We start from the raw sequence: 474,688 nt of genomic DNA, 5'->3' as shown, positions 1-474,688 counted from the left end.
TAGTTATATCTTCCGATGGCAATCACTGGGCGGCTGTGGCTCAGGAGGTAGAGCGGGTCGTCCACTAACTGTGGTTCGATTCCAGGCGCCTCCAGTCAACATGTCGAAGTGTCCTTGGGCAAGACACTGAACCCACACTTGCCCCCCGATGTGTCCATGGGGGTATGAATGTGTGTGAATGCTTAGTTCCCTGCTCTATGCCCAGTGCTGTATGAATGTGTGTGAAAGGGTGAATGTGACCATTACATTGTAAAGCGCTTTGAGTGGTCCAAGAGACTAGAAAAGCGCTATATAAGTGCAAGTCCATTTACCATTTACCATTTACTTACATTGAGTGTTTGGTCCGAAACACGGGTCTGTCAGTCACTCTGCTCTGCTGCTTACTTCTGCTTTAAAGGTTAATATGTAGGAATTCCCCCCATCTAGCGGTGCGGTTGCATTTCGGAACGTATTCTGGATGTTGCATTCACATGAAATCGGGCAGACGTCAGACAGACAACAGACGCTGCATGTAACAGGTAAACAAGCCTCTATGTAAACGAGTGGTCTGCCAGCATGAGGCAAAACAATACAGGCGTGACAATATGTTGTCATGGTGATGTCGTATTGTTTACCTGACCCACGTTTTACTGTCTTTCTCTGTTGAGTAAAATGACATCCAGTTGGTTTGCCGACGGCCGTCTGCCTGACTGCACCTGAATGCAACACCAGTGCCTCCGTCCTTCCTCACACTACACAGTGGTGACAGTTTTAACAGGCGCTACCTGGAAAACTTTCTCCCCGAGCCGTTCGGTGCGTCACCCACTTATGTATTTGTAAAGTTACACACTGGGGCTTTAATTTAATTGATGGTCATCACCACTTCATAATTAGTGCCATCATTTATTCATACTCTCATTGTTGCCGTAGATATTTATCTTTACTGGTACAACATCTGTTAGGCTGCAAATTATTCATATTCGTGTTGCAAATGATCAGATATTATATGAAGATGTTTATGTAGTAACCTATAGTCACATTGTGAAAGGATTGTTAGCCTGATGTGAATAATATGGAAGGCTGCAATTTGCACACCATGACACTATGAGATAGCAAAGTGTTTTCCAAATATGATAACTATTATTAGGTCCTCATCTGTTATCATGCACTGCGTTGTAAATACAATAGTGCCCATCATTAGAAAAGCCATGAAAATTATATTTAAATGTCAATGCGGCTATGCTCTGATGATCTAATGGCTACACATACATTTGCAGCTCCATGCCATGACAGTAGATTACCATTAACAGCTATTACAGTGTGTGAAGTAGCAGAAGATGACTCTCCTGCTCAAGCAATTGAACGTCACAACGGGAGATTAAATTGAGACATGATATTGAAGCAAGCTCTAGTCTATATTACACCCACCAAATCAATATTATAGTATGTGTAATTATTATCCTCATAAATTCACATAGACAGATCAGATGTGAGTGTTCTAGGGAAAGAGCATTATAAAGACGACACAATACTTTACTAAAACAAGTCCTTTAGGTAAAGTTAAAAACAAACTAATATGTGTTATTTCAAACACATCTGTGACAATGGAACATATTCGTTAAACTTTGTTAAAATTTGTAGTCACACATGAAATTGGCTTAACAAGGAAAATAGAAAACTGCTCTCTCCATCCTCTTGTCAAGGTAATACAGCAGCTCAGTTGTGTTACTGTAAACAACATCACCCTACCTACATAATCATGAATCTGCTGCTATATTGTTGAAGCTGTTTGTGCCAAATGTTACACAACCATTGTTTCTCTCTTTGCCTCTTGATTCAACAGGCAGAATAGAGGTTTACAGTTTTGTTTGCGGTCCTCAGAACAGGGTCAGAGTGAGAGCTCCTACTTTTTCCCTCTCCCGGCTCCTCCCGCCTTGCTGCACTGGGAGAGCAGAGTCCTCCCCCTCCTCCCCTCCCTCCCTCCCTCCCTTCCTCCCTCCCTCCACTCTCTCTGCTACTGTAGAGCAGGTCACTGTGTGGAGGAAAGTAGGCCAGTGTTTCTCTGTGTGCTGCTGCAGTTATATAATGTCTACAGAACCCCTCTTGTTTTTGTAGGTGTTTGATAGGTTTACTCTCAGGAAAGGACTCCTCAGCTTAGTGTGTGTCAGCACCACAATACTAACTTCTGTCTCCTATAAGCAGCCGTGGAGCAGCTTATGAAATCTGCCCAGCACACCAACTAGTACATCCTGTTCTTTTGGATTTTTTTGGATTTTTTTGGATTTTTTTTTTTTAATTTGAAGGAAATATTAATATTCCTCACAGTGTAACATGACATATGCAGCAAAAGGTCCCATACTGGACTCTACAGTCCAGTAGCAAGGAAATGTAGGCTACTGAAGAGATGGAAATGTCTTTTCTGTCACATGTTGTTTTTTTTCCTTCTGGATAATGAAAGTCAGTCTTCAGAGAAGTTGCCGCTCTTTCCATACAAACAGTTTCACATTACAAGAAAACAGAACATATAGAAATATATACCTGCAGCTTCTTTGTTTGTTGTAATGGACCAAGCCTCAGTAAAAAGGGTGTGTGTGTGTCAGTCACCAGGGCTATAATGTTCCTGAACTTTAAACTCTTTCACTCATAGACAAATACAACTTTTTGTAGGTTACAAAGTCCTGTACACATTGTTCTTTTATTTTCTTTTAATTTATTTATTTATTTTTACAAAATTTCAACCCAAATGATGAATTCTCTGCTGGTTTATACAAAGCTTACAAAACAATTGGTGTCATTTACAAGGTAGAAATGTGTACCGTAACCTGTTTTTTGTTTTTTTACTGATTTTGTATTTGACATTTAGCCTACATACATACAAACACAAACTCAAGAAACACAGATGAGATACACAGTTATACTTGCTTGAAGTTCTTTAAAAGTCTTTTTTTCCTCCCTTGTTGACTACAGTAGATCTTTGTGTTCTTGTACTTGTACGTCATATTTCCTCTAGTCCAATCCTCATCTTTGTTTCATTAGCCTTGACCAGCTTTCCACGTTAGTACGAGTACTTTACAAGTGAGAAGAACAACAATACCAAAGAAAAAGGAAAGAAAGTACACTGCTATGATAAAAGTAAAGGAAAAAAAGGTGGGAGGTGACTAGATTTCTGGCATTGCCTGCATGTGTGACCTGCTTTAAGTCTAAATAATAGATAGGAAAGGCAGGCATCCGTCAAGGTATTGTATGCTGAGTTTCCAGTTTATTAGGCACACCTAGTAAACACTCTGCCCTTGTGAAAGTTTTATTGCTCAGTGTGCGCTTGTTATGGAGATGGAGCCAACAAGGGTTGAATCAAGGACAGCTCCACTTCTTGTAAATTGTCAGATAGATTCACTGTGGACGCAGGTCTGATGATCTAAAGCTGCTTGAAGGTTCAGCTACTTGCATTTATGACCTGGATGGACCAGGAAGGTGTTGATTATGATGCAGGAGACCCAGCAGGGTCCATAGGGATGTCCATGCTGTGACAAGTTTATTCATTATGATCTTTAAAGGGACAACGAGGAGTTTTGGAAAAGCGAAGCGTTTTCACACTACATTTATGAGCCTCCGCGCGCACCGTAGAATTATTTGACCGGCGCAAGACAGACTCGTGTTTTCATTGATCAAGAATTAAAGTCAGAGGTTCGATGAGGTTCAGTTACCGTCGTAGTTGTGACCATAAACGGCGATTTGGCTGCGTTATTCTCATGACTCGCCACGAAGGAAACGCTGGTCGGCTGGTCGCCCAGCATTTCCGCCACCACTAATAATAACAAAATAACGATAGAGACAAAACGATATATTTATCGAAAATGGGCCCATTAACAAGTGTGGGTAGCGGAGATTCATCCACATTAACGTGAGACTTTTTTTTATAACCGAATAGAAACTCCTCATTGTCTCTTTAACACTGACGTTTTCACCGGCTCCTAACGAACGTCCTGCTGTGTAATGAAGTGTAGATCCATAGCTACAACGGTGTGTATGTGTAATGCTGCAGTGACCCTGCTCTCTTTCAGAACAATGTTAACAACACCTACTTGATCTCTAACGTGGGACATCACAGCTACCATAGCAACAAGACAGCCCCCCTCTCTCCTACATCCATACATTATGGAGCAGGGGCCTTTGAAGGGAGTCGATGGTACTTTGACGAACGCTGCAGCTCCATCTCTTCACACCGTCTTATGTTCTCATGTTCCTACAGGTCACACGTAGATGTTTTTACACATGTTGGTGGTAGGACTCCTTCAGTGTGAGCTTTGTTAGAGGTGGTGCAGACCTGCTCCCACCTCCCTGACACTACTCAGTCAGTGGATTACATTACAGCAACATGCTCCTCCATTACGCCAACAAACTGCTTTTATTAAAAGCTTTAAGCTAGACCAAATTTGACAAAAGCCTGTCACAAAGTAGGACATACTGTAGTTCTGTGAGTTTTCTCTCCGTTTGCTTATTTAAAACTCTCCTAATGCTCCTGGTGGTCGGTGCTGGACCACAACCAGCGACTGCATAAAAAGAGAAAAGGGAGTTAGAGATGACCTACAGCCGCTGCTGCTGCTGCCAAATGTTTGTCCTCCTCTTCCAGTTTAAATGGCATTACTGCTGGGTGAAACACAACCCTGCCATTGACGTCATGTTACACGAGTTTTGGGTGTTGAAGTTAATTTTTTTTTCTGTTGCTGCCGCGTGTGGAGAAGCCTGTGTGCTGTGCTCTTCACTTTGTCACACATGCAGTAGGGATGGGAACCATCCACACCATATAATGAGAAAATCTTGACTACTATGGCAGCTAAGTAGTCCAGCTTTGTTCATCAGTTGTCATCTTGTATGTCAGGTAACTAGCTACAGGCCAGGGTTATGCCCTTCCTGATACTGTCCTGCAGATGTAATCATCGGTGTCCATTAGGGGTGTGACAAGATCAAACTCGACGATATGTCTCGTCGCGTTAAAAATCTCTCTCACAAGATTTTTTTTTTTTATGTTAAAAAAATGTAAAGCAGGGTTTCCACTACCAGTTACCATTACTTTGCACCCCCTTTCCACTACACAGTGCTGCCACTACTTAAAAAAAAATCCCTGAGGAAACACTGCACATAATATTGTTTGCACTTGAAAAAAACTTGAAAAAAAGAGGGAAATATTCTCCCTCCTCCCGTCTCGTTGTCAGGTAAAACCGAGTAAAACACGTAGTTTCGGTCGTTTCCTGTCCGCCAGCGCGGGAAAGTCGCTCCAAGACAGTAAATACAAAAAGAACAAATACTGAAAAATACCGTGAGGCGTTTGAGGAGCTGAACGGCTTAATCAGCGTTGTATCATCTCCTCTTGTAGTGGCGTGGGTGAAACGGATATTTACAGACACGTAGAAGTTACGCACTATAGCTTTAAAGCTCGTGCTTACATCATGCATGTTAATAGTTATAATAAAACATTTCAAAATGCATGTGCAACTCGGTTAAATAAAAGTCTGTTGGTCCAGTCAGATATTTTGTCATTGTAGTTTTCTTAAAATCTCGTCTCATCTCGATCTCGTGAACCCTGTCTCGTCTCGTCACACCCCTAGTGTCCATGCATCTGTCTAGTATCTGGAGTGTGTCGGTCCAGTGAGGTGTGTGTGTGTGTGTGTGTGTGTGTCGTGCTAACCAACCTGTGGTCTCTGTCCCACAGAGGATGAACTGAAGGAGAAGCTGCGTCTGGAGCAGCCGAGGCTCCTGGACCTCAACTACAACTCCATTCACATCAACAATGTTTGTAAAGCAGAGGAGCCTCGCGCCCAGTGCCACCCCACCCCCACCCCGGCCCCCCCCTCTCTGCCTCCCTCCTCCGTGCCCATCACCGTCATCCCCATCCCCGTGGTCACCCCCAACCCCGCCGGATCACCCCCCACTCTGTCCGTCGCCACGCTCTCCCCTCCGGCCGCCCGCCCGCTGATCTCATCATGCAAGAGAGACCCTCACTCCCCCCAGGAGCAGAGCAGGAGCGCCACCCCCCTGGCGCGCTCTCCGCAGCCCAAACCCGACCCCCCGACCTCGGTGCTGACCGCCAGCCACAACAAGCAGCAGATACAGAGCCACCTCCACCCGCAGCTCATCGCCCATCAGACCAACAACAACAACGCCACCAGCCCCCAGCAGCAGCAGCAAGCGCACCATCAGCTGCTGCAGCGCTACCCCGGCTCCATCGTGTCCCCCCCCCCCCAGCAGCAGCAGCAGCACGCCTTACTCCCACAGCAGTCGGGGCCGGTGCTCCAGCAGTCTCCTCTCCAGAACGGCCCCAACAGCCGGGGGAGTCCTCCCGACGACGGCCGCCAGCTGGACAGCAAGAAGAGGCCCGGAGGGTGAGTCTGAACCTGTTCGTTTTACCGTTGACTCTTGGTTTTTAATTGATCTGTTGTGTTTTCTCAATCAATACCAACCTTTAAAACGTCCCGTAGAGCAGTGGTTCTCAAACTTATTTACATTAGAGGGATAGTTCACCCAAAATTGAAATTTCACTCATTATCTACTACTCACCCTCATGTGGACTAATAAGGGCTGGGAGAAGTTTCAGAGTCCTCCGTGGCTTCTCTGAGTTACAGGGGGTCTCGGCGTAGCAGTGCATGTCCATATAACGGTTGCAAATGGATACCAACTGTCTTCGTAACAAAAAGACACACCAAAAAACATCCAAATACCTCCATGCTGCTCGTATGTAATGTCCGTCTTGTATTGAAGCCCCGAAATGCGAAATTGTCCCGAAAAAAAGAAAAAGTCTATATTTCAAGCTTGTTTTGTAGCGGAAGCTTCTCAAAGCTCCTCTTCCTGGTTCGTCAAATTTGGACGAACCAGGGCCTGTCCAGCATGGAGGTATTTGGATGTTTTTTGGTGTGTCTTTTTGTTACGAAGAAAAGTGGTATCCATTTGTAACCGTTATATGGACATGCACTGCTACGCCGAGACCCCCTGTAACTCAGAGAAGCCACGGAGGACTCTGAAACTTCTCCCAGCCCTTATTAGTCCACATGAGGGGGAGTAGATAATGAGTGCAATTTCAATTTTTGGTGAACTATCCCTTTACGGACCCCCATTGGACAACATTTTGAAGCAAACACCAGGAATACACCAGATATTTGTTCTGAGACAAAAAAAATGTTACTTTTTTAGTCGATGTACAGTCAAATTAGGGCCACTGGCGTGAATTTTAGTAAATATTGTTGAGAAATTTCTGGAGAAAGTGGTACAATTTCTCCAAAAATGTTTAAACATTTCTAGAAAAAAGTGGTAAGATTTCTTTAAAAAAAAGTTGGTGTCCCTCTTGAACCCTCTCAAGGACCCCTGGGGGTCCCCGGACCCCAGTTTGAGAACCACTGCCTTAGAGCACCTTTAAACCACCAGAACACATGTCATCTGTCTAGCTGCCGACTAAGAGTTGTTTTTTTAGCTGCAGAACTGAGACGGTCCACTTTACAGAGTAATTAACAACCATGTCAAAGACTAGATTCTGAGTTCTACCATGTCTTGGATATCTCTGACCAAATATTGTCACCAGACTTTCTGCTCGACAGACAGTGAGACAACTCTGTTTTGGTTGATTTTTGATTATTTTTTGTCATGCTGCCCTTTTGGACACCAAATTCTTACTGTGCTCTCGTCTGTGCTGTTACAGGGCAGGCACAAGAGAAGTACATAACAAGCTTGAGAAAAACAGGTAGGATTAACTATCTGTCTATCACAGGGCCTCTTTAAAAAAGCGAGAGAACTGAGTTTTTTTTATTTTTTTTTATTGTTTTATTTGAATGATAGTTCCCCCCCCCCCCCCCAGTGGCTTTTGTTTGATAGATCAGTCTGAGTCTTTGAAGTCCACAGCCTCTGTTTGTTTGTAAAAGTCTGATTTAAATGCTATCCTTGATCTTTTTTCGAGCATCATCACCTGGAGGTTTTGTGGTGTAATGATCTGATCTGTACGTAGAATAAAGTGTAGGGCGGCTCTGACACCGTTTCTGTTGTTTCAAGTCCCCCCCTCTGTCTTGTGTTCCTCAGACGAGCACACTTGAAGGAGTGCTTTGAGACTCTGAAAAAGAACATCCCCAACATCGACGAGAAGAAAACCTCCAACCTGAGTGTGCTGAGAAGTGCTCTGAGATACATCCAGGTAAGCCACTGGTGTCTCTGACCGCGATTGTGATTTTAGTTGTCACGGTGAGCTGACTGTTGTATGGGGGGGGGGCCCTTATTCTTATATGAATGGCTCTGACCCTTGGAGGAGAGGTGGCTCAGTCTTTAGGCGACCTGGCCATCTGTTCTTGTTGTCATATGTGTGGCGGCCTGGGAAAACCCGTCGGATGTCGCGGACGTTCTATTGTGGCAAATAGCCAAAATAGGTGGAAAAGTAGGCCTACTATTTCCACGATTTTGATATTTTGTGTGATTCTGGTACTTTGAACTCCCTACTACATCGTGGTGAATAAATATTTTAAGAAAACAAAACGGAGACTTACTTATTTTTATGTTTTTGTGGCGAGTAAAGCGTTTCTTTTTCAGCTGAGCCGCAGCAGCAGCGCTAGAGGAGACAGGTCCGTTGTTATTGTAGAGGTAACATTCAAGGACCCTCGGAAAGCAGAGAATCCCGCAATTCAGATGCTTTTTTACAGCTGATCTGTATCATAAACGGTTGTTGATGTTTTGTAAAACTTGTGCAAGTGCCGATGATGAGTTCGGTTTAGCGCCGATGCTACGTTCTGTTTAGCATTGATGCTACGTTCGGATTAGCATCGATGCTACGCTGGGTTAGCGTCTGTTCCCGTACTATGTGATTACATGCACCCTATACGGCCCCTTCTTGTCATAGAGGCACCATTCAAGGACCCTCGGAAAGCAGAAAATCACACGATTCAGATACAGTTTACAGCTCGTCTCTATCATAAACGGTTCAGAAGTTGTTTAATGTTTTGTAAAACACTCGTCTTTAGAGGGTTAAAACAGCAACGTTCTAGTTAAAGCCATTTTTCTCACTTTTCAGTTTTTTGGTCATAATAGATTAAAATGCCCATAACTTTTGATCTGAAAGGGCTATCTCAGTTATTCAAACAGTTATGAATGACTGAAAACGTCTAGTTTATGGAAATATCAAAAAATGAAAATGTCAAAATCCCACCATGTGAAGGGTTTTCCCAGGCCACCACACATATGTGGCGGGACAGATGTGGCTCAATGAACTTGGACAGAAGAAGTCCAACATGCATGTGGTGCTTATTTTATCATGGGCAAAAGATCTGTGGCTAAACATTTACACCAGATATGAAACTGTTGTCAGTTATGTATTGTATCTTTGTATAAACAGAATATTGTTGAGCCTATAAGCTTCAGCCTGTCAAGTGTATTTGTCAGATGTTTGTGAATCTCACAAAGGCTTGTTTGTACTTGGTTCTTGGCACAATGCAACTTCCTGCTTTAGAAGGCCCAGCAAGGTTTTATTTATGTTCCGCAAATAACACAAATCACAAATCAAAAAGCCTCCTTTTCTATGACAAATATGAAATAGGTGTCATGAACACACAGTGGATTTAAAGTGTGGACAGTCTGGACAACAGTATTGATTATAGACCCAATCACCTTGTTGTTTACATTCTACTTCCGGGTAGAAAACCAGCACGTAATTTGAATGAGATCAATAGTAACGAACGAGAGTTTAGCTATATATCATATTTTTCACGCCCTATCACCGTTTAGACAAATCTGAAATGATTGAAGAAACATTACTATTTCTGTGTGTGTGTTTTGTGTTGCTATGTGTTGTATTTATTCAGTTTGGGGGAATCACGGTGTCTAGAAAGCATCAGTGATTCAGCTGACAGGGACAGCTAACGGTAGCTAAGCTAACGGCGGTAGCTAAGCTAACAGCGGTAGCTAAGCTAACAGCGGTAGCTAAGCTAACAGCAGGACGTCAGCTGTTAAAACCCTCCCGTTGTGGGACACGACATGAAACTACTCCAGTTAGCTCAGTCATGTTGGAACTCAGATATCCGCTGGAGAAAATATTTTTTCATGGACCGTTTATTGAGTCACTGAGTTATTAAAGTTAAACAGGTAGCTAACCGTTAGCCCGGCTAATCTATGATAACCATGACTAACTACAAAAATGTGCACACGTAAATAGTAATGTTTGTCCAATCATTGGTTTTATAAACTTTACAAACATCAGATTAGTCTAAACGGTGATATAGTAACATGAAAAATTAGATATATATATATATAGCGAAACTCTCGTCCGTCATTATTGTTCGAATGCTGGTTTTCTACCCGGAAGTAGTTGTAAACAACAAGGAGATTCGTCCTATAACCACCAATATAGAACTTGATTGGAGGTCAGCTTCCAGGTGCTGCCAACAAATAGAAACGATGCTTCACAACCATCTCTTGACCACGAAGGCCGATACCATGAGGAAACAAATACAAAAAGGAGATGGACTGAGGCACTGACGGCCATGAGAGAGGTGGAGCCAGGGTGGCTGGTGGTGTAGTGACAAGGGAAGAGACTAGAGAGACACTCAGGTCCCTTAGGAAGTGAACACAGAGTGTTAGAGACGCAGTGGGAAGCTCCTCTGGACCACATGGACTTTACTAGCGGTAATAAACTGAACAGATTGACTGGGACTGACACCGGCCCACAGGAGGGAGAGCACTGGCTCCGTCAGTTAAGAATGAGCCACTAAATGAAAGTCAAGGTGCAAATACCGAGGATTTAAAGGCCTCGGTGTTGTCAGTCTGTTGTCTGTCAGTAGGAAGGCCCTGCAGCCTGCTGACTGGTGTCTAACTCTGGGGACAGATAAGAGCTCTGTCTGCAGTCTGAGGGTGGGAAGCTCAGGATGGTGGAGTCTAAAGAGAGGGAATCAAATGATACACGGTAAACTGTTAAAAAAGACTAATAAGCAGAGGAGTTAGGCATTCGTTCTTTCAAATATTACCGTTAATTAATAATCATATAAGTTTGTTGAGTAATGAACTACTTTATCATCTCTCAGAAACATCTCCTGTGTCTTTCTGCTCAGCCGTCATATTGATTTTAGCCCCATTCTGCTTTTTCTAGCACTTTTTTTTTTTGTTTTTGCCTTTTGTCAGCGTCTGTGTGTGTTTTATGATCCTGTACTGAAGAATGGCAGAAACATTTCCTGCTCTGTGTCGTTTAAAGAGAGTCTTCCTAGCTCTGTCCACTCCACCATGTGCACTCATACATGACTCACCAAGTCTTTTAAAGCACTTTAGTGTGTGTGAGCATCCTGGCTGTAAACAGCTGGTGCAAAGGTCCAGCGCTGCACCACTGGCCTACTTAACGTCTGTCAGACTGTGACTGTGCTGCTGCTGAGCACTGCTGACCGTGGATCAGTGTTGGTGTCCTCCTATAGATAGATCCTGGCTCCAACATGGCATCAGGTGCTGTGGTTTAAGAGCCACCGCCATATGTTTGTGTGTATTAGTGCTGCTGTACCAGAACCTCTACGGTCGGTCTAGACAGTTGTTATTGTTGTTATTTGTCTGGTTATGGTGGGATTTGATGTTACAACGATGTAGTAATTAAAAAAGGTTATGTGGTTATATAGAATAATAATATGTGGTGTTCCTATGAGAGCCCAGCCTGCTTTAGAGACACAACCTGTGGTTGTTCACATCCTTTATTGTTATATAACTGGTGCATATTTACATATGTAAACTGTGCAGAGGACAGAGCCATGCTTATTTGATGCTGTGTGAAGAAGCAGCAGTCTGCTTATTCCTTCCTGCATGTGGATACAGAGGGAAACTAGGACAGCGTGGGTGCAGAGCTCGTCACCCAATCCCCCTCCACCCGCCCCCCTCCCCCCTCCCTCCTCCCTCCTCCCTGTGTGATTAAGCAACACGGTGTTAAGGGTGTTGTGTTCGACTGGCAGACTGACCTGCCTTCTTTTTCTCCTATCACAGCATCTGAGCTGGACCAAGGATATGTAAATAGAAACAAATCTGCTACAACTGGTACCTTTTTTTTATTTTCTCCAGAAATGTCCAAACAGCTGGACAACGTGGACTGAGTGTTGTTGATAAACGCTCCTGAAGCGGAGACAACTTTCCATCAATATGAGGGTAAATCCCTGTCCGAGACAGGTGCTGCCTCTTTATCTGTTGTAGGTCACAACAGTTGAGCTGCTCTTGAAAGATTACTCGTGTGTAGCGCTTCCTCACAAGATGGCTTTTCACTGATGTGGAGCTGGGAGGGTGGAGCAGGGCCGGAGGGGGGGGGGGGAGAAAAAAAAAACAACAAAACACGTGCACACTCATCTTGACATGGGTGGTACAGACGCGTGTCCTGCCTGCACGCACCCCCACACCCCCCCCCCCTCCCTCCCCAGCCTGCACTTTAACACTGAGGTCCTAATAAGCTCGGCATCACAACTCATTTGTTTAGTTTTGCCTGTTATCTCTGGTGTGAGCCTGGCAGCGAGTACGGTGGCGGTTGTCGGCCCTTTTGTGGTCGAATGCTGATCAGTTTCCTACATTCTCGGCCAATCGCTGCGCGGCTCAGGTTACACTTCCTCATTTCATTTCAGGCAGGAATGACTCAGCAGCTGAAGCCTCCGCATGTTTGTGCACAGATTGTGCTGCTGCTGCTTCTCGGCGGAGTGAGTCTCAGCTTCTACCCGGAGCAGAGCTAAATGTGGAGACGGCTTTTTACTTTTCAATGTATCACATTTGTTCCCTAGAGTCTGTGGTGACGGCGCTGCCAAACCCAAAGCTGTAAAATAAGTCCTGATGCATTAAAGCTCCTCCTGTCCACTCCCCCTCCTCCTCCTCCCTCCTCTCTCCCCTCCCCTCCCTCCTGCCTCTCTGAGCTTTTAAGGCCACATGAGCAGCAAAGCACATGGCTAGCCTGAGCCGCGTGACGTCACCCCCCCCGTGCTGGGCCCCCGCCCAGCGCCGCAACAGGCAGGACTGAGCGTACCAGCGGGCTTAGCCGCCAGCAGCAGGGGAGGGAGGGAACACGGAGCGGTAAACACAAGGCTCGGTTTACTCCAGCTCGCGCCTCGTTCTCCACCCCTCCCCTCCCTCCCCTGAAAGCTGACTGAACGTCTTCCTCCGCCGCTCGTCCCCACACAGTTCAGTCTGATGCGCGTTGTGCCATCTGGCGGGGGGAGAATGACGACAGATAAGATAAAATAAGGAGGTGTACATGTTGATATTCCCCCAGCTCTGTTGGTTAATGACATTCACCAAGAAGCTTCGCCTTAAAACACAGTCACACTTATTGCTTCGACATTTTTTATTCTCAGCCTGGAACAATGAAGTCATCAGTTTTTCCTGAGCAGCCGAGGTCACTTTTGTGAAATATCTCAAGGTTTCTCTTAAGGTCTCAGCTTAGTTTGGTGGATTTGAGTCGAAAAACAATTCACCATTACATTTACTGCAGTTCATAAACATGTACACTATCTTTTTTCTAGTCTTTCTCCTAAAATACTCCTCAGTTGTTTTTCACAACAGGACAGCACTATCCACAACACAGCTATTTATTTTAATAACAATATTTTTTAGTCTTGACCATCAATCAATCTTCAGCCAATATGAGGTAACTGGGGCAGTTGTGAGCGACACAAAGCTTGCACACACAAAGGTGTGATTTTAGTATTTTCTTCCCCAAAGACAAGCCTTTTATTGTGTCAGTCAGAGACCACGTGCAGCTCTGTGTTCAGCTCCAGGGCGCAGCGAGACAAGGGGTTATGGTTAGCAGCACGCTGTCACAAGACCTGTGAGCAGAGAGAGGCCTGATCAGTCAGCCAGGTTCTCCAGCATGTCGGCAACGTGGCTGCTGCTGCTGCCGCCGCTGGCCCTTTAAGAAAACCCAGTCTGTCCCCGACTGCTGCATAAGTGAGTCAGTGAGTACAGCTTGTATTGCTCTCGTTCAATCCCCCGCTATCTGCCCCCCTCCTCCCTCCCCTCTCCTCTCCTCTCCCTCCCTCCCTCTCCCGTTCTCTGTGGGGCCATGTGCTCCACACTCGCATTGCTTGTGACAGCGCTGGAGCGGTGTTTACCTTATGCGCACGCACACTCTCACACTTAACATGCACACGTGCACATAATGCAGCCCCGTCCCCGCGCTGATCTAGATTCGCTCACACAGCGGCGTGTGTGTGTGTGTGTGTGTGTGTGTAGGGGTGTGGCCGTGTGCAGAGAAACAAAGTCCTTGGCACATGATGAGCAGGCTGGTGGAGTCATGTGGGACCATCTGCTGCAGACGGGGCGTCCAGGTGGATCTGGGTCTCGGTCCAGCAGCAGCAGCAGCAGCAGCAGCTCTGGACCAGGCAGAGTTCAGTGGGTCTGGGTGTTTGTGGAGCGGTTCTCCCCCTCCTCCGTTTTCTCTCTCCATGACTCATAGTGTGTGGCATGCACAGTTGTGGCTGGCTGCTAACACATGAGAGTAACAGGGAGGCAGCCGGCAGTTCCGTCCCGTCCATTTCATTTCATTTCATTTCATTTCATTTCATTTATTTATTTATTGAACTGGGACAGTGCACATTCATCAACACTGACGCATTAAAGGGGCAACGAGGAGTTTTGGAAAAGCGAACCGTTTCCACACTACATTTATGAGCCTCCGAGCACCGTGAAATTCTTTGACCGGCGCAAGACAGACTCATGTTTTCATTGATCAAGAATTAAAGTCAGAGGTTGGAAGACGATCACATACCGTCGTAGTTCCCACCATAAACGGAGATTCGGCGGCGTTATTCTCATGACTCGCCACGAAACCGAAAGTAAGGAAACGCTGGTCGGCTCGACCAGCATTTCTGCCACCACTAATAATAACAAAATAACGATAGAGACAAAACAATATACTGTATTTATCGAAAATGGGCCCATTAACAAGTGTGGGTAGTGGAGATTCATCCACATTAACGTGAGACTTATTTTTATAACCAAATAGAAACTCCTCGTTGTCCCTTTAAGCATCAGTGTAAATGTGCCGGACTCAGGTTTCTAAAAGACATAAACACAGAAGACTTTAAAACGACTCCATCCAGACCGGGCGCTAAAACCTAGTCTTCACATGTCGACAGGGAACGCTGCAGAACACCTCTGTGCCCGTGGTCTTTTAGGTTTCCGAGGAAACCTTGAGTGGTTTTCAGCAGTTTCCATGACAACCAGAGATGGGGGCATTTCAGTACATCATGTTTTGAGACCAAGGACGCCGTCGGTCGGTGTGTTCAGGCTGCGGTACAGTGCGGTCAGGAACACACTGTTCTTGATTCGTTGCGTTCACAAAGCTCCGAACGTGACAAAAATATCAGGAAATTGTGAAGATGAATGAATTCTAACTCTCTTCTCTGCTGCCACATTAACGTCAACAGGCCTTCCTCTGTGTTTGTATTTGTGTGAACAGCCCCACACAGGGACCCGGCCTGAGCAGACTGCTTGGCCCAGGCCTTTCTAATCCTGGATCAGGACTCCAGACAGGTGCCGAGTCCCACAGCGCCCGCCTTTGTCCCCTTCCGCTATTTATGTACAAGTGTGTGTGTGCGGTGTATTTTACTGTAGATGCAGGCAGCTCAGGCAGAAATGTCGCTCACACAGTCACGGTCGGGTGACATGAGCTTGAACAGGAAGTCCAGGCTGTGGCCCTTCATGATCCTGAGTCATCAGGTTGTTGGTCAAACATTTCACATGCTGTCGTGAACACCACACAAGCTGCTGGACGGCTCTGATTGGCTGATCTGGAGTTGATGATTAATACATTATACAAAGTCACTGACTTCAAAGCTCCATGTCCTAACAACACCCATTTTTAGTATATTAGGGGCCCAGTGTTGGTCTGTGTACACAATTCTTGTGTTACTTCTTTTGTTGAACATTCAACTTTTCCTCCAGTTGCCTCGTAACAGGGAAGTCCAGCTCAGTTTGTTTGCTTTTGCCCGTGTCAGCTGACGAGTTAAGGGAAATTAGGTCACACAGAGCCACTGCCTGGAAGCACCTCTTACTTTCCAGACTTGTCTCCTCCCTCCTCCCTCCTCCCTCCTCCCTCCTCCCTCCTCCTGTCCCTCCATCCCTCCCTCGTTCCCTCGTGCTTCTGTAGCTGTGTTATTTTGCAGGCGTTGGTCTGGGGTTTATTTTTAAATCGCTACTTGTTGGACATGTTCCTGATTAATCAGCAGTAAAGACATCATGGGTGTCACGAAGGTTTGTTTCTGAGGTTTGTTGGAGGAGTTTGTTGGTGTAGAGCAGTAAACACCAGACCTACAATGAATTAACCTGATTTAGTGAAGCTTAATGTCTGATTGTGTGTGAGGATGATGAGGCTGTTCTGTGTTATTGTTGAAATAATCAGACTGACCATCAGAATACAACGAAATGGATTTATTGCTTTACAATAACAGGACCTGGGTCACAGAGCTGGTTTGCTCCTGTCAGGGTGGTAGTGACAGTACAGTCAGTACTCAGAGTGTTTACTTCAGCAGCACTACCTACTGGAGAAACACTAACAATGAAAACTCAGGAAAGTACTGACAGACAGGACGGTCCACTTCAGAGCATTGTGTTCTGGGTTTGCAGATCTATACAACTCTATGAATCCATGTCATCAGCTTCACCTTTACCAGCCGCAACTTTTGTGATGTGTACAGTAATTCATCACAAATTACAATTCAGCACCAAAATAAACTTTCAGATGGATTGTAGTTTGATGTGATGTTTAACATTACTCACTAAACTCACTGACTACACAGTAGTGTACTGTATTTGTATTGCTTATGTTTGAAGTCTGACAGAAGTATTCTTTGTGTCGATTGAGTTTTACGTATGTGCTATATTGTTTTTTTGTTTGTTTTGCCAAATGACTGCAGATGAGCTCTAAGCTAACTCTGGTACAACGCATTAAATGGCAACAGTTACGCTCAATATTGTACTTGGTCCCTGTACAAAAAGAAAATAAATCTATTGTTTTATACCCTCACTGATAAAGAATTAGGTTGATGAGATGGTAGAAACATCTGAACATTTCACAGGTTGCGTTGAGTCCAGTCATCACCTGTGTTGTTCGGTCACTCAGTCCGTTGTATTCAACAGTGCCTCCAGTAATTAGTCAAATTACATTTACATAACCAGTCCAGAACATAAACCAGTCTAGTGCAGTGTAACAAACTAACTAAGGCCTTAAACATTACATTACGGCTAAACAAAGACATGGTTTATTATGGAGCTGTATTGGATTATTGCATTACACTGCACATGTGAACCTATTAAACCTTTAGCTGGGTGTACATTTACCAGCCGCGGCAGCTCACAGTTTAATGTTTTTACAAACCGGTGACTGAAATATTTTGATGTCTTCTCCTTTCAGACGCTGAAGCGGAAAGAGAAGGAGTACGAGCACGACATGGAGCGTCTGGCCAGAGAGAAGATCGCCACGCAGCAGCGGTTAGCGGAGCTGAAGAACGACCTGAGCCAGTGGATGGACGTGATCGAGATCGACCGCGTCCTCAGACAGACGGTGCAGCCGGAGGAGGACCAGGCCTCCACCTCCACCGCCTCTGGTAGGACGCTCCCCTGTCCTCCTATTAGGACCAGTGTTGGGTACTTTACCTTTAAAAAGTAATTGGGGCCACGGGGCAGTCGCCACGAGCGCTGGCTGTAGGGGCTGAGGGGTTTCCTCCAAAAGTAACTGAGCCAGTAACTTAAAGCAGAAGGAAGTGATCTGGTCGTTTTGGCTACAGCTTCAAGTCACAACTTACGACTTTGTAGCGATCCAGGTAACCCGCAACTCGTGTTTCTCCGACCTGTTTTACCTGTGAAAGTCACTATAACGGCCACTCGTAACTTCCGACCCGTGAACTCGTACCAGATCGAACTGGTACGACTTCACAGGTCGGAAAAACACGAGTTACGGGCTGCCTTGAACGCACCTTAACTTCTTGTCAGCCGACGGAGTTAGCAGCCCCCGCCCTCGTCATGGATCTATTGGTCCTCGTCCCTACGTCACCACATTCACGTGCATCCCTTGGCTGCACACACAGAGAGGACTGCCCCTTTATGCCGTTCTCTCTCCTCATTGGATAAAGGTTGTAGGATACAAGGAAAGTTTTCTCCTCGGCTCAGAGCAGAGCAGAGTGACTGACAGACCCGTGTTTCAGACCAAACACTCTATGTAAGTGATTGCTGTCGGAAGATATAATTATTTAAGACTTATATTAACACAAATATATCACTTACTTCTGCTTTAATTACTACATTATAAAAGTAACTAATTACCAGGAAAGGTAACTGTAGTGCTATTCCGTAACACAAGTCCACAAGTTTCCGAACGTCCAAAACAGAAGCCGGTTTTGCTCTTCCGGTGGAATTGTATGTCTACGCTACCATGGTTTCACTAGTTGTCATAGTTGCGGTAAATGTATGGAACGCTGGATGTCCATTTGTGTGATATCCATTGTTAAAGGTAGAGTCTGGAGTTTTGTTCGTTGCAGTTTGTAAACAAAACATTCAAATTGGGCCCCTCCTCTTCTGGAGCTCAACTGTGTAGCCTCCTGAATCTGTCCTACTGAGGCTGGAAGTGGCACAAAGGCCGTCTTTACACTGCATGTTTCAAGTGGCCCAATTCCGATTTTTTTTCCTCTAAAGTGCCTCAGATCGGATCTGTAACATGAACATGTAAACTGACTGTGGACTACCTTGGCCAGTTGTCACAGGGAATATAGTGTTTCATTTTCATGGTGTCCGCGCGTCTGTTTTTGTCCAGTCTAGGCAGATCGATACGAGGGCAAGCAAGGGAGTGGTAAAACAGAGAGCGCCAGATTTCGTTTGTGAAAGGCCCAAAATTGTTAATGTGAGACTCTCTAACAAGGACAAAACCTTTGATACCTATGCCATCTTAGATGATGGATCGGAGTGCACAATGTTGTTACCTAGCAGAATATCTGGGCTTGGAGGGAGAGCCTGAGCAACTTGAGCTTCGTACAGTGAGGCAACAGACCAAGAAACTTGAAGGAGGAACCTTAGTATTTTTTTCTCAGGGCTTGAGGCAGTGGATAATCTAAGATGATTTCCAGGGAAGGCACTTTTTTCATTTTTGAACAGCAACAGTCTATTACTTTAAGAGGTGATAAATACTATAAAGCTGCCAGTCAGCAAGGTCTATCATATCAAAACTTAATCTAGGGGTGTATAGGAATAAAACAATCACAACTAGAATTTGCCCTCACAGGTGATACCGATATGTGAAATTTGGGGTCTCAGATACAAGGAAAGTTTGTGACTGACAGACCCGTGTTTCAGACCAAACACTCTATAGAAGTGATTGCTGTCGGAAGATACAACTATTTAAGACTTAGATTAACACAAACATTCTGCTTACTTCTGCTTTAAAGTGATGCTAATCATGTACAAACATGTTGTAGTTTTAGCTGCTGTGGATCAAACTGAGTGAGTTCCTCTGTTGTTGTTGTTGCAGAGGGTGAAGACGTCATGGACGACCTGGACGAGGACACGGCCCCCGGAGCACAGACCGCCTTACCCACCGTGCCTCAAACCGTCAAACCGGAGCTACTCAAGACTTCTTCTACGGCTGCTCAGAGTCAGACCCCCACCCTGACCCTGACCCCCACCCTGACCCCCGCCTCCACCACCACCACTACCTCCTTCATCACCCAGCACATCTCCATCCAGCACAAAGCTCGTCTCCACCCGCCGCTGTCCAAGCCCGCCGCGGCCCCCCCCACGCTCACGGCGGCCCCCCCCCCCCACCTGCAGCACTCCCACCCAGCCCCTCATCCCCACCCACACGCACATGGTGACGGCGGCCAACCTCCACCCCACGGTCATAGCTCACGCCTCCGTGTCCCACCCCTCGGTCATCCAGGCGGTCAACCACGTCATCCAGGGAGGGGGTCCCAAACACATCGCCCACCTGGCCCCCTCCCCCTCCTCCTCCTCCGCCGCCGGTGGCTCGGTGCACCTGGCCCCCGCCCACCACCAGCCCATCGGCCACATCACGGTGCACCCGGTGGCCCACCTGAGCCCCCACCTGCCCGGCCTGTACCAGCAGCCCGTGGCCGTCACGCAGCCGGCCGTGGTGGGCCACATCGCCCACGCCTTGAGCCACGCCCACACGCAGGTAGGGATCATGTCATTACTTGTTTTCACAATTAATCGTGCTATTAAACGCCACAATTATTTAATCGTAAAGATTCCTAAATACCGTTACTTTCACAAAAATGTGATGTCGGAACCATATCGGCAGCTGTGCGCAAAAATAAAGGTAAATACACAGATACTGGTTCATTTATCTAACGTAACATTGAATTGGTAGGAATTTAAATGTTAGCGTGTCATTTGTATTTTAAAAAAACAGCAAAATAAAACAAAAAATTATTAAAATAAACGTAAATTTGGTATAGATGACAATTTATATATATATATTTTTTGGGCTTTTTTGCCTTTATTTGATAGCTCATAGTGAGATAGACAGGAAAGGGGGAGGCAGAGAGAAGGGAGTGACATGCAGGAAAGGTCTGCCTGACGCAGGATTTGAACCGGGGACGCCTGCGTTGAGGACTGTAGCCTCTACATGGGGCGGCCGCTTTAACCACTGCGCCACGCACCACCCCTTGATGACAATTTATGACCTGAATATTTCAAACACTTCCCCTGGGGGGTTAATAATTGGTCATATATTAAAGCAGAAGTAAGCGATCCGGTCGTTTTGGCTAATGCTGCGTTCCAGGCAGGCTTTTGAAACCGTAAATTACAGCTTCAAGTCACAACTTACGACTTTGTAGCGTTCCAGGTAACCCGCAACTCGTGTTTCTCCGACCTGTTTTACCTGTGAAAGTCACTATAACGGCCACTCGTAACTTCTGACCCGTGAACTCGTACCAGATCGAACTAGTACGACTTCACAGGTCGGAAAAACACGAGTTACGAGTTTCCTTGAACGCACCATAACAGTCCTCGTCCCTACGTCGCCACATTCAGGCGCATCCCTTGGCTGCACACACAGCCCTGCATGCCGTTCTCTCTCCTCATTGGATAAAAACTGTAGGATACGAGAAATGTTTTCTCCTCGGCTCAGAGCAGAGCAGAGTGACTGACAGACCCGTGTTTCAGACCAAACACTCTATGTAAGTGATTGCTGTCGGAAGATACAACTATTTAAGACTTATATTAACACAAATATATCACTTACTTCTGCTTTAATAGATACTTGAAATATTTTGTGTAAACAGTGAGTAATGTAATTATATTTTGACTATATTTGATTTGACACATTCATAGTGTTGTGAAATTAATTAATGCATAATAATCGTGATAATCGTAACACCGTGATTATTTCTCTGACAATAATCGTACCAAGAAAATTTATAATCGTGACATCTCTACCCGCAGGTCAACGGCGCCGCCCCCGGCCAGCCCGGCGCCGCCACCACCGCCATCATCGGCAAGCAGACGGCGGTGAGCGCCCAGATGGTGGCGCACCACCCGCAGCTGGTGGGGCAGACGGTGCTCAACCCCGTGACCATGGTGACCATGCCCTCCTTCCCCATCAGCACCCTGAAGCTGGCCTGAGCGCCGCCGGCCAGACCGCCAGGCCTCACCTCCCCGAGGCGGACCGCCAGGCCTCGGCCCAGAGAGCTGCCGACACCTCGCCGCCGCCGCCGCCGCTCCGCACACAGAACATCACGCCGAGCATCGCCGCTGTCGAAGAGTAACCGGGAACATTCCTAAAACAAACCGCAAACCTCCGTCGGCACCGCGCCGGCGCCCTGACAGCTGGACCCCAACGCCGGGACGCTCCAGGCTGCGTGTGGTCGTCGGGGCGGTCGTCATGTGGGTGTGTAGCAGGGGACAGATGTGTTTCTAAGAGCCTCACTCTGTGTTATCTCAGACTGAAGGAGTCGACTCATTTTCATATTAGCTTTACAAACACGTCTTCATGTAGGGAAACGTCACGCTGCCAGCTCAGCGTCCACGACCGCCACTTGTGACGGCGTTTGTGTTTGTGTGGGTTTGCTCGGCTCGGCTCGGCTCGGCTCGGCTCGGCTCGCCGGCCGTGGATCGGCCACCGGGGAGAGGCTGCGTTGGGGTTGTGGAGCTGTGACTGTGGCGGTCGGAGTCGGAGCGCTGCCATCAGCAGCAGCAGCAGCAACACTGGGAATGTGATTCACAGCAGCTCCTCCTCCCCGGCACAGGCCACATGCTGCAGCGCCGCAGAGAAACCCCGGCCCGGACCCGACGCCCGCTCCGGATCAGGAGCTGCAGTCCTCGGTGACGACACCCTGCAGCGACAGCTCCACCTGCTGGTCGTCTGGGGTTGTTGTAATAAAACGTCTGCTGCTACAGGCGTCCCACAGACCGCAGCACTAGAGGGTTTTGGTTTTTAGTGTTGGAACCAGAGGACAATCAGAACGTCTCTTATCTCCTGTTTGTCCTTCAGACGTGCTGGCGACCGTACACTGAGCACAAGTCAACGTTTTAGAGTAAAGTTAGGTTTTTTTGTCACAGCTGCTAATATTTTAAAGATATTTTTGCCAAACAGAATCACGGTTTCTTCACCTCCATGACCCCCTTAATGTAAATCATGACAGACAAGTGGCGTGCGTACAAATGAAAGCTCAGCCCGAGGGATTCTGAATGCGAGAACCTGACAAAGGCCCGTGAGTTTATTAGTCCAGTGTGTTTCTCTGCCGTCTCGTAGGGCAAATGGTAGTAGGACGTGTGTCTGCATGCCGTGAATGCATGCCATGGCTGTGTTAATATAGTGATTATTTTGAAAGTGAGGACTCGTAGCGGTGCTGTCTGTTGTGCTCTGCGGACTTTGACAAGTTGCAGTTGAATGTAAGATTTATTTTTTTGTCACAGAGTTGAAACTATCATCCATCACTGTGGGTTTGGATCGGTACAGCAGCTGACATAATCCAATCAATGTGTGTTCTTTTTCTTTTCTTTTCTTTTCTTTTCCAAGACCATCCTTTTCCAAAGCTAGCACTGTGAACGTTTGATTCTGTTAGTCTGGACAAGCAGCAGGCCTCCAGTTCATCAGTTCTGAATGTACTGATCTGTGAAACAACACAGTAGCACACTCACCAGAAGTTTAGCCCTTTTTTTAAAAATGAAAAAACTGGGATTACTTTATTAAAGTATCATGTATGTGTAAAGCGTAACATTTAAAACTGATTTTGTATTTTAAAAGATTTAACTGTTGCTCGTTTCATCAGGAGAATAATGTCCTCTGTTCAGTGTAAATTTTATGATATACCTTTTTTTCCTGGGACCATGTACAGCGCTGTACATCAGGGGTAACGACTACACAGACCTCTTCCCATGTTGATATCACATTCGGCCACTTTGGAAAGTATTCACCCTGTTATCCTGTTTGTGTTTTGTTCTGATTCAATATGATTCAATCGACAGCCCTTGTTTCACCTTCAGACTTTATGCAAATGATTCTGAACAAACTCATTTTGAGATCATATTGTAGCAAAACAAAATGTTAAAGTTAGCAGGGATTCAGATACTTGAAGAAGCAACAATATACTTGTGTATTTTCCCTATGGAGAAAGTTTAAGTTGTAAATAGCCTGTAAATGTTGGGCTGCATTAAGATCTAACTGTATTATGTAAAAAGCTGGGGAAAATGTCAAATTAAAAATTTATTAAAAAAAAGATACTTAATAAATTGTATTATGTTTACAAATGTCTCTCTACATTTTTATTTTGTACTATATAACAATAATGGAAAGAGGTGTTGTCGCACTAAAGTGTTTCAAATATGTTGTCCATTTAATTTACATCAACAAGGCCACATGAAACACTACACACTGCATTACTGCCCGAGTGTTGGTCCCTGTTCACCTCACTGAAACAAAGCTCAGTTCTTCCTCAGATGTGGTGAAATTAAGAAGATATTTTAACCATAGAAAAAATAAAATAGCATGGCTTTAGCTTTTTCTACACTTCTAGAAGTTAATTCAAGCACAGTGACGCTTCAACAGTCTCCTCAATCTTATTCAGCTCATTTTAAATGAGAGGAATCCTCTTGGCCCTGATAGTAGGGAGCTTAAGCGACTTTTGACTTCAAGTCATGATGCAAAGGTCCCCTTTGGCATGGAAGTACCTCAGGGTCATACAAATAAATCTATCCAAAGACACAAGTGAGATCACACTTTGTATCCGAAATAAACACATTTTTAAAATGCCTTTTTTAATTGAGAAAACGCATGTTAAAAGCACATTACGTTTAGAATGTCCATAGAAACTACAATGTTTTCAGCTCCTGGACTCACTTTAAGTGAGAGCTGCGAACCTAAACTTCCCTATATAGTCCATGAGCCAAGACCCCAAAATTGGCCTCCCGCAATCGAACGGGTGGGCAATTTCTAGTTTGTTTTTTTGACTTGGTAGACATCTCTAGTGAACAGTTTGGCATGATAACCATTGCAAACAGGTAGCTTAGTGGTGGTTATCATGTGTTGAATAGGTGGACCGGTAGAGTGGAAACTTGAAAACTGTGTATAGCGCTTGTTCGGTATTATGCTGTTTGTTGACCACTCAGGGTGCCTAAATCACTTCAAGGATGTTTTTCCCTTTTATCAAGACCCTACTATTAATAATAATAGACTCACCTCAGGAATATGTGAATCAAAATGTGATAAAAATTAGAACATACACATGAAATAGCCAACGTTTTTAGAGTGTTTTACTTTTCATGCAATAACAAGAACAAACAAATATTTTTTTTACATAATTAAAATCAACTAAAGAGCTTGCTCCTCCTGTCACAAATAATGTGGAGCATACTGCCAGTACAGTATTTCAAGAGTCCCTCTGTCAACGACCTACGCCTGGCCAACAGCCTGAACGAGTTCTACTGCCGCTTAGAAAGACAATGGGACAGACCTGATATCCCCCACACCTCCGACCACCAGCTATCGATCAGCAACAGCTCCTCCACACCTGGATCACCTACACAGCCCCACACCCCAGAGCCACCCTCCCCCACACCTCTCACACCTCTCTCCATCATACAAATCAAATCAAATCAAAGAAGGAGAGGTGAGGAGACTGTTTAAACGGCTGAACCCCTGCAAAGCTGCAGGCCCAAACTCTAGCCATGTTCCTACTAAAATCAGCGGGTCAACGCAGGTTTTTTAAATGTGGGTCGACCCGCTAACAATCGGCATTTGGCTCCTTTCCCATTGACCAAAATGAGCCGGGTCTGTCTGTCTAACCCCAGCATAAACTAGTCGCCCCACTTTCATTCGCAGTGTGAGAAACACCGTGTCATGCCCCAGCCGCCCACCACGGAGGACAGCGAGTCTGCCGCGGCCGCCTTATGATGGGCGTCCGCGGCACAACATGTCAGTTAAACAGACTGTCGCTTCTTTTTTTTCAATCTTTTTTGGTCAGTGTTCTTTGATCTTTTGATCAAATCCCAGTCTTGAATGCAAGCAGAGTTTTGTTTTGGTAGCCTACGTGAGACGCGACTGGTGCGATGATGTGGCGTTACGTAACGCCCAATGTCATATAAATTAGCAGGTTGAGCCGGGTCTGGTGTTCCCACTGCAAGCCGATCAGAGCCGGGCCGATTTAAGGCGATTTTAACCCGCGTCTCTTGCCGAGTCATTTGACGCGGGTCGACGGGGGAGCATACATCAGTCCGACTGCCCAGAAGTGCTACAGTGTTAAGGTTAGGTTTAGGGTAAGGTTGAGGGTTAGGGCTACTTAAGTCGGAGAAATGGGAGGTCGGACTAATGGACGCAAAAATAAAGAAATGTATGGTCGGAGAAATGGGTGGTCAGACAGATGTCCCGGGTTGACGCGGGTCGGTGCGCCTTTCTCTCTGCCACTAAAAGCCGATTGTTTCTGGGTTTAAATGGGTTTTTTGGCCAGTGGGAAAGGAGTATAAGTCTCCCCCTCCTCCCTGAAGCACTGAGCCAATCAGCTGTCTCCGGTGTTCACACACATTTTTAACACCTCACTGGAGACCTGTCATGTGCCAGCTTGCTTCAAGGCCTCAGCCATTGCTCCAGTTCCCAAAAAGACAAGGCTCACAGGCCTTAATGACTACAGACCCGTTGCTCTGACTTCTGTGGTCATGAAGACTTTTGAGTGCCTCGTCTTGACCCACCTTACATTACAGTTCACCTACAGAGCCAACAGATCTGTAGATGATGCTGTAAACATGGCCCACTTCATCCTCCAGCACCTGGACTCCCCAGGATCCTACGCCAGGATACTGTTTGTGGACTTCAGCTCTGCCTTCAATACGATCATCCCAGCTCTGCTCCGTGACAAGCTCTCCCAGCTGAATGTGCCTAATTCCATGTGCAGGTGGATTACTGACTTCCTGACAGACAGACGGCAGTTGGTGAGGCTGGGGAAGCATGTCTCTGACACCCAGACCATCAGCACTGGATCCCCTCAAGGGATTTCTCCTCTGCTGTTCTCCCTGTACACCAACAGCTGCACATCTGGACACCAGTCTGTCAAGCTCCTGAAATTTGCTGACACCACCCTCATCGGCCTCATCTCTGATGGGGACGAGTCGGCCTACAGGAGCAAGATGGACCGTCTGGTGTCCTGGTGCAGCATGAACAACCTGGAGCTGAACGCTCTGAAGACAGTGGAGATGATAGTGGACTTCAGAAAGGACCAAGCTGCCATCCCCCCTGTCATCCTCTGTGACTCTACAGCGACCCTGGTTGAGTCCTTCTGCTTCCTGGGCACCACCATCTCCCAGGAGCTCAAATGGGAGCAGAACATCAGCTCCCTCACCAAGAAGGCTCAGCAGAGGATAGGCTATACTTCCTGCTGCAGCTGAAGAAGTTTCACCTTCCTGTGAAGATGCTGGTGAACTTCTACACTGCCACCATTGAATCCATCTTCACATCCTCCATGACAGTCTGGTGTGCTGCAGCTCCGGCCAGAGACAAGGCCAAACTGCAGCGTGTCATTCACTCTGCCCAGAGGACGATCGACTGCAGCCTCCCATCTCTTCAAGAGCTGTACATCTCCAGGACCCGGAGACCAGAGCCAGAATTGCTGCTGACCCCTCTCACCCTGGACACAAACTCTTCCAGTCCCACCCCTCTGGCAAAAGGCTCTGGTCCATCCGGACCAGGACCTCACACCACAAGAACAGTTTCTTCGTCTCTGCAGTCAGCCTAATGAACAATGCCCCAGTTCCCCCTAAATAACCCTAAACCTATGGATGTAACATGCTATAATGTTAATGTCATCTTTACTCACTACATCTTAGCCTTCTTAACCTTGGATGTATATATAAACCATTAAAAATGTTCCCTGTATAATATGATTTCACAAAAGTCCTCTGCTACTTTCTGCTAACAGCAGTATTAAAGCTGATTTTCCCCCTCGCTCCCTCATGCACCCAGTGGAATTAGCGCCAACTAGTGGTGCAAACAAATATTATCTGCAGGGCCTTTCTGCAACTGCAAAGGTGCTCTAAATCATCAGTAGTGGCACACAAATTATGAAATGTGCAACATCGGAGAATGGCCATAATTGGTGTATATGGCATTTTTATGGTCAAAATAGTGAATGCATGATAAATATTGTTAAGCTACTCTTGTGCAAAGGTTATCATACCAATTAATAATATGGACATATATAGGAATAATAAAATAGCAACAAAAATTTGCCCACCCTTTCGATTGCGATTGGTGGTCTGGCTCATGGACTAATATGTATATAAAAGCTGAACATGGCTTATTAAGGGCGCTCTACACTAAAATTTGGTAGTTTACTTTAGGAGCACAATGTAAAATGTTTTCAGTAGCAGGTTATATAAGCCTTAAATAATGTACAGGGTCCAATGTGACCAATTTTTACATTTGAGAACAGTAAAAACATTTTTCCTTTGACTTTAAGTTGACTTCTAATATGACCCAGAATGGGTCATACATGTAAATTCAACTTTTTTAAATCAACATACACAAGCAGTAACTAGTTCTAGGTAGGCCTATATTTTGACTAACACAATATTTGGCTAATTGGTCTTTCCTGACACCACTGTGATATGAATTACATCTTATTATTTAACTACTTGTAGGCTATATTTGTTGCACTCCGTCTGATGTTCAACAAATCAGTATCAGTATAGTTTTATTCATGTTTTTACATTAATAAAGCCCAATATCCTGTCACACAAGCAGCTGCATGTTGTCTCAGAAGCTGTAGATCTCATCCAGGAGCTGAAGGCATCAGGGGATCTGCCTGAGTTTATATGGACATTATAAATGGAATGTGCTTTTAGCATGCGTTTTCTCAATTAAAAAAAGGCATTTTAAAAACGCGTTTATTTCGGATACAAAGTGTGATCTCACTTGTGTCTTTGGATAGATTTATTTGTATGACCCTAAAGTACTTCCATGCCAAAGGGGACCTTTGCATCATGACTTGAAGTCAAAGGCCTATTTTTTGGGCTTAACCTCCCTACTATGATCATCATCACTGTTCATCACACTGAGCACCGGCAAGTGGGGAAAAAAAAGAGAGACAAGGCTACAAGCAGTTTTGATCGTGATAAAATACATTGACATGCTTCAACGCTTCTGAGGGTGTCCTGAGGACCGATGAAGCTAAATTACAGCTCTTTTGGTAAATTATGTTAGCTCAATGTTCACTGAAGAAAACACTTCGGCTCTCAAATAAGAGAAAACCGTTCCCACTGTGAAATGGGTCTGTCACTTAGGCACAAAGACATCATGAGACGATCAAGTTGCTCTGCAGGGAAACCTACAGCTCTGTCTCACAGTCCTACTATGAGTCATGATCTAAACACAAGTGAACATCTGTTGGAAACCCCTGAAATTCACCTCTGGGTGAAGGCACACACTAAACTGGACTTATACGGACTCACCAGGTGTTACATATCAAAGTCATACTGTATTTATTTTATTTGGTTCATTTTCTCTTCATTAGGGTTAGGCTGACCCTCTAAAATAAAGTGGGTTTGTTTTTTCTCATCTTTATGACTAAATGCATAAGGGGCCTGGCCAGAATAAATCATAATAATCATCATAATAAGTAGTTTTGACCTGTCTGTAGCCTATGTAAGTAGAGAAAACTCATATTTTAAGAATCTTTATTTTGTCAGGTGGGATATGACAGATCTGACTGTAACGTTTTGGGATTTAGACCAGTGTGATCAGGACGAGGGGAATAAAAACAGACTGAATTGAGTAATTACAATATTTTAAAATGGGCATCAAACGCAAAACTGTCGTGAATTTAACGAACATCATTTCACAATAGTGAGAAGGACTGAGTCTGACCTGGTCTTACTATGTCCTTCCTTATATCTAAATCCTAGAAATGACACTGACGTTTTCTAAAATAAGTTCAAAGAGGCGTTTCATTACAGGTAAAAGGTGAAGAATTGATTGATACTAAAAGTTAAAGGTAAGATTGACTTCAGACTTACAGTTTGTCATGTGTCACTGTCATCTCCTCCACCTGCTCCTCTTCAAGATGGCCGCCCCTTTGTTCACCATGAAGCTGGTGAACTCTTCAACAGGTCGACAGAGAGGCGGCAAAACACAAATAAGATACAATACAGGCCTGTTTAACATCCTAGAAGAGTTTATGTCTGAGACTAATGTTTAATGGGCCACATGAGCTAATTAACAAGCAATTAACTACAGCTGTTAGTTAGAGGCCTGAGGGGGCGGGGCCACATTAATTAACTGTTGACAAGTCAGAAATCTGCTCTTGCTGCTTATTGCATTACATTTAGTTGAGTTATTAAAGGTGATAATAGTAATATTAATAATAATAATAATAATAATAATAATAATGCTGCCTTCATGTGCTATGGTACAGATGGTATTTTCCACTTGTGACCTGGTATTTACCAGTGCGTTGTGTTCATGAGCTTTTGTTGTTGTACAGAGAAAATAAAGATGGTGGACACACAGATTCAGACTTGTTACTTGGGTAAAACCATAGATATACATGAGACATCTACGTGTATATATCTATGAATAATAAAATATTAAATAATAACAAATAAAAAATAAATATTAATATTCCTGGAGATTTAGCGCTGGCTATTTGTCTAGCTTTTTTAAAGTAGCTTTTTTACTGTACATGCACACATACATAAAGTGAATAGCTGCTAACAGTTTTCTAAAGGCTTGTCTTGCTTTAACCATTAACCAATCTTGCGTTGCTCTCCGCCATGTTGAAAAGGTCAGAGGTTATTTTCATCTCGGCAGCTCGGGCATCAAAAAAATCTAGGAGTTGCCCAGTGGAAAATACCACATGAGAGGGTGTTCATGTGCACTTTTCACGTCGTCTTTTGGTATTTACCATAATTACCATAGCACATGAAGGCACCATAATACCCTTTTTTTTGTTACTTTTCAAAACATAAGGAAAAACTAAACAGGAAATGTGCAAATGTTTGGGCTAGCAACGTCTTTCACTAACTCTTCAGCCTGTGTTAAACTTCATGGACAGAGGAGAGAAATGTCTCCTCTAATTATGAGTCTATTCTGAATGCGAATGTCCTGCAGCCAGTGAAGAGAGTCAAAGTGAAATGACGACGGAGGCAGACGTCAAAATCCACAGGAAACAAAACCGGCCCTCAGCGTACAAACTCAAGCAGCAACGAAAATCTGTTTGGCCATATAACTATTTCCAAAATTAAGTAATCTAAAAGAAAAACCATGCAAACTTGCCATATGAATCATTTCTCTGCTTTTCTTGAAGTTCATCAAAAAAGAAATAACAGAACATCAACATTTTGAAGATTGCATTATACTTAGAAAAATACCCAATTGCCCAGTGGTGTCCAAATGTCAGTATAAGTTGATAAAAAAAGATGTGTGACATCTTAAAAACCCATTAGTTAAAATCCAGTCATGACATTTAAATTCTGCTTCTGTTTTCACAAAATAAAGCCAAACCCAATGTGTGATGGAGACATGAAATTATAGTCATATTTTATTACAATATTAGAATTTGTACATGTTGTCCTCTCCATCTGCTTTTCATTTACAAATTTATTACATAAATATACTCCAAAAAGTAGAATAACATGAGACAAAATTAATATAAAACAAACAAATTAAGAAAAGAGGAAGAAAACGCCATACCTGACTCTGGTACAGAAGCTAAAGGAATGTCTTTTTTCTTTTTTTTTAAACAAAGGTCACTCACATACATGGCAGAGTCCAAAAAAATAAGGTTTGTACTCAAACTAATTCTTTGAAAAAAGTTATTCCACAACAATATTCTTCATGTAAATAAAAACAAAAAACAAAGCTCACACTCTGAAAAGGGTAATTTAGGAAAATTAAGTTCATCATTGTTGGCTTTGATTATAAGATAAAGGTAAAGGTTAGCGCACAACCAACATATGAGTTCCCTCGAAGTGAGGACATCATTGTAACCGACCAAAATAAAAATTATTTTCCCGCTGTCCATAAATAACCTCATCATCATCACTCATTAATCTGAGATCTGGGTTGACCTTCACAAAACACATGCACAACTCAACAGACTGCACGGTCTGTGGTGCGACCCCTTTCCCTTGGACACTTGGTCACTTCATGCCGAACAAGATGGAGTCATCAGCTCTCACCTGTTGTTCACCTATGGCAAGCGGATTTAACATTTAAAAGCTAAGTTTGCTATCCAGAATTAACATTGTAGATATCAACAACGTCTTTCTGACTGGTCGTAATTACATTTTGAATAGTTGGATTTTTTATTCAAGATATCTGTAATTCAGTTTTGCCTCTAGTCAAAAAGAACATTTCAGATATCCACAACTACGTTCTTCCTATAGGACAAATGACGTCTCTTTTACCATTCATGTGTATGGGGTTTGTCATTACAGATATCTACAATTCAGTTGCGGATATCCGCTATGTGAATTACGGATATCTGTAACTGAATTACGACTAGTACTAATTCCAGTTTGAGATATCTAAAACGTCATTTCGCCTAGTCAAAACTTAATTTAAGATATCCAAAAAGGGACATGTAGATATCTTTAATTGAGGTGAATTAAAGATATCTTGAACTGGAATTATGACTAGTCAGAATCAAATTGTAGATATCTCAAACTGGAATTAGTACTACTGTAGTCGTAATTCAGTTACAGATATCTGTAATTCGCATAGCGGATATCTGCAACTGAATTGTAGATATCTGTAATGACAAACCCCATACACATGAATTGTCCTAGGAAGAACGTAGTTGCAGATATCTGAAATGTTCTTTTCGACTCGGCAAAACTGAATTACAGATATCTACAACACATATCCAGTCTGGCTTTTAAATGTTAAAATGGCTTGTTGCCATAGTTCACCTGATGGATTTGTGGCGTGAACTGCTTCTGAAACAGTTCTGCTTTGGGGAATCCTCCAAAAAAAATAAAAAAAATAAAGACCTTTTCTGTCGTTTAAAAAGTACGATTATTTTCCATGTTTATATGGCGATCAGTAAGCAGCGGTTTTCTAGTGTGAGCTGCTAACATCCATGCTGTCAGACAGGCAGCAGAGGTGGCAACTAATGACAAACATGCAACGCTAATAAAACAAAAATTTCCAAAAGAAAGATTAGACCAAATTAACCAGCAGGAGGCGCTACACAAAACAAACATCCATACATAACGTTGAACAGTGTTAAATAAAACCAGAAACACGTTCCGTTAAAGATGAAAAAAAAAACAGTAGAAAAAATGTTTATGAGCATACTGTAATATAGAAAATTAAATTATGACAGTATATATGCATTTGGCCTATAAGGATAATAAAAATAAACACCTGCACCAGTAATGCGTGCTTATAAATCTCTGAGCGGGTCACCAGTACTTGGATGTAAACCTCATAAACACCTCATGTAAAAACAAACAAACAAACAAACAAATAAAACAACAACCCTGTGATCATGTGGCTTAAAGGGATAGCATCATTTTTTTTTAAGTGGGGTTGTATGATCTCCAAATAGCCCCTAAGTACTTTAAAGCAGAAGTAAGTGATATATTTGTGTTAATCTAAGTCTTAAATAGTTATATCTTCCAACAGCAATCACTTCTATAGAGTGTTTGGTCTGAAACACGGGTCTGTCAGTCCCTCTGCTCTGCTCTGAGCCCAGGAGAAAACATTTATCGTATCCTACAGTTTTTATCCAATGAGGAGAGAGAACGGCATGCAGGGCTGTGTGCGCAGCCAAGGAACGCCGTGAATGTGGCGACGTAGGGACGAGGACTGTTATGGTGCGTTCAAGGAAACTCGTATTTTTCCGACCGTGAAGTGGTACCAGTTCGATCTGGTACGAGTTCACCGGTCGGAAGTTACGAGTGGCCGTTATAGTGACTTTCACCGGTAAAACAGGTCGGAGAAACACGAGTGGGTTGCCTGAAACGCTACAAAGTCGTAAGTTGTGACTTGAAGCTGTAATTTACGATTTCAAAAGCCTGCCTGGAACGCAGCATTAGCGAAAACGACTGGACCACTTACTTCTGCTTTAATTGCAGTAGAAGACTCTCTGCACTCCTCCCGTTAGCAACGCCAGCCCATAATAGCCCTGCCCAGAGATTTACAACATACAGTGTTGTGAACAGACCCAAAGAAACGGCCTATTTTCACGGTCTAAAAGAGGTTTTACCTGAAAAAAAAAACACAGTTCCATTGTTCACTATAATATAATTTTTTCCAGCCCTTCAAAGTGCAGGAAAAACACAGTTTTTATTTGGACCTAACCAACTGCTGATCGGCGGGCGCTAACCCTGGGCGGAGGGATACGTGAGTTGGTTAGGTCCAAATAAAAACTGTGTTTTTCCTGCACTTTGAAAGGCTGGAAAAAATTATATTATAGCGAACAATGGAACTGTGTATTTTTTTTTTTAGGTAAAACCTCTTTTAGGCCGTGAAAATAGGCCGTTTCTTTGGGTCTGTTCACAACACTGTACGTTGTAAATCTCTGGGCAGGGCTATTATGGGCTGGCGTTGCTAACGGGAGGAGTGCAGAGAGTCTTCTACTGCAATTAAAGACTTGCAGTCGCCGCTCGGGCCCTAATAATAATAATAATAATACCCCTTTTTTTTTTGTTACTTTTCAAAACAAGAGGAAAAACTAAACAGGAAATGTGCAAATGTTTGGGCTAGCAACCTCCTTCACTAACTCTTCAGCCTGTGTTAAACTTCATTTATTTTATTTTATTTAACCTTTATTTAATTTCATGGACAGAAGAGAGAAATGTCTCCACTAATTATGAGTCTATTCTGAATGCAAATGTCCTGCAGCCAGTGAAGAGAGTCAAAGTGAAATGACGATGGAGGCAGACGTCAAAATCCACAGGAAACAAAACCGGCCCTCAGCGTACGAACTCAAGCAGCAATGAAAATCTGTTTGGCCTTATAGCTATTTCCAAAATTAAGTAATCTAAAAGAAAAACCATGCAAACTTGCCATATGAATCATATGGCTGTTTTATGTTGTAAATCTCTGGGCAGGGCTATTATGGGCTGGCGTTGCTAACGGGAGGAGTGCAGAGAGTCTTCTACTGCAATTAAAGTACTTAGGGGCTATTTGTAGATCATACAACCCCACTTTACAAAACAATGTTACTATCCCTTTAATCAAAGTTCAGATATGTGAGCTGACCCTCAAACTGGAGACCGGTTTATTATTCACGCAAACATCAAACCTGTCCATTTTTTTTCTTTTTAAATACATATTTGACAGAACAGAAACAGAACCAGTGGCGTGGAGGAGGGTGGAGTGTTTCTGCAGCAGCGTTTCAGCCTTTAATGTCAGAGATTAGAGTCGTTGAACCGCTGCAGATGTCAGATCAGCTTACCACGGCTGCTGCTGCTGATGGAGTCGAGTGGTGGGTGGGTGGGTGGGTGAACACGTAGGGATGTCAATGTCCATTTTTTCTTAAATCCCAGTGAAGGAGAGACACACATACACCTCTGACTGGCGTACTGTTCTTTAATAGGCATCTTTCTGAGTGTGCATTTGATCCTGGATCCTCTGGAGCATCTCCTGCATCCGCCGCAGCTGTGAGGAGAGAGGAGACCAGCGTCAGTCACCACGGCAACAACAACCTTACATTTACATTTACTGTTTATTTGTTTGAGGACAGTGCACGTTAATGAACAGTTAACGCCGTGGCATCCTGTAGCTAAGCGTGCCGGATTTAGCTCAGAGCTAGTTTCCATTAGTCTACTTGCCAGCCCATAGGGCCCCATTGTGAACCCGGAAATGTTGAGTACCCCAAAGTTTTATGTTAGAAATAGATAGTATGGGTCCCCAGTATTCAGAAACTGCCGGATGCTAACTTATATATATTGAGCAATTAGCATAATTAGCATAAATTAGCATAATTGCCTATATGGGCAATATTTCAACAAAATTGACTTGGCTGATCTGGGCAATATTGGAGTGGTTTTAGGGGTTATTGATGATGCTGAATCCATTTCTGACATTTTCAAAATTCAAAATGGCTGTCTAAACCGGAAGTGACCAGCTTTTAACCGCCAGTGGGCCGATTTTGATGGATTTCAAAATCTGGTCATCGGTTTAGACAGCCATTTTGAATTTTGAAAATGTCAGAAATGGATTCAGCATCATCAATAACCCCTAAAACCACTCCAATATTGCCCAGATCAGCCAAGTCAATTTGGTTGAAATATTGCCCATATAGGCAATTATGCTCATTTATGCTAATTATGCTAATTGCCCAATATATATATGTTAGCATCCCTCAGTTTCTGAATACTAGGGACCCATACTATCTATTTCTAACATAAAACTTTGGGGTACTCAACATTTCCAGGTACTCATTGTTGGCAAGTAGACTACATCCGCAGTCCTCACATTAAAAAAACAGACAGACATATCACAGAGCACAGGTAATAATAACAATAATAGGTAACACTTTACTTGAATAGGTATTCATAAGATTGACATAAAACTGTCATAATCATGACATAACAGCTGTCATAAACATCAATGAATACTTCTGACAGCTGTGGTTAAGTGTCATTCGGTAAGTTATGTCACTTTTGATGCAAAGTTGACATTGTTTGAGATGTTCCTTGTTATGAGAACTTGACATAATTTTTAAAGTTTGGTAATTAGGTCTGCTATGACAGTTTAAATTGTCTTTATGTCAAGTTGTCAGAACAAAAACATCTCAAACAATGTCAACTTTGCATCAAAAGTGACATAACTTACCGAATGACACTTAACCACAGCTGTCAGAAGTATTCATTGATGTTTATGACAGCTGTTATGTCATGGTTATGACAGTTTTATGTCAATCTTATGAATACCTATTCAAGTAAAGTGTTACCGCAGAATGCTAGCAGCACTTGTATAGAAAAATAGATAACAATCTGCATAGACAGACAGTTAGAGAGCAGGTAACAATGCTGGGCAGCGAAAGTAAAGTAAAGTACATAAAGTATTAGCAGCAATTATCACTATGAAGAAAAAAAAGAAAAAAAAACAGATGATAGTATCTGCATAAACATCCTCGGTTACATTTACGGCGGTGCTGGTGCGCGGTCTGAACGCGGCTGCACAGCCTCGTGTACAAGCCGGTTATTTACACACAGACAAAAATCAATAACACTCAGGAGATGAGTCTGTTCTTTCCAGGTCACGTGACGGCAAGGAACCATTTCAGGAAATTAAAATATAGTATAGCTGCTATAGAGCTGATCTTCTGTTATGTTCTGTTCTGTGAAAAACCAACTCGTATAATCTTTTATTTTAGATTCATCATGACAATTATAAGGATTTGGGGATTTTTTGGAAACTGGAAAAAGGTTGAGCAATGCAATTTACTTGTCAGTTTTAGTTGTTTGCAGTGTGCATTGTACTTTGTGCAGTACAATACATGCCCTGATTATAACATCCCAAAAGACTGAAACAGTATAAAGTTACAGTAATAATCAAGAGAGATTGGTTAAAAAAGAAAAAAAGAAAAAAAAAGTTGGACAAATGATGTGTTTATTTGACAAAATAAATGGTTTTAATGGGGAAGAGGAAAAGAGGTTGAATGACAATGATGTATTCCTGCTCAGCTCATCTTCAGTTACCTTGACTGGAAAATAATCACACTGACTGTGTAGAATTAAAATATGAGGAACATAAAGGGAATCATTACTTAACTAATAATAAATAATAATTATATAATATATAATTAGAATAATATAGAATAAAATAATTCAATCTAACCAAAGCCTACTCTGTTGATTTTATATATTATTTTTTATTATATTATATTATATTTCATACTTTTTTTATTTTTTGCCAATGCATAAAAATTCATATGGTACTGAAATTAGTTGAATTCTTTCCTTAGGTGTTAACACTGCACTGTCGGTGTTGAACCAACCACGGAACAAGTTTATTAACCCAGCGCTCAGCTCAAGGTTGAGCTATAGAAACAGCCACACGCTGAAAAACCTGGCAACAATCCCTGTGTGACGACATATAGCAACACATGCAACATATTATATTGTTGTGCAAAATAGTTCCCAGGATGCCACCTGACATGGAAATGATTACACCTGAAGTGACAAACTGTTTCCCACCACAGCTCAGACCAGGAGATCTGAATGTATAAAAACACCCGTTCATGTTTTCGAGGCTACTCATCGTCAGCTTCTGAAACATGACCTGAGTGTGCGTCACAGAAAGATTCAACTGAATGTAAACACTCAGAGAGCTTCGTCTTGTAACTGATCTGAGTGCAGCTCTGGGTCAGGACGAGCGTCTGAGCGCTCATGCTGCTCTGAACTGAGGTCAGACTTGTGGTCGTGACCGTGTTGGCGCCGATGTGCCTCCGGTTGGTGGTCGGCGGGCCGTACCTCCTCGTCTTTCTCTCGGATGAGCTTTTCTGTCTCGCTGTCCGTCACGCCGGGCACCACGGGGATGGGGAAGTCTGTACCACTCTCCCTGGTTAGTTTACTGCAGAGAGGGAGGGATGCATCCAACACTTACACTCAGTTTTTCATTCAAGTTCATTTTGAGCCAAATCCCAGTTACATCCACACTGTTAAAGCAGAAGTAAGCGATATTTTTGTGTTACTGTAATATAAGTCTTAAATAGTTGTATCTTCCGACAGCAATCACTTCTATAGAGTGTTTGGACCGAAACACGGGTCTGTCAGTCACTCTGCTCTGCTCTGAGCCCAGGAGAAAACTTTCCTTGTATCCTACAAGTTTTATCCAATGAGGAGAGAGAACGGCATAAAGGGGCAATCCTCTCTGTGTGTGCAGCCAAGGGATGCGCCTGAATGTGGTGACGTAGGGACGAGGACCAATAGATCCATGACGAGGGCGGGGGCTGCTAACTCCGTAGGCTGACAAGACGTTATGGTGCGTTCAAGGCAACTCGTAACTCGTGTTTTTCCGACCTGTGAAGTGGTACCAGTTCGATCTGGTACGAGTTCACGGGTCGGAAGTTACGAGTGGCCGTTATAGTGACTTTCACAGGTAAAACAGGTCGGAGAAACACGAGTGGGTTGCCTGGAACGCTACAAAGTCGTAAGTTGTGACTTGAAGCTGTAATTTACGGTTTCAAAAGCCTGCCTGGAACGCAGCATTAGCCAAAATGACCGGATCGCTTACTTCTGCTTTAAATGCAGCTGTCGCAGCAGTGCCACAGAAGGTCAAGCAAGGCCAAGGATTTTCCAGGCTACCAGGCCCCCTTCCTGTGACTCTCTGATTCACTGGAGCCCCAGAACTTTAGAAGATGGTTGTGTAACACTTTCCAGACTGATAGATGTGATTTTCATCTTTTCTTTCATTTCTTGAGATTGTGGCGTAATGTGTTGCTTTTTGACATCTCTTAGCCTACTTTACAGTACTTTGTCAGACTTTGATTCAACAGGTCTGACAGTGATCAGGCTTGGGTGGACAGTGAAATTGAACTCAACTTTTAAAAAAATTTGGTTTATGATTTCACAATTACTTTTTCACATAGGACCAGGTAGGTTTGCATAGCTTTTTTCCCTTAAAAAAAATGAAATCATCATTTAAAAACTGCATTTAGTGTTTACTTGGGTCTAGGGATGTCACAATTACTTGTTTTCACAATTAATCGTGGTATGAAACGCCACAATTAATTGATCGTGAAGATTCCTAAATACCGTTACTTTCACAAAAATTTGATGTTGGAAGCTTATCGGCAGATGTGCGCAAAAATAAAGGTAAATGCACAGATACTGGTCCATTTAACTAACGTAACATTGAATTGGTAGGAATTTAAATGTTAGCGTGTCATTTTTAATAAAAACATGAAGCAAAACAAAACAAAAAACGATTAAAATAAACGCAAACATTTGGTATAGATGACAATTTATGACCTGAATATTTCAAATGTTTCCCCTGGGGATTAAGAATTGGTCATATATTAATAGATACTTGAAATATTTTGTGTAAACAGTGAGTAATGTAATTATATTTTGACTATATTTGATTTTACACATTCATAGTGTTGTGAAATTAATTAGTGCATAATAATCGTGATAATCGTAGTACCGTGATTATTTCTCTGACAATAATCGTACCAAGAAAATTTATAATCGTGACATCCCTACTTGGGTCATCTTTGTCTAATATCAAAATTTGTTTGATTTGAGTGTGACAAATATGCATAAGAGCAAGAAATCAAAAAGGGCCAAACACTTTTTCCACGGCTTTAAGGATATAAAACATACATTGTTTAACTACAATAACTATATCCTCTACACACAAATATCATTATTTTACCATCTCCATCTGTAAATCGTTGTGTGAAAGCCATCTAAATACAAGACAGTGTAGTTGTGTGTTTCTTGTGTGCATCGGTGTGAGCGTACTTGCGGTTTCGTTCCTTCACCACCATGCGGGTCATGCTCTGGATGCACTGGGCTCTGTAGTTCTCGTAGTGGGTCTCCCGGGTCACGTCCTTCAGGTCTTGCATGTGCGTGCGAACCAGCATGTTCCTCAGCTTCACAAAGTCACAGTGCGCCGAGTTCTCCACTGAAAACCACCAAGCACCAAGGTCCGTTACAATGATACGTATGTCCAGCGTTCTTCCAAAACCGTTAATGCTGAATCCGAAAAACCAGCACCGTCACTGTCACTAGTAGCTGTACAAGACATAACATCTGACAAGACTTAAAGGTATAGTTCAACATTCTAGCAAACAGGCCCATTGCCATAATCCCTATAGTCATAGCAGTAGGTTCGTTACCTTTAATTGTTGGTGCAAGATATTTTTAGAACAGCGGAGCAGAGCCGTGAGCCGCTTTCTTGGTTTCTTGGATTTCTTGGTTTCCCCTCATAAATTGTGAAAATATACGCACATCCCTCGCTTGGGGTGCTGGGCCAAAGGGACAATAGAAAAGAGAAGAAATAGCCCGCACAACCTCGTTTTGCTCCAGAATCAGTTTCCCCTCATCAAATACACAATCCAACAACTCCACAACGCTCTGGTGGACAAGTTGTGAGCTGCACATTCACCATGCTATGAGATAATAACACAACGTTACCACACAGAGTTGTTTTAGAGGGAAATTCATGCAAAACTGCTGATGCGCGTTCCCGTCGGGGGAAGTTTTTCGGCAACCAGTCTCTGTATTTCCCTCTAAAACAACTCTGTGTGGTAACGTTGTGTTATTATCTCATAGCATGGTGAATGTGCAGCTCACAACTTGTCCACCAGAGCGTTTTGGAGTTATTGGATTGTGTATTTGATGAGTTTGATGAGGGAAACCAAGAAATACCATTAGCCTCCGTAGCGTAGCTCTGAGCAGCTCACGGCTCTGCTCCGCCGTTCTAAAAACAGCTTGCACCGACAAATAAAGGTAACGAACCTACTGCTATGACTATAGGGATTATGGCAATGGGCCAATTTGCCAAAATGTTGAACTATCCCTTTAAGATGCTAAAAATGATCTTGATTTCTCTTCCCACAAATCAAACTTTAACTTGTGATGGAGGATTGAACCAACCTTCTACGATGCCCCAGGGGTACAGACGGCCCCTCACCCTCTTCCCTTTGGCCTCCACCACCGTGTTGCTGCCGATCACGGCAAAGGGAATGCTTTCCTGTTGGGGGGGGGGGGCACAGAGGATCGCAAGAAATCAAAAAGGTGTTTCCAAAGATGTCTGGCAGCAGAGAGTGTGCAGACGAGTGGACTGGTGCAGCACTGAGTGGTGCAGTGCAGATGTGTTAACCACTGTTTTGTTTTTTTGATGCCTTTGTCCAGCTCTCTTCCACATCTTCCCTTCCTCCTTTACTCATCTCTGGTTAATGTCATTCGGAGGGATAATCCCCTCACCTCCAATTCTTAAACATTAAACACTGATGACTATTTTTTTTTATCACAATGTTTTTTTTTTTTTTTTTAACATAGGCTACTCATGGTCACAAGCACTGATAGATGAACTGCCCCTCTGTGTCTGTGCTGTGGCCACCAAGGACATGAATGTTCTGTGAATTCACTCTGGCATCACTGCACTTCATAAACGGATCGTCCTCTCTGATGTGACTGGGACAACAGCATGCTTTGTGTTGTTTGTTTATTTTCACATATCAAGGTTAAAAAAGATATGACATATAAAATCCAAAACAATGTGAAGGGGAGATGCCAAAAAACCCTCCAGGGGCTTGTAGGGGGCATTCTCCGACTACAGTTCTAAGCTAATGAGCATAGCTACATTTGTGAGGTACAAAAGTCGTTCATACATAATAAATACAAACATGGTTTACATGATTTAACATTGTACAATGCAATACAAAAAGCTTGATAAACATATGATAAGAAATATAAAATAATCCCAGTTTAGATAGGCAGACCATGTGGAAAGTATTGGCTGGTTAGCAGGAGAGACTTTAGTGCTCTCCTAAATTGTTGTAAAGATAAATCAAAAAAATGTACAGGTAATAAATTCCATATTCTTGGCCCACGATAAAGTAACAGAACTGTGATTGAGAGGTACAACAATATTGGGTTCTAAGGTGACAAGAGTTATGTGTGGAATAGGTGTGAAATTGATAGTTGTATGCAAATATATAATGAAAAGATGATGGAAGGAACCATAAACAAATAAACCAATCTGAAGATGATTCACTTGACTTGTTGCTTTTTGATTTTGTGTCTGATCTATGTTGTCAGTCAACAACATGCTGCTTCACTGAGAGAGTATAAACATCAGAGTCTCACCTTCAGCTCCAGGTCCTGCTGCTTGAACTCCTCGTCCTCGTCCGAGTCACAGTCGGGGAACTGGTAGATCTTGATGCCGTACTGCTCGATCTCCTCTCTGATCTGCGGTGGGGACGCAGCAGCACAGAGTGAGAATAACGTTTCTACTGGAGAAAACAAATGCTTCCCCGCTGCGTAATTTCAGTTTCATTCAAACATGTGGACAGTAAAACTATTTAACTACTGACTCAGATCTTTCTGACCTTGATTTTCTTTTTCTTCACCTCACTCGGGGTGAGTGTGTCGGCTTTAGCCAGGATGGGGACGATGTTCACCTTCTCGTGGAGAGCCTTCATGAACTCCACATCCAAAGGCCGAAGGCTGGAGGAGATACAACACACACATAATGAAGAACAGTACTCTACACACAGGAAATCAACACTTACTCAAGACCAGGTGAAGAAAATAATAAAATTCAACAAAAGCTTCATCCCATCTGCCATAGCTGAACTAAATAAGACAATGAAAAGAACATAACCAGGGGGAATGCACATGTAAATGTGGGGTGCAGGGTCTTATGTCTTATGTTTTACCTTCTTATGTCTCTATGTAATTGTGGTGTATGAAATGTGGGAATGTATGTTAATGTGTGTAAGTTGCACTTCTCGAGGCCGCTCTGTACGAAATGGTGAAAACAATTTTCCTTGGAAATGACAAATACACTCATCTATCTATCTATCTATCTATCTATCTATCTATCTATCTATCTATCTATCTATCTATCTATCTATCTATCTATCTATCTATCTATCTATCTATCTATCTATTTTTCTATCTATCTATCTATCTATCTATCTTTTTCAACCATTTACATCCTACATAAACATTTCCAATTTCCATACATGCTGGACAAGGGGGCAACTGTTTTATCACAGTGGAAATAAGTTCAGTAATGATTTCTATTTGTATGAAGCTAATGTGAATGTAGATGCCACTGTGTGCTGTCTGGGTGACCCCACACTGTACTAGTAACTAGTGAGTAATGACTGCAGCTCATCAACAGAGGGAGCAGTCTCTCCATCACTGAGACTCTGACAACAGCACTGCTATGCAGCATTACTTGAGGTTTATGGTATATTTACTTCCTAAATGAGCTCAGTAATGTGGAACGGTGCACGACTGCACGTGCACCCATGTGCTGAAAAGCACCACATCAGCACTTGGCACAAACATTTGATTAGAGCAAAAGCGCTGCACCAGATGTAAATCCACCTGAAGGCAGCGGGGGACTGCTTTAACTCTGGGGGCAAGAGCCCGCTGCTTTAACTATTAATGGGGCTGAGCGCACTGCAAATGAACGCTAGATATTTACGATAAATCTCAATTACTCAGGTAGCTGTGTGTGTGTGTGTGTGTGTGTGTGTGTGTGTGTGTAGGATAAAGGCTGTGAAGGAACCTGCAAGCTGCTGGGATGTGTACTGTATTTTTTTGGTAATGGAAACACTGGCTTCCTCCTCATTCCTCCGGCTGGTTGTGATATGTGAAACGCCAACACAGGACATTCTACACTGCGGTAAAGGAGTTAATTTTCCCCGTTAAAAAGAGAGGCAGGGGCCGGGCTATAACTAATCCCCCAGAGGAGCTGCAGCCTCGTCATACCCGTGACCGAAGGGTGAGATGAAATAGAGGCAGCAGTGTACGCGGTTGTCCTGGATGTTCTTGCGGTTGAGGCCGCTCTCGTCCCTGAAGTACTGCTCGAACTGCTGGTCGATGTAGTCGGCCACCGACTTCCAGCTACAGTGGGAACATACACACACACACACACACACACACACACACACACACACACACACAGGGACGTTCAGTCTCTGAGGCAACTGCTGCACTGTTGCACATGACTTTGTTAAAGGGATAGATCAACATTTTGGCAAATTGGCCCATTGTCATAACCCCATAATGCACCCAGTAACCCCTAATATCTTGTTTATGACAGATAAAACTACACAGATATACAAATCATACAGATAAATGATAAATAATGTTGTGTGCCGCTCTATTAATTGATTTCTTGCCGGAGTTGGAAACAAATGCACATGGCTGGGAGGAGGGTTAGCAAACAGAAAACAGAAAAGCAACTGGATTTGCATAGTTCCCCTTAAAGGGATAGTTCAACATTTGGCTAATTGGCCCAATGCCATAATCCCTATAGTCATAGCAGTAGGGTCATTACCTTTACTTGTCAGTGCAAGCTATTTTTAGAACGGCGGAGCAGAGCCGCGAGCTGCTCAGAGCTACGCTACGGAGGCTCATGGGATTTCTTGGTTTCCCTCATCAAACTCTTCAAATACACAATCCAACAACTCCAAAACGCTCTGGTGGACAAGTTGTGACCTGCACATTCACCACGCTATGAGATAATAACGTTATTACGGTAGACAGAGTTGTTTTCGTGGTAAATTCATGCAAAACCGCTGATGGGCGTTCCCATCGGGACCAGTTTTTCGCCAAAATGTTGAACTATCCCTTTAACCACAGCAGAGTGCAGAGAGGAGGTTAGACAGCTGTACTCGTGGCTTCATCTGATGCAGTGTTAGATGTTCGTACCATTCAGTGTTGTTCACAGCGTCCCCGAACCCAGGGGTGTCCACGATGGTGAGCTTTAGTTTGACGCCTTTCTCTTCTATATCCACTGTGTGTTTGGTGATTTCTACTGTTTGTGTGATTCGCTCTGGAGGACGGACACAAACAAAACCACCGTTGTTTTAATATCAGAAATCATAAAGCGTAGAACAAATATTTTCTCACAAAGCAAAGAGAAAAAACAAAGCCATGAAGAAGCCGGAGCTCCCCTCACCTTCAGCGTTGAGCAGCTTCCTATCTTTGTAAAGGTCTGTAAGAAACAGGCTGTTGACCAGAGTGGACTTCCCCAGGCCAGACTCCCCTTCAAACAAACAACAACACAGACAAAAAGAGTCGGATTAAGAGAGCGCGTGTTCAGCGATCTTGAAAGTTGAAGTCTGGGCTTAAGATCAAATTTCTCTGCTAATATTGCGAGGACGAGGATTTACCTGCCACCATGAGTGTGAAGTCAAATCCCTTCTTGACTGACTTACGATGCACCTGGTTTGGCAACGTCGCAAAACCCACATATTCCTTGTCCTGGTCCTAAAAAATACAGACAAAGATAAACACACACATGAGCTTGTAGACATGACTGTGTGGAGAAAAAAAGAGGATTTCAATGCGATGAGCAAACATTTGTTTAAAACTTCCCACAAGTAAACACCTAAACAAAGTCAGCAGCTCCCATCACTTGATTCACTTCACCATAAACGCACAATAACAAGAGCACATCAAATAATCTCTGATCCAACACACCCAGTTTCAACTGTTGCCCTCTGGCAGACGCTTTAGGTCCATTTCAACAAAAACAATCCGGTTCAAAAACAGCTTTTTCCCCACTGCCATCAGACTACTGAACTCCACTCAGCTCCATACTCCATCTGTGTTAAATGTATATGTTATGTTTAATGTTTAATGTATAGTCTGTATGTATGTAAATGTCTGGTCTGATGTTGATGTCTGCTCATGTATGTTACAGTAAATGTATAACTGATGTCTGTTGCCACACAGTAGCTACTATGTGCTGCTACTACGCTGTGCCGAAAGCAAATTCTGCCGACTTGTTGTGCAGTCCTTAAAGGGACAACGAGGAGTTTTGTTAAAGTGAAGTGTTTCCACACTACATTTATGAGCCTCCGCACCGTGAAATTCTTTGACCGGTGCAAGACAGACTCATGTTTTCATTCATCAAGAATTAAAGTCAGAGGTTGGAAGACGATCACATACCGTCGTAGTCCCGACCATAAATGGCAATTCGGCGGCGTTATTCTCATGAGCATCCGCGAAACCGAAAGTAAAGAAACGCTGGTCGGCTCGCCCAGCATTTCCACCATTAATTAAAATAACAAAATAACCATAGAGACAAAACGATATATTTATCGAAAATGGGCCCATTAACAAGTGTAGGTAGCGTAGATTCATCCACATTAACGTGAGACTTTTTTATAACCAAATAGAAACTCCTCGTTGTCCTTTTAATAAAAGTGTACCGAGACCATGTTGCACCATGGTGATTTTACACTTTAAATAAACTAAACTAATAAATGAATTGAATTGAATTGAACTGAGCTCAGCAGGAGCTTCGGTCCTCTCAGAGCATCGAACACAAACTGCTCCACCTGAACAACACCAGAGGCAGACAGTCAAACTCTGTCACACACCGAATCAATCAGTCTGTAAATGAACTGCTCAACACATCACAGCACAAAGCCAGCGAAGTGAAGTCGCCTTGAAGGCTGAACTATTATAGGCTGCACAGGTCCAGTTCATCCTCCAGGCTATAGACCCCTCGGTGTTACCTCGTTATTGCCGTAAGGGTCAAATCGGCCCCAGGGGCTCTTGGGCCTGGAGGGGCTGACGGGGGACGACAGGTCAAACTCCACACTCCTGCTGTGTGTCAGCCCGGGCTCAGCCCCCGGGTCGGACTGGGCCCTACCGGCCACCGGGGGCTGCAGGTAAGAGGGAGTGTGGGGGCGGTCTTCGCCATCAGCTGCCCTGTCTGCATCATGAGGCTCAGGGCCGTCATGGGGATGCTGCTGCTGGTGGTCATGGTGATGGTGGTCATGGTGATGGTGGTGCCCTCCTTGGTGGGGAGGGTCTTGCATAATGTTCTCCACCTCTGAGTCGTCAGAATGGCTCGAATGCTGGAGAGACGTCCGGGTTAAAGGTGGTGGATGAGTTGGTGCAAGAAAAAAGCAGAGGATGATGGATGCAAAGAGGTGGAGGGAGGAGGAAAGGTAGAGTGCAGATGAAGAAAGGAATGGATGGAGGTCCAGGGAGTAAAAAAAAAAAAAAAAAAGCAAACTTTTAGAAAAGATCATAAAATTTTATGGTTATGGAAAATGTTATGCAGACAGAGCAATGAAATGTTATGGCCGTCTTCCTGAGGCGAATGAATTACAGAGTTAAAGTCTGATACAAGACAATACAATACAGCATTCACTGACTGTCAGAGAAGGTGCTGTTATAATGAAGCCTCTTGTCTCTCTTTGTCTGACAGACAAGATACAGATAAAAGTTAAAAAAGAGACATATTAGAATATGTTGATGGACACCCTTCTTTAAATATGCTGCTAAAAGACTCACAAATATTGTTTTAAAGGGAATGGTCGACTGCAGCCCTGACAATTGGTCGTGTGGCTAGATTTCTACTTACTTGGTGATCGATTGTTATTTATTTATTACTCATATTTTGTCTTGTAAAATTTTGTTAAGGTTTCAAATATTTAGATTTATGAAAATTTGTATCCTTTTTCCACTTATTTCACTCTAGATCGTTAGTTGTTGCATCACTGTAACTCTAACAGACTGAGCGCTCCTATGTACGTACTATATCAGGGATTTCTACAAGATGTGTTCAGTTTGTATGTTTATGGAAAAACCATGATAAAAATATTATTAAAAGAAAAAAAAATGTTGATGATTCTTCCGAATGCAGGTGACAATAAACATTATGAAATAAGACATAAACATAAATGATAGGTGCAAGTCAGCTGCTCATCTCTTCCTATAATAACTAATGAGGACGGGTCCTGCAGTGGCACATTAATAAATGGCATCTATCTCAGTGGATTTGCATGTTGTTGCTTTTCTTCAAACCTAACATTCAATGAGGCTGAACCTCTGGCACCAGTTTAATTGTACCTCTCTAGAAGCACTAAGTTGTGCCATCACTTTTTCCAACATCTCCTGACCGCTTCATAAATTTTGCAGGGCTAACGCCAGGCTGAAGGTCCGTCTTTATGGTTGTTATTTGACGACAGCATCAGTCATTAGCTACATAGTTTATTCTTCATTCCCAGATTTCCAGCTGTAACGCACACCGACGAGATGTCGAGATGTCGAGATGAAAAATAACAAAGTGAAGCTTTTCCTCCTTGTAAGTGGATACTGCAGCTGAAGTGGAAGCTAACTGTGCATATACTCTGGACTCCAGTTACCACAGGCTCGTCAAGCGCACGGATAAATAATGCAGTGACCCTCAGAAAGAAATGATGCCATTTAAATTCAGCTGTAGGGCCTCAGTGTGACTCTGCACTCTGCACGTTATGTTTATGCACAATAATACGAGAGCTGAGGGGTAAAAATAGCATGGTTTTATAAATGGGGGAGTAGGAGGGAGAGTTAAAGGCCCCATGGCATGAAAAATGTGATTTAGGTTATTTTTTGGTGCTTGGGGAGGTCTCTGGGCCACGTATATATATACTGCCCCCATGCATCAAACTGGTCATAAACGGAGAAACACACACCGCCCATTTGTAGGAACTGTCTCTTTAAGACGAGCGGATAGCACTTCCTCCTTTCTGTGATGTCACACACAAGGTAACTCCGCCCACCGTGACCAGTTGTTTTTTTTTTTTTCAATTTTTATGAATGCAGCTTAGGCTTCAGTTACTTGCCTGTGATTGGCCCGACCACATGCCACTCAAAAACAGTCAGCCAATCAGAGGAGAGGTTCTCATTCTCTCTTCTGATTGGCCAAATGACCTGTGGCTGCTAGAGCTCCAGAAAGAGGCAACAGAAAGGGGCAGTAGAAACGATATTAAAGGGATAGTAGCATTTTTTTTTAAGTGGGGTTGTATGATCTACAAATAGCCCCTAAGTACTTTAATTGCAGTAGAAGACTCTCTGCACTCCTCCCGTTAGCAACGCCAGCCCATAATAGCCCTGCCCAGAGATTTACAACATACATTGTTGTGAATGGACCCAAAGAAACGGCCTATTTTCGCGGCCTAAAAGAGGTTTTACCTAAAAAAAAAATACACAGTTCCATTGTTCGCTATAATATAATTTTTTCCAGCCCTTCAAAGTGCAGGAAAAACACAGTTTTTATTTGGACCTAACCAACTCACGTATCCCTCCGCCCAGGGTTAGCGCCTGCCGATCAGCAGTTGGTTAGGTCCAAATAAAAACTGTGTTTTTCCTGCACTTTGAAGGGCTGGAAAAAAATTATATTATAGCGAACAATGAAACTGTGTATTTTTTTCAGGTAAAACCTCTTTTAGGCCGTGAAAATAGGCCGTTTCTTTGGGTCTGTTCACAACACTGTATGTTGTAAATCTCTGGGCAGGGCTATTATGGGCTGGCGTTGCTAACGGGAGGAGTGCAGAGAGTCTTCTACTGCAATTAAAGTACTTAGGGGCTATTTGTAGATCATACAACCCCACTTTAAAAAAATGCTACTATCCCTTTAAGCAGATCACAGGTACTCAAAACCAGTGATACATCTTGTTATGGATATCAGCAGGTAAATAATAAACCCAGAGAAAAGTGCACAGCATGGGGCCTTTAAGTTAAGTTTTTTTGTTTTTTTTTTTTTTTCTTGGGGGGAGGAGGGGGTGGGTGGGGGGTCACCAGTACCTGTTCAGCATCATGGTCCCCGCTGTGATTAGGGGAGGCAGGGTGGGAATCCTGCTCGTCTGATGAAGAGTGAGCCTCATGGTCACTGTCCTCCATTGCAACTGGGGCAACAGAGCACTCTGCAATCTCCAACCAGAAGGGAGGACGCATGAGGAGAGTTTTATGAAGGGGGGGGGGGGGGCACGAGTATCCGACGTGAGTGAGGAAAATAGGTCCACAAAGTTTGGGGGAGGTGGAAGCATGGTGGACAGGAGGAGGGAATGTGTTACGGTGACGCACGACGGAGACAAGAAGGGAGATGGGACAAATATTAAATGATTAAAACAAAGGCAAAGCAAGGACATGATGAAACAACATACCATGTGCACGCGGGACCAGGGCCGTTGTCTAGGGGAGAAAGGTGATGATAACTCTAGGGGCCCAGCGCCCAGTGGGGCCCATAAAAAACCCCAGTAGTCTAATCTTTGTATGACTGATTTATTCTGCGTAAGACCCTGACTAATACTCATAGTACACTGTAAAAACTCTACATCTTTCCAAGAATATTTGTCTTATTTCTTGTCCAAATGTCTCATTTCTTGTCCAAATGTCTCATTTCTAGTCAAAACTAATCTCTTTCCACTTAAAATAAGACTCATCACCTAAAAAATTAACTTGTTTTTAGATAATTTTCACTTAAAGGGACAACGAGGAGTTTCTAATCGGTTATAAAAAAGTCTCACGTTAATGTGGATGAATCTCCGCTACCAACACTTGTTAATGGGCCCATTTTCGATAAATATATCATTCTGTCTCTATCGTTATTTTGTTATTATTAGTGGCAGCGGAGATGCTGGTCGAGCCGACCAGCGTTTCTTTACTTTCAGTTTCGCAACGAGTCATGAGAATAACGTAGCTGAATCGCCGTTTATGGTCGGAACTACGACGGTATGTGAACCTCTTTGAACCTCTGACTTTAATTATTGATGAATGAAAACATGAGTCCGTCTTGCGCCGGTCAAAAGAATTTTACGGTGTGCGCGGAGGCTCATAAATGTAGTGAAAACACTTCGCTTTTCCAAAACTCCTCGTTGTCCCTTTAAATTCACAATAAATAGAAAAATCTGCCAGTGAAAGTAAGTTTTTTGTGCTTGTAATAAGGAAGAAAAACTTGCTCCACTATCAGATTTTTTCTAGTTATTCCAAGTGAAAATCTGCTTGAAAGAAGTAAAAAGTGTCTAAAAACAAGCTACTTTTAATATGATGAGTCTTATTTTAAGTATAATGAGATTTGTTTTGACAAAAAATTACATTTTGACTAGAAATAAGACAAATATTCTTGGTAAGATACTTGAGTTTTTGCAGTGTAATGCTGCATTAGCATCAAAACAAAGAAGGCTAAAAAAGAAAAAAAGTGGAAAAGCCAGGGGCCCACTTTAGTATTCTTTAAGGGGGCCCAGAATTCCTAGCAACGGCCCTGCGCAGGACATGGTATGACCGCAGAGCAGACGAGACGAGCGCTTGGTTGAGTGACCAATGAGAGGGCTGGCTGAGCGATGCGTGATGGCGCGAGCTGCTCAGAGCTACACTACGGAGGCTCATGGGATTTCTTGGTTTCTCTCATCAAAGTCCTGTTTGTCGTCTGCTGCTCGTTGTTATGCCATGGTTGTTGTTTGTGCCAGAACTGCTTGAACTGAATTGCCCCCCGGGGACTAATAAAGTTGTCTGAACTGAACTGAACTGAACTCATCAAATACACAATCCAATAACTCCAAAACGCTCCCGTGGAGAGTTGGAGTGGTTGGATTGTGTATTTGATGAGTTTGATGAGGGAAACCAAGAAATCCCATTAGCCTCTGTAGTGTAGCAGCTCACAGCTCTGCTCCGCCGTTCTAAAAACAGCTTGCACCGACAACTAAAGGTAACAAACCTACTCCTAAAACTATAGGGATTATGGCAAAATGGCCAATTTGCCAAAATGTTGAATAACCCTTTAAAGAGAATCCATTTAGCTCTAACTCCCTCACATGTTATCTCTACTAGAGAAACCACTAGACGCCTGATGCAAGTTTGATATCCTTCTGTTATGGTTAAAAAGCTTGTCATGAAATCCTTAAAACATATTTTCTAACCCTCCTTAACGGTCAGCTGTAGCTCCACAGTTTTAATTACGCTGCATTTAGAGCTTCCGGGCGGAGAGAGAACTAATTGATAGTTTCACCGTTTGGGAAAACAGTGACCTGCTTTCGTGTGCTACGTACAACCAAAGCACAGAGATCAATGTAGCACATGACCTACATACTGTAGAGGAGATGGTCGATGGCAAAGCACTGACTGGCAGCTTCGGAGCAAAATGCACAAAACATTCATCATTCATTCATTCAGTGTCAAACTTCTCCGCATCTCAGTAGATTTTAAATGTTCTTTTAAAAAATCACAACTCACTGGGGACAACTTACAGGAACTAAATTAAAAGCACGAGCCAATTCTCTCTTCAAAAAGCCGATTCTAAAAGCTGCGACACCTCCACACGATCGTCCTCGCTCCTCCTCGTCGAGGCCTCACCTGTGGTGCTGCTGCCTCACCTGTGGTGCCTTCTACCAGAGCGTAGAGCCTCTTCTCCTTCCTCTTCCTGCCTCTGTGTGAACTGCTCTTCATGCCGCGGCAGGAAGCAGAGACCAGAGGCTCCCGTATTTATACCTACGCCTCCATCACAAAGGGCGACGCGTCCTTCAGCCCCATCGAACCGATCGGTGCCCCCCCCCCGGGGAACTGATCAGCAGCATTGATGAGCTACACGTCACCGCTCACACACCAAACCTACACCCACAGTCACAATCTGCCTGATTCCTGTCAAACAATTCACTTCCATGAAGCACAACATCTGGCCTGTTCTTTTAAAGGTGTACAGAAAAGAAAATTGAATTTAAGCCCACTCTGGGTCATAAAATTTGTGTAATAACTCATCAATCAGACGTTGTAGGCCAAACTTTGTGCAAAATTCTATTTTTGAGTAAATCTGGGATGAAAGTGTGGTATTTTTTTTCCGCATTGGATAATGCAGACGCACGGATTATACGTCAGCCTGTACACGATTCATCAGCCACTGATATTGGATCTGTTAGCTCGGGCTCGCCCCAAGCTTTGAATATCCCGCCCGCTCGATAACAACCAATCAAATTTGTTTTCCTTACTCGGGTAAACTCGTGTTGCAGCTTGTGACAACTCGGCGCGACAAACAGGACAAATGGCCGTTTCTGTACACCTTTAAAAGTTGTTGTAAGGTCTTTTTTTTGTTTTACTCATGAGCTAAACGACTGATTATCAGACAGTTGAAGTTAAACTCAGCTACGACATTCTGATCTTTTTTTTTTAGAAACATCATATTCAATCAGACACCTGCATATGTTTTTAACCAATTATTGAAGACTAGAGAGACAGACATAACCACTACACCAGAAACACCAGCTCTGGTTGATACTGAATCTACTCAAACACTCTGCGATCTATCGTTCAATAACGTCCTGGAACTCTTTACCTCCTCCTCACATATCTCACTCACAAAACAAATTAACTTTTAAAAAACTACTCAAGGCTCAACTACTGTAATGCAGCTGACCATATGACTGGGAATTCATTATTGGTATTACAACTAGGATTATTATGATAGTAGTGAAAGAAAAGATATTACAAATGTAGGGCATTCATATATGATATGTATGAATTATGATGTTTTTGATATATTGTGGTAGTATGCATGTATAAAAGTGTTAATTATATGTGAAGTGTAGTTATGATTGGAATGTATGACTGTATGTATTGATGTCAGGGTATATCATTGATGTTACACTGTACTACTGTATGTATCCTATGGACCCCAGGAAGACTAGTGGTTGCCAAGGCGGCAGATAATGGGGATCCATCTAATAAACAAACAAACAAACATACTGAAAAACTGATGCTCGCTCCAACACAACAACAACACAACACAACACCACAGGTACAGTCACAATGTATAATGTGACAGAGAAAAGACTGAGGAACCAGTGTACCGACCAGACTGTAAGATGAACCTAACACCCCATCCTAATTACCAATTATATATTAAACATAACCTTCTATGCTAATGAGTTTTCTAATTAAGATAATAAATGAATTAATTATAAACTATTTATATGCCAGCGTATTTGTCTTCACACACCACATTAAGCATTAAGGAGATCTCTTCATTCGTATGCAAATACATGCAGCAAGCTGCTCCACAATGTTAACTAACTTTCTACAGGATGTCTGTCTACACACACACACACACACACACACACACACACCACCTCAATATGATACCACGTATGGCAAGCCATTTTAACATTTAAAAGCAAAGTTTGACTATTGACTTGTAGATATCAACAACGTCTTTCTGACTAGTCGTAATTACATTTTGAATAGTTGGATTTTTTATTCAAGATATCTGTAATTCAGTTTTGCCGAGTCACAAAGAACATTTCAGATCCACAACTACGTTCTTCCTAGGACAAATGACGTCACTTTTGCCATTCATGTGTATGGGGTTTGTCATTACAAATATCTACAATTCAGTTGCAGATATCCGCTATGTGAATTACGGATATCTGTAACTTAATTACGACTAGCAGTAATTCCAGTTTGAGATATCTACAACGTCATTTCGCCTCGTCAAAACTTAATTTCAGATATCTGAACAGGGACATGTAGATATCTTTAATTGAGGTGAATTAAAGATATCTTGAACTGGAATTGTGACTAGTCAGAATCAAATTGTAGATATCTCAAACTGGAATTAGTACTAGTCGTAATTCAGTTACAGATATCTGTAATTCACATTGCGGATATGTGCAACTGAATTGTAGATATCTGTAATGACAAACCCCATACACATGAACGGCAAAAGTGACGTCATTTGTCCTATAGGAAGAATGTAGTTGCAGACATCTGAAATGTTCTTTTTGACTAGAGGCAAAACTGAATTACAGATATCTACAACACATATCCAGTCTGGCTTTTAAATGTTAAAATGGCTTGTTGCCATAACCACGCCTCCCTCCATCTCACATCCACCTTCAGTTTTCTTCCATGCAGAGAGCAGCAGAGCAGCAGAGCAGCATGTGCTTTTCATCAGAAGTCTGAAGTCCACTCACTCCCCGAAGCATTCCTGAACATGACCCAAGCTTCAGAGCAGGTCACAGTCGTCTTCTCCTCCTCCTCTAAGCCACACACACTATCTGGTTACACTGTCTTTAAGTCTAAGTGATGATGCAGGTATTACTCTGTGCAGGTAATGGTTTTCACTTTCCACTCAGAAACTCTGCAGCGACTTTGAATGTCAAAACAGGAACACGGTGAAACTTTTTCCTTTACAGCTGAACCAGGCCAGTTTGTTCTTTCTTTCTTTCTGGCTGGCCATAAAAGCATACATTCTCTTAATTAAGACGGCAACTAATGATTATTTTCATTATTTCATGAATAGTCAATCTGATATTATTGTTCTGTCTGTAAAATGCTACATTAGCAAAGCAGACACAGAGAGGAGGCCTCAAATATTCACATTAGAGCAGAGGTGTCAAACTCATTTTAGTTCAGGGGCCAAATTAAGTGCAATGTGATCTCAAGTGGGCCGGACTGGTAAAAAAATAGCATAATATCCTATAAATAATAAGAACTCTAACTTTTCTCTTTGTTTTAGTGCAAAGAAGCGCATTATTAAGATGTTTACATTAAAGAACTATCCTATTACAAAACATATTATGACCAACCTGAAATTTCTTGAGAAAAATACATGCAATTTCAACAACATAATGCCTCTTCTGTCTTCTATGGAATTTTTAAATCTGGTAAATTCATCCTGCGGGCCGGATTGGACCCTCTGGCGGGCCGGTTTTTGCCCACGGGCCACATGTTTGACACCCCTGCATTAGAGGGACCGGGAACAGTGATTGATTCTTATTTTTGCTCTAAAATGTTCTTTAAAAAAAAAAAGTTAAAATAATTGCCAGTAAATTTCCCATTGTTTATCAAAGTGATGAATTAACTCTTGCATCAGGTGGAAGAAAAAACAAAGAGGCAGAGCAGATGCACGAGATGAACACAGCTCCAGAACAAAAGGTGTTTGTTATGAGGAGGATGATCCATCCATCCAGTCCGAGCTGCTTGTTGTTGCTGGAACACAACAGTGTGAAGTATGAAACGCTCAGCGCTTGACATTTGTCCTCCTATTTCCCTCCTTCAGGAAAAGCGATACGGGAGAATTATTAGAACAACTTAAATAATCTTAGAGGTTCAACAAAGAAGAGAAATGTGAACTCATTTTTACTGTGTGCGCTTTTTCCACAAGCAACTACTTTCCATTACTCCAGATCCTGACTTTATTAAACCGTTTGAATTTCTGCTGTCACACTGAGGCGGTAATACTTGATCCTTGGTGTGGATTTAATCCCACTCAATTGCTCTTTTTGCGTCACTCCCTTTGCTTAACTCCAGTTTTCCAATGAACCACTGCAATCCAGGTGGAAGTCTGACTCTTCAAAATAAAGGAACTAGAAAAAATATAATCAGAGTTCAGGATGGGCTTAGAAAGTGCTGCATATGTATTTATATACACTACTCCACAAAAGGTTAGGGATATTCAACTTTCAGATGAAATGTGCACCTTAAATGCACTCTAACCTTTACAGGTGAACTTAATTTGACCTTCTCTAAGCTTTTGAATGCACATGTTCAGTGTTTCAGTCCTTATAACATAACATGCTGTTCCTGTTCTGCCATAATCCCTATAGTTTTAGGAGTAGGCTCGTTACCTCATTCACCACATTATGAGATACAGTAATAACGAACATTATGAGACAGAGTTGTTTTAGAGGCAAATGCATAGACCGCTTGCCGAAAAGCGCATCAGTGGTTTTGCATGAATTTCCCTCTAAAACAACTCTGTCTGGTAACGTTGTGTTATTATCTCATAGCGTGGTGAATGTGCAGGACACAACTTGTCCACCAGAGCGTTGTGGAGTTGTTGGATTGTGTATTTGATGAGTTTGATGAGGGAAACCAAGAAATCCCATGAGCCTCCGTAGCGTAGCTCTGAGCAGCTTGCGGCTCTGCTCCGCCGTTGTAACAAACCTACTCCTAAAACTATAGGGATTATTATGGCAATGGGCCAATTTGCCAAAATGTTGAACTATCCCTTTAAATGTCCCAGTTTCATCATATTATATCACTGTAGCATGAACTTTTTATATTTTCCATAAATTTCACCTGAAAGTCGAATAACTTTTTGTGAGTAGTGTTTATATTCATATATGATATTTGAATATCAGCAAATGTTTCTGTCTGTCCCCAGATTAAATAACACACTAGATCAGTAAGAATTCCCTCTGCCCATCATTGGCAGCATGTTCAAGCTGGAAAACATGATCACTGTCAACAGACAACCGCAGCCAGGATACTGTGTGTGTGTGTGTGTGTGTGTGTGTGTGAAAGACAAATCAATAGACTCATGAAACAGATGATCGACTGGGGCAGAACAGCTGGAGCATGCACAGAAACAGATACCAACATGTATCCATGTTGAAAACAACACCACACAACTGCAGTAGTCTACTTGCCAACAATGAGTACCCGGAAATGTTGAGTACCCCAAAGTTTTATGTTAGAAATATATAGTATGGGTCCCCAGTATTCAGAAACTGCCGGATGCTAACTTATATATATTGGGCAATTAGCACAATTGACATAATTAGCATAAATTAGCATAATTGCCTATATGGGCAATATTTCAACAAAATTGACTTGGCTGATCTGGGCAATATTGGAGTGGTTTTAGGGGTTATTGATGATGCTGAATCCATTTCTGACATTTTCAAAATTCAAAATGGCTGTCTAAACCAGAAGTGACCAGATTTTGAAATCCATCAAAATCGGCCCACTGGTGGTTAAAATCTGGTCACTTCCGGTTTAGACAGCCATTTTGAATTTTGAAAATGTCAGAAATGGATTCAGCATAATCAATAACCCCTAAAACCACTCCAATATTGCCCAGATCAGCCAAGTCAAGTGTGTTGAAATATTGCCCATATAGGCAATTATGCTAATTTATGCTAATAATTTATGCTAATTATGCCAGTTATGCTAATTGCCCAATATATATATAAGTTAGCATCCGGCAGTTTCTGAATACTGGGGACCCATACTATCTATTTCTAACATAAAACTTTGGGGTACTCAACATTTCCGGGTTCACAATGGGGCCCTATGGGCTGGCAAGTAGACTACAGGCAGGTTGAACGGTTTTTGGAAAAGAGCAGCCAAACACTCTGACCTCCTTTTACAACACCACAGTGACCGATTTACAGAGTCGTCCCTCCCATTATGCAACATTAATTAGATGACGTGACAACAATCTTCTATAACTAGAATAAAACCTAATGGGCTCTGACATCAATTTCACACATTTCTCATCAGGCCACCACTTCAGCGTCTCTCCCACTGGAACGGGTCTCAGCTGAGATCTGATCCAATTAGAGTTTCCATAATTGGCCCAAAGTGACATTTCCAATTCGTCTCGAGGGTCAGTTCATCATCATGAGCAAACACACTGAATCAATCGGTTCACTCAATCATCATCAGCGATAGTGAAAACTGAACCAGTGAGCGAGCCTGGCTGTGTGCAGGTGAAAGTGCAGCGCAGCGGGTCTGGTTCTGGTCCAAAGAGGCTCGACGACGCTGCCGAGGTTTCCCTGAATGAGACACAACGAGACGGGAAATGCCTGAAAAACACAAGAGGGCTCAGGAACTGCTTGAGGACAAATAAGCCGTGATATACAATAGAACAACTCGAGCCCACTTGGCTTAAAAGACTTCCTCACATTACATAAAAAAGAAAATCGCTGAGAGTTTCTCCACAGCCACATAACGGAGAGAGAGGGGAAACTGGACAGGAACATTAAGCCTTCAGTAATAATGACGACATATCTCACTTTGTCAGCAGCTGCGTCTTTGGCATTTCCTGCAGTCCTGATAAAAAATGCTCTGAACACAGCTAGAGTCATTCTGACCTCCAGCTTGTGCCCAATCTCAGATCTCCTCTCTTGAGGAGAGACGTTGGCCTGGAATGTCCTGTTTATGATGTCGAGTAAGTAAAGTGGGACTGAAGCAATAATTTGACCACTAATTGCATAGACAATGTGTTTATTGCGTAGTTACACAGTCCAGACCAGTGCTTCCAATCTTCTTTTTTTTCTTTTTTAATGAAATCTAATAAGCAGCCTGCGAGGCAAATGGCAGGTTGCTGCACTATAACAAACACACATAATAATAATCCTTTGTAGTCTTTCAGTCAAGGAGTCGACCAAGACCAGAGCTACTGTAGCCCCGGTCTTTAAAGGGATAGTTCACCCAAAATTCAAATTTCACTCATTGTCTACTCACCCTCATGTCGACTAGTCCTCCGTTCCCTCTCTGAGTTATCTATCTATCTATCTATCTATCTATCTATCTATCTATCTATCTATCTATCTATCTATCTATCTATCTATCTATCTATCTATCTATCTGTCCATATAATGGTTGTCAATGGATACCAACTTTCTTCGTAACAAAAAGACACACCAAAAAACCTTCCAAATACCTCCATGCTGCTCGTCTGTAATGTCCCTCTTGTATTGAAGCCCCGACATGAGAAATTGTTTTCCGGAAAAAATTAAATAAGTCTATATTTTAAGCTTGTTTGTAGCGGAAGCTCCCAGTGTCTCGGTTCACTGCTCTTCCTGTGTCAGTGCAAATCACCGGCGGAACAATTTCTCCTGTCGGGGCTTCAATACCAGAGGGACATTACAGACGAGCAGTATGGAGGTATTTGGATGTTTTTTGGTGTGTCTTTTTGGACGAAGAGAGTTGGTATCCATTGACAACCATTATATGGACAATGGATAATGAGTGAAATTTGAATTTTGGGTGAACTATCCCTTTAAGGCCGTCCCGGTCAGTCCCTGAGAAACAATGGGAGCAGGTTGTGTGGCTGACTGTGCTGCTTTGTTACTGTTGGAGCGTGGTGGCGCTGATGGACGGTGATTTGTTGCATGAAAACACGGCTCTCGGGGGAAAATCCCACTCGAAATGCTTGAATGTATGACATGGGAAATGCAATCGCACAAAGCCAAAAAGTCATAAAGAAAGCATACAGCGTGTTGTTGCTGAGCGTCTGCGATGAAAAGAGATTTCAGCTCCAGAGGAAACGCTTTGGACAGAGTCGTTTATAATCCAGCTACAATAATTACCAAGCCATTATTCAATGAATGCTAAATTATTTTTTTCTTGGCAGGCTTCACCCCTTGTTGGCAGGAATGCTTGTTTAACCGTGTGTTCATCAAACATGGACGATGGCGCAAAAAACATGGGGTTTGCTTTCATACTACTTCATATACCCACAGCGATCTGGAGCTCCCTGTGTATTTTAAGACGGTTTTTCAAGAAAAAGCAGAAAAATATAAACGTGTGCGTTCACTCCAGAAACAACGCTCCATGTTTATTCCTCCTTAAAAAAAAACTAGTGAACGTTATGGAACTGCACAGTCTGAATAGCAGTGAGGTTTCCCCTTGTGGCGAGGCCAGTAGCAGGTGGTGGACTGAGCCATGTGCGCTCTGTGTGAATGCTGTGGTTGTTTGGATAGTTATAGCAGGGCTCTGTGTGATGCTGGCTCAGTGCAGAGAGAGAGAGAGACAGAGAGAGACAGAAATAGACGCCCCCTCCTCAGCACACACTGCTAGAGCTATACAGCTCCTCAGCTAAATACAAGTGAATTCCAAGCAAAATATAACACAATTAATATCTAAGTTTCTGACTGTTCTGCTTTGCTTTACCAGTGGTTTTACATCAAAGAAGGAAGAAAGTCGATCTGAAACAAAAATATGACATCCAACCAAACCATCTTTTCAAATACCTGCAGATAAGAAGCTATATAGTATTTAAGTTACAGAAGTCTTTATCTCTCCCTACACTTAGCCCTATAGAAGAAATAGCAACAAATCAACATCCTAAGAAGGGATTGACTTCAAGCTTCTATGCATCAATCATGGAAGGTTCAAAGGTTTCCTCAGATAGGAAAAGATTGGCATGGTGTGAGGATTTAAATTCAGTAATTTCCACCGAGGACTGGCAAAAGATTTGCTTAAAATCTCAAACACAAACAATAAATACCCATTTTAAACTACTTCAGTACAAGTGGATAATGAGAATATATGTAACACCAACTCTACTAAATAAATTCAACCCCAATAACCCTGACATGTGTTACAAGTGTGGTAGAGAGGGCACACTATACCATTGCCTATGGGACTGCCCACTGATTCAGGCCTTTTGGAGTGAGGTGATGGATATGATTTTGCAGCTTACAGGTATAAAACTAATATTAGACCCCAAACTTTGTATTCTTTTGGTATTTTTCCGATTAACCTTAAAGGGATAGTTCAACATTTTGGCAAATTGGCCCATTGCCATAATTGCTATAGTCATAGCAGTAGGTTCATTACCTTTAATTGTAGGTGTAAGCTATTTTCAGTACGGCGGAGCGCAGCAGCTGGCTGCTCAGAGCTACGCTATGGAGGCTAAGGGAATTTCTTGGTTTCCCTCATTAAACTCATCAAATTCAACATCCCAAAACTCCACAGCGCTTTTGTAGACAAGTTGTGACCTGCACAACCACCACGCTATGAGATAATGACGGAACGATACGAAACGGAGCCGTTTTCAAGGTAAATACAGGGTAAATACGGAGACTGCTTGCTGAAAAACTGTCCCTGAACGCAACGCACATCAGCGGTTTTGTATGAATTTACCTCGAAAACGGCTCCGTTTCGTATCGTTCCGTCATTATCTCATAGCGTGGTGGTTGTGCAGGTCACAACTTGTCTACAAAAGCGCTGTGGAGTTTTGGGATGTTGAATTTGATGAGTTTAATGAGGGAAACCAAGAAATTCCCTTAGCCTCCATAGCGTAGCTCTGAGCAGCCAGCTGCTGTGCTCTGCTGTACTAAAAATAGCTTACACCTACAATTAAAGGTAACGAACCTACTGCTATGACTATAGCAATTATGGCAATGGGCCAATTTGCCAAAATGTTGAACTATCCCTTTAACCTTAACAAGGCAAATAAATCTATGATTATTTTTTGCATGTTACAAGCCAAATACACTGTAGCAAAGTCATGGAAATCCACTACTAAACCAAATATTAGTGTCTGGCTTGCAGGATTATCAAACTCACCTTTACGTTAAAGGGTAAATATTTAATCTTTGACAGTATGTGGAGATCTTTTATGGTGTTCTTAGAGGGGTGGAAAGCATCGGAGGCATGTTCCCCCTGTATGTAAGCCATCAACAAACGAAATTATCATGTATTTATTATACGTCTGTTTGTTTATTTGTTTTCCGCTCCTTTTATTTTTTATTTGAAATGCTTTTCTCCAAGAGAGATAATGGATTATTTATATTTTGTCATGTGTAAATAACACATGCTACTGCCCTGTGATATATGTATCATATAAGATTAGCCTTATTGTGACAGTTTTGTTCTGCACCTGTGTTTTACTTGTTGTGTGTGAATATTTATTCTGGAAAAAATTAATAAACACACTTGTTTAAAAAAAAAGAAGGAAGAAAGTAAATAAAAAAAGACTTTCAGGCCAAACTGGATGTATTTACGTGTCACACCTGATCAACACGTGTGTTTTCATTCACATCTTCCACACTGACAGCAGGGGAAAGCTGAGCTCGGCCCTGTGCTCTCTCTGTGCTCGTGTGGAAAACAGACATTCAAAATTCTTTCAGCAGATTAGCAGAAAATTGTCGTTACTTGTGCAAAATCATATTTGAGCACACACACCGCAACACAGCCCCGGCGGTCACATGCACTCATGTGAACGGTCCAGCGTCTGTGTGGCTCCACCAGGAGAGATATAAACTTACTGCACATGCAAAAACGTGCAGCCACAGATGATGACTGAACTGGAAGTTTAGGCAAAACACACACACACACACACACAGACACAATCTTAATCATAGAGTCAGCCAGAAGATAAACAACAAGCCTCGTACCTCTGCATCACTGGACACTAGTTCTGTAATTGTCGCCATGGTTTCCCTTCAAAACCCGTGGTGTTCCTTCAGTCTGAGCAGATTGAAGCAGCAGAGACAGAAAAGCAGTGAAAAGGCCCTTTGAAAGTCCTCAGTCTGAGTGTCACTTCTTTAGTTTCACAGCAGCCCGCCTTACATAAGGGCACCTATTTCCTTGCCTCACCAATCAGATGGCATCCAGGCTGTTTCTACACACATGCCCCCTCCTCCTCCCCCCCGACCCCCACTCTCACTCCGTCTGTAGAGATCTTGTTTTTAAAACAGGTAGCAGCTGCACCTTCGATCCCTGTCACTCTGCATCCGGAGCTTCTCAGTAGCTCCGCCCAGCGCTGGACTGTCAGGCCGGTCTGCAGCTGCTATTCAAATGAGTGGCGCAGGCGTCCTGACCTGAGAAGAGGTGGTGCCCTGTAAACCACGGCCTGACACCTCGACACACAGATGTGATCTCACATGTGCACAGAAAATTATATTGTTACCGCTAACACACATCATGTGCATGAGTGAAGAAGGTCGATGTACCCGATCTGGGATGATTCAGAAATATATGACTGCAATAATTAAGATGAAGAAACTTAAAGGAGACATATGATGCCCACTTTCCACAAATTAAAATAGTTCCCAGGTGTCTTAAAGACATATCTGTGACATGCTTTGGTCAAAATACCCCAAGCATCAAACATCACAGATCTTTTCATCCTCTCAAAACAGCCCTGTTCAGAACGGCTGGTTTCAGTGCTACTGTCCCTTTAAATGCAAATGAACCACTGGTTGTGCAAATTTAAAAGCTAGTTACATCACTGGATTTTTTTTTGTCAATTCTCACATTTTGGGGTCTGGAAGGCAAGACAAACACCCAGATATATGTTAAAGAGCCTTCAAAAAGTGATATTTCCATAATAATCCCCTTTAAAAGTTAGTGATGGGTGATGAATCAATATCAAATCCACCCGATGTGGCTTGTTCCATGCAGGCTGTAGCAAATGACAATATTGCAAATAATTTAATTTTAAAGGGGAACTATGTAGGTCCAGTCGCTTTTCCCTTTAAAATTAACCACTGCTTTCCCCGCCCCTTTTACTGGTCCCAGGTAGGGGTAGATTTCAACCTAGGGATCCTGCACATTACAGATGTATTTGTCAGTTCTCACATTTTGGGGGAACGGAAGGCAAGACAAAAACCCAAATTTAAAGCGCCTTCAAAAAGTCTGGAGTTTCCATCATATGTCCCCTTTAAATTCACCAGTTAAAAGTTAAAAATACAAAGATAAGGAGTCTGAGCATCAGAGGATGACAACAGCAGTGTGCACACATTTTCTCACAATGGCTTTCCACACATCCACAGAGCTCCCAGCTGGCAGCACCAGGGCCAGAGTGGCACGAGAAGAACGTGTGTGTGTGTCTGTGTGTGTGTGTGTGTGTGTCTGTTCATGGTGGTGAGTAGACGTGACTTCTGCCCTACATGCTACAAATAATCTTTTCATCTAATACACACTCTCTCTCCCTCTCTCTCACACACACACACACACACACAAGTGGGCCACAGCACAAAGCTTTCCCACTAATCTCGATGGATCTCTGTGCTTTGCGAGTCTCATAATACTCACTCATTCTTAAGGAATTGGGGATTTTGTGATTAAGTCATTGCTTTGAGTTTTATACAGTGGTTACCAGTCTCAGAGAGTGTGTGACTTCTCCAAGGCCCCAGTGGGAGAAACATAAAGCTCAGTCAGGCCGCCATAGTCCCAGTGACTTATCATAGCCCGACACTGTCTCTGGCACAAAGACGGATCGAGTTCTGAAAAGCTCAGCTTGTGTCTGGGCTCAGTGGGCTGGCATCTCATCTTCAGCCTTTTGAGAGCGGCAGAGAAAAAAAAAAAACAGAGGCAGAATTCAGATGAGAGTTCTGGAGGAAGAACCAAAACGCAACACGATCCCAATCTTAATAGCTCTCACTGCAAGGGTGCCAACTTATACAACAGTAATAACTACCATAAGTAGTAGACAGAGAGGAACACAAATAGTATCAGGTCAGCAGACATGCCAGTCTAACAAACCACACACACTCAAAATCCCCATTTAGTGCGACACATGCACTGGGCCGGTCGGAGCGAGAGGGGGCAGCGACACAGACACCAGACGCTGCTTCCTGTTAGGAAAGACGGTGTTTGGGAGTTCGGCTTTAATCCTCTCTGGCTGCTCCTCATCACCATGATGGGTGATTATCATACAGTCTGAAAGGGCTGACGGTGCCCAAGGGAACGGCAGCTTACAGGATGTACAAGCTCAGACTGCACACACACACACACACACACACACACATGAAGTTACGTCCAGGCCTGCACACAAGGAAATGAAGACATCATCACACAGTAGCACAACACACACTACAGCAAAGCGCCGTCTGTGTTGCTCGCTGGTACTAATTAAAATGTCTCTTTGTCCCTGTTTACATTGTAAGGTCATCTGGCTGCAGGCCAGTGCTGCTGGAATGAGCTTCCTGATAAAAGCCACAGCACACAGACCAGCGGCCAACACACACACACACACACACACACACACACACACACTGCTATTCAAAAATGGACCGAGACCAAGCCAACAAATCAGCCAGGACATCTAATGACTGCATCTGCACAAAACATGACTTTGTGTGACATGTGTATGCGGCTGTATGAGAGCAGAGCTTCATTTACTAATAGCAGAGGATGAGACGGTGCCACTGTCCCCCATGGGACAGATAACGGAGAGAGGGCAGTGCCACCTGCTGCTGGCGACTGGAAACAGATTGGCTTCGCTGTAGATGTGCATACACAAGCCCTCCTATGACACGCACGGCCCTAAATGGCCCTACGGCCTTTTAAAGGGGACATATTATTGAAATGTCACTTTTTTAAGGCTCTCTAACATACAGTATATTTGGATGTTTGTCTTGCCTTCCGGCCCCCAAAATGTTAGATTTGACAAAAAAATATGTAATTTGCAGGTTCTAGGATTTGCATAACTCCACCCCTACCTGGGAGGAGTAGAAGGGGCGGGGCAAGCAGTGGTTCATTTGTATTTAAAGGGACAGGCACGGAAACCAGCCGTTCTGAACTGGGCTGTTTTGAGAGGATGAAAAGAGCTGTGATGTTTGATCCTTGAGGTATTTTGACCAAAGCATGTCTCAGACATGTCTTTAAGACACCTGGGAACTATTTCAATTTGTGGAAAGGAGGCGTAATATGTATCTCCTTTAAAGAGTTGACTTTTTGACTTTTAGTAGCAGGACAACCACATTCGTCCCAGTCGACCAGAACAGTAAAACAACAAGCAGAACACCAGAGCCCCGGCTCTGACGCAGCCAAATGTAAGCCAGCTAATGTTATTATTTACACCTCAGGTCGTCCTACCGTGACCTGTGGAATCTGCTGCCGGGGCCGAGTGTTTACAACCAAACATCTAGGTGCTCACAACCATGTGATGTTTTCATCCAAAACAGGACTGGTCTGATACGGCTGAAATGATAAACTACGTGTTGATATGTAGTAGATCAAAAATCAACACTGACCGTTTGTGCAAAGCAAAGACTTTCAGAATTCATTTAGTAAAATTTGTATTTTACTTTGCCTCAAGTAATCATAATAAAAAAATCCTGGACTCATGTTCCATGTGCTGCACATCTGGTAAGTTGTTATCTCTAAAGAGAACATCATTATAAAGGTTGACTGTGCTTTAATTTTCACTTGGAAGAGATTTATCGATAAAGTTTTGAGAAGATATACACTTTATCTATCAGGAATAAATCACATTGTCACAATCATTTCATGAGAAGAGGTAAAAAAAATATTATATTCCAACTTTATGGGAAACAGTGTATAGCTATTGGTTTTGTGCTGCAGGTAGATGATGAGTGCTGTACGACCTCAGCTGTGAACATGAGGAGAACTCTGTGTAAAGAGCGAAGCATAATCAGTCCTGTGACTTTGTCTACAGTGGGACGATTGTGTACATGCAAACACTTGGTGGGAAAACCCAGGAAAGTGAATGAAAAACCTGTGTCGTATAAGCTGACAGGAAATATGCAGAAAATATTAATTGGATATACTGCGCACTTTCTCTGGAGCTGTCTGACAGACCGGCCGAAACCTCTAAGCCAGTACAGTAACATGCGGCGGACCCGGTAGACGCCCTCCTGAAGCAGATATCCACCACCTCTGCAGGAACATAAATATTGTTCCACAATAGCAAGGAACGAGGAGACGCTGGATCTGCTGAACTTACACTTCCTACACTTCCCCCTCCATTCAATTAAGGCTTTTTATCTGACACAGAGCGATTCCTGTTGGAAAGCAGCTAAAGCATTTTCTCACTTTGTTTTTTCCTCTTCATAGGTGGCATGGTGCAACAATGGCTTTAGAGGAGGGGAGGAAAGGGGGGGTTTTCCAAACGAGGAATTCCTTTGTCCATTTGAATTCATTTGACTCATTCTGTCTGTATATTGCTTTAGTCACCTAAAGGTTCAGAGAGTTTAAGAGGGAGATCACAACGAGTCTCTACAACGACGACCGACTGCCAGGTTTATGTATTCCACGAGGACACGTGCCGTCACCTGTGGCTTTCCCACGCTGTGTGCCCACCGACCCGCGTGGATTCACACCAGCTTGGGACTGCGGAGAGTGCGATTTTCCAACCGGGTCCAAAATTTGCCTAATTTTAGGTACAGCTTTTTTTTATTTTTGTGAAAGATCTATCTACAAAACACATGCATAAAGAATCAGAGGGAAAAAAGGAGAAAATAGGAGCAATTACAGCCACATGAACTGTGCTCTCAGCTCTGGGGGTGTTTGCACTGTTGCGTTTGTAATCTTTTCCAACAGTTTGAGATGTCTGAAATGCATCATTAGCAGAGGCATGGATGCTGTAACGCAACCTGGATAAAATACGCAAGAGTCGTTTATAATATCAAGCAGATTTAGGACTTATCAGAATCAGCTCACACAAGGAGCCGTAATTACACTTCAGAAGCCACAACAAAGGAATCTGGTTTCCCCCTGATCTCAGTAAGTGCCTGTTATTATTCCACCACCTTTAGCGGAGACCGGGGCACTTTAATGACTTCTTGTACTGTTTATTCTCAGCTGTTATTCAAAACGAGAACCAGGAGTTCTTGTGTCTGCTGCTGCTGCTGGCTTCCACCGACTCCCAGCTGAGCTCCCCGAAGAAAAAACCACGAGGGAACTGCAGAATAAACTGGGCTCCTATGTTTAAAGGGTACTATTATTAATATTATTTAGACTGCTGCGCTGCAACCGAACGTAACCGAGGAAAAACACAACACCTGCGAGACAAAACACAGCCAACATCTGCAGGCAGGGTGGTGAACTCTCTTTGCCCCGGTGAAAAGGAAGTCAGTGGGTTGTTGTGTGGCCTCAGCGCTGAATTCCAGCCCGTCTAACTCCCACAGTACACGAACACAGAACCACCTTGTGTGAGTTTTGGCTCCTGCCGGACCTTTATCACAATGCTGTTACAGGGGGGGTGATGTCTGAAGTCAGAGCCGCCATGGATCTGCTCAGACACTGTCGGCCATTGTGTCTTTGACAGATTCAATGAGAGAAATGACGACATCAGAGTCTGGACTGGGTTTCCTTTTCACACTGATAAAAATAAAGTGCTTGATCTACTTAAAAAAAAGTAAGGCAACTTTTTTTGCATCATTTTATCCTGTAGATCAAACAAGAGTCGTCTTTGTATGTGCAACATTCATTTTGCAAGTACAGTCAACTTACTTTCGCAGGTGATGTCAATTTACTTTTGCAAATAAAGTCAACTCAATGATCTTAAAGCAGAAGTAAGCGATCCGGTCGTTTTGGCTAATGCTGCGTTCCAGGCAGGCTTTTGAAACCGTAAATTACAGCTTCAAGTCACAACTTTCGACTTTGTAGCGTTCCAGGCAACCCACTCGTGTTTTTCCGACCTGTTTTACCTGTGAAAGTCACTGTAACGGCCACTCGTAACTTCTGATCTTCTACCAGATCGAACTGGTATGACTTCACAGGTCGGAAAAACATGAGTTACAAGTTGCCTTGAACGCACCATAACAGTCCTCGTCCCTACGTTGCCACATTCACGGCGTCCCTTGGCTGCACACACAGCCCTGCATGCCGTTCTCTCTCCTCATTGGATAAAAATTGTAGGATACGAGAAAAGTTTTCTCCTCGGCTCAGAGCAGAGCAGAGTGACTGACAGACCCGTGTTTCAGACCAAACACTCTATGTAAGTGATTGCTGTCGGAAGATATAACTATTTAAGACTTATATTAACACAAATATATCACTTACTTCTGCTTTAAGTTGCCTTCACTTGCAAAAGTAAGTTGATGTTACTAGAAAAAGTAAGTTAATTTTACTAACAAAAGTAAGTTGACTGTACTTGCAAAATGAATGTGGTACATACAAAGACGACTTTTGTTTGATCTATGTGATAAAATGATGCAAAAAGTTGCCTTACTTTTTCTCTGTAGATAAAACATGAGATATTTTTGTTATGGGGATCTACTTAAATTAAGCATGAAGCATCAAGCATCTATGTGTTGGTCAATCTGCCCAAACCAAAAAGTGGCACTCAAGTGGAGACAAGCACGGAGCTGAACTACTCTCAGATTCATCTCTTTCGCAAAAACACTTTAGTTGGCAGTCTCCACGGCAGACACAGTTGGAGATTTACTATTCATTACATCATGTGCTATATGCCTAAAAATAGAACTGGACACATGCCTGTGAGATCATCTGTGAAGTTGAACTTGCACTTTTACCTCCACATTAAAATCGTCCACCTTTTTTATTTTTATTTTTTTTAAATCTCAAATTAAAGCTTCATATTGTTGCATGTCTTCATTTATAGCTCAAACTGATCTCAGAGCCTTGCAACAATGAGCAGAATTAGGACAACGGCACTTTATAGATACAGCCTGTGTTTACCATTTAAGAGCTACCTCATGAAAAAGACTCATAAGGTTTTACAGCGTTTCACACTTTGTCCTTCCAAACCACAGGTGTCCTGAGGGCGTTTCTGCTAACGACAGTCCATAACCACTCCGAACGTCTCTTGGGACAAGATTTTAAAGAAGAGAGAAAGGATTTATGGTGTGTGCAATGTACCAGAAAGTAGTTCAGTGTTGCAGTGACTAACAGTGAATCTTTACTTTATTGGTCGTCATAAAATAAGCAGAAATAACAATTCCTACACTAGTTGTCGAAACACCAGCACCGCTACTTGAAACAAAGGCCTTACATGCTACACATGATGTTACTGTGGGACTTTCCAGTACAACGTTTTGAGAAACAATTTGCTGATGTTTTGTGAACAGCTAACACTATTTACACTACTTATCAGGGATCATTTCATCTTTGCTGCTCTAAAACATTAGTTTACACAGAAATCTGTGCTGTGCAGGCACTGTTTTACTGTAGCAAGAACTGATTAGCAGGAAAGGGTTGGTGTCAAACTACTGAGTTTATCAATAAACTATGCTGTATTGGGTCGAGGCGTAGACTTGCAGACTTGCCTTTACCTGATTCATCATTTCAAATACTGGAATCGGTTTTAAAGCAACTCTGGTGAGAACAAATCAATTGAAAGTGTGCAATTCTTGAATGTGTGAGGCGGTAATCCTCTGTACCAGCTCCTTTCCAAACAAAGCACCATTTTTGGAACCTGCCACCCTCATATCCTTTGGTCTGTATACTTTCACTAATGAAACTCAAAGAGAATAAGAAGATAAATAAACGGTAGGCAAATACTTTTCTCCAAAGTTAACAAGATTCTACCGTTTTATCCAGACCCAGTATTTGTCGGTGTGCAGAGCTCGGTCTGCCCCGTTGGTTCCCTGGGTCGTCTGGGGTCATCTCCCTGGAGGCTGAGCTGTTTATCTTGTACTTCAAAGATTGTTACTCTCCTGACAACATCACTGATTGACAAGTAGCCGCCGCCAAATTGACCTCACAAGAACCTTTGATTGACACTCCAGACACCACATGAGATATCCCCGGGTGCCCAGGATTATGGAGCTGTTAGCATAATAAGCAGGAGGGCTCTCTGGTCTCAGACTGACTTGTGACGGTTGGAAAAAGAAGAAAAAAAAACTCCCTTCACACTGCTGCTGCAAGGCCCCGAGGTTGTTTAGCTGCAGAGCCGTTCTCCGGGAACGAGGCTCTTACATCTGGGCATCACCTGTGAATAAAACAACCAGAGCTGGTCTCCCACCACGAGGCCTCATCACGGCTCTGCTCTCACAAGTCATGGGTCTGGTCTTCAGCCACATCTCCGTAAAATGGCATTTAAAGTCCCACTCCCGCGACCCTTTTTGGTCATTTTAAAACCAGCTCATTAGCCATGCACCTCTGGAGGGTGGAGCCACCTCCTCGCACCCCACCCCCCGCTCGCTGACAGCTGGACATTGTACAATTACAGATTCAGCGCGTTTAGTGTAAAACTGCACACTGGAATTCGATCCCAGACTGGAACATAGTCCTTGCTCATGGTGCAAGCTGCTCTACCAGGTGAGCTATACCTATTATACCTTAACAGCTACACCGAGCTGCCAAGGCTTTCACCTCTGAGCCAGATGCAGAGCGGGGCGGGAGCTTGTAGCACTAGTATAGTATAGTAGTAGTAGTAGTAGTAGTAGTATAGTATAGTGCCCTCCCCTGGAGCTGTGACACATCAGCTCCAGTCTCCCTGAAACTGCCAGTTTGCGTCTGCCATTGGTTCACATCAGTTTGAAGGCAGAAAAACTCAGAAATGCAATTTTGCACTTCCTTTTCTGCTGATATGTGCTCTAACACAAGAAAAATGCTACAGGAACATGTGAAAAGCACGAAAAACACGATTTTCATGGGAGTGGGTCTTTAAAAAGTTCATGTTTACATTTGGACAAAGCCATAATAGTGGCAAAAGTCAACGCTTTTGTGCTCTTTCTCCGGACGTGTGCCAATCTGCTCCTGACGTATCCCCTCGACAGATGGTGGTGGCGACTTCTGGGCTCCAACACGAACTGCACATAATTGTCCTCTTCCTCCTTCTCTTTCCATCTGTTCTCCTCCTCCTCCCGGACGTAATCCGCTTCTCTAATCTTGATGCCCAAACACACCAAGAGCCACACACAAAAAAAAAAAAAAGCTCGGAAACCTCAACACAAGTGCCCCCACACGCATGGGCTGCCTGGCCAAAGCCAAATGACTCATCTGAGATGCCAGTGACTTTAGCACATGCAGCTCAAACATACGTTGTGCTAACTAATGTGCAACCTTCAAGTGTCACTTTAACCTCATTGGTTGACAGCTGCCTGTTTGAACCTATAGGAGGAGTGTTTACCAGGCAGCAGAAGTCACACGCAGATGAAAAAAGCCTCAGCAGCCACTACTGTTGATGCTTTTGACCTCAGTAACACTGTCTGCTACCGAGGAAAATATCAATCCCACGACGCGCAGAGCAGACAGGGTGAGCCCAGACAGTCATTAGCACATTATCAAAAGCACAGTTTTCTTATTAAAGAGCTCTGCACTGGGAAAAAACCACAGATAGATACGTAGATACCTGCTCAGAGTATCAGACTGTCAACATCAGCTTGATGAAAACATGACTTGCGTGTCTGCATCTTCACATTACAAACCAGGAGAGGTTTTTCTGTGACAGGATGATGCTTATTCCATGCAGCCGATCTTATCCCACTCCCCATCATAACGCAGAGGACACGGTACACTTACCATTGTGCAGATGGCCACGACACATAGGCTACAGACACACACACACACACAGGGGACCCGGCGGAGGACAGAGAGCGACCGCGAGCTGCTCCCAGGTCTGCACGGACAAACCTTTAGCGCCTGCAGCTGCGGCAGAGCCACACAGTCTCAGAGCCGGGCGTTAATAACGCAGTGCTGAACACAGACACACGCTGCATCCCGGCCAGGACGGCTGCTTGCTGCCGCAGTAAAGAGCAGCGGTGGTGGTGGTGGTGGAGGGGAAGGAGGAGAGCAGGGAGACAATCTGCTGGAGCGTGAGGGTCAGACAAAAAGGGGGAAGGATGAGCTTTCTGTCGTCAGACTTATTTAAAAAACAACAAACAAAAAAATAGCTGGGAGCTCAGAAATTTAAAGCAGAAGTAAGCGGAATATTTGTGTTAATATAAGTCTTAAATAGTTATATCTTCCGACAGCAATCACTTACATAGAGTGTTTGGTCTGAAACACGGGTCTGTCAGTCACTCTGCTCTGCTGTAAGCCGAGGAGAAAACTTCTTTTTTTATTTATTTTTTTATTATTGAAGTATCTTCAAAATACAAACATTAAAGGCACATTTGTAATATATAAATGCACAGTGCTCAATCAGCTATCTTAATCAATCAAGAACAAAAAGAAAAAGAAAAGAGAACGTGAGGGTCTCAGTCCACAATAGTAAATAAGTCCAACAAAGAAAATAACCTTAGGGCATTTTTGCTTTTCATGTAATGCAAAGATTTTTTATACATTCTGAGTTTGTTTATCCATCCATTGAAGTGGGGTTTCGGAAGAAAACGTCTTGTATACTTCCTTGTATCCTACAAGCTTTATCCAATGAGGAGAGAGAACGGCATGAAGGGCTGTGTGTGCAGTGTGGTGGAATGTGGTGACGTAGGGACGAGGGAAGAAAAAAGCAGTCGCTCAACTCATAGCCTTGATGTAGAAAAAAAATATATAATTTATTAAAAAAGGACCAACGTTTCGACCTCACACAGGTCTTCCTCAGGGCGTAGGGACGAGGACCAATAGATCCATGACGAGGGCGGGGGCTGCTAACTCCTCTAACTCTATCGGCTGACAAGAAGTTAGCCAAAACAACCGGATCGCTTACTTCTGCTTTAAGACCAGACAGCATTTTTTTTTGTTTTTTTAATCAAACTTTATGACTTTTCCTACTTTCATGACAATTTCTTTGACACCTGCTTTTGCAATGATGACATGTTTCAGAAGTAGAGCAGCATTCCCTCTGTCAAAGAGACCACAGCTCATTGAATACAATGGATGTTCATGTGAACGGTGCTGACCGCTCTTTTCCCTCCCAACTAATTAATCTCAGAATCACTGTATACATTTTTCATGGTGTATTAAAAGCCATAGTGCAAATGTCAAAACCCCAAGGTTGGAATCAACACAACCGGCTTTTTTTTGCGGACAGGTTGGGCTTCACCACTGTGTTTAAAAGCTGTGGAGAGGGATGTCACCTCTGCTTTGTTTGGATAACTGGCTGGAGTGTGTTTGGGTACATTTAGTGGGGCATGATAATATTTATATAGGATGTGCATAGCCATGTACAGATGAACAGGAATGAGGTTTGAGCCTTTGATGGAACTAGTGTAGTAAGAAGATCAGTGTGGAGCAGGTTACAGCTTCTTTCTTTTGCTAATTGTATTTATTTTTGTAACTTCAGTATTGCTCATATATTCACCGTCTCTAGTCCCACTTGGCTGCACTGTTCAATTATCAATGAAGTGAAAAAGCAGAACAAGTGCAGAGTGAGCTGAGAGAAGAGAGCTGCTGCACGATTCTTCTATTATATCAAAGACCATGAAATGATGTATAGCACATGGTGTGTGTGCGTCACCAGCACTTGCACCTTAAGAAATGAGGTGTCAAAAGAGCTTCACGACAGAAACGGCACCGTCTGAGTGAGGCATCTGGCATCACGCAGGGTCTCACACAGTGTGATGTTAAACCCAGAACCCAGGCCTGAACTGTAGTCAAGTCCTGCTGTAAATTGTGACAATTATTTTACAGTTAATTTATGTTGATGTTTGTGCACACACTGCTGTTTTTCAAGAGCGACCCGATACAAAAACAAAAATTAAAGTTTAAGTGGTTGCTCAACTGGCAACCCATTAAAGTTGCCAGCTTTTCATTTGGAAATTCTGTCTTTCGACATCAACATTTTGATTTGACCAGCAGTAAATGTACTGAGAGACTGAGGCTTATATTGGGATTTCTGCAGATGTGAAAACACTTGGGCAATAAATGTCAGACAGAAAACTGGCCTTATATTCCACGCTGCTCCTCGCCTGCCAGTGGTAAGTTAATAACTGTTGTTGCCATGTTTCTATGGAAAAGACTGTCACAAGCAAAAAATTAACAAAGTTACATTTGAATGGTGCAGTGCACTGCTGATGAGCAGATTTCATATAATGAAAAGTAGGAAATATTGAGTGTTGAGATTTGTACCTGCTCTGAAAAAAAAAAAAAAAATTCTTTAAAGGGATAGTTCAACATTTTGGCAAATTGGCCCATTGCCATAATCTCTATTGTTTTAGGAGTAGGTTTGTTACCTTTAATTGTCGGTGCAAGCTATTTTTAGAACGGTGGAGCAGAGCCGTGAGCTGCTCAGAGCTACGCTACGCTTTCTTGGTTTCCCTCATCAAACTCATCAAATACACAATCCAACAACTCCAAAACGCTCTGGTGGACAAGTTGTGACCTGCACATTCACCACGCTATGAGATAATAACATATCGTTACGAGACAGAGTTGTTTTAGAGGGAAATTCATGCAAAACGTTCCCATCAGAGGCAGCTTTTCAGCACGCAGTCTCTGTTTTTCCCTCTAAAACAACTCTGTGTGGTAACGTTGTGTTATTATCTCATAGCGTGGTGAATGTGCAGGTCACAACTTGTCCACCAGAGCGTTGTGGAGTTGTTGGATTGTGTATTTGATGAGTTTGATGAGGGAAACCAAGAAATCCCATTAGCCTCCGTAGCGTAGCTCTGAGCAGCTCGCGGCTCTGCTCCGCCGTTCTAAAAACAGCTTGCACTGACAATTAAAGCAGATAACAGCGGCACGGCCGTTTCGGCTAATGCTGTGTTCAAGGCAGGCTTTTGAAACCGTAAGTTACAGCTTCAAGTCACAACTACGACTTGGTAGCGTTCCAGGTAACCCGTAGCTCGTGTTTTTACCGTCCTGTTGTCTGTGAAAGTTCCCTATAACGGCCACTCGTAACTTCCGACCCGTGAACTCGTACCAGATCGAACTGGTATGACTTCACAGGAAGGAAAAACACAAAGTACGAGTTTCCTTGAACGCACCATGAGTTAGCAGCCCCCGCCCTTGTCAGGCATCAATTGGTCCTCGTGCTACGTCACCACATTCACGCGCATCCCTTGGCTGCACACACAGCCCTTCATGCCGTTCTCTCCCCTCATTGGATAACACTTGTATCCCACAAGGAAAATTTTCTCCTCGGGTTACAGCAGAGCAGAGTGACGGAGAGACTCGTGTTTAGGCTGAAATACTTCATGTAAGTGATTGCTGACGGAAAATAGGACTATTTAGGACTTATATTAACAAAAACATTCCACTGATATCTGCTTTAAAGGTAACAAACCTACTGCTATGACTATAGGGATTATGGCAATGGGGCAATTTGCCAAAAATGTTGAACTATCCCATGCAGCAAAGATGCAGTCAGGATTTGTTTTTAACAATGTTTCCCTCAGTTTAAAGAAAACGTTTTCAACTCTTTTAGCAGCCGAGAACAAACCACAAACCTGGCATCAGGTGCAGAGTTTGGAGTGAATTTAACCTGGCTGATGATTAACCATCTTTCACTTCTCCTCCTCCTTTCAAGCTGGCATAGGGACAATGCTAAATGGCACCGAGACTGTCATCTGGGACTGTAAAAAGCCTGTTCAAGGGAGCAGCAGTCAGAAACAGTCTGCTCTGTGAGTTGAGCTGAATGGAGGGATGAACTCGGCTGTGTCACAGCCTCGGACGTTGGTGGCTGCTGGGGAACGGTAGGGACCGGGCTGCTGTGGTGCAATGTGACAGTGATGTGGAGAGAAGGAAGTGGGTGAAGGGCAAGTTACTGTAGGAGAAATTAACGACAGTAACAGGAAGACAGCGAGAGGAGAGAGAAAAGGCTTTGAGCGATGCAGAGAGGACCAAAATCAAATACCATCTCATAATAACCATCCACAAGCGCTGTTTCGCTGTTTGGTTTTTTTGTGTTGTTGGGTTTTTTTTTCCTGGCTCTCCCTCTCTGTCCTCTGCAGGCATGACCCCAAAAGGACAAAAATGATCAGCCTGCCTATGAAGAACAGTCATAAAGGTCACATTCCTGCGTTTCATTCAGCTCTGCTCAATTAGAAACGCTAAAAACGGCCATACTAACCACAAAAATAGGTTTATCTGTACATAGCTCAGACAGTTTTCTGTTACAGTGGCGTTCAGTGTGGCGCTCAAAAAGTCATCCCACCAGATGTTCATAGTATAATCTCCATAAACCAAAAATAGGACATTTACGTACATCACACAGTTGTCTATTCTGTTCATTCTCAATTTAAATGCGTGTTTCAGTCACTCTGTCACTGTGAATACACAATCACACACTGGACTATTCTACCGACAACAAACACACAGATAATGATGTCAACCACTGCAAACTCTTATTGTATTTAACCCTTCAGCTGTGTGTTTATTCTGAGTGGACTGTAATCTGTTTGGGTGGTGATGTACTGACGGGGTGGAGAGTCAGTGACATTAATCTGCCGGGGTCACACTGGGTTCACTCAGGCCATCTGCGACTGGGGAATAAGCAGCACCAGTGTTGATGTTTGATGTTTCAATGGCTGTATTAGATTTCTTTGGTACTTATTACTCTTACTTGAATACATTTCCAAGACAAATATTTTTACTTTTACTCGAGTTAATTTCTAGGAAGGCTGAAAAGTACTCGTTACTTTCAGGTCTGCTCTTTTTTTCTTCTTTTTTTTCTAAAATCCTATTGGACACAAGCTGTGTTTGTCAAAGAAGGAAACCCTCAGTGCAGTCCTCACATCAGTGCAGCTGCTTTCAAAGAGTTCATTCTCAGAAACAAGAGTTAAAAGCTCCTTAAATTCATTTAGTAATTCATTGATGTGAAGAATAAGAAATTTACTCTTTACTCTTACTTTTACTTAAAAGTAAATTAGAAAAAGAAGAGTTCCCGCACACATGGCCAACTTGCAGAATTTATTATGCAACGTTTTGGTACAAGACCTTTTTCAAGCAAATGTAAATCCACATTTGCTTGAAAAAGGACTAGTACTAGTAATTCTGCAAGTTGGCCATGTGTGCGGGAACTCTTCTTTTTCTAAACTGGACTCGATTGTCGCCCTCCGACGCACCTGCCTGAGAAATAGATGTGCGAAGATTTCTGCTTTTTCTGAACTTAAATTAAATTTAAAAGCATGTACTTTTGGATACTTAAGTACCTTTAAAAGCAAGTACTTTTATACTCTTACTCGAGTAACATGTCAACTGAGCTAAGTCAATTTTGACCAGTAGTATTTGTACTCTTACTCAAGTACTGAGGTCGAGTACTCCAAACCTGTGCCACTGTGTTTATGTTCTCCGGCGCTTGTGTGTGTGTGTGTATTATTCTACGTGTGTGTGTGTGTGTGAGTGGACAGATTGCTGACTAAGCTGCCACCGTCTAGTCAGCAGCTGTGGCGCGCTAATAACAATAATCCAGTCGGCCGCATCTGCGATGTATGGAAACCACAACTATGTCAGAGGAGAAATGAATGAGATGCCATCTGACCACTAATGTCACACACGGCCAGAGGAGTTGAAGGCTCGAAGGAGAGGTTTCATATCCAGTCCTGAAAGACGTGGAACAGAATTGGGATAAATGTTCACAGTGTTTTTACACAGCTACATGTAAAAACATGCTGCTCATATAACATGCCGACTTTCCAGCATGTTTACCTGCCACTGTATTGATCTGGCTAAGAACTAGCTCATGGACACAGTGGACAGTACCTGCCGCTGGCATAAACCCTCTATGTGGTTGTTTAGGGCCACAGCCGTTAGGTGGGGGGCCACATGATCAGAAAGGTACCGGGGTTCATCAAGTCATTTAAACATCCTGAGGTCTGCACGTGCAGCTATGAGCTTTATATGTAATGTGAAGTCAATATTCAGCTTCTTTTATCTCACATTTGAGACATTTGGTGAAAATAGAACGGCAGAATGACAACATTTGTGCTCAAAAAGCAATCTTACAAAATTTCATTTTAGACTTGTTTTCTACACTTATCTATTACTGTATTCATATCCTATTTCAAGCACCAAAACAGTTCATTCAAACAGTGTGTTTTCACAAGAGATTTTAAATTTTTCAAAAAGCAGACCTCAAATTTCCAGCATTTGTCCTAAATTATTTCTTTCTACAGTGTTCTAGGACAAACTGGCCTCAGTGTGCTTACAGCGGAGGTTCTAATATTTAGACATAAAACACTTGAGTATTGTTACATCTGCAAGTATCTTAAAAAGATCAATTTAAGAAAATATGTAAAAGTCAAAAATGGCCTCAAACCTCAGAGGGCATAAACACGTCTGTATTCAGTTTTAACCAGTGATTTGGTGTTTGCGCTTAGAGTGCAGGGCCACAAACAAAAATCTTGTTTAGGGGGCCACCAACATCCTAGGGCCGGCCCTGCACAGTGGACAGTACCTGCCCTTCCTCTCGTCTCCATCACCTTCTCTCCTGTTCCTGTCTCGACATCGTGTCCTTTATCTCCTCCCTTCCTCCTCTCTCACTTTCTCCGGCGTGCCCACAACATTAACTCAAGATCTACTGCTCGAATGACACACAGGACAAATTAATGTCAGGGGATGAAGGGCACCGAACAACAAACAGACCACTACTGACAAAATCTGTTGGTATTATCATCTTCAGCTTCAGTGAATCCAGCTTCCATGTTTGGTTTGTTGTTGACATCATCAATATATGCAATGAGCTAGGTTAGTATTGGACTGCTCTACCCGATCAAACGTTAACCGCATGCATGATTCCCTCTAATGTGCACGACTATAGCAGCTGGAAGTGCCTCATCCCAGAAGTAATGCCTCATCATGATCTTTTATCTATAGAGCAATAAATCTGTGGAGTAATCTGCCTCTGTTGTACTGAAAGTAAACAGGTATTTAAAGAGAAACTTAAATTTTAGATTATAAATGTTGACTTGGCTGTATAGGAGCGGTTACGTTTTGTTTTCTTTGAGGAAATTCATTTTTAGATTTATGGAAATTATTCAATGTTTGCTTTTACTTTTTTAACATCAAGTAAATCATAATTAATTGTATTTGTCAATGTATTAGTGAAGATGATGTGATTTCCTGTGTGTACTTTGTGTCGTTCCTTGTGGACCCCAGGAAGACTAGCGGGTTACTACGGTACCAGCTAACGGGCATCCTTAATAAACAATTAAACAATATACAATATTTCAGATTTATTTATTTATTTTTTTAAATGGGAACAGTACATATTAATGGACATTGACATGTAAATATGTGGGATTATAGCCAAGTGGCTAATTTCCTGCAGCACCAAAATTAGAGTTATCTTGTTCCACAACTTTTTTTTTTTATATATACACATCTAAAAACCTGAGATAAATACCAAGGTCTAAATCTCAGCAACCTCAATAATGTGCATGTCCATGGTCTTACATTTTCATGAACAGATGAACGACATACGCACAAACTGCGCTACATCATAGACCTGTGCCACACAAGTTAATCACTAAGAGCTAAACTCCACTTTGCCATGATGGAAACATAACACAGTGACAATAAGTGAAGCAGACACTTGAAGATATTGGATTGTTTCGCTGGGTGTCTTCGCCAAATAATAACCCGAACGCTCCCTTTAAGGCGGACATCTCGGTGGCAGGTCTCTCCCTTTCTGAAATAGCAGCTACACGGCAGCACAGCCCCACTGCACAGAATGTTTCACCTCATGAATTAAAAAGACATAATGCAGCTGAGATGCCGAGGACACGTCCCACGGGACAGCACTTTCCACTGTGTGAATCACATTTAAGAGCTTAAAGCGCTAAGCTAATGCAGGGAACGGGGCACAGCGGTTGGCACATGGCCCCCCCCACACCCCCCCCCCCCACACACACACACACTGAACAGACACCCTGCATGAGTGGAAGTTTACATACATGAATAGAAATGTGAAAAATGCATAATTTCAGGGAGGGACTTCACTTTTCCTTCTTGTTCCCTTCCACTAGTTGGGAGCAGGAATCTGATTGCTGACCTTAGTCTGAATTCTCAGGCTAGCTCTATTAATAGCCCAGACACCAGCGAGCACAAGACTCCCTAAGTCAGCAGCCGGAGCTCGCTCACCAGGCCCGGCTTCGGTCTGGCTCTGGATGGACCGGGCTGTTGATTAGAAAGAAAAACAAAGCTCTTGAATTGTCTTCTCACTCAGCCCACTGACTGAAGTTAGTCATCCCCCAGTGTTCACAAGAAACCCCCCCCAATGCTGCTAATATGGTAAGGGGATCCTAAAGTCTTCGTCATGTCTGCCACACATGAACTGTGTTGATGTTGATGCAACCGGTGTCTTTTTAAGGTGAATGATGTGTTTGCATCTACATCAACGCACAACACACAGCACTTCTTTCCTTGTAATGACAGAGCAGAGGGCACCCCACGACTCCCTGGGAAACTGGGAAGCAATGTGAGACAGGAACTGCTACAACAGATGCTCATTCTGAGAGCAAACTGGTCTTTTGTCCATAGACACAGATATTAAAGAGGAACTACTGTATGCCAGATTTTTACCTTAAAGCAGAAGTAAGCGATCCGGTCGTTTTGGCTAATGCTGCGTTCCAGGCAGGCTTTTGAAACCGTAAATTACAGCTTCAAGTCACGACTTACGACTTTGTAGCGTTCCAGGCAACCCACTCGTGTTTCTCCGACCTGTTTTACCGGTGAAAGTCACTATAACGGGCACTCGTAACTTCTGACCCGTGAACTCGTACCAGATCAAACTGGTACGACTTCACAGGTTGGAAAAACACGAGTTACGGGCTGCCTTGAACGCACCATAACAGTCCTCGTCCCTACGTCACCACATTCAGGCGCATCCCTTGGCTGCACACACAGAGAGGACCGCCCCTTTATGCCGTTCTCTCTCCTCATTGGATAAAACTTGTAGGATACGAGAAAAGTTTTCTCCTCGGCTCAGAGCAGAGCAGAGTGACTGACAGACCCGTGTTTCGGTCCAAACACTCTATAGAAGTGATTGCTGTCGGAAGATATAACTATTTAAGACTTATATTAACACAAAAATATCGCTTACTTCTGCTTTAATTAAACAGTTTGGGATTAATTCTGATGGTTAAATGATTTGTTACAGGGAGAATGGAGGCTCTCTGTCTTCCTCCTGGAGTCTGTTGGCCGAAAACCAACCTTGCAAGATCAGAGCCTCCGACCCGGTGTCCCAGATCTCGTCTGGCGGGAAACATGGACGGCACTACTGTACGTCACAGACACGCCTCCGTAATCCGTAATCTTTTGTCTATGACAGATAAAACTACACAAACATATACATCATTAAACGTACATGATAGGCTATATATAACGTTATCCACCGCTCCACGGGTTGCCTTCTCATCGGCTTTGTTGAAAAAAAAAAGCACATGGCCAGTGAGGGGTTAGCAAAACAGCGAAAAAGCGACCATACTTGCGCACTCTCCCTTTAAAAGAGTTTTGGGGTACGGTGGCTCCGACACACAAGAGTCAGTTGTAAATTTGCAACAATACCTATTGGGAGGTTATTGGGAAAATATCATGGAAAAACAAACAGGGCAGAACTATTGGACTGAATATATGAGCAAATTGGAAACATAAAATGGATAATGAACGGATATTACTCAGAGAAATGGCAGATGATCCAGATTTTATTCCAAATAGATCTGATCAAATTCTGGGCTGTTGGGATAAAAAGGGACTGTGTAAATAAATGGACAAACATTATGATGTGGGTCAAAAATGAGCTTCCCCTCTTTGAAGCAGCCGCTACTGATTGATACCATCGAGTAGGGAGTTAAAAAAAACAACAACTCTCAAGTACATATTTGATTTACGAATCTTTGCAACCAAAAATTGGTTAGGGATGTGTGTAGAGGGAAAGACAAAATCAAAAGTATTTCTTTAACACACTAAGGGCTGGGAAGTAGTTGACAAAACCATGGAAACAACCAAACAAACCAAAATTAAAAGCATGGGTATTAAGAACATAATAAATTCTGGATATAGGATTCATTTTTATAAATAGGGATCATACAAATAAATGGAGCAAGTTATATTGTAAAGATAAACTTACTTGGAGTAAATCACCGCACTCATGACCAGCGTATGCCAAGGTACCAGAAAACCACAAATAGACTTACTTGGACTCTTTAAACCAAATTAAACACATCATGAATGAGTTTATTTTGCTTTTGGGTTTCTTTTTTAAATCATACTCTATTACCTTTTCTGTCTTAAGCTATTTAACTATGTTGTTTGAACATAAACTTTTATGTTGATACTTGGAAAAAAATGTATGAAGATGCAAAGAGATGAGGAATAATGTTTGTTTGCGTGGAGAATGAAAGAAACTTTGCAATGAAGTGTTATAAATCAGTCAAAAGCTTGCCTAAGTCTAAGCTCTTGCAGGCTTTAGAGATGTGCTGCTAGACATGCCAGACCATCACGCTATAAACTGTGACTCTGTGACACTGTGTTTTATGGCGACAGAAATTTACTATTGAGGCTTCTTTGTGTCACACAGGAATGTCCGCTGCTCCGCTGTTGTGAGGTTTGTTCTCTTTAAAGCACCGGGAATATTGTCTTTGGATGTTACGCAACGCCGAGATCTCTTTTTTTCCCGGCCCACTCATGCTGTAGTTTTCCCAGTGAAAACAATGTCATAACCAAAGTGGCAGAGAGGAAAAAGGCCACAACTGTCATTTTATATAAACGTGGTCTCAGAGCTACATCTTTACTGTCTGCCTCCAAAGTTTCACACTATTGTCTGAGAGCAAAATGACAAGAAACGATTCCCCGTCTGTCTGTATTTATGATCCACGCTGAGTTTGCGACTGTGTTTGCTGTTGAAGGGGTCACAACAATGTCGCTGAAGAAAGTTGCATTTCACAAAATAAAAAAACTCATGGTGATGCAAACAAACCGTGGCATCGTCTGTCAAGTCAGAACATCGACTTCTCAACTCCAGTAGTTCCTTGTCTACTCCCAAGACAGATCAGCTTTTCCATCAGTGTGGGCATCATGTGACGGTTGGCTGCCTGCTCTAAGGTTTTCTTTCCAATAGAGCAGGACTCACGGATCTCACATCACACTGCTGCTTGGTGAGGAAATGAAGCACGATTGCACTTTCTTAAATATAGTTTATGTGGTGGAGCGACATAGCAAGCTTTTCTCACTATCTTTTTTTCTCACTTAACTCACTCATATATATGTGTATGTATGTGTATACATATGTGTATGTGTATGTTATGCCCTTGCCCACATCGGTAGACTTTGCTCCACAGATTGAATGAATGAATGAATGAATGTTTATTTCGATCACAGCATCAAAATTTCAACAAAACAAATTCAAGGTAGTAACAAGTACTATATAGCTGGTCAAAAAGGGTTGCGGGTGGCTGAAGCAAAGCTTATAGCTGCCGCACCCTCGTTTCTCATTTCATTATAAAAACCATAAGCAGTCTGATCAGAATGGCGCATATGCATACACACATACACACATACACACATACACACATATACCTACACAGTACGTCCCCCACCGACCATCCTATATCCACAAACCTACACAACTCAAAAACAAAACAGGTCGAAACTGTGGGGGGAAGCTCCGTGGAGAAAAAAGCTACCAAAACAGCAAAAAAAAAAAAAAAGAAAAGTTCCCCTTCAAGATATACGACCATATACAATTTTGTATAATAATCTAGAAAGAAATCTGAAATAATCTCAAATACACAACATCAGCTGGTGAGTTGACAATGGACCGTTGAATGTCGTCAGTGTAATGTGATCCGATACATCACGACAGGTTAAAAACTCTTTAAACACGTCCCAATCCTCACAAACATAAATATCACAGACAGGCGTCAGTCTGCTGTGGTGGTTAACAGGTGGAGTGGAAGGGCAAGGACACTGAGGGCGTTATTTTACTACCCAGTTGTCTGCTCTGTGGTCAGGGACCACAGGGGCCCAGGGGGGGTCTTACTGTGGATTCCTAAGAAACAGGAACATCCACTTCACCTCAGCTTTAAAGGGTTAGGCTGATGTCGTGCTGTATTTTTCCCTTTTAACTATAAAAATCTCCTGAAAAGCTCAAAATCAACATTGTGTGCGACTGTGAGTCCAACCATATTCCCTGTTGCAGCTGGCTACTGCAGTGCTACACAAACATTAGTCAAATAGGAGTAAATAAATTTGTTGAGGACTATTTTTAGTGGTGCGTTAATAAATATTTGGTGCTTTGCTGAGTATTCCTGGTAAATCGGGCCATCTTACAGAAAACTGTAACCTCTTAGTGAATATAAACTGCTCGGTAACCACTGTAGGGTTGGGACCTGATTTAGGAAAAAGGCCAGTCCACGTGAATAGTTCAATAAGTCAGTGTTGTCCACTAACTGCCTAACTTCAGACTCACAATATCAATATCTTAAATAAACTCCAACTACACTCACTTCTACTGCAATGCACTTTACATGGGTATAAACCAGGCCGGCACGCTTACAGTTGGTCCAAAATGCCGCTGCCCGTCTCTAAACAGGTAGAAAAAAACATGATCCTCCCAGTCCAGTTTAGGATTCATTTTAAAATGTTGTTGTTTGTTTTAGTAGATTAAGGTGGTCAAGTGTTTTCTGTGGTGGCTCCTAAATTGTGGAATGAACTAGAAACAAAAATGTCCCCCACCCTACAGTACCGACTTCTAAATCACATCATAAAACCTATTTTTATTCTCTGGCTTTTAACTCAGCATGAGAGTTGTGTGACCTCTGTTCTTTTATGTCTTTTTGTTTTCATTTTATTGTATTTTTTAATGCGTGTCCTTTTATTGCTCTTACTTCTTTATTTTTTGAATTTTTATGTGTTTTCTCAACCATTTTGTGCTTTGGAAGACTTTTATGTTTTGAAAATGTAATATACATAAATGTAAGTGGATGGGATTGGACGGGATAACTTATCCAAATGGCGGCTCTTTTATTATTGTTACTTACAACCCATGAAATGTCAGCAGGCTAAACTTATGTGAATATGTCGTTGATGCCAAACCCTTTGTAGACATACAGACTTCTTACATGAGAAAAGTATCACTGATTCCCAGGTAACAGACATGAAAAATGAAAACCAATGTTGGATTTAGGATTTCCTAACCTAACATTAGATAGGTTAGGATAGATAGGTTTGCTTTTTGTTATATTAAATTGGGAACATCCTCATTGTTATTGTTGAAATATTAAGTTACTTTCTGAAATATGGCTTCTAGACAGTGGATTTGGGAATGCGTCAAAAATAAACTATAGGATGTGTTCATCACACTGTATTAAAGGAACAAGTCACTCAGTGTGGCTCACTGATGTGTTTCAACATACTGCACTGTGAGAAATAATGTTCCAGCCAGTTATAAATGCTTTATCAAATTACTGTAGTATAATAGGCCTTTGCAGGTGCTAACACTGCATCGGTAAAGCAAGAAAGACTCCTCTCTGTGATCAATGAGCTTTTTTGGCCAACAAAAAGTGGTTCACTTCCCTCTTCTCCCCCGACGCAGCAGGAAACAGACAGTTCCAGGTCAACCAATCTTCTCCTTGCACAAACTCTTTTGAAGAAAGAGCTCAAACACAGTTTTCATTCAACTCTTGGCACACAAGAGTTGAATGAAAATGAAGTTGAGGAGACTGAGAGCTTAATAGTTTGAGTGTACAACATTTGTGTCAGTATTTCCTTATAATACAACAAGGCAAGTCTTGGTCAAGTCTGACAGGTCCACATACACAGTAGTTAACAGTATGTCAGCTATTTGGGTTCTTGTCTTGGGTTGAAAATATAGTTCACTCCCACGGCTAAACATTATTTTAACCTCAGAAGGTCTAGATTTTATGGGAAATGAATGTGATTAATTCAGCTGGAAATAATGCCTGTCACCTTCAGCTGCTCAAATATTCTTATGTCATCGTTATTTCAAGATAAATATAATGTTTTTGGCCCTAAGAGTCGCTTCAGTTTCTGTTCTTAAATAAACAATTCTTAAAAAAATAATATCCTCAGAGGTGAGCATGACCTCATTCTTTTGTGCAAACATTTTATGGAGAACGAGGAGAGCACTGATCCACCTGCTGCAGGAACCTAGTTTCCTGTGTCTTTGTCGAAATGTTTCATTTAAAAAACAAAAAAAACCCAATAAAAATAAATGCTAGGGAAACTGAGAGGAAGGTCTGAATAAGCACAGCAAGTGTGTACCACCCCATAAAGAGTTGCCCATGGCAACCTCTTAATCTGCTGAAACTACCGGATGTTTTTCTCGTTTCCTCTCACTGACCAGGAGCCTAAAAAGAGACTGCAGCAGGTTTCCAACAGTTAAAATAAGGAAGTCATTAGCTGCTTATGTTACTTAAATACTAAGGTCAGCTCCATAAAGCAGCAGTAATGGGCATCCATGTTGTGTGTCCTCTTAACCTTTGAAGATACTATGCACACACATGCACACAAATGATAAAGCACACACCTGTAATTACAGATACCTCCCACAGAGGAACAGTAAATGAATACGTAGTTCCTGCCTGAGGTTTTCTAAACACTCTGTATTTTAGTCATTTGGGTTAAATTAAAGTTATATCACTGTAAGTTAACAGTGGGTACCCTTAAATTAGCAAATATAGTACTGTGCAAAAGTTACAGGCAGGTGTGAAAAAAAAAAGATTCATCTGCTTCGTCTTTAAGGACGATCTTAAGTCAGTGCAATAATAAGTCAGGGTGCGCTTGTGCAATACCTGCAGTGCTTGAGTGAGACCGGCAATAGAAACGTGAATATGGATAGAATGTTTAGTTGCTATAATATGTGGATAACATACCATGTCGTACTTTAATTTTACTTTAATCCGATGCGCTATTCAATGCAATACACCTGGCACTTTAAACTGAGTGCACTTTAGGGCACCGTGTAATACAACTTGGTACCCATGTACTCCTGCACTTTAGCACCTGTCACTTTTTGCACCTTGCACTTTATCTCTCAAACTGTCCAGGTTCCACTACTGGCCTGATTATCTGACCTGTTTTTATTTTGTTGTCTGCTTTGTCATGTCGCGTATATAACTGTGTTCTCCTGTCACTGTACTGTTTTTATGTTTTGGGACTCCAGATGGAAATTAGCATTGCTGCTATAATCCGGCACATTTACATGTTTTTATATGTACATTGATGTGCACTGTCCCATCCAAATAAACAAATAAATAAAGAAAGAATCTCAACATCATGGAGTCTGTCTGGGATCACATGAGGAGACAGAAGGATGGGAGGAGGCAAGACGTCTGAAACGACCTCCCAGCCCCGTTCCTTCAAAACACAGTGAGAGTGAACCTAGAGGAAGTGATGCTGTTTTGAAGGCAAAGGCTGGTCACACCAAATACTGATTAGATTTAGACTTCTCTTCTGTTCAGTCAGTGAAAATAAGATCTGACGTTAAAGCAGAAACACACACCAGATGTTTACGTTTCCATCAAATAATACTCTGAGGTATGCTAGCAAAGACATGGAAGATTTTCCTGCCACAATCAGGCAGACATCTTTATTTGACTGTCTAATCTGTAAAGTGTTTAAATACTGTATGAGTTGTAACAATCTAAAAAAACTTCAAGCAACTGATCTGTTTCTGTTTCTGACACATGGAACGAGCTGGGCATGGGGAGGGTGAGTCCTGTAAATGAGACAAACTATTTTGAGATTTTGAGACAGACGAGGGAACTCCTTTGTACAGCGGAAGACAAAGAGGGAAAAAAAAGAGGTTTGGAAAGAAGGGAGCGCTTAAAAGTGGAGAGAGGTGACATGGGAGGGGGGGGGGGGGGGGGGGGGGCTTGAGGGATTGAGGGAAACAGGAGCCACGTGTCTCCTCTTTGATCCTTCAATGAGACGCACATGTTGTATGTATGATCCCAGTCCTCACAGAAACACACTTCAGACGCTTCCGTCCCCAAATCCCAGCACTTGCAGCAGCAGCAGCAGCTACTGTTTCCAATCGGCCGGTTCGGAAACACTTCATATTTCCAACTCACCTCAGGAGAGTCGTTCAGAACTACAGTACCTGGCAGTCTCTCTTGACTCAGAGCAACGCTTCATGGTTGTGGTTGTAACGTCTCTGAAACAAAACACCAAACTGATCGATAACTAGGAGAACCCAGACAGAGCATGAGGTCATGCTGCTGCAGGGAGATGGTCAGGGTCAGCAGGCGGTCACACTCACAGACCAACAAACAAGTAACAAAACCCACACTCAGACCGAAGCAACAAGGATGTTTGCTGTTCTCAACAAGCTATTACAAAAGTGTAAGTGCAAGTGTGTGTGTGTTAAAGCAGAAGTAAGCGATCCGGTCATTTTGGCTAATGCTGCGTTCCAGGCAGGCTTTTGAAACCGTAAGTTACAGCTTCAAGTCACAACTTACGACTTTGTAGCGTTCCAGGCAACCCGTAACTCGCATTTTTCCGACCTGTTTTACCTGTGAAAGTCACTATAACGGCCACTCGTAACTTCCGACCCGTGAACTCGTACCAGATCGAACTGGTACGACTTCACAGGTCGGAAAAACACGAGTTACGGGCTGCCTTGAACGCACCATAACAGTCCTCGTCCCTACGTCGCCACATTCAGGCGCATCCCTTGGCTGCACACACAGAGAGGACTGCCCCTTTATGCCGTTCTCTCTCCTCATTGGATAAAACTTGTAGGATACAAGGAAAGTTTTCTCCTGGGCTCAGAGCAGAGCAGAGTGACTGACAGACCCGTGTTTCGGTCCAAACACTCTATAGAAGTGATTGCTGTTGGAAGATATAACTATTTAACACTTATATTAACACAAAAATATCGCTTACTTCTGCTCTAAGGCCTTGTTCACATTGCAGCCCAAATCTGATTTCTTTTTTTTTTTCCAAGTCTGATCAGAGTCCGACCTTACTGACCGACAGTCCACATTACATATCGCAAGTGACCAGATCCCATCTGCGTGTGTCCATATTGTGTGTCATGTGTGTTATCCGCATTGGCTTCTATGGGAAAAGGCTGCACCCACAAACAAACAAACAAACAAAACAGACGACAGTGAACTGTTGAAGCTGCAGCACAAATGTTCTGCTTATAAACCAAAAAAATAGTCTGCTAACCGCAAGGAAGCCACAGCAACCAATGCGACTGCTGAGTCGCTATATCACGATTATATATTTGTTTAGATAATAATGGATTTGTATTGATGATTTGATTTTGATTACTGTGGAAATAAAGGAAAAAAAAGGCGATTCCTGAGTTGTGCTGCCATCGCCGCTGGGGTGCAGACCAGCCATTCCCAGTGGAATCGTATGCTGGAGAAGTTGGACAATCCAAACTTCTCCAGCACTGGTCGTTTAACGCGCCATCGTCAGTGTTGTATTTGTTTCGTGTTGCGCTGCGAGTGACACAGATGAAACTTCGAAATCCTACTGGAGCAACAGAGCCGTTCACATTGAATCTGTACAAACCAGAATCGCATTTGAAGTCACCTCCGTGTGTGGTTTGAATCAGATTCGTAAAAAGAGGATCTTGTGGTTTTTTGGCTGTTCAGACTGTCAAGAAATCAAACTAGATACAATCTGGAAGGGATATGCTAAAAATCCTGATTTGGATTAACAGTGTGAACAAGGCCTAACAGAGGGAGAGAGGGACAAATAGAGTGTGATAAGACTTGGCCTTTTTATCAAAATGAAAGCAAATTAAGTTGATTTGCTTCTTGGTAGAGCCATCGTTGCAGTTGACAATTAGCCCACTAAGCTGCTGGACGCAAAAAAGTGAGGGAGCACGTCTGTGTGGTGACAATTCACTAGGCTAAAGCAACGTGAACACAAGTGCAGCTCAGACATATACAGTTACGTTAAGAGGAAGCATAGTGATCTACCTTTTGATGTACATTGTACATACACAACATTTTGGCAAATTGGCCCATTATCATAATCCCTATAGTCATAGCAGTAGGTTCATTACCTTTATTGTCTGTGCAAGCTATTTTGAGATCGGCGGAGCAGAGCCGTGAGCTGCTCAGAGCTACGCTACGGAGGCTCATGGGATTTCTTGGTTTCCTTCATCAAACTCATCAAATATTCTACTCTTATTTTGTTTGTATTTTATAATACTGTACACTTTGTGTAAATGAAATGAGAATGCCAAAAATAGCACGCAGCTTTCAAAAGACGAGGGGAAAAAGTCTCAGTAGAAAAGTTTCATGCAAATCTCATACATGTTTGTGCAGAACTTTAAAGGATTAGAGCCTGGCTTGTTATGAAAGATGAAAGAGATTTTAATCACGTAGCCTACACTAACATCTCCGTGCGGAAGCTGACCAGATTACAACTGATTCTGAGTTGCACTTGGTTGGATATCATGTGCTGCTGATGTCTGTCCTGTCCAGTGTCCACACGGCCAGTTCACAGATGAACCACTACACTGCTGAGTCATCATCTGCACCTTCATCACCAGTGGATACCAAATACACTCAGTCGGTTTCCAGATGGAAAGAAGAAGGAGCAGAGAGAAAGAAATCACAGTGATCTCTCTCAGAGGTGGTGCGGTGCCAGCGCTGTGGTCACGGCGGCTTCGGGGTCTGGTTTCTCCACACACACGTTCACGTACAGTACTATACGCACTCACACACACACATATACGTTGTGATACGTGTAGGAATGTCCCACACTGGGCTGCTGGTCAGTTTGAGTGCACTTGGTCTCTCTCTCTCTCTCATTTCTGACTTGTTTACGTTGGTGATATGGTCCCCGTGGATTCAGAAATCCACCCAAAAGCTGATCCACTGTCTGACTGGCTGATTCACTAACACTGATGTCATCGTTCTCTCTCTCTCTCTCTCTCTCTATCTCTCTCTCTCAGGAAACCACTTCCTAAATCCAAATTACAGCAGCAGCATTCCCTAAATATTGCGGTTGTGTCTTAAACTCCCGGCCTCTTTTTCGCTCTTCCATCTATCATCGTGTCGCAGCATGCAACCACATTCCACGCTTCCCTTGCACCCAAGTGCTTGAATCTGATATACCACCACCATCTGTACAAGTATCTGTTTTGTCTGAGTCCCTGCAGGTTGTGTGGATGATGCTGATGGTGCGAGTGACAGAATACACAGCCGGCTGAGCTTTCTTTACTGGCGTTCAGCTGGATGATGTTTTTCCTTCTTAGTCACAATATCCCACATTACCGTTTTTTCTTTCCTCTCATCACCATGTAATCTCTCCCTTTCTCCACATTATATCTCATTATCCAATATCCATTCCTTTTCAGATTTAACTTCCACATCCTGAAGACGCAGGCCGGGCTCATTTACTTTCTGAATTTCTCAACTGGCAGACCACATCTAGATAGAGGACATTAACCGTCCTTTTACTGCGTCCTCAATCATGTCCTCAAAAGGATCTCCACCATCTCTCCAGCTCTTCCTTTTTGGCCTCCCTGGCATTTCCTCTCACTGTCCTGCAGCTTGGTGGGAGCATCTGGAAGTGTTTTCTTAGAGGGAGTGGAGGCTGCTGCAGCTGAGGACCATGCTGGTTCTGGACACGCACAACTGTCATCTCATCCCTATGCATTCAGCACACACACACACACACATGGTCTCTACTGCTACGATACGATCGGACCTCAGCACCCGTGGCTATACCATCAGAGGATGTCACAATGCAAAATTCAATTACAAGTACCAGAAATAAGGAAACGGCTGAAGGGAACGTCAGCAATCAGCTGCTGCTGCTGCTGCTGGGTTGACAAGTGTTGGATGAGATGGTGAATAATGAGATCAGTTTGAAGAGCTTGAGTGCTCACAAATGTGACCTGGCTGCATCATAAATTGTTTATTTATCAGACACATTTAGATGCTTTCCCTGTGGAAGTATGCAGCTGGTAGGAGACCAAAATTTTTACCGACTTCATTTGTTATCAGCCTGACGTAGCCGTGTCTTCAAAGTGGCTGCATTTAGAGTAAACTCCCTGACTTTGCTCCCAGCAGAACAGAGATTAGATCGAGGCTTCCTGGCTCTCGGCCCGGGTTTCTGTCAATCCTAACAAACATGGGCCTGGTTGATGCATCGTCTTCACTTCACTTCACTGTATGCAGCATCGTCCATCTGTAACACAATCTGCAATGAGAGAAAACTCCTGGTTGAAGACATTTCACAGAGGGTTTCTAGCACATCCCTTTATCCGCCTCACGTCTGTGGCCTTTATTCATGCTGCTGATGAATAAATTGATATCTTTGGGTCTTGTGCTATGAATTACTCAGGCCATGTATAGTTAAATGTTAATAATCAGTTCCTTCACTGCTGGCGTTTTATAAAAGCTTTCCTCTCCACAGTAGCTGCAACAGAACGTCTCATTTATTTAACATCTCTGAATAAATTCAACAAAGAGACGAATCCAAAAAATTCTGAATGCTAATATTTGTCCTAATGCTTCAGCTGTGTTACAGTGCGTTTTGTTTCATATGTTTTCCATATATGGTGTGCATTTTACTCACCAAATACAGAAATGTGGCTTTATGACAGCATGAACTTGATGCACATGAGCTAAACTACATGCTTGTCCCCTCGTGTACATACCGTATATTCTCAACAGGCTGACTGCATAAGGATTAGACGTAGCTGTGCTCAAAACCACAGATTAAAAAAAAACGGAAGGAATTTGAGCGTTGTCCCACGGGGGTTAGGGGTTAGCAGTCCATGATGCAAATACTAACTAGCCTATAATTGTGCAATGCGAACACAGAAACCAAGTATGCCAAAAAAAAAAAAAAAGCCATACAAGAGATAAATAAATTGAAATGTGATGACAAACGATGCGGTCAGCTGAGCTCCGCAGCTACATCACTGTGCACCGTGGAAAAAAAAACTGTGAATGACATTCAGTATTTTATCAGGACAATCCTTAGATGGACAAGTCTCACAGAGCAGGGAGAGCTGGAGCAAAGACCAACAATGATCTTTATATAGAAACGTTCCCTCACTCTCCGTGGTCTCGGTTGTGGGTCAACCCAGTCTGATCACAACCCTGATGGACCTCAACACCTGCGCCCCCCCATCTCCCCCCCAAAAAAACTTCCCCTCAGAGAGCTGATCAGTTGTGAGCCGGTGCCAACAGATTGCTGCTGCTGGGTTGGCGTATAGCTGTAGGATACGGGTGCATTGCTAAGTGACGGCTGGACCCTCGGTGGGGGCCATGGGAACTGGGCTGGGATTATTTATAGCGGGTGAGGGGGGGGGGGGCACTTCTATGAGGGTTTTAGAGGAATGTCTGAGGTCGCCCCTTTGACCAAAACTACTTCTGCAGAGTTGCTGAGGCCGGAGGTTGGGAGTTCTAGCTCGGGCTGACGTGGGACATCTGCGAGAGAGAGATGAAGACACGAGTCAATTAGCTTGAGGGGGTCTGGCAAAGTCGGCCCAGCGGGGGCAGGAAGGAAGTGGTGAGCATAGGAAGCCGGGATGTCAGAGGAGGAGGACCAAATAAAGCAATTCACTGAGCCGTTTTAGACCGTCACGTTCAGCAGCAGTCGTCTTCAAGAAGATATTCCACAGAGGTTTTGTTAGGGGAATTCATAAAAGGAGAAGGGGCATATTTCTGTACTCACTCTAAAATTATAAAAAGCACATACTTGCAATTCTGTATTCTGCCTATTGTGGCTTTAAGTTTAAGTATTTTCAGTCCATGTGCCACCATGACAGTGACACAGTGAGACACTAAAGCAGCTAAATGGACCTGTGCCTCAACACAGCCCACTGAACTGGATTACACTGGTTATAATGTGTTTCTAATCATTCTGCCTCCTCATATGGTAAATGAGGTCAACTAAATATTATTATAAACCATGCCACCATGCCCAAAGACACAGCATGTCCCTCTGTAATACATGGAAATACTTAACATATTTCTAACTGGTTTAGATAATTATACCCCACATTAAAGGGGAACTATGCAAGTCCAGTTGCTTTTCCGTTATTTTGCTAACCCTCCTCCCAGCCATGTGCATTTGTTTACAACTCCGGCGAAAAATTAATCAATAGAGCGGCACATAACATTATTTATCATGTACGTGTTATGATTTGGATATGTGTGTAGTTTTTTCTGTCATAAACAAGATATTACGGGTTATGGGGCGCGTTTGTGTCGCGATCTGGGACACCGGGTCGGCGCCACTGATCTTGTAAGGTTGGTTTTCAGCCAAGAGACACTAGGTGGAAATCAGAGAGTCTCCATTCTCCCCTTATACAAGTTACAAATCATTTATTTAACCATCACTATTACTCCAAAGATGGTTTCACTCATTATCTACTCACCCTCATGTCGACTAAGAGCTGGGAGAAGTTTCACAGTCCTCCGTTCCTTCTCTGAGTTACGGGGGGGTCCGCGCAGCAATATTTGTCCATATAATGGTTGTCAATGTATACCAACTTTCTTCGTCCAAAAAGACACACCAAAAAACATCCAAATACCTCCATACTGCTCGTCTGTAATGTCCCTCTTGTATTGAAGCCCCGACATGAGAAATTGTTGTGAAAAAAATTAAATAAGTCTATATTTTAAGCTTGTTTGTAGCGGAAGCTCCCAGTGTCTCAGTTCACTGCTCTTCCGGGCGGAACAATTTCTCATGTCGGGGCTTCAATAGTATGGAGATATTTGGATGTTTTTTGGTGTGTCTTTTTGGACGAAGAAAGTTGGTATCCATTGACAACCATTATATGGACAAATACTGCTGCGCGGACCCCCCCGTAACTCAGAGAAGGAACGGAGGACTCTGAAAATTCTCACAGCTCTTAGTCGACATGAGGGTGAGTAGATAATCACAATTATCACAATAATCACAATTACTCCGAAGCTGTTTAATTAAGGTTAAAATGTAGCATAGTTAAGGTAAAACTCCTGCATAGTTCCTCTTTAACCAACATAATGAAGAAAGACATGAAAGGTGCATCTGCCTCCCTTCCTGTGGAAAACACTGGCGGACTGACAGAGGACTGAACACATGATGGCGTCTACTGCTCAGAGCAAATCCCTCTCTGAGCACACACATCCTTCCTTCATCATCTCTTTGTTGTTGCCTCGTATTCAGTCAAGTGTTGCGTGCCGTGCATGCTGCTCCCTAACCCGATTGTTTGCCCTCGTGTCAAACCCAGAGGGCCGCCTGTCATAGCCCAAAACCCACAGGGCAAAACCCCACCACCACCACCACCACCGAGGCCTCAGCGGCTACATCACCACTGTATCGTCATCTCCACGCTCAGGGAATAAAGCCCGCGCGCGCTTCACCCGGCGGAGGGTTATACAAAATGATGGGTCATGTTTCAGCGATGAGTGTCTCTCTGAAGAGTCCACAGAGTAGAGTGGCACTATTGTTGGCGGTGTAGATTCAGCTAGATAACGTAATGTAATGGATGATAGAGATACTGCACCGGCTAGAGTATGATGTAAACCACTGACACAAAGAATCACATGATAACAAACGGCAACTATGGCCGTGTGAGGCTTGGGCCTGGGGATAGTTCACCCAAAATTCAAATTTCACTCATTATCTACTCACCCTCATGTCGACTAAGAGCTGTGAGAATTTTCAGAGTCCTCCGTGGCTTCTCTGAGTTACGGGGGGGGGTCAGCGCAGCAGTATTTGTCCACATAATGGTTGTTAATGGATACCAACTGTCTTCGTAACAAAAAGACACACCAAAAACATCCAAATACCTCCATACTGCTCGTCCGTAATGTCCCTCTTGTATTGAAGCCCCGACATGAGAAATTGTTCCTGTGTCAAGTGCTAATCACGCGAGATTTGCACTTGACACAGGAAGAGCAGTGAACCGAGACACTGGGAGCTTCCGCTACAAACAAGCTTAAAATATAGACTTTTTCCAACTTTTTTTCGGAACAATTTCTCATGTCGGGGCTTCAATACAAGAGGGACATTACAGACGAGCAGCATGGAGGTATTTGGATGTTTTTTGGTGTGTCTTTTTGTTACGAAGACAGTTGGTATCCATTAACAACCATTATATGGACAAATACTAAAATAGCCACGGAGGACTCTGAAAATTCTCACAGCTCTTAGTCGACATGAGGGTGAGTAGATAATGAGTGAAATTTGAATTTTGGGTGAACTTGAACTATCCCTTTAACAAGAACGTTAACAACCCGAGTACCGACAGAAAGAGTCATCTGATCATGTCTCACCGTTCCACACCCTCACACACACACACACCCTTGGGTTAATTACAGCTGATGATAATATGTACTGTATATATTTCTTCAGTAATCAAATGAGCTGACCCGTGGGTGTGGCGCACATTCTGCCATTCCAGTTTGCAAGTGAGTGCACTGCGCTCACGACTGACAGCGAATGAGACAGCGAATGAGAAAAACAGACCCAGCTACAGCGGGTGAGAAGGAGGAGAGGGCAAACCCAGCATCCGTCCGCTGCACTGCACTGCACTGCACTGGCCTGGCTGGATGGCTAGTTAGCTGGCTAGCTGATGGGCTAATAAAGTCCAAGTTTAGACTTTTCTGCACGTTGGCTGCAGAGGCGAGCGGCGGCCGAAGGCACGGGGGGGAGGTAATGGCTGGTTGAGTAAAAGCCACAGAGGAATGCACCGTGGCGAAGACGGCCATCCCCCCCCTCCTCCTCCTCCTCCTCCTCCTCCACGGCTGGTACTGCCCATGGACGCCACGGTGACGTCATTCTGTGTGTATGTGTGTGAGGTTATGGGGCATTTTTAAGGCTAACAAAAGGAAGCCGCAGCCACCCTCTTCACTTCACCACACCCCAGAGCGGTACCGTACTGCATTGGGTTTTGCAGCCTCGGGGTGTGGACGAAAGTGGAAAAGGGGAAAGGCACTTCAGTTATGTCAACCTGGACCCGGAGTGACAGCTTTCAGAAGAAAGAAAGATGCATTGTGTTCAATCGCAATCGCACAATGGGTTTACTTTGTTTTGAAGAGCAGGAGACTTGATCATCAGCTTTTTCTATTTTTGTTTCGTCACATAGGCTACTCCGTGAGAGAGATGTGTCAAACCCTGATGAGTAACCAGTATATGCTGTCACCCGGCCAACAGCAGCAGCAGCAGCAGCAGCAGCAGCAGCAGCAGCAGCAGCAGACGCCTCAGGGCCTTGGGACAGATGTTCAGTGTTTCTCCTCAAGGTGTTCCCTCTGGCGGAGCACAACGCTGCTGTTAAAGGGATAGTTCACCCTAGAATGATATTTCGCTCATTATCTACTCACCCTCATGTTGACTAAGGGCTGGAAGAAGTCTCAGAGTCCTCCGTCCCTTCTCTGAGTTACAGGGGGTCTTAGCGTAGCAGTGCATTTCAAGGCAACGGTTGTAAAGGGACACCAGAGCTCTTCGTAAAAAAACACACACAAAAAAACATCCAAATACCTCCATGATGCTCGTATGTAATGTCCGTCTTGTGCTGAAGCCCCAAATTGCGTAATTGTCCCGAAAAAAATTAAATAAGTCCACATTCCAAGCATGTTTGTAGCATTAGCTCTGTGTCTGTTGTCCGGTCTTCCGCTGCCAGCGCGCATGCGCAAGGTTCGCACTGAGACCGACTCGAGTCTCAGTCTGGTTGCGCATGCGCGCTGGCAGCGGAAGACCGGACAACAGACACAGAGCTAATGCTACAAACATGCTTGGAATGTGGACTTATTTAATTTTTTTTCGGGACAATTACGCAATTTGGGGCTTCAGCACAAGACGGACATTACATACGAGCATCATGGAGGTATTTGGATGTTTTTTTTGTGTGTGTTTTTTTACGAAGAGCTCTGGTGTCCCTTTACAACCGTTGCCTTGAAATGCACTGCTACGCTAAGACCCCCTGTAACTCAGAGAAGGGACGGAGGACTCTGAGACTTCTTCCAGCCCTTAGTCAACATGAGGGTGAGTAGATAATGAGCGAAATATCATTCTAGGGTGAACTATCCCTTTAATGCTGCTGCTGCTGCTGCTGCTGCTGCTGCTGCTGCTGCTGCTGCTGCTGCTGCTGCTGCTACTGCTGTTAATGTTGCTGCTGCTGCTGCTGCTTTTGTCACATAAGCTTGGAATGCTGCTGAGGAAGTAACCGGGCTTCGTCACACCCATCCAGATCCACTCCTCTCCACCCGTCTGTGAACTGCTCTGGCTGGAAAACAAACACGCCCCCCCCTCCCCTCCCCTCCCCTCCCCTCCCCTCCTTTCATCCCCACTTGGTCAGGCTAAACACAGCTGCAGGGCTATGGGATGCACATGCTGACATTGAGAAGAGGAGAGGAGAGGAGAGGGGGGGCAGTTTTGACACTGAGGTGACAGGCTGCTGGCTACTGTAAAGGTGATAACAGATGAGCAGGGATGACTGTGAAGCTACGGCGCGCTCCCACAGAGCTGCTGACTCTGCTGCAGGAGGCAATTATATAGCAGCTAAAAGGTAAAGAGTGAAACTTAGACAAAAGCTGCAGGCACACAAACACAGCTGACGCACACAGGCTGATACTCAGCTGTCGCTTGGCCGATTATGAGGAACAAGAAAATCTGGGCTTTGCGAACACACCTATTTTCACACACATTTTTCTCTCCGGTGTCAAACGGAAAAACCTCATAAGACAAGAGACACTAAATCACAGAGGAATAATCACCAGCTCAGTTGGAACACTTGAAACACTAATCACATGCATAGCTATTGAATCGTTCACATTCAGGCAGAGAAAGTAGACCTAAATATCTCAAGGCTCAATGGACTTTTCCACTTCTTCAAAACACTAAAGCACAAACACAGAGATCGTCCCTGAGTAGCAGGCTATCGCGGTCCAAATGAGCTGACATCAACAAACCACAGTGTCCTCATTTTGGCAAAATAATTGAGGGCAAATCTCCCTTCACCAATGACCTAGTTTGTCTCCTCCAGCAGCAGGACTGAGGAAAAGCTCTGGTTTCTTCTTACCTCATCGTCTGGTCAGAGGGAAGATGATTGATCAGCGGGAGAAACGATCCGCATCCCACAGAGGTCCGACACATAGAGTAGAGGGAGGAAGAGAAACATGTGATCAACATCGAGCTGACAAGTTTTGAATGAATATGCAACTCAAATAAATGGCTGATAATAATCTGAGAAACAACTGATTGGTGAGCTAACATGTAAAAGGCATCTGATGTTGTAATGGTCATCACATCTTATTATCTGACCTGAATCAGGACCGGCCTGACATCATGTACTTTCTGGTTAATTTATGACTTTTCTCCAAGGGCTTTATTAACGTTTCTAAAAATATGTTCCAAAAAACAAACCTTCAATGCCTTAAAAAAATAAAATAAACCCAAGACAGCCGAGGAACTTATCCTCCAAGGGAGTGGCAAAGCAAATAAACTCACACTTTTGACTTTCTTGAGACCAACCCGTCAACTAATCTTTCTCACATCCCACCAAACACTCTGATCAAGATTAAATGTATGTACATTTCTAGGTCTAATGAAGATGTTTGGACCAGGCTTGATAACAGGTTTCCACACATACAGTTTTTATGGCATCATGTCATCTTTTGAGAAGCTGTCTAAACAAAAATATCTCAATTTAAACGTGTGAAATATCACTGACACATGTTGAACTCATTTTTGATTACAGAGTGCCCAGATTTTTTGGAAACGATAGCATCCGTGTGTGTGTGTGTGTGTGTGTGCATATGTATGTGATAAAGCTCTAGTGATGATGTTGCAAAAGACTGTATTCATGGTTCACAGATTGCATGAAATTTAGTCATCAAAGGCTCAGCGTGATTGCGGTCTCCACATACTAAATGAATACAGGGGCTCTGGGGGTGAGTTTTCAGATTTACAGTGGGTGATTACAACATTACTAATCTGATTTTATGGAAAACAACAAGAACAGGCTGCATTCATTAATATAAGGACAACACAATTGGAAAAGTCCCTGCTGCTGTCTTGCTTCTCGGAAATAATTCAGCAGTGTGGCACCGGCACGTTCAGTAATAAAACTGCCATTTAGCTCAAAGTCTGGTGTTTTCAGATCATGCAGCCTCTCCAGTAATTAGCCAGGAGCAGACGCTGGTCCAAATTATTCATGATGTTTGCCAGTTACTGATTCTTTCAGTTCTTAAGAGGCAAAACATTTTTTTTTTTTTTTTACTCCAGGTTGCCCGTCCTGGGAAACTTACTGGCAGTTTTACAAATATTGATTCACAACTTTAAACTGGGGACCATCCCAGGCAGACTGTGCTGAGACGCAGGTCAGGGGACGGAAATGTCATTATGGCCTCTGCCAACATTTACAACACCTCAGTAGCAGCAGCAGCAGTGCTACAGCTGACAGTGGTCGCTGCATATGGACTATATATAATGTATGAGCTGTGTGTTACTGCTGCTGCTCTGTAGAACAGCCTGGCATCGCCGTGCAGCATCGCTCCACGTGCACTTTGGGGGGATGAAATGACTGTGGCAGTGGCAGGACGACATGCAAATACAGACTCCTGTGCACTGTTGACAGAGCAAACACACAACCAACAGATAATTTAAACGTCAACAACTGCAGCTCTCCCCCACCAAAAAAGAAAAAGAAAAAGAAAAAGCAAAAGAAAAGTCTGGCAAATTTAGACCTGAAAACATCTTATTACCCGGACGCTGCAGAACATGTGACCACCGTTGAATTCCTGCGCTGCGCTGTAACTGCTTCTCGCTCGACTTGTTCATTGGGCTTGTGGTTGATTTCTTGACCTACATGCAGAGGTCCTCCACCAGCGATGCTGTCAGCGCAGCCACAGACAGCGGCCGGGATGCTAGTATCTCTCCACAAGGCTTTCCCTGAGGAATGTGAGCCGCTGCTGACTGTGCCACCCATCCAACACCCCCCCCTCTCCCACTCGCTTTCCTTCTGGGTGCCTTTCACAGTTAGTCTGGGTTTTTTTTCTAACTCAGTCTGGCCTGATGTCAGGGGCTGGGGTTGCTTTATTTGTTAAAGGGGTCATGAGCTCCTAATAAAACAAGTCTAGCTCCGCCTCCGAGCTCACGTGTCAGTTTAGTTTAAAAACACAAGTTAACTGAGAGATTAAATGATAAATAATGATGAATTTAAAAACCACTGATGTGTGTCAGCGGCTCTGCAGGGAAATATCACTTGAGATGTGTAAAATAAAGACTTTCCAGTGAGCTGGCAGAGTGGTAAGTAGCACACACAGATCTCAGACTTGGAAAAACTAACATTTGAACTTGTCACAGAGATGTAAAATCTGAACCGGCAGAGGTGAATCTCTGGGCACGCAGTTTCATTTTTAGCTGTGAGAAGATAATACAGGACATCGACTCTGAAGCAGGCAGTGGTGATTTAAAACAGGCCTGGTTCTCATTGTCTCCTAAGAGGTGTGCCCACGGTGTGTGGTTAAACCATGCAGTGCAGGTTACATTTACATCTATTCATATACTATTTTCTTTTTTAAATGGATAGTTCAACATTTTGGCAAACTGGCCCATTGCCATAATCCCTATAGTCATAGCAGTAACTTTAATCGTTGGTGCAAGCTATTTTTAGAACGGTGGAGCAGAGCCGCTAGCTGCTCAGAGCTACGCTACGGAGGCTAATGGGATTTCTTGGTTTCCCTCATTCAACTCATCAAATACACAATCCAACAACTCCAAAATGCTCTGGTGGACAAGTTGTAACCTGCACATTCACCACGCTATGAGATAATAACACAACGTTACCAGACAGAGTTGTTTTAGAGGGAAATTCATGTAAAACCACTGATGCGTGTCTCCTTCGGGAGCAATTTTCCAGCATGCAGTCTCTGAATTTGCCTCGAAAACAACTCCGTCTCGTACCGTTCTGTTATTATCTCATAGCGTGGTGAATGTGCAGGTCACAACTTGTCTACGAGAGCGTTTTGGAGTTGTTGGATTGTGTAACCTACTCTTAAAACTATAGGGATTATGGCAATGGGCCAATTTGCTGACATGTTGAACTATCCCTTTAAAGATTTTTGGGGGCGTTTTTGTAGTACACATCTGCACAGTCAGGAATCAATCCCCGGCGATCACTGCATTGGGCATTGCCAACACAGGACGTGTTTGCTCTTAACCACTCAAGCACCCCAGAACTTAAGTGACTAAGAGTGTGCAAACAATGCAACACAGAAATGTACAAATGATGAGCTTGTACCACAGAATGAAGAGCATTTGACTTCTTTATCAACATTGGTTTATATATATATAAACAAATGTAATCATCATATCAAAGCCATAATCAATAGATGCAAACCCGTAGAACCGCAGCGCTATCTCTGTCCACTATCTGCACAAACGCACTCATCACCTCCCACTTCCTCCTCTCCACTTTCATCTCTCTCTCTCAGCGTGTAGAGCAGCACTGAGAACGAGTCCGTTGTGTCGGTCGGTGTGACTGTTGCCTCCAGCGTACAGTACAGCACATCATGAGACTCACTGGAGACCCTGAGAATACGTACGTGACTTACTTAACCAAGATTAAAAGCTCAAAGGACGAGGACAGACTGACCGAGAGCTAACACAGTTTTCACTCAGACAGGATCAGATACAGGTGATTTGTGTTTGATGCAACTGGAAACCAAAAGAAAAAAGCCTTTGATGTCACCACACATGGACGTAGCTACTATGGGCTGTGTAGAAGTTTGGAGTACAGCAGGCTTAGTTAATGGGCTAAGCCAATGTATCAGCCAGGAGGAAGCAGACTGGCAACATTTTATCCAATGCAGGATGGAAAGAAAATTAGCTGGCAACTACTTTCAGGATGTAGCTATTTATAAACAGAAACGCCAACATTTTGATTCTAAAATGTTCTCCCTATTACTATGTTTTTTGTGTTCATCTTTCTTTCTTTTTTGTGTCATTGTTGTGTGAGCTACTGGACTAATTTGAATTTCCCTGCTAGGGATGAATAAAGTATTCTCTACTCTATTCTATTCTATTACTCAATATGGAATTTAATATTTTAGTGATTTGGACTGATGACCAGAGAAAACAGGATATCTATTTCATTCTGGGAAACTGTGGTAATGGTCTTTATTTTCTGCTTTCTGACTAAATATAAGGTTGACAGATGAATGATGTCAGCACTCCTCAGTTTGAGCCCAGCAGCAAAGTGTCAAACCTACGACTGTTTATTATGTTAACCACTTAACAGGGAGGACATTTCAAATGTCACCCCCCCCCCCCCCCCCCCCCTTACATGTGACCTTACAGAGCCTGGAAGTGTAAAAAAAAAAAGCCTCTTGACACAAGAAACTGAGCCAGAACTGCTTGTTTTACGACTGCTGTGGAGTAAATAAGCAAACACTAGTGCGATGGGGCGAGTCTTGGAGGGATTTACTGCAGAGGGCTCCAATCCGGCTGCAGCCCTCGGTCTGTCGGTGCAGCCCAGCTTCTATCTGCGTGGTCCAGAAATAGTTTAGTGTGGCCAGTCCTGGTACCATTCTTGCATAACTGCAGAATTACAGTGTGGTGCCGCCTCTGCTGCTGCTGCTGCCGCTGTGTCCCGTGTGGAGCTCAGGCTGCCAGGCTGCCAGGCTTTACGTTCAAGTGTAGCCATGTGTGTCCCGTGAGAGTAAATGTATCTGTAGCTACATTAAATTAAATATGCAGTCTTGTCTTTACTCTTTAGCGTAAACATCTGGATAAAAAAGGGACTTGGTGTCACACAGGCCCGATATCAAAGCAGCGATGCGTTTTAACGGTGCATATAGTATACACTAACACTAACACTAACACTACACCCCCGCTGTGCCTTTAAATGAACACAAATAACCCGAGTTAAATGATGGAAGCAGCAGCCGGAGAGACGGTGTAGTGTAGCAGCATCACCTGAGTAACACTACACAACATCCCACAGACAGAAGCCTATAGCCTATAGCCTATAGACTCACTCACCGTGGTTGAACATTGCGGACCGAAACCGGTTGTTGCTGGACGAATTCTCCATCGCTCAAAGTTTCAGTGCGTCCTCCTCCTTTATTCTCCTTCTTTCCTCTTCTTTCTCCTTCTTCGTCGTTCGTCGTCCTCGGTATGTCCCTTTATGTCCCCTCTGAGTCTCAACTCAGCTGCGGTGAAATGAAATGACAGTCTGTCTGTGTGTGTGTGTTGTGTTGTGTTTGACCGGACAAACCCGTCCCCCCTGTGCGTGTGTGTGTGCGCTCGTATGAGTGTGAGTGAAAGTGTTTGGAAGCAGCAGCAGCAGCAGCAGCAACTGAACTGTGTTGCCAGATTTGACTGTAGCCTATGTGTCCTACCCGTCTTTTCAGACTAGAGATGTTAATATAGGCTATTTGGAAAAACAAGTTAACTACGACAAATACTCCATTACCGTGTTCCATTCTTTGTGTAGTACAATTGGATGTACTTATGATTTTAATAGCCTACACAAGAAATGAAACATCAATTCCATGGGTGATAAGGAGGTCCCAAACTAAAGGGATATGCGGCCAATAGCTTATACAGTAGGCTATAGTGTGTAGGCCCTATATGATAGATATAGGCTATGTATATGTGTGCGTGCTCAGATTTGATTGCGTAATTAGGGAGGGCGGGTATATGTTTTAATGTAGCCATCCTTAATTGCCTCTGGAGCAAGCAGCTGTTCATTAAGTAGCCTAAGTAAATAATATAGCCTATACCTAACCTGGTACTTCCTTTCATTTAACTCGGCATTTTAACTGCCTCTTTAACTAACCTCTTTCCGTCCATATATAGCCTATGATCACATATTTTAAAAAGCATATAATAGACAAAATCGAATTACTGGCAGTCTGGCACATATTTGTATGCCAATTATGCGTGAAACGTGTGAAACTGGCAACACGCAGCCTGCCGGGCCCGTGACGTCGACAGACACCCGCCACTGCAGCAGCGGCGAAATGAAAACAATCGCACGTGGATGCGATGGGAGAAGGGTCACGTGCATCTGCGTGAATTAAAAAAAACAACAAAGAAAAACATATATATTTTATTTTACTATTACTTTTTAAAACCGTGTTATATACCTTTTGGTAACATTTCTCTGTGTTGAATACTTTTACCACTCTGCCACTTATACTTCACGAGACTGTTTTTACTGTTAACTCGACACCTACAGTATGTTGGTTTATTTTTACAGCAAGAGTTGTAGTAATATACAGTATAGGAAAGGTACAGGTCTGTTTCAGAGTATTTGAGTCCAGGATTATAGGCCTACTACGATCTTGAGGAACTAATCCTTCACTTGTTCATCTTCATTTTAGGTCACAGGGGTCAGTGTGACATGTGGGGTAGGTAGGTGGCAACAGGGGTGACAGCACAGTGTATTGAGGTTTGGGAAATCACAAAAGCTGCATTTAGCTAAAGAGATTCGCACCCTGTTTCACCATGTAACATAGTGCAGACTGCAGAGACGGATAGTGACATCTTGTGGTTGATGAGTAAACACATTTCTGATGAATTCTTCCATATATTTTTGAGCAGATGCAAGCACTATTTTTACCACATAAATGTAGCCCACACATTTTCTCTGCCTGGGTAATGCAGCGCTCCTCTGGTGTGAATTCACATAATTACAGACAGTGCTCTGTGCTTCAGTAGTTGCAAGAGACCAATGATGGAGTGAATTTTGGCTTCTGCAGCTCTTTTGTCACTGAGATGTTGTGAATTAACAGTGGCTGAATTACACATCATTGTTACAGGAAACACATTTTGAGTCTGGTTTGTTTAAGGAGCAACAGTTTTATTTTTAGCTGTGACAAAAGGGGGAAAAAAAAACAGTCGCCTCCTCAGAGTCTAAATGTTCACGTTCAGGATTAAAGTGCAGAATTGTTTTCACAGCTTGTGTATAAAATTAAATAACACACACAAAAAATATAATATTAAAATATCAAAACTGACAATGGAGATCTGGAAAATATAAATACGATACAGAATAAAATGAAATCTCATACAACAAAGTATCAGCAATGATATTCAATCCACTTGAATCAGGCTTGCACTTATGAAACAAAAAAAAGGAAATCAGTTCACGTTTTTCGAGTCGTTGGCAAGGCTAGCTTACAACAAAGGCACAGCATTGTTCAGAGGTAACGATCCTTTGCAAAGAAGTGCTGCTGAAACATTCTCATTGATCATCAACACGTCCTCGCAGACACACCTAACATGCTTTGACATGGCTCAAGACAGGAAATGGAGACAGAAACATGGCTAAAGCCACTCATGTACAGTAACATGCCCACGGACGAACGCATCAGCCACGAGGTTGGCTTGTCTTACAGAAGCGTAGTTTGTGTTATCAGCCTGTACATTGACGGGGGTAGGTTACATGCTATTTGAGTCTCGCTGTTGCCGTTGAGTTCTACTTTTCCTATAAAGCTGCTGAATTAACTGAATTGTGAAGTAAAAGCTCCAGAAAGTTACGGCCCTGAGCCAAAAAGAGTGTGAGGAGGAGGAGGAGGTGAAGAGGTGAGACAGGCCTCTATCTGCTCTATCTATCATCAGAAGGACCAGCAGCGGCGGCGGTCGCAGCCTCTGTGGGCATCACTTATGAAACCAAGCAGTCAGAAACAACACAGAACATCATTCACAAAGGACCAGTCTGTAGGCAGCAGGCGGAGCTGGGACATGTATCCTCCTGGTAGCAAAGCCTGGAAAAACCGTGTCTCTTAGAAGCTTTTCAACTGGACATGACAGTATGTTAAAAATTTGGATGCTTTACTTACAGTAAGGTTAAAGGTTTAAAGGTTTAAAATTGAACCATGTACAAAAAATGCATATGAATAATCAGAAACTTCAGTTTGCTGTCAAGAGGATGAATTCCCCAGCTCCCATTTTTTACAGTTGAAAGGCTCTATCAGTGTCTTGCATTCATTTATCAACCTGAACCGACATTTATTTCCTTATCACAAGTAGCCCAAGAGAGGAAATTAATAAACATGGCTTTTAACCAGCCATTTGGTAAGATAGTGCAAATTAAAGTACTCAAATCTATACAAAAAGATTTCAGTGGTTATACGTAGTATATAAAAAAAAATGCTGTGTTTTTTTTTCTCATTTCCATTTAAGCCTCGCTTTCTCTGATGACTTTTTTTTCCATTCTTTGTTTTCTTATTTAAAATCACAATATTCAGAGACAAAAATAGCTGGGTTTAGAAGCTGAACAGACCTACGTAGTGCATCATGCAGCTCGTGAAAACAACAGCAGGAAATTATAAGAAGAAGAAAAAAAACCTTTTTAGATTAGAGACAGAAATCTTAATGTTAGAAGGTGCAAAGAGAGAAATCTGACCAGAGGAAGAGATAACTTTTCTGAAGAGTGCGCGTATTTATGCAATGCACACAGACAGATGTTAGGACAGACACGTTACGTATGTACAGTGGTATTTACAGCTAGCATTTACATGTAAACAAACGGTGGGTATTCCACAGGAGGAGAGACAGATATGTGGACAGACAGCCGACATGCTGAGACAGTACCTGCTGATATCATCCCCACACCTGAACTACTGTACAGTACATGAGACGAGGGTGAACAATTAATAATAATAACACATTGATTGCCCTCAAAAATCATCATAATTTGAGTTGACGACGAGATGCAGATTCAGTTCAGCAAGTTTAAAATGACAATAAACCTCTTTGTTATCAGATATCCTCCAGCAAACATCCATATCTAAATGAAAACTCCAGGAAGGCCGATCAAATGTTGGAAAATACTTTTTTTTTGATGGAGGGAAATGATAGGATGTGACATTTACTGAGCTTGAGATTCCTCATATTTCAAAACGCCATAAGCCTCTAACCTGCCGCAATATGTAGGAAAATAAATGAAAAAAACAAAACAAAAAACAATAAAACCTTCGGCTGTGCCCTTATAACTGCAGTCAAACTTTTACTCTCCTTAATTTCAACTGGTCGGCCAATAAAAATATGGCAATGTAGCATACGTATATAAAATATGTCTGTACATTTTCACTATTTAAAACATTTACAATGTGCCAGCTATCTACAGTGGTGAGAATGCATGAGCAGAGATGCCACGTGGACATGGCTGAGATACGCTAACAGCTCTTCAACCTGGGGAGACAACGTACCGAAACTATGCCAAAGACGTGTACCTCAGTGTTAAGTCGGTGCTACACAATAAATGAAGGAGAGGGGGGGCGGCCCGAGGTGAGGGGGGGAGGGGGGGCACAATGAACCAGGGTCTGACCTGACAGCATTATTTACAGTCATGCACTCTTCAGTGAGCTATTTAAAGCTTGAAAGGTTGTGTTTGACTTGTACAAGTGGACAGCGGGTTGATCTCACTCCTTTCGCGTTGTGAGCAGCGGATGCCCCCCCCCTCCCTCTGCGTGTTTCAGAAATCCAGTTTTTTGAGATCCAAACCAAAAAGCAAAATCAAACCAAACTCACACAGAAACACCTGCAAACACACGGTGCACAATGTACTCTGCAGAGGCCCAGAGTGAGGCGGCTGAAGGTTTTGCTTTGTGCCTTGTTTTTTTTGTTTTTTTTGGGACTGCCTAATCCACATGAATATACACACTACAGTAACTACAGCAAGTATTCTTAAACGGTGTAACCGCCTAATGTTAAACCTACGTGATTCAGGAGCTGAGTCATGATTAGTGAGTGGGGTCTGATTGCATATTATGACAAGCTTCAGGTGCAGCAGAATCAAACTATTTGTAGTTGACGTCTCTTGATTTTTTACTACGAATGTGTGTGTTTGACGTGTGTGAGTGCTTCTCGCACCGGTGGTTGTTCACATCCACATTTTTCCCCCTGAGTCTGTTTAGTTAAGCCTGAGCCAGCCTGAGTCTCCTCCAGCTGAAGCAGACAAGTCACTGTCCTGGTGGTGGGAGGGGGTGGGGGGTTTAATTCTTAACCTCCCATCCCCCCCCTCCTCCCTCTTCTGTGGTCAGTCCTACTCCGGCTGCTCAGGGTGGGTGTGCAGGCCGTTTTCAGGGCGCGTGATGCTGTGGTTCTCCCAGAAGGCCTTGTGCAGCTGGTCCACTTCAGACACCAGGGGCAAACCAATGTCCAAGTGCATCTTCAGGTTCTCCAACCACTCTTCCAGTTTGGAGAAAGCAGGTCTGTGGATTAAAAAAAAAAGCAGGTCATTATTTACAGTGTTAACCTTCCTCTTGTGTGACCTGTTTTCAGGTTTTAAAGCATAAAAGTACCACATAACTGACTTTGACTTAGACAGGAACCTCAATTTAAACAAAATAAAACAAAAAACTTTTTCCACAAAATTCTCAAATGCTCTGGTTAAAATCATGACATTTACTGTATGGTGTTATGGTTGTATGTTGGTTGTATGGCTGTATGGTTATAACGATGAGAACAAAACTGAAATTATAAGTGCAAAACCAACCTTTTTATGGATAAGAAAGCCTAACAATGTAACCAAGAGATGACAAACAAATAGCATGATAAATAATTGTTTTTAGTGTGTTTTACAGCTGATTTAAGACTCGGGTCAAAGCCGACCCCAAAGACAAGAGATGGTAGCAGAAAGCTACAAGAGGAAGGTTAAATTGAAGTCAGTGGGTGTACTGACAAAAAAGGGCCCAGGGGCCCACACCAAAAAATATTAAAACCAACATTTTAATGGATAAGGAAGCCTAACAACGTAACCAAGAGAAGAAAAACAAGTTGGATGAAAAAAAAAAATGTTTTTAGTGTATTTTACAGCTGATTTAAAACATGGGTCAAAACTGACGCTAACACCATAGATGGAAGCAGAAAGCTAACACAGGACGAAGGTAAGTATATTTTCTAGTTCTTTTGACAAAACCAGAAGGACAAAAATAATAAAACTTTGCTATAAAGTTTAATAAATGTTGACAACTTTGAGAATGACAAACCAAAGTCACTACAACACAAATCTGGGGTGAGCTACAGGCACCAAATACAAAACTCAACAAATTACCCTGAAAGTAAAAATATGAAAGGTTTATATTGGGTGAACTGTCCCGTTAGGCTCTGTGAGATCTCAGTGTGTATCTATTGTAGATGTCTGACCGTTTGTCTGCATCAAGGTCACAGCACACAGCAGCCATGGGGAAGAAGGCCGGGGGACAATCTGGAGGACAGAAGTGCTCCAAGAAACCAGACACGTTCAGCCCAAAGTCCATGGCCCTGGGGAGGTAGTCTGGGTCCGCGTTCACCCTGCCGATGATCTGGAGGGAGCGAGAGAGAGACAGAGAGCAGGAAAGAGTGAGTGATGGATGTGTAACAGGGGGATTGTCTTGAAGGGGAACCTCCAGTGCTGATCTGATGAAAACAACTAAACCCTTCAAACTGAAGCTGATGGTTCCCAGCAGACCACAGCCACCGCGCGCCTGCCCGCCTGCCTGCCGGAAACCACATCAAAAACAACTTTGTTCTTCTGCTCCCTCTAATCCCCCATACTACACACCGGCTAATGGTGTCCATCTGGGGAGGTCATAATCTGGGACTGAACCAAACTCAATGGTGCGATGCCAGCTTCAAATCCACCCTGGAGTTTCTTTCACTAAGCTTCCTTACGTTTCTACAGTGAGGCCCTGGAAAAGCTCCTCCAGAAATATGGAAAGTCATAGTCATCAAAGGAACTGAAAGCTGTATTTCAGAAAGAGAGTGGATGGATGGATGGTCACTTACCTCACAGAGCATGATACCAAAGGAAAAGATGTCTACTCTCTCGTCGTAGCTCTTCCCTGAGAGGGAAAAATAATATCAGTATTTAGAAGGATTGTCAAAAAACAGCTGGAGAAATACAGGGACAGTATCTTACTTAAAGGGATAGTTCAACATTTTGGCAAACTGGCCCAATGCCATAATCCCTATAGTTTTGAGAGTAGGTTCGTTACCTTTATTTGTCGGTGCAAGCTGTTTTTAGAACGGCGGAGCAGAGCTGTGAGCTGCTCAGAGCTACGCTACGGAGGCTAATGGGATTTCTTGGTTTCCCTCATCAAACTCATCAAATACACAATCCAACAACTCCAAAACACTCTTGTGGACAAGTTGTGACCTGCACATTCACCACACTATGAGATAATAACACAACGTTATGAGACGGAGTTGTTTCGAGGTAAATTTATGCAAAACCACTGATGCGCGTTCCTGTCGGGGGAAGTTTGCCTCGAAAACAGCACCGTTCCGTTATTATCTCATAGCGTGGTGAATGTGCAGGTCACAACTTGTCCACCAGAGCGTTTTGGAGTTGTTGGTTCTAAACATAGCTTGCACTGACAATTAATGATAACAAACCTACTCTTATGGCAATGGGCCAGTTTACCAAAATGTTGAACTATCCCTTTAAGGTATCAAAGGAAAAAGAGAATGGAGCAGGACATACCATGGATCATCTCAGGAGCCATCCAGTAAGGGTTTCCCACCACCGTGTACCTCTTCCTGCGGTCGGGCTTCGTCTTCAGACCTGGCAGTTTACCCTGCGACAGCTTCTCCTCGTGCTTGTCATCTATCATGAGCCGAGCCAGCCCGAAGTCCGCCACAACCACAGTGTTGTTCTACACAAACAACATCATCATATAAACTTAATGTTATACTGCAAGTAAGTACACATACTGCAACAGAAGCTTAAAAGCAGTGTTTAAAACACTGGTTTAGAGAGCTTGAAATTCAGCCCCAACTGTAGGAAAACCTCCGATGTGAGCTCTACAGTACAAACCCTTTGTTTTCATGTGATACAAGAACAATGACCTGTCTGTTTGAATGGGGTAAGATGGAAGTTTCCACTTGTGTGTTTGAAGAAGGCTTAGCCCCTTTATTTTTGTACTTGAGCAGTAAATGACAGGTGCACTGTGTTAAATCCTCAGGAAAGGCATACTGTATGTGCACAGGTATGTCCACAAACACACATACTTAAACTGTACAGGACCGTACAAGTTCTTACCTCTCGGACCAGACAGTTGTGTGAGTTGAGGTCCCGGTGGATTATGTTCATGGAATGCAGATACGTCTGAATGACAGATAGATAGACAGACAGATAGGCGAGGAGAGGAAGACGGGGAGAATAAAAACAAACAGAAAAAACAGAAGCCTTTAGTGATAATCTCAAACCCGTGCCAAGACGAACAATCCTGCCTTGTTTCATCTCGAATGGTTGATTTTGTAAATACAATAATCCGGTCATGCATGACATTCATCATTGTGCTCGTATCATGGGAAAACAAGGACAGGAACCCATGGTCTAATCCTGCAGGAATTCATGCTGTCATTCCCATAGAGGGGAATGGAAAAGATTGTACACATAATCAGAAGTGTTGTAGCTCACTAACATGACCACTAGAGGGAGATAGCAGTAAAGATAACAGGAAGCAATGTAGGCTACCCTACCCAAACACTGCATACATAAAAAATCTGTCTTCCTCCAGTAGATTTACAAAAGAAACGCCAAAAAACAGTCACTAACCTACATACGATTACTACTTAATTGTGATAATTACATGAACGTTTCTGTCTTTGAACTCACCATCCCAGCAGCTATGTCCTTGGCAAAACTGACCCGCTGGTTCCAGGGATAGCTGCTGTCCTGTGATGGAGAAGAAAAGAGAAGCACAATCAAATATCATGGTCTTCGATGCTGTTCATGAATCATGTGGTCTAACAACACCTCGCATTCTTGTAGGATCACACACACACACACACACACACACACACACACACACGCTCTCCTCTCACCATTTTCTTGATGATCTCCCTCAAGGTGCCTCCTTTGATGTACTCGGCGATGAAGTTGAGCCTCTTGTCCTTATAGAGGACTCCAATGAACTTGAGCACATTGGGGTGATCCAGGCAACGCATGACCTTCACCTGATGAAACAGCAACAAGCAACAGGTTGTTGTTGTTTTTTCTTCACAAATTGTCTTCACATCAGAGATATCAATGCAGTTCACCATGTAAATGAGGTTCTAGGCTGATTTTAGCATCTTGGCTGCTTTGTTCAGTGGTTATGAGGGTTTAGTTTATTCGCACCAGTACAGAATAACAAAAATAGGACACATTAAAATACATTGACAAAAAAATAATAGGTGCAAGCTGAGACAAGAGACCCAAAGGGCCTATACAAGGACTCAGCTCAGGAAAAAAACAAAAACAATTACCAAAACAAAAACAATATGTATTGTATACCCATGTATACACATACATACACAGACACACACATGCATACATACCTACTAGACAGTGAGAGTAGAAACAATACTCATCTTAATAATAACAATATAATATAAATCACAATGCTAACAATAATATTAATTAACGAGACTACTCAAATCACTCCAGTATTAACATACAGTCACTTAGTAGAACATTTTTAAGTCTACATTTGAGCACTGAAATAGACCTACACTTAGTAATTATGAGGTTTAGAATTCCAGATTAAAGGACCTCTGAATTTAATACTGAACTGCCCTAATGTTGTACGAGAAGATTTACGATAAATGTGATTAGCTTGTCTGGTTGGGTATGAGTGAATAGTGGAATTTGCAACAGAAAGTTGACACACCACACCACGACAGTTATTAAAGGATTAATGCTGAAATTAGTATGTTCTTCTCACTGTTTGGAAATCCCAGAATTAAAGCTTTACTTAGTATCAGCTTCTGTGCTCTGTCTTTTTGCCTTCTACAGTACCTTGGAAACAACAACCACACCACTGGCCTCCCCTTCTAAATGTAAAAGTCGGTCAACAGTCTGAAACTAAACAGCAAATCTGCCTGCTTACACCTCAAAATATCCCAAATTAGATGTTATATCTTGTGTTATTTTCTTGAATGGGAAGTCCCATGCTAGGCTTATTAGCTGCTAGCTCCTGCTTGGATTTACTGTACGAGCACCAATCCTGCCAGCTGTTTTGTCAAGACAGCTAATGGGTGTTATTTCTTTCTGATTAACACTCATGAGTCAAATTAAAGTGAAGAGAATCACAGTGTGTTACAGGAAGAGCTTCAGGGGACTCGCCTTTGTTTGTCTAGTAGGAATTAGCTTCAACTACAGTAATTTTGCTTAAATCACTGATAGGGCCTACCAGTAAAACTAAATCTTTGTCTCTTCCCTGAGAGTCCTCTTGAAGCTGTGACCTCACAACACACTCTGATCACCCTCTTAGTGATTTATTACTGTTACTATTTCAATTCCTCCTCATTTGCGAGGCAACTGAGACGTTTCTTAGCTACTCGCTACAGCTCAGAGCGCTACTCTGACACCTCATAAAACTTTTCCCCTCCTGAAGGTTTGGCTGTGAAGGAGGAGGCGAGTCTTTTTTTTTTACTCACTCACTCACTCACTCACTCGCACATAAACCAGAAATATTACTACTCAAGCCAAGTCTTTGTCTGAAATGTTTGGTACATTCCAGTCTCAGCTTCGCCTCAGAGACTCAGTAATGTGAGACGTCGGCCACCTACACACAAACAGCCAGAGAGGAGTAATGCTCATGTTGGGTTGTGGTGGAGGTTTGTTTTACAGGCACTTCTTGTACTCTGTCGTCATCCACGGCAATAACAAAGCAAAGACTCTGTGTTATTGCAACCTAACAATAAAACGAAAGCCCCACACATACAATACAATACATACACTAGCCTGCTGACAACCAAACATCTTAATTAGAAGGCTATAAAATGGATGAACGAGTCTGTGATGCTAAACATCAAACAGGAATGTTAGACATGATTTAGTCCCACTTAAAAGGCAACAATAACTCAGAAACTCTTACAGAAGTCTAAACGAGTCACTTTGTTATCTTTTCAAATTAATGGAAGGATCATGGGAGAGACACGGAGCTTTGTGTGGGAGGTAAAATATGTTCTGTTCATCCCTCATTCATGGGAGTGAGGGTTATGTTAACACTCCCTTTCTTCCCATTTCAGAGGTAGTTGCATGTGTTTTTCTTTCATTTATTCAGGCAAGATAACTATGAAGTGTAGCAGCTCGTCTGTGTGAACGTTCAGCATTCACACAGACGAGCTGCTACACTACCTGCGGCTTCAGCTCTTTAACTTGCACAGATTTTACCAGCTGGTCCAGGAATTCAATTCTGCAACTTTCGAATAACAAAACCTGCCTCATTAAAGGTCCAGTGTGTCATATTTGTCAAGGTTTATTGGCAAAATCTGAATATGCTACCAATGGATATATCTGTATAAGTGTTTAATCGCTATAAACTAAAATCTGTTTGGTCTTCATAGCTTTATAATTCTTCTTTTATATAGGCTACACATATAGCAAGGGTCTTGCTTAGAGAGTGTCGCCATCTTGCGCCGCCATGTTTGTACAGAATGGAAAATCCAGCCAACCAGAGAGCACGTTTCAAGAGTTTCACGTTCATAAAACACAATAGAATTATTTAAGAGATAAATAATAGAATGTTTTCCCCTCATTTTACACACTGGACCTTTAACTTTTGGATACTGGCTTGTTGTCTTTTCATGACGTAACGATGCAACGTCTGGGAGCGTCCTCCTTCACCCACCTCTTTCAGGAATGTTCTCTGTGTCTCATCATCAAAGCGAATCAGCTCCTTCATCACCATCACCTCCCCTGTCTCCCTGTGGGTCACCTGTAGCAACACACAACAATGCACCGGGTTTAGTTGAGCAACCAGCTGGGAAACATTATTCTGACGCAATATTATTAAAGGGGAACTATGTAAGTCCGGTCGCTTTTCCTCTGCGTTGCTAACCCTCCGCCTGGCCATGTGCATTTGTTTTCAACAAAGCCGGCGAGAAATCAATAAATAGAGCGATGGATAACGTTATATATCATATACAATGTTACGATGTGTATATTTGTGTAGTCTTATTTGTCATTAATGCTAGGTGGAAGGCAGAGGGCCTCCATTCTCCCTGTTACAAGTCATGTTTTTAACCATCACAATTACTCCAAAGCTGTTTAATTAAGGTACAAATGTAGCATAGTTAAGGTGAAAATCCTGCATAGTTCCCCTTTAACCATAAACATCTGATTCTGAAACCGTCACTCCTCCTACTGTATGTCAAACAGCAAATATTTACCCTCCTGCCTCTTTCCACCTTCTGATTCACTTCAATGCTGCCATCTTCTGGACGTCTCAGGTATGACAGTGTTTTGTGCTACGTATGAAAATATAATGGCAGTATATCTCCTAATAAATGCCACAAATGTACCTTGATGGCCTGTCCGAAGCAGCCCTTCCCCAACACCTCGCCATGGATGAGGTCAGATGGGCGGAAGATGCGGTGCGTCCGGTTTGAAACCACACGGAGCGACTCGGATCGATTGATATCCTTCCTCTGGGAGATGGGGGATGCTGCGTTGCTGGAGCCCGGTGACTTATCGATGCTGCAGCTTCGTCTGGAGGGGGAGAGAGGGGAGACCAACGGGGTGAGGGGAAGAGAGAAGTGTTTAGAATTGTTTATTAAGGATCCCCACTAGCTGGTACCTTAGTAGCCAGCTAGTCTTCCTGGGGTCCACACAAAATATACATATACACAACATATCATACATTTACATTTACAGTCAATCATTCATTCATTCATTCATTCATTCATTCATTTTCTATACCGCTTATCCTGCACTTTTAAATATTATCCTACTCTTTTTAAATACCTGTTTCCTTTCAATACAACAGAGGTAGTGAGGTAGATTATTAAAGATTGTGACAAGGCCTTAGTTCTTCCAACTGACCACTGCTGGACCCTCTAGTGCTATAGTTGTGCACAGTGTTTCTAAAAAAAATTTGAGTAAATAAAAAGTCAGGTGCTTTACTGATGAAGACTGACTGAAACATTACTGCAGTGCTCGATGCCTGTTACCTGTTATCTACCATCAGCCATGAGAGGGAATCATGCATGCGGCAAGGAGAGAAGGACGGGGGAACTGTGCTAAAGCGATGAAATCTCTCTATGTGATGTATTCTTACGTGATGATGCGAGATCTCAAGTGGCTGATGTTGGGGGGCTGGGTGATGGGCAGAGTGGGGCTGGGCCCCTCAGACAGGGGGGTGGACAGGGGGCCGTCGACCTGCTCCTCGGCCCCTGAGGAGCCTCCCTCCGGCCCCTGACCGTGAGGGTCGTGTTCGATGGTGAGCTGCAGCAGCCGGCTCGTCTCCTGGATCAGCAGGTCGATCTGAGGAGGAGGAGAGGGAGGGAGGGGGGGGGGTCGGAACGAAGGAAGGAAGGGAGGGAGGGAAAAGGATTGTGGAAAGAAGGAAGGGAAAAAGGAAGGAAAGAAAGATGGAGGGAGAGAACAGATTTATTCAAGGAAGGAAGAAGGGAAGGAATGAAGGAAGGAAGGGAACAAGGATTGTGGAAAGAAGGAAGGGGAAAAAAAATGGATGGAGGGAACAGATTCATTCAAGTTAGGAAGAAGAAGGAAGGAAGAAGGGAGGAAAGAAGGAACGGAAAAGGGAAAGAAAGAAAGAAAGATGGAGGTTTAGGGAACAGATCAGGTCAATTGGTTCAAAAGAGGAAGGAAGAAGAAGTAAGAAGGAATGGAAAAAGGATTGTGGAACGAAAGAAGGAAGAAAGGAAGGAAGGAAAGAAGGAAAGGAGGAAGGGAACGGATTTGAGCCAGAAGGACAACAGGAGGGTTAGAAGACCGGACTAAAACTTTACATAAACCACTAGAAACACAGGTACACGACCATCCAAACGTTTGAACACCTCCTCATTCAATGTTTTTTCTTTCTATTTCTTTTTATTACTTTCTACATTGTAGATTCATACCGAAGACATCAAAACTATGAAGGGACACATTATGGAGTTATGTAGTAATGTATTTTATGTCATAAGTATGAATCTACAATGTAGAAAGTAATAAAAATAAAGAAAGGAGAAGGTGTGTCCAAACTTTTGACTAGTAGTGTACATTGAGTCACCTTCTGTTCTATTACTACTGGGATGTATCATTACATTTCCCTCCTCAGTGACCTCATACCTCATCCAGAGCAACATTGTGAATGGGCGTCCCATTAATCTCCAGGATCCTATCTCCAACATGAATGGAGTTTTTCACCTCTGGACTGATGCAGTCTGGATCCACCCTGAGAGATAAATGAGAGCAACGGGCAGAAAAAAAATGAGCAAAAAAAAAAAATCAACACCTCTTTCAGCTCCTTTGAATAATAGTGACTTAAATTTAGACTCATTTCCCTTTTCCTTCTACTCGATTATTTATTAAAATGAGAATCATCTCTCATCACCCTGTCCTCCATCTTCAACCCACACTGACCTCTCTTGTTTCTTTTTTTTATCTCCCTTTTCACTTCATTTTCCAAATTGTTATATTGTTCACACTCTTTGTTACTCCCATACAAACACAAAATGTCAAAACATCTCATCGACAAAATATGCAAACAGACAGAAAGACTCACTGGGAGACTCTGACAGTGTGTCCCTGATCGGGGCTGTAGCCGTTGGTGGGGCTGAGCGGCTGGTCGATGGCCACGGAGAAACCCCGCCCCCTGCGGCCGTTGTTGCCCTCGGCAGTGGCCGGGATGGACACCAGCGTGACCGTGTGAGGGATCCGTGAGCATGGCGAGTCCGGCAGGGACACGGGGGTGACGATGGTCTGGTAGTAGCAGTGACCGCTGCAGCCGGAGAGGAAGAGGAGAAAACAATGAGGGAAAGAAGCCAAGTTATAAAAAAAAAAAAAAGTTGCACTACAGAGTAGGGTTGTTCGGTATACCGGTACTAGAGTGGTACCGGGGTACTGAGGCATTTACAACGGTACCATACTGCACTTAGATGGGACCGGTACTTTCATTTTGCACCGTGAGTGAGTGAGTCACAAACGAAGCAAGGTGCTTTTTTTTATTACCGTTACAGCGCAAAGATGCAGTGTGTTCAGACCTCAAATAATGCAAAGAAAACAAGTCGATATTCATTTTTAAACAGACCACTAATGTTTTAATTTAGGAAGAGTTCAGATTAATATAGATGGAAATTTAATCCTGCAGCAGCAGTGACTGTTTACTGATTTACTAATTATTTACTGATGCATATGTTATAGTTCTAAGATTTTCTATTAAAATAAAGCCAATAATGACATTTTTTGTGTTCTCTTTTTATTTGGAAAAGTACCGAAAAGTATCAAAAAACATGTTGGTACCGATACCGGTACCAAAATGTTGGTATCGTGACAACACTACTACAGAGAAATGGTCCTCATGAGATCTCTGGCTCTACAACCATCCGTGCAATCATAAGAGAAACGTCCAGTTCTCATTGCAACAGTTTTCACAGCATCACATCACATGTTGTTGACACGATGCTGCTTCGGCTCCGTTTGGGAACACACTGTGCAGTCATTGTTGGATACGAGGGTCAGCGTGACCTCTGATCAACTCGCTTTACAAACAACTATTTTTCCCTAAATTCTGGGAAGTTTAACAATGACTCGGGACAGGAACTATGAGGTGAACTGAAACTTTTGCAAACCAGCGGTGAAACTTAATCTGAATGACAGAGCAAATGTTGCTCTCTTGTTTATGCTTCAAGCACTTTCCAGTGTGTAACTGCTGATGTTCTCCGACTGCTGTTGCCTGGATTCACCCGGTGTGGAAAGTTAACATGCAAATCTCTCAGTAAATGTAACGATCAGACTCAATTGCATAGTCATCACCCACTTCCACTCGGAGAGGAAGACAAAGGCTGCTCTGTCTCTGTGTTGTGCTGCTTGATTCACATTAAACCCTGTTTTTAAAGCCTGATGCTTGTTAGAGTCACACTTATACAACTCAAGAGCCGTACAAGTCAAGAATTACCTGAACCTGAAACAGACACATGTTAAAGGGATAGTTCAACATTTTGGCAAATTGGCCCATTGCCATTATCCCTGTAGTCATAGCAGTAAATTCGTTACCTTTAATTGTTGGTGCAAGCTGTTTTTAGAACGGTGGAGCAGAGCCGTGAGCTGTTCAGAGCTACGCTACGGAGGCTCATGGGATTTCTTGGTTTCCCTCATCAAACTCATCAAACACACAATCCAACAACTCCAAAACGCTCTGGTGGACAAGTTGTGACCTGCACATTCACCACGCTATGAGATAATAACACAACGTTACGAGATGGAGTTGTTTCCGAGGCAAATGCAGAGAGCGCTTGTCGGAGAACTGCCCCCGACGGGGACACGCATCAGCTGTTTTGCATGAATTTACTTCGTAAACACTCATAGCGTGGTGAATGTGCAGGTCACAACTTGTCCACGAGAGTGTTTTGGAGTTGTTGGATTGTATATTTGATGAATTTGATGAGTTTGATGAGGGAAACCAAGAAATCCCATTAGCCTCGTAGCGTAGCAGCTTGCTGCTCTGCTCCACCGTTCTAAAAACAGCTTGCACCGACAACTAAAGGTAACGAACCCACTCCTAAAACTATAGGGATTATGGCATGGGCCAATTTGCCAAAATGTTGAACTATCCCTTTAACACCCATGATAGACTAATGATGTTCATCATGTTCCTGATTTGAATTGACAGGTTTACTGATACATTAATACGGTAACACTTTATAATAAGTACACACTATTAAGCATTAGTTAAGCTTTAAAGCTGAATTCATCATTTGTAACACATGAATACTCATTAGTATGTAAACTATATAAACTACATACTAATGAGTATTCATGCGTTATAAATGAAAAATTCAGTATGCTTAACTAATGTTTAATAGTGTGTACTTATTATAAAGTGTTACCCAATAATACTGATACAGCGTCTGTAATGTGAGTACCACTGTCGCAAGCTGGAAACATTGAGATTTTCTCTGGCTGGAGAAACACTAAAATACAAAATGCACCAAAAGTTAAACCATAAATTAAAATATGTTTTAAGATTGGTCTCTGCAATTTTCCGCTCTGCATTGTGTCAGCTGTCACCACATTTTGTCATAATGTCGACATCAAGTCCTTTGAAGCCCTAAAATAAGCTGCATAAATTTAAGATTTTGTCAGTCAAAGGCAGTTTTGGCATCTTGCACGTTCTTTTTCTTTTTGTGGTTTTGGTTACACTTCAAAGGGTTTTCAAGTGGATTAGCTTGTGGCGAAGGATGGAATTAGAAAAACTATATAAAACAAGTAATAGTTAGATAAGTTAGAATGAAATAAAGCGACGCACCTCAAAGTAAATCCTCTAATAGCTGCCAGTGTTAAAACTTTAACAAGGTTGACGGCTCATGGGGATTTCTTTTTTTTTAATTTCATAGTGTCTGAGACTCACCAGTACAGCTTGGATCTCTCCACCAGAGCGTATGTGTCTCCATCACCGATGAACGCCCTGCAGTTCAGACAGGTGAAGCATTCTGGGTGATATTTCTGTTCCCCTGCAACCTGTAATAGAAAAAAAAACATGTTGTGAATACTTCAATAAACGCTAATCAGTTTGTTTCCTGCATGTAAACACAGTTTTAAAAAAAAAAGACCCTGATGTTCATCAATAACACATAGATCGTTCTCTGATTCAGAGAGAAAACCCTGGAGGGAGTTTGAGTTCACAACAGGGTTTTTGATGTGAGCAGAACAACAGGCAGCATGAGGCTTTAATAACTGGTGGGAGCAGCAGGGTGAGGTCTGGCTGCCGAGGGTAATGCTGAGTTACAAGCAGGGAGATTGAGTTTGCTGTAGCCAGATCCCCTCTCTCCAGAGCCCAGGGCAGTTTTGCAAACAAGAGAGGGAATTGAGTTATGACCGAACAACAAGGATGGCAACGAGCAGATTAATCACACTGGCAGATGAGAGGATAATGCTCCGGCTGGGGGATTCAGGTCTGGCTGTTCTTCAGACCAAAAGGAGATAACCAAAAACCAAAACACAAATCAGATTGATCATTACAAAAAGAAGAAAAAAAAAAAAGATCGACTGCAACATCTTCATTGAACTTCCCCACCTTTACTCGTTAATAAAGCGTGTTTGTCCTTGCTTGTTGTGACTCTGATCGACTGAGAAATGGATTGAGTGGCCCCTCGGAGGCTTCACACATGAATATCGACCCTTCCTTAACTCCTTCAGGTAATTTTGTGGCCGTCGATGCAAATGACCCGCCCACTCAGACACCTAATGGTTCTTATGATTAAACATGAGCCACACGTTTTTGCTTTGAGTGGCAGAAAAATTTGGCCCCCTGACGGCACTTCTCAACTGCAATGATCTGCAATGCAAATTCAGTCCAGACTGAGGAGGGGCACCGCACGCTGGACTGCTGAACAAAGAATAATCAATCAAATGCCGAAGAAAAATCGAAGAGATCGAGAATCGCTGGTTCTGTAGTTCCATTTAAAGAGATTTTAACAAATACCATAATATTTCTCTAAAAAGGCACATTTAAATACACACCAACATTTTAGTTTACTTTATTTTTTGCTTGTGATTGCTTTTTTGAGTTATGGTCTGCTGGTTTAGTAAAGAAAATTAATCAATTATGGAAAATAATACTGTTTAGAATCATAAAACGTTGAGTAATTTTTACAAACTCTGTCACAAGTGTGAGCTGCAGCCCTACAAGCAGAATGAAAGCAGAGCAGACACGTGTCCAAATAGAGACAGCTACCTCGAAGTGGTCAATAAAAGTGAAACAAAACGGGTAAACTGAGACACAAAGGGAGAAAATGTGAAGATCAAAGAATCAATAAAATCATTGTCTACTCTACTGCCATATGTCTGCTGCCCCACCCTCCTGGGAGAGCAGCAGTGAAACACAGCACACACACAAACAGATAAACACATGCCAAGGGCCCTCGGGCTGCAGGGAGGAAGCAAGGCAGTGTACAAACATATTAATTAACAGCTTTTTAATTCATCTGAATAGCTCCTTCCAGCTAAATACCAAAACAAAATGCCTCCACATGGCGTTGGTACTTAAAGAGGAACATTGTAACCTCCTGGCTTAGTTGTACATTTTCAATTTTCTTTTCCTGTTATTGAAGTAAAAAATGGCAAAGGGTTACTTCTGCTGATAGTAGTCGACTTGAAGATTTCAAGTGTCCTCCTCTTGTCTGGAGGCTACATTAGAAACAAGCATCACAAGATCAGATCGGAGAGAGCAGGAGGAAAAGACAGACCGTGTAATGGACAGGGGAACGAGGCAGCCGCAGGGTTTAATGACCGATTTAATTTCTTTATTTGTCCACAAAGCAGCCCCATAAAAAGAAGCCATGGACAATTACTGTCAGACGTCGCCAGTGACGGTAAATACGCCGCATCAGGAAATAAGAAGTACAACAGAGGGATGACTAAAGAGAATCGAAGGACCGAGCCACAGACAGATTGAACATCAGTCTGGGACACAGAGAGAGATCAGTTTGAGGTTAAACGCAGCAGTTTTTGTCCATATAGGTGGATATAGCTGTGATTTTTGGCAGCATGCATGTTTGTGTGTGTGTGTGTGTGTGTGTGTGTGTGTGTGGGTGTGTGTGTGTGTGTGTGTGTGTGTGTGTGTGTGAGACTTAGGTGTGTAGCCCTACAAATGGGACAGACAGGAAAAGAGGACAGCTGGGGCGTAGATGAAAAGGGTGTGTGGGGCTGTGCACAAGCTGACATGGTGGCTACCATTTGCTTGCCATGCAGGCAACACACACACACACACACACACACCCCTCCGTTAAAACCACATCTGACAGGCGACAGCTGCTGCCCTCACATTTAGGACATGCTTCCTCTCTCCAAAGTGTAGATACAGAGACAGACATGCAGACAGAAGCTGCTTCACGGCATTTAAAGGACAGATTCAAGGAACATCACGTGTGCTAATGCATCACCGGTTCCACTTTTTATCTTCACTCGACACAGACGTGGAGTGTGTGTGTTCGTGTGTACTTGTGTGTGTCTCTTCAAGCCTCAGAGACTATTTCATTATTTGTGTTGTGTATGAGCTCATCATGTGTGTGACGGAGCGCCGGCGGCTCGTGTGTCCTCGTGGCCTCGTCCAGTGGCAACAAACCAAACCGTGTGTGCACATGTCTCCCTGGGGGTTTTGAGCCAATTGATAACGTCCAACTGGGTCAAACTGCAGCGCAATGTTCAGTCGCCAAAGGTGACAGTCCCCAGTTTAAACCAATTCACTTTACAGGGTTGCACCATTAAAAGTCTCCAGGCTCGTTAAGTAACTTTGATAATGTGCAACTCGTTGGGAAACAATTTGTGGCCCTCTCCAGTTAAAAATAGTTTGTAACTGAAAAGACACTGTAGCGTAACAGCAACATAGCAGCTAAAAAACAACAAGCAATATTAAAGGTGATGTTAATGTATTACAATGTTTCATTTCTATATGCAGAGGTGGAGAAATTAGCATTAGTGACATTAGCACTGTAGCAAAATGAGTAGGCTAGGAAATGCTGAAGAATGACCAAGCTAATGACAATTTTGGTCTGTAGCATTTTGTAATTTGAGCTATGAAAAGTAATTTAAAATGTTTCCAGTTTACGTCATCAGTCGGTTGTCAGGTCAGACCAGGGTCAGACATGTTGACCATATCCCTCATTATGTCATTTACCTTTTCTTTTAAAACGCATCATAAATGGGCAAGCTAACGTTAGCGTAGTCAGTTAGCTAATCTCCATTTACTCCAAGCTAACTTTGAACTGATTTTACATGTAGGAAGAAAAAAAGGTAAATCTTAGAGAAAAACCTACAAGATAAACATGATTTTACTTTGTCACCTCTTGTTTCTCAGTCTTTAATCATCGGGTGACCTCTTGGATTCCTGGTCTAACCTTTCGGTGGTCCTGAGCACCAGGTTAGAAAGTCCTGTCCCCGTTAAAGGGGGCAACACTGACAACGGCCTCTCCTTAAGCACCAATGTACAATTTATCATAAGACTTTCCCTGGCAACAGTGAGAAAATTAGATAAGACAAAGGGGGAAAATGGGGCAGAACTTGAACGAAATGGTTTAAACCATTGACCTCATCGTTTAACATGAACTCAGAAGTTATGGTCATAGTTTAAGATCTAGAAATGAATAGGCTAAATAAATAAAAACTTCTGGCAGTGGTCATCCACAGAGACTGTCTGCCTGGCGTGCAGGAGTCCTGATGCTTCATTTGTTTTAATGATTTATACGTCTGACCTGAAGTTGGCTGTGGAATGTGAAAAGACCCCTCTCGAGCCATTTGGGTGAATTTATGGTTTAATGCTCTCAGCGACACTCACACAGTTTCTTGACAATTCCCTCAGGTCATCAGTCACCACCTATGTTGTTGACTTTTCCTGAGCTGTGGTCTGGGCAATCACACCTTTATAGAGACCAATCAGCTTGCACATAATGTCAGATAGAGATAGACCTGAGCTGTGGAAAAGTGGTTTGAATCAAAGGGGAAAAAAAGAGTCTCTCATGTCTACGTCTTAATTGCTCTTTAGATTCGTCATTATTCAAAATGAATCATTTAGTTCTCATTTTTCCAACCCAATGGATTTTAAACACATTTCACATTTTTCCCCATGACTTCCAACTTACTGGCCAAACATAATCAGCAAGGAAAATGTGAATGTTGTTAACAATGGTATGGTATGGTATGCCAAGCGTCAAGATGAAGAAAAGCAATAGATGTCGATTGTTCAATGTTCAATGTTCGATTTTTTTGGACACAAGTTTGTCCCTGATAAAATACAATTAATGCATTTCATGTGAGGAAAATGAGAAATGCAAATGTAGAAAATAAACAAAATACAAAACTTTAGTTTAAACACATTTAACTGTAAAATTCAAAATAATAATATCATTGATTTATTCAGATGATTTTCCATTGGGAACATCTGCTGCTCCTGAGATGCCATATTGAGTCATTTGTTTTAATAAAAGTCACACAATTCTCAGTTTCCACCCTCCAAAATGTGAAATCTTGCTGGTTTTTCTAAGGTTTGCAGAATATGTACCTGAATATTATTATTATTTTTTTGACTATTGACAAACAAAACAATCTGAAGACATCACCAACAGCTCTGAGAAACTGTGATGAAGATTTTCCACTCCCTTCTGAACAGCCAATCAAAGGAAGCTGCACACACACAGCTATTAACCTTACATCCCTCTGTTTATGCTGTACTTAATTAACTTAATTTACAGCATGTGTATTTATACCTCTACCTGTGGCCTCATCCCTTCACCTCCACATCCACAGACACATCCAGTCGGACCCACTGACTTCACTGCGCTCCGGCTAAATGTGGCACAGTGACCTCATATCATTGCCGCTGTGGGTGCTTCTGAATGGCCTCACCAAATGATGGGGGGGGGGGTCTGGCTCTGCTTAACCTCATGTTTGATGTAATGAACTTCACTCCAGAGCCTCCTTCATTGGCTAAACCCAGAAACACAATCCATATGTGACTGAGCTCACAGAATCAACACGTAGCTTTTAAGAAATGTGTATTTAAGAAAATGACCTCATGTGGACTTTTCGAGGAAATCGTTCGTGTAGAAACAACACGTGCATTAGGTACCCGATACTCCCCACACAGAGAAAACTAGAGCTGGCTCAGATTCCAGAAATGTGTCAAAGGGAATTCCTGAAGCTTAAATGAAATGTATGATCAACATGGGGCAGTCAAAGCTTGTCTGAGGGGACCTCAAGTCAAAAGAGGACGTGATTCTCATCACCGAAACAACCTTATAGACCTTTTTAACTACAGTAGATGTCATTTAGGTAAATAGAATTAGACTAAAGCCTGAGAGAGAGGACAGTGGGACACATTCATAGTGTCTGAATGGAAACCCCCTCTCCCCTACTAACAGTACAGTACCACAGCATACACAGGCCTCAGCTTTAGAAATCTTGTCAATGTATTCAGCCTTCTCTCTCTCTGCAAGTCTCACATCCCACTGTGGGAAAATGAAGAAAACTGTTGGCAGTGTGGCCAGTATATGGACCACTGGAGGTGGTAAACAAAAATAACGCAGCGCTGTGACACACTCATTAGACATGACAACTGTTGTCCATCTCTGTATGCCCTCAAACACTTTGAATCCCCACTTTCATCCAAAGAAGAATGCCGCCTATAAATAGCCCCTCATGCCATGGCTCATCAGTTTTTCATGACATGAAGAAAAGAAAAAAAGAAAAAAAGAAAAAAAAAACTGGGGCGCTGTGCTGTGCAGGAAAAAAGAGGAACAGATAATTACTAAGCAATACACTGACCCAGTTCAGTCAGGACACACACTCAAAACACAGCAGTGCACGGCAGCACGATGCGGATTTGGTTTTAAAATGAACGGATAAATGATGGAAGGAAACTGCAAAACCATCTCGACCGGCCACCTGAGACTATCTGCCTCCCTCGCTCCCTCCCTCCCTGCCTTCACACACACCACACCGGCTCATGAATATCACCCAGAAGACACCGGGAACAACCCCGAGCAGCAGCAGCAGCAGCAGCAGCCTCACCTTCTTATCCCTTTTCCACAGCCTGAGACAGCAGAAGCTCCAGAAAAACAGATCTCCCACCATGTCAGCGAGAGCCGGCGCCTCTCTCTCTCTCTCTCTCTCTCTCTCTCTCTGTCCCGCTGATCTAGTTCATTCTAGTGAAGCAGCCGATTCCCCCGCTGTCACTACACAACACAACACAACACAACACTGGCAGAGGGACAGAGCTCAGGGGTAAGGAGGGGAGGGGAGAGAGAGAGAGAGGGAGAGAGCAGTCCACGCCTTTGCAGCTGAGCTCATCTCTGAATCAGAGTCACTCCTCTCCTAGCCCCCCCCCTCCCTCTCCACCTCCTCCCACTCTGCTTTCCTCCTCTCTCAGTTTTGCTATGACCTCATCGTTTCCTGTTTGGCCCCGCCCACTCTTGCACACGCGCCAGCCAACTCTACTTCCACAACCGCCCCCACCACCACCACCACCCTGCCCTCCACGCTCCACCCCCCACTGTCTTCAGTAAATTCCTTCCTCCAACAATACATATATCATATTTCTAAGAAAAGGAAAAGAAAAAAGAAAACAGAAAACCATCACAGTGACATTTAGTCAGTTTTAGGGATGTCACGATTATACATTTTCTTAGTACGATTATTGTCAGAGAAATAATCACGGTATTATGATTATCACGATTATTATGCACTAATTAATTTCACAACACTATGAATGTGTAAAATCAAATATAGTCAAAATGTAATTACATTACTCACTGTTTACACAAAGTATTTCAAGTATCTATTAATGTATGACCAATTCTTAATCCCCAGGGGAAATGTTTGGAATATTCAGGTCATAAATTCTTATCTATACCAAATGTTTGCGTTTATTTTAATGGTTTTTTGTTTTGTTTTGCTTTTTTTTTTAAATTAAAAATGACACGCTAACATTTAAATTCCTACCAATTCAATGTTACGTTAGTTAAATGGACCAGTATCTGAGCATTTACCTTTATTTTTGCGCCACATTTGCAAATAAGGTTCCAACATCAAATTTTTGTGAAAGTAACGGTATTTAGGAATCTTTACGATCAATTAATTGTGGCGTTTAATACCACGATTAATTGTGAAAACAAGTAATCGTGACATCCCTTTGTTTGTTATTAGTGTATGATACTGACTATTGTTGTTATGTTAAAGTTAAACGAAAGCTTTGTGTCAAGGAGAACACATGTTAGACGCTCACATGTCATCACAGTGCATCTAATTCTTATCTTAGTTACCAATAAGTATATTTGTATACTATATAGTATAGTATATAGTTTTGCAATTAAATTATTAATTGTCAAGTCTATGTTGGAACCAGCAAATGTCGACATTTTTGCTTGAAAAGTGACTTAAGCCGTTAGCTTATTCATCCCAATGGGTGATTTGATAATTAATGAACTCTATAGTTAAAGGTGAAATATATTTATGTAATTTCACCTTTAACTATAGAGTTCATATATATTTTGGAGTGTGAATGTCATTGTTCCCCCTTTGAACTGCTTGAGAAGTCCTTGTTTGATGTTTTGAAGACCAAGCCATGAGAGTTTCAAATAACTAGTCACTATTAACAGTTAACAGAGATGAACTCTCCAACATGTGAAAATGAAACTGTTAAAATGCCAGAAATTTCCCTCTTTCGTCAGACGCACAGTCTTCAGTCACATGTAGAAGAGATGTAATGATGGGGCGCCTCACCGTCAGGCTTCGCATGTGAAGCACCGGCTGCAATGACCAGGCATAAATGAAGACATGTGATGTGACAGGCTTGTGTTGTGTGATCTTTATAAATAGCATCCGGTTGCCTTTCCTCTCTTCTCCTCTCTTCCTGCTTTTATCTCTGCTGCTGCGTCACTCTCTCCTCAACTCTCCGCTCTCCAGCTCCGTCTCACTCGTCTCAACGTCGAGCATGTCCATGACATGTCGTGCATGTGTCGACCCCGGTCCCCTCCCCTCCCCTCACCACAAACCAATGCAGGACGGCCGTGTAAGTGGGCGGATATTAATAGACGGTCAGATGCACTGGCCTTTTGGTTCCTACATCCATCAGTAGGGCTGGGACGATATGCTTTCCCCCCGATTCGATTCTTCTACGATTTTTTGAATGGCGATTCGATTTAAATTGCGATTCTACGATATTGCCGATTCTCCCGATTTATAGTCTTTAGCATTTTTAACACTTATCTGCACACAAATACTGTAGGACCCTATAAATTAACATACTCCATTATTTCGACCCCCTCGAAAACGAGAGGATTCCTCTCAAGGGGTTTATCCTATTAAATAACATTTCTGAATGAATGAAAAAAGTGAACTTAAACCCTTTTCAAAACCTGGACTCTCTGTATGTAAAAAAGTCTAACAAATGCACATTGCACAATATAAAAAAAGTTCAAAGTTCAAGTTAAAAAAATGTTGTTGTTTTTTTCAAAAAAACAAACAAAAATGATTATTGAGAAAAAAAAATCAATTTAAAAATCGTCAAAAAAGATATCGCGATATTTATGTGAATCGATTTTTTCTCCCACCCCTATGCATCAGCCATAGCATCATGACCACCTGCCTAATAATGTGTTGGTCCATTTTGCTGCCGAATACACAACGAACTGTGTATTCTGACCTTTCTATCAGAACCAGCATGAACTTCTTCAGCAGACCACACGGACCGGCCTTTTCTCCTTCGCGTGTATCAGTGACCCTGTGGCCGGTTCACCACCACTGCTCCTTCCTTGGACCACTTTTTTTTTTTCATTCAAAATCATGTACAGAATCATAATCATCATATCTGCTGTTTCGTACAGAAGGTAACAGTTATGGTACAACAAAAGAGACGGAGACAGTGACAAAGATTCATTCTGGATCCAGAACGCTTCCAGTTTTGGGCATAGCCAGAGTATGTGGGTCTGATTACCAAATGTGTGGGCCACAGTTTCTCCAGCATTTATTTGAGTGTGTGTAGTGCTAAATTTAGCTGTAATTTCAGGTGTCCGAAAGAATCTCATGACTACCTTCCATTTAAATTCTCTCCATACATTTGAATTAGTTACCAGATGTACTTCAGTACAAATTTCCTCCCACATATCATGTGATATGTTGGAATTAATTTCAATTTCCCATCTCTCCTTAACCTGTGCAGTATTATTCAAATTCATGCTCAGGAATATTTGGTAACAATAGCTTATTCATTTCGTGTCCCATTTTTTTGTTTGTACTTTAATCAATAACTCTAAAATTAGCGTCGGTTTAGCAACTTTGTCCTTGGACCACTTCTAATAGATCCTGATCACTGCAGACCGGGAACAACCCAACAGGAGCTTCAGGTTTCCAGATGTTCTGACCCATTCGTCTCTATAGCCGTCACAGTTTGGTCCTTTGTCAAACTGAAAGCATGAAAGCATGGAACTCCTTCACCACTGCCAATAACTAAACTCACACACAAACTAACATTCAAAAAGCAAATAAAAAAATATCTTGGAATTTCATATCTGTAAAATAACATACGCACACATACACACACACATACACATAAAGGGTCTTATGTAGCGTAATAGGGTCTCTTGTTGTCATTTTCATTTGTTTTACCCTCTTATTTTATTCTTTTTATTTATTTTTTCATCTTATTTTATAACTGCTGTACATCGGAGTTATCTTACACAGGTTCTTTGAAGTGGATGATAATCTGATGGTACAGATTTAATGTAAGATTTTGTTGACTTGCCTTTTGTTGTGATTTCAGATTTAAATGTATTGGTTTTAACTGTGGACCCCAGGAAGACTAGCGGCGTTCTAGAGCGCAGCTAATGGGGATCCTAACAAATAAAACATAAAACATAAAACAAAACAGACTCAAATCCTCACACTCGCTCTTTTGTCCTGCTTGAAACTTTGAAACTTTGAGGACAACATGTTCACAACAATCCCACCCACAAGCAGTTGTCATGATGAAGTATTCACTTCACCTGTCAGTGCTCTGATTGGTGCCTGTCAGAGCAGTGGAGAAGACGTGAGTGTGTCACTGTGGGAGATACAGAGGTTGCATCAGTAACTGTAAAGACACAGCGTCAGGCCAAAGGTCAACGAGCAGATGATCCAGCTACAGTGGTGTTTACGATCACGTTGTTGACAGAACTTTCTGTTTGGACACTGACTATGTCCTAATATACAATAAAAACAATGAATTTAGCAAAATAGTTTTGAATTGAGCAAGATGTTAGTTGTTAAATATAGTTTGTAGAACTGGGAAATAAAAATAATACAGTCTGATACCAAAATAGAGTCTTTTTGCTTCACAGTCATTTCCCTCGTGTGTTGTTTGCTTGGAGAGCCAGGCCACACTCTAACACTTTCACTTCTAAACACCATTAGTCAGATGTTCAGGAAATTATTCCATTTCCTAGAATTATTTCCTCCCATCAAGAAAATGAGATTACGCTTCAGCTGTTTGCTCACAACCAACATGTTTGTCATAAACTGGGAACGACTGGCGATATCGTGAAATGGCTCTGAAGATACATTTTCTCCTCTGTAATTCTCACAATTATGATAAAGTCTTTCTCTGGGCAGATGGTAATTTCTCATCACCGCTGTGTCTACAGATGATCACAGTCATCTGCAATGCATTTGATTATCTGAAGAAATTAACAACTAGAAAAAAGATTCACTAGTCACAAGAGCATATCTTTAAAGTGAGATTACGTAACTGGGAAAAAAAACAAAAAAAACCCCAAACATATTCTTCCTCTTAGTGATGAACATTTTTAACATTGTGGGGTTTTTCAGCTTAACTTGAACTGAACTTGGCTGCAGTTCGCTGACATTAGGCAATTTCAGACAGATGTTGCTTTAAAATGGATTTCAAGTAAACTAACGTTACAAATATTTTCAAAATTTGAGTTCAGTCAGACTCGCTGGCTGTTGGCTCAGAAGTGAAACCTGCAGCCCACAGTTGTACCGCAGCCGGGGTGGGTGGGGGTTGTTGTTGGTGGTGGGGGGGTTAGAGCCCACAGAGGCTGCTGCTTCCGTCACCGTTTCCACAATGGAGGGAGACAATGCGAAACAAGTTGCTACAAATACTCAGTGAACCTACCAACCCACTATTTTTAAGATCTAATGCATTAACATTTTCAGATATTGTGTTCCTAAAGACAATGGAAATCATTTTTCGAGTAAAGAACAGCCTTCCAGCTTGTGTCCTTCAGTTATTAAGAAAAGGAAACTATAATTTAAGAGGGTTATTGATTTTTGAAATGTGTAAAGTGAGAACTAATATAAAATACAAATGTGTTTCAGTCTTAGGAGTTTAAATGTGGAGTAAGCTCAGTGATGAGTTGAAGACATGTAGTTCTTTGTTGAGTTTTAAGAAAGCCTTGAAATGTAAAATAATGAAAAATTATGAAAAATTATAAAATACAGTAATTATTACTTTCATCTTATTATTTTGGACTGCTGACATTCTAGGTAATTTAATTTCACAGAGTGTAAGGATAGGCAAATATAAGCCTTGGGCTTCAGCCTATTCCCTTTTCGGTCACTGTATGATATTTCCCTTTTTTTTTGTGTGTGTGTATGGTTGCAATTGTGTATTATATGTGTTGGCTAAACTGTTCACACAGAATGGTTGATTTTGATGTTGGTGTTGTATGACCGAAATAAACAAATTAAAAAAAAAAAAGCTGCATATCACCGGGCAGGTTATGATTCCTCTACACGTCACGGTGAAGACGCTGATTATAATCTTTAAAACAAAAAAAAAACATATCATAACACAACATCCAGCACAAGTGTCCTTGAGCAAGGCACACGGCCACAAAGCAGCTGCATCCTTCCTCTGTCTGTGAGCCTGACCGACCTTTGACCTTTCTGAGGCAATTTGAAGAACAGACGACTCTGCCTGAACCTGAATATTGTGCAAAACGATTTTCTACACGATGACAGAGCGCTGTATTCCAACGTAACCCATGAGATCACCAACAGCTGATCCTGTTGTCAAGAAAACAGTAGAACACCTACAAGATCTTAACAAATAACATTTCCCAAACATCTATTACACAAGTGTCTGTCTTCACTTAGAGGCAAAACAATCATCAGGCGTTTACAGAAACAACTGGCAGAGTCCCACTCAACCAGAGCTACCTCATACCAGTGGGGGTTGATAAAGTACAGTCTGGGACTTTCCATCGGTTTGTCAGTCAACAGCAAAATATGTCTATTTCTCAATATTAATCACACTGGGGGGGCATAATGTGGTTTGTATTGAAATTTGGTGTATGTGGTATTTTTAGACTCGTAGTCAGAACGCTGGATGACGCACACGCAGAGAAGCCACGAAACCTTAAACCGTCTGTCCCTTTCTGTCTGCTCTGGTTTCACTGTGAAACATGTAAATCATGAAAGTTAATTAACAGAACCACAACATGTCAATTAACAGAAAGCACATTTGAGCTCCAAAGTAAGATGCCTTGTTTACAACAGTACAGTGTTTTATTTTGTTTTTTTTTAACATGGTACTGAACTGAAAAAAAGCCTTGGGTAAGACTTTATTTGACGCCTATCTCTATACTGCATTATAAACATATTTATAATGAGTTATAATGCAGTTATAGCGCTGTATAACTATAGTTATAGACACTCATAAATGATCATAATGCTTTATAACAATAATCAGAACATACTATAAAGCATTTTATCATGACTTATAAGGTCAGGTATTATAATATGTTAAAATTGTTAGTAACTCGCTGACAATGCCCACATCGATAACGCATTATAAGTATAGTTATAACGTGTTATAATTGGCTTATAAACACGTATAACTATCATTATAAACACTCATAAATTATCATAAGACTTTATAACAATAGGCATAACACATCATAGAGCATTTTATAATGGCTTATAAAGTAAAGTATTATAGAGTTATAATACTCTATAACGTGTTATGCTTATTGTTATAAAGCCTTATGATAATTTATGAGTGTTTATAATGATAGTTATACATGTTTATAAGCCAATTATAACTATATTTATATAATGTCAGAAAGTTACTTACAATTACAACGTATTATAATACCTGACCTTATAAGTCATGATAAAATTCTTTATAGTTTGTTATGATTATTTTTATAAAGCTTTATGATCATTTATGAGTGTTTATAACTATAGTTATACTGTTCTATAACTGCATTATAACTCATTATAAGTATGGTTATAATGTGTTACAGAGATAGGCCTCAAATAAAGTGTTACCAAACCTTGTTTTGTAGCCATGTGTGGCAGGACAAGGAGGGCCCAAGCGGGGTTTGAACCCCAGTCTCCCAGGTAAGAGTCATGCGTGCTGACCACTGGACCAAGGGGACATCCCTGTGGCCAAGTAGCCGGGGCACATGATCAGTTGGAGGCATATGACAGGACCGTCAACTGTCTGTCACACATGCATAAAGGGAAACAATTTGATATGAAACCAAAAATCAATCATTTCTTCAGATGGGAAGAGTGGAGAGCCCGTCGTGGTAACTTTCAGACCATGTGATCTGTCATTTCATGAGGGCACATGATGCCAAACAAAGAAAAAATCCCTAAGATTCATAAACACATCTGATTTCAGGAAATTATCTTGGAATTCACCTCCCGCCGTTGTCTGTTCTTGTCTCAATCGAAACACAAAGAGAGAGGGAAAATGAAAGCAAAGAAAGTCCCCGAGACGTAACTGAAGGGATGCCAGTCCAGTCAAAGCAATAAACCACGTGACAGAAGCTGTTTTGACACCATAAACCTGATACCAACGCAGTGGTGCTGTTGTGGTTTAAAGGCACTGGAAGAACGGACAGCTTAAACATCCTCACTACACAAATCATCATCAAGTTGTGATCTTCATTCAACCAACACTAACGCAGCTACAGTACAGCACTAGTCTGACCAGTAAGTATAGTTGCACTGATACTAATCTCTGATTCCCCAAAACTTACTGAGCTCAGATCTGACACCGGTGCTCTCCTTCCCAAATTAAAAATCTATATCGCGCACTCTGTGGAACTCATAATCCTATTATCACCGGCAACAGCAGAAGAGAGATTGTTGAAGCACTAAAAACAGTGTAAGTGGACGACGATGATTGAATAAATTAAACTGATAACAGAAAGACTAAATGATATGATGGTAGGTACTGGAAGAGAGACTGCATCCAATACAGATCGGTCACACCGTGGCAGATATCCGGTCTGCTTAACAAGGAAAGTATCAGCTACAGGACTGCACCAATGCAACATATTGATGAATCTGCACTAGACCCTGAGCTGCCAGCATCTTCTGCCAATAGTAGCTACTTTGTGTGGTGGTCAAACAGCTCTGGAAACGCTCTGCACCCATCACCACTATGAATATCTGTAACTTTATGAAGCTGATGATCACACTCACTCTAGATTCAGATTTTAGAAAACTTTATTTGGGTGCTCTGGTGGCTCGACCTGTAGCGCACAGCCAACGCAGATATAGGATATATACTGGCCCAGGGTCAAATCTGACCCCATCTCCCTCCCCCTGATTTCTCATTCTGTCCTATCACAATAAAGGCATTAAAAGCCCAAAATATAGCTTGAAAAATGAAAACTTTATTTATCCATCCCCCTGGGGCAATTCAGTTGATGGTGCACTTGCAGTGCATCATGAACACATGATATAAAGTCCACCATCTTCTCAAGAAACAAACTCCCCTACATTACCACTCAGTTGTTAAAGGGATAGATCAACATTTGGGTGAACTGGCCCATTGCCATAATCCCTATAGTCATAGCAGTTGGTTTGTTACCTTTAATAGTCGGTGCAAGCTATTTTTAGAACGGCGGAGCAGAGCCGTGAGCTGCTCAGAGCTATGCTACGGAGGCTCATTATGGGATTTCTTGGTTTCCCTCATCAAACTCATCAAATACACAATCCAACAACTCCACAACGCTCTGGTGGACAAGTTGTGAGCTGCACATTCACCACGCTATGAGATAATAACTGAACGTTACCACACAGAGTTGTTTTAGAGGGAAATTCATGCAAAACCGCTGATGCGCATTCCCGTCAAAATCCCATTAGCCTCTGTAGTGTAGCTCTGAGCAGCTCGCGGCTCTGCTCTTGAACTATCTCTTTAAATTAAAGAGGGTTTTTACTCGTGATAATCACGGCTTAATATCTGGCTGTTCAACGCGGAGCTGAAGGAGTGTGGAGAGCAGGCCGACAACAGAACACTGTGGAGATACTAGATAAGACGTTGAGAGTGAGAAACGGTGAAACCACAGAGTTTCCTCCACACTCTGGACGTCTAACAAGCCCAGGTCGATGTCTGGCCCCGCTCCCGTCAGCTGGCTCGCAGCCAGGAGGTGTCTCTGTGGTGGGATCACTGCACAGTCATCAGTCAGGAGGAGGAGGAGGAGGAGGAGCGATGGATGGACAGAGTGAGAGAGGGATGGAAGGAGGGAAATTCAATTAGAGAAGTTAACTTTGTGTTCGGTGCATAAATCTCTCCCAGTAAAGGTCGTAAATAACTGAGTGACGTCCTCTGGCTGAATTACTACCAGTTTACTCAAGGCTGAAGCTGCTGACACGACACACACCTGTTAACAACTACACACACACACACACACACACACACACACACACCGCCATGAACAGCCCTCATCATTATAATATCATACTGTCGTCTGAGAGATCATATTCAGTTAGGACGGTTGTCCCAGCAACAGGGTAGATGCTGATGTCAAGGACATACAACCATTTAATTAAGTTTTTTTGACCCTCTCTCTTCCTGACTGTGCAATTTCTTTGACTGCACTTGACAATACATGTCCGATGTTGTTTTTTGGGCCCTATCTGATACCCTGTTGTGAAAACAGTATAGCAGACACAATAATCTCCACTCAAGGTCGTTTTTCCTGCTTGTTCCCGAGCACAAGAAGTCCTTTAAGTGCTCAGAATAATTTAAAGTTTAACCTTCTGCTGTTGCATGACAGCTGAGCTCACCAAACTCAAATCATCCTGGAGAAAGCCATGAAATACATAGTGAAAGCTCCACATCAGGCTCCTCAATGGTATTTTGAGATTTTACCCTGGAGCACTAACTGTTGTTGTAATGCACCACACTTTGTGTTTCTATTTATATGTCTATTTGTATCACTTTGATGTTATCAGTGTAATGAAGATACAAATTCAAAGACAGATGAGAGTGATAACAGCCCACTCCTTGAATATACAGGTGCATCTCAATAAATTAGAATATCATGTAAAGTTAAAATATAGTGAAAAAGTTCACTGTTGTAACTTAATCGTGTCTCACTCTAATCAGCTGATGAACTCAGAAGGTTTCCTGAGCCTTTACATGGTCTTGTTCACACTGCTGCTCAAAATCAGATTCTTAGCAAATCCAGATTGTATCTAGTTTGGTTTTTTCTGATGCAAACCACAAACGGAGGTGGTTTCACATGTGACTCTAATCGGATTTGTACAGATCGGTTTCAATGTGAGAATTTCCATGTGTCTTCTGTGTCAGTCGTAGCGCAACATGAACAAAAACAACAACAACAACGTGGTTTTAGAGAGACAGAGGTTAATTCAAGGATGCTCGGTTGCTGCCACTTCCTTGTCGTTAGCAGATTTTCTTTTTTTTGGTTTATTAGCAACGTATTTGCGCTGCAGCTCCACATGATTTGGGACAGAAAGAAGCACAGTTCACTGTCGTCTGTTTTGTCTGTTTATGGGCGTAGGTAGCCTGTTACCATAGAAATCAATGTGGACAGTTGGACGCACGCAGATTGGATCTGATCATGTAATGTGGACTGTCAGTCAGTAAGATCGGATTCTGATGATTTGGGCTGCAGTGTGAACGAGGCCTAACTCTGGTTCAGTAGCTACACTGACCTCCATTTACTGAAATGCACCTGTAAATACTAATTACACTATATGCACAACAGGCCAGTTAAAGTCAACATAGCAGTGCTGAATACGTATAACCTCACTGATGGGAGTGGAGAAGCTGTTAATAAAGTGTCGCTGTTGGCAACCAGCTCCCAAACATATAAATAAAAGAGCACAGCGAGGCTGAAGCTCCTTCTTAGCCTCCCTCCCTCCCTCATGTGATGCTTCTCTCTGACCACCATCTGTTTGCAGACTGACTCATCACCACATCATCATGACGCTCACAGTGTTTTCACTGACTCTGGCGTTTGCTGCCTCACCTTTTTCTTTGTGTTTGGCACAGACACGAGGAGCTCACCTTGGTCCGCACGTTGTCTACGCAGTAATCCGATCGGTCCAGCTACCTCTGCGATGATTCGATGAAGCCATGTTTGGCTGGCCCATCTCAGATTTATTTAAGAGTAACGGAGGAGACAGTCGGTCAGGGTCTTTGCAGTGTAAGAGGAGCAATAAAGCGGAGAGAGGAGGAGAGGAGGTGCAGCAGTCTCTCCACCTAATTCACTTTAGAGTCCCTACATGTTTCATTATCGGGATTGCACTGCAAAGGGCGAGCTGTCTGGAGGCAGCGTGAATGATAAAGTACAGACACACTCACTCACTCACTCACTCGTACAGATGCAGAGAAAAGGCCGAACCATGAATAATTTTCGCTCATCATGACCATGACACATGACGGCTGCAGTATGTCACCGGGGGCAAATGTGTCAGGAGGAGGCCTTTTATTTGCAACAATTGGACTCAGTTTCTTTTTTTCTTTTTTTTTTAAACCAGTCAGCTTTCCCTCACAGTCTGTGGTTTATTGGTTCAAGGCTGTAGTCAACAGTCTGGGTTAGAGGTGGCTGAACGGCCTTATCTGGCCACTAAACATCCTACAACTAGATATTGACATTAAATGGGATTAAAACGCAATTTAAACAGCTCCTGTTGTGATATTTTGGTAAGAACTGCTCCTAAAATGGAAGTTAAATACACAATGGCCTAGAGCTGAAATGCAGTTTGAGATGATTCAAGTCAAAATCCCACCAAACGGCATTTAAAGGGATAGTTCAACATTTTGTTAAATTGGCCCGTTGCCATAATCTCTAAAAATAGCGAAAATAAAATAACGAACCTACTGCTAAAACTATAGGGATTATGGCAATGGGCCAATTTGCCAAAATGTTGAACTATCCCTTTAAACATTTTACACATCAGACACAGGTGACATCTCCTGAAATGCAAATGCTTAGCCAGTGTTTTCAGTGGATAATTTCCCTGTCGTAGGAGCTTTATGTAAAGTCGACAGGCGGTAGTTTTCCAGAATATCAGCCTCACATATTTCCACACACACACACACACACATAGCTGACATAGTTTTCATATCGTCTGCTACCACAGCTGATAATTCAAATTCTGCCTCCCTGGGTGGTGTGAACAGCATGAGGATTAGCAAAAGTTGACCAGTGATGAATCAGTGGGGGGTGTTTAACATGCTTCTTCACACTGACCACATCTCTAAGTATGTCAACTGCTTTATAGTGAACTGTATGTTAGTCACACAGCAGCAGAGTCACTGCTCAAACCCATTTAAAAAGTGACTCTGATCATCCCCCAAAACACATCAAGGGATTCAGGATACCTGCATCATGTTCAATGATGTGTGGGAAGATATTTCTTTAAATATATATATAAAAATTAATCTTCTGACTATTTTCTGCATTAATCCTAGAAGAAACAAACCAGAAACCAGAAACCAGGAAATCCTGAGTTGCCATTTTCAAACATGTTGTGTTTACTATCAAATAAGACAAAGAAAATGCCAAAAGTTAGATAGATAGATAAAATGATCATCCAAATTTACTTTATTTTCTTGTTAATCAACTATGGGTAACACTTTATAATAAGTACACACTATTAAGCATTAGTTAAGCATTAAATAATTCAATTCAATTCAAAAAACTTTATTTATCCCCGAGGAGTAAAAAAAAATACTGAATTCATCATAACGCATGAATAGGCTACTCCTTAGTATGTAGTTTATAAACACAGTTAAAAATCTTTTACTCATCATTGATAAGGACTAACTGTGTTTATAAACTACAGTCTAATGAGTATTCATGCGTTATAAATGAAGAATTCAGTATTTATTAATGCTTAACTAATGTTTAATAGTGTGTACTTATTATAAAGTGTTACCCAACTATGCGACTGAGCAGGGGTGAATATAAATCGTATTTTTATGAACATTTCAGAGGTGTGTGTGTGTGTCAGAAGAGCACCAGCAGCTTGGCCCTGCACCGCCACCTCAGCAGAGGTGAGTTCATTAGGAGCAGGCAGATTAGCAAACAGGCACGGAGAATTACAACTGCCTGAAGAAAATCACGTTACACCTGCGTTTGTGCAGCCACATACAGTATTAATCTGTTTTTTGTCTTTTCAAGCTTTATAAATGTGTACGACTCCGTCATTAATCAGCAGATAGACACAACTCTCCTTTGATTCTGGTATCTCATCTTTTCTATAATGCAGCAGCACTTATCAGCAGAGGTTGAATCTATTGTTTATCTGCTTTCCGGTGCCGCAACCACATCCATTCAGCACATGAACCCACATGACCCTCTGTGCTGTGTCTCAACAACAGCTCCTGGTGGTCTGTAAGACAATCTGACGGAGCCGCTAAAGGAAAAAAGGGTCAGTTACAGGTCTGGCATCCATCCTACGTGCATGTACGTCTGTTGGCACACACTGACCGGGCCGAGGCTGTAAAAGTATGGACACAGTTCTGTGTGTGTGTGTGTTTGCTCTTTTTCATGTTTGTGCGCCACAGCCCCGAGCTGTAACTTGAGGTTTTATCGGCAAACAAAGGAGCAGGCAGGTGATGAGGAGTGAGTCAGCGGATACGTCCTCTTACCATGATGAGGCCGGTGGTGATGGGATCGTTGCAGCCGTGGCACAGCTCCCCAAATTTGGCCCAGTAGTCCTTCTTGCAGAAGAGTCGGCCATCTTTTTCATAATACCAGTGGGACAGCGAGGCGCTGCACTCACAACATCTGCAGAGGAAGAGGTGGAAAGAAGTGCATGAGCAGTTGGTTCACACTTTTTAAATGGGCATTGAAGATAAAATCTGGTCATTATTCCAATACAAAGCTCCACATGACTGGAATAATCTTCCTCCCCATTTGAGATCCATTACCTCCTTTCTTTGTTTTAGGTCTTCTTTATTCTCTCATGTCAGAATAACCTGTTCATGTTTTTAATTTGAGGGTAATTTAATTTAATTTATTTTATGTATAATGTTCAGTTTAATGTATTTTCTTTTTTCCATATACCATTTGAGGACAGGGGTTGTTGGGTGGGAGGGGTGAGCTGAGTGCAAGCATATGTTTTACCTAATTGTTTTTGTTAATTTGTCTGTTTGGTTTTGTCTTGTCTTTTGTTTCTTTTGTTTTCTGTACTGTCCGTTTTGTATTATTGTTTTGTGGAATGTATGTTTGTATGTATGTATGTTGTATGTGTACTTGGGACCCCCTCGAAAATGAGATGCTGCATCTCAAGGGGCTATCCCTTAATCAATTCAATTCAATTCCTTTGGCAGAAACAAGAGGGAAAAGCAAGACTTTCCCTCTTGTGATAGGACATGGTCCATATGTCATATTGTATTATTGTATTCAAATCAGTCCGTTCATCATTTATTCTCTTAAAAATCACAGTAAACGTGTCAGAGAGCCCCACAACAATGAACCCACATATTAAATAGATCTATAAGAGAAAATTGTAAAACAAGCAACATCCTCACATTTGAAAACTGGAAACATAAGTGACTTAATCAAACATTTTCAAGGACAGTCAACAGTTTAACTGTCTGATAATAAAGTCACTGACTTGTCAACATTCATTTTCAGCACCGTAACTGTAACAACATGAAAAACATGGAGGCCAGTGTCATCACTGATGCAACAAACAGTTACAACTTTTAAAAGTGCTCGTCAAATATAGATTGCTGCTGTCATTGTGTTGACAGCACATTATATTGTAGCCTAACTGAGCTCTGTAAACCCATAATTTAACCCTGCTGATGACACCCTGCACGCCCCAAATTACCGCTTTCCCGGTGATAATAAGGCTCTTTGTGGATCTATCACACACACACACACACACACACACACACACACACACACACACACACACACACGCATACACACACACACCACCCAGGCAGACAAATGACATCACACCAAAACACACATATCAGATGGAGAATTAAAAAAATAAACAAAGTAAAATGGAACAACACAAAGACGGAGTGATGTCAGTGCGGTCGACTACGACAACATGCTTTTCAGTACAATGTGTGTATTTACTCAGTCAGCCACAGGGAACGCCATATGTAGCGGTTAAACACGACTTTGTGGAGGCAGAAGAAGATTTTGAAGTCAAACTGAAATTAAATGTTTACCAAGAAATCAGTGTATATACAACTGTGCAAAGAGCCTTTTAGGAGCTTTACATGTTTAGATGCTTTTACATCACACAACCCCCTCAGGGAGGCAGCTGATGGGTTTCCAGCAGAGGGGCCAGGGCCAGACCAAACACGGCCAGAGGCAGCAGAGCTATCTCCACACAGAAAGAGAAGAACAAGGGCCCAGAAACAGACCGTCTGCCCCCACAGACAGAGTCCTTATCTCAACATCAGGGAGTCAGTCAGGATCACAAGAACAGACAGAAGACTCTGAGTCAGCCCAAATCTCCAAGATGAAAAATCGACCTGTCACGAAGTTTTACTGTCACTGAACTGTGTCAAATGTTACTGATGAACAAAAAACTACTCAGACTTGGCACCTTCGCTTCACTGGTGTCCTTGGTGGGTTTTTTTTTTTTAACTTCAGTTTTATTGTGCCATGGTTTCAGGACAAGATACCGGTAGATAGATTTGGTTTAACCCCTTACAGTAAAAAAACAACATGACATCCACAGGCCAGTGGGTTTTGAGGGGTTCAATGAAATCTGAACAGCAACTCAACCGTCCTCCACCTTGTCGAGAACTTCTCTGTCAGTGTGACGGTGTGAGCCCCACACTGTCACTTTAAGGACCTATGACTCCTGACAAGGGTGCACACTTGTCAGGAGAACGTGATGGTGTCCTTAATTGCTTCCCAGTCACCACACCTGAGACTGGTTGTGTTGTGATTGACTGGGTGCCACCATCTCAACATCTGTTGGCACTTCCTTAGCAAAAGTAGAAGTAAAGCAATATATTATATGCTGTATTTAGAGCCATGTTGTTGTAAATTGTGTTTATGTGTGTTAGGGTGTTTGCATGACAATTGTTTAAAGGCAGGGATTGTTTGCAAATTATTTTTCCCCCCTGTCAGTGAACTGGCCCACTTATAGTGGGAGGGGCCAAGTGGTTAAAAGGGGGTGAGCTGAGGCTCGGTTCTCTCTATGCTGCCAGTCTGTTGAGGTGGAGGAGTAGGCCCACAACTGTCTCTGAGGAGACTATGTTGGTCTCCTCTGTTATTGTTCAGTAAACCACTTGGGTGAATAAATCTTGTAAATCTGATAAACCTGAAGCGTGTCTTGCCATCCTTCTTATGTTAACCCGGGTCAGAGGCCATCCACTACCCATACCTGAGGCAGAGGTGTGACATTTGGTGGCAGTGGTGGGATGGCAAGCCGCAGGGTTTATACAAAGAAGTCTGGCAGAGGGAGACGAGGTTTACGATCTCAAGTGGCAGAGTTGGTGACAATGACAGAGGAGGCTGAAGAGGAGGCCATGGCAGGGGCTGTGGGTGGAGCAGCCCTGATGGAGGAGCTGGAGGAAGAGGAGTGGATCGGAGATGAGAAAGGCTGGGAGGACGTCGTGGTTAAGCCGAAGGTCAGGGGACCAGGGTTGGTGGAGCCACCGATGTCGGACCCTGCTGGGACTTTGGAGCTGGTCACCCTGCTAAAGGACTTTTTGACTGGTCAGCAACAGAGGGAAGATGTGTTCGTCCAGGAAATTCGGCAGCTGAAAACGGCTATGACAGTGCCTGGAGTCGGCGGAGCCTTCGTGCGCCCTGACCAAGGCGCTAGGGCCCACCAACGCACTGTCCCTCCCATCGACCTTTCTGTTGAGGAAAGTCCCCGCATGCCTCTTCCCACCCCAGCGCCCAGAACTGAATTACGGCGACTTTCCACAACCCGGGCTCCTCAGCCACGCCAACCCCTGGACCCCAGTTCTACTCCACAGTCCAGTGAGTCCATGCAGGCTGTGGGCCCCACTGACATGCACCTACGACACGTCCCCAAGCTGCTCCCTTTCCAACAAGGCGAGGACATTGAAAACTTCCTGGTGCGCTTTGAGCGCATAGCCCGCACCTGGGGCTGGCCACAGTCGGAATGGGCCTGCAGACTGGTCCCTCTCTTGAGTGGGAAGGCCCTCGATGCCTACTCGTCAATGGATGAGGACTCTTCCAACATCTATGCCCAACTTAAAGACGCACTCCTTGCCAAATTTGATATCTCTCCTGAGACCTACAGACTGCAGTTCCGGTCAACACACGTGCCCCTGGGTGAGGCGCCCAAAGAGACTTATAACCGACTCAAAGGACTGTACAGGAGATGGGTCAAACCTGAGCAGCGGACAAAGGAGGAAATCGCGGAGGTGATGATCCTGGAGCAACTTCTGCGTATGCTGCCAAATGAGATGAGAACCTGGTCAAGGAGCATGAGCCAGAAGATGGGGTGACTGCTGCCAAGCTTGCTGGCCAGTACCTCAATGCCCGCAAAGGTTTGACACCCCCACGGACAAATACCAGAGCTGCTGGAGACAGGACCCGGGATTACCGAATGGGTGGCCCCGTGAATGTGCAAGGTACTTTGAGAGAGACAAAGGACAATTACCGAGCGGGTGGCCCAGTGAATGTGCAAGGCACTTTGAGAGAGACAAGGGGGGGTGTAAAACCGGGCCCAGCTATGGAGCTCATATGCTTATACTATTGCCAACAGCCAGGGCACCGAGCCTCAGCCTGTCCCTTGAAAGGCCCTAAGCTGTCCAGCTTTTGTCATGTTCCTCATCCATCCGGTTCAGTTTTAGGACGGCCATCTGCTGTAGAGATGATGTCTGAAGCTGAACGGGAACCGGACACTGAATCCATCCTTAAGTCGGTGCTTGTTAATGGCCATCAAGTGCAAGCTCTACTTGACACAGGTAGCTCCATGACCCTCCTTCACCGTTCCTTTGCTTCTCTTGGTCAACTTGATTACAAGCATGCCACTGCCATCCAGTGTGTTCATGGGGATCAGAGAAGATATCCAGTGATGGATGTTACAGTCGTCATTGATGATCAGGCTTTCTTACTCCGTGTTGGAGTCCTTGAAAACCTGCCCCATGACATGATCTTGGGAAGAGACTTGCCTATTCTGCCTGATCTTATTTGCAGAACACGCCGGCGGCAAGAACAGTCCTGTTCAATCACAGATGTTCCCGAGGCTTACCCAGTCCATACCCGGTCCCAGACGGTCAAACTTGGGCTGGAGCCTCTTCCTGACTTGGATCCCTCTCTATGTCAGGGTGGCCATAAAGGGCCCCGGAAAAGCCGGCACCAGCGTCGCCTGGAGAAGATCCAAGGTACTCCTGTGTTTAGTGTCCTTCCCAACTCGAACTCCGACGGAAAGTGGCAGGTACCGGAGGACATCCGAGAGCTACAGAAAGCTGATGTCTCCCTGGCACCCCTGCTGGCGAAGGTGGGGAAGTTGGAGACCACTCGGAAGCCAGACCAAGGTGAGAAATACCTGCTTGAGGATGGAGTCTTGTATGTGGCAGATCAGCCAGAAGAACCGGTTGGTTTTCCTTCCAGTTGTAGGCCTTTAATCCTACACCTGGCTCATTTCCATCCCGTGGGCAGGTCATCTTGGACAAGACAAGACTCTCGCTAGAGTCCGGGGGCCAGATTCTTTTTGGCCGCTAATGGTGAGAGATGTCATTGAGTACTGTCAAACCTGTTCCGCGGTGCCAGAAGACCTCACCGAGGCGACCAGAGAAGGCCCCCATTACTCCCCCTTCACGGCAATTGATACCCCGTTTCGGAGGATTGCAATGGACATCGTTGGACCCCTTGAAAAGAGCAGTGCTGGTCCATGAATACATTCCTTGTTCTCTGACTATGCAACCAGGTTCCCTGAGGCCTTCCCTCTGCGGAGTGTCAAGACGCCGAAAAATCATCGATGCCCTCGTCCAGTTTTCTTCTCCCGAGTGTGGGTATCCCGGATGAAATAATTACCGATCAGGGTACCAATTTCACTTCCCAGCACATGAAGCAGCTTCACAAACAGCTTGGCATCACAGGTATCCGCACCACTCCCTATCATCCACAAACGGACGGTTTAGTGGAACGGTTTTAATCAAACGCTGAAGGTCCATGCTGCGGAAGTTCGTCAGCGATACCGGTAGAGACTGGACAAATGGCTCCCCTTTGTCCTGTTTGCTTATCGAGAGGTACCCCAAGCCTCTACCGGGTTCTCGCCCTTTGAGCTTCTTTACGGCTTCCCTATTCAGGGCCCTTTGGACCTTTTGAAGAAATCCTGGGAGGGTAAGCAAACTGCACCGAGAAGTGTTCTTTCTTATGTCTTGCAGATGAGGGACCGGCTGGAGCAATACCGAGCAGAGGCAAGGCACAATCTGGGGAAGGCCCAGCTAAGGCAGAAGAGCTGGTATGACCAGAAGGCTCGCCAGCGGGTGCTACAGCCAGGTCAGCAGGTGATGTTGTTGCTTCCAACCTCCAGCCATAAACTGCTGGCTCAATGGCAAGGGCCCTATTCAGTGGTCAAAAGGATTGGTCCTGTCACCTATGAGGTTTCACACCCGGATAAGGGTAAGATGTCACAAGTGTACCACATTAATCTCCTGAAAGAATGGAAGGAACGAAGGGGCCATACAGGGGGAGCTGATGTGGCCCAAACCAGTCCAAACCCTTCCAGCATGGAGTTGCAAGGGGAGAAGGTAATGCTGGCTCGTGAGGTGGAGACGGATGAGACTGTAGAGGGGACTGATCTTTCCATGCTGACCACCACCCAGCCACCAGATCTTAGCCACTTGCCGGCACAGTCTGCTCTTGAGCTCATGCAGGTGTGTGAGGAGTTCCCTGAGCTGGATCAACTCGATGAAGGATAAAAACTCCCGGGTCACAAGGTGGTACTTGGCTCTGCAGCCCTATTGTTTTAACATCCGCCACCGAGCTGGAAAGATGAATGTCCTGGCGGATTACTTGTCACGGCTTCCTGAGCTCACAGCCGTCGGAGAGGGGGGAAGTGATGTGACGGTGTGAGCCCCACACTGTCACTTTAAGGACCTATGACTCCTGACAAGGGTGCACACTTGTCAGGAGAACGTGATGGTGTCCTTAATTGCTTCCCAGTCACCACACCTGAGACTGGTTGTGTTGTGATTGACTGGGTGCCACCATCTCAACATCTGTTGGCACTTCCTTAGCAAAAGTAGAAGTAAAGCAATATATTATATGCTGTATTTAGAGCCATGTTGTTGTAAATTGTGTTTATGTGTGTTAGGGTGTTTGCATGACAATTGTTTAAAGGCAGGGATTGTTTGCAAATTATTTTTCCCCCCTGTCAGTGAACTGGCCCACTTATAGTGGGAGGGGCCAAGTGGTTAAAAGGGGGTGAGCTGAGGCTCGGTTCTCTCTATGCTGCCAGTCTGTTGAGGTGGAGGAGTAGGCCCACAACTGTCTCTGAGGAGACTATGTTGGTCTCCTCTGTTATTGTTCAGTAAACCACTTGGGTGAATAAATCTTGTAAATCTGATAAACCTGAAGCGTGTCTTGCCATCCTTCTTATGTTAACCCGGGTCAGAGGCCATCCACTACCCATACCTGAGGCAGAGGTGTGACAGTCAGTATGTAGTTTTAAGGAACTGAACTGTTTCATTTGGTTTTGTCTTTAACATAAAACCTCCAGTGAGACAAAATTTCAGAAGAAACTTTCAGAAATTTTCTTTTGAAATACTTAAAAATCAATAAATCAGGAAGACTAGAGTCCTGGTCGACCCAAACCTCTTCCATGTAACAATGGTGGAGGCCACTGTGCTCTTCTTAGAAACAATAAGTGCAGCAGATATTGTTTTGTTGCCTTGCTCAGATCTGTGCTTTGCTACAGTTCAGTCTCTGAGCTCTTGGGCCAGTTCCTTCGACCTCATGGATCTTATTTTGCTCTGATATGCAAATGAGCTGTAAGGCCTTATATGGACAGGTGTGTGCCTTTCCAAATCAGGTCCAAATTATTTAATTCAACATCTGGAGTCAAAAGAAGGTGTAGAACCATCTAAAAGATGAACTAAATAACTTGACAGTTCCTGAATGACTTACATGAGTGTCACAGCAAAGGGTCTTATAGGGTCTTATTATATTATCATTATTATATAATACTTATGTTCACGTGATATTTCAGTTTTTCATTTTTAATTAATTTGCAAACGTTTCTAGAATTCTGGCTTTGTGCTGTCATTATGGGATGGTAGGTGTAGATTGACGAGGGAAAGAAAAAATGAATTAAGATAAAGCTGCAACATAAATGGTGAAAAATTGAAGGGGGTCTGAATACTTTCTGTAAGCACTGTGAATATGTCTTACTTTACTTTTTATAATAAATTGATTGCTTGGTGTAAACACTTTAAGAAAATGTCAGTGAAAAAGAAAAAATGGCCCATCATTATTTCTGAAGCTTATAAGAAGCTGGAACCACTCATATATAAAAAAAGACAAACTTTTTTTGCCAATAGCCTACATATAAGCTACAGCTTTCCTGTGGACTGTTCACTGTACATATACATATATATGAGGCTCAACAGTGATCTTGCAACAAAGACTTGCCTCACCGCAGGTTAATCTGACCTGATCAGACTTTGGGGGGTTTTCCAAGTTGTATTTTAACAATGGGACTTTTAAAGTGCTGAACTGTCATATCAGCCCACATCAGTGCAGCTGTCTGGCAGACTGCCTGACACCGAGCCCCCGTCAGACATGCTGATGTGTGGAGCTCTGTCTGGTCTGTCACCGGGAGTTCAGCAGCAAACTGCTCCAAAAGTCCAGAGTGACGTCAGCTGGAGAGACATCGGGACGATAAAGAGATGGAGACGGACAGGAGGTGATGATACGGTGGCAGTGGTGTGTGAAGATGATGTACAACACACACATTTTTCCACATTCACTAATAATGCAAATAACACGCACTGCTACACATGCTGGATTAAATATTCAAAATAAGGATAAAACCAGGCGAGTAAAGGTTATTTCCTGGTACATAGGTGATGGCAGACGATAAGAGCTACTTCAGAGGAAAGAGGATGTGAACCATCACATATGACTCAGGAGCTTTAGTTAAACTCAAAAGGTGGAAACCTGAGCCGGTATGAACCAGATAGCACCTTACTGATCCTCCTATTGATAAGACGGCGTGTCGTCTGCATCCACACATATCCGCTTATGGCTTGTTTGTAAACACGGTGTCGTCACGTGAGCGGATACATTTGCTCTGCGTGTGTCCATAAATCAAAATGTGTGCTAATCCCCCAATGCGTATCCGTCGTCAGTGAGTTAGTGCACGAGCTGCCTGCAGGCGTGAGTCTGTAATCTGTCTCAATCTCCGTGGCTAAGTGAGTGTCTCCAGCAGGGCGTCCCGACTCCCGACCATCCGCTGAAAACACGGCCCGTCCACAGCTTCAGTGTCTGGAGGAGAATCATTCACATCATCCCACTTTCCTCCTGTTTCCACGGCCACAACAAAGTTTTACTTCACTCATGTGCTGTCATTTGGATTCCTGAAGACATTTCCTTTTTAATATTTGGCAATATCTTTTATGATCTAGATATTTCTCTCAACACAGTCAAGTGTGTAGCTAAACGGCAGGTTTGACAATTAGGGCTGGTCGGGTATGATTTACTGATTCGATTCAATTCTGATTCAAAAGATCCCGATTTGATTAGAATCAATTTCCGATTCGATATCGATCCATTTAGAGATATTTCAGTTTTAATACCAGTTTTGCTCGGTTATGAAAGAGATTTTAAAGATGGAACTCTCTAACATTAAATTAAAAAGCTAGCTACTAGCCGCTCCTTATAGGGGAAGATTGGAGCGAGAGCAGGCGAGTGTGAATGCAACACTTACTGGCTGGGAGGAATTAAACTTGTAGCTAACACCTTAAAGGAGAAGTAAGGTGAATGTTTGTGTTAATATAAGTCTTAAATAGTTATATCTTCCAACAGCAATCACTTACATAGAGTGTTTGGTCTGAAACACGGGTCTGTCAGTCACTCTGCTCTGCTGTAAGCCGAGGAGAAAACTTTCCTTGTATCCTACAACCTTTATCCAATGAGGAGAGAGAACGGCATAAAGGGGCGGTCCTCTCTGTGTGTGCAGCCAAGGGATGCGCGTGAATGTGGTGACATAGGGACGACGGCGGGGACTGCTAACTCCATCGGCTGACAAGAAGTTAGCCAAAACGTCCGGATCGCTTACTTCTGCTTTAAATTAAAAAGCTAGCTACCAGCCGCTCCTTATGGGTGAAGGTTGGAGCGAGAGCAGGCGAGTGTGAGTGCAATACCTAGGAATTAAACTTGTAGCTAACACCTTAGAATCAGTAAAAGTAAAAAAAAAAAAAAAAACAGATAATGAAATAAATAAGAAACTATAGTAATAAACAAGTGCATAGTGAAATGTATGTCTGCAGAATTCAGGTCAGGTTGGATCTTAAATTACTGTATATAGATCATCAATGAAACTTAGTGAAGAATGTTGTGCATGCTGCCTGCTTGCACCTTTTCTGGAGAAATTCATCTGCAGATTCGTCAGAAATGAGAAACAACAACTGGGTGCAGCCCTACACTCACAACTCTGCAACTGCTCAAATCTGGCGTTGAATCTTTGCAGTGGCATGTCTCCCTCCTCCCTCCTTCAGCATCACAGCTAAACAAGAAAATACTCAAGTTAACCCTCTGTGTGTGTGAGGAGGAAACAGGGCTGGTTCGTAAAGTAACAACTAGTGAGTCGGACTCGTTAAAATATTCATCAGAAGCCGCAACTCCGCCGTGACTTCGCCGCAGGTCTCTGCACCAAGCGGAGGGCCTGTGCAAACACACATGCACACACATTCACATTCACAGTCATGACCTTGCAGCACATACAGTCAGACACACATGCAATTTATTTATTAGACACACACACACACACCGAGACACACCCACTCTGTTCGGTGCCTGGCTGCACACTGAGCTTCACTGCAGCTCAGCAGATTGTGGCAGAGCTGCTTCAGTATGCAGCACGTTAGGGTGAGCGAGGCGCGGGGGGAGGTAAAGGGCGAGACTTGGAAGTGGGTCAAGGCTTTCAGAAGACAAGACATCCACAGCACCGAGCCAGGAGCTACTCAGCTGTCTTGGCTCTCTGCTGCTGCTGCTGCTCACTAACAGCCTTTCACTACACACACACACATCCTGCACACCCCTGCTGTGGCAAAGTCATACCTGGGGAGGATACATACACACACACACACAGGCTGGAGTGATACTAATGCACCGAGGTTCAGCTCCTTGGTAGAAACGTCTCTAGAGCAGCTCTGGGAGTGGCAGCAGAGTATTACAGATATGGTGAATACATTAGTAACTCTCAGATGGAGACGGCAAATTCCTGCCTGGAGGACAAGAGTCTTATCTCAGAGGGAGAAGAAAAAGAACAGGCAGCAACACACAGTTACAACCCAACCCAAGACTCCCATGGTTGGAAATAAAAATACACTGCTACAATAAATAAAAATGAACTCTCTATCCAAGAATGCAGTCAGTGTGTCAGTGTGTGTTTGGGCATTTTTGTGTCGGCTGTGTTTGTGTGTGTGTGCATCGGCACTGGCGTCTAAGAGGATTATCAGAGTGAAAGACTCAAACCGGGTCTTTGCCCACTCCGCTATGATGCTCTGAAAATCAGTTTCTCACACTCGGCTAAGCCGCGGCACCTTGCTGTGCAAAAATTAAAAAGGGAGAGAGAGAAAAAATAAAAGTGGAAGCCTAAATATTGCATGGCTTTTTGCTTAGCAGGCAGAAGTGATGTTCAAGGTCAACAGGGAGAGAAGTATATATGGCTCGAGGAAATCTGGAAGAGGGTGGAGAGAAAAGGCAAGAATCAGAAAGCGTAGGTAGGCAAAAAAAAACAGAATGAAGACTTAACATGGGCGGTTGGAGTGATTGAAGAGACAACGACCGGTGGGACGAGAGAAAAAAAAAGTGAAAGGCAAAGAAAAAGGGCTGCTCGCTCGGACATAAATAACTGAGAGGGAGCAGAGAGGATTTAAGACACCGTGAAACCCAGCTGTATTCCCTCAGGGTCAGGAAACACACCAATGAGAGAGAAGATGAGGATGAGGGAGGAGTGTTGGAGTAAAGCTGTGCCCCCCCCCCCCCTCCATCCCACCACCCTGTGCAAATCCCTGATGGAATTAGCTAAAAGTGTCTGAAAGAGTCATAAATTCCTTTTCCAGGTCACAGGGAGGCAGCCTTTTCACCTGACATCTGACTCCGGCTGAGTGCTGTCACATTTACTGACTCACAGTCTTTGTGATGCGTTTAAATCAATCTGACCCGAGCTGGTGCCACCCGTCCTCTGGGGGCCGTGAAGATAGGTGAAAAGGTTTTAAGGCCGTCCATCCAGTAGTATTGTCCTCTGACCTCTATCTGACCATTTGTGTCAAGTTCGCTTTCCTATTTTTTGACCATTTCATCTGTGTTAATGTAGATGGAATGAAATTTTCCTAGGGACTGGTCCATTGAAACCCATGAAAACAGCACTTTATAATTCCTCGTCATTTACAGTAACAAATCATGAAATTTTGGGGAAATGGATTTCATTCTAAATTTCTACCAAACTGGTCCATTTTCGGCCAGGAGAGCAATTTAATGTAATATTCTTAGTTTCAAATAGGGGCGTATGAAGGCTTACTGCACTTAAGAAGTAGCCTACATTGTGCAAACAAAGTGGCATTTGAAGGGTTACATTTTTTTTTAAAGGAATTGATATTTTATACTTATAACAAGAACTGATGGTATTAAAAAGTGATTTTAAACAACGTCCCGTTATTATCTCATAGTGTGGTGAATGTGCAGGTCACAACTTGTCCACCAGAGCGTTTTGGAGTTGTTGGATTGTGTATTTGATGAGTTTGATGAGGGAAACCAAGAAACCCCATTAGCCTCCGTAGCTCTCAATATATGTACATGCAATCTAAATAAATTGCTATTGTGATTATATATTTAAATTTTGTGGACGTATAAATACAAATATGTCTAAGTGTGTGTTTGTAGGATTGAAATGATGATGGTACTGTATATTATTATTATTTATTTTATTATTATTAGTATGGCAGATGAATTATCCATGTGCTTCTTTACCACTTTGCTATTATTCACATTTATTATTCCCTCAGAGATGATCTCATTGGACAGTTTCCTGATGTAATATGTTTTTGAACGACTCTGCCTCCTATTCATCACGCTGACGGGCCGACCTGGGTCGATGCCTAACATGATTCATTTGTCCCAGCTGATGTGAACGAGCTCAAGTTTGAATGAAAAACCATCAGGTGCAAGTGAATGAATGGATTTTAAAGCCCCAGAGGGACCGAGCTGCTGAGGAAGATGAAAATGTAAATATATTGAACCAGACATAATGACATACGTGTGCCTCGACAAATCCACATTAACATACTGTATATTAATGAAACCACTCAGCATGTACAGTAGACTCACACAAACACACTGAGTTACGCTACTTTAAACTACAGATCAAACAATTATTGCCTCAACTGACTGGTAATAATTGATTAATAATAATAATTTCAGTGATATTTATCTAATATTTTCTGATTCCAGCTACTGAAAAATAATTGCTGCTTCTCTTTGTGACACATGGGAGTGAATTTTAATATGTTTGCGTTTTGGATGAAAAATGGATGGGACAAAAAACAAATGGAATGTGGAAGATTTATCAATAAATACTGAAAATAACCAGCAGATTAATCATGAATATGAATAATCATTAGCTGTAAGCCTGTCTGTGGAAATGAATTAGGTCAAAGTCATAATAAACACAAACACACACACATACAGGGAAATAGCAGAGATAGACAATGAATTATTGATAGGGGATAAATGTTTGCATTACTTCAGCTGTCTGCCTCTGAAGATGAACTGACATGTGCAGCTCTGTGGTTTAGTGTGTGTGTGTGTGTGTGTGTGTGTGTGTGTGTGTGTGTGTGTGTGTGTGTGTGTGTCTGCTCAAATATAACTGCAGCAACATGATGCTCTGTCTCTATTTTGTGCCAGACGCATCTATCTGAACTGGAGCTGCAACTAATGCTTAATTCATTGCTTAAAGCAGAAGTAAGCAGAATATTTGTGTTAATATACATCTTAAATAGTTGTATCTTCCGACAGCAATCACTTCTATAGAGTGTTTGGTCTGAAACACGGGTCTGTCAGTCACTCTGCTCTGCTCTGAGCCGAGGAGAAAACTTTCCTTGTATCCTACAACCTTTATCCAATGAGGAGAGAGAACGGCATAAAGGGGCAGTCCTCTCTGTGTGTGCAGCCAAGGGATGCGCGTGAATGTGGTGACGTAGGGACGAGGGAGATAAGAAGATAAGAAGTTAGCCAAAACCACCGGATCGCTTACTTCTGCTTTAAGATCATTTTTGATTGATCATCAGTCTATGAAATGTTTTAGAAAAGTATTATAAAGATGACCATGCAACTACACACAGCCATTAAAAAAAGTAAATCATCATGACACAAGATCAAGAAATACAGCAACTTCTTGCATTTGCGAGAGTGAAACTTTTGAAGATTTTTTTTCCTCATTTTGCCACAATTTCTGCAATCAACCATTAATTCATTTGCAGATCATATTTCTGTTGATCAGTTTATCCATTAATCCACTAATCACAGCAGCTCTAATGTGCACACAGCAACACAACAACACATGAAGTGGAAAACAACGTGTAGCTCTTGGATCCTAAAGTGTCGTCCTGTGAGCTGAGCCCTCAAACGCCTCACAGTAACATAAAGCCAACTGACTCCCACACAAATGGTCAGCATCTCATGACGAGTGTGTCTGCATGTGTGTGTGTGTGTGTGTGTGTTGGGTTGGAGATAGGAGTGTGTGTGTGTGTGTGTGTAAGTAGCCACAGGTCATTAAATGACGCGCAGGCTGCCACAGTAGGAAGGAGCGGGGGGGGTGAAGAGGAAACAGGGGTGTGGAGCAGGATCATTACTGACTGACAGATGCAAAGCTGAAAGATTTACGAGGGGCCACACCTCTCTCTATCGCACACACACACACAACCACACACACACACACACACACACACACACACACACACACACGCCCACATGTGTGTATCTCTTCATTAAATATTAACTCTTCCATCATCTGTGCTCAGCTCAGAAGGACACCATCTCCTCTCCATCTGCAGATGCAGCAGAGAAGCTTTCAGCGCCGATGATCAATAAGCACCACACACACACACCGGTCGGCCCGGCCTTCCAGTAAAATAGGAAAAGAACAACAAAACAAAAAAAATAGACGATAAACATCAAGTGTAAATGGTCCAGTAGTGAAAACAACAAAAGTGTCTACTGCATGAAATCGCCTGAGCACTCAGCTGTTGTTGTACTTGCAGGCTAAGCTAAAAATCCTTGCAGACAAAGAGAAAATACAACCTCTGGGAAAGAGACAGGGGGGCTGTAATGGGCTGAAGGGATGATTCACACACACACATACATACACACAAAGACACACAGACAGACACAGACACATTTACAGACACAGACGGGTGAAAGTCAAGCTGAGGAAATGGCAGACGGTCTGGGGGAGACCCCTCTCTTCCTCCTCCAAGGAGACAGAAATAGACCAGGATGACTGGTCCACAGCCAAGATTTACATGTCTGATATTATCCAGTCGGACTGGATTCCTCATTAACTAACGGACCAAATAAAACAACTATGTGGAAAGACAAAGGTTTAACTTCAGGACAAAGAAATTTGATTTTAATATTTACTGACTGACTGTTCATAACCGTGGTTTAACTGGCCCATAAACATAATAATAAAACGGGAATAGGAAACAAATGGAAATGATATGAATATAATAATAAAGGAGGACTGACTGATGGTGTGAAGAGGGAATTAAAAATTAAAAAATTAAAAACTAAAATGTCTGCTACTCATTCCCAAATTTGGTTTCTGTGCGAGGAAATTGGCGTGTGTGGGTAAAATACATCTTTGACCTTGAACTGAGATTTCCTCCAGACACAGTGACGTCTTATCTGGGCGTTGGACTGAAAACAGAGGATTTCTGGCTGCCGGCAAAGAAAACTAACAATAGGAAGAAACCTCCCAGTTATAAAACTGAATCAGCACACACACAGTATACTGTAGTTAGATACATTAGACAGTGGAGAAATGTCACTAACTACACAAAATATCGACTCAAATTGGTTTTGTTTTTCAAAATAAAACTAATTGTTAGAATCAAGATTTTATTTTAACACATGAACAGCCCAGACGCATCCATCTCATTCCCACACACCCCTTTATTTGCCCCCTTCTTTTATCAACCCTCCGCCTCCCCCGCCTCCTCCCTCTCCATGGCAACAGAGAATGCCACATCGATGATGTCACCCTCTCTCATAAAGGGGAGGCATTACCTCATCACCTCCAGCAAACCCCCCACTCACTCACTGTGTAACGGCTGGTATCAAACTCTGCCGGGAAGGAAACCCCTCAGCCAATCAGGCTTCAGTCTGCTCCCCTGACCCTGCCTTTCTTTTCCTCCTCTTCTTTTTTTTTTGTTTCCTTTATTGATAAAACACCCATTTAAGTAATACATAGAGTAGATGAACAGGTTTTGCTAGTGCTTAGGGTTTGGCTCTTATCAGTGTGTATCTTTTCTCTGGCTCTCATTGGCTCTCCAGTGTTTACATTCTTGTTAACAGACAGGGAGACTTGCTGATGAGCTGCAGTGGGTGTACAGACACAGACAGAGGTTTACCACAGTCAAATGTCTGATTAACACCTGTATTATTTACAACTCTTTGTCCATACAGCCCAACTCTTCCTGCACAAATACGTCTCTAAAGGTCACTTTCATATTTCCTCTATGGACAGAAGTCAGAGTGGAGCATTCCAGTGTAGGTGGATTCACAACAAAGGTGAATTCATGTTTCCTCACAACTCAAATCTATGTGTATTTTTTAAATAATGCTGAAAGAGCAGATGTCCCAGAAGAAAACAGTGGTACCTTCACCTGCAGAATACCTACAGTATAGGCTACCTAGATCTAATTACTGTATTATACAGTATATTAAAGGGATAGGTCAACATTTTGGCAAATTGGCCCATTGCCATAATCTCTATGAGATAATAACGGAACGGTACGAGACAGAGTTCTTTTCGAGGTAAATTAATACAAAACCACTGATGCGTGTTCCCGTCGGGGGCAGTTTTTTGGCAAGCAGTCTCTGCATTTACCTCCAAAACAACTCTGTCTCATAATGTTCCGTTATTATCTCATAGTGTGGTGAATGTGCAGGTCACAACTTGTCCACCAGAGCGTTGTGGAGTTGTTGGATTGTGAATTTGATGAGTTTGATGAGGGAAACCAAGAAATCCCATGAGCCTCCATAGCGTAGCTCTGAGCAGCTTGTGGCTCTGCTCCGCCGTTCTAAAAATAGCTTGCACCGACAATTAAAGGTAACAAACCTACTTCTAAAACTATAGGGATTATGGCTATGGGCCAATTTGCCAAAATGTTGAACTATCCCTTTAAGCCATCTTTGCCTTTGTCATATGGGATGACATCCCAGGCTGAATAGGAAAGTCATAACATTTGTAGGTAGTATGTTGCTTTCAGAATCAAGTTGACCAACAATAATCATTCTGGCATCAAACCATGTTCTTAAAAACATCTTGCTCTTCTCATTATTTTACAGGAAGTATTTATGTGGTGAAAATAGTTATAGAAAAGAGAACAGTGTTAAAAGCTTCTATTAAAAGTGAGAGCGTCAGCAGTTATAAATTAATGTAATGTAATCCTGATAAAAGTGTAACCTCCATCCAATTGAATCCACTCTATTTCTACGTCGTAGCTCTAACCTGAGGCAAACATGCCACAAATTCCACCTCCACTTGGATTATTCATAACTACATTCTTTTAGGTGAGGTGAGTTGTGTTTTTCCATGTAAAATTACCTACAGCTGTGCAGCACTCCCTGCAAACATCTGGTCCGAGGCCAGTGTAGTATATGAATCTTGACAGCCCTTCTACTTTAGTGCTACCCTGACCCTGACCTTGCACAAACACAAGCTCAGCAGCGCCGTCGCTGGAATTAACCCCTCAGATGCTGCGAACGCATTGAACAGAAGGAAGCAGGTTGTGCATTTTAAACCGTGGAAATAATTGCCAGCTCCATGGGCCCGGCTCGGCTGAACAAACGCTTCAGACTGTGGGAGACAAGTCTCTTTATTCGGCGGCTCGGTGGTCTATTCAGCTGGTAAACAGGAGGCCTGGCAGACTGTGAGTGGATGATGTGCACGGCAGCAGTTTCCTTTGTGGCCGTTAAGCTGCCCCGGACTCGCTGGACTGTCAGCACAGTCGGTCTGGGGCCTTCGCACTTGTTCCACCGGGGAGGGGAATGATAAAAGGATCCCAGCGAGCTCTGGGAACCGCGATGATGATGAGTGATGCAGGAGATGCAGCAGAGCCTCCATTCATCACCGCCTCTCTTTTACAGCCTGCTTTCAAAAACTCAAAAGCTCAAACACAAACAGGGCAGCAACACTGACACATGAAGTGAAACCGGTGGCGTTTCATTTAGGGGGTGAGCCGCCCGCTACCAGGACTGATAGAGGCTGTGTGTATGTAGGTCAGTCACCGACACGGCTTACCGGAGCACTTGACCCAACGAAGCCATTGTTGGTGTTATGTGGTTTTGCACTTTTTTCCTGCTCTGACCAGTTTGAGTCTCTGCTGTGAAAACGGCCTGTTGACCCCTGTGGTTCTGTTCCTTTCAAAAAGACTTGGACACTGTTTCCTTTTGGTTTCCTGACTCTGTTCTTAAAGGGATAGTAGCATTTTTTTTAAAAGTGGGGTTGTATGATCTACAAATAGCCCCTAAGTACTTTAATTGCAGTAGAAGACTCTCTGCACTCCTTCCGTTAGCAACGCCAGCCCATAATAGCCCTGCCTACAGATTTACAACATACAGTGTTGTGAATGGACCCAAAGAAACGGCCTATTTTCACGGCCTAAAAGAGGTTTTACCTAAAAAAAAAAATACACTGTTCCATTGTTTGCTATAATATAATTTTTTCCAGCCCTTCAAAGTGCAGGAAAAACACAGTTTTTATTTGGACCTAACCAACTGCTGATCGGCGGGCGCTAACCCTGGGCGGAGGGATACGTGAGTTGGTTAGGTCCAAATAAAAACTGTGTTTTTCCTGTACTTTGAAGGGCTGGAAAAAATTATATTATAGCGAACAATGGAACTGTGAAAATAGGCCGTTTCTTTGGGTCTGTTCACAACACTGTATGTTGTAAATCTGTGGGCAGGGCTATTATGGGGGGGCGTTGCTAACGGGAGGAGTGCAGACAGTCTTCTACTGCAATTAAAGTACTTAGGGGCAATTTGTAGATCATACAACCCCACTTTAAAAAAAATGCTACTATCCCTTTAAAATGTGGGACTGGCAGTGTCGGGAACCAAGGATTAAAACAACAGAATCATGGACTCATTTCCCATTTCATTGTCTAACGTCTATTCTGGCTCTTAATAGTTGTTGTTTTTACATTGTGTCTTTTTGGTTGGATTATTATGGAGTATGGACACGTATGATAATTTATTTCTAATTATACTTAGTTTAATCATAGGCCAATACCCAAAACTATTATAGTGATTTTACAATAATTAGCACGTTGATGTTCTAAAATCATCATAATTAAATCAACATCCTTTCATTATAAATCTAAGAAAGTGAGTAATTTCTATCTGAAAATTATTCAAAGCATCTTGATCCTGCCAACTGACAATGAGTTCCACTTGTGCTGGTTTAACAACTTGTTAAGTTATAAACTATATGAATGTACAGGAAAGTTATGGACCGACTGATCCTGCATCAGCAACATGGACTCACATGGAAAAAACTAAATATAAAAGCAGGTCCTGCTGCATTTTTCTACATCTGATGTTCAGACGCACTCTCTGCTGAGATAAAGAAATACCTGGTGAGAGTTGCAGCAGAGAATGAAACAACAACTCTATATATAAACATACTGAACATTGGACAAAAGGACCCATCGTGGGTGTTTTACCGAACTGTTTAAATACACTTCTGATGTCTGAGACTCTACAGACAGGAGATGATCTGCATAACACTACTTCACTATCAGCCAATGGATTTGATAATTGACAGGTAAGTAATCGTGTAATGTTACATCTAAATCTATTGGTCTAAAGCAAGTAAAGTACAGTAAGTAGAGTAATCACATTACAGTCACAACTTCAGTTCCATCGATAATCTTACAGCTGAAGTTTGGTATTCACAGATTTTCAAGACAATAAAGTTGAAGCCTACTGTAACTTTCTGCATAATAAAATTGGATGTGTCAAAGGTGAATGAAATGAAGGCAGTCTGTGTAAAAACGACGAAGGTCAAATTTGCCAGTGACAGGACCCACTAAATAGGGGGAGAATGAGGGCATTAATCTTCTCCTTTCTTTAATCGCATTCAAGCTTTAAGTCTGGACTCTATCTGCTCAAAAAGCGACAAAATTGAATTTTCAAAGTGTGATTAAAGTGCGGTGGTGGGAGCCAAAGGTTAGGGCTCGGGAACAGACGATTAATCAAAATGCACCAACACACAGGACGACTCCTTCTCCCCCTTCAGCAAACGTTATCGTCAGGTAGGAAAGGAACTCCTGCAGCGTTACAGCGAGGAGCAGGAGGTCGTGGTGCAGATGAAAAGGAAAGTGTCACTCAGTGAGTGTGAAAAGAGGAAATGAATTATTTTTTTTATCACTTCTAATAGTTAAACATGACATTTAACATTACTGGAGAGATTAATATCACAAGAAAATACTCAATAATGGACTAATGGAGATGTAACAGGCCTGAAAATTCACTCTCACACACACACAATGGATGTTTTTCTTAAAAAAACACACACATAATAATTTCATGAAGCTCTAAAAACAAAACAAAAACCTAATCATTGTTTAAATCAGGTTTAACATCCTGCAAAAATACCTTTTCCAGAGCCTCCTGTTTAAAGCCACAAAAAGATGTGGATAAAAGAACAGTGTTAGGATTTTAACACTGACTCAGACTATGATCTAAAAATAATCTCATAAAGTCAAAAAAGGAACTGATCACTTCTTCAAATGCGGTTCCTCAAAAATGATTTAACAAGTTTGAGGGAGGATGTTTTTTTTTAAAACCCAACAAATCATCAAATCCCAAGAATCATGAACAAGTGGGTGAGAATGTTTCAAAATAAGTTTAATTATTGAATCACAGGAGCAAAGATGATGGAAATATGAAACGGACTGGAAACAAACTACAAACTACAAACTACACTAGACTGACAATTTGCTTGGAAATGAAATTATGAATAATGTTCACTACTCTATTAATGATAAGAAAAAAGAAAACAGAATCGAAACAAACAAACCCTGCTCCTCTTGAGAACCTAACTCATGACCTTAATCACAAATCGACCACATTTTGGAGGATTTGGGAACCGCTGTAACTCCGTCCTGCAGAAACTAGAACTCACCATCTGTCCCAGAAGATGGGGACTGACATGTGCTACTCATTTACCTGCCTCCTCTCGTATTCTTGTCTATTTTATGTACTTGTGTGTTTATTATTTTCTTTCTTTCTTTCTTATTATTTTTTTTAAATCACTTCTAATAGTTAAACATGACATTTAACATTACTGGAGAGATTAATATCACAAGAAAATCCTCAATAATGGACTAATGGAGATGTAACAGGCCTGAAAATTCACTCTCACACACACACAATGGATGTTTTTCTTAAAAAAAAAACACACACACAATAATTTCATGAAGCTCTAAAAACAAAACAAAAACCTAATCATTGCTAAATCAGGTTTAACATCCTGCAAAAATACCTTTTCCAGAGCTTTCTTTCTTTCTTTTCAGACTAAATTCTATTCATTGCAGCGCTCACTTTTAGTTTGGGGTCAGACTTTTTTGTTCTTTATGTTTTGTTGTTGTCTGTTTGGTTTTTTATAGTTCATGTTCAAAATTGAAAAACCAATTAAACTGAGTATTAAAAACAAACAATCAATCAATCAATCAATCAATCAGTATGGCGGTGGCAAAATAGTCTCATAGACACGTCGTCCTACTGACAGCTCATGTCTGATCAGACAGCGATCAGATCACAGCCAGTGTAAAACATCTGACAGCAGCAACTCAGTGTGAGCAGATGTCCACACAACATTAGTGTGTTTGTGTAAAGCTGAATAATTCTCTCTTACGCCCCATGTTGTAGAAAATCCTCAGCTGAGTAGTAGGGAGACCCCCCCCCCCCCCCCACTACCCCCAAGTCTGCATTTATAGATGTTAGTGAGCCTTTAATAAAGGTTACTACAGTAATCCATCATGTCTGCGGTTGTACATGTGGACAGGCAGTTTGTAAATGGATTTGGGTCCAGATGTCGTGTGGTGCTTTCCCAGAAGATAAGTGGTCAAGCAGCCTGATGGAGAGGAGGGGTCTCCCTCCCTGCTGAATTACACTCTCATGCTAGAGGAGGATTTTCCAAAAATCTGGCGACCCTAAAGTTGCTCGTATTAATGGATTAGAAGAAGAAGTGATCTTAAAAGCATTAGTGAATGATTTGAAGTTTGTAGGGCTACGGGTCAAACATCCTGTCTGCGTCGTTTACACAAATATACACTTTACACAAATATAAATACAAATGAGCACAGTGGTATTTCTGGCTTCTTTGGATTAACAGACTCCTATGAAATGACCAAATGAGTTTAACCTCCGTTCACGGCCTGACACTGCTGGATAACATGAACATGCTTATCTGCTTCACCACACGCACACATAGTACGTAGACTTGTGGAAATACAGTTTATTTAAAGCCGGTGACGTGAGTAAATGTGCGCTGGCTCATATCACATCATGCCCCGTCATGTCAGCACTGACATGTTGGGTGATAAATAACAAAGAAGTCTGCACATACAGACAACGGGTAACACTTAAATATAATAATAACTATAATAAGTACACACTATTAAACATTAGTTAAGCATTAAATACTGAATTCATCATTTATAACACATGAATACTCATTAGTATGTAGTTTATCAACACAGTTAAAACTGTTTTACTCATCATTGATAAGCACTTACATAAACTACATAATGAGTATTCATGTGTTATAAATGAAGAATTCAGTATTTATTAAAGCTTAACTAATGCTCAATAGTGTGTAAGTGTTACCCAGACAACCTGAGTCACATGAGGGACACCAGGGTTTGATTCATTGTCCTGCTTTGAAAACAGCGAAGTCACCAACACAAACAGGGGATTTTTGGATCCCAATAGGCAGAAGTGCGACCGACTGTTCGCTACAGACGTGGGGGAAGTGAGAGGCGACTTTAAGAGAAACAAATAAATTATACGAACCACGTAACAGTGACTACATCCCCCTGACAGGTAACGCTATACTGCAGGTTTGTTAGAAGACAATGGTAATTCATACACTTTAAAGCGTCGAACACTGAAGCTGTTGGGTTTATGTCTGTTTGACAGCGTGTGTGTGAGGGGAAGAGGAACACATGCAGCTCTGACAGTCAGCTGAACAACCTGGCTGACTGAACATCTGAGTCCTTTACTACCGGTGAGGCCACAAAAAGGTCATTTGGCATTTTAGAGGCTAAATAATGAACAGATTTCATCAAGACAATGACTCGCTACTGGAAACAACTGTCGCAACTTCTGCATCAGGAAACTAGTTCAGTTCAAGATATGTTTGAAAGAATTTAGTTCGCCTTACTTTACTTATTTGTCAAAAGCATAATTATGAAATGAATATTGAAAGTATATTGTGCTAAACTTTGTTACTATATCTTCTTAGTTTTTGCTCCCTGTTTACTCCACTCAACTTTATTCATATAAAACACCTTTCATACAAACATGTAGTGCTTCACAGGGCAACACACACACACACAAATAAAATAAAAAACTAAAGACTGAAGTCATGAGAAAGCTGAGTTAAATTCACACAGCAGCGCTTTAAGGATTAGTTGATCAATCAATGAAATGTATTGAAAGCAAAAAAAGTGGCTTTCATTAATTGTCATTGTTTACATTATTAAAGTAAGTCAAGCATTATTATAGGTCATACATCCAATACCTCATATACCACATATTGATAGACAGACAAAAACAGATGTTTCCAGCTGTCATCCGTGTCCTTTGACAATGTGATTGGGCTTTTTTTCATTTACTTATTTTTTATTAATATAACAACTACTCTACTACTTCTTGCAGAGTCACTGATAATGAAACTCGTGTTACGGCACAAAACTGCACAAACCAACAGAAAGGGTTAATAAGTTGAAGCCACATAGATAAGAAGTTAAGTTCTCAGAGAGAGTTTGCAGCTGGACAAGAACACAACACAACAACACAACACAACACACCGTCTCGTCTACCATCAGAGTCCCTCAGGTCTGACACACACACACACACACACACACACACACACACACCACCGCAGCATTAAGTCGACATCAACCCTCTACCAGAAGGAATCACTTACTTTCTGTGCTGCGGCGGCCTCTTGCAGCGCGGGGTGCTGCTTGCTGACATGTTGCCCGTGGGAGCGAGGGTCTTGTTTTGACAGTGATGAGACAGACTCATGTCAGCAGCTCTGATGTTGAACCTCACAGCCCGGCTGTCACAGCCATCAATGACACACACACTCTCTCTCTCTCTCTCTCTCTATCTACTCTCTTCCTCTACTTCCTCTCTCAGCCCAGCTGCACAGAGAGAGGGTCACGCTTCGCCTTTTGACTATTTCCTGTCGTCTGCCCGCCCTGTGGGAGCAGACGTGACCCTGTGACATCACATGGCTGCTGCCTGGTGCTTATTTCTTCTTTCTTTCTGTTTCTGGACCTCGTGGAGACTCTGCCCAGACCCGGGCCGGCCTTGTACTGTAATCTGAACCGGCCCATTTCCTGCACTAAACAATACGTCGAAAAGAATCTGGCCGCTCAAATCTAATTTTCCTATTATCCATCATCCATCTATTAAACCCTTCCACCTCCTCTTCAGATGATTCCATTTACCAGCAGAACCATGTGAGCCCTCGGGTGCTTTGTTTTTGAGAGGATGAGGCCGAGATGAAGAGCAACCCGTCTCATCCTCTGCACCAACAGTCAGTTCAAGACGGATCGGCCCAGTCACATGTTGTTCCATCAGTAAACATGGCACAGCCTCATGGATATAGATGCATGTTGGCATCAGTGTCATCAGATGAGAACAAACTACAGCAAATAGGAGCCTTGAATAGCTCACTGGGTTGAGCAGTCACACCCCATATACAATACAGAGACTACAGGGTCCGGTTCAAATCCCCCGGTGTGCCCCTTGCTGCATGTCATTCCCCCTCTCTCTGCCTCTGATCTCCTGAGGCAGAAAGCCCCAAAAATAATAAAAAACTACAGCATATATATACACATTTACTTTTTATATAATTCATATCATATATCATTGTTATGTAAGCTGCTGAACGATCTAAATTCAATAAAGTATTTTCTATTCTATTTAACAGAATCTTAAAGTTCGAGTCAGCTTTACATGGAGGGAACTACAGCTGTAGCTGTAACTTGTCCTCATCAGCAACTATCACGGTCCTAATATCAAAAATCTTTTAAAGGGATAGTTCACCCAAAATTGAAATTTCACTCATTATCTCCTCCCCCTCATGTGGACTAAGGGCTGGGAGAAGTTTCAGAGTCCTCCGTGGCTTCTCTGAGTTACAGGGGGTTTCGGCGTAGCAGTGCATGTCCATATAACGGTTGCAAATGGATACCAACTGTCTTCGTAACAAAAAGACACACCAAAAAACATCCAAATACCTCCATGCTGCTCGTATGTAATGTCCATCTTGTATTGAAGCCCCAAAATGCGAAATTGTCCTGAAAAAAATTAAATAAGTCTATATTTCAAGCTTGTTTTGTAGCGCAAGCTCCTCTTCCCAGTTCGTCCAGATTTGACGAACCGGGAAGAGGAGCTTCGAGAAGCTTCCACTACAAAACAAGCCTGAAATATAGACTTATTTAATTTTTTTCGGGGCAATTTTGCATTTCGGGGCTTCAATACAAGATGGACATTACATACGAGCAGCATGGAGGTATTTGGATGTTTTTTTTTTCAATTTTGGGTGAACTATCCCTTTAACATGTAGCGTAACATTATTGTCATCCATCTATTGGCTGTACAGCTCGTCTATGCTGGGTAGCAGGGGGGCTGCAGCCAGTCTCAGCTAACATATGGAGAGGGTGGGGTACATAGCAGGTTGCCGCTCGCATTCACACCTATGGCCAATTCAGAGCCACCAATTCAATGTGTAGCCTATGTCTATGGAGATGTGGCCCCAGGGAATCGAACTGCAGGACCTTGTTGCTCCGAGGTGACAGCACTAACCCCTGTAGCACGCCTCATCTCGGTCATGTCAGCCTCATCTAAGCCCGCCTGCTTATCACCTGAGTTACAGTGAAGGAGTCGAGACATGATGTCACTTACAGAAGAATCACATGAACTTCATGTGATTGGGCCCAAAACCACATCTTTCCCATGTGCAAATAACATGATTCCCATGTGCAAAATGTTTCACATGTGAAAAATCAAATGTGAATCACATGTGAAGTTCATGTGGTTTTTCTGTAAGGGGTCTAAGCCACATGTCACCATAGCAACCATCTCTATAGATCAATATACATAGATACCAGTATTCATGCAGTAGTGCAGCATTAAACTGCACATACACTGTTATATGGCCACACTACAGTACATGGCTAAATGAGACTGATCAATAAAGCATGTGAGCAGCACGTCTTCAGCTAATCGATTAATCAACTAAATTCAACGTGCTCAGCTTTGTTTGTTTATACTTTGTGATTATTTATGAACCTTGAAGCTAATTAACATCCATAAAAACTAGTTTTCCTCGGGGAGTCTGTCTTCAGGATTCCACCTCATTAACGCTCCATCAGCACCGTTCAGAGTCGAGGCCGTGCATTAACATTCGTTTTCTACCTCGGCTCGGTAAACAACCCCGACACTCTGGCTCCGTGAATCATCTCATGGTCTGCCTCCGTCGTGTCCTGCCGCCTCTGTTGCCAGGCAGAGTTCATCTGCAGGTAGAGAAACGGCTGAGTCACTGCAGCTCTTTATGTCGCCTGCTACCGAGCCAGACGGAGCTGGAGGAGGCCAGATCTGCTGCAGCCGACACTTCGCCTCCTTCGTCTGCATCGTGCCCTTCTCCTTGTGTTTTTCAGTCCTCAAACCGAAACCAATTACCAGCAGTTTCTCTGAGGACTGTGGCGCTGACTAGAATAATCACACAATAATCGATTATTAAATTAATCGTCAACTATTTTGATAACCAAATAATCGGTTTGAGTAGTTAAAAAGTCCAGATTCTCTGGTTTCAGCTTCTTAAATGTGAATATTTCTGGTTTCTTTGTTCCTTTATGACAATAAACTGAGTCTCTCTTTGGTTTGTGGAAAAAACAAGACATTTGAGGACGTTGTCTTGTGGTTTGGGAAACACTGATTGATATTTTTCAACATTTTTTTAACATTTTATACACCAAACAACTAATCGATTAATCATTTAAATAATTGACAGATTAATCAATAATGAAAATAATGGTTAGTTGCAGCCCTAGCGCTGACGTTGGTCCTGCAGACAGGAGTCAGGGTGTGGAGGAACCCGTGCAGACAGACGTGTCCTACAGGACAGGAAGGCTGCAGGCTGCAGGCTGTGTGTGTGTGTGTGTGTGTGTGTGCCAGCTCGTCCTTGACAAGAGACAGACTTCATTCATTCATTCACATCATTCTTCAAAAGAGCTGTGACTGCGTCTCCATGGAAATGCCTGAAGGACAAGTGACATCACTGAGATTAGAAAAGTTCACTTTTCTGAACGTCATCGGCCGTCATCAGTGGACGCAATCAGAGGGTTTAGCTAAAGTGCTAACAGAGCACAGGCTTTTGTGGTCTTCTGGGACGGCTGGCGGGGCAAAGGCTGTCAGGCAGAAATGGTTTTATTGAGAACAGGACAGAGCTGCACCGTACTGCAGAGAGACTGCAGCACAGGTCCAGCCGTCGGAGCTGGACTACAAATACACAGACGCAGAAACCAGGAGGATTTTCACTACATCTCTATCCACAATCCCAAAGCTGCACAATCACTCTGAACGACTGTAAGCTGGTGATTCAGGCAACATTACACAATTTAAATAATGACCGAAGACGAGAGAACAAAACACATGAAATGCAAATACCACAGAGCAAATAAAAACCGTGAAACCACAAGGCTCATGCAGAATACTAACAAGCAGAACATTATAAATCCTCTTATTCTTCATTCCCACGAGCTACAGTCAAGGCTGGGTTCGACTCCAGAGTCCTGTCATCACGATGCTGCTCACACACCTTCCTACGACACAGGTGTCGACGTCCCTCGGATGTCAAGAGCTGCTTTAACCTAATCCCCTGGAAAACCCCAGTGAAGGCAATAAAACTCACCCAGGGGCTTCTCACCGAGAAGCCTCCAAAGAGTCTTTAATCTGAGTCCCCGTGGCCTTTTCAGAAACAATGAGTGAGCAATGAAAAGAAATTAAACAGCACATTTTGAAAACATGAGAGCAGCACAGATAAATGACACAAGGTGACTGCTAGAGATGTCACAATAACTTGTTTTTACAATTAACTGCGTAAACGCCACAATTAATTATCATCATGATTCCTAAATACTGTCACTTTCCAAAAAGGATTATGTCAGAGCCATAAAGGGCAAATAAGCACCAAAATGAAGCTAAATGCACAGATACTGGTTTAAATTAGGTTGATGACAGCTACATTTTTCTGTCTGTTTACGTTGTAACGTTACAGTCAACCACATGTTCACTGCCTGAGGTTGTGGAGTTGAACAGAGTCCAGTTCAAAACCACTGCTCTGCCTGATCCTGTCACATCAGAGCTGCTGGAACTTTCTGGTCATGTTTTTTCACTGCTGCAGTGTTTTGCTGCTGAAGCTCCACAGCAGCAAACCTGTCAAGCTGTCAGCTCGCTTCGAGTTGTATCACGACTTATGGGAAAAATGTGGGAACTAAACCTGGACCCAAGAGAATAGTGTTATGATGAACATTTTTCTCACATAGCTGCCTGAGAGCGGAGTGAAGGGAAATTAAGTCATTAAGAGAAGTTCAGTCACAAGGTGATTCAGCCATAAAAACTAGAACAGCCACAATGTCATTAAGACGTCTCTGTGTTTTGCAGGGTTAGGGGACAAACAGAAACAGAAGTCAGGGAAAAGCTTCAGTGGGAACAGTTCACAGCCAGAGCACGGCTGCATTTTCCCATGAAACCATACGGCTCATCCAGAGGCTGCTATTTTCTGAAGAGTAGTTTTTTTCTCCCTCTCACCATAGGGACTTCCTACAGTCCCCAAATAACACTTGGTACTTTCATTTTGCCCCCCCCCTTCTCCATTTCCTTTTCACTGTAGTAATACTCCATCACAGCACCGTTTTTTGTTCGGAGTTAAGCTCCGTTCCGCGGTCCCACAAGTCAATTCACCATGGGGGTCTTGTCCGACTAGTGAACCCATCTTAAATCCTCCTTTTACATGAAAGGTCCCACCTCCTCTCATGGCTTTGATCTCATTTCTAGACATGGCTTTCTTCACCAGCAAACATCACAGTGATTCTTGGAGGGTGCAACACTTTCCTGGAGATCAATCACACCTCTTTTTACAGACTTGGCAACTTCACTATTGTAAATTCAGCATTCTGGTAGTGGTTGGGTGGATTATGGGAAATCCTACACCTCTGGGCACAGACAGGTGAAAGCTCCACCACCCCTCTGGTACAGGACCCACTGTCTCTTCTTGAGAAAGTTTCACATCTCCTTTTGGTTGTTTTGCACCTCTTTCATGTGGTTGTTTGTTTTATTTTGGTAATTCTGTGCCACTTCCTGTCTTTTGGGTCAGTTTGCATCTCTCTATAGAAATGTTGCATCTTGTAACTGAGCTCTCTGTTGTTCATTTCACTGCATGTATACAGGCTGTGGTCCAGGAGCTCCCTTAGCCCTCGGGCCCCTTGGCCTGTGCCCAGTGGACCTGTCTGTCCATTACTGCACAGACACCACTCTTAGTGAAAGTAGGCCTAGACTTAAAAGAGCACCACTTTGCATTTCTTTCTATTTCCAGCTACAGCACAAAGTGCATTAATATGCAAACAAACAAAGGGTGTTAAACAAGTTCACACACATGAATAAGCTCACAGGAGAGAAATGCAAAAATGTCAACAGAGAAAAACAACAACACAAACCACAGCCCCCTGAGAGATACTGCAATCCATTCGTGCCAATGAAGCCAGATGTAACTCTCCATGTGTACTCTCTCATGACACACAAACACAGAGTGACACACACAAGCAAACACACACACACAAAACCATTGTGGACTTTGCCCTGTGCCCATGGAGATCCCCTCCTCAGATTTCCCTTTCAGTCATCATCAGTGACACTGAGTTTTCCACACAGCGACAGCCGAGCAAAGGAGCAGAGGACGATGCAGCAAAACTTTCAACCCAAAGGACAAACTGAGCAGGAGACAAAACCTCAGCTTTTCAAAATAAAATCTAGCTGCTGTTTTTCATACCCTTCCAGAAAAACCACATGAACATGAATGTAGCTTTTGCACATGTGAAATACGCTGAAAATGTGTTTTGCACATGGGAAACGTGTGGTTTTGGCCCAATTTTATGTGAATCACATGTGAAAGCCATTGAATCACATGTGCAACCCATGGGAACACATGTGAGATCCATGCCAACCCCCATGTGAAACCCATGGAAAACATGTTATTTGCACATGGGAAACATGTGTTTTTGGCCCAATTTTATGTGATCACATGTATCACATTTGTGTGACTGTTATCGGTGTTTATAAACACTAACAACAGTCACATAAAGCTGTGTCACTGTGCTCAGTTCAGTATAAATGGCTCTTTTGACAACAGCTCATAGGAAAATAACAACGACCTCAGGTGAGCTGGAGCCGTTGGGGTGTTTGTGCCAACTTCCCATGTTTCACATTCAGCCTTCACTTCCATTTCACGCTTGTGAATTCAAACTAAAAAACAACAAAGCTGAAAACAAGAGCAGCCGCCATCGGCACACGGTTGGGTGTTTGTAAGTGCAGGAGCTGGGGTGAGCTGATATTGTCTAATAAACCAACAACAAGTGTTAGCTCATGTGGCTAAAATTTGTGTTTGCCTGCCCAATAAAGGACAAATACAATCAGTACAAATATTATTTAGAGCTGAAAACTGTGGAAATGTATCAGTCAGAAAGATGTGAGGTGACCAGACTTCTTTATCCTCTTCATCATCTCTACTATTACAACACCCCTGGCATGTTGTCATGTCATGATTACTATGACCACTAGAGGTCATCTAACTATAAAATCAATGGGCTGTAATAAGCTGCTGGCACCTGTTGGGTCGTTACAACATTTTGATCAATGAAAGACAATATCTGACACTGACTGAAGAGATCATGTACTGTCACCTGATCTACTCATTCTACATTCAGTGGAATTAACCCGGATGTGTTAAGGAGATCATACTGCTGATAAAAGAGGGAAACCATCCCATGAATATTGGAAACAAATTCATCCAAACATGTCTTTCTGAGATGTCAAAGTTATTTACACATCTGCTGTGTCTGAAAACAACAACCCCCCCACCCCCCCACCCCGACTCATTGCACAGTTTCAGCAGAATTCCTAGACACGAAGGATGTTTGATCTCCAGGAATTAATTTAACTTAATGAGTGACAGAGAGGAGGATAGGAGGAGATGTTACATAAGACCACCAGCAACTAACAACAGTGTCCCATTAAACAATAAACAGAACGGCCTCGTGGCAACTGCCCCACTTTCAAAGTAAATAACTTCTCCTGTCTCGGCTTAATGAGATTATCGGCGCTGACGAGAATCACCGAGCAAAGATCCTGCTGATTGTTTCGCTGCAGCGTCATTGAAAAACAACACCACCAGCAGCATCTGAGCAAAAACAACAAAAACCAAAGCAAACTCAAAACAAATCCATTTCTGTCAGAGGTTACCATACTCGATGCATTTCAGTTCAAGAAAGGCTGTTTTCCCTTTAATGAAAAAAGGATATTCCAACATAAAAACAAATTGATTGTTGATACAGTACATACTGGCTGTCTATATGAATCTGAAATTTCATACATGGAGAACTTCCTTCCTTTCCAGCTGGACAGACACTCTTGGTGGAAGTGTCAGATTGCGTCTTGCTGTGTTTAGAGGATCAATAACCATTAGTGCATCTCAAACATCTGTGAATCTCATGTGCTCATATACATTGTGTTATAGGACCCAAGGTGACGCTATTGATCTGATAAGTCAGTGACGCCTGAACTTCCAGACACAGGACAGCATGAGGGCAGAAAATAAAGAGTGGTACTACTATGCTATACTTGCCTATACTGTAACAGTAACGCATTATGATAAGATAACTGAATAAAAATAATGATAAGGATAATAAAATTAATGTTCTGTTCAGTGCAAAATGATGCTGGAGAATTTACCAGAATCTGACTTAGAATGTGTGCAGTCTCTTTATTTACATATGTCTGTTTTCCTACCTCCGTTTTCATGTGTCCAAACATGGCTCCTCATATAGATGAGACTGAAACTCAAACATACCCATTCCTCTCCAAACAAAACCATTGGAATGTAAAACCAAACACACAGACGGCTGTAGAGATGTTAATCATGGCAGCAGCTACAGGTCTGATGCTAGAGGTCAACAGGAGAGCGGATCGCTTCCCTGAAGTCACTCAAGTTCACTAATAATTGTTATACTTCACTGGAAAAGAGCAGACTTCAGCACCTTTTCAAAAAGAAAAACAGCCATTTTGAATTCAGGGTAAACGCTCATGAATGATACATTAAAAAATCCCGGTCAGAGTATGAATCAAAAACTGTTCTGAAGAAAAAAAGAGTATTAGCCAACATGTTTTGAGATATCAAAGATACTGACTGGTGATGCCAGAGATTTGCATACAACAAGAAGCACCACTACTGTAAAAGATACCAAAGATGAGCAAAGCTGAGGGTGAACAAGTCAGAACCTGCTGAAAACCACCGCTGTGTTTCTGCTTCAGAACATCTGCTTCCTCTTGTTCAGCATCTGTAAGGCCTGTGCCAGTTTCCTCACCTCATGTTGTAATGAGTGCAGGTCATTAGGATGATTCACTTGAGTTGGGTAACATGGTCGTGTTTACAGATTTGACTAAACCAGATAACATGTAGCATCACGTAGACCAGAAACCAGTCTCACCAAAGACTGAATCTAACAGTGCAGCTGTAACACTATTACTACTCAAAGACAAGAGACCCAGCAGAAAAGTCACCAACAACAAACACCCAAAGATATATCCTTGCAAAAGTGAAAAGAATGAGGTAAGAAGAAGACTTTCAAGACATTTAGCAGTACATGCATACAGCAGTGCTATAACGTGATCAACAATCTCCGTGCTCATTAAAAAACAGGTTTCACAATGACTTTCCACGGCGATTAAGATGCTGATTATCTTCTCATTCCATTCACATACACTGGTCCATTCATTAAACCCTTCTAGGAAACTCATTCTACTGCTGCCCTTTAAAGCAGCTATAATCAATGCTTTCATGATAACAGCGTATCAAATGACAATGTACTGAGTCAGTCATAGTGATGAACCAGCGGAGAATGACCACTTCAGTCGGCAGCTCCCCTTACAGAGTTTTATCGTGAGTTTCTGCTCATTGTGTAGCTTCCTGCTCTGGAAATTCACCGTTTTGGTTCACTTCTTGTACAGTAGCAAATGTTTCCAGATAAAACAAGCTCCTACTGTACACTACCATCTCAGCGTCAAACATCAGAAACAAACAATTAAAAAAAAAAGGGAGTGTGGAGGAATTAGCCCCTAAAAAGACAGATATTTGCCTCAGGAGGTGGTGTCTCCACCACCTCCTGAGGCAAATATCTGTCAGAGCTAATAGAGATTGAGTATTGGGTTTATATTCCTCAGGTGAACAGTAACATGACTCCAAAAGAGTATTAATGATGGTGAATGTGTAAATTAACCATCCAAGTTCACCTATCATTGTAAAAGGTGTTGACATGTTAAAGGTTGAGTCATGAGTTTTTTTGCCCAAAAATAAATGTTAGACTTTTATAGAGTGCCGAAGCGGAAGCAGGAAGTAACGGCCCCATGGGTCCTCAATTCGAAAAAAGTCTCCATACAAATGAACGGGACTCCAAGATTTATTTTGTGATCCGTTTGAATTGTGCCATGACAAAAAAATATGTCCTCTACCTGTTTAAAACATCCCGTTTCATGCCGAGAAATCAACAGTTTATCGTAAAACGGCAACAGAAGAATGAATTTTGTGTGACGACGCTCTGCGGACTACAGATCTGTGTCCCACAAAAAATACGTCACCAACTGACACGGGAAAGGGCGGCATGTGGTGTGTGATGTCACCTACGCGACCTGTAGTCTTTCTGGTTACGGACTCTTAGGAATTTTATTTTACAATAGTTTTACAACAAACTGCTGATTTCAGGTAGAGGTCATATTTTTTTTGTCATGGCACAGTTCAATCGGATCACGAAATAAATCTTGGAGTCCCGTTCATTTGTATGGAGCCTTTTTTCGAATTGAGGACCCATGGGGCCGTTACTTCCTGCTTCCACTTCGGAACTCTATACAGACAGTTATGAAAGATAATCATATGGGCTTCTAGTCCTGTGTGTCTGCAGCCTCGAGTGGTAAAAAGTATTAGGGCCGTTGTGGTGAGCCCTACCTCGATGAAAACTTGGGATCGCGGTAGCGGTTAGCATCTGCCTCTAACACCTTCTTCCCAGCTCACCACAACAGCCCTCCTGCTCGTTACAACATAACACTGGAGGCTCCTGTTGTCGGTGACAGTCGGCTATCGGCCCACAGTTCCAGCGCTTCACCCAGACCTTATTTCCTTTCCTTTGCAGTCTTGACAACTGCTGCTGTCTGGGGCAGGAGGCTACACAGTTGAGCCCCAGAGGAGGAGGGGCCCAGTTTGAATGTTTTGTTTACAAACTGCAACGGACAAAACTCCAAACTCTTCCCTTAAAGGGACAACGAGGAGTTTTGGAAAAGCGAAGTGTTTCCACACTACATTTATGAGCCTCCGCGCGCACCGTAAAATTCTTTGACCGGCGCAAGACAGACTCATGTTTTCATTCATCAAGAATTAAAGTCAGAGGTTGGAAGACGATCACATACCGTCGTAGTTCTGACCATATTCGGCGATACGGCGGCGTTATTCTCATGACTCGACATGAAACCGAAAGTAAAGAAACGCTGGTCGGCTCGCCCAGCATTTCCGCCACCACTAATAATAACAAAATAACCATAGAGACAAAACGATATATTTATCGAAAATGGGCCCATTAACAAGTGGTAACGTAGATTCATCCACATTAACGTGAGACTTTTTTATAACCAAATAGAAACTCCTCGTTGTCCCTTTAAAAAAGATGTGTGAACACATGGCGTCCATGCTGACATGTTGGGGCGGCTGTGCGTGTTGAACGGTACCTGAAGCAGACGGTGTGCCAGTCAGCGTTGAGAGCCTGGAGGTACTGCTCATCATAGATCCTCTGTTTGCATCCCGCACAGACGGGCAAACTTCCTCCAGCTGTAAACCACACAAACACAGCAGGTCAAAGGTCATCCTGTACGTACACGCTACAGTGACTCACGACGTCCTGGTCTTTACGGCTCAATACTGTTCACCTATTATTATCAGAAGCTGCCCTTATGACCAGATATATACCGGTAACAATTGCTGGTGTGTGTTTGCATGTGGCCGTTCTCTCTGTCCTCATCTCGCCTTCGATGCAAATCATCACCACTGCTGGTTAATAATCTGACTGGAGGTCAAAGAGGAGCTGATAGCAAACACACAACAACGCGGTGTCTCTGACAATCCCTCATCATTACCGACAAATCAGACAGTGAACTGTTCTTTGTTCGGTGGCGTCCACACACAGAGGGCTGACAGGCTGCTTTAATCAGAGTATCACCCTGCAATCCCCTGTAACCAATGAGCTGTTGCATCTCACACTTATGTTGAGTGAAATAATAATAAGTCGTGTTTTGTTGTTGTATATCATATTGTTGTATATCATCTCTGTAAAACTGTAATGTATCTTTACTGCTTGTGTTTAAAGTCTGAGAGACACTCTTTTGTGCTAATTGAGTGTTATATATGTGTTATTTGTTTTCTATGTGATCAACTAAGGGACTGCATATGTAAATGAGTTCCTATGGTAACCCTGCTACATTGCATTAAATGGCAACATTTAATATTGTACATGGTCCATTAGCAAAATAAATAAATTGCTGAAGTGTAGAAAAATTGGTCAAAGAGGAGGACTCTGGGGGGGTGAGCTGACAGCAACAACTAAGGCTGACTGTGATTGTGTGAGTGCCACTTCTCTCAGTTTAAAGCAGATATCAGTGGCACGGCCGTTTCGGCTAATGCTGTGTTCAAGGCAGGCTTTTGAAACCGTAAGTTACAGCTTCAAGTCACAACTACGACTTGGTAGCGTTCCAGGTAACCCGTAGCTCGTGTTTTTACCGTCCTGTTGTCTGTGAAAGTTCCCTATAACGGCCACTCGTAACTTCCGACCCGTGAACTCGTACCAGATCGAACTGGTATGACTTCACAGGAAGGAAAAACACAAAGTACGAGTTTCCTTGAACGCACCATGAGTTAGCAGCCCCCGCCCTTGTCAGGCATCAATTGGTCCTCGTGCTACGTCACCACATTCACGCGCATCCCTTGGCTGCACACACAGCCCTTCATGCCGTTCTCTCCCCTCATTGGATAACACTTGTATCCCACAAGGAAAATTTTCTCCTCGGGTTACAGCAGAGCAGAGTGACGGAGAGACTCGTGTTTAGGCTGAAATACTTAATGTAAGTGATTGCTGACGGAAAATAGGACTATTTAGGACTTACATTAACAAAAACATTCCACTGATATCTGCTTTAACTTACACACAATTAAGCTCAAAGTTGCCAACATACAAATATTTTTTGCTTCTTGTGGGGAAAAACAAAATAAAACTTGTTTTTCAGTAGATGCATTGTTCCTTTGACGTGAACACAGTCTGATAAGAACTGTTTCCATGGAACAACCGTCATTTGCTGCAGACCACAAATCCCTCCTCCTCCCATTCTCTAATGGGGGAAAATGCTAATTATGATTAGAGTTTCAGGAAAGGGCAATTTGGCAGAGATGGCACAGTTTACTCTGTAATGGATTAGAAAAAATACGGCAGCAGAAAGTGTCATCAGAGAGGACAAAGTGGCAGCAGCTGCAGCAAACAGAAACCATTAGATTACATACAGATTATATTATTGTTAATTTGTCTATAAAAGTTGTGTTGGCAGAGGTTTTTGAGTGGCTGATTCACCTGTGTTCACTCCACTGTGTGGTGGATTTGCTGATCAGAAAAAGCAGGTGTGCTTCATGTCAATTTCTCCTTTTACCTCATGAGCCTTTAATATTTCTCATTTCTGGATCATTTCTGTCCCTGACAGCTGTGTCCTCTTCACCTCTGCTGTCCCACAGACAAGTAACAGCAAACAATACACCTGCATCATACACTATAACTCACACAAACGCTGTGCCAGCACTTCATCCTTCTCATTAGCTATAGCAAACTCACTGTAATGTAAAGTGAGTCATCACATAAAAGGTCTATTGTTGAGCTTGGTGAACCTGATTGACAGCTGCAGTGTAGTGTCTAATACACTGCACTCCAAACTTACACAACATCAGTGAGGCAAAGTGTATTCAATCAATAACTCATCTGAGGTGTTCTCTGTTTTTCTCTTCTTTTATTGTTGTTTTTATTCAAGCAATTACATCATACTGTTTGGCTTTCCTCCTCTTATTCTCTTCTCCCATACAAAAATAATCGCTGTTTAGAGTCTCAATCCCACCTGATGGAAATTACCGTTCCACAATATTAGTATTTTTTTTCTGTTTAATGTTCTTAAGAAATTGAATAGGCCCTTAAAGCTAAAATAAAACTCACACCATGTTATGATCTTCATACCAAAACATGCACATGTCACACACCAAGAGGTTGCTGGGGGGAAATTATGTTATTTCCCACATTAGGAAAATGTCTCTAATATGTTGCTGATTAAAAATCAGCTCTATAAAACCTGTGATCCCAAAGCTGCCACTTTAAACTGTTGTCATTTCTGCATTATTCACCCCATGAAGTCCTCCTTTCATTTCATTTCATTTCATCACTATGACAACCTGTTAGAAAGCAGAATATATTTAGCTGTCTTAAAGGATCGCTTGCAAACTGAATCGGGTGCGTGGCCGGAGGGTGAACAACACTGCATACTAAAACTAAAACGCGGAGGGTTGCATCCAGAAAACATGGCTTCAGTTTGAGTTGCAGCAACAATAAGGGCAGAGCAGAGCAGAGCAGCAGCCTGACTGACGCTCCCTGCAGGATGATCCACCTCAGCTACACCCTGCTACTGCTCTGTTTCCGACACCTCAAAGTGATGGAGAAAAAAAAACATAGCAAAGCATCTACAAACAAACCAAGCACCAAGTGTCGGTGCAGCATCATCTGTGTATTTTGAGGATGCTGCTGCTGCTGCTGCTGCTGCACCTCCCGCCCCGCAGCCTCCCGCTGTAAACACCCCGCGGCTCCTCTCCAGTTCTCACCTTCCTCCTCTCCCATGCGTTCGTCCTTCCACGTGCAGCAGAGCAGCATCAACCTCATTCACTCTCCGGGGAGAGAGAGAGCCAGTCGCCTCTGTCTGGTCGTCAGATAACCGGTGTCTGTCCGACCACCACCACCACCACCACTGCCACTGCCGTCAGCCCGCGGCGGCCCACACACACACACACACACACACAGCTTCCTCCAGCCCGCTGCTGCTGCTGCTGCTGCTGCTGCTGCTGCTGCACGTTTCTGCGGCGGCGCTTCATTCAAGAGAGCTGCTGGCCAATGGAGCTCCTGAGCCGGGGAGAGGAAGACACGTAGCGGCCAACCAGCGACACTCCCCGGGTAATTATGCATTATTGTGTGGAGGGGAGGGGGGGGGCGGCAGGAGGAGGAGGAGGGGGAGGGGTCAGGAGGAAAAGATAGTGCAGTGCAGTAAACTCTGTGGGCTTGGTAATGGAGAAAATATTAGTTTACTTTGACTTAAGAACATATCCAGAATTAAGGGTTTTATGTCCCAAACTGATCAGGAGAAGCTGATTCATGCTTTTATCGATCAATCAATCAATTTGTTTATTTCGGGCATGTCAATTAAAATCATCATCATCACACTTCATCTTAGTTCAAATAATACAATACACATGGCCGAAAGGGAAAGCGGGAGAAGCAAAAGCTTATCTAGTCCCGCCCCCATTACCCACAGAATAAAAATCTTTATCAATTATCTCCAATAGACTAGACTACTACTAAGGTCTTCTGACTGGTCTCCCCCAAAAAGAGTATCAAACGAACAAAGAGATCAGATCACATCACCCCGGTTCTTAAGACCTTACACTGGCTCCCAGTCAGCTACAGAATAGATTTTAAAGTTCTGCTACTGGTTTACAAATCACTGAATGGTTTAGGTCCAGAATACATGAATGACATAGTAGAGCATAAACCCAGTAGAGCTCTGAGATCTACTGACTCAGGTCAGATAGTGGAGCTCAGAGTTCAGACCAGACATGGTGAAGCAGCATTTAGCTGTTATGCTGCACACAACTGGAACAAACTACCAGCAGAACTGAAATCAGCCCCAACTGTAAGCACTTTTAAATCCAGGTTAAAAACATTTCTCTTTTCACGTGCTTATAGCTGAGAACTTAAAACTTTATCTGTTTTCTTTTCTTTTACTTTTATTTGCTCTTGCTTTTAACTCTGTTTTTAGTGTTTTGTTTGTTTTTATTCTGTCTTATGCTTCTTTTTTAAATGTTTTGTCTTTATGTAAAGCACATTGAGTTGCCTTGGTATGAAATGCGCTATATAAATAAAGATGCCTTGCCTTGCCTTTAGTGACTGCTACATGTCACAGCTGAGTCTGTCACACAGGCACAGCCCGGTTCAGACCGTTATAGCTACTGTAGTGTGTGAAATGCTGTGAAGTGTCAGTGTGTGAGTGAAAGTAAATGTGTAAAGTGGTGAAAGTAACTTGAGTAGTGTTGGCTGAGCTGCAGTCATTCTAAACTATGGTGGCCCTGCGAGCTCAGTGCACTGTGACTTAATCCAATAATCAAATGCAAAAATACACAAAGATGCTGCAGATTCAGAAAACATCTTCAATGAAGACAAGTTTTAGTTGTCTCTAACTTTTACAGTGACTATACAACCAAATACCTAACACACCTGCGGTCATTCATTAACATGGGTTTATGGTGATTATCAACCGAGAGACCGAGACAACCGAACCATGAAACAAAGATTTGGTCAGAGACAAGTTTTCATGCCAATAAAACTTAAAATGTCAGATGGTGTGCAGGTAAAATGCAAGAAATAAAAAAGTAAAAGCAAATTAAGTCCAATCCAAGTTAATTCAAGAAGGATATAAAAGGATTGTAGCCTAATATCTGAGGTGGAATATGCAGCTGTTCATTGTTAAGTTAGTTGAACTGTCCCTTGGTGTGTGGACAGAGGCAGCAGTTCAAATTGTTTTGAGTTTCTTGTAATTAATGAATCATAAATGGATACATAAATGGAACAAAATCTCCCTATGAAATTTCCTTGGAGATCCACAACTACAACAACAACTACATCTAAATCCAAATCCAACACATCTCAATAAATCCCAAACGTTTGTCTCTATTTTCTCTGTAATATAACCAGCTGTAACTTTCCCTGTGGTGGGAACATTCAAGAAATGATCAGGACATGATGGACCAGATCCCTGATGGACTCCCTGACTTGAGTTCAAATATCCCTCCCTGTGATACATGGATTTGCAGTTTTAGCTTCATCCTGCAGCTCTGTATAGTGACACTGGCATTCCTGAAGCAGGACATTATGAGACTAAAGCTTCTGCTCATGGAACAACAGTGTAAGCTACTTTTACAGGATGTGGATCATGGGTCAGCGGCTCTCCCAGGAGATCTCCAGAGAACAGCAGCATGACTTCATTATTTCCAGCTGGCACAACAAGAACTAAGTTTATAGTCGCCCATCCCGAGACACTGGCAGAATGTCCGGCCCTAATCTGGGGTTGATTTCTTCCACAAGGAAAAAAGACTTGATTTTAAAATCTTGTGGTTTCTCCAATTCAGAAACGGGAAAGATTTGGCAGATCTAAGACGTCTCAGAAGACCAGAACAGGCAGGACATGAAGCCTGGATAATACGGCTGTGTGGTATGTGGTTTATAGCAAACTGATCCACCAGGACGCTCCAGGCCAGGTGGTTTTGATCAACTCTCAGGTCAAAGCTGCTGCTGCTGCTTCTGCTCCTTTGTACCGCACCAGAACAGAGACAAAAGAGAAAAAAAAGCGAAATTGGAAGACACAAAATCTTTAAACACATTTTATTTTGTTATCTATGAAGCAAATAAAATGCCGGGATATCTAGGAACAAATCACATGTGTGTCATGGAAATATAAAAAGTGCAAAACCACACTGTTCCTCCTTATAAAAACAGTTTTAAATAAAGATGAAGAGTATCCCACGGCACATAAGACAAGGTCTGACCCAGCGAGGCTCAATGGTAGTTGTTACACAGCACCGAGTGAAGGGACCGAAGCCGGCTGGCATCATATTAGTACAAAATACAGTACACAATTACAGAAAGAGATGGGGTCACACTTGGCAACAGCGCTCATGATCCTTTGGTCAGTAAAGCCTTTTTTCTTTTTTTTTTAAAAGCAGCTCAAGTAAATGAAGAACAATGGGAGCTTGTGCCTCACATCTACTCACACTGCAGGCTGTCCCACTGAACAAAGTCTTACTCTGTATTACAATTATTAAACAGTGAATAAATGCAGAAGCAAAAGATTGTTCTTGTTTTATGTTCACACATTCCTGATAACAATAAAGCTATGAGTCAAAGCATGGTGCAAAAGAGTAATCATGTAAAGACATAAATGTAAATAACTGCTGCAATGAGACTAAACGTTTGAAGCAGACTAAAGAGCTCCATCCCAGACGTGAGGACAGTGACACATAATTAAACATTCATACATACATAATGTACATGCCAGAGTAGTAGCTGAATGATCTTTTATTCTACTTGGATCTAAAAAAAAAAGGAAACACTGCTTTCTTGTGGTTTTTAAACATCCATTTCTTTGATTGTCTTCAGCATATTGTTCTTCAGAGCAGCGCCTGCTCTTCATACATCACAAGTTCTGCAGGATTGAAAATGCTGAGGAGACTGAACTGCATAGCAACAAGAATCAGCAAAGTTACAGAGAGCAGATGGGTTGGCCGGAGCCCCGCTTCCCGCTGCCTTATACCCAGCAGGCCTAAAAATAGCAGCGGAGAAGACCGAGAGCCAAAGAAACGATGCTGAGATTGGCCGGATTTCATCCGTTTTTGGACCGACGCGGCCCCTTGTACGAGTCACAGAGGAGATCTGCACATTGAGGTGTGACAGCACGGGCCGTAACACGACGGACAGATCAACTCGCTTTAGGATTAAAACCGAAAAAAGGGAAATCATTCATTAGGTCACATCTGCAGCCAATGGTTCAAACAGTCTTTCGCACAACAGTACAAGCATTTTGCCAAAACAACACACATACAAAACTGAACACACACACACACACACACACACATACACACACACACTCACATCACACTGCAATATATGCTGACACAAACACACACTTCTCTTTAACTAGGCTGTTACAATATGGGGAGTTAAAGCTGATTAACTTGACCACATTAATGACTAAAGGCACTATCAGTAACGTACGTCTCATCAGAACGTGTACAAAACTCTGGGTCGGTGGGTTTGTATAAAAACAGATGTTAAAAGTCAAGTCAGTAAAAAAAACATCTTTGCACATTGTCTAATGTTGGTTTGTTTGCATATAAAATGTACATTCTCCATCATGCAGTAGCACCATAGTTTCTTGAGGTCACACTGGATCTCAAGAGATCCTCTACTTCCTCCTCCCGCAGTATTTGCCCTGGCATCCTGCGGCTCCACCTGCAGCACAGACCACCACAGTTACAGCTCAGTCGCTACAGCTCGGCATCATCATGATTATATATATATATATATAAATGATCATAAACAAAAATACAAAGTCTGTGACTCTGTTACCTCTGTAGACTCCTCCTCCTGCTGAACTACCGAGGAAGCCCTTCATTGCATACTTGGCTGCTTTGGCTGCAGAAGAACAGAAAACAACAACATTAGCTACTGACTTTGACCTAAAAAAAAAAAGATCATCTGGTGAAGAAATGTTTAAAGGGATAGTTCAACATTTTGGTAAATTGGCCCATTGCCATTGCCATAATCCCCCAAGTAGGTCCGTTACCTTTAATTGTCGGTGCAAGCTATTTTTAGAACGGCGGAGCAGAGCCGTGAGCTGCTCAGAGCTACGCTACGGAGGCTCATTATGGGATTTCTTGGTTTCCCTCATCAACTCATCAAATACACAATCCAACAACTCCAAAATGCTCTGGTGGACAAGTTGTGAGCTGCACATTCACCACGCTATGAGACAATAACAGAATGTTACCAGACAGAGTTGTTTTAGAGGGAAATTCATGCAAAACCACTGATGCGCGTTGCCTTCAGGGACAGTTTTTCGGCAAGAAGTCTCTGCATTTAACTCGAGAGTCCACCAGAGCGTTTTGGAGTTGTTGGATTGTGTATTTGATGAGTTTGATGAGGGAAACCAAGAAATCCCATTAGCCTCCGTAGCGTAGCTCTGAGCAGCTTGCGACTCTGCTCCACTGTTCTAAAAATATCTTGCACCAACAATTAAAGGTAATGAACCTACTGCTAAAACTATATGGATTATGGCAATGGGCCAATTTGCCAAAATGTTGAACTATCACTTCAAATGGAGTCTCAGGCGAAAGTATGCTGGAGCTGTAGACGTTTGAAAAAGTCTAATAATCTTTTCGTTTTTTCGCCTCCTTCGATTCAGCTGATCTCTGCAGCTATTTCATCAGTGCCTTTGCACGTCAGCCTGTGGCACTAATAATATTGTAATATAGTAATAATGTTACATTAATAATTGAATAGCACATGAATGTCAAAAACAACATGCTGACCTGAATTATTGTGCTTGTGTCAATCATACAAACATAAAGGCCTTTTATGAATACATGTAAAGTATATTGAGCTATACAGCTGTTGCAAGAGGACCAGTTCTTGGGAACAGGAAAGATAAACACATGATTTGTAATGAGACAGCAATGTAAAGTTGAGGGGCTGCTAGAAAATGTGAAGCTGAATTATAACACCATGATTCACAACTTGCACTGCTTTTATTGCTTTGCATAAATAACAGTGACAGGTTGTTATGCCTGAGGAGTACTGTGGAGTAAGTACAGATTAAAATTGTGCAAACAAGCTAAGTGAGTGAGTCTTGATCAGTTTTTTCTGACTTGTGCTTTTCAGTTGGTGACAGACTGATGCAACATCATCAACACTGACTGACAGCTAGATCATACTCTGTGAAGTTACCTAGTAATCTCCTCTCTAAACTGAGCCAGGGTTTCATGTATGCAACTATGCATATCTTCTTCATTTAAAGGCACACTCAGAGGCCATCAGCAACTCCGACACTGTGAGATTAAACCAGTAAAATATAGCTGTGTAAGACACAAGGCGTGCTTTCCTTGATATAATCCCCCCCCAGAAGTAATCTCAGATGTTCAGGAAAATGCAGATTATCACGCATTCAGCATACTGGTTAGGCTGCGCCATCTGCACCTACAAGCACACACAGTACCAACCCTCACTCCACCCTTCATCCAAATAATCTGACATGTCACCAACCTCTGCCAAAGAGCAGAGTTTATGAGAGAAGAGTTGCACAGTGAGGTGCAGCATCACTGAAACAATCCATTCATTCATAATGGGTGCATGGGGTTAATGTGAGGAGGTGGGTGTTAGTTACCTTGTTGAGGAGTCAGCGGGGCCGGTACGTATCCACCTAGACAACAGCAAAGACAAAGACAAATGAGAGATGTGCTGGTGCCAGCAGACAAATGCTTAGTTGAAACCACTCTGGGTCTGTCACAGCAGGAAGATGCATTTCTTCTGGCCGTGATCCGGTAAGAAGAAAACTGTTGACATTGAAGACGATCACATGGGAGGCACTTTGCTCAGCGCTGAGCTGTCTGATCCAGAGATGACCTCAATGCACTCTAGTAACCAGATTCTGTCTGTATTTTCTCTTTTGCATTAAAACAATACAGACACATTAACTTGGTGGAGAGAAATCAAGTTTTTACCCTGTAAATTTGTAAAAATTTGAATAAAGTGAGCTCTTACATAGCCTGCAAAGCCTAATTGTCTCCAGATCGCCTTCTTAAATGGGAAAGAGATTGCATTAAACATCAATATTATTCTAATTTGCTGCGCTGTCTACAGTTATCCAATTAGTCTCTGTAATTAGGTGCACAGAGATGTAAAAAGCAGGTGATTGTCATTCTAACAACTGAATTGCTTCATATAAAATCAACCTCCCATGTGCATTAACAAATAAAATAAAAATTCTAGGTTAAATTGAAAAGCCTCTAACTATATTCTGATTAAAGAAACAGCAAGAACACCGAGTGTGCAATCAGGATTTCATGTGTATTTGTGATTAAATTCATCCATATCATCCAGGACTTTTCAATTTAACCAGAGATTAATTGTGGTTATAATCTATCTCTCATATGTCAACCTCTACAATCACAGTGGAGAGGTGCAGAAGCTGCATTGTGTTCAAAGGGAAGCGAGTCCAGCATAAAGGGAGGAGAGAGAGAAGGTGAAACGTGAGGGCTAATGAGAGACATTTTCATCAACAATGTGGAGCTTCCTCAGCCTTTACTGGATGTAAAAGGATGGCAATAATAACTGAGGAAGGTGAAACTTCCTATCAACATGCAGCAGATCCTCTCCTCTCCTCTCCTCTCCTCTCCTCTCCTCTCCTCTCCTCTCCTCTCCTCTCCTCTCCTCTCCTCTCCCTTTTCTTTATGCTCTCAGCTCTACAGGGGTAAAGCAGCGGGTCAGTTCAACCTGTCCTTTCATCTGTCCAGCTGTGTTACCTGGCCGCTGGCAGTGGGACAATAATCCGCCTCCTGATCCAGAAACAAGGATGAAAAGTTAAAGAATCATCTGTGCTCTAAATCCTTGTGTAGGTGGAGTCTGGATGGATGCCAGCTAACTTATCAGAGCTGATGTTTGGATACCAGTTATAGCGGCAAAAAACACAATGACAAACTATGACTATGACAAACTACACTTTTCAAAATTTCTTTACCTTCACTTATAATGTACATTCTCACCACACTAGACACAGTAATGATCTTACTCTATATTTACCCTTCACCCGCACATCACACCATCAGTTTAATATGACTTATAGAGGTCCTACTACCTCCTTCATTAAGATCCATTTCTTCTTATTCACTTTTTAAAAAGCAGTTAAAAATACATCTCAACTTCTCTTGAATTTCCTGCTCTTTTCTCTCTCTCTTTCGCTCTCCCACATCCTTACTTTGTCTCTTTATGAGTTTAATTAATTTTATTTTTTTTTTGTACCTTATCTCTATTGTTTCTATCTGTTACCGAATCACTTTGCACTTTATCTCTTTATGTTTTTCTCATTTTTGTTCATTTTGCTAATATAATATTGATTATGTATGCACTTTATCTCTTTTTTTTTTTTCTATGTTTATTTGTTAGCCATTGAAATTTGTCTTGCTGTAATTTGTTATAGGGGTGGAACCTATGTACAAGCCAACCGGCTTCGTTCCCTCCTTGCACCATTGAAATTTGTGTGCTGAATAAATAAACTCTAAACTCTAAACTCATGAATGTCCTGGAAGTGACTTCAAAACATTTTCAATTTAACTATGCTGAAATGAGCGCAGCACTAGTGAAGCGTTGAACACAGCACTCTATTGTCTTTTTAAGTAGACCCCCCTCCCCACCACACACACACACACACACACAAAACAGACCACACATCATCCCTCCACCTCCCTATGATAAATGACTCTATTCTGTTGTCTGTGAGGTCCTTTCCACTGATTTATTGCACATCCAATACTCCTCCGAGGTCACCACACACATATACGTAGTATATACATAAAATAACGTAGTATATACAAAATCCGGATCTGAAAGTGAGAGTTTGAACATCTACTTTAAAGCAGAAGTAAGCGATCCGGTCGTTTTGGCTAATGCTGCGTTCCAGGCAGGCTTTTGAAACCGTAAATTACAGCTTCAAGTCACGACTTACGACTTTGTAGCGTTCCAGGCAACCCACTCGTGTTTTTCCGACCTGTTTTACCTGTGAAAGTCACTATAACGGCCACTCGTAACTTCTGACCCGTGAACTCGTACCAGATCGAACTGGTACGACTTCACAGGTCGGAAAAACACGAGTTACGGGCTGCCTTGAACGCACCATAACGTCCTGTCAGCCGATGGAGTTAGCAGCCCCCGCCCTCGTCATGGATCTATTGGTCCTCGTCCCTACGTCACCACATTCAGGCGCGTCCCTTGGCTGCACACACAGAGAGGACTGCCCCTTTATGCCGTTCTCTCTCCTCATTGGATAAAACTTGTAGGATACGAGAAAAGTTTTCTCCTGGGCTCAGAGCAGAGCAGAGTGACTGACAGACCCGTGTTTCAGACCAAACACTCTATAGAAGTGATTGCTGTCGGAAGATATAACTATTTAAGACTTATATTAACACAAAAATATCGCTTACTTCTGCTTTAAGTGCAGACACATTCGTACACAGTAATAAAGAGGATGCAATACTAGTACCTGGGTAGTACTGCTGGGGGTAACCTCCTCCATAAGGAGATCCAGGAGCTACTTGACCCACACCTGGAAAATAATAATAATTATTATTATTATAAAAACAGTTACCATAGAGACTTGGCAAACCGACAGAAAGAAAAATGTTGTACAATAAACTAAATTCTACTAAACTAAATTTAATCCAGATGCAACAAACATCATCAGTCTAATCACGTTGTGTGTGTGTGTGTGTGTATAAATTGTGAATGAACACTGCTGTAATTTAGGGTGACACAAACAGTGAGTGGATCCAGAGATTTTGACAACTTGACCTAATTTTCATAATTGGAACAAAAAAATTATGTTGGCAAATAAAAGTTATTAAACCATCTGTAGTAGCTTTTCACAGATGGATGTGACTGAGGCCACTGGGAGGGGGATTAGGGCCACGGGATCTTATGACTGGCTGGTAAAATGTCTGTGGGGCAGCGAGACGAGGCTGCTGCTGTGTGATTACACTCATCCCTCACTGACGGGCCGAGGACGAGGAGGACAGGCGGGACCAGAGGCAGGACACGTGCCATGTTAGACAACTATTGTTTCATTTCTCTAAAAAGATGAAATATTTAACAAACATGCAGCGGTCGTCCACCCCACCTGGCTGAAATCCACCACCGCCAGCAGCACCAGCACCTCCAAGATTACCGTAGCCTGCTCAAACAAACAAAAAAAAGCAAATAAAGCAATGTGTAAAGTGTGTATTCTTGTGTGATGTTGTGCAGTAAACACGAGTTGTTGTCAGCTCTTCATTGTGACATGTAGCCAGTGGCTGAGCTGCAGTCACAGTCACTGCCTCTCCCAGACTTCCCCTGGCAGAGGGTTTTTCTATTTCAGGGCAGGACTCTCCGGGGGTTTGACTTATCTTCAAACAGTCACACTTTGATGTTGTACACAGTATTAGGCTACTAACTGTAATCAGCCTCCATTGGGAAATGTTGTGTTGTTGTTATTTGCTCCACTCACACAGTGAGCTCTAACGCTGAAAGGATCACTGACATTTTGGTGGAGCTGGAATTTGTAACAAAAATGTTGCCTATATAAAACCATAGGGGCTCATTTTATTTCACCACTGTTAACACAACTTCATAACTTCATTTTATCAGGCATGTTTATGCTGCAAATGATGAATACATACAATGAATTTGACTAAATTCATAAAGGAAACAGTTTGGCTAATACTCATTTGTAACTATACAAATAGAAACTGTTAATAGGATTCAATAATGAAAAAATAGTGGTATTAAAAGGAGGCCAGATGGTGGAAGTTACTTTGAATTGGTGGTGATACTGGGAAAAATATCAGTGATAGAAAACCATTAGAGGCAATATGGCCTTATAATTTATTATAATGTCTCTTTTTTCAGCATTTTCCCTCATGAAAATAATTTGAAATTGATAAAATTAACATAACCTGGACCAGGATAAGTGGCAGGCAGGCGATTAATGAATGGATTATGACTCTCAAATCAATCCTACATTTATAAAAGATAGTTTATAATTAACATAATGGCCAAGCAAGAGAACATATTTGTATATATATGTATAAGATTTAGGATTTTTGTGTAAAAATTTAAGACATTTAACACCTTGTAAGAGACTTAGAGAAAAGGTCAGTTCTTTATAGTTCTTAAACACTGTGTTGCCATTGTTGTAACAGTACCCGGCCTGCTATATTACAGTACCTGGTTTTGGTGGTTTAGCTCCAGCACCAGCACCAACACCAGGACCGACACCGACACCAGGACCAGCACCAGCACCTCCCAGCCCAACTGAAGGGGGATATCCGTGCCCACCTGCCAGAAAGAGACAAACAGCTGGCTTAGATGAGGTGATCAACAGCTGCTGTGTAGTTGTACTGCTCAGGACTGTTACGCCAGACAAAGAAAACTCAGAAACACTTCAGATAAACTGAAAGACTCGTTCGTTTCCGTCATCACAGTATCCAACCGTCTCCTCATTCCTGATCCTACGCCCCACACGGAAATTTATCAGCACGATGGCCAATTTCCTGCACAGGAAGCGCTATGCGATGGCATCTCCTGACCAACTGTCACTTTGAGCACTGGGGCAGAACGAACTTGTAGTTGTTTAAAGTTGGGGGAACATTGTGTATTACAGTAATGCTGCCAGTGCCCCCTCTTTTCATACATACCCTGTCCATAACCATGTAGATATGGACTGTATCCCCCTGAATTATGATGACAGAAAGAAGTGGCATTATTATCTAGTAAGTTATCTCATCTTCTGCAGTTTCGAATCAGGGACGGGCCCATGGGAAGAATCGGTCATTTTAAAATCTACCTGGAAAAGTACAATTTTAAACAAAGGGGAAAATGAATATGCAAAACATATTTATGCTCTTGATTTCCCATATTTCCCTATTACCCAACACATACAGTAGGTGTAGTGTTCTTAGTGTTCACACATTTACATTTATTTTACATCCTTACCTCCTGCTGCTAGTGGGATCCATCCTCCGCCTCCGGTTCCACCCACAACTACGAAGAAACACGACAGTATTAAAGGTTACTGTAACTGTAGAAGAGAGCACAAAGACAAACACACACACACACACACACACACACACACACACACACACACACACACACACACACACCTGGAGGTTTCAAAGGTTTGGCTCCAGGCAGAGTTCCCGGTCCAGTCCCAGCGCCGGTACCTGCACCAAAAGGAGCTACAGCACAGAAAGGAAAAAAAAAGTATAATACTCAGTTACAAACAATTTAAATCTAATCTCTAAGTGTTAAATGAAACATGAAGGCAGCTCACGTCCATAGCCGCCTCCACCGTAGGGATATCCGCCTCCTGCACCTGGGAAGTTAAACAAGAGGATTAAACAGCAGATTCAAATTTATCCATGAATCCATTAAAATGAATACAAAACTGTGTGTTTATTTTTGGCTTCATAAGCTCCAGCTAGACAAGCTATATCATCCTATGGTTTGTTTCATAAATCATTTATGACATGGAAAAAACTGAGTAAACAGCCAGAGTCACTGGGTCTCACCTGATTCTGCTTATGAATATAAACACACATATATGATGTGTGTGTGTGTATATATATATATTTTTTTATATATATATATATAGCCTACTGTATATGATACAGATTTTAGATGTTATGATCAGATTTCAGGTTTGTAGATATTTGTGGTTATATTGTTGTTGTGTTATCTACATAATGTTACTGCAAGTGTGCTTTCAGCATTGGCACATATACATACATACTAGTGTATTACCATTCTTTAATGGGGGCTTCTGCAGATACCCCTCTGGGGATTCATTCAATATTTCCCCATATGAGTTGGACTCAATGAAATTCAATGAAAACACCTTGGACTTGGTCTCCTGTCCATTACAGGTAAAATAACATAGAACAGCAAAAAATGTCCTAAAACTGCAAACCCACTGATGCACAAAACTGATGAGTGTTCAGTCTGTTGGTGGGATAATTGGGTAAAGAAACGGTCTGATGCAGCTTTTCCGTCATGTATTAACTGCTGCCTTTATCGATTCAAGTTGAGACACTCATTGTCTGGACCTAGCTAATGTGCACCGTAAGATAAATACAGACCAGGGTTATAAAAAAGTGTATTGATATATGATAATATCATACAGATGTTTCGATTCTGAAATCACAGAGCTTTATGCAAACAACAGGATAAACATGCAAGTATTCAGTTGGGTAACTGCATTATATAGTAGTGGCTGCATGTCTAAATAACCATTATGCATTATCAGCACCTATTTGTATGGATTTAATGTTAACTTTGTGGCAATAGAATGAACAGGATCAAATCAATCACAATCAGGAGAAGAAGGAACCAGGTAAAGATAAAGACATTTTGTTAAATTAATCACAAGAAGATTCAGCAGAATGAGCAGGAGTTTGTTGTCTTTAAGGAGTATGTATAAATGATTTATTTTCATACCTGGTAGAAATGGTTTAGGTGCTTTGCCACCTGCGCCAGCACCAACACCTGGAAACAGCAGTGTTCAGGTTAATCATGGTGGAGAGACAAGTAACTACAGCTGTTATATTTGTCTTTGTCTCCACCATGTGGCCATAAGGATGAATCACACCTCCATGTGTTTTACTGTAACAGTTTCATAAAAAAAAACAAAAAAAACATACAGTACAGTTCCTAAATCAATGAATGTAAACTGGCCTACCTCCAGGTTGTTGGACGCCAGTTGCAACTAAATGAGAAATGAGAGTTAAAGCCAGTATCTAACATTCCCTACTGCAAATGGGCTAAAAATGAATGCAAATGAGCCAGAAGACAGAAAACATACAATGCAGCAAAGTGAGACATTTCAAACTGTGGGAAAAGAAGCGGAGCTCAGAAACTGTACAGTGCACAATGTGTGTACAACACAATAGGATGGTTTACCTCGTTTTTAAGTATATTTTTTGGGCTTTTTAATACCTTTAATTGATAGCACAGTAGACAGGAAATGGGGGAGGCAGAGAGGGGGAATGACATGCAGGAAAGGACTGCCCATGTTTCATTTTTATCATCTTCATTTAGATTTCTTACACATAAAAGGCAAAAAAAAAAAGAAAAGCGAAAAAAAGTGAGCTTAGGGCTAATTAATGGCCACAGCTACAAACTGGTTGTTTACACTCACCAGGCTGACCTTGGCCTGTGGGACCAGCTGAAAACACAGGTAGATGTTACATCAATTAACAACCAGCATAAATGATGTTAACTGACAGATATAATCAGGCATCAATTATTGGATTAGACAATAAAAAAACATCACAACTGGTACAAATACAACAGACTATTGTGAACTCGTGGCATCACTCGTACAAATGAAAATGAACAAACTGCTCTCACCACCAGGAAGTGGCCCAACACCTGCTCCACCTGTAACGTAAAAACAAGGCTGTTAACGTTTTGTCACATAATGGAAAACTAAAATGTTGAGATTTCTTTGATGTTATTCAATGTGAGATATTTCTATAACATATTTACCAACACTTGTGCCAGCTGTGAAAAAAAGACACACATTGTTGATATTATATTATATTATATGTTGTGAGACAGAGATTTACAAATTATTGCATCATCATGGTGTAGTATTATTTAAATACGGTCTCATTATGTACTACTCACCACTAGGCTGAATAATTCCACCACCGACTGTAAAAAAGCAGAAAAAAACCCCCATTAGAGCAGGTTTAAATATACGACAAGATGAAGAGAAGTAGCTGCAAATGTTTGCACTTATGTAATATGAACCCACCGCCTGTTTTCACACATCCACCACAGGGGGACGAAATGCAAAAAGGAACAAATAAAGAAAGCCACATTAGTGAAATTGTCTTTCAGTGATTTTGTCTGTATGGCTGGTATTGATACCTTCATATTAATAATAACAATTAAATACATATTTGATTTCAGTGCCAACAATCATTATACATTCATTTCACATGTTGAGAGATGAGAGGAATTACAAACAAGACATTCCCATCTAAAAATAGACATTTAAAATGACAAGAAAACTGTGTTGAGACAGCAGGCAAACAAGACAACAATCTACCGACAGGCAATGTTCTACAGTAGGGGCTTCATGCATCGTTTGGTACAGTATAATGATTTTAAAAAAGTGGCTCGTTCATCACATTATCATGTGACTTTGATGTAAGTGGTTTAAGGATGTTTAAACTCCTGAAGTATCACAAAGATCCCCCACTGTAGAACTGTAGAACGACTACTACACTATAAAGCAGGCATTGATATCATCAAAACTAATCTCTAAGAGAACATCAAAGATATACTGTTATTTTGTCACCACCATCTGAGTGTCTTCTCAATGAGTAAATTAGATTTGAAACTACCCAAATAATATCAGCTATGGTATGACAAAACGTAACAAAGCACAGTGAGCTGTTAGTGAAAAGGAAAAAGTAGCACAAGACAGGTACCGCTGAGAAAAAGAGACAACCTGTGGCCACCACTGACACAAGGACAGGCTGAACCACCTCCTCTCTCAGCATCACACAAAGCCTTACTTTTAAGGTCTGTGTCTGAAGCATATTTATTAAATAATGGCAAAATCATGTGTTAGATTATGTGTCATGCTGAAAGAAGAAGACTACAGCCTGTCTTCACTGTCCCAAAGGCAGGAGAGTAGCTGTAAAGTGAGTGTAAAACTAAGAAATGGGTTCCAAACAGTATTTGAGAAGATAGATGATTCCCCTTTAATCAGGAAAATTAAGTACCAAATTTAATTTCCAATATATTCTGACTTGTAAATTTAGACAAACAGATGAATATTCACATGAGTGTTTTGATGTTTATAACACTGATGTGCAAATGCAAAACACTAGAAATACACAAAAACACTCTTAGAGCAGAAGTAAGCAATCCGGTCGTTTTGGCTAATGCTGCGTTCCAGGCAGGCTTTTGAAACCGTAAATTACAGCTTCAAGTCACAACTTATGACTTTGTAGCGTTCCAGGCAACCCACTCGTGTTTTTCCGACCTGTTTTACCTGTGAAAGTCACTATAACGGCCACTCGTAACTTCTGACCCGTGAACTCGTACCAGATCGAACTGGTACGACTTCACAGGTCGAAAAAACACGAGTTACGAGTTGCCCTGAACGCACCATAACGTCTTGTCAGCCGATGGAGTTAGCAGCCCCCGCCCTCGTCATGGATCTATTGGTCCTCGTCCCTACGTCACCACATTCAGGCGCATCCCTTGGCTGCACACACAGAGAGGACTGCCCCTTTATGCCGTTCTCTCTCCTCATTGGATAAAACTTGTAGGATACGAGAAAAGTTTTCTCCTGGGCTCAGAGCAGAGCAGAGTGACTGACAGACCCGTGTTTCAGACCAAACACTCTATAGAAGTGATTGCTGTCGGAAGATATAACTATTTAAGACTTATATTAACGCAAAAATATCGCTTACTTCTGCTTTAAGTGTCTCAGAAGTAATTCAATAATAATCACATTCAAAAATACTGAGTGGACCGTTTGATATACCACAGATTTACTGTAACTTCGTGAAAGGTTTCATGCAAACAGCAAGTCTTACTGGGCTGCGGGACCTCTGGGGCCTTGCCAGTTGCGGCAATAGGCGCGGACTCTGCCAAAAGACAACAGGTTGCAATTTCATCCACTGAGCTTTGAACAGCCGCAGAGGGAGAGAGGTAGATAGATAGATAGATAGATAGATAGATAGATAGATAGATAGATAGATAGATAGATAGATAGATAGATAGATAGATAGATAGAGAGAGAGAGAGAGAGAGAGAGAGAGAGAGAGAGAGAGAGAGAGAGAAAGGGAGAGATACCAGTGAAGGCTGAAGCTGTCAGGGGCACCTTGATACTGCCACAGCTGGGAAGCTGTAAGCTGGAGGAGGTCAATAGCTGGTAGCACTTAAATTAGAAACAACATGTGAGCTTTGTGGGCAGGAGGTGGGGATAAATGAAGGCACAGTACGAGCGCTGTGGCCCCGAGGTAGAGTGCTATTGCCAAATATAAGTGGAAATGCTGCAGCGGGTTAGCCGTCCGTCTGTTCCTTGAAGTCCTTTTGCTGAAGTAGTCTGATTGACCTTTTCTGGGTTAAAGATAAATAATACACACAGAACATCCATCCCTAATAAAGGTTACAATCAGAGTTGGTAGATTCAGGCTGCTTGTTAAGAACTGTACTTTAGGTTTTGCCTGTAAAATCCTTCTCCCATACACGGTATAGCTACTGCAAAAACACAATAAACCGTACCTGGTTGAGGAGTTCCATCAGGAACCAGTTCCTTTCCTGTAGAAGCAATTGATGACGTAAGACAAAAAAGGCTGATTTATGAATATATAAAAACTGTAACCTTATATTTTACCTGGCTTTACGGGAACACCTGTACCGCCTGGTAACACGATGGCTGAACCGTCTGGACCGACACCAACACCGACACCTGTACCTGGAGTAGCTCCTGGCACAGCAAGACCCACTCCAGTGACTCCTGCAAGATGCAAACACAAGATCAGTACACTGATGTCTCAGTTAACTGTTACAATACAGATGAATAAAACTCCTGTTTAATGTATCTGACTCTTCTCTCTCTATAGACTCTACTGTGGACTTACACCTGACTTTTTGTCTGACCTCTGCGGTTGGTTGTTATTAAGGGGATTACCTTGGCGATAAGAATCCTGATACGGTCTGCTGGTATTTTTTTTTTTAGGTTCGTTACCTTTAATTGTCGGTGCAAGCCATTTTTATAACGGCAGGGGCAGAGCCGTGAGCTACTCAGAGCTACGCTACGGAGGCTAATGGCGTTTCTTGGTTTCCCTCATCAAACTCATCAAATACACAATCCAACAACTCCACAACGCTCTGGTGGACAAGTTGTGACCTGCACATTCACCACGCTATGAGATAATAACAGAACATTACGAGACAGAGTTGTTTTCGAGGCAAATTCAGAGACTGCTTGCCGAAGGACTGCCCCCAACGGGAACGCGCATCAGCGGTTTTGCATGAATTTCCCTCTAAAACAACTCTGTCCGTTATTATCTCATAGCGTGGTGAATGTGCAGGTCACAACTTGTCCACCAGAGCGTTTTGGAGTTGTTGGATTGTGTATTTGATGAGTTTGATGAGGGAAACCAAGAAATCCCATTAGCCTCCGTAGCTCTGAACAGCTCGCGGCTCTGCTCCGCCGTTCTAAAAACAGCTTGCACTGACAATTAAAGGTAACCTACTGCTAAAACTATAGGGATTATGGCAATGGGCCAGTTTGCCAAAATGTTGAACTATCCCTTTAAGAGGGCTTGCACAGTTTGTGATTCTCACTGACAGAACCTTGCGGTGCGAGGGAGAGGTTTTTGCTTTTCACAGATGTTGCAGTTCTGGCTTGTTGAAGGCCATGTGTGTCTTTGATGTCAAGTGTGTGAGTGGCCTGGAAAAGGGTCAACAGATGCAAGAAATGGTTGATTGCTCTCTTTAGGTTGAGTCACCACCACAGGCAAAGGAGTTGAAGAACCCTGTGGTCTTGTTCTCTCTCTAATGAAGATAAGATGAAGCATGAGGTCGACAGGCAGCTGCAGAGGGAGGGAGCCTGGCAGGACCACTAAGCTTTGGATTTACCAGTCAGTCTGTATTTCCTCAGCCACGGGCAGGGGTTTTGGGAAACGACCAAAACAATGAGATCACAAATCCAGGCTGTTGAGGAAAACTCACAAGAAAATGTATCTGCACGTGTTGTATATTTGACTGTGAATTTCACTCACCGTATTTGGCTGCCTTAGCACCAGCACCGCCTCCGACTCCTGCCCCTGCAAGTCCTCCAGCTCCGACTCCTGCACCCGCTCCCAGCCCGGCACCAGGTCCTACTCCTGCTCCAGCTCCTAACCCTGCACCTAATTCACGGAAATGGAGAGGATTAGACCTCGGCTCAATCCAGGGGGCGGGATGAAGGCTGTCTTTCAAACTGCCTCTGCACGCAATAGGGTAGCGCTACGACCAATCAGAGCAAAGAGCAGGATGACGGAGCAAGCTGGTAGATTAAACTTTTCCCATATCCCGTCGCCAAAACACCAAATACATCCTTCTTCCAAATGAATGACTTCAGTGCAGTTTCTTGCTCAACTTTTAAAGAAAATGACAAGTTTAATTCTTTCAAAGTTGATGCCAACGCCGATTCAAACGATTCCTTTGCCAAAGCCATCTTCTTGTCATGTTTTTCACTGTCGCAAGTATGTCGTCATGGCGTTAAACCCGCCCAACGACTCTCTAAACAGATAGAGCGCTGTGATTGGTGTGAACACAAACGGTGTTCGAGACTCAAAAAGTTCCTATGGCTCGTTTCTAGACCCACCTACGGAGCAAATATATATGCTGCCGCTAGGGTGCAGCTAGATTTCTAGGCTAGAGGATTGCAGCATCAGTTACGTAAAAAAACCCCCCCAAAAAAACGACAATAATAAGACCTAGAAAATTTCCTCTAGGAAATTTTGATAGGGCCAAGGGAGCTACTGCCGGGCATACCATCTCTGTCAACATGGGAATCAAACCCACAACCTTAAGGTCAAGACAGAGCTGATCAGACAGACTGAGCACTGATATGGAGGAGCTGTAATCACAGTCAGTCACCTGTGTGTGAGTGTGTGGTAAGGAAGTGTGCGCGCAGAGACTGTAAGTAGATGAACTGTGGTTCTGGCCTGAGGCTCAGAGGTAGATAGATAGATAGATAGATAGGTAGATAGATAGATAGATAGATAGATAGATAGATAGATAGATAGATAGATAGATAGATAGATAGATAGATAGATAGATAGATAGATAGATAGATAGATAGATAGATAGATAGATAGATAGATAGAGTCTGACCTGAGAACTGTATGAAACGTGTTCGTGTCAATTTGGCACAATCTGATCTGAGAACAGCTTCAAGAACTGGTTGGAGGCTGTGTGTGTGCATGCTCTATTAGTCTGCTTTTGCATGTGTGTGTGTGTGAGGGGTGATGTTTATAAATATGTTAACGAGCAGCAGGTGGATTGTTTTTAAACCTTAACGAGCTCTGGCCTGAGGCTCAGAGGTTACTTGAAGCGGTTGCCAATGACGATAGGGGCCCCCCAGGCAGAGGCAGACAGAAACGTAGAGAAAAAAAGTGATTTTCTGCCTCTGCACTGGTCTCACATTTAGGCTTACTGTGACAAAATGGTAGCTCCTATCAGAAAAAAACACAGACCATCATCGCTGTAAGGACTTCCTGAACAATTTGGTGTGATTTTGGTGTTCCTTCAGTAAATATTTTGTAGACACTTGCAAGTTTAGGACAGGGGTCCGTTCTGCTTCTGCTTCTGCCCCTGCCAGACCCTGCAGCTATTTCATAGCAGTAGGGGCCAGTGCTCGGTGCGATTGCCCCGTGGCAGTATAGTATGTTTGCATCCCGTTTCCTTATCTATCTGCATGTGCAGCAAAGTATCACCACCTCCTTCTACTGTTACTGCACCAGACACTCCTGCGTCCTAATCCTGCACTGGACCCTTCCCCTACTGAAACAACCTGAATGAAATGTACCCATATACCCTAACCACTGCTGCTAAATATTTTAATTTCTAGTCTCCACAACATTAACATCTTAGAGTGCATGGTCCAGAAAGTATAACAACTATGAATGTGACTGTTCAAATTAGTAAAAAAAAAGTAGAAAAATCTAAATCATCTTACCATACTTAGGAGGTTTGACTCCAGCACCAGCTCCATAACCTGTCAGGGAACAACAAAAAATCTTTAAATTCATCAGATCACATCATATTGAACATAATCATCATAATCATAATTGAAAGAGTGGAGACACTTGAATCAAACAAACTCTTTTTGTCTGCACACATTCAGCAATTTAAGATCTTACCACCGTAGCCACCCCTACCAGGTAAAACCTGACCGACTCCTGCTGGAACTCCTCCTTGACCGGCCCCAGGGACTCCTGTTGGGGAGAATACAGATGAAAAAAAGATCTTAAAACTAATGATTTGAACTTCTTTTTTTCTTTTTTAAGTTAGAAGTACGTTTCACATAAAAATCTGTGCACAAATCAGCACAGCATAGGGTTACATAAATGGGCTATTGATCACTACACTATATGATATAGTTAATCACAATCTTACCGTATTTAGGGGGTTTGGCACCAGCCGCTAAAGCTGCAACACAACACGTCCAGAAAAGGTTAGGTAAAATAAAAAATAAAAAAAATCCTTCACTACTCATGTTGGTGGAAAAGTCTGTGGGGCACACTTACATCCATATCCTGGTAGATATGGGACTCCTCCGGGAACTCCTCCTGCTCCAGCACCACCACCTGGAATTACTCCTGCACCACCTTGACCTTTAATGTGAAAAGTCATCATAGTCATATACATTCATTTGAAACACTGTGTGCAACTAATGTGATATTCATTTCTATCGTCATATCCAGAGTTTTAACTGTAGCTACCATATTTAGCAGCTTTAGCAGCAGCAGCAGCAGCGGCAGCGGCAGCAGGGTATCCTCCTGCTCCTAGTCCTGCTCCAGCACCACCGCCTGGAAATACTCCTGCACCACCTTGACCTTTAATGTGAAAAGTCATCATAGTCATATAAATTCACTTGAAACACTGTGTGCAACTAATGTGATATTCATTTCTATCGTCATCTCCAGAGTTTTAACTGTAGCTACCGTATTTAGCAGCTTTAGCAGCAGCGGCAGCAGCAGCAGGGTATCCTCCTGCTCCCAGTCCTGCTCCAGCACCACCACCTGGAAATACTCCTGCACCACCTTGACCTTTAATGTGAAAAGTCATCATCGTCATACTGTATACATTCACTCAAAACACTGTGTGCAACTAATGTGATATTCATTTCTATCGTCATATCCAGAGTTTGTGTATGATGGTTTTTTTAATGTATTTTTTAATGATTTGTCTTGTATGACATGTGTTGAGTGGGAATGTGGGGATTGTGGAGCTGCTGTGCAGCCCAAATTTCCGTAAGGACAATAAAAGTCTTTTAAGTTTAAGTTTAAGTTAAGTTTTTTTTTTTTTTTAGTTAAGTTTTAGCTGTAGCTACCGTATTTAGCAGCTTTAGCAGCAGCGGCAGCAGCAGCAGGGTATCCTCCTGCTCCCAGTCCTCCTGCTCCAGCACCACCGCCTGGAAATACTCCTGCACCACCTTGACCTTTAATGTGAAAATCCATCAGTCATATACTACATTCACTTGAAACACTGTGTGCAACTAATGTGATATTCATTTCTATCGTCATATCCAGAGTTTGTGTATTTTGTTTTTTTTAATGTATTTTTTAATGATTTGTCTTGTATGAAATGTGTTGAGTGGGAATGTGGGGATTGTGGAGCTGCTGTGCAGCCCAAATTTCCGTAAGGACAATAAAGGTCTTTTAAGTTTAAGTTAGGTTAAGTTTAAGTTTAAGTTTAAGTTAAGTTTTTTTTTTTTAAGTTACGCTTTAACTGTAGCTACCGTATTTAGCAGCTTTAGCAGCAGCGGCAGCAGCAGCAGGGTATCCTCCTGCTCCCAGTCCTGCTCCAGCACCACCGCCTGGAAATACTCCTGCACCACCTTGACCTTTAATGTGAAAAGTCATCATAGTCATATAAATTCACTTGAAACACTGTGTGCAACTAATGTGATATTCATTTCTATCGTCATCTCCAGAGTTTTAACTGTAGCTACCATATTTAGCAGCTTTAGCAGCAGCAGCAGCAGCGGCAGCAGGGTATCCTCCTGCTCCCAGTCCTCCTGCTCCAAATCCTCCTGCTCCCAGTCCTCCTGCACCAAGCCCTCCTGCTCCCAGTCCTCCTGCTCCCAGTCCTCCTTGTCCTGTAATGGCACATTTATTTAAATTTAAAGCTGGTGATAACATCCAATATGGTATATTCTGCTGGTAATTAAATTCATAGTATTATAGTTCTGTTTTCCCCTGTGCATATTGACATAGTTTACTATAAATGGGCCTTGCCGATGTAGTAACCTCCACCATGTACATAGTTTCCATTCTACTGGCTTCACACCTGGAATTTAATATATATAAGTGCTATCAAGTCAACTAACTATTAATTGTGATTTTAACCTCTCTTAAATCATTAAATCATTCCTCATTCATGTTTTGGTATTCCCTGCACCACATATCACTGGACTCTGCTGTTAAGAATCCAGATCCACATGACAAGTTTTGAGATTTGATAACAGTAACTCATTAGTACCATATTTAGCTGCTTTGGCGGCGGCGGCAGCAGCTGCAGGGTATCCTCCACCTCCGAGTCCTGTTCCTCCCAGTCCCCCCAGACCTCCGAGTCCTCCTGCTCCTCCTGCTCCTGTGGAAAACAAGCGCGTGTGTTTGAAAGTTCATGCATGCACTGTGACCATTTGCCTCCCAAACTTCGGCGCGTATCACTGGGCTCTGCTGCTGAGAATCCAGATCCACTCAACACAAGTACAAGTACTACATTATTACCATATTTAGCTGCCTTGGCGGCGGCGGCAGCAGCAGCAGGGTATCCTCCACCTCCCAGTCCTCCAAGACCTCCGAGTCCTGCTGTGCCTCCCAGCCCTCCTGTGCCTCCTGGTACCCTTGCTCCTGTGAGACCACAAGTTTGGACAATAAGTTAATTCTTGGCAGTTTTTGCCTTTTACAGTCAGCAGTAGACAGAAAGATAGGCTATAATCAAACAGTGGAGGTCATGGTTCCAGGGCAAATGCTATAATTATTCAGTTATCAAACCAGACATTGTCCAAAATAAAGTATAAAGTGATCTTGTTTATTAATGTCTCCAAGAATGTAGACTGAGAACTACAGTAATGGTATTCAAATAAATTAGTAAGAACAAATTGAGGTTGTGCCATAAAATAAAAAATATATATAAAATGTAAGTTTCTTGAGCACACATGTGGTGGTAGGGACATGTCACACAAGCTAAGGTCAGTTGGACTATTCCCATTGTCCAAAACAAACATTTGAATAATCTATAAATAAACACAAAACAATTCAACATGATTTAAATCCCCTACAAAATGACCATACAGTACCATATTTGGCAGCTTTGGCAGCAGGGGAGTAACCTCCAGGTCCTACTTGTCCTCCTGGTAGGACTTGTCCTCCAGCTCCAAGTTGTCCCCCTGCCCCGACTTGTCCTCCTAAACCTGGGAGGGGGATCGGAGACAAACCATAATTATCCATAGGGAGGCATAATTATACCTAACACTCATAAGATGTTAACCTCACAACACCACATAATGTTGAGCTGGAAAAAGTGAATATGATAATTCAATGTATTTATATTCCATACCATATTTAGCAGCTTTAGCAGCAGGAGAGTATCCTCCTGGTCCTACTTGACCTCCTGGTCCAACTCCCCCTGCCCCTAGTTGACCTCCTGTCCCTAGTTGACCTCCTAACCCTGGGGGCGGGGGAGCAAGAAACCATAATTAACACTTAAAATAGGTATTTCACACTTCTGAAACATGTGTATGTACACATGTTTGAGCTCATCACATAAAAATAATGAGTAGACTTTTTAAAAAAGTGCATATGATATTATTTCCATTTATATTCCATACCATATTTGGCAGCTTTGGCAGCAGGGGAGTATCCTCCTGGTCCTACTTGACCTCCTGGTCCAACTCCTCCTGCCCCTAGTTGACCTCCTGTGCCGAGTTGACCTCCTAACCCTGAGAGAGGAGAGAGGGGGAGAGAGAAACCATGATTATAGACAATATTTAGTCTACAGTACATACTTTGTACATTTTTGTATTTGTGTATGATCCATTCATGCACCGTACCATATTTAGCAGCTTTGGCTGCTGGTGAGTATCCACCAGCCCCTGGTACTCCAAGGGGTGCACCACCTGGTACCCCACCAGGTACTCCCCCTGGTACTCCCCCTGGTACTCCTCCAGGTACTCCTCCAGGAACTCCTCCAGGTACTCCTCCTGGTACTCCCCCTGGTAGACCTGTGAGAGAATACAGTCAACACACACAATGTAAGGTAACGTACAATGTTTACGTATATAAATATATAGACATCTTCGCGTCGGGCCGAAGAACGCTAGCCTGATGCATCAGCCGCTTATTTCATTACATTTCATAAAGCGTCTGAACACGAGCCATAGGGATTCGTTTGCTTCCGGGAGGCGGTTGCTTACATTTGCTTCAACTAATCGCTGCTGCTTGGTGGTCACGTGTGCTATACACCGGTTAAGCTCATAGGTTAATCTTGAGCGCTTGAGTTCAACGTCATCGCCTTCACTTACCCGTCTGTTCGCTGATTGGTCCGTCCGCTCTGACGGACGGAGCAAACCGAAACGCATTGCTAGTTTCCTGACTACATGGTTGAGGCAAATAAAATTTGCCGGAACCAGTAGGCGGCGCTAGCCTGGCTAGAAGAACGCCCCTTAGCTGTGTATACCACTGCCTGTCGTGATATATTGCTTAAACCAGCACTAAGTAACTTTTCAACCTTCATAAAATATTTTCAAAACTTTTGTGATGATACATCGACTTACAACAAGTTCAATGACACCTCTGTCGTGGTCTGAGGGGGTCTGTATCTCTTTCTCTGGCACTAAGCAACTTTGAGGAGCATGGTAGGAACCCGGCTCTCACTTTACTTTCACTTTCACTTTTGCGAGTCACAACAAGGAGGGAACAGGCAAAACGGCACTTTAGCAATGGATTATGTTTGTGTTTTCACTTTGAAATGATCCACTGGAAACAGAAACTTAGTTTTGATGTCTTCTGTTAATTTTAATGCAGGATATTTACAGGGCTTCACGCTAGTGTTCATGGGAAATGGAGTCTTCCTTCAGGCAAAACACTACCGCTTTGGTCCACAGGCGCCGCCAAACTCAACCAAAACTGAAAGTTCTTTAGTATTGCTTTAAATAGATAATGTGTAAAAGGATGTTTCCGTTATATGGAAAAAATCTGAAAGTTCTCACCATATTTAGCAGCCTTAGACGCAGCTCCATATCCTAAGGTAAAGTATATAAAGTTAGAGAATCATATCACATACCATTTTTACAACCCAAGTAAGAAGAAAGCAGAATTTACTTTTTTTTTTACCACAGACTAAAGAACTTTTGTGCTTTTTACATCTTAATTTTGCTGGATATTATACCTCCTGGCACCTGCCCTGGATACAGGCCACCGACTCCACCGACTCCACCGACTCCACCAACACCACCGACTCCACCGACTCCACCAACACCACCGACTCCGCCAACTCCACCGACACCGCCAGCACCACCCAAACCTTGGCCTAGAGAGCACAGTTACGAGGTAGATACAAATACACTCAGTATAGTTACACAACACAAAAGGTCATTAGGAAAACAAAGCAACAATAGGAAAGCATCGTCTTAGTACACTACCATATTTTGCAGCTTTAGCCTGAGCAGGTGAGAGGCCCCCGAGCCCCATCCCTGTGGAAAAGGAAATACATCAGGCATTTGTCCAATGTTTAACCTTTTCTACAACTCTTATTCATACAGTATCAGGGACATTTGCAGCACTAACACATACCAGTTCCAACAGGATATCCAGGTATCGAACCAGGGCCAGCTTTACCTCCTGGCAGTCCAGTTCCACCACCACCAAAGCCACCATAACCTGAAATATTGTAATGAGACCTCTGCATTTCAAGTCATCCCACAGTTTGACCGAATCTTTGCAAAGTGCAAACAAATATAAGTACCATAGGGAAGTTTGCCACCTCCAGGTTTTGCTCCATAGGCACCTGAAGAAAAAAACATGATAACAATGAGGAGGAAGTGCAACAACTAAGTTTATAACATGTCAAACATTCATTATTTAAGATAATCCTCATACTTTAATCCATTCACTTGACTTGACCTAGTCCATGTTTCTTGAACTTTTTTTTTAAAGTAGCATTGCAACAAGAGCATTCATTTTCAGTTTGTTTGTGAACAGCTGTTGAAGTTTGGTGCATTTTATTTGTTTGAACTACAGGTGCTACAGTACTTTCATCTGTAGCACCTGCTACAGTAGCAGGTGTCCATTGGTTATCAGGTCATAAGGACGGTCACGTGATAATGCGACTTCCACATAACGGTAAAGTTAGTCTGGATTCAGATCTCACCTTGCACTTTGGGTGATTTGAGGGGGTATCCATGGAAAACTCCTGGCTGCATCGGTCCACCATACCCACCACGTCCTCCTGTGTCAGAGGATACTCATTTAAACCTTGATCAGCTGTAATGCAGTAAAACACAGAGCTACAGTATTTGTTTGTATTAAAGCAATAATCAAAAATGAAGTCACCTGCTCCTGGACCTCCTTGTCCTCCACCACCGACTGCATGAGAAACATCACAGCATCCAATCAGACACATCATGATCTACTTTTTTACATAATTTTTTCATTTATCTTTTGTTTTTAAGCGTTTCACTGACGATATCTAGCATATTTTTTGTTGGGAAATTGTTTATAGAGTGTACTGTATCATCATAGAACTGCTATTTTTCCCATGTAGCATTCAATGACGCTGAGTAGTTCAACACTGATGAATAAGGCCTGAAAACTTACTTGACTTTGGATTCAGGCCAGTGCCCGTGGCTACTCCAGGCAGAACTCCACGTCCACCGAACCCTGACGGAGCCATAAGAGAGCAGAAAACCAGCACATTGAACAGCACTTGTTTTCAACACTGACTATATGTAATACTGCATGAGGTTAATCAATGAGAGAGACACACCTTTTCCTGGCACCAGTCCACCTTGGTAAAGTCCGGGCACACCCACACCTGCCACAGCCACATGAGAGAGGACATTACTGCGCTTCTGCATCCACATTCAGATACATTTGAAGGAATCTGGCATAAAGAAGCAGCAATAACACAATGATGACCAGGACAATGACACGCTTGTCAGTCATTCTAACAGAACACCATCACAATACGGTCGCAGCAGTGAAGCCAGACAGGATACAGTAAAGTGGGGACGATGCTGCTGGCAGCTTACAAGACTGGTTATTTATTGGCTTTTTCATGCAACTATTGATTGCACCTGCAGATGTTTTATTGTGTTTGGCTTCAACTCTAGAAATAAAGTAGTTCTGTTGTGAATTTTTATTTCAGCAGGAAAGTAGTTACATTTCTACAGAACGGGCCAATTTCTTAAGAGCTAGGTGTATTTTAAGAAATCTTAGGTTTGCTCTTTCTGTTATATTCATCTACTGAAGAGACATTGCGACGTGCTGGAAGATGCATTTAAGTTTAAAGTTTGCACATATTTTTATTTAAAGGTTGTTTTTTCCCCTTGTTTCTGCCTTTCTTTAAATGCAATACAATCTAAACATCTAATCACATCAACAACATAGCTGCAATATGAAAACACGAGTATACGAATACACATAAAGCTAATTTAGCTAATCTCACATTGTTTTTTATTGTTGGTCCTCAAAAAAGAAGACCCCGGTTTGGTCAAACATTATTAAATTACAAATCTTTTATTTATTTATTTTTTGCAGTGGCGCTGAACACCTGCCATGTGCAAATGAAAATGAACTTGATGTGTCTCTGCTGCCTTGTGAACAACGTCCTGTCTGCCTTCAGCTTTATGAGTTTATTGTTGAATCTACAAAACCTGGCACTTTGGCAGCTTTCTTTCCAGCACCAGCACCCGCCCCTCCTGGAAGGCCTGTTTGAGGAATAACAGGTACTGAAGAGAAAAAAAAAAGAAAAAAGATAAAATGTTACTTGGCCCGTTGAGGGAGTATGACAAATATACAGTGTGAAAAACATTGCCCATGTTCTTTCACGTCCAGGTGCCGAGTCCAAACAACTGAAAGTGTAATTCCAGCCTCCCAGGGACACTGTTAACAGCTCTCTCTAAAACTGTTACTTTATTACATTAGGAAAAGTACTATGTTTGGAGCCTGGATTTGGCTCTGGATCAGGTATATCATTTCCACTTTACCTGATGAAGAGCCAGTTTGGGCTCAAATTGTTGTACTTGGGACACACAAATCACTTTATGACAAAAGTAATCACAAGGCTGTAACTAAAACCGGTTTGACCTCTGTCTTCAAAAATAACAGTGCAAAACAAACAGAATAATGTGTTGAATGATGTTTTGTGTCGTGTGTGTGTGTGTGATAACTTGCCTCCAGCGGGCACAGCCGCTCCGGTTCCTCCAGCTCCAGGACCTCCACCTGCCCCGAGCACTGGTCCTCCTGCTCCTATTCACATACACACACACACACACACACAATGCCTGGACATCAATATAAAATATGAATATACCATTTCAGTTCTGCTGTTAAACTCACAGTTAGTTGAACACCAATGCAACACAACTTTTCTGTAGCTGTTTATCCACTGACCACTAGAGGGCCCTGTGATACAGAGCAGAAGTAAAGAGCAGGTTTGTGTCTGGGGCTCCTCAGCAGGGAGCCAGACCCTTCAACTGACCAGGGGTACTGAGAGTAGCTAATCTGGTCCTACTAGTCTGTCATCACCACATGATCAAAAGCAACATGGCCGATGTTTAATCTAATCAGGAGCGGCAGCCTGCATGCATGGCATTTGCCTTGCCTCATCAAATGCCTCATTTCTTTGGCTATCCCCATCGTGGAGGAAATGAGCTGTCAGCCTCACTTGTAAGAGACTTTGGCAGCAGAATAAAACACATCCATTTATTTGTTTAAACCGTTTTTTTTTCTTCTCTCTTTCATTTTTTAATCATAAATTCCCCATACTTTTGCCGGACAGACGTTGCGCACTGCCTGTAAGTATGTGGCCTGGGAGATTCGGTGAGTAAAAGTTTGGCAAAGGGATGTTTTGTTTTATCTGTGCTCTTTCAGAGGAACGGGTTGTTATTTTGAGTGTCATGAAAAGAGCGCAGACTGATTCTGGGGACTCGAAGGTTTCGTCATTGCCAACCAATACTTAAAGAGTAGGCTCGTTGCCATAGTGCAGTCCTGGCCATGAGTGGACCCTCCAGAGTTCACGCTTAATCAGCTTGTCTAATTTAAAGCAAATCATGTGCTCACGGAGAGCGCAGAGCTTTAAGGTCGTGCTCGGGCTCTGCTGAAGTTCAAACTGTCCGGGGTTTGCAGGTACATGATAAAATTGTACATGTGCCTGCCAAACTGTGTTTTTCATGCTGAGTTACTATTAATGTGAAACATTCATTTTGGCTTTCTCACAACATGCAAGCATGCCGATCTTTCAAAAAGTTCTGAAAGGCTTCGTGTCAGTATTCGATACAGTTCAAGATTGTACAGTAGTCTGTCATCGGGCCAGGAATGAGATTACCTCCTTGTGGTAGCAGATGGCCTCCTGCACCTGTGGAACAACCAGCATTTCGGCAGTATTTGTTAATACCAGAGATTTAGGGTTTAACAATCAAAGAGCATTAGAAGAAATCTTCTTTTGGTTTTTGTTTTTAATGACACAGCAGGAAGTGATTTTAGTGTGGGACAATGCCAGGAAGGCAGGAAGACGAGCACTGCAGCCTGTGTGAAGACGGAGGTGACGATCCATCTAAATGTTACACCATGGATCTTTCAGCACAAGCCAAAGAGCCAAAGTTAGGAACCTTGAATCTCAGGCTGAGTTTTCTATGGAGAGGTTGAAACTGATCACTCCCCCGCAATCAAAACAAACAACTCAAAACAAGTAAGTGGAACATAATCAGCGGTTTACGCCAACAACCAATATTCCATCATCGTGTTTGATGACCCCCAGTTTCCATCCCCATCAGTGAGCCCTCGGCGCTGCACTTTGTTTAGAAATCAGGGGAAAAAGCACTCCACTGACTGTGATCTCTTCACTTTTGTTTGCGTCCAAAGGAGGAATCCATAAACAAAAGATGTCAGGATTCAAACCCACAGCAAGTAACTGATGCACGCACGCCTCTTACATTCTTAATAAAGTAATAAGAGATACATCAGTATTAAATATCTGGTTTGTGTTCTGTTGTTGTGCAATCCATTTCTTCTGAATCACTGTTCCTGACATATTAGAAATGATTTGATCAGAGTTCAGTTTCTTGTGTAAATATACTCCAGGCAGTAAAGCCCTCAGAGGTCCGCTCCAGTAGAGCTACAAAACACACCAGGGGCCTGACACACACCCTCATCTCTCCCTTTCTTTTGAGAAAACTGGACAAACATCAACACGTCTGGGGTCTGGATGAAGAAAAACCAATATGGCAAAATGTGAAATTGCTTTAAAAATGCATTTCACTGCATTAGACATCTAAGTAAAAAGGAAGGTGTACCTCTTTTGGCAGCTTTTTGTCCAACTCCTGGGAAGAAGCCCCCAGCGCCTCCGCCATATCCTCCATAACCACCTAAATGATATGAATAGACAAAGGTGAGCAAACTTTTACAAGATATTTTATATCTTTGTTGTGAAGCCTTTGTGAGAAGTCTTATTAAACTGAGAATATCATTTTCTAAGCTGCTGCCAATCACATTCTACACCTTTGCTTGGACATACAACCAGTTCTCATTTTATTTCCAGTGTGAAAATACTCACCAAGTCCACCAGCCCCTAGTCCACCAGCCCCAAGTCCACCAGCTCCTAGATTGCCATAACCTTGATGGGAAAGAAAATTAAATGAGAAAGAAATAAAGTACAGATGTGTCACGGAAAGTCAAGGAAAAAAGACAACATTCGTGTAACTTTATTATAGCTCCAGCTATAATGAGTTATAAGTAAATTATTCAGCAGTAATTACCCTTCAATAAAAACAACCCATCACTCAATCTATCATCAAAACATTTTCCCAGGGCCTGCAAGTACTACAAACTCCAGATGAAAAAAAATAAAATAAAAAAATCGAGCATATGAAATATGACAAAGTCATGTGTGCGTAATTAAATGTGATTGAAAACACTCACATTTATGTTTCTAGAGCCAAGTACTGCACCTTAGGCACAGGGGAGAGAGCTGACCCCCACTGAATAAGAAACATGATAGACATAACATAGTTGTCTTCTGCTTATGCTGTATTCTAAACACTGGAGGTAGCAGTCTGTTCTGTGTGAGACAAAAAGCCCCAAACTAATCCATGGGCGGCAAAAACCTTTGGCCTGACTTGGTGTATGAATAAAGTCATATCCCTGCTTGGGTCTCTGCATACTACAAGTCCAAAATGTGAGAACAAGATAGGGAAATGGAAAAAGTGGGGAAAGGACATGGAACACAACGCTGACCACCTGCATGTATTGAGAAAGACCGGAAGACCCTTAAAATCAGGAGCCCACTGTGCTCAAGAACATTTAGGGAATATTGAAGTACATTATGTCATTAATATGTTCTGTTATTTCTGCCAGAAATCTTGAAACGTGTGCATTCATAATTGCCATTGGAAGACAAAACTGAAAAATGTTCTTGGTTGCTTTGGTTGTGTGTCGTGGCCCCGGCTCAAATAAACAGATAAAACCAACTGCTAAGTTTCCTAGAGGAGTGAAGAATCAAGTGGATGTCAAGCCTGATGTAAAAATTAAAAATCTAAAAAGAAAACATAATCAGAAAACATAACTTCACTGACCTTTGATTTGTCAGACATGGAAAGTACAAGTCTTTTCAATGAAACGTGCCAAAAAAAAAAAGAAAAAGCAATTGACGGTGACATATTATTCAAATCTAGATTGGTTAAGTTGAACACAATTACTTCCAGATAACTGCTTAAATGATAAATGCCTACCCTGAAGAACTAACACATGGGACGCCATATGTTTCTGAACTGCTGGTCACATGATTCTTTTGTATTACAAAAAGCTGCGAGTTGAACAAGTTCCCCAATCAGACACAAACACACAGGGCTAATGATTGTTTCTGGAAGAAGAAAAAAAGAAAAAGGGGAGAAATGTAAATAGAGCCAACACACTTGTCCACCAAGGAACTTGTTTTCATCAACACTTGGAAGCCAAAAACATCTGGGGTGAGAACAACTTCACATGGGAAACGAGCCGAACCGAGATAGAGAGAGATGACAGCAGTCCATCAAACAGTGTCCGAAGTGCAGGTACTAATAGCGACAAGGAAGAGGAAAGTGAGACGGAGAGAAAGATGGAAGTGTGGTGTTTCATGACCCAGTCAAAACAAATGTGGGCACCGGCTCTGCCAAGGGCTTGGCAAACAGGCCGAGCATGCAACACGAGCCCAGACGCTAAGCTAAGCGTCCTTGTGCTTAATCCATCACCTTCGACGCGTTCGGCTCGATTCTCCTCGATTGCTCAACCATCCCCAGACACACCTTGAAGCAATAATAACAGCAATCAATTCTTATATAAATCAGACTGATCTAGGGCTTTCTCTTCTCCCAGTGCCTCGCGCTCTGACACAAGGAATTTGTATCATTTGTCTCATTTTTATCAGCGAAGCTCCACATACCGTAAAAAAACGCTCAGGAATTGACAGAAAACTGACACAAAACAAATGAGTTACAAGATATATGGGACGCTGCAGATGCTCAAAAAGCCCCTTGAAATAACCGTGCGCTGGCTCCAGGAGTTGCGTTAAAGCGGCGGTGCTGTCTGCTCTCGTGACGTGTAACGCGATTGTCGGTGCGATTGTTGGAAATATACGACGCAGCCTGCGCAAACGGAGAGATTAGGGATGTCAAAGGAAGACATGAGCGCCAAGAGGAGAGAGAGTGAAGACAGCCAGACCCGTGGAGACGTTTAGCTGATTCATCTGTCATCTGGCCCACCTGTGCTCACATGTGCATGACCCAACCTGGCCCTGGCAGCCCCGGCCCCGGCTCACAGTCCACCATGCAGCAACCTGCCACGTTGAGCCTCCGGGCCTCTGATTTGAGATGAGGAGACAAGATGCAGACACGCAGAAGTGTCTACAGTATGTGTGTGTGTATGTGTGTGTGTGTGTGTGTGTGTGACCATGAGTCCAGGCCTTGGGCAGACATGAGGTTCAGACATGGAAGAAAGGAAGAGAGGCTTTATTTTCTGTGGTTCTGACATCACTAGACACGGGGAAAATAAAATGCGCTCATGTGAAAAAAATACTACCCTGGAGGTTGTGTGTTTTTCAGGGTCACTGTGAGAGGACACGCTAAGAAAAATCTGGACTTTTTGTCGGACCTGGCATTCCAAGCGCTGATTGTATTTTTGGGAGATGGAGGAGTTGGGTGTTTTTGTACAAAAAGCTCTCTGTTTAGCCGTATTTACACCATCCTGTCAGCTCTAAGGAGCATGCTTTTGTTGGACTGCCATCATTACAGCACGTCAGCTCACACAAATAGCCCTGTCTTAGCTCACACATTATTGGAAGTCTACACCAATGTTGTTTGTTGTCATGAACCACACACATGGAAAGTCTGCACGGCGACCTTGATAGCCAATCATTGCTTTTCTTTGGTGCTGCTCCCAGTATTTAGTTGATTGCTGACAAGCCGGGGGGATTTCTGCCCGCTAATGTAGTGGCTAATTTTTTCTAGGTGACCCTCAAGGCAAAGTGGGAAGCCTGGGAGACCACTTGAAACGCCAGCTGCCTTTGGACCTTGGACAAAGGAACCCTACAAAAGGTCAGTGCTCTGAATACAAGATGGAAGGGACAGAAACCTAATACTACACAGGAGGGAGAACTGGGGGCCAAGGAAATTGGAAGGTAAGTGATGCAGTAAGGCAATGCATCATAGTTTCCTCCATTTAGATTTCTAAAAAAAAAAAAAAAAAAAAAGTGACAGGAACATGGTTTACTAGCCAGTTTCCATTCAGAAAAGACCACTGGCTTTCACAGTGGACAAGTGCACCAGCAGCAGGTTGTCGAGGTGAAATTTGGGATGGTGTGGTGGCAAATAATTGAGCGTCACCCAGCGGCGGTGATTCATTCGCGGCCGCTGGTTGGGGGGGGAATGACCTCAGCGAAGTGTACACACACAAGAACCTTCTCCAACACAAAGAGGAGTCTTGTTTTCAGACGGATCGAAAATGTGACGAGAGGATGAAGCTACCGTAATCCGCCGCCTGCTGCTTGCAACCGTGTCAAGTGCCTCGGTGTTAAAAAATGAAGACTGACGCTGGACCGAGATGGGGGCCGGACGGACGGACGGACGGACGGCAGCGCCAGCCCCTTCAGCCGCCACCAGTCATGTTCTCCAACAACTCCGGGTCCAGTGCAAAGCGGTGGACATGAGCCAGTGTGAACAGGAATATCTGGTTTCAATCTTACCACTGAAATGTCTCGCTCATTCTCCATTGGGGTTAGGTAAGGTAATCGTCTGTTTCAGAACCAGAGGAATACAAGAGACATTAATCAAAAACATTGTTTTCCCCTCTCGGTCTCGTTCTCTTGCTCTTGTTTTCCCCCCGATTCTTCGACTTTCCCCCCTCGCTCCCGTCTCTTCCAAACGCTGTCTACGAGGTTGCGTTGACCAGACACGAGGTGTTAATGGCAGCAACCAGAGGAAGCCAAACGTGAGAAGTAAAAGACGGATTTGCTCGCTCATTTCCATCTCCTCCTTACCCCCCCACCTCCTTCTCTATCCCCCTTTCTCTCTACTTTGTGAACCAGCTGGGCCTGGTGAAGGGTTTAATTTAAGAGAGCAAAGAATTCCATGGCAGAGGTCCACCGTTACTGACGGCAGACGCTCGGAAAGCAGACTTTGGAGCTGGAGCGCTGGAATGTCCAGGAAATTTTTTTGCAACTTGTTTCTCATCGTATTCTTAGTTTTAGCACATATTCAATCAGGCGAGCGGTCGAAGACCAAATGTTTATTTACTGAGAAGCCAAGGGAGGAGATAACAACCCACACGTCTCTTCCATCCCTGTGAGTGACATGGAAACGAGGATGAAAGTAGTGTAGTAAGAATCACTGGAGAGGCTGCAGAAGAGTGAAAAAACTGGTCCTTGTGTTCAGCTAAATCAGTGTTTTTCAACCTTGGCGTCGGGACCCCATGTGGGGTCACCTGGAATTCAAATTGGGTCCCCTGAAAAAATGATGGATAATTATTTTTTTGAAACTAATTATTATTCTTTTTAAAATTTTGATTAAAAACACCACACACAATCTTAAACAACTGTATTCTATGCTTTCACTTTCTCGAATTTAAATTGAGCATCTTGATTGACGGCCATGGGGTCACCAGAAATTTGTGATGTCAAAATGGGGTTACGAGCCAAAAAAGGTTGGGAAACGCTGAGCTAAATACTGGATTTACTGTAAAACCATTAAAATCCACAAACATGCAAAGAGTAAAAGGCTAGAGGCAATAATACAAATGCTGTAATTTTCTCAAATGTGACGGAAACTCTTGATGATAGCTTCATCCTCAAAGGCTCCTCTGGACGTCGACCCCCTCCTCCTCGGAGCATCAACACTTTACTGTGACTGACAGGCCGATACCGTTCTTAGGCTATGGTCCCATATAAATTTTCACTTTGAAAGCTAAGCCCATCATTATGTCCTTCACTGTCATGACACCAGATCTTTATCAGTATCAAATTATCACACTGTTCCACTTCCAAGTTGGTGGATAGATTTGCATTCCTACGTGGTGACGCAGCAGGGACAAGCTGCATGGATGAAAGCGGCGGATGATGCGCGGCGCTGTAGTGATTCCAGATCGCGTGAGACAAGTGGACGCACTCCCGCCCCACCCCTCCCTCTTCCGTGACCTCCCCCTGCTCCTTGTCACTAACAGGTTCTCTGAGCTGTCAGTCACAAGGCGGCTCCGAGCTGTGAGAAGCAGGACCATGTTGGACTAATTAACCATTCACACAGTCATAGCGCTACACACCAAGCTCTCTCTCCCTCTCTTTCTCTCGCCAGTCGACTTTGGCGGCAAGCCTTTTATTGTTTTCGCTTTTCCTTTTCCATGGAGTCATTGACACTATCAATGAGAGGTCCCAAAGCCTCAGACTCTCCACTTTGCCAAATGACCCCAAGTGCAGAGCTGTCAGAGTTCCTACAGACAAACAAGGACAGGGTCTAAAGGTTGCCTCATACTCCGGCAGCTTCGCTCGTAGAAACAAAGCTGGACTTCCAAACTGCTATGTCAGTATAATCACTGTTGGTATGGGTGGGTGGTCATTATTTTTTACTTTTATAGAGGTAAAGTTTCATCATAGTGGAGAGAGAATGTGCTCTGTTTGGCTCTGTGGAAAGCACTTACACTCTGAAGGGTCTCACCACCAGCCCACGCACCTGGGCATCAGAACACACACATGCATGATTTCCGAGGCTTACAAATGGCTCCAAATTGACGGCAACTGTAAAAGTCACCATTACACGTTAATGCGGTTTACAAGCGCGGGCCAACGAGCCAAAACCCGGGGCTGCCTGTGCCCTGTGACGTCTGAGCGCATGGCTTACTTCAAACACATCTGTGCGAAAAGATCATTACCCCCGTCCCTAAATTCAAACTGCGCTAATTTGTACGCTGTGGCATTATGATTACACCACATCTACGGACTTTTGTGATGTCATTGTCTATGCTACAAGTCAGACGGAGCAGAACATGCTATGCTATAAGCTTTCAAACCTGACAAACATTTCTCTCCGTTGCTTGTTTCTGTGAGAGGTGAGAGTCTCTGCTTTTCTACTTTTCATCCACTTCTAAAAGGAATGTCACAGTTGCTCTGCCAACACCGAGCCCCTGTAGATGTCTGAAGAGTATCCTTAACCCGGAGCTCATACCATCGCCCATTTTAGCTTGGCACACTCACTTGAAGTATGTGCATAAAGGCATGCAGACAAGGTAGAGACAGACTGCAAAGCATTAGAGAAGCAAGAACACATTACAGTACATGTAGCACGCCGCTTTTTTTTTTTTTTTTTTTGTGGAAAATCTGCTCATTCATGATCAAAATGTTCCATGTCTATAGAAGTTCACCTCCTGAAAAAGTTACGTATAGGCTGCGAAAACCTGTCAACAAAAACGCATTCTGCCGCCATGGTATGTTAGAGTTGGCCAAGAATGTTTCCTCCCCCAGATGGTCCACATATGCATCGACCCGCTATTCCTCTGAATACTTTTCTGACAACTCAGGGTTGGGAAAAGAGACAAGTGTTCGACAGGTTGGCTCCAATCAAAACATGCAAATTCAAACAGTGACGTTAGATTCATTGAGCCGGCCTCAAAAGCATTTTCCACGTTCCTCTGTCATTATATCAGCTCTGATCACTGTGAGACATTCGAGATGCTCCACAAAAGAAACCAATTATGAACAAAAAAAGAAGATAAATTACATTGTTGATAGTGAAAAGGCTTATCTGGCTTTTTATTATTTAGATTGCATATGACATGTATGCAGTGGTATTGCTACATAAGGATTTACATAGGCCTGAATGGCCAGAGGTAAAAGCCACTTATCTCCAAACATAATGTATCATCATCTCTACATATGATCATAATCAGCCATGTCTCCAACATGGTCATGTATATACTGTATGCACCTTTTACCCTCTATCACCTCCAGCCAAACTCCTCCGATGTGGAACACATGCTATGTAATCAACTTGCACAATTAATCTGCTGTAAATTAAAATCTGAACTCAATTAATTGAGAAAACATCGTTGTAATTGGTTCGTCAGCCACACATACACAAATCTGGTTCTCTGATCTAACTGGTTTCAGTCCACTTCACCCAATGACTACAACAAGGTTTTCAAGCCCTGATCTGTCTTCATGGACTCTTAGGGAAATAAGAGCAATGAATTTCCCCATCACTATATAAACAACACTTAGACCATGCTGCCAGATGGACAAGGATAGTGGTCTACGCTCCAGACCTGCTGGCAATCGGAGCAGGGGAGAGGTTGTGAGACTGTGCCAAGGGATGGCTCATCATCTAACACGGTGAACATGGGAAAAAAACAAAAACACACACACACTGGGGGTAACTTGCTCACCAGAGAACAACATGACAGAGAACAGGCTGGTGAAGCGGCTGTGGAGCTGTTACTGAGTCATAGTGAAAGTATTGGTTCAGCACGGGGGGGAAATACCACAGTTAGAAAGTGTAATGTGTGGCATGCGTGAGTGATTAGAAGGCAATAAAAACTAATAAAGCCCTTATCTTATCTCACTTTTACTCTGATATAAATTTAATTCTCAAGATGAATTAGTGAGATCCTGCAGACGCTATAACAACAACAACATCTGGTGAAATCATACGAGAAAAATTGTTTGGGAAGTTAACAGGCATTTCCAATGTGAACAAATAAGCTGTGTTGGCTGCGTGCGTATATTGGGTGGGCTGTGGAGTCGAGGCAGCGGAGGCAGTGTGGGTTTGATATAAAAAAAAAGTTTCCTCTGCAGACAGCTCGGGTTCCAACGCGCTGAAAGCTTGGCACAGACGCTCAGTGTACGACAGATGGAGGAAAAGAAAAAGGTGGGCAAGAATAGAAGGACGAGCCGAACAAGCAGAAGTCGATTTACGGTGTGTGTGTGTGTGTGTGTGTGTGTGTCTACGCTGGGAGGGAAACGCTACGTCCCCAAGCTAATGTTCAAACACATATTAAGTATTTAGATGTGCTCAAACTGATGCACATTCGCATACAGATGCTTCCAGTCCCTGACAGCTCAGCGGACAGGTCTGAGCTCCAGTAATGAAAAACATATGTGCTCCTGGAGACTGAATCCCCCTCCAATCTCATCTTCTTTTGGCTAAACACTTTCATCCTCACCTCAATCTATCAGTCTCCCTTCTTTCAGCGAGCTCTCTAAGCATGTGTGTTGCACGGACAAAATGTGCATACAATGTTTTGTGTGTTTGTGTGTGTGTGTGTGTTGGTGAATGATGGAGTACGAGGATGACACGCAGTATATACGGTACGTTTGCATGAGTTATCGCTCCGTTCCATCCTCCTCGCTTCACGCCGTCTCTCTCCCTCTGTCCTCCCCATGTCTATTCTATCTTTCCACTTCTCGGCCGATCCCTCCACTCTTCCTGTTGTGAACCAGGCGAGTACGCTTAGTGCTTCTTCAAACGGTGACCCTGATATGAACCAAGGGGGGTTTGAAAATGGACCAACAGAATCAGGTGGACAGACGAAGCCATAAAGTGAGAAACAACATCGACGCAGTTGGTCACAGGCTGTGAAAACTCAAACCCACCCACCCTTGGTGTGCGATGGGAAGCCACGGCTGCAGGTCGGCCTGTCGTCACCGAAATCAGGATCCAAAACTTTCAGAACAGCATCAGAAAACACACTGTAATCCATCATTTTAAATTATATGTGTAATGCAGTTTGTACGAGCGCAATTTTATTTAGCATCTAATTGTCGGGAACATTTTCTCCATTTTATTTCATTACCTGATGAAATAAAATGACCTCAAATTGATATGTTTATCCAGCAGCAGTGAAGGGCCAAAATAAAGGTGAGGCAGGAAGTGTGGACTATATACACCCAGCTACTAGTTTATTTGGCACACTTATCTACAACTAATGCGCTCTAATAGAACAGCCATGCAATAAATCCTGCCTTTGTGAAGTCTGTTAGGAGGCTGTAGGTTTTGGTGCTGTTGAGCTGTACAGCAAAATAATGTTAGGATGAGTAGGCTCATGTTAACCAGCAGGGGTGGTCTTCCATGGTGGCATGGGGAGGCACCTGCCCCCCCAATGGTCATTGACTTGTGGTAATGTTAATCACTGTGAAAGCTCCTAACGACTCCTATGTTCACTGTAAAAAGCTATAAGCACTGACTCTGACTAAGGCTCTTTATCAACTCTGTACAGCAAACATCTTATAGTGTTCTGTCTATTAAATAAAGAAAATGGTTGTTCTCAATTTCACCATTTGAGTAATGCTTGTTCTGGTTATTCTGCATACATTGACTGACTGTTGCACAAAACACTGAGATGTTTATTGTAACTATTGAGCTGAGCTCTTACTGTACTACTGGATAAGAATATAAGATATTGCTGTTCATTGTGAGAATTTATCATGTTGCTTATTCTGCTTTTTGTTTATACAGTAACATAGAGTTGATTATTGATTGATTATAATCTTAATGTTGACACTGACAGCGGAAAATGAAAAGGTCATAGGCATCATAGGCATAGGCATTAATGCTGCCAATAAAAGCAAGATGAAGACATACTGTAAACAGTGTGTAACTGTACAATATAAATATTGAAGAGAGCAATCAGTGGCAGCCTTCATTTTTGTTACTTTTGGGCAGCCCCCCCAGATTCACTGTTGTTACCCCCTGTGCCCCCCACCAGAAAATACTCTGGACCCGCCCCTGTTAACAACTAAGCTCATAATATCAGCTTTATTTTGCTCTTATGGGAAACACTGGGGGACAGAGAGCCCACTTTCTTTTTTCCTTTTTTCTGAGAACTGTTAAAACCAACTTCCTTCTGATTGGTTTTCTTTTGGGCCGACTACAAAACAACAAAATTCACACCTGAACATTAATGACTTACGCCATGTGGGCTTCCCCCTCATGGGGCTTATGATGCAAAAGTTTAGGGAGGCCCGAAAACAACCCACTGCCAGGCAGCCTTCAGTGACTTTCCTTTAGTTATTGCCATTTTCGTTCGCACACAGACTTTATGAGCCTACACACTAATAAAGAGCTGAGTGCCAGCCATGTTCCAAATACTATACATACTCGCTCATAAAGGGGATCGGCAAATATTAGAAACTCAACGGCAGCTGTAGCATTCAATGCAATTATTATATGGTGTCTAGGCAGGTGGCACGGTGTTATGGTGGTTAGCACTGTAGCCTCTAAGCAAGAAGGTTTGATTCCTGGGGCCTTCTCTGTGGGTCTAAAGACATACAGTGGGTTGACTGGTGACTTTTGATTGCCTGTAGGTTTAAATTTATGTATGTGAATGTGTTTGTCTTATACTGTATAATGCAGGCAGAGAGATGCCAAATGAATTGTATGGAGATCCAGACGGCTCATGTACTTTTTCATTGCTCTACACAGTAAAGTGAACAAAGTGCTGTGTAACATTATGATCAGTTTTCAGACAGTGAGAAAAATAAATTGTCCTCAATTTGTATCGGTCGGAGTCCACTGGCAAGAGAGACACTGTGAGACATGTGAGATGTCCAGACGCATTCCTTCTCAATCTACACCAGACTCTTGTAATGGGACAATAAAAAGCGCAGCTACAGCTAAATCAGTAACCTCCGTGTTTCTCGTTAGTCCTCTTCACACTGCCTGAAAGTGACAAGAGGCGAGTCTTCCGAAGCCAAGTTTTGGGAATCACAGGGACTGAGTCCACCTTTGCTTGAGGGAACACAGGAAAGGAGACAGTGTCCAACAGCTGTTCAAAGGAAGAGCGCTCCTGCTCTCCTGCTCTCCAGCTTTCAGTGTATTGTCAAAGCTGGATGCTGACAGGCTTCACAATTAGTGTAAAATTTACAAGGTCTTGCATGAGCTACGCTGCAATTCACTGCAGTCACGCTACTCACATGGCCAGCTGCTGTTCTCCATTACTGGCCAGGCAAGGTGCGTATCTGGGGAATGCAATGTCACCGCTTGGCTTCAGCATGAGAGTGGTCATAGGAATGCAGCTCTCTGGATGTTTGTGTGAGTAGTTTACCTTTGTTTGCACTTGTGTCTCTTTAGTAGCAGATTTGGTAACACTTTATAATAAGTACACACTATTAAGCATTAGTTAAGCAATAATAAATACTGAATTCATCATTTATAACGCATGAATACTCATTAGTACTGTATGTAGTTTATAAATCATGTTTATAAACTACATACTAATGAGTATTCATGCGTTATAAATGATGAATTCAGTATTTAATGCTTAAATGTGTACTTATTATAAAGTGTTACCACAGATTCCTGATGAATACTGTATATAAGTGGTTATCAAAACAGGGATAATGATTTTCATTTTTCTTCCTTTTGTCTGTTTTGTGAGAGGTTTACCTAATGATGAGGTTAATTCGAATGACTCCAAGCGATATTCGTCTGATGGAGGAGAAATACATCACTCAATATGAATCATCACCTCTTCCCTGGAACCAAGTCAGTGATTCCCCAACACAGTCACAGTCATTAAGCGGAACATATTACAGCCCCTTAGTGAATTTAAGTCTCTTTCTTTGGTTTCAAAAATCTGTTAAGCCTCAGCTGACCTCTGGCTGTTCGCTCTGTGTTGGTTTGTTTGTTTTTACACTCAGCAGAGATTAGTGCGGAATGTGGAAAGGAACACCTGGACCCACATTTTAGAAAAAACACCAGGAGCTGCTCTTATAATATAAATCGACTGCTTCCCTTTTTCCCCAATAACATAATTTCTGCCCGGTGAAGGAGAAGGAGAACTCGAAGGCATACAAAAGCACACACATTATTTCCCAAGTAATGCTGTGCTGAATCCAGCCAAAGTCAACTTCCAGCATATACTGGATATTAGGTCATTTTCACACCGCGGCTCTCCAGGAACTCTGGTTTGAGGGCGGGGGTGTGGCTCTCCAGAGGGACCCTTCTGTAACGGGCTCCATGACTTATCAGGACTATAAGACGATGGCTTGATTGCTTATCTTTCTAAACACATAGAGGTACGCTAAGATAGTATCAGCGGTGCTTACGGAAATTAAATGATGGCTAAACATTGCTAAAGCACCGATACAGTCAGGCTGAAATACAGCAAAGGAAAATATTTACTGTACGGTATCGGAGAGACGGGCCGTGGTAAATTTCAACACGGAGGTTTCCAGATATTGTAAGGGTCTAACATTACAATAACATTAATCAGTGCTCTGGCACCATTGTTTGGCTGGCGTTGATGGCCGCTCGCACTCTGCCAATCATCACTCCTTCATACAGCTAAGGTGTAGGAGCAGCGGTCCCACCTAGACGGGACGCCCCAAACAGCTGCCGAGCCAGTGTAAACCAACCCTGACGAAAACACGGGGGTGATAAGGAAAACTTGGTGACAACCAATCAAAAGACTGTTTCTGCACTGAGTCTGTGCAGGTCTGTCGGTGCGAGGGTGTGATGTAGTCTACAGTATATGTACATTAACCTACTTCATCCACCCAGAACAATACGCTCTGTTTCCTTCCTTTCCAAGCACTTAAACATCATCTGTAATGCAGAGGAATTTTCCATGTTGTAAACAAAAGAAACCTGTTTCCCTCTTTTACAGAGGTGCTGTACATCATTCCTCTATAATGTAGGCTGAACATAAATATAGTATGGCTTCAAAACATTTCAGAAAACTGTCAATAGCTCATTTTTTTCCACAAGGAAATCTAGATTTATTACAGTATTTTATTTTTCAGTGATATTGCACTGCAAAAACTCTTACCAGGAACATTTGCCTTATAGTTGAAACAAATCTCATTATACTTAAGATAAGACTCATCACATAAAAAGTAGCTTGTTTTTAAGACACTTAGGTTCTTAGTTTTTCTTTCTTATTAAATGGAAAGAGATTAGTTTTGAGTAGAAATTAGACATTTTGACAAGAAATAAGACAAATATTTTTGGAAAGATTTTGAGTTTTTGCAGTGTGTTTTATTACTTTACAGAAAGTTCCAACCTACCTGGTTTAGGAGGCTTTCCACCTTGTCCTGTAGGTTGAAAACAAGAGAAAGATGCTTGTGAGGCTTTTGCTCTGAAATATCAAAATCAAAATCTAATCTATGAGCATGCGTTACAGCTACAGTTTCCTGCAGCTTTTGCAACATTGTGAAATTGACTTTTTCAACCACAGTTTTTCTGCATTTCTGGCTTTTATTGGAAAGTTGATGGTGACGCTGACTGAGACACAAAACAGTTGGGAAAGAGGGCGATTATGACATTCAACAATGGTCCCCTGACAGAACCGAACCATGACGCTGTGGTTTTGTGGCACGTAGTGGAACGGTTTGTGTACCAGGCCACTCCAACAGCTACAAATGTTTGTCGAATGTTTGTCTTTGTGGAGACATTTGTGCCTGCTTTTGATTAATGGCTGCGTCGCTGAACAAAGCAGCCTGAATATGGAAAATGACAACAGCTACTCGAAGCAGCTGTTCACTGTTTGGCTTTCTTTAATAAACGAAATTATGGACTTTTTTCTTTGTTTTGTGGTTTTTGTTTTAACTTCATACCTGCGATGCCCAGGCCACCGGGTCCGACACCTCCTGGCACCAAACCACCTGCTCCTACGCCGTGGCCTCCACCTCCATAGCCTACAGAAATAAACACAGCCAGGTATGAATGTGATCAACACAGCCATCATCATCATCATTGTGGTCAACATTCATCAGCACCATCAACGGCGCTAACAGAGTTCATGTCATGTGGTCACATCACACTGTTACACTTATAGGAAAGGGTTTGTATGAGTGGAAGTTTCCAGGCCTAAAACCTCACAACATCTTCCAACAAACTGGCTTAACGTCAGTTTGTGGCTCCAAACGCGTTGTTTATTTCCACAGTAATATACCGAGAGTTTAATTCTTGAGCTTGCAGTGGTTTGACAAGGAAGCCTCAACATGTATTTTCCACCGAATCTGACACAAATCAAAGCTGAGTGTCGACAGGGAGTTTCTCTTTAGAGCAGCATCTGTTTACATGCACACATCCAACTAACAACTTTGAACCCATGATTCAACTCTCAGCTTCACACATCTCCTCATATTAGGTCTTCCTGCGCTGATGGCTCAGTAGTCCTATAGCTAAAAACAGAAAAACGGCAAACGGGGTAAAACTTGTCAGAAAATCGGGAGTCGCAGCCATGTGCCAAGACACGATGTATGGCCGGTGATCTGCTGCTGGCATCTGCTATGCATGTGCAAAATGACTAAATAGACTACTGTATGTGTGGCTGTGCATTAAATCCAATGGAGGAAAAATACATTTGATCAAACAATCAAAATACTCATTAGTATGTAGTTTATAAAAACAGTTAAAATTGTTTTACTCATCATTGATAAGCACTAATTGTATTTATAAACTACATACTAATGAGTATTCATGCGTTATAAATGAACAATTCAGTATTTATTAATGCTTAACTAATGCTTAATAGTGTGTATTTATTATAAAGTGTTACTTAAAGAGGGTATATAGGAGTTCAAGTAAAAAAAAAAAAAATCACACATGAGTTTCTGTATTTAATTAAAAAGATAAATAAATGATGAAAGAATAAAGTTCAATTGATTACTGAAACAACACATTAAGAACCATAATGCCTTCAACCGAACAATTCACTTATCACAAATTCACATCAGGGAGCAGGTGATCATTAAAAAAATTTTTTATTACATTTTTTATTAAATTTATGACATAAAAACAGTTTTAATTCTTTCTTTCACCTTAGTCCTTGCACTGATTTGTGACAAACCAGATGTGATTCTTAAAATATGTAATTTATACACAGGAGGGGGGGATCATAAATTATAAAATGTTTCTTTACTCACCTGCAGCTTTAGCTGGTTTATAGCCTGCAGGGACTCCTCCAGCACCTTGTAAAACAAACAGTCACACAATATGAAGTTAAGGTATGCCTGTACGTAGTGACGCAGCAGACGACTGGCCGCTTCATCATCATCACACCAGCTGAACTTCACAGTTTGTAAATATCTTTCATTTGAGTTCGCATCAAGATATTTTTATGCTTGTGTTTTGCTTTAGCGAAACCTGTGGTCTGCAGTAGTATTATTCACTCTTATACCTCTGCTAATGATGAGCAGCCTTTGTTTGTTGTGGCTACGTTCTGGATTATTTTTTGTTTAATCTGTCTAGACAGTCATCGGAGGCTCAGTTACCTGGATAGTATCCAGTTCCTGTTCCAGCACCTCCTGCTCCAATCCCAGCACCAGCTGGTATGTACACACCTGGAGCACACAACAGACAAAACAAAAGGTCATGACCAACATGGAGAACATTAGCCAAGACAGTTTTCGGCCATTAATGTTTCTTTTTTCTTTCTTTTTTTGCCCAGCATTTATAAACAATGACCCCATTCGTTGGACAAACATTCTCACACATTCATCATCCGTGACCCAGACAGAACAAGTGAAATCTGTCCTTGACGCTCAGACACATGCGCCTCAGGTCATGGAAGCCATGGTGTGTACACAATGAAGCATGAACACAGCAGTTCCAGACAGAGCCAGAGTAAAACCACCGCAAAAAAGAAAAAAAAAAAACAAGAAGAAAAACTTTACAGGCTTGATTAGGCGAAACTTCCAATTGTTTTCGTTCTGATGAGGTATTGCAGTTGGAAATCTTCTCTCGGAGAGCTGCCGCTGCCGCTGCTGCAACACTGTGAACACCGTCAACCCCCACCTTCATCCCCTAGCCTCATTTCCTAGCAGACTTCTGGCTGCAGACCAGAGTAACTCCTGAGATGGTCGTTCTGGATCCCAGACACGGTGGCCTCATGTGTGCAAGGAACAACAACAGAAAATAAAAGAAAGGGAGGATGAAAAAACGACTCCAGTTGTTCTGGGACGGCTAACAGCTATAAGTCCAACGGGACCTGTGAGCTAAGGCAAAAATTGCTAAGTTATGTTTTTTGAGGGCAAGCCTGGCTTTTATCATAAAATGGAGAGATCGGGGCTGCAGGATCGTGATGGTTATGTTTAATGGTTCTTACATGTGTTGGGGGGCCAATTAATTTGAACCACATGTCAAAGAAGTTCATGTGTTTATTAGCAAATACTGTGTGAACACGGCGTTTTGAGCTCCGTCCACCGAATGTGGCCATTAGGGGAAGGACATTACAAGGTATTACTGTCCGATCCAGTAGAACGAAAGATTTCCAACGCACGCCACTGAAAAACGCCAAAAAAGGAACAATGCGTTGCACTGAAGAAGGCTCTGACCTTTTCTCTAACAAACTCTGACATATTTATTGGGTTGGTGCCATAAAAGCATCATTTTCTGTTTCTGTTGTACAGCCAAGGTTAAGAAAATGAGCAGTGAGTGTCAATCAGTGGAAACCAATGAAATGCAAAATCCACCCCAGAAAAACATACCTAAGGAATCAAGTCTTGGATTGGGTTGTAAGGATGTTGTGACATATGCGAGATACTGCAAGATTTGAGATTAAAAAAGCATGTGATGACTGACTGGCAAAGACAATGAGCCATGAAGAATATTTTCTGTCATGAAAATCTACACTGCAAAATCAAAAAGTGTTGATATAACTGTCAAATTGTTTATGTTGAATTCAGCAAAGACAACACAGTGGTATTTACTTACACAGTCCAAAACTGAGCCCAAAATCTGATTGGGACTGGGATTTTTTCTGTGTGTCTGTTTTTGTTTAAGAGGAAAATTCTTTTCTTCTTGACCAAAGATGGTCAGCTGCAATGAAGGACAATTAGCCATGTCATTTTTTTTTTTTTTTTTAAATTTATTGTTCAGCTGCGGCATAAATGGGACCAGTCATTGTTATCCGTGACCACATGCTGAACTAATGGGACAGATGAGAAGGAGGCTGCCATTTAACTCAACCTGACAGCTAGAGGATCATGGAGCTGGACCATGGTGGAGCTGAGCACATTTCTTGAGGTTTGGCCTTGTCATAAACAAAAATCCTGCAGGCTAAAATGGAAATTAGGAATAAATAATAATGTCCAGTGTTCTGTGGTTGATTATCAAATGGCTAAATCAATATGTGTGTGTGTGTGTGTGTGTGTGTGTCCATGCTATTGGTTCCATGGGAGAGATCTTAGGTGCAGTGCTCCACACGGCGGAGGTGGAGTGATTGTTCTTAACTCTGCTCCTTTCGTTTCAGAATCAAAAGGAGGATTTCCTGTCTCGGCACTGCGAGCGAGGCAAGAGGGAGTGTGTGTCTGCTCCAGTTTTCCTTTTGCTTCGAATCCCATCGTGCTACTGTACCACTTTTACAGAGTGCATCAGGTTCACCGTGGCCACGCATCCAAATAAGGCACGCACTGACCTCTGCCAAGTGACCCGACCTACACCTCAATAAATTTGGAAGATTTCTTCATGATTGTCCTAATTATTGTCATCATCATCATCGTCATCATGCGCTTACGTTCCTTGTGAACTCAGCCAGGTCATGGGAATGTGCTGGAATGTGGGGGGAAAGACGAGATTGACTTGTGGAGCACGAGGGATTTAGACAAGGCAGAATTTATTTCTCAGTCGACTCCAGTCAAGAGTTTGCCCCGAGTGTTTGTGATATGATTAATGCTGGACTGGTGAATAACAAACAAAGAACGAAGAAGAAGATCTGAATATTTACTACCAGGCGCTGACTTTTATTAGTGATCTGATCTTACCGAACCACCGGTTAGAAGAAGCCATTACTTACAACTATATTACAGTTCTCAGCTTGGGGCAGATTCATTGCACTGGAGCACACAGACTGAGATGTGAGAGAATTTTATAATTTATGCTCGACAGCGTGTAAAAGCAAAGACAGGGAAGCGTCGATAAATTACTGCCTTGTAACAAGCTGCGGCGATTAATGAGCTCCCTTGTTATCGGTTAAATACAATGACTGTTGTGAACTGAGCTATTTTCTGTTTGCGGTTGGAGCCCAGAGTTGCTCCGAGCGCATTAAGAGGGCGATGACGTACATGCACTCGCAGGAATCCCGATAGTCATTTGAATTTATCATCACTCCGGTTTGGGCTTGAGAGCGTTCCAACTGTAAAGACTCGCTCAGAGCGGACGGAGCGTCGGTGAAGTCGGAGTGAAGCGAGTCATCGGCATAAGACGGTCAGAGAATGACACATTGACACTTCCTGCCATGTTTCTATTTCAGTGTGGATGTCTAGAAAGCGTAGACGCTGTTGTATTTTCACGTCAAGCTCTCTCCATATGGGTCTTCGATCAATGGGCTGGAATTTTGGCCTTTCAGTCGTCATGGGCTATAAAGTGAGATTCATTTGGGAAACCCTCAGTCCCAGGTACAACATCTGTCTGCTGCCATGTGGAATAATCATGGGTTATCATTGGTTCATGAATATGAAAAAACAAAAAAACATTAAAAGAAAAATCATTTCACTTTTTAAATTCCTCTTTTGAAATGTACCCTGCAGAGACCATGGGGCAGGGGACGGGTCTACGGCTCTTTTGAAGACTGTGCAATAGCCTGTTTTATACACGGACTTGGATGTGGTGTCATTGCTTACGAAATCAACAGAAAGGTGAACTTCCAAACTTGGCAGCATGTAGAGAGGAAGGAATCTTGTGGCCTTGAGGATGATTGGTGGAGTGGGAATGATCATGTGGGCATTTCTGAACAGCCTACATCTATGAAGCTGCAGGAACCAAAGGTCTGAATTGGTGCTTCAAATCTTCAATCTGAGAGGAATTCAACACTCTTAAAACATTTTAGTTGGGTTTTTTTTTGTCTGGATTTGTTATGAAAACCTCAAATTACTTTAATTTAACTAATCTCTATCTAAGTGATTTCTATAATCTCTTGGCAAACCTCAGAAAACATAAGATGTCACTGATCTATGGTTTTAGACAAAGACTGACTTTAATAGCCACTGGTTGGTAGGAAAGTTCTTACTTACTCATAATGTACACATTATATGGCTATTAAACTCATTTGCAGCTTTGTGGCAAATTTCAGCTTTGCAAGGCATCACCTGTGTCTCACAAATCACACACAGGGCAAAGAAAAATATTCCCCAGTACAACATGTGGTTGGAAATTCTACGCATATAAGGTCTTAAGGGTGAATTCTTCCTAGAAGAGGGAAAATTATGTCTCTACTCAACACTTTCATGTCATTATTAAATCCCAAATCTCACACGACAGGACACTCGCAGAGAAATTTCACAATCAGAATTTTATTTCCAGAGGATTCAGGTCGGTGTTTATACAAACTCAACCACTACAATGCATGAAAACCTCAAAGGCTTCTATAAAAATCATTTTCATACACAACATATGCGGATGTGTACATGTTTTGGTTTCTTCAGTTCCTTTGTTTGGAATTTCGATAAGATGACGTAGCTCACCAGACACAAGCTAACAGGTGAAAAGGACGGTTTCCAGCCCTTTGTGTGTTTAGTTTTGTATAATATCATGTTTTGATTGTCGGCCTGGAAAGTAGGAAGCGACATGTTTATCAACTGGAAAGATCATTCATTTGATATTGTGCCTCAGCATCAATATGGGTGACACAGCCAACAGGAAAAAAAATCTACATTTTTCTTGAATTTATCTACAAATTAGAGTCTAAGTGGAAAATTATTACTGGCACAAAACACCTCATTTTATGGGGGATATGGGTTACTGGGCCCACGAATAATGAGTGAATAGCAGACACTTTGTTTTGTTATTGAATCAAACTGAAGCCAATGACAGATTTTTCCATAGTACCTCCCATGTTTATGACAGTTTTTACAATTGCTCTTTGTGACTTGAAAGAGTTTAGTTTTACCTCATTTACAACAAGATGGTGAGTAATGTGACATTTCCATGACCCTGTGCTGTGGTCCTGTAGTAATTGGCCTTTTACTAAATAATTGAATGTCGGAGAGTTGATGGAACATGCATGGCAATCAGGCCTGAGAGCACATACACAACACCCACACATGCAACCTCACAAGAGTTAACTACGGCCGCCGCCTCCACTACGAAAGACTTACACAAGCATTACTATTTGTGACTGCACGGTGTTGTGCTCACCGTGCACACTGCTTGGGAAGTCCAAAGGAAAACTAAACTCTAATGTGTTTATACCACTTTAGCCACCTGATCCTTTCACAGCTCTGTAACACTATTTCCATCACTTTTGATAAAAATCAAAAATACGGTCTGGCAAACTAACAACTGTTTGCTGCATTCGAGTCCAAAACCACTGTCCCAGAAAAGAAAAGTTTGGTTCTGTCCTCATGGAAAGCTCTCATAGCTCAGCCTCCAGCAACAGAGCGGTGAAGAAAACACTGTGGTTTTTGGCTCACTTGCTTGTCCCGTTATCAGACATGTGACAGCTGGCTTACTATCAGTCACCCATGCACTGTCTATTTTCCACAGCATGTTGGAGGGAGGAGGAGGAAAGTGCGAGGATCATCTCCCAAAAAAAAAAAAAATCAAAGGGAAAATCAATCTTAGTTTCACAACGACCCCACCTGACTTAACCTTCTCTTCTCTGTGTCATTGACACTTGTGTAAAGCATGCAATGTGAAGTACGGTATGCACTGGCAAACAAGCAGCTCACAGCCTACGGGTGGTGATAATTTAACGTCCGAGAAGACCCGATCCTAATCTCTCCAGCGCTGCCTTTGGGTGTCTCGACTGGAGCCGTCCCACTGGGAACTGACGGGATCATTACAACATTTTGGAAAGACATTCTTTGAAACTAAAAAAAGGGTTTTGGAAGAGCGCTGCTCTCTCTTCAGAGCTGAACATGACTAATGAATAAGCCATGGTTGAAGATAACCATCAACCATGTGAAATCACTAAACGCTCGTGGAACAAACAGTTCATGTTATGACTCTATTCCAGAAACTGATTTATGTGATAGTATCACACAGTAGAACTGACACAGTTACGGGTGCCATAAAGAACTATTAACTACACACTACACAGTTCACGTAATGTTGTTGTTTTTTTCCTGTAAGATACATGTGAAATGAAGTGATGCAACTTATGGAGTTCTGCGATGTTAAGCAGAACGCATAAATCTTGTTTTGTAAATGGTTTTTCTTTGGAAGGAACTCTGTGAATTGCGAAAAACAACATGACCGAATGAAGAAGCATCAATCATATTTATGAATGAGATATTGGCATTTCCACTTTACATTCATCCCAGCGAGGACAAAAGGAGTTTATGGAGCCGAAGGGATAAGTGATTTATGTCAGAGAGGAGAAAATGCTCATAATCAGTGTGCAGACGCTGTGTGGGAACTGGAGATGCTCTGCACTTCTAAAATCTAACAAAACACTTAGAAAGAATGCAATTTTGTTTTGTTTAGACCAACTGATTGATGCAATAGGCCTTAAGATGTCATGTCGACGCCCCCGCCCCCCTTCCTCCCACAAAAAAAAAAAAAAAAACTCCACTGAAACTAATACAATACAGCATACAAAGTTTTCATGCCAGAGGATTTTGATTAAATTGACGTAATGTGTTTAATCAGAATTTCATTTTTCTTACCATCCTCTCTCATCAGTTATGGGCTTTTTATTAGAAAATATTTTCATACTAACGTTGCACTCATGCTGTCATGTAAACCCAGGAAAGCTTGGACATCAGTGCGCAGTGGTGGGTCAAGATGAAAACATTCCTGACAGGAGCCATTTCAGATTGCTGGCCCAGTGAGATTGACTCCTCGCAGCTCTCGGGCCTGGTGAGGGCTGCTTACAGAGTGGCTGGAATGAATCATCTGAGTTAATGTGCTTCTTTGTTGAAAACTTGGCACCGGTTGAGAGCAGACCAAACATCTGACTGGGAGATGCTAGGGACTGACATTTATCCACAACCGCAGAGCGAGAGCTGAACAAATTATTAACTGATATGTGTTTTTAGCGAAGTTGAAGACTGGCTACTATGCAAATACCTTCGCAATAACGCCGCACATGTGTCGAGGTAATGCAAAAGCGATGCATCACACACACATGGAGTTACACCCTGGACATTTGGCGTGTGGTCTCTACGAATTACGTGTCTATTAAAACAACCCATCCGTCGCAAAACTCTGGTCCCAACAACAATCTTAACAGTAGTTACAGTCAAAATGGTGATAGGAAAACCTGTTGGCCAAAGTGTTAGTAATCGTTTCTGGCGAGGGGCTTTGATACAAGAGAGCGACTTCCAAGCCACGCAGCGTGCTTTGATGTAAAAACTGAAAACTGCGGATGGAACCGTCCAATCTCCTAACGCTTTCCCAGGACGTTTGCCAGGCCGAGACATGAATGCGTGGAATAACAGCTCTTTCACAACAGCAAACCCAAAGTCAGTCGGTGCTTGTAACCAAAGGGCTCCTGCCCAAATGAGTACTAAATGAGGTCACCTCGTTGCAAATTACACCATACCATTCAAAATCAACAAATTAAAATGCCTTCGTGGGTCCAACATGAAAAAAATTTGAACAAAAACCCAACTGAAGCAAAACGTCTGTGTCTTTGCTCAGACAGTACTTAAAATGGTCTATTTCTTTAACTGCAGTGTGGAGCTGTTGAGCGCCCGGGATGACTATGTGTCACATTAATCCAGCATGCTGTGGCTGGCGCTCAGGCTTGCCAGAAGAGGGATTAGAGCCAAAGAGGTGTTCACAGCACACGCTACCAATAAAAAACCTTAAAGCACCACTTCTTCTGGTGGGGAATCAAGACAATCAAGTTTAGGTATCTGCCCGTAATGGCCGTGTAAATGCTGCAATCCATCACCGGTGCTTTGTGACAGCCCGAGCACGCCATCCACGTCTGTGTCGATTTTTCGTTCCGACCTCACCTATACACAGCCGGCTACGCGGGTGTCACTGATTAATGTATGAAATTCCTCTGAAGTCCCGCTGCTGCCGGACGGAGCCAACGCCAAATGAGGCAAACTGGCTTTCAGCTCGCACTAAAGAAAACATCACACAACCTCTTTAATTCTTTGGAGATGGTGAAGGAACAGAGCAGCTAACCCCCCCCTCCCCCCCTCCCTTTCCCTCCCCCCCTCTCTCTCCTTCTTCATCTCCCACGGGGTCTCTCTGCCCGTCAGCGTTTGTGCCATTAAACTTTGCGTCTGTCATAAAAACCCAAACAGATGACTTTGGCGCGCGTCCACCGGTTGGTAATTGAGGCTTTCTGTGGGGATTACGACACGCTGTTCGTCAAGAGGAGCGGGAAACTCGATACTCTTCTCAAAGTCGGTGTCATTTCGCAACAAATTTACGAGAACCCGGCGAGCTATTCTCTCTTCTTTTTTTATTGGAGCAAGTGGAGGAACAAGCCTGATTAAATTCCTATAGGCTGAGGAATCCATTCGAGGAATTTTATCAGCCGCCTTGGCCTGGGTTTGATTCGGTTATCATATGTAGAAATATGAAAGTGGGGCCACCGAGTCCAAGCTGCATCGACCCTAATTTATTTCGATAAGGAAAAGAATCCACGTGTATTCATATTTGTTTGCGGAATGTGAAATAAATCTGCCTGCTTCCATAAATAACAAACATACCTGCGCATGGTCAAAGGGCAACATGACAGCGGATATATTTATTAACAAACGCCTTCACAGATGTTTCCTCAAGGACTATAACTCATTTACACTTGCGGATGGAAAACATTCAGACTGGCCTCGCACTCGATTCGAGGGGGGAATTTTTCGCAAAGTGTTAAGAGGTGTTTTCTGCGCAGAGGCATTAAATGAACGGTTGTGCGCTAATGAGGTTCGAGTTACTCACACGTAATTGACCCCTTGGAACAAGTGGAGTGTTTTTTTCAATTTCACTTCCAAGTCAGAGTACACACAGACACAGATGGGAGTAGTTTGAACGCCACAGAAATGTTTGATATGGACGGATTCAACACTCACTTGAGATCAAAGTTGCGCTCCTAAGCCAGTGTTGATATTTGTTGGCTCCTTTACCTGCTATATATTTTTTGCCTGAATGCACCTTGAAATCTCAACTGAAATGTGGCTGGCACAGAGAGAAGGAGGGATAAATCTGCTACGAGACAGAGAAAAGAAGGGCAAAGAAATTTTCAGACGACACAATCTACAACCTGACAGAGAGAGACGTTGTCAACAAGATCGAATTAGAGCAGCGAGGAAAAATGAGCCTTTATTTGGACAAAGTATTCCTTTGAGAAATCTAACAATAATGCATCTGAGAGGAGACATGGACACTCAGAGATAAGGAGGTTTAACAGCTGTGACTTTTACACAAATAAATACAACGAATATATACTTGACTCCAGCAAACCCCGGGCCCAGATGCTAAGCATGTTTTCCAGTTGGGGGCTGGATAATTCTGAGAAACCTCGGCCAAAACACAGAGCGAGAACTAAATCAAAGCGACGAAGAAACGGGAGAAAAAGCAAACACGCACAGGCTGGATGAGAGCTGGAGGAATTGCATGCTCACAGCCTCTCACTGTCACTTTCTGTCTGTCTGAAACAAGAAAGGCTGCAACCTTGAGCTGCACTCGAAAACTAAACCCCCTAAAATCTGCTCGTCCACGCTCAAGGTGACACTCACACTCACACACACACACACACACTCTCCCGGTCCAGCTGGGAGTTCATCAGGGGTGAATTTAAACTGTGCAGTTTGTGCAGAGTGGGAAAAAAATGAGCAGCTGCAGCTCTCACTTCCTGACATGTTATAGGACAGAGCCTGCAGCATGTAAACATACATATAAAGTTTCAGTTTCAGTTTATTCTAGTCTATATTTACTGATATTGTCCAATCTCCTAATGTGATTATATAGTTAGGATGCACAGTTATCTCTGTAACACAGATATCTACAATGCTGTGACACTGAACCTCACTTCTAAGACCAGACATGGACATGTAAACATGATGAGAAGAACTATTTTCCTTCTATTTATCGCAGCATCTTGTTTAACTGCAGTGTGACGGGACACCTCTATTAAAGGATTGAATGCCTTTGCAGAAGCTCAGTCTCACTAAACAGCCTTCACTTTTACACCAGAGTAGAGGGGTTTTATACTATCCATTTATTTAAATCACCAAATAGCAATAGCAATGCAACTGCAGATTTGTCATTTTGAAGTTATAGCTGGAATTAAGCCACAAGAAACAATAAAACATTCAAAGTTAACACTAAGTTTATTTCATATAAATGTAAACTAAGTTACACTGCAACAGATAAACATGGTTTATATAGATCACATAAGATTTCAGTTAAATTGTTGTTTAGTAGCAGAATCAGCAAACTTTTAATTACATGCCTCTGAGGGGCAAAAATGCACATACAAAAAAGAAATTGCACCTGTTCTAAGTCTGTGATTGGTGCAGCAAAGATCATGGCTCAGTTCACCTATGACATACACTTACCTCCTTGTAGAGAGGGCTGAATCAGTGCTAAGAGGAAGAGTCCACAGAAGAGCAACAGAATGTTTCTGTTAGCCATCTCGCTCCAAAATGCACCACCCCTCTCCCGATCAGCTGGTTTTATTCTCTTCTAGCTAATTACCACTAGCCCGAAGTTGGGGAAAAGGTGAAAAAAGGGAAAAGATATGAGACCTGACGTAATTAAGAGAGGGCAAAGACTCTGGTTCAATGGATCACTTTGCTTTTTTTCCTCCTCTATGTCTGGTGTTGCTGTTTTTATTCTGGTCACTCCTGCCAACAGTACAGACACTGCTGCCAGCAAGGAAAGAGAGAGAGAGAGAGGGAAAGAGACACACACACAAAGGGGGAGAGAGAGAGGGAGAGACAGCCCCCCCCCCCCACTCTCATCCAGAAGGAATTGAACTGTCTGCCAAGCATTTGCATGGATACGGAGCGTACTTATCTGTGAGAGTCAAGAGGGAGACTGAGGAAGAGCAAACCACATACCCAGATAATTACCTCTTCTCTGTGGCTCTAATTTCCAGCTGCTTGGTTTTCAACACAAGCAGCGACATTAGTTTTTTACTGTTTCTCTTGAGCAAGTGATCCCTAAAGCTTTGAGGTAGAATGAAAAGAAAACGGCAACTATCAGCATGTGTGCAGAAAATAAGAAAAATTACAAACTCACTGGCTGCAGGAGCGAGAGGGAAACGCAGAGCGTACAGCACCTGCGTGGAGAAGTGACACAACTGTCAGCATCAGTACTCAGTGTGTACAGTGATGGACGTAGCCCAGCTCCCCCAGCATACTGTCACCTTAACACCATTTGAATAGGTGAGTTATATAAAAATGAACCCATGGCACCAATAACAAGGTGTAAATCAGCTAAACGCGTTGACTTCTGCTGTAAAGTTGGGCATGTTAACATGGGACTGACCCACTTTTACCCGGCCTCCAGTGGCCATGGGAGGACCTGCATTCACACACACACACACACACACACACACACACACACAGAGCAAAGGAGCAACATCAGCCTGCTGCTCTGTGCAGCCTCTCAGACATTTCAACACCTCTCAGACGTAGAGCAAGGACCGTAGACTGTTTACAACAATGGTAGACTGTTTACAACATTGGAAGTATCCTCTGTGATGTCACCCAGAGGTTTCTTAAGAGCAAGGCTGCTCAACCGTTGCCATCTTAGCATTGCCTGACAAACCGAGCCATCCTCAGTTATTCATATTTTTAAGTTCTGAATAAAGGTTACAGCTTCAACTTTTTCATCAAAATGATACATTTTTCAAAAATAATAGCCTACATCCACATAACGTCTAGAGGGGTGCAGAATAAAGTCGTTTTAAAAAAGTAGTTTGTAGTGTTTTATAAATTTTGACGTGTCCAAAATATATAAATATGTAGGCTACATCTGGTTATACGTTGGCAACGTCGGCATGAAATGATCTCTGCCAACAGCATTAGTAGGCTACGTTGATGTCACATGAGGCAGAGCTCAGGGAGGGGGGGGGCAGATCCTGATACACTGCAAAAATTCAAAATCTTACCAAGAATATTTGTCTTATTTCTAGTCAAAATGTAATTTCCAGTCAAAATAAATCTAAATATACTTAAAATAAGTATCATCACATTTTAAAAGTCGCTTGTTTTTAGACACTTTTTAATTTTTTCAAGCAAATTTTCCACTTTAAATGAGTAGAAAAATCTGACAGTGGCAAGTTTTTCTTTCTAATTACAAGCACAAAAAACTTGCTTTCACTGGCAGATTTTTCTACTGAAAATTAGTTTGAAACAAGTGAAAATGATCTAAAAACAAGTTAATTTTTAGATGATGAGTCTTATTTTAAGTGGAAAGAGATTAGTTTTGACTAGAAATGAGACATTTTGACAAGAAATAAGACAAATATTCTTGGAAGGATTTTGAGTTTTTGCAGTGTAGCTCTGTAGAGAAATGGCATTGTGCTAATGCTAATGCTAACTAACAGTCAGCCGGTACTGTAACGTTTCCGGTACAGGCGTGATGCTGCGGGTTTGTCAGGTTCGTCGACTGCAGGTGAGTTAGTGTGAAATGATTCAGATGTGTTTCCAGTCCGCTGTCAACACCGGAGCTGCTGCTCGTTAAATATGGTTTTAGCTTTAGCTACTAGCCGCTCCCTATAGGCGTTACCTGGCAACCAGTATAATTGAAGGTTGGAGTGAGACCGGGCGAGTGTGAGACACTTACTGGCCAGGAGGAATTAAACTTGTAGCTAACACCTTTAAATCTAAAAAGGTGAGTTAAAATTCCCCCCTCAGCACATACAGTACACTTCCTATGGTATTTGTGACTGGATGATTACATGTAGATTCTTTGGCAGGCTGATATATGTTGGTGGCGAATATATCAGTAAAGTGTTCTTAGACATTGGACCAGATGCAAGAATATGTTCGTTTTTCTTTTCTTCTTTAATTCTACTTTTTCGTGTGGTGGAATTTTAGAGTGTGCCATGTCAGATTCACCAAACACTTGTATCACCCTAAAACAATTGTAAAACATGATGAATCCCACCTGTTCTAGATGAACGCCTGTTCCAGAGAAGAACTGACAAACTTTTGTCAGAAATAAAAGAACGCAGGATCATACTTTTCTTTTTTAGTAGCGTTCATCATGGAATCAAGGTCCAAAGATGAATAAAGAATGGGAACTTACCATTACTGGTGCAGTAAACTCTGTCTCATCTTGCAAAAAAAAAAGAAGTGGGGTGACATGGAATTGGACTCAAAAAGACGTCTGTCAAACTTAAAGGAGGTGCATGACTGCAACAAGCGGAGGCCAACACAGGAAAGGGGGACGGACAAGAGTTTAAATGTGCCATTAATGGGAATGTGGCACTGTCAGGTCTCACAACTGATGAGCTACTACACACAGATTGATGCTGCAGCACGTGACAATGGTTAGCCTTTATTCCTCTACATTCACATGCATTTAAAATAAATTCCACAGAAGGTTACCAGGATATCTTATAGTGACCAGACAAATATCCTTAACCTGCCTCCCCTGTCCAAATGTTGCAAACTGAAGTAACATGGAAAGAAGTGCAAGACAACTTGTGCGATCATTTTCATTTATTCAGAGCAAAATCCCGTTCCTCCACCACCGTCTGATGCTCCAGGTTCCCGGCATGCTCCATGGACACAGGTGATCTCAGACGCGGTCCTAAAAAATCAAGAGGACATCTTTATCATTGTCTGCAAACAACCTGCCTGCAGCCATGATGACATGAGTAAATCATTAAATGCACTAAGTGGCAGTGAAAGATAAGATTTCTGTGTGTTAATTAAGCAAATCGATGCGGCTGTACAATAAAATCACTTTCCAAAAGGTCAACAGTGTCCCTAACCCTCTCTCAAGTGGATAAGAGTTCTGTAAAATAAAAGCAGCACCATACCTCAGAGTGGCGCAAGGGGGCGATGTGGCATGTCCTCGGCAGGTTTTCTTTATATTACAACTCAAAAAAGTATGAACGAGAAACAGTTTGAATGACTGACTGGGACACAATTGAGTTGTCAACAGCAAATTTGTGTTGCTTTGGAGAACGGCAGGTTGGTTTGTGCTTGACTGCTACGACAGGTCTGCAGTGCACCACTCGTAAATCCTGTTCGTACCTAAGAGAAAATCCAAAATACGGGAAAATCTGAGAATGTGGAAAATCCTCGTAAATCACTCATACGCATGATTTAAGAACGAATACGTGTGTACGAGTGTTTTATGCATCCGGCCCGATGTGTTTGCTCTCTGCTGAACTATCCATATCTGCAGCTTTCCACGTGCAGCGATTACAACATTATTAAACCTTTGAGGGTTCTGTTTAGTTAAGGTTATGGAAAGATCCTGCGTCTGGATGGAGACAGAGGAATTCAACAGTGACTTCCACAACATGTTTATTTACGTTTAATCAAGCTCAAACCAAAAGTGCTTATGTTGCCCAAGCCGCAGACGGGAAAGTGAATGTGAACTCAGGTCTGCAGACGGCAGACGCAGCCCTGCGGTTTGCACAGCTGCCACTGACCCACACCATCCCCTGACAGCTCCGCCGGGCTCCATTCATTCAAAAGAAACATTGCCTTTGAATATAATCCAGGCAACAATTATGTTTGCCACCAGAAGATAATTGGAGAAATAATTTTAATAGTAAAAAAATATCATTTCTAGGAAACAGGGATGAAGGTTGAAAAATAACTGCTATGACACTGCTGTATTTTCTTAAAACTCCCCTTTACTACCCACATATAATTTCAACACATTACTTTAAAACAACTTAACTCCTCTCACAGATAGTGTGTTGATAGAAGATCGGCCCCGGTGCTCCATCACTAACAGGACACATCCTCTCCAGGCACCTGGTGTGCAGATTCATCTTGGCTCGGCAGGTTGAGCCATTAATTAGGAAACACCTCACCGCTGACAAGGCTGTCATTGTCCATCTTACTGTTCTGTCCCGGGACACATTTTTGGGATTTCAATTAGAAAAGCTCGAGCAGAGGTGCTTTTTTACTGGCAAAGGCTGCAGCCAAGGTCATTACTCTCTCAGACACAAACGTGACAGACCGCGTTGTCTCACGCATGCTAATGGGTTTTGGTTTCCAAGACACACACCATCCTTCATAGATGTGACGCCCGCCATTATGTTCATATTCCCTAGTGATGATTTCCTTGGTTAAGGTCAAGCATTCAAAGCAATATCAGCTGTTACAGGTTTGTTCAGACTGAATACAGAACATTTTTTTGTCATTTGAATGATGAAGTCCAGCTACAGATAAGGTCATATTTTTCACCCGAGCAGGAATTATTTTCCATTTGAGCACGAGCACAGTCTCTGCAGTTTGTAACGGCACGAAGCAAATGCGTATGTGAGGTAGCAATAACTCAACGTGCATCACGTAACTGAATGTATACAAACAAAGCAGAGCAACAGCCAGTTATCAACCACTCAGATCGGGTTTCTTTGTACGCTCAGTGGATTGTTCAGAGTTGAATTCTCAGGATGTTCGTCATCTCATTGCATTGCTGTGGCCTACTACAGTACATGGTTCATAGCCAATTCTGACTTATAACTCCTTACACTGTTCCTATACGACACATACTGGAGTGATGACTTCAGCGGTGAGCCCAACATCTGTTTTTCTCAGTGAACTCACCCAATACATGAAAAAAGACACCAAAAAAAAAAAATCAAGGACAAAGAAACATTTGAACTGCTCTCGGCTCGTATGATGATGATAAATCATTAGTTACAATCCAAACATCGGCGGGACACTGAGCTAATGCTGTGTTCTGCCGGGTCTTATTCTTCCAACGGTTGATTTAAGACCAAAAGCCCCAGCTGACTGGGCTGTTTGGGAAGCAAACGTGTATTCTGGATGAGAACACATTTATTTGCGGGTCGAAATGTCTATTTTAGCTAATGTCTGGTACTCCCCCGCGCTGGATTAGTCATGTTTTTTTTATTCGAAAAAACGCTGAGATTAAACATGGACTTTCGTGCAGGCTGAGGTGAGATCACAAAGAACTTGGTGTTTTTAATTAAACCACAAGCTGCGGTTCAGGAGGTAGAGCGAGCTGTCCAATAATCATAAAGTCGGTGGTTCGATCCCCGGTCCATGTGTCGCAGTGCCCGTGGTGGGTAACCCCACATTGCCCCTGATGTATCAAAGGCCTCTGACTGTGTGTAGACAGTGCTCCATGTGGGTGAAGGTTACTAGAGTGTAAACCACTTCGAATGGTCGTAAAAGAGGAACTATGCAAGATTTGCACCTTAATTAAACAGTTTGGGAGTAATTGTGATGGTTGAATGACTTGTTACGGGGAGAATGGAGGCTCTCTACCTTCCACCTACTGTCTCTTGGCCGAAAACCAACCTGGCAAGATCAGCACCTCCGACCCCATGTCACAGATCTCGTCTCATGAGAAACATGGACTGCTTTACGGCACTACGACACGAAGACAACCGGTAATCCGTAATCTCGTGTTAACGTTGCCCACCTCGGTTGTATCGCTCCACCACAGATTGCCTCTTGCTGGCAAATGCACATGACCGGGAGGGGGGTTAGCACTGAGTTTTTACAACAGTGAAAATACCATAATTTCTCAAATACTGTAGAAGCCTGGGCTTTTATTTGCTTCAACTGCCAGACTGACCTGTCTTATATTTGAGACAGGCGTCTACATGGGACAGGCTTTTATTTCATTTTGAACAAATCTTATGCTCAGCAATCAACTCGACCGGATGCGTGCCGGGTTCATGTCTAAAACATATACCTCGGGTCGGCGGATAAGACCATGTGTAACGGATGTGCACTCACTCCACCCATAAAAGACGTGCTAACCAACTTGCCAAGCGGGTGTCAACCTCTTGGCGAAGAGGTTAGCATTGTCGCCTCCGGTGCGGGAGGTCGTGGGATCGAACCCCACCTAGGGCAGGCCATGAGAAACTCAACGCAGAGGGCCAGATATGACATCGGCTACACATGGGCTTCCTTTTTTTTTGGAACTCTATCACGAATAAAGCAGCTTAGAAACTGCTCAAACGGGTGATTGTGGGCTTTGAGAGGTTTTGTAGATTCACGAGAACTTGCAGAAAATAGAAATAGACCCGACTTGTAATTGAGACTGGCTTTAATTTGCTCAAACCTGTAGCCAGACCTGGCCAGTATAGCCTACTGTAGGAGGTGGAGCTCTGTAAAGAAAAAAGTGAGCAGACTTGCATAGTTCTCCTTTAAAGCTAGAAAAGTGCTATTGATCAAATAATCATTTGTTGAATATTTCTAAACCATAGTTTCAATGGAATTATTGTCATTTTATACAACTACAGCTTTTATCCACAATTACTGCGGCTTTTGTTTCCACATTAAGATGGATGTTTTTTTTCCCCAAACAGTGATGTCTGTGTCTGGTATCGTATCTTGGCTTGCAGATCATTTCAGTAGTTGTGTAAACGTGTGGTTAGAAGCCAGCGCACAAGCTCTAATAAAATCAAGAATATTCTTTCCTCAGCCCCCGGGTTTACTAGCCAATCATATCCGCTGATTATGAGCCTGATAACATTGGTTTGCCTCATACGCCTAAATCTTGTAAAAGTTTAGACTCTCTTTATGTGTTTGTCACAGGGCACTGCCGACATGCTGCAACATGTGGGCTTATACACTGGAACCAACTCCCTTGGAGACAACCGCAGATTACAAAAGACCCTCGCTGTAATGACTCTGCATCTGCAGGCACAGTTGGCAGAGCATCACAATATAATCCAGTTCAACCTTCCAAGTACTTTTGGCTTCAACAGAAGGGAAATTAAGTCCGTAAAGACAACTTTTGAGGTCACTGCCAGAAACTATACGAACTCTCTGAGGTAGAAGTATATTAAATTCCAAGGCAGTGGCAGCTTTATTTACTAACAGACATACTAATTAATTCTTTGCTCTAAAACTTAATGACTGAGTTTCTCCCAGTCCAGAAGTCAATTTAAAACCAGCCATGCAACTACAAATTCGAGACAACAGCCTTGATTTATTAAATCTGCTGGAATGAGGTAGGGACTAAGAGTGCTGTCAATGCAGTTATGGCAAAACCCTTTGGAAGAAAGCATCAGAAAAAAAATGTCTAATTACTGCTCCGGCCCAAATATTAGATAAAATGTTCCTGGAAATTAGGTTTGAGAGGGGGATGATCATCTTTGAGGACGAGATAATTGTGTTCATAAAAGCAGATTTTCTTTTACAATGCAGACAGGCCTAGCGTACTGCTGTTTTCTTCAGAGAATGCTGCATTATGGGCAATTTGTGACCTTGCTGTTGCTAGGCTAGCCAGTCAGTCAGCTTTAAAAGTGTTTCATTATCCCAGTCTAACCTGCAGCAGCATCTGAAGGCTTGTGTAATGTAATTTTTACTGCCAGGAAATGGATTTATCACAACTGTAAATGATTTCATAGCACCTTGCGACATCCTTACTGCAGAAAAACAAGAAGAAGAAGAAAAAATAGAAAATGCTAACCATCTGAGAAAATAGTTTTGACCATTTCCAAGAGCCTGACGGGGGAGGATGAGGAGGAGGAGGGTGAATGTGACTGACAGACACGCTGGTGTTTCCTCCTCCCAGAGACTCTTGGGAGGGATAAAGAGGAAAGGTAAATGCTGGGAGACCACAACTGATCAAATTACATATATACATATATACATACAGTACAGGCCAAAAGTTTGGACACACCTTCTCCTTCAATGTGTTTCCTTTATTCTCACTGAAGGCACCAAAACTATGAATGAACACATGTGGAATTAACAAAAAAGTGTGAAATAACTGAAAACACGTCTTTTCTTCTTTGTCTTCTCTTTCTTCTTTTCTTCTTCCTCTCCTTCTTCCTCCTCCTCCTCTATCTCTGCCCCCACCAATTCTAGTTTCTTCAAAGTAGCCACCCTTTGCTCTGATTACTGCTTTGCACACTCTTGGCATTCTCTTGATGAGCTTCAAGAGGTGAACCTGACCTGAAGATGGTTTTCACTTCACAGGTGTCAGGTGTGCCTTGTTAGGGTTCATTAGTGGAATTTCAGTGAGAATCTACAATGTAAATAGTCAGTCCAAACTTTTGGCCTCTACTTTAGATATATATATATATATATATATATATATATATATATATATATATAATTTATTATCAGCGTAACATATCTGTAATCCATGGTGGGATGGTCATTCTACTAATGATTGATTACATATAGAAAAACAGTGGCTATCTGAACAATACGTTTACATTAATCGAATGCTGGACTGATGAGTTTGACTTGCTGGTACTTCTGCATTGAGAAGGTGGTTTCAATTTCAAACATATTAACACATCCATCTTCATTCTTTTATACTATGTAATTGTATAGAATACAATTACAACCAACCCAACCCTCTGTCCCTTTCCAAACCATATGGTATGGACATGATGTCACACACACACGTGATAAACCAAGCATCTGTTCCTTAAGCAGAAACATGTAACCTTTGTTGGTGGCATGAATGGTGAAGCGATTTGCCTGCCTGCGATGGCCTCGGTTTCAAATGACTGGAGCAAAGATACACATGGTGTTGTTTTCTTGTCTATTTTTTTGTAAAGTGAGAGGAAATTACTCCTTAACACTCTACACATGGACTACTATTGGCACAATGAACCTTTGTTCGCCGAGTGTTTACATCTTGTTGTGGGGTGCTGCGCTGGATCAGCTCTGAGATCATTATCGTTGAAATGATCACAGAGCGCTCGTCAGTCGCGTTGGGTGGTTCTGACATAATCTGAATTTGTGGCATGCCAAAAATCTTTGGATGCTCTTTTGAACAACAGCTGACACTGTACAGACTGGTTTGGGCCCCATGTACAATATATTTGTTTTAAGACACCAAAGAACATGTAAGAGGTAAACCACAGTGGCCACACGTGACCTCAGATTATTCTCCGAATTATTATTTCATCGCATGTCTACCGTCAATGTTTGAGTAGCTGGAAAGTGGAGAGTTAAAGTCCTCACACTCTGGTATGCGGGCTGCCCTGGTACAGTGCAAACATCATTCCTTTAACGGACCGCGGTGTCACCGGCACACAGAGACAAGCAGATTGGCCGGCCTCCAAAGTGTGATCCAGACCGCACTCCAGATGTGGTTTCTCTGCCGTTAATGTTGCTCTGTATATGAAGGAGGTCCCAGTCAGTGAACATGAGATCCAAACCAATGCACCAAGGGAAAACTGATGAGTGCTGGTATAAGGGGCCAGACCAGGCAGCAGGGTGACTCACATTTGGCATTAAAATCTCGAGGAGCCCAGCTTTAAGAGAGCTTTGCATGCACTCAAGCGAAACCTCCAAGTCTTTATGTATCCGTTCCCCTTCAACATTTGCAGTCATCATCACTTTCATGAGAGTCACCTGCAGTGAAACCGCAGGACCAGAGTTTGGTCACATTTTGTGTGAAATAAAAAGCAGAGATGAGCCATGTAAGCCACTGCTGTTAGTTTATCTTACAGTTGTGTATCTTCTAAGTTTCATCGAAGTGCTAACGGGACACACCAGGTCCTCGGCTTAAGAATTTAATATTAGGATTACAAATAAACAAGAATTCGTCACACCACCCTTTGAGCATGACTTAAGTTCTGAGACGTTTCCATAATTAGTTGTTTGGGAGGGGTACCGCCATAAAAGCTGCAAGTGCATGTGCAAAACTTTTGGCTACACACAGCCTTAAGAGTTCAGTCTGCACCGAGGACTTAAAGCTCCAGTCAAACATCAGGGCACGTTGTGGTGGTGAAATCATATAAAAGGAAGTAGTTTGGTGAATTGTATCAATACTGGGATGGTCAGCAACATCATGCCATCAGAGCCCTGATGACTGGTACTGTAGGTGACGTTACTTGTTTTTATCTTGTTAAAAACAAGTGATGTAAAGCTCTGGGTGAGACAGAAACCCGCCCAGTGTATCTAAACAATAACTACTATTGTAATTTCTTAACCTGTTTCCACTCAATGAGCAAGGTTCAAAAAAGCAACATATGCACAATCCAAGTGCTTTCTCTTTCACTTCTTCTCCACCTCAACAAGAATAGTGAATTGGCTGGGCCGTCTTAGCATGCAAAAGGCTACGGGTCTCGAGATTAGGGAAATCGGAAGATTGAAGACATGAACCACCTGCTACTCTTCCCAATTTCCATCTGTTTAATACAAATCTCCAAAAACATGAGATAAAGCATAAAACTTGTGCAATAATGTCTGTGTTTCAATGTCCATCATTTGGTTCATTGTTCCTATTTTGGTTTTAATCAAACACACCTTTCGTCTCAACACACTTCTTCATAAAAATGAACATGACTCATATGCAGTAGTGCAATCAGATCAATAGTGCATTCAGATCAAGCTATTAGTGCATGTGTTACGCCTCTGTAGGGCGGAGAAGATACACAGTGACAACTTTTGTGTTTATGTCGCTACTGTAACTGCTCCATAGCAACAGAAGCCCATGACAACAGCCCACTGCCTCGCGCCCCACAACTCAACATTCTAAAATGATAACAGTTAGTTAATAAATAAAAATGAAACAAAATAAGAAAAAAATAATACTAATACACTATATACATGTTTGAAATACATTTTTACGGCCTCCTACACACTTCCCAACAAAATATAATGTCGTCCCGACATTACCATGAAGTTAACACTGACAAATTAACCCAAGACAATTTTCCACATTTTTTTTTTTTTTTTTTTTTTTTTTTTTTACATTCTCTTATCAACTTGGAACTGACGATCTTCTGTGATGCACAAGTAGTAAAGGTCAAAGGTCACTGAATCCATATTCACAGAACCAATGTCCCTGCATTGTGACTGGTCTCTGTGTGAACAGTCCATAACAGTCCATAAACAGTCCATCAGCTGTAGAAAGTCCATGACTTGTCCATGGCAACACCGTGTAGAAACAGTCCATAATGTTGTTCATGACAACAGCTTGTGAAAAGTACATTCATTGTCCATGGCAACAATCTGTGCAAACAGTCCTTATGTTGTCCATGTGTAAACAGTTCATACTGTAGCAACAGTCCGTGTAAACAGTTCATACTGTATATTGTTCATAGCAACAGTCAGTGTAAACAGTTCATACTGTATATGTTCATGGCAGCAATCTGTGTAAAAAGTACATGTCTAGGGTATGGCAACAGTCCATGTGAACAGTCCATATGTTGTCCGTGGCAACAGTCAAACTTGTTAAGTCTGTAGGCTCACATTTCGCTGGAGTCCATACATGGAAGGAGACTGGAAATAGTATGGCTGGAGCGGTGGCAGCCATGGGGCCAGTCCAGGTGCGTGGTACACAGACAACATCTGAGGTGTTGGCTGCACACTGTAGCAGGAAGAGATGCCAAGCTGGTCGTAGGTCAAACGTCTCGGTGGATGTCTCTGTCTTGCTGGTAGCTGATATGATGTCTCCTCAGATTCCGCAGCAGCACTCGACGAGGAGGAAGGAGAGGCTTCATCAGGCACGTTTCCTGTAGGTGAGTCTGTTTCCTCTCCAGGCAGGCTTTCAGCAGGTGCACTCAACTCCTCCGGCGGCTCTCCTCGGGAAGACTGCGCTGGTGATGGAGATGGAGCTGGTGTTCCAACTCTGTCCTCTACTAGTCGGTGCTCCTGTTCATGCTCAGTCCCAGATTCAATCTCTGTCTCATTCCTTTCTCCTGGCAGTCTGGGATCTGGAAGTGGCTTGTAATGAAGTTCATATTCATCATCACTTTCCTCATCAGATTCCTGAGCTTTGGATACAGGCCGGCGTTCTCTTTTTTGTTTCTCCTTGTCATTTTTAACAAGCTCTGGTTGTTTTTCAAAGGGCAAGTAGTCACAGGGCATTAGCAGATTTCTATGCAGAACTCTGGAGCGGGTTTTACCTTTCTCTGGTCTTATTTCATATATTGGCAGATCAGGACCCATCTGTCTCACTACTGTATGAACTATGTCCTCCCAATAGTTCCTGAGTTTACCCGGGAGTCTTTCCAATTTGATTTCTGTGTCTCAGTCAGTGTTCTAAGCATCTGCAACAACGTTCTGTTCATCCGTTCCACCTGACCGTTCCCCATCGGGTGATAGGGTGTTGTTCTCGACCCAGTGACTCCGCTGAGCTGCTTTAACTGGCTGAACAGCTGATTGTCAAACTCTCCTCCTTGATCGTGGTGGATGCGAGAGGGAAAACCAAACTTCAGGGCAAAGTCATTGAAGATGAGGTTTGCAACAGTCTTTCCTGACTTTGATGTAGTGGCGTATGCTTGCACAAAACGTGTGAAATGGTCAACAATAACAAGGATATATTCATATCCACCTTTGCACCGGTCAAGATGAAGAAAGTCTATACATACCAACTCAAACGGCTGTGTTGTCACAATATTTGTTAGAGGAGCTCTGGTGTTGTGGCATGGCTTCTTCTGTTTCAGACACACACATTTTCTCATAACGTACTCCTCTACCTCTTTCTGCATATAAGGCCAGTAGAACCGGTCCCGTATGAGTGACATTGTCCTGTCTGCACCTTGATGGCCCATTTCATCATGCAATTCCTTCAGCACTGTACTCTTGTGTACTTCTGGTAAGACCAGCTGTTTTCTATTTACTGTTTTTCTGTACAACACTCCATCTGTGCTCATCTCTAATCTGTCCCACTCTCTGAAAAGACGGATGGCTTGGGAGGAGAGTTGTTTCAGTTCTGGACCTGATGGCTTTTGCTCTGTTAGTTTACATTGAATCACTGGCCCAATAACCAAATCATTCCTCTGATCTTCTCTGATCTGGTCTGTTGTTAGTGGTGTGACAGGAGGTTTAAGAGTCACTGTTGCACAACTTGCTGAGATGCCCATGGACCATGACACGCTGGATTCATCCTGATTTTCAACTGCATGTGAAGCTGCACCAATTGCCTCATGTGACATTTCCTCCGAGCACTCTTTCATGAATGCCTCCATATCTATGGGCATCCTAGACAGGCTATCTGCGTCAATATTTTCTTTACCAGGGCGATATTTAATTGTGAAGTGGAAATCAGCTAGTTCTGATACCCATCTACACCCTGTTGCATTCAATTTAGCAGTAGAAAGTACATATGTGAGAGGATTATTATCACTATAGGCGGTGAAAGATGGTGCATAATACAGGTAATCACGAAACTTTTCTGTGATTGCCCATTTGAGAGCAAGAAACTCTAGTTTGCCTGAATGCAAGTGATAATTTTTCTCAGCTACAGTCAAAGTGCGAGAACCATATGCAATTACACGGAGCTTTCCATTCTGCTTTTGATACAATACTGCACCTAATCCCTGATTGGAGGCATCAGTATGGAGTACGAATGGCTGTGAAAACTCCGGGAAGCCCAGGACAGGAGGCTGGGTTAGACAGCCTATCAACTGCTCCAATGTTGACTGATGCACATCTGTCCACTCGATAGGTTTGCTGGATGGAACTCCTTTGCTGTTTCGCTTTGCTTGCCTCTTCCTCCTTTTATCTTGCAGGCTTTCGGTTTCTGTAGGTCCTTTGAGCAAGTCATACAGAGGGCTAGCAATTTTTGAAAAGTCCTTAATATACTGTCTGTAATAACTCAACAGTCCTAACACTGCTCTTAACTCACCGACAGTACGTGGCTGTTTGTTTTTTAGAGCTGTCACTGCAGCAGTATCAGCGGGATCTATCCTGCTGCCCTCTGCTGACACAATCCTGCCGAGGTACCGTACTTGCTCTTTAAACAGGTCACATTTTTTTGGTTTTAGTCTTATTCCGTTCTCTCTCAGACGCTGCAGTACTTTTCTCACATCGTTGACATGCTCCTCAAATGTTCTGCTAAACACGAGAACATCATCAAGGTAAGGCACACATATTCTGTCTCTCAATCCCTCCAAGCACTCTTCCATGCAGCGCTGAAATGCTGCAGGCGCATTCATGAGTCCAAATGGGATCCGCACCCACTCATACAGGCCCCAGGGAGTTACAAAAGCTGTAAGATGTTTACTGTCCTTGCCCATAAACCCCTGGTGGTATGCCTTACCCTGGTCCAGTAATGAAAAGAGTGTGTTCCCACCCAGACTGTCCATGATGTCCTGTACTCTGGGGATGGGGTGGCGATCTGGATGAGTCTTTTTGTTGAGTTCCCTGTAGTCGATACATAAGCGGAGTGTGCCATCTTTTTTTCTCACACAGACTATGGGAGAAGAATAGGATGAAGTGGATTTCTCCACCCACCCCTGCGCTATCAGGTCCTGTAAATAGTCTTTCATTTCTTGGTATAAAGGCTTTGGGACTGACCGATATACCTGTGACACTGGTTCATTGTCTCTCAGTGAAATGTTCATCTGCAGGTTTTCCACACATCCTATATCATCATCTGACTTAGAGAATGATTGTGATTCTTCTCTTAGCATCTGACTAACAGCTTTTCTTTGATGTTCATTCAGGTGAGCTAGATTGACAGGAGGGTCCCATTGGTCACAGGTGGCAGTGTCCTCACTGGAGCTCTGAGCTTGGATCTGGTGGACTGATGCAGCGGATGGGCAATCTGACCTGAAGATGTCGGCAGGATAAACTGATCTAACTGACTGTACTGTGCCAATAATTGTTCTTCCTGGCAAAGTAATGTCACAGCTAGCTGAATTCTGCACACTGACCACAATTTTTGGGGTCATTCCTGCCTTTACTGATATCAAGGTGTCGTAAAATTCAAGTCCTTCAGGCCACTGTGGGTTCACTTGAGGCTCAAAAATCAAAAAGTTGTCTTCCTTAAAAGGTGGAGCCTGGACCCTACACTCAATCTGGACAGAGCTGCATTTAGGCACACTGACTCTCTCATTTACTGTCCTCACAGTGTATTCACGTGGCTGCCCTGCACTCACTGCACTAATAAAGGCTTTTGCTTTATTCTTCCTGAGTTGAGGGAAAGCTATCATTACTGTCTTCAAAAGTTTTTCTTTGTCTCTGTGTCTTGACCGATCCAGTACTTTGTTTATTACTAGGTGTTCAATGACATTAAACCCAATGATGGGACAAGGCTGTTGACTGCCTTTTAACACTAGCATGGGTATAAACAACTCTTCATCATTAGCAGTGAGTTTAAAGCTCACTTCAAGCCAACCAATGTATGGCATTCCTGTTCCATTAGCTGCTTCTATTTGCAAGGGGTGAGTTGTGTCAATTATCTCAGCAACATTTCTTAACTGTACATCAGGCAAATAACTCTCTTTCCAGATCTCATCTATAGCACAAATTTGTGAGCCTGTGTCCCAAAGTGCCTGAAATTGCTGCTGATGCAGGAAACACCTGATTGTACACTTGTTTCCTACTAACTCCCTCACAGTGGATGTTTTAACTTGGTCACTAACTCTTCTGTGCTTGGACTCCCCACATGACTGATTTCCCTGTTCCCTAATAGTTGCACATGTATATGGCTCACAGTAACTTTTATGTGCACAATAGTGGGACCTTTCTGAACTGCAAGTTGCTCCTTGTCCCATGGAAGCAACTCTCATTAGTTTAAAGAGCTCTCCCTCTCTGGTCTTGGCAGTCTTGGCATTTTACATCCAGCACGGAAATGTTCACTACTTCCACACCTAAAGCAATGCTGGCAGTATTCTTCTCCTGCTTGTGTGCAAGCAAAACACCTGGGGCGTGGACGTGGTGCTGGGTAAGATCGCTGGGGTGCAAACCTTTGCTGGAACTGCGCCGTTTCCCTCACATGTGCAGGTCCCTGTGTTGGTCGGTACTCTTGTGCTGCTGTTGACGGTTGCTGGTGGTAGAACTGCATGTAGTTTTGAGCAGGGTTCCAAGACGGTGGCTGGGGGGGTGCAGGTGCAGACTGTTGGATAGTTTCTTTGATGTGGGAAACCTCAGCTCTCAGATCTTTCAGCAACACCATGTCAGAGCGCAGTTCTTTAATTTCTGAGAGGAGATCAGGGGAAATAGTGGTTGAACTGTGCTGGGGAATGTTTTTCTTTTCAACTCGGGGTTCACTTGACTGGACAGTGTTCACATGAGTTCCTCGTGGTGGGGCTGAATGTTTCTTTTTGTCCTGTCTCTCCTTTTCATTAGCACATGCAGTGTTCACCTTTTCCAGTAGTAGCTCGTCTGACGTATTTGTCTGCAGGAGATAAGGCTGGAGATCACTTTTAACATTGTCATTTTGCAGGCCAGTCAAAACAGTATGCATGAAGAGACTCTGGACTAGTGCTGGGTCATACTTGAGACTTGATTCAACCTCTTGCGAAGCAAACAGAATTTTCTGTCTCAGGTCCATTGCTCTGATCAGGAAATTTTGTGGTGTTTCTTTATTACTCTGGACTTCAGAAGTGAGTTGCTTGTACAGTTCTGTGGCATTTCTCTCTTGGTAATGAGACCTCAAAATTCTACGAAGGGCAGGCAATGTCAGGTTTTCTTTCCCTTCAAGGTAACTCCTTAACTGCAGACCTGGTGTGATGGCACGGATTACTGCATCTGTGATTTCTGACTCTGGGTATCCTTTGCTGGGCCCATTTTCAATTTGCCTGGCCAAGCTGGAGAAGGTGAGTCTGTCTTTTTGTCCAGGCTCCCCTATTAGGCCTGATATTTTAAAGTCTTTGCGCCACAGAGAGCCATTTGGTGATGCTGGAGCCATGGCCTGTACTGGGACGTTTGAATGCAGAGGAGGGGTCAGGCTATTCACCATCAGGTCATGCATTGCTCTCTCCTTTTCTCGCAGTGACAGTCTTAGTGCCTCTACTTCCCTCTGGAGGCTCTCCTGTTCTCCACTCAGATTCAGAGCATCACCTGCACTCTGCTCTTTGGTCATTTGTATTTTGTTAATAATGTCCTGGGCAATAAGAAGATCAGACATGCCCTCATCTTCCAGATCAGCCAGTTCGTCCCGTTCCAGGTATTTTGTAACATGTGAGATTAACTGGCTACGTGTTTTACCAGCTACACATTCATTTCCTAATCCTGAGATCTTCAGTGCATTGCACACTTTAATCAGTTGCTCAACAGTCAGCCTATACAGTGTTCCTTTAATTTCCAGCTGCAGGTTCTCTAATTCAGACTCCATCTTCATCAGATGAGTTGCAAAAGCAGTGAAAAGGGGGATTTATCTGGTTTAATTGGTCCTCGCTGCTCCCTAGTGGTGTCTTTTGCTCACGTCAGGATGCACGTCACCAACGCCGCCGGTAAACCGCCTCCGTTGCTTTCCTCGGGTTCCGTTCTGATGCGTCAGGATACACGTCACCAACGCCGCCGATAACCGCTGCCGTTGCCGTCGTCCTGTTCCGTTCTGATGCGTCAGGTACGTCACCACCGCCGTCGATAACCGCCGCCGTTGCCTCCGTCAGGTTCCGTTCTGTTGCCTGGGTAGTTTGGGGGATGATAGACGAGAGGCTCTCCTACGGGTTCCGGACGCTCCTCAAGCCTTCTCATCCCAGCGGTGCCTCCAAAATGTTACGCCTCTGTAGGGCGGAGAAGATACACAGTGACAACTTTTGTGTTTATGTCGCTACTGTAACTGCTCCATAGCAACAGAAGCCCATGACAACAGCCCACTGCCTCGCGCCCCACAACTCAACATTCTAAAATGATAACAGTTAGTTAATAAATAAAAATGAAACAAAATAAGAAAAAAATAATACTAATACACTATATACATGTTTGAAATACATTTTTACGGCCTCCTACACATGCTACTGATTTAAAATGTGCTATTCGATTAATGAAAGGACAAAAAATATCATAGGCTACTTCAGCTTCAAGCTATTGTTAAACACATCACACACAGGGAATGCTGCTTAACTCACAATGCATGAACTGTATCAGGAAAAATCATTAAATTGATAATGTACCTTTTAAACACTAAACAATCTATTGTTTACAAGCTATTTCTGTCATGAGCTTGTCAGATAATTATATATAATTTAATTTCACATATCCAGAAACAACTCTCTTCAGAATGTATGTGAACCTTGTACAGTAAATATCAACAATAGTAACTTTTCAAAATGTCAGGTAGCTCTTATAGACATTTTATCAGCTGAAATGAAAAATATATGGCCGGGGTTTGAGGGCTTCAGCATTGAAACACACAATGCTGTACACAATCACATCACACATACACACATTAACTCATCACAGTCACACCATGTCACTTTACGCTTTAGGAGATAGTTGCTTTGTTAGTTTCACTGTATACTGACCTGAGAGCAAAGCAGCAAAGTCAGAAGAGAGGGAGGGCTCCCTCACCGAAGCAACAACACCTGTACTCATTAGTTCCGCTCTTTGTTTTCCTGTTATTATTATTCTTCTTCTCACAATGAAATGTGGAATTCATTTCTTTGAGCATCACACTCAGTATTCAACTATTATGCTTGACACAGCTAGCATAAATAAATGCAACACTTAAATTGATAGTGATGTGTATACCTTTTTTTTTTTTTTAACCACACAAACACAAGCGAGACAATACACTTTCAGCACAGCAATAAAAGTTTTGGGTTTGTAATAAAGCACGCTGCTAAACAACAAAATAAAGGTCAGACTCTTTACAAATACAGGCCTATTACTTTGCTGTAGATCCTGGTCAGAGTCTGAAGGAATATAGTCTACTTGCCAACAATGAGTACCCGGAAATGTTGAGTACCCCAAAGTTTTATGTTAGAAATATATAGTATGGGTCCCCAGTATTCAGAAACTGCCGGATGCTAACTTATATATATTGGGAAATTAGCATAACTGACATAATTAGCATAATTGCCTATGGGCAATATTTCAACAAAATTGACTTGGCTGATCTGGGCAATATTGGAGTGGTTTTAGGGGTTATTGATGATGCTGAATCCATTTATGACATTTTCAAAATTTAAAATGGCTGTCTAAACCGGAAGTGACCAGATTTTAACCGCCAGTGGGCCGATTTTGATGGATTTCAAAATCTGGTCACTTCTGGTTTAGACAGCCATTTTGAATTTTGAAAATGTCAGAAATGGATTCAGCATCATCAATAACCCCTAAAACCACTCCAATATTGCCCAGATCAGCCGAGTCAATTTTGTTGAAATATTGCCCATATAGCCAATTATGCTAATTTATGATAATTATGCCAATTATGCTAATTGCCCAATATATATAAGTTAGCATCCGGCAGTTTCTGAATACTGGGGACCCATACTATATATTTCTAACATAAAACGTTGGGGTACTAAACATTTCCGGGTACTCATTGTTGGCAAGTAGACTAATAAATAAATGCAACACTTAAATTGATAGTGATGTGTATACCTTTTTTTTTTTTACCACACAAACACAAGCGAGCGCAAGCGAGACAATACACTTTCAGCACAGCAATAAAAGTTTGGGGTTTGTAATAAAGCACGCCGCTAAACAAAATAAAGGTCGGCCTCTATACAAATACAGGCCTATTACTTTGCTGTAGATCCTGGTCAGAGTCTGAAGGAATACAGTGGTTGAAAATTGGATCTGGTGTAAATGCCCCAAATGACCTAACCTATGACTAAACTGTTGGTGCCAAATCGTTTTGGAAGAGCTATGGCCAATGGGAGAAGTCCAACACTCAGCCGACCAATGGTGCAATTTCATCACTCAACTCTGTCGCTCAGTCAGTCAGTCACGGACATTGCCGTTGATAGGTCCGGCCCTACTGTTGCGTTCCAGCCAAAAATAGCAGCGTTGGCAGCATATAAGGCAATGACTATTCACAGCGGTAACCGATGCTTGCATATTTTGTAGTATGTTTGATTTTCGGCTTATCAGAGAGTTTCTCAGGCTTTCTTTGGGACTCGGGGGCGGGGAATTCTGACAATGTGCCAATAAAGAGTGAGAGAGTGGAGGCAGCAGAACTCACGGGCAATGTAAAACGCTGACGAAAACCGCTTTTCATCACGTTAGATGGTGTCCAGCAACAGTCAAGCTTGGGATACTGTAACCGTTAAATGAGATGTTGAGAACATGCTGTTGCGGTTGTATCCTAAGGGGAAAAAGTGATTAAGTAAGTAAGGCCATGAGTTATCAGCATTCTCATGCATTTCATCAACATCTCACAGCTTAAAAAGCCCATCCTGTGATCATCAAGGAACTGCAAAACTGAAATTTCCTGCTTCTATAGATCAAAGTTACTTAATACCTCTAAGTAAAATTCAGTTGCAGCTAGTTTAATCCCATGTCTCAGGGCTCAATTAAGTGCAGCGGCGCTCATTTCCGACAGGCACACCAACACACTTCCTTGACATTGTTGTAACCTCATTATGTCCCCCATTAGCGGAGCCGCTGGGACGAGCTCTGTGGCCAGCAGAAGGGAGTTCACCTCATGCGATAAGTACCAAGCACCTCAGTTTACTTAGCGTATGCTGAGTGAACACAAATTAATGGCATTTTAATAAAAAAAACCCAAGAAGGAAAGAATGTGACAAACTGACCCAATCCACAGATAAGCCAGCATGTTCTCACACCGAGACAAAGTGGGTAACGCCCACGAAGGAGACACTTTCCAAAAGTGTGGTTGTTCAAAACAGTCCAGAGAAACCACAACATCCACTTCAGGGATTCACTAAAACCTCAGTTGTTCAAAAATGTACTTTTGTAACCAAATGCAGCTCACCCTGTGTGTTTCTGTCTCTCGCTGTCTGCCCACTCATCATCTGACACTATGCTGCTGAGTGCTTGGAAAAAACACACAATACAAATAGTGCATGTGCACGACAACACAACAGACAATGTAACAGCTGTGTCATTCCTAGTTAAAACTGCTCTATTTGACCACTAGGGGCAGAAAAGAAAATACAAAACACAGTCACAGCAACAGCTCATCTTGTGGATGATGTGGGCTTGTTATATTAACTGGTAACTGTTCAGTTCAAGGCAAGGTAGTTTAATGTATATAGCCCATTTTTACAAACAGTTTGTCTCAAAGGGCTTTACATGGCATCAGCTCACAACTTTCCCATGCTGGACAGGTAATGCACATCCTGTGCAGGTCATGTGTGCCGTCTATTCCACTGTTTGACATTTATAGTGTCAGACCATTTAACTAGAAAGCTGCTAAAAGCTGCAGAAACCAGCACATTGTGATCCTACCTCTCAGTGGGATCCTCTGTTCCATTCACAGTCCACAAGTAATGTGATCTAATCGTAGTATCACTTAATTAGGCCTTAAGCACTGTCACAAGGACAAACCCATGACATTTTAATGATGGAGAAAGTTCCATTTTTGAACTAACTTCACAATAAAATATTGACGCACATGTTGCTCGGCACTGTCATGTTCTCCCGTAAATCGTGATCATCGCAAATGACACTTCAAACCGAGCAAAAAATAACTCTAACTTCATGAAGCTTAATGAGATAACAATGTAGTGAACCGGTGCAGCCAGATTCCAGTATCAACATGTTCGATGTGTCTTTTTTGAAAATGAACAAAAAACAAACAAACAATAGCTGAAATACTGCCTCCTTCGATGGAATATGAAGTTCTGACAACGTCAAAGACCTGTCATCAACCTGTTTGTGTGTATAACGTGGTGAAATCAGACTTTTTTTTCCCCCACGCTTTTTATATAATGCCAAACATCATGGATTTGATCATTTGTGATTTGACAAGCTCCACACAGTGTACACTGGTTGCAAATCATCATAAGAAAAAATGTCCGCCAATGTTAGAATCGATTTATCCAATTGTGTGCTAATCCTATTTTATACACAAACAAGCTCTGCCTGTGAAAAACAAAGAAGGCCACAGTGAAAGGCGAAATAGCCACCCCACAAAACAACATATTCTGATCTTCTGTAAATTTCATGACACTTCTGGAGTAACTAGTGTTTCTGAGTAATGAAGTGATACATCTGTCTTACATGTTTTGTTCTAGCAACTCATTTCCACTGTGAAAAAATCCCTGTGTTTGAATTACATAACTTCTCTCGGGTCACTGGTGGCATATGTGCACAAGTACTAATTCCTTTATACCTGTTAAATATGAAAATACTGAGATAACGATATATCCTATGTTTAGTTATACATTAACCAGGTCACGTGTCCTGGTAAAGGCTCTATGATCCCGGCTGACATGTGCAGAATGAGAGGGGTGGAGGCAGATTTTAAAATGCAGTACTACTGTATAACTTCATAAAGGGTCAAATAAGGAATTACAATGTATGATAGAGTTAGGGAAGATAAACAATTCAGAAACAGGCCATCAAGGCATTTAAATTCACTTGTGAAAGTTGGCCTCTACTATCTACTTCCTTGAAGTATGTTCAGCAGTCACAAACAACAATGGACGTGTAAAACGATAAGGGGAGAGGAAGGAGATAAGAGAAAATTCAATGCCCGGGAAAACTACAGGAGATAGGCAAAAATAAAGGAAAGAGATACAACAGATCACTTCAAAATAAAAAAAAGTCAAATACTCTAAATGACAGCTGACAAACTAGTCCTCTATAATTAAATCAACGTGTTTACAACAAAGGAAAAGAAATATGTTGGCATTTGATGGTAGGGAACATCTTTCATGAACAGAGAAATGGAAAAATAGAAGACTGTCAGGTGCAGATGGTGCTGCAGTGAGACGCCAGAGCGTGAAGCGTTGTGTGCCTCTAGCTGAACAAAAAGCCACTGTTTGTTTGTGCAATACAAACTGGGTCAGCTGTTATTCACTTAAGAGATGAAAACCAATTACATATTAAGAAAGTAATAAAAGTCATATGAAAGGACACACAGAGGGTTGGAGGAAACAGCTTTTTTCTTTTTAAAAGAGAGCAAAAATGAATAACAGGAGCAGCTACTTCACTTAAAAGGAAGATGATAGTCTAATCCACTATTGCCACTGACACACAGTGCGGTGGTTTCAGTGCAAAGCTGTTTATTGATTGCACAGGCAACAAACGGGCCCCTTCTGAGAAACATTTTAGATTTTAGTATCTGGCCCGTCAGTGCTAGAGTCGGGCTGGCTATTTCATGCATCTCCCCCATTTTAAAACCAACCCTCACCCCATGATTTTTCTTTTGACAACATAAAACTGCCGATAATAAAAGTGCAGTCTGCTGAGGACACTCAGCTCTGTACATACGTACCGGTACTCCTCTTATGTTCTGTTGAAAAGTCATTACATTCCCAGTGCAGCTGCAAAAAACTGCACGCCAGGTCGGATGTTTACCTAGAGTGAGATCACATCAGATAAAACTCAAAGAAGTCCCAATGCAGAGTAGAGTATCACTAGGATAGCACAGCCATTTAATATACAAGTGTATTTAAAGGCAGATTTCAAGAGCCAAATATAATTCCACAAACCCCAAACTGATCACTGTCCAAGTCCTGGACATGTCTCGTCTTCTAACGTTACAGATTTACACCACTGTTCAAGGTTGTGTATTGTGAATAATGGTGATGTACTGTTTGTCTGTGCATGCTGCGCTGAGGACAACTGTTCTAGCTTCAGTGCAGCTTAAAAGACTTCAGACCAGAGGCATTTTTAAATATATTGTTTGATTCAGGTGAATTAGGGAATCTGTCAAGAGACTCTTGTACGTAAGCTGATCAAGCTTATCTGATTAAAAAGAATAATACCGAGGGGACCACCCTTTTCAACTTTTACTGACTACTGTAGATCCACCTTCATCCCCTTCTGTGACTCTATTCCCATTTTCTAAAACTGATCTTAGTGATAAGAGGCTAATAAACTGCACAGTAGACTTATAAACTGTACTTCTTCTGAAAATATAGTTTCAACTTTATTGGAGCGTGGTCTGTTACATGATTGATTTCGCATGAGGCACTGCTTAAGAAAACACAGCTGCAGTAACTGAGTAAAAAGACACTAAAACAACCTCTTTCATATATTGTACATAAACTTACACATCCCTCACTGTAGCTTTCATTGATGCTATCGCTTCACTGATGTCTCTTCCATATGTCAGCTCATTGCCTTCTGCAAAATGATCCCAACAGCCACAAGAAAACACCAAACAAATTTGCTAAAGAAAAAAAGCTAAAGCCTCAGCTGTTTGCTATTATTGATTAGCCACTGAACCAAAACACACCTTTCCGTAACTACAGTAAGGTAATGCTTGGATTTGTTCACATCTATCCTAATGAGTCACGCAAATGCCATATTGATTGTAGCGATCCTTTGACATAATCAACAGTCTTTGATTTCTGAGGTCACCTACTGGCATGGGAAAAAGTTTTAAAATGGCGCTGCGCCTTTATCAATCCATCCATCCATGAATATATAGCTACCAAAATCACAGCACGTACAAACGGACAGTTGTGCAGCATGACCAGCAAGTTGAAGAGGTTAGGGTTAGGTATGGTACAGTAGGTCAAGTGAATTATTATCTGTATTACATTGCAGGTACTGTTCAAGAGACTCTGCAGGATCTCTACAACAAAGTAGTTGAAGGCTGAAACCTGAAACTATCCGGTCTGATTGTTCTCATCCTCTTCATCAATATTTCCAGTTTCTTCCATCCAGTACATTGCTCACACTGCCACTAGCAAAAAAACCAACAGATACAAACACTCCTTTCTACCTTCTGACATTTCCTTACTAAACTCCAGGAGGAAAACGTCCTCTCCTTAGTGGTTTTTAAAGGGATCGTTCAACATTATGGGAAATTGGCCCATTTCCACAACCCCTATAGTTTTAGGAGTAGGTTCATTACCTTTAATTGTCAGTGCAAGCTATTTTTAGAACGGCAGAGCAGAGCCGCAAGCTGCTCAGAGCTACGCTAAGGAGGCTAATGGGATTTCTTGGTTTCCCTCATCAAACTCATCAAATACACAATCCAACAACTCCACAACGCTCTGGTGGACAAGTTGTGACCTGCACATTCACCACGCTATGAGATAATAACACAACGTTACAAGACAGAGTTGTTTTCAAGGTGTTGTATATTTATTGCGCTGTGTTCTATGTTCTACGACGTCTGATACACTGTATGTTTTTTAAGCTACCCATTGCTGCAAAGCCAACTGCCCCATTGGGGGGTTAACAAAGTGAAATGTGGAATAGTGGATCATCATATCTGTCCCAAGCAGTTGTTATCATACCTGTTTCTTACCAACTAGAGACAACACAGTTCTGCTTCAGTAGAATGACTTGGCCAAATCAAGTCATTATCTTTGTCCTGGTAGACGTGTGTAGGAAGGAAGTATTCCTTCACTGCAGCTCAACAGGAAAACACTGTCCGAGGAATTTATATAATCTCATACAAAACATTGGGACTTTGGAAAAAAGCCACTCAACTGACCCTAAGTGCAAAAGCCTCATTGTGTCTCGTTGTGATTTGCTTACAATGTTGTGGAATCCCAACAGCATCTCTTCAGGATCAGGATCAAGAGCAAGGACAATTACAGTGAAAGTCTTGATAGTAATTGAATTAAGATCGAATTGACTACAAACCTATCCATTAACACAGTGCAGCAGAGGAGATCAAACATTTGGCATAAATACTCTGATCACATCCAAATCTTCATATCACATATCTGAACACTGTATCGTGATACCTCTGCCCCCCTCCAAGAAAAACAAATGGTCATTTGATACAAATTTACCAATAAGACCTTGTCTTTAAAGATTGAAATTCAATGAGAGTGGTCAAGTCAGGAAAGAGCTTATGTTTGATCATCCGCTATAATCCTCAAAGGCGCCACAAATTTCACTCCAGCCATCCAGTCTTGTAATAATTCCAATTTGGATAGTTTAGCAATGCGAATGCCTAAAATATCCGTCTGCAGACCTGTTGTTAATTATGACCCCTGTTCCCAAATTTCCTCAAGAGAGGCATAGCAAAATGTACACAGAAGAGGTGTGCTGTGTATCATCTGATGTGCTGCGTCTCTGAATTAGTGTCTGGTCCAGACACAACAGCTGAACTGTGCAGTAAAGGCTCCAAAAGATGTTATGGGGATTATCCCGGTGCTTTCCACTTTATATAAAAAAAAAACACACAGCATTTTACAGCATTTTTTCTGTCCAGCTGTGGAATGCTGATTCAGTCTCTTAATAAGAGAGATGAGCTCGAAGAGGAGATGCACATGAACCAACACATAAAACCATCCATCTATCATGTATGACCCCTGCTCTTCAGTATAAACACACTGTTCCAGACTTTTTATTTCACTTTTTAAAACAGAAGAATTTGTCAGATGAAACTTGACCTGCAGTACCTCACATTCAAATGGTAGTGTACATGCAGCGCTGCGCTGTTAGGCCAGCTAGGTTTGCGTATTTTTCTAATGAATTCCTTTTCCAAGCTCTCAATTCAGCCAATACCTACTGGCACTGCTGTTTTAACAGACATTAGTTCTGTTGACTGGTGGTGGCAGTGAAAGAAAGGGCTTAAGAGTGAACATTTCCTCATGAAACAGATGCACTATTCAACAGCAGAGAGGCCCTTTCCTGACAATCCCACTGGCACATTGTTGCAGTTGTCACATATTCGTATAGCTATAAGCTGGCCCCTTCATTTCTGGATGTGGTTCTTGGCATGAAAATATAGATGCTTAATGGGGCAAAACCACTGCGTAACGTCTGTGATACAGTACGTCCACCACCCGAACATGCTCAGGAAGGGTTTGGCATCATTGTTCTGTATGCGACCTAATTAAGCACTGCCAGCTTGGTCAGATTGTAGGCACTAGAGAAACAAAAACACTCCCCTCATCCACATCCACCTCGTCTCCACACCCGCCCCATTCTCCGTTAGTCCACTTCTCCTGAAGTGCCTCTTGTTCTCTTGTTTAGCGGCAGCTGTGTTTTCCTGGGAGGGAATGACGAAAGGAAAATGTGAACTAAGATGTGCCCAGGATGTGCCAGTTTTTTCTCTTTTTTCTAGGTTTTTTTTTTTTTTTTTTGAAGTAATTGCTGTCTGTCTGTAAAGGTCCATCATCCACACTGATGTAACAGGTGGCACACCTGTAACTCTTTTATAGGTGCATCTGGATGCCAGCGTGTCCATGTGATCAAAAATCTGCTGTAACCAACAATCTGGTTATGATTTAAATAATGAGGTTCAAAATTATTACACAGAAGTTGTATGTGTTCTGAGTCCAATAAAAATGACAACAGTGACAGTATTATATAGTTTGTCTTACTACATTAATATTTTATTTAATATTTTGTTATTTTATAAATACTAAACACGTGGACTCTATCCAACATCTCAGAGAACGAAGAAATCCGTCTACATCAGACCAGCTTCACTGATAACTGACACTGATCCAAGTGTCTGGAGCTCTATGAACGCTGTTCTTCAGAAATGGTGGTGGTAGCGGTGGTGGAGAGAGGTTTCTCCAAAATGTTCTGTATGCGTCAGGTTTAAATCTGAATGCCAAAGTGTATGATTCACAACATCATCATGAAACCACTCAGTGACCCATCCTGGAGGCAATTATATCTACCACAGAGCTGCATGATGCGTCTAAGTGTTAAATGAAAGTAGTGCAAGTGCTTCCATCCAGGTGCACTACATAGTGCAATTAACAATAAAACAATTAACTTGATCTTTTTTTTTCTCTTATTTGTCACCTGCCTGTGAGTGTGTTTTGTCTATACTGAGGTGTAACAGCATAATGCCTAATGTGGACTGGTCAGCATTCTTTTTTTTCCCACAGAAATGATGGGCCATTATGTGGCTGTCCGGCCAATCGACACATCCCAGTGGTTAATTGTTATTCAATCAAGGGCTGTCAATCACCCAGGTACTGGATGGGCTTGGCTAATGAGAGTCAATACGTTTACATGACAAAAGCTAATCATGACCTTAATCTGTCTATAACTGGACGACTAAAGTGCATGTAAACGTGTTAGTCTGACTAGGACTGGACTTCTCCAGATCTGACTAAAACACCCCTATTATGCAGTTAGAAACTGATTTTCTTCTGCATGTATACGCCTTAATCTGACTAAGACTGGACAATGTATGTGCACATGCTTCACAACAGTAGAGACGACACAAAGTGTATCATAGGAAAAAAAAACACAGAGCCTGGCCTCATGAGTCAGCACTGATTCATGCATAAACAGCACAGTACATCCAAGAAGATGTTTTTCATTAAAAAATAAAAAAATAAAGCAACCTTGAGGCCTGACCCGAGTCATTTGTGCGTGCATATTTTGGGCCTGAACTCGGCCTGGACCAGCATGTCTGATCTGGAGAACTCAGTTTTTTACTAGGTGAAGTAATAGGTCACCCGCTAAGGGGTCTGTATTAACCTGCTGAATCTCACCACCCAGTGTTGAGGGGGCGGACATGTTTCCATCAACCATTCGATTTCCCCGTTGCTTGTTAACTGGGACAAGGACAGAATGGCGCCGAAAAGCAGCGAATAATAAAAATGACAGCATTGGTAGCAGTCAACGGATAGCTAGTGTTGTGGGCCGGTCTGGGCCAAAAATGCCAGGGCTGATTTTTTTTTGCCCCAGTCCACCGCTGCCAGCAGACTGATATCAGCCTGCAGCGATGTCTATGCTGTATATTCTGCACTGTGAGATGTTTGTTCCACTGCTGGCTCTCTGTGGTTACTGCAGACAGGTGACTTGAACCAGAAATCTAACTTCTGTCTAATTTGCCAAAAGAAAAAGTATAATTTGCCACAGTCACAGTCTACTTTTCTAATTCCCCATGGTCCCTGTTTCCAGATGCTGTTCGCTTCTCCCGAACCATGTTCTCTCCTTCATTTCCTGACTCCTTCATTCAGCCATCTAAACCTGCCATTGTCTCCCTCTGTTTACTGTGTACATGTGTGTAGGACATATTGTCTGTTAATGGTTGGCTGTCTGTCAGCTCACCTGCCTTATTCTTATTCACCTGTCTGCCCATCCTGTTTACATCAACTCCACTGAATCCGTCTGCGTTTGCGTCCTCGCTGCTTGCGCTGTTATCGGCGAACCGTGACAGCCTCCATATTTCATCGAAGTGTGATTCACAGCGGTGAGGTCAGGAGCTCTCAGGAGTCTCAGTAAGTCCATGAATAGCTTCCTTTTTGACAAGCGTAACAGAAGCTTTTATCTTGTGGCCTCTTGCAGGTGTTTTATTGTTAATGTGCTTTTACCGCATGTCATGTTTTTTACAGAACGGCACACGATGTCATGGTAGAAAAAAAAAAAGAAATCGAAAAAAAAAACTAAATCCACAATATTTTGACTAAAGTTACATCAGGAATCAATTCCTTGATTCAATTTTCGTCAGTTTAACGAGTGATAAAAACTTAACGCTACTCGGGACGGGTGTGATTCAAAATATGGCGGCCCCACTGGATTCCCACCGCCACATCAGACAAAAGCAAAAACATACTTTGGACAGTCTGTTGCTTTATGATTCCTGACTAACTTACCAAAATAAGAGCTGACAGATTACTCATTTAAAAGCAGAAGCAGAAGACGGAAGTGAGTCCAAAACCAAAGCTCTGCAAAGAAGAAGCAGTGAGCTAAACAGTGCACAACATGTGTCATGAAATAGGACCGTCTCTAAATATGCATAGCAGTAGCATCACGCTAACTTAAGTCATTCCTAAATCATATCCAGGAATACAGATGGAGGATTTTCACTGAACATGTGATTATTCTTGTCATCATCGTCTTTCCAGCTGAATGCTATTTCTGTCTGTGATTTTGGACAACTGGCAACAGTCCTGCTTGACATCACCCCGAGCCAATCAGGGGCAAGCCGAGAATGCAGCAAGAATGCAATATTAATGGACACCAGCGACCGAATCATTTATCAGTCAGTACACGCCTTGAGCACAATTATCTGCACTTGTAGAAAAGCTTCAGCCTGGCCAGCGCAGCCAGGGTTGCTGCTCCCGTTCTTCTTCGTCTTCTTCTTTTTTTAAATCTTATCTAATGAGAGCTGGGTGGCCCGGAGCAGTGCAGGACCTGAACACATGTCTGGCTATACTCATAGGTTGCGCAAAGGCTCAGTGTTAGGTAAGTAGCAGCTCCAACTACAATAAAGAACAGTTATGACTTGCTATGATTTGAAACAGAAGCAACAACTGGCTCGGTGTAAGTTAATGCTCATGTTGTTTTGGAGTCGCTTCATTCTGCGTTTGCCATTTTTACCTTTTTGCCTTTCAGGTTACAATTCTACAAAGATTCAACAGAGGAGTGGGGAGGGGTCCGAATGACATGGCACCACGATGCCTCTTTGGGGGCGGATGCAAAGGAGAGGGACCGTCAGGGGTGGTTTCACATAGGGGTGGGCGATATGACGATATTAGATGGTGAAGGATTGGAGCGTGTAGACGATCTGCCAAAGTGCTGAGATCGTAGGATCGTCTTGGGCTCATTCTATAAATTGCAGTTCTGTGCTGCAAAGCGCAAACAAAGGACATTTGCAAAGTTTACTAAAAGAGATAACAACAGTTACTTTAGTTTGTATTTTTATTTGACCCTTTTCAATCAGCTATTTAGTGTTTTGATACACTTAAAATCCTGTTAAAATGACTGTGTTGAATAAAACAAACAGTAATGTCTTCATTGATATTTTACTTTCATGTTTATTGAAAGCTACCTTTTATGTTGCAAGGCAAGGCAAGGCAATTTTATTTGTATAGCCTGTTTTTACAAACAGTTTGTCTCAAAGGGCTTTACATGGCATCGTAACAACATCCTCTGTCCTTAGACCCTCACATCGACTGAGGAAAAACTCCATGGAAACCCTTTTAACAGGGAAAAGTCGGAGAAACCTCAGGGTGAGCAACAGAGGAGGGATCCCTCACCCAGGACGGACAGACGTGCAATAGATGTTGTTACAGACAAGAAAACAGTTTACAGTTTGTCACAGAATGTGCGAAATATGGAGAGTGCACTTTATCAGAGTGTTGTTGTTTACCTTTTACTATGTTTACGTTGTTTGCACATGTTGGCAAAACTGCAACTATTTAGATTAAAATCTGTTCAGAAAGGTTCTTTGGCCTAAATTGTCTGTTTTTTTTTTCGATTTAAGATCGTGATGAAATCGAAATCGTGACTTCATTTAAAAAAAATTGTGATATGATATTTTTGCCATATCGCCCACCCCTAGTTTCACATCTGCATGCTCATGGCCTCCTACCTGAGCAGAGCCAAACCTGGTGGGCTTCTTGTCGAAGACCCACGATAAGAGACTGCATTAGGTTTCTCCGAATGATCACTGTTTATGGAGAATCATAAAGGACGGTACTGTAATACAGCAAATCCTGTGGCACATCCACAGATTTACTATAAAACATGGTCTGTACACTGGCTATTGATGCCAGTCACAGTCACCTCTTGTAAGTTGGCAACTCTGGAGACTTTCTTAGACTTAGGTCTTTGAAAAATGATTACTCAGAAGTTTTCAATAAAACAACAACCTCCTTGACCTTCTCATGCTAATGCTCTTCTGTAACCCACATGGCAGCCATGCTAATGATTCCCATCCATATTTGCGCTCATAAAATCTATACTGTGTGTCTTCTCTGTATCTTCTCGTTTGATCTTCAAATACATACAGATATTTGTCGATCAGTAAGAAGACTCTTCATTGATCAGCACTATTAAGAGTTACATCTCTCTCTCCTCATGTTTCCTCTGGTGGTAATAAAACCTTGACCTGTAGTGTACATCCTTGGGGTTAGGGCGAGGTTGAGGGTTAGGACAGGAACCTCGCATGATCCTCACGTTGGCTGAACAGTGCCATATTTTGACTTAAAAACATGGGGATTTTATGTCGACTTAATATCTACCAGAGGGTCAGTAAATCACTTAATAGCTTGTCTCAGAGTCACTGGTGGAACACAGCTGAGTCATTTCCTGGCAATGTCTTGCTCAACAAATACTGTCTGACAGGCATATTATGGTTAAAATAAAATCTTCTGTGGCATGTTGTGAAATAAACCTTAAAGAAAATTCATTGCACGTAATAAAAGAATGCAACTGCATAACAATTCAGGAAATCAACAATCCCAAACAAAAAGGGAATGTGTGAGTGTTTTTTTTTGTACACTGAAAGAAGATGACAGTGTGAAGGATTTTCCCCATGGTACCAAGATGTTCTTGGTACAGGATTTTTTTTTTCCTGATACCCAATGACCCAATTTTTACTGAGACATTGAAAGGATCATTTTGTAAAGATACACAACAATATCTTTGGGTGATGTATGAGAGTCGGGTTCATTTGATATTTATATGTTTGCACCGTGGCAGAAAATACTGTAACGTCAAACCATCTCAAGCTTCACTTGTAAATAAGCTGAAATTTATAAGGCATGTTGAGACTCTGCTTCTCTATTCTCAGAACAACCAAAGAGTAAATGGCTCATTACAAATGAAACTCATAGTTTAGACTAAAACATTCACTTTTCATGTTCCTTTCACTGGTGCATAAGTAAATAGTCTCATATTCTCTTGTACTGTTCCCGGCATGCACGAGCACACAACCTTGTATGATTCTCAGTCAAAATCAAGAGCAGAGGATTCACACATGTCACAACCAGGGCTGAAGGATGGCAAAAAAAGAAAAAGAAAAAGAAAAAAAGATGATTATATTGGCAGAGACCATGATACAAGTTTTTGTTGGCTCTTGAACCAAACAAGCATGTTACCTGCTGTCTGGATAATATGGTTTGAAGGCCGGGTAATAGCACCACAACGCTTCATTTATATGTTGTGAAACATTTTGCATCCATCACAAAAAAATGCAGCTACTGTAAATTGGATATTTCACTTGGCCATACGGCAGGCGTAATACAATTTCAACAAGAGAATGCATTTCCTGAAGGAAATACAGATGAATGCTGAAAGCTGGAGGCTGAATGAGCTGAATAAATTGTTAAAACTATGCTGAATTAAGTTAAGAAACTGCTGAAGCAATCTTGAAAAGATGAAACAATATCTGAAGAGTAAAAGTAAAACATTTAAGAAGGAGGCTGTATGAAATGGTTGGAAATTACTTGAATTGTTCAGAGAAAATTTATTGCCATGTCAACCAGTGACATTTGCTCTCCCTATTACTTGAATTGTTGAAGATATGAAGAAATTGAAAGGCTGAAGTCTACTCATATTTATTTAAAACAGCTTGAAAACATTGTTGAACCATTACTATTTTAGATGAAACAATATCTGAAGAGTAAAAGTAAAACATGTAAGAGGGAGGCTGTAAATGGTTGGAAAGTACTTGAATTGCAAGTGCAATTGACCTATGGCTAAGCCACGCCCCCAAACGCCATGAGCCAATCACAGTGCGCATAGCTACCCCATACACTCGGAGATTCTCTGCTTCAATGTCCATTGAAATGCATTGCAGTTAGTCAGTTTTCATTCGTTTTTATATGTTTTTTCTTGACATTTTAAGTTTAAAATGCTCAAACAGTGTGCATGGGGTACATGCAACTCCGACACTAGGTATCCCGAGAGGCTGGGCAACGGGATGTATTTTTTTTTACCTTTTCCCAAACCACATCTCAACCGAGAGAAGTGTCTGTTAACAGGCTAGACAGGCTAACAGAGGTCAATTGCACAGCCTCAGTCATGTAGATTAAGGATGTATAGCAGTATTGTCATGTCATGTAAGGTGGCGCACTGAAAACCACTGAAATGTCTACAGTATGTGCATGACGCAGGAGTAGTTCAGCAGCGCCCCGAGGCTTCAGTGAACAGGTCTTAAACACGGCTCAGTGTCCACTGTCATGGCCCACTTTGTCAGGCTCATTGACTTCATTTTCGTTGGCTTGCTCCGCCGCTGCTGCCATGCTTTCTCCCACACTCATGATGTTATCGCTGGTACAGTTGGACTGCTTTTTGTCTGCTCTAATCAGTGCCCTCAGCCTCTGTGGTTTGATCTGTCAGGACCGCTCAGGCCTGAGAGGCAGTGAAAGCTTGAGACAGGGTGAAGGATTGTTGGCTGACAGACGACTGCACATGGTGCATGATCAGCGCACACCCTTAACTGCCTGCTGGCTCGACTACTAGTATTTATAGCAAAGGAAAAATACAGCCAGTCTAACATAAACTGCTTGGTTTTGTTGTTAATATAATCATAAGAAATCAATTAAAATTCCGTAGATGTTAAGAAAGAAAATTGCCCAGCTCCATGTGTTTCATGATATACTACCGGTATGTGTGTATGCAATAACTGCTAATTACTCATGTGGTGCGATAATAAACCAACCTGGAAATATAAAACATACATTAAAACTGTAAGCCACTCTATATCATGTCCACCATAGGGTGACTCCACCTTAAACTCATTAATCACAGAGCAAGGCACATTAAAGTTGGTCCTTATAACCACAGAGATGCGATATCAAATGTCAGCGTGATATCATTTCAGAGCTCAATAAAGCCGTCTGCCAAAACTGAGACGAAATAAAAACAACACAGCACAAGTAACTAATTTGTCAAGATTTTGTGTCGTTTGCTCATAAATCACCAGCGCAGAATGACCGTCTGGTCAAGAGTTATGACAGGCAGGACAAACTGTGTTACTGAGAGAAAGCAGTAAAAGCCCAGCACAGACATTTTCCACAGACTTTGACAGGGGGGGGAAAGAAATGCTTTCGGTAAAACTACAGCAGGGTCCATACCTAACAGACCCTTTGTTAGATCAAACTCCTGGCTGCCCCTCAGGACCCCTGATTCACCGTCGCAGTGTCTACTTGCATCTTCAAGAGCACTACAGTATTTCTACTACGTGTGTGTGTGTGTGGGGGGGAGGGTGTGATGGCGGGTGGACGCCTTATTTTGTAACATAATACAAAAATGTCAGGATTCTGCATACGCACTTAGAGATATAGGAGTAAATAATGTGTACTCTGGATGACTGTCTGAAAGCTAGCATCCCAACATTTGGTTTAGTTTAAACGGTCCCAATGATGAAATCGTAATAGCGGGAAAGACGGTGTAAACACCACGGGTTTCTCAGTCATAATTTATTACTTCGATGATGCAGTGGAAGAGACAGGGTGAACAAAAACAGGACAAAACTACGGCACAGTTGTGTGTTTTGGAGAACACAACATGTTGCTGTGGCAGTGACCTGCTCAGACTCTTTCTGTGCGCCTGCTGTTTTCAACACGTCGTCCAACCTACACAACCGTACAGGTCTGATTCCAGCCCTCTGATAGGCTACCGCACATAGACGGGAGAGACTCCTGAGGTAGCGCAACTATAGTAACGGACCTCGGTTGTCATGGTTACCACAACAAGCATCAAAGTCATCTTGGTTTCTATAACAGTCATGGCTTGATTAGGGTTAGGTTTGGGAGAAGATTGTGGTTTTGGTACTTCTTCAACATTTCATATCCTTTGTTGTCATGGTTACTTAAATAATAACATGTTTCAGTTTGTCGAAGGCCCCTGGATAAAACAGCTGAACTGCTGGTTTCATAAGGGAATTCACCTCCACCCTCCCACAGTGCTGTGTCTGCTCATGCAGACTTTGCTGCACTCATCCTTCGCTAATGATAACAATAATTCCTACGGTCATCAAACAGCACATCGTAGGCCAAACTATGAACTCCTTCTAAAACAGGAGGACAGTCTTGTTATTTGTATCTAAAAGCACGACTATATCATCCTGAGAAACACATGATTGCACCTGTAAACAAACATGTCATCTGGCTGGATCAGTGAGGACAGACAGGCAGTAGCCATGTTTCCATCAGCCTGTTTAAATGCGCATCTAGATGTATCTCATCGGAAGATTATGATGGAAACGCCTTAATTCGAACTAAAATCCCCTGACTAAAATACGCTCACTAAAGCTGAAAGGGATGGAAACAGCTATGTTCAAATTAAGTGTGATGGAGTGCACTTTCACCCCAACTGCTTCGGGTGTTTGCCGTTCACTCACGAGACAACAACATAAGATTTGTGTGGATGGAGGAAGAAATATTAACTTTTTTTAAGTCATTAAAGCAGAAGTAAGCGATCCGGTCGTTTTGGCTAATGCTGCGTTCCAGGCAGGCTTTTGAAACCGTAAATTACAGCTTCACGTCACGACTTACGACTTTGTAGCGTTCCAGGCAACCCACCCGACCTGTTTTACCTGTGAAAGTCACTATAACGGCCACTCGTAACTTCCGACCCGTGAACTCGTACCAGATCGAACTGGTACGACTTCACAGGTCGGAAAAACAGGAGTTACGGGTTGCCTTGAACGCACCATAACTTCTTGTCAGCCGACGGAGTTAGCAGCCCCCGCCCTCGTCATCTATTGGTCCTCGTCCCTACATCACCACATTCACGCGCATCCCTTGGCTGCACACACAGCCCTGCATGCCGTTCTCTCTCCTCATTGGATAAAACTTGTAGGATACGAGAAAAGTTTTCTCCTGGGCTCAGAGCAGAGCAGAGTGACTGAGAGACCCGTGTTTCAGTCCAAACACTCTATGTAAGTGACTGCTGTTGGACGATATAACTATTTAAGACTTATATTAACACAAAAATATTGCCGGGAGGGCGGTAAAGCGTTTACAAGCTGCCATGCCAACCTGCGGAAACTTGCGCAAGTTTGTAATTTCCGTCCGTACTTTTAATGGAAACACACAGGATTCGAATTTCTATTAATGAGCATTTCCCAGTGATTCGAACCACTTTTGGATGGAAACAGGGTTAATGTCACCAGCTGCCTCACAAACCATCAGAGGTATCTGATGTTGAGGCACTCACACCAACACCAACCACAAAAACCAACAGCTCCATCTTCTACCATCACCTCAGGCTGCTCCGAGTCCGCGACAAATTGAACACGTACGAGACGACTGCAGCTTCGACCCGCTCACCGAGACGTCCGAGGACGGCCCGCCGTCTGACTAACAATGTGGATTCACTTTCAAAAAACCAAAATAAAGCACACGGCAAAACTATCAACCTTTATGAGGGTGCAAAACTGTCAGTGCAGTGGCATCCCGATGTTCCTCCGTGAAATATGTGAAAACCATACGAGGTGATGGACATTTATAGAGTAATCATATTTTAAAAGAAGACAGAGCACCTGCTGACTGACAAGCAAGACATTTTGCTCCTGGGTTTCAGCGGTGAAACTGGAGCAACATATGTGAACATTTCTACAGTTTTAACCAGAACGCATTGTTGGATGTTAAATAGTACAGTATGACAGACTGTATTTTCAAGTTGCTGAGAATACTTTCAAGTAGTTCTGGCCTTTACAAAGAATCTTCTGATATTAAAAATACCTTTCAAATAAATTCAAACTGCTTGATCTCCTGTCAGGACGTCCGTGATTTGTACTTGATGTCCTTAAATATACTCACAAATAAACATGCACATGTTTCCCAGTGTAAAAGAAATCTAACAATCCTTGTGAGATATTCACCAATTAACAATCACTCATAAAAACATTATTTAAAAAGTTGAAATGTGGAGTCCAAATAACCTGCAATTCAGCTTTAGGCTCATGAGATGATCTGGAATATGTTCCAGATGTACAACGTTACATGATACAGTGTCCCTACTGCACCGAATGGAGATGCTGAATGAGGCTGCTGTGCTTAGTTCCAACAAGATATTTTTTTTTTAGCATCTACACTCCAGACTATACTCGTCGGCTCGGTGCATTTTCTGCTAATGAGGATAAACTCGGAGTCGTTCCTCAGGCTGAACCCCAGTCTATACATCAACAGTAGATGTAGTACGTGTCTGCGTCAGGACCATGAAGAGGACGGTGGTGATGGGGACCACTGGCGGCCATAGATGGACATGGCAAAGACAAGCAATCGCCCACGGTCCAGACAGAACGCCACGAAGCCAGAGGATTTACGAGCCCCAGAGGTTTCTATCCACCTGGTGGTGGAGCTACAGAGAAAAAGTAATAAATACTCTGCAAAAGTTCTTCCCTGTTGTGTGATGGCAGTGATGGAGGTTCTGACCAAGCACGAGCCACCCCAACTCGAAGCAGAGATGCGGCTACAGTGAATTTATTCAAACGACAAAGACGTCCTCCTCTCTTCGGGCAGCGTTTCGGACGGATAAATAAAGATGGTACAACACGTGCGCTCTAAAATTCTCTGTTTTGAAATCACAAACACCTGTGATCATAGAAACTGCAGCTGCTTCGATTACCTTCCAGAAAACAGAAACTGGATTTGGGAGCTGCCAGCGCTGCAGTTTATGGTACCCTGAGCAGAATGACTTATGGACCAAAAATAAATTCAAAACGATTCACTCCCTCGCCAACAATCAAGCAGAGACGTGGACACCGGCGTGCCCAAATTCCTGTGCATGCAGGGGGATTAAAGCGCTTTCCTTTGTACCCAATCCGCAGCGGTGCAGTCTGTGTAAGGACATGCAAACATAATTTGTCGTTACAGAGACTGAAAATTCATGGCGCTTTACAGCTGATGTCCCTCACAATGAACAGTGTATAACAAGCAGATCAAGCCTGCTGAAAAACAAATCCAGTCGGCCATATCAGTGTAGTAAAACCCGGTCCTTCATATGTTCCATATAAATGTTAAAATAGAGTCCAGAGCTCAAGAGCAAACATATGAAACAGCTTATTTTATACGAATATTAAGATGGCAGTGCAATCTGCAAAGGTTTAGCGGTTGGCCACATTCATATGAACGTCAGGTATGAGGCTCCAACAAGGAGTTTCGTGGCCCGCTGCTTGGACCGAACACAACGTGACATCAACATTTATATATTGAACAGGGACAGGGTTCAGCGAGAGTAATACATTTCTAGCGTGTCACGTTAACTACTGTCTGCCAGCGATTTAAAAAATGTTAAAAATAGATTAATGTAATTAAAAAAAAGACTCGACATGAGAGGCAGCCAAAGGGCTCAGAGATCAGTAACAGGGAATTACTGAAATTTGCCAAAAATTTGTCAGGGACAAACACAAGCAGACCAAGAATGTAAGACAGTGCTGACATACTGCTAACCTGAAACAGGGAGACGATCATCGAGGTGATGTATTTTGTTTTCACTGTCGTGCTTTCATAGCAACGACTAGACTTTGGGTTTCAAAGCGAACATAGTCTTGGCAGATCAAGTCGTTTGGACTGCAAATTATTTTTTGGAATTAAGATTACTTATCTGCATGCAGATGTCTACAATGGGCTGATGTGGTATGGAACTTGAAAACGTTTTGATCTATAGTCCAAGATGAATCTCCCGCAGCCAGGACTGTAAAAAAAACAAACAAATCATGGCAGCCATTGATCTCAGTATAATGGCTTGAACCATAGTTTCCTTCCTGCGTTTACATATTTTTGGTCAAATAGTCACTGTATTCATCACTCTGAGCTGCACAGGTGATGAAGAACATGACAAGAACTGTTCCTGAGGGTTTCTTTTATATTCCTTTTGGTTGAACAGGATTTATTCAAAAGACGTCTTCCTTTCCTTTGGCCTAATATGTATGAGGTAATACAAGTGCCTTAAACGTTTCCACTGCCAAAAAGTAGATCAATCTATAACATTTATAACAAAATATAGACACATAAGTCACATGTGGAAAAACTGATAGACATTAATGGAGGTTTGGTTTGTGACCCTTTGGCCACACTGATACATTTTTCATCATTATTATACGCACCAGGTGCTGACTCTGTGTTTTATATCATTACATTTTCACTCTATATGACGATCAAATAAAAGTATTGCCTCGCTGGAGACGAATGAAAAAGAAAACACAAGGTGGCGGGCGGCAAGTAATTTCACACGACCCCAGGTTTAGCTGTTAATCAATCACCCTCGATAGAATTAAGGAATCCTGGGAAAGCTAAACACAGTAAAAAATAATAAAGCGATAAGCATTTAGCTGCGCTGCAGTGTATCTTGTCTGTCACCACGCTGGCAGAGCGACTCACGCATGGAATTTGTAAAATTGCACTAATGCAGACACATGGTGAGTGTATAAGCTTCGAGGGACGGCGCTGATGTTAAAAGCATTAACATCTGAAACGGCACCGAAACAGGTAGAGTATTTTACTTTTTTCGGAAAATATATTGTAGGTTATAATATTAAACCTTCAATTGGACAAAAGCATTACAAATTGTGCGTAAAACCACCATGAGAGAGGAAAAAAAGCATGTCGTGTTAGATTTTGTTGGTCAGTCCCATAATCTGTCATTGCTCTGTCAACACAATGTACAAGGTGGGAAACAACAGCACAACTGGAAAGTCTGCGGTCTAATTTCTGCCACCTGTTTTCTGTCTCTACATCATCGCATGGAAAGCGCTCAAGTTCTGTTCATACCTCGACTCTTGAGTCACCTTTCAGACATCAGACATCAAGGTGCCGGCCAAACGAGTGGCACACAACACAGACCCGGCCGTTATATTAGAAATATCACTCAACAACTCAACAATTATGCTAGAAATGTACGTCTGGGGGGCGACTATTCAATGTAATCATATGGATGAGGCAACTGCATTATGTGGCATCAAACAGTGTATGTATGTATGTACTGTATGTTCCACACAAACAGGTTTGACTGAATCCTAAATATCGTCCAGTCTTCCCAAACTATTCATTCAAACTCAGTTTTGAATTATGAAGTGAGCATCTAAAGGGCACTTCACTGAAGATCCCTTATTTCTAAAACCAAGAGAGCCATGACTAGTTCTGTACCTTCATCCATCAGATTATTGAACAGCTGATCTGGCTAGTTAGGGTGTGTATGTGCCTTTCTCTTTTTAACATTTGTTTTGTAATTTTAACATCTTAACATTTGTATTTATCTATATGTATTTATCTTTATCTTTGCAAAATAAAGTTTTTTGAAGTTGAAGTTGAAGTTGTAGTAGTATTCTGTTTTCATAGTGTAAACAGATTTGACTCCACTTTTGGCTAAATAGATAATCTTTTCAATTTCTCACTGTTTGCACTGTTGTTAATAATGATAATAATAATAATAATAATAATAATAATAATAATAATAATAATAATAATAACTAGACAAAGAAAGCATTTCCTGCAGGAAATGCATGTGAATGCTGAAAGCAGCTGAAGAAATTGTTGAGGCAATGTTGAAAAAGGCTAAAGCTAAAACATAAAACTTGAAGGCTGAGAGATGAATGTCTTTCTATGGGCAAGTGTGCTTTCAGCATTCACACCAATAATAATAATAATAATAATAATAGAGAAGACTAGTATCTATTATATCTATCTATGAAGCATTTTCAACATCTGCAATAATCAGCTTCATCATATAACACAGAGTATCACCTGTGTGTGTATGATGTGTTTCACCTGAATAACAGTAAAAGCACAAATATAATGCCCTAATATTCCAGCACTTCAGAAAAGATTTTCCTGGCAGCTTTGTTTTATAATTCAGTGTGTTTGATGATAAGAAATAAGCTTTGTAATATTGCAAATGCTAATGATTGATTACTAATGTCCACTTACATTGTCTACCAAGCTATTTCCAGGCATTGCTTTAAGGCAGCTGATGAACAAGAGAGCCAAATATATGAGATAACAGTTGAATACATTTCCCATGTTACATGTCACTGCCACAGATGCACAATGAGACTGCTGCACAGCCGCACTTCTCACTTTTTTGTTGTTGCAAATACATCAGCCTCGCATTTTCTTCAGGTTTTTGCCTGTATAAACAGGTAAACTAGGAAAAACTATAATTCCACACAAAGTGTACAGGGGTCAGACAGTCCACCAGCTACTACTCTGCTGTGATACATGTGGAGGTAGTTGCAACTGCTTCTCTGCTAAATAAATTGATGATCTTCCCAACAGCCTGCCGTGGCCCGCGGCTGTTGGTTCAGCTGTAATAGTGTTGTGGGAAGCCTTGATTTTGCTCTATGGTAAATGCCAAGTGTACAGTTCAATTACACAGATCATCAGCAGCTTACCATCAATTCAAAACTCCCAAATGCACGACGAAGGCACGAGAAGCCCTTTGCCTCAGGTTATCAATTGAAGAGGAAATAATTATCCTATCTGAGCAGTGTGTGTTTACATACTATACATGGGGACTGCCTATTTCAGTGTTTGATAGATGGACAAAGACGAAATGAAAATGAAGTGTTATGTGAAGGGCTCATGAGAAATGAATTCTCCTCTGGTATCTACAGTACAACGGGCCATTCAGTGACTACAGCTTTGACTGCATCTCAAGCATGAAAAGGAGCTAAAATGGATTAAATGTAGGTAAAACAAATAAAACAATTTACAGACGATATAAATGTTTACAATAAAATCATCAGCTGAATGACAATGTGTGTTTGCTGGACAAAAGTAAATGTGATGAATACAAATGCTGATACCAATAACAATACTTGATCTAACCTTAATGACACCCCCCACACTCAAAACCCCATTAATCATGTTTATGACAAAACAGACAAACATGCTCACGTCAAACTGGGTTTTCCAGTGAATGCTAAAATGACTCCCATCTGGGTAGCATCAAAATACAAAAGACTGAATCAATCCTCCTTAATTTTAAGGTCATGTTGGCACACAGTGCACCAGATGATTACATCTGTTTGAGTGTTTGGCCTTTTCAGATGTTCAAATTGCATTGGAAACATCAAAAGCCGGGTTGGCAGAGTCCAATGCCCAATACACGGTCAAATAACATCCAGCAACAGTATTGCTAAAAGAATGTAATGTGTTGACAAACCTGACTGCAACATTGTACTTGTGATTGCAGTAGTGGAAAGACTCGGTAAGATTACAGACAGACAGTATCCCGGCCCAACATGAGCGCACCGCCTCACCACATACCCTATGACCTGGTGTGACGGCTGCTGCAGTCAGAGTGGTGCAACACACTGCATTTTCCCATAGTCATTACAAAGACTCCAACAGTTCGATCCAAGAAAACTGCAGTTTGCAGCCCCCCCTTCTCCATGTCAAAAATGTTACAGAGAAGCGTCAGACGAGAAAACATGGCTTTGCTAAGTGCGACAATTCATCATGCATTGGGATTATGTGCAATCCAGGAAGACAAAACAGTGCTGCTAACCTTTTGGTATAACCCTTTTTCCGCAATAAATTTCAGTTTTGGAAACAAACGTTACAAAACGGAGGAGATGCAGCTTCCAGGACTAAAGATCTGGAGTGATCATTTCCCCAAACTTTGGCCATAAAAATGCTAAATTCCCACTTCGCTGACCTTTTCCAAGTATAAGCTTTGTTGATTTATGATGCAGGCCAAATGCTGGAGAAATTTCACACATGCTGCTCATCACCAGTGTTTTATCTTTCCCAGTGTACATTAGTACAGAATACAGAATAACCCACAAAAAGAATAAAGAAAAAAAAAGGGAAAATAAACACAAGTCTCGAGTTAATTGGAGATATTAAAAAATATTAATACAAGAAGATGGAACAAAGTTAATGTTTTAGCACTGCTGTTTTACGCCAAGAGTAATCTGTGGGTTTACAGTAACAAACTCCCGATCAGGACTTAGGCTCTTGGACATGCACATCACATTTTATCGATTATTCTGTAACAATGAGGTAAAATGTAAGCACAGGCTCGAGCAGCTCCAAACAACCGAGCCATCCAACACCCTCTTCTCTTTCTTAGGGAGTTTGATTCCAGTGAAATCGACACATTTCACCGCGAGAAGGTGATATTATGTCATGAGGTTTGTCTTACCGAGTTACAGTCAGAGGTCATAATTTGACATACATCTATCAATCTAGGCTCCACCAAAAAGAACACATGCTTCATTGACTTTTCGGGGCATTTTTCCTTTCTGACGCTGCTGACTTTGAACATAAGCAGGAAATTACTCTCATATGGAAGCAATGTTTGGCCACATTCTGTCAGAATATCTTTCCATGATATTGACTGCATCGTCTCTTTTGGAGAAACTTCTCATAATCTGACTGGAACACCCTGCCGGTTTGGAGATCCGTGTTTTTGCATAATAAACACCAACCACCATGAGAATATAATTGAACAAGCAAAAGCCATAGAAAAATAAACCTTACAGGACTTCCCCTTCAAGTAAAACCATCTGTTGTTATCTGCTACAGTGAAAGGCACCTCTTACAACATCCTTATATCTAAGGCATTTAGTGACTTGCTTTGCACCCTTGAATCCTTCCCAAATACACTTGCTTCAACTGAGAGCGATCTTTGACATCTTTTAGAGCAACTGTGTCATCACCACGATGGCTAAAAGTTGAAATAACAAAATGTATTTGTCAATCCCCTGTGTGAATCCAATTTTGTCCCACTCCCGAAGGAGCCAGGTAACTAATATTTGTTACCTTATTTTTATTAAAAAAGAAAAAAAATCTACTTAACATACCTCTCGATCTCTATACATCTCAATTTCATTCATGGAAACAGTGTTTCAGGGGTAATAAAATTCAGATGTGCAGTCTGGCTCCATGCTTTTGAACAGCCTACTGCATGTGACCTAATACTGCAAACATTTGGCTGAGTGAAAGGTAACATTGTGTCTTATAAAAGCTTGATAAATATCGATGGTACTAACAATAACAAACTAGGAATTAAGTATGAGGCATCTCAGCATGTTTCCTCAGCATCACCTATTAGACATCTCAAATATTCTCGGGATACTTCAAAAAAAAGACTTGTTGTTTAGCACTACACATACACGTTTAGCACATGCATACTTAGTATATTACTGCATCTCTCTAGGGGAGATAACAAATACATGTACATTCATTTATGCATATATACATACACATGTTACTGTTGACTACACACTAAGTAGTTTTATAAAGACTTGATATAAAATCATTCTCACTGCATGAAATAATTGGAAGTATTTTCATGCTTATTTTGCTTATGAGGCTGAAGCACAGCTGCATGTCCTGCTGCCACATAAAAACTAACTCTACACCGTACTATTGACTGTGGGTTAAGTCCTTTTTTAACACCACTCACTCTGCGAGTTACCTGTTATTATCATCCAGCTCACATATGGTACAAAACTGTGGTCCTCTCAAGAGATATTGATCCAATGCCATTACACGTGGAATTCACAAAAGCTCATTCAACTATTTTGCAGATGGAAAATTGCTTGAACATTAACCTCATTTTCTGTCCTTAACTTTATTGTCTTGGATTAAGAAAAAATAATTTAATCAGAATATTTTTAACAGATGCCGGCCCTGTAATATAATGACCATACAAATATAATCCTGTATGTTGTCAGTATAATTGTGGGTTTATGAACCTACTACAACTACAAACAACAGGAGCAAAGTTGATACTGCACCTGCCTTCAATATTATTGACTTTCAACAGAAAACGGACCAAAATAAATGCAAATTAGGATTACTTTCACTTTATTATATCTGATTTCTTGCAGTCATTAGAGGCCACATAGCACGATTCTTTGCCCCACATGTTCCTCTCTAATAGAAACATTAGTATCTCTCAGTGCAGCACTCCTCCTCTGCTTTGTTTACCTGTGCATGAGAGCATCCTAACACACTGCATCATATCTGACAGTTAAGCTACATTTGAGTAAAGAAATATTATAACTACAGGAGAAAACAGATTAGAGTCCTGATGACAGCTGAAATTGTGATGGTTTAACTGCTTTATTGAACCACTGTTCAATAAAGCAGTAACAACGTAACAGTAAGTTGTTTTGTACCACAGCTGTCTCCAAAGCTAATCATAAATGGTAGCAATAAATCTGTTTTACAATAACTACAATAATAACTATACAGTAATTGTCCCCTTGGCCATAACACTGCACAAATCTGTCCAGCTACAGCACGGGAAACAATAATAGCAAACATCTCTTTGCACAGCTGTATTTAAACAGTTTTTTCTTCCACTGCACTTATGCATATTTAATTTGTTTTTTTCTATTTATTTCATTTTTTTGTATTTGATCTATTCTATATGGATATATATTATATTACATATTGGATTGTCCAAGTCTTATAACAATAACACACACAGTTTTTTTGTTATTTGAACTACAAAATATCACTTTCATAAAAAATAAAAAGGGAAATCTCTGCATTTTAATTCATTGGGATACTACTGTAGATAATACAGATGAAAAGATACCTCTGTGAAATACAGGCACATCATTTTAAAATACCTCTCATTTCTACATTTGCAATTAATTCTTTCAACCAATTACTCAACGCTTACCTTCCCACGACTGTCTGTTGCATGTCACCCACTATCTCACTTTGGAGCAATGATGAATAGTCGGTATAAACTGGAAGCGCACAACATTCTGGCTTCTTACATCCTCCGGGGTCCAATAAAGGATCTTCACTTCTTGTCAATACTAAAATGGACGAGGATGTATTAGGGTTTCTGTTCATGTCATCAACTTTCAATGCCCAAAATTGTGAATTCAGCACCTGGATGTGGTATCAGAGACGTCTCTCATGACATGCATCCTGGATCAAACACCAAGGGTTGCTCTCTTCTCACAGGTTTAAGACGAAGGATGCTCCAACGATGTAAAAGTTGATGCTGTGATGCTTGTTTCTGGCTTCAGCATGCTTGCATTTGTAAGGAAATATGGCTAGTTTAATAACGGATGTGGAATATTTTCCAACATTCGTAATGCCATGCACCTGCCTTTTATAGCAAATGATAAAAAAAAAAAATCCCAAAATCATTCACTTATTTTTTAACATGAATTGTTCTTACATAGGAGTGTTCCTGTTTGTTAGAGGCACAGTATAATTTTAGTTTTATCAGTCATATAACAACATAAATTTGTGCATTTTTTCCATCAGACTCCCCTGATATTTTAAAAACAAAACTATTTATTTATGACAACCTTTGAGCTCATACCATCTTGAAACAGAAACAGGGTAGTCATATTCAAAAGCTATAATTTTCCGAATAGATTTGTAGGATAGCACTAAATCCTAACTGAAATGTTCCCCCTCCTCCTCAAAGTACACTTCCATGAGTCAGAATTGCTCTTCTTTGGTTTCTGGTGCTTGTTAAGAGCCAAAGCGAATGCAGAGCGCAATGTTTTCTTTCATAGCGTGAACGCACAGAGTTTGAAAATTAGAAAAAACAAAGTAGTGCAAATGCAACCTAATGCAGCATCACATCTGCGTGGCGTATAACGAAGCATGGCATCCCTTACCTCCAGAGGAGCTGCCAAAGCCATTCAAAGAGTCAGCTCTCATGTGTGGCCTTCACTGCTGCAGGCCGGCTGTGGAGACAGAAGGCAGTTAGCACAGTTATAACAGCGTGAATCTAGAGATAAACAATGCATTTATGAAATAATAGTAGGCTAACTACACAAAATAACACAAAAGTAAACATAAATTACAGTGACAGCTAAACATTCAGTATCAGGCCATATTTGGAGGTTTTAAAGGTATAATGTGAAGGAATTACCCCCATCTAGTGGTGCGGTTGCATTTCAGAACGTATTCTTGATGTTGCATTCACGTGAAATCAGGCAGACGTAAGACAGACAACATAACAGAGCTCCATGTAACAGGATAAACAAGTGGTCCGTCCGCCAGCATGAAGCAAAACAATTCAGGCGTGACAATATGTTGTCATGGCGATGCCGTTTTACCTGACCCACGTTTTTCTCTCATCGAGTAAAATGACATCCGGTTGGTTTGCCGACGGCCGTCTGCCTGACTGCACCTGAATGCAACACCAGTGCCTCCGTCCTTCCTCACACTACTACTACGTTTTAACCGTCCTGTTGTCCTCCTGGGTCAAATTGACCCAATCTGTTCACCTCCTCCATCCTTCCTTCTTCCCTTCCTTCTTTCCACAATCCTTTTTCCCTTGCTTATTTCCTTCCTTCCTTCCCTTCGTCCTTACTTGTTCCTTCTTTTTTGACCCAATCTGTTCCCTCCCTCCATCTATCTTTCCTTCCATTTTCCCTTCCTTCTTTCCCCTCCATCGTTCCCTTTGTCCTTCCTTCCTTCTTCCTCTTCGCCCTTCCTTCCTGCCTTCCTTCCTTCTTTCTTTCCCTTCGTCCTTCCTTCCTTCCTTCCTTCTTCTATCCCTTTATCCTTCCTTCCTTCTTTCACTTTGTCCTTCCTTCCTTCCTTCCTTCCTTCCTTCTATCCCTTTATCCTTCTTTCCTTCCTTCCTTCCTTCCTTCCTTCCTTCCTTCCTTCCTTCCTTCCTTCCTTCCTTCCTTCCTCCCTTCCTTCCTTGACCCAGGAGGACAGCAGGAGGGTTAACAGGCCGAGCCCACAGCTCCGCTGAGTTTCCGTGGTTACCTACGGTCACGCTGCCACTCAACGTAAAAAATGGCGATGCAACATGGCCGCCTCGGTTCGGTGCGTCGCCCACTTACGTAGCCTATTTGTAACCACTTGTAACAACTCATTCTAAGGTACCAGAAAGCTTTCATTTGTATGCGGCTGTGATTCGACTTCAGTGAAATACGTATTATGAACGTTTATGAAAGCAATAGCTATTTTCGCTAATAAAAAGTCAAATAAGTTACATAGCTACTGGGGTTTTAACAATAAAACATAGGAAATAAACTCCAGAATAATCAACTTTAAAAGATCAAAAAGAAGAAGTTGCAATCAACAACCTTAACTTTATTTGCATGTTACTGTACACAGTGAATATAGACAGAGCAGCAGATGGGCCTGGGGTTAGAGGCTGAGGACCTACACAAGGCCACAGCAGTGCAAAGCCAGACCCACAGATACCTGCCAAGACCAGGGGGCTACCAAATTACTGATTGGTAATTCCACACAAAATAAAAGCAATTTTAACACGCAGATGCATACCAGACAAAGGACATTGCAAAGGCAGCCCCAGGTCTGAAGTTTCTTTCATAGGAGAGAGATAAAAGTTGACCTACCTCAGCCCACGCACCACAACAGAAACAAAGCATCGTTTATCCACGGCCGTTTATCAGCAGCCAGGACGGGAGTGGGCTGGTTCGATATAATGTCACTACCACCTGCTGAGTGTGTGCCATCGTGCTAGTAAACCGCAACCCTCCAGTACAACAATGCCGGCCAGCTCACCTGCCGGGACGTAGCGCAGCCCCGGTCCATACGGACCCCGGTTGAGTGAACTATAACCTGATTATAAATCTGTACAAGTGAAAAGTGAGAAGAAGACAATAAAAAAACAATTTAATCTGCCACATAAACTTGCACATATTTCTCTGTAATTTAAAGCACAAAATTTGCTTTGGATAAAAGTTAAAGACATAAATTGGAACAATACTGAAGTGGAAATGATATTGCATCTGTTCTGTCCCATATAAATCATATAAATAAAGCATTCAGAGAAGTTAAAAAAGAACAGGCAACAGTGAGGGGGAACAGTTCATCAAGCTAAGAAGTCAAGCTGAAGGAATTTTTGTAACAAGATAGTTAACAGCAGAGCTACAGACAGATCAAGGGGAAGGCCAAGTGTGTTATTTTATGCTAAAGCATCTAAGGGGGCTTTCTTGAAGTTGCTTCAGCTGTGCAATAATAGAGTTTGGGAAGAGGAAGGACTAGCAAGTGCCTGGAAAGAAGTGGTAGTGATGAGGAATAAGAAATTGTGGCAACAGCCAATAGCATTTATTAACTGGATGATATTGGACATATTAGTGTGCGTTCATGACAGGAAAGAATGCGTAGAAGTATAACTAAAATCAGAAAGGCCCAAGTAAATAAAGAAATAGTTATTGTAGGCTAGTGTTTTCTGATAAAGAAAAAAGCCTGACATGATGCAGGAAACTGCACAAGAGGAGTGTTTTAATTGGATAAAAGGTTTTCTCTTTTTTGCATGAAAGATTCAACAAGAGATCAGATCAAACCTGTCAAATTAGTGTCAAGTTGGACATGGGACGCATCAAGGTGGTTTGATCATTCTGTTGCTTTTCATTTTTATGACTAATGACACCTTTTCAGAGGTACTAGTAGATATAGGGAGGTCACAGTCTGCAGCTGATGAGCCCCTGTGGAAAAAAGGAAGGGACTTGCAATCAAGCAAGTAGTCTACAAGGGGCATTACATGAGGTGGTTGAATGAGGTTTTGATTGGGGCGTAGGTTCCCAGTGGAAAAAAATTCAAACAGTCTTTTTCATCAGGAAAAGAACTGAGAAAGAGATGAAGCTGAAAAAAAAACTGGAAAGGGTTGGAGCATTTAATTTTTTTTGGCGTTCTCTTTGATTCATGGTTGATATGGGCGGACCATATTAGAAAAGAAGAAAGATTAAAAAATTAAAAAAAAGTGACAAATGTGATGAGGTGTTTGACTGGAAGGGACTGTGGAGCGAGTCGGTCATCGCTGAGAAGAATGTACATATGTGGCTTTGATAAGATCTGTACTGGATTATGGCAATGTAGTGTATGGGTCAGCAGCCAGGTCTCATGAGCAAACTTCTTATGAGCAAACTAGATGTAATCCAGGCATGGGGAGTGTGCAGCAGGGTTTTAAAGCCATCACCAGTGCCTGCCCAAAGGTAGGGAAATGAGAAATAATGTTTTTGAAACAATTGGCAGTGGATACAGAATGGACGAATGACAAGGTTAAGATTGTGGCACCAGACAAAATAGAGATGGTTTTAGGGATGCACCAAACAGTCTTATGTGATTGACAACAAAAAGAGGAAACAGTGAAACAAATATTGAGTTGTGGGAGCTATAGAGCCCAGAGAAAATGTATGGGAAAAGTGCACCAGCCTTTCTAGAGGTCTAGAGGTGCACTGAGGGCAGCAGTAGCAAGGAAACAAGCACTGAAATGACAAACCAATCTCTGTGCAAGATAAGAACAGTAGGCTTGAGAAATTTGAGGCCGAATATTGTCATACAAGTGGCACAACTCTTTTCATTAATATCTCATATTAAAGGGACATTTTGGCAAATTGGCCCATTGCCATTGCCAACGGCGGAGCAGAACTGTGAGCTGCTCAGAGCTATGCTACTATGGAGGCTAATGGGATTTCTTGGTTTCCCTCATCAAACTCATCAAATATACAATCTAACAACTCCACAACGCTCTGGTGGACAAGTTGTGAGCTGCACATTCACCACGCTATGAGATAATAACACAACGTTACCAGACAGAGTTGTTTTAGAGGCAAATTCATGCAAAACCGCTGATGTGCGTTCCTGTTGGGTCGGTTTTTCATCAACAGTCTCTGCATTTGCCTCTAAAACAACTCTGTCTGGTAACGTTGTGTTATTATCTCATAGCGTGGTGAATGTGCAGGTCACAACTTGTCCACCAGAGCGTTTTGGAGTTGTTGGATTGTGTATTTGATGAGTTTGATGAGGGAAACCTCCGTAGCGTAGCTCTGAACTGCTCTGCCGTTCTAAAAACAGCTTGAACCAACAATTAAAGGTAACAAACCTACTCCTAAAACTATAGGGATTACAGCAATGGGCCAATTTGCCAAGATGCTGAACTATCCCTTTAATGTACATAGGTTGTTTCCTCAGTGGGCGAGAAAGAAGAGGGTGCCTTGAGGCTAGTGACCGGAGTAGACAGTAGCTAGTCGGCTAGTAGCTTGCAGTACACCTATGAATGTACAGTTTGATTTATGGGCACTTGAGGCAGTTTGTCAGTAAGTAAATGCTGAATTCTTGACTCCTCAAGACTAAAGGACCACGTGCTTCCTAGCTACAGTCCAACCTACGTATATGAGCTGCTGGGAGAGGTTGACAACACGGTAGATATAGGATTCTGCAGTGTTACTGGAGTGTGTCGTTGTCAGCTGAAAGTAAACATGTTGATAAATTGCCTTAGTGATATTTTCCTCCACAGTGCACTGTCAGTTCAGATAAAAATAAAATAAAAAATCCTGAAAGCTCCTCAGCCAGGAAGATGAACTTATCTGTCAAAAAGAAAATTATGCTTTTGTGCTGTATCAGCTTTTGGATTGGACTTTATATGACAGCTTCCATCAAATGTATTCATCAATTTAAATATCAGTGACAGCATATCCGAGTGTAATCCCCGTCAAGAGAGCAAACTAAAAAAATAATCCCTATAAATATTAAAATGTTGGAAGTAGTAAAAGTTAAGTTCAATAACTGAAAAAGCATCAATATCACATGATGAGCCATCCATATGCATAACCAACCTGTTCCAGATAAGTTATTTGTTCGGATAGATAGAACTTCACTCATCCACATGGGGCTATGAGGTCATTGCAGTAATAAAAGTAATAGGCTTCAGCCCCCTGTGACCCTGAAGGGAAAAAAGAAATATGGAAAATGAATGAATGACTCTACAGATATGACTGCAGATATAGCCGCAGATTAATAGGACATTTTTCTGTGAGGAAAGAATCCAGGATGCTCAACTGTGAGAAATATTTTACATATCATTGTATCTTATTGTGATATAGTTCATTTGTAATCATTTTTTAAACAATAGAAAGTATTTCCATGCTTTTGTTTTGGCGAGAAACGTGTATATATATGTATGTGTATGCCTGAACAGATACAAGCTTTGTTTGTCCAATAATCGCAATGGACCAGTTGATATAATGATTGATTTAATTATTGTAAACTGCCAGCCTCTCCCAGGAAAACCATGAGAAAACATGTGGTCTGAAATACCACAACAGCACAAAGGAGAGAAAATATTTAGGCCTGCCATTCATCCATCAAATCCCAAAAAGGACGTCCTCTCACACATGCCCGGCCGTCCAACAGTGGGAAAACAGACCGCTCTGTTTTTTCTGCCAATTGAGTTTCAGCAATTAAAATCAGCGCAGGGACCTTGGTTCCTGTTATATATGACAAGATGCTGCTGTGATCTGTGGATACCTGTGTGTGTGTGTGTGTTACAGTGTGATGTAAAGGCTAAATTGCTTCCAGACAATCACCTCATAGGTGAAAGAAGATCTGGCTCAAGAAGGCTGCTCTCGCCCTCTTAAAAATCTTATTCTTGGCCTTGAGCACAGCCCACTTAATTTTTCATTCACACCTCTGACCTTCTGTCTGAGTATTACTGTATAGAGAAGGAGTGCAACGCCGCAGCAGCAGCTGAGAGAGCAATGATAGACAGAGGCCCGACGTCATGAAATACCACAGTGAGTACACAGGATGCCTTTATTTCCCAGGACCCCATTCTGTCCATTCTCAAACCCTGATTGAAGGATCGGCTTGATAAAACATGTCACATGAGCCAGAAACTACAGACAAAGGAGGCTCCTCTAACCCTGAACACAGAGGTACAGATGTGCCCGGTGATGATGAATAAACCAGTGATAAATAAGATTAATGTAATTGCCTTCGAAATGAATCAGCGCGACTTTGAAACTTACAAGGAAAGATGCATTTTAAATTGTACTAAGTCATTTACTGTGATTTTTTTAACAACGCCAGAAAGTGATTTCACTTTGCACCTATTTTGTATCATTCCAAAAAGGTTCAGTCCTCTGTGCTTTGGTGTAGAGTAGGACTTGCCCTCGAGTGGCTCCACTTAAGTTTTCATTTCATTTGTCACCTACTCTGGCTCTGCCTTCATAAGTAATTGCTCTTTTCCTCAGTTATTAGGTTGTGTAAATAATATCATCACTCTTTCAGTGAATTGCATGGCTGTGAAATAGCTGGCCTATAGGGCAGTAGCACAGCAGCTGCAATATCCTGGTGCTCATAATCAGTGGGAAAGGGTGCAAAGCATTGTTAAAACAGTATGGTGACTGTACAACACAATATGCAAGAGCTGTCTGTCCATTTCTGATTTAAGCCTGGTCACCGTCGTATATCAATCATCAGTTTATCGGACCATAATATTTGAGATTGGAAATTCTTGGAAAAGGTCATTTTCTTATCTATATTACTTTATTGAAATATAAACACAGACTTATTCCTGGACAGTGCCCTCATCAAACATTTAAAATGTTTTAGTGCCACTGTGTGCAGTAGTGCCACATTACTGTAACTCACTGCAGTACCCAGACAAGATTAGGACTGAAGTCTAAAAACATTATGTCCTAAGCATTTTCTCACAAGTTCAACAGCATTTCTTGGAGAGCTTTTAACAGCGAGTATGTCTGTAATGATGCCAAAGATAATAACGGGAGGGAGGGGGGGATCTGCAAAGACAGCCGGTTAGATAATTTGGCTTGAAGATATTCAATTTGCTGAAGACCCACCCAGGACATGCAAGAGGCTGGATGTGGGTTCAAGAGAGCTAAGTAGAGTTAAATTATACATATATTTCTTTTTTATAAACTCCCTGATAAATATAGTATATGTATGTTTCTTTTTTCTTTTTTTTCTAAACTCCCTGGTAAAAAGCATCTATGTTTTTTTGGTGCATTAGAAGAGGATTCATCTCAGCTGTTTTCACAGCTGTTCTTCTCAAAGACACGGTTTAGAGAAATTCATTGTGTCCTAAAGTGAAATCTGAGTATATTGTTAGAGATTTTAGAGCTGTGGGGAAGCAACAAACCAGGACTTAGACTTTTGGACCCCATGGTGTCCGATTTGAATTAAACATTGAAGTTCACTCTTCACTTTAGAAATAGAGGCCTTTTTGAGAGCTTTCAACCATATCACTGAAGGTTGCTCAGTTGTTTTGGAAAAGGAAACCTTTTATGTGGCACAGTTGGAAGCTCCGTAAAAAGCTACAAAGTACACCTTGAGTTGGTTTGTTTTGGCAAAAAACTATTTCCAAGAATGAACTTTCATGCTTCACTTTTGAACCAACATGGGGCAAGAGGTCCTACAAGTGCTGCAGATAGTCATAACAACTTTGCTTGCAGATGAAGACAAGCATTGCCAAAAGGATATGAGGGTCGATCAAGAGTTCAAAATGTTTTCAAACTATCTCAGAATACTTTCACAGACAGAGCAATATACAGTCAAGAAAACAGCTCCATAGTAGGCTAGTTGTGGTAATTTACAGATTAAGGTGGAACTAAAAGGAAGAAAACTTTGTGCTCTAGAATTGAGCCCAGTGGGATCCCTTTCCGAGGCTGATGACAGTGATACAATGAAATCTTGTGATGGTGCATTTTAACATGGCACCGCTTAACATGTGAACATCTATAGGAAGCAGGAAGTTGTCAGGAATACAAAGTTACAGTTGCAGTTAGTATCTTCTCAGTTATTCCACATCGTTTAAGGTCCCGACAACAATGCAACGTGGACTGACAGCAGTGTCTTTTATATTTTTTTGTGACGTGACTTCTCCAAGATTTCTACTTTTAGCAGTCCTGAAGGTAGGCCATATACGCATCCATTATTTTCAGCAGTTTCTCCAACATTTGGCCAGATGGGAGCTACTTTTAGCCTTAAGATGCTTTGTGATAACAGGCCCAGGACATTAAAATTGATACTGACATCATAGCAACTGTGTAGTGGGCTGATATCCAGAGGAGACAAGAACTACTGGACATGACATTAACATTGATGTTCACCACTGCTGGTTAAGCTTTTAAATGCACAATCAAATCAAATAACATTAGAAGAGCAGTATTATGTTCAAAAAGAGAAAACCTTCAGTGGACAGAATCATATTTTGAATTCCCAGACATATTGACATTTTGACATTTGCAATTCAAACACATTTCACAGAGAAAATTCTCTCTAGTGATTCATGTCTTTGGATTTACAACAAATCCCTCCATAGTTTCTGAATTCCAGTGGTGGTAAGTAGTCACTGGTAGGTGGTAAGTCATCAATCTAAACTGTGCTGAATTCCTCCATGGTTGCATTCCCATCACCCTCTCCATCATCCACATGCAACTGGATCCTACAGGTCTGATGTGATCCTCACAAACACACAAAAATATACTCCATCTATTTCTCACAGCGTGTCAGTAATTGATAATGTAAGGGTGAAATTTCCCAGAAGAATGAACAATTTATCTTGTGTTAATGTGCCAATAGGCAAGCATAAAGCACATGTGCCAAGTTTGGTGTCTTGTGTTAGGTGAAATAATGGAAGAAATACTCAGATCTACCATTGCACAAAGCGCCGCATTCAATATCATACTGAATAAAGGTTTTGGCAGTTAAATGTGCTTTAATTTACTGATTAATTAGTGATGCCAGTTTTAATTGCTTGATGAATGCAGTGTAGTCCGGGACATCTCAAACTAGGGACCAGGCCCCTCCGAAAGGGTCACAGGACAAATCTGTGGTGTTCTGAGCTGATTAATGGCAGAGGAAAGAAGAAAAACTAAAGTTCTGATGCACAAATCTGTTTTCAGTTTTTTGGACTTTGCTCTAATCCGTATTTTAGTCAAATATTGGACAATTTGAACAGTTATTGAAACAAAAACATGTGAGGGGTTTATGGGGCAAATATCTCTTTGGTGGAAGAGCTCAGAGACATCTGAAACACAACTGCAAACAGATTTCATATAAGAGGTCATCAGATAACAAGCGAGGTCAGATTGGATCCATACCTGTCAGTCTGTTTTGCAAATGCTTTTCAATCCGCAGTCTGTTTTGCACTAATGATGATATCTTCTTTGGCTTTGGCATGTGGTTAACATCGACCATACGGTGCCAAAGACCGGATATGAAGTGATGCATTGATTTATGGATGTCATTTAACTTTTACATTGGTTTCTGTTGGCTCCAAAGATTATCATCCCAGAGTTACAGTTTGTGATTGTGTCAGTGGTCTTTGTTGGGGACCAAAACAGCTGTTGCTATGAATGGAAGAGTAGCGCCCCCTCCTGTTTAAATGGTGTAGCAAGCATGTTTGGGAAGTATTCGACTGCTTTGACTTTATTGTAGGGCACAGTACCTTGAGTTATGATGGAGTATCTTATTTTTGTTCTTGTTTATATCATCATTGATGCTATCACAGCTTTTTTAAGGATGTCAGCTGCAGGATAGTTGATCATTATAGTAGGATATGATGCACTGAGAGACAGCAGTGTGTGGGACCTGCTGCCTCTGACTGCATGGGCAGATTGATATCCACCACAAGAGACAACAGGCCAATATCATATGGAGCTGCTGACGTTATGGTGTCAAAGCAGGAAACCACAGGTGTGATTAATAAGGGTAATAAAAGTGAGGTGATCTGCCCCCGGGGTTCTGACATGGTGCTGCCTCATTGCCACAGCATATTTTATTTTCATTAGTTACACCTGTGTTTTGTGTTTTCCCCGCTTTGATGAGCTAAAAAACAAAAAATACCTTCTTACCCAGTGTTATCAAAGAGACGGGCACTGTCCTGATGTCAGGAAATAATTTTTACAAGTTATTCATTAACTGTTCACTTAAGATGTTTCCTGAGAAAACAATAAACCTGTCAGAAAAACTCACACCTCGGTCCATTGTTAAAATAAAACATGTGAGCAATTCCCCTGACAGCTTTTTCTTTTGTTTGTTTCACAGCAGGAGAATCACAGGTGTGAATAATAAAATTAATTAGGGCTGAATTCCGTTAGCTGGTTCAATTGCACTTAAAGTACAATTAAGTTATCACTAATGTTATTAGCAGCACCTGTGCTTTTCCTGCTGGGACAAGTCAAAATATCTGCTGGGGGAAAAGGTCTGTGAGAGGTCTAATAAAGTATAATTCATTTATTTGGGCTATTTAGCCCCTGTTACGTCCCCCATGTTGTCTGGGGATACAGGGGGGCAACAAAGAATGAAATAATAAAACCTGGTCAAAACAGATATTACACAAGGGTGCAGATAGAAAATAAACAATGGATTATAATTAAAGCAGAAGTAAGCGATCCGGTGGTTTTGGCTAACTTCTTGTCAGCCGATGGAGTTAGCAGTCCCCGCCCTCGTCCCTACGTCACCACATTCACGCGCATCCCTTGGCTGCACACACAGAGAGGACTGCCCCTTTATGCCGTTCTCTCTCCTCATTGGATAAAGGTTGTAGGATACAAGGAAAGTTTTCTCCTCGGCTCAGAGCAGAGCAGAGTGACTGACAGACCCGTGTTTCAGACCAAACACTCTATATAAGTGATTGCTGTCGGAAGATAGAACTATTTAAGACTTATATTAACACAAACATTCTGCTTACAGAACACAGTAAAAGACAGCCATGCGCTGGGAAAACCCTCAAGACAATGTTACCAAAAAAAACCAACAACAACAAACAACCCAACAGGCAGAAAGTCACTAGGCCACAGTGCCAGGATCCACACGACCAACCCTCGCGCCCTTCTGACCGACCCTGAGCAAACCTCCTGCTCCAGCAGATACATCCAGGCTCTGAGTGGTAATCTGGCCCAGGTGTAGTGGTTAGCAGAGTGCAACCACCACAGCCACACACTAACAAAGAGACACAGCATGTAACAGCCTCCCAGGGGATGTATTACTGCAAACATCCAGGCCAAATTACTAACAAAACTGAAAATGTTGTGCACAGGGCTGTTGTATATGGGAGAAAGGTGATGATAATTCTGGGGCCCCACCACAAAAGCCCGCCACAAAGGAATTACATCCGCCACGAATAGATTTTTCTTTTCTTTTTTCGGCAACGCAATCTCGTTCCGTTCATTCATCTCCGCATAGCGCTGCTCCGTATTGGCATCCTCTCTCTCGCACACACGGAAAAGTGCGCATGCATGACAGCAGTGCGTGGTAAAAGCGAAACTTATACGGTCCGATTGCACCGACCCCCCCCCCCCCCCCCCCCCCACCCCCCCCCCCCCCCCCCCCACCCCCCACTGACGATCCGACCACAAACCACAGTCTCCTTGTAAACCTGTGAGAAAACACTGAATACTCATAGTAATGCTGCATTAGCATCAAAACAAAGTAGGCTAAATAAAAAATTATAATACATAAGTAGTCTAAGAAAAAAAGTGGAAAAGTCAGGGGCCCACTTTAGTATTCTTTCAGGGGGCCCAGAATTCCTAGCAACAGCCCTGGTTGTGCAGAATTAAATAGATTTTTTTTTTTTTTTTTTTTTTACAAATTGAATACAAGTCTTTTTTAAATGTGCATTACATTAACTTTACGAGCTACACGTCTGTTTTCTCTGCACTTAATGTCCGATCCTTGTATTTATTGGCTCAAGCAGATCTGTTTTTTATATCAGCTTCCCTCAGTTGTTCTTTCCTTTGCAGCATTTTGACCACGAAGGCCTGATTCACACAGCCTCTGGAAAACTGATGAATATGCTGTGTACTTAGACTTTAGGCTCTAATCTGAGACACCGTTAATTGCCGGTTTCTGGGGCTGGTAATTCTAATGAACTTATCCCCTGCAGCAGAGGTAGGTCTTGGGACAGTCCCCGTGAGACCCATGCAGTTTCATCAGAGCATTTGATGGTTTTTGTAATTGCACTTGAAGATACATTCAAAGTTCATGCAATTTACCATGTTGACTGACCTTCATGTCTTAAAGTAATGATGGACTGTTGTTTTTCCTTATTTGGATGAGCAGTTTTTGACATTATATGAATTAATACAGTTGTCCAATGAGGATATTTCTCATATACCAACACTATCTCAACATAACTGATGATCTCAAACACATATTCTACAAATGAACACACATTTTGGCTGAAAAACATGTCAGATGTTCTGAATGTATGTTGGCTTGGCTCTGGCTAGGCTTCGTTACATTAATGCATTAATTGTATTGTACTTTGTATTAAGGCCAGCAGCAGGGAGGGATTTCCATCAAGAGGGCCCCCACATCTGTCAGAGACCCAGACCTTTTTCTAAGGATGTCAGCTGAGGATACTGTGATGGAAAATTCTGTTATTTAACCCATGTGTTGTAACAGAACAGAACTTCTTTTCACCTTATGATATGTTGTACTCAGTTAATCCCTTTGATGACATCTTGTGAGATACAGCAGAGTGTCCACTAGGACTAGTTAAAGGTTAAGAGCAGAGGGGCTCCCATGACAGAGAGCCCTGTGGAATTTACAAGGGATTGTTGTGTCCTGGTGGTGAGACTAGGCAGAACCACCAATATTTTGTCTATTGGCATGTGTTTTGGGAACTATAAAGATAGCAGGCCTGAGATCACTCTAGCTCACCCACTGACGGACTGTTCATGCATATGTGTGTGACTCCATTCATGAATGCTTATTAAAACTCAGAAAGACAGCTGATGTGTGAAGACGTTCTTTTAAATTCTTTACTGAATAGACAGAAAATGTTTTGCCACCACAAAACCATATCATCATAGTAGTTAGTATATGATGCACTACGGACTAGTGGGATAGCAGTGTAAGGGACGTGCCACTGATATGATAGCTGCTTTCATAGGACAGCTGATTGGACCATAGCATTGTCTTCATGAAAAGGACAAAATTCACAGAGAGCTGACCTGAGGGACACCTGGCCGAGTGACCTTAGTCTCAACAAGGAGCAAGGGGCTACAACCTTATAAACACTGGACAATGAACTCGAAAGACATTGGACCTCAACCAGATCACTGAACACACCAGATCTATATGTTACATCAGTGGTTCCCAACCTTTTGAAATCACAAATTTCTGGCAACCCTGCGATCACGTGACTGCACGTGAATTAAGATGCTCCAGCCAGATGTTTTTATATGCTGCATTTTATTTGAACTCGATTTATATTCAAGAAAGGGAAAGTATAGAATACAGTTTTAAGATTGTGTGTGGTGTTTTTAATCATAATTTTAAAAAGAATAATAGGCTAATTAGTTGTTGTTTTTTAAACACTGTGTTACATATTGTAGAGGATTTTGTTCATACAGTCTTTGCTTAAATGTAAAGTAAAAATGTGACAATGTGATTGGTAATACACTAAAATGTTAGCAGCACATTGTTTGTGCAGCACAGTCTGCAGGAATGATGCATTATCTATCTATCTATCTATCTATCTATCTATCTATCTATCTATCTATCTATCTATCTATCTATCTATCTATCTATCTATCTAGCCTATCTATCTAGCCTATCTATCTATCTATCTATCTATCTATCTATCTATCTATCTATCTATCTATCTATCTATCTATCTATCTATCTTGTGTTATTTTTGTTAGTTAAAGGAAAGTTTCAGATTAATTCAACACTTGAATTGTTCTTGTTCACAACCCTTTATGCACAGCTCCACTACTTCCTGAACAACACGTTCTCACTCCCAGTGCGTCAACCCCCTGACGAACGGTCACTGTCCCTCCTCGTCACATGCCTGACTCATTAGGTACCCGTTTTTCGTCATGAGGTGACGAGCGGGGATTTCAATTCATTCCAATGCAACCCCCTTCGCGGCGATATGTGACGCTCAGAGTAAAGTGATCCAGCCGACCGGACGCGGCGCTGAACGACGCACTGAGCTGGAAAACTTTTTTTCCCCTTTGAAGCTTTATTGAACCTGGTGTGTCTGACATAGCTTTCATCCAAGCCGTCATTTTGGTTATTATTTATTTACTGATCTTGGCGTTGGTGCAGAATAATAAATAAACAAACAAACAAACAAATAAATAAATTACATCCTTGTCGGAAGACCAGACGGGGTGGGGGTGTGTAATAAATAAATAAATAAATAAATATTTTTGTCCCGTGCGTAATTGTCAAGATCCGCATTTCGATTAAACTCGCCTTTCTTCTTTTGTACGAGTTGTTGGACGACTGCATTTTCATTTTATTTACTTATTTCCCTGTCCTAAGTCATGTTTATGGATACACAGTTGAACATATTGTCATTTTACCCTCGGCATTTTCCCCTCACTTTGCTGAATATCTGTTGATTCATGTCATAAACACGTTTTGTTCATTAAAAATATGTGGTGTTTATTAAAAATATGTTGTTCATTCAAATCGGTTGTTGTTCATTGCAGAACAATAGAATATTAATACGGTGATTTATAGTACAGATATTGATCGCGCAGTGTGACCACAATCACTACGCACGGAGGCGTGAGGGACATTTGAAACAGCTGTATCAATCGTCCCTGCAGCGACTACTGACACTTCAACCTGTTTTGGCTCTAAACTTCAAAACTATGACATTGCATAGTTTAGGACCTGTTTATGTACGAATTCATCTGTTGTTAGGTCATATTATTATTGCATGAAACACACAATACAACTTTTGATCACAAAAAAACTACCGCACGTAACATTTTACTTTCCGTAGTAAAAAAAACAGGTTCGCGCTAATAACTTTTGAATGGCGTGACGTAATTTCACAAGCTTTTCCAGGATTGGTCGGTGTTGAGTGCTGAACTAGAGGATGTGACGTCATTGCAACGGCGCCACCGGTCGCGACCATAGACTGCGACACTGCCATCTACGGCGTCTGGACGGAACTACAACACCTTAACAGTGTGTTTGTGATCATGAGGAGTGGAAATTAAGCCATGTTGATTTAATTCAACAGCATGTGAATAAACAGTGAGGAATCAGAACAGTTAGACAGCTCTTTTTCAACAAAGTCCAAATAATTCAAGTAACTCAAGTCATATAGGCCTTTTTTTTTTTAATTCCAGAAAACAACATTTCTCCCCCCTTCTCCCTCCTCCCGCCCAGGAACCTTAGTTTATAATATAGTGTAGAATGAACCCGTCCACTGTAGTAATGTTTATGCACAACTGCACCACTTTAGCCAGCTCCTTTATTTCTGGTTTTACATTGGACAAACTGATTAAGGCTCCATTTTCAGGAGACACAGCTATTCTTTAATAACTTCCACATTCGTTGGGTTACGTTCAGAGGTTTATCAGGGCAGGGCCTAGGGTCATCCAGTGTTAGCAATTACAGACCCATCTGACCTTCAGAGGGGTCACAGGTCAACTTTTCATGTGAAATTTGACGATTTTTGCTATCAATTCAGGCATAAAACAGCAATACTTTGAGCTGGGAAGCTGAAATCTTTAGATTCTAGTCCAGACCTTGGAGCAGATTGACGGTGCCAAATATCAGAGCTCTGCTCCACTCGGAAGTGTCCAAAATGGCCAAAAAGCAGTGTTCATTTCTAATCCCCCATTGTGTACAAGACTAAATTCAACAGATAGTCTTTAATAACTTCCACATGCTTTGAGCTGGAAGTCTGAAAGTTTCAGGGTTTTGTCAGGGGCCTAGGGCCACCCATTATCTGCAATTTCAGACCAATCCCACATTCAGAAGGGGTCAAAGGTCAAGGTTTAGTGTGAAATTTGACGATTTTTGCTATCAATTCAGGCATAAAACACCAATACTTGGAGCTGGGAAGCTGAAATCTTTAGATTCTAGTCCAGACCTTGGAGCAGATTGAAGATCAGAGCTGTGCTCCACTCAGAAGTGTCCAAAATGGCCATGGTAAGTGTCAAAGGTCACAGGGGTCAAACATCAAAGTTAATCCTAACAAAACACACACGCTTTAAGTAATCATCATGAAATTTAGATGAGTTGTATATCAGAGAGTCCTCTATCATTATATTGTATTCCCATTGCTCCGGGGGCCACGGGGGGCCCCTGGGGGCCACTTCGCTTTCCCATGCTCTCACAGATTTGGGTGTCGGGTCAGTGGATAAGGGCCTCACAATGAGTCCACAGGCCAAGTTTCAAGTGATTCGGTTGGTTTCTATGGAAACAGCGGCCTCCTGGAGACAGAGGAATGCGGCTGTTTGAAGCCCCGCCTCTCGAAAAGTAATGGCTCAATCAGGACCGAACGCACATCAACGCGTTCGTCTTGGGCCCCCGGAACCACTGATATCAAATTCAGAACTGTACGACTTTTAGAAATATATTTCATCCATTTCAGCTTTTCAGATTCAGAGCCTCTCAGACTTAATGCCTGAGAGACCTTCTGAGTCAGAAAAGCTGAAATGGATGAAATATATTTCTAAAAGTCGTACAGTTCTGAATTTGATATCAGTGGTTCCGGGGGCCCAAGACGAACGCGTTGATGTGCGTTCGGTCCTGATTGAGCCATTACTTTTCGAGAGGCGGGGCTTCAAACAGCCGCATTCCTCTGTCTCCAGGAGGCCGCTGTTTCCATAGAAACCAACCGAATCACTTGAAACTTGGCCTGTGGACTCATTGTGAGGCCCTTATCCACTGACCCGACACCCAAATCTGTGAGAGCATGGGAAAGCGAAGTGGCCCCCAGGGGCCCCCCGTGGCCCCCGGAGCAATGGGAATACAATATAATGATAGAGGACTCTCTGATATACAACTCATCTAAATTTCATGATGATTACTTAAAGCGTGTGTGTTTTGTTAGGATTAACTTTGATGTTTGACCCCTGTGACCTTTGACACTTACCATGGCCATTTTGGACACTTCTGAGTGGAGCACAGCTCTGATCTTCAATCTGCTCCAAGGTCTGGACTAGAATCTAAAGATTTTCAGCTTCCCAGCTCCAAGTATTGGTGTTTTATGCCTGAATTGATAGCAAAAATCGTCAAATTTCACACTAAACCTTGACCTTTGACCCCTTCTGAATGTGGGATTGGTCTGAAATTGCAGATAATGGGTGGCCCTAGGCCCCTGACAAAACCCTGAAACTTTCAGACTTCCAGCTCAAAGCATGTGGAAGTTATTAAAGACTATCTGTTGAATTTAGTCTTGTACACAATGGGGGATTAGAAATGAACACTGCTTTTTGGCCATTTTGGACACTTCCGAGTGGAGCAGAGCTCTGATATTTGGCACCGTCAATCTGCTCCAAGGTCTGGACTAGAATCTAAAGATTTCAGCTTCCCAGCTCAAAGTATTGCTGTTTTATGCCTGAATTGATAGCAAAAATCGTCAAATTTCACATGAAAAGTTGACCTGTGACCCCTCTGAAGGTCAGATGGGTCTGTAATTGCTAACACTGGATGACCCTAGGCCCTGCCCTGATAAACCTCTGAACGTAACCCAACGAATGTGAAAGTTATTAAAGAATAGCTGTGTCTCCTGAAAATGGAGCCTTAATCAGTTTGTCCAATGTAAAACCAGAAATAAAGGAGCTGGCTAAAGTGGTGCAGTTGTGCATAAACATTACTACAGTGGACGGGTTCATTCTACACTATATTATAAACTAAGGTTCCTGGGCGGGAGGAGGGAGAAGGGGGGAGAAATGTTGTTTTCTGGAATTAAAAAAAAAAAAGGCCTATATGACTTGAGTTACTTGAATTATTTGGACTTTGTTGAAAAAGAGCTGTCTAACTGTTCTGATTCCTCACTGTTTATTCACATGCTGTTGAATTAAATCAACATGGCTTAATTTCCACTCCTCATGATCACAAACACACTGTTAAGGTGTTGTAGTTCCGTCCAGACGCCGTAGATGGCAGTGTCGCAGTCTATGGTCGCGACCGGTGGCGCCGTTGCAATGACGTCACATCCTCTAGTTCAGCACTCAACACCGACCAATCCTGGGAAAGCTTGTGAAATTACGTCACGCCATTCAAAAGTTATTAGCGCGAACCTGTTTTTTTTACTACGGAAAGTAAAATGTTACGTGCGGTAGTTTTTTTGTGATCAAAAGTTGTATTGTGTGTTTCATGCAATAATAATATGACCTAACAACAGATGAATTCGTACATAAACAGGTCCTAAACTATGCAATGTCATAGTTTTGAAGTTTAGAGCCAAAACAGGTTGAAGTGTCAGTAGTCGCTGCAGGGACGATTGATACAGCTGTTTCAAATGTCCCTCACGCCTCCGTGCGTAGTGATTGTGGTCACACTGCGCGATCAATATCTGTATATAAATCACCGTATTAATATTCTATTGTTCTGCAATGAACAACAACCGATTTGAATGAACAACATATTTTTAATAAACACCACATATTTTTAATGAACAAAACGTGTTTATGACATGAATCAACAGATATTCAGCAAAGTGAGGGGAAAATGCCGAGGGTAAAATGACAATATGTTCAACTGTGTATCCATAAACATGACTTAGGACAGGGAAATAAGTAAATAAAATGAAAATGCAGTCGTCCAACAACTCGTACAAAAGAAGAAAGGCGAGTTTAATCGAAATGCGGATCTTGACAATTACGCACGGGACAAAAATATTTATTTATTTATTTATTTATTACACACCCCCACCCCGTCTGGTCTTCCGACAAGGATGTAATTTATTTATTTGTTTGTTTGTTTATTTATTATTCTGCACCAACGCCAAGATCAGTAAATAAATAATAACCAAAATGACGGCTTGGATGAAAGCTATGTCAGACACACCAGGTTCAATAAAGCTTCAAAGGGGAAAAAAAGTTTTCCAGCTCAGTGCGTCGTTCAGCGCCGCGTCCGGTCGGCTGGATCACTTTACTCTGAGCGTCACATATCGCCGCGAAGGGGGTTGCATTGGAATGAATTGAAATCCCCGCTCGTCACCTCATGACGAAAAACGGGTACCTAATGAGTCAGGCATGTGACGAGGAGGGACAGTGACCGTTCGTCAGGGGGTTGACGCACTGGGAGTGAGAACGTGTTGTCCTGAAATAAGCCAGCTCCTTTATTTCCTGTCTTACATTATTGGACAAACTGATTACTGTAATCTTTTTTTTTTTTTTTTTTTTACAACTTTATTGACAACAAGAGTATACACAGGACTGAATATAGTTAGATGAAATAAGTGTATACAACATTAATACACAACCAAACCATCATAAATACCCCAGGGGATGACAGCAAGGCAGAAAAAACATAAACTTAAATAAATATTTTGTAAAGCTTACAAAGATCATACGTTTTGACAGCTTTTTTATTCTCACAATCACAGAGGGAGGAGATATATTGACCAACATACATGTATGCAGACAGTTCCAAGAAGTTTGGCTTCTTACCAGAAAATTTAGACGTATGTACATACAATTTGGATAAAATAATTAACAAGTTAATCATATAAAACTGAGAATTTAGTTTTTTTTTTATCATGTTCAGTGTAGCCAAACAAAACATTTTTCCAGCATAAGTTAAACTGGGGATAAATATGATCACTGATTACTGTAATCCAGGTGTGTCTGACCATTGTTGTGAGGTCAGACACACCTGGATTAATCAATTGGTCCAATAATGTAAAACAGGAAATAAAGGAGTTGGTTTATTTCAGGAAGTAGTGGAGCTGTGCATAAAGCACATGTGTTATTATCATTATTGTTATTATTACTACTACTACTACTACTACTACTACTACTACTAGGCTACTACTAGGGTACCCTATAGTAGTAGTAGCCTATAGTATCAGACAGAGTAGTCTCGCTCGCCAGACCCTCCTCCAAAGAAGCACACACACACACACACAAAGAAGCAAAATATAAATCTATCTATCTATCTATCTATCTATCTATCTATCTATCTATCTATCTATCTATCTATCTATCTATCTATCTGTCTATCTGTCTATCTATCTGTCTATCTGTCTGTCTGTCTGTCTGTCTGTCTTGTGTTATTTTTGTTAGTTCAAGGAAAGTTTTAGATTACGTAATTCAACACTTGAATTGTTCATGTGCACATGTGTTATTATCATCATTATTATTTATTTATTTATTTTAATGTTTATAACAGGGACGATACATACAACATTGCCACAAAGAATGAAAAATGCGATGCATACAAGGCGTCTAGCTTCAGCTAATTTGCAGTCTTTGTCCCTAGTCAGGCTAAAGAAGGATAAAAGATACTGAATACCGTTAAGTGCAATAATACAAATACAGTGAATAATACAGTGAATAGATATAGATATCATGAATAAATAAACACAGCTACAAAATTTAGATTAAGAAATTGCACAGATTAAATACTATTATAATATACTATTATAATATTATTATTATTACTACTGCTACTACTACTAGGCTACTACTAGGGTACCCTATAGTAGTAGCAGCCTGGTATCAGACAGAGTAACCCTCGGTAACCTGAGCCGTGCTGCTGAGCCGCGGCCTGTGGAGCAGCAGCGGCCTGTGGAGCAGCAGCAGCGGCCTGTGGAGCAGCAGCGGCCTGTGGAGCAGCAGCCCCCCCTGGCGGCGGCGGCGGGAACAGCAGCCTGTGTGTGTGTCTGTGTACAGTATCACAGTTGAAGATGGCGACTGGAGTCCTTCAGAGAGTCAGCGGAGGCTTGGCCCGGGCCACGGGCAGCGCCGGCGGCTCGGCCGGACGGCTGGTCCTCTGGAGCAGGTGGGCGGTCGGCAGCGTGCACAGGGGGTCGGCGTGTAGCTACTAGTGTGTGTGTGTGTGTGTGTGTGTCGTGTGGCTGTGGGCCGCTGTGTGTTTGTATCAGCAGCTCTGTGAGGTGGCTACGATGAGAGAGAGGGAGCTAGCCCGCCGCCTGCTAGCCTCAGTCCTCAGTGGCCTTCAGCTTTAACTTAACCCACAAACTGCTCACACATTTATTTACTGCGAGGTGTTGCAGACCGACGCTGCGTGTGTTTGCTGCTGCTGAAGGTGAAAGAAGACGAGTCTCTGTCATGTTTTGTCAGTGAGCATCTCTGAAGCTCAAGGTCAATTTGATACTTTATCTTTATTGCCAACTTGAATGTATCAGATGCTACATACGAGCTACTTCCTGTTACCTGCACTAATTCATATGCATCCCTGTCGTTGTGTGCACATTGTAGGTGTCAGGCTCAGTGTGTGTGTGTGTGTGTGTGTTTTGATCTGCTCACTGTAAAACATTGTACTACACCAGCTCTCCCTCTTCAGTAGCCTACATCCTCCCAGTCAATAGTTTGCCCATGCAGAGGTGCAGAGAAGGAGGGAGACTTTCTATAAGTCCATGCAGCTGATGCTCATCATGGCCTGTGTTGTCTCAGCAGAGGGTTTGCAACATCAGGCTGCAGAAACCGTGAGGACAGCTGGTTCAAATCACTGTTCGTGAGGAAGGTTGATCCGAGGAAGGACGCGCACGCCAACCTGCTGACCAAAAATGAGGCGAGTAACCTCTACAAAATTCAGTGTAAGTTCCCCTACTCTGTATTCTGCACAATGACTAAGCACTCATCCCTGAAATAACGTGGAGATTTGTTTTCAAACGCAAACTTTCTTCTCAGTCCACAACGTGAAGCCGGAGTGCCTGGAAGCGTACAACAAACTCTGGTGAGTGGTTATATCACATTGTGTTATTTCACATTGTGTTGTCAAAGCATGTATAGTATACTGTTGGTATATACACTTGGGTAGTGCAGCAGATGTAGTGTCAACAGTAACAGTGGTGGTGGTGGTGTGGGACCGGGACGACCTAAGTGCTGCCTCGTGCACTGTTGTGTAAAAATAGTCCGGAGCAGTCTATTCCTGTGAGGTGGTCAAGATGCCTCAAGGCCATTTGCCTCGGCTGACTTGGCTCGTGCAACATTAGACATCGGACATGTGACTGGGAAAAGAAAGTTTGTTATTTGATTTGGTTGTTTTAAAGTAGCTTGGATTGGATTGATTGATTGATTGAATCCCTTAGAGGGGAAATTAGATGTCACCTTCACACAATGTACAACAAGGAAACACAGACTCAGACAGTACAAGATAAGTGCAAAGCATCAACATCACACAAACAATCCACAGCGTTCACAGTCAGCAACAGTGTTCATTAAAAAAAACTTCCCTGCACCAGGTTTAAAGCTGTACAGAAAAGAAAATTGAATTTGAGCCCACTCTGGGTCATAAAATTAATGTAATAACTCATCTATCAGACGATGGAGGCCAAACTTTGTGCAAAATTCTATTTTTGAGTAAATCCGGGATGAAAGTGTGTATTTTTTTTCCGCATTGGATAATGCAGGCGCACGGATTATACGTCAGCCTGCACACGATTCACCAGCCACTGATATTGGATCCGTCATCCGTCATTCAAACGTCTGAGACACACACACACACGGAGCTCGGTCTCGCCCCAAACTTTGAATATCCCGCCCGCTCGATAACGACCAATCAAATTCGTTTTCCTTACTCGGGTAAACTCGTGTTGCAGCTCGTGACAACTCGGCGCGGCCATTTCTGTACAGCTTTAAAGGACCTTCTACATCTTATATCAGGAGACTGTGTTGAATTCATTATTAACCTGTTTGCTGTATCTCAGGGTTTGATCCAGGTTTTGTTAAATACATGTAGTATTTCTCCTTCACCACAGTGAAGAAGTTTTGCCGTCCATCCATGCTGATAAGTACTACCCCTGTGAGCTGGTGGGAACCTGGAATACCTGGTATGGAGAACAAGACCAGGCTGGTAGGATTACTAGTATTAACATTTTGTAGCATAACAGACGTGGAGTCTGCACTGTTTTCCAATCAGCAGGCATGCTATACTACATATCCATCCACATGCAGGTATATCTGTCATGTTTTTTTAAGTTTACTTTTTTTTTTTTTTTTAAACTGGTAGAAGCTATAGCACCATATTAAATGACCATTCTTATTTCCAGGGTCATAATTTCTCATTATTTTAGGCAAAGCAAAGCAAGGCATCTTTATTTATGTAGCGCATTTCATACCGAGGCAACTCAAGGTGCTTTACATGAAGACAAAACATTTAAAAAGAACAGCATAAAACAAACAATTATCAAAATATCACATTAATTAATTATTGCATTGATTGATTGCAGAAGTAAAATTCATTAATATTACTTGAAAAAAGAGACGTATCCACAAAGTTAGATATCCATTAGAAATAATAGTATACGTAGTATGTTCAGGCAGCGTAATGAACAGTTCCTATGAGTTTCATAAGTAATCTTTATTTGTTTAGCACTTTTCGCAGATAAAATCGCAAAGTGCTTTACAATAAAAAGTGCAGTGGTAAATTAGGGCAGTTAAAAATAAAAAAAACTTAATCAGCAGGATGTAGCAGCACCTTCACAGGCCTGTATAATAAGTTATTTGATGCAACCAAGTGACTTGAATGTGTTTGCCCTTGTGTAGTCCACCTGTGGCGTTACAGAGGAGGATACCCCGCTCTAACAGAGGTGATGAACAAGCTCCGACAGAACAAGGTAAAGTAAAGACTCCTTCACAGGCATCTTGTCCATCCATGTCAGGCTTACGTGGTGCAGCCGTCAGTCTCTGTAGCGCTTATTGACGGTGTTTGTCGGTCGGTCGGCAGGAGTTCACAGCGTACAGGAAGGAGCGCGGTAAGATGCTGCTGTCTCGCAGGAACCAGCTCCTCCTGGAGTTCAGCTTCTGGAACGAGCCCGCACCCCGAGAGGGCCCCAACATCTACGAACTCAGGTCCTACCAGCTCAGGGTGAGTAGTACACTACCAGGGCCGGGGTTTATCTTATCATTAGCAGTCATTATAGTTGATGATAGCGAATGATTTACGAGCTAAGCCCTGCCCCACGTCTGACTCGATGTAATCAACTCCTTTTACTGAGAAATCCAAACAATTTGTTAAACTTAGAAAACTCACTTGGACGGCTTGTCTTGAGTTGTCTTGAGTTAATTACTCTTTATTTTCAAGTCGGGTCAGTTTTATTTATTCAGCCCAAAGTCAAAAAATTTGCCTCGAAGCTCTTTGCAATCTGCACAGCGCACAACGCCCTCTTATCTGGAGACTGCTGGTTCAGATAAAGGACTTTCACTAATGAACCAAATGAGCTCATGTTCTGAATCTTTTTCTAAACTTTTATCCACCTTTAAAGGGGAATTATGTAAGTCTGGTCGCTTTTCCTCTGTGTTGCTAACCCTCCTCCCGGTCATGTGCATTTTTTTTCAACGAAACCGGCGAGAAATCAATCCATGGAGCGGTGGATAACGTTACAGTATATATCATATATGATCTTACAATGTGTATATTTGTGTAGTCTTATCTGTCATTGGTTTTCAGCCAAGAGACGCTAGGTGGAAGGCAGAGAGCCTCCATTCTCCCTGGAACAAGTTTTAAGTCATTTTTAACCATCACAATTACTTGGGTGATGTTTAATTAAGGTAAAATGAAGCATAGTTAAGGTAAAAATCCTGCATATTTCCGCTTTAACAAATCACTCCTTTTTCGTGTCATCACAGCTTCATACTTTCGTCCATTTTACCTCAAGGCAGGAAATCGTCCGCTGAGCGTGCCGCTGTAGAAAGGGAGAACGTTACTCTTTCACTTTTCCAGCTCACGTTTTCCCACTTAAACAGATGATTCCCTCGTCACATGCTTCACTTACGTGACCTCCAAATTGCCTCCACCCTCACAAGCGTACTGTACTGTATGACATGCAAGGGCCCCGTGTCTTCAGCCTTTAGCATTTAGGATAGAACAGTCACCTCTTGTGCTATTTTTTTTTTTCCAACCGGGTCACTCATTCACAATTTATATCTACTTACAGACTGGTGCTTAACTGGCAGTCCAGTCGCACATGATTTTTTACCCTGGATCAGCAGAAACCTGGTCTCAGTCCTATGTAATGCATATGATACACACTCCTCCAGCTGCAGAGCTAAGTCGTACTGTACAGTCTTATAGGCAAAACTGTTGCTGAATAATCCCTCCCTGTGACATGTGATGAAGTCAAACCATTATCCCCCATCACCGACTGAGATTACATCCCAGAAGCAGCAGTGCATTTTCTTGCCTTAAGCACCAGAGAATGATTGAGGAAGGCCCGTACGGTGCAGTTGTTACTGCAGTCTGTCTTCACAGTGACAAAAGACCCGAGTTACGTCTTTATCACTCATTTGTGTTAATATGTTTACCCTGGAAAGATGAATAAAGTGTGATACCCATGTTGTGTAGTTCTGGATTATATATATGTCTCAGTGTAATAACGGATCCTGTGTTTTCTTTCCCGCAGCCGGGAACCATGATCGAGTGGGGTAATTACTGGTAAGGCAGCCTGGATTCATTTGATTCTCTGAACTGTAGTTACAGAACAGTTGCACTACATGAAACCTTCCTCATCACACTGTCATTAATAAGCACTATTCCACAGAGAGGCCCTATTTTGAAGCTGTACTGTCACGCTCTCAGGCCAAGACTCAAAATCAAGTGTAATATTACATACGCTACATAATGTTTATGTATAATGAGCCTGGAAAAAGAGCCAGTGCGTGGTCTGACGGAGCGAACAGGTCAGCATTTATCAGTTGATTGTAATTGATTGAAATGGAGACGTGAGGTTTCTACACACAACCTAGTTTGTTTCTCTGTTTTCTCTGGATCTCTGTGTTAGTCTTTGTACTTGTCCGAGCCTTTTTTTTTTAGTTCAGTTCCTAAATCCACTGGATTACATTTCACTTCTTTTTTTAAAAAACAAGTAAAATCCTCCATATTTTAATCCAGGTTAACGGATTTGTAGCGATCCTGAACCAGCTACGTGCACCATTTAAAATGACAGTAAAATGTAAAACCCATGAGTAATAATATCTTTTCAGTCTTTGTGTTTCCATCTTTCTCAGAAAAACATAAATGTGATTTCAAAATAATCATCGGGGAAAAAATAGCATTGGATAACAAGACCAGGCTGAGACAAGATCATCTTTTCCTAAACCCGTGTATTTTCGTATTTAGGTTTACTTTGACCAGCTTTATTTGAACAAACGTCTGTAGCCATGTGGATAATGCCAGTAAAGTAATTTAGGGCAATTTCAATATAATTTGTGGAGTTGAAGGCTTTAAATCCTAGTTCAAGTTACAACAACATGAAGCACTGAGGCTGTACAGTATCCAGACAGTGATTATGATTTGAGTAAGTGAATGTTTGCTTTGGGACGATTCGTAATGGATTTCAAACATCTCCCTCGCCTCAGTCCACTTAGTTTACAAAGACGTACAGTACACACAGTGAGTTGCTGCCTCGCTTCTTATGTTTGGACGCGATGCTGCAGTGGGTAATCATCACTGCTATGGAAGACAATTGCCGTCCAGCTTACGTTAACAAAACGGACAATGTCCCAATTGTGTAAATTAAAAACAAGTCCAACAAGTAAATTGAAAGATGATGTGGAACTCCTTGTTGAAGGACTTGGTCAAATATCTTGCGTGTGTGTGCCGGGCCCCGTTCTGTTATGCCAGATGAAGCTTTGGTGTTTTTGGCCCGTGTTGTGACAGGAGTTGTTTTTGTCTGCAGGGCCAGGGCTGTTGGATATCGCCAGCAGAACAGTGAAGCTGTGGGAGGGTTTTTCTCACAGATCGGCAACCTCTATATGGTTCATCACCTCTGGGGTACGGTCAAATACCAGCTTATGCAAGAATTACACGTCGATAGTGTTGAAATCATTAGTTGCTACACAGAAAGTTCATCAATAATAGTCCTAATAGGTTACTTATCAATCAGAGATGCCTAAAATAGCTGGTTCCTGTTTTTAAAATGCTGCTTTTCTTTACTCTACTCATGTGTGGGGGTTTGACTTGGCATTTTCCAGTGTTTTCTTAAATCAGTCAGGCTTAAAGCTGCAGTGTTTGATGTTTTTAAACAAACAGTGGAGGATATGAGTATGTGTAGATGTGAACTGAGCAGCATGTATTGATGAACCAGCAGATGATTATTGCTCAACTCTGCAGTTTGTCTCGGATGTACGGAGCAGTTAATCTCTTTCTGTTCTGCACTTTGGTTTTTCTTGCCAGCAGTTTTATTACATCCACTGATACACACTCTCTCACTGCTCCTATAGTCTTAGTTAGCAGACAGGTATTACCAGTGAGAAAGCTTTAAAGAGATAGTTCAACATTTTTGCAAATTGGCCCATTGCCATAATCCCTATAGTTTTAGGAGTAGGTTCGGTGTTGGTGCAAGCTATTTTTAGAACGGCGGAGCAGAGCCGCGAGCTGCTCAGAGCTACGCTACGGAGGCTAATGGGATTTCTTGGTTTCCCTCATCAAATACACAATCCAACAACTCCAAAACAATGTCGTGGACAAGTTGTGACCTGCACATTCATTCGAAATGCAAATGCAGGCAAATGCAGAGACTGCTTGCTGAAAAACTGCCCCGATGGGAACACGCATCAGCGGTTTTGCATGAATTTACCTCTAAAACAACTCTGTCTTGTAACGTTGTGTTATTAGCTCATAGCGTGGTGAATGTGCGGGTCACAACTTGTCCACCAGAGTGTTTTGGAGTTGTTGGATTGTGTATTTGATGAGTTTGAACCAAGAAATCCCATTAGCCTCCGTCTGAGCAGCTCACGGCTCTGCTCTGCCGTTCTAAAAATAGCTTGCACCAACAATTAAAGGTAACGAACCTACTGCTAAAACTATAGGGATTATGGCAATGGGCCAATTTGCCCATTGCCCATAAATGTTTAACTATCCCTTTAATAAATGCACCATATACTACCTGCTCAGACGGCCACAGTTGGCATCCAGCTGGTAAACGTACTGCAAGATGTAGCAGCTAAAGAGAAGTTGTTTTTTTTCCTTGATACATGATGGAGACAGAGCAAAAAGTAGCCTTCATGAAAACCCAAACACAATTGAAAATAAATACATGTCTGCTCATACAGTATATGCAAGTGATTGATAAAATTTTCACCACAACAATTGGGAAGATATCACCTCATCTGCTGCAACCAAGTGTCCAGACATATCTGTTGTTTGGTTAATAATGAATCTTTTACGCTATTATATTAGATTGTGGTGGAAATGTTCCCTAGTTTCAGCCCTCAATCATGTAAAACAGGAACTGTCTTATAGTATGTTGACTCCAAGAAATGTTAAAATGTGTTTAATTTGTTGATCTCAGCTTACAAAGACCTGCAGTCCAGAGAAAACACAAGAAACGCTGCCTGGCAACAGGAGGGCTGGGAGGAGGTGGTGTATTACACAGGTGAGTACAAATAAAATCCTGATGACAACTCCTGTCTTGTCTTCTAAGACTTTTTCTTCATTCTTAGGCATTTACATCATCTGTCAAAATAACAAACTGAGCTTTTTTTTTTTTTTTTAACATAATCAATATCAGACTTTAAACTGTGAGGACACTAAATCTGTTGCTTCGACCTTTTTCTCCAGTTCCCCTCATACAGCATATGGATTCCCGGATCATGATCCCCACAAAGGCTTCCCCAATGCAATGAGATGAGACGTGAGCTGGTGGCTGAAGCGAAGTGGCACCCTTTTGAATGTTAGCATCCGTCCAGAGCATTACCGTCATGGTTTCCACCCCCCGTCACAGTGCTGCCAGACGACATCCCTCCTCGTTTTCTTGTCTTTTGCTTTAATACTTCAAGATGTCACTACTGGGTTAAAGGAGGCAGCAATGCCCACATCGTATTTGTAATTTTAAAAAGTGCAAATCATTTAGGATTAAGAGAGCTGGGATTAATGAGATTTATTTTATTTTTTTTGGTGGGGTGGGGGGTTTCTGGGGCAGGACAATTAAATTTGGCCAATTGAACTGTCCTTGTGTGTTACTTCCTCATCTCATGCCACATTAAAGTTGGTCCATGGAGAGAAGTCACCAACCAAAGTTACTTGTACGGATAAAGCAGTTGTGTGTTGTGTAAGTGTGGGAACAGATATCAATGAAACAGTACTGCTGACGCTCACTGCACGGTGCAGTGGCTATTTATTTATGTAATATACATTTGGAATACTTGTGTTATCTTAAATGTGCTGAGAAAGTGGCACTTTAGATGTAAGCAAGGCCATCGCTGAGAGAAGTGAGAGAAATCCTGTGTGTACTCATGAACACTGTATCTGCCGCAAATCATTACGATCAAGTACAACATGAAAACCTCACTATTTTATCATTTGAGGTCCAATATAGTACGTCCAACATTTTCCTTTCCATACTCTTCATTTGCTTTTTCCAGATGTTTCTGAGTTCTGTGTCATGGTGATATTGATGTTTCATGGTGCTGTGTTTGTAACTATCGCTTCTACTTTATTCTTGTGAGGACAGCATGCCTGGTTTTAATAACTTTTTATCTCACCTGTTTTAAAAAGGGCCATATCTATCATCTATGATAAACTCTGAAAATAAATGTTATCTACTTTTGGCTAAGAGGCCAGTCATGTTGCTGAATACTGTAATATCAGAGATTTTATTGTGAAAGGAAGCATGTTTATCTTGTCTTTCCATTCATTGGTTGATGGGAAACCGTACAGAGGGAAGGACAACAACGCCAACACAGAATAAAGTGGTTCAAACAACGTCTTTGACACACGTCTTTATTTTTAATGCCGACGTTCTTGGTAGGACTGAAGTCACCACACTCAATGACATGTCTGGTTACAGCTCGTAGTGTCTATACAGAATTAAAACATTTCTAAAGCTCATTGCACATGCCTTTATATGCACGAGTTGTATTAGATTACCTAATGCAAAAAGTGCAGAAACACTAAAACTTTCTTTAACCCTCCACGGACAGTGTTTGGTTATTCGTACAGTATCCTCTAGTATAAAAATCAATAAGGCAACATCCACATGAAGGTAAAATTGGCGTCACTAGTGTAAACATTTTTCATTATAAAAATTTAAAAGCCTAAGGAAAGATATGCTCTGGATAAAAGCATCAGAGGCACATCCTTAGGTGCAGATATAAAATGTTAAAATCAGTAGTTACTACTCTTTCAGCATCTTTAGATCTTCTCCAGTTCTTTTAGTAGCTCCCCGAAACTTGTAACGTACCACAAACACCTCTCCTTAACCTGCGCCCTCACGACGTTCCCACCAAATCCGATGAAAGCGCTCTGAGAATGAAAAAAATGACAAGGTAAAACACACAAATATCCGTATGCCCACTGGAAACCGACGACAAACGGCACAAGATGCAACACCTACAGCGGGGGGGCAGGCCTCTAGATCGGTGGCTCCATCTCCGATCATCACCACGGTCTTGAAGCCGTACTGTTCCTTCAGCATGCTGATGACCTTCCCTTTCCCACCGCTCTCAGCTGTGGGCTGGCTCTCATCGAAACCAGCGTACTCTCCTGGAAAACACATGGTTTGATTAAAGGGATAGTAGCTTTTTTTTTAAGTGGGGTTGTATGATCTACAAATAGCCCCTAAGTACTTTAATTGCAGTAGAAGACTCTCTGCACTCCTCCCGTTAGCAACGCCAGCCCATAATAGCCCTGCCCAGAGATTTACAACATACATTGTTGTGAATGGACCCAAAGAAACGGCCTATTTTCGCGGCCTGAAAGAGGTTTTACGTGAAAAAAAAATACACAGTTCCATTGTTCAATATAATTTTTCCAGTCCTTCAAAGTGCAGGAAAAACACTGTTTTTATTTGGACCTAACCAACTCACGTATCCCTCCGCCCAGGGTTAGCGCCCGCCAATCAGCAGTTGGTTAGGTCCAAATAAAAACTGTGTTTTTCCTGCACTTTGAGGGGCTGGAAAAAATTATATTATAGTGAACAATGGAACTGTGTATTTTTTTCACGTAAAACCTCTTTTAGGCCGTGAAAATAGGCCGTTTCTTTGGGTCTGTTCACAACACTGTATGTTGTAAATCTCTGGGCAGGGCTATTATGGGCTGGCGTTGCTAACGGGAGGAGAGCAGAGAGTCTTCTACTGCAATTAAAGTACTTAGGGGCTATTTGTAGATCATACAACCCCACTTTAAAAAAATGCTACTATCCCTTTAAGAACAAGCAGTCATGAGAAACATCAGGTGAAGGATCTAAAAAAAACATCATAAAGCTCCGCTCCTGTAAGAACGGAGGAAAAGTCACCAACAGCTCTTACCGTTGAAGTAGAACTTGAGCCGGTTGGCGTAGACGTGGTGCAGAGGAATGTTCAGCTGAGTGGCCACGTGTTCCACGATGCAGCGGAAGCCGCCCGAGATGAGGAACACCTTCGTGTTGCGTTGGTGCAGATGATCCACGAGCTCCCTGGATGAAGATAAATGGACATTCATCAAACACTCAAATCAGAGGCATGTATATTTTTCTTTTTTTCCAACATTTTTGTGTAACAGGCAATGGTAAGATCTCACTTGGGCCAAGAGAACTCATCTGTCATCTACATCTCAGCAAACCGTCACTGCACACATTTGCACTTAGATGTGAGTAATTACACGCCTTTAGAGCCTATGATGATAAACACATGTAAGGCATTAATGCCAGCACACTCATATTTGGGAGATCTCATGCCTAATAAAGAGGGTGTGTAAACTGCCAACAAACTGTCTGCCATGTCAGCAGCCATGATAGTTAAATACAAACAGACAGCTCATTTAAGCTCAAAAAAGAAACAGTTTTGTACAATTTCAGAAACTGGATGGCTGTCATGTGTTGGATGATTTGGAACCTAAATCACCGGCTTTTTATTTTATTGTATAAACCACTCCCAGAGACCATTATGGCTTAAAGGGATAGTTTAACATTTTGGCAAATTGGCCCATTGCCATAATCCCTACAGTTTTAAAAGCAGGTTCGTTACCTTTAATTGTCAGTGCAAGCTGTTTTTAGAACGGCGGAGCAGAGCCGCGAGCTTCTCAGAGCTACACTATGGAGGCTAATGGGATTACTTGGTTTTCCTCATCAAATACACAATCCAACAACTCCAAACCGCTCTGGTGGACAAGTTGTGACCTGCACATTCACCAGGCTATGAGACAATAACAGAACGTTACGAAACTGAGTTGTTTTCAAGGTCAATTCATGCAAAACCGCTGATGCATGTTCCCTTCAGCGGCAGTTTTTCAGCAAGCAGTCTCTGCATTTCCCTCTAAAACAACTCTGTCTGGTAACGTTGTGTTATTATCTCATAGCGTGGTGAATGTGCAGGTCACAACTTGTCCACCAGAGCGTTGTGGAGTTGTTGGATTGTGTATTTGATGAGTTTGATGAGGGAAACCAAGAAATCCCATAATGAGCCTCCGTAGCGTAGCTCTGAGCAGCTCACGGCTCTGCTCCGCCGTTCTCAAAACAGCTTGCACCGACAATTAAAGCTAACGAACCTACTCCTAAAACTATAGGGATTATGACAATGGGCCAATTTGCCAAAATGTTGAACCATCCCTTTAACATTAATCCTGAACATTTCTAGATTGCTTAATCCTTCTGTTCCTGAATGGCAACAAATGATCAACAAGTACAGTTGGATCGCTCAGCACAAGTGTTTCCATTTAGGTGGTTGGTTTATGGGCGTCTTTCCCGTGTGCACAGTCATTTTTCTCTATTATGTGTAAAACAATGTCACTCAACAACTCAGATAAGCAGAATCTAGTCACACTCACCTGATGCCTGGAGTCAGCTGAGGTGGGTGGTCTGTTATCAGTTTGTTCACTTGTTCTCTGGAACATCGGATGATGGAAAGACGTTCAGTCAGGGCCGTTTTAAAGGTCATTGAGCCACCCATGGCTTTGCGGGTCCTGACGTGTTAAAGTAACACAAAGGTGTCTTAATACTAAACACACGTTACTGGATTTGTTCCAGATGTTAGCATGCACAACAGCGTTTATACACACATACATCTCTGTGACTGCATCCCCCACTCCACAGAACTTGGCCAATTCATCAATGCCTTCCTCTTTGATCACGGTGCTGTCCACATCGAAACAGACAGCATCTGCCCTCCTGAAGAGCTCCTTTGTCTGGGAGAGTGTAGTCATCATGCTGTGGGAAAACAGAGATACAGTGTGACAGGCTCAAAAAGAGCAGAGGTAGTTCAACAGGAATTACAGGTCTGATGGAAGAACGGTATTAACACTTAATTCAGACAGACACGTGGGCGTGACTCAGCCACAGATGAAACATAGAGCTGCACACAGACAGACAGTTAGCTCATACATATTTATACTTGCAAATTCTGATTTATGATATGAATATAAAACACAGAGAACAAAAACAAACCAATTACATAACACTGAGCAAAAAAACAAGTCCTGTCATGATCATTAGTGAATCCAAACAACACATTTATGGGATAAATGGTACAATCTGCAATAAACTGTGACATGTGCTCTCCAAAACAGATGGGTGGATGGATGGATGCCTGGATCTGTGAAATTAAATTACACATCAGAGAATAACGTGAAAAACATAACGAGAGACAGTGTCTGACTTGGAGGATGGATAAAAACATAATTATGAAGCATTTTAAAGGATTTCTTATTCAGTATTTACTTTAAACCACTAGGATGTGTGAAGTTCATCTGGGGCGCAAATCTGATTGTGGCTATTACTAGGGTCGCGAGCTGTTTTTTAACGTGAGGTCTGTGATTTTGCAGAGCAGCTGCCCTGCTTTCTCTGTTTAACTAACTAAGCCCTGTATGCAGTGGATCTGTTTAATCCAGCGGAGCAGCAAACGCATGCACCCGTGGGCTCAAAATACCTATGTGCAAAATGTTTCTGCATGGACGGACGGAGCTCATCTCATCCCATATTAATCGCGCGGTCGGTCCGGTCCGGGGGTCTGGGGAGAAAAAACTCCGCTGTTACATAAAGCTGGCTGCCTAAACAAACCATAGAGGAGGAGGAGGAGGAGGAGGAGGAGGAGGAGGCAGCCCAGTCAGGACATCCTCTGCCCAGATTGCGTCACCCCGAGGCTCACTACAGTACAGAGGAGCGGGGCTAGCTGGCACGAGAAAGAAACACACAACAAACACCAAAGACGATGAAACCTGCTCGTTTTGTGCCCTAATAGTTGTCCTCCGGTGCAGGATGCTACGATAAACATGTCACCACTTTACGTTAACGTTAAGTTACAGATAATAACGGTTCAAAGAGACTAGGACGCTGCTGTCTGCCTTCAGCTTCTAACACCCTCTATGAAACGACCCCAGCAGCTCAGAGCAGTACGCGTATAGGGCTTTAAAAATGCATTTATTTATTTATTTATTTATTTACAACATTCACTTTATTATGGGATGTGCTCGTTCCTCCTCCTCCTGTTACTTACCGGTAGCAGTAGCAGCAGCAGCAGCAGCGTAGATGAGACAGCGACAGCGACAGCAGCAGCTCCAGTCCAGCGTTAACCAAACCAAACCGCGACCCTTCTCGGAGCTCGGAGAGGTCGCACACTTCCTCATCAGCGGCGCTCAGCCAATCAGGGTGAAGCCGGCGGCGGGAGGGACCGCCCACTTTTGATTCGGTACCATGACAACGGCAACGTTCGGGTTCGACCACAGTGGGAGGAGAGGTAACATTCGACACAAAACTGTAACAACAGAAATGTCAGATGTGGACTCACTGGAGACACCAAGGAGCATGTTTTACTAAAGTAACAAACACTTGGACGCGAGGAGACACTACTAAACAAACTTTATTTAGACTGAGTGAGAATACCAAATCTTTAACCCTCAGGCAACATACCACTTTTTGGCCTGTCACATCTCCACAATTCATCCCATTTAATGCTGTAATACTTTCAAAAAAAGAGAGGAGACCTTAGAGAACCAATAACAATGCTTTAATTTATCACATGACTTTCAAGAAGCCACTGAAACCCTTTTTTGCAGACTTTTTCAAAGGAAACAGGTTTGCCATTTTGCTCCACTAAAACGGTCTGAAAACAAACAGTAACTTCCTGGCCCCTTTTCATCTGGAAAAAATATATATTTACACTAATAGATTAGTAAAGTTTAATTTTTAATAGTTTCATGCAATTTATTTACTTATTAAATAATGGAAACTTGTTAAAATGCACCTGTTGCCCGAAAGCAACAACGTACCATTATAGAAAATTGCAATGTTGCCTTGAGGCAACAGTGGACCATTATGGAATCAAAATTGCATTATGAGACTATGGTCGAGTGTGTTTAGGTGTAAATATAATGTTCAAAAACATATAATTCATCATAATTTTGGTTTTTATCCTTAATAAATGTGATTTTGGATGCAGTAAAGTAAACATCAGGCTATTATGATGATGATGAGGAAGATGAGAATGAGAATTCGGATGAGGATGAGGCCAGTGAAGGTGAAAGTCTACAGAGACTGGTGTTTCTAATACAGTATATGACGAACCGTAATGGTACAATGTTGCCTGCAGTCAACAAATCCCAAAAACTTCCCAAATTTTTTTTTTTTTTTTTAATTTCTTTAGATTATGTTTATTTAGTCTATTTTGAGGCATAAAAACACTCCAAACATTTTTTCCCCCACTGGCATCATAATGCGTACCATAGAGGGTTAAAGGCATTTGCATTATCCAGGGGTGAAAGTAGGGAGGAGGTCTTACAGATAGATAGAGAATACTTTATTCATCCCTAGCAGGGAAATTCAAGTTAGTCCAGTAGCTCACACAACAATGACACAAAAAAGATGAACACAAAAAACATTTTAACAAGTGTTATATAAAACGATTGCAGCAGGAACAAATGACCTCTTAAATCTTTCAGTTCTGCAGGTCAGGGAGATGAGTCTTTTACTGTCTTTTACTTATGTCCAGTCTGTTGAATCTGTATTTAGATAATAAAAAATAAAAATAAAATGTCAGATACATTTGCTGACTTCTGTAACAAACCAGTCCTGTGAATTTCAGCTGTTCAAACTCAGCCCCTGTTGTGACAATCACAGTTTCTCCCGAGGAAGTAAAACATCCCATTCCCAACTGACTTCCCCAACTATAACAAGTCCCACATGCTAGTGCAGAATTCATAGGGAGGACAGTATCTGGCAGCTGGGAATGTGTCAGGTCAGATACTGTATCAATAGGAAAGTTACAAAATAACCCTACCGTAACCCTTATTCTGCAGACTTCTCTACTTTAGGCTGGAGTTCTGTTCACACCGTCCCTCCCCTGTTATAATGGCTAGTTTGGGAATAACAGGCCAACATTCACAGGGCAGGAGAAATCAGCAGAATCAAAGAGATGTAAATAAAATATATATATTCCCTGCGCAGCATCGATGTGTTTAGACATCATTGCATTGTGAAGGTTGTATTGTGTGTTAAGACATAAAAAAACAGATCAGTTTGTTATTACTCAAGATATAAGACATTACAAACAGCACACTGTAAAATGTATGTTGAAATAACCAGGTGGAGAAGATGAACATGAAATTAGGAGGGGGTCATTCCTCTGTTCCCACAGCCTTATGTTCCCACATTTCTAACTTTTGTTGTCACTGAAAATTAGGCCCTATGTTCCCACAGCCCTATGTTCCCACCACTGGTTGGGTTTAGGCAATGAAGAAAAGAGTTAGATAGATAGAGTCCAGATAGGTAGAGAGAGTCCAGTGGGAACATAGGGCCTAATTTTGAGAAAAATATTAGAACTGTGGGAACATAGGCATGGACCCATTAGGAGCAGAGGGCAAAACTATAGTGGCAGGAATACTACATTCAAATAGACACATGCTACTACTGGTAGATAAAGGCAAACTCGTGAGGAAAAGGTCACGTCCTTAATAAAGACATTACCCAACAGAAGAACTATGGTCCATGTCCAGATGGGGGCGGTGATGAGCCTGAAATACCGGTGAACGGCCGAAGAAGGAGAAGAAGCCAACCCAGGAAGAGGAAGACCAAAGAAGCAGCATGGATGTATTATATGAAGCAGCAGCCGATGGTGGATGTCCCACGTTGGAGTCGTGGTGTCTGTCTACCCGCTGTAAAATGCCGCTGTTAATCTACATCGTCCTGTTTGCTGTAAAACTTCACGTGGGTGCAGAGAAAAGGTGAGTTTTCCACCAGCACAGCTCTCTACAGCAGCTAGCAGGCTAAATGTACAAGATTATCTTTACGATACACGCGTGGGAAGTAAGTTAGCTTGTGTAAGTTAGCATGGGCAGCGTGTGACACATGCATGCAGAGGTCTGTCTGTAACAGGGTGAGGGTTAGGACCACACACAGACTGTATATAAAAGAGCATTTAGAAGTTCACAATGTTTTAGTTTGGTGTAAAACTGAAATTCAAGCTGCTGTGAATCATTAAAGCTAAAGCTAAAGCTAACAGTAGCCGCTGGTCCTATAGTGGTGAGGTTAGCACTTAGCAGCAGCCGGGCTTCAAACTACAACACTGAATGTGTCTAAATTAAAGGATACAAATATGCTCATGGTCGTGTTATTTAATTGTGTTTTTGTGTGCAGTTGAAATCACAGGATCTCACTGGAGGAGATGCCGTGACCTCCACGACCCACTCACTGGAGGAGCCCCCGTCCTCAGACATGATGCGACCACGTGGCAGAGGTGAGGGGGAGCAGGTGGAAGTGTATTGAGACAGAAGGTTAATCATTTGAATGAATGAATGAATGTATTTATTTAAAACGGGGACAATGCACAAAAAACATTAATCTTGTAAAACAAGAAGAGATGCTCTGAGCCAGGTTATAGCAACAATTGCTAATTTCCGCCTGTAGTCCCTGGGCAGGTAAAGTGGGAACAGATACAATATTAAGATTAATTGAAATAGGACATAATATTTAAAAAAAAAATTGACAGAATGCACTAATAAAAGCAGGGAAACAGGAGCGCCAAATCATAAAGTGCACAATAGGGACTAACAGCACAGCCACATACACTCTCTCTCACTCTCATCACACATTCAAACACATACAATACACAGATAACAATCATCCTCCTCTAATAACCACACTCATATAGCCAGACACATACACACTCACATAATACTCAACAATTGAGTGACACAGTAAACAATTTGATGACACAGTAAAATAACCGGGGTAGTTATGTGCTTGCATCAACCACATTTTAACAATCTGTGGGGCTTTTGACCCGTTCAGCTCTGGGGTCAGTACCACTTTGGTATGGATGCAGATCTCTTTAGCCCAAATGAGGCCTCTGGTCTTTGTCAACTCTTCAGCCTCCATTATTATATGGTTTTAACAGCAACTAAGCAGCTAGACCAGCAAACACCTCGAACAAGGCCAAGCTGTCCCACTCTTGTCTGGCAGCTTGACAGTATTATTATTATCCTATTTCTTGTCATGGACTTGGTGTATAAGCTCTTTACATGAAAGTTATTTACATTGCATATGATCTTTATGTGAATTTTTTTTACACTTTTAAAAATTGGTTCATTTTAAAGGTCCAGTGTGTAATAATTGGCAAGGTTTATTGGCAAAATCTGAATACACTACCCATGAATATATTTTTATAAGTGTATTATCGCTATAAAATAAAATTAGTTTGGTTTTTGTAGACTTATAATTACTCTTTTATATCTACATATAGCAATGGTCCTGCTTTAGAGAGTGTCTTAGGGCGCCATGTTTATACAGCAGCCCGAACTGAAAACCAGCCAGCCAGAGAGCGCGTTTCACGTTCATAATTAAACCAACGAAGGCGTAGGAAACGGCAAAAAGTTTTTTTGTCCTCGGAGGCCACCGTCACTTAGTTTGCAGACGGGAGGTGCGAGCGAGCGCTGCAATCTAGAATCTGAACGCTGGATGTCACGGTTTTCCCTCCATTTTTACACACTGGACCTTTAATCCTCGTCGAGACGGGAGGTTAAACATGGAGAGAGGTCACTCATTGTCTGCAATAATATCGCTTGTTTGAATGCATGGCCGAATTCTGTGTTACTCCTCAGTAGTAAATGCAGTCAGACACCATGCTAAATGAACTGGTTTCACATCCTGACTCAACAACAAGAGAAGAGCGCTCATTAAGTGCCTCACTCTTAATGTCAGAGTGAATACAGCAACATGTTGTGGCTTGAATCCCAGTCTGTATATTCCTACAAGGCTGCTTGATGCATGAAGACATTTTGTGATGATTTAGTTCTATAATTATCCCTTTTTTTTTCTCTTTTTGTTAAATCCCAAGATGAGCTCTGTGTGATTTCTTGTCTCTTTTTATTGGTTTCAGCTGCAGCTTGTGTAGAAACACATGACTTTAGAGACGTGCAGGCCGCGTGACGCTCGGCCAGCCTGTAGGTCGCCGTGCACTGGCCCAAGAGACATGAAGCTGCTACAACTGATACGCAGACGATGGTGGGTTTGCACGGTCACAATCTCACACAGTGAAATGCAGCATGATTATTAATGTCAGGATAAAAAGAACGAGGCATGGACGAATTCTGTTCCAGCTGGTCAGTGGTGGACACAGTCAGACACCATGCAAAAGTATTATCTCATTTCTGTGAAATGACAGGACGAGTGCTGCTCCGAGCCTCCTCCAGCTGCACAGGAATGAGGACAATGATGCACTTGGGAGCTGCAGATGTAATGCTGCTCTGCCAGACTTCCTCTTGCTTATAGATTGAGATGTTTTTTTTTTACTAAATTCTGCAGATCCACCACTGTCTGGTTTTGTTGTGACAGGACTGTCGGAAAGCTCTGTCAGCTTCAACACCCATGGTAAGAACACAGAAATGAAAAAACCAAAGGAACAATATCACAATGTGTGATCTTTATAAAATAAAATCATTTTTCTTTCTGCTTTTACCCACAGCTCCACCATGAAAAGATCTAATTTTGTACGAGAAAGAAAGTTGCAGTGGATTAGTTATATAGAAGATGTCATGGATGTGAATGTACCTCATTCTTTTCTAATAAACATGTAATTCATCAGAACGGATCTTGTGTTTTTGAGCTTTAAGTTGTTGGAAAAAGAGCATTAACACTCACAATCAACAAACCCAATTTAAATGTAATGCAAGTTTTAATAAATAAATTCATAGCATACATTTCAAGTGCTATCGTCTCCCCTGGAAGCTGGTACACGCTGCATAACGATCAAGTAGCCAGACAAAAATGGCATTTCAAGTATGCAGTTCCATTGTAAGATATTTCCACAAGTTTTGCTTCAGCTGCTAAATCCAGGTTTCACATTTCTAATAAAACATGTTCATATTGAGGAGTGACTTGTTTCTCCATCGTTTCCATAATCACAACCAGAAACCAATCAGATCTGTATGAACACAATCATTCCAAGTGGGACATTCATATTCTGCATATGCTCACAATGAACAACACAAGTCAATGTACTTCATACAGTAAGAGATATGATATGATGGAGATAATGAGTCCACTTTTGGGATATGAAGATTGTTGCTTAGAGTTGAAGAAACAATTTGTTTTAAACATGCACAACAAAAATAACTTAAAACAGCATATACATTTAAGAACGGGCACAATCAAATACTTATTTTCTTTACAAGTTAATCTGTTATTTTTACAGTCATTTTTTCTACCTTTACAAAAGCAAACAAAGAGTTAAACAGTGACACATCCTCTCACTGGTATAGTGCTCCAGATGTCTTGGTTTTTGCCACGCTTGGCACAATATCTCTGGTAATAAATAACTGCCCTTTAAGATTCATTATTAGAGAATAAGTTGCCCCAAATTAAAGACAGACTTGTGAAGCTCATCTGGCGGTATATAGGCGGCCGTTAAAGGGATAGTTCACCCTAGAATGATATTTCGCTCATTATCTACTCACCCTCATGTTGACTAAGGGCTGGAAGAATTTTCAGAGTCCTCCGTGGCTTCTCTGAGTTACAGGGGGTCTTGGCGTAGCAGTGCATTTCAATGCAACGGTTGCAAAGGGACACCAGAGCTCTTCGTAAAAAAACACACACAAAAAAACATCCAAATACCTCCATGATGCTCGTATGTAATGTCCGTCTTGTGCTGAAGCCCCAAATTGCGTAATTGTCCCGAAAAAAATTAAATAAGTCTATATTTTAAGCTTGTTTGTAGCGGAAGCTTCTCGAAGCTCCTCTTCCTGGTCCGTCCAAATCTCGCGTGATTTGCGCCAGTGTCAGTGCGGTTACTGCGAATCACGCGAGATTTGGACGGACCAGGAAGAGGAGCTTCGAGAAGCTTCCGCTACAAACAAGCTTAAAATATAGACTTATTTAATTTTTTTCGGGACAATTACGCAATTTGGGGCTTCAGCACAAGACGGACATTACATACGAGCATCATGGAGGTATTTGGATGTTTTTTTGAGTGTGTTTTTTTACGAAGAGCTCCGGTGTCCCTTTGCAACCGTTGCATTGAAATGCACTGCTACGCCAAGACCCCCTGTAACTCAGAGAAGGACGGTGGACTCTGAAACTTCTTCCAGCCCTTATTAGTCCACATGAGGGTGAGTAGATAATGAGCGAAATATCATTCTAGGGTGAACTATCCCTTTAATTTTTTACCAGTTCGCTTCTTTTGCACGACGATGAAAGGTACAAAAAAGCCACACGGAGGACAAGTAAAAGCTTCAGCAGATCTGCCCCCGAGGAAACGAGGAAACGAGTGGCGTGTTACCAGATGCTGTGGCTCGGCTCGTCCGCCTCGGCCGCTATCGACAGCAGGATGGCTTTGGGAGTGTTCTCGAAAAGTGCAGCTCTGTTCTGAGTCTGGCCCTTCTTGACCCAGTGGCCATAGATCTTGAAGGCGCAGGCGTCGATGAGCTTGCGGATGGGCTTGACGGCGTACGGGTCGCTCTGGATCACCTCCTTGGTGACGGGCTTGGCGCGGCGGTAGTTGCAGTAGATCCTCATGGTGGCGAGCACCGTCATGCAGATGACCTGACGGAGAGAGAGAGAGAGAGAGAGAGAGAGAGAGAGGTCAGGGAAGAGCAGGGCAGTGGTTATCTGTTTAAAAACACAACTGTTGGGTCCTGGGTCAAGGAAGGAAGGAAGGATGAAGGGATAGAAGGAAGGATGAAGGGATAGAAGGAAGGCAAGCAGGAAGGATGAAGGGATAGAAGGAAGGAAGGCAGGAAGGATAGAAGGGATAGAAGAAAGGCAGGAAGGATGAAGGGATAGAAGGAAGGACGAAGGGATTGAAGGAAGGCAGGAAGGACGAAGGGAACAAAGAAGGAAGGATGAAGGGATAGAAGGAAGGAAGGACGAAGGGATAGAAGGAAGGATGAAGGGATAGAAGGAAGGACGAAGGGATAGAAGGAAGGACAAAGGGATTGAAAGAAGGAAGGAAGGACGAATGAAAGGATAGAAGGAAGGATGAAGGGATAGAAGGAACGACAAAGGGATTGAAGGAAGGAAGGCAGGAAGGATGAAGGGATAGAAGGAAGGAAGAAGGGATAGAAGGAATGCAGGAAGGACGAAGGGATAGAAGGAAGGACGAAGGGATTGAAGGAAGGAAGGAAGGATGAAGGGATTGAAGGAAGGCAGGAAGGATAGAAGGAAGGATGAAGGGATTGAAGGAAGGCAGGAAGGACGAAGGGATAGAAGGAAGGAAGGCAGGAAGGATGAAGGGATAGAAGGAAGGCAGGAAGGATGAAGGGATAGAAGGAAGGACGAAGGGATAGAAGGAAGGAAGGACGAAGGGATTGAAGGAAGGAAGGCAGGAAGGATGAAGGGAAAGAAGGAAGGACGAAGGGATTGAAGGAAGGCAGGAAGGATGAAGGGATAGAAGGAAGGAAGGCAGGAAGGATGAAGGGAAAGAAGGAAGGACGAAGGGATTGAAGGAAGGAAGGATGAAGGGATAGAAGGAAGGAAGGAAGGATGAAGGGATAGAAGGAAGGACGAAGGGATTGAAGGAAGAAAGGACGAAGGGATAGAAGGAAGGCAGGAAGGAAGGCAGGAAGGATGAAGGAATAGAAGGAAGGGCGAAGGGATAGAAGGAAGGAAGGAAGGCAGGAAGGATGAAGGAATAGAAGGAAGGACGAAGGGGGAAGGCAGGAAGGATGAAGGGATTGAAGGAAGGACGAAGGGGAGGAAGGAAGGATGAAGGGATTGAAGGAAGGCAGGAAGGATGAAGGGATAGAAGGAAGGATGAAGGGATAGAAGGAAGGCAGGAAGGACGAAGGGGAGGAAGGAAGGCAGGAAGGATGAAGGGATAGAAGGAAGGACGAAGGGATAGAAGGAAGGACGAAGGGATAGAAGGAAGGCAGGAAGGACGAAGGGATAGAAGGAAGGCAGGAAGGATGAAGGGATAGAAGGAAGGCAGGAAGGACGAAGGGATTGAAGGAAGGAAGGCAGGAAGGACGAAGGGATAGAAGGAAGGCAGGAAGGATGAAGGGATAGAAGGAAGGACGAGGGATTGAAGGAAGGAAGGAAGGACGAAGGGATAGAAGGAAGGCAGGAAGGATGAAGGGATAGAAGGAAGGACGAAGGGATTAAAGGAAGGAAGGAAGGACGAAGGGATAGAAGGAAGGACGAAGGAAGGAAGGAAGAAGGGATTGAAGGAAGGAAGGAAGGACAAAGGGATAGAAGGAAGGAAGGAAGGCAGGCAGAAGGACGAAGGGATAGAAGGAATGACGAAGGGATTGAAGGAAGGAAGGAAGGGAAAAGGGAAGGAAAGATAGATGGAGGGAGGGAACAGATTGGGTCAGAAGGAAGGGAGCGAGAAAGGATTGTGGAAAGAGAGAAGGGAAAAAGGAAGGAAAGAAAGATGGAGGGAGGGAACAAATTCGTTCAAGGAAGGAAGAAGAGGGGAAAGAAGGAAGGAAGGGAGGGGAAAAGGATTGTGGAAAGAAGGAAGGGAAAAAGGATGGAGGGAGGGAACAGATTAGGTCAATTGGATCAAAAGAGGAGGGAAGGAAGGAAGGAAAGAAGGAAGGGAAAAAGGATTGTGGAAAGAAGGAAGGGAGAAAGGAAGGAAGGAAAGAAGGAAGGATGGAGGAAGGGAACAGAAGGTCAACAGGAGGGTTAAAATGTGGAGAATGTGTGTCTCACTGACTGCACATTGTTTATTGCAGATAACCACTTTCAAAATGTCCCATGAGCTGCTTGTACCTCAAGATTCAATGTCTAAAATAGAATAAAACTGATTTGACATTAAAATAACAGTACTCTAACCGTAATTAAGTAAATTAAATGTATAAGATGAAACATTTTACTTTGTTTTTGGGGTTAAATCCATGATCTGACCTGCCTGATGGAAGGTTAACAACAGAGTCGGTGCTGCTATGCTTTTATTAATTGCACCAAATCTCTCTCATCTCACCTTGAAGCGCCTGTAGGGGCTGAACTCTCGTACTTCATGAACCACATACTGCGAGAAGAACGAGTGGTTGAGAACATCTGTGGCTGTGAAACGTTTACTCGGGTCGACCACCAGCATCCGAGAGATCTGAGGAGAGAGACCACACGCACACAAGTCCTGTTCATTAAATCCTTTATGGGGTATTTCAATTTTTGATGTCACCACCTGTAAAGCTATCATCAATACTGAGGGTTGAAAGAAGGAAAGCTGTCTTTGATTTGATTCTTTTTTTTTTTCAATTGACATAAAACCAGCAAAAATGGACGTGAAGAAAAGACCAACCAGATCTTTCACAGTGTCTGAGCGGTCTTCCCATTCTGGAGATGAGAAGTCGTAGGTGCCGGCCAAGATCATACGCAGCATCATCATCTGTTTCCTGTGCCAGAAGGGGGGCGAGCCGGCGAGCAGCGTGTACATGATCACTCCTGAACTCCATCTGCAATCATAAACCAGAGGACGGCCAAGCTCAGGAAGTGGGTTTACTGTTGCTTTTATATATGTACAGTAAATCAGTTTATACAGTCATGTGAAAAAGTTAGGATGCCCTATGAAAGCCTGCCTGTGTGTGTGTGTGTTTTTATTTAAACATATTTGGACATATGAATATTTAATATCAATTTTAACAATACTGGGAAATTCAAGTAATACAACTAAACAATTAAAACTGAAATTAAAGCAGAAGTAAGCGATCCGGTGGTTTTGGCTAACTTCCTGTCAGCAGATGGAGTTAGCAGTCCCCGCCCTCGTCCCTACGACCGCCCCTTTATGCCGTTCTCTCTCCTCATTGGATAAAGGTTGTAGGATACAAGGAAAGTTTTCTCCTGGGCTCAGAGCAGAGCAGAGTGACTGACAGACCCGTGTTTCAGACCAAACACTCTATGTAAGTGATTGCTGTCGGAAGATACAACTATTTAAGACTTATATTAACACAAATATATCACTTACTTCTGCTTTAATGTAATTCTAAAATAAAATAAATGCAATTTTTGGCGACACCCCCACATTTATTCCCACTTAAAATGGCTAAAATCACACACAGGTGAATCACATCAGGTGAACATGATCTGAACATTGTTTCTCAGCTTTTCGGAAGAAGGCTTGTCCTATTTAAACCTCAGGCATTTAGTCTGGTGTATTCCTGACTGTTGAAGTGAGAGTGAACACCGTGGTGAGAGGAAAAAGCTGTCCGGAGCCTTCAGAAAGAAGACTGTAGCAGCTTATCTGTCTGGGAAGGTATTTAAAAAGATCTCAAATATATTTGAAATCAGCCACTCCACTGTCTGGAAAATAGTCGACAAGTAGAGGACATTCAAAACAACTGCCAACATGTCCAGGTTTGGCCGTGCTCTGACTACTGTTGATGTGAAAGTACATGACTCTACAATCAGAAAGCGACTGAACCAGTGTAACCTGCATGGGAGGTGTGCAAGGAGAAACCTTTGCTCTCCAAGAACCACATGTAGGCCAGACTGAAGTTTGCCAGAGAGAACGCAGACAAAGACCAAACAGGACTTCTGGAGTAATGTTCTTTGGACAGATTAGTCTAAAATTGAACTATTTGGACACCAGAACAGAGGACATTCTTTGGCGTAAACCAAATGGAGGTGTCCTATTTGTTCACATGGCTGTATCTGTAATGTTCAGATGGTTCCACGCTGCGGTTTGAGCTCCTGAACACTCACATGTCCACAGGAGTCGCATATCCTGCGTGTCCCGCATCCATGGAGCACTCGATGATCTCTGGGGCGAGGTAACCGGGGGTCCCACACACCTCTGCAACACAGACAGGGCAAAATGAAAATGTTCATTTAGTGTAAAACTGTGTTTTATTTCAACATTTTAAAATGAGCTGTGAAACAATCAGGGCTTTGGCTGCAAAGTGGGCACCAGGTCGTGTTATTGTCGTGGTGTTATTATCCTGCTTGTACAGTACTGCCCCTCAGTGATCATTGGAACCTACTGTAATGGGCAGGGGTGAAAAGAGCAATACAATCTCTCACTCAGACAGACTGCAGATGCTCTAATGCGGCATCCTACTGACCATTACCACCAGTTATCCAATGAATGTGACCAGAGATTCACAAGTGGATACATGAAAATCAACAGGCAACAGGCTGTCATTTCTGTGTATGTATGTACGGAAGCGCATTGCGTACACTGGATAAAAAAAAAATTTAGACACCTTATCTCGTAATTACGAAATAAGGTGTCTAAATTTTATTTTTATCCAGTGAATGCAATGCACTTCTGTATGTATGCGCCTAGGAAGTTAATTGTTACAATACTGGAGTAAAGCATGTTCTTTGTGGAAGATGTCTGGCCTGTATTCAATTCAATTCATTTTATTCCCCCTTTTGTTTTTTGGGATAGTTCAACATTTTGGCAAATTGGCCCGTTGCCACAATCCTTATAGTCTTAGGAGTAGGTTCGTTACCTTTAATGCAAACACCCAAATATAAAGTACGTGCAAGCTATTTTTAGAACGGCGGAGCAGAGCCGCGAGCTGCTCAGAGCTACGCTACGGAGGCTAATGGGATTTCTTGTTTTCCCTCATCAAACTCATCAAATGCGTGGATAAGTTGTGACCTGAACGTTACGAGACGGAGTTGTTTTCGAGGCAAATGCAGAGACTGCTTGCCGAAAAACTGCCCCGACGGGAACACGGTTTTGCATGCATTTAGCTTGAAAACAACCCTGTATCGCAACGCTCCGTTATTATCTCATAGCGTGGTGAATGTGCAGGTCGCAACTTGTCCATGAGAGCGTTTTGGAGTTGTTGGATTGTGTATTTGATGAGGGAAACCAAGAAATCCCATTAGCCTCCGTAGCGTAGCTCTGAGCAGCTCGCAGCTCTGCTCCGCCGTTCTAATAACAGCTTGCACCGACAATTAAAGGTACAACGAACCTACTCAGGGATTACGGCAATGGGAACTATCCCTTTACGAAGATGCACTGCGCATTTTATTGGTCACTGAAGATATGGAAGTAATCTAAGTTATCACATACTGATATAGTACAAACAGCCAAATGATGCCACTTATCATTTTGTACCACTACTGTAGTAGCTGCTGCCACGTTGGGCAGTTCCCACCACTAATGAGCAGCTGTTTTCACAGGAGCCTGTCTGGAAAAGGTCAGTGTGTTCCGAGTGTCTGGGACCACACCAAATAGATCCGAGTGTCCTGTTGCACCTTAACCTTTCTAGGGGCAGCTACGAGAGAGGGGAGCATGTTGTGCAACCAGATCTACATTCTCCACCAATCACCGGCAGCTGGTGTACCGGGAAACACACAGCTGGCTGTGATTTTACTGGAGCAGGACACTTAATTTCTGCTGAATCTGTTGGTTTTTTTATATTGTTCAGTGGTTTTAAGGCATAGCGAAGAGTTTGAGGTCTTCACGTTCATTCATCACTGACCTTTTAGCTTCTCTCCCGGCTGTATTTGCACAGAAAAGCCAAAGTCGGTGAGTTTGATGTTCATGTCGTCGTCCAAGAGGATGTTCTCAGGCTTCAGGTCCCGGTGAACGATGTTCTGGTTGTGAAGAAACTGGACCACCTCCATCAGAGAGCGCATGATCTTCCTAAAAAACCAACACAGGCCAAACTCTTTCAAGATTAATTTTTTTCTCTCCTGTCTAAATAAATGAAAAAAATACGAAAGAACACACTCACTGACCTGGTTTCCTTCTCACTCAGAGTAACTTTCTCTGTGAGGTAGTCAAAAAGTTCACCCCTTTTCATCCTGGAGGGAAAGACAATAATATTATTTTTGGAACAAATTCAGCTTTTTGAGTTTAAAACGTAGCTGTGTAAAAGTTGAGATCTGACACTTACAGGTCAAAAATCAAGAAGAAGAAGGCTTTGGACTCAAAGCAGTCTTTGAGCTGAACTGGAGACAGAGAGAGAGAGAGAGAGAAACGCTTGAGACACATTCACTCATTCAATCATAACAGGCAAAACAAAAGGGCCTTAAATCAGTAGATAATATCACCACACAGCTGACCTCTGCAGCAGGTTAGTGGGATAAAGGCTCTTTGCTTTGTGTCAGCAACATCAGGACAACTGGGCTACTCTGGTGTCGACACTTCAGTGGATTGTCTAAACTAATACTGACTACAGCTTTTCAGTTACATTGCAAAAACTCTGAATCTTTCCAAGAATATTTGTCCTTTTTCTTGTCAAAATGTCTCATTTCTAGTCTAAACTAATCTCTTTCCACTTTAAAATAAATAATTAAAACTTAACTTGTTTTTAGTTAATTTTTACTTGTTTCAAACAAATATTCACTTGAAATAAGTAGAAAAATCTGCCAGTGAAAGAGGGTTTTTTGTGCTTGTGATAAGAAAGAAAAACTTGCTCCACTGTCAGATTTTTCTACTTATTTCAAATGAAAAACTGCTTGAAAGAAGTAAAAATGAACTAAAAACAAGCTGCTTTTTAATGTGATGAGTCTTATTTTAAGTAGAATGAGATTTGTTTTGACTAGAAATGACATATTGACTAGAAATTAGACAAATATTCTTGGTAAGATATTTGTGTTTTTGCAGTGTAGAATCGGAGGATCGTGCTTACTGATGTTGTCCTGTCCGTACACTTTCTTGAGGATGTCGATCTCCTTCACCGTGGCCTCCCTGAGCTCCTCGATCTCCTGCGCGGTCATCTTGTCCGAGGGGGTGATGTCGATGATCTTCACCGCGTAGTCCACGGACGTGTTTTTGTCGATGCAGCGACGCACCACACTGCTCACTCCCCTGCCCGAGACAACAAACACATCATCAACCTTCTTATCTTCTACAGCCCCGGTGTGCGATCTGTTCCTTGTTTCTGTTTGAACAGCTGCACTTAACAGGACACTTTGTTTGTGTGTCAGTTGTTTTATCCTTTAAATGTCCCTTTTTCTAAATCCAGTGTATCAATGCTGCTCATTCTTGATGACAAAATCAAAACCACCATGTTTCACATACACATGTGAACCAGGTCCGCCCAGATGTTCAGAAAGTTTTAACACTGAGGAATGTGTAGGGGGATGGATTCAGTATTCATAATACATATGCAACCAAAACATCAAGTTAAAAGGGATAGTTCAACATTTTGGCAAATTGGCCCATTGCCATAATCCTTATAGTTTTAGGAGTAGGTTTATTACCTTTAATTGTCGGTGCAAGCTGTTTTTAGAACGGCGGAGCAGAGCCGCTAGCTGCTCAGAGCTACAGTACGCTACGGAGGCTAATGGGATTTCTTGGTTTCCCTCATCAAACTCATCAAATACACAATCCAACAACTCCAAAACGCTCTGGTGGACAAGTTGTGACCTGCACATTCACCACGCTATGAGATAATAAAGGACCGTTACGAGATGGAGATTGTGTATTTGATGAGTTTGATGAGGGAAACCAAGAAATCCCATTAGCCTCCGTAGCGTAGCTCTGAGCAGCTCACGGCTCTGCTCTGCTGTTCTAAAAATAGCTTGCATCGACAAAGAAGGGTAATGAACCTACTGCTATGACTATAGGGATTATGGCAATGGGCCAATTTGCCAAACTGTTGAACTATCCCTTTAATTTAATTCTAACCTCATCATATATATATGTGTATACATCTATACCCCTCTCTCTATATATATATACATATACATATGTCTATACACTATGATTTTATAACAGAAACTTGACAATGACAAATACAGCCAGCTCTCTGCTCTGTTTTATGGAGCTGACTGAGCCGTGTTTTCACTCGCAGCTGAACACATTGTCCACATCCGGTGACCTCATGACCTGCATGTGAGAAAAGGGAGTGAAATTACGTAACCTATCAGCACGCCAGCCAATCCCGGGGAAACGCGCACAACACTAAACTCTTTGTCCCCCCCAAAAAACATGCCTAAGTTAATGAATGCAGCTTCCTCGAACACTGCGCCTTACGTAACAGCACCACCGTCTGACAGCTGGTGGGGAATGACAATGAGCAGGCACTGGCACTGGCACTGTGTTGACACTTCTCAGGGACTTCTGGGAAAGTTCAGGGAAACCAATCCGCTTGTTTTTCTACCGTCCACACATCAAAGGAGATCAAAGTGAAGTCTCGGTTGAAAAATCTAACTAATGTGTTGAGTGTGTAACACCACATTCAACATTAATGTGTCATGTTAAACATAAACCTAAGGATGGTGTCAGTCTTCTCACAAATCCCTCGGCATAGAAGTGAATGGGCAAAACTCCCAGAACTATTGTATTAAATATAACATATTAAAACCATTAGCACCCAGCTCAGTTTCTTTGCTGTCCCTGTGTCTATTTATATGTAGCTGATATTAACTGTGACCGACAGAGAGCAACAGACCCCGGTTATCACAGACCTGTACTCTGTGAACTTACCTTCCCAGAATCTCTTTGGGCTCATACTTGTCGTAGAACTCCTGAGCTCCGACCCAGTCGGGTATCTCCTCGTCTTTGGTCATGATGGAGTGATGCTGGCTCACCACCAAAAGTACTAAACTGCTCTCCTCTCACAGCTCACAACAGGCTGCAGACAGAAAACATTTGGTTTAATAAGTATTCAGGCGTTGTAGTTAAGTAATGTAAGGTAAAACTATTCCTTTACAAGAGGAAGATAGAAGATGGATATCTAAAATCACACCAAAGTAAAGCAACCTAAATCAATTGTATTATGCAGCCAGGATCGACACACTGTGGTGGCAGATACTCAGAGATTATGATTTGCTGGTTTCTCTGTATCAAGAATACCATTTCTTTTATACTGTCTTAAACTGATCATGGAGTTTCAATGTAAAATTGCAATCTGCAAAGTAATCAATATCTATAGACTTAGAGATACTTTATTGATCCCAAAGGAAATTCAGGTATCCAGTGGCATACATATAATAATATAATAAGGGCATGGTAGAGCAAAAATAAAACGGAGATAAGAAAAGTTTGACAAAATATACATACAATACATCCAAATAAATTATGTATGAGATAAAATTAGAATAAATAGAAGAAACTGTGCAAAATTAAATATGCAGAATGTATAAACTGTGCAGCATTTGTAGTAGAGTAAAAAGTACAATATGTTCTTCTGTAGCTACTACGAGTAGAGCTATTAAGGTGCATAAAATGGGCACTAAGTAAAGTTCAAGTGTACATGCACTGCTCTACTCCTGTTTCACACTGTCATTCAGACCGGGGACTAAATCGTACTCACATGGCTGAGCTGGGTTTCTGAATATTTATGAGCTCATTCTTTCATTTAAAAACTCTTGACAATTATTAGTAAAATGGAAATTAAACCAACTCATCTAATGAGATAGATAGCTGGATTTATATTATTGCATGTTATTGCACTCCTTTCTAAAACTTAATTTCTTCTATCGTCTTGTACATTGGTTTTGTGAATTAAAAATAAATAGATTGATGGATAACAGAGGAGCTATAACATTTTCTCTTGCCCATGGATTGAAATCAAATGAGGCTATAGGTTTTCATGGTGTTGCCTTTATCAGTATTGCTAATGCAGAAAACATATTGTAAACTTACAATTAAAGTGTTTGAATAGTCAGCTGTCACGTGCATGTTGCAGCAGGCGAACAAACAAACAGTTTTGGACCCAGACAGCAAGTTATCGTTCCTGTCTTGGTGTCATACTGGACATACTCACAGCCGGTACACCAGTAACAGCAGTAACAGCAGTGTGTGTGAACTGGATCTCATCCGCTCTCACTATTTGACCTTTCACTGGCTCCAATAATAAAGACATTGGAAGAAAAAAAAAAAGAAAAGAAACCAGACAAGAGGAGAGAAACAAAAGCTGGATCACTCACCGTGTCGCTCAGTCCCTGATACTAAGGATATCCATCATTAATACTCGGCTGTGTTCACTAAGCGGAGGAGGACGGACAAAGAGACCCAGCCGAGCTGCGGTGCTGTCGCTGCTTTGTGGGGCCGCTCCAGCCATTGCAAAGGGTGAGCTCTAATGTCAGATGCCAAAAATAAATTGTTGCTTCTACAGCAGCAGCAGCAGCAGTGTCACACTCGGAACGCGTGCCCACACAAAACACCCGATCCATGAAATAACACCCCCACTGCTCCTTCTTGAGACATTTAGAGCAGAGCAGAGCAGGGCTGCCCCCCCCCCCACATTACCAACATTATATTAGAGCACAATGCAACGTTCACTTGCATTTGCATTGAGGCTGGAGTGACATGGCAGGTGTCCGATCCCTGCTTTGTTTGCTCTTAAAAGTCTAATTCAAGGGCCGGTGTGTAAAAATAGAAATGTTTCTTGAAGAGTACAACGCAATAATGTGTTCTGTCTGGACAGGCAGCGCAATAAATCATCACACATGACAGCGTTTTATTCAAGTTTCAAGTGCTTTATTGGTTTTAAAACTGTGCATATCTATGCTCCAGAAAGTGGAAACCGGTGCTTTGTCAAGTTGGCGTGACCTGAGCTAACGCAGTTCACTGTTAAATACAACGGGAGGAACTTTAACTGAAAAGCACTGAAGTTGATGAAAAACACAAAACTACTGAAATCACCTCAAAACACGCTGACAAAATATATAAACATTATTTATAAGACTATGATTACAAGCTCTACAGCGCTCTCCTGAGAAATGAACACAATTATGTTGTCTGATGACCATCAACTGTCAAAATAAAATATGTTTAATTGATCTCTTGTTAATCACATCTTCGTATCCGGTAGAGTTGCTTATTGCAGTTTGATGATGTCAGTCACTCTCGGGGGGTTTTCTTCTGGTTTATGACATACCTGTGGGAGATAGGAGATGTTTCATTCATTTTTCATTTGGATCATCATTTATAATAACTGATTTTGCATATCTGAAATCTAAAAACGCTACAACTGAAGAAAACAAGCTGGTTTTTTTAATGCATTCAGACAACATGTGAAGCTACTCCTCCCGATGGCCACGCTGGGTACTGCAACCTATTACATCAGCACCACGTCTTAGTTATTTGGCTATGACGTCTGGATGACTCGGTGCTTTTGCAAAGCCTCCTATACTATAGGTACAACTTACACTAGTAAGCCCATGTACTGAACTGATGTGACACCAGAGAAATAAAACAAAGACTTAACCTAACATGAAAAAAACATGATATAATTATAGAATTGGCTCAATTACACACAGATCATTGGGGCAATTTATTTCACTTACCATTGGAGAACCTGCACTGTTTGAGCACTTCACCGAAGCCCTCGCACAGTTTGAGGTCACTCTGGTTTTGGGCACACTCGACAAACTGCTTGAGCTCATAGGAGCAAGCCTGCTGCTGCTGAGGGGCCTCCTGCTGGTACATGGACTGTGGCTGCTGCTGGTACATGGGCTGCTGCTGGTACATGGGCTGCTGCTGGTACGTGGGCTGCTGCTCCTATAAGACAAGAGCAGCAGGATGGAAGTGAGTGACTGTACATGTCATATCTTAAGAGCTTATTTCAAGTTCATGCAACTGACAATTGTATCCAAAACAGAGCTTTCTGGGTAAATAAAATAGACTCTTTATTGTCATTGTATGAAAAAATAACAAAACTTCTCCAATAGGTGCCTAAATAGAAAACATACATACACAGACCAGTGCCATACGTATTTCCCACTAGACATGACTTGGCATACAAATATCTCAGTGTCTCTGTGGATATATGCATACAAAAGTAGGAGAAAGGCTTGTGTACATGGTTCACAGTTTAATGAGTGGTTCCCAACCTTTATTGGCTTGTGACCCCATAGTTAAAAAAATATTTTCATCAGTAATTTTTTTTTTCTTCATCAATTACTAGACATTTCAGGCGACCCCATGTAGGGTCCCAACCCCAAGGTTGAAAAACACTGCATTAACTACTTCACACAAGCGTTTCATCCCCCATCTCCTATGAAGCTGTGGTAACTCCATGTACAGTCTTAGTAAAGATGAAGAAACCCTAATAAAGCTGTGTCCCTAATCGTCACAACAATAATGACATTGTCTAAACTGTTTTTTTATTAATAAATCTCAAAAAATTTAACTGCATATCGATCCATGGATTACAGTACATGTAATGTTTGTGTTTAGGGATGTCACGATTACTTGTTTTCACAATTAATCGTGGTATTAAACGCCACAATTAATTAATCGTAAAGATTCCTAAATACCGTCACTTTCCGGAAAAGATAATATGTCAGAACCATGTCGGCAAAGTAAAGGTAAATGCACAGATACTGGTAAATTTACATGTACGTATGTACCTACGTACGTAACACTGAATTGGTAGGAATTTATAAGCGTGTAATTTGTAATTTAAAAAAAGATTAAAATAAACGTAAACATTTGATATAGATTTGAAACATTTCCCGTGGGGGATTAATAATTGGTCCTATATTAATACATATTTAAAATATTTTGTGTAAACAATCAGTTATGTAAGTATATTTTGGCTATAATTGATTTTACACATTCATAGTGTTTAAAAGAAATTGATTATTGCATAATAATTGTCATAATCGTAATACCGTGATTATTTCTCTGACAATAATCGTACCAAGAAAATCTATAATCGTGACATCCCTATTTGTGTTTCATCGCTACTTTGCCTCCTTGTACCAATCACATTCATCCATTCTTTGCTCTTGAAGACTTTCCTACCCTGGGTCAGACTCACTAATCTGCCCTGATGCTATTCCAGTCCTCTGATCACAGTCTGTTTATTTACCTGGTACGTGACGTCGGGTCTGGCAGCCTCCGAGGAGCTTCCGCCGCCGCCGAAGCCTCCGGTCATGGCGTGGCCGATGGTGTGTCCCACCGCGGAGCCCACCGCCACGCCGGCAGCCGTGGTCGCCATCTGGGCGAACATACCTGGCTGCCTGGGCGCTGCGGCCGGAGCAGCCATGGCAGACGGAGGGGCCTGCATCGGGACCGGGGCGTGAGAGGGAGGAGGCGCGGCCCTGGCCATCGGTGGCGGGGATGGTGGCGCCCGACTGGAAAGATAAAGGATGTTTTAAAAGGCAAGGCAAGGCATCTTTATTTATATAGCGCATTTCATACCAAGGCAACTCAATGTGCTTTACATAAAGACAAAACATTAAAAAAGAAGAAGCATAAGACAGAATAAAAACAAACAAAACACTAAAAACAGAGTTAAAAGCAAGAGCAAATAAAAGTAAAAGAAAAGAAAATGGATAAAGTCTTAAAAGAGCTCAGCTATAAGCACGTGAAAAAAGAAATGTTTTTAACCTGGATTTAAAAGTGCTTACAAAAGCACAATCCTAAACCCAATCAGATACAGGAACCACCTGTATTTAATATTTACTGGTGCCAGTTTTTTTTATTTTCTCAGTGTGACCTGTGTGTGGCAGTGGCACATGAGGTCACTTCAGGTCACGAGTTGTTTCTGCGGCTAATTTGGCATCTAACTACATTACAGTTCCAGGTTGGAGTGCATTAGCTTTCAATCTTTAGGTAATTGAAGTCAACTGGACTTAATTTTTTGTCTTTGAGACGTTTCGCCCCTTATCCAAGGGGGTATAAATAAGCTGTACAGTTATATAGATTAGATATCTATTTTTCTTTTATAAAGAAGCAATTTGTGGAGCTAATTTCAGACCTAAAATCTCTGGAGTAGTGAAAAAGGTGACAAGTTACAAAACTAAAACCCTCTTCATTCATTTCTACTACCCTGGTTGACATTTAAAAAAAAAGGTGACTGTAGCCAAAAGGTGACCATTTTGTAGGTGTGTAATTTATTCCCTCATCCTGGGAAAGATGTAGTGTGGTGGACGGAGTTGTGTTTTGCGAGGACGTCTTCAAAGAAAAACTAAGTCCAGTTGACTTGATTTAACTGCCTTGAGATGCTTTTGACCTGGACAAAATGAGAATTTGCACAGACAGGGTTTCTACAGGTAGCAGCAAATCTAATTTAATGCTTTTTAATGCCATTTAAGGACTTCATTTTAGCAAAATTTATTTAAAGACTTTTTTAATGATCCGCAGAAACCAGCTTCCCGTGATTATGAATAGATAAAACTGTTTACTGTGTCGCAGCAGGTTGTGTGTGTGACCTTTAGTCCATTTACCAATAACATGTATTCAAACACCGGTTTCCAGACTCTAACATGTACAAAGAGTGATAATAACAAATCAATAACTGTGGTGAAGCCCCGTAAAGCTGCTAACATTTCACATACCGGTACGTTAGCTTCCTATGGACGTTACATATAGTAGTTAGCATGTTAGCTAAGCCCACACACACACACCATCCTCCTCACAACGTTTCAACAACTTTAAATACACAAATGTTTCTAGCTGTTGTGTTACCTGGCTGGGGGGGCCATCCTGGAGGTCCTGCTCCTGCTTCCTCTCGGCATGTTGGGGCTGTTAGAGAGGTTTCTGATGAAAACAGACGCGGTGCTGAGCTGTTGTCACGTTAACTCGACCTTTGGCTGAAATCCGGAACTTTCCGTGTGTTACATCATGTGTGGGTCGGGTAACTTCCGGTGTGACGGAACCATGGTGATGGAGGACGCGTTGGTTACAATTATATAATTTGTTAACTGATGCAACTGACCTTTGATAATATAAATAATCTTTGTATTGATAATAACTTTATTCTTTATTATGTAACATGTCTATTGCTTGTGTATCAACAAGGCATTTTAACCACCTTTGGCCAATCAGCTTTTTCTGTTAAGGCCATTTGGTGAATGGGACAGCCTCCCTAATGACCTGAAGACCAACAAAAACTATCGCAGTTTCTATCTTGCCACAAAGAAATGGCTCCTTTGCCATCAAAGTTGCCAACACTAGATGGTGCTGTCAGGCTCTCTGTCCGACTCATTGGGCTGTTTCTCTTTTTCATTAGCACTTCTTGTCTCTGTTTTCATCTGATATCCATAGTAGGCTACACCTGTCACATTACCATAGCTGGTAACTTTTTATTTTTTCTAACTGAGAATTACCATCGTTGGTATTACATCTGCCACTGTTGCCACTTTCATGTTTTACTTATTATTACTTTATTTATTACTATCAATACTGTGAATAATCATGCTGCTATGAGCACTTTGCACTTTGTCCACTACACAGTTACTGTACTGATGTGTCCACCACACACACAGTGTATGACAATCAACATCTTGCTGCTATAAGCACTTTGCACTTTGCCTACTATTTCTTTTTTGGTGTTCTGTGTTCCTCCACTCTGAATGAGGAGATGTACGTCTGTGTTTTCAATGTTGTCCCCCTGTTGTCCATGTGGCTACTTGTGCGGCGGTGTGTGTGTGTGTGTGTGTTGCCTCTGTGTCGTCCAAGAGTTCACCTGTGTCGTTCTATGTCTTGGGTTTCTCCTGTATTTTACTGTGATCTGTATTTTTCTGCGATCTGTATTTTATTGTGATTTGTATTGTAAGTTTTATGTTGGGACTACAGATGGAAATTAGCCCTAGTGGCTAAATCTGGTACAACCATCTCTTCTCTGTTCTAAAATTGATTAATGGTATTGTACACTGTCCTGTAATAATAAACTAAACTAAACTAAACAATGTGACATATTGTTTTCCCATGTTTTCGTGACACTCATAGATTATATAAAAGAGGTGACACTACAGAAAAATCAAATGTGTTTCATAAAATCTTCCTACATAACTACATCTTCGTTGAAGGCAAATATATTTATGGAAATTACCATGACTTTAAATGAGCATCTACCCCAAAGTCTCTGGTTTATCACAAATAAATCAGAGTAATTTAACAAATTTGACAAACTATACTAAGCCCAAAAGCAAATCAGTATTACACTAGGCTTAGTCCCATATTTGAAAACATCAATTCCATTACATTAATATTACATTACTTACATGACAATACATTTCTTTGTTTCATGACTTTATTCAAACAAACAAACCTAAATTTATAAATGTCCAAAGCCAACATGTTTAAAAAAAATCTAGTAAAATTATTTTTCCGCTTTGTTCTTTTATAAACAAAAATATTACATCACACACCAGTGTGTTATAGCAATGTAAGTCTATTTTACATGTGCACAGCAAGGTATGTCTGTGTACTTAAAATTATACACACATTTATAATTAAAAAATTAAATTGTAGCACAGCCAGATTTCATTTTATACTAAGTACTTACATGAAACAAAATAAATCACTTCTTTCTCATATTAATCGGTAAAGCCAAAGAGAAAGACATGTTATGCCTTTTTCCCTTTCTTCTTATCGGAAAATCTACGTCGTTGATGGTGTCCACCGCCTCTTCCTGATCGGTTTCCTTTTGACCTGCGATCTTCCCATGCTGGCATAGGTGGCTCGATTTCCCCCGGCCGTCCTCCTCGGTCAGGCACGCTGCCCATCCGTGTCTATAGACCAGAGAGATGTTAGAAACCATCTGCATTCTGAGCTGCAGAGGATCTCAGTCAGCCATAGTGTATAACTTCTCACAGCTGTAGCTACCTTGTACACGGACGTGCTTGTTCCAGCCTTGATTGGCTCAATGAAGGACTGATCCTCTCTGGCGGAGAGAAGATGAGACAGGGACACGCGGGAGGACCAGACGAGGGATGAAAGAGGAGGCACTGAGGCCAGCGCTTCACGGCGCTCCTGCAAACACACAAATATTTGGAGGTTCGAGCGTTTATTTGTTGCAACAAGACAGAAAGCTTTGAAGTCGCCTTATATGTCGCTGTATGAAACTGTGACTGGCATTTTTCACTGTTATTTTATGTTTTAGAAGCAAAATGATCAATAGTTGTAGCAACTGTTAGCTGATTAGATTAAAGGGATAGTTCAACATTTAGTAAATTGCTCTTGCCTCGAAAAGGTAAATGCAGAGACCGCTTGCCGAAAAACTGTCCCTGAAGGCAACGCACATCAGCGGTTTTGCATGAATTTCCCTCTAAAACAACTCTGTGTGGTAACGTTGTGTTATTATCTCATAGCGTGGTGAATGTGCAGCTCACAACTTGTCCACCAGAGCGTTGTGGAGTTGTTGGATTGTGTATTTGATGAGTTTGAGGAGGGAAACCAAGAAATCCCATAATGAGCCTCCGTAGCGTAGCTCTGAGCAGCTCATGGCTCTGCTCCGCCGTTCTAAAAACAGCTTGCACCGACAATTAAAGGTAGCAAACCTACTGCTATGACTATAGGGATTACGGCAATGGGCCAATTTGCCAAAATGTTGAACTATCCCTTTAACCACTGGGTAATGTTTTGTATGAAGACTTTTATTTATTTATTTGATAGTTAGTCAATTATTTTTACATTACCTTTGGACTTTATTTAAAAAAAAAATTCTGAATCATTATAATTGAATAAGTTCTCCGGTATTGTTTTCACAGTTTTTTTAATAAAAAAATAAAAAAATAACAGAAAAAAAAAATATTGCCAACATACTTCAATCTTCTCTAACTCTTTAGAGTGACTGTTTAACACACCTACCTTTTGTTTTTCTCCCCATGCAAACGACTCGAGTGTGACCTGAAAGCGTTTGATCATCATCTGCCACCGGCACTGATAGTCGTCTGACAGAAGCTGATTGATCTTTTTAGCCTGTGTCTGAGAAACAGAGAGGAACAAAAAGGTTGAAATGCCGAAGGTAAAGACTTCCACCTGATGTTTCATCAACTGGTAACAGTCCTGGTAACGTACCCACTGCTCTGAGCTGAGGCTGGTTTTAAGAAGGGGGTCCATCATGTCTCCACATGGAAGACGGGCAAGCCGCGACTCCACCTGAGTTAGAATAACAACACAGAGCGATAAGTGACTCTGAAGTGTGTAATCACGGCTCACACGCGGCGGCTCAGTCTCTCTCTGTGTCGTCAGCCTGACCTCACTCAACACGTCCGTGAGTTGGGAGGACGTGTCCAGGTCGAGGGCGCGCAGCAGTAAAACCCACTCTGCCTGCATCTCTGCCTTCCTTCTGTCTTTGTCAGAAACATCATCATCATCATCGTCGACGTCGTCCTCATGTTCCTGACAAATCTGATCCGTCACTCGCTGCTCTTTTTCCCTCTGATCCCCGGGCGTCTCCTCTGGATGGGATTCCTTCTGCTGGATCATGTGAGCTGCTTGTAACTCAGATACGAGGAAATCTGAAGGATTGTTTTAGGGGGGAGAAAGTTGTTTCAAAAACCGTTAAAGCCCCCATTCACAAATCACATGCAGTAAATGTGTCAATCCATGAGCACTACAATCATCTCTAGACACATGACCATTAGATCAGGGTTTCTCAACTAGTTTCACTCTGGGCTCCACATCTTCCCATGGTCATTAAGTCGCAACCAAGGGGGCAGTTGTCGGTCTGAGAAGTGAAGTTCACTTCTGTGTTCAAAAAACTGCAATCCCCTCTTCTTCCTCTGGGGGCTGGTGTCAGAAAGCAGCATTCTCCATAGACCCCCATGTTAAAATCACAGACTTTACATCCTCAATAAACGTGTTAAAAGCCTGGTGTCAGAACGTTTTTTGGTCTCAATCGATAGTTTCTACCCCCGCACACACTCTGAGGGGGGTGATTTTTTTTTTACTGTTTTACTGTTATTAGGTTAAAACTCTGGCCAATTAGGGCGCGGAAACGTTGAGTGACAGGTCCGAGCAGCTCCGTGGACAGCTGCTTCGAGGCCAGTGGGCGGGTTCTCAGCCAATCCAACATGGCGCTGTTCAGGCCGCCATGTTGGAGTCACAAAAACGACTCCCCAAAACCAATGGGTGACGTCACGGGTGCTACGTCCATTCTTTTTACAGTCTATGGTCGCAACCCACTTTTATAGAATTCAAACCAAAAATTTTTTTTTAAAGCCTTTAAAAACTCATTTTGCTCTTTATTGAGCAAAGTGCATTTCAGAGCACATGAATGAAACTGAGGACCATGACAACTACGGAAGTGAATAAAAAAATATCAAACTGCACAAAATGGAGACCAACAAAACCATATATTTGACTTCTAATGCATCTCTGCATTCATATTTTCACTGCATTCAGGCCACATTAATAAGAAACTGATATCTTTGCATTCAGAGCAAATAATAAGAAACTGAGGAGGAGCATTACAACTGCATGTGTTCACGTGACCCGTGCCTTTCAATATAAGTTATTTTTCAAAATAAAAGACATGTCCAACATCAGATGTGCATTAAATATGATTTACTTTTTTGACCAGCTGTCCACGACCCATCCAGAACGGGTCCGCGACCCACTTTTGGGTCCCGACCCACCAGTTGAGAACCACTGTGTTAGATGCTTATTATTTAAATTCATGATTTCTCACCAGTGACGCTGTTGAGGACGGATGGCTCCAGCACCTCTGTGCTCAGCACGGTGGGTGGACAGGACAACTCTGACAGCAAATGTCTCAGCTCTCCCACCAGCACCACCTCACCTCTCTCACCTGAGTCTAAAAAACAAGGGCAAAAAAAGTTATTTAAATTGTACAATTCAGAGTTAAAATTATTAGTTCCCTTACAAATCAATAAATCTACAGAACTAAGACCAGCAGCTATTCTGGCGCTCAATCGCTAAACACTTTCTGCAGATTTTTTTGTATTCTGTGTCATATGATGTTACAGTGAAAACTGTGATGAACATTTTTCAGAAATTACTGATATTCTTTAGGCAAAATAATTTTAACCTTTATTTTCCTTTTTGTTTGTTTTGTTGATTTGTATCTATATATTTTTATATTCTATGCATTCATTGTGTTTGTAGATTTAGAGGCCACATCATTTCATTGAACCTAGTATAATGTCAATTATAAGTTAGTCAAGTAGATTCTGATGGAGAATATAGCCAGTAAAGTACTTGCTGGTTTTCTTCCCTGTTAGTAAACTGAATGCATTTCATTCTGGATAGTGAACTGCACTGTCATTTTGAACACGGTGCTGTTAGGCTATTTCATAATATTTCCATGAATGTATGGGACCAAATGAGTAGCCTAATAATCAGTTTATCATGGACATAATGATATCAGATGATGAACACACAAGAGGAAATAATTTATTTCCTCTTGTGTGTTCATCATCTGATATCATTGTCCATAAATGTTATTATTTCAGTAACAAATGTAGGCCCAGAGAATAACGAATAAACTGTAACAAAACACAACTTGATCTTAAATCCCCACAACTGTAGGACTGAATTACACAGTAGCTACTACTCATGTGTGTGTGAGAGGTTTGTATTTGCTCCACCACCTCGCAGCTCCGGACAGACGGTCGTCAGCTGCGCACACAGCCAGGTGAGCAGCGGGCAGGGCAGCTCGTCACAGCTGCACCGGGCGAGGCAGCACCTGCCCGGGTACCTGTACAGGAAGTAGGAGCGCCGACAGGTGAGTTATACAGACCATAATAAAGTTTGGTTTTTTTGAAGTAGTAAAACTTTATTTATAGCACCCATTGTAGTACGCGTAGGAGATCTTCACAGAATAGATAAAAACATTTCATCAACACAAACATCATACATCAATAAAACACATTTGGAACCTATGCACAAGGCATAGGGCCATGCAAAAACGTAGTAGCAATCACTTGGTATTGCAAAGCCACAGGAGGTTAATGCAGACAGTTGACATACCTCCTAACATTCATTTTTTTGTGCTTTATTACAAGCATAACATAATTATCTAGGCACATAACATAGCATATTGACATGATGCATTATACAGAGAGATAGAGGTGGACAAAGCAGACAGGGGGAGACCAGACCATAATAAAGTTAGTCAGGTGAGGCTCGGAGATGATGACGCAGGTAAAACGTAACTTACCCTAAAGCTTTAATGGCTGAAACTGTCAGCGCGCTCCTCTCCATGGTCACCGTGACTGGAAACACACCATGTAGCTACACCTATTACAGTCACTCAGCTCCACCTGAACATACACAGTTCAGCCGTGTTTACAAGTTGGGCTCGTGCGCTGCTTCCTCTTTCTACTCTGTTTAATGGCGCAGTGCGGAGCGCCGCCTTCAGGCCGGAGTCTGCACTGCAGCATGTGGTATGAATAAGAGGGAAATATAAAGCATTAGAAAGGAATAATACATTTTGTCTTTAAAAAAAAATCTACCAAAATGTGTACAAATTCACACAATACACTATACCAGGGGTTCTCAACTAGTAGTCCAGTCATTTTATGAGAAAAGGTTAAACAAATTGCAACAGAAGCAAACTCAACTGATTTTGTATCCTCAACATGTCCTGAGTGAGGGAAAAAAAGCCCCGAAGAATCCCATTAGGGGAAAGTTTAGAAAAACACCCAAACATATCCCATTTATACGCATATAAAAAAAAATTTTCACGTGTATAGGGTAAAATTTTTAACCTTTAGATATCTCCATGAAAATTACTGAGTTGATTACTTACATTAGGACAAACAAAAAATGTATTACAAGTTTTTTGAAATTCTTTGTTAACATGAGCAAATTTGCATAAATGTGTATAAATTTGCATAAATTCCACTGTTTTGACGGCACATGTATATATGAAGTTGCTGTGGTGGTACCGGCATGAAAATTGGAATGAGTTGACTCCATCGGTCAACCGACAAGTTGACCACTTTAAATTTCAAGATGACTGCAATTTTTCAAGACAGCCACATCCTTAGTAGAGCAGGTATGACATGAGCCAACAGTGCATAATCCAATTACGTATGGCTAATTTGCATACATACAGCACCTGATCTAAACATTGAGTAGAGCAGGTGAAAATGTCTTGTTCAATCTTGTTAACATATAATATGTTAACAAGATTGAACAAGACATTTTTTAACTGTAATATGATATTACAGTTAAAAAAGGAATGGAACCAATTTAGGCCCATGAGCATTAATAGAGACGAAGCAGGTCAGACCTGCTCTACTAAGGATGTGGCTGTCTTGAAAAATTGCAGACATCTTGAAATTTAAAGTGGTCAACTTGTCGGTTGACCGATGGAGTCAACTCATTCCAATTTTCATGCCGGTACCACCACAGCAACTTCATATATACATGTACCGTCAAAACGGTGGAATTTATGCAAATTTATACACATTTATGCAAATTTGCTCATGTTAACAAAGAATTTCAAAAAACTTGTAATACATTTTTTGTTTGTCTTAATGTAAGTAATCAACTCAGTCATTTTCATGGAGATATCTAAAGGTTAAAAATTTTACCCTATACACGTGAAAAATTTTTTTTATATGCATATAAATGGGATATGTTTGGGTGTTTTTTGAAACTTTCCCCTAATGGGATTCTTCGGGGCTTTTTTTCCCTCACTCAGGACATGTTGAGGATACAAAATCAGTTGAGTTTGCTTCTGTTGCAATTTGTTTAACGTTGACCCCTTTTTTGGCCTAAAATTACTGGACTATAGTCTCACTCTGGGCTCCACATTTTCCCACTTTTATAGAATTCAAACCAAGATTTTTTTTTAAAGCCTTTAAAAACTCATTTAGCTCTTTATTGAGCAAAGTGCATTTCAGAGCACATGAATGAAACTGAGGAGTTACCATGACAACTGCATGTACGGAAGTGAATAAAAAAATATCAAACTGCAAAAAATGGAGACCAACAAAATGATATATTTGACTTCTAATGCATCTCTGCATTCAGAGCATGTTCACAACAGAGAATAAATATCAAATTGCACGAAATAAAGACCCACAAAACAAAACAAGATTCACTGCATTCAGGCCACATTAATAAGAAACTTATATCTTTGCATTCAGAGCAAATGGAGCAAATAATAAGAAAGTGAGGAGGAGCATTACAACTGCATGTGTTCACGTGTCTCGTGCCTTTCAATATAAGTTATTTTTCAAAATAAAAGACATGTCCAACATCAGATGTGCATTAAATATTATTTACTTTTTTGACCAACTGTCCACGACCCATCCAGAACGGGTCTAGACCCACTTTTGGGTCCCGACCCACCAGTTGAGAACCACTGCACTAGACTATAGTGTTTAAAAGAAAAAGAAAGTGAAACTTATAGCTTACAACTACACTGTAAAATGAGAATATACCCTACAACACACTGTAAGATAAAGTGATCCATATATTTCAGATTTATAATGTAGAATTTGATGGTTTTTATTAAGTGGATTTAAATAGAAGTTTTGCTTCAAAAGTAGGAAACTGTCTGGAGGCTACTTGTTATCTGTTAGGTCCCTCCCCAAACTCCTGAACAGTGACCAGCACTTGAACGTGTAATCCTTCTGACCTCATGCACTCCACCTTCAGAGATAAGAAAAATGTCCTTGATTACAACATTTTCATTTTACAATCTTTCTGTAGCCTACGTCTTGTTTTGTTTTTTTCTTCCTGTGTAAGCACCTTTTGTTAATTGTCTCGTTTTGCACTGCCTAAGAGTTAAATGTATCAACATAATGCAGATAAATGAGATTTTTTATCTAACTTGTGTATTTGTATGTGGAAGGGCTGACAATAAAGTTCTTTTGAGTCTTCTTAAAGCCACTTGATGATGTTTTATGACTTTCTCTCTGCTTTAACATTTCCCATGTTTGATTAAAAACATATTATAGGCTAATGTCACTTTAATAATGTGTTTTTCACCCTCTCTTGAGACACAGTAGCCAATCCTGTTAATGTGCTTCACTTTATTCAACCACTAGATGCCACTAGAAGCTCGTCTTGGCTTTCAAAGGTCTAAATAAACACATTTCTTCTAGTCCTGCACTTGAGAACAACTTAAGATATTTTCCTTAACTACTTTCATTCTACTTTTGTTGATACCCCCTTTTCCACTATTTTATATGGAAACATATGTTCACTGTGTTATATTTATTTGTGAGTTGTAATCCCTTGGTATTCTGGAGATTTCACCCACAAATCACATGAATAACTCACAAGACATGATCACTGCACTGTATAAAATTATTAAAATTTGCTCAATCTCAGTCATAGTATATAGCCTAGATAAAACTGTAACTATTCAGTTATGCATCATGTACGCATATTTGGATTGTATACCTAGAATTAAACCACTGTTTACTTTTGATACAGTTATCCAGCAATGCAAAAATATTGATATATGTAATTAAGATTTGCAATCAGACACAAACTTGAATCCCCAAAGTTTGAATCCCCAAACTGGCCTCTTTCGGTCGATCTTATCTATCTTCACAGCTGAGAAGTCAGTGTTGCTGAGCCTCAACTCTCTACAGAAAACCATAATATATAGCATCATTCACCGTGTCCTGACTCTGCTGAACTGAACCTCATCTTTATTATAATCAGTCCTTCTAACGCTCATGTGGCCTCATCTGACACACTCAGCACCCTGCACACCATCACAGGTCTTGCTGATGCAGACGGACGGTGCAGCTGATGTTTGCTTCAACTAGCCTAGTGGTACAGTTTGAGCACATCCAGCGTGTTATGCAGAGTAATATTGTTGTCAGGGAGCACTGGCATCCTTTTGATTTAGTAAAACATCAACCAGGCTTTTATGATTGTCCGCTGTGCTCGGGTAGCTTTAGGGCAATTTCCGCACACCTGCTGCTGCAGCTCTTATACAGCAGAAAACCTGGGAACATCACTCTGGGAAGACAAAGTGGGATAATCAAAAATGAGAGGCTGTTTTTTGATGGGAACACCTGGTGAAAGCAGATGATATTTTCATATTCAACCTTTATTGAACGGAATCTCATTTTCATCAGAGATCTGAATTTACATAAAAACGTAATAAAACTATTTATTATAGCTACATGATGTAAAATACACAGTTTTAAAGAAAGATCTAAATGATAATAAGAACAATATATGCCATGGTTATAAAAACACAGTCAGCAGGCTCACCAGTTAAAGGGATAGTTCAACATTTTGGCAAATTGGCCCATTGCCATAGCCCCTATAGTCATAGCAGTAGGTTTGTTACCTTTAATTGTCGGTGCAAGATATTTTTCAAACGGTGGAGCAGAGCCGTGAGCTGCTCAGAGATATGCTAATGGGATTTCTTGGTTTCCCTCATCAAACTCATCAAATACACAATCCAACAACTTCAAAACGCTCTGGTGGACAAGTTGTGACCTGCACATTCACCACGCTATGAGATAATAACACAACGTTACCACACAGAGTTGTTTTAGAGGGAAATTAATGCAAAACTGCTGATACGTTCCTGTCAGAGGCAGTTTTTCGGCAAGCAGTCTCTGCATTTGCCTCGAAAACAACTCTGTCTCATAACAATCTGTTATTATCTCACAGCGTGGTGACAATTAAAGGTAACGAACCTACTGCTATGACTATAGGGTCTATGGCAATGGGCCAATTTGCCAAAATGTTGAACTATCCCTTTAAGGAAATTTTGAAATTTGTTTTTAAGAAGCAGATAGCTTAGGAAACTGGCAGTTTTTTTTAAAGCTTACTTGTCACTGTTATGTGTTTGGGATGTTTAATCCAAATGCAGTATCATGAGACCATCTGACCTGACCAAGAGAGATGCAATAAAGACTTTTCCCAGTAGGATCTTTTGTGAGGCTACAGGGCAGCCTAATGCCTAATAAGACTATATCCCTTCCACTGTTTGACCACATGTAGACCTCACTGCAGGTGGTCGGCTGTGTGAGACACCTCGTCACGCTTACGCCACAAGCCCCTAAATCAGCCGCCTATGAACTTCCCAGGAACAATAAGGACAATGGCGGCGAGGCGTAGCTACTGAGCCTCCATATACAGGTTTGCTTGGTCCGTGCTGCCATATGTACAGAAGCTGTGGCCTCCACAATAACAAAAGCCTCGCCATGCGTCAGGATGCTGCGTCTTTTATTCCCCTGACACTGCCCCCCTGCTCCATGAAACCTTCTGGGGGCTGACCTTTGACCTCTGGCAAGCCGCCAGACAAAGCAACCAGACCCCACCCCCCCACTTTGGCAGCCATGATAATGCACGGAAGACTTGTTGAGCACTTGTTGGATGAGGTAACACAGGGACTGTCATAACTGTAAAATCTTTATAGCTTCCACACCCATTTTACACTGTAGATATGACACATATTTAGACCACATTATAGAGACATGATCTCATTCTGACATCAAAAGGGCCAATTCAACTAAGATTACATAATAAATCAACCAAGATTCAGTGCTGTAAGGCAGTAAAGCACGACATTTAGTACTTCAAAATATACATGTAGCTTTAATACGTACATCATATTCAGTATATAGTGTGACTGTGAGCAGGCTGAATCTTATATAAATGTGTCAATTGTAAGGGACATCTTATCATTAGGACAAATACGGAGATAACGCTCCAGGTGGAGACAGGTAATAAAGCGGAGAGAGAGAGGGTGATTCTCTGCCTCAGTGAAGGTTTCACATTTTGGCTTATTGTGACAAAGTGTTTGCATGAATCAGAACAAAAAGCAGCCAAATTTAGCTCCAAATTTTGTTTGGGCAGCTGGAGACAACTGGCCTGACTCGGTTCAAATTCTCCAAGTCTCTCATCTTTTTTTTTAAGACATTGTGAGAATGATAGGCTAATAAGTTATGGAACAAGTCATGTGTGTAGAGTGTAAGTTGTGATTAAGTGCAACATCTGAAGGGAAAATTTTGAGACAAACTCGCAGATGATGCACTCGCCCACTCTAGCCTGAACATTTCGCGCAAAAAACACCCATTATAATCTCAGAATTTCTCCAAAAATGATCATGGTCATGAAACAGTAATTGATCAAAAACAATAAACATCTAATTGAAATATAGAAAACCACATTTATAGACTAGACCTGTGTCTACAGTAGCTACATTTTAAAGTTTAAATGGAGTCCATATGTGAAAGGCGAAGTGGTGGACATTTGAAAAAGTCCAATTTGTCAAGAGGAGTAATAGTGCACCGATCCTGAACAAGACAACGAACCACAAATTGTAAGGTGAAGAGTCTTGGAAGAGACCAGCTCATGGCGGTGGAGCAGGTCTGTCCCTGGTGTTATAGGTCACATACTAGACACACCTCGTATAGTCCGGTATAGATTCTTCAGTCACGTCATCTGATCCTGTCAGTCAAATGCAAATAATGGACATGACACAGTAGATGCAGGTCATGAGACATGTTTCAATGTTAAACTTATAATTATAAAATGTGAATCAGTAACATTTCAGACAAGAGTGCTGTGCCACCCTTCATGCTGCAGCAGTAGCTACACGCTGTACATGACACTTTTCTGCTGGTGGGACATAATGACAATGAGCAACGATGACAAGGCCATAGGAGCCACTACCAGCAGAAAAACTCAAAAACTCAAGTATCTTACCAAGAATATTTGTCTTATTTCTGGTCAAAATGTAATTTCTAGTCAAAACAAATATCATTACACTTACAATAAGACATATCATATTAAAAGTAGCTTGCTTTTAGACACTTTTTACTTCTTTCAAGCATATTTTCACTTGGAATAAGTAGAAAAAATCTGATAATGGAACAAGTTTTTCTTCCTTATTACAAGCACAAAAATATGCTTTCACTGGCAGATTTTTCTACTTATTTCAAGTGAAAATTAGTTTGAAACAAGTGAAAATGATCTAAAAACAAGTAAATTTTTAGGTGATGAGATATTTTAAGTGGAAAGAGATTCGTTTTGACTAGAAATGAGACATTTGGACAAGAAATAAGACAAAAATTCTTGGGAAGATGTTGAGTTTTTACAGTGCATGGTCGTCTCTGTACATGTGAACACATGCATGTGTGTGTGTGTTTGTCTTGGACAGAGACTTGATATAAATGTAAGGCAAGGCAATTAAGGCAAGGCAATTTTATTTGTATAGCCCGTTTTTACAAACAGTTTGTCTCAAAGGGCTTTACATGGCATCATAACATCCTCTGTCCTTAGACCCTCACATCCACTGAGGAAAAACTCAATGGAAAACCCTTTTAACAGGGAAAAATCTGAGAAACCTCAGGGTGAGCAACAGAGGAGGGATCCTTCACCCAGGACGGACGGACGGGTCAGAGATGTTGTTACAGACAAGAAAACAGTTTATAGTTTGTGACACAGAATGTGGGAAACATGGAAATGTTAAAGGGATAGTTCACCCAAAATTCAAATTTCACTCATTATCTACTCCCCCTCATGTCGACTAAGAGCTGTGAGAATTTTCAGAGTCCTCCATTCCTTCTCTGAGTTACGGGGGGGGGTCTGTGCAGCAGTATTTGTCCATGTAATGGTTGTGAATGGATACCAACTTTCTTCGTCCAAAAAGACACACCAAAAAACATCCAAATACCTCCATACTGCTCGTATGCAATGTCCCTCTTGTATTGAAGCCCCGACATGAGAAATTGTTCCGAAAAAAATTAAATAAGTCTATATTTCAAGCTTGTTTGTAGCGGAAGCTCCCAGTGTCTCGGTCCACTGCTCTGTTCACCCCATTGTTCCTCTACCGGTGGAACAATGGGGTGGGGTGGGGTGTATGTGAACATGTGGAAAATGTTCACATTATTGACAAAAAACTATGCTTCACTTTGGACCCCTCTAGCTAGTAGTTAGCAGCAAGTACCTGTACATCATTACATCAAAATTACCCACAATTATATAAAATAGACTGGGGGGGGGATTTGAACCGGGGTCGCCTGCAGTGAGGACTATTAGTCTGAACACATGGGGCAGGTGCTCTACCAACTGAGCTAAACACCGCCACAACTTTATAATTATTATTATCGACCCATTTGATTTGAAAGGAGGCTGATTGAGCTTTATACCGCTGACTAGCAGGAAATGTCTTGTGGTTTCTTAACCGACCATTTACAGCTGAGAACATCAGGTAGCCAATTGTTCCCTCTCAAGTGCAGTGAAAAAGTATTTGCCCCTTCCGGATTTCTTACTTTCTTGCAGATTTGTCACACTTGAATTTTCATTTTATCGGATAAAGGATCTCAACAACCCCCTGTGGCACTATTTATTTATTTATTTATGTAGCACTAACTAACAAAGTTACATAGATTTTACAACAAAAACTGAAAAGTGGCCAAAATAATTCAAATTATCTGTGTGAACTCCAACAGGTTTGTCTTCAGCTGTGGGAAATAATGAAGTGCTCAATGATTTACAGTTCTAAATAAAGTTTACTGTAAATAAAGAGAAAAAGGAGGAGAGGAGGACACACACACACACACACACACACACACACACACACACACACACACACACACACACACACACACACACACACACACACAAAACAAACATTTCCACTCCCTCTCTTCTGCATTTGGCCTCATGTTCAGTACCAGTCAGCGCCTGCAGCAGAGTGGTGGAACGTTATCACACAACAACAACAACCAATGTTGTGTTTCTTTACCTTTGACTTCTCTGTATAGGATCCAATTTGACCAATGATGTAAAAAACCATGATGGCAGAGGGCTACACACTGATGTCTGCTCAATGTTTTGTCAAAATGTTTGCAGCAGAAATGCAAAATGCTGTGTAGTGTTTTGCAGGTGATGGACTAGTGAGAAAAGAGTTCATGGTTTTTACTGTAACTGTGGTCATCATTACTGTAAATGCACTCGAAAATGAGATGGCACATCTCAAGGGGCTATCCTGTAAAATAAAGTCATAAACTCGTGTTAAAGGGTTGGTTCAACATTTTGGCAAATTGGCCCATTGCCATAACCCCTATAGTCGTAGCAGTAGGTTCGTTACCTTTACAGTTTTTCTCGATTGTTTACACACATTTTCTGAAAGCATGCCTCATACTCTCAGAACTCTACACACAAATCCAAAAACACACACACAATGGGCAAAACCCCTCACTGCTCCTGCAAAATGAAACTTTACATTCAAAACAATGTTATTTATTCTCAAAATGCTATTTTAGTCTCAAATGACACACACAAACCATCTAGACATTTATAACAACCAGTTGAACACTGATGTGCTCAGTGTAAAACACTATGATGAATGGAAAACACTTCTACTCCATTCCTCATAATGACTTAGGTTTTTGTTTTTTACTGTAACTACAGACAGTACATAAATGTGTTGTAAAATTTTAGAATATTGTTTTGATACTCAGAACACTCAAATACACGGTAACAAATGAAATGCGTGAAGACGCGACCGAGGTGGTCGTGTGACTATGCAGCCATGCTGATCTGACAACAAAAGAAAAAAAAAAGAGTTGCTCGGGGTCAGCTGGTTTACGACCGAACAATTTTGAAAGACTGAACACATAATTTTGACAAGATGAGACTACTATAACATGTAGCTCACCTAGTAGAGCAGCACTCTTTGTAGTCAAAGACTTTGTTCTAGTCTAGGTTCGAATCCCTCTATCAACATGCAATTTTGGTGATCAATGCATTTTCTTTTCTCATCATCATTATGATCACTGCTATATACTGTATGTGTGTGTGTGTGTGTTTGTGTTACTGTATGTGTGGCCTCTCTGTTTGGTTTCTCTCTTTTTGGTGTCAGTCCATCACTGCCTGTTTCCCTTTTTTGCTAAAGCTCTGATTGCTAATTGTAAAACTTTGTGACAGGTGTTTACCCATGTGATGAGTCAGTGTGCATAGTAGGGAAACTAACTTTAGAATTTTGAATAACAGTGTGTTACTCATGAAAACAAGAGATTTTCTTCATGAAAATTGTGCCAAATGCAGATAATTGTGTGTAGTGTTTTGAAAAAAGTGTGTTAAAGAACTGCAAATTGAGTGTAAAGCAGGAATTGTGCTTGTAGTTTAGCAAATTTGGTCAAGGGAGTTGGTGCATGAGTTAGATGTTGAGGCCATTGTGTCTCAAGTACCAAAAATTGTGTGTAAACAATCGAGAAAAACTGTAATTGTCGATGCAAGCTGTTTTTAGAACGGCGGAGCAGAGCCGTGAGCTGCTCAGAGCTACACTACGGAGGAGGCTATGGGATTTCTTGGTTTCCCTCATCAAACTCATCAAATACACAATCCAACAACTCCACAACGCTCTGGTGGACAAGTTGTGAGCTGCACATTCACCACGTTATGAGATAATAACACAACGTTACCAGACAGAGTTGTTTTAGAGGGAAATTCATTCAAAACCGCTGATGAGCGTTGCCTTCAGGGACAGTTTTTCATCAACAGACTCTGTATTTCCCTCTAAAACAACTCTGTCTGGTAACGTTCTGTTATTATCTCATAACGTGGTGAATGTGCAGGTCACAACTTGTCCACCAGAGCGTTGTGGAGTTGTTGGATTGTGTATTTGATGAGTTTGATGAGGGAAACCAAGAAATCCCATAATGAGCCTCCGTAGTGTAGCTCTGAGCAGCTCGCGGCTCTGCTCCGCCGTTCTAAAAACAGCTTGCACCGACAAATAAAGGTAACAAACCTACTGCTATGACTATAGGGATTATGGCAATGGGCCAATTTGTTGATGTTGAATGTTGAATTATCCCTTTAAAGCAATGAAAAGTGATTACAGTAACAGTTTGTTCCACAAGGACTTCTTTGCTGACTGTGAAGAGTTTTGACCAAGTGATTTCACTTCTAACCAGCGCTTGTTAGCAATTTAAAAAAATAATAATTATAGGTCACATAGCGCCACCACACCTACACTTAGGCACAATAGGACAGCAGCCTATAGATATCTTCACTTCACCCACATCATTTGATCGTGTCAGTCAAATGCAGATAATGGGCATGATGCCTGTCATGAGGCATATTTCAGTGTTAAACTTATAATTATAAAATGATAATCAGCAACATTGCCAACACTGATGCCACCCCTCTTTCTGCACACTATAGGCCAAGCCGACATGTCATTTTGCTGGCGGGGCTTCAGTGTTACATAATAACAACATCACTGTTCAAAGCAAAAATACAAAACGTTGCCAAACTGCCGACATTTTGCTAACGGGTGATGTAATGTTACGTGTGTTGAAGTATCTGTGCCAGCCTGCTCTCCGAGGTTGCAATGGTGATTTTACCTGCTTAGTTTTTACTGAGGTAGATTCAGTTGAAATGTACAGTAGGCTCCCTTTCAAACTCAAACTTACAACTTTACTGTTATCAGTCACATACTGTAACATTTCCTGTGTGAGTGTGCGTGTAGTTGTGTTTCACTGAGTCTTCATATAAATGTATGGGGAAAAAGGGGTCTGCAAACCTTTCAAGCTCCTTCAATTTAAGACAAATCTCTACCTAAACCCATAGATAGGTGTTTCTTGATGTGGAGTTTATTGCTCTGTCTGTCTCTGGCTTTTTTTCTATGCCTGTGTTTCTGTGTTTCTGTCTGTGTAGTCATTAAATTAACTGCCGACTGGACAAAATACATGTTTCTAATGAAAACTGCGGTAATGTGTTTAAATCCTGGAGCTGAGATGAGCTGTGAGCACTAATAAGAATGGCAAATCAAATCAAAGCAAATTTGTGATTTAATTTGGAATAGAGACTAAATGGATTTAATAGTGTCGTGATAGGAGACCACATTTTCATTGTCTTGATCTTGTCTCAGATTCAACAATTTTTTTATTCAGCCCTGGTCTAGCTGTTTTTTTTCTCAATACTAGTCAAGGCCACAGCTGCAGTGACATCTATTTCTTTAACCGGCGCAAACATCTCTCTCTGTCACTCGCACACTTTGGTTTCTGTGATGCAATTCAATAACTTTAAGATAATTAAAATAAATTGCTGTACAAAATATATATGCTTGTGTAACCAGTGTCAAAAGTGGGAGGAGCCTGCAGCTTCCCTGCTGTGTTCCATCCTGTTTCAATAATAGTCTATGGTATAGAATCTATAAGATACTCACAGTTATAATAAAGGATAAGTATTATTATATAATAATCAGTGGTGGACAGTAACAGAGTAAATTTACTTGATTACTGTACTTAAGTACATATCCAGAGGATTTGTACTTTACTTGAGTATTAGATTTCTTTGGTAGCCTACTTATTACTCTTACTTGAATACATTTCCAAGACAAATATTTTTACTTTTACTTAAGTTAGTAATTTCTAGGAAGGCTGAAAAGTACTCGTTACTTTCAGGTCTGCTCTTTATTCTTTTTTTCTAAAATCCTATTGGACACAAGCTGTGTTTGTCAAAGAAGGAAACCCTAACCCCTAAAAGCAGCACATCACTGCAGCTGCTTTCAAAGAGTTCATTCTCAGAAACAAGAGTTAAAAGCTCCTTAAATTCATTTAGAAAAAAATATAGTAATTCATTGATGTGAAAAATAAGAAATGTACTCTTACTTAAAGTAAATTTAAAAGCATATACTTTTGGATACTTAAGTACCTTTAAAAGCAAGTACTTTTTTACTCTTAGCCTACTCCAGTAACATGTCGACTGAGCTACTTTTACTTGTAACGGAGTAAATTTTGACCAGTAGTATTTGTAGCCTACTCTTACTCAAGTACTGGGGTCGAGTGTCCATCTCTGATAATATAATAGCCTATAGGCCTATAATTAGCTAATAGCTATTATCACTACTGGTAGCCTACTGAATACTGTAGTGGTTTTGACAACAACACTGTGTTATTTTTCTCTATGAGTTGAAGTCATGGATCTATTATAAGACTATTATAAGACTATATATAGGCTATAATAAAGCCTAATACATGGTGTAAGTCCTGAGTCTGGGCAGGTGTCATGGAGGTTGTTGTCAGGTGGGAGGTGGGTGGTAACTGTTGCTCAGGTGACCGAAACCAACGCCCCCTGGGGACAAACAGTCATCTGCTGGTGACAGAGGCGGTGGTGGTTTATACTCTCTCCTTACACACTGAGTGACACACACACAGCAATAGCAGCAGCACGAGTAGCCAAGTTGTAGTCAGGTGTTATGGATGAACTCCTGATTCACACACTTTTTGTATTTACAACATAAACACACTTACACACACTTACACACACACCAGAACAACATTAGGTCTAGTGAGTGAGTCTGAACCCGCTGCGTCATGGACCGGCTGCATGAATGGAGCTTCAAGTCCGCGAACATGGACGTGGAGGAGGATTTCTGCTTCGACTACGGAGCGGAGGAAATAACAGATTATCAAGACCCCAGTGAACTCCTGGCTGCTCTGAAACAAAAGGAGGAAGAGGTTCTGCTGGCAGCCCAGCTGGGAAACGCGCTGCTGCTGGAAAACCGTCAGCTCAAAGAGAGGAGCGACAAACTCCACGAGCAGTACGCAGACAGGCTGGAGGTAAGAGCGCTCCCACTGCACACACGAACTACTATTATTAACTATACAGCGAGGTTTATATGACGCCTCTGAGGTAAATATGTGGTGTTAAAGAAAAGTTTAGACGGTGTAGTTTCTGTTGAGGCATCATGTATAACTTTGAGAACAATGCACGGAATAAACGACTGACAGAAATCCGGTGAAGAGCCTATACTCCACCTATAGCTTGGATTTCCTCAAAAAATATGTCCCACAAATGGTTAGGCTATATATATTTATATAGATTATAAGGTTATTTGACTGAGGTATGTGATAAATAATGAGAAAAACACACACAAGTGGCACTTTCTTTGTGGTTGTGTGCCTGAAACTGTAACTGAAACTGTAAATCAGTGTAGGCTACTTCATTGTTACATCATTATCATTATTAAAGCTGCCAGACACTATAGTGAAAACCAGTTTGATTGTTGCATGACTAATAGCCTATAAACTTTACTGTATGTCTGATCAGTCTGTGCTCTCACCCTCTGTTTTTGCTCCCTGGAAAACCAGAGGGTGAGAGCAAAAAAAAAGAGAAAAGAAAGAAGCTGAGCTCTGACCAGTATCTATCTGTGCCACCACTCCCTGTTACAGCGCCAGCTCCTAATGAGCCATGAGCCATTAACTTCTGCTGCTGAACTACAGCAATTCTCCACTTATATAAGAAGTGGTTTTGATTAAGTAAGACAACAGAACAGAACAGAACAATCCAGCTCAACAGCACGTGAAATAAAGTTGTGTTGTGTTGTGTCTGTCCTTGTTGTGAAGCTGATGTGGCTCCACAGCATCACACACCTGAGTGGTCAGGACAGACTTCACTTCTCCTGATGAATGCTGATGTCTCCTTTCAGACGCTCGGTCCTAAATCTTATCAGGTGTGACTTAAATCACTGCGAGGACAAACAGACAGAAGTCTGAGGACAACGTGTCCTGGAGATAAATGATCTCTAAGGATGATCTGAAGTGGATTCTCATTATCAATGCATCTCCTGGTTATAATATTGAATACTGATTAATCACTCGCAAATATGTAAATGAGCTTTACTGTTTTGTTAATGGTGTGAAACCCAAAAGGCTTTTATTTGTGTGTACTATCAAAAGACAATTGATCAGAGTAGTTGTAGATGAAGTAGATCACTGTTGATTGGATGATAACTAATGATCACTTCTGGATATTTGATGTCTGTCTCTATTGTTTGTTGTAAATTCTTCATGCAGCTCAATCCAGATTCCAGCTGTTGCTACGTAGTTTCCTGTCATCACATTTCCCATGAATGAGGCTCATTGTTGGTTGCTTCTTCCAAAACAATATGTGTGTTGTTGTCACATCCGACCGGCGGCCACTGTGTGTCGTTACAAACCAACACGGTACAAAGATCATGAATGGAAAAAAAACCATTTGAAGAGTTCATTTGCAAAAGCAGATACCTTGAGATAAGCTGAGTGACTTTGAGATGTAACAAAACAGACATATCTCAAAAAAATAAAGTTTTATTGAAAACAACACTATGCAAAGAATAATTACAAAGCCTCAGCTCACTTATGTAAAAGTCACCTACTATAATGACTGTCAGGGAATTCGTCTTGGAACTCAGAATAAGGTGTAGGAGGATGATACACTACAGCAAGTGAGAGTGGTTTTTCTGCTTTCCAGTCTGGGTGAGAGAGGCTGACAGTAAGGCTCTCAAATGTATTATATGAACTATTGATAATCAGATTTGACTGATAAATAGCAGCCACTCCTCCTCCTCGGCCAGTGTTACGAGCCACATGACAGTTAATGTAACTATAGGAGGCGTAGATTCATTTAAACTAACATATTCATCTTGCTGCAACCAGTGAGGGATCCCTCCTCTGTTGCTCACCCTGAGGTTTCTCTGATTTTTCCCTGTTAAAAGGGTTTCCATGGAGTTTTTCCTCAGTGGATGTGAGGGTCTAAGGACAGAGGATGTTGTTGTGATGGGATGTAAAGCCCTTTGAGACAAACTGTTTGTAAAAAACGGGCTATACAAATAAAATTGCCTTGCCTTTATCTGCTTTTGCAAATGAACTCTTCATTTGTAGCTTGACATGAGTGGCTTTTGTTGATCTTCTCTCCCCTCTCTTGTGTTTAGGAGCTGGAGCAGGGCAGGCATGAGCTGCAGCAGAAGCTGGAGGGCTGCCAGTGCGTGTGGGAGAGCCAGGTGGTAGACCTGGAGAGGGATGCCAGGGAGCTGAGCGCCCAGGTGGAGCGGCTCACCCGGGCGCTCGCCGAGGCCGAGAGGGACAAGAGCCGAGCCCAGCTGGAGCACGGCGAGCACACGCAGCGCCTCAGAGAGGAGCTCAACACGGTGAGTGGCATTAAGTCAATCAAATAAAATAAACTTTATTTGTCCCGGAAGGGAAATTTGTCTTGGGCAGGTGGCCAGTAGTCGAGTTGTAAAAAAAAAAAAATTCAGGGCGGATGGTCAATTCGTTATCAAAACAAAACACTGAAAATAAGACTTATTAATCCCCTCAAATCAAATCAAGCCAAGTTTATTTTCATTTTTTTATTTGTGCCCTCAGATTTTATTATTTCTTTTATTCAACATGCGTAGGCCTACTCTCTAAAGATGAAATAATTAGGGCTGTCAATCTATTAAAATATTTAATCGCGATTAATCTCATGAATGTCATAGTTAACTCGCGATTAATCGCAAATTAATCTATTATAGCCTAAATGTCCCTTGAATTATCATTTTAATACTCTTATCAACATGGAAAAGTGGATAGGCTTGATTTGTGCAAATGTTTTTTTAATGAAAACAATGGTGTTATATTTCAAACTATAAGTTATATGTCCAACATTTAATGTAAAAAGGGGAGGGATGGAGAGGGGGGGATGATTTGGATCGTTTTTATTTTAGGGGGGATGCCATCCCCCCTCATCCCCCCTCAACTCGACTACTGCAGGTGGCGTCGTATCAGCTGCTTTGTACTTGTAATACATACAGTACATACAGTACATACACAATACATACACTACAGTAGCAACACTGGCACACATATCCAAGAAAGAAAAGAGAAAAAAGAGAAAGTGCGATAAGAGAGTGCAATAAATAGTTTAAAATACTCCTAATACAAGTTCAAATAAAAACATATTTGAAAAACTAAAAGAGAACAAGGGATGTTGATTAAAGCCAGCAGGTGAACAACAGGCAAACCGGATGTACAGTAGTAGATATGATTGACTGATTAATGGGTTGGATGGACAGGAGCTGTTGTGGGCAGCGAATTTGATCTTAGTCCGTCTGCGTCGCATGAAAATGAGGGTGAATTATTGAGCTGGGTGCAAAGAAAAGCTCCTAGTAACCGAGCCTCTGGGAAACAAACACCTGCTGCACTGCACCTCCTGACTCCAGCCAGATAAGAAAGGGCTGTCATCCAATCCACACGCTGAAACTCAGTGTTCTTCACTAACCACTCAGGTATCAGTCTGACTCAGTCTAATCTCTTCTAGAGCAAGGCCAAACTCTCAGACTGTTTATAGCTTTAGAGCAAGGCCACGACAAAAACGCTGCATAGTAGACACAAGTTTTTCATCGGAGCAGGAGAGAGTGAGGTGGAAGTTGTTGTTTAGTCGTTAGGAGTCGTCGTGCCTGAGGCAAATGATCTGTGCCAGTGTGGGGCAGGATGGAAACGATATGTAAACAAGAGGGGGAGTGAGGGTGAAGGCTCTGACGTGATTTCAGATGTAGGACAGAGGGAGGGAATTAAGGAGCTTCTGAAAGATGCTGCTTTCACTTTGCTCAGTTCCAGTACATGTTTGTGTTAGTTTGGTGGAAAAGTACTGATGAAGAGAGAACTGAAGTAGGAGTATAAAACTACTAGTTGTGACCTTTTGAATAAAAACTACTACTAGCTACTACTCCTGTATATTATCCACTTTTAACTTTAATATTTGGTATGTCCACCTTTTGCAGCAATTACAGCAGCACATTTCTCTGGCATAGTGTCAATATATTCCCTGAGACTAATGTTTTCTCATCATACCTTCTGCTATTCAAGCCAAAGATTTTCCTTTGGATGAAGAATAGATCTGTTCAGTTTATTTTCCAACTCGCCCCAAATTTACTCGATGGGGTTGAGGTTCAGACTTTGTAAATCATTTGTCTTATTCTGTGAAAGAACATGATTGTGTGACATTGGCAGTGAAAAAGGCCTAGCTTGTTTTTTGTAAGGAAAGATGACCTAAATCTTCTAATGATTGATCTGTTCTATGGTTTATAGAGCATAATGATGATTAAAGCGATAGTTCAACATTTTTGGCAAATAGGCCCAATGCCATAATCCCTATAGTTTTAGGAGTAGGTTCGTTACCTTTAATTGTCGGTTCAAGCTATTTTTAGAACGGCGGAGCAGAGCCGTGAGCTGCTCAGAGCTACGCTACGGAGGCTAATGGAATTTCTTGGTTTCCCTCATCAAAACTCATCAAATACACAATCCAACAACTGGTTATGAGACAGAGTTGTTTTCGATGCAAAATGCAAAACCACTGATGTGCGTTACCGTCGGGGGCAGTTTTTCATCAAGCAGTCTCTGCATTTACCCCCGTTATTATCTCACAGTATTTGATGAGTTTGATGAGGGAAACCAAGAAATCCCATTAGCCTCCACGGCTCTGCTCCGCCGTTCTAAAAACACCTTGCACCGACAATTAAAGGTAACGAACCTACTGCTATGACTATAGGGATTATGGCAATGGGCCAATTTGCAAAAATGTTGAACTATCCCTTTAATGGCCTGGTGACTGGTCAACAGAAACAAAGTGTTCAAATAATTTTGGCCACCGCTGTACAGTAAGTGATAAGTGGCAGTGACATAGTGTTATATATCTGTACTCCCAGGTCCAGCTTATTTATTAACATGAGCTTTCAACTTAGTTACTTGTGTGACGTAATGAACAAGAACAGTGGGATAATCAGCGCTCATGTGGTGAGGTCAAATACTTGATGATCCTTAACGTTTGATCCAAAGGCAACAACGTGTGCCAAGAGGAAAATCCAACTGGGGGGGCATCTTTTACAGCCTCATATCAGCCAACATGCAGGAGCTGATAATAACCTTGAGTATTTTTCCAGCCTGAGAAAGTGGATAGAGATTAGTGTGAGTTTTACTGTGTTTTATTGTTTGAGTCGTGACTTGTGAGTGACGCGTTACTGCAGTGCGTACTCCACCGATCGCTTTGAGGAGCAGTTCCTTGTGTCGTGATCATCAAACCTGAGCCGGTTAAAGTTAAAAATGAATCCACTCAGCACACACCTCCCACAAGCCAAGGTCCACAAAATAAAAGCACAGTGAATGTCTTTCTTTCTTCCTCCGTGGCCAGACTGAAGGCGTTTTTACTGAAGGAAACCGACTCCCTTGAAGTCCAGGAAGAAGTTTATTTAGATAGACGGTGCTATCTCTGTTTGGGGCCGTTCAAGGAGAGAGAAAAAAAACCCCCGTCTGTCCAGCATTGGACATGGACAGCTCTCGTCTCTCTGTGTGGTTTTAAAAGTCAGAGACCACAGAGAGGGAGTGTGTTGAAGAAAACAAAAGCGCTCCATGTCTGATGAGTCCTTACCTGGTGTGGTGAGTTGTGTTGTGTTGTATTTCTGTGAAGGCTGGAGCACAACGTTTTGTTTTGTTCTGTGAGTCCTCCTCGTGTTTCAGTGTGGCTGCAACTTATCAAGGGATCTGCTGGTTCTGTTCTGAACAAATCAACCGATTGTTTGATCTCAGGAATGAGTGAAATAAGTGAAAACTTTGTAACAGGTTCACAGAGTCTTTAGGTGCCCAAACAACCAACAGTCCAAAAGTCCTTAACAGTTGGCTACTTAAGACCTTTAGTTTACTATTATACAAGTCAAAGAAAATTGGCTAATATTCACGTTTAGGACCAGAGGACAGTGTTGGCCCTTTGTACCTAACTCAAATGATTAGCTGATTCATATTTGTCTTGCTGTAGACTGATTAATTCATGTTTTCTGCTGTCGGCCCGAGTGGAGTTTTTGCATATTGTGAATCTACGCATATCTAGCAGGTTTCAAAGAGCTTGAAACACTAGATCCGTATTGTGAGAGTGTAACCGTAGCCTGACAGGAATCTGGAGGAGGAGTGCAGTGCACGGTATCTCAGGACCGAAACCCGAGAGCGGTGTTAAACCGGCAGCAGCAAAGCAAAGCTCTGATGTGAGGGCAAAGATTTGCTGCCACTCTCAGGCCTGGTGCTTTTTTATTTACTTATTTAAAGGTTTGATAATCAGGGACAATCCACATAAATAAAACATTTTAACAAATGTAAACATGCCAGAATTAGCCAAAAGGCTGTTTTTACATCTGCTGTCCCCAGACTGATGTTAGGTAGTCATCCTAAAAGAGAATAACATGATTTACTTATAGACAATACAAATAATACATTCAGGATACTTCTTAACATGTTTTTGTGTTCATGTTTTGTGTCATTTTTAGCTGCCTATCTATCTATCTATCTATCTATCTATCTATCTATCTATCTATCTATCTATCTATCTATCTATCTATCTATCTATCTATCTATCTATCTATCTATCTATCTATCTATCTATCTATCTATCTATCTATCTATCTATCTATCTATCTATCTATCTATCTATCTATCTGTCTATCTATCTATCTGTCTATCTATCTATCTATCTATGAGAAGGCTAAATCTGAATAAACTATGCAAAAGCTAACAAGCTAACATAAACTCAGCTCAAACAACAGCCAATTGCTACAGACAAAACAGAAGCAACGTTAAACAGCAACACCAACATCAACCAAAATGAATTACACAAGACACAATAACAAACTTGCAGGTCACAAACAAGTGGAAGCAGCTGCTTGGAAAGATGTGCTGGCTGTTTACTGTAAAAGGTAGCTAAGGTGCGAGAGAGTGTTACAGTAAAAACACTTTAGCGTGTTTTTCACCTGCTCATTCCTGCCTTTGAAAAAAAACAACCGAGAACACTTTAATCAATCATTAATGGGTTTTTAGTGCCAATGATGCATCTGTTTGTTAATTTATCACTAGAGTCAGGTGGGGGAGTGAATTTCCTGGCAATCTTGAGACTTTTAACACCATGAAATGTGATTCTGCTCAGCCAGCGGCGACTTGACATCATTTACACTGATGGAGGGAGAGATGTTTTGCTGGTTTTAGTTTTGCACAAAACACAAATTAACATTACATAACAGACCTGCTGCAGAAGAAATACCAGAGAGCAAAGGGAGGATGATTAGAGGCCGATAAATTGGAGAGAGAGAGTCGTTCACTCAACAGGTCTGCTCAGTAAGAAATACGTAACACATCCCTAGAGGTAAGTTCAGGACATTGCCTCAGGCTTGTGCCAGGTTGAATTCAATACAACCATTAGTCACTCATAGTTTTCGCTATCACGATTCATGTTTACAGAGGATATAACGAGCTACTGTCAATGTTGTATCTTCGTCACAGTTCTTCAGAACAGGTTCATGGAGGCCAATGACGATCAAACCGTCTTCCTTGGCCTCTGCCTCGTCCCTCCACCAAGCTCAGTACAAACCGGTTGAGTTCTTTGTGTGTCACCACCAATACATATTTGTGGTTATAGACTTTTCGAGATGAAAAAAACAGTCGCACAGGAGAGCCAAATAACAAACACTTCACTTTCCCATGTATTTTGAACACACAGTTAAGTCTAATACAGCGGTCCTGCAGTAAAGCCTCTTTCCTGAAGGTCGTAATATTCTGCTTTTAGAGACACTGTCTGTCTTGCACTTCTCCAAAACAGTCTCTATAATAGCAGATTATTGTATAAGTTTATGGTGCTGTCAGAGTGTGTTGTGTACATAGAAAGTTGTTTTTTTCATGTTGTAGGAGCTGAAAAGTTGGATTGCCAAACAAGCCACTAATCAGAAAACTACTTTGCCAACACCTGCACTGCAGAGTGTTTCTAGGGACACAAAAGTGATGGGAAAACTAAGCTAACAGTTCATATGCAATAATATCTTCAAAATGTAACACTGACATTATAATAGACCAGACAAACTCGCCTTGTTTCCAAACTTCTGAAGTCAAGAAGCATAAACCTAAAGCCGACCCCACCCCGCCCACTAATCCGTCTCTTTTTTGTGCCCCTGGAAATATTTCTCAAATTGTTAAGGTGGTTTTCTGTAATTATCTTGTTAGCTAATGTGTTTTCTTTAATTGCAGTACATTGAGCTCTTATGGGCCACCGTTTAAAATACTTATCAGCCAAACATTTTGCCCCCCTCCCTTTTTTTAAATCAATAAGGGTATAAACAACATATGTGCCGTGGTCATTTGGTCCTTTTCTGTGTCAGGTCAGCTTTCCACCTCCAGCTTTCCAACCCTAGTGATACATGATCACCCTCCCCGGCCGTGGATCAACTGTGACAAATCCCTCACTGTGGATTTCCGTTATTGTAAGAGGAGACGCCCAAATTCAGGAGAATCCCGGCGTCTCCTTTGACCTCTGCCCCCTCTGGCAGCATCACCCAGCTCATAAACCAAATAAAGGAAAAGACAATACACAATGCAGAGAGATATAAATCTTTCATTTATCCCCTTTGATGTTGCCCCCCCCCCCCCAAACATCCCATCATCCCTGGGGAAAGCCATCTTTTCTGTGCGACTCCCTGAGGGGCCTCTCCGTGCGTGGCTGTAGCTGGGGTTAGTCAGCTGTTGGATACCTCGGTGTTTGCACTGGGGAAGGGGGGTCAGAAGCTTGGAGGGGGGGTTGCATGTGAGGGGATGTGTAGCTACCAAACGGAGCGTCCGCCTTCCCACTTGTGTGTTGGTGGTGATTCCCAGTTGGGTCGCTGCCTCCATTGTGGAGGGGGCCCGTGTTGACGGGACGAGGCCGCGGCAGCAGCAGCCTGTGTTTCTCCGTTTCTTCTAGTATATGCAGCAGGAATATGGGGAAGTAAGGAATCATCCAGGGTGAATGCTATTCAAAGTCGAGCTATTCGTTGTTTTCTAGGTGTGCATAAAGTTACTCCTGCTCTGGCTCTCCAGGGTGATGTGGGCTGCTGGGAACCCTGTTTGATTAAACAGAAAGGGGAAATGCTGAGGCTTTGGAATCGCTTGTCTTCTATGCCAGAGGATAGAATAGCCAAAAAAGTCTTTAACTGGGATAAAACACATAACTATCCTTGGTATCGTGACATGAAAGCTATTTTTAGCGAGGCTGATCAGTGATCAACAGCATATTTTCACTAATGGTTTGCGTTGTAATGTTAATTTTGTGAAACATAAGTTATTTCTTGAGTATAAAGAAAAATGGGCTAATGATATCTGGTTTAAACCAAAGCTCAGAACCTGTTGCCAGTTGAAAAATGTATATTGTTCAGAACCCGATGTGACTTTGCCATTGGATAGATCCAAGAGATCTTTATGTGCCCAGTTGAGGGCTGGATTCTCCCTCTGGCAGTAGAAGTAGGTACAGTAGGTTTAACTCCTGAGGAGGGAAGACTATGCACATTATGTAATCTAAATGTAATCGAGGATGAACTGTATTTTGTGTTTCATTGTCTGTTAAATGACGAAGCCAGGCAGTTTTTGTTTCAGAACATGCAAAATGTGAAGCCTGAGTTGTTTTGGGTTGATGATGATGAGGTAAAGTTGGAATGGTTCTTCAGAAAAGAAGTCTTTACTATAGCTACTTTCATAAAAAAGTGCCTGGTCAAAAAGAAAAAGTGAATTATTTATGTGAATTCCATGTGGTTTTTGTTTTTGTTTGGTTTTGTCTGTGCTCTGATGATTTAGTTTGGTGTCTAAATATGATGATAATGTGTCTTGTAAGCCCTTCTTTCATAAATTCAGCAGCAACTCTCCGTGGGCAAACGTTGGCGTTTAAAGGCCCCCTTCCCTTCTCCTCCTCGCAGTGTGTCTGTCTGCATGCTACGTTTTGTTTCTGTCCATCGGTGCATGCTTTACTCTCAGACACACACACACACTAATTTTAGCCCTCATGCCTGCCTCTCTTCCTCCGTACACTCCTATTAACACGCACGCCGTTATAGCTGCAGGCCCCTCCCTCCCTCCCTCCCTCCTCATGTCCAAGTTTACCCTCCGCTATATTGTTGTCTAATGTGGCATGATGATGTCACAAGCAAGTCCAAGATGCCCTCCGCTCCATCTGCCGCAGGGGCCCGATCTTTCATCTTGTATTATGCGGCGGTGATGGGACCTGACAGGGGCCCGCCGAACTGCTGAGTAAGGGGAACTGAGGGTCTGAGACCGGGACAGTGGTGGGGTGGGGGGGGGGAGGACGGGGGTTAAAGGGAGGACGACGGGTCTGTGGACCGAGTCGCTTCAGGCCGGCAGAACTGAGTTTTTCTGTTTTGAAATCTTTTTTATTATTATTTTATTTATTTATTTAAAGGGACAATGAGGAGTTTCTATTCGGTTATAAAAAAGTCTCATATTAATGTGGATGAATCTCCGCTACCCACACTTGTTAATGGGTCCATTTTAGATAAATATATCGTTTTGTCTCTATCGTTATTTTGTTATTATTAGTGGTGGTGGAAATGCTGGGCGAGCTGACCAGCGTTTCTTTACTTTCGGTTTCAAGTCGAGTCATGAGAATAACGCCGCCGAATCTCCGTTTATGGTCGGAACTACGACGGTATGTGATCGTCTTCCAACCTCTGACTTGAATTCTTTTTTCTTTTTTTTAACTTTTTATTTATCTACATGAACAAAGAACATGAGATCATCATGGGTGGTACAGTTAAAATCAAAATATTCTATTACACATACATACATACGCATACATCATAGTCAAATGTCACACTATTCAAGGTGCATATTCAATCCATTTTTCCCAGCGTTCCATACACTTCTCCAACTGAAGTCTTAAAACAAAAGTAAGACTCTCCATACAGTAAATTTCGTGAATGATCCCGTGCCACTGGATCAGTGTTGGAGGATCTAGTTGCAACCACCTTCTGGTTATGGCTTTCCTACCACTTGCCAGAAGAATCTTCAACAAGTACCTGTCCTTATGCAAGACTGTTTTTGGAATTTTAACGAGATATAAAATAACAAAAGAAAATTCTAAATCCACCCCTATTATTTTATTTATCTCGGTTGACACCTCCTTCCAAAATAACTGGATTTTCGGACAGGCCCGAAAAACATGAAAATGGTTAGCCATAGGGGTTCCACATTGTCTCCAACAAAAGCCTCGGCTCTGTGTGCCTGTTCGTAGTGCTGTTAATTTAGGAGTTATGAAAAATCTCACTACATTCTTCCAGCCGAACTCTCTTAAAGATCTCGAATTTGCAGTGGTTCTGACTTTAATTCTTGATGAATGAAAACATGAGTCTGTCTTGCGCCGGTCAAAGAATTTCACGGTGCGCGGAGGCTCATAAATGTAGTGTGAAAACACTTCGCTTTCCCAAAACTCCTCGTTGTCCCTTTAATGGAAACAGGCAATGACATACACATTTTAGAAACTGACAACACACTGAGCAAAAAACAAAGCAAAAACCCGACGACATAAAATAAGCAGGACCAAACAGGACAAAAAAGTCAAAAAAGAGAGGGAAAAAAAGGATGTAAACGTAAAAAAATTAGATTTACAGTTACTACTCAATATACATTTACTCAAACTTAAATTTTTCCCATCCCTGTTTTGAAATCTTTGTGTGCTTCAGAGTGAAGATATGTGAAAGACAGTTTCAAGACGAGCAGAAAAACATGATAATAGTAATAGTAATTGATTCATCATTATCATCATGGACGTGGTTTATGGCTAATGTTTCACAGCGGCCATGTTGCTTCTTGTTCACCTACAGAAGAGCTTCTCTGGCCTGTGAAGTCCTCCTGTAAATAAAGTTGTGTTGACATTCATTGTTTCTCACGGTGCATTGTGTGTGTGTGGCAACAAACATAATGAATACATTTCCTTCCTCAATACACATCGACAAAAGCTACTTTGTTTCCTGTTTAAATATTGAGTGGTTTATAACTTCATCCATGTTTTTACTGGTCTGTTGCTGCTGTCTGCTGATGTTGACTGTTTGTTGTTGTTGAACTCTGTGAAACCAACTGTAAATCGCTCAAAACAGGGACCAACAAGTAAAAATAATGCTCCACAGGCCACGTACAGCACTATCAGTGGTCAAAAACTCTTAAAAATAGCCAACACAGCCTTAAACTGTGAACGTGTCTTCTGAGCAGTTCAACAAAAATATTATTTTTCCCTCTTGAGGTCTGAAGGGGTTGAAAATAGCCTGTGTTGTACGAAAATAAAAGCACATTTTTGTCTTTCATATACCCCTTTAATCTCCTTACTTTGCCCACCCAGATTCTTATCTGCGGACCCCGTTGGGATCCGTCCTGGGAACCGCCGGGTTACAGAAACACTTTGAAGGCAGTAAAGCATTGAACAGCAGTAAACCAGTTTTCATTTTCATTTTTTGCTGCTTTGTGCCCACAGCAAAACCAATACCAAACACACATTTAATCCCCTCCTCTCAGGCAGGTATCATGTTTGGTTTCTTTTCATCGGGGTCTAGATTACAGGACTTCATCTCAGAGAGACCTCCTGCCATATATTTGGTTATTCTTAGACTCAAGATTGTGAGCTCACTTTTCTCAAAGCTCACGCTGCAGGCAGGCTTTGTTTGAAGTCGACTAATAACACCTGTGTGATTCCACTTTTTAGTTTCTGCCTGAGCAAATCTTTTAAATCTGCTACACAGCTCCATTTCTATTGTCTCCCACTCCGACTGAGAATCTTTTGTTTTTCTCTCTCCGATGTGTATTTGTGTGTGTGTGTGTGTGTGTGTAGGCGATGGAGGTGGAGAGGACCATGTCCAGCGAGTTGTGGTCTCTAAAACAGGAGCTCAAACAGAAGGGAAGCCACAACAGGCTGCAGGATGAGGAGCTGATGAGCGCCATGAGGGAGCAGGTAGCTACCGGCCGCAAACATGTCACGTGTAGCTACCACTGCATGCTGAAACCAAACCAGAGCTGCTTCAGAAGTGTTTTTTATTTTAAATCTATGACCCTGTGACACTGCACATGACAGACAATTAGTAATTGATAGCGTGGTGTGAGCACCAATAAAGCCTGGCAGTGATTTAGGAAACCAAACTTTAAGACAAAGAGAATGAAGTCAGATAAAATATTTTCAAACTCAAAGTTTGGTCACCCCTGATCAAAATGTCTATTCATGTGAACAGTTCAGTAAGTGGAAGATGAGATGATCTCCAAAAGGCATAAAGTTACAGATGATACATTCCCTTTACATTTTAAACAATATAATTTACATTTTTCATCTCTTACATTTTCTAGATGACAGAAAAGGAAAAGGGCCCATAGTTAGTACCTAGCAGCCCCCCCCTTTGTAAACTGCCACAGTGCGTAAATAGTAAATAGCTTGTCTGATACCTATTACCTACCTGGGTTTCCCATTCTTTTGCAGGCTGCTGCTTTGTTTCCCTTTTCACTCTAAAATTGTAGAATACAAAAATAGTACACTGATATTGCTTAAAGGGATAGTTCAACATTTTGGCAAACTGGCCCATTGCCATAATCTCTAGTTTTAGTAGAGTAGGTTCGTTACCTTTAATTGTTGGTTCAAGCTATTTTTAGAATGGCGGAGCAGAGCCGCGAGCTGCTCAGAACTACGAAACCAAGAAATCCCATAATGAGCCTCCGTAGCGTAGCTCTGAGCAGCTCACGGCTCTGCACCAACAAATAAACGAACCTACTGCGATTATGGCAATGGGCTAATTTTCCAAAATGTTGAACTATCCCTTTAATTAAAACATTGCGAAAGAGTGTTTCATGTTTAACTTTGTGCCTTTTTGGAGATCATTTCATCTTCCACTTGCTTAAATGTTGACATTAACAGACATTTGGACCAGGGGTGCCCAGACTTTTGCATGATGCTAATGTATGAGCATTGATGGACTGAATGGGGTTGATGCACTTGGAAGCACTGGGAGTTTTGACAGTGTGTGTGTGTTTTATTTGTTTTATTTGTTTATTAAGATCCCCATTAGCTGCAGCAACGCCACAGCTATTCTTCCTGGGGTCCAACAGTATCAAATATACAGTTGAAAACACAAAACATAAACATTATAAAAATTTAAAACAAAAAAACAAGTGAGCGATATGCTTAACCTAACAAAACAAAAACAGAATAAGTGTTTACCTTAACTGTGCTTCATTCATTCTTCGTTGTATTAATTGTTCACATACTAATCCTATTACCCACATTTCTACATATCATATATGTATACATCATTACACATCACACATCATACTTGTATATACATTCATTCTACAGAATATACATTATAATAACACATATCCTATATCCATCGAAATATACTCCATATATAAATATACCATGTTGTCTTACTTTGATAAATGCTGTTTTATTAATATTTTGAATTTCTTTGTGTGTGTGTGTGTGTGTGTGTGTGTGTGTGTGTGTGTGTTTTCTCCAGGTGTTGCGTCTCACCCAGAAGGAACAGGCGCTGGAGCAGCGTCTGGAGAGCGTGTGCAGTGAAAACGCCGAGCTGAGAGCGAGCCTGGCCTCCTTACAGACGCGCCTGGCTCTGCACGACCAACTCGACCAGCAGCGCAGCCAGCAGGTACAGTACACTACGTTGTCGTGTACTTTATACATTCGTAAAACACTGAAGAAACGCGAGCGAGCCAACACAGACACACCCGGAGCTTTCACTAGTTCCTTCAAAGTGAATCCACGCCCCGTCGCTGCTCATTGTAGCAGCAGGAAACAAGCTGAATGCGGTCGGTTTATGAATGAAAGAGCCTCAATAACAGAGGGATTTTCTGGCCCGTGCCCGGTGGCCTGGGTCTCGGTGGGATTGTGGATAGCGTTGCAAAACAATCACCTCATCCCCGTCATTGTAACTCTCACTTGCAATTCTGGATTCCACTCGTAGTGTTCACTTAGTTTCATGTTGAGCTGGAGGCTGGAATCTGGCACGTCAGGATTTCTCTCTCGCATTAGTGGAGTTTTTGCACAAGCTTTTTAAAAAACCCCACCCTAAAAATCTACATTGTCTTATTACATACATCTTCTTCTGCCAATTATCTATATAATTATGAGAATGCATGTCATCTCATTTACTGAACATATTATTCAAGGGATAGTTCACCCAAAATTCAAATTGCACTCATTATCTACTCACCCTCATCATGTCGACTATAAGGGCTGTGAGAAGTTTCAGAGTCCTCCGTGGCTTCTCTGAGTTACAGGGGGTCTCGGCGTAGCAGTGCATGTCCATATAACGGTTGCAAATGGATACCAACTGTCTTCGTAACAAAAAGACACACCAAAAAACATCCAAATACCTCCATGCTGCTCGTATGTAATGTCCGTCTTGTATTGAAGCCCCGAAATGCAAAATTGTCCCGAAAGAAATTAAATAAGTCTATATTTCAAGGTTGTTTGCAGCGGAAGCTCCTCTTCCCGGTCCGTCAAATTTGGACGAACCAGGGTCTGTCCTCTTCCCAGTTCGTCCAAATGTGACGAACCAGGAAGAGGAGCTTCGAGAAGCTTCCGCTACAAAACAAGCTTGAAATATAGACTTATTTAATTTTCTTCGTAACAATTTCGCATTTCGGGGCTTCAATACAAGAGGGACATTACAGACGAGCAGCATGGAGGTATTTGGATGTTTTTTGGTGTGTCTTTTTGTTACGAAGACAGTTGGTATCCATTTGCAAACGTTATATGGACATGCACTGCTACGCCGAGACCCCCTGTAACTCAGAGAAGCCACGGAGGACTCTGAAACTTCTCCCAGCCCTTAGTCCACATGATGAGGGCGAGTAGATAACTCTGAAACTTCAATTTTGGGTGAACTATCCCTCTAACCTCAGATACCTAATTGCACCAGTGGGTTCTGCAGGTGTTCAACATGTGTGTTCATCATTATGCTTATTGCGTCCTCAGCTGTCTGAAGCGTGGCAGGAGGTGGAGGTGGCCCGGAGCCGCTCCCAGCAGCTGCAGGCCCAGGTGGAGGAGCTGCAGGAGGCGTCGCTGCTGGAGGCCGGTAGCCACGGCGACGCGTCGCTGCTGTCCGAGCTGGAGACGGCTGGGTTGGGAGTCAGCAAAGAAGAGGTACTGTACTGAAGCAGCAGCACTTGATTTTCAGTACAATGTTATGATGTAATAATTATTATCAGACACACTAGGCAGTAGCTGAGCTGGTAACACTTTATAATAAGTACACACTGTTAAGCATTAGTTAAAGGGATAGTATCATTTTTTTTAAAGTGGGGTTGGATGATCTACAAATAGCCCCTAAGTACTTTAATTGCAGTAGAAGACTCTCTGCACTCCTCCCGTTAGCAACGCCAGCCCATAATAGCCCTGCCCAGAGATTTACAACATACAGTGTTGTGAACGGACCCAAAGAAACGGCCTATTTTCGTGGCCTAAAAGAGGTTTTACGTGAAAAAAAATACACAGTTCCATTGTTCGCTATAATATAATTTTTTCCAGCCCTTCAAAGTGCAGGAAAAACACAGTTTTTATTTGGACCTAACCAACTGCTGATCGGCGGGCGCTAACCATGGGCGGAGGGATACGTGAGTTGGTTAGGTCCAAATAAAAACTGTGTTTTTCCTGCACTTTGAAGGGCTGGAAAAAATTATATTATAGCGAACAATGGAACTGTGTATTTTTTTTCACGTAAAACCTCTTTTAGGCCGTGAAAATAGGCCGTTTCTTTGGGTCCGTTCACAACACTGTATGTTGTAAATCTCTGGGCAGGGCTATTATGGGCTGGCGTTGCTAACGGGAGGAGTGCAGAGAGTCTTCTACTGCAATTAAAGTACTTAGGGGCTATTTGTAGATCATACAACCCCACTTTAAAAAAATTATACTATCCCTTTAAGCATTAATAAATACTGAATTCTTCATTTCTAACGCATAAATACTCATTAGTATGTAGTTTATAAACACAGTTAGTGCTTATCAATGATCAAACATTTTTAACTGTGTTTATAAACAACTTGCTGATGAGTATTCATGTGTTATAAACGATGAATTCAGTATTTAATGCTTAATAGTGTGTACTTATTATAAAGTGTTACCACTGAGAAAAGTAAAAATAAAAAAAACATTCAAGTTCCTCTTCAACACATGTTCAGTGAATGCCACACAGTCCGACAAAAGCCAGCCATATTATCTGAACAATACAATAATAAAAACCATCCACCTTGACGACCGGAGAGAGAGGTTAGAGATTCAACCACGTAGCTGACATAAGTTTCAGATTCACCGTGGGAACGACTGCATGACACTTTCCTCCGTACTGTGGTTGGCAAGTTTTACTTTGAGGTCTCATTCTGTCGTGGTCCCGCCCGCAATGATTCACATCAGTTCTGAGGGGAAAATGCTCCTGTGTGACTGGAAACAAGAATTTTAATCATGTAGTGTATAGTGTATTGGCATATGATTTACAGAATGTTATGAAATGACACAGAAGCAACAATATGATGATAATAATAATAATAACAACTTTATTTCTATAGCACTTATCCGAATTGAAATTCCAAAATGCTTTACATATCCACCTTTTTCCGAACGTCAAAAACGTAGCCTGTTTTGCCGGTTTTGCTCTTCCGGTGGAATTTTATGTTTACGTTTCCATGGTTTCAGTAGTCGCGGTAAATGCATGGATTCTTTTTTTTTTTTTTTTTTTCAATGAAAATCTGTAAAACGCATGGATCATCACAGCAGCTTTTAACAGTGGATATCACACAAATTTACATCCGTGTTAAAAGCCAGCGTTAATAGATCCATGTGTTTACCGCAACTATGACAACAACTGAAAACCATGGAAACGTAACCGTACAATTCCACCAAACCGGCAAAACCGGCTTCTGGGTTTGCCCATAGATGACGTCCGGAAACTTGTGGATAAAAAGCACAGGATTATTTAGAATGCGACCAAACAAACAGTAGCAATAAATCAACAATAAAATCGATTTACAATAGGGAGGGGAAGGACAAAACATAAAAGTTAGTTTTAAGAAGAGACTTAAAAGAGGATACTGAGGCTCTCTGCCAGGGATCATCAGGCAGACAGCTCCAAAGCTGAGCAGCAGCAAAGACCCGGTCATCTTTCATGGCAAGACGTAGGGCCTTACTAAAAGTTCTGAAATGTATGCTGGAGCCTGACCATTTAAAGTTTTAAAATCTTAAAATCTATTGTGAAACTCCCAGGTTTCAGGCTGCAATTGGAGCCTCTGTAAATGACACTATGGTCGGTAATATTTATGCGTTCAGTTGTAGGAGTACATGTCTGAATGCTGTCACAGTGAAAGTACAGTAACCATCTCTGCAGAGAGGTGCAGGCTGACTGTACATCTTGTACCAGTTCTCTCTGCAAAGAGATCACACTCTGAAAACCAGGACTTTCACACCTCCTCCTTGCAGAGAAATATCATCTGCAGTTTGTTACAGGAGGCACAAGTTTGAGTGAGAAGTGAGAGGACAAGATAAAGTGAGTGACAGTGAAGCCGAACCGTGGTCTGGGGCTCTGGGTGTCTTCTGTTATTGTTTTGTTCCAAGCAGGAAAATGTGATGTTTAACTGCGCTAGTGAGTCATTCACTACATTTCCTGTTTGTCACGGCCGTGTCCTCGTTTCACAGCTTTCAGCTCACGTGCACCGTGTGTATCCAGCCCTTATCATAAAACACCTCACCATGATCTGTTCTGCCAAAACTAACCTGTGCGGTCAAAACATAATCGTCATCATCATGTGATATGTTTCACTGAAGGAAGTTCAATAAAGTGATGAGGTCATGCTGACGCCTCCCAGTGTGTAAATACTTGATGTCACTGGGCATGTGATGTGTGAGAATATTTTGCTTCCTGACAGGAAAAGAGGAAAATAAATACCAGTTACTTATCTTTCCATTAAAAAACATCCAAAATATGAGCTCTGTTCATATGAACCAAGTATACAGCATGTGCCTCCGAGCTGTACCCATTGTGTATTGTATTGTAACTCAAAACCTCAGGTAACATATGCCTCATCTCTCTCTACTCTACTTAGATAATACAAGAAGTGGGCTCCATCCTTCAGCTGCTGCTTCCACTGACCCGGGAACAGAAGAGCTCGGGCCGGTCGGAGCTCCCGGATCAACAGGAGGACCTGCAGGCCGCGCTGCACCGGCTGAAAGGAGTCGCTCAAACCCTGGCACAGGCATCCAGCCCTCAGGTGAGAGAGAGAGAGAAAGAGAGAGACACAAAAGGGACAAGTGGAGCAGGAGAGGAAATGCAAAGAAAAGACTGACCTTGTATTTAAATGAAAGGACGATGAGAATAGCAAACACACACACACACACATATGTCATTACAGTTTAGAGATGGACAGAGTAAAACCATCCAAGCTATAAAGTTATAGTTCAATAATAAGATAAACAGTGTAGCCTACATACCATGTTTATTGTGTATTCCCAGTTGGCCTATCTGCCCCCTAGTGGCTCATCTACTGTGTTTGAAGTGAAAACAACTGACTAGTTAAAGCAGAAGTATAAGCAGAATGTTTATAAGTCTTAAAGGGATAGTAGCATTTTGCACACAAATAAAAACTGTGTTTTTCCTGCACTTTGAAGGGCTGGAAAAAATTATATTATAGCGAACAATGGAACTGTGTATTTTTTTCACGTAAAACCTCTTTTAGGCCGTGAAAATAGGCTGTTTCTTTGGGTCCATTCACAACAATGTATGTTGTAAATCTCTGGGCAGGGCTATTATGGGCTGGCGTTGCTAACGGGAGGAGTGCAGAGAGTCTTCTACTGCAATTAAAGTACTTAGGGGCTATTTGGAGATCATACAACCCCACTTTAAAAAAATGCTACTATCCCTTTAAATAGTTCTATCTTCCGACAGCAATCACTTCTATAGAGTGTTTGGTCCGAAACACGGGTCTGTCAGTCACTCTGCTCTGCTGTAAGCCGAGGAGAAAACTTTCCTTGTATCCTACAACCTTTATCCAATGAGGAGAGAGAACGGCATAAAGGGGCAGTCCTCTCTGTGTGTGCAGCCAAGGGATGCGCCTGAATGTGGTGACATAGGGACGAGGGCGGGGGCTGCTAACTCCATCTGCTGACAAGAAGTTAGCCAAAACGACCGGATCGCTTACTTCTGCTTTAAATAACATTGTCCTGTTACTAAGGAGTTGATTTGCAATAAATAGGCACTTATACAGTATAAAAGAGGTTTTAGATAATGTGTTAGAATAAACCGGTATAGTTTTGCAGAATGTGCAGCAGGGGAAACACCAGTTCTGTACAAATGCAACAGTTGAACTGTATAATTAAATTATATAATAAAGATTAAATTTTGGTCTAAATCTCTCTTCACAATAATAATGATTGCATTTACTGCATTGATGATAGGACTGTATGTGCAAAGTGAAAAGGAAGAAAACTTAAAAATTGTTGTTGTGTTGATATAAAAATGTGTTTCAGAAACATTTCCTCAAACAAACATGAAGTAACTCGAACTAACAACTAAAACTTCAGTGTAAACAAAAAGCATAAACCTTCATGAAATTAATCAGCATATCCATGGAAAAAAGAAATGTCATTAGTGAATATGAGTGGCATAACATTTCAGTGACTGAATCCTGGTCAAAAGAGACCAATGATTTGTTGGAACTGACACCATAATCTCACTAAAACCTCTATTTGCCACGAGCGAGCGTGCACAGTCGTCCAGTTGTGTCTCGCAGCATTTTCTGACCTTTCAGACCAGTAACATGCGTTAACCAGTGGAACTAAATACCACCGGCCCACCCTCTTCCTCGCCTCGGAGCGCCGTGCATATAGGCCACCACCACAGAAACGACTTTTTGCTACAAACATGTGTGAAATGCTCGGCCGACACATGATCTCTTTGTTAATGTCTCTCTCCCAGGATCTGAATCAGGCCTTTGTCAGCGGGACGGGCGATGAGTGTGGGAATACGAGCGCAGCACAGGAGCTCAGAGATCAGGTAACCCAGTGTTGAACAAACACTCCTGTCAGGGAGGGGCAGCACCTGTCCATTATGTCAGGACTGGGCTACGCCACTACTGACCCCGTTACTGTCAGTGTATCCGTCTTATTGTCACATACACATTCAGTGACCTACAGGCGTTGCCTGGTTTTATTCTCTTGCCCTATAATATGTCTGAAGCCAGGTGTAACACCTGAATATGTTTAGTCTTCTACACTTTAGTTTGTACGTCTATATATAGTTTTTGTTATATCATCACATTTCTTTTATTTTTTAATATAAATTTAATCTCACATCTGATTTGACTTTGCAGAATATTCAGCTGCAGCAGGAAAACGCTGAGCTGAGACAGAAGCTGCAGAGCGTGCAGGAACAGGCTGAGGTCGTCAAACAGGCCATCAAGGACCGAGACGAAGCCATAGCCAAGTAAGACGCTCATTTTATCTCAACGTACACTCTGTAATGTGTAATATTGAATATTCTCAGTTTCCATTTTTTGTTTACAATTAATGGATTCATCCTGTGAAAAATGAAAACATTTTTGGTTGAATATTTCTGTTGCATCTCTAAACAAAAGGACAGAGATAATTCATAGTTCCTGTGGGAAGTTCCTCCTGCAGCTATGATAATGAGATTTAACCTGTGATGAGGGTAAACATGACAGGATTGATAAATTCTAGTGTATATGACTGTGATCTGTCATCATTTCTTGTTAGGAAAAACCTGATGGAGGTCGAGTTGGTGCGAAGCAAAAATGACATGATGTCTCTGAACAACCAGTTACTAGATGCCATCCAACGTAAACTGGAACTGTCGCAGGAACTGGAGGCCTGGCAGGTAAAACCCCAGTTTACCCATAATGCTTTTTACCCGTCACATCCAGTCTACTACCCTTAAATTAACTCCCATGCTGTCGCTTAGATTAGAATTTCATTTGCCATTTGCACAGGTACATTACTGTACATGTACATAGGAACTCTTGTGCGTTAGTTAAAGATTCAATTATATAAGAGAGACAACAGAAAAGGCAGAAGGGACCAGCCCAATCATACAGAAATAGATAACACAAGAGCAAAAAGGAAAAGGGTACAGAGGAAGCTTTGTCACACTGTCGTCCAGTGTTTCCACTTGCAAGTTCAAAGACTTCACAGGTGAAAAATCACTTTTTCAGACATGCTGACTAGGGTTTTGGTGATGGATGATAGAGTGGAGATGAATGTATCTCAGCCAGTCCTCAGTGGGATGTCAGGGACAGACACAGCCGTATCCCTCAGCCCTGTCAGTCTGGAAGGATATAAACGGCAGGTGTCTCCGTCCGCGGGTCCTGCTGTTGCTGAGTCATGATGCCAAGCCGAGCCATCTGTCGGAGGCTCTGATCTCTCGCACTTTAATCGTGGTGCTGCGGGTAATATTTAGACCAAAACACTGATTAGTTTTATGGAAAAATCGTGTTAGCTGAAATCATTCATATGGAAACGGCGGCACATGTGCAGAGAGATGAGCCAAGATCAAATAAAAAACTGTGCAGTAAACCATTCATACATCAACAACACAAGGCCTGAGTAGTTGGTAGGAACATGGGTAATTACTGTAAGTGTCAGTCATGAAGACAGTGCAATCAGGCGTCGTTACATATTATCTATTATTAAACTACAATAAGATACTGAGAACATTTTCCTTTTCCACATGCAACATGTGTGGTTAAAAAAATCTGCCCGGAGCTAATGTAAAAATAGCCCGTATTTACTTTATAGCTTCATATTAGACAAACTAACGCATGTCTTTTGGTTTTTGCTGTATACTATGTCTCTGCTCAGGGGTTTTGAGCTGTCTTTTGGTAGTGACATCAGATCCACTCACTCCATCACCAAATTTCCATCATATCCCATTAAAAAAAATGTTAATTGTCAGTGCAAGCTATTTTTAGAACGGTGGAGCAGAGTCGCAAGCTGCTCAGAGCTACGCTACGGAGGCTCATGGGATTTCTTGGTTTCCCTCATCAAACTCATCAAATACACAATCCAACAACTCCAAAACGCTCTCGTGGACAAGTTGTGACCTGTTGTGGAGTTGTTGGATTGTGTAGGTTGATGAGTTTGATGAGGGAAACCAAGAAATCCCATAATGAGCCTCCGTAGTGTAGCTCTGAGCAGCTCGTGGCTCTGCTCCGCCGTTCTAAAAATAGCTTGCACCGACAAATAAAGGTAAATTACCTGCTTCTAAAACTATAGGGATTATGGCAATGGGCCAATTTGCCAAAATGTTGAACTATCACTTTAAATCCAATGAAGAGAATAATGTGGTAGTCTATCTCTCAGTACTATGCTGCCTCTAGGGATGTCACAATTATAAATTTTCTTGGTACGATTATTGTCAGAGAAATAATCACGGTGTTACGATTATCACGATTATTATGCACTAATTAATTTCACAACACTATGAATGTGTAAAATCAAATATAGTCAAAATATAATTACATTACTCATTGTTTACACAAAATATTTCAAGTATCTATTAATATATGACCAATTATTAACCCCCCAGGGGAAGTGTTTGAAATATTCAGGTCATACACTGTCATCTATACCAAATGTTTACATTTATTTTAATCATTTTTTGTTTTGTTTTGCTTTTTTTTAAATTAAAAATGACATGCTAACATTTAAATTCCTACCAATTCAATGTTACGTTAGGTAAATGGACCAGTATCTGAGCATTTACCTTTATTTTGGCGCCGCATCTGCTAATATGGTTCCAACATCATCTTTTTTGAGAAGTGACGGTATTTAGGAATCTTTACGATTAAAGCAGAAGTAAGCGATCCGGTCGTTTTGGCTAATGCTGCGTTCCAGGCAGGCTTTTGAAACCGTAAATTACAGCTTCAAGTCACAACTTACGATTTTGTAGCGTTCCAGGCAACCCGTAACTCGTGTTTTTCCGACCTGTTTTACCGGTGAAAGTCACTATAACGGCCACTCGTAACTTCCGACCCGTGAACTCGTACCAGATCGAACTGGTACGACTTCACAGGTCGGAAAAACACGAGTTACGGGTTGCCTTGAACGCACCATAACAGTCCTCGTCCCTACGTCACCACATTCAGGCGCATCCCTTGGCTGCACACACAGAGAGGACTGCCCCTTTATGCCGTTCTCTCTCCTCATTGGATAAAACTTGTAGGATACGATAAATGTTTTCTCCTGGGCTCAGAGCAGAGCAGAGTGACTGACAGACCCGTGTTTCGGTCCAAACACTCTATAGAAGTGATTGCTGTCGGAAGATACAACTATTTAAGACTTATATTAACACAAATATATCGCTTACTTCTGCTTTAAATAATTGTGGCGTTTAACACCGCGATGAATTGTGAAAACAAGTAATTGTGACATCCCTAGCTGCCTCCTTGCCCTTTGTGAACAGTGACAAAAATGGTCACTGCAGTTGTTAACAATGGAGGTGAATCTGATGAGTGGGTTAGAGGGTTATGATGATACTCATTTCCTCTTCCTCTCCTCCTCTTTCTCTCAGGACGACATCCAGGTGATCATCAACCAGCAGCTCCGGTCCCAGCAGCAGTCGGAGAAGCCTCAGAAGAAGCCCATCGCCAACGGCATGTCGTTCTTCTACCGGCCCGGCAGAACGACGTCCGCCCGGACGCGCCAGCCCTCCTCCTCCTCATCCTCCTCTTCCCCATCCTCCACTTGGAGCTCAGACACTAATCAGGAAAAAGGCCAATCCCCCTGGAGGGACTGGCTAAGACGTGGCAAAGGGGTCCAGTATGGAAAATAGTGTTTTAACTACAGGAGAGGAAAGAGAGGTCACACGTAAACCTCTCTGGACATCATGTGGCGGTGCAAAAGAGCCATAAAAAAAATACTTTTTAATGTAGTGACGAAGAACAAAGCCACAACGGACAAAGACTTGTATTGTCAAACAGACACTTAACTGAAACACATTTCACTGAGAGGCTGAGCCTTCCTGAAACCTAAGCTGTGACAACCTGGAGCAATTACCATGTTCACAGAATTACATGTGAAGGTTTGAAAGTGTAAATATTGTGCCTTATTTTGTAATATTCAACGATGTCTCGCTGTCAGAGACTTTATATAGTGAACATTATTGTAGGTGTAGACCTGTAGAGAGCATTTATTTGGAGTATTTAACTAAGAGCAGTGAGGAAATAAACTAATATTTGTACTTGTCCTGAATTTAGTCTTAAAGGTGTACAGAAATGGCCGTTTGTCCTGTTTGTCGCGCCGAGTTGTCACGAGCTGCAACACGAGTTTACCCGAGTAAGGAAAACGAATTTGATTGGTCGTTATCGAGCGGGCGGGATATTCAAAGCTTGGGGCGAGACCGAGCTCCGTGTGTGTGTGCGTGTGTCAGACGTTTGAATGACGGATTACGGATCCAATATCAGTGGCTAGTGAATCGTGTACAGGCTGACGTATAATCCGTGCGCCTGCATTATCCAATGCGAAAAAAAAACTACACTAAAATACACACTTTCATCCCGGATTTACTCAAAAATAGAATTTTGCACAAAGTTTGGCCTCCATCGTCTGATAGATGAGTTGTTACACTAATTTTATGACCCAGAGTGGGCTCAAATTCAATTTTCTTTTCTGTACACCTTTAACATACCAAGTCAGATGTGAGAAGTTAAAAGTAAAGAAATATTGTCTGTATATCTTCATGTACACTGAGAAAGCTGATATTTTTTATAATTTCTTTTCTTCTTTTTTTTGGTTTCTGATAAAAAAATTCTTTAAAAAATTTCTCTGAATGACGACTTGGTGTGGCAGACACATGTACTGTATGTTTGTATTCTGTGACGCAGTGTTCAATGTTGAAGCTGCTTGAAACTAAGCAGTTTTACTAAGCTGTCTGACTGACAACATTTGGAATGATTACTCAATCATTTCATAAAGAAAAAAAAGTCCTTTCAAGTTTGTGTGTCTCTGAGTGTTTTTGTTCATAATTTTAATATGATGAACTAACAGCAGGTGCTCAGCCAGAAACAAGAGGTGTCTTAAGATGTTATTTTAAAATTGAGGTCAATTCAGAGCAGCTTATTTACACAAGTTTCTTGAAAATAAGTAGTTTTTCAAGTCTTCTTTACAAAATCAGTAGAATAGAGAAATGAAAAATGTTCTCAGAGTTAAAAAACTTATTTTCTCTTGATCAAATGTCCAAGTATTGCATTGACCTCAGGTCAACTGTGCATGAAACTTTATTTGTCCAAAGTAATAAGTAACTCAGATATTTTGAGGGGAAAAAAAACTTAAATTAAAAAATCTGTTCTGCACCAAAATAGGAGTTTGTACTGGCTTGTGAAATAAAATGGCCACAACATACTGTTCTCAAAAACTAAAGATTCTGAGAGGTCTGAAAATTGTGACCTGTGGAAAAAATGGGCCTAAATGGATCTGAATAACTTTGTCAGGATTAATCTCCTGTGTTTTACAGTCTACAACGACTTTTATTTGTGGGAAATGCAGACATTGTCTGAATCCTGAGTCCACCTGTCAGTGGTGACAGCACAGAAATGTGCATAATTACTGCAATTACATCAGAAAGGAATTGCATGACTGACAGCCAAGCAAGTGGTCATTATCAAGAGCATCATGCCATTAATTTTGTTTGGTAAAAAAAAAAGATTAAAGGTGACAAGTACTGTATAGTTAGAATATAAACTGTCTTTTGACCCATATTCAAAGTCAAAAGTACTACTTTATGTTTCAGTTAGGAACTTTGTTGCAGAAGAACATCATCAGTGCAGGAGCAGACATACCCAACACAATGATACCACACATCCCTACATACCACACATAAGCACAAGTACTCACAACAATGGTTAAATGGACATATCGCCTACAAAGATAAACATTTAGAAAGATATTGAACCTAGTCCTGTCTTCATCATATTGGGAGCATAGGCTATTTAGGAATAACACAAAGGCAATTTATGTCCTAACATAAAAGAACAGATTTTAACAGTCCATGGCTGTCAATCACCATTTTTAAAAACTAAGATTTGCTCTGAGCCTTTAATCTGAAGAATAACCCGACATTGTCGGACTGACGTGTACTGACTGTCTTTTAATAGCCTACCTTTTTTTTTAAATCCATGGCAGCCTTTATAAGAGGAATAGTTCATTAGGTGTTACATATTATTCCTCTTTTATGTATACTGTATGTACGGTATATTTTGTATATAGGCTATTTAGTTTGACATTAATGCATCTGTAAAATACATCCAGGATAGGCTTTATGGTTTAGCAGTTGCAGCCTATGAGTTGGAGACGGTTGGAGATGCAGTCTGCTGCTGCCCTCTGCTGATGGTCAGATACTCCTACAAGGATCAGAGAAAAGGGACTCCGAGTGCAAGGAGCTGTTGAAGATCTGTAAAGCTGCAATAAAATCATTTTCATGATCTAGGTGCCTTGGAAATAATGCAGTTGCCTAATACAACTATTGTTTTCTTTTTATCTTGGGAGGTTAAACCATGTTGCCAATTGAACAAAATAAGACAATCTGCCCCCCCCCAGTATTATTTATTAAAAATGTCAAATTATGTGCTGGGAAGTGTCCATTAAAAGGCGCAAATAATGGTCATACATTAACACAACATTAATTCACACAACATAACCTGTTGTGTTTTAAAAAGAAAAAAGAAAGAAAAACCCAAACACTACCTGTGAATGAAGGCAAAATGTGGGAAGTTTTAAGTAACTAAATTAGTTAATTATCTGTAACGTTATAACGCAGAAATTTAGATTTCTATAACATTTATGATAAAGTTTTACACTATGATTTAATGTTTTTTTTTTAACAACTTTATTGACAACAAGAGTATACACAGGACTGAATACAGTTAGATGAAATAAGTGTATACAACATTAATACACAACCAAACAATCATAAATACGCCAGGGGATGACAGCAAGACAGAAAAAACATAAACTTAAATAAATATTTTGTAAAGCTTACAAAGATCATACGTTTTAACAGCTTTTTTATTCTCACAATCACAGAGGGAGGAGATATATTGACCAACATATGCAGACAGTTCCAAGAAGTTTGGCTTCTTACCAGAAAATTTAGACTCATGTATATAAAATTTAGATAAAATAATTAACAAATTAATCATATAAAACTGAGAATTTAGTTTTTTATCATATTCAGTGTAGCCAAACAAAACATTTTTCCAGCATAAATTAAACTGGGGATAAATATGATCACTGATAAAGCGTGCCAGTCTGCTCCAAAGTTGTCTGGTGTGTGGGCAAGACCAAAATAAATGAACCAAGGTTTCATTGACAGAGACACAGTGGGTACAGTTCACATCAATGTCCTTCAGTTGGGTAAAATCTATGAAGCATTTTAAATGAAATCTCTTTGACCTTATTGGTTAAAAAAAACTTATTAGGTAGTAGCCAGACTTTTTCCCAATTAATATTTCCAACAAATGTAGACCAGTAGGATAAAGCAGAGGGTGAACTTAGAATATCTTGTTGAAATAGTTGACGAATAAACGTATTTTTATTTTTATTATTACCTGTGAAACAAGCTTTCCCCATTACTGTTTCAGTAATGTTTAAGGATATGGGCAAGTTGTTGTTTACATTAAGATTTTTAAAGAGGGAAATAATACTATGATTTAATGTTTTATGAACACGTTACTCAGCAAAGCCGACGCTGCCGTCTCACGTTGATGACGTTTACATCTGTTTACTAAGGAACTGCCACTGGTTTCGTAGAAGCCATTTATTTCAATAAAAAACGCAGATTTCCTCTCGTCAAACAGGTACGACACCACTCTTTGTCGCTTGTGTACTTTCTTCAGGCTGCTTGTGGGTGAACACCACGCAGCGGTGTGTTATCTCGGCGCTGAAACAAGAGTCGTGGTGACCCCATGACAGCTTTTAGCCTGCTGCTAATGCTAACTAGCGCGGCGGCTAACTTAGCTACTTAGCTAGCTAGTAGCAGCAGGAAGCTAAAAGCTGCTCGTTGCACGCAGAGTAACGATGGGATGTCGGAGAGCTGCTCCCGTACAGACACACATGTCATCGCTGTGTGTGAGGTGCTGGGCTCGTGGGTAACCGTGACATCGTGTTGTTGTAACGTGAAGTTGTAACGGAGAAGCACCGAGCACCGAGCTAACGACCGAGCCCACCGGTGGGTGTCAGACTGACTGAGGAGGGGGGGAAGCTCAGCTGCTCCCGGTCAGCCTGTTTGTCTTCTTCCCCTCGGTGTTATGATGACAGAAACTTTGTAACCTCGTCTGACTGGAAACTGGATTGTGTCATGTGCTAACGGTTTATTAATGAGCTGTAAGTTAAGTCACCAACCCAGTAGGAGGAGGAGTAGAGTAACGTTAACGTTACTCTGAGTTCCCAGGTTGTGGGAAGGGAAATCCTCCTCCCCATCGGGGTCATTCCTATGTTCCCACAGCCCTATGTTCCCACATTTCTAACTTTTGTTGTCACTGAATATTAGGCCCTATGTTCCCACAGCCCTATGTTCCCACATTTCTAACTTTTGCTGTCATTGAATATTAGGCCCTATGTTCCCACAGCCCTTTGGTCCCACCATTGGTTGGGTTTAGGCAATGAAGAAAATAGTTGGTTAAGTTTAGTAAAAAAAAGACCCAGTAGAGGCTAGACAGGCCAGATAGATAGATAGAGTCCAGATAGGTAGAGAGAGTCCAGTGGGAACATATGGCCTAATTTTGAGAAAAATCTTAGGGCTGTGGGAACATAAGGCTGTGGGAACGTAGGGCTGTGGGAAAAGGGTTAGGACTCTGGTCCAGTGGGAACATAGGGCTGTGGGAACGTAGGGCTGTGGGAAAAGGGTTAGGGTTAGGGTTAGATTAGCCGCCTATGGACTGGTGTTGAAAATTAGCACTTGTGCTAAACACACTCAAGCAAAGCATCTGGTCTGTCCACTGGAACAGTCTTAATGTATTTGTGATGTCCATATCAAATAAATAAACATAACATAACATAACATAACATAGGCATGGACCCCCCCTCCATCGTGACACTCTGCTTGTCTTGTTAGCGAGATCTTTAAAGTCGTTATTGCAGCCCCTCCTCCTCTCCATGGGACCACGCAACCACAACCACACTGCAGTTTAACGTCTGCAGCTGCAGACTGACTTGGTGGGAACCGACTGAGGCTGCATCACCTCTTTGGTTAAATATGGGTCATAACGTATGGGTACGGGGTTCTCCCCATCAACAAGCCATAAGGTGAACAGAATCAGACAGTATCAATAGTATGCAACCTGATGCTTAATGCTTAATGAAGTTCAGTTCACTCACTCATGTCATTTCCTGCCCAAGAGCATAGACATTGTAGCTAAACAAACAATCAGAAAAAGAAATGTCAAAGTTGAATTAAACTTTAAGAATCTGAGGTTGAAATAGGCTTTTTATGCACAGCTCCACTACTTTCTGAAGCTGCTTTATTTCCTGTCTTAGATTATTGGACAAACTGATTATTAATCCAGGTGTGTCTGACCATTGTTGTGACTAATGAGGTCAGAGTCAGACACACCTGGATTAATCAGTTTGTCCAATAATGTAAGACAGGAAATAAAGGAGCTGGTTTAAGTTCAGTAAGTAGTGGAGCTGTGCATAAAGCCTACAGTATAAGGAAAAAGAATTGCAAAAAGTACAGTAGTGGGAGCATGAATTGAATGAGACATTATACTCAGTCCAATGTAGAGTTGGTGAGGGAAGAACAATAGCAAAGAGGGAGATTAGAAGGGAAGTGGTGGAACAATTATTTGAACACTTTGTATTATCAGAAGACATAGAGGAGTTAACTGTGATAAATGTCATGGAGATAAAACACAGCGAGACCTTGTAGCATGCAGACAATATAAGATGCAAATCCAGGAACTGATTACAGAATTACAGAGAAGAGCGCTGCTCCAGAAGTGGTGTAAAAACGATTTTTAGGAGGACAACAGGATTGATAACACAAGCTGTATGAGTGCCATAAAAACCTCAAAAGGAAGAGGAAGTTGACGTGTTAACTGTCAAGTGCAGGGAGGTGATTGTGATTGTGATTGATGATTTTATGTGTGGTGATTGGTAAAACGCTCTAACTTGGTGATTCTGTGTGTGTTTCCCCCCTGTAGGCTGGGATCTTGGATGGAGTGAGTGTTGAGCCCCAGTGAGATGACTGACCAGGGCAACAACAACCAGAACATCTCCTGCAACCCCTTCGCTGCCCTCTTCAGCTCGCTGGCTGATGCCAAACAGTTCGCATCAGGCCAGAAACCACAACAGCTGTCCGCCGAACCACCGTGTAAGAAGAGCTATCTGGTCTCCTGCGATCCCTAAATGTCAAAATAAAGTTAGCAAAATAAATACATACAGTAAATACATACAGGACATCATTTCAGTGTTAGACAAGCATCTGTGTCTTTTTTTTAAGTTTTTACAGGTCGTATAAACATCAGTCTTAAATGTAACGGCATGGTTTCTTGCTTACCCCCCTGTATGTGGTATCACAGTGGAGGACTCAGGAGAGAGCCAGTCAGACTCGGAGAACTCTGTGTCGGACAGCGTCGATGAGAATGACGACTCCGTGGCAGAGATCAGCCGCTCCTTCCGGTCCCGGCAGGAGCTGTGTGAGCAGCTCAATGTCAATCACATGATCCAGCGGATATTCCTCATCACCCTGGACAACAGTAAGTAGGAGGGAAGTAAAGTAAATGGTCAAGTAGTGAGTCGGCGGGGATAATGCTGAATATAGATATCAAAAACACAATCCCAACAACTCCAAAACGCTCTGGTGGACAAGTTGTGACCTGCACATTCACCACGCTATGAGATGATAACACAACGTAATGAGACAGAGTCGTTTTAGAGGGAAATTCATGCAAAACTGCTGACGGGGACGCGCATCAGCGATCACCGTCTCTGCATTTGCCTCTAAAGCAACTCTTGTCTCGTAACGTTCCGTTATTATCTCATAGCGTGGTGAATGTGCAGGTCACAACTTGTCCACCAGAGCGTTTTGGAGTTGCTGGATTGTGTATTTGATGAGAGAAACCAAGAAATCCCATTAGCCTCCGTAGCGTAGCTCTGAGCAGCTCGCGGCTCTGCTCCGCCGTTCTAAAAACACCTTGCACCAACAATTAAAGGTAACAAACCTACTCCTAAAACAAAGGGATTATGGCAAAATTTGCCAAAATGTTGAACTATTCCTTTACTAAGGGATAATTAGCGGGGATACTGCTGAATATGAAGGATAACTTCTGTTCTGAACTTGTTTTTTTTTGGCTGTGAATAAGACACTACTTGCATAATGACCCGGTAAATGACCTGGGAGTGACACCTCGCAGGTGCTTCTTACAGTATCTACAGTTCTGCAGCAGCTATGTCTGTCAGAGTTATTACATAAAGGTGCATTTACGTTAAAATCGTTATTACTATTTCCTCCTCGCTTTCCACCGTTTGAGGTTTGACTGCTCCTCTCTTAATGACATCATCACGTCGCGCCCCCTTCTTCTGCTTTGGTCTAATGACGCATGAGTGGAGCCACAAACTGTTCATCTGGAGGCGCTTCATTTTTAAAAAAAAATATTCCATGACCGCGCTTCACTGAGCATCTAGTGACATTAGCATCATGGATTTAGTTTCAAAACCTAAAAGGCAAACAGAAATGCAGTTTTTATTTATAGTATGTTCTTCTTCTTCATAAGGTGTATGTGTATTATTAAACTATGTTTAGGCTGCTTATACTATAATACTGGCATAAAATAATCAGAAAAAGACAATTCTATCGTTAATAGCAATTACAGCAGCTGACCAATTAATCATATCTTCATCGTCATCTTGATATGAACATACGCTATAAACACATCACAAAAGCCTGCCAGAATTGCAATGAGTAAGGAGAGGAGGCAGGAAAGGGTTAAATTAAAGGTCTGTTTAATTGATTGATTACTCATGTGCAATTTGTTCAATTAAAGTATGCTCAACGTATTTTTTCTATTATTCTGTTCAGTGTTTGAGGTTGCCTATTAACAGAAAGACTCAGGAACTGTGTGGATAATATGCACACCTAAATGTGTGCTTATTTGTCGCATCTTATTTATAAGTCGTATAGTAGTATTCGTCATTGCAATATCGAACGGTGTCATCGCACACTTTGCTCATATCCTGCAGGCCTAATCGCAGATCGCAAATTTGTTTGGCAATTAACCGTCATTTAAAATGTCATGATTGTGACAGACTTAGCGATAGTAGAGATTAGCGATTAGTAGGGATGTCACGATAATAGATTTTTTTGGTACGATTATTGTCAGAGAAATAATTACGGTATTACGATTATCATGATTATTATGCATTAATTAATTTCACAACACTATTAATATATATTAATATAGTTAAAATATACATTACTAATTATAAAATATTTTAAATATCTATTAAAATATGACCAATTATTAATCCGCCAGTGGAATTGTTTGAAATATTCAAGTCATTAATTGTCATCGATACCAAATGTTTAAGTTAATTTTAATCTTTTTATTTTTTTTTTATTACAAATGACACTCTAGCATTTAAATTCCTACCAATTCAATGCTACGTTAGGTAAATGGACCAGTATCTGTGCATTTACCTTTACACTGGCGCACATCTTCCGACACGGTTCATACATAATCTTTTTTTGGAAAGTGACGGTATTTAGGAATCTTTACGATCAATTAATTGTGGCATTTAATACCGCAATTAATTGTGAAAACAAGTAATTGTGACATCCCTAGCGATTAGTGATAGATTATTTAATTAACATGTAGCAAGTCTATGTTAATGATAGTAACGTGTGTTCACTCTCGGCGATAAGCTGAGTTGTGTTACGGTCCATGTACAACTTGAGATTCTTGCTTTGATCTGATCTGAGGGGGTCAGGGGGACATTAGTCAGACAGACAGGTGTAGCTAAGTTATGGGAACTTGTGAATATCTGCAGAGTGTGATGTTTTCAGTGTGTGTTGGTGGACGGGCGGCACACGCCATCTGAAAGTCATATTTGAAGTTTCCAGTAAGCAACAAATGACTCACCACCTCAAGACAATACAAAGACCCTGCACACTGTGAAGTCTCACTGTGTAGTCTGACTGTGAGCTGGCTGCTTAGGGATGAGTCACGATGATGCTCAGGAAATTCAGGCTAAATTCCCCCCACTGTTTTCACACAGAGCCCCTTTAATGAATTCTTCTGCCACCTCAGTCAGAAATAAACAGAAAGTAAATACATGCTGTGCTCTTTAATCCTCCTCTGTCTTATATGTATGTTCCTATGTTGGGCTGCTGATTTATTTCTCAACAACACTCAATCCAGTACCTCGTGAACGGTTTGGCCCGAGCGTTGCGGTTTGTCACATGTTTTATTTTATGGAGACCCTGGTTTTTATTTTCCCCTGTAGGTGACCCCAGTCTAAGAGGAGGAAATGGGATCCCTCCTCGCTGTGTGTTCCTGGAGGAGATGGCTGCGGATCTGGACGGACAGGACTGGCTGGATATGGACAACATAGAGCAGGTCAGAAGTCCACACAATGTATTTCTGTTTCTCTACTCTCACCAAACATGTAAAGGTCCAGTGCAGTGGGAGAGGCACCACAGTCTATCAGATGCATTAAAGGGACAACGAGGAGTTTTGGAAAAGCGAAGCGTTTTCACCAAGGGGGCAGTTGTCGGTCTGAGAAGTGAAGCTCACTTCCGCGTTCAAAAAACTGCAATCCCCCCGGATTCCTCTGGGGGCTGGTGTCAGAAGGGAGCATTCTCCATAGACCCCCATGTTAAAATCGCCGACTTTACATCCTCAATAAACATGTTAAAAGCCTGGTGTCAGAACGTTTTTTCGTCTCAATCGATAGTTTCTACCCCCGCACACACTCTGAGGGGGGTGAATTTTTTTTTAACTCTACCGTTTTACTGTTATTAGGTTAAAACTCTGGCCAATTAGGGCGCGGAAACGTTGAGTGACAGGTCCGAGCAGCTCCGTGGACAGCTGCTTGGAGGCCAGTGGGCGGGTTCTCGGCCGGCCAATCCAACATGGCGCTGTTCAGGCCGCCATATTTGAGTCACAAAAACGACTCCCCAAAACCAATGGGTGACGTCAAGGATGCTACGTCCATTCTTTTTACAGTCTATGGTTTTCACACTACATTTATGAGCCTCCGCGTGCACCGTAGAATTCTTCGACCGGCGCAAGACAGACTCATGTTTTCATTCATCAAGAATTAAAGTCAGAGGTTGGAAGACGATCACAACCGTCGTAGTTCCGACCATAAACGGCGATTCGGCGGCGTTATTCTCATGACTCGCCACGAAACCGAAAGTAAAGAAATGCTGGTCGGCCTCGCCCAGCATTTCCACCACCACTAATAATAACAAAATAACGACACACGAGACAAAACGATATATTTATCGAAAATGGGCCCATTAACAAGTGTGGGTAACGTAGATTCATCCACATTAACGTGAGACTTTTTTTTATAACCAAATAGAAACTCCTCGTTGTTCCTTTAAACTGACATGTTTGAAAGTTGTATCCATAATGTGAGAAATTCAAGAATACAAGACACAAGTGTTTTGCACAGTCTGACCAGAACGTTCCATGTAAGGTCCATTATAGTATTGTTATTCTTGTGTTTTTTTCTACCTGTATATTTTATTTTATTTATTTACTTTGTTTTATTTTTGCCTCTTTTTCTATATGTCATTCAGTCTATGTGATAGGTTTTTACTTGCCCCTGCTGTCTCTGTTCTGTGTTTGTTTAAAAATGAATAAAATATTGGATAAAAAGAAAGTTATATATCCATAATGTGAGAAATTCAAGAATACAAGACACAAGTGTTTTGCACAGTCTGACCTGTACCTGTGTCTGTGTCTCAGGCTCTGTTTAACCGTCTGCTGCTGCTCGAGCCTGGAAACCTCCTCATCTACATGACGTCGTGCAGCGCCGTGAACCTGTCTGCAGACCGCGATGCCGGAGAGAAGTGTGCCATCCCTTACCTCTTCGCATGTTACCAGAGAGCCAAAGAAGAGGTGTGAGACTTGCCCACATTACAATAATTGCGGCAGTTTAAAGGGATAGTTCATTTCATTTTGGCAAATTGACCCATTGCCATAATCTCTATAGTCTTAGGAGTAGGATCGTTACCTTTAATTGTCGGTGCAAGCTATTTTTAGAACGGCGGAGCAGAGCCGCGAGCTGCTCAGAGCTACGCTACGGAGGCTAATGGGATTTCTTGGTTTCCCTCATCAAACTCATCAAAAACACAATCCAACAACTCCTGGTGGACAAGTTGTGACCTGCACATTCACCACGCTATGAGATAATAACACAATGTTATGAGACGGAGTTGTTTTAGAGGGAAATTCATGCAAAACTGCTGACGGGGACGCGCATCAGCGATCACCGTCTCTGCATTTACCTCTAAAACAACTCTGTCTTGTAACTTTCTGTTATTATCTCATAGCGTGGTGAATGTGCAGGTCACAACTTGTCCACCAGAGCATTTTGGAGTTGTTGGATTGTGTTTTTGATGAGTTTGATGAGGGAAACCAAGAAATCCCATTAGCCTCCGTAGCGTAGCTTTGAGCAGCTCACGGCTCTGCTCCACCGTTCTAAAAACACCTTGCACCGACAATTAAAGGTAACGAACCTACTCCTAAAACTAAAGGCAAAATTTGCCAAAATGTTGAACTGTCCCTTTGAACACACAAGTATCTTTGGAGATCGAGCCGTTAATGGACTATTCTATATAATTGGGAATGTAAAAATAACCCGTTCTCTTTCATAATTCAGTGTCTTTGTTGATTACTCATGCACCAGGTGACGAAGGTGCCCGAGAAGCTGCTGCCGTTCGCCGTCCGCTGCAAGAACCTGACGGTGTCGAACACGCGGACGGTTCTGCTCACCCCGGAGATCTACATCAGCCAGAACGTCTACGAGCAGCTTCTGGACCTGCTGCTGGAAGCCTTCAATGGAGCACGTGAGTTCTTCAGCTCACGCTTCACTTCTTTCCCTTTCCCTCTTCCTCTCACCTCTGCTCTTGTCTTCTTTGTATATTCTCAGTGATGTATCCCTTCCAGTCCTTCTCTGTTGTTCACAAAGTCGCTATATCATTACTCTCACACACATAGTTATTTATTACTTATTTATTGCTAATACCTATTTTATTTATCTTTTTATACTGTCTTTTTATAACTGAATGTTGACACTGGTTGCTGCTATTGTTATTGTTATTGCTTGTCTGTCTTTTTATGTGATGGCACTTTAAGGTTTTAGCTTTTAATTTCGTTGTGCTGCTGTACAATGACAAATAAATTCTGATTCTGATTCTGATTCAGAGCCAGAGGAGGTGGTTGAATTCGTGGAGGAGGTGGTTTCTGGCCTGCTGTCCGACCAGGAGGTGCGCACCTTCGAGGAAGTGATAGTACCGGTGTTTGATATCTTCCAGGGACGGATCAAAGACTTGGACCTCTGCCAGCCTGTCCTCTACTCCTACTTAGATGTTCTCCTCTATTTCAGCCACCATAAAGATATCGCCAAGGTCAGGAGACACACTCACTACTCATTAAAAATAATAAACAATGATGATCATTATTTCAGTGCCCCACCTTGTCAGATCATCCCAACCATCTTGTTTGGTTTTCTCAGGTACTGGTGGAACATATTCAGCCCAAAGACCCAGCCAATGGTTTGCAGTACCAGAAGACTCTGCTGGGGGCAGTGCTGAGCATCTCCTGCTTGTTAAAAACCCCAGGTGTGGTGGAGGGGCACGGCTACTTCCTGAACCCCTCCCGCTCCAGCGCCCAGGAGACAAAGATCCAAGAGGCCAACATCCACCAGGTGACCCGGTCGTCTTTTAGTTTGCTGGGGTTTTTTTTTCCGTATTACAGCTGTACTCCGTTTTTCGCAGTTGTCACACAATATAAACCACCATAAAAACCACTGATCATCTTCACTCCCCTCGTGTTACAGTTTATGGGCCAATTCCACGACAAGCTGCACCAGGTCTTGAAAAACTTGCTCCAGCGATCCGGCGAGACGCGGCACCTGCTGCTCTCATGGCTGGGCAGCTGTCTGCAGGCCAACGCCGGCCGAACCAAGATATGGGCCAATCAGATGCCAGAGATCTTCTTCCAGATGTACGCCTCGGACGCGTTCTTTTTAAACTTGGGCGCTGCTCTGCTGAAGCTGTGCCAGCCCTTCTGCAGGCCTCGCTCGCCCAAACTGCTCACCTTCAACCCCACCTACTGCGCCTTCAAAGAGCTGAGCGAAGAAGAGAGGCGCAACCGCAACGTGCATGCACGAGGTAACTGTGTCAGAAATGTAGAGTCTGTCGCACTTTCCATTAGGGCTGTCAAAGTTAAAGAGGAACCAAGCAAGATTTTCCCTGTGGCTATGCTACATTTTTACCTTCATTAAAAAGCTCCGGAGTAATTGTGATAGTTAACTTCATGACTTGTGACTTGTAACGAGTGAGAACGGAGGCTCTCTGTCTTCACCTGGCGTCTCATGGCTGAAAACCAACCTTGTAACATCAGTGTAGTTACCTACCTGTAGTTAAGACAAATTGAATATACACGTTGTAACATCGTATATGTTATATAATGTCATCCACCTCTCCATGTATTGATTTTTTGCCGACTTCCTTGTAAACAAATGCACATGGCCAGGTGGAGGGTTAGCAAAACAGAGGAAAGTGACGGGACTTGCATAGTTCCTCTTTAACGCATCCGACGCAATGATTAATCTGGAAACAATAGCACGTATGCATGATTAATCACATAACGTGACTTAGGAAGAGCCTGTCCGTATACGCTCTATGGTCTGTGTTGCCATTGGGTTTGAGATTAAATAGCATGTCCCATTTTTTTTTTTTAAGTATATATTTTTTTGGCTTTTAATGCCTTTAATTGATAGCACAGTGGAGAGAGAGACAGGAAATGGGGAGGCAAAGAGTTTTTTCCTTTTAGCAGACACAATGCTGAAAATTAATACAATCCTTCATGTGTATGATAAAAGGAAAAAAAAACACTGATATATCCACTTGATGTACGGCAGCTTCAGGAAGTCAAACTTGTCCATTCACAGCGAAACCTGTGATGTGATTTGTTTAGGTAGTTTGAGGTGTGCATTTGGAAATATAAGTATTTGTTTATTACACTAATCAAAATACAGCACTGATGTGAAAAGATAAACAACTATGATGTGTTATTATTTTTCACCAATCTTTAAAATTGCATCCTTAAATTCTAATGGATTAACATCAATTTCATCCTTCAATAATACTATATAAGAAAGGATGGAAGAAAATACAAGTAATATTCTTATATATAATATTTAGGATTTTAATTGCGATTAATCACAGAGTAGTATTGAAAAAAATAAATAATCATTTGACAGCCCTACTTTCCATATATCAGTTTAAATACATTATTTCATTGTTATGCAGCAGCAGCTCTGGTGTTTATTGTATATTGTTTCATACTGCTTAGATTTCAGTGGTCAAAGGTCACGGTCACTGTGATTTCAGCAAATACTTCTTAGCCACGCAAATACAGACATATAAGCATGAGGCTGTAATTCAGGGTTTAAAAGCAGGAGGGTTTGGCAGTGGAGAGTTTGACTAAATGCTTCCCTGTGGCTAATTCCAGGTCTGGACAAGGAAACCTGTCTGATCCCCGTGCCCCCTCAGCAGCCGGTGGAGTCTGCACAGTCGTACAGCCTGCTGACTGAAAACCTCATCCTCACACAGCTCACCCTGCACCTCGGCTTCCACAGGTACCCGCCTTCAAACAAGCCCATCACACTCATCACTGCATTTCAATCAAGCGTAGCCGGACTAAAAGCCCCTCACGGTGTAGCAGATCTCACAGCAACATGGCGTGCTGTATTTCCTCTCATGTTCACAACCATATGTCAACGTTAAGCCGTGTTGTCTTTTCTTTTTTTCTCTCTCCCCGTACACCTGTCTCCCCATGTATGATGTCCGACCGTGTGCAGACTCCACGAGCAGATGGTGAAGATGAACCAGTCTCTCCACCGGCTCCAGGTGACGTGGCAGGAGGCCCAGCGAACCGGCAACCCCATGTCAGAGCAGTTCCTGGAGCAGTTTGAGCGTCTGATGATTGTTTATTTGTCAACCAAAGCTGCCACCACGCAGCCCGCCATGCTGCAATGCTGCCTTAACCTCCAAGCCTCCACTGCTGCTCTGCTGGTCCAACTCAGCGTGGGAAACCAGGGGCCTGAGCATGTAGCACTCAGTTTCCCTCTGGCCTCCCTGCAGCACAGCATGCTGTGCTACGTACCAGGTTGGTCACACCTTTCACTACACTACACTTCAACTTCAGCTCTGATTGTCAGACTGACACACAGGGATCAAGAGAGCCTCGAATTCCTCTTCATTTTCTGCAGCTTATGCAATCCTAAATGAGATCATGTGATACAGTGTGTTGCGTTAAAGGGATACTTCACCCAATATTGATAATTCACCAATTTTCTACTCGCCATCATGCCAAGGAAGGGTTTGGAGAACTTTCGGAGTCATCGAAACACTTTTGGAGTTCCAGGGGCTGGCAACGGGTTTTCATATAATGGCGGCGGATAGAGCTCACTTTTGAATCGTCCAAAACACACACTCCGTACGTTTACATGCAGAGCTTAATCGAGCTATGCTCAAAATTCGATTTTGGCGTCAAGTCGGACTTCTGTCTTTGTCTCAATATACATGCAACTGAGAAAATCGAATAACTGACGGGGTCCGCCCCCTCATGCGGCGTCACCCGTCGTTTCAGCGGGTTAATACGCCTCCTGTCCTGTTGACTTTTCTGTCACCTCGTAAAAAACTGAATATAAACAACTTATAAGCTTAATAATAAATTCTCAACTGCAGTTCCCGACCAGACGTGCCAGTCTGGGCTGGATTCGCGCTGAGAATAGGATACGGGCTTCCTTTCTCTCTCTCTCTCTCTCTCTCTAATGTGTGTGAAATGCATTGAATCGGCACTGACGTTGGTTTTTTTCTTTACTTTGCCGGGTTCGGGCGGCTTCTCTGCTCCACTTGGTGCCGTCTCTACTGTTGTGGAGCAGCGCACATGCATTGTCCAGTTATACTCCGACTAAGGTGTATACATGACGGAGAAAATCAAATTCCAATCGCATTATCTGGGTGTCTTAATCGGAGTTCTACAACTCCGATTTCAGTCGGATTAAGGTGTTTACATGCACTTCAGTTGTCCAGTTATAGTCGGATTAAGGCAATAATTCGTTTTTTTCAAGTGTCATGTAAACGTACTGACTATGAAACATCCAAATACCTCCATACTGCTCGTCCGTACCGACCCAAGTGTCCTGAAGCCGCCACATGAAAAAGTTGTTCAGAAAAAATGAATTTGATCTCTGTTTTTAGCCTTGTTGTAGTAATTTAGTGGATGAATGTACTGTGAGTAACTGAACACTGATACCTGGCACGCTCAGCAGCTGTAATTTTCAAAAACATTTTGCTGTGGCAGCTGTGTATGACGCATTGTAAAAGATTTACATATCAGGTCAAATATTGTTTGAACTGGGATGTTTCACTTGACCAGAGCCTGAAGCCTGTGGCTAGGGATGGGAAGTTAGGAACCTTTCACATTTAAACCGATAAGGTACCCATCCCCAGTCACAGGCTTCAGGCTCTGGTCAAGTGAAACATCCCAGTTCAAACGATATTTGACTTGATATGTAAATCTTTCACAATGAGTCATACACAGCTGCCACGAAAAAATGTTTTACAAATTGCAGCTGCTGAGCGTGCCAGGTATCAGTGTTCAGTTACTCACAGGACATTCATCCACTAATGGAACATTCCATCACATGATAGTCATGGCTCCTTTGTCTGTTTGTCAGAGTTTTTTGCAGAAAACTTGGGGGATTTTTTCATCTTCCTGCGGAGATTCGCGGACGACGTCTTGGAGTCTTCCGCAGAAAATCTGGAGCAGATTCTTAACTTCATCACTGTCTTCATGGGGAACGTAGAAAGGTACGTCGTTGCCATAGACTGTAAAAAAATATGGACGTAGCATCCTTGACGTCACCAATTGACCCTTCGCCAACTCCTCCCACAAACGGCTATTGTCCAATCCTACGTTAGCAACCGTAACTATAGGCCTGGCAAGCTTTCCGCAGTGAGTCATTACGTTTGCTTTTGTGGACACATTTTGAGACTAAAAACGAAAAACATTTGTTTGTAGAGAAGGATGTTGTTGTTGCTGCTGCTACTACTATGGCGGCAGCGGCGGCGGCAGCAGCAATATAGAGATGTTCAGATACGAGCAGACTTTTTTTTCGACTTGAGCAAGTGTAAATATGGGGATAACCATATGTTCACCTCCGAAATGACAGCTGTACTTTTAGGGCTTTTACCTGGGCTTTTAGGCGAGGGATCCTCCAGGCAGGGACTGCTTTCACTGACTGATACAGCGGTGGGAGAAAAAAAAACAGCAGCGAAAGCTGTATGTGGTTCACAATCGCCCAAAAACTTAGAGTTTGACAACGTTTCATGACCAGTGAGATGACCTAAGTCTTCGTGGGTTGATAGACGGTAAAATGACCAGCCCTTACTGCTGCTCTGTACATTGTCCAGTCGTGTCGTTGAACAGATGTTTTATCCTCCTGCGCGAGTCACGTCACTGAAAACTCTGAATGATCTTTGTGACTTCTTCTCTCTATTATCTCAGAACATTTTATCCAGAAATTTGCTGATATTTCCTTTGAAATTGATACCAAATATTGCCAGGAGCATGGCTGGGAGTGAAAGCTTGCCCGCCGTAGCAACAGTAACCAAGGGGGCGGGGCTTACGCGAAGGGTCAATTGGTTTTGGGGAGTCGTTTTTGTGACTCAAATATGACGGCCTGAACAGCGCCATGTTGGATTTACCGGCCGAGAACCCGCCCACTGGCCTCGAAGCAGCTGTCCACGGAGCTGCTCGGACCTGTCACTCAACGTTTCCGCGCCCTAATTGGCCAGAGTTTTAACCTAATAACAGTAAAACGGTAGAATTTAAAAAAAAGAGTGTGTGCGGGGGTAGAAACTATCGATTGAGACCAAAAAACGTCATGACACCAGGCTTTGATCATGTTTATTGAGGATGTAAAGTCTGCGATTTTAACATGGGGGTCTATGGAGAATGCTGCTTTCTGACACCAGCCCCCAGAGGAAGAAGAGGGGATTGCAGTTTTTTGAACGCGGAAGTGAGCTTCACTTCTCAGACCAACAACTGCCCCCTTGGTCGTTCCTCAATAATGTAATAAAGTCTTGTCTGTAATTAGAAGTCGGTGGTCTCGTGAAGTGGGAGGAAGAATTACGGTGCAGATATTCTAATGAAATGTTCACATATTGCTGCGATCCCTCTCCAACGTCTCCAACAGGATGAAGAACCCACACCTGAGAGCGAAGCTGGCCGAGGTCTTGGAGGCGGTGATGCCCCACATGGAGCCGGTCTCTCCCGGCGCTGCTCAGCCACTCGTGTTCCAGCGGGAGAGAGTCTTCTGCTCGTACAGACACGCGGCTCAGCTGGCCGAGGCCCTCATCACTGTGTTTGTGGACATTGAATTCACAGGTGAAACAGCTGTTCCTCGCAGACTTTAGATAGAGACAGGCAGCACTGAACTCATGTATTTTTGATGGCGCTAGAAATTTTTAAAGGAAGCCACATTTAAATAAAAGGAATCTGGTTAAAGACAGTCTTTGAGTAAAATGTCACATATGAATAAGAAATTAAAGAGTCTTGGTATCGTTTTCTAATCTGATGAAACTGTGACGAGGTTGGACTGTGTGTGTGTGTGTGTGTGTGTGTGTGTGTGTGCGTGCACCTGTGTGTGTTTTTACAGACCAAGATAAGCAGAGAAGCTGGATGATGTAAAAACAAACAGCAGGCATCAAAGAAGCATGTTTGATTTGATTTAGTTTCCCTCTCTGTGTTGCAGGTGATCCTCATCAGTTTGAACAGAAATTCAACTACAGAAGACCCATGTATCCCATCCTCAAGTACATGTGGGGAAAAGATAACTACAGAGAGAGCATCAAGGTAACGAGAAGTGACGGCCTATCTTCAAACGTTAAGATGGAGGGTATTGGTGTTTTTTACCTCACAAAAAGAAGCTCAGTCTGATGTGGTCTTCTTCATGTGGGTGCTGTAAATCTAAATTTAGTCCTGTCTCAATAAGATGGTTTAAACTCTTTAAATACATATCTATGAATGTTCTCTCAGTCACAACTTAAAGTAGATTTATATAAGTGTAGGCTGTAGTATTGGTTTTAATATTAGACTGCACAGGACTGTTTTTATTTTGTGGTCGGTGCACATAAAGATCTTTTTTGACGATGCTGTGTTTTATGGAGTTTATGATTGGGTCGACTTCTTCAATAGCACTCCGTCATATTGTTTTAAGGTATAAAAGGAGTAGTAAAGGGAAGTGAGATGAGCAGTGGGCTGTAAAACCGTCTGGATTTTATAGGATTTTACTTTTTGTCACCCATTACTGTCAATGTAATGAAGGAATGAGTTGGAGTCATTATATTAGATACCACATTCAGCACACTGATCTCACCATGTGCTGTTTGTTTCATCTCTCAATCCAGCATCTGGCCGACTATGCATCCGCGAACCTGGAGGCCATGAACCCCCCTCTGTTCCTCAGGTTCCTCAACTTACTGATGAATGATGCTATCTTCCTACTGGATGAGGCCATCCAGGTGAGTCCGCAATGTTCAACACAAGCAAAACATGTTCACCAATTTTGGATAAAAAATCTTTTCAATCAGATTAGTAAATCAAGTATGACATCTTCACATCTAGTGTCAGTTTGTTGTGATGCTCATAATCATTTAGCTGATGGTAAATGCAAGTTTTACAAAAGTGGAAATCTCAGACTACCGCATACAAAAAGAGAACTGCACAGATTTTGTAATTTGAATCACTTGTTATCCTAAAATATAACCATATTCCAATAGAAACAGCCCTATTATTGATTATCCGTAGTGACTTTGCCTCAGAGTTTGCAGTCATTTTTATACACCTGAAATGTACACATCATGTTTTCTTCCAGTACCTGAGTAAAATCAAGGTCCTGCAGCTGGAGCGGGATCGGGGGGAGTGGGAGGGCCTGGCCCCCGATGCTCGAAGAGAGAAAGAGTCGAGTCTGCAGATGTTTGGACAGCTGGGACGCTTCCACAACATCATGTCTAACGAGACCATCGGCACACTGGCCTTTCTCACCTCAGGTCAGGCAGACAAGGCTCTTACTTGCAAGCCTTCACGTTGAATGGATGAATCGTTTTCTTTATCGATTTTTTCTTTTTTTTTTTCCTGGACCATTTCCCTGTCCAGATATCAAGGGGATCTTCGTGACCCCCTTCCTGGCGGAGAGGATCATCTCTATGCTCAACTACTTCCTGCAGCACCTGGTGGGTCCTAAGATGGGCGCCCTTAAAGTCAAGGACTTCAGTGAGTTCGACTTCAAGCCGCAGCAGCTTGTCTCTGACATCTGCACCATCTACCTGAACTTAGGGTATGTTCACACTCTTCTTTGACCAAATGAATACACGGAAGAAATGAAGACAATAGAAAAGAAACAACAAAGAGACAACAAAAAAACATCTTGCAGTGTTTGTTTATTTCCTCTTCTTTGTATAGTGTGATGTTGTTACTGGTGCCGTATTCTCTGGAGAAGCTGACTGACTATATGCTACAGTAAAAAACACTGATTCAAGGTTTGTTTTTGTCTTTGGCAGCGATGAAGAGAATTTCTGTGCTACAGTCCCAAAGGACGGACGGTCATACTCTCCTACCCTCTTCTCCCAGACTGTTAGAGTACTAAAGAAAATCAACAAGCCTGGTGACATGATTGTAGCTTTTGGACTTCTTGCTGATAAAATAAAGGTATGACTTGACTTGGAAGATGCTTGGAAGGTGATGGTGTTGATTAGAGAATACATGTGTTACGACTGTGTCTCTGTTTCAGTCCCATGCAGACAGACAGCAACAGGAAGAGGAGACGTACGCAGATGCTCCAGATGAGTTCCTGGATCCCATCATGTCCACTCTGATGCTTGATCCTGTTCTTCTTCCCTCTTCCAACGTAACGGTGGACCGCTCAACTATAGCACGACATCTCCTCAGGTGAAGTCTCTTCCTGCACAGCCCCAGAGTTTACACGAGATAGAATAAAATCCAGAGGGCACTCATCTGTGAGCTAGAGGAAATTCAGATCTCTGTCTCGTATTGGAATCTATTGTAACTGAACTGATCTCTGTCGATGCAGAATTGGAAGTCAAAATTGTAACGTACATATACAAATTCAGTGTGTATGTCGTTTACGTTTACATGACACTTGAAAAAACCGAATTATTGCCTTAATCCGACTATAACTGGACAACTGAAGTGCATGTAAACACCTTAGTCCGACTGAAATCGGAGTTGGAGAACTCCGATTAAGACACCCAGATAATGCGATTGGAATTCGATTTTCTCCGTCATGTATACGCCTTAGTCGGACTGAAGCTGGACAATGCATGTGCGCATGCTCCACAACAGTCGAGACGGCATAAAGTGGAGCAGAGAAGCCGCCCGAACCCGGCAAAGTAAAGAAAAAAAAAACAACGTCAGCGCCGATTCAATGCATTTCACACAGCGTGACCAGCAAGAGTGTTTTATAAAAATAAAAAAAAATAAAAAAGAGTCGGACCCCGTCAGTTATTCGATTTTCTCAGTTGCATGTATATTGAGACAAGGACAGAAGTCCGACTAGACGCCAAAATCGAATTTTGAGCATAGCTCGATTAGGCTAAGCTCTGCATGTAAACGTACTGAGTGAGTAACCATGTGTTGATTGTGTCCTCTTTTGCAGCGACCAGACAGACCCTTTCAACCGCAGTCCTCTGACCATGGACCAGATCAGGCCGAACGAGGAACTCAAACAGCAGATATTACAGTGGCTGGATAAGCATAAGCAGGAGAGGCTGCAGCTGGGACCCAGTGGCTAGCTGCCATCCCTCAACAAACAATGGCTGCATCCCTGTTTTCTCTCCTGGCCCACATCTCACGTGCTCCTCCTCCTCCTCCTCCTCCTCGGCTGATCCATGGTGTGCTTGCCTCTGTGGATTTTCTCCCGACTGCTCCAGTCCCACTAACTTTGCATCAGACTTTTTTTCCATGCAGCCTTCATCCTCAGTGGATTCCAGACAAACTGTAGCCCGCCGGCTGGTGACAACTTCCAAGATTCACGCACAGTAGCTGTTTGACTCCCGTGACGCCCTATGGTAAACGATAGTAGGGTGATACAACCTCTGGTTTCTCTCCCCCCCTGAATACTGTGTATTGATTGGTTGATATTACAGTCAGAACTGTGGCCAGAAGCATCAGTTTCAACAGGACTTGTTGAATGTACTGTATGAACTCCTGACTGCCCAGCTGGACAAAACCATATTTTATACTGCAAGGTGAGTATTTTGGGGAACTCGTGAGGCAGAACTTGGATGGAGTCATTTATTATTTAACCTTGATTTCACCTTCATGAAGAATACATCATACACTGCCTTTCAAAGGTCTTGAACACCCTATATTTTAGCACTTCTGGTTACATCTGGAGCAGCATTGTAAATAAAGTTAGCAATTAAATTTAAGGCAAAAGTGAAACTGAATTAAAATGTGTGACTTTTATTTTATTGGAGTCTAGATTCATATGGAGAATTTGAAAACCTGTAGCACAACACCACACCATGTATGGATGAGCGTCAGGGGCACCAGTCTTAATTACAATGCTAGTTAAAGGCCTCTTTAGGATCTGAGAGCTTGCTAATTAATAAATCAATTTTTCATTAACTGCACAATAATCACTCTAAATTTGATGTATATTCAGGATATAACACATTTACATACAAATACAATTAATGTAACATTAATTCTACTAGAAAATGAAGAATACAGACTTAAATTTCTCTATTGTTTGCTGTAGCTTTGATGGAGACGGTTTATCTATATCCTTTTTTGGTTACATTTGAAATTAGCTTAAGTGTGATGATTCAATTTTCTCAAGCCAATTTCGTTTTTGCTTGATGCCTTATTCTCACTTTAGATTAGTGCAAAATGCTACAATATAAAACATGAATTTCCTTCGTATTGCAGTTTGCTCACTGTGAACATTACAACCTCGTACGTTGATGTGACGACATGTATAAATGGTGTGAATGGAGCAAATTGTTGAGTTTTCAAATGTCAGTGAACTTCGCCTAAACTGTCCAACAGATCAGACTGAATAAATCTGGGGTGAAACATAAGCCACGCAGCTGCAGAGCCACACTTCATTTTTATATCCAGGACACCGAGGTTCAATAAAACTTTGCTAGAGGCTGCAAGTTGGATTTCTAAATATTTGTTTATTTGTCCAGTACATCCTCATCTGAGCTTAATAGCTTCTCAGGTCGATGTGTTCCAAACCTAAATCTGGTTGCCATTTCCAATAAGGTTAACAATCTCAATATTTTCTCATTTTCCTTCCATCTGTTCATATGGTTCAATTTTTGACCCTAAAAGTGAGAAATATAGGGTTCTAATATTTTTGATTGGCAGTGTAAATATCATTGTCATACTTTGAATTGCCACTCACCAGATCATAACTGATGTTGAACAGAGTTTTTATTGTGTGAATGCATAGTTTATTAACATGTGGGAAAACAGCTGATCAATAGAAATGGTGCCTAAAACCATGAGCCTTGCAGTGAATATCTTGGTAATCTTGTTTCGCACTCATAAAAAACATGAATCATGAGTTTGAATTATGAGTTTGCTTCTTGAAGGCATATGGGTAGAAAATGAAAGAAAAAGGCAGACAAAGATCACTTGTTTTGGAGTAGCGTTTGAATTAAAGGGTTTTAATTCAAAATTTTGTGGTTGTATACAATTTTGAAAATGTGAAAGACGTACACGGAGATGTATCTGTTGGCATGCCCTCATCGTGTTCTGTTGAATATCTACCACCTGCAGGATTACATGGGTTAAATTATAATGCAATATTTAGTTTTAATCGGGATTATAAAATGTTTACTTTGGATGTACAGTATGATTAAGAAATAAAACTAATGTGCATTATATAAGACATTGTTATGTTCTTTTTTCAGAAATATATGACAGATTATAGATTTATTTATGGGTGGGTAATTTGTGCAGCAAAAATTAAAATATGGTATAGAAACACATTGCAAAAGATGGAAGCATCCATTATACCACAAAAACATAGAGAAGCTTACAGTACATAGACATGTTATGGGTTTGACTATGGGTATGACTTCTTCATAACCAAGGAGATTAAGGCAACAAGCCTGAAGTTACTGACGGTTTTGGATGGGGTTACCTTTGGCGACGACGAGCAGTACAATGAAGCGCTTCCATGGAAATAGCACCCTCTGCTGAGTGAGGGACAGTTAAAAGGTGTAATTGAAAACTGGGTCTAATTGCTCAGTTCAAACGATAAGCAGGGGGGCTACCTGGGTCTGGGATTTTCCTAGATCAATAACTTTTAAAACACTTGATTACATTGCACTCATCAAACAAGGTATAAACAAGGACAGGTGACAAGAGACTAGTTTTTGTCAGATCATATAAACCCAAACTTATGCGTTCCTGCTATCTTCACTGAGCCCTGTAATAGATTTCACCTCTCCTAGAGGGGCCCAGATTATTCATCCTGAGCTGTGTCTGTTTGTTCTTGTGTGTCCTCCTTGTACAAGATATGATATGTACAAGACATGATTTATGTTTGAGGGTTGTGCAGCTCCCTTGTCTAAATGTCTTTTTTAAACAGTACTATTTAAAGCGATAGTTCAACATTTTGGCAAATTGGCCCATTGCCATAATCCTATAGTTTTAGGAGTAGGAGGCGGAGCAGAGCTGCGAGCTGCTCAGAGCTACGCTATGGAGGTTCATGGAAATTTCTTGGTTTCCCTCTTCAAACATATAGAAAAAACAGAGTGGACACGCACATCACACCAGCGAGGGCAGGTGCAGAGTACAAACAATGAGCAAAATAGAAAAAACAAGAGCACTCGCAACTCTGCAGGACTCAGTGTATCAATTGATCGTAGTGACGTACGTTTCGAGCAGTGAAGGTGTGCTCTTCGTCAGACAGTAGGATAGCTATCAGAAGCCATCTTACTAGTCACATGACTTGATCAGGAGAGGATAGCATGCAGCTGTCAACTCACAGCTGACAGAATTAACAGAAATAGCAAAAAACAGCAAGCAGCCTCAATACCATGACCTTAATAATCTCGGTGCATATAGATAAATATACATTGTGTCACACAATCAAAACACTATAAAACCTCAGGCCCCCCAAAAAAAGGGGCCGTAATGTAATAGAATTACAATAATAACAACAACAATAGCAGTAGAACAAAGTTCTCAACCCAAACAATGCCATCAGACAAGAGGTCATCATATAGGATGGGTGTAGTAACATCAGTATTCATAGTAAAATGACAATGAATATATACACACACCAACTCATGGTAGAAGTAACAGTCATGATAGAAGTAACAGTCATGATAGAAGTAACAGTCAACCCTGAAAAGAAGAAATACAAGAGCTCATAAGAAAGGTCTGATGTCCATCTCTTCATTGAGACTTTTGGGAGAGACTGTGTTAAGAGTGTACATCCAAAAGAGTTCCCGTTTGAGGAGAAGATTATTTATGCCCCCCCCCCCCCCTCAGTCCACAAGGGCATTTAAGAAGGTACTAACATTTGAAGTTTTGCATGAAATAATGCCCTTGATGTGAAAAGTTTTTCCTGTGTGGGGGTGTGAAAAGGTATGTATGTGTCTTCTGTGTAAAGTTACACTGTTGGCCGCATAGGGCCTCATTGTGAACCCGGAAATGTTGAGTACCCCAAAGTTTTATGTTAGAAATAGATAGTATGGGTCCCCAGTATTCAGAAACTGCCGGATGCTAACTTATATATATTGGGCAATTAGCATAACTGACATAATTAGCATAAATGAGCATAATTGCCTATATGGGCAATATTTCAACAAAATTGACTTGGCTGATCTGGGCAATATTGGAGTGATCAAAATTCAAAATGGCTGTCTAAACCGGAAGTGACCAGATTTTGAAATCCATCAAAATTGGCCCACTGGCGGTTAAAATCTGGTCACTTCCGGTTTAGACAGCCGTTTTGAATTTTGAAAATGTTAGAAATGGATTCAGCATCATCAATAACCCCTAAAACCACTCCAATATTGCCCAGATCAGCCAAGTCAATTTTGTTGAAATATTGCCCATAGCAATTATGCTAATTATGTCAAGTATGCTAATTGCCCAATATATATAAGTTAGCATCCGGCAGTTTCTGAATACTGGGGACCCATACTATATATTTCTAACATAAAACTTTGGGGTACTCAACATTTCCGGGTACTCATTGTGGGCAAGTAGACTATTAAGTACTAGTACATCCAGGAAGTTCATCATCTTTTTGTCATAGTTCATGGAGAATTTCAGATGTGCATTTCACTATGGAATTCTTTTAATAGGTCTTCTGTGGAACTCCAAATGAATACATCATACCTTTTATAGGTGGAGATGTGTGGTATGAAGGGGTTCTCTGTTGGATTTAATACAACATCTTCTTCAAGCTTCCCCACGAACAATGAAGCGAAACTGGGTGACATCTTCGAGCCCATGCTGACACCAGAGATCTGTAGGTAGAAGTCATTGCGAACATAAAATAGTTATTGGTGAGAACAGTCTCCATGAGTTCCATCAAACAGATTAGGTTGGGTCAGGGTGTGTTAGTGTCATTAGAAGTCTGTTGATGATGATGGAGAAATTGTTCAGCCGCTCTGAGACCATCTTGTATGGGTACATTGGTATATAATGATTCAATGTCCATCACGACCATAAAACAGTTTGCCTGTACAGAGTGAGATTGTAAAGTTTTAATGAAGTCAATGGAATCCTTGGTGTATGAAGGCAGTGCTGTAACACAGGGTTGGAGAAAGTAATCCACAAAAGCAGACACCTTCTCTGTAAGAGAGCCAATTGCTGCGACAATGGGGCGTCCAGGCAGAGTCACACTGTATTCTTTATGAATTTGTGGTTTCCCTCATCAAACACACATCAAATATACAATCCAACAACTCCAAAATGCTCTTGTGGACAAGTTGTGACCTGCACATTCACCACACTATGAGATAATAACGAAACGTTACGAGACAGAGTTGTTTTCGAGACTGCTTGCCGGGAACGTTCCGTTATTATCTCATAGCGTGGTGAATGTGTGGGTCACAACTTGTCCGTGAGAGTGTTTTGGAGTTGTTGGATTGTGTATTTGATGAGTTTGATGAGGGAAACCAAGAAATCCAATTAGCCTCCGTAGCGTAGCTCTGAGCAGCTCTGCTCCACCGTTCTAAAAACAGCTTGCACCAACAATTAACGAACCTACTGCTATGACTATAGGGATTATGGCAATGGGCTAATTTGCCAAAAATGTTGAACTATCCCTTTAAGTTACTTTGCTGCTGGAGGGATAAATCTAAATGGCTTCGTCCAAAATAACAATATTTTCACAATGCAACATCCAGCTACTGATGACATCAGTCGACTCATCAATGTCTAAGCAAGACTCTTTAAATCATGTGCAATCAATAAACCCCTGGAGAATCAGGCAGGCGCCCTTCAGAGTGGTGCAGTGTATAGGAATGAGGTGCACAACATGATGGTCAGAGGAGGCTGGGGGCAGAAAGAGGGATGGACTTATTTGTACCTTTGTATCTAATACAAATGTAGAGTCTTGTGTCTGGCTGGACGTATACTAGACAAGAGGATGTGTTCACAGGCATTTCTATCATCTGCCCCCAATTGAATGTACACAAGAGTGTGAGGAAATTCCAATGGTAAGTAATGAGGAGATGGTGATACTTATTGATTTAGAACAAGGTTGGGGTAAATTCAACCTTAAGGGTAATATGAATGTCTGATTTTTTTCTTTATTAACAGAACTATCTCTGGTGTTTTTCACTCACTATATTATGTTTCAAAGACACTTCCAAACAACTTGTAGTAGCAGCTGTATGTGAAATTCTTAAGACCCTGAGCCGCCAATGCACTGCATGCACTAACAATCCCCACCCCCCTAGGACTTTTAAGAGCTCGGAATAATTTATTTTGCGCCACACATCACACGTGTGGTTAACATATCTCAGGTGTTTAACAACAACCCAATATTATCCTTATACATTATCAAAAAACACTCAAGTGACAGGAACAACACTTCAGCTTTCAGTAGGCCTATTTATCTGACATTGGTTTATTATGAATAGCCTACATGTTAGGATTCTTTGAGTTTAAAGTAACTGAGTACGGATGTCAACCTTATGGAGGTATTTTTAATTAGGAATGTTACCAAACTGATGTGCTTTTGATGGTTCTCATTAGATTTTTTTTAAAGGTGAGAGAAAACTTGGTTTACATTAAAACTTAAAAGTACCCATGTACATTTTCGTTGGAGTTCAAAGTACCACTATCGCAAATAAAGCAGTAGCCTATAGCGATAAAAAAAAAACTGAAATATGCAATAAATAGGTCCAGGGGAGCCATAACTATTTGTACACAAAATATATAGCCAACGGTGTAGCGCCACCTCCTGAACTGCATCGCTAGAGGACTAGGATGTTGCACCACTGCCCCATCTAGTGGCCGAATAAAGTATTGGAATTTGCGATAGTGCTACTTTAACTTTTAATATTTCATTTTTTATCAATCGCCTACATGTGAAATAACTCCCAAATGAGGCTCCTCACATGGTAATATGGATGCACACACCATACGTCATAAAGAAATCTTGCAGCAAAGTGTCAAATTGCCACATTTTCCAGTTCCTCTAATTTGAAAATATTATTTTGTTTTGTCTCTTGCATCAATCCCATTGTTTCTCATTACAAAATAATCTTTGGGGTATTACAGGTCAAGTCACCTAGCTTTGTGATCAATTTGACCAGCCCTACCTGAAGAACCTGCAGAGAAATAGGCTACCCAGTGGCCACTGACTGCGGTCAAGCCAGCTGAGAAATTGTCCTTGAAAAGAAGAAAGTGCATTGAGGCAAAATAAATCAACACCATGCATTTTCACAGTAGTTTTTTTGTTTGTTTTTTACAGATATTTTCTCTTGTAAAAGTAGTTGTGACAGGTGGTGTTTGCCAAGAGTAGAGCAATAGAGCAATGTCTCCCACAGGGCACACAATTCTTTGCTGCGCCTCTGAATACATAAAGTTAACTTACTATTACAATAAAACGGCATTGCTTTTTCAGCCCATTTCAATCCTGTGTCACCTTATAAAAAGCGTCCCACTTCCCTTGTTGCAGAAATCTCACTGTCTGCGAGCTAACGGTCTGTGGTCTTTTCTTGTGTGATTCAAGTGCGGAGCTCATTTCCCGGGCAAAGCCCCTGAACCTGATTTAGATTCAGCCATGAAGAGCCTGAATAGGGCCGCTGAGAAAATGCATTGTCGGGGTTTCTTTAGTTCCGCCCCGCAACCTGCATAACGACGTGTCGGCCAGTGAGCGCAGCGCTGTTTAGAGGTTGTTTATGTGGAGTGCTGGGTTAGGGTTCCGCCCACCGAGGTATCTCTGATCGCAGGGCAGACAGGCAGAGAGTGTAAAATGGCGCACAGCTGTCGGTGGCGGTTCCCCGCTCGGCCCGGAGGGAGCAGCAACTCCGGTACCGGGAGGAGAGCGGGCCGGATCAGGGTTACCGCCTCTCTGCGGAGCGTCCCGGGAGCCCAGCCCAACGCGGCGGGGCTCGGACCCGGGTTCGATGCTGCACTACAGGTCTCTTCGGTTATCGGGAGCAACCTGCAGAAATTTCGGGATGTTTTGGGGGAATCGAGCGACTCGAGCAGCGGGGAGGTAAGCCACAGCACAGCACAGGACGGGACGAGACCGGGGCAGAGTGCCGGTGGCCCCGGGAGCCTCTTCCCGTGGAGCCGGTGCGGGGCTCGGTTCTCCCGCAGCCGTTGGTTAACGTTACTCACTCACTCACGCGCCGGATGAGAAGAAGCTAACGGTTACTACTGTGCCACAACCGTTGACCGTCTTCTCCTCCTCAGCGGGGCTGTGTGTGTGTGTGTGTGTGTGTGTGTGTGTGAGGGGAAGGGAGAAAACTTGTCATTGCCAGGATGCTCAGTTAACTTTGAGTTGGTGGTGTGGCCTTAATAAAGCCCGCAGGAACAACGTTACAACCGCTAACTTTTAAGTTGGAAACAAAACACATAACGTTACCCCCAGAGACGGTTACCAGATCTCCTCGGTTGTTCTGGACAGAAAGTTTCCTCCTCGGCGGAGTGAGGGGACTAGACGGGGCTACATCCACATCCACACACACAGTCTGGATGGACTGGTGCTAACGTCAGTGAGCTGAGCTAGCCCGACCAAAACACTGTGGAGAGAGACCCTGGTGTTGTCTCAGTGGTCGCAACTACACAGACAGTGTAACTTAAACTACACACAGCTCCTACTGTGGCATATTTAGCAACTTGCCGTACGCTGTGTAACTGAGCCGCTACAACTGGTTTACTAGTTAGCCACTTGACATTAGCTTGATGTGTGTGAAGCCTTCAAATTCACGTTACAGCACAGCAAGCAACGCACAGCAAAAGTTATCGTCCCGTATTTGGCGTTAACGTGGTTCAAATAGAGTAAAAAAAACAGTTATTAACCCTCTGTGTGTGTGGCATAACTGCGGGTCCTCGCAGTGTAGTAGCCTGGGACACTCGGGGTAGCGTGTAATGTGTTTGAAAACAAGACATGTCAACTTGAAGGAGCCAGAGTACACAGTTGTGGTGTGTGTAACTAGCTAACGTGAACTTAGCGTCCGTCTGCTCCGTCTCTCTGGGTGAACTGGCTGCTCATTATCCGCTCCACCTGCCACCTCCACAGCTCTATTAGATGATCTTTGCGAGCTATATAACTCAGTATCTCCAGGAGCACCAGGAGCTTCGGGGCAGGCTGGCGTGCAGCGAGGTGTCAGCCCTCATGAGCCAGGCTCGGCTAACGTAGCTGATTGGTTAGCTCGCAGGCTAGCTGTCTACACCTCACAGCTACAACTACACCATTATCTCTGCCGTCGTAAGCCGTGTTAAAGTTGCAGGTTTGCTCCGGGGGCGGCTGTGTTTACCTCCGGCCAGCATGCTGCCACGCAGCGGGGTTACAGCACTGTGGTTAAAGTTGGCGGAGCTCACACACAACAGGAAAATAATTTCATTTGCTGTTTTACTGTTAAGCTAGGGCAGCTACCATGCTACGCACTACGCCACGCTAGCCACTGGGGCTATTGCTGATGCATAGGAAAATGGGAGGTGGACATGTTTTCCCCTTCTCTACACAGCCACTACGTAGCTCGTACCAAAATAATATCGGCTTTATAATGCTTGGAGGTGACGTCTGAGGCACGGCTACACGTTGAAAACGACTCCCCGCAGTGTTTTAAGTCGCAGTGAGAGTATATCGACAGGGTACGGTGTGTAGTGACAGTGCGCATGCAGGGCTGGCTACAATAACAACGAGCCCCTTCTTGACGGACCGTGTGATGTGGGGGTGTGTTCGCCTTAGCGAACTACCATCTTCCTTCTTCATGATGAGCAGCATGCGTTCATTGCAGTGGGAGTACACTGTGTGGGGATGTTTACCACCAGCTCCCGGTGCTTCTGGTCTTATTTGGTTGAAGCACAGCGGTATTTGCATACATATTATTTAGGCTTTAGGCTATATTTTACACGAATTTAAGAGATGATTGGATTTTTACACACAGTATCAGCGATGTTTGGGAGATAGTGGAAACTACTGTTATCATTCAGCAGACGGGTTTTCTAGAAGTCTGGATACATATTTACTGATGTTATATCACAGAGGGGTGTGAGTTATGTTTGAAAACACATCTTTGCAAGCAAATGCTTCTGAGGGAAGTTGCAGTCCCCCTGAGCCTTTACTACTAAAGTCTAACAATACATTACAGTTACAACAACATTGTAACAGTGTTTTGGATAGGGACAGACTGAACCATGAAATACCTGTGAGACTTGATGAGGATATGTGCATGTGTGGAGGCAGACTGAACCATAAAATCTGAGTGCATGTTGAATTGTATAAAAACTGCAGACGTAGCATAGTAATTGTGACTTTAGTGCATTACACAATAGCTGCATGATATCATGTAGAAACATTTATTTTATGTACTGTGCAGTCCTTTTAAGTCAGTGATGTTCAAAATAACAAGGAGTCCTCTCTTCCTTTACTCCAATGAATGAGACCACAGCATCATTTGGGATGTGTGGAGACAGGCTGAACCATTAAAGGGATACATCACCCAAAATCCATAATTCACCAATTTTCTCACCGCTATGCCAACGAAGGGTTCGGAGAACTTTCAGAGTTATCAAAACGCTTTTGGAGTTCCAGGGGGGGTCCGGCTGGCAGCGGATTTTCATATGATGGCGGTGGATAACACACACTATGAAACATCCAAATACCTTTTAGCCTTGTTGTAGCAGTAGCTCCCAGTGGCTCTGTTTATGTTTGTGCGCATGTGCGAGATTTGCCGCGACATGTTTGTTTGTCGTTGCAAGCCATTGGATATATGATGGAAACACGGAAGAACATCTCACAGCAAATCTACAAGCAGTATGGAGGTATTTGGATGTTTCATAGTGTGTGTTTTGGACAATTCAAAAGTGAACTCTATCCACCGCCATTATATGAAAATCCATTGCCAGCCGGACCCCCCTGGAACTCCTAAAGTGTTTTGATAACTCTGAAAGTTCTCCAAACCCTTCCTTGGCATGACGGTGAGTAGAAAATTGGTGATATTGATTTTATCCCTTTAAATCCCCATGGAACCATGAAACCTATGGAAGATGCAGACACACACAACAGCATGGGGATTTCAATGAGAATGAGTATCGTGTCTGTCTGGCCAGGACCTGGGCAGGATTGTTCAGGCTCAGTGCAGCCTGCTGCGCTCACGGGGCGACCCTGAACAGAATGCCAGCCGGACACTTGGCCCACCCCTCCTCCTTCCTCCATCCAGGCAGAAAAAAAACACCCCAAATCCACTTCAGACGCTACACAACCCCGTCTGAGAGGCAGAGCAACTTTTTCTTCTGACAGCTGCCACTTTGGAATGGATTATGAAGCCTATTGGGGCTGCTCAAAAGGGGTGCTTGTCGGCTGGCGCTGTCCAAAACGAAGGCATTTGTTAGCTTTATGTGTCTAAAGAATTAATTTTCTTGATCCAGCCAAATTTTTTTGCCGTTTGCTTGTTTTGGAGCTTAGCGCAGCCCATGTTGACTTATTTGTAAAGGTGTGACCTTATCACCCCCCAGACTCCCAAGCTCACCCTAAGTGTCCACCTAAGCATGTATCTTTTTTTTTTTTTTTTGCTTTTGTCCTTGGGTCCATTATATCTTGCCTTCTGTCACATTTATTCCACTCACATGTTATTACCAATGTTTAATCATTCATACAAAAGTGCAGCTGAATAGATGTATCAACCCAAATGTCTCCTTGCCTCAGTGGTTTGAGAGAAATGGTGTGTTTGAGCGGAAGGGGTTGCAGTCCAGCAGGTGTTTGGCCTATTTAAATGGAAGATAACCACCCCCCTACCCAGCTCCCCCACCCGCTTACCCATCCCCGAGACAGCGTGTGGATTGGAGCAGGAAGCTTTGTGTCTGCTTTTATTCTAGCTCTCACAAAGTGCGGGCGGCTGAAAGAGCACAGGCAGGGATATCAAAGGGTGCAGGGCGACCCCCCTCCTCCCAACGGGACAACGCTGGGAGGAGAATTAGTCACAGACCCTCCCATCCACGGCTTTATTCTGCTACAGCAGGCGGGCAAGGAGCTTTCACCTCCGCTTTAGGAGTTGCCCGACTGGGAGAAAGGCGGCAATTGTGTCGTCTTTCTTACTCTTTGTGTGTGCGACGGTAAGGGGTAAGGGGTGTCCCTCAGACTTTATGTCCCTATATTGCACCCAGGAGTAGGCGTGTCTTCTTTGTCTTTATTTTGATTAGAACTTCAATTCACGCTGCCTGGTTGGTGTGGGTAGGAGGAGGCGGGGTGTGTGTGTGTGTGTGTGTCTCCCCGCCAGCCTGTTTGAGTGTTAAATGTGTGTGTGTGTTGGAGCAAAAAGAGACACCATGCACACGTGCCAATCAGTCAGTTTTATCTTTGTCCTCTGGCTGTCCCCGTCTCCTTACGTGCGAGGCGTAGGAAGAAGGAGGCACCTTGCCCCTGGAAAGTGTTTTGTTTTGATCTGAGTTTGCTGTCGAGCAAATGTGAAACAGTTGCGCTCGGTGTTTGGACACTTGGAAAAAACAAATGTCCACCTTTTGCTCGGGGGGCTGACAGGGGGGTCACAAAGCAGCAGCAGCAGCAGCACCACCACTACAGGGTAATTCACACCGGTGGAGGAAACAGGGGCTTGTGGGAAGTGACTAAGACTACAACTTAAATTCCGTTCATTTTACTCATACTTGTCCCTTTTATATAAGAAGTGGCGCGTACATACGTTGGCACCATTCTTGGAATTCCTCTCTGTGGCCGTTTTGTAGAGATGTGTCATCAGGGGGGCATACAGCAGCATGAGCTCATCACCAGTTTACATTCCAGGAAGGGATGAGGCATCGTGTCTGTACAGTAAACCCTACAGATTCCTGGTATACATGTCAAATGAATGTTTTCCTCTCAGAATAGTAGGGAGGGATGACTCCTTAAGAGCTTCCAAGTGACTGAGAGTGTTAACCTGTCAACTCATAAACATCTCCTTGACAACCATCCCCTCTGCCTCAGCCATGTTCTTATACTCCTCGTGTGTTTTCCTTCTGGCTTTGACGTGGATAACTTCTGACGCTCGCCGGAAGTCGCCTACTATAGCGCTAATACTTCATTAAAGGGACAACGAGGAGTTTTGGGAAAGCGAAGCGTTTTCACACTACATTTATGACCTTCGGCGGAAGACAGACTCATGTTTTCATTCATCAATAATTAAAGTCAGAGGTTCACATTCCGTCGTAGTTCCGACCATAAACGGCGATTCAGCTGCGTTATTCTCATGACTCGCCACGAAAGAAACGCTGGTCGGCTCGCCCAGCATTTCCGCCACCACTAATAATAACAAAATAACGATAGAGACAAAGCGATATATTTATCGAAAATGGGCCCATTTACAAGTGTGGGTAGCGGAGATTCATCCACATTAACGTGAGACTTTTTTATAACCGAATAGAAACTCCTCGTTGTCCCTTTAAACAGGGGTGCTTGTGATGTTGAGGATTTATTACCAGCTGTCACAGTGTGTGTGAGACTGTGTCATCATAGCTCAATGCGGTCCTGGAGACACCTAATGTACAGGGAGTTACCACATAGGCGGCTTTGAGTACTTCTGCAGGTGTTTAACGACTGGACAGATTTTTGTCAATGAGATAGATGTGGTGCAACCCATGGGCAGCTTTTGGAATTGACCCACTCCAGGACCCGTTCCCCCCCCCAAAAAAAAACATTGTACGGCTCCTAAAACGCGGTTTCCATGTGGACAAAACAATATAAAACTTTTGTGTGAACACCTTAACCCGTATCCGTGTGGACGGGCTCTAAGCCACCAAAGTAACGGCTACTGTTTGGTAGCTGACATGATGCTGTTTCCACATACCGACAGTCAGTACATTTACATGACTCTTGAGCAAACCAAATTATCGCCTTAATCCGACTATAACTGGACAACTGAAGTGCATGTAAACGCGTTAGTCCGACTAATATCGGAGTTCTCCAAAGACACCCAGATAATGCAATTGGAATATGACTTTCTCCGGCATGTATACACCTTAATCAGAGTTTAACTGGACAACGCATATGCGCATGCATACAACTATCCATTTTGCTGTTGTTTGAAAATGCCGGTCTGCCGCCTGACTCCAGTTGTTAATTATGTGACGTAATAGGTCAACTGGAAAGAGGGTCGTATTTACCCGCTGAAACCACGCATATCGCCACCTAGTGTTGAGGAGGAGGACACGTTCCCGTCAGTTATTCGATTTTCTCAGTTGCATCTTAACTGGGACAAGGACAGAAGTCCGATTAGATGACAAAAATTTTGAACATAGCTCGATTAAGCTGTGCATGTAAACGTACTGAGGCTCTGGGTTATCAATGGAGCTTGTCACTTAACACGTTTGTGGTGATATCTTATTTTAGAAAGTGATAACCTCAGGCAGTGTTTGGTTATCTACTTTCTTCCCAAGTTAACTGCAAAACCAAACACCATTTCTTCCCAGCTGGAGCATCTACCTGAGTAGTGTGGATGTTTGTTGTAACAGTGAATCATGCAAATCAACACAAACATATGAAGTCATGGGTCAAAGGGGTCTACTGTAATCTATTACCATTAGCAGAAGCATGCATTTGGTTATGTTTACAACTGCAGGTTATATGGAGAGTGAAAAGTAGTGCCAAGTGTATCCTTGACAACACTGTCAAACTGTTAAAGGGCTGTTTCCTGTTTTAAAGTGAGGTAACCTGGCTTGTCGTGAAGCTCATTAGAAACATTGTTGTCTTGACAGTAGGGGTGGGCGATGAGACGATATTAGATCGTGAAGGATTAGAACGTGTTGACGAGATCGCAGTACCAATGTCATCTATAGAGCACGTCCTGTCCATTGCTGTTCTATGCTCTTGCACGGATGCATACGTTTTTTTTTTTCCTTATTAGCCATATCATACTATTTGCTGGTTGGCTTCATGCCCACCCTAGACACATGGCGATCAACCAATCAGAGCAAACTTTCACCTTTTTGATTCAGTTCCTTTGAGTGCAGCGCAATGATTTCTCATGAATGAACTGGTAGTATTAAAAAAAAATCCCACTCATGTCCTTGAAGCAGCAGCTATATTTCTTGATGCTGTGACTTGTCCAATCAGACTGCAGTATGGAGTTGTTTAGAGTTTATGTGAGTAAGGAGTGACCCAGGCTGAGGTGACATCAGCTGTTGCAGCCTGTGTCCGAGGAGCCAGAGGAGCTGTTTATTAACTCGGTTAGATCTTTATTGTCTGTACAACTTCATCATCGACTTCTACAAACATGTCAGTTCATTCACAAAAGAGTAAAGACTCACCTGTGCAGCTGGTCTCTCAATGAACTGGTCTGAATGGCTGATGTTGGCTTTATTATTTTGTATTAGATGATTTATTGCAGATGCATTTTTATTTCATTTGCTGGTATATTGTAGTTCATTTTCATTATTATCATATATTATTAAATCCATTGATAATTTTTGAGTTGAGTAAAACAGTCAGAGTAAGTCCTAACTCAAAAAAGAATACGTATACAACAAAATTTGAGAGGTCAATGTTTTTTTTTCTTGCCGATGTTATACACATTGCAGCTCCACATCCATAGTACTCTGGCTCAGCTGTCGGTGCTCAGGTGGCGTTAGATCTTCACATTTTGAACTCTTTATACAAAGTGCAGCCAGACAGCAGGCTGAAGAGAGAGGAGCAGCAGAGCTCCTCTGAGCTGCAGGTGAGCTGGCTGGAGAGCTCAGCGGTGGCAGCGTCCTCACAGGTGATAGACGCGCAGATGTCCGTGTTAGTTTGTCATCTGACCTTCTATCACAGGGACTGCGCTGCATAACTGGCACATACTGTCAGTCCTCCTGTGTAACTTTTATGGCTGAATGAAGGCACGAGTGGAAGTCTGCATGTGTTGACACGCCCCCATGAGTTGATTGACATTAGTAGCTAGCTAATTGGATAAAAAAAAAACTGATAGTATTAATCAGTCAAAGTTCTGGTTATCGGTTAAACATGTGCATCCCTAGGTTGCACTGTTGAGCAACTTGCAAAATAGTCCAAGGCTATGCTATGTCTACATGGAAACGATCTGAACAGAAAACGCAAAAGTGGCGTTGTGTTCTCACTTTTTATTCCGTGTTTTTTGGGGGAAATCTGCGTGCATACGGTGACCCAAAAGTTTGTGGAATCTGTGATGTTAAAGCAGAAGTAAGTGATCCCGTCGTTTTGGCTAACTTCGATGGAGTGAGCAGCCCCCGCCCTCGTCCCTACGTCACCACATTCACGCGCATCCCTTGGCTGCACACACAGAGAGGACCGCCCCTTTATGCCGTTCTCTCTCCTCATTGGATAAAGGTTGTAGGATACAAGAAAAGTTTTCTCCTCGGCTTACAGCAGAGCAGAGTAACTGACAGACCCGTGTTTCAGACCAAACACTCTATGTAAGTGATTGCTGTCGGAAGATACAACTATTTAAGACTTATATTAACACAAACATTCTGCTTACTTCTGCTTTAACGCTGAACAGACTTTTGCGTTTTTACCCTTTAGCCGGGAACGCAACGGTGGAGCGTTTTTAAGATCTCCATTCTGGAAGGTGGTTTCACTTTTTTGTGTTTTTAAGACAGTTTATATTTGTTTCTAACCAGTTTAGGAACCAGTGCTGGTTTGAGTGTTGGTGTTGTGACTTGTGACCATAGACTGTAAAAAGAATGGACGTAGCACCCGTGACGTCACCCATTGGTTTGGGGGAGTCTGTTTTGTGCCGCTACTACGGGGGTTTGAACCGCGCCATGTTGGATTCTACTTGCCATATTTGGAGCGGTGCGGCCGTTAGCCGGCCGAGAGCCCGCCCACTGGCCTCGTAGCTGCGGTCTCTGGACCTGTCACTCAACGTTTCCGCGCCCTAATTGGCCAGAACTTTAAACCTAATAATAGTAAAACAGTAGAGTTTTAAAAAAATTCACCCCCCTCAGAGTGTGTGCGGGGGTAGAAACTATCGGTTGAGACAAAAAAAAAAAAAATGTACCAGGCTGTAAATATGTTTTTTTAAGCTGTAAAATCGGCTATTTTAACATGGGGCTCAATTGGAGTTGCTCCCTTCTGGAGCCAGCCCCCAGCGACAGCCGAGGGGATTGCAGCTTTTTGAACGCGGAAGTGAGCTTCACTTCTCAGACCGACAACTGCCCCCTTGCTTGTGACTGAGCTTCTACTTTGAGCCTATGTACACTCCTCCCAACATACACGCCCTCACTTCTTTGCAGTGTTACATAACGCGAATATAAAAGCTGTCTAAAAGCACATATCAATTCATGGGAATTTTTAGGGCAACAGAGCAATAAGTTGTTGTTTTTTTTGTTTGTGAACTTGTTTTTTGTCATTTTGTTGTTTGACTCCTCCAGTTTCACCAAGTCACGGCCTTTAGTAGTGATGCATCACAGCCTTTATGAGTGATCTGAGGTAGTCTTCGCCCGGGAAACTGGTCCCTGATCTGCAGCCCGTCGTCTGGAATCAGTGTGATTTCTCCTAAACGCTAACTAACTTGAAAGATGGTAAAAGTCCCGTTCACTTTCTCAGTCTGAGAATCACAAGTCAAACCGAATTAACATCCGTCTCATAACTGTCAGGGGCTGTCCCCTGCCCCTCCTGAACAAAAAAAAGTGAGGTTGCTTTCTGCAATGATTCAGATCGGTTTCCTGTTCTCTATCCAGTGAATTTACATCAAGCCATTTGTGTATTGATCATTGAAATGAGACGTGACAGTCAGACCCGCTGGAAGTCAAACTTGCTCGGGGTTTCACGGTGAGAGCGACAGGCAGAAGATGAGACAACTGTTCAGAAGCAAGCAGCTCTCGTGCAGCCGTTCAGCTGTGGAGATGTGATGGAAAAGAGAGTTAAGGAAGCTCAGGTGTCTTCAGCAAAAACCTTTTCATCCCCTCGCATGTCGAGAGGCGAGCCTCACCTCACCTCCCCTCGCTCCTCTACTACAGTGTTTGTTTACGTCTGGAAGTTACCTCCCTGCGCCTGCCTGCCTGCCTGCCTGCCCTACTACCCAGCTCACGGCGAGCCTTGTGTTTTCACACGCTGCTGCTGCTGCTGCTGCTGCTGCTGCTGCTGCTGCTCGGCGCTCGGCAGCCGGTGGGCGGGAAGCGAGTGCGCGAGCGGCGAGTGAGTGACTGAGTATGTGTTTGGGAGCATGGCAGAGAGCAGGGATAAAAGGGGGAGGAAAAGGGGAGGGGAGGGGAGGAGGGGAGGAGGTGGGGGTGCCTTGTTGTGTGTGGGAGGCCTGTTCAGATTGGGTTTTGGCAAGCTTCTGCACGAGCATGTTGAACCCCCCCCCCCCCCCCACCACCACCAAACCTCTTTCATCCCCCTTGCTCCCAGGAGACGTCTGCGCTCCCTCTGTTGTTGATGCTGCATGTGGTCAAGATGCTGCTTCCTTGTCTCTCTCTCTTTTTTTTCTCTCTCTCCTCCCACAGCCCTCCTCCTTTCTTCACCCTGGTGGTGTGTGCTTTCTTGCCTTGCCTTGCCTGTGCTCCCCTCCCCCGCAACCTCACTTCTGTGTTCTGCTTGTTTACATCTCGCAGTGCAGTTCACGCGCAGGGGGTGTGTGCTCTCTCTCTCTCTATGAACACGTCCATGTGTGATGTGTTTGCGCGGCTTTACAGAATCAGGAGCTACATACACACGCACATGAAAGAACAAGTGTGCGTGTGAGTCCTCCCCCCACCCCACCCACCCCACCCCCCCACAGAAGCGTGTAGTGATGTCATTGACTGCCGCTCGCACTATCACAGCGAGTCAGAGCCGCCCGTTGGTACCCCGCCCCCCTCAGCTCTGCAACAACACCAACCTAGAGCAGCAGCCTGCTCAGAGAGGAGAGGAGAGGAGAGGAGAGGATGCTGCTATCACTGAGAGGAGACAGGCTGATAGATGGAGAGAAGCGCACGAGGAAAAAGAGGCTGAGAAGTAGAGGATGCTCAGATAAAGATAAACAGCAGCACTGACTGTCTGTTACTGTTGTTTGTTTATATTGAACAGACGAAAGACAGTTTTCTAGAGTACATCCCTGTTTCTTTTTTAATCAGACTCCACGATGTGTGTGTTGCAGGTGCATCATTGTATGTCATCATGTGTAACTCTCAGTTTGCATGTAGTCGTGCGTGCACACACTTGGACTTACACTTGGATAGCAGCTGCTCCACAAACTGGGCCAACAAGACCTCAACCGCATCCCTGCACGCTGCTATAAATAAACATGATGAAATGACACACTCACCTCCACTCTTAACCACACACACTGATTGCAAGAAGTAGTGGCACACTCAGGATCCTGGAGATGTTAATCATCCTCTGATGATTTTCTTTGCCCGTCGCACATCCCAAGGCTCTATTGAGCCATGAGAGAGGAGATTAATGTCTGTTCTTCTTACACTGGGTTACATTGGCTTTTTTCTGAAACGTCAGCCACCGAAATTAAGTCACAGAGGAGGTTAAAACACATTTAAGTAGTGCAGAAAGTGAAATATTGAATCAATTTCCAATATTTGCTTGCTGTTATTCTTTGAATATGGCGGGCCTATGTTTTGTCGACAAAGAACACAGCGCTCTTTCATCCTATAACGGATGAAGTGTTGGCTGTCGATCTGCCAGATCAAAAAGCCTTTCAGTACACCTTTTAGAAGCATTATCTGGCAAATTGGTGAGGAGTCTTTGTTCAGATCCCTTCAATGTTTGTTCTCACACTTGTTCCAAGGTAACAACACCTACCGTAAGTGCCCATTTACATAGAGAGACAGGCTCAGGAGTTAAATCGGCCCTTGTGTTTTACTGTTTTCAATGGAAGAATGAGGTGGAGGTGCAGGGTTAGACGTGAAACAAAGTTAAAAATAGTTCAGCGTCTTGAGAATTAGGGGTCAGGCTGTCGATTCAATACTTTAATTCAGGAGAAAAGGTGTTTATTAAACACCATGGCAACCGTTTGATGAATGAATGGGATGAGATGTTCTGAAGTGGTCGCTGTGCCCGCTTATTTGCATTTAGGTAACAACATGGCTTCTCTTCCGTTGTACCCATCAAGCCACACAATATTTTTCTGCTTCTCATGTGTAAATGTGTTTCTTTTTGGTTCGAGCATCTTTGTGTGTATGATCAACCACCTAAGAGTTTTACAGTTGCTTCAGGGAGCAGGAACGTAGCATGATGTGTCAGTCGCCCTGTAGGGTTTTTGGATGTTTGCGATTCAAACCGTCCGTTGTGGTTTGAGCCCCTCTCCTCCAACTGCGGGCATGTCACCGCAAAACTCAAGAGAAACACCAGAGCAATAGAGTATGAGCCACAGCAGGTGGACAGTGAGATTGAGCATTTCATTATAGCCCTGAAGGCTGTGATCCTCATCTGAGTCAAACATCAACACTGACTCACGTGTCGCGCCATCTAGGCCAAGTGTCAATTATGTGGCATGATGGATGCTGTAAATCTGACCTGTTAACCAACCCTGGCTTCTTTGCTGTTTTATAGCATTAAATCACAATTTGTTGTTCTTTTTTTTTGCAGGAAGAAGCATTTGGAGGATTTGGAACAGTTGTTGAACAGAAAAGAGTACAGAGCCCTTCAGCAACCTCTTCAGGTAAAGTCTCTCTCTCTACTCACCTGGCAGGGACCTTATAGTGTCTCGATACACCTGTACGCAGTTTGTCCATGGCTGACTGAATGTCCTCTGTCTCTGTTTTTCTTCAGTTGGCCCACTCATACAGGAGAAGAAGCCCAGAGGCCGACCCCCGCGGGCCCTCACTGCCCAGAAAGCTGCTGCAAGTCTATCGTCCCCCTCCGCCATCCCCTCCCCAACACAGTCGAAACCTGAGGGCCAGGAAAGGCCGGCGGAGAAGGTGAAAAGGCTTCCCGGGAGGCCGCCTGGCACCGGGGAAAAGAGAAGAGGTCGACCCCCGTCTTCGAGCAGCAAGAAAGCTTGGAGCGCAGGCAGCCATGCGGCGGGCGAGGACAGCAGGCAGGTCGGCTCCGAGCTGGGCATGGACACGGAGGAGGACAAGGACAGAAAGGGCGCCAAGAGGACGCCGCTGGGCACCGCTCAGCCGCACGACGGCGAGGCCAAGCTTCCAAAAGGCGGGCGGGGCGAATCCAAAGTTGCCAACCTGAAGAGGCTGAGAGAGACCAAACTGGCCCCTCTCAAGTCCCGGCTCAAGACTTTGCCCGGCGTGCCCCGACGCAGGCGCGGGCGGCCGCCCTCGGCCGAGCGGCTCAAAGCCGAGGCGGCGGCGGCGGCTGCTGCTGCTGCTGCCGCTGCCGCACAGCTGTCTACCTCCGTCGAATGCGGGGAGGGGAAACACAAGGCCTTCAGGAGCAGAGGGGGGGACATTCCCCAGCCGTCCATGCTGAGGAACGCGGACGGAGCCGAGGACCAGGACTCTTCCGACCCGCCGGCCTCCCCGTCTCCCTCCAAACCGGGCAGGACGGTGGGCCTCAGGAAAAGCCCCCGCCACAGGAAGCCCGTCAGGATCGTCCCCCCGTCGAAACGCACCGACGCGACCATCGCCAAGCAGCTGCTGCAGCGCGCGAAGAAAGGAGCGCAGAAGAGAATGGAGAAAGAAGCCGTAGCCATCGGGAGCAGCGGGACGGGGAACATGGAGGCCGGCATCAGGAAGACGCAGCTGAAGAACATCCGGCAGTTCATCATGCCGGTGGTCAGCACCGTGTCCCTCCGCATCATCAAGACCCCCAAGCGCTTCATCGAAGACGAGGGAAGCTTCGGGACCCCGACCCCCCACATGAAGGTGCCGCGGTTGGAAACGGCGCCCTCGTCCGTCTCCACGTCTGCCCAGCTCGCCGCCGCCACCTCCTCCCCCTCCCCCGCGCTGGTCTCCTCCTCCTCCTCCTCCTCCGCCGCCGCCGTGACCACCGCCGCTCCGGTCGAGTCCCTCCCCCCGCCCCCTCCTGCCCCCGCCACCATCCCGACCGTTCCGTCGCCGGCCGTCGGCCTGCTCAACAGCAACGCCAGCAACGCCACCAACGGGCGGTTCAGCAGCAGCGCGGCCTCGTGCGGCTCCAGCGCCGTGTCGCAGCATTCCTCCTCCGCCGAGTCGTCGCGGTCCAGCAGCCCGAGCCTGGACGACTCCTCCTGCGACTCCCAGGCCTCCGAGGCCACGCAGGCCCTGTCGGAGCCGGAGGACCGCTCTCCGTCCTCGCAGGGGGAGCGGGAGGGCAACCTGCTGCTGCACGGCTCGCGGCCCCCCTCCCCTCCCTCGGAGCCGGAGCCGGAGCACATCCTGGCGGAGCGGAGCCGCCGCGGCCGGAGGGGGCCGGGGGTCGGCCGGGGGAGCCAGAACCAGAGGGCGAGGGAGGCTCTGGCCGCCGGGCCCAAGAAGCCCATCATCAGCCCGCCGACGGGGGTGCTGATGTCGTCCTCTACGCTCGTTAACTCCCAGCAAGCTTCATCCACGGCTTCCTCCTCCTCCTCGCCTCCCCCTCCCCCTCTCCTCACCCCGCCGCAGCCTCCCCAGTCGGCCAACGCCAACACGGCCGCCATCAGCGAGCACCACGGGCAGTCGCCCTGGATGACCCACAACATCCCCCAGTTCCTGTCGGGGTCGTCGGCGCTGTCCGGCCTGACCGACAAACGCAGCCGCTCCATCCTGAGGGAGCCCACCTTCCGCTGGACGTCCCTGTCGCACCCCGAGCACCAGTACTTCTCCTCCGCCAAATACGCCAAGGAGGGCCTCATCCGCAAGCCCATATTCGACAACTTTCGCCCTCCCCCTCTCACGGCCCAAGACGTGGGACTGTTGCCCCAAAGCGTCGGCGGTGGCGGAGCGGGCGGGGCGGCCCCCGCGGCGTTCCCCGCGCCGGGCGGCGGCGGCGGCGGCGGAGGAAGCGGGACGGGATCGGGAACCCGTCTGTTCTCCCCCCACCACCCCCACGCCCACCACCAGCATCCCTCGTCGTCCCGCTTCGACGCGCCGCTCCAGAAGCGAAGCCCGTTGCTCCGCGCGCCGCGCTTCACGCCCAGCGAGGCCCACTCCCGGATATTCGAGTCGGTCACCCTGCAGTCTTCTCCCGGCGGCGCCCCCGGCTCTCTCTCCCCGCACCAGACGTCCTCCGGCTCCAGCCGACCGTCGCGGCGCAGGAAGCGGCTGATCCCGGCAACGCTGCGCGGCCATCCGCGTTCTCCTTCCCACTCGATGACCAGACGCAGCAGCCAAATCGGAGGCCAGATATCCGTCGGGAAAGGCTCCTCCGACATGTCTGCGCTGACGGGCTCCGTCTCCAGTAGTAACCCAAGCTCTTTGCCGGGGGTCTCTGCAAGCCCACTCGCCACTAGTGCCTTAACTCCTCCTTCTTTCAGCACCTTCTCCACTCCATCCATCGGCCTGGCCTCACAGGGGACCCCCGAGAGCAGGAGAGGGGCTGCAGGAAACCCGCCTCCTATATCAACCACGTCATCCGCTTCCTTCCCTCACTTCCCTTCCGGCGCCCAGGACACAGGCCGAGGAGCTGGGAAAGGGGGTAAGGAGAAAAGCTCCTCGGCCCCCCAGGAACCCGCCGCAAAGGAAAAAGAAAGAGAATCCGAGAAAACCCGCGAGAAGGAGAAGGAGAACAAGAAGGAAGCGAGGAAGGATGTGAGGGACTCAGAAGATGCTCTTTCTCTTGCTCCAAAAAAGGCTCCAGGGAGAAAAAAGTCAAACTCCGTGGAGGTGGTCTCTGACACCGCCGCCTCAGAGGCGCGTGGGCTCCACTCCACCGTTCCCACGCCCGTCGCCGCAGGACGATTGCCTAAGAAAGGCAGACCCTCCGAGAAAGGAGCGGAGACGGAGGATGTGGAAAAGGAGAAGGAGAAACAAAGCGCTCCGGGCCAGCAGACAGCAAGCCTTCAAGGACAGCCCAGCAGACAGCAGCTCCCCGTCTCTTCTATTTTGGCGCAGGCAGAGAAACAGCCTGTAACCGACAAGCGGGTGGTGGGACTACTGAAAAAGGCCAAAGCGCAGCTCTTCGAGATAGGGAAGAGTAAGCTGAAGCCCGCGGACCAGACCAAGGTTCAGGTCAGTAGTGGTACTGTACTGTATCTGTGTAGTTGTGTCTCCCCAACAGAAAGCGCCTCTGTTTTTCTCATTCTCATTATAAAGCCACAAGCTAGCGGGTTTGACACGATGCATTGAATATTTGCTATAAATAGAAATCTGTGTTTGTACTCAAACTGAAACTTGATAATAGGAAAGTCCCACAGAGGATGTTACTTAAAGGGGAATTCTGCACGCTTCATACATTATGCAGAACGCTGCACCGGCTTTGGTTTTGAAAGTATTATCCTTTGAACAGAATACACTCATCTGTTCTTCCGCTCTTAATTGAAAGATTAAGTGGTTTTAGGCAGTCATAGCACATTTTCACCTCAAACACAAATGTCCTTTACATACTCATCATCAGTACTGCATATTGTTAAAAGATGAAGAGCTTTTTTTGTAGGGGTGGGTGAAAAAATGTATTCACATAAATACCGCAATATCTTTTTTGACGATTTTTAAATCGATTAGGCCTACTTTTTTTCAAAAATCGATTTTTTTTTTGGACATTTTTTTTAAATATTGTGCAATGTGCATTTGTTAGCCTTTTTTTTTTACATACAGAGAGTACAGGTTTTGAAAAGGGTTTAAGTTCACTTTATAATGGAGTATGTTAATTTATAGGCTCCTACAGTATTTGTGTGCAGATAAATGTTAAAAATGCAGACTCAGTGAAACATTTTTAACAAATTATATGTAACTTCCCAAGGTCAAATGTAGCTAACACTTTATAATAGCAGTATCAGTTTTTTTTTTTTTTTTAATATATATACTGTATGTATATGTTTCAACCTGTGTATTGTGCTTGTGTGTGCCAGGGTCAAGAGAGTGACTCATCAGAGGCCTCAGTCCGGGGTCCTCGCATCAAACATGTGTGTCGTCGTGCAGCTGTGGCTCTTGGCCGTAACCGGGCGGTGTTCCCTGACGATATGCCCACACTTAGTGCCTTGCCCTGGGAGGAGAGAGAGAAGATCCTATCTTCCATGGGGAATGACGGTGAGGCGCCCTGGCTTAACTGTTGTTTGACCCACCTGTGGATTGCCTCCTTTTAACATTACAGCTGTTTATTATCTATTTACTTCATTAAGTCATTCATTCTGAGGTGGAGCCTAGTTCGTACCGCTGCTCAACACAGATATCGTGGTAGTGATGAAAACTCACCGACTGACTTTTTTCACAACAGTCCAGAGTTTGTTATTTATAACACGACATCTGTGTGAGCCCTGGAAAAACTCTGCTGCGTCCTGAGTGTGGTGGTGACAGATGAACCACGAGCAAAGACAAATGCAGAGTCAAGTGGTGATGGAGCCTGAGGAGTTCCTGTTATTTTGCAGAGCGTTACCCCAGATAGTCGATTCAGAGATCCGCCAATCTGGTCCTTGAATTGTTATGAACTGTTTGGACTACATGGGGGCGCTCACTGCTGCAGGACATCTGATTTTACATAGAAGTTCTTTGTTTTCTAATAATTCATGATATTTAGCCTATTGGGTCAGAGGGAGAGAGAAGGTCCTGGGTCGGGAAGGAGACACCTCTCCTCCTCCTCTCTCTCTCTCACACAAAAAACAGCGCTGTCCATGGTGCTGTGACACTCGACCCCTGAAGCACAGATGCAGCGATGAGACTTACAAGTTTTCATTGGCCATACACACTCCCATACACATTCCCGGATCAAACTCATATACTCATCGCTACACCGTCCCCAAAAGGAGAGAGTGATGTCGTGCACATGAGCCTAATGAGTGAGATCAGGAAAAAGTTGGATGGAGAATGTCCTGTTGTTGTTGTCTTATGCCAAATGATAAATTAAGTTTGTTTACTTGGGTTTAGCTTTTTTTTCCAGAGCGGAAAAAAACACAAATGAGATTATGAATCAGTGAAGGAAAAAAACAACACGATTAAATGATTAGTCGACTAAAGGACCAATCAGATTCGACTATGTAAATACTTGCTTCGCTTGGTTTTGCGTCATGTTCCAGAGGACCTGATGTCAGTGACATGTCAAGAGTTAGCAGCATCATCTTGTTTACATGTTTGCCCGGTCATTTAATCTGTGTACTTGTGTTTACGCCAAGCGACTGGACATCTGGCATTTTTTGTGTGATATTGGCAATTAATTCATATCTATTAGTCACGGATGTGTTTCTGTATATTGAAATTCTCCCTGTGGACTCTAGATCACACTGCTTACAGAAACTATACACAACCTCGTTTAACTTGTTCACAGTACTTTTGTAGCCAATGGAAGGAGTGCATCTTTAAAGCACTTGTTCAATAATACAGTGTATAGACACTAACTACTTATTCATTACTTAATTACTGGCTGAATTAGCTTAGTTACTTTTTGGTGCTTAGCAACAGCCTTTATTTTATACCTTTTGCTGTGTTTTTTCTGACCTAGGGTCATGAGATTTGTCTTAACCCTTTGAGCTAAACCAGTGCTGTTGTGCAGTGTGCCAGAATTCATGATCTAAGATGTTGTCTCCTCTTACAGACAAGTCATCTGTAGCAGGCTCTGAGGAGGCAGAGCCTCAATCCCCCCCCATAAAGCCACGGGAGACTCGGCAGAAGGCCGTTCAAGAGGCTCCTCCCAAGAAGGGGCGTCGGTCGCGGCGCTGTGGCCAATGCTCAGGCTGCCAGGTTCCCGAAGACTGCGGTGTCTGCACCAACTGTCTGGACAAGCCCAAGTTTGGAGGCCGAAACATTAAAAAGCAATGCTGCAAGTAAGTTGTCGCTGATGAGCTTTTTGTTTTGACAGATTGTTATAGATCTCTAAAGTCTTGAAAAACATGTTATTGCAAAGTGATTTAAAGGTCCAGTGTGTAAAATGAGGGAGAAACAGTGACATCATTCTGATTCTATTATTTATCTATTAAAGCAGAAGTAAGCAATATTTTTGTGTTAATATAAGTCTTAAATAGTTATATCTTCCGACAGCAATCACTTACATAGAGTGTTTGGACCGAAACACGGGTCTGTCAGTCCCTCTGCTCTGCTCTGAGCCGAGGAGAAAACTTTTCTCGTATCCTACAATTTTTATCCAATGAGGAGAGAGAACGGCATGCAGGGCTGTGTGTGCAGCCAAGGGACGCCGTGAATGTGGTGACGTAGGGACGAGGACTGTTATGGTGCGTTCAAGGCAACCCGTAACTCCTGTTTTTTCGACCTGTGAAGTCGTACCAGTTCGATCTGGTACGAGTTCACGGGTCAGAAGTTACGAGTGGCCGTTATAGTGACTTTCACAGGTAAAACAGGTCGGAAAAACACGAGTGGGTTGCCTGGAACGCTACAAAGTCGTAAGTTGTGACTTGAAGCTGTAATTTACGGTTTCAAAAGCCTGCCTCGAACGCAGCATTAGCGAAAACGACCGGATCGCTTACTTCTGCTTTAAGTATTTCTATAGTTAATTTATGAACATGAAACTCTTGAAACGTGCTCTCTGGTTGGCTGGATTTTCCATTACGTACAAACATGGCGGCGCAAGATGGCGACACTCTCTAAGCAAGACCCTTGCTATATGTATAAAAGAAGAATTATAAGGCTGTGAAAACCAAGCGGATTTTATTTTATGGTGATTATACACTTATACAAATATATTCATTGGTAGTATATTCAGCTTTTAACCTTGACAAACATTACACACTGGACCTTTAATGGAATATTTAAGAAACTCCGTGCTGAACTTTGCATGTTTGACTTTCTACAGGATGAGAAAGTGTCAGAACCTGCAGTGGATGCCCTCAAAGATGTTTCTGCAGAAGCAGGGCAAAAGCAAGAAGGACAAGAAGAAGAACAAGTTGTCTGAGAAGAGGGACGGCCTCAACCCGGGCAAAGGACCGAACTCCGAGTCCGGCCCCAAACCCGCTCCCGCGCCGCCGAAGGAGGAGCCTCCCCGCAGAAAGAGCGAAACTCCTCCTCTGAAGCTGGGAGAGGAGAAGTCAATGAGACAGCAGCCGTCATCCAAGCAGTCGTCCCCGGCGCTCACGTCCTCCCCCGCCCCGGTCGACCCCCACCAGGCCGCCGGCGCCGCCACGGCCCAGGCTGCATCTCCGGGCCCGACGCCGGACCCCAAACAGCTCTCGGTCTCCAGCAAGAAGGGACACAAGCCGCAGCAGCCCGTCACCACGTCCTCCTCCTCCTCATCGTCCTCCTCGTCCTCGTCCTCCTCCTCCACCTCCTCGTCTTCTTCGTCCTCGTCCTCTTCTTCCTCGTCGTCGTCGGCCCAGAACTCCCCCTCCCAGTCCACGCAGTCCCACCAAGCATCCCAGCAGCAGCAGCAGCAGCAGCAGCAGCATCGGCCTCTTACAAGTCAGGGACCTCCCAAGAAAGACTCCTCACCCAAGATTCCTCTGAGCGAGTCCAAGAAGAAGCCTCAGCAGCACTCGCTGCAACAGCAGAGCTCAGCTATTAATGTTTCACATACAGGTACAAAACCTTTTTTTTCTCTCTAGTCTCTTTTATAAACGTTGAAATAAAAATGTATAGTTTGCATACAGTTCTTATCTGACTGTTATGTCCTGTCTCTTTTTTTAGTTGAATCAAAACAGTTGAAGAAACCAACTTCTCGCACTGTTCCTCTATCGCCCAAACAGAGACCAAAAGACAAGGTGACAAGAAGCTATTTGAGCTTTTTATTTAGATTTTCTTGTTATTTAAGCATAATTCACATCAAAACTGTGGATGCTCTTTGTGTGGACCACGTGTGATCAATATTTACTCTCTCTCTGTCTCCCCCATGTGAAGCCGCTGACCGCTAAACCCCCCAGCAGTAGTACTTTAAACTGGCTGAGCACTCCCTCGACTAGGGGCCAGGTGAAGTCTCGAGCGCCCTGCGACGGAGTGCATCGTATCAGAGTGGATTTCAAGAGGGACCATGATGTGGAGAAGGTGTGGGAGGCTGGAGGCCTCAGCCTGCTCACCTCTGTGCCTGTCACACCCAGGGTGCTCTGCTTTTTATGTGCAAGCAGTGGAAATGTTGAGGTAAAAAAACAAAATCAACAGTCATTATGAACTTCCTCCTCTCTCACAGCTGAATCTATATCCCAACAGTCTCTCTTTCTCTCCCTGTGCTTCTCTTCTCCTCTTCTGTCCCTGTCTTTGTCTCTAGTTTGTCTTCTGCCAGGTTTGCTGTGAACCCTTCCATCTCTTTTGCCTGGGGGAGTCAGAGCGCCCTCTCCAGGAGCAGTTTGAGAACTGGTGTTGTCGACGATGCCGGTTCTGCCAGGTCTGTGGGCGCCAGCACCAGAAAACTAAAGTAAGCCATTGAAATCAGTTCTGTTCATTTTAAAGCTGTTGACAAAAGAAGCTTAGTTTAGATTGACAGAGTGTAAAGACTGAAGAATCTCCCTCTAGAAAGAAACTCGGCAGCCTTTGCCAGCAGACATCACTTAATCAGCGTCTTGGATTCCTGCCACCATTTTATTATTTAACTCCATGGCGCGAGCTTTGTATGGTTGTCATTTTATAATGATGTTTAAACATATTAGCTCTACACAACACAATCGAGCGCCAGCTGGATGGTTCTGGCCTGCGGGTGCATGTCAGTGTGCCTGTATGAACTTCTTGGTTACTGGTCATTCAGCGGTCCGCATCCAAAAGATGTGAACGCTCAGGATGCGTCGCAGCTCATTCTATGAAACAAATCTTCACCCAAAGAGCATTAAGCAATCTATTGCTTTGATTGGCTTTTATGTCTGACCAACTTAGCAGCAGCAGGCCTCTGGCTCTACAACAGAGTGTGGCTTAAAGGCCTGAAACCCCAGCTCCTGGTGAGCCTCACATTCTGCAGATATATTATACCACTGATACTCAGTGGTGCATGAACATAAAATATCTACATATTGCATCTACCAGACACATGTCGAGTGGAAACCCCATTAAAGGGTTGTTAACTTTTCCATTTCATTTAACTTTTGAGTGTTTATGAATGGCAGAACTGCTCGTAGTTCGGGATAGGACAATGGCACACACATGCTTGGACTAATTGTGTTGACCCAAAGCCTTGACTGCAGTTTCCGCTTTACTGGCTGTCTACAACTCCTACCAAGCACTGCCCTCTACAGCACACATAGCTGCAGCGTAATGCCTTTTATAATGATGTTCTTTCCATCCATCTCCCTGAATAAAGTAAACCGCACTGTCACATTTCTGTATCAAACCTTAAATACCCTGATCTTCCATTGAAAAAAAAAACCCTGTAATGCGCCACCTAACTCGTTGGTTCATTCATTCCCAGACAGACAACGCAATTTGGCTAAAGTGGATAATACCATTACATGTCAAAACTAGGTGACATATTTGGTACTAATTTGCTGTGAATAGGGACTGCATTGTTGGTTTGGGCATGGAAAATTTTTGAATTTGCCCCTGAAATGATCTCACGGCACTTTTTTTTTTGGTTTCTGTCATTATAGCAGCAGCTGCTAGAGTGTGATAAGTGCCGAAACAGCTATCACCCGGAGTGCCTGGGTCCCAACCATCCCACCAGACCCACCAAGAAGAAGAGAGTCTGGGTATGAACAAACACAACTCCTCCCTTAGCAGCCCCACATTCGATATCACTGCCTGACTAAACTTTAAGCATCAGGCTGCCTCTCCTTCTGTTCACACATTGTCCCAGCTTCCACATTTACTCCTCACGGTGTCACTTTCACACCAGCTCCGCTCTTTTAATCAACGGCCTGCAAGTTTGTGTGAGACGGTCACCACCTTACCAATGCCTTCTTTCTTTCTTTCTTTCTTTCTTTCTTTCTTTCTTTCTTTCTTTCTTTCTTTCTTTCTTTCTTTCTTTCTTTCTTTCTTTCATTCTTTCTTTCTGTCTTTCTTTCTTTCTTTTTCTTTCTGTCTTTCTTTCTTTTATTCATTCTTTCTTTCTGTCTTTCTCTCTTTCTTTTTTCTTTCTGTCTGTCTGTCTTTCTTTTTTCTGTCTTTCTCTCTTTCTTTCTTTTTTCTTTCTGTCTTTCCTTTTTTCTTTCTTTCTGTCTGTCTGTCTTTTATTTGTTCTATCTTTCTGTCTTTCTTTCTTTTTTCGTTCTGTCTTTCCTTTTTTCTTTCTCTCTTTCTGTCTTTTATTTGTTCTATCTTTCTGTCTTTCTTTCTTTTTTTGTTCTGTCTTTCCTTTTTTCTTTCTCTCTTTCTGTCTTTTATTTGTTCTATCTTTCTGTCTTTCTTTTTTCGTTCTGTCTTTCCTTTTTTCTTTCTTTCTGTCTGTCTGTCTTTCTTTCTGTCTTTTATTTGTTCTATCTTTCTGACTTTCTTTCTTTTTTCGTTCTGTCTTTCCTTTTTTCTTTCTCTCTTTCTGTCTTTTATTTGTTCTATCTTTCTGTCTTTCTTTCTTTTTTCGTTCTGTCTTTCCTTTTTTCTTTCTCTCTTTCTGTCTTTCATTTGTTCTATCTTTCTGTCTTTCTTTTTTTTTTCTTTCTTTCTTTCTTTCTTTCTTTCTTTCTTTCTTTCTTTCTTTCTTTCTTTCTGTCTGTCTTTCTTTCTTTCTTTCTTTCTTGCTTTGCAGGTTTGCACCAAGTGTGTGCGCTGTAAAAGTTGTGGAGCCACTAAACCTGGGAAGTCCTGGGACGCCCAGTGGTCACACGACTTCTCCATGTGTCATGATTGTGCCAAACTCTTTGCTAAAGGTGAGCAAAGCGGTGAAACGATAAATATTCTTTAAAATAAAATCAGACTTGACATTACAAGGGCATTTGAATCCAATCCATCTTCAACTGAACGGTTTAATCTGATCGTTACCTGTTGCGATCTTTTCTCTCAGGGAACTTCTGCCCGCTGTGTGATAAGTGCTACGACGACGACGACTACGACAGCAAGATGATGGAGTGCGGTCGTTGCAACCATTGGGTTCATGCCAAGTGTGAGAATCTGACAGGTTAGTAGGTCCCCATAGGAAAATCACGTTAAAACACACCTTCACCTTCCGTTCATCAGAAGTGGAGCTCTGTACTTAATATATTTCAGCGTTTAATTTGTCTTGTCAGCTGCCAGCGCCCGTGCAGCTGACTGACAGGCCGCCCCGGGAGCGCTGCTGTCACGCCGATGAGATGCTGAAAGACGATCAACTTAATAATGGGCGCAATAATGACCTGTCATCTTTCGCTGTCCAACCCCACCCCCACCACCCCCACCCCCACACAGATGAGATGTACGAGCTTCTGTCAAAGCTGCCGGAGAGCGTTGCCTACACTTGTACCAAATGTACGGAGCGCCACCCGGCCGAGTGGAGGACGGCGTTGGAGAGGGAGCTCCAGGGAAGCATCCGCCACGTCCTCACCGCACTGCTCAACTCACGCACATCCACGCACCTGCTGCGCTACAGACAGGTGAGACGCGCATGCTGCTGCTCTATTGCAATCTATCAATCAATTTGTTTATTTCGGGCATGTCAATTTAAATCATCATCATCATCACACTTCATCTCAATTCAAATAATACAATACACATGGCCGAAAGGGAAAGCGGGAGAAGCAAAAGCTGATCTAGTCCCGCCCCCATTACCCACAGAATAAAAATCTTTATCATAATCTTTTCTTTTTGCTTTTTTCTCTCTTTTTTTTTTTTTTACATTTTGATATAACATTCTTTTACTTATGACATTTTGATATAACATGTTCACGTCACGTCATGAGTGAACAACAGTCTCATCTTGTAGCCTGACATGTCACAAAGTCACAGAATGGTCCAATCGACAGAGAGCAAAAGTCCAATGTACTTATTATTTGTTGGGATGGTGTGAGAGCCCTTTTATGCCATTTTCTTTTATTCATCCATCTCCTCTGTAGCCTTCGCCGCGTTTTAACTCAGCCATGTCCTCCCGAGTTTGAGCCTATTGTGTCGAGCGATTATTTTCTCAGAGTTTGATATTGATATTGATGTAAACACGCAGACAGACTCAATTAGAAACAGTTCAAGCAGCAAATGGAGCTTATAATGAGCAGAATGCCGATGTTCATAACGGCTCTATCTGTACAGGCGGTGAAGCCTCCCGAGCTGAACCCAGAGACAGAGGAGAGTCTTCCATCCCGCCGTTCTCCAGAAGGCCCCGACCCCCCGGTCCTGACGGAGGTCGCCCCCCCGGCTCCCAGCGACTCCCCTCCAGACCTGGAGACTGTTGAGAAAAAGATGGTTCAGGGCCGTTACAATTCAGTGGTACGCGTGTTCCCATTGTGTTTTCTGTTGTCTCTACATCTCCGTCAAAAGGAAGCGCATGTGCGTTTGTTTGCTGTACATTTACCAGGAGATCGGCAGGGGAGATCTATCCAACCGAACCACGTGTAAACACTTTCTAAACATTTCAGAGACTCTGTTTGCCTAATGCTTTGATGCATGGTTGGAATATTGATGTTGGAAAACACTGTTTGTTTGTTTGTTTTTTCGGTTGTTTACTTTCTTTATTCCTTTACACTTTACACTTTACTTTATTTCTCACGACCTCGTAAGTGGTATGGAGTACAAACAATAAAACAGTACAAATAATCAAACATAGCAAGAGGCAGTGGGGGCTGTACTTTGTACATACATCTCTGACCAGGACAGAGCAAAAACTATCACTTAAACAGAGGAAGGACACGTTTCAGAAAGGCACCTAGCTTATAAATAACTTTTGTTTTATCAGACTGTAATAACAAAATTAGTTTAAACATAGATGGGCGATGAACATAGTATTTAGGGAGGTATTTTTCTCTTAGATATAGACGAATTCGGAGAACGTTTTGTGTATGCCGCCATCTTGCGGTGGCGCCATTGCTGCGGTGACATGTGTCAGTCATAGTAAACTGATTCTCTATGACAGCATCATAAATAGGCTGCATTTGTGATGTTTAGTGCCCCCCAGTAACTGATTAAGGTATCTTACATGAATACCAATATTAATTTAGTAATTAATCATTTGTTTGAGCGATTAGCAGGAAAGATTAGAGTACCAGGGAGATAAGAGACTGTATCATAAACGATATAACATACCGGTACGTTATGCGTGCTGACGTTAGCAAGCCAGCAGCGGGATATTTAATCATGTGGACAGGCTACATGAATAAGATTATAAAAACAACAACAACTTTTGCTTTGTTTTAGATATTCAAGAATATTTTATTGACCAGCTGGCCTCCGATGATCAGAAAAAACGTCAATTACAAGTCTCTGATTTATGGTCAAAATTACCTGAGCTCCGGATGGGTCGGACATATTTTACACCGGCTTTTAGACGACCATGATCACATCATATCGAAGGGATCAGTGAGACATTCACAGACTGTCCACACGATGTGAAGGTAACGGTGAGAAGGGAGGGTAGCCAGGTTGTACAGGTCAGCTGTGACTGCGTCGCTGGCGGCTGCTGCTGCTGCTGCTGCTGCTGCTGACGACACGCTGTACGTAACGTTACGGTCTAAACACGGACACTCCTCCTGAAGGAAGGGGCTGTGTTTTGCTGATATTAGAGCAGTCGAGGACGGCACATGTCCTCCCAGCCTTCCTGGACATGTTCGCAGAAGAGAAAGGGAAGAGAAAAGGTCCACTTGCATTCAAATGCCCGCTTCGCGCACAGAGCCAACAGCTGCCTGACTGTGAGTTGTCACCGCAGTAATGGCGGCCGTTCGATTTCCGGTGACGTCGCCGAATCAGTCTATACAATACATGTGTTCTTGGATTCAAACAAAACATGGAACTCATCACCAATCTGGCCATCTTTGCATAGATCACATAACCTCCGACTTCTATCGAGTCTTTTATACTTTTTACTTTAGAAAATGCTTCATATCCTTTAAAAGGATAGTTCAACATTTTTTGCAAATTGGCCCATTGCCATAATCCCTATAGTCATAGCAGTAGGTTTGTTACCTTTAATTGTCAATGCAAGATATTTTTAGAACAGCGGAGCAGAGCCGCGAGCTGCTCAGAGCTACGCTACGGAGCGTTGCCAAAATGTCGAACTATCCTTTAAAGCAGAAGTAAGCGATCCGGTCGTTTTGTCTAACTTCCTGTCAGCAGATGGAGTTAGCAGTCCCCGCCCTCGTCCCTACGTCACCACATTCACGCGCATCCCTTGGCTGCACACACAGAGAGGACCGCCCCTTTATGCCGTTCTCTCTCCTCATTGGATAAAGGTTGTAGGATACAAGGAAAGTTTTCTCCTCGGCTTACAGCAGAGCAGAGTGACTGACAGACCCGTGTTTCAGACCAAACACTCTATAGAAGTGATTGCTGTAACTATTTAAGACTTATATTAACACAAATATTCCACTTACTTCTGCTTTAACCTTTAAAACATTTTTTGTCGAAGATTTGAAACTTGTATGTGTCCTGTTCTCTCAGGTTAGTGGTCAAGAACATGCAGTAGATAGCTGATAGGTGTTAGTTAACCTTTCCTCTCATTTTTATTAGCATTTTTTAACAGTTCTTCTCTTGTGTGTGTCTGTTCACCTCTCTCCAGCTGGACTTTAGTGACGACATAGTGCGGATCATTCAGACAGCCCTCAACGGTGACGGTGGCCAGCCTGAAAGCAGGAAAGCCAACAGCATGGTCAAGTCTTTCTTTATCAGGGTAAGAATCTCAGACCAGCTGCGGATCATATGGTTTATATATTTATAGTATAGTTTTTAATAAATGTATATGATGTGATGTTATTTCTGACACAGATTTACGTACATGCTAAAAAAGCACATGTCATATTTTTGAAAATCAAAATCAGAAATAGTTTCTTGATCCACTGATTTGGACGCCCTTTGCAGCAGATATAGGTTAAGTATATTAGTCAAGTATGGCAACATCAAGCTATGTCCCTTCTGTTCAATTACAGTTATGACTAACCACCATCTTGCCCCAGATGGTTGGAAGTCTGTGCAAGGGCTCAGGCGGCCTGATATGCAAACTTCATCTCGTGTTTTTCTCTTTCAGCAAATGGACCGAAGCTTCCCATGGTTCAAAGTGAAGGAGTCCAGGTTCTGGGAAAGGCAGAAAGTCTCTAAGTGAGTGTCCTTCGCACTGCAGTCGATGCAGTAGGTTGCACCAGTTACACAGTGCAGTGTCCAACTGTTCTGACTAACTCATTAGAGTTACATAAGACATCATTTATATTTACTCTCTAGATTAGTTTCACAGAATTATGATGGAATTATTTGAAAATGTCTGAAAATTACATTGAATATTCACTACATCATTTAACTTAACAATGTTGTTGTGGTTTGAAAAAGTTGGAAATGAGACAACAGTATCAGGGAAGAAGGTAAAATTAAGAAAAAATGAAAAACTAATACAAACTGTCTGTAAGTCAGAAGTTAAACAGTGCCTACTGGCAAACAGTGAACTCATTCTTAATAGTAATGTAAAACGTGTGATGTGCTGTGCATTTTCTAAACTGGTAATACGAGTTATGTTTGTAATTACAGAGAAGAAAATTTGTTTTTAATACTCCTGTAATGTGAACCCTACTAGGAGCAAAGCTGCACTTTTCAAGAACTGTAGGTCTGTAATTATTGAAATAAGGAGTAAGATGTGGTTTCTTGTGGGGGGACGCTGTACGGTCTTCTGTGACTAGGAGGGGAACCAGAAGGCAGTGAACTAATATTTATGAAATGTGCCGGCCGAAGAAAATAAGAGCCAAGTGGCAAGACCGGGATTTCATCTGATCTTCACATTATCTGTTTGAGCGGTGGAGGGAATTTGATTGTTCAGTTTGAGTGTTAGTCACGACCGAAACGCTTCATCAGCACTAACATAAAAAACAGAAAGACAGCCTTTTTAAAGAACTCATAATAGAAGTGAAGCAGTTTTCTCTCCACACACTTTGACTCTGTCATGAGAGGTCCCAGGCAGGACTTAAAGCTGCTCTAATGAAATTGATCGCACCGTTTCTCTGATTTAGTGAACCCACTGGGCAGCTGAGTGGTGAGTCTAAGTGGATAATAGATGCTCAGAGGCCCATACACTCAGAATAACATATCAACCCATATATATTGGCTATATCAACTAATGTGATCATTAGAAGCTCTTGAGAGATAGTTAGAGTTTATGGTTAGAGAAAAGCATCAATGGAAATCCCCACATTACACATGGATCAGTGCATATGCCTTTTATATCAATGATTAATAATGAAATGATCCCATTGAATAATTCATGCTGTGTACAGAGATGACAAGCTTATGTGACATTATTAGAGAAAATACATCAAATATATCAAAGCTCATAACCACTTGTATATGTGGCACCAGAATCCTTTCACTGTGCTGCTTATTAAAGTTTTACCTTCACACTCCCTCACTCACTAACTATCTCACTCGCTCCCTCCAATTTAGCTATCAGCTTTCCCCCCCCGAACCATTTATTCTGCTTTGCCTGCAGGCGCTGTGGGAGGCAAGCCGTAGCGGTGTCACATTTCAGCCCAAGGCTCTTTGATACATATTTGCGGTCCAATTGTGGTTTACTTGTCAGTTTGGTCGACTGCGTTATGTATCAGGGGCTTGGAGTCCAGGATCCCGGGGATCCTGCGGCCGCCGTTGGACAGATTCCTGCTCAGATGTCTCTGCCCGGCTTATTAAGTTTGAGACTTAGCATCACACCAGTTACTCAGCCTTGCTTGACTTGGCAAAACCCCTAACCTGGCATCACTCCGTTGATGTGAATATTTGTTACTTACTGGTTGCTAACCCGCTGCTCAGAAGATTTTTACATCGTACGGGAACAAAATCTGAGATCCTCCCTGTCTGTCTATCTGACATACAAAGTTTAGAGTAGTGCTCAGGGGTCATGTGTTTGATTATTTCAGTGGTTCAGTGGAGTTTTGTTTATATGCTCATATAATAAGACTACACAATAAGTTACGTCATTTTATTCAGGCTTGATTTGCATCATCGCAGGCTGCTTGTCCTCACTGTTTTTAATGGCTGACTGACTGTCAAATCGAACAAAATCTGCTGCTGTTTGGAACAAAAACAAAGGTGGACTGTAACTGTAAGGTTTAGTCTACCTCCCTGACAACGACCAGTCTTTTATCCAGAATGATGCTCTTGACTCATTGCAGTTTTAGTGCAAGAAGGAAACTTTGCTTTGCTATTTACTTGGGGAGAACCTGTGCTTTGAGGTGAATAATACCATTAATTATCCAAGACTTGTCTAGTTGTAAGTGTTGTTTTGATGTTAAAACAATTCTAGCCGCACACACACACACACACACACACACACACTGAATAATCCTGTCGGAGTCTTCTTCATGTCATTAGGCTTCACTGAAGTTGTAAATCCAAACAATGACTCATGGGGTTATTCTGAAGTTCTTGGGGATTTGTTCTGTTTGTTTTCATCCGGGGCTTTGGCAGCAGCACAATCACAACTTAGTGTTTAACTAGGGCTGGGCGATATGGTGATATTAGATGGTGAAGGATTAGAGCGTGTAGACGATCTGCCAAAGTGCAGAGATCGTAGGATCGTCTGGGGCTCATTCTATAAATTGCAGTTCTATGCTGCAAAGCGCAAACGAAGGACATTTGCAAAGTTTACTAAAAGAGATAACAACAGTTACTTTAGTTTGTATTTTTATTTGACCCTTTTCAATCAGCTATTTAGTGTTTTGATACTTAAAATCCTGTTAAAATGACTGTGTTGAATAAAACAAACAGTAATGTCTTCATTGATATTTTACTTTCATGTTTATTGAAAGCTACCTTTTATGTTGCAAGAGTCCACTTTATCAGAGTGTTGTTGTTTACCTTTTACTATGTTTACGTTGTTTGCACATGTTGGCAAAACTGCAACTATTTAGATTAAAATCTGTTCAGAAAGGTTCTTTGGCCTAAATTGTCTGTTTTTCTTTTTTCGATATAAGATCGTGATGAAATCGAAATCGTGACTTCATTTAAAAAAAATCGTGATATGATATTTTTGCCATATCGCCCACCCCTATGTGTAACCATATCGCTGTCTGCTCTAACGGTCCTAATGTCCTCGTCTCATGCCTAACGTCTGTGTTTTGCCGCTCCTCCCCAGCAGCGGGCTGCTTCCCAACGCCGTGCTGCCTCCGTCTCTGGATCACAACTACGCCCAGTGGCAGGAGAGACAGGAGCTTTCCCGAGCCGAGCACCCCCACCTCATGAAAAAGATCATCCCAGCTCCCCGGCCCAAGAACCCCGGTGAGCCCGACTCTCCGGCCTCCCCGCCGCCGCCGCCGCTCCCTCCCTCGCTACTCCCACCACCCCCAACCATACCCGGTAAGACAAACTACAAGAATGTGTAAAAAGAAGAAAAAAAAAAAACTTACCTTCATGCACACTGTTTCTCACATCTTGTATCTAATTTATTTTCTAAATGATCTAAAATGGATGTTTCTCTTCAGATCGTGAAGACAGCCCAGAGCTCCCGCCGCCACCGGGCGTGAGCGACAACAGGCAGTGTGTTCTGTGTCTGAAGTATGGAGACGAGAACACCAACGTGAGTCACACGTCAGCTTGAACATCAAAAGCCGTGTTTACATGGACACAAAGAATCAGAATAAAATAGGAATAAATGCCGATCTGAATAAAACATCGTCATGTCAACACGTCGATTGGAAAATTATTATAATTATCAATATTGTAATTTACTGAGTAATCCGAACGGAAAGCACTTTCTTTTGGGTCAAGATGGATGGTTTATGCTGGTTCATTTTCGGATCAAGATCCATGTAACCGTTGCTAGCATACATATATATTTTTATTTTCAATTAACAAACATAAACATAAACATTTCCTCCACACTCAGCAGGTTATCAAAAGAAAAGGGGAAAAGACAAACAGACAAGAAAAGAACAAAACAAAACAAACGAGCAAGAGGGGGTGATGAAATTAAAAAAAAAGATAATATACTAGGTAAATATACAAACACACATAGAAGGCAAAAACATAGCATCTCGAGGGTGATCAGAGACGTTCTAAAGAAAAAATAAAGACCTAAAAAAACAAATAAAGTAAATATTATAAAACAAAATATGAACCGTTGCTGTGATGTGAGGGTCCCGTTGTAGCCGCCCCCTCATATAGATCGCAGGAGAAGTATAAAATGCTGTGCTTGGATCACTTTATTTCACGCCCATGTAAACAGTGCAGTTGGAATTTCAGATCAGAATGATTATAATCAGATTGTAGAAAAACGTGGCTAATGAGGCTGAATCTGTGTCACATCTCTGTTGATTCAGGAGGGCGGCCGGCTGCTGTACATCGGTCAGAACGACTGGACCCACGTGAACTGCGCCCTCTGGTCCGCCGAGGTGTTCGAGGACGACGACGGCTCGCTGAAAAACGTTCACATGGCCGTTCTCAGGGGAAAACAGCTGGTAAGCCGGGACGGTTCATCCATCCATCCATCACACCGCTATTTACCCCAAGTGCTTAATTTAACCAAACCAACACTGACGACCCTGTCCCTACTCTCCGTGCAGCGTTGTGAGAAGTGCCAGAAGCCAGGGGCCACGGTCGGCTGCTGCCTCACCTCTTGCACCAGTAACTACCACTTCATGTGCGCCCGTCAGTGTCACTGTGTCTTCCTGGAGGACAAGAAAGTCTACTGTCCAAAGCACAGGGATCTCATAAAGGGAGAAGTAAGTCTATGTCAATTTTACTTTAGTTACTCAGTAGGTCTTCTAAGCAGATGAGCCAGTCCACGTTTTTGATATTTTCAGTGTATCTGCAGGGTTTTGAAAAGTATTAAAAGGTGATAAATCAATTTAGGGAAAATTAAGACCCTTAAAAAGTATTAAAAAGTCTTTTCACAATTTTATAAGGTCTTAAATTTTGAAGGTATTTTTTCTGAATTAGCTGTCCAAGAGTTTTGAGTCCTAAAAAACATTGTAAAAGTGTGTGAATTTATTAATTTTTATTAAAAAACAAAGATGAACTGGTACATAAAAAAAGAAAAGAAGATTGTTGTTTTTGTTTTTTGAGAGTGGAGCAATGTTTTTGGGTTTTTTTTTTTTTTTTTGGATAAACTTTGCCTTTGATTTATTATCCTAGCCTATTTTGAATTCTGTTCATCTGTATCATAGTGGTCTATATAGTCTTTATCACAAACTAAAACTGTCACGGATGTAAATAGTTACAGCTTGAAGTGGCGATGAGGTATTGAGATAAAAATATTGAGAAGGTCTTGAAAAAGTCTTAAAAAGGTATTACAATTAACTTCAAGATTCCTGTATATACCCTGATTTTGCCTTCATCCGTCCTGTGCTTCCGTGTTTTCTCTCTCCAGGTGGTGTCTGGATTTGAGGTCACACGCAGGATCCTGGTGGACCTGGAGGGCCTCAGTCTCAGGAGGAAGTGGCTTGCAGGACTGGAGCCTGAAAACGTCCACATGATGATAGGTAGGTCGACCGCTGACCGTGAATCTGTAGCTCCCATTTTATCCACTCAGCCTCAGTGTCTTTTCTTTCTTGATTTCTGATTTTTTTTTTCTCATTTCAGGCTCCATGAAGATTGATTGTTTGGGGATACTGACCGAGCTCTCAGACTGCAAACGCAAACTCTTCCCTGTGGGATACCAGTAAGTGCTGCCATTCCTGTTTACTCAACATGTAAATTACATCTAACCGCTGAAAAGGAAATTGAAATTTCCCAGGTACTAAATATATTTTTGTCCCTGCAGATGTTCGAGGGTGTACTGGAGTACGTTAGATGCCCGAAAGCGCTGCGTGTACACCTGCAGGATCCTAGTTTGTCGACCTCAGGTGCTGGAGTCTGACCTGAAGAGCTTGATTGCTTTTGAGGAGAATCGTACTATAGCACACAGCCCGCCTCCCATAGCAGGTAACTTGTTGACTTTTTCTATAATTCATGTTTCACTGTGTATACCACATTTGAGACTACAATATACTCTTTTTTTTTTTTTTTGGTGAATCTCTCTTTTTTCTTTTCCACTTGTAGACTTTCCTGATCCATTTGAATCCCCAAGACGCTCTGACACACTCTCCCCTACCAACACCCCCAAGCTCAGGGTTTACACCAGGAACCGGCATCCCAGCTACCCCCCTTGTCAGCGCTCGATAGGCCCCAGGCCCATGCCCTCTCCAGGTATGAATAGGAGATTGCATTTATGTAGAAACATTTTCAAAGTAGTTACATTTAAAGGGATAGTTATTTTGGCAAATTGGCCCATTTCCATAATCCCTATAGTATTAGGAGTAGGTTTGTTACCTTTAATTGTCGGTGCAAGCTGTTTTTAGAACGGTGGAGCAGAGCCGTGAGCTGCTCAGAGCTACGCTACGGAGGCTCATGGGATTTCTTGGTTTCCCTCATCAAACTCATCAAATACACAATCCAACAACTCCACAACGCTCTGGTGGACAAGTTGTGACCTGCACATTCACCACGCTATGAGATAATAACACAACGTTACGATACAGAGTTGTTTACGAATGTGCAGGTCACAACTTGTCCACCAGAGCGTTGTGGAGTTGTTGGATTGTGTATTTGATGAGTTTGATGAGTTTGATGAGGGAAATCAAGAAATCCCATTAGCCTCCGTATAGCGTAGCTCTGAGCAGCTCGCAGCTCTGCTCCGCCGTTCTAAAAATAGCTTGCACTGACAATTAAAGGTAACGAACCTACTCCTAAGACTATAAGGATTATGGCAATGGGCCAATTTGCCAAAATGTTGAACTATCCCTTTTAAAGCATCAAATATATAACTCTCAGCAGTGCCTAGTACATTCCTGTACCAATTTCCACTTGTTGTGTGTTTTTCAGGCGGTACCTCTCAGCCCCAAAGCCATGAGATAGTGACAGTGGGAGACTCCCTGGTGAACCCCGGCATGCGGAATATCGACTCGCGCCGCCACAGCTCCCCTTCTCTCTCTCCTCCTCCCCACCAGCTGAACAGACAGAGAGTGATGACCTCCCCTCAGCCTCAAATCTCGTCACGGCCGCTCACCTCGCCTCCTCCCCTCATCCCCTCCCCCGCCAGAGACCCGGAAAAGTCAAAACACCCCAGCAAAGACTCGGCAAAGAGCCCGATCCAGAGGGACGACGAGAGAGGCCGACTGTTCTCCGCAGACAGAAACAGACAGCAGCCATCCAGAGACCAAGGGGCGAGAGACCCCGACAAGGGGAGGCTGTCGAGTCGAGACCAAGCCGCTAAGGATGCTGAGAGGAACAGATCGTCCAGAGAGCTCGGGCAAAAAGACTCCGACAAGGGTGAACAACCAGCCAAAGAGCCAGAAAAGAGGAGAGCGCTGAACAAAGACTCGGGTCTGAAAGAATCCGAGAGGGGAAGACCTCTCAGTAGAGATCCCTTAAGAGATTCAGAGAAGGGGAGACAAGTAAACAGGGACTCTGACAAGGGGAGACAGGCGAGCAGAGAGTCAAGCAATAGAGACACAGAAAAGAGCAAATCGTCCTCTAGAGACTCAGACAAATCCAAGTCACTCAGCAGAGATTCAGCCTTTAGGGACTCGGAGAAGCATAGACAATATAGCAGGGAAACAGGAAAAGACTCAGGCCAAGGTAAAGACAGACCATCTAGCAGAGACTCTGACAAGGGTAGACCTCCCTCGAGAGAGTCCAGTTATAGAAGCACAGAAAGAAACAAAGAGTCCGGCTCAGGGAAAGACGCCCCCCCTGGCGGTCAGTCCAAACAGGTCGGGGGTGAGGGCAAAAGTCCCAGACTGGCACCAGCGAGTTCAGGCCAGTCGTCCCCTCTGGTGGGCACCGCCGTTCTCACAGGTCAGCAGAGAGGCGGCAGCGCCAAGCAGACAGAAAAGCAAGGGAAGCACGGAGGTAAGGACCAGGACGCTTCCTCGAACCTCAGTCTGCCGCCCCGTCACCGCTCCGCCCCCGCCTCCAGCATCCCCCAGTCGAAGGACAAGCCCAGCTCAGGGAAGGAGAGCAGCAGCGGCGGCGGCGGTACGGGAAATCTAATGCCATCTTCACACCACAAGGACTCTGTCATCGGGAAATCCAGCTCTCCGCAGCCTTCATTTCAGAAGTCCAACGCACGCAAATCAAACGATCACTCATCAGGTTCAGCCACGGCGTCGGGCACCAAGCCCCTGTGGCCGTCGAGGACATCAGCGGAAGAAGACGTCGTCGTCAAGCGAGGCTCCCCGCACCTTCTGGCCTCCCCGGCCGCAGCCTCAGCCGCCAAAGACAAACACCCCAAAGCAAAGACGACGGGCAGCAGGGAGGCTTCCAAAGACGGCGAAAAGGAGAAGACAACGCTCCAAAACAGCAACAGCAGCAACAAAATCCCGCTTCTCAACAACAACAACAACACCACTAAAGCCACCGGCAGCTCCAACACGCACGCCAACGCCAACCCCGGCTCTCACAACAGCAGCAGCAGCAGCAGCAACAGCAACAGCAAAGCGCCGGCGCTGGGAAACAGCACCAAAGCCCACGGGAAGGCTCAGGGGGAGAAGCACGAGACGCAGGGAGGAGACCGGTCGTCCTCCAAGAGCAGAGAGAACTACTCCTGTCCCGAGAAGAAGAGTGTCTCCGGTCTGGACGGCTTACAGCAGCTGGCCGCCGCCGCCGCCCCCGACAAGGCGGCGAAGGCGTCCTCGCAGTCTCACTCCAAACAGACGACCAACCAGCTGTCGACCTCTCGAGACAAAAAGCGACTGGTCAAACCTCCGTCTGCGTCTCTGCTGAACAGCGACATCAAGACCGACCCCAACGGGACCAGCACCGGCAGCGGGATCTCCTCTTCCTCCTCGTGCCTCACCACCACCACCACGACCACCACCACCCCCTCCACCGTCTCCCCCGGCAACCTGGGAGCCCGCCGCTCGGCCCGCTCCGCCCTCTTCTCCTCGCCGTCCGCCAGCAGCAGCGACAGCTCCGAGTCCGACACCCAGACCCAGACGGAGGACGAGGAGCGGCTCCGGGACCACCGCGGCGGCCTCGAGGACGGCCCCGAGGACGACCACGACCACGACCACGACCACGACCACGACGACAGGGGCATGGACGACAAACACCACGAGGACGACAGCGACGGGTCGGGGTCGGCCAAGCGGCGCTACCCCCGCCGCAGCGCCCGCGCCCGCTCCAACATGTTCTTCGGCCTCACGCCTTTCTACGGCGTGCGCTCCTACGGCGAGGAGGACCTGGCCTTCTACGGCAGCGGCGACGCGGCCGGCGCCGTGGTGAAGAGGAGGAGCGGCGGCCGCAAGAAGTCGGCCGAGGGGCAGGTGGACGGGGCGGACGACATGAGCACCTCCTCTTCGTCGGGGGACAGCGAGGAGGACGAAGACAGCGTCATGAAGCAGAGGGGTAAAGACCCTTACTACTACAACTTCACCCGGACAATAATCAACCCCGGCGAGGGTCTGCCCTCCATCGAGGGCATCGACCAGTGTCTGGGCCGAGGCTCCCAGCTGCAGCGCTTCCTCAAAGACGAAGAGCAGCAGCAACAGAGAGCGCAGGCCAAAGCTGAAGAGGACATGCTGAATGCTCTGTAAGTATAAGGAAACTATTGTTGATGATGAAACTTGAAACTAGTTCTAGTTCCTGGTAAAGGGAGGGGGGGGATAGGAAGGACCAGGACCGTCCGGACTCTTAAGGCGACATGGCATCACAACAACATCCTCTGCCCTTAGACCCTCACATCCACTGAGGAAAAACTCCATGGAAAACCCTTTTAACAGGAAAAACTACCAAACAAAGTTTGAAAAAAAAACCTGAATAATCAGACAATGTAATAATAAAGTAAAAAAACCAAAAACTATTTCAAATAATTACATTAGGTTTCATCAATATATGCACTAGGTACCATGACAACTAACACATGTAGACTGAGTACTTACTTACAATTGCTTATGCCTATATTCAGATACGAATACAATGAGGAGTTCATTACAAGTATTTAAAAAAGAAAAACAAACAACCAAAAAATATATATACAGACGCTTTCCAATAATGCTGATTTTAAAAATGTTGTTTCAATCGTGTAGATGTCTGTCCACTTATCATCTTATCATACGTCTTTTATGCTACTACTCTCAGGTCTTTTGCTCTTTTTTTTCTGTCTGTGTAGACACTTTTTTAATAACGCTGGGTTTTAAAAATGTCGCTTATTTTGGGACTTTGTCTTGGCGTCACATCCTACTTTGAGTTTGACCAATCAGCAGTAAAACTCAAACCCCACCTTGAAGTTTTTTGGGTCGTTCTGAGTACCTACCCTGAGGCAGGGACTCGTTTGGCCCCCGTTAAAGTTGACGGGAAGTTCCTGCAGTGGAAACGCGCCTAGAGTAGCGCAGGAGTAGAACTAAAGCGATAATTCTAGTAAGGATTGTTTGCGATTACGTTGTAGGATCAATAATAATAACCTGACATACGGTCTTCTCTTCGCTGTCTTCTGCAGGACCCTGGGAAAGCAGCGCATCGGGCAGCTGGACGGCGTCGACGACGGCTCGGAGAGCGACACCAGCATCTGCACCACCAGCACCACGACCACCACGGCCACGTCCTCCTCCACGCCGCACAAGAGCGCTCCGAAGAGGAGGGGCCGGGAGAGGCACGCCGAGAAGCCCGACTCCCACGACTCGAGCAAGGAGGCGGACGGCGGCGGCGGCGGCGGCGGCGGGGGAGCGGCCGGCAACACGCGAGAGGGACGGAAGAACCAGAAGGACAACTGCCTCCCTCTGGGCGTGGGGGTCAAGTCCCAGCCGCAGAGCCAGGGTCAGGACCCGCTGGAGGCGCAGCTGTCGCTCAGCACCGACCTGCTCAAGTCCGACTCGGACAACAACAACAGCGACGACTGCGGGAACATCTTGCCGTCGGACATCATGGAGTTCGTCCTGAACACGCCGTCCATGTCGATGCAGGCGCTGGGTCAGCAGTCGGAGCCGTCGTCCTCCGAGCTGCTGCTGGACGAGGGATACGTCGGCGTGGACGTCAACCGCCGCAAAGACATCCTGTTCGACGACTTCTCCCAGCCCATGCCGAGCGCCGAGAGCGGCGGCGGCGTGGTGGAGAGCGGCGTCAGCAGCTCCATCTCCGTAGAGGAGCCGTACCTCCCTCTGGAGCTGCCCTCCGACCTCTCCGTCCTCACCACGCGCAGCCCGACCGTCGGCTCCGGACAGAACCACGCGGCGGCCGGGAGCCTCATCCCGGACGCCTCGGACCGCGGCATGCTCGGCCTGACGCCGTCCGACCAGGAGAGCATCGGCGGGGAGAAGAGCGCAGACAAGAAGCGAGCGGCGGGGCCGGGCGTGTCGCCGTCGGAGAACCAGCACGACGCCGCCGCCGCCGCTTTGGGATCAAACAGGGACGGGCAGGAAGGTCACATGACCCCCGAGCAGTTCATCCCCAGCCCCGCCATCGGCCCGGTGGTCGACGCCCCCGGCAACCAGGACGTTTCCAGGAGCTCCGGCACCCCGGGGTTACCCAGCTCCCCCTCCCTGCCCCTCCAGGGTCAGAAGTACCTCCCCGCGTCGGCCGCAGCCGCCGCCGGCAGCCCCGGCCCCGTCCAGGGCGCGGGGCCGTCCCAGGCTCAGGTGTCCGGCCCGGCCGTCATCAAACCCGGTCCGGACAAGCTCATCGTGGTCAACCAGCAGTTCCAGCCGCTGTACGTCCTCCAGACCGTCCCCAACGGCGTCACCCAGAAGATCAGCGCCGCGGGCGTGATGGACGGCAGCTCGCCCACGGTGCTGAGCTCCATGACGCTCACCGCGGGGATCAACACCGGCTTAGCGACAGCCGGGCCCATATTCCCCGCCCACCCCTCCCACATCCACACCTTCCAAGGACCGGCGCAGACCGGCTTCCAGACGGGGATCCCCAGCACCACGTCGGGCCTCCTCATCGGCCTGCCCCCCCAGACCCACGACCAGCCCCAGATCCTGGTGTCTGAGGCCGGCCGGCACGACCTGGTCCCCGGCGTGGCCATCGTGTCCAGCCCCTCCTCCCTCTCCTCCCCCGCCACCGCGCTGGCCTCGGCCGCCGGCAGGAAGAGGCCCATCTCCCGCCTGCAGCCCAGGAAGAACAAGAAGCTGGCCCGCTCCCGCAGCCAGCCCACCCTGGCCCCCTCCGAGGTGGGACCCCCCCCCAACATGACGCTCATCAACCTGTCCTCCCCTCAGATCCCCGGCCAGCCCGGCGGCCTGGTGGAGCTCAGCGCGCTCTCCGCCTCGCAGCGCAAGGTCCCCAACATCATCAAGAGGCCGAAGTCGAGCGGGGTCATGTACCTGGACCCCAGCGCTCTGCTGCAGCAGAGGATCCCCGGTCCGGCTCAGCCCGGCCTCCTCGGCCACGACTCCTCCGCTCACCTCCTCCCGTGCACCGTCTCCGGTCTCAACCCCAGTCAGTCGGTGCTGAACGTCGTGTCGATGGCCTCTAGCGGCGCCGCCGGTCTCCTCGCACCGGGATCGGTCTCCCTCTCCACCGGCGAGATCACGGGGCCGATCGGCAACCTGCTGTTCAAGGCCGGCCCCCACGGCCTGGGCCTGTCGGACCAGCCCGTGGTGCTGCAGTCGGCCGGAGGAGCTCCTCTGATGTCGCAGCTCAGCTCCCCCGTGCAGACGTCCATCGCCAGCAGCATCTGCGTGCTGCCGTCCCAGCAGACCATCAGCGTGGCCGTCAGCCAGCACGGAGAGGCGGACGTCAGACAGCATCAGTCCCAGCCTGTGAGCAGCTGCCCCAGCGCCACTGTCGCCATAGCCCCCGGCCCGCCCACGCCGCTCAGTCCCGCCAACGGCCGCGTCGTCGGAGTGTTCACGCAAACGCAGCAGACCGCCGCGCACTCGCAGAGCAGCAGCAGGACGACTCCCCTCTCCAGATCGTCAGAGCAGAGGCCCCCCGGCTCGGGCTCGGGGGCCGAGAAGGGCAAACAGAAAGCCAAGAGGAGCCGGCAGAGTCCAGACCTGAACAGCGGGAAGAAGCTCAAGTCGTCTCAGGCAGAGGAGCATCACAACAACCCAGCAGGACGACTTCCATCGGCCCCAAGGTCAGACAGACCTGTAGCATGCTGCGTTTGTTCTTAGTATTTACATGGAGACAGGAAAGTTTGCAGTAACTTTGTTGTTCTGCATAATGAATGTAACATTTATAAACATTTTTAAAAAATCACCCACAAAGTTTTTTTCAATGACTTCAGAGTCATTTGAACGTACTCTCAAACTGATTCTTCACAGTTTCGTTGCATATTCATGGTGATAAGATGTAGTATAGTTCTTTCTATATGTTTTATTCATCAGATGCTTCACCAAAGCTGTTTTTTCCCTAGCAATTTTTTTATAATACATTTTATGTGTAATTGTTTTACACCACAAGGGAGATGTCACATTGTCTGCATCTCTTAATACTCAAAATGTATTGATTGCTTATGGTTTAAATACTATGCTTGTTGAGTTAAGTTAATTATTTAGCTGATATTCCCATTATGAACCTCTCCTGTCTTTTTTTTACACCCAGTTCCAAAGAGCTGACCTCCCCTGAACCCATGGACACCGGCAAGCCCCCAGATAAGGCAACCAACAAGAGGTGTGTAGTCGCTATCGAACTGTCAGCTATTTCTAAAATTATTCACAAGGCATAGTACTAATCCTCGCTGTGTATATTTTCCAGCATGCTTGGTAAAAAGAAGACATCCGAAGGTGTTTTATCGGGGAAAGTGTTGGGAAAAGACAAACAGTCCCCTGCAGCTGGAGGAGCGGGCTCTCTTCCCGTGGCTTCACCGCCCGACCAGGACGGCAACAGCAGAGACACCGGGCTGGACAGCAAACCCAAGAAAGGCATCATCTTTGAAATTTGCAGCGAGGATGGATTCCACATCCGCTGCGAGAGCATCGAAGGTGAGAGAAAACAACTTACACCCTGGGATTTTATACCAAATACTGTCAATATAAAGTGGATTAGATTTCCTTTCTGCATTAAATATGGCAGTAGTTATTCAGTGTGAAATATAAAACAGTAGTTCCCAGGTGATATTACAACCTGATGTTATTCCTTTGAACCGCACACTGGGCAGAAATACTGACTGTCATTTCTACTACAGAGGCCTGGAAATCACTGACTGACAAGGTGCAGGAAGCTCGCTCCAATGCCCGACTGAAGGAGCTCTCATTTGAAGGTGGGGGTCATTCTCATTTTGGCCAATTAATTAAGTATTTAAAAAATGTGCATATTTTTTTGCATATCTGAATAGAGGTATGTATGTCTCTGCCCCTCTCAGGTGTTAATGGGCTGAGGATGCTCGGCGTCGTCCACGAAGCGGTGGTCTTCCTGCTGGAGCAGCTGTACGGCTCCAGACACTGCCGGAGCTACCGCTTCCGCTTCCACAAACCAGAGGAAACCGATGAACCTCCCATCAACCCCCACGGCTCGGCTCGGGCAGAAATCAACCACAGGTGAGGAAGGAACACGCACACCTACGGTATTAGACAAACAGTGCTGCTTGAAGGTTTGTGAACCCTCCAAACATGGTGCCTGTAGAGATGCTGAGTGTCCTCCATGTGTAGATGATTTATCATACAGATCTTACAGAACCTTTCCTGAGGATGTCTCATTTGATTGCACTGCTTATTTAATTAATTGTGTTCCATGTTTCACGTGCTGGGCTGGCTACACACACAGTTCCCTCAAAACAAGGGCATGGAATTGAAAAAACATAGACCTGACATTTCATATAGAAAAACTAGTAATGATAAATTAAGAGAATAATGGTAAAACTAACAAAAACAGAAAAATCTAAACTACTCAAAGGGTTCACAAACTGTCAAGCAGCACTGTATGTCTAAGACATTGGGAGAGAAAGTAGCAAAGAGACATAATAAGTGTATTTGTGTCTGTATCTCAAACAGAAACTGAATGTATGAACCCTATTGGCATTTTTTTTCTTTCTTTTTTCACTTTGACGTGTTTGTTGCTGATGCTGACCGTTGTCTGTTCCACCTGTCCACCATCCAGGAGGTCTGTGTTTGACATGTTCAACTTCTTGGCCTCAAAACACCGGCAGCCTCCCGAGTACAGGCCGCAAGAGGAAGATGAGGAGGAAGGGCAGATCAGGACTGCCAGGTCAGTTATTATAGCGCATGCACAGTCTGTAGATGCTGTAAATTAGTGAACGTTAGTGACTCAGCTCAGCTCACGCTTCCTTCATGCTGTTGCAGGCGCGCCACCATGGAGCTCCCCATCGCCGCGAGGTTCAAACAGCTCAAGGCCACTTCCAAAGAAACTGTCGGAGTCTACAGGTCAGATCAGTGGTGTTGATTCCTGTGTAAAGCATTTACTGTGATGTATAGTTTCATTAGAAGTGCATCATTTGTCCTCTGAGTAATATTAACTTCTCCTCAGCTGAATAACAAATAGTTTTTTAGTGTTTAGATCTGTCATCTGTTGCTTGTCTATGATCATGCTGGTTGAGTCTCTTATTTCTGTTTAACACAGGTTGTTTTCTGTTTGTAGAGTCTAGTTTGAAATCATCATTTTTATTATTATTATGAAAACTACAAGCGCATTTACATACAGACTAGAGACCTAAATGTCATTACTATGATTCACTCTTCAGGTCTCCCATACATGGCCGAGGTCTGTTCTGCAAGAAAACCATCGATGCCGGGGAGATGGTCATCGAATACTCTGGAAACGTCATTCGGTCCGTGCTCACTGACAAACGGGAGAAATATTACGATGGAAAGGTGAGGTCTTGGTTTTTGTCGTTCAATGAACTGGACTCATACCCATTTTACACCAAAAAATAACCTGGTGCCAGTTCAGTGCCGATGCTTAGCTGGTTCAACTCCTGAGCCAAGAGTTCTCAACAGGCTTGAACATTAAAACCTGGTCTGACCTGTGTGTGTGTTGATGCCTGGACCTGATGCAGCCCGTCCAACAAGCATTCATTCTCCAAATTCAAAAAAGAAAAGAAAAAGCCGTCTTTGTCGTAACCGCAGCGAACAGCGACTACGTTTTGATTCTTAAAGGGGAACTATGCAAGTCCGGTCACTTTTCTGCTGTTTTGCTAACCCTCCTCCTGGCCATGTGCATTTGTTTTCGACAACAATCAATAGAGCAGTACATAACTTTATATATCATATACGATGTTACAACATGTATAATTGTGTACTGTAGTCTTACCTGCCATAAACAAGAAATTACGCTTTATGGGGCGCGTTTGTGTCATGGTGCTGCAGACACAAGAGCTGGGACAGCGGGGCGGCGGCGGCAGTGATCTTGCAAAGTTGTTTTCCAGCCAAGAGATGCTACATGGAAGGCAGAGAGCCTCCATTCTCCCTCGTAACAAGTTACATGTCATTTATTAAACCATCACAATTACTCCAAAGCTGTTTAATTAAGGTAATAATGTAGCATAGTTAAGCTAAACAATCCTGCATAGTTCCTCTTTAACTGAACGTAGCTCGGCTGCTTAGCTTCAGCTGTGTTTGTATCAATTAACAGTTAACGTAACATAATAAGATATTATTAGACGTCTACGTATATCTTTGCGAACAAAGAGCCGTTGGAGCCTGAATCCAGGGTTCTTACGGATCCTTAAAAAGTCTTAAAAGGCATTGAATTCATTAATCTAAAAACAAGGCCTTCATTGGCATTAAAATGTCTTAAATCAGTTTTTCAAAGTCTTAAAAATGTTAACACATGGTAAATGGGATTTTCTGATTATAATTAGTCTCAAATCTCAAAATAATTGGTAACATTCCGACATAGAGAAGTTAGTGGCGGCTAAATCTCTCACCGCCACCAGCTCCCGAGTCAGTTTTTTTTTTTTTTTTTTTTTTCAGACTCTTTATGCATTTATTTTGAAAGGACAGCTGCGGGAAACTCGTGCGAGTTTGTAGTTTTCACCAAAGTCCGTACACAGAACTCAAATTTCTTTCAATGCGCATTTCCCAGTTATTTGAATCACTTTGGATGGAAACATACGAACGAGCAAACGTGTCCTTTTTCGTTTATCATCTCCTCTCCACAACTATACAGCTGTTAAATGATGTCACCCCCTCCCCACAATTATTCATGTAGCAGTCGCTTTACCTTGGACCACATAGGAAAGTGGGTAAAATTGTCCCTAACCCTATGTATGTGGTGACGTTTTTTTTGTTTTTTGTTTTGCATTTGTGTTTAATGTGAAGTCGGTCTTAAATTTCATTTCAAGTGGCATTAAAAACATATTAAAAAGTCTTAAATTAAACTTGGCTTAAGCTGTAGGAACCCTGTGAATCCTAACACCTGTCCTCTCTCTCTCCTCCAAGGGCATCGGCTGTTACATGTTCCGCATCGACGACTACGAGGTGGTGGACGCCACGGTGCACGGCAACGCGGCCCGCTTCATCAACCACTCGTGCGAGCCCAACTGCTACTCCCGGGTCATCACCGTGGACGGCCAGAAGCACATCGTCATCTTCGCCTCCCGCCGCATCTACTGCGGAGAGGAGCTCACCTACGACTACAAGTTCCCCATAGAGGACGCCAGCAACAAGCTGCCGTGCAACTGCGGCGCGAAGAAGTGTCGCAAGTTCCTCAACTGATTCTCTGAATGAAAACTATGTAAAAGAGGAGACTGCTGCAGGTCTCTCCATCAGAAGTTACCGCGTTGTTCTGAGGACGCTCCTGTTCAGGGGGGGGAGGGGCTTTACGGCCGATCCCGAGTCCGGTCCACGCAGGTCCACAGCTGCCCACGGGGCCCCAGCTCCGCCCGCGTCCCTGCAGCTGGTGCTGGCAGGACGCGGCGGCGGAGGCAGCGCTCGCGGGTCGTAATGTATATGCAGGAAGGGCCATTTTGGCGGAGGGGCCATTTGTAGAAATTCCAACATATTGTGCCTCCGTTTGTCTCATTTATATTTTGGAATAGGAAGTTTCACCCTGAGAGGTGACGAGTAACGAAACGGTTTGAGCCTTCACTTCGACATTACAATTTTAACTTTTATTTACGTTTGGATGATAAAGTTACCCCTTCATATTCTTTTTACATCGGCCCATCCTCCTTAATTTTATAGATATACGTTATTGTCCACTAATGCTGAGATTTGAACATTGATTTAAAAAGAAAAAAAAAAAAATCAAAGAACTTGGTTCCATTTTACACCAAAGTGCAATTTGTTGAAGGGACTTGGAACAGTAATTTTACTAGAAAGAATAATTAGAAACTTGTTAGAACTTGTTTCTTTTTCTTTTTTTAAATTTTCTTTGTTTGTTTTTGAATCTCGGTGTCAGCTGTTATTAATGCACATCTCCCTGTCTGAATGTGCCCTGATGCCTTCAGAGCCGTTGTGATTTACTGAAACCTTCCCCTATCTGGGCTTTTTATTTTATTATTTTAATTTTTTATAAAAAAAATAAAAAAAAAGCTTGCAGGTACAGGTACATTCGACACTGTAAATAGGAGCTGCTTGTGTGCAGCAGCCTGATAAGAGCTGTACGGGCAGAAACACTAGAGGGAGCAGTGGCCACAGGAAGGAAGAGAGGAAAAAGAAACAAGGGGGGTTAGAAATTTAGATTTGTTTTTTTGTTTTTTTAAAAACAAGGTTATTTTTGGTCGTTGGTGGAAAGGATGAAAGCTGAGGTTGATATCATCCTTTGTACTTAAGCTAATGTTTAGTCTGACAGCTCGGTAGCTATGTAGACATGTTGTTGATGGGATTAAGCCTCTGGCCTGAGAGAGCGAGGCAGCTAGAGATTCTGGTGGACTGACAGCCAAGGGACTGGAAAACCCTACTGATGTGCTTTAGTAGACGTATTTATAATTGATTTTTCGTTTCGTTTCGGAGCTGTGACCTACAAACAGCCATGAATCTTACAGAAACATACACACAGACGTGTTACAAGTTTGTGCATGCTGTTGTTGACATCAGACTTGTTTTTGATAATTATATAAGCTTGGACTTTTGACTCACGTTCCAAATTACAGCAGCAAAGAGAACCAAACATTACACCCTAGATTTGAATTTTCACACCACTTGTTTTTCCTCTTGGCCTGTTGTTATAACCATTACTATGGAAAATGTTTTTTTTGTTTGTTTTTTTTGTATTAAGTCTTTTAAAGTCTTGTCTGTTATCTGTCTTTTTATTATGGACAGGGAAGTATCATGCTTGCTTTTAAAAAAAACAAATGTAAATAATGTATATTTTTCTACAAAAAGACTTAAAAAGCACTCACTAGTGAATAGCACTTAATGATGGTATTTATATTTTTAAAAAATCGTATTTATTTTATTGCCATTTTGTAGGAAATAGAGGTTTACAAACACTAATGCTTGGTCTCTATGTTTTGTATTCCGCTGCCTTTTCAAAGTTGTTTTGTCGTAATTTACTTTTTTTTTTTCTTTTTTTGTAGCCTGAATGTTTTCTTTGATTCCAAAGACTGACGCTGGTCTGTGGCTTGGTCCCCTTTTAGTTCAGTCCACCAGTAGCTCTTTATCTATCCCAGGCCGTTTGTTCAGATCTGACATCTCTATTTTCTTCTATTTCTTTTTTTTTTCTTTTTTTCGTCGTTCCAGTTCGAGCTGGCAGTGTGGCAGTCGTCATGTGAACTATTATTATGCACTTGAGAGAGTCTAGATTTGTTGATCCATTGCAGATATCTCCTCTCTCTCCAGCCTTATCGTCTCCACACCACATCGCACCAAGAGTCGAGTTCATTTACCGGCTGCTCAACAGGCAGTCGTGTCAGAACGATTCGGGTTTTTTCCTCACAAACAAACCATTGGGTCAACGGACTTGGAGCCAAATTGGCTGTAGTATATACTGTATATTTATATATATATATACAATATATTCACATGTAAAATCCAACCAGAGTCCTGTCAGTTTAAAGTGTTTTGTCCCTGTGCAGTCTATAAGAAAAGAGGTGCCTTTATTTTAAGCTACCAACAGCATTCGACATATCTCTGTTTAGCCAATCAGTTTATTTAAAAACAAAAACAAACACACTTTTTTGTTTTGCTGGCCACTCATCAGTGTCCACCACCATTTGGAAATCACTTCCTCTTCTTTAGTTCCGTCTCTTCGTGGTTTTGCCTTAGTTGTAAAGGAGCATGCCTCTTTTTTTTTTTCTTTAAATCTTAACAAGCCTTCATGTCCTGGACCGAATATTGAATTGGACTGTTTTGACCGACTGGTTCTGACGTCACTTGCTTTGTGTTTGTCCCCCCTTTTTTAAAAAAAAAATTAATTTATTGTTGTCCGCCGTTCACGTTGACTTCGTTATCACCCAAAGGCCGTTAGCAGTTATTCCCACACTGCCCTTTGTTGCTGTTAAAACAAAAATAAAAAAAAAACAAAAGTGACCCGCGCATGGTTTGCACTTTAGCTACAACACAGGCACTGAATAGACCATAGGAAAACTCAGCTCTTTCTCCAGACCAGACAGACAATGCAACTCCAATGCTGAAACCACAAGCACAGACAGTCACCGAGGACACTTGTGAGTTTGTGTGACGAGGCTCCGAGTTCAGCCGGTCGCCTCTCGATGACTCCTGAAAGTGAGGCTGTACAGCAAAAGTGCACTTGACTCATTTTCTGCAACAAAGTGAAGGCAGGGACCACGCCAGCAGCCCCCTCCTTCCTGAAGGTGCAGTCTGTACAAACCTCTGGCTGTGCTTTTTTTTTTACCTTTTTTTCGAGGATGGGGATGGGGGATTACCCCGGTCCACCCTGACTGACGTTGCCGGCCCCGCGTGTTGTACGACTGCACTTCCACTGGGGCTCGCTGGGTTCAGCTGCTAAGGTCAACAATGAATGTACTATATTCCTCCTCCTTCTCCGCATCCCATCGCTCTGTGGTGGTGGTGATGTCGACGTGTCGTCAGCTACGTCTCGTCGTTTTTCAGTTCTCGCGTCAGCAAAAACCCTCGGTAGGTTAACGGACTCTTGGGTTAGACACGACCTCGAGCTCGGGGCAAGCAAAGCAGCAGGTTTTTTTCCGTTTTCAGCACTGAGAGAATAAATAAATAAATAATACTGACATCATTGTGAGCAGCAGCAGTTGGCGTTTTCCGTCTCTAGGACAACTGGTTCTTAACTGGGTTTTAGCTCAACAGTTCACGTTCGCGTCGGCGATGACAGTTGTCGCCGACGCCAAGGGCTCTGTCTACAAACGCTCACTTCTGGAGATCCACATCTGTATTTTCAGGGTCAGAGGGTTCATTGAACAATAGGTCGTTTATTTCACTGTTTTAAAACAACGTATACAGTATACAATAAGGACATGGTCTCTGTTGTGTCTTTGGACTTCATTTTTACCATGCCACACCAGTGGCTCTTCTCCGTCATTATCTGTAATTATAGTATAAATACATAACAATATTATACGGAAACATGCATAGTAATTTCTTGTACTTTAGTATCTATACAATATATGGAATGGACAGACAAACTTAGTTACAGTAGCAAAACAGCAGATTTATAATGGTTAATAGCAATGTTTCAATGTACTCTATAATGGTTTTGTGTTACAGTACTATCAGATGAAACTAACGTGCATCATTCTTTTGTATATTGATATCCAGTACCAATTTTTGCTGTGCCTGTGAGTGTTCCCGCACCAGCGAGGAACATTGCAGTTTTTCTTTTTAATTTTCTTTTCTGGAAAACGGAACGGTTTTTACGTGATGAGAAATGTAACTGTGTGTTAATGTGGTTGTGAACTTCTTGAGGTCAGCCATTTTTTTTTCTCCCCCTTTCCTCCCGGTTGTTGTAGTGACTGTTTTCTCTGTTGTTGTTTTTTTTTTTGATGTTGTTTTTTTCTTTTCCTTTGTACGTTTTAACAGGGACTCTTTAGACGGCTTACTTGATGTGTGGTATAAATCAAGAGTTTGGTTTGTGGAGACTGATCAGGAGTTTATAAAAAGATCGCGCCTAAAGCGGAGGTTTTTTTTTTTTGGTTTTCCATCTTTTGGAAACCTCTCGTGTCTCCCTCTCCATCTCTCCATCTCTCTCTCTCTCGCTCCTCCGAAGCTTTGGTTGTACTGATCTTGTACTGTTTTTATAGAAAGTCATAATGCTGAGATAATGCTGATGTTGAAAACATTTAATTTATTTATTTTGTGAAACATCCACCCTGAGTTGTTCTTTTACAAGTCACGGTTTTGGGAGAGGTCGGACAAGTACTTAACATGTCTTTGTAATTTTCTACTTGTTTCTTGTGTATAGAAGTTGTCAGCCTAGGACGGGATGTGGTGTCACAGAGGGGGGGAGCGGACGTAGGATGAGCTTACAGAGGGATCACGGATCAGGAACAGGCTTGTTTTCTTATGCCTTGAATATACATTTTGTCTTATCAATACTCCTCCTGCTCTCTGTTTTAACGGTATTCACCAGTTCAAGTTCATAGTTTCTCCCATGTTAACAGTGTTCTTTCAATACACATCAATGAAATGAAGGAAAACCACCACAGTGAAAATAAAACCACAAACTACTTGGTTGAATGTATAATTAGGAAACAAAGTTGTATATAAATGTAAAAAGAAAAGTTTCTAATCATGTTTATTTTCTATGCACTTTTTTATTTAAGTGATAGTTTAAATAATAAACATGTCTCCTTTACTGGTTTCTGTCTCATGACTGGTTCATTGTTTGATCGGACAGCTGCTGAGTGGTCGAGAGGACTCGAGACAGATTCCTCATCAGTAGGTGGGGTTCACTTTTAAGTTTCTGAAATCTCCATCTGCTGATAAAGATTGTGTAATATGATCAAAGCTCAACAACTGCTCCTCAGATCAACTGTTGTTTTTCAAGGTCAAGAACAAATTTCTGAAACTTACCCACACCAGTGATTTTCCGTGTTTCAATGTTCCTATGAGAAATCAGCTCACCGTTGATGTAATCACAGAGATGTTACGTAGAGTATGTTTTTTCCATTTCCATTTGTTTCGATTCATTCTCTCACACGCGGGTCATTCTCAAAATACGGTGAAAAACATGTCCCTGCATTTTCCAGACACACAAATTCTTGTAAGGGATGCCGTCAAGCTGAAGGAGTCCTATCGAGTCTGGTTGGCTCGGGGGAGGCAGCTGACGGGTACCGGCAGGCCAAGCGGACGGCAGCTCAGGCGGTCGTGGAAGCAAAAACTCGGGTCTGGGAAAAGTTCGGGGAGGCCATGGAGGAGGACTACATCTATTGCACGTCTGTCCGTCCTGGGTGAGGGATCCCTCCTCTGTTGCTCACCCTGAGGTTGCTCCGATTTTTCCCTGTTAAAAGGGTTTTCCATGGAGTTTTTCCTCAGTGGATGTGAGGGTCTAAGGACAGAGGATGTTGTTATGATGCCATGTAAAGCCCTGTGAGACAAACTGTTTGTAAAAACGGGCTATACAAATAAAATTACCTTGCCTTGCCTTGCCTTGCCCACCGGTCGGCCTCGAGGAAATTCTGGCAAACCATCCGACGCCTCAGGAGGGGGAAGCAGTGCTCCGCCAACACTGTTTCCAGTGGAGGAGGGGAGCTGTTGACCAGCCTCTGGACTGGCAGACCGGGGTGGTGGTCCCTCTCTTCAAAAAGGGTGTGTTTACTGTTAGTCCCAATTCTTTGTATTGGAAGCCCAAGAACAAACCAGAGAAGTCTTTCGTACAAAAGTAGTAGTGTTTACTCAGGTCACAGATAAAGTACATCAGCGCTGGACTCAGAGTGACAGAGCTCTCGCAGGATCTCGGTCAGGAGTGAGTCCAGATTTCAGGAAATGGGTCACATTTATCTTCCTGGGCTGGGCCTGCCCCGTACAGAGGTTGGATGTTCTCAGAATGTGATAAGCAACATGACGTGTGTGTTGTTGTTCAGGCGTGTATCTAATGCAACAGACCTAACTGACAGACTAAGAGAACTCAGCAGTTACATTATGTCCTTGGTTATCAGGCTAGAGTCACAATATCTGGCTTCATGTTCACACACATCAGGTTATGTGCGTTCAAGTACTAAATTGGAACACATGATATCTCAAAACATACATGACGTCATTGAAGTATAAAAACAAAGTACATAACGTCCCAGAACATGTCCAATTGTAACATTACTCTACAACAAACAGCTGATTAAGAAAGCAAGCTCCATCTCGTCCGACTGCTCTCATCCCTTACATACTTAGAACAGTTTCAGTTCTTACCATCAGGTTCACTGCTTAGACTCCCATTTGCAAAGACAAACAGATATAAACACTCCTTTGTACCTTCTGCTGTTCTTCTTTTAAATGCCGTGAGGAAAAGGCAGTCTTGGTGAAACAGCCTTCCCTCCTAACTGATCTTGGGTCTGTATTGCTATCTGTAATTGTAGTTGTGACTATTGTAATGTTATTATGCCATGTGTTTCGTATATTTTGTCTCGTGTGCTCCTGCTTCTGCAAATTAATCGCCCCTTAGGGGACAAATAAACGTACTGATTGATTCCAACTATCGGGGGATCACACTCCTCAGCCTCCCGGGGAAAGTCTATTCCAGGGTGCTGGAGAGGAGAATTTGTCCGATAGTCGAACCTTGGATTTAGGAGGAACAATGCGGTTTTCGTCCTGGCCGTGGAACGCTGGACCAGCTCTACACCCTCCGCAGGGTGCTCGAGGGCGCATGGGAGTTTGCCCAACCAGTCCACATGTGTTTTGTGGACTTGGAGAAGGTTTTCGACCATGTCCCACGTGGCATCCTGTGGGAGGTGCCACAGCTACAGTATGGTTGCATTCTACTGTCTGCAAAAATTGTAAAGAATGTCAGATTGAATGTTTATCCTCTTCTAAGAAATCCTTCTAATGAGGAAACAACCCTTACACAGTGGTGCCTTGAAAAAGTATAAGCCATTCAAAATCAGGCGAGGAAGAGAAGAAAACTTCCATTACAGTGAAGAAGACACTTAACGTTAACAGAGGAGGAACTTGTATCTCAGTTCCAGGACAGATTCGCCAGATTCACGAAACAGATATTTAACATACAGTGGCAGTACAGATCTTATAAATTAATCCGTGAACAGATGACTGTGAAAGACTGTCTCATTAATGTGGATTTCAGCGAGAATTACAATTGCAAATTTGCTAATGAGATCCAGTCTGTGCATTTTGGAGGATCCCATAAACAGGTTTCTCTTCAAAACCCAGTCCCCTTTTGCTCTGTGTCCCCAGCAGATCCTGCAGCCATATGGGCCCACTTAAAGGAGAATTCCGGTCATTTTTGACCCCTAAATCGTTGTCCTGATGGTCACCCAGTGTTGGGGGGAGCAAAAAACGCGACTAAAATTGATGCAGGCAAACCGGAGTTACACCATGGCTACACGGCGCTAGCGGTAGCCACAGCGCTAAAGTATGAGGGCAATTTTTTCAACCACAGCAAACACTCAAAAAACAAATCAAATGTCTATGGTACATGACTGGAAACCGTATGACACACCACTGAACTCATAAACGGTACAGTTATACTGAGTATAAACAGTATAAACTTTGTGTTTTTGCATGTAGTCACTCACCTCAGATAGCCGAACTCTGGAACATCCTGGAAAGACATTACTATCCGATCGCAGAGTGCCTGCTCTCCCCGCCACAGAAACTAACACTTTTTCTTTCTTGTGAAGATTTCTTTACAAAAATAAACAGTCGAGCAGTGCAGTGGTAATGTCCGAAATATCTCCGACCGTTTATTTTAAATCATCACAACAAGGAAAAAGTGTTTGTTTCTGTGGCAGGGAGAAGGCGCTCTGCGATCGCTTAGTAGCCTAATGTCTTTCCAAAAAATTGCCCTCATACTTTAGCGTTGTGGCTAGCGCTAGCGCCGTCTAGCCATGGTGTAACTCCGGTTTGCCTGCATCAATTTTAGTCGTGTTTTTTGCTTCCCCCAACACTGGGTGACCATCAGGAAAATTATTTAGGGGTCAAAAATGACCGTAATTCTCCTTTAAGTGCTAGATATGATAAAAGCACAGCATCCAGCAGTGACGGTCCTACCACACAATACAGACAGAAGGGGAATTTTTTTCCTCCTGTCTACAGAGCCATCACTTAAAAGGCTTTGATCATAGATATATATACGTAGATGCCGCATTCGGGCTTGTTTGGAATGTCTCACGGCCGCCATCTTGAGGAGTAGTTCCTCCTGACCAGCAGTCAACAGTCAGAGGGTTTGACAGCTGTGAATCTGGCAAAATGCCAAACTTTTGTGCCGCGTACGGATGTTCCCATGAAAGAAACGCCAAAACGAAGAGACATGGAAGAACTTTTCTCAAGTAATAAGTTGTTTTTATATTATATAACTGTTATGAACTTGTTGAATTTGATGTAGGTGAGTTATCTGACATAAATTAAACTAACGTAACGTATCATAGGGTGGGATATGTGTTACATTTAGTGCATATACCGGTAGTTAATATATTAATAGTTTGTTATTTTGTTGCCTGATATGTAGGCTAGGCTTATCAGCTGTTTCCCCCGGCTGTGAGTTTGTGGTTGCCATGGTGATGAGGCCGGCGAGTGAGTGTAAACCACTGTAGGCTACCTATATAATTGTGCTAGGCCATATTAAATCAGTTTTATGGCACTTACATTAACCCTAACTGCTAACGTGAGTTATGTACCAGAATTGTAGTATTTATATTAAAACAAACGGCTTGAAAATCGGTTGAAAATTCAGTAATAGACCTCTGCCTCTGTAGACTACAGTAAGTAAAAGTTGGACACCTCCTGCTCAAGATGGCGGCGGCGGCGACAATCCGTTCCAATGGGCAGCAGCGTCAGATGCGGCATCTACGTATATATATCTATGGGCTTTGATAATGTGACCTGGAGCTTTTTTGAAGGTACTGTAGTCATGGTAACGGAGCCCCTGATGGCATAGGGAAACACAAGCTGATACCTTGGCCAGGCAGGGTCAAGATATCGAAGATACAGAGGCATTCTGCAGCAAGGTGAAAAAAAGCTGGAACATGGAAAATGTCTGTCATGGCCTCTGAATGCCAAGCTGTTTAATGCTATACTGCCCCCTGTGGAAACAAGAGTAAATGCAGTCTTAACTCCCATTTAGTTAAGTTTCACTTTCAGTTTTGAGAGAAGGAGAGCACATGGCTGGTGCTGGAGACCATTTTCTTTGTCTGTTGAGCTGTGGGAAGACTTTACTTTGGTATTGAAGCCACAGAAGACCATATCTGTAAGTTTTTATGTTTCATAAGTTCATAAATGAAGATTGTGTGTTACAATCATTTCCATTATCATTTTCATTTTGTACATTGTAATAATTCAGCCATGTATGATACATAATTTAGCCACATAGCTTAGATGCTGTTTTGATTCATTCGAGGTGTTTTCTCTTTTTGTGCATATCAATATTGTCTGTACTTACCTCATTTATTACGATGATTATTCTGCTTGTGTAACTTCATTTACAAAACTTGTATCTTTGGATTGTATTACAGTTTCACATTCGTGACATCTTCAGTAAAAATCAGTGACAAGGCCACAGTCCGGTCTATGAGTCTTTTTCTGGGGATTCTCGATTGTTTGGGCTAGCTGGATAACCACTTCGGCACAAGAGGGAGGCCAGCATAATGTACCTCGCCTCCCGATTAAATTAAATAATTAAAAGGAGTTTGGGACTGTCCCTGTATGAGGAAATCAGGAAGCTACCTTTATGATGGAGGAAAACACAGTTGAAAAGAATAATTCCTCAGAGTCGTCCCGACCTGATGTAATTGGAAACGATCACTGGGGTCAGTGGTGTGTATACTCAGTTGTGATGAAGACCTCTATCCTGGGGGTAATTCTGGATGTTGACGAGCACAACATCAAAGTAAAGTGCATGCACAGGAATGGCATCAACAACTTTTACTGGCCCGGCCCAAGGCAGGATGTTAGTTAGTTGGTATGATGACAGCCAGAGTGAGTGTGTTTCATTCCTGAACCTCGCCCTGTCGACCGGAGATCTGTTGAGATCGATCCCATAACGTGGAGATATTTAGAAACTCGCATGTAACACTACAAAAAGAAAACATCAAAAATCAACAAGCCTCCATGACAAAGATGAATTTACAGCTCTAGAGTCTAGTGCCTGGTTTGTTGGCCCTCGTTTAGCACTAATAACAGAGAGATGAAATAGCTCTTGAAGTTTATGATGTTTTATCATTATGCCTGTTTACTCCATGTTATGGAATTTTTAAAGACTGTTTTAAATTGGAAGTTGTTCACTGTTTTAATGTTTTAAAAATGTCAGGTCAATGGTCAATCTTTGCCTGTTTTCTGATCTTTTTTTTTTTTTTTTATCTTTACCATATACATCAACTATTCTGAGAACAGTTAAATTGTATTCATACTGAGTTGAAATGCATGAAATTAATTGAAATTGAAATGAAATTAATTGTTATACAGTGTTGTACAGTGCCATTTCTTTGAATTTAACAATGAATAAATAAAAATTATTTGTCAAACAGTGTAATGGCATGTTCACACCGGGCGTGAGGCAAATTTTTCATGCGATAAGATTACATACAAAGTCAATGTACAGACGCGAATGGACGCGAATTTGTGCCAGCGGCGCAAATGAAGCGAAAACGCGAAAACGCGAAATTCGCCCGTTCGCTCGAGTTCAAAATATTGAACTCAAGCGAAATATTCGTGCGAATGCCGCGAGTAAAAACAAATATTCCAGCGGGCAAACTCGAGCGAGTAGAGCGAGGCGAATATTTTACTCGCGTCCGGTGTGAACGCACCGTAAAGTCATTGGTGTTACATTTGCATCATTGGTGTTTAACAAGAAAACTTGAAGGTCATATAACATTAAGATATTATTATTATTACTTAAAGCAGATATCAGTGGAATGTTTTTGTTAATATAAGTCCTAAATAGTCCTATTTTCCGTCAGCAATCACTTACATGAAGTATTTCAGCCTAAACACGAGTCTCTCCATCACTCTGCTCTGCTGTAACCCGAGGAGAAAATTTTCCTTGTGGGATACAAGTGTTATCCAATGAGGGGAGAGAACGGCATGAAGGGCTGTGTGTGCAGCCAAGGGATGCGCGTGAATGTGGTGACGTAGCACGAGGACCAATTGATGCCTGACAAGGGCGGGGGCTGCTAACTCATGGTGCGTTCAAGGAAACTCGTACTTTGTGTTTTTCCTTCCTGTGAAGTCATACCAGTTCGATCTGGTACGAGTTCACGGGTCGGAAGTTACGAGTGGCCGTTATAGGGAACTTTCACAGACAACAGGACGGTAAAAACACGAGCTACGGGTTACCTGGAACGCTACCAAGTCGTAGTTGTGACTTGAAGCTGTAACTTACGGTTTCAAAAGCCTGCCTTGAACACAGCATTAGCCGAAACGGCCGTGCCGCTGTTATCTGCTTTAAGTCATTGCAATTTCACATACTCGATTCAAACATTATCACAGAAATTGAGTAATAATGTTAAATATTTAGAAATTAATTCCAAAAATTACTGTTTTATTTATTTACTTATATACTGGAGTGTGGAGTGGAGCCGACCTGTTCGTAGTCACATCTCATTCACTCTTGATATTCTTATTTTGTTTTATTCTATATAAAATACCACTACAGTAGTAACTCATTTAGTGAATGTTACATTTACAGTAGAGACAGCTACTCCTGAGAACAATTCAAAACTGAGCTTTTTTTCCCCACCATGAACAGATGTTCTGGGAAATAAGTGCGTCGTCACGCAAGTCTTTTTTTCTTTCTTTCTTTTTTTTTAAGAATCACAACATCTGTTTTCACAGCTTTGTGAGTTCATCACATTTCCTGCGTGTCTGTTCAGACTTTTTTGAAACACATACAGTCATACAACAGAAGAAAGGGGTAACTCCTCAGTTCTGAGAAAAATGAGTTTAAAGTATTTTTGTTGTCCAGTCAACTAACTTAGGATTCTGTAAAAATATTTAACTCAAACTTAACATTTTACTCTTATTTCAGAGTTACATCTGTCTGTCTGTGCATTGAGGCATATAACCAGGCCATACAACGCAAGGAAGGGGTAATTCCCATTGGTTTGTAAAATGGTAGTAGCCCGTTGTACAGTGGGGCGTGTTGTGTGTTCTATAAAAGGTATCTCGTATTACGGTGTTCTCTTGTTGTTTCACAAGTTTTTGGAAGTTACCATGAAAACCACCCACAAATATATCCCAAATAAGATAACGTTGAGTCAAGATATTTATCCACATGATGTACTAGACCTTTAATGTCCCAAAAATGACAAAATCTCCTCTTTGACAAAAAATGAGTTCCCCCCTTCTTTCGCTGTAGGGCAGCATAGCCCAGCCCGCCTTGTTTTTTAGCTAAGCAAACCTTTTTTTCAAACTTCACCACCCACTGCTCACACAAACCACTCATTTTGCCAAGTGGTCCAAATGAACAATAAATCCTCTATAAGCAGCAGTTTACGGCTCCTTACAGGAAATTAGTGTAGCAGACCCAGAATGTGCTGATTCTGGTGCTGCTAATTAAAAACATGTCCTGTACCTCTGCTGCGCCTCACTTCAGGCCTCAGCTCACTGATGACTCAAATTCAAAGGAAAGTCGAGGTTGGTTTCAAAGAGCTCGCCCCCGACCCCCACCCCCACCACTCCCAGTCATCACAATGCCAT

At 42.6% G+C, this 474,688-nt stretch overlaps 12 protein-coding genes and 2 non-coding genes across 22 annotated transcripts in view; 7 read left to right on the top strand and 7 right to left on the bottom strand.

The window, feature by feature from the left end:
• The window catches only part of LOC146976638 (max-binding protein MNT-like), a 24,951-nt gene extending 3,329 nt beyond the window's left edge, over positions 1 to 21,622 (top strand). The window contains 7 exon segments of the mRNA XM_085796548.1: positions 5,690 to 6,359; positions 7,667 to 7,708; positions 8,041 to 8,152; positions 17,357 to 17,549; positions 19,463 to 19,743; positions 19,745 to 20,125; positions 21,397 to 21,622. Coding sequence (XP_085652674.1) covers positions 5,690 to 6,359; positions 7,667 to 7,708; positions 8,041 to 8,152; positions 17,357 to 17,549; positions 19,463 to 19,743; positions 19,745 to 20,125; positions 21,397 to 21,576 — 1,859 coding nt within the window. The 3' untranslated portion in view covers positions 21,577 to 21,622.
• Positions 21,623 to 34,917: 13,295 nt separating this feature from the next.
• septin4b (septin 4b) lies at positions 34,918 to 49,797 on the bottom strand. 2 transcript variants are annotated; one of them, XM_085796550.1, is made up of 12 exons: positions 49,678 to 49,794; positions 46,617 to 46,961; positions 45,264 to 45,360; positions 45,050 to 45,136; positions 44,800 to 44,923; positions 43,855 to 43,989; positions 42,459 to 42,576; positions 42,217 to 42,318; positions 41,002 to 41,098; positions 39,865 to 40,027; positions 37,870 to 37,969; positions 34,918 to 35,047 (listed from the first exon to the last, which is right to left on the bottom strand). In XM_085796550.1, exons 1-12 carry the CDS (start codon positions 49,771 to 49,773, stop codon positions 34,979 to 34,981), a joined length of 1,533 nt encoding a protein of 510 aa, XP_085652676.1. In that variant the 5' UTR covers positions 49,774 to 49,794; the 3' UTR covers positions 34,918 to 34,978. The 2 variants fall into 2 exon arrangements, with proteins under 2 accessions (XP_085652676.1, XP_085652675.1); XM_085796549.1 differs by lacking the exon at positions 34,918 to 35,047 and having other exon boundaries at positions 37,705 to 37,969; positions 49,678 to 49,797.
• A 56,842-nt stretch (positions 49,798 to 106,639) lies between these two features.
• limk1a (LIM domain kinase 1a) lies at positions 106,640 to 180,790 on the bottom strand. 2 transcript variants are annotated; one of them, XM_085796546.1, is made up of 16 exons: positions 180,425 to 180,790; positions 177,256 to 177,355; positions 142,143 to 142,281; positions 122,133 to 122,242; positions 119,289 to 119,504; positions 118,853 to 118,958; positions 117,837 to 118,042; positions 117,082 to 117,268; positions 116,409 to 116,495; positions 113,617 to 113,748; positions 113,408 to 113,467; positions 112,829 to 112,894; positions 112,271 to 112,442; positions 111,574 to 111,629; positions 110,953 to 111,110; positions 106,640 to 110,018 (listed from the first exon to the last, which is right to left on the bottom strand). In XM_085796546.1, exons 1-16 carry the CDS (start codon positions 180,480 to 180,482, stop codon positions 109,850 to 109,852), a joined length of 2,022 nt encoding a protein of 673 aa, XP_085652672.1. In that variant the 5' UTR covers positions 180,483 to 180,790; the 3' UTR covers positions 106,640 to 109,849. The 2 variants fall into 2 exon arrangements, with proteins under 2 accessions (XP_085652672.1, XP_085652673.1); XM_085796547.1 differs by lacking the exons at positions 142,143 to 142,281; positions 177,256 to 177,355; positions 180,425 to 180,790 and adding an exon at positions 128,288 to 128,575.
• A 2,446-nt stretch (positions 180,791 to 183,236) lies between these two features.
• elna (elastin a) lies at positions 183,237 to 237,427 on the bottom strand. Of its 2 annotated transcripts, XM_085796552.1 has the most exons (54): positions 237,111 to 237,427; positions 226,926 to 226,994; positions 226,578 to 226,622; positions 225,264 to 225,344; positions 224,715 to 224,741; positions 211,752 to 211,811; positions 211,492 to 211,563; positions 210,525 to 210,554; positions 209,372 to 209,446; positions 208,852 to 208,926; positions 207,963 to 208,010; positions 207,794 to 207,856; positions 207,530 to 207,562; positions 207,348 to 207,425; positions 206,943 to 206,984; positions 206,771 to 206,857; positions 206,620 to 206,670; positions 206,367 to 206,507; positions 206,188 to 206,220; positions 205,030 to 205,200; positions 204,808 to 204,918; positions 204,537 to 204,647; positions 204,277 to 204,390; positions 203,705 to 203,827; positions 203,454 to 203,564; positions 202,924 to 203,070; positions 202,711 to 202,815; positions 202,303 to 202,410; positions 201,914 to 202,018; positions 201,692 to 201,805; positions 201,497 to 201,583; positions 201,366 to 201,398; positions 201,110 to 201,184; positions 200,926 to 200,964; positions 198,983 to 199,111; positions 197,590 to 197,712; positions 197,478 to 197,513; positions 196,787 to 196,837; positions 194,856 to 194,882; positions 194,715 to 194,729; positions 194,577 to 194,606; positions 194,365 to 194,391; positions 193,906 to 193,932; positions 193,665 to 193,712; positions 192,502 to 192,543; positions 192,332 to 192,406; positions 192,165 to 192,212; positions 191,867 to 191,902; positions 191,397 to 191,507; positions 190,312 to 190,365; positions 189,679 to 189,741; positions 186,808 to 186,843; positions 184,995 to 185,060; positions 183,237 to 184,877 (listed from the first exon to the last, which is right to left on the bottom strand). In XM_085796552.1, exons 1-54 carry the CDS (start codon positions 237,184 to 237,186, stop codon positions 184,831 to 184,833), a joined length of 3,831 nt encoding a protein of 1,276 aa, XP_085652678.1. In that variant the 5' UTR covers positions 237,187 to 237,427; the 3' UTR covers positions 183,237 to 184,830. The 2 variants fall into 2 exon arrangements, with proteins under 2 accessions (XP_085652678.1, XP_085652679.1); XM_085796553.1 differs by lacking the exon at positions 196,787 to 196,837.
• LOC146976627 (BICD family-like cargo adapter 1) lies at positions 221,035 to 386,447 on the top strand. Of its 2 annotated transcripts, XM_085796557.1 has the most exons (11): positions 221,035 to 221,049; positions 360,909 to 361,175; positions 363,308 to 363,523; positions 374,023 to 374,142; positions 375,692 to 375,838; positions 377,170 to 377,337; positions 380,286 to 380,450; positions 382,154 to 382,231; positions 382,548 to 382,660; positions 382,951 to 383,071; positions 385,763 to 386,447. In XM_085796557.1, exons 2-11 carry the CDS (start codon positions 360,930 to 360,932, stop codon positions 386,021 to 386,023), a joined length of 1,635 nt encoding a protein of 544 aa, XP_085652683.1. In that variant the 5' UTR covers positions 221,035 to 221,049; positions 360,909 to 360,929; the 3' UTR covers positions 386,024 to 386,447. The 2 variants fall into 2 exon arrangements, with proteins under 2 accessions (XP_085652683.1, XP_085652682.1); XM_085796556.1 differs by lacking the exon at positions 221,035 to 221,049 and having other exon boundaries at positions 360,801 to 361,175.
• On the top strand, positions 305,410 to 314,411 carry LOC146976634 (protein NipSnap homolog 2-like). Of its 2 annotated transcripts, none has more exons than XM_085796559.1 (10): positions 305,410 to 305,524; positions 306,163 to 306,302; positions 306,397 to 306,442; positions 307,467 to 307,561; positions 308,254 to 308,324; positions 308,435 to 308,575; positions 310,110 to 310,141; positions 311,385 to 311,479; positions 312,999 to 313,082; positions 313,268 to 314,411. In XM_085796559.1, the coding sequence occupies exons 1-10, from the start codon at positions 305,430 to 305,432 to the stop codon at positions 313,330 to 313,332; spliced, it is 864 nt and encodes a 287-aa protein (XP_085652685.1). In that variant the 5' UTR covers positions 305,410 to 305,429; the 3' UTR covers positions 313,333 to 314,411. The 2 variants fall into 2 exon arrangements, with proteins under 2 accessions (XP_085652685.1, XP_085652684.1); XM_085796558.1 differs by having other exon boundaries at positions 306,160 to 306,302.
• Positions 314,421 to 319,095, bottom strand: psph (phosphoserine phosphatase). The gene is made up of 6 exons (XM_085796562.1): positions 319,076 to 319,095; positions 317,685 to 317,830; positions 317,450 to 317,584; positions 315,955 to 316,100; positions 315,042 to 315,190; positions 314,421 to 314,950 (listed from the first exon to the last, which is right to left on the bottom strand). Exons 2-6 carry the CDS (start codon positions 317,825 to 317,827, stop codon positions 314,840 to 314,842), a joined length of 684 nt encoding a protein of 227 aa, XP_085652688.1. The 5' UTR covers positions 317,828 to 317,830; positions 319,076 to 319,095; the 3' UTR covers positions 314,421 to 314,839.
• Positions 323,682 to 323,823, top strand: LOC146976632 (small nucleolar RNA SNORA15). The gene has a single exon (XR_015037515.1). It is a non-coding gene; the product is annotated as a small nucleolar RNA SNORA15 (small nucleolar RNA).
• On the top strand, positions 324,187 to 324,323 carry LOC146976631 (small nucleolar RNA SNORA15). Its single transcript, XR_015037516.1, has one exon. It is a non-coding gene; the product is annotated as a small nucleolar RNA SNORA15 (small nucleolar RNA).
• On the bottom strand, positions 326,221 to 337,111 carry phkg1a (phosphorylase kinase, gamma 1a (muscle)). Its single transcript, XM_085796545.1, has 10 exons — positions 336,891 to 337,111; positions 335,446 to 335,593; positions 333,644 to 333,822; positions 332,906 to 332,960; positions 332,748 to 332,813; positions 332,489 to 332,652; positions 330,753 to 330,843; positions 329,353 to 329,506; positions 329,032 to 329,157; positions 326,221 to 326,648 (listed from the first exon to the last, which is right to left on the bottom strand). The coding sequence occupies exons 2-10, from the start codon at positions 335,526 to 335,528 to the stop codon at positions 326,382 to 326,384; spliced, it is 1,185 nt and encodes a 394-aa protein (XP_085652671.1). The 5' UTR covers positions 335,529 to 335,593; positions 336,891 to 337,111; the 3' UTR covers positions 326,221 to 326,381.
• On the bottom strand, positions 337,422 to 341,545 carry chchd2 (coiled-coil-helix-coiled-coil-helix domain containing 2). 2 transcript variants are annotated; one of them, XM_085796543.1, is made up of 4 exons: positions 341,383 to 341,545; positions 339,782 to 340,046; positions 338,253 to 338,466; positions 337,422 to 337,843 (listed from the first exon to the last, which is right to left on the bottom strand). In XM_085796543.1, exons 1-4 carry the CDS (start codon positions 341,430 to 341,432, stop codon positions 337,833 to 337,835), a joined length of 540 nt encoding a protein of 179 aa, XP_085652669.1. In that variant the 5' UTR covers positions 341,433 to 341,545; the 3' UTR covers positions 337,422 to 337,832. The 2 variants fall into 2 exon arrangements, with proteins under 2 accessions (XP_085652669.1, XP_085652670.1); XM_085796544.1 differs by having other exon boundaries at positions 338,253 to 338,457.
• Positions 342,732 to 347,980, bottom strand: LOC146976628 (tRNA-splicing ligase complex subunit FAM98B). Its single transcript, XM_085796542.1, has 8 exons — positions 347,825 to 347,980; positions 347,256 to 347,362; positions 346,334 to 346,459; positions 344,899 to 345,161; positions 344,719 to 344,799; positions 344,509 to 344,625; positions 343,525 to 343,671; positions 342,732 to 343,430 (listed from the first exon to the last, which is right to left on the bottom strand). Exons 1-8 carry the CDS (start codon positions 347,866 to 347,868, stop codon positions 343,266 to 343,268), a joined length of 1,050 nt encoding a protein of 349 aa, XP_085652668.1. The 5' UTR covers positions 347,869 to 347,980; the 3' UTR covers positions 342,732 to 343,265.
• A 3,506-nt stretch (positions 386,448 to 389,953) lies between the features above and the next one.
• ube4a (ubiquitination factor E4A (UFD2 homolog, yeast)) lies at positions 389,954 to 408,957 on the top strand. Its single transcript, XM_085796541.1, has 20 exons — positions 389,954 to 390,044; positions 392,388 to 392,557; positions 392,766 to 392,942; positions 395,689 to 395,801; positions 397,161 to 397,313; positions 398,104 to 398,263; positions 398,622 to 398,824; positions 398,932 to 399,123; positions 399,256 to 399,589; positions 400,935 to 401,061; positions 401,284 to 401,591; positions 403,168 to 403,300; positions 404,689 to 404,879; positions 405,247 to 405,347; positions 405,902 to 406,015; positions 406,369 to 406,543; positions 406,650 to 406,830; positions 407,054 to 407,201; positions 407,284 to 407,441; positions 408,169 to 408,957. Exons 2-20 carry the CDS (start codon positions 392,428 to 392,430, stop codon positions 408,302 to 408,304), a joined length of 3,234 nt encoding a protein of 1,077 aa, XP_085652667.1. The 5' UTR covers positions 389,954 to 390,044; positions 392,388 to 392,427; the 3' UTR covers positions 408,305 to 408,957.
• Positions 408,958 to 415,897: 6,940 nt separating this feature from the next.
• On the top strand, positions 415,898 to 466,682 carry kmt2a (lysine (K)-specific methyltransferase 2A). 3 transcript variants are annotated; one of them, XM_085796540.1, is made up of 34 exons: positions 415,898 to 416,223; positions 428,707 to 428,779; positions 428,890 to 432,203; positions 433,043 to 433,220; positions 434,719 to 434,947; positions 435,931 to 436,649; positions 436,758 to 436,831; positions 436,968 to 437,204; positions 437,332 to 437,478; positions 438,641 to 438,736; positions 439,732 to 439,852; positions 439,987 to 440,100; positions 440,367 to 440,551; positions 441,201 to 441,377; positions 443,659 to 443,769; positions 444,124 to 444,194; positions 447,208 to 447,428; positions 447,554 to 447,648; positions 448,391 to 448,528; positions 448,634 to 448,792; positions 449,440 to 449,551; positions 449,652 to 449,730; positions 449,833 to 449,993; positions 450,111 to 450,257; positions 450,933 to 453,642; positions 454,549 to 457,131; positions 457,599 to 457,667; positions 457,752 to 457,978; positions 458,182 to 458,256; positions 458,359 to 458,533; positions 459,093 to 459,200; positions 459,296 to 459,376; positions 459,694 to 459,823; positions 461,393 to 466,682. In XM_085796540.1, exons 1-34 carry the CDS (start codon positions 415,978 to 415,980, stop codon positions 461,666 to 461,668), a joined length of 13,638 nt encoding a protein of 4,545 aa, XP_085652666.1. In that variant the 5' UTR covers positions 415,898 to 415,977; the 3' UTR covers positions 461,669 to 466,682. The 3 variants fall into 3 exon arrangements, with proteins under 3 accessions (XP_085652666.1, XP_085652664.1, XP_085652663.1); XM_085796538.1 differs by having other exon boundaries at positions 438,638 to 438,736; positions 447,211 to 447,428; XM_085796537.1 differs by having other exon boundaries at positions 438,638 to 438,736.
• The last annotated feature ends 8,006 nt before the right edge of the window (positions 466,683 to 474,688 follow it).

The sequence above is a fragment of the Trachurus japonicus genome, chromosome 13 (genome assembly GCF_045865225.1).
Source record: "Trachurus japonicus isolate A0001 chromosome 13, Traja_1.0".
Taxonomy (NCBI): Eukaryota; Metazoa; Chordata; class Actinopteri; order Carangiformes; family Carangidae; genus Trachurus; species Trachurus japonicus.
The sequence above is the reverse complement of the archived record's forward strand: the minus strand, read 5'-3'. Positions and strand labels throughout refer to the sequence as shown.

Bases quoted from the DNA above. Each gene is read 5' to 3' on its own strand.
- septin4b (XM_085796549.1), bottom strand. From the start codon at position 49,773: ATGGAGGACAGTGACCATGAGGCTCACTCTTCATCAGACGAGCAGGAT. The intron at 43,990-44,799 runs GTACGAACATCT...TTCCCACTGTAG, and splicing joins GCTGTGAACAACACTGAATG to CTGGAAGTCGGTGGCCGACT. The intron at 42,319-42,458 runs GTCAGAAAGATC...TCCCCACCGCAG, and splicing joins TGAAGAAAAAGAAAATCAAG to ATCAGAGAGGAGATCGAGCA.
- limk1a (XM_085796546.1), bottom strand. From the start codon at position 180,482: ATGAGGTTGATGCTGCTCTGCTGCACGTGGAAGGACGAACGCATGGGA. The intron at 119,505-122,132 runs GTGAGTCTCAGA...CTCCGGCTGCAG, and splicing joins GAGAGATCCAAGCTGTACTG to CGGTCACTGCTACTACCAGA. The intron at 118,043-118,852 runs GTATGAGGTCAC...CCTCCTCCTCAG, and splicing joins ACAATGTTGCTCTGGATGAG to ATCGACCTGCTGATCCAGGA.
- elna (XM_085796552.1), bottom strand. From the start codon at position 237,186: ATGGCTAACAGAAACATTCTGTTGCTCTTCTGTGGACTCTTCCTCTTA. The intron at 206,508-206,619 runs GTAGTGTACTAA...TGTGCTCTCTAG, and splicing joins GGCTAAAGCTGCAAAATATG to GCCAAGGTTTGGGTGGTGCT. The intron at 201,185-201,365 runs GTAAGATTGTGA...TCTCCCCAACAG, and splicing joins TGCCAAACCCCCTAAATACG to GAGTCCCTGGGGCCGGTCAA.
- LOC146976634 (XM_085796558.1), top strand. From the start codon at position 305,430: ATGGCGACTGGAGTCCTTCAGAGAGTCAGCGGAGGCTTGGCCCGGGCC. The intron at 307,562-308,253 runs GTAGGATTACTA...GCCCTTGTGTAG, and splicing joins TGGAGAACAAGACCAGGCTG to TCCACCTGTGGCGTTACAGA. The intron at 313,083-313,267 runs GTGAGTACAAAT...CTTTTTCTCCAG, and splicing joins GGAGGTGGTGTATTACACAG to TTCCCCTCATACAGCATATG.
- psph (XM_085796562.1), bottom strand. From the start codon at position 317,827: ATGATGACTACACTCTCCCAGACAAAGGAGCTCTTCAGGAGGGCAGAT. The intron at 317,585-317,684 runs GTATGTGTGTAT...TTAACACGTCAG, and splicing joins GGGGATGCAGTCACAGAGAT to GACCCGCAAAGCCATGGGTG. The intron at 315,191-315,954 runs GTAAGAGCTGTT...TGTGTTTTCCAG, and splicing joins GCTCAAGTTCTACTTCAACG to GAGAGTACGCTGGTTTCGAT.
- phkg1a (XM_085796545.1), bottom strand. From the start codon at position 335,528: ATGACCAAAGACGAGGAGATACCCGACTGGGTCGGAGCTCAGGAGTTC. The intron at 333,823-335,445 runs GTAAGTTCACAG...TGTCTCGGGCAG, and splicing joins CCCAAAGAGATTCTGGGAAG to GGGAGTGAGCAGTGTGGTGC. The intron at 329,507-330,752 runs GTGAGTGTTCAG...TTATGATTGCAG, and splicing joins TATGCGACTCCTGTGGACAT to ATGGAGTTCAGGAGTGATCA.
- chchd2 (XM_085796543.1), bottom strand. From the start codon at position 341,432: ATGCCGAGAGGAAGCAGGAGCAGGACCTCCAGGATGGCCCCCCCAGCC. The intron at 340,047-341,382 runs GTAACACAACAG...TTATCTTTCCAG, and splicing joins AGGATGGCCCCCCCAGCCAG to TCGGGCGCCACCATCCCCGC. The intron at 338,467-339,781 runs GTAAATAAACAG...CTTGTCTTATAG, and splicing joins GACCCGACGTCACGTACCAG to GAGCAGCAGCCCACGTACCA.
- LOC146976628 (XM_085796542.1), bottom strand. From the start codon at position 347,868: ATGGAGAGGAGCGCGCTGACAGTTTCAGCCATTAAAGCTTTAGG. The intron at 347,363-347,824 runs GTAAGTTACGTT...CTTCCTGTACAG, and splicing joins TCAGCCATTAAAGCTTTAGG to GTACCCGGGCAGGTGCTGCC. The intron at 344,626-344,718 runs GTACGTTACCAG...TCTGTTTCTCAG, and splicing joins GCCTCAGCTCAGAGCAGTGG to ACACAGGCTAAAAAGATCAA.
- LOC146976627 (XM_085796557.1), top strand. From the start codon at position 360,930: ATGGACCGGCTGCATGAATGGAGCTTCAAGTCCGCGAACATGGACGTG. The intron at 380,451-382,153 runs GTGAGAGAGAGA...TCTCTCTCCCAG, and splicing joins CACAGGCATCCAGCCCTCAG to GATCTGAATCAGGCCTTTGT. The intron at 383,072-385,762 runs GTAAAACCCCAG...TCTTTCTCTCAG, and splicing joins AGGAACTGGAGGCCTGGCAG to GACGACATCCAGGTGATCAT.
- ube4a (XM_085796541.1), top strand. From the start codon at position 392,428: ATGACTGACCAGGGCAACAACAACCAGAACATCTCCTGCAACCCCTTC. The intron at 399,124-399,255 runs GTGACCCGGTCG...CTCGTGTTACAG, and splicing joins AAGAGGCCAACATCCACCAG to TTTATGGGCCAATTCCACGA. The intron at 406,831-407,053 runs GTATGTTCACAC...TGTCTTTGGCAG, and splicing joins ACCATCTACCTGAACTTAGG to CGATGAAGAGAATTTCTGTG.
- kmt2a (XM_085796537.1), top strand. From the start codon at position 415,978: ATGGCGCACAGCTGTCGGTGGCGGTTCCCCGCTCGGCCCGGAGGGAGC. The intron at 436,650-436,757 runs GTACAAAACCTT...CTCTTTTTTTAG, and splicing joins TATTAATGTTTCACATACAG to TTGAATCAAAACAGTTGAAG. The intron at 448,529-448,633 runs GTAAGCCGGGAC...CTCTCCGTGCAG, and splicing joins TTCTCAGGGGAAAACAGCTG to CGTTGTGAGAAGTGCCAGAA.